Here is a 468,974-nt window from a genome sequence, read left to right on the forward strand (position 1 = left end):
AAATAATTACCTATCTAGGGAGTTAAAATACAATGAATACTTAAGATTTTTGCCCTTGTTATTACCCTCATAAGCACCTAATGTGATTTACCAATAGTCTATTTATTAAAACTGTGTGAAAACTGTATTTATATATTAAAGATGAGAAAAAAGGTTGCCTCTATACTGAAGAAGTTGAGTAAACACTGACTCTTCATGGGAACTGTCAATTTATGTATCCTTTGAGAAATTTTGAATTAATAAAAATATTAAAATAGTATGATAACTGAAACATAGTAGTGTTTAAGATAAAATTATCACATTAGATAAACAATTTTTGTACACTTTCTCTTTTTTACAAATGGAAGTGTGTCCGGGTGTATTTGTTGTTAATTTAAAATGGCTGTGCCTCTTATTTCAGTGACAGAAGAATTGCAGGAGGATTTGACTATGCCTTAGAGAAAACAGAACATATACGTGTGTTAATACAATAAGAATAACACATATTTTGTAGAGGACTGTTTTCTTTCATGAAGATTGTTCTCTACTCCTTGGAAATAATCCTATTTTGACTTAGTTTGATTTTGTTTCAATAGATAGGTTGTAATGCAAAATTTACCATAATGTTATCCCTTTCAGTATAATGCAAAGGGGAACGTAAACTGAAGTTCTTCTTTCAGTATAAGAAATGCATGGAAATTAGGTAATGGCTTCTACCCTTCTGAGTCAATGTAAATTGGGTACTATTTTATGTTCCTTATTTTAAAGACTTTATTGTGTTTGAACACTAAACCATAGGAAAGAAGTAATTAACTACATTGTTGATTATCACTATTTACATCAGTTATACCTGAACAGAAATAATAAATTCAGAGCCTCTCTTCTGTATTTCAAGCCTCTTTACAGCCCCTGGTTCTCAAAATTCAGCGGGTGTTATAATCACTTAGAGCACTTGGTAAAATGTATTGCTGGGCTCCATCCCAGAGGTGTGATTTAGTAAGCCTGGGTGGGGCCTAAGAATCTGCACTTCTAACTACTTCCCAGGTGATGCAGCTGTTGCTGGTCCAGGGACCTGACTTTGAGGACCACCAATAAAATATAACCTCATTAAAGCAGTCAGGTCTTAACTTATAGACAGATACATTTGAATAATTTCATTTCTATGTATTTTCAGCAATAGCCATAGCTTGCAAAATATAAAGTCTATTACATCCAATAAAATGTAATGCAGTGTGCTTTATTATTTCTTTTTCTTCAGTGCAAGCACGGTGTACATCTGTTAGTTCAACAATCTAAGAAGCCAGTAGGAAGGGCTTTCAGAGTCAAAACTTGATCCTATGTCCTTTATTGAAGGATTATAGGTAAAAAAAAAAAAAACAAAAAAACAGCTGTCAATAAATAGTTGCCTTGGTTTTTGCCATTCCTACGGTACTTTGTGCTAAAGCAAAACTTTATAAATTTAAAGCTCATGTTTGCCATCTGCTGACACATTTGTGAATTACAAGTAGTCTGCATGGTTGGTATATATTGTGTTCAGATTTTTGTGTTTTGTTTCTTCATTTCCAAAACCCATTAGGTAAATTTTATACATGTATTTTCCCCAAAAGCACTGTATTTCACAATTTATTGAACAACTAAGATACAACTCTTTCCCAAACTGAACACATTTATTTCAAACAGCTAGTTTGTATTGAAGCTATTTTAATTTTTCCTACTGACAAATGAAATTGCAAATTTGTCAGTAGGAAATTGTAAAATCTTCAATAACGGGAATCCTTTTGCTGATTTTCTGATTTTTTATTTTTAGTATAAAACAATGCACACTCAATATAATATGAAAATTCGCTCAAAGGGAAAAAAGCCACAAACCAACCCACCCTCAAGAGATAACTAATATTAATACACGGTATTTATATATCCATATTCTTTTCTAATCACATAAGTGTGCATATTTCCTGGAAAAATCAAAGCATACAACTCAAATTACTTTGTAATTTATTTTGGCCAAACCACCAATCATCGCGTATTTATATTGCTCCAGGGATTCTTTGATTGAAAGAAATAGAAACAGACTAACATAATACAGTGTATGTGTGTGCATGTTGGGGAGGGAAGGATCAGTGGTTAAAAAAAAAAGTATAGCAAGTTAAAGGAACACTTTTCTCTCTTTCTTTGGGGTCAGTGGACATGAGGTCAAAGTCATTTCTAACCTCTTCTCTTCTTGAAAAAAAGGGGATTTTCCTAGCACAGACTTGCCTTTGGCTTGACAGGGCTTTTCATGAGACAGGGACCATCGTTGCCTGACTTCCTATTACACTTTGATCAAATTTTAGAGAAAAAGGAAATGGTGCAGACTGAATATAGGTCACAATGAAATAAACTTTGTGTATGTGTGTGGGATGGGAGATAGGTAGGAGGGATCTCATTGTATTTCTGTTTTCTTCTTCCCTGGAGTGGTAGGTGGAATAGGTTAATTTGGGAAAGTCACTCCATAATGTTGAACATTTACACGCAGGCTGAATCACCCTTTCACTCTTTGAAATCATGCAGAGTGAATAGTGGCTAACAATCAAACCAGATTTAAAAGATTAAAAAGTAGAAAACAATTCTCAAAATCAAACAAGCAAATTGCCTTTGAACATCCAAAGAGTTACGTTACAAAACTACTTCATATTTTAAATTTGTGTATAATCATTACTGGAGTAATTGATTTCAGGTAAGTTTTGTTTTGACTGAATTGTCCTGATGTCCAGCTTGTTTTTTACTAAATTGTGTTGGGACAAATTGTTTTCATTCATGTTTTATCACCTGCAGACAGCCTAGATGCATCTTGACTCCAAGGAGAGGTTTTGATTTAATTGGTCTGGAGTGCCCTCTAGGCATCAGGAGAAGTTAAAGCTCCTCAGGGGATTTTGATGTTCAGCCAAGTTTGAGAACACTGAACAAAGGGGTCCAGCACAGGACTGCTGCAGGGCTTTGCAACAAAATCCAGGTAAAGTCTGTTACATTTCCCATTTATGGACTTAACAGGTTCACCATTGGGCTTTGGGAGCGGTTTCTTCCAATTCTCATCTCTTGCTAAATTTGAAGTCAATTAAAGAATACTAAAGAAGATGCTTTTTACTTATTTGAACCTTTTATCATCTATGTAGTAGGCAGGGCAAGTATTATTATCCCTATTTTACAAGTGGAAAACAGCTATAGAGAGAGTTTTTTCACAGTACCTAGGGGATGTGGGAGGGTGTTAGTACTCATACCACTAATTGATATACATTTCTCTTGGCACTTATGCAGTCTAATACATGTTACATATTTATGTCTAGATACTACTTCCTAACTTAGACTCAAAGCTCTTTATCACCTGTTATTTTATTCATTCATTTAAGATGCATTGTTTTGACAAAAAAATTAATCAATTGTTGATCTAAGCAAGAAATGGAAAATTTTATTCGAGCCAACCTGAGGTTTATAACCTGGGAGATGGCTTTTCAGAAAGTTTTGAGAACTGTTCTGCCCGTTAGATGGTAAAGCACACTTATACAAGTTTTTGAGACAAAGCGTTATACATCACATGAGGCATCAGCAGATTATACAATCCAGATAGGCACTTAACAAAGTGCGTAGTGATCATCTTGACCCCTTACAGGATGAAGAAGGAAGGTTATCTCCTAAGGAGGTCTGCAGATGCACAATACACAGTAACGGGGAGGGAGGAGGCCCAAATCAGCAGAGAAAATTCTTACATTTAAATTTTTCTTGTCTTGCCATAAAATGTGAATTTTATTTCATCTTTATTTTATTTTTGAGTCATATGGGGGTTGCAGTGGTGAACTAGACTGATATCATGGTCCCAGCCTTAGTGACCTTGGAGTTTAGGTAAGGAAGGGGGGGAGGGGAGACAAACAGGCAATTAACATAAAATTAATATAAAACCAGTGTTTGATGGTGGTAATTTACAAAGATGGGGGAACTACCTTATCATTAGATGGGGAAGAGAAGTAGGGTGGTAGTAAACTACTCAGAGGAAAAGGGTATATATCTGAGCTAAAATTTGACACAGGAGTAGAATTTTCCCATGTGAGAGAAGCTGCCCTATTCCCAGATAGAAGGAATAGCATAAGACTGAAGAGAAAGGGAGAGGAAGATTTGGGGGGTGGGGGGAAGGGAGGGGAGGGGAGAGGGAGTGGGGAGGGGCAGAAGGTGGGCTGAGTGGCTCACTGAGCATGCTGGGGCTAGCAGCTAGTGTAAAGTGAGGAGTGGTAAATGAAAATACGGGGCGCAAATTTTAAAATGGTTTGGTAATTTAAGAGCCGGATTAAGGAGTCTGTGTCGTCCTGAGGGAAATGGGGTGCCTGTGTGAGGCTTTAAACAGGGCAAGTTCATGGAGACATGGCTGCTCCAGAGTATCTTCACCATAAAACTAAGCTTCCTCAGGCAATACTGAAGTTTCGGATGCAAGGCCGGAAAGAAATGTACGAACAGAGTGATGTTTCGGCTTTGTGTCCCACAGGCCTTGGGGCTGGTGTGACGTTTGGGGGTACAAGAGAGGCCCTTGGGATGACAGACCGAGCCATTTGGAAAGTGGTGGTATGATTTCCTGAATTAGTGATACAGAATGAGAAGAGAAGCCGGGCTGGAGAGGGATGATGGTTTCGTTTTAAGAAGTGTTGGCGTCTGAGGCATCTGGGCTGTTTTTTAGGATTGGGTTCTCTGCACAAAATATATTCCATAAATATTTTAAAATTTATTTGTTGTACCGTCCAAGCTTGTAAACCTACCAAACCACCGTACTACTGGATATGATCAAAGTGTGAACGCCGAATAAATCTACATTCTAAATCCGATGAGGACGTAGCGAAAATACGGGTTTGCGGTCTCTTGAGCGACGGGTTAATGGTTGGCCTTTGAGCATGCTCAATGCTTAACCACAGGCTCCTAGCTCCACAGGCGTCCAAGTGCGAAAAAGCGGTTGCCCCCTGCTGGTCAGAATTGAGTACTTCAGCGCCAGGAGAGGAAATTTCCTAGGGGCGTGGTAGCTGGTGGATGACGTAGAAACCCGGCGTCCAGAGAGAGGCGGTTATTGACTGCGTAAGCAAGTGCGCGCCGTGGGAAACCTGACCAGCCGCATGGCTGCGGGTTGCTCAGCGTCTCCGCGGCCGAAGGCGGCCTCAGAAGGGCCGGTGGTGGGACCGGCCGGCGTCTTGCCTTGCCTAGAATTGCCTACCTACGCGGCCGCCTGTGCGCTCGTGAATAGCCGCTACTCCTGCCTGGTGGCGGGGCCGCACCGAAGACACATCGCACTTTCGCCGCGCTACCTTAACAGGAAACGCACCGGTATCCGAGAACAGCTCGATGCCGAGCTCCTGCGCTATTCCGAGAGGTACCAGTCTCTTACACTTCTCTTTCCCAGAGCGGAAAACATCATAACGTTGCTTACTGCTCCTTCTTTGGGGCACGGGAGGGGGCAGCGGGTGGACGTCTTAATGGCGCAGCAGAAAAGGGGCGAATGGGAGGTCTCACCGGCCTCAGCGAGCTTACCCCGAGGCATTCTGGAGTGGCAGTCCACCTCGAGAGGCTAGTGCCTCCCTGGTCAAGATCTGTACAGAGTCCCTTTCATAGGCAAGAAAGAAAACGTTAAGGTGACATGAATTGTGTCGGCGGAAGGGGTGAAGAAGCTCGCTCCACGAGAGGAAGAGGTAAGAATAGACCAGGGGTTTGGAGACCGGTTAGTTTTGTATGTTTTCTCATTTGATAATGAAAGTTTGGAATGCAGTACTTCAAAAGATTCTCTCTCACTTTATAGAAAATTATACATGAAGCATTAATACTTCGTTCAATCGTTTATTTATAAACCACGAAGGGCGGTTTTTATTGTTTTGGCCCTGGTACTCTCCCTGGTTTCTCTTCTCTTGGATCTGATCAGGGATGAGAGAAATACTGTTACTTTGTTTCCTTTTTAAGAGTGGGAAAAGAAAAGCCTATTGCTCTTGAAGGTGAACAAAACCCTTTTGCTGCATTTAAAGTAAGATATTCGAAAATAACTTGAAAACGCTTAGAATTACAAGGGTGGAGGGTCAGGGGGAGGGGGCAGATATACCTTACTAATCCTCTAGACCACTTGGCTGGAAAGTAAGGGTTATAAAACTAGAGTGAGTGGATTCCCTGGGGATTCGTTATTGCCCTTCAGGAATTTAATGAACCCATGGAAATTGCAGTTTTCCTATGTCAGTTTTCTTGGGTAAAGCATCCAAGGTTTTCACTACTTTCTCAAGGGATCCTGAACACTACACAGGTTAAGCATCTAGAATTTGCAGCTTCCTTCAAGCACCAGCACACACTTGTGTGTCTATTTTGTATACTAGAGACTTGGGATATAAAAAAAAAAAACAAGATCCCTGTTTCAAGAAGCTTTAAGCACTAGTAAAGATACAGATGTAAGCCAGATAAATCAATGAAATGTTAAAATTTGACAGAAATCTAAATTAAGTTAAGAAGAAGTGGTGAATTGGATCTTAGGACCTTTGAGAACAACTTGGTAGGAGGAGGGTACTTTTGTATATGTGCTGCCGAAGCGAGCACGAGGAGGGTACTTTTGAGATATCAGCATTCTGGGCAAAAAGAGTGGCATAAACAAATGGATAGTAGTTGTGAAGTAGAACATTTTGCCCAGATAATTGTAAGTACTTTATAACTGAAGTAAAGTTTATATCAGGGGAAAGACATTGGGTACAGCTGGGGAGGAGGGCAGTGGCTCAAAGATGGGGTGGAGGATAATTCAGAAAGGATGGCCATTTTGCTCTTCCCCACCTGCCTTTGCCAGGTGTTTTTTGTTTGTTTGTTCTGTTTGCTTAAGCAGGAAGCAGGGTTACCACTTTGTCCTCTCAATAACCTCCAACTCTGAAACTTGGCACACTTTTGAGACAGTGGTACCTGTGATGTCTGGGACATAAGCCGATTTTGCAGTTTAAGAAACCACTTGATAGCATTATGTGATGGTTTAAGGAGGATGAGACAGTAAATATGAAGAAAAATTAAGAGCTTGTTATACTTGTCCAAGAGAAAATTGATTAGAGAGGATGCATTTGGGAGATTTAAGGATATGTAAGGTGGTCATAAAATCTGGAAACATAGATGTTTGATCTGTAACTAATTAATGCCTACACTTTGACAGGCTAGAAGAATAGGAACCATTACACCAGAGAGATGAGGAACTGACTGGATAATGATAATTTCTGTAACTGAATTGGACAGTGTGACCATGTGGCCTAAGTTGCACTCTGAACAGATCTGAACTCCCCACCCTACCCCCCATTATTTTTGGGGTGTGCTAAAAACTCCAGTTTATTCTGTGCAAAAGGGGCACCATACATTAAACTGTGCATTAATAATGAGGGACAAAACATTGAATATATCAAGAATTGTAATACTCATCCACCATTTATCATATATAGTTTATGTTTCCAGACTTTGGGGCCATCCTATACAATCAGGAGGACATGCTGCTCTTTGTTTAAGAAGTAAGGAAAAGGGGAGAATTGAGAATGGCTCTCATGTTAGTTATCTCAACAGCATCCTCTACATGACACACTGTCCACCTTTTTTTCCCCAGTGACAGAATTTTTTAAAGATAATACCATTTCAGTTTTGAAAAGTCTGCTTAGAGAAAATGAGTAGGTTTCCAAAACCACATTATAATTTCTAAGTTATATCTTTGAGAGATCATTTTCTTATCCCTTTTGTATATGACAGCTCTTGAGTTATTTGAAGGTGGCAAATGTTACCTCCCAGTAGTTCCAGAAAAGTCTTAAGTGTGCGTGCAGTCTAATCATCCCTTAAACTTGATTTAATTGTTTTCTAAGTATCTCAAGTGAGGCTGTCACTCGGCCCTGAAACCTACTTAGGATGGTTTCAGAAAAGCAAAGGTAAAAGAGGGAAAGGTATAATGTTGAGGTGTCTGTCTCTGTCTGATGATTTCTAGTAAATATTATGCAGTGAGTTGCTTCTGAAAAGGTTTGCTGGATTTACACAAATTCTTTTGGGTTTAGGCTCTATGGTCACATTCCCTAGTCAGCAGTTCTGAAACCTGCAGAGCTCAGTACGCCCTCTTATAAGAAATATTTTGCAGTACTACCTTTACTGTCATTGGAAACACACTTTAGTGTACTGAAATGAAACTTAAAGATAGTATAATCTACCTACAGAATTGAAAAAACATTCATATAGTGCTCTAATACAATATAGTAAAATGTACTTCAGCGTGATGATGCTCAAGCATGACTACCTGGACAGAATAAAGCCTCCTTAACCTTGAATCATTGTGAATGTATCAGTTGCAAATGTAGATTGGTGCAGGGATCTTGGGTTGACAGCTCACATAACATACAGTGTCTATAGTGCTAAAATGCTATCCTGAAATAATGTGTATATTCTCAGTAAAGCTCCATGCAAAACAAGCTACTCTTGAATTTATATATTAGTTACATTCCTGGAAATTTTAACTTATATTGAAACCATGCAAAGATTTTATGTTCATACACACACACACGCATATATGCATATATTTTTAGGTATTATGACCGACTGTTTATAAATGTTTATAAAATGAGGTTTGTCCACTTATTTAACTCATGTAGAGCTAGGGACAATTTTCATTGTGTAGGACTGTTTTGTACGTGGCAGAATGTTTCCCATCCCTGGCCTTTGCAGTGTGACAACTATGATTAGTACCACAAACTCCCAAATGCCCCTTAGGGGACAACAGTTTTCCCCCACTTGAAACTCTTTAATTGTTGATTAGGGGAAACAAAGTGTTAATTTTGTTTTCTTTCTCATGTGGCGGTTACTTTTTTTTTAAAACCCTCCTTTCTCTCTGTTTTCTGGGCCCCTAATATTCTCTTTGTGATGGTATAGTTTCTGCTTAGGAAAGCCACATGCAGAAATTAGTAATTCAAAAGGGTGCTTTCTGGAGTAAGTCTCTGAGTTTATGGATTTCCTAATTTGGTATTTAATTAAGTTCTGTTCCAGTGACTCCTGGCTGTTTTAAACAACTGCTACTAGGTATAAATTCTTACTTTTATTCTCTGTGAACCATTCTAGAAGTTTGAGTTCACCAAAAATATTCTCTGCTCTCAAAGGCCTTAGACTCCTGTCTGGAATCCAAACATGTAAACAAAGAGATTAGGTAAATAAGAACAGTGCTCAGAGTCCTATAGGAGTAGAGGCAGCATGATTTAAGCCTTGCCTGGGGTAGTCAGGAAAGTTTTCGGAAACATGTAGGTAGTGGCTGTGGCAGTGAAGTCACCAGCTCAGACTCCTTAGTAGCTGTAATGTTTTTTTTTTTTTTTTTTGCCTCTCACTGCTGTGGTCTCTCCCGTTGCGGAGCACAGGCTCCAGACGTGCAGGCTCAGCGGCCATGGCTCACGGGTCCAGCCGCTTTGTGGCATGTGAGATCTTCCCGGACCAGGGCACGAACCCGTGTCCCCTACATCAGCAGGCGGACTCTCAACCACTGCGCCACCAGGGAATCCCCAGTAGCTGTAATTTTTTAAGAACTTGGAAATGACATTTGGAAATAGTAGTTGTCCCCTAATCCTGTATGTTTAATCAACATACAGTTTGTTTATTTATTTATTTAGGCTGTGTTGGGTCTTCGTTTCTGTGCGTGGGCTTTCTCTAGTTGCAGTGAGCGGGGGCCACTCTTCATCGCGGTGTGCGGGCCTCTCACTGTCGCGGTCTCGTTGGGGAGCACAGGCTCCAGACGCACAGGCTCAGCAGTTGTGGCTCACGGGCCTAGTTGCTCCGCGGCATGTGGCATCTTCCCAGACCAGGGTTCACCGTGTCCCCTGCATTGGCAGGCAGATTCTCAATCACTGTGCCACCAGGGAAGCCCCGAACATACAGATTAAAGTGTCAGAATCAGTTCTCAAAAAATGAAATAGTTGTATTTGTTATCATTTTGTTATACTAGCAACAGTTGCAGTTTGGGGATTTTTCTCCATTAAGTCATTGGCTTTAATATTCAGGGGCTTCAGCTTTGACCCCAATACTTCTCTTGCTATATATGCCATCTAGTACAGAAATTCGGTAATGGTGGATAATACCAAAATTGCCTCGATTCAGTAATATTCACAGAAATAGACATTTTTCTTGCTAAGTCCCATTTTTTCTCTCATTCTAGCATGACTAGAATTCAGATGAATAGGAAATAGGGAAGAAGTGTCAACTTATTGCTCTTGCATACTTGGACATTTTGTTTCTGGCTACCTATCTTGAATAATTATTTTTAACTTAGCCATTATTTTGGAACGCTTTGACGAAATTGAACTTCTAAAGTTCTTGCAGACTAATCATATACTATTGTGCTTTTGTCATGGGTGATTATATTAGGAGATGTATACTCTGGACTCAGAATATCTAATCAATTAAAAGGGGATAAATATCATTTTTCTTTTCTGTCTTTTTTTTTTTTTTTTTTTTACAGCCTTTTAGGTGTACCCATTGCTTATGATAACATCAAAGTAGTGGGTGAATTAGGAGATATTTATGATGATCAGGGACACATTCATCTTAACATTGAAGCAGATTTTGTTATTTTCTGCCCTGAACCAGGGCAAAAACTTATGGTATGTATCTTTTTTTTCTATCTTTCTTTATATAGTTATTTAATTATGTAATTAGGAAAATTTTAAGAGACTGTACACCTTGGAATTCACAAGGATTGCTTTTGTAGGTAACAAAATCATTTTTAAGGAAACAATAAAAATTATTTTCCATCAGTTTAATCTAGGTAAGTTTTTTAATTTTTATTGAAGTATAGTTGATTTACAATGTTCTGTTAGTTTCAAGTGTACAGCAAAGTGATTCAAGTGATATATATTCATATATACATATATATATATTCTTTTTGAGACTCTTTTCCATTATAGATTATTACAAGACATTGAATATAGTTCCCTGTGCTATACAGTAGGTTCTTGTTGTTTATCTATTTTATATATAATAGTGTGTATCTGTTAACCCAACCTCCTAATTTATCCTCCTTCCCCTTCCCCTTTGGTAACCGTAAGTTTGTCCTTTATGTTTGTGAATCTACTTCTGTTCTGTAAATAAGTTTATTTGTATCATTTTTTAAAATTCCACGTATAATTGGTATCATATGATACTTGTTCTTCTCTGACTTACTTCACTTAGTATGATAATCTCTAGGTCCATCCATGTTGCTGCAAATGGCATTATTTCATCCTTTTTATGGCTGAGTAATATTCCATCATGAGTGTGTGTGTGTGTGTGTGTGTGTGTGTATGTGTACCACATCTTCTTTATCCATTCTTCTGTCCATGGACACTTAGGTTCCTTCCATGTCTTGGCTATTGTAAATAGTGCACCTGTGAACATTGGAAGCATGTATCTTTTAGAATTAGTTTTTGTCTTTTCTGGATATATGCCCAGGAGTGCAATTGCTGGATCATACGGTGACTCTATTTAAAATTTTTTTTTTTTTTTTTTTGCCGTACGCGGGCCTCTCACTGTTGTGGCCTCTCCCATTGCAGAGCACAGACTCCGGACGTGCAGCCTTAGCGGCCATGGCTCACGGGCCTAGCCGCTCCGCTGCATGTGGGATCTTCCCAGACCGGGGCACGAACCCGTGTCCCCTGCATCGGCAGGCGGACTCTCAACCACTGAGCCACCAGGGAAGCCCTATTTTTAATTTTTTAAGGAACCTCCATACTGTTCTCCATAGTGGCTGCATCAGTTTACATTCCCACCAACAGTGTAGGAGGGTTCCATTTTCTCCACACCCTCTCCAGTATTTATTGTTTGTAGACTTTTTGATGATGGCTGTTCTGAAAGGTGAGGTGATACCTCATTGTGGTTCTGATGTGCATTTCTCTGGTAATTAGTGATGTTGAGTATCTTTTCATCTGTATGTCTTCTTTGGGAAAATGTCTGTTTAGGTCTTCTGCCCATTTTTTGATTGGGTTGTTTGTTTTTTTTGATGCTGAGCTCTATGAGTTCTTTGTATATATTGCAAATTAATCCCTTGTCAGTCACATTGTTTGCAAATATTTTCTCCCGGTCCATAGGTGGTCTTTTCATTTTGTTTACGGTTTCCTTTGCTGTGCAAAATATTTTAAATTTAATTAGATCCCATTTTTTTATTTTTGCTTTTATTTCCATTACTCTAGGAGATGGATTCAAAAAAATATTGCTGTGATTTATGTCAAAGAGTGTTCTGCCTATGTTTTACTCCAGGAGTTTGAGTATCTGGTCTTACATTTAGGTTTTTAATCCATTTTTAGTTTATTTTTGTATGTGGCATTAGAAAATGTGCTAATTTCATTCTTTTACATGTAGCTGTCCAGTTTTCCCAGCACTGCTTATTGAAGAGATTGTCTTTTCTCCATTGAATATTCTTGCCTCCTTTGTCGTAGATTAATTGACTGTTAAGTGCATGGGTTTATTTCTGGGCTTTCTATCCTGTTCCACTCATCTATGTGTCCATTTTTGTGCTAGTACCATGCTGTTTTGATGACTGTAGCTTTGTAGTATAGTCCGAAGTCAGGGAGCTTAATTGCTCCAGCTCCCGTATTCTTCCTGAAGATTGTTTTTGCCATTTGGGGGTTTTTGTGTTTCCATACAAATTTTAAAATTATTTGTTTTAGTTCTCTGAAACTGCCATTGGTAATTTGATAGTGATTGCATTGAATCTGTAGATTGCCTTGGGTAGTATGGTTATCTTAACAATACTGATTTTTCCAATCCAGGAACACGGTATATCTTTCCATCTGTTTATGTTGTCTTCAATTTCTTTTCAGTTTTTGGAGTGCAGGTCTTTTGCCCCCTTTGGTAGGTTTATTTGCAGGTGTTTAATTATTTTTGACAATTATTTTTGACATGATGGTTAATGGGATTGTTTCCTTAATTTCTCTTTCTGATAGTTTGTTTTTAGCGTGTAGAAATACAACTGATTTCTATATACAGTAAGTCCCCTACACATGAACCTTCAAGTTGCAAACTTTCAAAGATGGAAAGTGCCTTCCATCAACGTCAGGTGTGAGTGAAATCACAGCTTGCCTTCTGTCTCCTATTGCTGACTATCCTTCAGCTCTGCCATCTCCCACCTCCTCTCCATCCTCAAGTCAGTAACTCTTCTTGCCTCTTCACTTGATGTCAGCCCTGGTATGCCAGCTGTTGTACTGTACTACTGTACTTTTGAAGGTATTGTACTGTAAGATTAACAATGTTTTATCTTTTTGTGTTTTTTATGTATTATTTGTGTGAAAAGTATTATATACCTATTACAGTACAGTACTGTACAGCCAATTATGTTAGTTGGGTACCTAGGCTAACTTTGTTGGACTTACAAACAAATTGGACTTATAATGTGCTCTCAGAATGGAACTCGTTCATATGTAGGGGACTAACTATTAATTTTGAATCCTGCAACTTTACCAAATTCATTGATCTCTACTTGGTTTTTGGTGGCGTCTTTAGGATTTTCTATGTATAGTATCATGATCCGCAAACAGTGACAGTTTTACTTCTTCCTTTCCAATTTGGATTCCGTTTATTTCTTTTTCTTTTATAATTGCTGTGCTAAGACTTCCAAAACTGTGTTGAATAAAAGTGCTGAAAGTGCTCATCTTTGCCTTGTTCCTGAACTTAGAATACTTTCAGGTTTTCACCACTGAGCTTGATATTAGCTGTCGGTTTGTCATATATGGCCTTTACTGTGTTAACGTATGTTTCCTCTGTGCCCACTTTCTGGAGCGTTTTTATTGTAAATAGATGTTAAATTTTATCAAAATCTTTTTCTCTTTCTATTGAGATGATCATATGGTTTTTACTCTTCACTTTGTTAATGTGTTGTATCACATTGATTGATTTCGTATTTTGAAGAATCCTTGCGTCCCTGGGATAAATCCCACTTGATCATGGTGTATGATCATTTTAATGTATTTTTGGATTTTGTTTGCTAGTATTTTGTTGAGTATTTTTGCATCTATGTTCATCAGTGATATTGGCCTGTAATTTTTCTTTTTTGGTATCTTTGTCTGGCTTTGGTATCAGGGTGATGGTGGCCTTATAGAATGAGCTTGGGAGTGTTACTTCCTCTGCAATTTTTTAGAATAGTTTCAGAAGGATAGGTGTTAACTGTTCTTTAAATGTTTGATAGAATTCACCTGTGAAGCCATCTGGTCCTGGACTTTTGTTTGGGGGAAGTTTTTAAATCACTGTTTCAATTTCAGTACTTCTGATTAGTCTGTTCATATTTTCTTTTCTTCCTGGTTCAGTTGTATCTTTCTAAGAATTTCTCCATTTCTTCTAGGTTGTCCATTTTATTGGTATATAGTTGTTTTGTTGTAGTCTCTTATTATCCTTTGTATTTCTGTGGTGTCAGTTGCAACTTCTCTTTCATTTCTAACTTTACTGATTTGAGTACTCTGCTTTTTTTCTTGATGAATCTGTCTAAACTTTTATCAATTTTCTTTATCTTTTCAAAGAAATAACTTTTAGTTTCATTGATCTTTTCAATTGTTTGTTTTTGTTTATTTCATTTATTTCTGCTCTGATCTTTTGATTTCTTTCCTCTACTAACTTTGGGTTTTGTTTGTTATTCTTTCTTTCATTGTTTTAGGTGTAAGGTTAAGTTGTTTATTTGGGATTGTTCTTGTTTCCTGAGGTAAGATTGTATGCTGTAAACTTCCCTCTTAGAACTGCTTTTGCTGCGTCCCAAAGGTTTTGGACCATCGTGTTCTTGTTGTCATTTGTCTTTAGTTGTTTTTTGATTTCCTCTTAGATTTCCTCAGTGTTCCATTGGTTTAGTAATATATTGTTTAGCATCCATGTGTTTGTGTTTTTTACAGTTTATTTCCTGTGGTTGATTTTTAATCACATAGCGTTGTGGTCAGAAAAGATGCTTGATATGATTTCAGTTTTCTGAAATTGACCAAGGCGTTTATTGTGGCCCCAGATGTGATCTATCCTGGAGAATGTTCCATGTGCACTTGAGAAGAAAGTGTATTTTGGTGCTTTCAGATGGAATGTTCTAAAAATATCAATTAAGTCCATCTTTGTGTCATTTAAGGCCTGTGTTTCCATATTGATTTTCTGTCTGAATGATCTGCCCATTGATGAAAATGGATGATAAAGTCCCCCACTGTTATTGTGTTAATGCTGGTTTCTCCTTTTATGTCTGTTAGCATTTTGCCGTATATATTTTTTGTTGTTGTTTTTTCCGGTACCTGGGCCTCTCACTGTTGCAGCCCCTCCCGTTGCGAAGCACAGGCTGTGGACGCGCAGGCCCAGCGGCCATGGCTCATGAACCTAGCCGCTCCACGGCATGTGGGATCTTCCTGGACCGGGGCACGAACCCGTGTCCCTTGCATCGCAGGTGGACTCTCAACCACTGCGCCACCAGGGAAGCCCTGCCTTATATATTGAGGTGCTCCTATGTTGAGTGCATATATATTTACAATTGTTATATCTTCTTTGATTGTTCCCTTGATCATTATGTAGTTTCTTTGTCTCGTGTAACATTCTTTATTTTAAAGTCTATTTTGTTTGATATAAGTATTGCTACTCCAGCTTTATTTTGATTTCCATTTGCATGGAATACCTTTCTCCATCCCCTCACATTCAGTCTGTATGTGTCCCTAGATGTGAAGTGGATCTCTTGTAGACAGCATATATACGGGTCTTGTTTTTGTATCCATTGAGCAAGTCTGTGTCTTTTGTCGGGAGTGTTTATTTACATTTAAGGGAATTATCGATATGAATGTTTTTATTGCCATTTTGTTAATTGTTTTGGATTTGTTTTTTAAGGTCTTTTTTCTTCCCTTCCTCTTTTGTTCTCTACTCTGGTGATTTGATGTCTATCTTTAATGACGTGTTTGGATTGCCTTTTTTATGTATCTATTATAGATTATTGGTTTGTGGTTCCCAGGAGGTTTTGATATAGAAGTCTGTATATGTACAAGATTGTTTGAAGTTGCTGATCTTTTAATTTCAAAAGCAGTTCCAATATCCTGCATTTGTACTTTCCTCTTCTCACGATTGCTGATTTGTGTGTGGACGATTTCCTGCCTTTACTTTATGTTTGCCTTTACTGGTGAGCTTCCCCATTCGTAATTTTCTTGATTCTAGTTGTGGCCTTTTCTTTTCCACCTAGGGAAGTTCCTTCAGGATTTGTTGTAACGCTGGTTTGGTGGTACTGAAATCTCTTAGTTTTTGCTTGTCTATAGTACTTGATTTCTCTGTCAAATGTGAACAAGAGCCTTGCTGGGTAGAGTATTCCTTGTTTTAAACTTTTCCTTTTCGTTAGTTTAAATGTATTATTGTGCCTCTCCCTTCTGGTCTGCAGAGTTTCTGTTGAAAAATCAGCTGATAAACTTATGGGGGTTCCCTTATATGTTATTTGTTACTTTTCCCTTGTTTTAATATTTTTTCTTTAATTTTTGTCAGTCTGGTTTTGGTGTGTTCCTCCTTGGGTTTATCTTGTATGGGACTCTGTGCTTCCTGGACTTGAGTGAGTGTTTCCTTCCTCACGTTAGAGAAGTTTTCAGCTATAATCTCTTCAGATATTTTCTCAGGCCCTTTCTCTCTCTTCTCCTTCTGGGACCCATATAATGCGAATGGTGGTGCATTTAATGTTGCCTCAGAGGTCTCTGAGACTGTCCTCGTTTCTTTTCATTCTTTTTTCTTTAGTCTGTTCCATGGCAGTGATTTCCACCATTCTGTCTTTGAGCTAACTTATTTGTTCTTCTGCCTCAGTTATTCTGCTATTAATTCTTTTACTGTATTTTTCATTCCAGTTATTGTATTGTTCATCTGTTTGTTCTTTAAAAACACCTCATGCAACTTCTTGGTCTGTGCTGCCAATTTTTCCCTCAAGATCTTAGATTATCTTTATTCTCATTACTTTAAATTATTTTTCAGGTAAGTTGCCTATCTCCACTTCATTTAGTTTTTGTAGGTTTTTATCTTGTTCCTTCATCTGGAACGTATTTCTTTGCCATCTCATTTTGTCTAACTTTCTGCGTTTGTGGTCTCCTTTCTGCTGGCTGGAGGATCGTAGCTCCTCTTGCTTCAGGTGTCTGCCCTCTTGTTGGTGACGCTGGTCCTGAGGCTTGTGCGGGCTTCTTGGTGGAAGGTACCAGTGCTTGCCCCCTGGTGGGTGGAGCTGGGTCTTGTCCCTCTGGTGGGCAGGGCCATGTCAAGGGGTGTGTTTATAGGTGGCTGTGAGCTCAGTGTGGCTTTAAGTACCTTGTTTGCTGATGGGTGGGGCTGTTTTCCTATCCTGCTGGTTGTTTGGCCTGAGGCTTTTCATCACTGGAGCCTGCAGGCTGTTGGGTAGGGCCAGGTCTTGATGTCAAAATGGCAACCTTTAGGGGAGCTCACACTGATCAGTATTCTCTGGGGCCTCTGCCACCAGTGTTCTTGCCCCTGCCATGAGCCACAGCTGACCCCCACCTCCCCCCCCAGAAATCCTCCAAGACCCATAGGTAGTCCGGCCCCGGCTCCTATGGAGTTACTGCATTATGCTGGGTCCCAGTGTATGTGAAGCCTTGTGTGCACCCTCCATGAGTGGAGTCTGTGTTTCCCCCAGTCCTGTGGAGCTCCTACACTCAAGCCCCGCTGGCTTTGAAAGCCAAGTGCTTCCAAGTGCTTTTAGGGATTCCTTCTCCTGATGCCAGACCCTCTGGCTGGGGAGCCTGACATGGGGCTCACTCTTGTGGGAGAACCTCTGCAATATAATTAATTTTCCAGTTTGTGGGTTGCCCATCTGGTGGGTATGGGATTTGATTATGTTGCGAAAATGCCCCTCCTGCCGTCTCACTTTCTTTTTTGTCTTTGAATGTAAAAATATCTCTCGGTGGGTTCCAGTCTTCTTTATCAATGATTGTTCAGCGGTTGTGATTTTGGTGTTTCTGCAAGAGGAGGTTAGCTCAAGTCCTTCTACTCTGCCATGTTTTCTGGAATTGAGAGGCTGCTTTTAGTTTGGATGCTTGCTGTCTCTTTCCTCAGTGTGTGCTTGCCATTATCCCCTTGATATGGGGTGTGTAGGTACAGCCTTCCTTACATGCTCCCTGGACAGTAGGGGCAGCACATGGCGCCTGGTGAAAGGTCTTGTGTGGGTGCCCGCGCTCCACTCCTGGGACACTGGGGGCAGGGCGTGTTGCCTGGTCGTGGGTCTCGTATGGATGGCTGTTGTCATGCCCTCCTGGGACAGCAGGGGCAGGGCCTAGCACCTGCTCATGGGTGTTCTATGGGCGACTACTCTCCACACCCTCCTGGGACACTGGGGGCTGTACTTGATGCCTGTTCATGAGTCTCGTATGGGCTGGTGCTATCTGTGCACTCCCGGGACAGCAGGGGTAGAGCTTCACGCCCGCTTGAAGGGTCTCGTATGGGTGCTGCTCTCCATGCACTCCTGGACTGGGACAGGGCAGGGCCTGGCGCCTGCTTGTGGGTCTTTTAGCAGCAGTCCATGCCAGCCTCAGGAGCCTGCTGTGGTGGCAGTGACTCAGCACACCCCTGGAGCTCCTATAGCGGTGTCCTGTTGTCTGGGAGCACTCACAGGGGAAAGAAACTCGTGGTGGGCCTAGTCCTTTCCCTGGGTCTGACCTCTGAAGCCTGAGCTTCAGCACCCAGCCCCCTCCCACACCAACAGAGGAGTGTCTCAGGCTGGGGAATGCAGTGTGGCAGTGCCGGTCTTCTGTGCATGTTATTCTCCATTTTGCCTTCCACACACCAGTTGCTGCTCTCTCCTCTTGGGCTATGAAGCTATCCCTCCATACATTCTGATCTCCTTGTTGGTGAACAGACTTCCCAGGGTGTGGGAACCTTTCCTCCTTCACAGCTCCTTCTCTGGGGTGCAGGACCCATTGCGATTCCTTCTTTTTCATTTTCCTTTTATCCTGCGTGGCTGTGGGGAGGTTTTCTTGTGATCGGAAGTCTGAGGTCTTCTTTTGGCATTTAGTAGATGTTCTCTGTGAATCGTTCCACTAGTAGATGTATTTTTAATATTTTTGTGGGAGAAGGTGAGCTGCATATCATACTCCTCTGCCATCTTGATCTCCTCCAGCCAGTCTGTGACCTTTGGTTGGAGCATTTAGTCCATTTACATTTAAGGTAATTACCAATATGTATGTTGTTATAGGCGTTTTTAAAAATTGTTTTAGACTTGTTTTTGTAGGTCTTTTTTTCCCCTTTTTTAATTTTATTCTCCTGTGAGTGGGTGATTAGCTTTAGTGTTATGTTTGGATTCCTTTTGTCTTTCATTTGTGTATATCTATTATAGATCTTTGGTTTGTGGTTACCATGAGGTTTTTGTAGAGCAGTCTCTCTCTCTCTCTATATATATATAAAAAACACATTATTGTATATAACATACATATATAGATATAAAACACATATGTATATATATGTGATTGTTTTTAAGGTGTTAACCTCTTAATTTCAAATGCATTTTAAGTGCTCTACATTTGTACTCTTCTCCCCTCATGATTACTATTTTTGATACCATATTTTACATCTAATTGTTTTGTTTCCCTTAATTGCTTATTGTGGATGTAGGTGATTTTTACCACTTTAATGTTTTCCCCTTCCTACTAGCTTTGCATGTGGGTGATTTCCTACCTTTACTATATTTGCTTTTACTGGTGAGTTTTTGCATTTTGTAATTTCCTTGTTTCTAGTTGTGGCATTTTCTTTTTTGCCTAGAGAAGTTCCTTTAACATTTATTGTGTAAATCTCGTGTTGTGGTGCTTAATTCTTTTAGCTGTTGCTTATCTGTGAAGGTTTTAATTTCTCCATCAAATCTTATGAGACCCTTGCTGGGTATTTATTCTTAGTTGTAGATTTTTCCCTTTCATCACTTTAAATAATCTTGCTACTCTCTTCTGGCTTATGGAATTTCTGCTGAAATATTAGCAGGTAACCTTATGGGAGTTACCTTGTAGGTTATCTATTGCTTTTCAGTGTGTCTTGGCATGTTCTTTGAGTTCATCCTGTGTGGGACTCTGCATTTCCTGGACTTGAGTGCCTCTTTCCTTTCCCAGGTTAGGGAAGTTTTCAGCTATTATCTCTTCAGATATTTTCTCAGGCCCTTTCTCTCTTAACCTTCTGTGTCCCCTATCATGTGAATCTTACTGCACTTGATATTGTCCTAGAGGTGTCTTAAACAATGTCATTTATTTTCATTCTTTTTTCTGTTCAGTGGCAGTCTAGGCAAGTTTTTAAACTCCATGATACTAAAACTGACGTGCATGTACAGAGTATATGCCCCATCCAATTTATTCTCTGTATACCATCAGAATGATTTTAAAGGTTTAAAATTTTTTTTATTATTATTTTATAACTTCTCAAATATATACAAGTATAGTTTGTTTATATAGGATTCAGATGGTATAGCAACATATAGAACTGGAGTTGCAAATCCAAATAGCTGTGGGACCAGGCAGGTAATGGAAATGAATGATAGGGGTCAGGGCATCCATACTGTGCTGTGGAAATGAAGGCCCTGTGGGGAAGGTCTTTCAGTTTTTTGTTTTTTAAGAGAAGGTGAAAATGCAGAAGTTGATGTGAAATCTACTAAAATGTGTACATTTATCCACATCACTTGCTCCTTTCCCACCAGCAGTTCTCTGTGTTCATATGTACTTATATATGTATTTTTTCCTTTAACTAAATGTCTATAGGAATTGTTTAGTCCATGAGAACTGTTAACTAGCCCTTGATACTGTTAATTAAAATGTAGGTCAGATTTCACTATAACAAAATTACAAGGCCTTTCTAATTTAAAAATGTTTTTCAATGTCATTTGAACTGCTAGAAATAGTACCCTTGCCCTCCAAACTGGGATCCTATAACCTCCATACTATTAAAGTTGGTGGTAGATTTGTACTTTAAAATTCCCAAATTAAACTGTCATCTGCTTTTTGTAAATTATCATAAATGTAAATATGTGCATGGAAATAACATTCTAATTGTACAGAAAGTGAAATGAAGTTAAATTATCCCTTTTACTCTGTCCCCTACAATAAGATCCAGTCCTCAAATACATGTGACCATTTTTTTCCATTTAATAATATGAGATATAGTTTACATACAATATAATGTATCAGGTTTAATTTACATACAGTAAAATGCAGTAGATCATCCTGTGCAGCTCAGTGAATTCTGACAAGTGCATATACCATTTTCTCTCCTTAGAAGTGACTCTCATGCCCTGTCCTGGTCAATCCCCTTTATCCTAGATACAAACACTATTCTGATTTCATTATCATAAATCAGTTTCACTTGTTCTGTTTTTATTAGCGGAATTTTTCGTTATACACTCACAGTCTGGCCTCTTTTGGTCATGTTTTTGAGTAATGTCCATGCTGTCGGGTATATTGGTGGATTTTGTCTTCTAATCGTTCATGGTATTCAGTTATATGAGTATATATGTACTTTGATTATCAATTTGATTATCCATCCTCATTGATGGACATTTGAGTTGTTTCCAGTCTGGACCTGTTATGAACAGAGCTATTGTAAACATGTATTTTCATTTCTCCTAAGTAGAAACTTGAAGCAGTATTGCTAGGTCAGGGTAAACGTGTGTTTAACTTTATGGAGAACTCATATCCCCTTCAGTACTTCCAGTTGCTCTGCATTCTTGCCGACAGTTGGTGTTGTCTTTAGATTTTACTGGTGGGCATATGGTAGTTTTTCCTTACGGTTTTAATTTGTATTTCCCTCATGAGCTCTTTTTCATATGTTTCGGTAAGAAGGGCCTGTTCAAGTACTTTATCCCTTTTTAACTGGGGTTTTGTATTCTTTTCATAGTTTTGGTACACATCCTTTTCAGGTAACTGTATTGTGAGTATTCTTTCCCAGTCTGTGTCTTATTTATTAACTTTTAATGGTACCATTTGACAAGCAGAAGCTTTTAATTTTGATGCAGTCTAATTTATCATATTATACTTTCTAAAGCCTAAGAAACTTGGCTACCCCTCAGTTGCAAGGATATTCTTCTATAAGATTCTAGAATTTTTGTAGTTTTAGCTTTTCTGTGTAGGTCTGTGATCAATCTTGTTTTCTTGTGTGTACGACTTCATAGGTCCTTGAGCTCCATTCTCTTGCCCATATTCAGTGTTCTCAACCCATACATTGAAAACTTTTCTTTGCTCATTGAGTATTTTTTAATTGAAAACTTTGTAACAGTTTTAGAAAAATTGAATGTAAAGTATAGCATTCTCATATACATCACCTCCTTCCACACCCCTCCCCCCCAAAAAACCTCACATAAACATACAATTTCAGTTATTATTGACATACATACAGATGTGGTACATTTGTTACAATTGTTGAGCCAATATTGATACATTATTAAAGTCTATAGTTTACAGTAGAGTTCACTCTTTGTTTTGTACATTCTTTGAGTTTTGACAAAGGTATAATGACATGTATCGAACATTACAGTATCCTATGGAATAACTGGTCACTCTAAAAATCCTCTGTGCTCTACCTATTCATTGCTCCCTCCCTCGGAAACAATGGCAACTACTTTTTTTTTTTTTTTACACTGTCTCCATAGTTTTGCCTTTTCCGGAATGTCATATAGTGGAATCACAGAGTATGTAACCTTTTCAGATTGGCTTCTTTCACATACAAATGTGTTTAAGGTTCCTCCATGTCTTTTTCTTGGCTTGGTAGCTTCTTTTTATTGCTGAATAATATTCTAATGTATAGATGTAGCACAGATCCTTCAGACCATCCAGAAGGTACCATTCTGGACTCCTTATAAGGAGACAAGTAAGTTTTATTCTGTCACATGTGGAAGGAGGTACTGCCATTAAACAACACTGTATATGTGTTAATATTTCTTACAGTTTTATAATTCAAAATATGTGATTTTTAAAAAAATGCTTCGGGTTTTCATTCATATACTTTATATATGTTCATAACTAGGGGAACAGAAAACTAAGTTTCTTGGAAATTTTCATTTTAACCTTAAAATCATATAGTATTGTTATTATTATTTAGTTTTAAAGCTTCTAGTAATGTTATGGTTTAGTTAAAATAGCCATGCTCAAGGTGAGCTTTCTAAAAACTCTACAGTGTTCCTAAAGTGGTATTTTAGCATAATATGTGGTAAGTTTTAAATGAGGATCGACTTTTTCGATATTGAATTATACCATTATTTTGACATTTTCTATTTGAAGATCACTTTGAAGACTGTAAAGTTTGTTTCACCTTTAACTCTTTGGCTCTCTTCTTGATGTAATATTTTTTCCTTCTTCCCAGGGTACAGTTAATAAAGTGTCTTCCAGCCACATTGGCTGTTTAGTACATGGGTGCTTCAATGCCTCCATTCCTAAACCTGAGCAGATGCCAGCCGAGCAGTGGCAGACTCTGGAGATAAACATGGGTGATGAACTAGAATTTGAAGTATTTCGTTTAGACTCAGATGCTGCTGGAGTATTCTGCATTCGGGGAAAACTGAATATCACTAGGTCAGTTCCTAATCACATTATTATCATTTTGATACTTAATCGTTTCTATTAAATTCTGAATTTAGGAAACATAAATCCTGCTTTTAAAAAGTTAATTTTTTTTACTGGAATATTTGTACTTTCAAACCATAAAGTCAATGTAAATATGAATCATAAGTGCTCTGACAGTGCATTGAATATTCTGAAGCTCTGCATCTAACTGGTCTGTATTTTATTAATTCAATTTTTTATTGTCTAGTTTGTTGGTAATCTTTTTAAAAGTTGATCCCTGAACTTGAGACTACTAGAAGCTTAATCATATTGCATAACTATTACCCTTTTGTTTTTACACAGTTGAAACAAAAATAATGCTTTTATTATTGTCATTATACCAGGTAGATCATTTAATTTCTGTATTTTTCTTGTTTGGAATTCTTGTAAGAATTACTTTGATCCTGAGCCTGGGTTCATGGGAGCCAAGTTTAATGGGGTGGGGGGGGGAACTCTTCGCATCCTGTGTTAGCAACTTTTTCTAGATTCGGCCTTGATAAGGCCTTGATAAGTAAGAAGAGTATGGGTTAAAGTTCTAGAGCAGCTGTCCAAAAGAACTTTCTGTGATGATAGAAATGTGCTATATTTGTGCAATATAGCTTGTTGCTCAAGCCTCACTCTTGAGCATCTGAAATGTGACTAGTGTGACTGAGGAAGTGAATTTTTTAAGTTATCTTATTGAAATTTCTTAAATTTAAATAGGTGGCTAGTGCTACTCTATGGGACAGCAGTTCTATAGAGAGAGGGCTACTTCATTGATCCTTGTTTTTATAAAATATTCACAACTTTGAAGTCATACTGCTTCAGCATAGGTTAAGAAGAACAATGAACTATTACTTGAAACAAGGATTGAGGTAGTAGATGGGGAACTCCAATACTTTGATAGATAGGAGAAGTTTTTTTCTTTTTTTTTTTTTTTCCTATCAAATGTCACTGGTTTGGCTGGTAAGGCTGGGTATGGTGATGTTTAGTGTTCAGTTTGGTTTTCTGAACCAAGCTAAAATTTAGAAGGCATGTTTTTGACAAAAGTTTATGTCATTTTTATATATGAAACAGTCTAGGAAAAGTACTTGGGAAACAAAAAATTTAACATTTCCAAGACATGTCACTGTGCTGGGAGATAACAGGATAGAATATTTGAAATTTGTGTCCTAGGTATGGTATCTTGTACTACTGTCATTATTTAGAAAAATCTTAGCATGTGGGGAATATTCTTGATCTTATTTTGTTCTTTCATTTTTGCTTAATGTTCCATAAATTTTTTAAACTAATTTATAGTTTACAAACCAAGTGCTCTGCAGTTTCTGAAGAAGTAACAGAAACTGGCACTGAGGAAGCTACTGAAAAACCTCAAAAGAAGAAAAAGAAAAAGAAGAAAGACCCAGAGCCATATGAAGTGGAAAGTGGTATCACAGAGCTAGCAGATTTTGCAGATGTTACCATGAAGGAAGAGACAGATCTGCAGATTAATAACAATGTGAATGGCCTCTGGAAGGAAGAGCCAAAGAAGAAGAAAAAGCACCAGGACCCTGTTTTCCAAGGCAGTGACTCCAGTGGTTACCAAAGTGACCATAAAAAGAAAAAAAAGAAAAGCAAGCACAGTGAGGAGGCTGAATTTGCACCACTTTTGGAACATGCACCAAAAAAGAAAAGGGAAAAGTAATTTTCTTTAGTGCATTTTAAATATGATTTGGTTTTTTAAAAATTGATTTACACAAAACAGATGACTAAAGTTTGAACTATGAAATGTTTTGTATTCCAGTACTTTGCAAAACAGGGAACATTTGATGAGGAGTTGAGTTTTTGGTGCTAAAATTACAAAACAGATAAATTTGGGAAATGCCAGTGTTATTAAAGTGCTATTTTACTATAGACAGAATAGAAAGGTAAGAGCTGCCCTCAGTCTCAACTCCTTCATTCTTCCAGTGTATACATTCTAAATAAAATGATTTCTACAGTCTGCAAAAGGACTTTTAAAATACTGTTATTTCATATCATACAGAATGAGATTTGAGCTTGGGCTTTAGAATTTTTTTTGTTGTTACAGGTTTCACATTTAGTCATGATATTACATGACATGCTATTTTGCTTTGTTTAAATTACCAGTTTTAGGATTTCTTTTATCATGGCTACTACAGTATTTCTACTGTTGTTTAACTTAGAATGGTTTGCCAAAGGAGTTTCTGAAGTTTCCAGAGCTCTTAAGAACCTTGCCACTACTGACTGTGTGGTAGGAAACAATATTCACTGTTCTTTTCTTCTAGGTGCATGCATGTTGTTTTCCTTTCTCTCTCAGTCTAAGAGGTTGATGGAGAGGCTGTTTTCTGACACTTGTTCATTTGTGCCTCAACCATTCTGCTTTTGTTGTGTGTTGGAGAGGAGGAGAGTGTGCTGAAGACAGGAAAAATGTGATTCTGACTAGTGGGGAACTTCCCTACTTTTAATATTTGAGTTAAGCTACTAGAAATTATTATGAAGAGAAAACAGCTATTCACTGCTTTCACTGAGAAAATGTGGAATATGTCTTAACTATTGGAAAACAGTGAAGAATGAAATGACAAGCTGGTTGAGCCTGATAATCAGTGCAAGGTTGTGTTCGTTGAGGTAACAGGTATTTGATGATCTGTGTGTAAAACACATTCTACTGAGGTCCAGGGGTATAATGGCAAACAAGGTAGAAATAATTCCTTCCCTCATGGAATGTCGTAGGAAAAACAGATGCACATACACAATATAAGTAAGAAATGCAGAAAATTACTAATTGTGGTAAGTGCTGCAGAGAAAAAGAAGATTGTCTACTCACTGTTAGTTGTGATCATGGCAGCCATTTTCACTGCCATTTATCTAGTATCAGACATAGTAGTACTGGTCTTACATTGTTTAATGTTTGTTAATGTATGGGTTCCCAAAGTAGTAGATCCAATCTGTAATGATAGAATATAGAATTTGGAGAGTGGCAGTCAGTCATTCACAATGTTTGTCTACAAGCACATGTGCCAGACAGTGGAAATGTGCAGGCCAGTATCTTTCCTTATCATTAGGTTCACGTGGGTATTTAGCCCTCAAAATGTAGCTAGTCCAAATAGAGATGAGGTATCAGTATAAAATACACATCAGATGTTGAAGATGTACAGAACATGTAAAATATCTCAATTTTGTATATTGGTAGATTATAATATTTTGGTACAGTGGGGTAAATAAAATGTTACAATTAAATCAGCTTTTTTCATTTTTTTTTTTTAAAGATTAAAAATTGCATCTGAGGGGCCCACATTATCTTTGTTCTGGACAGCACTGGTTTAAAGGAAGGATGATTTGAAAAAGATTTAAAACAAGCTATACCATATTCTCAAGAGTTTAATGTAGTACCATACCCAGAAAATGTCGTATAAATACTTCCTTTAAATTTAAATACATAATTATAATGTCTGACTTAATGTGAAAAATTAATGTTTAGTGAAACAATTCTAAATCCCTTCTGGTAAATACTAAGGAAGCTGTTAAATTGATGCTATTCATGGAAAAATACTTTGTGGCTTAGCAAAATAAATTCCCACATATTTATTGTATTTTGCTTCAGTTGCTGCTTCTGTTAATCAATGTTGTATTTTAAAATAATTTGCATCTTTGAAGAAAAGCGTATGCTGAACTTGAAACTAGATTTATTCATGGTTTTTCACAATGTCAGTAGCTTTGAAAAGGCAGAGCTGGTCATTTGCCTTGCCTAGAATAAAGTGACAATGACAGTTGCTTTTATCTGATACAGAAACCTCTGATGATGGTATCTTCCATATATACTTCAAAACACTTCTCACATGCTACACTAATCTAGGTTTTTCCTTTTTATCTTGGAATTTGCTCATTAAAATCCTCTAGCCTAGACTAGACCCCTTATCCTCTCTTCAGTTCCTATTAATCATTAATCACTGGGAATAAACAGAAGTTTGAAACGTTTTCAGGGCTCTGGTCACCACACCACCAATCACACCCTCTATCAATCAAGGGGATAACGGCCAGCACATACTGAGGAAAAATGTGGCAGGCGTCCATACTGAAAACAGCCCTCCAAACATATTAGACTCATACAGGCTACACAGGGATGCTCCCACATAAAAACAACCCTTCACAGTAGGTAAGTTTCTCCTAAATTCACAGAGAAATATAAGTAAAATGAAGAAGCAGAGGAGCCAGTCCCAATAAAAGAACAAGAGAAAGCCCCTGAAAGAAATAATAATGAAACAGACCTCTCCAGTCTACCAGATCGTGAATTTAAAAAGGAGGTAATAAAAATAATGAAGAAATTAAAGGCTATCGATAGAAATGCACTAGAACTAGAAACTGTAAAGAGGAGCCCATTAAAATTAGAAAACTCATTTGCCAAGATGAAAGCTGAGCTAAAGGCAATTAATAGCAAACTAAATAATGCAGAAGAATTAATACGTGATCTAAAAGATATAATAATGGAAATCAATCAGAACAGCAGAACAACAAATAAAAAAAATGAAAGCAATATGTGAGGTCTACGGGATAATATAAAGTCGGCCAATCTACACATAATTGGCATGCCAGAAGGAGAAGGAAGAGAAACAGGAATGGAAAATGTATTTAAAGAAATTAGCTGAAAACTTCTCACAGTTAAAGAGATACCCAGGTACAGGAAGCACAGAGGGTCTCAAACAAGATGAACCCAAACAGACCTACACCAAGACATATAATTAAAATGGCAAAAGTTAAAGAAGATTCTAAAGGCAGCAAGAGAAAAAGAGCTAGTTAAAAGGGAACCACCTTAAGGCTATCAGCTAGTTTCTCTACAGAAACATTGCAAGTCAGAAGGGAGTCTCAAGATACATTCAAAGTCCTGAAAAGGAAAAACCTGCCATCTAGGATACTCTACTCAGCAAGATTATAATTTAAAATAGAGATAAAGAATTTCTCAGACAAGCAAATTTTAAAAAATAAAGCAATACTAAACTTATCCTGAAAGAAACATTGAAAGGTCTTCTCTAAATAGAAAAGAAGCAAAAAGAAGCAAAAATCTACAGGAAAGAAATCACAATTGTAAATTACTTAAGACAGTACATAGATTTTTTTAGAAATCAAAATTTGTGAAAGTGAAAATAAAATGAATAGCAAAAGGATAAACAAAAATGTAAAGAGGACAGAAAAATCGTAAAATATGGGGAAGGGGAGTAAGACAATGTAGTTTTTGGGGGTATTTTTTAGAATATGTTTGATCCTATATGATTGCAAGTCTAAAGCAAGTAGATATATTAATGGGTTAGCATACATGAAAAGCTGGGTAACCACAGATCAAAAACATACAGTAGATTCACAAAAAGCAAAAAGGAGAGAACTCAGGCATAATATTAAAAAAAGCCATCAAACCACAAAAGGAAAAACAAAAAGGAAGAAAGAAGAAATACAAAATCAACTGGAAAACTAGGTTTAAAATGGCAATAAATTCATGTCTGTAAATAACTACCTTAAATGTCAATAGAGTAAATGCTCCAAGCAAAAGACAGAGTGGCAGATTAGATGATAAAAGAAGAGCATACAATATGCTGCCTACAAGAGACCCACATTAGGGCAAAGGACACACACAAACTGAAAGAGAGGGGATGGAAAAAGATACTTCATGCAAATGGAAATGAAAGCAGTGGTAGCAACAATCATATCAGACAAAATAGACTTTAAAACAAAGGCTACAAAGAAAGATAACGAAAGGACACTAGAGGGCTTCCCTGGTGGTGCAGTGGTTGAGTGTGCACCTGCCAATGCAGGGGATATGGGTTCATGCCCTGATACGGGAAGATCCCACATGCCACGGAGCGGCTGGGCACATGAGTCGTGGCCGCTGGGCCTGCGCATCCAGAGCCTGTGCTCCGCAAAGGGAGAGGCCACAACGGTGAGAGGCTTGCGTACCGCAAAAAAAAAAAAAAATCATAAACCACAGTCAAGTTGGATTCATCCCAGGGTCATAAGGAATGGTTCAACATACACAAGTCAATCAATGTGATACAAAAGAAAACATCAACAAAAGAAAAGATAAAAACCATGTGATGATATCAATAGATGTAAGAAAAGCGTTCGATAAAATTCAACATCCATTCGTGTTAAAAGCTTATCAAAGTGGGTAGAGAGGGAACATATCTCAACATCATAAAACCTATTTATGACAAACCCACAGCCAGTGTAATACACACAGTGAAAAGCTGAAAGCCATCCCACTAAAATCTGGAACAAGACAAGGATGCCCAGTCTCACCACTTTTCAGCATAGTATTGGAAGTCCTAGCTATAGCAATCAGACAAGGAAAAGAAATGAAAGGTATCCAAATAGGAAGGGAAGAGGTAAAATTGTCATTATATGCAGATGAAACGATACACTATGTAGAAAATTCTACACTCCACACAAAAACTACTAGAACTGATAAATTCAGCAAAGTAGCAGGATACAAGAATAACATACAGAAATCTGTTGCCTTTTTTTTTTACACTAATGATGAAATGTCAGAACGGGAAAATTTTTTTTTTAAATGTCTCTTAAAATTGCATCAAGAAAATAAAAAACTTTAGAACAAACCTGACCAAGGAGGTGAAAGACATATTATATATGCTCAGAACTATAAAACACTGATAAAGAAAATTTTAGGTCATTTAAAGAAATGGCAAGAATATCTCATGCTCTTGGATTGGAAGAATTAATGTTGTTAAAACAGCCACGCTACCCAAAGCAATCTACAAACTTAATGTGATCCTTATCAAATTACCCATGACATTTTTCACAAAACTGGAATAACCCTAAAATTTGTATGGACCCATAAAAGACCCAGGATTGCCAAAGCAATCCTGAGGAAAAAGAACAAAGCTGGATGCATAACCCTCCAAACTTCAGACATACTACAAAGCTACAGTAATCAAAAGAGCATGATATTGGCACAGAAACAGACATATGGATCAATGGAAAGATTAGAGAGCCCAGAAATAAAATCACACACCTATGGTCACCTAATCTAAGACAAAGTGGGCAAGAATATATAATGGAGAAGATTGTCTCTTCAGCAATCAGTGTTTGGGAAAGCTGGACAGCTGTATGTCAATGAAGTTAAAATACTCCCTCACTCCTACACAAAAATAAAGTCAAAATGGTTTAAAGACTCAAATATAAGACTTGACACTAGATGACAACATTGGCAAAACATTCTCTGACATAAATTGTAGCAATGTTTTCTTAGGTCAGTATCTGAAGGCAATAGAAATAAAAGCAAAAATAAACAAATGGGACCTAATCAAACCTATAAGCTTTTTGCACAGCAAAGGAAAACATAAAGAAAATGAAAAGACAACTGACGGACTGGGAGGAAATATTTGCAAATGATGTGACTGACAAGGGACTAATTTCCAATCTATACAAAGAGCTCATACAGCTCAACATAAAAAAAACCCAAACAGGGACTTCCCTGGTGGCACAATGGTTAAGAATCTGCCTGCCAATGCAGGGGACACAGGTTCGATCCTGGTCCAGGAAGATCCTACATGCCGCGGAGCAGCTAAGCCCGTGCGCCACAACTACTGAAGCCCACGCACCACAACTACTGAGCACACATGCCGCAACTACTGAAGCCCACATGCTCTAGGGTCCATAACTGCTGAGCCCATGTGCTGCAACTACCAAAGCCTGAAGCCTACCGAAGCTCTAGTGCCTAGAGCCTGTGCTCTGCAACAAGAGAAACCACTGCAATGAGAAGCCCACAGGCCGTAACTAGAGAAAGCCCGGGAGCAGCAACAAAGACCCAATGCAGCTGCCGTAACTAGAGAAAGCCAGTGAGCAGCAACAAAGACCCAATGCAGCTGTAAATAAATAAATAAATTTAATCACTAAAACAAACAACGCAATCAAAAAATGGGGCAGAAGACCTAAAAGACATTTCTCCAAAGAAGACATACAGATGACCAACAGGCCCATGAAAAGATGCTCAACATCGCTATTAGAGAAATGCAAATGAAAACCACAGTGAAGTATCACCTCACAAAGGTCAGAATGGCCATCGTTAAAAAGTCTACAAATAATAAATGCTGGAGAGGGTGTGGAGAGAAGGGAACCCTCCTACACTGTTGGTGGGAATATAAATTGATACAGCCACTATGGAGAACAGTATGGAGGTTCCATAAAAAACTAAAACTAGAACTGCCATATGATCCAGCAATCCCATTCTTGGGCATATATCTGGAGAAAACCATAATTCAAAAAGATACATGCACCCCAGTGTTCACTGCAGCACTATTTACAATAGCCAAGGCATGGAAGCAACCTGAGTATCCATCGATAGATGAATGGATAAAGAGGATGTGGTACATATACATAATGGGATACTACTCAGCAATAAAAAGAATGCAATAATGCCATTTGCATCAACATGGAAGGACTTAGAGATTATCATAAGTGAAGTAAGTCAGACAGAGGAAAACACATATAAGATCTCACTTATATGTGGAATCTAAAATACAATACAAATGAAATTATTTACAAAGCAGAAACAGACTTATAGACATAGAAAACAAACATGGTTACCAAAGGGGAAGGAGGGGAGGGATAAATTAGGAGTTTGGGATTAGCAGATACAAACTACTATATTAAATAAACAAGGTCCTACTGTATAGCACAGGGAACTACATTCAATATCTTAAACTATAATGGGAAAGAATATGTAAAAGAATATATCTATCTGAATACATATATATATATATATATATATATATATATCTGAATCACTTTGCTGTACACCAGAAGCTAACCCAACATTGTAAATCTACTATACTTCAGTTAAAATTTTTTTTAGCAAAAGTAAGTGTTGGTGAGAATGTGGAGAAATTTTACCGATGGGAATGTAAAATGGTATAGCCAGAGCTCCTCAAAAAGTTAAACATAGTTACCGTAAGTCCCAGCAATTCCACTCTTAGATATTGAATACATACCCAAGAAAAGTGAAAACATATGTCCATACAAAAAATGTACGTGAATGCTAATAGCAATGTTCACAATAGCCAAAAAGTGGAGACCACCCAAACGTCTATGGACTGATGAGTTGTGTATGCATACAATGAAATATTACTCAGCCATGGAAAGGAATGATGTACTGATTCATGCTACAACATGGATGAACCTTAAAAACATGCTAAGAGAAAGAAGCCAGACACAAAAGACTACATGTTGTATGGTTCCATTTACACAAAGTGTTCCCAATAGGCAAATCCATAGAGACAGAAAAGCAACTTAGTGGTTGCCAGGGAGTGGGAAGAGGAAGGAATTGGAACTGATAGCTAATGGGTGCAAAATTTCTTTTTTGGGGTGATAGAAATGTTTTAGACCAGGTCATGGTTACACAAAATCTGAACATACAAAAAAACTTATTTTTTAAGTGATGAATTTAGTTATGTGAATTTTATCTCTAAAATGTTTTTAAATAAAATAAACACTAAAAAAAAAAGCTCAGATATTTGGTCTAAACTGTTTTATCTCTCAGACCTTTGCCTTGGCAACAGTAAATAACTTCTTGGTATTGTTTTGTCTACTTCTTTCAAATAAATATTTAGTACACTGGATCATCTTAAAGCCCAGTTGCCTTTCCTCAGACATTAGACTGATAAACTTGTTCCTACTTATGTTAATTTGGTAACTTGCCCTGAACTTATTTGCAAGTTTCTGTAAGGCAAAAATTTAGTAAATTACAAAATGCAGTAATTAAGAATAGAAGCAAAATCAGCAAATATATGTGCAACCAGGATTTCAATAGCAAATAAGCTGCAGTCTCAGCAGTTTTAAGTAATTAGTTCCACATTTATTGGACATAATTAGAAAATGCTCTGGTACTTGTTGACTCAAGGAGAAACCAGGACAAATGAAATGCCAATGCTTGCCTTAGTAAAGAGAGATACAAGGTAATACATCCATTAAAAAGGACCATAATTTAGAATTTAAAATTAGAATATTAGTAAATATAATGATCTACAAATTTATGAGATTATGATCAGGAAAGGAAAGAAATTTAAATACCATGTGTCTAATACATGAAAGAAGTCCCTGCTAATCCTTCGTCCCACCATATTATGTTACAGTCTAATGTCTTTCAGATTTGGTTGTCTGTAGCCCAGATCACCAATTAAGGAAGATTCTTATATCAAAAAACATATTTTGTGTGAGTATTCATGCATATGTGCAAGGAAGCCTGAAAGAATACTAATCCTCCAAAATGAATGATTATATAAAAATATTTCAATACCTCATGTTCTAAGATATTTATACCCACTTTTTATTCATTGCTTTTAAATAACCTTTGCATATTAAATGACAGTGTTTTAACCTCATGAGGGTTGAGTAAAGCAAACTTGAACCTGAATCAGTTCCTGATTCTTATCTATTTGTTACTTTGAACAATTTCACTTACTTCCCTAGGGTGTGGTCCTTTACCTGTAAAATAGGAACACTGAATTGGGAGCTAGATGATCTATAGGTTCCTTTCAGTTATAACGTCCTGAATGACACTGATAATGCTGTCTTTGTAAATAGTTTATGTACTTGAAATCTCATCTACTTACTTGCATCTATTAAGAACTATAAAGAGTCTGAGATTTTAACCTATTTGCAAGCTAACAAGTTAGTCTGCCACAGTCTCATGGATGCTGACATAAGACGTCAGAGACACAGGGATTTTATTACTCATGGCACATCAAGAAGCATAATATTATAAATGGAATGGATAAATGACAAGGTCCTACTGTACAGCACAGAGAACTATATTCAGTATCCTATGATACACCATAATAGAAAAGGATATATAAAAAAGAAATATGCATATATGTGTAACTGAATCACTTTGCTGTACAGCAGAAATTGACACAACATTGTAAATCAACTATACTTCAATAACAAGAATAAAATTTTTTTAAAAAGCTGCATGAGCTTCTTGTTCGTGTCAGTTCCCCTTGCCCAGCAAGTCCCCTGGGGACAGTGCTGAGGGCCCTATTTGGATGCTGTATGTGAAGAAAGCTTGTGTCACAGCTAAGAAATGCTATGCTTAGTGACTAGTCATTTATAAGGATTGCAAGCAAACCTGCCCAACTTTTGCTGCAGTGGGAGACGTTATCTTTATCACACTGGACGATAAACAAACCTGGCCTTTGCTGTTGAGGGAGACACTGTTTTTATTTTCTAAGGCTTTAGCTATTTAAACATCCTTGAAAAGCTAGTCTGGAGCAAAAGCTGTGAGTGCCACTTGTTCACAAGATGTGCAGAAATGCAAGAGACTTGTGGAAAACTGTCTTCTGCTACCAGCTCATCCCAAAAGATAAGGTCAATTATTATCTTCTAATTTAATGTATACTATATATCATTACAGATTGATACAATTTATGCAAATATATATTATATACTCAATAATAGAATCCACGGTTTCAACTTTAATATGAAACTAATCACTGATTCTTTTTATTTAATGGATTTATCTTTCGAAAACAAAGTGCTTACTCTTAATGTATTTTTGTCTTACTTTAAAACTAATGCATGTCAAAATGCTAACATCTTGGTGCATTACACACACTTATATACATATATGCACTCACACATACTAGTGGATATATGCTAATTTTTCTAGCAGTCCCATTTAATTAGCATTTTCCACCTTTTTTAGAAACCACCTCACCTCTACATGGATTCACAGAGGGTTGTGAAATCATGGGACCCAGTACTGGGGCCCCATCTGACCCCATCCCATGAATCATGGGCTCTGAAATAATGATGTGATTATGCAAACAGCAGAGGAGATTTGGGAGTACTAATTTTGATCCTGTAGGAGAGAAGGTTGTGTTCTTATCTCCGGGATCATTCAACCTCCATGGAAATATACCTTACAGACCTTCTGAACAGGAAGCTTAATTAGCTATGTGCCCTTACTGCTTCACTGTGAAATCCAAATCCATCACACATGCATCAAGACTGTGCTCTCTACTGCTGCTCTCAGCCAAAGGTAGCTTGTGACGTGCATATGAAGGCAGGCTCATTCCCTGGAGACACTGACTTCTCCTACAAGCAACTTTGACTTGAAAACAACCCGGTGGCCCTTCCCTGAACCCTCTTTAGATTACACAGCAACCTAGAACCCTTCTGCCTAACCATCCGTCCCTCTCTCTTTCCTTTTGGCTCAGAGTTACACTGTGGCCTGACAGCTTACCCTGTCTTCCCCAGTTCCCTCCTCATTTTCTCTCACAGGCATTTTTCCTAACAAAATCCTTGCATATTCAATTATATTTAGGTGTCTTTTTCTTGGAAGACCTAACTAGATCACTAGCTGTTAGTAGGATCTAAAGGTGATGGTGACTATTTTGACTGTCACGTGGAATAAGCCTATTGAGAATCAGGAAAACACAGAGCCAGAGAGATGGAGAGAAGTGATAATGTTCTTTCAGTTCCTACAACGAGTCAATCTGAAGCCATAACTGTCTTCTTGGATTTATGTAGTCTATAAACCAGGAAGTCCCCTCCCTCTCCTTTCTCTCTCCTTTTCCATGAGAGCAGGAACGTTACCTGTTTCCCTCCAAGAGAGCAAAAACATGGTTGTCTCAGACTGCCTCTGAATTCTGAGTACTAGTATTTTGCTGGTCACCTGGTAGGAATCCAATACATATTTGTTGAATGAATGAAAAAATTACACTCTAATTTCTCTCTTTGTAATCTCTAGCCACTTTAAGGCTGGATTATTATGGAAATACAGTGGACAGCCATGGAACCAAGTGTACTTTAGTTCAGGAGATCCACTGAGCAGAATCTTTGTTCTATTCTACTTTGAATGCAGAAAAGGGTCTGAGTAATCCACCCTCAGGAAAGAAGAGCACTTATAAAGTCTACTTTAATATCATATATTCCAGGCTTTACTCTCTAGAGCTACATGCCCATAATAACTTTTTTGTTGTGCTGTTTTTTAGAGCCACACTGTCTTGTCCCATTAAATTAGCATTGTCCACCTTGACAGGCTCTGTTGGAGCAAACAAGAATTTCACAAACAATATGTTGACTGCTCTCCTCATAATCCTATATTATAATTTATAATTATTTTTTTCCCGAGCAAATGAAAACTACTAGAATTTACATAAGCTTCAAGAAAAGTGGGAATGAACGAGAGCTGCTATAATAATTCAGGGGTGCCACTGAAATTCCAGGATAAGAATGCCACAAGACTTCAAGAAAGATTAGATGAAGTTACTGGAAAGTACCAAGAGTTTCTCTTGATCTTTCATAGGCAATCCCTACATTTTGCAGTCCCAACCATATGGAGAGTGATTCCTTGGCTGTCAGTCCCAATGGCAAATTCCTAAAAGAAGGAATCTGGCCCACTTTAGGGATGATGTCCTACTACTCCTGGTAGTACTAACATGGTTGCCTGGCTCCCAGACTTGTGAGAATTTGTAGGGATTTATGAGGGCTTTTAAGAACAAGCCCTCCCAAAAGGGGGATCATTATTATCTGGCAGATACTCCAAAGGGTGACTTCCCCACATGGTATCCAATAAACATTTTCATCTTAATAAGCATTTTGAAATGGTGAAATTTTTTTTCTTTTTCTTTCCCCATGAAGTTCTTAACAGAACTGCATCTTCTTCTCAGTGAAAAAGACATGAGATAGAAGTAGCAATATTATAGAGTCATGGAGAATCATTCTAATCCATATGTTATTAGCATCTGAGTCTACCAGAAAATTGCAGGCTCAGGCTCTTGCTAACTGAATCAGTCAAGTTGGGAACATACAGCTATGAGAAGAGGTATGCTCTGTTTTTATAACCCAGAGGTAATATGCCTGTGTCATCACAAGGGGTCATAGTGGTGGGAGGATTGAGAGAGGCATTTATAAATCTATTAAGCTATAGTACTGGAAGTTTGTATTTTATTATATAAAATACACGGCTCATCCATTTCCTTTCAAAAATAATAAAACTTTTAAAATGGGAAAGAAGCTATTTATTATTTTTTGTTTGTTTTGTTTTTGCGGTACTTGGGCCTCTCACTGTTGTGGCCTCTCCCGTTGCGGAGCACAGGCTCCGGACGCACAGGCTCAGCGGCCATGGCTCACGGGCCCAGCCGCTCCGCGGCATGTGGGATCTTCCCGGACCGGGGCACAAACCTGCATCCCCTGCATCGGCAGGCGGACTCTCAACCACTGCGCCACCAGGGAAGCCCCGAAGCTATTTATTTTTAAAATCACTCATTAGTTAGAGCCAGTTCTGGGGCAGAACAGTTTGTTCATCCTCCCATTCAACTGTTTGAATCTGCCTTCATTGCCCTGGAGGCTGTGGTTTGCGATGCTGGCACACTTTTTATTGCTCTGTGCAAGGAAAAAAAATGAAAACATAAAGAGGGCTGCCAAAGTGCCTTTGTGTGTGTATCAGCAGATTAAAGAAAAGCCAAGAGAGGTATTGTTTTCATCCAGCCAAATGCTGGAGACTGTATATTTTACGAATCCACATGTGACAGGGAGAGAGAAATAATATGTGCACAACAGCCTAGATCTGTGTTCCTTTGTTAACTGTCTCTACAAGTTTGATTTATTTCAAAATGTGGAAAACCTGTACTGCCAACACATTTAAAAAGCAAATGATGAAAACTTCTCCTTGCTCGCCAAAATGTCCAAAGAACACTTCAGAGGCAGACGTGGACTAGATATGACTAAAGCTCAAAAAAAAAAAAGAGAAAAGACAAGAAAGAAAGACTACAACCAACTTTATTTTTGGACTCCTTTTTTTTTTTTTTTTTAATGTAGCAAGACAAATTTTTTAAATGTATTTTCTATGCATATATTTCTTTCTCAATCTATTCCACTGGCTATAAGAACATCACTTATGATTTAAAGAGAAGAAAGAAGACTGGAGTAATAAGTAAGACTCCTCCACCTACATTCTAAAGTAGACTTCAAGTTTTTTCCAAATAGAGTTTATAGACCAAAAAAGTTCAAATCATAAAAGTGACAGCTCTAATCTCCAATAGAGATCAGTATGGTTCTACAAACCACAACAGAGGAGTTTCTGTCAATTTTTCTTAGAATTATATTTATAATCCCAATAAAACTGAAGAGTTTTACATTTAACTTATCATGTAAATATATATTATTTAAAATAATTTTTATTTTGTTAATTTCAGTCTGCATATCCTATTTACCACATGATGTTGTACCTCAAGGCCTAGACTTCGTAGTCTCTGGGGGCCCCAAGTTATTTGATGAGGGTGAATGTGAATATATTCTCACCTGAAAAGGCCATTTGCTTTGTTATATTCTGATCATTTTTGCTTTTTTGTTTTTTTCCTCTGAGCCATTCGTCCATGCAACCAATATTTAGTGTATGCCTACTATGTGATAGACTCTGATTTAGGCACTGGAATTATATCAGAGAACAAAACAGACAAAATCACCTGTCATTGGAGGGCATATTTTAGTTGTCCTCCATTGACAGGTAAATAGGTAGTTATTTCAGATAATGATAAATACTATGGAGAAAAATAAGGCAGAAAGACATGTCAGTGTGGTGAGGATTACAATGACAATTTTAAATAGCATAGTGAATACAGGCCTCATTAGAAGGTGAAATTAGAGCAAATACTGATGGAGATGGATTCTGGAGGTAGAGAATTTCAGAGTTAGGGCATAGTCAGTGAAGAGGCCCAAAGATGGGATAAGTGTCTTGAGTTTCAGATTTCTGAAAGATTTCCAAATCGAGGATGCCTGTGTGGCTATCACAAAGTGAACAAGGCAGAGAATGAGATGTGATGAGTTCAGAGAAAGATAATTTTTCATTTTAAGTCTTTGTATTTATGACATCATTTTACCTTGGCCAATAATTTAAAGAAACTACTTTGAAGGAATTAATAGTGTTTGCTTAATAATTAGTCTAATATCCATTATATCAAAGATAACTAAAAACCTGGAATTGGAAAAAAATATTTTAACTTGTTACATGAAATATACCTTATATGTTTTGATTTCAAATTAAAAAAATATATATTCATGGGTTTTCAATTTGTTTATCTTAATTAGATCAAATAGCATTACTCCTGTGTAACAAATGATGCAGTAGCTTCCAGATGTCAAATTTTGGCTATTGTATCTTTCACTAAGTTTAGATTATTGATTCAGGTATGCTTTCTTCATATGTTTGGACATATATAATAATACCTAAAAATATGTAAAAATACCTAGTCTGATAGAGAGTATTGCAATGTACCCATATGACTTAATAGCCTAAAGAAGTGAGTATGTAATTTAATACTGTTATCACAAGTAAGTGTTGCGAGAAATACACTTCCAGGTATAACTGGAAATGAAGTTCCTCTCTTTCCATGTACACCCTCTTTAACCCCAATAAGGGCAGCCTTTGTATCATACAGCTAGTTTTCTAGCCTTGTTAATTTCATCAACAATGGCTGAACAGTGATCCAAGCTGAAATAATCATGTTCTCTTTCTAAAGAACTTTGGATAGAGAAACAGAGACTGAATCAACATATTATATGGAGATTGGAGTTGTAAATTCATGGAGAGTAGAGGATAAGGTCAGGAAAATAACCAGCTAGATTCTGGTGCAAGCTAAAATTACTGACAAGCAAAAATTAGGACCTTGCAAAGAGAGCTGGGTTTCTGTGAGAAGAAGATAGTATGTCCCCAAAAGGATAGCGTTTAAGAGACTGGCTGCCAGCCAAATTTCTACTTCAGGTAAGGCCTGGCTATATTTACTGCTGTTGGCTTTCCATGAGAATATTCTCTTTATGATAAACATCCTTTTAATCTGAACTCTTTTGAGGGGGTTCTGTTTCCTGCAACCAAAGAGCCTTTACTATTGTTAGGGTCTGCTTATTGTAAGGACTGAATTTAAGTTAATTAAGTAAGCGTGTTGCATTGTTTAACCAGGCCTTTAAAATATTAAGTATGATAGTGAGACAGGCTGGGACCTGGGACCCTTTGCTACAGTGCTCGCACCTGGACAAATGTCTCATCAAGCAACAAAATACAAAGAAACTATAAGGGACTAAAAATAGCTACGTGCATGTGCAGCTGTGGCAAATTATGGACAAGATAAAAAAAGACCAAAAAACCCCCAAAAAACCCCCTGCCACTTCTGAAGAGCCAAGAGCAAAAACAGGGTGTTGGGAGCAAAAGCAGGGTACTGCACATGTCCTCTACACACAACACCATCAAAGGGGTGGGCAGACCACCTAAGTCACCCCTCCAGCCCAACCCCTGGACACACCCCTAGCCTCACCCCATATACGGAACCAGCTTGCGCCCTCCCCCACCCCCCAGGGAGCCAGCAAGGGAACCTATTGCTTATTTTCGTGCCCACCCCCGCTGCAGCAGGGGCCCCAGTAAAGCCTTGCCTGAACTTCTTGCCTGGCCTCTTATCAATTTCTATTGATTAAGGAAGGCCAAGAACCCTGGTTGGTAATAGATTTATGGCACCCAACATAGGGCTTACAATGACCTCGTCCGCCTTTGCAATGTAACTATTCTGCCTGTGCTCTCAGAAACTACATGATCCATCTGTAGTTCTCCAGACTGAGGAAAAAAAAGAGGCCTTTTTTTTTTTTTTTTTTTTGGCGGTACGCGGGCCTCTCACTGTTGTGGCCTCTCCCGTTGTGGAGCACAGGCTCCGGACGTGCAGGCTCAGTGGCCATGGCTCACGGGCCCAGCCACTCCGCGGCATGTGGGATCTTCCCGGACCGGGGCACAAACCCACGTCCCCTGCATCGGCAGGCGGACTCTCAACCACTGCGCCATCAGGGAAGCCCCAAAAGAGGCCTTGTTAAATTCAAGTGGGAAAACTATGAGATCTCTAGTTCTGTCTTTAAGTAAAAATTAACTTGTAAATGAGCTGTCTTTAATTTGCTTAAAGGAAACTGAGCACTTATATACATTCTCAGAAATATAAAAGGAAATTTGGCAGAATACATTTCAGGTTCATGTGATCTGGGAAATACTCAATATTTAATTAATATCTGGTATTAGAGCTAACTTGAGCTTGTGGGTTTAACCAATACAGACCTGTCTTTACAGTCATCAACATTAAGTATAATACTTTTATTATACCTAGGGTTACTGGAAGTCAATAAATGCATTTGTTTCTGTTATAAAATCTGTCAACAGGGAAAAACACCTGATATGTTTAAATTTTTAAGTAAATATAACTGAGATAAAAGCTTTTTGGTAAACACTATAGGAATAATTATGTTTTGGAAATGGCCATCTAAAATACTCTCTCCAGATTTTGGTGACTTGAAACTAAATTAAGTCAAATGAGCGGAATCCATTGAGTATCTAGGCCATTTCAAATAAAATATTGGAACATTACTTGCTAAACAGGACTAAGTGTACTTACTTTTGTCTTCTTAGGAGAGGGAAACTAAAGATGTTTGGGTTTATTAGACACATGTCTTGCTCCACATTAACGAAACAGATTGTGCTTTGGGAAGGCACATGTTTCTAGAGGTTACAGTATATTCCAATCAGAGAATACTAATGTAGAAGATAGTTCATGGCTGCATAAGGAAAGTAGGATGTGTGTTTTCAGAAAAGAAGGTATGAGAAATGGAAATATATTTTGTTAAAGAAAAAAGGGAAATTTTGCCCTAAAGCTGGTTGTTTATGAATGTGAAAAGAATCTGGGGCAAAATAATATGGCTACAGAAAGTTGCAGAAGGTCTGTGGAAAAGGAACACTGGGAAAAGAGTTTTGTATGTGGTCAGGACTTTCTAAGGTCAGATTAAATTTAATTAGGTACGTGGATTTTATCAATAGTAGGCTGATGAAAGACTGGATTTGATTTCTCTCTCTCATAAGAGAAAACAAAGTTTTCCTGGCATGCTGCTTTTGATAACAGATTGTGTGAGTTTCTGTGCCTTTAAGTGACCTGTATTTACTTTTGAAATCTTTTTTTCACTTTAGCTTGAGGAATAAGTATGGTTTCACAGCAACCTATTATCCTATCTGATCAGGTGTTTTAAAACTTTTTGAAATTTTTGACAGACTTCCCAAATATCAAATTCTGATTAAAATTCTTTTGACCTCCAGCTAACTTTGCGACGCTTCAGAGGGCCCCTGGAGCATCCCGAAGAGAGATCCTAAACTAATTGGGTTCACTGGGCATGTTAAGTTACATGGGAAATGTTCAGACTTGCTGTTGCCTGTGTCAGATGGAATCATTAGGCTCTCCTCAGTTTTATCATAGCCGCTAAACAGATGGGGGGAAAGGGTTTTGGGTTCTTCTACTGTCTAGTCTCTCACCTCACTCTATGTCCAAAAATCCCCCATGGAAATACTCCCACCTCTAGGCCCTCAGGTCCTGAACCCGTGGCATTTTCCTTTGTGCCCAACTCCAATTCCTCCAGGAGTTCCTTTTTGCGCTTCTAGGACCCCCTTCACTCCAGGCCTTGGCAGCTTATATATTGTTCCAGACTACCTATTGGGCTGGTTACTTCCAAGCAGCCCATATCCTAGGCTTTAAAGATGCTCAATCTTGAGGAATACACCCCAGTACAGGGAAACTTATTATAGGACATAAGCTTTATAGACAACAGATTCCCCTCAAGGAGAGTCCTGCCAACGCACTGGCATAAAGGGGTCCCACCTGGGGACCCCTTGCACAAAGGACTGGGCCGATCACAGTCATCTGGTTAGGTGATGGGAAAGTAGAGGATGCTCAAAATCCCATTAGGTAAGAAGGGAATACGGAGGACACTCCGACCCCCTTCCGACAAAAGCCTCCTGGTAAATGTCTCCGGAAGGCCGAACTTCATTTCTAGGAGTGCTTTCTCCGTTGCAGGTTACTCAACATGGGAGGATCCCCTTCTAAGCCAAAAGAAACACTTCTGGAGTGTACCCTTAAATATTGGAAAAATTTTTAAATTGAGGGGCTGAAAAGGGAAAAACTTAAACTCTACTGTAACACCGCCTGGCCTTTATATATAAGTTGGGGAATGGAGAAAGATGGCCTGAAAATGGGTCTCTAAATTAAATACCCTCTTGCAATTGGATCTTTACAGTCGCAGGATGGGAAAAGGGACTGCGGTTCCCTATATTCAAGCCTTCACAGTCCTTTACCAAAATCCTGCTCTGTGCAGCTCCTGTAATCAAAAGCCTGGGGAATCAGAAAACACTCCTGACATTTTAGATGACCCCCTTTTAACCTTCCCTAACTCTCAGCAGGGAAACCAAGCCTCCCCTGCTTCTCTGGAGCCACCAGCCTCTCCAGAGCCACCTACTTCCCTGGAGGCAGCTATTTCTCCAGATGACTCTGACAGATCCCAAACTCTGCCTCCCATGTCCCTTTATGTTCTCCGTTGCCCCAGAAGGGAAGACTAGTCCCTCCAGGGTAACTCGTAGTGAACTCCCTATCACCCAGGATCAGGGAAAATATGCCCTCTTAGGGAAGTGGCAAACTGTGAAGGGACAATTAGAGTACATGTGCCCTTCTCTTTAACTGGTTTAGCCCAATGCAAACAGAGACTGGGCCGATTTTCTGAAGACCCTAGTAAGTTTGCTGAAGGGTCTCAGGCCCTAACTCTGGCCTTTGATTTAACTTGGAAGGATGTCCAAATAGTCCTATCTACATGCTGTACCCCTGAGAAAAACAGAGAATTTGGGCAGCAACCCAGGGGCATGGCAACCAGCTTGCCAGGGATGAAACCCAATGTTCTGTTATGGGTGGAGACAGTCCCAGATCAGAGGCTCCTTGGAATTATAATTCCCAGGAGGGAACAGAATCCAGGAACCACATGATCAAATATGTACTAGAAAGGATGAGAAAGTGTAACGAAAAGCCAGTTAACTATGAAAAGGTTAAAGGAGAGACCCAAGAAGAAAAAGAAAACCCAGCCCTCTTTCAGGGATGGCTTGTGGAGGCTTTGAGAAAATTTACTAACATTGATCCCTCTCCCCATGAGGGTCAACCCCTGCTGGGACATTTTATCAGGCAGTCCACCCTGATATTAGGCGGAAACTCCAAAAGTTACAATTAGGCCCACAAACCCCTATGCCCCACCCAACTCCCAGAGGTGGCCTTTGGGGTATTTAATAATCAAGATCAAGCTGAGGAGGAAGAAAGAACCCGACACGAAAGCGGGCAGGCCAGGGCTCATGCAAAACTGATGGTCATTGCTGTCAGCCATGCCTTGCAACCTCAGGACAACCCAAGGGAGCCAAGAAGCTTCACCATTTACTGGAGGTAAAACCAACAAGGGGGAATGCTTCAAATGTACGTCAACGAGCCACGGGGCCCAAAGTGCCAGAAAGAGCCCCCTGGTCCATGCGCAGTCTGCAAACAAACAGATCATTGTAAGTAGCACTGTCCCCAGTCCCAAAGGGGAAGGGGGACTCCCGCTCCTGAGACGGCCATGCTAGCTGACTGAGGCGGCCCGGGGATTCTGGCAGCTCCCCGCCACAGGATGTCTGTCTCCATCAAGGAGCTCCACGTGGTCCTTGAGGTGGCAGGTAAGAAAATCAATTTTTTAACTGATACGGGAGCCACTTACTCAGTCCTGATCTTTCACACTGGGCCTCTTTCCTCCAAAAGCTGTACAGTGACTGGTGTCGACAGAAAGCTTCACACCCATTACTTCACTGGGCCTCTCACTTGCCTATCTGAACAGCATTTGATCTCACGTGCCTCTTTAGTTGTGCCTGAGTGTCCGACCCACTAGTGGGGAGAGACCTTCTGGGCTCCCTTGAAACCATATTACCATTAGAAGGCCCTGAGCAACCCCTCTTCTTGACTCTAAGACAAATCAGCTGGAAGAACAAGGGCTTATTCCCAACCGTATTCTACACGCAGTTAACTCTGCAATTTGGGACAAAGGAATCCCTGGGAAGGCTATAAATGCCCGACCTGTAAAAATTAGCCTTAAGCCAGACGCCGCTTGCCCTAACAAGAGACAGTACCCCATAAAGCTGGAAGCAAAAAAGGATTTGCAACCCCTCATAGATAAATTCTTAAAGCATGGCCTCTTAGTGACCTGTCAGTCTCTGTACAATACCCCTAATTCTGCCAGTTGTTAAGCCCAATTGGGAATATTGAATGGTACAAGGCCTCAGAGCAGTAAATGATGCAGTGGTCCCTATACATCCCCTTGTGGCCAATCCTTATAATATCTTAGTTCAGGTGCCTGGCGATGCCAAATTGTTTACTGTGCTTGACCTCAAGGATGCCTTCTTTTGCATCCCAGTTCACCCCTCATCACAGGATCTGTTTGCCTTCAACTGGACTAACCCCCACGTGAGCCAAATGCAGCAATATACCTGGACAGTATCACCTCAGGGGTTCTGGGAAAGCCCATACTTGTTCGCCCAGGCCCTAGGAAAAGAACTAAGGGAAATACACCTAAAATAAGGGGCTATTCTACAGTATGTGGATGATATATTAATACGTAGCCCCACCATGGAGGACTCAGATCAGATCACCACTGAAGTGCTTAATTTCCTTGGGCCCAGGGCTATAGTGTCTCCCAGAAAAAGGCACAAATCTCAAAACAAGAAGTTAAATATCAGGGATATACTGTAAAATCTGGAAGTAGACAGTTATCTCCAGATAGAAAACAAGCTATTTTAGGCCTAAGTGCCCCAAAGACAAAGAAACATCTTCGTACCTTCTTAGGCATAGCAGGATTTTGCAGAATTTAGTTTCCAGGATTCAGACTAATGGCTAAGCCTCTATATGAAGCCCAGATATAGAACCATTACTTTGGACTGGGAGACAAGAAAAGGCTTTTAATAATATCAAACAGGCCCTCACCAGAGCTCCTTGCTCTGGGTCTCCCCAACTTAAAAAAGCCATTCATCTTGTATGTCGCTGAAAAGCAGAGGACAGCTCTGGCGGTCCTTGTACAAAAGCTAGGAGAAGTTTCTCAGCCTATAGGCTATTTTTCCAAACAACTACATTCTGTGGCCCGAGGTTGGCCTGGCTGCCTCCAGGCAGCTGCCACCGTGTTATTAGTGGAAGAAGCTAACAAGCTTACCTTTGGAGAGCCATTGGAAGTCCAGACCCCCTATCAAGTACAAGGGATTCTAGAGATTAAAGGCCACCGTTGGCTAAGTGGAGGCCCCTTACTAAATGCCAGGCTTTACTCCATGACTCCCCAGAGGTAACCTCAAAACTTGCCACACCCTTAATGCAGCTACACTGATGCCCGCTGAGAGCCCAGAACTAGTACATTCCTGCCTCAAAACTCTTGACCAGGTTTATGCCTGTAGGCCTGATCTAACAGACCAGGCCATAGCAAACCCTGAGGAGCAGTGGTTTACTGATGGCAGTAGTTTCGTTAAAGATGGAGTCAGGAGGGCAGGGTGTGCTATTGTGAGTGCTCATAGCATCACAGAAGCAAAACCTTTGCCACCCAACCCTTCAGCCCAGAGGGCTGAACAGGTAGCCCTAACCCGAGCTTTAACCTTAAGGGAAGGAAAAATTCTAAATATATACACAGACTCAAAATATTCTTTCCTTGTTTTACATGCCTACACAGCTATTTGGAAAGAATGAGGACTTTTAAATGCAAAAAAAATCCCCTGTAAAATATGGGGCTGAGATTTTATACCTCATAGGAGCAGCTGAAAAATCAAAACAAGTCTAGATTCCCTGGCCAAAGTGGTACTTAACAACTGACTGGCCCTTGATCATCTACTGACAAAATAGGGAGGGCTATGTGCAATTACCAATGCTGCTTGTTGCACATATGTCAAACCTCCTCCCAGGGAGAAACCAACATGGAGAAAATTCGACCACAAACCACCTGGTTTCAGCAGACAATTAACCACCAATCCTTGTTATTCAATATGGGCGGGGAAATTGAAAACTGCTTCTCTAGTTTACCCTCTTGGATTCCCAAAAGGTATAAAGACTTTCTGGCAGGAAGTTTTCACTTTCTAATAGTCCTTCTCTTTTCTGTCATACTGATTTACGTTATATTTCGTCTAGTGCTCCGTTGTCTTCCCTGCTGTTGTAAATCTGTGACGAGAGCTTTTCCGCCCAAAAAGGAGACCTGGGACCAACAGGTCCAGACCTTCCATTCTAAAAATAGAGAAACGTGTTAAACTTTAACCCTGAGACTAACAAAAATATATACCCAAGCAGAATGGCTTCTTGGCAGGGGCGACATCACCTCCCCTGTCTGGTCGGCAGTTAAGGAAGCCCTTCCGAAGTTAACCTGGTTCCTTCCCTTTCTAGGCCCTTTAAAGGCTATTGTTCTTCTGCTTTAGCTCTTGTTTGTTTAACCCTCTGGTCAAGGGTGTGTCTTCTATGCCCCAACAGTTTGAAGTAAGGCTCAGGATGGTTCAAGGAATTCAGTCCATTCCAGTGGAGGATGGCCCAGGTCCCTACAGGTCCTTGGAACAGTCAGTGAGGGGCTTCTGCACCTCTGGGGTAGGCTAGAGTCTGCAGCCCCTGTCCAGCAGGAAGAAGTTTCAGAAGAAGAAACCTTTGGCTCCTTACCCCTTAAGGATAAGGGGTATAGAATCTCTTGGGGGGCAATGAGACAGGCTGGGACCTGGGATCCTTTGCTGCAATGCTTGCACCTGGACAAACACCTCCTCCAGATTTCTCCTCATATTTCTAATAGATATCCGTAACTGAAATAAGTAAAGCATCTCTCTTCCCCTTCCTCATCTGAATAAAGTTGAGTTTAATGACTACCTTGCTACATTTGGGCACTGCAAAGTTACACTTGTGAGTGTGTAGTACATTCACTATTTAGGGGAAATACCTAGACTTGTAACTACCCTCATCTGGATGTGCATGCGTTTCATTTCTTCAGTAATTTGAAAATATAAGAACTTGCCTTCTAACTACCTCCTTTTTCCACTTTCCTCCCATTCTATGATAACAGAGAGGCCAAAGTTTATGGAGAACATTGATGAGAGAAGAACCTTTGTACTACATTTTATTTTTTAAACTTTAAAAATAGTGTATTAAAAGCTTACTATTTTCAGGTTTATGTTAAGTACAAAGAGGGCTACAAATGTGATTAACTGGTGGTATCCACATTGTTTCTTCACTTATCGAGTACTTCTAAACTAAAGAAAATCTTTTGAAAGGGAACGGTCCATGTTCTGGTTTGTGTGCCTATAATTCAGACTTTGTTCACTATGATGGCCAAATAATGCAGATCAGTTAGCATTCTCTTATGGTGGCGACCCACCTTTAGAAAGCTAATTATGCCACCTTTCTCACAAAATGGACAGGATGTATGTATGGGGTAAATTCGAAAGTCATATTATTTTTATAAAACATTTAATAAATTTCTCGAAGAACCTGAGAACCTCTTCACCCAACAGCAAGATTTAGGTTAGTCTTTTAGAGAACAAAACCAAGAAGACAGATAAAACATGTGCGTGGGTTGGGGGGGAGATTAACAATGTTCTTAATCATCAATCAACTACTGGATTAGTAAATGATATTGCAGAAATACTATGTTTTCTGAAGTGCAGGATAAATGAGTTACTTTGTAAGATGAAACAATGTTTACAGTCCTATTTACCCTCACTTTTTACTACCTGTAACATTATTAAATTTCAGTCCTAAATTTTTGTTGCTCAGGTTGCAAATCTATGATAAGGTGAACATGCGAGAGGAAGATATTTTGACCCACATTTTGGCAATTGCAGTGCCCCCGGAATACGCGAGGGATTAGCTCCAGGCTTCCCTGCAGATGGAAAAATCTGGGAATGTTCAAGTCCCTTATATAAAATGGCATGGAAGAGTCTGCCCTCCAGATCCACAGGTTCTGCCTGGATCACAGAATGACAGGTTCTGGGGATGAATTTACAGTTGGATGGAGCCAGTGGGCCATACTGTATATTTCTATGGCTGTTTTTTTCCATTATAAACTATGTCCAACCTTAAAAATCAATATGAAAAGGATCTTAAATCCCAACAAACTAAAGTCCAGGACCAGATGGCTTCAGAGGTGAATTCTATCAAACATTTAGAGAAAACTTAACACCCATCCTTCTGAAACTATTCCAAAAAATTGAAGAGGAAGGAACACTTCTGACCTCATCCTAAGAAGCCACCAGCATGTATACCTGATGCCAAAACCAGACAAAGATATCACAAAAAACAAAAGTATAGGCTAATATCACTGATGAACATAGACACAAAATTCCTTAACAAAATACTAGCAAACCAAATCCAACAATATATTAAACAGGATCATACACCATGATCAAGTAGAATTTATCCCAGGGATGCAAGAATTTTTCAAGATCCACAAATCAATCAATGTGATACACCATATTAACAAACTGAAGAATAAAAACCATTTGATCATCTCAATAGATGTAAAAAATCTTTTCATAACATTCAGCATCCATTTATGGTAAAAAAAAAAAAAAAAAAAAAGCTCCAGAAACTGGGAATAGAGGGAACATAACCCAACATAATAAAGGCCATATATGACAAACCCACAGTTAACATCATACTCAATGGTGAAAAGCTGAAAGCATTCCCTCTAAGATCAGGAACAAGGCAAGGATGCCCACTCTCACCAGTTTCATTCAACATAGTTTTGGAAGTCCTAACCACAGCAATCAGAAAGAAAAAGAAATAAAAGAAATCCAAGTTACAAAGGAAGAAGTTAAACGGTCACTGTTTGCAGATGACACAATACTATACATAGAAAATCCTAAATATGCCATCAGAAAACTATTAGTGCTCATCAATGAATTTGGTAAAGTTGCAGGACTCAAAATTAATATACAGAAATTGGTTGCATTTCTATACACTAACAACAAAATATCAGAAAGAAAAGTAAGGGAACAATCCATTAACCAACACATCTAAAGGAATAAAGTACCTAGGAATAAACCTGCCTAAGGAGGCAAAACTTTTTGTATACCAAAAACTGTAAGATGCTGATGAAAGAAATTAAAGATGACACAAACAGATGGAAAGATATACCATGTTCTTGGATTGGAAGAGTCAATATCGTTAACATGACCGTATTACCAAAGGCAATCTACAGATCCAATGCAATCCCTATAGAATTACCAACGGCATTTTTCACAGAACTAGAACAAATATTTTTAAAATTTGTATGGAAACACAAAAAAACCCAAAGAGCCAAAACAATCTTGAGAAAGAAGAACGGAGCTGAAGGAATCAAGCTCCCTGACTTCAGACTATACTACAAAGCTACAGTCATCAAAACAGTATGACACTGGCACAAAAACAGACACATTGATCAATGGAACAGGGCAGAAAGCCCAGCAATAAACCCATTCACTTATGGTCAACTAATCTACAACAAAGCAGGTAAGATATACAATTGAGAAAAGATAATTTCTTCAATAAGTTGTGCTGGGAAAACTGGGCAGCTACATTAAAAGAATGAAAATATAAATTCTCTAACACCATATACAAAAATAAACTCAAAATGGATTAAAGACCTAACTTTAAGAAAAGAGACTATAAAACTCCAAGAGGAAAACACAGGCAGAACACTCTTTGACATAAATTGCAGCAATATCTTTTTGGATCCATCTCCTAGAGTAATAGAAATAAAAACAAAAATAAACAAATGGATCTAACTAAACTGAAAAGCTTTTGCATAGCTAAGGAAACCGTAAACAAAATGAAAAGACAACCTATGAAATGCAAGAAAATATTTGCAAACCATGTGATCAACAAAGGCTTAATTTCCAAAAGACACAAATAGCTCATACAAATAGCTCATACAAATAGCTCAATATCAAAATAACAAACAACCCAATCAGAAAATGGGCAGAAGACCTAAATAGACATTTCTCCAAAGACGACATACAGATGGCCAGAAAGCCTGTGAAAAGATGCTCAACACTGCTAATTATTAGAGAAATGCAAGCCAAAACTACAATGAGGTATCATCTCACACTGGTCAAAATGGCCATCATTTAAAATAACAAATGTTAGGGTGAAGAGAAAAGAGAACCCTCCTACACTGTTGGTGGGAATGTAAATTGGTGCAGCCACTGTGGAGAACAGTATGCAGATTGCTTAAAAAGTTAAAAACAGTCACCATATGATCCAGCAATCCCACTCCTGGGCATATATCTGGAAAAGACAAAAAACTCTATTTTGAAAATATACATGCGTCCCAATGTTCAAAGTGCCACTATTTACAACAGCCAAGACATGGAAGCAATTCAACACCCATTTATGATAAAAACCCTCCACAAAGTAGGCATAGAGGGAACTTACCTCAACATAATAAAGGCCATATATGACAAACCCACAGCCAACATCATTCTCAGTGATGAAAAACTGAAACCATTTCCTTTAAGATGAGGAACAAGACAAGGTTGTCCACTCTCACCACTCTTATTCAACATAGTTTTGGAAGTTTTAGCCACAACAATCAGAGAAGAAAAAGAAATAAAAGGAATCCAAATCCAAACAGAAGAAGTAAAGCTGTCACTGTTTGCAGATGACATGATACTATACATAGAGAATCCTAAAGATGCTACCAGAAAACTACTAGAGCTAATCAATGATTCTGGTAAAGTAGCAGGATACAAAATTAGTGCACAGAAATCTCTGGCATTCCTATACACTAATGATGAAAAATCTGAAATAGAAATTAAGGAAACACTCCCATTTACCACTGCAACAAAAAGAATAAAGTACATAGGAATAAGCCTATCAAAGGAGACAAAAGATCTGTAGGCAGAAAACTATAAGACACTGATGAAAGAAATTAAAGATGATACAAACAGATAGAGAAATATACCATGTTTTTGGACTGAGGAATCAACACTGTGAAAATGACTATACTACCCAAAGCAATCCCTATCAAACTTTCAATGGCATTTTTCACAGAACTAGAACAAAAAATTTCAAAACTTGTATGGAACACAAAAAGTCCCGAATAGCCAAAGCAATCTTGAGAAAGAAAAACGGAGCTGGAGGAATCAGGCTCCTGGACATCAGACTATACTACAAAGCTACAGTAATCAAGACAGTATGGTACTGGCACAAAAACAGAAATATAGATCAATGGAATAGGATAGAAATCCCAGAGATAAACCCACATACATATGGTCACTTTATTTATTTATTTATTTTTGCAGTATGTGGGCCTCTCACTGTTGTGGCCTCTCCCGTTGCGGAGCACAGGCTCTGGACGCGCAGGCTCAGCGGCCATGGCTCACGGGCCTAGCAGCTCCATGGCATGTGGGATCTTCCCAGACCGGGGCACAAACCCGTGTACCCTGCATCAGCAGGCGGACTCTCAACCACTGCGCCACCAGGGAAGCCCAGTCAATTTGTTTTTGATAAAGGACACAAGAATATACAATGGAGAAAAGACAGCCAAAATGGTGCTAGGAAAACTGGACAGCTACATGTAAAAGAATGAAATTAGAACACTCCCTAACACCATACACAAAAATAAACTCAAAATGGATTAAAGACCTAAATGTAAGGCCTGACACTCTAAAACTCTTAGAGGAAAACATAGGCAGAACACTCTATGACATAAGTCACAAAAGATCCTTTTGGACCCACCTCCTAGAGACAGGGAAATAATAACAAAAATAAACAAATGGGACCTAATGAAACTTAAAAGCTTTTGCACAGCAAAGGAAACCATAAAAAAGACAAAAAGCCAATCTTCAGAATGGGAGAAAATATTTGCAAATGTAGCAACAGACAAAGGATCAATCTCCAAAATTTACAAGCAGCTCATGCAGCTCAATATCAAAAAAACAAATAACCCGATCCAAAAATGGGCAGAAGATCTAAATAGACATTTTTCCAAAGAAGATATACAGACTGCCAACAAACACATGAAAGGAAGCTCAACATCACTAATCATTAGAGAAATGCAAGTCAAAACTACAATGAGGTTTCACCTCACACCGGTCAGAATGGTCATCATCAAAAAATCTGCAAACAATAAATGCTGGAGAGGCTGTGGTGAAAAGGGAACCCTCTTGCACTGTTGGTGGGAATGTAAACTGATACAGCCACTATGGAGAACAGAATGGAGGTTCCTTAAAAAACTAAAAATAAAACTACCATACGACCCAGCAATCCCACTACTGGGCATATACCCTGAGAAAACCGAAATTCAAAAAGAGTCATGTACCAAAATGTTTGTTGCAGCTGTATTTACAATAGCCAGGACATGGAAGCAACCTACATGTTCATCAACAGATGAATGGGTAAAGAAGATGTGGCACGTATGTACAATGGAATATTACTCAGCCATAAAAAGAAATGAAATTGAGTTATTTGTAGTGAGGTGGATGGACCTAGAGACTGTCACTCTGTCATACAGAGTGAAGTTAAGTCAGAAAGAGAAAAATAAATACCGTATGCTAACACATATATATGGAATGTAAAAAAAAAAAAAAGGTTCTGAAGAACATAGGGGCAGGACAGGAATAAAGACGCAGATGTAGAGAACAGAACTGAGGACATGGGGAGGGGGAAGGGTAAGCTGGGACGAAGTGAGAGAGTGGCATGGACATATATACACTACCAAATGTAAAATAGTAGCTAGTGGGAAGCAGCCACATAGCACAGGGAAATCAGCTTAGTGCGTTGTGACCACCTAGAGGGGTGGGATAGGGAGGGTGGGAGGGAGACACAAGAGGGAGGAGATATGGGGATGTATGTATATGTATAGCTGATTCACTTTGTTATAAAGCAGAAACTAACACACCATTGTAAAGCTATTATACTCTGATAAAGGTGTTAAAAAAAAAGATATAGAAGCAACCTAAATATCCACTGACAGAGGGATGGATATAGAAGATGTGGTACAAATACACAATGGAATATTACTCAACCATAAAAAAGAATGACATAATGCCACTTGCACACATGATGGACCTAGAGATTATCATACTAAGTAAGCCAGGCAAAGACAAATATATAATATCAACTCTATGTGGAATCTTAAAAAAAATGATGCAAATGAACTTATTTACAAAATAGAAATAGACTCACAGACATAGAAAACAAACTTCCAGTTACCAAACGGGAAAGAGGGAGAGGGGTAAATTAGGAATTGGGGATTAACAGATACACACTACTGTATATAAAACAGGTAAACACTATACTGTATAGCACACAGAACTATATGCAATGTGTTGTAATAACCTATAATGGAAAATAATCTGAAAAAGAATATATATTTTTATATATATATATGAGAAATATGTATATATATATATATACACACACAGATACACACATATATAAATGAATCACTTTGCTAAACATTAGCACACACCTAAAACATTGTAAATCAACTATATTTCAATAAAAAAAAATGATTCCTCAGGATGGGGTCCAAAAAAAACCCATACGTATTATGATATGCTACATATCAAAGATTTGGACACAGCTAACAAACAACGTTATTTTGAGAAGAATAGAAGTAATTAAGGATGAGAGAGATTTATACAAGATTAAGATAATAACTCAAAAATAGTAATTAATTACAGTTAAGTGATGGCAAAATAATCACTAAAATAACTTGAACATAAAAAAATTAAGGCAGAAGTAAACTGATTATAATAGTACAAATTTGCACAAGAAGCTTAAATGAAACATTAGGTAAAAACATAATGATAAATATAACTAGACTGATAATCATCTTTCAGAAGAAGTGATTTTATTCATGCAAAGTCTATTGCATTTTTATCATTTTTAAGATCTGAAATAAACTTAATAAACATCATTTAATTTTTCTTGATGGTAACCAGGAAACAAATCCTAATAAGCTCAGGTTTTCTGTGAACAGAATGAGCCCAAGGAAGGAGAAGTATATCTTAAGCCCTCCCAACAATATCAGTAAGTGAAGATGAGAGAACATTAATCAAGATGTCTAGTTTCTCATATTTGCACTTGAGAGAATGCATCCCGTTATTTTTGCTTTAATTTTTTGGTTAGGTACAAAATTTATATAAACACTCCAATTTCACAGTTCCCAGAATAAAATAATAACACCTTTCTCATTGTTCTTGTCTCTTAACTCCTCTTTCTCATATCCTTCCACTGATACTTGCTTTTATCATATCAACATCTTCTTCACCCCTCCCCATATTTTCCTTCATTTTTCCTCACTTGAATCTTTGTATATTGGAAGTAATTATTTGCTACAGATTATCCCTTGAAATCTCCTCCATTTACTAAATCTACAATATAATTATTTTTTTCATATTACCCTCCCATTAATTTACTCCTCATAAATGTACCAAAATTATGAGAAACTTAAATAATCAAAAGAATCTTAAAAATCAGTAAACACATGGAGGACTTCCAGTTTCTGGTTCCACATATGAGGAGCTTGGAAGTCACCACTCCATGCTAACAATAATTAAAAAGCTGAAAACACTGAGAAATCAATGACTTTTCTTGGATTCATAAGGGAGGGTAGAACACCAGGCAAACTGTTGCCCCCAAGACTGGAGAGACAGACAGTGGAATACAGAGCTTCCTAGAGCTTAAACTCACAAATGGAAACTACCGGGGTGGGGAGGGGAACTAGTGCCAGAGTAAGAAAATCTAAACTGTAATTGACAAATCACTGGAAGTTTAATGCGTACAAGTCTGAAAGTTAAAAACTCCAGGGGGACCCAGTCATGGGGAGGGGTGCCCCATAAAATTGTAAGACTTACCTTCAGGAGTTTGACCACGTTCCCATAGAAAATATTGGAGAAAAATCTCCTTACGCTTCTGACGGGGAAGGAAGCAGGAGCCATTTTGAAACAGACCAGAGCACCTTTGTTCTCTTAACAAGGCCTGACCTCAGGGGAAACTAATTAACCTGCTGGGGTATAATCAGGGCCCAATTGACTCAGGTAAAGGAAAGTAACCAACAGTAGTCAGCTTTAGACTTCCATGTGTGAAAAGGGAAACACCCAACTCCAGTCCATTCTAGCCATCCTGTCCCATGTAAGGGGGGTGGAGGGAGGGAGGGAGAGAAAGAGAGAGAGAGGGAAACTTGTAAGGTTCACAGAGGCATAGACTGACCAAAACTGAGACCTAATCATAAAACTATATAATAGTTCCCCTCCCCCCATATCAGCACATAACTAAAGGCCTATTTACTTAGTTCTTTTCACCTGGTACATCATGTTTAGCTACCAAGAAAAAGTTTCAAGGCATACTAAAAGGAAAAATACAATTTAGAGGGACAGAGCAAGCATCAGAACCAGACATAGCAGGGATGTTAGAATTACGTGATTGGGATTTAAAACAACTATATGAATATGCTAAGAGTTTCAATGGATAATGCAGATAGCATGCAAGAACCTAAGGGCAATGTGAGCAGAGAGAGAGAAACCCAAACAACCAAAAAACAAAAAAAATGCTCCAGATGATAAACACTGTAACAAAAATGAAGAATGCCTTTTGATGGGCTTATTAGAGACTAGGCATGGAAGAAAAAAGAAGCTCTGAACTTGAGGATCTCACAATAGAAACTCCCAAAACTGAAAAGCAAAGGGAACAAAGACTGAAAAAAAAAGAACACAGTATCTAAGGACTTGTGGGACAGCTACCAAAGGTGTACCATACACATAATGGTAATACCAGAAGAAGAAGAAAAGAAAGGAAGAAAAGAAATATTTGAAACAATAATGACTGAGAATTTGCCCAAATTAATACCAGACACCAACCCACAGATCCAGGAAGGTCAGAGAACACAAAGCAGGATAAGTGCCAAAAAACACCACCTATGCCTATCATTGTAAAATTACAGAAAATCAAAAAAAAAAAGAAAGAATCCTGAAAGAATCCAGGGGAAAAAAAACACCTTATCTGTAGAGGAACAACTATAAGAATTACATTCAATTTCTCCTCAGAAACCATGCAAGTAAGAAGAGAATGGAGTTAAATATTTGAAGTGTTGAGAGAAAAATATCACCAACGTAGAACCTGTACCCTGTTGAATTATTTTTCAAAAGTAAAGGAGACATAATGACTTTCTCAGACAAAAGTTTGGAAAATTTATTGTCAGTAGACCTGCCTTATAAGAAATGTGAAAAGAAGTTTTTCAGAGAAAAGGAAAATAATATATATCAGATACTCAGCTATCCATGAATAAATGAAGAGAACTGAAGAAGGAATAAGTGAGAGTAAAATGAAACTTTTATTTTACTTATTTGATCTAACAGATAACAGTTTGTTCAAAATAATAATAGCAACAATGTATCTGATTAGGTATTCTTATTGCATTTTATATATTTATATTTATATATAATACAAGCATATATATGTTTAAGTATTATATATAATACATAAGAATACCTAATCAAATACATTGTTGCTATTTTATTATTTTATATATAAATATAGATATACACATATGCTTATATACAAGTAAAATGAATGAAAACAATGATACAAGAGATAGGAAGTAGAAATTAGAATTATTTTGTTATTATAAGGTACTCACCTGTCCATATGACTGTCCAGTGTTACTTGAAAGTGGACTTCAATTAGCTGTAAGTGTATATTGCAAACTCTGGAGTAGCCACTAAAAAAAAAGGAAAAAAAGAAGTTTATCTGATATCTGAGAAAGAAGAGAAAATGAAATCATATAAATGTTCAGTTACAAGCCCAAAAGGCATAAAAAGAGTAGAAGACAAACATATCAACAAAGAACAAGGGCAATAAATATAAAACAGTAACAAATATTGTAGATATTAATTCAACTACATCACCAATCACTTTGAATGCCAATGGTTTAAAAGTACCAATTAAGCGGCTTCCCTGGTGGTACAATAGTTAAGAATACACCTGCCAATGCAGGGGACACAGGATCGAGCCCTGGTCCAGAAAGATCCCACATGCCGCAGAGCAACTAAGCCCATGTGCCACAACTACTGAAGCCTGCACGCCTAGAGCCCATGCTCCCCAAGAGGAGCCACTGCAATGAGAAACCCGTGCACCACAACAAAGAGTAGCCCCCACTCGCCGCAACTAGAGAAAGCTGCATGCAGCAACAAAGACCCAACGCAGCCAAAAATAATTATTTTTTTAAGAGTACCAATTCTGTTATAAAGCAGAAACCAACACACCATTGTAAAGCAATTATATTCCAATAAAGATGTTAAAAAAAGTACCAATTAAAAGACAGAGATTGTTAGGGTGTATCAAAAACAAGACCTAACTATCTGTTGTTTGTAACAAACCCACTTAAATATAGACACATAACAATTAAAAGTAGATGGATGGAGAAAAATATACCATGCTATTAACACTAATCAAAAAAAGTAGAATTTGCTAAATTAATTTCAGACAGAGCTGACTTCAAAGCAAGTAAAGTTATCAGAAATAAAGAAGGGAATTATATTATGATAAAGGGGTGAATCCTCCAAGAAGATATAACTTAATGTGTATGTGCCTAACAACAGAGCATGAAAATACATAAGGCAAAAACTGATAGAACTCCAAAGAGAAATAGATGACTCCACTATCGTAGTTGGGGACTTCAACATGCCTCTATTTGAAATGGACAAACGAGCTGGCAGAAAATTAGTAAGGACATTGTTGAACTCAACATTGCCTTTAATCAACTGGATATAATGGGCATCCATAGACTACTTCATCCAAAAACAGCAAAATACCCATTTTCCTCAGGCTCACATAGAATATTCACCAAGATAGACCACATTCTGGGCCATAAAACACACGTTAACAAATTTAAAAGAATGCAAATCATACAATGTCTGCTCTCAGACCACAATGGAATTAAACTAGAAATCAATAACAGATAACTGGAAGATCCCCAAAAATGCAGAGATTAAACAACACCCTTCTAAATAACACATGGGTCAAAGAAGAAATGTCAAGAGAAATTTTTAAATATTTTAAACTAAATGAAAAAAAAAACACAACTTAGCAAAAGTTGTGCGATACAGTAAAAGGCATTTTTTTTTTTTTTTTTTTTTTTTTTTTTTTGCGGTACGCGGGCCTCTCACTGTTGCCATGGCCTCTCCCACAGGCTCCGGACGCGCAGGCTCAGCGGCCATGGCTCACGGACCGGGGCACGAACCCGTGTCCCCTGCATCAGCAGGGGGACTCTCAACCACTGGGCCACCACGGAAGCCCATTCTTAAAGGGAAATTTAAAGCATGGAATGAACAAACTAGAAAAGAAGATTTCTTATTAAACTAAACATGCTCTTACAATATGGTATAGCACTCATGCTCCATGGTACTTACCCAAAGGAGCTGAAAGTTATACCCACACAAAAACCTGCACATGGATATTTATAGTAGCTTTACTCATAACTGTCAAAACACGGAGGAAACCAAGATGTATTTATTATTCAGTACTAAAAAGAAATGAACTATTAAACCATCAAAAGACACAGAGGAACCTTAAATGCATATTACTAAGTTAAAGAATCCAATATGAAAAGTCCACATTTTTTGTGATTCCAGCTATATGACATTTTGAAAAAGGAAAAACTATGGAGACAGTAATAAGATCGGTGGTTGACAGGGTTTTAGATGGGAGCAGAGGAGGAGAGATGACTAGGCAGAGCAGAAAGAATTTTTAGGGCAGTGAAAATACTTTGTGTGATACTATGATGATGGATATATGTTATTATACATTTGTCCAAAACCACAGAATGTACAATACCAAAAGTGAACTCTAAGGTAAGCTATGGACTCTGGGTGATGATGATGTGTCAATGTACGTTCATCAGTTTTAACAAAAGTTAAAGTCTTAGTAGGAGATGTAGATAATGGGGGAGGCTATGCATGTGTGGGGGGGTGGGCAATATACGGGAAATCTCTGTACCTTCCCCTAAATTTTGCTGTGAACCTAAAACTTCTCTAGGAAAATAAAATCTTTTAAAAAATTAAAAATTAAATATTTATAAAGGAAGAAAGTCAATAAAGACAAATGATAATATGTTTGATGAGAGTGCTCTACCTTCCTCTCCTGGTGTCACTTGGAGAATTTAAACACAAATCAGATATTCATTTCTTTTTTTTTTTTTTTTTTTTTTGCGGTACGCGGGCCTCTCACTGTCGTGGCCTCTCCCGTTGCGGAGCACAGGCTCTGGACGCGCAGGCTCCATGGCCACGGCTCACGGGCCTAGGCGCTCCACGGCATGTGGGATCTTCCCGGACCGGGGCACGAACCCGCGTCCCCTGCATCGGCAGGCAGACTCTCAACCACTGCACCACCAGGGAAGCCCTCTTCATTTTTTGATATTATTTTGTTTGGATGAGTCTCTCCACCTACAAATCATAGCTGAATGAACTTATCATTGCTTTGTTTTTTAATGTTTCAGACGAGATGGGGGGGTTAAGGGTGGTATGGCTGTAGACTATTAATGTTTCATTACTAAGTCCTTAATACATGTGGAAGTTTAATATAATTTTGCTGAGAAATGATCCCTTCTACTTTGTCTGTTTCATTCTTTTCTCTCCTTAGAATTATTAGACAGAAAAAAAAACCAAAACAAAACCTAGCTCTTGAAGTACATTCTAAATGTTCAGGAATATATCTTAACCAAAAGCTGCCACGTTAAAAAATAATTTTATTAAAAAAAAATTTAGAGGTGGTTCTGGTTACTGTCAAGATTGAATAAGCAATATTTACCCTGTCTGAATTCAATTAAACACCTTGGAAAAAATGCATAGAGCAACTATCTGAGGACTTTGGAGAGTAATGGCAGTTGGTGGATTGAGGAAGGAAAGCAGAAAGTAATATCTCATGGAACTGGTAGTAAGTTTCTCATTTCTTTTCCCCTGACTGCTCCTGAATTCAGTGAAACCAAGAACTGTGCACTAGATGCTGATAGAAAGAGTTCCAGGAGAAAATTTCTATTTCTAGTCCATCTAAAGCATAGGAAAAGAGGGCCCTGTGAGATAGTAAAGTAAATCCTTTTCTAACAAATTCCCTGTGGCTCTGACTTCTAAGCAAGCCTGTGGTACCAGTGGCAGCAATAGCATCAATGGCTGGATGAGGGCCTAAAACTCAAAGGGAGAGGAATTTTTCCCTTTGACCAGAGGAAGTGTGGTCTCAACAGCATGGGGAGAATGCCCATTGCTTTATTTTCTCTCTATACCCTCTCACCACTTAGCTCTGGAGGCAGACACACTTTCAGGAATGCATGGCACTGTAGGGAAATTAAAGCCACAGCTTTTTATAAAGAGGACCAGAAAAGGGGATGGGGGCTCTGAGAGTCAGAAAACAGTTGGGAGCATACAGAGAGAAGCGAGGTCAAGAAAGCAATACCCTAAAGTTTTGTATTAGCTCTTTCACTTACCCTCGAACTACTAATGCACGGATCCAACCCTAAACAGCATATGAAAGCGCTGGAGAACTGAACTATGCATTTAGACCACCACCCTGGTCTCATACTGGCTATTGGGTAGCACTTTGAAACTGAACTGACATTGAAATTACAGCCCACGGAAGGCACGTAGGGACTTTCTGCTTGAATCTAACAAATGCTACCAAACACTTAAAGAAGAAATAATACTATTTTATTTTACAGTTTCTTCCAGAAAATAGGAGGAAACACGTTCCAATTCATCTTATGAAGCTAACTTTAATACCAAAACTAGAGAAAGTACAAGAAAGTGAAACTACGGATCAATGTTTCTCATGAAAATAGATACAAAATCCTCAACAAAATATAAACAAATTGACTCAAGCAACATATAAAAAGTCTTAATCCATGATCAAGTGGGGTTAATACCAGCAATGTAAGGTGATTTAAATATTCAAAAAGTGAACAACGTAATTCATCCTATTAACTAAGAAAAGCCACATGATCCTATCAGTTGATGCAGAAAAATCATTTGACAAAAATTCAACATCCATTCATGATTTAAAAAAAAAAAAAATCGCTCAGCTAACTAGGAAGAGAGAGTTTCCTTTTCCTGATAAACGGAACCTACAAGATACCCATAGCTAACATCTTATATAACGATGAAGGACAGAAAGCTTCTCTCCGAATCTTGGGAAAAAAAGAAAAGATATCTACTCAGACCACTCGTAATCAATACAGTACTGGAAGTCCAAGTCAGTGCAATAACAATGCAAGGAAGAGAAATATACCCACATCCAGTTTCTCCTATTATTAACACCTTATGGTATATTCGTCACAATTAATGAACCAACATTAATACATTATTGTTAACTAAAGTCCACACTTTCTTCAGATTTTCTTAGTTTTTATGTAACATCCTTTTTCTGTTCCAGGATTCCATTCAGGATAGTGATCATATCCCTTTATGCTCCTCTTGGTTGTGAGTTTTTCACACTTTTCCTTATTTTTGATGACCTTGACAGTTTTGAGTACTGGCTAGAGAGTTTATGCAATTACCCTCAGTTGGGATTTTTTCACAGTTGGACCAGGGCTTATGGGTTTTTCTAGGAATACTAAAAAGCAAAGTGCCATTCTCATCATCATATCAAGGGTACATACTGTCAACATGACTTATCATTGTTGAACTATGATTACTCCATTATAATTTCAATTTGTCTTCAATTACATATGTGTTTTGCAAATATTTTCTCCCAATTTGTGGCTTACATTTTCATTGTCTTAAGTGCTTATCACAGAGCAGAAATTTTTAGCTTTAAGAAAGTCTAACTTCTTCTTTTTCACGATCATTCTTTTGGTAATACATCTAAAATCTCATCACCAAATTGAAGCTCAAATGTTTTCTTCTGTGTTTTATTTTCTATAGGTTTTATACTTTTGTGTTTTATCTTTCTGTCAATGATCCATTTTGAGTTAGTTTTGTGTAAGGTATAATCTAGGTATATATTTTTTGCTTATGGACATTCAATTTTTTCAGCACCATTTGTTGAAAAAATTTACCTTTTCCCTTTTGGATTGCTTTGCACATTTGCCAAAAATTACTTGACTCTATAGGTGTGCATCTATTTCTGAGCACTTCAGCACTATGCTTGGGGGCCGTTTTAAACAGTGAAATTACCAAAAAATTGGCAAAAATGAAAAAATGTGGCACTTAATAGACTGAGAAAAGGACAATTTTTATAGTATGAGGGCTGACATAAGAAGGCAGAGTATTGCCTTGTTTGACCTCAGCTCAGAATGTGCATGTCAGGCAATTCAAATTTTTCACCATTGTGCATGTCTGTAAATGACCACAGGAAGATGGCTTGTATTGATTTGGGAGTTACAAATTAAGTTTTATCAAGAAGGCAAATGTGCAAATAATGAGGATTGATTGTATTTTTAAATCACATATCCACGGAAAGACTTATATCCCAAATATAGAAGGAACTCTCAAACTCAAAAGCAAAAAATCAAAATTTTAATTAAAAGGGCGGGGGAGGGGCAAAAGTTCTGAACAGACATTTTGTCAAAGGAGACACAGGAATGGCAAATAAGCACATGAAAAGACACTCAACATTATATTAGTACTAGAGAAATGCCAATTAAAAGCACAATGAGCTAGCAGAACACACCTATTAGAACAGTTAAAACAAACAAACAATACAAAACAGACAATACCAAACGTTCTGAAGAATGTAGACAACTAAATATCTCATATTGCTGGTGGAAATGAAAAACATGCAGCTACTCTGGAAAACAGGTTGTCAGTTTCCTATAAACTTAAAAATGTACTTACAACATGACTCAGTAATCCCATTCCTAGTTATTTATCCTAGAGATATTAAAACTTAGGTAAAAAATAAGTATAGCAGCTCTACCATAATCACCAGAAACTGAATAGTCCAAATGTACCTCAACGAGTAAGTGAATCAAACAAAATGCAGTACATTCATACAATGGAATAATACTACTCGGGCATAAAAAGAAATGAATCATTAGAACGTGCAACAATATGGATGAATGTCAAAGGCAGTTGACAAAGGTGTGCTGAGTGAAAAAAGGCAGTCTCAACAGTTACATACTGTGTGATTTCATTTATATAACACTCTCAAAAGGTAAAACGATAGAGACAAAAACAGATCAGTGGTTGCCAGGGCTGAGCCATGAGGAGACAGTTTGACTACAAATAGACAGCAAGAAAAAATTTGGGGGGAGGGGTGGTTATAGAATGGTTCTGTATTCTGATAGTGGAACTACTTATGCAAATCTCTGTATGTATTAAAATTAAAAACCGTGCATCAAAAAAGTCAATTTACCAGTATTTAATTTAAAAATATTAGGATCATAAAAATTCTATGGTTGGAAACATTACAATTCAATACATCATTCTTGTAAGTTTTATTCTCTTTCTCTTTGCATGAACTATTTTAAATAAGGAAAATACACAGTGTTTTAACACATCCAAATTCTCTATCAGTGACAGAATTAATTAACTAACATATTGTTTGTGTATAAAATATATAAAATTTGGTAACTTCTCCCAATTCTTGTGACCTTCTTCTGCACCACTGTGCACTCAAAGAAATATGGTTAAAATCTACCGCCTAATTTTATCGGTCCAAGCCCTGAAATCACTTCTTAAATAGTACAATCTAGTATTAAATTTATCCAGATTTAGGAGAACTGTCACTCTTGAGTTAAAAAAATTTTTTAAACAAACTTTCAAAACAATCAATATTTCTTTCCTTATGTTTAATTTGAACTCTTAACAAAATGACATTTACATTTTCTTTCATTTTGAATTTTAAAAGTCGACTTTTATGCTATTAATCCAAGTGGCTTGTGGGTATGGATGATTTTCCTAATAAAATGCCACTGCTACTATATTCTACACAAATGCATTGTTAATTAAAAGAGGGGTTAGGACACCAGCTCTTTGAGGGAGAACCAAGAAGACCCCAAGATTGCTGACTGTAACCTTCCTCATTTATAAGAGGATTCTTTCTATTGGGAAAAGCTCCTTTAAAGCAGAGACGGCACATAAATTTGGATGGCTTTTTACAAACTGTTTACAACTTCTCCAAAACACTTTTCTTTAGGTTTTCCTAAAAGTAACCACTTTGGGGAAATCAAAGAATCTTGATGCTTTCCCCAAAGGAGATATTCCTTACTCCATATAATACTTTAGATATGTTTCACAATTTTGATAAAAATGTTATTAGCCTCTTTCCTAATATTATCATTTCTAATGTTATGTCTCCACCCTTCAGCTTTTCCTAGTAAGTGCTTTCAAGAAGCACCTATCAGTTAACTCAGGATGTAATAACAAAGTATTTTCAGTCCATGAATAAATCCTATTGGATCTCCCACAATTTATTCACCTTGGTTGTCATCATGATACTTAAAAACAGACCTTACATTTTAATAAAGGCTAATTTATCCTGACCAAAGGTGAAATCTGTCTTCTAACCCTTGCATTGTTAACTTATACATACATTCAGGTTAGACTCATTCATCCTCTAACATATCATTATATACGTATGAATATAGCCCAAGTTTTTTTTAAAACTTCTTTGACAATAGCAATATATTCGTAACCATTTATATTATATAAATTTAATTCTATTTTTCATTTGTAAAGAAAAAGTTAGCTTTTCTCACATAATTTGTGAAATTTTCTTTGTTTCATAAACGAACACTTTGCCCTTGCCATGCAACAGAAAGGCTATTCGGGGCAGTGTAAGGGCTTGAACGCTGGCAGAATTAGGTCCAAATCTTTGGATAGATTACTTAACTGAACTTCTGTTTCCTCATCTCTCAAATGGGGAATATAAGATTTGTCTTGCAGGGATGTTATAGGAAAAGGACTCGGTCCATTTGTTGGCGGTGGTTGGCCACAATTAATGGCAACTATTTGAAACATCAATTACTTCTGCTGCCTACATTTTTTTTTTTTCCAAAAGAGAACTTAGGTCTCTTAATATATGTTCTTTGGTATATAATCAAAGAAAACTTTGCTCTTGCAATAAGTATTTACATACTTTAGAGATTTTCTTCCTTAAAAAGCAAAAACAACAAAGAAATTGCCATATTGAAAAGAATACACCCTTAAAAATCTCAAGATAAAATACTTCTGCTAAATGTCAAAATGATTACAATCAGATTTTAAATTAAAAACTGTATTGACTTTAAAGATTTCAAGCTAATTATTTTTTTTGCAGTGTTCTTTAAACATTGGGCTTCTTTTCACCATAAACAATGCTTTTGATATTGAGTATGCTTTTTCTTATGGTGTAACCATGATTTATAAAATCATTTATGTTATAAATGAATAGAATATGTACAGGTATTAATTTTAGTTTTTAATTGTGACTCTTCTAAGATTTTAAAAATCCTCTGCCTTGTTTCACCATTAGAGAAAACTAACCTAGCACTTCTATTTTAAACTTAAATGTATTTTTTATCAATATATGTGTATTAAAATTAGTCAATAATATCACTTAGTGTTTTCTTCTCTAAGGTCTGTTTTCTCAGAGTTAAATGGAAATTCTGCTTTTGAGTGACATTTTTTGAGAAATCATTTTTTAAAAAACCTATACATCTTCTGGCATTTTCTCAAGGAGAAAAAGCCAAGAAAAAGAAAAGGCTTATTTCAGAGTCAGTGAATTTATAATCATTTCTTTGTTGTTGAAACACTGTCTATGCATTTTTCATACTCTACCACAGGGTGGAGTATTGCTTTAAATATAGGACCGTTTTTACACCATGCATTCCTAACTAGATTCATTCTGTTATGTAAACTGTGAAATAAGGTTTTAGTGAATGGTGACAAAATTGGGGTTCCGGAATTTTGAACACTATCAGACTCATTTGAAACACTACTCAGGTATAATTATGAAGAAATATTAAACATTCAATGGCCCCCAACAGAAGAAAGCAATCTATTCTAATTCTGGGTAGATTTTATGACATAGGGTCTTGAAATGGTATTTAATTTTCATGTAATTTTGTATGTTTTTCTTCAAAGGCAGGAGTCATGGCATAGTGTACTCTTTTGATGATTGATTAATTTATGTTTTGTATTTATGTATCAATTGTGATAATGTAGTTTGTGTTGAAAGTATTTACTGAATTACACTGTACTATTTTGAAAGTATGGCTGTCCTATTAAATTGCTTTAGAATCATTATGCTACAGTCTTAATTTTTTAAAACAAAGTTAATTTATTGACATTAAATAACTCCTAGCTGAGGTACAGTCAAAGCAGTCTCCTTTCAATTACTCAATGCTGCTTTTAACTCAGAGCAAGCACAAAGGCTCTAATGGAAGCACAAAGGCTACTCAGGCAATCTTTATGGATTTGGCAGTCATGAAATTACATCTCTAGGACATCTCTCTTCCTGACCCCCCTTGTTTCTTACTCAATTGACTAATAGCAGGAGCTATGATTGGGCAGCAACATAGATACAATACAAATGACACTTGTGCATGAAAATGAAGAAAGCATGCTTAAATAATATTCAGTGGCTCACATCTCAGACCTCCAGGAGACAACCTGAAATGATGAGCACTGTTTGTGACTTACACTTACACTTGTGAAATACTTCAGAACTCCCCACTGAGACATATCCATATTTTTAAAATATTTCAACTTTTGAGCATTGGATAAAGCAAATAAAAAAGAAAAACACTTTCCTTAGCTCCCCACCTCACTCTCAGCATGTATACGGAGCCAAGATTAAGACAGTAATGGAAGACAAATTCAAATCCGGAAAGAGAAAGACGATATTAAAAGCAATTATTTCAGAACTGAAGAGTTGTTTTTCTTTTTATAATTGCAGAGTGGTAAGAAACCAAACATTTTTATGTTTAGTCCAACAGATTTACTGTTATAGAGTTGTAATTCATGTAAGATAAATTACCCATTTTAAATTCAGTGGCACTTTACAATGTTGTGCAACTACCATCTCTCTGTTTCAAAAATTTGATCACAGAACACCCTGTACCTATTAAGTAATCACTCCCCATTCTCTGCTCCCACTGTTCCTTAAAAGTCACTGATCTACTTTCTATGTCTATGGATTTGCCTATTATGCGTATTTCATATGCATCATTCAGTATGTGACCTTTTGTGTCTGGCTTCTTTTACTTAGCATAATGTTTTCAAGGTTCATGCATTGCAGCATGTATCAGAATATCATTCTTTTTATGGCTGAATAATATTCCATTGTATTTATAGACCACCTTTAATTTATGTATTATATCCATTGATGTACACTTGAATTGTTTCTACCTTTTAGCTACTGCAAACAATGTTGCAATGGAAATTAGCATACAAGAATCTAAGCCCTTGTTTTCAATTGTTTTAGGTATAAACCTAAAAATGGAATTGCTGGGTCACATGTAATGCTATATTTGGCTTTTTGAGGAACTGACAAAATGTTCTGTGTAGCAGTTTTCATTTCCCCCAGCAATGCAGGATGGTCCCAATCTCTCTACATCCTTGTCAATACTTGTTATCTTTTTTTTTTTAATTATAGCCATCTTAGTAGTTGTGAAGTGGTATCACTGTGGCTTTGATTTGCATTTTCCTAATTTCTAGTGATGTTGAAAATCTCTTTCATATGCTAGTGGCCATTTGTATATCTTCATTGGATAAACGTCTACTTAAGTCATTTGTTCATTTATTAATTAGACTGTCTTTACGTTGTGAAGTTTTAGGGGTTCTTTATATATTCTGGATATTAAAACCTTAGCAGATTCATAATTTGCAAATGTTTTCTCCCATCCTGTAGGTTGTCTTTTCACTTTCCTGATTAATATCCTTTAATGCACAAAGGTTTTTAATGTTTATGAAGTCCAGTAAATCTACTCGGTTGTTGTTGTTCCTTGCACTTTTGGTGTCAAATCTAAGAATCCATTGCCAATTATGAGAGCATCAAGAATTACCCCTATTTTTTCTTCTAATACTTTTATAGTTTTAGTTCTTATATTTAGGCTATTGATTCATTCTGAGTTAATTTTTGCAGTGAGGTAGAAGTCCAACTTAATTCTTTTGTATATGATTACCCAGTTGTCCCAGCACATATGTTAAAATACTATTCTTTCCCCATTGAATGATCTTGGCACCCTAGTTAAAAATCAATTGTCCATTGATGTTGGGCTTATTTCTGGGCTCTCAATTTTATTCCATTTTTCTGTTTGTTTGTATCCTTATGCCAGTACCACACTCTTTTAAATACTCTAACTTTGTACTAAGTTTTGAGATCAGGAAATGTGAATCCTTCAACATTCTCTCTTTCAAGGTTGTTTGGCTTTTTGGGACCTCGTGAAATTTAATGTGAATTTTTTGTATCAGTTTGTATACATTTCTGTAAAAAAGGCAAGAGGAATTTTTATAGGGATTGCATTGAATCTGTAGATCACTTTGAGAAATACTGCCATCTTAACAATATTAAGCCTTCCAATCCATGAACATGGAATGTCTTTGCATTTATTTAGATCTTCTTTCTTTCAGCAATATTTTATAGTTTTCAGTATGCAAGTCTTTCACCTCCTTGGTTAAATTTATTCCCAGGTATGTTATTATTTTGGATGCCATTGTAAATGGAAGTGTTTTCTTTATTTCATTTCATGTTGTTTATTACTGGTCTAAGAAACATAACTGATATTTGCATGTTCATTTTGTAACCTGCAACTTCACTGAATTTATTATCTCCAGTAGGGTTTTGCTTTGTTTGTTTCTTTGGGATTTTCTATATATTGAGTCTTGTCATCTGTAAATAAAAATAGTTTTATTTCTTCCCTTCCGTTTGGATATTTTATATTTCTTTTTCTTACATACTTACTCTTCCTAGGACTTTCAACACAATAATGAATAGCACTGGTGAAGGAAGGCATCCTTCTCTTATTCCTGATCTAAGAGGGAAAGTTTTTAGTCATTCACCATTGAGTGTGATGCTTGCTGTGAGTTCTTCTATAAATGCCCTTTATTATGTTGCGGAATTTCCTTTCTATTCCTAGTTTGCTGAGTGTTTCTGCCATGAAAAGTAGTTGTTGGATTTCGTCAAATGTTTTTTTCTGTATCTATTGAGATGATCATTTTGTTGTTATTGTTCCTTTGTTCTATGAATGTGGTATAGTTCACTGATTTTTTTTAATGTTGAACCATTATTTCATTCCTGGGATAAATCTAACTTGATCATGGTGTACAAACATTTTAATGTGCTGTTGGATTTTGTTTGCCAGTATCCTGTTGCAGATTTTTGCATTTATTTTAACAAGGGATATTGATCTTTTTTGCTTGTCAGTTTTTTTGTTTGCTTTGTAGTGTCTTTGTCTGGCTTTAGTTATCAGTGTTAACGCTGGCTTCATAGAATGTGTTAGGAAGTGTTTCTTCAAATTTTTGGAGGAGTTTGAGTAGAATAGATGTTAATTTTTCTCTAAATGTTTGGTAGAATTCATTGGTGAAGTCATCTATTATGAACTTTTCTTTTTTGGAAGGTTTTTACTTACTGATTCAATATCTTTACTTGTTACAGGTATGTTGAGATTTTCTATTTCTTCTTGAGTTAGTATTGGTGAATTGTGTGTTTCTAGAAATTTGTCCATTTCAACAGCATTTAAATCTTTCTTCTTCTTTTAGGCATTTATAGTCACAAATTTCCCTTTGAGCATTGTTTTTGCTGCATCCCATGTTTGGTAATTTGAGTTTTCATTTTCATTCATATCCAAGTATTTTCTAATTTCCCTAATGATTTCTTCTTTGTCTTATTGATTGTTTAAGAGTGTGTTGTTTAATTTCCATGTCTTTGCAATTTTTAGTTTTCCTTCTGTTACTGATTTCCAGCTTCATTTCATTGTAGTTGGAAACGCTTAATATGGTTTCAATCTTTTAAAATATATAAAGAATTGTTTTATGGCCTAACATACCTTCTAAAGTGGAGAAAGTTCTGTGTGTACTCTACTCTGCTATTGTTGTCTGAAGTGTTTTGCATATGACTATTAGGTCATGTATGCATGTTTTAGGTCATACATGCATATGACTCTTAGGTCACGTATGCATATTTTAGGTCATACATGCATACGACTCTTAGGTCATATATGACTGTTAGGTCTAGTTGTTTTTTAGTATTGTCCAAACCCTCTATTTCTTTATTGATTTTCTTAGTAAATGTTCCACCCATTATTGAGATTGGATTATTGGAGTCTCCAACTATAATTGCTGAATTGCCTATTTTTTATTCAATTCTGTTCATGCTTGCTTAATATATTTTGGGGTTCTGTTGGTGTGTATTTTTGTTTACAATTGTATATCTTTCTGATAAATTAACCCTTTTATTAATGTATAATTTGTAACAATGTATAAATTGTAACAATTTTTGACTTTAAATGTATTTTGTCTGATGTTAGTATAGCTATACTAGTTCTCTTTTGGTAACTATTTCCATGGAATATTTTTTTCCATCCTTTCACCAACTATTTGTGTCTTTGGATCTATCCTGAGTCTCTTGCAAGCAGCATATCATTGGATCATGTTTTGTTTTGTTTTTCCATTCTGGAAATCTCTGTCCTTGAACTGATAAGTTTTATTTATTTACATTTAAATCAATGAAAGGCTGATAATGAAAGGCTAACTTCTGCCATTTTACTATTTTTTTTCTATATGTCTTACATCTCCTTTGTTTCTCATCTCCTCCAATACTGTCTTCTTTGTGTTTGATATATTTTTTTTCCTAGTAAACCATTTGGAGTCCCTCATCATTTCTGTATATATATTTAAATCAGGTTTATTGAGATAGAATTCATATACTGTAAAATTCACTCCTTTTCGTGTACAATTCTATGAATTTTGACAAATGTATGCAGTAATGTTAACTACCACCACAATCAAGATATAAAGCAGTTTCCTCCTCCCACCCTAAATATTCACTTGTGTCTTTTTTAGATGGCCCTCTCCACAACCCCAGTTCTTCACAATTACTGATCTAGTCTCTGTTTTTATACATTAACCCTATATAATAATACACTATGTAGATTTTTTGTGAATAAGAACACTTAATATAAGATATACCTGCTTGGCAAAATTTTAAGTATATAATACAGGCAATATGCTGGACAGTAGAACTCTAGGACTTCTTCATTTTGCATAACTGAAACCCTGTACCCTTTGACTAGTAACTCCCTGTTTCTCCTTCTCCCCACTCCCTGGCATCCATCATTCAACTCTACTTCTATGAATTTGACTATTTTAGAATTCTCATATGAGTGGTATAGTGCAGTGTTTGTCTTTCTGTGTCTGGCTTATTCCACTTAGCATAGTGTCCTCAAGGTTCACCCATGTTGTCACAAATGGCAGAATTTCCTTCCTTTTTTAAGGTTGAATAATATTCCATTATAAGTATATACTGGCTTTTCTTTGTCCATTCTTTTGTTGATGGACGTTTATGTTGCTTTCATGTCTTAGCTATTATGAATAATGCTGCAATAAACATGGGAGTACAGGTATCGCTTTGAGATCCTGATTTCAATTCTTTTGGACATACACCTAGAAGAAGGATTGCTAGATCTTACGGTAGTTCTACTTTTAATTTTTTGAGGAACCTCCCTAGTGTTTTCCATAGTGGCTGCAGCAACCAACAGTGTTCAAGGGTTCACTTTTCTCTACATCCTCACCAGCATTTATCTTTTTTAGGGGGTCGGTGGTGGGTAACAGCCATCATAACTGATTTGAGGTAATTTCACATTGTGGTTTTGATTTACATTTCCTTGTTGATTAGTGACATTGAGCACCTTTTCATATATATGCTGACCATTTGTATGTCTTCTTTGGAAAAATGTCTATTCAGGTCGTTTGTCCATTTTTAAGTTTTTTTTTTCTTTTGCTATTGACTTGTATGAGTTCATTATATATTTTGAATACTTACCTCACCAGATATATGATTTGCAATTATTTTCTCCCTTTCCATTGGTTTCATTTTCATTTTCTTCTTTGTTTCCTTTGCTGTAAAGGGAAGCTTTTTAGTTCGATACCATGCAATTTTTCTATTTTTGCTTTTGTTTCCTGTGCTTTTAGTCTCATATCTAAGAAATTATTACCAAGGCCAATTTCAAGAAGATCTTTCCCTGTTTTTTTCTGGCCGTTTTATGGTTTTAGGTTTTACATTTAAGTCCTTAATGTAGTTTGAGGTTTTTTCTGTGTATTTAGTGCCAGATAAGGGTCCAGTTTCATTCTTTTGCATATGGATATCCAGTTTTCTCAACACTTGAACAGTCAGACAGAAAACTAATAAGGAACATCAAACGTGAATAACAATGTAGTCTAAATGGGTGTAACAGACACATATACAACATGCTGTCCAACCACAGCATAATACACATTCTTCTCAAGTACCCACAGAACATTCTCCAGAATAGATCATATGTTAGGCCACAAAGCAAGTCTTAACAAGTTTCAGAAGACTGAAATCATACTAAGCACGTTTTCTGATCACAATGATATGAAACTGGAAATCAATAACAGGAGGAAAACTGAAAAAAAATCACAAATATGTGGAAATCAAACACACTACTAAACAATCAGTGAGTCAAAGAAGATATCAAAAGGGAAATCAGAAAGTATCTCGAGACAAACAAAAATAGACACAACATACCAAACCCTATGGGATGCAGAAAAAACAGTTTTAAAAGGGAAGTTTATAGCAATTAATACCTATGTAAGAAAAAAGAAAGATCTTGACAACCTAACTTCACACCTTAAGGAATTAGAAAAAGAACAAACTAAACCCAAAATTAGCAGAAGGGAGGACATAATAAAGATTGGAGATGAAATAAATGAACTACAGACTAAGAAGACAACAGGAAAATATCAGTGAAACTAGTGTGGGTTTTTTTCTTTTCTTTGGAAAAGATAAGCAAAATTGACACACCTTTAGTTATACTAAACAAGAAAAAAGAGTACTCAAACAAAATTATAAATGAAAAGGAAACATTACAGCTGATATCAATAGAAAGAAATCATAAAAGGCTACTAAGAATAACAATACTCCAACAAATTTGACAACATAGGAGAAAGGGATAAATTCCTAGGAATATACAATCAGCCAAGGCTGAATAATGAAGAAATAGAAAATCTGAACAGACCAATTATTATTAAGAGATCTAATCAGTAATCAAGAAATCTCCTAACAAAGAAAATTCCAGAACCAGGTGGCTTTACTGACAAATTCTATAAAACATTTAAAGAATAATTAATACCAATCTTTCTTGAACTATTCCAAAAAATCAAAGTGGAGGGAACACTTCCAAAGTCACTTTATGAGAGAAGCATTACTCTGACACCAAAGCCAGACAAGTACACTATGAGAAAAGAAAACTGCAGGTGAATATTCTTGATGAACATAGATGCAACAATCCTCAACAAAATATTAGTAAACAAAATTCTACATCAAATTAAAAGGATCATATACAACAATCCAGTGGGATTTATTTTGGGGCTTAGAGAATGGTTCAACATAAATCAAATCAATAAATGTAATATACAACGTTAATAAAATGAAGCATAAAAACCATACAATCACCTAAATAGGTACAGAAAAAGCATCTGACAAAATTCAACACCCTTTGATAATAAAAACTCTCAACAAACTGGGTATAGAAGAAATTTACCATATATTATGCCACATATGGCATAATAAAGGCCATTTGTGACAAGCTCACAGCTAACATCATACTCAATGTTTAAATTCTAAAAGCTTTTTCTCTATGATCAGTTACAAGACAACAGTGACCACTCTCACCACTTTTATTCAAGATAGTAATGAAAGTTCTTGCTAGAACAATTAGGCAAGAAAATAAATAAAAGGCATCCAAACCAGAAAGGAACAAGTAAAACTGTCTCTATATTGTATATAGAAAATTCTAAACGCTTCACCAAAAACTATTAGAGCTAATTAACAAATTCATTTATGTTGCAGGATACAAAATCAATATACAAAACTCAGTTGCATTTCTATATATTAATACTACCAGTGAACTACCTGTAAAGGAAATTAAGAAAACAATCCCAGAGGAGCTTCAAGATGGCGTAAGAGTAATATGTGGAGATCACCCTCCTCCCCACAAATACATAAGAAATACACCTACATGTGGAATAACTCCTACAAAACACTTACTGAATGCTGACAGAAGAGCTCAGACCTCCCAAAAAGCAAGAAACTCCCCACGTACCTGGGTAGGGCAAGAGAAAAAAGAAAAAACAGAGACAAAAGAATAGGGACGGCACCTGCACCAGTGGGAGGGAGCTGTGAAGGAGGAATGGTTTCCACACACTAGGAAGCCCCTTCGCGGGTGGAGACTGTGGGTGGAGGAGGGGGAAAGCTTCGGAGCCATGGAGGAAAGAGCAGCAACAGGGGTGCGGAGGGCAAAGCAGAGAGATTCCTGCACAGAGGATCGGGGCCGACCTGCACTCACCAGCCCGAGAGGCTTGTCTGCTCACCCGCCGGGGCGGCTGGGGCTGGGAGCTGAGGCTCGGGCTGCATTCGGATCCCAGGGAGAGGACTGGGGTTGGATGCGCGAACACAACCTGAAGGGGGCTAGTGCACCACAGCTAGCCAGGAGGGAGTCCGAGAAAAAGTCTGGAGCTGCCGAAGAGACAAGAGACTTTTTCTTGCCTCTTCGTTTCCTGGTACATGAGGAGAGGGGATTAAGAGCACTGCTTAAAGGAGCTCCAGAGACGGGCGTGAGCCCCTGCTATCAGCTCGGACCCCAGAGACGGGCATGAGACGCTAAGGCTGCTGCCACCGACACCAAGAAGCCTGTGTGCGAGCACAGGTCACTCTCCACACCCCTCTTCCGGGGAGCCTGTGCAGCCCGCCACTCCCAGGGTCCTGGGATCCAGGGACACCTCCCCCGGGAGAACGCACAGCGCGCCTCAGGTTGGTGCAACGTCATGCTGGCCTCTGCCGCCACAGGCTCACCCCGTATCCGTACCCCTCCCTCCCCCCGGCCTGAGTGAGCCAGAGCCCCCAAAGCAGCTGCTCCTTTAACCCCATCCTGTCTGGGCAGGGAACAGTCGCCCTCAGGTGACCTATACGCAGGGGCAGGGCCAAATCCAAAGCTGAACCCCAGGAGCTGTGCGAACAAAGAAGAGAAAGGGAAATCTCTCCCAGCAGCCTCAGGAGCAGCGGATTAAATCTCCACAATCAACTTGATGTACCCTGCATCTGTAGAATACCTGAAGAGACAACGAATCATCCTAAAGAGGAGGTGGACTTTGGGAGCAACGATATGTTTTTTTTTTCCTTTTTCTTTTTTTGTGATTGTGTATGTGAATGCTTCTGTGTGTGATTTTGTCTGTACAGCTTTGCTTTTACCATTTGTCCTAGGGTTCTGTCTGTCTGGTTTTTTTTTGGTTGTTTTTTTTTAGTATAGTTTTTAAGCGCTTGTTATCATTGGTGGATTTGTTTTTTGGTTTGGTTGCTCTCTTCTTTCTTTCTTTCTTATTTTAATATTAAAAAAAATTTAAATAATTATTTGTTATTTTAATAAATTTATTTTATTTTATCTCCTTCTTTCTTTCATTCTTTTTTTTTTCTCCCTTTTCTTCTGAGCTGTGTTGCTGACAGGGATTTGGTACTCTGGCTGGATGTCAGGCCTGAGCCTCTGAGGTGGGAGAGCTGAGTTCAGGACACTGGTCTACCAGAGACCTCCTGGCCCCACATAATATCAAATGGCAAAAGCTCTCCCAGCGATCTCCATCTCAACGCTAAGACCCAGCTCCACTCAAAGACCAGCAAGCTACACTGCTGGATACCCTATGACAAACAACTAGCAAGACAGGAACACAAACACACCCATTACCAGAGAGGCTACATAAAATCATAATAAGTTCACAGAAACCCCAAAACACACCACTGGATGTGGTCCTGCCTACCAGAAAGACAAGATCCAGCCTCATCCACCAGAACGTGCTGCCGAAGAGACAAGAGACACCAGTCCCCACCACCAGGAAGCCTACGCAACACACTGAACCAACCTTACCCACTGGGAGCAGACACAAAAAACAACGGGAACTACTAACCTGCAGCCTGCAAAACGGAGACCACAAACAAGGTAAGTTAAGCAAAACGAGAAGACAGAGAAATATGCAGCAGATGAAGGAGCAAGGTAAAAACCTCCCAGACCAAACAAATGAAGAGGAAATAGGCAGTCTACCTGAAAAACAATTCAGAGTAATGATAGTAAAGATGATCCAAAATCTTGGAAATATAATGGAGAAAATACAAGAAACATTTAACAAAGACCTAGAAGAACTAAAGAGCAAACAAACAATGATGAACAACACAATAAATGAAATTAAAAATTCTCTAGAAGGAATCAATAGCAGAATAACTGAGGCAGAAGAACGGATAAGAGACCTGAAAGATAAAATAGTGGAAATAACTACTGCAGTGCAGAATAAAGAAAAAAAAATGAGAAGAATTGCGGACAGTCTCAGAGACCTCTGGGACAACACTAAACACACCAACATTTGAATTCTAGGGGTCCCAGGAGAAGAAGAGAAAAAGAAAAGGACTGAGAAAACATTTGAAGAGATTACAGTTGAAAACTTTCCTAATATGGGAAAGGAAATAGGTAATCAAGTCCAGGAAGCACAGAGAGTCCCATATAGGATAAATCCAAGGAGAAACACATCAAGACACATACTAATCAAACTATCAAAAATTAAATACAAAGAAAAAATATTAAAAGCAGCAAGGGAAAAACAACAAATACCATACAAGGGAATCCCCATAAGGTTAAGAGCTGATCTTTCAGCAGAAACTCTGCAAGCCAGAAGGCAGTGGCAGGACATACTTAAAGTGATGAAGGGGGAAAAACCTAAAATCAAGATTACTCTACCCAGCAAGGATCTCATTCAGATTTCACGGAGAATTTAAAACCTTTACAGACAAGCAAAAGCTAAAAGAATTCAGCACCACCAAACCAGCTTTACAACAAATGCTAAAGGAACTTCTCTAGGCAGGAAACACAAGAGAAGGAAATGACCTACAATAACAAACCCAAAACAATTATGAAAATGGTAATAGGAACATACATATCGATAATTACCTTAAATGTAAATGGATTAAATGCTCCCACCAAAAGACACAGACTGGCTGAATGGATACAAAAACATGACCCGTGTATATGCTGTCTACGAGAGACCCACTTCAGACCTAGGGACACATACAGACTGAAAGTGAGGGGTTAGAAAAAGATATTCCATGCAAATGGAAATCAAAAGAAAGCTGGAGTAGCAATTCTCATATCAGACAAAATAGACTTTAAAACAAAGAGTATTATAACACACAAAGAAGGACACTACATAATGATCAAGGGATCAATCCAAGAAGAAGATATAACAATTGTAAATACTTATGCACCCAACAGAGGAGCACCTCAGTAAATAAGGAAACACTAACAGCAATCAAAGGGGAAATCAACAGTAATACAATCATAGTAGGGGACTTTAACACCCCACTTTCACCAATAGGCAGATCATCCAAAATGAAAACAAATAAGGAAACAAGCTCTAAAGGATACATTAAACAAGGTGGACTTCATTGATATTTATAGGACATTCTGTCCAAAAACAACAGAACACACTTTGTTCTCAAGTGCTCATGGAACATTCTCCAGGATAGATCATATCTTGGTAAATTTAAGAAAACTGAAATTGTATCAAGTATCTTTCCGACCACAACGCTATGAGACTAGATATCAATTACAGGAAAAAATCTGTAAAAAATACAAACACATGGAGGCTAAACAATACACTACTTAATGACCAACAGGTCACTGAAGAAATCACAGAGGAAATAAAAAAAATACCTAGAAACAAATGACAATGAAAACACGACGACCCAAAACCCATGGGATGCAGCAAAAGCAGTTCTAAGAGGGAAGTTTACAGCAATACAATTTTACCTTAAGAAACAAGAAACAACTCAAATAAACAACCTAACCTTACACCTAGAGCAATTAGAGAAAGAAGAACAAAAAAACCCCAAAGTTAGCAGAAGGAAAGAAATCATAAAGATCAGATCACAAATAAATGAAGAAGAAATGAAGGAAAAGATAGCAAAGATCAATAAAACTAAAATCTGGTTCTTCGAGAAGATAAACAAAATTCATAAACCATTAGCCAAACTCATGAAGAAAAAAAGGGAGAAGACTCACATCAATAGAATTAGAAATGAGAAAGGAGAGGTAACAACTGACACTGAAGAAATACACAGGACCATGAGAGATTACCACAGCAACTCTATGCCAATAAAATGGACAACCAGGAAGAAATAGGCAAATTCTTAGAAATGCACAACCTTCCGAGACTGAACCAGGAAGAAATAGAAAATATGAACAGACCAATCACAAGCACAGAAATTGAAACTGTGATTAAAAATCTTCCAACAAAAAATCCCAGGAGCAGATGGCTTCACAAGCGAATTCTATCAAACGTTTAGACAAGAACTAACACCTATCCTTCTCAAACTCTTCCAAAATATAGCAGAGGGAGGAACACTCCCAAACTCATTCTAGGAGGCCATCATCATCCTGATACCAAAACCAGACAAAGATGTCACAGAGAAAGACAACTACAGGCCAATATCACTGGTGAACATAGATGCAAAAATCCTCAAAAAAATAATGGCAAACAGAATTCAAGAGCACATTAAAAGGATCAAACACCATGATCAAGTGGGGTTTATCCCAGGAATGCAAGGATTCTTCAATATACGCAAATCAATCAACATGATACACCATATTAACAAATTGAAGGAGAAAAGCCATATGATCATCTCAATAGATGCAGAGAAAGCTTTTGACAAAATTCAACACCCATTTATGATGAAAACCCTGCAGAAAGCAGGCATAGAGGGAACTTACCTCAACATGATAAAGGCCACATATGACAAACCCACAGCCAACATCATCCTCAATGGTGAAAAACTGAAACCATTTCCACTAAGATCAGGAACAAGAAAAGGTTGCCCACTCTCACCACTCTTATTCAACATAGTTTTGGAAGTTTTAGCCACAGCAATCAGAGAGGAAAAATAAATAAAAGGAATCCAAATCAGAAAAGAAGAAGTAAAGCTGTCACTGTTTGCAGATGACATGATACTATACATAGAGAATCCTAAAAATGCTACCAGAAAATTACTAATCAATGAATTTGGTAAAGTAGCAGGATACAAAATTAATGCATAGAAATGTGTGGCATTCCTATAAACTAATGATGAAAAATCTGAAAGTGAAATTAAGAAAACACTACCATTTATCACTGCAAGAAAAAGAATAAAATATCTAGGAATAAACCTACCTAAGGAGACAAAAGGCCTGTATGCAGAAAATTATAAGACACTGATGAAAGGTATTAAAGATGATACAAATAGATGAAGAGGTATACCATATTCTTGGATTGGAAGAATCAACATTGTGAAAATGACTATACTACCCAAAGCAATCTACAGATTCAATGCAATCCCTATCAAACTACCACTGTTGTTTTTCACAGAACTAGAACAAAAAATCTCACAATTTGTTTGGAAACACAAAAGACCCTGAATAGCCAAAGAATTCTTGAGAAAGAAACACGGAGCTGGAGGAATCAGGCTCCCTGACTTCAGACTATATTACAAAGCTACAGTAATCAAGATAGTATGGTACTGGCACAAAAACAGAAATATAGATCAATGGAACAGCATACAAAGCCCAGAGATAAACCCACGCACATATGGTCACCTTATCTTTGATAAAGGAGGCAAGAATATACAGTGGAGAAAAGACAGCCTCTTCAAAAAGTGGTGCTGGGAAAACTGGACAGCTACATGTAAACGAATGAAATTAGAACACTCTCTAACACCATATACAAAAAGAAACTCAGAATGGATTAAAGACCTAAATGTAAGGCCAGAAACTATCAAACTCTTAGAGGAAAACATAGGCAGAACACTCTATGACATAAATCACAGCAAGATCCTTCTTGACCCACCTCCTAGAGAAATGGAAATAAAAAGAAAAATAAACAAATAGGACTTAATGAAACTTAAAAGCTTTTGCACAGCAAAGGAAACCATAAAAAAGACAAAAAGACAACCCTGAGAATGGGAGAAAATATTTGCAAATGTAGCATCTGACAAAGGATCAATCTCCAAAATGTACAAGCAGCTCATGCATCTCAATATCAAAAAAACAAACAACGCAATCCAAAATGGGCAGAAGACCTAAATAGACCTTTCTCCAAAGAAGATATACAGATTGCCAACAAACACATGAAAGAATGCTCAACATCATTAATCATTAGAGAAATGCAAATCAAAACTACAATGAGGTATCATCTCACACTGGTCAGAATGGCCATCATCAAAAAATCTGCAAACAATAAATGCTGGAGAGGGTGTGGTGAAAAGGGAACCCTCTTGCACTGTTGGTGTGAATGTAAATTGATACAGCCACTATGAAGAACAGTATGGAGGTTCCTTATAAAACTAAAAATAGAACTACCATACGACCCAGCAATCCCACTACTGGGCATATACCCTGAAAACCATAATTCAAAAAGAGTCATGTACCATAATGTCCAATGCAGCTGTATTTACAATAACCAGAACATGGAAGCAACCTAAGTGTCCATCGACAGAAGAATGGATAAAGAAGATGTGGCCCATATATACAATGGAATATTACTCTGACATATAAAGAAACGAAATTGAGTTATTTGTAGTGAGGTGGATGGACCTAGAATCTGTCATACAGAATGAAGTAAGTCAGAAAGAGAAAAACAAATACCATTTGCTAACATATATGGAATCTAAGGGGAAAAAAATTGTCATGAAGAACCTAGGGGCAATACGGGAATAAAGACGCAGACCTACTAGAGAATGGACCTGAGGATATGGGAAGGGGAAGGGTAAGCTGGGACAAAGTGAGAGAGTGGCATGGACATATATACACTAGCAAATGTAAAATAGATAGCTAGTGGGAAGCAGCCGCATAGCACAGGGAGATCAGCTCAGTGCTTTGTGACCACCTAGAGGGGTGGGATAGGGAGGGTGGGAGGGAGGGAGACGCAAGAGAGAAGAGATATTGGGATATATGTATATGTATGACTGATCCATTTTGTTATAAATCAGAAACTAACACACCGTTGTAAAGCAGTTATACTCCGATAAAGATGTTAAAAAAAAAATCCCATTTACAAGAGCATGAAAAATAATAAAACACTTGGAAATAAATTTAACTAAAGAGGTGAAAGTTCTGTACACTAAAAACTATAAGACACTGATGAAAGAATTTGAAGACACATTAAATGGAAAGATATCCCATGTTCCTGCCTCATTCAAGGCACAGATGAGTTTCAGAAAAATCATAGCAGTCCTTCTATGCTCAGCTTGTAGACAATTTTCTGTTTATGTCAATCATTAGGTCTTGTGTTCACTGATATTTCTATGAGTATAAGCTGCAACTGTTATAAGACAAAGATGACTAATTTCTGGAATCAATTTTAATTTGAAATCATACATGTCTTCTTAGCCAGGATACAAATGCACTAAGATACTGATTTTCATCCTATACTCTCCACCCCCTCCTTCTGAAAACTATATCTAACAGGTACCCAATATTTGATGGCTTCACTGATTTTCTTCTAAACACTTTTCAGTAAGTTTTCCTGTAGAAAATGGAAGGGTTTTGTCAATGTTCCAACTGCAGGTGGCACTGACTGACTTAATTTGTCAGTTCTGTTCTTGGTTATTCTTTTGTAACTTGAAAGTAAACAGAATAGTACACATCATGAATCACGTTGAAGGAAAAGCCTGAAGAATAGTTCCTTTGAGGGAGCAGTTGCATGTGGGAAACCATTTTCTCTTTTTATCTACTGTGCTCCTAGGAGTCCAGCCAGGACTGCATCTGTTTAGTTTATTTGATATATTTTAGTGTCTAGCATGGTGACGTGAGCATGTAGACATTTGATAAATGCTATATCACGACAGTTGTGGCTATCATTATTACAGCAATTACGAGGCCTATTCAAAAGTGATTTGATGCTGTGACTTCATGGTAAGATACATTTTGTCTCTAGATTTCTCTTTAAATAAAGCCTGGGATAAACTAAATTTGCTTTCGACATTCAGCAAATCATAGGCAAGAATCATAGAAGCCACCTAGTCCATACACCTTGTTTTACACTGGAAGAATCTGAAAAACAGGGAGGTTTGACTTATTCAATATAAAAGGTATAGTTAGTTCCTGATCTGGGAGGGTGGGGGAAACAGGTCTTCTGATCCTAAACACAGTGATATTTCTACTATACTAAAATGAGAAGTTACTATTGCTGTTACAAAATGGTAATACTTACCTCTTATTACAAAGTGGTAATTTCTAGCTCTTATTCAAAATTGTGTTTTAGAATTATGCTTTGTAATTCACAATGGAATACAAAGAATACTGAAAATAACTTATTGTATTCCTTCCCAATTGGGAGCTTTTGATAGAGTAGGTGGGCCCATCCCATTTCATCAGGCATTTATTGAATAGCACAAAATCCAGAGCTAAGAGAATATAACCTAATTACGTCTAGTTGGGTAGCCAATTTCAACCTCAGCTGACAAAGGAAACTGACAGAATTTAAGTGAACAGAACTTCAGCGTGTGTGTTAGTACTGGCTTTGGGGAATTAAAAAAAAAAATTAGAGACTTATCTCCCTGGTGAGATGGCCAGTGTTGAGAGTAAATCTCCTTAATAGTGATCCAGGTATCAATTTCTGTTGGGTTTCAGGGAAAGAAGACTGGGGATTTCACAATATACAATATCATATGTATTCTGACATCAATGATGTTCATTGGCTGAGGCAAGTTGATGTAGTATAAGATGAAAATGCTATATATCCCAAAGTAGGCTTGATACAAAATACAGCTACCACAACAAACCTCAGAAGACATTTGTTCATTTGGTTAATTTTGTGACCAAATGTTTTATTTCATAATTTTGGAAGTCGACCAATTTTCTGCTCTCTCATTACATCTCAGTGCTGAATAAATACAGTGCTGGACTTGGCCCATTGAAAACCTGCTATCACTCATGCAGGCAAAGCCACAGATTCTGGGATTCTAACTTGATTTGGTCCTCCTTCTGGATTGTGGTAGCAAAAATAAACGTACACAGTGACTTATGTCTGTTTCTTCAGGTGACTTTCACCTTGGCTGACTTGATTTGTGCTGAGGGGACCACAGAGAGACCTTCTTCTGCTTCCCAGCAACCGAAGGTCAAGCTATTTTCATGCTTCTCTGCCTCATTTTCCTTCCTTCTGGGATTGATCCTGTTCTTTCAGGCCTTTTATTACTGTCACACCTCCTTTTATTTTTTTCTTTAAACCATTTTCACTTTGTGATTAATTGCAGGTCCCTTTGAAGTATAAGTCTATTTAATTATTTTACAAAAGAAAAATTCTTATGTAGAGTCTTCTTGTTGCCCCTGGTCCTGGCCACGCTGACCATTTGCTACTGTCCAAAGGTGTGAGTCATTTTCATCTCTTTGCTTTTGCGTATGAAGTTTCACTTGCCTAAAATGGTCATTCCTTCGTTCTGTGCATGGCTGATTTCTATTACTCTTTCAGATTCTGCTTAGCTATCACTACCTCCAGAGAAACCTTTCCTGTCCATTGGATCTGAATCAGGTCCCCTACATTGTATTGTCCACACTGTATCTTGGCTCATCATCCTACTTCTCCCATTATATCGTTAGTGCCATTTTGTTTTTTCATACACTCCACCACCACCTCATAAGCCATCACTGGATTCTTGTTTTTTTTTTTCTTTTTCTATTGCCTTTGCCAAGCATGGAGCCTGATGCTTAGTAGGTACAAAACACACGACAGATGAATAAATTGGATGGGCACTTAGAAGAAAAATCAGCTTGCTCGACTGTTAATTTCAAACATACACTTTTTGAAAACAGTGACGTGATATATATCAAAGAAATATAGGGCTTCCCTGGTGGCGCAGTGGTTGAGAGTCCGCCTGCCGATGCAGCGGACACGGGTTCGTGCCCCGGTCCGGGAAGATCCCATACGCCGTGGAGCGGCTGGGCCCATGAGCCATGGCCGCTGAGCCTGCGCGTCCGGAGCCTGTGCTCCGCAACGGGAGAGGCCACAGCGGTGAGAGGCCCGCATACCGAAAAAAAAAAAAAAAAAAGAAAAGAAATATAGATTTAAAATCAGAAAACATGAGGTATGACCTAGACAAGGATTTAAACTTTCCCTTATTTCAATTTACTCCTCTGTAAAATAAAACTGTACTAATTTCTAAGGATAAAACAATTCTTAAAGGTAGATTACTTTCGGGCTTCCCTGGTGGCGCAGTGGTTGAGAATCTGCCTGCTAATGCAGGGGACACGGGTTCGAGCCCTGGTCTGGGAAGATCCCACATGCTGCGGAGCAACTAGGCCCGTGAGCCACAACTGCTGAGCCTGCGCGTCTGGAGCCTGTGCTCCGCAACGAGAGAGGCCGAGATAGTGAGAGGCCCGCGCACCGCCATGAAGGGTGGCCCCCGCTTGCCACAACTAGAGAAAGCCCTCGCACGGAAATGAAGACCCAACACAGCCAAAAATAAATAAATTAATTAATTAATTAAAAAAAAAAGGTAGATTACTTTCATTTTTCATTATGAGAGACAGTGAAGTGGTTCGGCAGTTTCTAATCAATTAAATAATGATGTATTGAGCCTTTAATATGTATCTGTCGCAGTATACAATGTTCACAGCACTTAAAAAATAATTCAGAGCCGAGTTGACATATTAATGTTCAAATAAAAAAATATTCTAACCATGACCAAACCTATTTGGCAGAGACCACGAGTTCAAATGCCAATGTGTATAGGAAAAGGAAACACCAACTCAGGATGATTTGGGAGACGAGTGCCTTAGGAAAGGGATTTTACAATTTAAGGGATGAAGACCAGCAAAGAGTAATAGAATTTTAGAACTGAATGGGTTCTTAGAGTCCTATCTCCCTTGATTTAGAACAAATTCAATTGAGGTTTCATGAACTATAGCCAAATCAAAGAATATTTATAGAGTCTTGCCTGGAATTCAGGATTCCTAATCTGGTACTCCTTCCATCATAACAACTGATCTCCTATATAAAAATACTGAGGTTAAAGCCAGTAGTGACAAAGCATACATAAAGCCCAAGGTAGAAAGAAGAAAATAGTGGAGGCAAGGTCCCAAGGAGTACCTGTAGACTCAAAACTCCAGCTAAATATTCTGGACGAAATTAAGACATATATTTCAAATGCTACATGAAATAAACATCTACTTGTATTTTGTCCTTTCCAGCATCACTTTCTTTGAGAGGAAAACTCCAATCTTCCTCAATAAAATGTGTCTTCCAGACTCTCAGTCCTTATAGCTTAAATGGAGCAACCTTGTTGCTAAACTGTATATTTCTAAATTGATTGCCCCAGAGTCTTAGACACTTGTAGAGTACCCATTTCAAAGCAGATAAAAGAATATTCTCCTATTTAAACGTTGGAAGCTCTCAGATCAGACCTGTTGAAGATTATCATCCATTCATAGTAGCATATTTATTCTGTATTTCAGCTAAATATTTATTGAAGCCTTTTTTCCACTTATGACACTGTGAATCTTTGCCTTTACCTTTACCAGGTAAAGATCATATCCAATATATTTAAACTTCATTTGCAACTCTCCTACATGCATAGTTCCCATCCCTAGGCTTCTGGTAGATGCTTATGGTCCACACTCTATGGTTAACAGTATGATTTTTCCATCCATGTTTCCATCAGTGATAACTGTATGATTTTCCTCTTTGTCAAGTGTGGTTTTTGAACACTGCTTCTCTATTTTATGGAAGAATGCTGGCTCTGCAGATTGACACCTTTGCGTGTGAATGTTGGCTGCACCACGTTAGCTACAGGACCTTGGGAAACTACTTAACACCTTTAAGTATAATTTTCTTCACCTTCAAAATACATAATAATTTATATCTACCTCATATGACTGTTGTAGGTATAGACTAGTATAGCCATCACATGTAATTAGCAGAGCTCGGGGCACTTGGTAAACACTATAAATATTAGACATTATTATTATCACTATTATTCTTATTGCAAAGCTGTCACTCTGAGTACTCTTTTCAATATATTTGCTCCACTTTTAAGTTGTTAAATTTTTATAGCATCTTTCAAAATTTTGAGGACTGAAAACAGTCAATTTTTACTCTAAGACACAAACTCACTATTGCTACTCAATCTTTTTTTTAATGTAATAGGCAAAACTTTATTTTTTATTTTATTTTTTTAAATTAATTAATTTATTTTTTTGCAGTACACGGGCCTCTCACTGTTGTGGCCTCCCCCGTTGCGGAACACAGGCTCCGGACGCGCAGGCTCAGCGGCCATGGCTCACGGGCCTAGCCGCTCCGTGGCATGTGGGATCTTCCCGGACCGAGGCACAAACCCGCGTCCCCTGCATTGGCAGGCAGACTCTCAACCACTGCGCCACCAGGGGAGCCCTATTTTTTATTTTTAACCATTTTTAATTGAAGTATAGTTATTTGACAATATTACGTTAGCTTCAGGTGTACAGCAAAGTGATTCAGTTATATATATATATATATATGTATATATATACACATACACGTATTCTTTTTCAGATTCTTTTCCATTATAGGTTATTACAAGACACTGAATATAGTTCCCTGTGCTATACAGTAAGTCCTTGTTGTTTATCTATTTTATACACAGTAGTGTGTATATGTTAATCCTAAATTCCTAATTTATCTCCTTCCACCCCCCTCTAACCCCTCTGGTAACCATAAGTTTGTTTTCTATGTCTGTGAGTCTATTTCTGTTTTGTAAATAAGTTCATTGGATCTTTTACTGGTAATTTGGTGATAAAATAATATTTACCTCTAATAACTCTAAGCATGATAGATAGATAGATGTCAGTGTGTCTACCTCTACCACTAGATTTTATCAACAGTCTTAAGAACTGAGAGTTTGTACATCTTACTATCTCCAGACTAGCATATGACCTGGTACTCAGAAAGAAGAAAGGGAGGGAGGGAAACAGGGAAGAGATACCAAAGAATTACCTCATACACACACACATACACACACACACACACACACACACACACACACACACACACACACACCATACACATATGCATAAATATATATTTCCCTCATATAATCAAAATGTCAAGAAACTGTCCAAATTCCTTATTTCTTTAAGCTATAATGTGTCCAATATTTCTTTAAATGACTGTGCCATTTGATGCTTTTTTAAAAAGTATGTCAAAACAGAGATATTGCTTTGTTATACATATACTTTGTGTGAACACATTTCATTCATTCAACATAAAATTATTAATCACCTACTGTGGGGTAAGCTATATGTTAGATCTTGTGCATGTGAAGATGGATAAAATACAATCTCTGCTTTTATGCAGATTACAGATTAACAAAGCAGAATGACTAGAAGGTAGATAAATTGAGATATAACAAGTTATAAGTTAGAATAGATCATGAGGATAAGGTAACCAACACAACGGGAAATTGAATGGTTGTCCTAACACTACACCTTGGTTCTTTTACCCAGCAAAGGATGCATTCATTTAAAAACTTTTAAAAATTAATATTAATTTTGCTCTCTCACATCTAAGCCTTTGAAGACCACTCAGGAGCACTCTTCCTGCCTTCCCTGTACAGGTGCCCATATTTTCTTTTCTAACTCAACTCTTTAACTTTTGCCTCTATCAGTTCTCTCCTCCTGAAAGTGAATGGTAAGGGCACAACCAATGGTGAAGGCAGGAATGGGGGCATGATAATCTACTGGGATACAAGCAAATATATCAGACATTACTCTTTTGGCGTAATGACAGAAACTCAACTCAAACTTGATTATTTAGGCAAGGAAAGTGAATGTACTGTCCTTCAACCAAAGTGTAAGGGTGAGGAATATGCCACTCATTGGAGACTACTGCAGCAGGGTTCTCTCACCATCTCACAGGCCTACTATTGCCACAATGTTCATCTCATTCTTTCAGACAGATTTCCTCCACTCTGTGGAAACAATGGCTACAGCTAGCTTCCAGGCTATTATAATACAGCAAGAGCCCCTTCTATTTTCTTTCATTTGAAAAACTCTTTGGAAAGGTTTTGATTAGCCAGGTGACACCAGGAACAATGAAATGTGATCCGAAGAGTAAGGTCTAAGATGATTGTGGCTCTTGTTCAACCACACAGTGGTGGGAAAGGAAGAAAGAACACATCTGAGAAGAAGGGTAATGAGTGATGGGGCAAACAGAAGCAGCCATACATGCATGCTGGTTTTCAGTGAATGTCTACTGAGTTCCTGCAATGTGCCCAGCACTGCACTGGTGCCACAGTCTAGTAATACAAATAATCTACAAATAAGCCCTCCCAAAGGAGGACAGGAGCAGCTGCCCTGTTCCAGGTGAGTTCCACTCTCAAGCAGCTCTCTGAACATGACCACAGCCAGATCTATCAGCCTGGTATCAGTCAGGAAAACTAAGCCACTGTGTCTCCAAAATAGTCTCTAAATTTCATTTAGAAATTAGGCTTTACACAGATGTTGGAGAGCTGGGGAGGGAAGATCAGAGAGTTGCCATGGAAAACCAAGGACACTAAAGCTGGAAAGTTAGGGAAGTTTTTGAAGACCTCTACCATCTGCAGCAATGATGTTGGTGGTTCTCACATGCTTGCTTGAAAAGCTGCTATGACTCTTCATGCTTACCTAAAGTCTGGCTGTCACCACATCCAGAAAATAATAGCTTTAACTTCTCTTCTGCTTTCCAAACCTCATGCAACTTCCTCTCAAAGGGAAATTCTACCCAGAATGAAATAGGGAAGGGGAGTCTGGGGAATGTAATTTCCCAGACCTTAGAAGGGTGCGATTATGATGCTGAGTTGGCAGCAGACAATCTGTCACAGCATCCTTACCCTGTTTCAGATGTTAGCATGTTGGCCAACGTTCATTGATGACCCATTCCTGCCAGTCACTGTGCTCAGTATTTCATATGTGTTTTCTCACTGAAGCCCTAAAACAACCCCAGTGCTGGTGTGAGATGGAGAGAGTAGGAGGGAGAGAGTGTTTTATTTTCTACATTTTATAGATAAGAAAACCAAAGCCAAGAGAGGGAACTGGCCAATGGTTCTACAGCTGAAGTAACAGTGGAGCTGTGGTTCAAATCCTAATCTCTGACAAGAAAACCCGATTTTTGAACTGCACACACCATTGCCCCACTAATCTACTCCTTCTTTGATGTAATCATTGGTTATGGCCAAGGGAGCCAAAGCTAGTTTATTTTCCCATGTAGTTTCACTGCAGATGGCACTTCTGATTTTTGGGGAAATATGTTTAGGGGATGCATAAGGCTTAAAGTCTAAAAGATAGATGGATTCTCCCCCACCAGTTGTGAGGGAAACTATATAGACCGTGTACACCATGGATGGATGGGATTCCTTCTCCAAAATTATTCAAGGCAAAAAAAAAAAAAAAGTACTTGCAAATGACTTAGTGATAGGACTAATCCTTTTTAAAATGGGTAATAGTAACTCTTCTGGGAAATTTTAAGAAAAATTTATGTCCTCATGAATTGTAACATAGTATGAAAGTATGATAAGATGAATTGAAAGGTGCTACTGCAATGAAAATGAAAGGCAGTTATAATGGAATATGAGACAAAGAGAGCTTGCCAGAAAAAAATGTACTAGTGGTTAATCAGAACAATTTTTGAAAGGAAGAGAGAAAAATAAGAGAGAGAACAAGAGAGGGTATAACAGAGGTTGATAATATATAAAAGATTCAAGTAAAATATTCTGGTCCTCAGAAAGAAGCAATCAGTAGAGCAAGAGTGTTCAAAGGGCTTAGTGAAGAAGCCTTCAATACCACTCCAGTCCTTCTGTAGGATCTCACACTCCCCATACAATCTCTGCTTGCTAATTTCATTTCTAGGTACTTTGATATTGGGAGTGGGGTATCTTGTATAATAAATATGATCTTTTTTGATTACTGCAAAGATGTATTCTAAAATAAATACATATATCTGAAATTTGCTTTATAAATGCATTTCAGATACATATATAATCAAACTCACAAATTTCCCAAGACCTCACTATAGAAATGATATATTGAAATCTTGGACACAGAAAGCTGAGAGCCAAATACTAGGCCACTATGACAACTCCATCAAGACTCAGAAGCCCCATGGGTGTCATCATGAAATAGCCGTCAGCCTTACCATCCTGTGTTCACAGAGAAAAATGCAGATGTATTTCAGTCCATGTGAAGATGAAAAAAACTGTGTCAAATTTGTGCCACTGGGAGTTAGTGTGCTGTAATTCTGATTTCTCAGCTTGTATGGGGAGGATGTTACAAGGCTGTCCCCATTTGGTATCTGTGATGATTTAAACACCTGATATTAAGAATGGCAGTAAAACTACCCTCTAGGTGCAAGAGAACATAGTTTTATTAATAATTAATAATCAATCTTCCATATTAGGGGGATGGATTCAAGACATGAAATGATTTTTTTAAAAAAAATTCATGAGGCACAAGCAACAAATTGTCTATGATAAAATGATATTTTAACCCTTTTGTCTGGTATTTGCATATCCTAACAATAAGCATCATCAAATGTGAGGTAATTAAACATAGTAATTTGCTAATTCCAAAGACGTTTCATGTCAAATTTTGAGAAGAAATAAGAATGATGTCACTTGTGGAAAGCAAACAGGCTACCTGTAGTGGTTTACAGTCACTCAATTGAACTACTCAGAGTTTTCAATGCTTATGATCTCTAGCTATTCCTAGATATTTTCTCCAAAGTCTTTAAGCTTCTTCCTATTCAACTGGTACAAGCTGCAACATGCCAACCTGTCATCATTCTATCATCCCTCACCACTGAAATTCAAAAGAAAATTCTTGCTGAGGTGGCTTGGAAGGAAACACAAAATTGTAAAATTATTAGTAAATAAGGCCTCTGGCCAGCAGTCAGGTAGCATGCATTCATTGTGAAACTCAATGCAGCCTCAAGGGTCTCTGCTATCTCCTCTTAGGGTGGCTTCTGAACTGTAGCTGGAAAAATGCAAAATATAGATAAGTGGATGGAGTCAAGTGGCATGGGGATTTGGTAAAGCCACTTTTAATTTCTGGAAGTCTGTATGAAAAATAAAACCAAAATCAAAATTCAAAAGTGTTGGGTAGAGTGAACCCAATCTCTAGATATTTGGCTGTACAGACTCAAAAGCCCCAAGCCTTCTGGCCAAGTGCAGTATGATTGGCAGCTCGCAGAGATGTCTGGGATGGAAATAGCAGGCGTGTGGATCACGGCTGAGGTGAGTAAAACAGAAATGTGTAAATCCCTGGAGAAAGAGTGTGGAGAGAGAGAAATGGTATTTTGGCATTCAAGGAACTTTCTGGATTCAGTATATCATATCAAATAAAAGATAATGTGCACTTGGCAATAGAAATAAAACTTTAGGAAGGGCTCATTAGGTGAGATCAATCTGATTCCTTTGAAAGAAATTCTGCCTCAGGTTGTAGAGTTGAGTAATTATGAATGTCAAGAAGAAACTTATTTAATTATAAATCAGAATGGGGATGAAACTGAATAGTAGCAAAAGGGAAAATAGGAGCAGCAGTGATTAAATGGTTTCAGAATAGTGTAATAGTACTTAGGCAAGGGTAATAAATTGCTGAAGTGTGAACTTAGTTTACAAACTTGTGACATATGGCCCTGCTGGGTTGATTTCTATTTTATCTAAGTTGGTGTTTTCAACCTGTTCTGTAATAGCCATGTCTCACTGTGTGTGTATTTGCTTTTCTTCTTGTCTTGACATCACATGCTGTACAGACACCACCATTAAAGCGTTTTCATAGTGGAAAAAAAAAGTTCTCACCGGTAAATCATGTACCAGCCAATTCCAAAATGAAAAGAAAAACACATGCAAACACACGCCCTTATTCCCATAAAAATTCAGGTTTTAACCTTGAACCTCTGACATGTGGTGACAAAGAATGTAGATGCATAGGAGAGTCAAACAGAATCAGTAGCACCTTATTATCAAGTTCTATGGACCTCTGTTAATTCTTCAATCTGCAACATGGGGTCTACCTACCTATGCTGTAACATCTTTGAAATGAGGAAGTTATGATGGGGTAAGGCTTTATATAGAACAAACTTGAGTCTAGGACATGGGTCCATAACATATTGTGGAGAAGGAAGGAAGGGAGGAAGGAAGGGAGGAAGGAAGGATCCAGATAATTATGAGTTAGAATAATAGGCTGACAGTAATAAAGATTCCCAAGGTATATATATTCCAGAAAGTGGGAAAATGAGAGAGAGAAGCTCTGAGGAATGATATGGAAGTAAAGGAAGGTAAGCTGCTCCATGATGAGGTACCACAGAAAGTTTCTGTGGTGGCAGTGTTCTGGACCAATTGTGGGACCGTTTTGACAAGGATTTTATACACCAAATAAGGGATGGACATATTTTAAAATTCCATATGGATTATTTTGAACCTAACTGGTCAATTGTATGTTTGCTTCTCATCATACAAGAAAGATGATAGTCAAAGCCAGTATGCTTACCTAGGATTGGGTGTAATTCTCTGATGTCTGGTAAGCTCCTGTTTTCTTCACCTCTTCACAACATGCTAGGTTGGAAAGCAATTAATGGAGAGTATTATTATTACTACAGGGATGACCTTATATTTACTTTTCTTTTTTAAAAGAAGGAAATCACCTGCAAATTTCAGTTCTTAATTTTCAATATAATGCTGTTTGGGCATTTTTTACAATATACCAGTGTATAGAACCACTATCAATGGTAAAGAACTCTTAAAAAATCAAAAGATACAAAGACCAAAATCCATTAGAAAAATGTGCAGAGAACCTGAATGGACAATTTACAGGGTATGATATGCAAATGACCCTTAAACATGAAAAGATGCTCATATTAAATTTTTGTCCACCAATCCCAATTTTAGTAATCTAACCTAAACATACATTCCTCAAAGTACAAAAATGTATGCTCAAGGGTATTCACTGCAGCATTATTTGTAAAATCAAAATAGTGGAAATGACCTAAATGCTCACACATATGAGAGTGGTTGAATAAACTAGGGTACTTTCATACAATGGAGGACTATCAAGCTATAAAAGGAATGAATATCTCTATTAACTGATATTGAGGGATTCCAAGGATATATGCATTAGACGAAAAAAAGCAAGGGCCCCCAATTTTTTATTACACTCTACCTTTTGTGTGAGAAAAAAGGCCATACATGTGTATGCATATTTCTTTCTTTCTACGTATCTGTTCTATAGACTGAATGTTTGTGTCCCTCCAAAATTCATGTTAAATCCTAACCCCAAATGTGATGGTATTAGGAGATAGACATGTCACATAAAATATACACGTACCTGTAAAGTAGCAGACAGTGCAGTTAAGAACACATTTATCAACTATTCCTAATTTTAAACTCTGTCAATATTTATACTGATCTCTAGGCATTCTCCCATCTCCCATAATTCTGAAATGTTTACTACAACTTCTTCTTTTTCATTTACCAAAAAAATTCCTCATTTCCTCATGATTTTTTTCTTCTCTTACCCCCCTTCTAAATGCCTACAGCTTCATTCACCAGAACTATTTCTGACTGCTCACTGTAAACTTAGTTCACTATGGAATTATTTCAAACCCCAAATTCTTTAAATAGGTTAAAGATTCCCTTTAAAATTTTAGACATGGATTGTCTGTAGTTTTTGCAGTTGTAGCACGTTACTTGGGAATTCCCATCTGTATCCAATGTGAAACTGGCCTCATGCCACAGTTATTTTCTTGAGTTTCTTTCCTAAAAGAAAAAAAAAGAAGAGAATTAACCCTAAAAATAGCAATCATATTTCCATACACATCAATGTGAGTGTATTCTTTCTCAATACCTTATCTAGTATTTTTTTCTTTGTATTTATTTATCTAGAGCCCAGCTTGCTAGACAGCTTCACTGGAAACTCATCTAATATGTGGCTACAACTGCAGATCTGCAAAGGGATCAGCATGTGTCAATATCATACAAAAAGTGCAATGTAGTATAATATAAACCAAGAGACAGTTTTGAACGGTATGAATTTCAGGTCTATTTACATAGAAGATATTTATTCTAGGAGACCTAACATTATCCATGAACAGACAAATTCATCCATACAAACATAATCAACCAATGTTGTTGATTATCCTCATGGAAAAGACCAGAGGGCTTAACTGTGATTCTTTTAAACCTTCCAATTCCAACTGAACTCTAATAAAACAGTAGGTCTTCTTACAGATCCCGGAGGTTGATATAAAATTATATGAGTGAGTAAGTATTCAATTACATATTTTCTAATTTTAGGATTTTTCGTATTCTTCCTTTGTTATGGACTTAATATTGCGTCCCCCTCAAGATTCACATGTTGGAGTCCTAACCCCCAATGTGAGGGTATTTGGAGATGGGGCCCTTGGGAGGTAATTGGGATTAGAAGAGGTCATGACGCCATGAGGGTGAAGTCAACATGATGGGATTAGTGCCCTTACAAGAGGACGAAGATCCCTCTCTCTCTCCCCCTCCCTTTTTCTCTCTCAATGTGTGCGCATGCGTGTGTGTGTGTGTGTGTGTGTGTGTGTGTGCGTGCGTGTGCGTGATGTGAGGCCACAGTGAGAAGGCAGCTGTCTGCAAGCCAGGAATAAAGCCTTCACCAGAAAATGACCATGCTGGCTCCTTGATCTTGGACTTACAGCCTGTAGCTTGTCTTTTCATGTTTCAAACAAGGTCTTTCGCAGAAGAAATATTTTTAATTTTGATGAAGTCCAATTTATCAGTGTTTCCTTTTACGAATTGTGCTTTTTGTGTGAAGTCTAAGAATTCACTGGGAAGCCCTATAACTGTGGATTTGTCTTTTCCTCCTTTCAGCTTTGTGAGTTATTCCTACCATATTTTCCAACTCTGTTGTCTAGTTACATACATATTTAAGATTGCTGTGTCTTTGTGGATTGGTCCTTTTATAATTATATAATATCCCTCTCTGTCTCTGGAAATTTCTTTGCTCTGAAGTGTACTGATATTAGTATAGCCACTCCTACTTTTCCTTTTTTTAATATTTCCATGATATATCTTTTCCCATCCTTTTATTTTCTACCTGCTTATCTCATTGTATTCGAAGTGATTTTATTGTTATCAGCATACAGTTGGGTCATATTTTTAATCCAATATGTCAATCTCCATTGTTTAACTGGCATATTTAGACTATTTACATTTCGTGTTATTATTGATATGTTAGGGCTTTAGTTTCTCGTTTTTTGGGGTTTTTTATTTTTGCTCCTTCTGTTTTTTATTTCTCTGTTTTCTTTTCATGCCCTCCTGTGGGTTACTTGAACATATTTTATAATTCTCTTTTGATCTATCTATAGCATTTTGAATATGCCTCTTTGTATAGATTCCCTGGTATATACATAGGTATAGGTACATGTAACATCACAGTTTACTGATGTTCTCATTTTACCAGCTCAAGTGAAGGATACAAACATTAGTTCCCTTTACTTCTCATTACCCTTACCCACTTATAATTATCTTAAATATTTTCTTTACATATATTTAGAACTGCAACAGTTTTATAATTTTTGCTTTAACCATCAAACATAATTTTGAAAACTCAGGAGAAGAATATAGGCCTACTGTATTTACTGATATTTTTGCTTATTATGTCCTTCCTTCCTGATATAATAAGGTTCCTTCTTATATTGTTTCCTTTCGGTTCAGAGAATTCCTTTAGCCATTCTTTTAGGGTAGGTCCCCTGGGACAAATTCTTTTCATTTTCCTTCCTCTTGATGTCTCCTGCACTTCCGAAACACATATTCATTAGCTGTAGGATTGAGCTGACAATTCAGCACCTGAAAAATACTGTGCCACTTCCTTCTAGTCTCCATGGATTCCGATAAGAAATCTTGTCATTCTAATTATGTTTCTCCTACACATGAGATGTTGTATGTCTATGACTGTCTTCAAGATTTGTCTTTAATTTTCACTTTAATTTTGATGCGCTTTGGCATTGATTTCTTTAGGGCTCATTCAGTGTCCTAATTCGGTAGGTTTACGTCTCTTGCCAAATTTGGGAAGTTTTCAGCCATTATTTCTTTGAGTATTTTTTCAGACCTGCCTTCCTTCTCTCCTTCTAGGACCCCAATGACATGAATATTAGCTCTTTTGTTATAATCTCCCTGGTCCCTGAGGCTCTGTTCATTTATGTTTAGTTTATTTAATCTCAGATTGAATAATTTCAATTTTTTATTTTTTCAATAATTTCAAAGCTATTTGTTTCTTTGTCCACTCCATTCTACCACTGAGCCCATCCACGGGCCTTTAATTTTGCCTATTGTATTTTTCAGTTCTAAAATTTCTATTTGGTTCTTCTTTATATCATCTATTTCTTTGCTGAGACTTTCTAATTTTTTATTTGTTTCACATATATTTTTAGTTGCTCAGTGAAGTATTTTTATGATGACTCTTTTAAGGTATTTGTCAGATAATTCTAACACCTAGGTCATCTTGGTGATTGTCTCTTTTCACTGAGTAGGAGATCTCCCTGGTTCTCATTGTAAGTGACTTTCTGTTGCAACCGGGACATTTTTGTTTTATGTTCTGAGGCTCTGGATCTTAAACTTCTGCTTTAGCTAGCTTTCCCTCAAACTGCTCTGGCAGGGGAAGGGGGAAGCACTATATCATTATTGTTAGGTTGTGGTAGCAGCTTACATTACCCACTTATCCTCCACTGGTACAAGGAGGGAAGCTCCTCATTATTGCTGGAGAAGGGGGGAGGCGTGGTGGTGGCTTAGCTATTTTGAAAGTCTTGACTTTTCACTAGGGATCCTCTGATTCCACCTGAAGGAGGGGAAAGGATGCTTTACTACTTCTGGGTGGGAGACAAAATCCAGTCTCCCTAGTTAGTCTCCACTAACCTGGAGGCTTAGAATGAGGCTTATTATTGGCCAGCAGGGATAAAAGTCCCCGTTCCCTACTTGGCTTTCCCTGACATCACCACAGTGGGGGTGTTGGGGTGTCTCATTAGAACATCACGAAGGCAAATTCTAGGCTTTCCACTCAGCTTGTACAGGTTGAAGTTTAGGGTGATACTACAGAGCTTTATGTGGGGCTTGGTTTGAATAAAATGACTATTATCTAAATGTTTTCTGTCTTGGATCACAGAATTTTAGTGTTTAAAGGAACTTTAAAAATCATACAGTCCAATCCTCTAATTTTATATATGAGGCCCAGAGAAATTAAATATATTGCCTATGATCATAATTTCTAGTTAGCATTAGATATTGGATTAAAACATAATCTTAAAACTCTTTGGAGTCCTACTTCAAGGTTTTTTCTCCTTTACTAGGTACTTTGTACAGCCACATTTAATTCAGGCAATGAAAGAATACCATATTAAATATTTCAAAATCATTTTGTATTTTTAGACAACTATGCATTTGTAAATTTAATTGTCCAAATATAAATGTTTCACTTTATCAATGTATGATATTATAGCAAAGTCCTGAAGTTTCTAGAGCTATCATTTCAATAAAAATTGGTGTATTCACATGACCTAATGGTTAGATATTTCTTCTCCTTTCTCCTATAAATTTTTCCAACACTTGCCTTGACATTTGCTCCTAAAATACTTCACTGTTTGAAGTTTAACAGGATATGTGCCATTGTAAGAAATGCTATCTTTTCAAAGCTGTGCCTTAAAAGCAGCTCATTTCTCATAGTTCCCAATGGCATATGTCATAATAGAAGAAGATGAGGTATATTTAGAATTTTTGGTATGCTCCTTGGAAGAGGTCTTCGCCTTGGAATAAGAGGAACACGACTGAGGTGTTATCCTTAACACCAGGATTAGAGAATTGGTAACTATCCAAAATGAAGACAAAGACTAAGTCTACCAAATTCCAAAACATTTTTTTGCAGGAGGATCTCCTCAGTTAAAAGTGTCTCTTCAGTCCATGACTGCTTTTCAGTGTTCGAAATTAGAATGTGAATTTATTTTATTAAGGATAATAAATGAGAATTCTGTCTATGCTTTCAAGAGAGACTCACTGACAGCCAATTGGAAACTTGAGATTAAAAACCCTAATATCTGTCTATAGAAAAGACATTTACAACACAAATATTTTAAGGTTTAACATATACTTTTACCTCTTATAAGTAATGAACTGTCTATATTAAAGACCCAAATTGTGTGCATGATAGAAAAAGTGGGGTGAATAGAAGCAATAAGTTACTGCACTGTGTTTGAGAGAAAAGAGTACACTGGATGTGCAAGTGTAGAAAAATATAAAATGTCACAGGAATATAGTATGAAAATAGGAGCTTATGAGTTATAACAACTAGTGATACATTCATTTGTGCGGATCATATTATTACCTAATATTTCTGTATATATGTGCAATAATTTTGGCCTTCTATTACTTAAGGCTCTGCCACATTTAGCTGATACACAATTTTCATTTTAACACAAAAATCTTCCTTTTAACATTTAAACAATACTTATTGAGTACATAATCACATAATAATTTGTTGTCATATTAATATAATAATTTGTTAAGTATCTGCTATGAACTGGACCAAGTACTAAAAATTGTTTAAACCTAATTATATCTTTATATGTTTGTAGTTCTGTGACATGACATATATTTGCAAATGTGCAAAATTACAATCAAGATTGTGTGATATATGTTGTAAGAGCAATAAACATCATTCTAGTACAGAAGATGAATGATAACTGATTTCTTTTGAACTTCTAAATTCAAGCCCAGGCAACACGTAAAAATACTCCACAGTTAGAAAAGCCCAGGAATCTTGTTTCTAAATTTAAAATCTACCATTGAAGAGAGGATGATTTTCTTAAATTTGCACTTAAGAAAGAAATACAGGCATACAGAGCCAAAAAAAAAGGTTACTTAATGTTAATCTACTTTGATAAAGATTTATATTCCTCTATGAAACCAGATGGTAAAGATTATATATTTTGATATAAAATGGGTAAATATGCCATGATGGAAAGAAAGTATTATGGAGAGAACTTTGATCTATGGAGGTGCTAGAAACAATTAAAGATATGAAAGAAGTAAGTATCACCAGTCCCAGATGGAGCTCCTGTGAATTCGACTAAGTGTTCCAAGACTATTTGACAATTCCTCCAGCAGATGTTTTTAATCTTGGATTGAGAGCCCAAGCATTACCTGGATGCATGAAAAAGGCTACTTTGGAAGTGATGGCAGGAAAGGAATCAGGATTTTGACTCTGGCTCTCCATTTTAATTGGTCTTGGTGACATCAGTATCTGTCAGCCAACACCCACTCTTTGGTGATTATCTCTGTAGGATGCATAAGAAAGAATGTGGGTCAAAAGGACCATTTGTAGACTATGGTAAGAAGGAAATCAAACATGGTTACATAGTCCCTAAAGGTATCCAACAGTAAAGTTTTACACACAACAAGGGAATTAAAAGAAGCGCGGATTAGCTTCCTTCAATAAGGGTAGACTTGGAAGTAGTATGCCATCCTTCTAGATGACAGAGCAGTGGACATCTCATCCTGACATGGCCCAAATATGACAGACAACTTAGAGTTTGAGGGACTACTGGGAAATTATTATCAGAAAAAAAATCTTGGCATAACTGCAAATAGTGAGTTGTCTACTACTGCAGCCTGGAGTTTTAGATGCAATGTAAAAGTTCAAGAAAAAAGATGATTTTAGGTTCAATGATGTTTGTTTTGTAGGCAACAAACAGCAAATAAATAATCATTTACCTCTTTACTATTGGGTAATTTGAAAAGAAGGGTATTTCCAAAGACAGGGGAAATGATCAGTAGACTTTTCATTCATACCATGGAAGTTTTTTGTTAGCACCTTCCAAATCTCATTTGGCAAAAGTCAAATATATTCTCAGCAGAATGCAAATGTGCAAAAATCCAAAAAGGATTTGCTTCCCATGGGCACATGGAAATTTCACAAGGCAAGTGTGAAATTTAAGTGGCAAATTTCAAAACTGTCAAAATTGCTTTCCTTTACTTTTACAGGTAACTAGAGTCATTAAAACCAATTATAAGCTAAGAATTATTTACCAAGAATCTCTCTGTCTCTCTCCCCTCCTTCTCTGTTCCCCCTCCCCAGGCTCTCTCACTGTCTCCTTCTCATTCTCTTTTTTATTCCAGACACTTTCCACTTACAGCCCTAGAGAAATAAATATTTCAGAGAGGAATTCCATGCTTTTTTTGGAGGAAAAATTCCCCAAGAGTTCAGTAACGCTCTATAGAAACAGTTAGTGCTGGGAGGCCTTCCCTGCTATATTTAAAACAATATTATCAGGCACGCCAATTAAAACCTTGTGGGACTGGGTGTGGTGGTGGAAGCAACTTCAGGTCACTACAGAATACAGAGAAAATGTTCAAAGCAAATCTCTAAATGAAAAAATTGAAATTAGGTCTCTTTTCCTCCCATTTTAATAGAAAGGATGGTTCATTCTTATATCCACTCTGCTGTTGATATAACCTTAAAATTTTGGCAACATGTCTCAGAAAAACTGACCACATTCCCGCCTTTTATTCCATGAAAGATGGGGAAATGCTGATTGCTGATCTGGATACGTTTCTGAGGAGATGGAGAGAAGGTTCGTGAACCTTAGCATTATTATAGTTCTCAAGGCAAGACTGTTCCAAGAACAAGTTTGGATAGAGGGAAAGCACAGTGATTTTCCATTTTAGAACACTATTCTCTAGGTTTCTGTATGACTGACCACCCAGAATAATAAAGTATTGTTATAGTATAAATGGTGGCATTCAAGTATTTATGAATCAGTGTAATTTAATAACAGGGCTAGTAAAGTAATTTGATATTAAGGAGAAAGAGAAAAACTATTATATTTCCATAATTATAAGCCACACTTGTTTTCACATTTCTACAATTAGTATTTTTTAAATTAATTGATGTGTACTTTTGTAGTGAGTTCTTTTTGAAAAGGTGTTAGTAAATCAGTGATGCTTTTTCATGTTATCCTCGATTTGAAAAAGTACATTATTTGCTCTAAAAATGATATTGTTTAATTTTCTGTGGATTTTTATTACTCTGTCTCTCATATCTATAACCAAAAAGACCAAGTGAAAATCAAATGGTAGCTATTACATGATTATATTTGGAAGACTCTCAACTAAAACACACACACACACAATTATGAAGAAGTATGTCATCTTCTTCAAACATCAAAGAGAGCTACCACCCAACACTTCACATTATGAAAGTAGGCCTTGGGCCAGTATGTTAGTTCGTTTGGGCTGTTACAAAAGAATACCATAGACTGGATGGCTCATAAACAAGAAAAATTTATTTCTCACACTTCTGGAGGCTAGAAAGTCTGAGATCAAAGCACTGGCAGATTTGGTGTCTCGTGAGGGCCAGCTTCCTGGTTTACAGAAGGCTGCCTTCTCTCTGTAACCTCACGTGGTGAAAGAGGGTCAGAGAGTTCTCTGAGGCCTCTATTTTCAAGGGCACTAATCTCATTCATGAGGCCTCTGCCCTCATGATCTAATCACCTCCCAGAGACCCCACCGCCAAATACCATCACATTAGGTATCCGAATTTAACATATGAATCTTGGAGGCATGAGAACATTTGGTCTATAGCAGTCAGTGAGAAGTCATATTACTGTTTGGAACCACATATAGTCTAAGTCTAAGGAGTTAAATATCTTCAAACTATGCTGTGTTGTTCCATCCCAAATGTTTCCCTTCTACCCTGATATAAAGGTAGTTGTAGAGAATATTTAAGATAGTATAAGACAGTCACTTATATAGCCCACTAGACAGCTTCTCCACTGAAGCAACATTGAAATCAGAAAGGACAGGTGGGAAGGCGGGAGGGTATGGGATTCATATCTTACTTTTTATAGGAAGAAGTTCATCATTATGTATGTGAATTTTCGGCCTTTATAATTTCCTCTCTGAGGGGCTCATATACACAAAGTAAGTCAGTAGTAAGCAGCTGCTTAAAGCTGAGTTATCTTCCTATCTGGAATTCTCTCGCTACCCCGTGTAATCCCATGGAATAACACTGTTGGAATAACCAAGTCTATACTTAAGAGATACATCATTTTCTATTTGACCCAACCTTTGCCAGGTACAGTACCTAATTTGGACTAAGTGTAACAAAAATATATTTATATATTTTTTGATTAAAGTCTTAAGTTGGATTTTTATATGCATGGGAGAAAATGGACAAATAAAGCATACTCATTTCTGAAGAGTGTGAGATGATACACTGGACTCTTGAACAAAAGTTCTATGGGTAAGGGGTTGGTTGGGGGGGTAGGAAGAAGACATTTGATCTCCCAAGCAGCCTTGGAAAATTATTCATAAAGTCACTCTTCACTGTAAAAAATCTAGTCAATATTTGTTGCTACTCAAAAAGAATTGCAGTTCCTGAAAGCACTGAACTCCTTCTTTTACTTCCTGAACGCTTCTTTTTTTTTTTTATTTTTTGAGATCTATAACACTATCCTTATAAATTGGGTAAATCTCAAAAAGTTGGGCTGAAATCTTCTTAATAAAGGGGTGAATTTGGATCAGACTTTAAGTGTTTCAAGGAAGTGTGGAATAAACCACGCTTAAAGATCTTTAGAGTAGGGGAAAAAAGCCTATTGTTCAAACGACTACATGTGGAAAAGGAAAAACATCATAAACACAATTGCTTGAAATAGCTGAATTGCATCCTCAACCATCTTAAATGTAGATAGAAACCAAGAAGTATTGCAAGTAAATATCTTCACCAAGGATGCCAGCATTCTCCCTCTCACATGTGGGTTTTCGAATCAGTTGTGCATAGAAAATACTCAAGCTGAAAGATCTCACTTGGGAGTGGGGAAGAAAGTCGTTGGAAAGAATAGTTTGGGAGGACAGAAAAGATGCTTTCAGTTGGTCCTTCCTTTCAAAAATTCTGTATCTATTTCTTTAATTAAATTACGTACATATAACATCCACCCACATGCACACACAAATAGAAACCTCAAATAAAAGACTTCAGGAGAGTCTATTTGCCATAGACTCATTGTTATCTTTATATATCTTAGATGACCTTTCAATATCTACCTCCTCTCCCTATACTTTTAAGCACAGATTCAGATATAGTTCAGGTCTCTGAACGTTCCCATGGAGATGCAATTCCTCTGCCAGCTAAATCTGAGGCACTTGACAATGGAACACTCCTGACTAAATATTAGTACTCTCATTCTCCTCAATTTGACGACAGATATTTAGTGAGGTAATAACCAGCTCCCAAACATGTACTTAAGCTAGTTGTTTGACTTCCACAAAGATAAAATCTTGAAAATATAAACAGATCTTTAGAACCTGGCCCAGTCTCAAATGAGAAAAGTGTACCTGGCTCTTAATGTTTTTTCTAGCATCTGACAGAAGGGACACGTAAGTCCCGCCATGCCTAAATTATCTTGTCAGGATTTCACACAGACAGTGGAAACTTTTCAACATTGTACCTCATAAAATTGTAACCAGGCTGATAAATCTGTTTATTTTCCCCCAAGTGTGTCCTGGTTTTCATAACACAGACATTTTGTAAGTGTGCTAAGGAATGGCAGCACCCCCATCTGAATCACAGTCTTCATGTCTTCTCTGCCAAGAAACTTGTTTTGTGAATTTTCAACTTCTGTTTTTCCACCACTGAAAGCTAACCATGAGACCTGGTTTGAAGGCAGTTTTGGCAATTTTTTCAAGTGGACTTACTCTGATAGTTGAAAGTGACCTCAGGGAATGATTAATACCTTGTCGGGGTTGATGACATAAATCTGCTCCAGTGTGCCTGATGCAAGTTCTCTCAGAAGGAATGTTACAGCTATATTGCTGTGGAAACTTGGTGACACTGAGCAGACTACACCAGATATAAAATCTTCAAAAAGCGTAACTACTTAACTTGGACTTGAATTTATGTTTACTCGACTTGTTACCAATAAAACGCAGTGAACTATTTTCCCTAGAAGTTGCATAACGTGTTGCAATACTATCAAGAAGAAAATCCTTTTCCTTAGAGTTGCAAACGTGCTAACAAAAAGAGAATGAGTGACTTTCTGATGATTTTCATTTCTTGGGTCGCTTAAGCAAGTTTTTCTCTTTGGAGGGAAGGGTGGTACAGTGAAGGTAAGGGGTGGTGGGGCAAAGCAGGTATCAAAAAATCTGTCCTTAAATGTGTGTCTACAAAGGACACTGAAACAAAATAATAGGTTCTGGTCAAAATGCTTGTGGGGGCAATCTTTAACACGGTTGAAAGAATGATTTTATGGGAGCCTCGTATACATAAATCAACTAATAAAAAGTCAATTCAGAGCTCCCACCTCACAGACTAAATAAATTATGAGTTAGGAAACATTTATGTTTATGCTGAAACTACTTGCTTATCGTAGTGGTTAAGAATGTGACCTCCAGAGCCAAGTCATGGGGTCAAAACCCTAAGTGACCACAGGCATGTTAACCTCCCTGTGCCTTACTTTCCCCAACTGTAAAGTGAAGATACCAATAGTACTTACTTTCATAGGGTTATAATGAAGATTAAATAACTTAGTTTTTTAAATAAAATGTGGAAGAGTAGCTAGCAAATGTTCAATAATAATTATCTTAGATTTATATGAGTGGTTTTATCAACATCAACTGTGAACTGAGTGTGAATATACTCATGTGGTGAGTGTTGAATTTACATAGCTGATTTCACACTTGACTGTTCAAAGACTAGTCTCACTATTCTGCCATGGTATATGCATACATGCGGTTAAACTTTCAGCCAATGAGGTGCAAGAGCCCTAATAGGGTGGGAATTAGAAATTTTGAGATGGAAGAGATTTTAGTTGTAATCCAATCTGATTTTCCAGGGTAGGAAGCCAAGGTCCACAGGAATTAAGTGTCTTTCCCAAGGAAACATAAATTATTGTCAGAGCTAAGCCTTGAATTCAGGTCTCTGACTTTGTGTACATGTAGAAAACTGAAATAGACAGTTCACAATTTTTTTGATAGTGTGTTTCAGTCATTGTTATGTAAAGATAACTTAGATACTAATTAGTATGGGAATAATTATATAATTAAATCTTTTGATTCCTGTCAAAGACTCACCATTAAATATGACTGATATTTAATAATCGCAATGAAATGATTAACATTTTGAATACTTATTTAAAATAGAAAAAACCTGACATATTCATACTGTAAATACTGCTAGTGTAAAGTGTAATATACAGTACAAGGCATAGACAGCATATAAAAATACAACTATGTATGCTGAAGAAGAGAAAAAAATACTTTCACTTTTCATCATGCTGATGACATGTTTTCTCTTTTAGTGCTTATAATGATCTCACAAGTAGTTGTTACTGAACTTATTTTATGAATAAGCAAACTGAGGATCAAGGTTATTTAGGTAGTTTTGCCCAGGATTAGACAATTAGTGAGTAGCCCAAATGAATTCAAAGCCAGATCTCTGGCACCAAACCCCACACTATTTCCAACATACTGGATGAGTTTATTCCATATGTATCTACTCAGACTTTGCTTTGCCTTCTGAAAATATAAAAGTGTCTTGGAGAAGATTTCCCTGCATAGCCCAAACCGTTTCTAAACAGTAAGTGAAGTTCAACTGGATGATTTCCTTTTTTGCTCAAATTTCTTTACACAAGCAAAGGCTTCAAAATCCTTGCTACTCAAGGATTGAGTAGTAGTAGTTTGAGGCCCCACAGGATGGGCATGACCCAGGAGCTTAGAAATACAGATTCTCAGCTCCCAGTCCAGACCTACTGAATTAGAATCTGCATTGTAACAAGCTCCCAGATGTTTACAGGCACACTGAACTTTAAAAGCACCAGTCTCAACCACTATACACTTAAAAAAATGCTGCTCAAATACCCATTATTGGTGTTCATAATGGTGGCTACAGAACTGGTGTTTTACAAACTAAAGAGCACTTATTTTTTAACTCAAAGGTTAAATCAGTATGTACCCCCTTTACAATTTCTTTCCTCCTCAGTTTACCTCAAGCTCTGCACAGCAATTAGAAAGTGTCAATTAAGGAAGTCAGAGGACTTAATATATCTTTGAAAACAATTAAAGGAATTATCAGATCACTGGGGCTTTTACAAGGATTCCAAAACATCTTCCAGGGAACTGAGGAGATAGGAATAATGGAGCACTGAAACACCATCAATCACCTTAATTGCTAACATTTACCAAAATTGAGAGGAGATTTCACACACATCATTGTCTTAATGTTTCAGACAGTGGGGAGAAATGTTAATATAACTGAATAATCCAGAAATTGAGGTATATGACAGACCTTAAAAGCAATGTATTTCAATTAGGAAAGTGTCTTTTTAAAATTGCTGCTTGAATCAAATGTTTTACAGGTCATATAGTTTGCTTTTCACAGTATTTCTATGAGCTAAACTTGTTTTTCTCATATTTCAATAGAAAAATGAAGACCAAAGAAGTTGAGAAAATTAATAATACTCTGAGTAGCTATTACAACATTTTAATCTGGCTGTCTGCAAGCTAATGCTTTTTTCTGTTTTAATGAATTTAGTTCAGAGGGGTTTTTTTATAAAGCATTTAATTACAACATTTTTTTACACTCAATATATTTGAAGCCTGCCACATTACCCGATAGAAATGATTTTAGCTATTATTCTGATCACTCAGTTTACAATCTGATGATGCATTTGAGTATTCCATACCCTGATGACTAAATATACTGCAGAAAGGTAGTGCTAATTTACAAGTATATGGATATACCATATTCTATGATAGGTACCCTTCCAAAATATTTTCTGTGATAAACTTGTCTTTCCTTCCTGTTTTAGGTGTTATCTATCTTTTACAATTAGTGACTTTCATTTATGCTTCTGTTGACCTTAAATAAGTAGACTGCCAGATATTGCTTCAGCAAAGACGGGTTTATTAGACATCAGAAGAGAATTGCAATTTGGGGTCTTGCAACACATGGTGAGTCACGTGCAAGTCCCCCTACAGCAAGGGAAGAAGAACGCTTTTATAGAGGGAAAAAGGAAGTTGAGAGGGCTATAGTAAACATAGAGTCCATGGCTTTTCATTGGCTGAGTCCTTGCCAGGAAAAAAGATGAGTCTCTTTTTCCTACTGGGCTCTGCTATCGTGGTACGGCATGAGAGTTCCCCTTTCTGGACTCCCAACTCTATTTAATTGAAGTTTCTGTTTATTAATTTTTAACACTTCTTTCCCTTTTATATTTTGCATGATTTCATCACAGAATTTATCTGATTTAAAAGAAAATGGAGATAGAGTGACAGTTCCTCAAATCACCCTGGTCGCTCCTATGTCTCTCTGTAATTCACACAGACTAAATGTTATTGGAACCAAACTTAACACTGTTAACTATGGCTCAGCCATTTTCTGTTCAAACTGGGCATAAACTACCAGTGCAGCTGGGAATCCCACAGGACTTTTGGAGGCAGATTATTTTTCTCTATTCTGTGGCTCTAAAGGTCTCATGCTGGTGCTGTGTGGAATTAATGGGGAAATGCATAAGAGAAGGCAAGCCTGTCATGCACTTTCCATAAAAATGTAGAACGAGTTACTATGTATGTTGTATTTCATTTGTGGCATAAAAATAAAATAATAGTGGTTGGTAACTATAATATATATGTTTATACTTATGTTGGTTGAGATTTCTATGAATAAATATTTTTAAATTCCTTGGTAAGATATAATTTGGGGAACAAGTGGGAAATAATAAAAACATACACTTTAAAAAATAACATTTCTTTTCCTCTGTCGTTAGCAACTTACTCACCATACGCCAAAGGGAAAAAGAATATTGTCCAAGCTTTCAGAGAGAAGTTCCTAAATAATTATGGCTGTGTTCTACCATACCATAGCAATTTTCAATAAATTTTTATGAGAAAATTTAAGAGATTATAAATGCGTGATTTAATCTTCAAAACTGATTCCAAGTGTGATTTGAAAGAAATTTAAGAATGGCGAAATGAATAAGATAACTTTTAGGAAGATAAGCAGAATAATCAGAAAATGGAAGGAGAAAAGGGAGAATTAGGGTCATCAGGAGAAGCCCTCTTTGAATGACATTTACATAAACACTTGAGGGATGAGGAGTCTGCCACGCGGAACAGGGGTTGGGGTATTTGATGGAAGGATGAGAGAGTACAGAAAGAGAAAACAAGGGGCCTGGTCCTGAGTCTAGAGGATCTCTGACACTTAAAGTCTGGTTCAAGAGATAACTTGAAAAGTAGAAAAGTAATGAGAACACAGAGTGGTATGAGGAAAATATGGAGACCTGTTGACAAAGAAAATAAGATTGTAAAATCCCACTAAGAGATCATTTAAGGTAAGGTTGTGTCTCTTAGAATCTGAACATGGAGTAGTGGGGGATATGAATGCAGAATCCAGAGGAAGACGATGGACAAGTGTCAAGTAAGAAGGTAGACACTATAGGGGTAGACAACACTTTTGTGATTTATAAAAAGCGCATTTGGTGGGTGCGAGAATTGGGGAAAGTAGTACTGGTAGAAAACAGAACATTCAGTGGAAGAGGGTATGGAATAAGAGGGTTTATGAGTTATTTTTATTTTGAGTTTACTTTTCCAACTTTATTCTTTTTCAGAACAAAATTGTTTTGATTATTTAGGGGTCCCTTGAGATTCCATAGGAATTTTAGGATAGGGTTTTCTATTTTTGCCAAAAATGTCATTGGGATTTTGACACAGATTGCACTGAATCCATAGATCGCTTTGGGTAATACTGTCATCTTAACAATATTAAGTCCTAGCACCGTTTGTTGAAAAGAGTGAGTTTATCTTTAGTAAGAATTTTAAACTATGTTTGAATGCTAATTCATTCATTCAATCAAACTTTCCTAATTTATCAAATATTTATTAAGTAACTACTAAGTGGCAGGCATTATTTTAAGTGATGGCAATTAGAACCAAGACAATTCAGCCAAGTTTGGTGACCTGTTAGGAGGGTATTGAAATAACCAAGATTGTAGGTCAGATCACACTGGCAGCAGTGGAAGAGGTGAGAAGTGATTAGATTCTGAAACTCCTGAATATCAAGAAGACTTGCTGATAGATGAGAGGTGGAGTATGAAAGAATGAGGGGAACCAAGGTTGACCCCAAATCTTTTAGCCTGTTAAACTGGTAAGAAGGAGTTCCCTCAAGTAAGATGAGGATGCTCTCAGTGGACATGATTTTTGAGGAAAGATCATCAATATGGGGAAAAGATACCAGTTATATATGAGAAACACAGGAGATGGAGAATTGAAGGAAAGGAGCTATATATACATGGTGGGATAGTAAGAATGTGAGCTTGCTCTAAAACACTGTGATTGTGTACCCATTTGAGGCTGTGGTTATGAATTGATAAGTGATACCGCCTTGCCCATGTATGATCATTTCCATCACTGTCCAGCTATGCACATTCAGTAAAGCAGAATATGGATGTTTGGGCTCATCTAGGACTGGATTGTGAATAGTCAAGTGTAACAGAGGGAGAAAAAGGCAGTGAGCTGAGGAAAGTTTCCAGTGAGGGTCTGTAATGTTGAGCTATAACAGGGAAGTGAGGAGAACCAAAATATCAACAACACATTCATTTGATAATCATTAATACATGTGAGCCTATTACCAAAGATTAGCTTTGACAAATGTGCACACAAATAAGCATATTTATAAAGTTTCTGGTAATATCTGTGTCTAAATTGGTAAGCCTAGATATTATTATGGAAGGCAACTGTAAAATCAAATATACTTGCAAAGTTCAAGCTCATTTTCATTTATTCTTAGTGATGAGTGGACTTAATAGGAACTTCCTACAGAAATAAATTGTCATCAAGTATAAATAGAACATAATTTTTGCATTTGTGAATGGTTCTTGACTAATATTTAGTCCTTTCATTCTCACATGTAGACTTAATTTAGTGATTAATTGAAATGTGTGAGAAAAATAAATAAAGTATATCATAAAGGAAAAAAAAATGTATGAGGACAGCATGTGTTGCCTTGGCAGCTCTGTAGGATTTACATGCTACTTCCAGACAGCTGTATCAAATGTGGATTTAATCAGAACTCCTTATCCTCTGCTTCCAAGAAAATGCTATAGGAAATTAGGCTTTCCTAGTTTCAGGGTTTGTTTGGCAGAAAGAATTAGGCTTTTTATTTTGTTGAAGAATTAGGCTTCAACATTTCATTGTATGAGGCCTTTCCCTAAGTCGGTTACCTAAGTGACACAGCTAAATCTAATGAGTTATATTCATCAGACAGAGAGCAAACAGGTCTTATAACTTCCTCAAGACTAGATAGAAAGCATGATGGGTAAGTTTGGATAAAGACACATTTCCCATAATCATTAAAACTTTACCAAAAGCAGATTATGAAGATCTAGATACTAGTTCACTTCTCTCCTAGGACAGTTAGTACTAATTCATTAAATCAAGGAAAAGATTACCATCATATAATTGGTAATTCTATGGAATAGATTAGGTTTGTGTCAAATTTCCCAACATCTTATCTGGTTCCAAGTCTGTAATGCCGTGAGTTCTCCTCTGTTCATGCAAGAAATATCATGGAGTATAAGTATGATAAGAAACATACTTTCTTTAAATATTTTTGCTTAATATGGAGGTATTAGACTGGTTCTTTATTTTGGAAGCAGTCAACTAACACCATTCTTGGGCATCAAGCATATTTAAGGAAGGGGGATATTTGGGTTTAAATAATTAAATTCAGGTTGTGGACTTTCAATAATATCTGTGTGTGGAGATCAAGCCATTCTCCATACAGAAAGCAAGTATAAAATTGGATAAAATAGTAAAAGAAAAAGAATTATTTCAAGTATCTCAGGATATTTCAAAGTGACCAAAGACATACAACAAAATGAGATGTGTATACTCTTGAAAAACTGCTACTACACTGGGGAAAACCAATAGCAATTCTCTGGCCTTTTGCCTGGGTATGCTTCCAATCTCACCCCACTCAAATACTGCAGCTCAAGTGTTAATATCTGAAGCTTTATAAGTGATGAGTGATGGTTGATTCAGTTCAAGGTTGACAGCAAAAATCATCAGTTTTACTGGAAAAACTGGTGGACTCATTCAAGAGCAGGGATAAAAGGTTAGTAAACAAAACTGCGCTCCCCTAGTATGGGCAATGAACAACTAGAATTTGAAATAAAAACACAATTCCATTTACATTAGCACCAAAAATACTTATGTATGTATCTAAAAACTTATATACAGGATCTATATGAGAAAAACTAGAAAACCTGATGAAATAAATCAAAGAAAATCTAAATAAATGGAGAAATATTCTATACAGTGAGTCCCCTACATATGAACGAGTTCCATTCCGAGAGCGCATTCGTAAGTCCAGTTTGTTCGTAAGTCCAACAAAGTTAGCCTATGTACCCAACTAACACGATCGGCTATATAGTACTATACTGTAATAGGTGTATAATAGTTTTCACATAAATAATACATAAAAAACAAACACAAAAAATAAAGAAAACATTTTAAATCTTAGAGTACAGAACCTTGAAAAGTATAGTAGTACCAGCTACATCACTGCTACTTTTACATTTGCTTCCAGATATTCGGGGCTTGAAATAAAGATACTGTACTACTGTACTCTATACAGTACTGTACAGTAAAGTACACAAAAGCACAACCACTTGTAGAGAATGCACACATGTGACAATGCATGCCAGACACATGAAATAACTTAGGTGATTCAACATGTGAACGCATGTTCGCATCTTTGAGAGTTCACACCTTGATGGTTTGTACGTAGGGGACTTAATGTATTTATGAATAGGCTCACTGTTAAGATGTCAATTCTTCCCAGATTGATCTATAGATTCAATGCAATCCCAATCAAAATCCCAACCAGTTACTTTGTGGTTATCAACAAACTCATTTTAAAGTTTATACGGAAAGGCAACAGACCCAGAATAGCTAACACAATACTGCAGGACAAAGTCAGAGGACTGACACTACACACTTCAAGAACTATTATATAAAAAACCCCAAACAGAGCTACCATATGATTCTGCAATCCCACCCCTGGGCATATATCCAGAGAAAACCATATTCAAAAAGATACATGAGGGCTTCCCTGGTGGCACAGTGGTTGGGGGTCCGCCTGCCGATGCAGGGGACATGGGTTCATGCCCCGGTCCGGGAGGATCCCACATGCCGCGGAGCAGCTGGGCCCGTGAGCCATGGCTGCCGAGCCTGCGCGTCCAGAGCCTGTGCTCCACAGTGGGAGAGGCCACAGCAGTGAGAGGCCCGCGTATTGCAAAAAAAAAAAAAAAAGATACATGCACCCCCATGTTCACTGCAGCACTATTTACAACAGCCAAGACATGGAAGCAACATAAATGTCCAGCAACAGAGTAATGGATAAAGAAGATGTGGCACATATATCCAATGGAATATTACTCAGCCATAAAAAGAATGAAATAATGCCATTTGCAGCAACATGGATGGACCTAGAGATTATAATCCTAAGTAAGCCAGACAAAGACAAATTTCATATAATACCACTTATATGTGGAATCTAAAAAAATGATACAAATGAATTTATATACAAAACAGAAATAGACCCACAGACAGAAAACAAACTTATGGTTACCAAAGAGGAAAGTGGGGAGAGATAAATTAGGAGTTTGGGATTAACATAAACACACTACTGTATATAAAACAGATAACCAGCAAGGACCTATAATGTATAGCACAGGGAACTATGCTCAGTGTTTTGTAATAACCTTTAAGGGAAAAGAATCTAAAAAGATAACATACATACATATACATATATATATAATGTGTGTGTGTGTGTGTGTGTGTGTGTGTGTGTGTATGTAACTGAATCACTTTGCTGTACACCTGAAACTAACACAATATTGTAAATCAACTATATAGTTCAATAAAAAATCAATCAATCAATACTATTATAAAGCTACAGTAGACAAGGCAATGTCATATTTGGGAAAGACTAGACAAATAGATCAATGGGAAGGGTAGAAAGCAAAGAAATAGACACACACAAATATAGTCAGCTAATCTTTGACAAAGGAGCAAAGGCAATTCCAAGAAAAGATAGTCTTTTTAACAAATGGTGCTGGAACAGTTGGACAACCATATTAAAAAATCTAGAAACATACATCTTTTGAAAAAATTGACTCAAATGGATCTTAAACTGAAATATAAAATGCAAGCTATAAAAGTTCCGGAAGATAAGACAAGACAAAAATCTAGGTGACCATGGGTTTGGGGATGAGTTTTAGATAGAACACAAAAAGCACTATCTATGGAAGAAACATTTTATTACCTGATTTTCTTAAAGTTAAAAACTTTTGCTCGCTGTTAAGAGATGAGTCACAGACTGAGAGAAATCATTTGCAAAATATATGTTAGATACAGGACTTGAGTCCAAAATATAAAGAACTCTTAAAACCCAACGATATATATATATATATATATATAAAAACAACCAACCCAGTTAAAGGTGGGCAAAATATCAAAGACACTTCAGCAAAGAAGGCATATAAGTATATGAAAAGATGTTCCACAGCACATGTCACTAAAAACCTACAAACTTAAGTAACAATGAGATGCTACTACATATCTATTGGGATGGTAAAAATCCAGAACACTTACAATACCAAATGCGAGTGAGGATGCTGAGCAACAGGAACACTCATTCATTGCTGGTGGAAATACAAAATGGTACAACTACTTTGGAAGACACTTTGGCAGTTTCTTACAAAGGTAAACATAGTCTTTCCATATGATCCAACAATTGTGCTGTTACATATTTAGCCAGTTGAGTTGAAAATTTATGTCCACACAAACACCTGTACATTAATATTTATAGCAATTTTATTCATAGTTACCCAAAACTGAAAGCAACGAAGATGTTCTACAATAGTTGAAGGGATAAACAGACTGTAGTGCATTCATAAATAGAATATTACTTAGCAATAGAAAGAAATGAGCTATCAAGCAATGAAAAGATACATAGTAATTTCAAATGCATACTGCTGAGTGAAAGAAGCCAATCTAAAAATGCTACATACTGTATGATTTCAATTAAATGATATTTTGGAAAAGACTAAGTTATATAGACAGTTTTTACTGTCTTTTAAAAAAAACATGACCAGTGTTACAGATTTTTTTAAATCAGTGGCAGTCAACAGTCCACAGGGAGGGAGGACAGGGATGAACAGGTAAAGCACAAGTGATTTTTAGAGTGGTTAAATTAACCTGTATAAAACTCTAATGGCAAATATACATTATTATGAATTTGTCAAACTCCACAGAACTTTACAATACAAAGAGAGATCTTAAAGTAAACTATGGACTTTAGCTAATAATAATATGTCAGTATTTGCTCTTAATTATAACCAATGGACGACACTAATGCAAGATGTTGATAATCAGGGAAACTGCGTGGGGATTGTTTTGAGGAATTGGGGTTGGGTGTATGGAATTCTCTGTACTATCTACTCAATTTTTCTGTAAATCCAAAACAGTACTTAAAAATGAAATCTATTTATTATTTATAAAAGCCCAATAACCATCAGAAAAATAAAACAGAATCCAGTAACTACCACATATAATTTATCATGCCAATTTGCAAGCAAAATTACCAGACATGTAAATAACAGTATAGTGTGACTCACACTTGGAGAAAAAATAAAAAGCCATCAATAGAAGTTGACTTTGAGTGGGCACAATATTGGATTTAGTAGACAAAAAACTTCAAAAAAGGAACTATAAATATGTTCATAGAATTAAGAACATATATCCAAAGTATTAAAGGAACAATGAGTCAACAAATAGAGAATCTTCATTAAGAAATGGAAAGTATTAAAAACAGCCCAATGGAAAATTTAGAGCTGAAAAATACAATAAATTAATGGAAAATTCATTCAATGGGCTCAATAGAAGATTTGAAATATCAGAAGGAAGAATCAGTGAATCTGAAAGTAGACTAACAGACATTATTCAATGCAATAGGATAGAAAAAGGTTTAAAAAATGAGTAATGCTTCAGAGATCTGTGGGACAGTATCAGTCTTTCTAAAACATGTGTAATTGGTTTACAGGGAAGAGAGGCTGAGAGAGAAAAGGGAATAAAAACTATGTGGAAAAAGGAATGACCCCCAAATTCCCAAATCTGGTGAAAAACATTAACTTGTTGCTCTTAATAATTTTTCTTTGTCTTTAACTTTTGTCAATTTGATTACTATGTGTCTCAGCGTGTTTCTCCTTGGGTTTATCCTGCCTGGGACTCTCTGCACTTCCTGGACATGGGTGGCTATTTCCTTTCCCATGTTAGGAAAGTTTACAACTATAATCTCTTCAAATATTTTCTCGGGTCCTTTGTTTCTCTCTTCTCCTTCTGTGACCCCTATAATGCAAATGCTGGTGGCGTTTAATGTTGTCCCAGAGGTCTCTTAGGCTGTCTTCATTTCTTTTCATTCGTTTTTCTGTATTCTGTTCTGTGGCAGTGAATTCCACCATTCTGTCTTCCAGGTCACTTATCCGTTCTTCTGCCTCAGTTATCCTGCTATTGATTCCTTCTAGTGTATTTTTCATTTCAGTTATTGTATTGTTCATCTCTTTGTTTGTTCTGTAATTCTTCTAGGCCTTTGTTAAACAGTTCTTGCATCTTCTCGATCTTTGCCTCCATCATTTTTCCCAGGTCCTGGATCATCTTCACTATCATTATTCTGAATTCTTTTTCTGGAAGGTTGCCTATCTCCACTTCATTTAGTTGTTTTTCTGGGGTTTTATCTTGTTCCTTCGTCTGGTATATAGCCCTCTGCCTTTTCATCTTGTCTATCTTTCTGTGAGTATGGTTTTTGTCCCACAGGCTGCAGGACTGTAGTTCTTCTTGCTTCTGCTGTCTGCCCTCTGGTGGATGAGGCTATCTAAGAGGCCTGTGCAAGCTTCCTGATGGGAGGGACTGGTGGTGGGTAGAGCTAGGTGTTGCTCTGGTGGGCAGAGCTCAGTGCAACTTTAATCGGCTTGTCTGCTGATGGGTGGGGCTGAGTTCCCTCCCTGTTGGTTGTTTGGCCTGAGGCAACCCAACACTGGATCCTACAGGCCCTTTGGTGGGGCTAATGGAGGACTCCAGGAGGGCTCACACCAAGGACTGCCTCCCACAACTTCTGCTGCCTGTATCCTTGTCCCCACGGTGAGCCACAGATGCCCCCCGCCTCTGCAGGAGACCCTCCAACACTAGCAGGTAGGTCTGGTTCAGCCTCCTATGGGGTCACTTACCCCTGGATCCTGGTGCACACACTACTTTGTGTGTGCCCTCCAAGAGTGGAGTCTCTGTTTCCTCCAGACCTGTCGAAGTCCTGCAATCAAATACCGCTGGCATTCAAAGTCTGATTCTCTGGGAATTCCTCCTTCCATTGCCAGACCCCAGGTTGGGAAGCCTGATGTGGGGCTCAGGACCTTTACTCAAGTGGGTGGACTTCTGTGGTATAAGTATTCTCCAGTTTGTGAATCACCCACCCAGCGGTTATGGGATTTGATTTTATTGTGATTGTGCCCCTCCTACCGTCTCATTGTGGCTTCTCCTTTGTCTTTGGATGTGGGGTATCTTTTTTTGGTGAGTTCCAGTGTCTTCCTGTCAATGATTGTTCAGCAGTTAGTGGTGATTCCAGTGCTCTCACGAGAAGGAGTGAGCACATGTCCTTCTACTCTGCCATCTTGAACCAATCTCTCTCTCCTGGAAATCTTAAACTTAGATAATCTTTTCATCATCTTTAGACCAGCACCGTGCCTCCTAAGTGAATGGCCTACTTCCTTGTGTCTTTCACACAGTTGAATACAAATCCAGTCACCAATTCTATTAGCATGACAGCATCAGCATTTCAACATTTATTTGTACGATCAAAGGCTCAAATTGGAAGAACTGCAGGTTCCATATGAAACTAATATCCCCGTGAAGGAGCTGCTGGAAAGATCTGATCCAATTATAACAGAAGTCAAATTCCCAGGATTTTCACAGTAGCTAGATTGTCCTTCAAGTCAGGAGCCAAATACAACCCCCTTGCTTTGGCAACACCATCACTTGGACTGTCTGTCTTTTGCTTTGAGACAGCATGGACTATTGAACTGCCTGAAGATCTGGGGACTGCACGTGTGAAATAGTTTTAGTAGCACTTATGGGTATTGGGACTGCGGAAAAGATTCAGTATTTAAAACTGGAAAGCACTGTAGTTTAACCCCGAACAATTCATATTCCAGCTGCTTTCTGTAATGTTGAGTAAGTCATGCAAACAAAAAGATAGTCTATATATTCAGCATTATTATTCTGAATGCAATGGGGCAACGAAAAGTGATTACTCACCACAGACTAACTGATCTTTTGCATCGCTGGTGGGAGGAACGAGAGAATGCCTTTCTGGGGAACAAATTGTGTGTCATGAAAAATAATATATATTTGATAGATGTATTATTTTCACAAAACAAGAATTTCAAATTCTGTCAAAATAGGGTGAGAAAGAACTATATATTAAAACCACTGAGAAACATTCTTGAAAGATTCAGATATTGAGTTTAGACAGAGAAACAATGATTTCCACTTTCATTTCTTCCACTGCCTCTGCAAGAATCTTTACTTTGTAGAAATACAGCCTCTTCCCTTTAGGTTCTCCTCTGTGACCATGATAACTGAGACTTTTCTGACTTACGGTATAAATCATATGCCTTGCTTTGTCTACTTTAAAGTGTATGCACTATATTACACCTATGAAATGTTTTCTTAGTTTAATTTGAGAGAAATAGGAAGAAGAAATCAGAGAATTAAGCTTACATTCACAGTCAGAGAACTTAAGAGTCACCTGGGTCCCAGAAGTCCCAGAAAGGGGTTGACTAGGATATGTAGGGAATCATTTTGTCCTTTGAAAAATATTCATTTTTCATAATTAGAAGCCATAGAGATAAACTAAAGGAAGCTAGCACCCTGAGAAATATAGGAGGCATCTTGGTGTGTGTGTGTTATTTTTGTACCAAGTCCTCACTGGTCAAATCACACTGCTCAGAAAAAGTGAGATTTTTGAAGTTATAAGGTCCCAGAATGTAAACTTAGGTTATTATATTCCTGCCATGTTTAATTTTGACCAAGACATATTTTCCTTACTTCCTTTCTCCACTCATCTTCCGTTTTCTACCAATAGGATCTAGTTTCCTAGTTTTTATATTACAACAGCCCTCTTCCCCAGCCAAAATTAAAGAAAGGAAGGAGAGATTAGGTGGAGGAGGTCAACATAGGAAAGGAGAAAATACAGGCACAGGAGATGGAGGTTCCTTTGACAAATGTGGTCTAATTGTTGGCTTCCAGTGTAGCCTAAAGAGGCTGGGACATGAATCAAAAGGCTGGAAGACTTATTCCAGGATGCCACCAGCATTCTGGAATTTATAATTTTTAGGAATACCTTCAGCTGGAAAATTCTATTATCTTATTATTCAATCTCTTTACATTACTCACTTTTTTCTCATCCTTCATTTTTTATTGAGGATCTGAAATACGGTTACTTTAAGCAAACATCTCTAATTTACATTAGTTTCAGGCCACTAACTTATTATTCCTTGGATTCAGAAATGATTACAGAAAAGGTTTTTATTTTTCCATGGACACAACATTCACTCATTCAGTTTCTCATTAATTCAGAAAGCATGCTTTGCTTACTATACATATGGCAGTATAGGATACAAAGATGAATAAAATCCAGACTCAATCTTTAAGTAGCTCTGACCCTGGTTACAGAGTTAGGGGAAAAAAAAAAGAAACAAATAAACAAACAAAAAAACCAAGCAAGCAAAACCATTGTGATAATCAGTGGTGTGCTAGTAAAGTTAACCGTCCTGCTCTTTAGGGGGCAGGGGGAAGAGGCAATCACCAGTCTGTGGAGTTTGCCGATTTCCATGGTGTAAATACTCCCACCATGATCAATTTCAAGATACCAGAGTGATATCACTGAATACAGAAATGGGAAGAGATGCATACAACTGGTTCTTACCAGCTGGTTCCAGCACACCCCTGAATCAGAGAAGAGGTGTTCCATAATACTACAGTTTCCAAGTATAAGTAGAAGACAGATATCTGACTCTGTGATAGGTCAGGGAAAGACTGCAAAACATGGAATCCTGGAGTTGAGACTTAAAGGATAAGTAGGTATCAGTCAAGTGGACACGCTAGAGAAGAGTGTTTTAGGCAGAGAGAATGGCATGTGCAAAGTGAGGAAGAGTTGACTTCTAGAAAAGAGGAAAGATTTTCTTAAAAGGGTATATATAGTAGGCTTTGAGGGCCCAGAGAAAAAATTGAGGATGTTATGTAGGGACTCATATAACTATAAAATCCAGGCATTTGAGAATGTAACAAATAGCTTGTGGGCTGTAAGAAACTAGGCAACTGACTCGATTTGGTCCATAGGCCCTAGTTTACTGACCTCTGTTCTAGAAGAAGGTAGAGACTACAGGCAAATTACTCTGAAGCCTCTTTTCTACAGAGTGGGTGTGTTTTTCCCATTCTCTTAAAATATAACAGAGCCAACAAGTCCGCTTAACAGATTTCTGGAAATAGCATTTTGTTTGGCTTGACCCAACACTCCCTGATCCAGCAGAACTAAGGAGTACTGGTGAGTAACATCAAGTGCATACAATTCCCCTCATTCATTTTATAACCGAAATACACATCACTGCACACTGGGTGATGTGATACTCTCACTAAGTTAGGGAGGAGAATGTAGTTCAGGAATTATTTAAATCAATATTTAAGTACATTGGTGTACTTAAACAATCACCTTTATGTAAAGTGGGGAATATAGGAAAACTCAGATTCTTTAATATGACTAGTTCAGTTTAAGAACAGTGAAGTGCTTGGTACAATGTGAAACAAAGACACCCATTGACGTTAATCCTTCCTGAACAAAATCTTGGAGGATAATATTTTCCTGGTTTTAGAATTTAAAAAAAATATATAAAAGCTATACTCTCAAAGTACCTGACAGCAGCCTCTCCTTATAAGTAAACAGAGGCATATTGTGCCAGAAAGTAAGGAAGTATTCAGATCTAGCTGGGCACGTGTCAAAAGGGCACAGGATTTAAGCCAAAAAGGTTCCTAATGGTCAAAAATGGAACAATTTGAGTAAAAAAAATATTACTGGATTATAACCACAGCATAAAACAAAAATTCCTAAGTTTATGAAAACTGAACAAATAAACAAATGAAAGAGAAGAGGCAGCTCTTCTTACAGAAGAATAGCAATGATAAACATACAAGAGATGAAGCAGATAAAATAATCACCATTGGAACACTATAATACAAGCGAAATCTACCAATGGATGGTAAAATTAGTGGGTAAAACTTGGGGAGAAAGAAAGTTTTTGCATAGTCTCAAAGTATCTCCACCTAGATATTATTAATTACAAAGACAAAACCTGGCAGACAACCTCTTAACCAAGTGATCAAGGTTAACATTACCAGAAGTAAGACATGTCAACATATTGTGCCCCTCATATGGTACACTTAGGTTACAACACTTCTGTGCTATTCTTGCCTCAATCTAATTATGAGAAAAAACATCAAACAAAACCAAACTGAGGGACATTCCACCCGACAAGTATTCTTCAAATATGCCAAGGGCATGCGAGACAAGGAAAGACTGATGAACTGACAGACTTAGGAAACATGGCAACTAAATGCAATGTGGTATTTTGGATTGTATCCCGGAACAAAAGAAGGATATTAGTTGAAAAAAAAAACCCAAACCAAAAACTGGTCTATACTATGGTCTATAGTTTTATTAGTGTATGTTACCAGTGTTAATTTCTTGGTTTTGTTAATTATATTACAGTTATTCAAGATATTAACATTACAGAACCTGGGTGAAGGGTATACTGAACTTTCTATACTATTTTTTAAACTTTTCTAATGTCTAAAATAATTTCAAAATAAAAAGGTAAAAAATGAGAGAGAGAGACGCTGAATTAACATTTTTTATTTATGAGACAGTTCCTTTTGCTGGGTCCTATTTGGGTTCTTCCCATTGATTTTCATTTCCAGGAAAGATCATGGCTTAATTATACAGGAGGGAATATTGGAACTGAAATTTCTACTCATTAAACCCATTCTTCAGCCTGCTTAAGGCAGAGATTAGAGCACCTAATGTGCACAAGTGTACTTCTAGGCCAGAGCTAATTTTATAAGATCCCAGGAATTATCTAATGGAGAAATGTAATTATCCTCATTTAATATTCAGTGATATTGAGTCATTAAAATGGAAGCCCCATGAAGACAGGAATTTTTGTCTTGTTTACTGCTATATCTTTAGCCTCTAACATATTTCATGGCATATGTTACAGAGTCAATAAATATTTTGAAATAAGTGAATCAATGAGGCTTAAAGAGAGTATGCAATTTATCTACATTGCTGGAAAATGGAACGCAGGATTTTTACCCTAGAAATGTCTGATTTTGAGAATAAACTCTTACCCACTACACTAGACAACATAGGTCTTCAGATCTTAAAAGTCAGAATAATTGCAATACATTTTTGTGTTCACTGCTCATTTACTCCAATCAATCCATAAGAGACATGAGAATCAGGAAATCCAAGCAGTCTGTTAGTCTGACTGCCACGACACTTGTTTTTTACCCATTTGCTCAAGCAATTAAAAAGTGGAAATATCTAGAAAGAACCTAACAATTTCTCCACAAACCAGCACTGCATGTCAGGGTGATAACAAGAATATATTCTGAGAAATGGCATACAGAGCACTACCACAGTGGTATGGCTTCTACTTTAAACAGTAGTAGGACATTGCTGATGGTTTTGGCTAAATTTGATTCACCTTCTCTGGAGCAGTTTTGTGGAATTTTCTCCAAGCATTTGGCTGAGTTTATGTGAATTTGTCTCAAAGGTTAAACTTGAATAATATTTTCATTTCTTTACCACAGAACGTGACAATTAATTTAAATCACATCTCATATTTTAGCAATGTAGCACCTTTGGGACTAGACATTTTATTTCTGTGTTACTGTGGAAAAGCTTCTACTGCAAATTGAGGGCCTGGGTAATGCAGTGGAAAGAGCTCAAGACTGAAAGTCAGAAAAAAGAGTTCTACGGCTTGGTTCCACTGCTAACTAGCTGTGTGATCTCCAGCAAGTGATTCAAACATATGTGAAACTCAGTGTTTGCACCTCTAAAATGGAAACAAGAATTTCTTGGCCTTTTTACACAGGTTATTTTAAAGATAAAATGATGATATATATTTGGATATGTATTACAAATTTTAAAGCACTATGCCCATTTTTTTAAAGTGAGAACTCAGAAAAATAGCATATTTGTAAAAGGAAGTAATTGCAAATCGTTTTCTAAAGTATCTTCTATGTTTTTAACTTGTGAATGATTTGCTTGATATAGCTTTTCTTTTTTTCCAGTTGAACTATTTAATTTTTTTCTTTCTGCACTTATCATCAGTATTTATAATTTTTGGAAAATTTATATAATCCTCTAGCCCATGAACTGTTTCTAAATGATTATTACTTAAGGATAGCAGGACAATGTCTCTAATTAGAACCTTTTTGCTTTTTTATTAAAGGACATAGTCTTTTAAGATTGTATGAAGGGTTATATCTTTTTTAAAAAGGCATCTAATTAAAGATTAATGTCTAGATAAAAATTAGGCTATTTTAACCATCCCTCAAACTAATTGAAGAGTAAGGACACAGTTGATCACCAGTATGCATTAATTCCTCCAAAAATAAAAAATAAAAGAGAGTTAGAGAAAGAATGAAACAAAAGCAAAATTCTTATTATTCAAACTAGACATTCATCTGAGTTGATTCGTTGATTCAACTTCTTAAAAATATTCCACTGCTGAGTATCATGAAGATAAGTGTAAATCAGATGTCTCAGATTCAAATGCCATCACAGGACAGGCAATATGAATGAGTAAAGCAGATGTGAATAAAGTAAACTGGGTCAGGGAGACTATAGTGAAGGCTGGGGAATCCTTGCTGCCACTGAGGAATGCACTCAAACTGAGCCTTTAAAGTTCTTTGATCCTTCAAAAGAAGTCGAGAATTGGATTTTCAGTGAAATCTTAAATCAGTTACAACTGATTTGAATCTTTATAACACTGTATGCGCCAAAGAAATGGTCCACAGAGTCACTGGTTTGGGACCTCTGTTATTTTTTTCGTCACTTATTGAACCACTGCCTGGGATCATGAATATGTTATTTAGAAAGTCATTTTAGACTTTAGAGTTATTTAAAGTCATAGATTAGAGAGTCATTTCAAGAACCTAAAAAAGCCATAATATTGGAATCCAGCATCACTGGCGTTAGAAAAGGGGTCTCTGCTTTACAAAAAGACTTGCCTTAGGAAAGTAAATACATAGGGAGTTATTCTGCCACATTTAAAATAAAACTAAACCTATGAAATGCAGCAATAATGCATAATCCTTACAGTTGACAGACGCTGCATACCTCCATTTCTCCACACTCAGAGGCTCTTAGAATTTAATTACCTAACACTAAACAATAAATTAAAGGTAAGTGAATAAACCTCACGTTGGTAAATCCATATGACATTCCTCTACCAACTACCAAAGTTCCTCAACTCTCACTGACTCAAATAATTAGCTTTGACTGAAAATAAAAAGTGAACAGCTGTACCTTCTGACTCTGGTGTGTCTGGCACACCTTGACAGTGTCTGTCCATCAAACAGACAGAAATCTAATGGCAATTTTCCAAGTCAAGTGACTGCCACTTCCCACTTCTCATATCTCGTCTCGTTCCTGAAAGAGCTACCAAGACTTCCAGTGTTGAAGGTATGGTGCCTCCTCCAAACCTCTCCTTTTAAATCTTTACCCATCCCTACTTTCCACCACCTCAGGGACTCCACTATTACACTTTTCCTTCACCAGCTCCTCTTCCACTCATCAACCCAGGCCCCCCACCGAATGCTTTTGTTATCCAAGCCCTCTGAGAAATGAAAAGTGAAAACTAGTTCCTCCTTTCAAAACCAGTTGGAAATTCCTGTCTTAATATTTGTTTGGAGCTTTGCTTTTATTTTCCAAATGATCTGGGTTTGGCAAAACCCTTTTGGTTAAGTAACAGACAACAGCATAGCACTCCGAAAGACAGATGGAAAACCCAGGCAATCTAGGATTCCGTGAAGACTAAACACTGGACCCTTACTGTCCAGCCCAAATAACCCTTCCCCAAAACAGAGAACAGCTTCACTTCTTAAATAACTGGTATAGTAGGATACACATTGCTTCCACTTAAGTTGGTATTTTATTTTATTCCCTCTCCCTTTATATATCGCTGTTGATGAAGAGTGGGAGTCTACAGTCGTATCTCGGCTCTTAGAGTAGGACTCAAACTCAGAGTGAAAAAGTCAAACATTTTTTTCAACTTTGTGGGTAGATGTTACTATTATCCTTATTTTACAGAGAAAGCAACTGAGCCACAGCATTGCTAACTAACTTGAAGAAGATCCCATGATTTAAATCTTGCATCTGCTTTTAGACACCCTGCCCCTAATTAACACCTGTGCTAAGCTGCCTCTCCACTGCTTGATTTTATTTATTTATTTACAAAATTCCAAATTCTGGCAATGTGTTTCCACTTTGAATTTGAAACAAGCTATGAGTATTGGTCTGAGACTGAATCCTTGATTACTCTGCAGAGCATAGATATTTCTCCAGTTCTGTTCTTAAGGTGGAGAATCAGATTTTTATTTTCAATACAGTGGTGAGCTAAATTGTTAATCCTTTCACAGGCAAGTGCTTGAGAGGTAAGCTCTTATTAAAAGACCCCTTGTTTTCAAATAATATTGGAAGTGGAAATTCAGACAAAAGTTACTAGAACTCTTCATAAGTAAAAGAAAAAAAGAAGACACAAAGGGAAAAGAGGGCACTCAGTTAAGAACACCCTCTGGGTCATTTTACTGTGGTCTTTAAACTTACTGTCTCATCCTCAGTCATTCTCTCCAGCCCAAGGCTGGGGCAGGTCCTGGGGATGGTGGAGTCTGTTCCATTATTCCTGTGAGCTCGCTGTCTCTGCCAAGGTGGGCCTCATGACCTAATGGACACCAAATACCTTCACTGGGGGTGGGTTTCGTGCCGTGAATCATCAGAGGAAGTCTTCCAGGGCACTACCTATCCCCTCAAAGCCTGTTTTCCTGCTCTCTTGGAACCTAAACAACATTCAGGCCTACTGGGTCTTCCCAACCTATAACCCCAACTAATGATAACATTAAGTTTTAGAAAGAGGCTGCATCTTTGCTCTTCTAGGTTGAGACTTCATCACCTCACATCTTTGTCATATTGCTCAACAAAAAGCAGATCCCTGAGAAACACTCAAAGACACAGCTCGAAACCTTACAAGGGGCATTAACATTTCTCTGTCCCTTGCAGGCCAGTTCCTTCATCCTTGAGTGACCAGGAAATCCACAATTTAAAAAAAAAAACAGAATTTCTTGAAAATGAGGTCCATCTTGATGTGAAAAAGGTAAATTATGTACCATCAAAAGCAACTATCAAAGGTTTCATGAATAAAGAAGAGCAGGTGCCAATAACTACAGATGTTGATGAGCTTAAAGCATCCACAGCAGACTGCTCATGAGACTAACCAGAGTCCAAAGAGTGACACCTTGCCTGTCCTCACTGAGAGGCTCTTACCAGGTCCTCATCCATAATCAAGAGTACCATGTCCTCTCAGGTACATATGTTCCATGTTCCACTACATGGTCTTTAAGTGAGCAGCTCCAACAAGCCCAGTTCATAACACTGGCCTGAGTAGGATAGAGAATTATGGACCATCTCTTGCCCATAGATTCCCCTCTGCACAACAGCAGGAAAAAAGTGATTGCTTTCAGCTGCTCTGTTCTAGTGGAGGGTGCAACTTCCCCGGGAATTTTACCCTATCTGTGCCACATTACATTTACTGAGGCAAATGACCCTGCACGCCTTTGCCCCTGGCCTCCTTCAGAATGGACATGGCTCCTGGGCCAAGATGAGATCAAAGGTACAGGTTCAGGCCTAGGGTCTGTGGTGGCCTCTCCCAACTCTGAATGTGCCTTGTTCACTCTGCTCTTCTCTTTGCAAACACTGAATCGCCCTCTTTCCAAGAACCAGCTCCAAGCCCATTCATATTCTTCCTCAGGGGCTGCTCTGCCCACCCCACTGTCCTGCCTATGCCCATGATATACATCAAGGACCCCTGATACCTGATTGGGTTCCCTGGACCCTGAGCCCTCCATATTCACCTCCATAGCTGCGTCCCTTGTCTCTGCCACCAGATGCTTACTTCCAATAGCCTTGGTCAACTCTTTCCCAGATGTATATTCCACATACAACTGGTCTTAAATACATTTGAGAGACCACAGAATGACACAGTTCCATACCCTTCCGACTCCTTCCCATCTCTCCTCTCCTTAATGGCATATCATTATATTCTGGGCTTGTTGTAATAGAAAAATAATTACTATACCAGGTACATGGCCCTCATCTTTATCTGCTTTGTGTCTGGGGTCATTGCTGGGATCTATAAATAGAGGAAGGGAGGGTGTGGCAGACACGAGATGCAAACTTCTGGTACAAATAATTAATTATACAATATTTTGAAAGAAAAAAACCCCAATGGTTTCTGTTACTTTTGTTTAGTTTCAAATTCTGATTATACAATGAAACCTTATCTAATAAATTCCTTTTAGGAATATTTGGCTTTTACATATTATTAGCTCTTACGAAAATAGCACTTCTAACACATTTAAGAGATATTATAGTCACTTCTTCCTCTTAAGTCACATAAATACCCTCTGTAAATGTCTTTACCTGATGAGTTAGTTGATTTAGAAATTCTTTCTCTATAAATCACTCTAAGCTAAACTTAAGTCAAACCCTTCTCAAAAGTATCACAAACGCTTCAGTCTATACGATTTAACTATATTCCTAAATCCTATTTTCCATCTCTAAGTACTGTCCCTTATGCAACTGAACAGTTTGATGATCTCCTTGATATCAGCCTGTGACATTTTCAGAAAAAAATAAATCTTATTCCATTTTTGCTGCTTTAAGGAGATACAATCCAATTGTTCTTTTTGCCTTCCTTACAATGCACAGAGAAATCTTAAAAGTTCTATCAAGAAAACATTTACTGCATATTTCCAATTCAAATGGAAATAGCTTTCACTTTTGATCTTGTAGAAAAACCAAGGCAAGTGATGAAGTACAATACTTTCTTTGTGTTGGACTAGGCTGCATGACTGTTACAGAATATGTTTGAGCATTTGAGCTAAGAGACCAGAAGAGGCTTTCCAGCCACATGTTTAAAAGAACAGGCAGCAAAAAATGGCTTAAGTCAATTATAACCCTCCTTTCAGAACCATCTTGTGGGACAAATACTACTATTATCCAGATACTTCTATCTAACAGTCAGCCAACTCTCCTCTTAACTGGCTATGTTTTTGAAATCTACTTACTCTTGAGACCGACCATAAAATCAACACACTGACAAAGCAACAGTTTTAAATTCCAAACATGCACAAAACCCAGAACCATAATTACCTCAACTCTAAGCCCACTGGGAAAGTGAAGCATGTGGCCTCCTATGTTTTATTCAGTGCAGGGGACCCTGTCAGTACTTCACAAATGCCAAATAAACTCTCAGAACAACAATCCTCAGATTTGAGGGCCAATGCCCACCTGGGCAGAAATCAAGACAAGGAGAAATCTGTTCCCAAACAGAGTGCACATCCTAGACCTGATGTTCACTTTGTGATAAGTTTTCCATTTTAGCCAGGAGCCACTCAGAGAGGAATGTAAAAACCACTACTCTGTGTGAACACGGTGCTTCAAAGAGTTGCTGGGTCATGCAAGCTGCAGGCATGGGGTGCTGATTCTGAGTATAAACTGAGACAGAGCTGACTTAAGTCACGACTGGTTAGGTAATTGAAAACTTGTAGATCTAAAGTCCAGGACTAAGGAGGCTACTGAAGAAAAGTCAGTCCTTAATTGTCCCCAACGATCTCAGAAAGAAGAAATGCTTTAACCCTGAGTCAAATAGAGAAATCGATTTTTTAAATAGGTCTTCATACCAGAGACATTATTTTGAAAGTTCTAAAAACAAGTTGGGAGTTGTTGAAACTAAAAACACCATCAAATCTATACAGCAGTGATCAGGCTCTTTTTACATGGGTGGACTTCAAGAATCGTAACAAGCCAGTGAGTTTATAACTGAATATCAGTTAAGTAACTATTCACACAAATGTATTTTATAATTTTTAAAAATATTTCAACAAATAAGTATCAATTTCCTACCATGCACTAAGCACTATGCTAAACGCTCTGTGTATACTGTAGCGAACAAAAAGAAAAATGTGGACTTCATCTTCATGGAGCTTCCAGCGTCACGGGGAAGAGACATTATCAAACAAGATTTTAGGGAATTATTCAGTAGGATGATTTAACAAATGATTCCTCCAGGCCCTGGAAAGGCAACGTGTTGAAAAGTTGACTTCTGGGCCCAATGTGCTTTCCTTGGTGTACTTTAGTCCAGTGGGGATTGAAAGGAGGAATGGATGTCTATAGTGCTAGGGTGCCTCTGCCATAAGAAAGCCCTGTTTAGGCATGTGGTGACTTGAGTCATGGAAGTAGTGGCCCAGTCTCCTTATCAACCTCTTAAATGAAAAGACAGCACCTAGTGGAAACGCTGCTGACAGAAATTGCCAGGGCGAAAAACACATGGCAAGTCCTCTGTGGTTCTGGTGGCCCAACTACACACATCTGGCTTCCTGGGAAGGCTCTGATTGCAAATAAGAGGTTGGATCATGGTTTTAGGAACTCTACCTCTACCACAGGATCAAAGGTACAGAAAGCAACTATCAGCTGTTTCCTAGCAGCCTGTCCAGATTGTATGTTAATGAGCTGAGCACTGAGCTTCCAATTACGGAACTACTTCCAGAACTAAAGTTTCAAATGGAGTCCTTGTGATAGGTGCACTTATTGGTGATCTCAGTTGACAGACTAGAAGTTTGACTACCTCTGAATCACAGGCTACTAAATAATGATGATACCGGAATTTTCTCTACCATGCCACACATTAAAGGAAAAGATGCATTATTTCTTACTACAATGCTATGGCCACGTATGATTCTGAATCACAATTTTTTCACAAGATATCCATTTTAAAATAATGGAACAATGAAAAACAATTCAAAAGTAGTGGCTCTTATTTTAAACATAATACTGAAATTTTAATCAATTATCTTTACAACTACAATTGCCATATATAATATGCAGCCTTTTGGTGTGTTAATGTATATTCACGTTTGTATGTGGGTGCTGAGATATATGTATGTGAGTGTCCATCAGTGGATTTAACGTTGTTATATAGTGAGAAAAATTCTGGGGTAACTGTTCCCAACGTTAAACAACTGGAATAAGAATGTGCTACATAATAAACTAAGTGTTGCCATTTTCTACAATCACTCACACAGAGGTTTTTGATTCACTGCAGTTTCTGAATTACTCAGAAAAATGACAGTTAATTATCTCTAACACCTATGCAGGAACAGCTGGGGGAAAGAAAGGGACTATGAAATTAGCACTCTGTGACTGAGTTAAATATATCATTTAGTTCAATAGAATTGACTATCATAAGTAAACTCAGGTTATGAAGAATTAATTTCTTTTTTATGCCAAAATGCCTTTGTTTGATCCATCAATTCCTAATGCACCCTGACTTTTTTGACTCTATTCCTGAAAAGGGTCCACTGCCAAAAGCTGAACGGCAAGTAGGCCTTTCCAACGCAGTTTTATGAATAAACCAGAACACGCCACAACCACTTATCTCTATGACTGTAGAAATGGTTTTTCATTGTATTCTAGTAACTTGATGGAACAATGTGCTTATTTTTAACCCCCTCCCATGGGGGAATATTCACTTTTTGAGAGGTTAAGAAAATAATGTTTCAAAATAGTAGTGTACAAATAAACTGATGTTTGGTTGAAAATATTTGTGTTGTGTGTTAAACAACCGTAAAGTACCAAAACAAATAGCAGGTTATAAATTACTTGATACAGCTTCCTACATTTATAGGAAATTCTGCTATAGAATCAGCAACTTTACTGTGGAGCTACACAGTCATGCACTTCTCCACGTATTCATTCAACCGATATTTATGGAGTATATACCACGTACATGACACCATGATAGGTTCTGGGGATGCAGAGCTGCGATAAAGACAGACATGACTGATGTGCGTGCATAAATTTTACATTTCCTTCCAGAGAATATTTCCAGTCCCTGTCATCATCTGAGTTTTCTAGTAAAGTGGTTAAAATTGGAGGATAAGGCACGCACACCCATCCCTAAATGTGGGAAGCACAGCAAATATCCAAAATTATATCTGTAATAAAATGACAGATTGTATAAGAAACGTACACTGAGTACATTATGTTAAACAATCAATGAAATAACATAATATTTGAAAACATTTTAATCAAGCCATTCTTGTGTGCGTGTGTGCGTGTGTGAATGTGTGTGTGTGTGTGTGTGTGTGTGTGTGAAAAATCTTAGTAAACTTGCCAAGTTATGTAACCATCATCACGATTCTGTTTAGAACATTTCCACTGCCCCATTAAGATCCCTGTGCCATTTACAGTTAATTCCTGTCTCTACCCACAGCCCCAGGCAATTACTAATCTGCCTCCTGTCTCTCTGGCTTTTCTAGACATTTTGTATAATTGGAGTAGTACAATATGTGGTTTTTTTGTGTCTGGTCAACCCAATCTTTTAAAACATAGCTATTTTAAGTCTTTACTAAATTAGATTATTTAACAATTCACTCATGTACCTTATAACTCTGGGAACTCTCACTAGGCATAATTGGAAGGCTCAAGATTTCAAGTTTACATGTTAAGAAACAAAACGGTCCAGGCAGATCTTTTGTTTGGATGACCAATTCATAGAAACTGGAGATAAACACAGTTGTTGCTGCATATATTTATAAAGTGATTGAGTGTCTCAGCAATCTGCTTAGTGATGACCAGTGAATTATATATTTCACAACCAAATTCATTGTTGAATGCAGTCCCAGAATCTCATTAGATCACGTCTGAGTATAATTTGAGAAGGAAAATCTGAAAATCTTGAACTATCTTTCATGAAATTTAGTACATGCTTTTACCTATCAGTAATATGCCATCAGATTCATTTCATTCCAATTCAATATAGGTTTATTGAGCACCTATCATGTGGTAAGCAAAATATTTTGTGCTAAAGATATAGATGAATAAGATGGTCAGAGAAAAAATAAAGGTGAATAGGTAAAAAGATTCAATTGCATATAGTTTTAAACTAGTTCCTTTATATTTTTCTATTTTTTGAGCACACACTAATGAAAGCCAGAAGAAATGAAGACTTTTTCCCTTATAATTTTTCTTGCACAAAAGGAATCAAAGCTCCACAGGAGGTTTTTATTGGTAAAATCCTGATATTAGGGATATTTTTAATCCTCCAGTCTAAATAGACAAGTTAATAACCACAAATCCAAGGTGAAAAGTGGCCTGATTAGTAAAGGTATAGAAGGTTTTAGGCAGGTCCAGCAAAGTGTAATAAAGACAGCCTGAAGAGTAGCAAGTGAGACTAATGTAACTAGATGATCTTTAACCATGTAAAGCACTGGACAGGGAAACCCAGAATAAATAAGGAATTAAGGGCCATTAAAATGAGAATTCCAAATTTAAAAGACTATAAGAGAAAACAAAACAGACCCCACATACTTCACACTATAAGACAAGTGAAGAGAAGTTTCTTTCAGTACAATTACTGTTTTTGTAGTAGTTAGGAGATATATTAAATTTATGAGTTACACAAATTAACGAGTCTAAAGATATCCATAGCAGTGACGGAAGACAGGAGGAAAAGGGAATTAAAAACATCATAGTATCATATGGTTGTCCCCAAATAACCAGAAAAGCAGTTTATGGCAAAAACTATAGGCAAGGGTAGGCAAAAACTCTACTACAGTACTCAACAGAGGCAGCTTCTGTAATAGGCCAGACTGAAGTTCTCAGAGTCTTTTTCTTTAAAAATTCAAAAAAAGTCATTAGGTCTAATCCAATTCTTATATATAACTTCTAATTCAGAGACAGAGTCCCTAGGTCCTCCCAGCGTGAGAAATTGTCCTTATCACTAGTTGCCACCGGTAAGCCAAGCTGGGGGCGGGGCTGCTGACCACTGTACTTCCCCAGTTCTTATGGATCTTCGTACCTTGCCTCCAAATCCTCAGATTCAAGAAGTACTTTTCTAAGTTGAGAAACTAAAGAGCTGTCTGATTTATCTGTTGTTCTGATTTAGAAGGCCAGATTCACTCTCTGTAAATATAAATTCGTTCATAGAAGCATATGTCCTCCAGTTTGGGGGAGAGTTCTCTTTGTAGGACACCATTTTAGTTGACCCCTTGTTTGGTAAAGAAATGAAATACCTTGCACTTTGAAGAACCAGGTCTTCACATTGGTCAGATCATACATCTTGCCCTTGAATGTGGGATGAAAAAACGTATTTCAGCCTCCTCACTCTCATCTAGAGAAACTGTAAGAAAAAATAGTAGAGAGCCCATGAGAAGAAGAAGAATGTGATTCAATCATATATTCAATCTGTTCACTTATGTAGTCATGTATGAATGCATATAACAAATATTCACCAAATGTGGATTCCATAAATAAAGTCAAGCTTAATCCTTTATCCCCTAGGAATGGCTAAATTCTCCAAGTTGCTCCTCCAAATAGTGATATGATGCAGCTGAGGATGCAGAGAGCACGTCCCAGGCTTCTCCTGAAACTGCAGGTATCTGGTAACCTTAAATGTAGAAATAACACTATATCAAAACTTAACAAGAGGGCTTCCCTGGTGGCGCAGTGGTTGGGAGTCTGCCTGCCGATGCAGGGGACATGGGTTCGTGCCCCAGTCCGGGAGGATCCCACATGCCGCGGAGCGGCTGGGCCCATCAGCCATGGCCGCTGGGCCTACGCGTCCGGAGCCTGTGCTCCTCAATGGGAGAGGCCACAGCAGTGAGAGGCCCGCGTACCACACACACACAAAAAAACTTAACAAGAAACAAGAAGCTCATCTGGATAATACAGACAGTGAAGGTTCCATTTCTCAGGTCTAACCTCAAAGGGTAAATGCTAATTTGGAACGTTTGTGATATCACCCTGAGAAAGAAAAGACCCAAACGGTCTTTCACAGCCTGCCTTTTGGCTAACTTACCCATCATTTTAATCATCAGATTTCCCACAAGCTTTAATCCATATACAATATACTTTATGAAAATGTAATTTTGCAAAACATTTTCTAGCCTCCATCCTGAAGATGTGGAAATAGACAATTGAATCGATCTGTAAAATCTTCTGCAGTTACTCACAACTCACTCATGACACATTAGCCATTTCTGAAGTGCAGCTAGGCTTGGCCTCATTTATCTTTGATATTTTCTCATTTTTCTCACAATAATTCAGAAATAAATACATACTTATGGAATATTAGAAAATTGGGTGGAGGTCATTTCCCAAATAGTTATTTGCGTTGAGTCTTTGTTTATAATCTACAAATAGTGGGTTAAAAATTACCATGCTTGTTTTTTAATAAATATTATAAAAATAATATTAACATAGCCATATTACTAAAATGTTTGAAAAGGGAAAACATTCATAAAACATTACCCCCAAACAGCAGCTACCATTATTTTGGAGTATTATCCCTAATCTCTTTATCGGCATATTCCTGAGTATCTGTAGTGTGCACAAAATTTTCATCCTGCTTTTTTTCTCCCCTAACATTAGTTCATAAGCTTTTTTCCATGTTGGTGTATGAAATTTATAACCATCACTTTAATTGTTGAGTAATATGCAGGTAGTTGATGTGTCTTTAATGAACCATTTGATTATCATCAGATACTTTCGTGTTATCAACTTTTGGCAATTATAAATAATGCTTTTCTAACCATCTCTGTTAGTTCTCTTTGACGGATAACCACAGATGGGATTGCTGGATATTAGTATTGGTTGTATAGATATATTGTGAAATTGTTTTCTGAAAAGTTATGCCCCTTGTTAATACCATGAACAGTAGGTAAAAGTACCAACTTTACTGGCATTGGTTATTATTTATATATTTTTGAAATAAATAGGTATAAAATGGTTGTTCAAGGATATCATTATTCATATTTCCCTAATAACCAGTGAGACAGGATATGTTTCTTAATTTTTTCTTTATTATTTTTCCTGTTTTATGAACAGGCCAGAAACCCTTTCCTTATTTTGTCAACACGATGTGATATAACTGACAATTTTTGTTTTAATTTCAGCTAACTTACTTGATGGTTGAATATTGTGTGACAATAATTAAACTTTTTGAATTAGACTTCACAATAAAATAATTAGTCTTCTTTTGTTTCATACCATGGCATGATCTTTGAGGGACTCTTTTTTTGAGGTTCATAAAAGACATCGCTTAAAAAAAAAAGGCATTGGTTAAAATCCCAGGGTGATGGCCATGTAATATATATTGTGGCCCTTGTGGTTGCTCTACAAGTGACCTGGACTAGCGGTAAAGAACTCATTCAGCCCAGCCCACCACAATACTCATGTATCTGGAAGATGGAATGTGTCCAGATGGACTAAATTTACTTTAAATGATTAACCAACACTTGCCTTTCCATCTACATCTCAGTTGGGTAAAGGTTCAGTTTGAAATAAAACACTGACTTATCTTAATATAAATGATAACCCAGTGCTAACACAACCACAGAGCAAATTGAGTTCCCTAACAGTATCTCATAGAAATTCATGATAAAAAGGAAGTTATAAAATTTCAATAGCATGCTGTCATTTCTGATCAAATATTGAAGGGTTACATATCCCCTTTTTCATGTTTTAATTTGTCCATTATTCTCTTTGAAAAATGTGCATAATCCGTAATAAGCTAAGTAACCAAGTTATTAGATTTTGGCCTAAGGAACTGGAGCCAACATGTAATCCTGTGAATTCTGAGGGGCCTCTTTTCCAAACCTGAAATGCTAAACACGTCTAAAAATGTATCCAGTCTAAATGAGCAGTTGGTAAAGCAATCAGCCTTTCACACTGGAACAAGCAACAAACATGTGCAACGACCCTAGCATTTCTCCTTTGATTTATAGCAGTCTTGGAAAGAAGCTTAACAAGATGGCATAGAGCTTCAAGGGCAGTTGCAGTCAATTTATTGTCTGAGTTGTTAAAGATGTTAATTAGATTAGGAATTTGCTGAGGCCCTTTTATTCCTTGCAGAAAGAAGAGTGTTTCTCGTGTTTCTCTTTGAAACTTAGTTTTGTGGCATAAAAACACAGGAAAGAAGAAATCCTACACTCAAGGAAATTGCAGGGTCCCATTGAATTCCATAAAATTGTAAAAATTCCAATAATAACAGTTACAAAATAGCCAAAAAAGTACCAGGCCTGTTTTAAAAATAATACACTCCAACGATGCCTGCATTGTTTGATGTATATAAGACAAGAAGTGGGCAGATCATGGATGGTATGTTTAAGAAGTCTGGGCTCAAGGAATAAAAGTCATATCAGGAAGCAAGTCCAAGTATGCGTTGAGACGAAGCAAAGAGTTTTTTCTGGAAAAACAACAGGCAGGGCTTTTTACTCCAGAGCAATAAACATCACTCTGTATGTCACTTTAATGCCCTGGACAAATGTTTTAATAGGGAGCTCTTGCATAGGCAGTGATGAGGGTATTAGATACTTCGCTTTTGACACAATTCCTCTGCAATAGCCCATTCCAGAAATATGTTTTGTCTTAAACAAAAGAAAACATGAAACGGTGCAGTAAATTACTTCCTCGCCTCAAAAAAAACCTCCATATATAGAAAAATCTCTCGGAAATGTAACTGGGAAGGTTAAAAAACAAGAGTGCTAGGTTTAGGTGGAATATTAGGATAATTATTTAATAGTAATATCAGTAAAGATTAATATAAAAATTGTCAAGATCCATGGTTCAAGGCAATTTTCATAAAATTATTCTAGGTAAAGTGTGAAACAGAAATATGCATATATAAAGTTCACAATGGTGCTCAGAAAACAAGTACATAAGGCAATAGCAAAGTTAAATATTTTAAGCATGTAAAATCCAGGCAAGCTCATCCTTAGGAAAAAGAGGTTGGATACTTATTCAAAGGTGAGAGTGCTTCAAACAAGATACTTATATTCTAACTACAATTGTAACTGATATTTTGGGAAGAGGGATTTAGATTTTGCAAACCAGCTTTTTGGCCTGTCCATGGGATAATTCTTGGTCATTTAAAAGGATCTGATGGACAGAAATAGAGACACAGATGTAGAGAACAAACATACAGGCACCAAGAGTGGAAACCGGCAGGGGGGTGGTGGTGGTGTGATGAACTGGGAGACTGGGACTGACATATATCCACTAATATGTATAAAATGGATAACTAATAAGAACTTGCTGTATAAAAATATAAATAAAGTAAAATTCAAAAAAATAAAATAAAATAAATAAAAGGATTTGAGTGAGCCACTTGTACGGTGTAGTCTTGGATTTTCTACCCTCCACCTCTACTTCTGCCACCTCCCTGGCAGATCATGGAAAGAGGGTAGGGTGAAGCTGAGACTCAAGTTGGCTTCAAAGAGGTCCTAAGCACTGGGAAGATGCTAAAGCTGATTTAAACTGTGGCTCTCATTAAGTATTTAGAATTTATTTAAATAGCTCCAAAATGGCGCATTTGGAGGGGATTACTTTTAAATAAAGCTAAAATGTTTTCCAGCAATTCCATTACATGGATGGTGTTATGGACTGAATGAATGTTTGTGTCCCCCTTAAATTCATATGTTGAAGCCCTAAACTCCAAGATGACTGTATTTGAAGATGGGGCCTTTAAAGAAGCAATTAAAGTTAAATGAGGTCATTAGCATGCGGCCTTGATCCTATAGCATTAGTGTTCTTACAAGAAGTGACAGCAGACTCTGTGTGTATGTATACACATGCGCAACACCCCCCGCCCCAAGGAAAAGCCAGTGAGGACAAAGCATAAAAGGCAGCCCTCTATAAGGCAGGAAGAGAGGGCTCACCAAAAATCGAATTTGCTGGCACCTTGATCATGTACTTCCAACCTCTAGAACCGTAAGAAAATAAATTTCTAGTGTTTAAGCCACTCAGTCTGTGGCACTTTGTTATAGTAGCCCAAGCAGACGAATACAGATGGTCTGTATGCAGGACACTGCCACAATATAGCTAAGGATTTTTCTCTATTTTCTTTAAAGACTGTGATACTTGTTTGGGGGAATTTCTAGTGAAAATCATAATTTCTACATGTCTAGTTATTACCTGGCACACTGGTATACCCCAGAGCAGCTACAATTTTAGATCTAAATTTATGATATCCTTCCATCCTGTCATTATTTCTCTATGTTCGTGACATTCCTTTCTGCTGCTTTATTCCCCAGATTTTTGACCTACAGAACTCAGTAAATCTGTAAGTTCTTCAGTTTTGCCTTGAGTTAGTGTGCAATAAGGCAAGATAGTGCATAGACCTTTTCACGCTTTCTAGTAATCTTAAAAAATACCTGAAAGGCATGAAGAGGTTATCATTACATATCATTACATTATTTTCTATGACTACCATAAAATTTACTATATATATACATACATATATATGTATGTGTGTGTATAAGTTTGGTTAATTTTATGGAGCAGCTTTTGGTTATGTTTTTTATTTAAGTATAAATAATATAATCCATAACTTAAGATCCATATGTATAGTTACTGTAACTGTCTTTGAAACATTTTTCTAGATATAAACCAGAAAGCTCAGATTAAATAGTAATTTTACCCTCAAATATATGCAGTGTTATTTGGAAACAACTGCCAATTTAGGAAGTCATTTTCTTCTTATTTATTTATGCTTAAATTTGAAAATTAGAAGCTAAAGGTATTCAGGATGCAGGAACAAAATTAGTTCATAGTCTACATTTTAAAATATACAAAAAATTAAGTAAATTTAGATATATCTGATCTGAATATGAGTGGTAAGTTTATAAAAAAACTTGTCAGAAAGTAGATGGGCTGGTAGAAAGGTGATCATGCTTGTTATTTTTTACAGATTTCTTGATGGAAGAAGAAAATGTTTCTCCTTGTATATTTGGGAAGGTCTAATTAGCATTTAAAAAGTCTGAGTAATATACATATCTGTACTGCTTATTCACAATTATGCACCATTGTACATTGTTTGGGTTGTAATGCTTTGAGTACTATTCATTTTCCTAACTGGATTCTATGTTCCCTGAGGGCAGAAACCACAAATTTATGGTTCTCAGTTTCAGCCAAATATTCTTTTCTGCTCAGCTCTTCTTATTCTTGTCTTAGTTAATTTCCTTTCCATTCGCCTCTAGAACTATGTCATTACTTCTCTAATCTCAAATCCTCTATTCATGCTTGCCTACCTTAACCATCAACAGATATCTTGTCTCCTACTTCACAGAAAAACTTAGAGGCTATTAGGCAAAATGCCATAAACTTTCTCTTTCTATTCTTCACTGTAAAGATAAATAAAATTTAAAAGTAGCAGACAAAATTAAATTAAGTTTGGAAATACTGATAATCACACAATATTTCAGAATAAGTGTCAATAAAGAAGACAAATTCTGGAAAGACTGCCAAAAGGAGAACAGATTACATAAAGAAATAGAATATAACAGAAGATAAACTAATAGAAGGCAAATCATAAAATTCCAGGTTACCAAATATGGATGATTCTGAAAAACAATGCAAATAGGTTAGAAACATCAATCCACTGTATGGGGAAAGAGAACTTTCCAGATCACAAAAAGATCTAATTTGGGAGCCCTACAAATGGCAAAACTGTTCAAGGAAAACCAACGTACTGAGTTCAACAGCGCATGCATACACACATACACATTGTAAAAATATTAAATTTCAAGATTAAAGAATTCTGCTAGCACCCAGAAGGAAGAAAAGAGGTAACTTTCTAAGAAGCAAAACCAAACCAGTCTCATATTTCTGCTTTTCGACAATAAAAAGTCCATGAGGCAATGAAAAAATATCTTTAAAGATTTGACAGTGGAGAGGATTATAACCCAATGATTTTATTGTATTATAAAGACATCCTCAGATTTACAAGGTTTGGGGAAATGCACTAATATAGTCCTTTTTCCTTCCAAAGCTTTCTATGTGGTCAGATGACTCAATCAAGAGCAGAACCCAAGAACTGGGGAGTTACAGTAGAAATGGACTGACAGTGAAGCCCAAAGCAAGCTAAAGATCAGAAATAAAGTGAAAGGGAGAAATTAAACACTGCCTGAACACTAACTTGTGCCAGAAACTTTCCATTTTTTAAAAAGCCCACATAGATTTTATCTGGTTGCTTAAGCTTATACTATCAATATAAGCTTGAGCTAGTATATATATCCAGATTTGTTAGTGTCCAGAAGGCAGAAGGAAATGAAGTAACTATCTGTGAAAGAGGATTTTATCTGATATCTAAATAATTGTCATCATACCATCAAAATAGAATGCAGGGAGAAAAGAGACATATTGATAGTAGAGAGTTTAGTAGGCATATGTATAGGATTTTCAATTCCAGTTTAAATAAATGAAAAAAAAAGCAAGAAGAAAAAAGAAACGTAAGTCCCAAAACTCTTATAATGTTTGCTCACAAAATAGAGTTAAAATTATTGCTTCCTTTTTACTTCAGTTATATAACTGGGGATTCTGTATGTTTGCATATAATGCTTGTATTATCATTAATAGAATCAAAATCATAGTAAATTTCTGACAAATCAATGCAAAAGAAATAAAACAAGCAGTTCATATATAGTCTATATAGCAAAAGAAAACAAAAAAAAAAAGAAAAGGAAGAGATAAAACATATGGCAACCTGAATGACCTATTTGTGACTGAATTCACTGTAGACTTATAATCCTTATTGTACTTGATATCTCATTCAGAAGTTTGTGCTCTCCTATCTCTTTGGTTGCTTTTTCTCAGCCTTCTTTGCCAACCTTTCTTTTTATACCCAACTATTAAATGATGGAGAACATCAAGACTTGGTCCAAGGTCTTTTTATCACCTTTACCCTCCCCTCTTTAAAAATGTCGTTCTTTTTACCTTACTAGCTGTGTCAATGACCCCTGCTTTTATATCTCTTGTCATACAAACCTGTCTACTGAACAGTTTTGAACTGAAAACTTTCCAGCCCCTCAAACTCAATGTGACACAAACACCACCTTCTATTGCCACCTCCTCAAATCGGGATTCTCCTCCAGTGTTCCTAATTTCATAAAAGTCAATACTATACACTAGTTGCTTAAACAATAACTTGGAATAGATCCTGGACTTCTACCTCTTCTCCAACCCACTCCCTGAACCTCCTCAATTCCACCTACTCTGGTCTATTATACTTCCTCTAAATCAAGGTGCATCTATTCTACTCCACATGGCCAAAACTATCCTAGCTCAGGTCATGATCATCAGTCATCCAAGTTAATCTAGACCCTTCCTAGCTGGTCTCCCTATGCCCAACTCTTATATCTCCCCAAACCATTTTCTAATAATTGGAATTTTAAAAAATGCATATGTCAACATGCCATCTTTCTGTTTAAAATTCTTTCTACATCTTTTCAATAGAATCACTATATATCTCCACTTATGCATATGTTCTGGTATAATTATTAGTAGTGCCTCCTCTCATTCTGGAAAGTATCCCAGTTTATATCACTCATAAGGGCTTTCCTGACCTGACCAGCTTCTCTGCCTTCATCTCAAGACCCACCCCAGACTACTCCCTGCCTTGCCAGCTGTACTCTAAGTATGATAAACTGTCTTTTGCATTTTCTCCCCTATCCATCCTTTCCCCCTTCTTCTTGCCTCTGGACAGTCACCTTTTAATAATTAAAAACAAAAACAAAACACTTGGCCCCATTTTTCATTGGGCAACTCCTACTCATCCTCCTTCTCTTAGTAAAAATGTCACGTTTTAATTTTCCTGTTACCCTTAGACTGAGCCAGGCATTCCTGCAACGCCTTTCACAACACTTATTACCTCCCCATCATAACATTTATAACAGTTTATTGTGATTGGGTTTTTTTGCCTATATTCCTCAGTGAACTATGAGAGATGCCAGGCCTGAGTCATTTTGCTTGTCATTTTATCCTTAGTTCTCAGTCACCAACAGTTAATAAACATTCCTAAAAGTCATAAAGATGGAAGTACATCCTTGAAAGTCATAAAAGAATTAAAAGAATACCAGTCATAACAACGTAAATTATCTTTCAAAGTTCTTTCTAGTTCATAAGTGATTTTCTTTTCTCATTAGTCTAGAAGGTTTCAAGTAAAAAGTTATGTCTAAATCCTTTGAAGAAAAAGAGTATTTCTTTAAGGAAAGAGCGACATATTCTACGCTTTAAGCGCACCAAAAACGTTGCTTCTCTCCTACAGGTTTTATTCCTATAGCTAAATGTCTTCTAAGGTAAATCTGCTTTGTAATAGAACTCTAAATCTTGAAAGGCTTGAAAAGAAGCATTCTTCCTTTCCTTCTCATCAAACTCAGCTGCCTGGTGTTACCCGCCAGGGCTGCTCTACATTTTTCATCTCATCCTTTTTTCCCCTCAAGCAGCTCTAGGTGTTCTTTCAATGACTTCCTCTCACCCCTTCTCCTTTCACACCCACCCATCCCACACACTGTTTCTGCTGACAATCACAGGCTGAAAGTACTTTGTGGAGATGTACTGGATTGGGAGTACGTGGATTGGGAGGCTAATTGTGGCCACTGAGTAGTTATAAAGCCCTTTCCTCCTCCGTGTCACGATTCCTTCTCTGCTTTCGTTCATATGTCAAGGTGATATTCCACCCTCCTGCTTCTTCATCTGTGGCTGGGGTGTTAATTGATGAGATAATTCTTGGATCAAATCCAAGGAGTGCTTTAAAAATTTAATGTATGTGGGTACCAAACAATGATCTCACACTGTGTATGACCCAGAGTACTCAAATGTGTCATGTTACTGAATTACCCTTAGGTAACCATTCCTACGTCTGGGTGGTCATGGGTAGGGAAGGAAGGTGAAAGATGTCTCTGAGTGTGTGGGGGGTGGAGGGAGATGAGGGAAGAAAGGGAGGTGGTCTGCTGCATTGCTCCCAACACATTTATAATTGTAACTGAACTATCACTTACATAATTTTATATATCTATGTGGAAGCTTTTTAAAATTTTTATATGTATATATTTCACTACTCCTCAAATTGCTAGAATTTCTACTAAAATAGTTTTACTACCTGTGTGGCTTTTAAAACAAAAAGGATTGTAAAATTTCCAATATTTTTCAAGCTTAACCAAATTCCTGCAATGTTCATTCAGAAAGGAATTTCATTAATAATTCATTATTACTTTGAATGGAATGTATGTATAAGATGAACTCTTTAGGGGAAAACACTGATACTGAAAAGTAGTTAATATAGAAAGGCCTCTAACAATAATTGAAGATTTCTCCACTTACTAAATGGTTCTGCAAGTCCAAGGGATTAGGGGATATCTGAAGAAGGAATGAAAAATAAAACTGTTTTTAGTTTAAAAGTGTATACAGAATGCTCAGAATGTAGAGCCTTAAAATTTTATTGACATGAAAATAGACTAGAAATCACTGAGTCCAATCCTTTGCCTTTGCATTTGAGTATCCTCCTGAACAGAAAACTAAATGTGCAAGTCTACCCAAGGAAATATTTATGCCTACTACAGAGTTGCAGCTCAAACCCATGAATCTTCACTCTTGCCTAATATACATTAATTATTCCTTAATTTAACAATCTAGTATTGAATGTTGACTCTGAGAAATAGGGGCTTAATAATGAGAAATAGGACATGGTGGCTGTCTGAAAAAGCTCACCTTCCCGTGAGGGAGACAGACACATATACAGTGATGTTCCAATAGGGTATATGTAATAATAAGCATATACACTGAGAATTGTAGGAGGAGAGAGGACATACAATAAGACCAGTCTGGGTGTCCAGGGAAGCTTTTACACTGGAGGAGACACATGTTTGAGCAAAAACTTAAAAAGTGTAAACAGCACACGGCCTGCCATGGCACACAAGCAATTTGGCATTTCTGTTGCTTACAGTGTGTTTAAGAGAGTGATGAATGGATAGACTGGAGAAAGGAAGAAATAACGGAGGATCCTGCACAGCAAGACAAGAGGCTAGGGCATTATTTTCTAGTGACTGGGAGTCACTGATAGAGTTTTTTGAGCAGAAGAGGAAGACAGAGCAGTTGGGTCAGTTATTTTCAAACCATTTTTGTTGGACAAGTTTTTGTTTATTCCTTTTGTTTTGTTTTAATTCCCAATTGGCCACAGATCAATATGTGGTCATACTGGTCATCACTGGTACCCAGCTTATGCCACAAGCCACTCACTGGAAGAGTTAACAACACCCTAAATGGTCCACAACCTAGTCAGTGAGACAAATCCAATCATTACATGCCTGGAATTCCCAAACATGTCAAGGTGCTATAATAGCTTCTAAATGTTTAACCTCAATTTCTATAGTACTTACCTCATTACAGTCCATCAGCCATTTGAATAGCACTGAGTTAGGGAGACTACTGCAGTGATCTAGTCTGATGATTATAAAGGCCTGAACTAGGATAGTGAGGATGTAGAAGATAAAGAAGGCTGGAGAAAGATTTGGAAGAAAAAATGAAATGGTCAGGACTGAGAAAAAGAGAAAAAAGCTGAGACTAAACATAAAAGCAAAACCATGCTGCCACTTTTCTGGGACTATTTCATAAAAACATGGATACACATGAGGTCAATTACCCAACTTTAGAGTTTACTTAAAATATGTTTAATCAGTGTGTCTCAGTTCTAAAATATCATGTAATATAATTAGCAAGTTTCTGACTTTGTGAAAGGATTTTGTGCTAATATGGACATCTGAACTGAAGATGCTTTTGATAGAAACGCTTGCTGATCTCTTTTAAGAGACTCATACTTCATGTATCACAGCCAAGCATGCATTCATCTAATACTTCACTTCCTGACTGTAAAAAGAGTTCTCTATATGTGTAAAGAACTAAGAACTAATTATTTTTTCCATTAAAACTGTGCTTTCTTCTCTTTGCACAGAAATCCAAGGGAGTTTTTAGAAGAATATTGCTCTATGAATAAACCAAGTTAGGACCAGTGGTTAAGACTCCGAGCTTCCAATGGGGAGTCAAGATGGTGGTGTGGGAAGATGTGGAGCTAGTGTCTCCCCACAACTAGAGCACCTGCTGGCTGCTGGTGGGGGCTGCTGACACCCAAGAAGACGGGAGGAACCCCAAGGTGAACTGGTAGGACACAGGGGGACTGAGCAGGGAGAAGAAGTGGAGGCCAGACAGGATCAGCACCCCTGAGGCCAGGGAAGTCAGAGAGGAAGGCAGGAGGGACCCTCTGGGAAGAGCAGGAGAGGAGCGGAGGGCAACTGCCTGGCCCACTCGGGCAGGGGAGCCTGCTGAGCTCCCAAGCCAGTACCCTCCCTCCAAAGCCCCATGCAGGCCCCATAGGTCCTGGGGGCACCAGAGGGAGGCCGGGAGATCAGGAGAGCCAGGCAGGAGGGGCCTCCCAGGCCAGAGGAGCAAGAGAGGAGAAGAGGGTGTTTGCCCTGCCCACTCGAGCCCAAGAAGCCTGCCGGGCTCCCAGGGGAGGTCCCCAGCCCTCTGAGAGGAGGGGTGGGGGGCACAACTGGGCCCCTTCTGTTCCTTCAGCCTAAGTCCCACCCCCTACAGCCCTCAGGGCCTTTTCCAGCCCTGGGGGTCCTGAGCATAGGCTCCGCCCACTGCCCAAACCTCGCCCTTACTTAGGCCCTGCCCTCCACAGCCAAGGCCTTCACCCCTGCCTTTTATTTTTTTCTTTCCCTCCTCCTCTTTTTTACTGTGCTGGTACTGTTGTACCTTCCAGTTGTTGATTCATCTGCATTTTTGTTTTTATATTCTTTCAAACATACCTGTTAGTTTCCTAGTCTAATTTTATTTTTTACTTTGTAATTTTTTTTTTTTTTTTTTTTTTTTGCTGCCACAGGCAGCTTGTGGGACCTTGATTCACAAGACCGGGGTTGGGCTGAAGCTCCGGTGGTGGGAACTCCAAGTCCAAACCACTGGACTAACAGAGAACTTCAGACCCCAGGGATTATTCATCGGAGTGAGATCTCACGGAGTTCCTACAAACTCCAGTGTTGGAAGCCTACAAACTCCAGTGTTGGAAGCCTCAGGCCAAACAACCAGTAAGACAGAAACACAATTCCACTCAGTAAAAAAAAAAAAAAAAAAAAAAAAATGAGATGGCAAAAAAATAGGTAACAGATGAAGGAGCAAGGTAAAAGCCTACAAGACCAAATAAAAGAAGACAAAATAGGCAATCTACTTAAAAAGAATTCAGAGTAATGATAGTAAAGATGATCCAGAATCTCAGAAATAGAATGGAGGCACAGAATGAGAAAATACAAGAAATGTTTAACAAAGATCTAGGAGAATTAAAAAACAAACAAACAGAAATGAACAACATAATAACTGAAATGAAAAATACAATAGAAGGAATTAATAACAGAATAACTGAGGCAGAAGAACGAGTAAGTGAGCTGGAAGACAAAATGGTGGAAACAACTGCAGAGGAGCAGAATAAAGAAAAAAGAATGAAAAGAATTGAAGACAATCTCAGACACCTCTGGGATAACACTAAATGCACCAACATTCAAATTATAGAGATCCCAAAAGAAGAAGAGAAAAAGAAAGGGTCTGAGAAAATATTTGAAGAGATTATAGTTGAAAACTTCCCTAACATGGGAAAGGACATAGTCACCCAAGTCCAAGAAGCACAGAGAGTGACATACAGGATAAACCATAGGAGAAACATACCAAGACACATATTAATCAAACTAACAAAAATTAAATTTAAAAAATATATATTAAAAGCAGCAAGGGAAAAACAAAAAATAACATACAAAGGAATTCCCATAAGGTTAACAGCTGATTTTTCAGTGGAAACTCTGCAGGCCAGAAGGGAGTGGCAGGATATATCTAAAGTGATGAAAAAGAAAAACCTACAAGCAAGATTATTCTACCCAGCAAGGATCTCATTCAGATATGATGGAGAAGGCAAAAGCTTTTCAGAGAAGCAAAAGCTAAGAGAATTCAGCACCACCAAACGGGCTTTACAACAAATGCTAAAGAAACTTCTCTAAGTGGGAAACACAAAAGAAGAAAAAGACCCACAAAGACAAACCAAAAACAATTAAGAAAATGGTAATAGGAACATACATATTGATAATAACCTTGAATGTAAGTGGATTAAATGCCCCAACCAAAAGACAGAGACTGGCTGAATGGATACAAAAATAAGACCCATATATATGCCATCTACAAGAGACCCACTTCAGACCCAGGGACACATACAGACTGAAAGTGAAGGGATGGAAAAAGATATTCCATGCAAATGGAAATCAAAAGAAAGCTGGAGTAGCAATACTCGTATCAAATAAAATACTTTAAAATAAAGACTGTTACAACAGATAAGGAAGGACACTACATAATGATCAAGGATCAATCCAAGCAGAAGATATAACAATTACAAATGTTTATGCACCCAACAGAGGAGCACCTCAATACATAACGCAAATGCTAACAACCATGAAAGGGGAAATCGACAGTAACACAATAATAGTAGGGGACTTTAACACCCCACTTGCACCAATGGACAGATCATCCAAACAGAAAATAAATAAGGAAACACAAGCTTTAAATGATACAACAGACCAGATAGATCTAATTGATATTTACAGAACATTCCACCCAAAAGTGGCAGAACACACTTTCTTCTCAAGTGCACATGGAACATTCTCCAGGATAGAACATACCTTGGGTCACAAATCAAGCCTCGGAAAATTTAAGAAAAGTGAAATCATATCAAACATCTTTTCTGACCACATCACTATGAGACTGGAAATAATTTATAGGAAAAGAACTGTAAAAAACACAAACATATGGAAGCTAAACAGTGTGCTACTGAATAACCAAGAGATCACTGAAGAAATCAAAAAAGACATTAAAAAAAACATAGAAACAAATGACAATGAAAACACGATGACCCAAAACCTATCGGACGCAGCAAAAGCACTTCTAAGGGGGAAGTTTATAGCAATACAATCTCACATAAGAAACAAGAAAAATCTCAAATAAACAATCTAACCCTACACTTAAAACAACCAGAGAAAGAAGAACAAAGAAAACCCAAAGTCAGTAGAAGGAAAGAAATCATAAAGATCAGAGCAGAAGTAAATGAAATGGAAACGAAGAAAACAACAGCAAAGATCAATAAAACTAAAAGCTGATTCTTTGAGAAGATACACAAAATTGATAAACACTTAGCCAGACTCATCAAGAAAAAAAGGGAGAGGATGCAAATGAATAAAATTAGAAATGAAAAAGGAGAAATCACAACTGACACTGCAGAAATACAAAAGATTATTAGAGACTATTACAAACAACTATATGCCAATAAAATGGACAAGCAGGAAGAACTGGACAAATTCTTGAAAAGGTACAATTTTCTAAGACTGAACCTGGAAGAATTAGAAAATATAAACAGACCTATCACAAGTAATGAAATTAAAACCATAATTAAAAATCTTCCAACAAACAAAAGTCCAGGACCAGATGGCTTCACAGGGGAATTCTATCATTTAGAGAAGCGCTAACACTGATCCTTCTCAAACTCTTCCAAAAAGTTGCAGAATTAGAAATACTCCCAAATTCATTCTGCGAAGCCACCATCATCACCCTGATACCAAAACCAGAAAAATGTTATCAGAAACAAAGAAAATTACAGACCAATATCACGGATGAACACAGATGCAAAAATCCTGAACAAAATACTAGCAAACAGAATCCAACAATACATTAAAAGGATCAAACACCATGATCAAGTGGGACTTATCACAGGGATACAAGGATTCTTCAATATATGCAAATCATTCAATGTGATACACCACATTAACAAATTAACGAATAAAACCCATATGATCATCTCAACAGATGCAGAAAAAGCTTTTGACAAAATTCAACACCCATTTATGATAAAAACTCTGCAGAGTGTGGGCAGAGAGGGAACCTACCTCAACATAATAAAGGCCATATATGACAAACCCACAGCATGCATCATACTCAATGGTGAAAAAACTGAAAGCATTTCCACTAAGATCAGGAACAAGACAAGGATGTCCACTCTTGCCACTCTTCTTCAACATAGTTTTGGAAGTCCTGACCACAGCAATCAGAGAAGGAAAAGAAATAAAAGGAATACAAATTGGAAAAGAAGTAAAACTGTCGCTGTTTGCCAATGACATGATATTATACATAGAAAATCCTAAAGATGCCCCAGAAAACTACTAGAACTAATCAATGAATTTGGTAAGGCTGCTGGATACAAAGTTAATGCACAGAAATCACTGGCATTCCTATATAACATCAACAAAAAATCAGAAAGAGAAATTAAGGAAACACTCTCATTTACCGTGGCAAAAAAAAGAATAAAATACCTAGGAATAAACCTGCCTGAGGAGGCAAATGACTTGTACTCAGAAAACTATAAAACACTGATGAAAGAAATCAAAGATGACGTAAATAGATGGAGAAATATACCATGTTCTTGGATTGGAAGAATCAATATTGTCAAAATGACTATACTACCCAAAGCAATCTACAGATTCCGTGCAATCCCTATCAAACTACCAATGGCATTCTTCACAGAATTAGAACAAAAAGTTTTACAATTCGTATGGAAATACAAAAGACCCCGAAAAGCCAAAGCAATCTTGAGAAAGAAAAATGGTGCTGGAGGAATCAGGCTCCCTGACTTCAAACTATACTACAAAGCTACAGTAATAAAAAGAGTATGGTACTAGCACAAAAACAGAAATATAGATCAATGGTACGAGACAGAATGCCCAGAGATAAATCCACGCACATATGGGCACCTAATTTATGACAAAGGAGGCAAGAACATACATGGAGAAAAAAACAGCCTCTTCAATAAGTGGTGCTGGGAAACTGGACAGCTACACGTAAAAGAATGAAATTAGAACACTATGTAACACCATACACAAAAATAAACTCCAACTGGATTAAAGACTTAAATGTAATACCAGACACTATAAGTCTCTTAAAGGAAACATAGGAAAAACACTCTTTGACATAAACCACAGCAAAATCTTTTTTGACCCACCTCCTAGAGTAACAGAAATAAAAGCAAAAATAAACAAATGGGACAATTAAACTTAAAAGCTTTTGCACAGCAAAGGAAACCATAAACAAGACAAAAAGACAACCCTCAGAATGGGAGAAAATATTTGCAAATGAAACAACAGACAAAGGATTAACCTCCAAAATATGCAAACAGCTCATGGAGCTCAATATTAAAAAAAACAAACAATCCAATTAAAAAATGAGCATAAGACCTAAACAGACATTTCACCAATGAAGACATACAGATAGGTAAGAGGCACATGAAAAGATGCTCAACATCACTAATTACTAGAGAAATGCAAATCAAAACTACAATGAGGTATCACTGTACACCAGTCAGAATGGTCATTATCAAAAAATCTAGAAACAATAAATGCTTGAAAGGGTGTGGTGAAAAGGGTACCGTCCTGCATTGTCGGTAGGAATGTAAATTGATACAAGCCCTATGGAAAACAGTACAGAGGTTCCTTAAAAAACTAAAAATAGAACTACCTTATGACCCAGCAATTCCACTACTGGGCATATACCCTGAGGAAACCATAATTCAAAAAATGACATGTACCACAATGTTTATTGAAGCACTATTTACAATAGCCAGGACATGGAACCAACCTAAACGTCCATCAACAGATGAATGGATAAAGATGTGGCACATATATACAATGGAATATTACTCAGCCATGAAAAGAAATGAAATTGAGTTATTTGTAGTGAGGTGGATGGACCTAAAGTCTGTCATACAGAGTGAAGTTAAGTCAGAAAGAGAAAAACAAATACCGTATGCTAACCCATATATATGGAAAGTTAAAAAAAAAAGGTACTGATGAACCTAGTTGCAGGGCAGGAATAAGGAGATAGACATAGAAAATGAACTTGAGGACATGGGGTGGGAGGGTGAAGTTGGGGAGAAGTGAGAGTAGCATCGACATACATACACTACCTGATGTAAAATACTTGGCTGGTGGGAAGCAGCAGCATAGCACAGGGAGATCGGCTCTGTGCTTTCTGATGACCTAGAGGGATGGGATAGGGAGGATGGGAGGGAGGCTCAAGAGGGAGGGGATATGGGGACATGTATATGCACAGGGCTGATTTTCTTTGTTGTGCAACAGAAACTAACACAGTATTGTGAAGTAATTATACTCCAATAAAGATCTATTAAAAAAAAAAAGACTCCATGCTTCCAATGCAGAGGGCCTGGTCAGGGAGCTAAGATCCCATATGCCATGCCATGCAGCCAAAAAAAAAAAAAGCCAAGTTATCACTTAAACAGATGGAGAGGAAGAATTAAACAATGCTATTATAGCTGAATGTTTAATCCCATAGAGAGATGATTCTGATTAGAAAGTTGTATGGTTCAGAACGTATGGGTAGGGAATTTGAATTTCTAAGAAATACTGTTTCCTGAGAATAGGAAAACTGTAAACTCTGTGAGAAACAAAATGTTTTAAGTGTTTTCTAATAAGGTATTTCTTAAAATGAGATAGAAATGAAATACTCCCTCCTAGAGATATCACTTGAAACTTGAAAGGCAGGTATGTTAGATTTGAGCATGCTGGGCAGAAGACCAGCAAGCTGTAAGGAAGATACTTCACAGATGTCCACAGGTTACCACTAGAGTCTGAGCTAGAATCTGTGGGTAGGAATTTTGTCTGTTTTGTTTTCTGTTCTGTCCCAAGCACTTAGAACAATATGATACATGGTAGGCACTCAATAAATCTTTGTTGTCTGAATGGTCAATTTAACAAAGTCCAGAATCTTGATTTTATCACCACCTCTAAAGTATATCTACCTCTTAGGAGTGTACTCAACTTCTTGAGTTGCTAAAGCAGCTCAAGGTAGAGCTGTAACAAAGAAGAATGATCATTTATTAATTAAAGAGAAAAACTACCACATGAACAAGAATAATCAAGTTTACAACATCAGAATAGATTTCTTTGTTGTCAAGCTAAACGCTAAGCTCCATCTTACCCAGAAAGAAATTTTTAAATTTGCAATGAGAAACATAACTTTCCTGGGAATCTGAATGTTAATACATGTTTGATTAGTATATCATTTCTGTAAAAGTCTAATAGGAAAGTATAATATAGAAGTTTCCTCAATATAAATGGAACCAAATTAAAAGAAACTTAGAGTAAAATTTTAGTGGAACCTGATAAGACAGGCTGGTGCACCCATCTCATAACAGGATAGAATACCAAAGTTCATTGTCTACAGTCTCCACCGTTCTGTACGTGTTGACTTTGCAAAGGAGTGTAGAATACATAAAGTCCATTTGCAAAGACTCCCTTCTCCCTTGGACTTTCTGACTTGAAGAGCTGACGTTTGTGTGTATGCCTCTCCTTTTTTAACTCGTAGATGAAAAAACTATACCCCATTGCACCCTCCTCCAATGAACCTCTTCTTTCTTTAGATAAGTGTATTAAAGTTATGTAACAGCAAAGTTTAGAAGGCAAAGATTTACTCTATTTCTAAATTGATTTTGCACATAAAACTCTGATCAATTATGTGTCAGTCTTAAATGTTAACTCTCAAAACCAATCCCAATTACTCCTAATACTAAGGTTTGGGTGAATACTTCACTAGCAAAAGAAATTTCTCATCTCTGTGTGTGTGTGTGTGTGTGTGCGTGTGCGTGCGTGCGTGTGTGTGTGTGTGTGTGTGTGTGTGTGTATATATATATATATTAAATATATTCATATTTTAGTCAGTTCTTGGATACCCATACAATGTCAGCATTGCAGAGCCTAATGTGTAAAATCCCAAACAGTTGAAGTAACAGAGGTATTTGATAGCCACATGGAGACAAAAACCTCTGAACAATGGAGGGACCTTTTTAAAAGTCAGTATTCAACACGCAAGTTATCCTTTTTTTGCGACAACAAAATATCAAGATGGTCCATTTGTGACTAGCAATGAAACTACTCACATTGCTTCTCAGTGCAGATTTCAGAGAGGAAAGGCTTTTGCACAGCATATGCACTTGAGAGCATCATCGTTCTTGCATGCATGAACATTTGAGAGCAACACCAACAGTGAAAGCAATGGCATTACAAAGATTTTAGTTGACATATGCTTTACCTTGACTAACTGTATAAAAAAGTAATTGACTGCTCTGCAGTTAATAAAAAATTAAAACAATGATTTCAACAAAGACTGAGGTGCAAAACACAATCACTGAATTGTGTAAAATGAGGATGATAAAAAGAAAAAGAGGATCTAAGGAAGCAGGGTAGAAAAATTTCTCTTGGCCAAACCAAACTAAAGGATTCATCAAGGGAGAAAGATGATTGAATATACTGTTTTTTTTTTGTAAAACCATGTTTACATTTATTGTAATAAACTTTATAAGGTTTATTCCACAGTATAGACTTTCAACTCTAAAAACTGTAATGTCTCTCAAAATATTCAGAAATCCTATTCATAAAGAGATAAAGACAAAAAACTTTGGTTAGTACATTTCCTTTCAAGAATTCAAAATATCAGGGCTGCCCTGGTGGCACAGTGGTTAAGAATCCTCCTGCCAATGCAGAGGACACGGGTTTGAGCCCTGGTCCGGAAAGATCTCACATGCCGCAGAGCAACTAAGCCCATGAGCCACAACTACTGAGCCTGTGCTCCAGAGCTCACGAGCCACAACTACTGAAGCCCGCATGCCTTGAGCCTGTGCTCCACAACAAGAGAAGCCACTGCAATGAGAAGCCCACACACCCCAACGAAGAGTAGCCCCCGCTCACCACAACTAGAGAAATCCCGTGCGCAGCAACAAAGACCCAATGCAGCCAAAAATAAATGATAATTTTAAAAATCTTATAAAAAAGTATTCAAAATATCAGCTATGAGTGAGATAAAATGATGAGATAATGATTGTGTAACTGACTGTGGGGCTGTTTCCTCTAATTTCTAGTCCTTGATCTGGGCAGGGTAGACACAGGCATAATAGTTAAGCAGAATATATCACAAGAAGTCCATGCTATACTTTTAATCATGCTTCATTTGTAGATAAAGCTTTAGAAGCTTTTGTAGTGCTGTTGATTTAGAAAAATCGGTCATTAAATTAATTTTTTATAAAAGTATACAGAAGCTATTGTAATAGAGTTTTAAAAGTTGAAAATGCATAATAAAAGGCTATACAAGAGCTATGTTACTGCCTTTGAAGATGAAGGAGGGAACCATGAACCAAGGAATGTAGGCAGCTTCTACAATTAGGAAAAGGCAAGAGGATGGCTTCTCTTCTAGTGCATCCTGAAGGAATGAAGCCATCCAGTGAAGCCCATTTTAGATTTCTGACCTCCAGAACTGTAAGATAATAAACTTATGTTGTTTTAACTCACTAATTTTGTGATGCTTTGTCACAGCAGTAATAGGAAAATAATAAAGACTCTAATTTTATTTGCAAATATTTTTAACCATTTGACATTTGTCTTTTATTATACTTAATGTGTTTTTCTTCCATGACATATTTGAAACTTTTTATATAATCCAATATACCACTTTTAACCTTTATATTCATGAATTTTTTAGTGCTAGTTGGTAAAGTTTTCCCCCTACCCAGAATATAGGGGAATTCACCCATGATTTTATTTTCAAGTACTTAGATGGGTCTATTTCTCAAATTTGAATTTCTGATCCATGTCAAATTTATCTTGACATATGCTATAAAGAATAAATCAAGTTTTGCCTTTCTCTATAAGGTTGTTCATTTATTCCAGCAACGCTTATTTTGAAAGTTTTGTTTTTCTTTTTCCTGGTAATTTGTGTTGCTATCTATAGCATATTCTAAATTTACATACATAAAACTAGTAAGACACAGATAAAAGAAAAGACTGAAAAAGACACAAACAAATGGAAAACTATCTTATGTTCATGAATTAGAAGAATTAATATTGTTAAAATGTGCATACTACTTAAAGTGATCTACAGATTCAATGTAATCCCTGTAAAAACTCCTATGGCACTTTTCATGGAAAGAAAAAACTTCCTAAAATTCGTAGCGGCCCACAGAAGATCTCAAACAGCCAAAGCAATCTTGAGAAAGAAGAACAAAGCTGGAAAGGATCACACTTCCTGATTTCAAACTATCTTACAAAGCTATAGTAATCAAAATGGTATGGTACTGTGATAAAAGAAGACCCACAGATCAGTGAAACAGAATAGAGAGCCCAGAATTAAACCTGTGCGTATACTGTCAACTAATATTTGACAAGAACACTAAGAATATACAATGGGAAAAAGAGAACCTCTTCAATAAATGGTGTTGGGAAAACTGGATATACACATGCAAAAAAATTTAATTGTACCTTTAACTTACACTATACACTCAAATGGACTCAGTATGGAATAAAGAGTCCTAGAAGAAAATAGATGGGGGGGAAAAAACCCAACTCCTTGACATTGGCCTTGGTAATTATTTTTTTGGATATGACACCAAAAGTAAAGGCAACAAAAGCAAAAATAAACAAATGGGACTACATCAAACTAAAAAAACTTCTGTATAGCTAAGGAATTAATCAACAAAATGAAAAGACAACCTATGAAGTGGGAGAAAATATTTGCAAACCATATATCTGATCAAGGGTTAATGTCCAAAATATATAAGGAGATCATACAACTCAACAGCAAAAAAAAGAAGGAAGAAAGGAAGGGAGGGAGGGAAGAGAAAGAAAGAGGAAGAGAGAGAGAAAGAAGAGAAGAGAAGAGAAAAATAAACCCCCAATAACCTGATTTAAAAAATGGGCAAAGGACCTGAAAAGATATTTTTCCAAAGAAGACATACAAATGGCCAACAGGTATTAAAGGTGTTCAACACCACTAATCATCAGGAAAATGCAAACCAAAATCACACGAGATATCTTTACTTGAAGTATCTCTTCACACCTCTTAGGATGGCTATTATCAAAAGGCACCAAATCACAAGTGTTGGTGAGGATGTGGAAAAAAGGGAACCCTTGTATACTATTGGTCAAAATGTAAATTGGTACAACCACTGTGGGAAACAGTACAAAAGTTCTCAACCAAATTAAAAATAGAACTACCAAATGATGCAGGAATTCTACTTCTGGGTATATATTCAAAGGAAATGATATCACTATCTTAAAGAGGTATCTGCACTCCCATGTTCATTGTATCATCATTCACAATAGCCAAGCATTGGAAACTACCTGCTACTTTGTAAAAAATTTCAAAATCTAGATAAATCAATATTTTTCAGAAATAGAAAAAATAGAGAATGTATTTAAAGAGTCTGCCCACAGGACTTCCTGGTGGTCCAGTGGCTAAGGCTCCACGCTCCCAATGCAGGGTGCCTGGGTTCAATCCCTGGTTGGGGACCTAGATCCCACATGCACGCCGCAATAAGAGTCCGCATGCTGCAACTAAAAGATCCCACATCCCACAACTGAAGATCCCACATGCCACAATGAAGATCCCGTGTGCTGCAGCTAAGACCCAGCACAGCCTGAATAAATAAATATTAAAAAAAAAGAGTCTGCCCACATAAAAACACCAGAGTCATGTGGTTTCACCAGAGAATTCTATAAAACATTAAAAGATCAGATAATCTTAATGCTCCTAAGCAATTTCAGAGCACAGGAAAAGAAGAAATACTTTCAAATTAATTTCATCAAGCATTATATCAATCAAAACCTGATGATGAAAAAAGAAAACTATATGCCAATGCCATTTATGCATATCAGTGCAAGAAGTCTTAAATATTAACCTATAGAGTCTAACAGCACATCCAAAAGTAGTACATCATGGCCAAATAGGATTTATTTTAAAGTTCAAAGGTGACTCAGTATTAGGAAATCCATTAATTAAAAATATGATCATCTCCATACATGAAGCAATATATATACATACATATATATACATATACACACACACATATACACATATATGCACACACATATATATACACACACAGATATATAAAATTTTCTTTCTCCATTCATCTGTTGACAGACACGGGTATATCCGAAAAATGTTAATTTATCTAGATTTTCAAATTGAGTTGTTCAAAGCAGTCTCTTTGAATTAACTCTCTTTTGATGATTATGTCTCCCATGTGATTGCTAATTTTGTGTGTTTTTTTTTCTTTTTCTTTGGTTTTGTTAATGGTTTTTATATTGTGTTTTTCTGCTTCTGTTGGCTTTTCATTTTCTAACTTGCTTATTTCTTTTTTCACCTTTATTAAATACTTCTACTTTCCTTTGGTTTAGTCATTGTTTTTCTAGATTTTGAGGTGAGAGTTTAATTTATTCATTTTCTTTCATTTTTACTAATATAGTTATCTCAAGTAATAAAATTTTCACTGATAATTGTTTTAGCTGTAACCCCAAAATTCTAATGTCATATTTTTATCACCTTTATTTTTCATTTTGACTTTGAAATTGCTCTTTAAGAATTCACAATGTGTTTTTCTTTCTATATCTAGGTAGAGAAAATTTTTATATCTTCTATTATTAATTTCTAGATTTATTGTTGTTGACTGAAATAAAAACATACAACATGAGAGCTGTGAGTTTCAGTTTTATTCGAGGGACTTGCTGAGGACTGCAGCCCAGAAGACAGCCTCTCAGATAGTTCTGAGAAACTGCTCTGAAGAGGTAGGGGGAAGAGGCCAGTGTGTATGTTACTTTGGCTGGGATATATTCAGTCAAGCATACATCTTGGCAAAAGATTACTGCTAGTCATCAGGATCACATATCTCAGCTAATGTTAATGATTTTAGTGCTTTTCTATGCATGGGAAGATGCAAGAATCTAGGTTCATTAAAATTTTTCCTGTAGTATAACTATCTAAAGGGCCTGTTTTGTCTGTTTTCCCAAAGCACAGAGTGCCCCATTCTGTCCATCCTGAATTCCTTTCAGGGTGTACTGTGTGTCAGAGACTGCAGTGGCCAATGAGTTAATCTTTGTAGAACTGGATGGCAAGTGACATTCCTTACTTTACATTGTGCTATGGTCAGAAAAACTCTTTGTGTTATTTCTATTTTTCCAAATTTGTGAGATTCTTGTGAGAATAAGATGCATTCTCATTAATGGGTTTAGTATGTATATTTATCTATCAGAATCATCTTACTGATTTTGTGATTTAGGTGTTCAATAACTTTTTTTAATGTCCATTTCGTCTGCCTTTGAAGGAGTGACTTACGTTAAAATCTTCCTTTATTATTGTATATGTCTGTTTCTCCAGATATCTTCTGTTGTTTCTGCTTTATGAAATTTGCTAGGTTATATTTATTTATGTATGTATGTATGTATTTGGTTTTTTCTACATTTTGAATTGTGGCCAAGCATTAAAAAAAATGTCCTTTGTGTCTTTTAACTCTATTTGTCTTCTACACAATAAGTTATCAATTTTGTGAGCCCTACTGTATTTCACTTAAATTTGCCTAGTGTATTATTGTCCTCTCAGTTTCTTTCTAATCTTTTTGTTTTATATGTGTCTCTCATGTAAGCATAGTGTTAAATGCTGATTTTCAGACAATATAAGACTCCTTGTCTTTTATAGATGTGTTCATCTGTATACGTATATTGATGTGATTGATATTCTAGACTAAATTCTGTCATATTTTACATTATATTTGAATGTACACGTCTTGATACATATAGTCTTTTATTGTACGGTCTATTTTATTTACTTTTGTTTCTTCTCTTTTTCTTACTCCCTCTTCTCCTCCTCCTTTTCTTCTCCCTTCTCCTTCTTTTCTTTTCCTTTCTCCTTCCCTTCTTCTTCTTCTTTCTAATATCCTTCTCTACAAAGCAGAAGAGAGAACTCTTCATGAATTCAGGTGTCAAAATAGGATTTCTAATCAGGAAAAGTCAACAATTCTGTATTGTAATAGGGCATATCTATAGATGGCTGCATAGACCACCAGATATGGCTGCTCCTACCTTGGTCATTGAAATCTTGCTACTGAGTAAGACTGTGCTCCTTGGTGTTACACTGGTCTTAGATGTGGTCAGTTAAAGGACTGCTTATTTAATTCCCTGAACATACTCCTGCAGCATCATGAAGGCACCACACTCAGAATTTAGGAAGTGTGGTTGATGTGTGGCTCACCTCTCCAGGCTCGTTAAAACATTTCAAATTACCAGTCCTTTGTACTCGCAACCATCTCTTTCAGCCTGAGGAAGAGCAATGTGCAGAGAAGTAGAACGATTTTACAAAGGACTCCAGTGCTGTTGTGGAGAGGGGAGGGAAGTGAACATTAAAGAAACAAAACCAAAACAGTCATTTGTTACCATTTCAAAATGCTGCTGGATTTGCCATCAGTGTGGCAGCGCAGCTTCATATGCAAACACAAGCTTCTTTAAGAACAATCTTTGTATCTGAACAGAAAACATTTTGTCTTTTCAGGCAGGAAACCTAATGCAGGGCTTACCCAGAGATATATTTTCCACCATGTGGCCAGGACAATAAACATGGGGCTTTTGATCTGGGTGGTAATAGTGGCAGAGCCAGAGTTCTAAAAGGAGAAAAATGGGAAACAAATCTGCCAGAGGTGAGTGTGTGCCCTCAGGGTATTTTTGCATGTCTAGAGTTCACCAAGCAAAGCCAGAGAGATTTCAAATAAACATGTCTAAAGGAGTCATAAAAATCCTAACCAGTGTGATAGCTTAAATCCCAATGTCAAAACACAGAAATGCATGGCCTACATCACATGAAACTTCTTTGGCCCTGGGTTTATAAATTAAACTTCTTTCAAACTCCTATTTTTACAAGCATAAATTTATAAATATCTCTCCTCCCTACTACCATCTTCATATTCTAAATAATAGCAGTATTATCCTCTGGTGCTGCAGGTGGAATAATTTTGTAACTAAAATGGAGGCAAAAAGTATGCTAACAGTGAACCTTTTCTAATTTTCATTAGGACACAATTGCATACCATTGTCATAGCATAAGTGTCCTTTCTACTTGTTGCTTTAAAACTTTATCCTAGAAATCACTGCAATTCATTATTTTACATGCTCCCTTCATTTACAAATCAAAATGCCAAAGAGAAGCTCAGTTTATTTCAGCACTGTTGGAAGAGAGTGCTGTTATTAGGAAATGTGAGTGGGTTGAAGCGGGACTCCCTGTGGAGTTAACTTGGCAGAGTTTGAGTTCCTGGCTCAACCTGATATTAAAAGTGAGTCATCAGTTTACCCACACAGCAGGGTCTTCACTTTGTACTTCTCAATCTGAGCAACTCAGCAGCGGGTCCAAAGATTGAAGGTTAGTTTCTATAATTAATAATCAAGTGAAAGAAATTAATCTCATTTATTTTGAGAATAATTTTATTATTCATAAATTCCTAATATTAATGTCTGAAAAATAGTAAGAACACAAATAAAATCTATATCGAGAAATTCAGTCCACATAGTCAGTGTGATTTATTTCCACTAGAGGCCAAAGGCATCTCCATTCACATAAAAGTGATTTTTCCCCCCTTTACATACACTGAGACATTTGAAGGGCAAAAGTTTCAGGCACCTCTATCCTGTGTTAGCTCATAGTTTTAGAAGAAAAAATCCAGTAATTGCTCTGCACTCATATAGAGATACATATTAGAGCTATTATGATTGTAATAAATACTTCCAGCTTTAATAAAGGACACAAACAAAATGATTTAAGGATAATTCCTCACTTTAAGAATTAATAGATGAATGCAATTCAATTTTTGTCTCATTTCATGTACTACATCTAAAAAATGTAAGTATTGTTCTTAAAACTCAGTAAACCCCCAGTATATTTTTCAATGCAGCCTCAAAGTCTTTTGCTGAAATGACATGAACATATTCTGCTCCTCATTTGAGAGTGTCTGCTCAAGATGAAATGAAGTATATTATTTAAAAAATAGTAACAGTGGGCTTCCCTGGTGGCGCAGTGGTTGAGAATCTGCCTGCCAATGCAGGGGACACGGGTTCGAGCCCTGGTCTGGGAAGATCCCACATGCCACGGAGCAACTAGGCCCGTGAGCCACAACTACTGAGCCTGCGCGTCTGGAGCCTGTGCTCTGCAACAAGAGAGGCCATGACAGTGAGAGGCCCGCGCACCGTGATGAAGAGGGGCCCCCACTTGCCGCAACTAGAGAAAGCCCTCGCACAGAAACGAAGATCCAACACAGCCATAAATAAATAAATAAATAAAATTTAAAAATAAATAATAATAACAACAGTGACAATTCTCTTAAAGGTTGGTGCAAGATAAGTTGCTGGTAGAATAAGCAAAACTGAGCACTTTAAGTTCTGTTCATACATCATGTACACATACAGCCCCATCCACACATGTATATGTTTAAGACATGCTTTCTTAGAATTAGCAAAATCTTTCATAAGTGAGATCTCATTTGCATTTCCAGCCTTGGCTCTCACTATCTGTATGATGAACTCCAGCTACAGAAAGCTAATCTTGAGCAAGCATTCTCATGCTCTGCTTGTTTGCATACACTGATTTACCTTCCAGAAATACTGTTTCCCTCTTTTCTAATTGCCGCACTGAAAAGTATCTACTTTTCAAACGTTAAATACCCACTCATTTGTCATTGCAGTCCTTTCTGTGCCATAAACACACATCTATTATAATAGTCATTACAATTACAATCGTATTTTAATTAGTTGTTAAACATTTGTCTCCAGCATAATACAGAGAGCTCCTTAAGGCAGAAATGGCTTCATATTTATCTTTGTCTTGCTTCATTCTACTTCCTGGCCTTCACCATTAAGAAGCACTACACATCCTGTAAGAGATGTTCTATTCACGTCAAGAGCCTACTGGTATATGGTGACAGTGACCTTACATGTCACTCAATTTCCTTTGGGACATCTCTTAATGCTTGGTTTGTTCTCAGTTTACCTAGCAATCTATGTAATTTAACCTCTTATATGATTTCCTTCTAGCTTTACAAATTCTCATCCTCAAAAAAAAAAAATCTTACTGGCACTTCTACTGGGATTGAATTAAACATGTAGAATAGTTTCAAGAGGAGACATCTTGGTAAAATTTGTCAATCAGTAAATCTTGTTTACGTTCATTCTAGTCTTCCTGGAATTCCCTCCTATAGATCCTACATATTTCTTGTTAAAATTATTCCCAGTTATTTCATACTTTTATTGTAATTCTGAATTGTATCTTGTTAGCTTTGTATTTTCAATCAGGACAACTAATATCCAGAATTTTGTTTAAATTAAAACTCTGTTTCAAAAACAAAAGGAATTAGGAAACAGATTCTGAATATTTTGATTTTTAGTTTTTACATCTTCCATAGATATTTCACGAGCATCAAAAAGTAAGAATTTTTATTAAAAATTTTTTCTAGTTTAATTAAGTCACACCAGAACCAATGGGTAAAAGTCAAATTTCTGACTGAATTTCTAGTCCCACGTGACAGTGTCTTTCAGGAAACAACACAGTATTCTGCAGAGTTCCTGGCACACCTTCAGTAAAGGTCATAGAAGTTAAGTGTTCCAGCAGAGAGCCCAACTTTTAGTAGCCTTCAAAGGACTTCAGTAGGGTTTATCCTGTACATTACAACAGAGAATATCAAAGGCATCCCTTGAAAACGTTTGTGCAGTGAATTCTGACTACCTTTCCATGATAGTAAAGGCATTCAAATACTAAACTTTAGGCTACTATACCCTGTATGGAGTAAAAACAGATAAAAGCATAAATGCTAACAAACTGTAACTCTCTCTTCCCTCTGCAACTACACACTCTCTTTTAACTTTAGTCCAAAAAAGAACAAGAAGCTTATTTAATTCATTCTAATTTTCTTATATTTTTTTAAGTTTATTTGTCTTAAAATTTATTGAAGTACAGCAGACTTACAGATAAATGCACTTATCACAAGTGTATGGCTTGATACATTTTTAATGAACTGTACACACCCATATAACATTTTCAGGACCCAAAGCCCTTATATGCCCCATTCCCGTCATGACCCACCCCTCAAAGAATATCCACTCTCTACAGTTCTATCTGAACCAAACAGTTCTGCCTTATAATTTTTTTTTTACTGTATGTAAATAGAATCATATGATATGTAGTCTTTTGTGCCTCACTTGTTTTGTTCTTCTTGTTTGTGAGATTCAACATACTTTCCATGTACTTTTAGACTATTCATTCTCATTGCTATATATCATTCCATTGTGTGACCATAATCAATTATTTAGCTGTTTTCCAAAATCAAGTGTTCATGTATATGGAGTCTGTATGTGGAATCTGTATTCTGGTCCAATTATCTCTTTGTATATTTTTTTTCCAATTCTATATTGCCATGACTAATGTAGACTTATAATAAAGTTTGCTATAAATGTTAATTTAAGTTTCCCTCTTGCTTTTCTTGTACACAATTGTCTTAGATGTCCTAGTTTTTAAATTTCTATGTACATTTCAGAAAATATCCCTGTCCCTGCCATCAAAAGAAAACCGTACTGAAATTATCTGGGATACCTTTGAATTTATGGATGGCTTTGGAGATGAATTGGTAAAAATCTTTGCAATAGCAAGTCTTCTAATCCATGATTATGTTATATATCTCTTTATTTTTATATTCTTTAATTTCTTTCAATAACATTTCGTAGTTTACAGTGTAGAGAGCTTGCACATGTTTCTTTAGATACATTCCTGGGTAATTCATGTTTCTTAACTCATTTTTACATTGTATTTTTAAATTTTGCACTTTTTATATAGAACTAACATTGGTTTGGGACTATTATAATTATATACCTTAAACTTGATAAACTAATGTATTAATACTTACACCTTTTCTGTAGATTTGGAATTTGATGTAAAAATATCAAATGGTCTATGAATAATGTCAGTTTTATTATTTTCCTCAAATATTATGCATTTACTAATTTCTTTTTTTAAAACATATCTTTGTATTTGAAACATAACTGAAAATTATAATAAGAAAGTCTAGTACGCCCTTTACACAATTCAGTGTTTACATTTTACCACAATTGTTTTATTATTCTTCTCCTATCTCCCTCTCCTTTCCTCTCCTCTGCTTTATCCTTTGTATATGTGTGTGTGCACATACATGTGCATGTATACATGTACAGGGACACTAATTCATGGATACATACATGTATACGTATATACTAACATATATGTATTAATATGTTTGGAGAAACCACGTCTCTTTTTCTTTTTTTTTTGCGCTACGTGGGCCTCTCACTGTTGTGGCCTCTCCCGTTGCGGAGCACAGGCTCCGGACGCGCAGGCTCAGTGGCCATGGCTCACGGGCCCAGCCGCTCCGCGGCATGTGGGATCTTCCCGGACCAGGGCACGAACCCGTGTCCCCTGCATCGGCAGGCAGACTCAACCACTGCGCCACCAGGGAAGCCCACCATGTCTCTTTAACAACAAATACTTTAGTAGACATTTCCTGAGAACAAGGATATTTTCTTACATGGTCACAGTAAAATAATCAACATCAGGAGCCTTAATATAATTACAATAATATTATTTATTTGTATGTATATTTGTGTACATATCTAACTAGTTAATAGCTCCTATTCCAATCTGACAGCACAGGGTGTATTCTAGTTTCTCTCATTTTGATGTATTTAACTTCCTTCTTCAAGAGTAAGAAAACTGCCTCCCATTATCATCAATATATTTTACACATTTTTCTTTAAGCCTAGAATATACAATAATTAATTTCAAAATTGCTAACCCACATCGCTCTTAAAAGCAAATCAACTAAATTCACTTTTGTTAATATTTTTGAGGCTTAATTTACATACAGTGAAGTACACAAATGCTATATAATATTACTCACAAAGTAATAAAATTTCCAATCTCTTTACTTCCTATTTATTGCATATTATTATTATCTACGATTTTGAGGTTATTTATGTCTATTATATCTGTATGGTGGAAATACTACATAATGATGTGTTACTGAGTATCTCTTCCCAACTTTGTATTCAGGGATGGCATATTGATCATGGTGGGAGTATTTACATCACGAAAGTGGGCAAATGGTAAAATCAGCACTTTACGTTTTTCTGATTGTCTTAGAGGATGATGGAGAAAATGTTAAAACAAATCAAATTTAAAATTATGTGGCGTCTGTGGCCTTTACATTATAAATAGCACACAAAATGAGAAAATGCTACTCTACTATTCAAAAATTAGTATCTGATTTAGCAAAGAAGATGCTCATGTCACTGATGAACAAATCAGATATCAAGTACGAACAAATTCAAGGATGAGGATGGTGAAAGATAGATGCACATTACAGATAGTCCCTACTCTCAACAACATGCTGGTTTCTGTCTCAACTGTCATTCTGGCTGACTTAGAGAGACTTCAGGATCAACACTAGATACAGAGGCAATTCCCAAAACTGTGTAAGTTCTAACCCTTAGGAGAAAACCTTTGTTCTGTATTATACACAGTAGTTCTGATTCTCCGATTAAATTCCAAGTGGAATGCTAGGTTTTGTACGTTTTAAGGCAACATACTTCTGATGAGTTTTGATCACCTATAGGAAGTTTATGTTGATTATTTTCACCTTTTCTTATATAGTATCTTAATAGGATACTAAATGTATCCCTTTGCCTTACTTTTTTTAAAATTAGATTTTCCAGAACTATTGTCAAATGGTTCCTATACAGATGAAGGATGGACTAAGTTTTTTTTTAATTAATTAATTTTATTTATTTATTTTTGGCTGCGTTGGGTCTTCGTTGCTGCGCGTGGGCTTTCTCTAGTTGTGGCAAGCGGGGGTTACTCTTCGTTGCAGTACACAGGCCTCTCCTTGCGGTGACTTCTCTTGTCACAGAGCATGGGCTCTACGCACCCAGGCTTCAGTAGGTGTGGCACGTGGTCTCAGTAGTTGTGGCTCGCAGGCACTTAAGGGCAGGCTCAGTAGTTGTGGCACACGGGCTTAGTTGCTCTGTGGCATGTGGGATCTTCCTTGACCAGGGATCAAACCCGTGTTCCCTGCATTGGCAGGCAGATTCTTAACCACTGCGCCACCAGGGAAGTCCCATGGACTAAGATATTTTGTCCAAACTTCACAATTGAAGAGATCTCGCTTTTGTTTCTACAAGATGGTCCATTTTCTTAAAACAGGGTTCAGCCACAACTTAACCTGCTTGAAGACAGTTGTTACCACCAGTTTTAAACTTCTCTATTTTCTTTATAAACTATGTCACAGGCTGCTGTCATCACAGGACACAACCTTTGCCTTCCAAGTTGATGGGACCACAGTTAAATGCTTATTTGGTTGGTGCTTTTGAGATTTGCAACTTCTTTTTCCCACCAGGTACTTTCTATGCCTTCTTCCTCCATCTCTCAATACCATGGTCTTGTTAGGTATCAGCCCTGCTGACAGCATATCTCCTCTATTGTGGACCCTTTTCTATAACTAAATATTTGTCAGAGCTTTCTGAGATGTGGCACCAATTGATCTGATAATTGACCAAGACAGAGAGAACTGGCATCTGATGACAAGGGAGACTGAGACATCAAACCAGTCAGCCCTAAGGTGGGGAAATATTATTATCTCTCTCATAAAGAATCCTTCATAGTCTTCAGAAATCAAAGATGGCACAAACAGATGGAAAGATATACCATGTTCTTGGATTGGAAGAATCAATATTGTCAAAATGACTATACTACCCAAGGCAATCTACAGATTCAATGCAATCCCTATCAAATTACCAATGGCATTTTTCACAGAACCAGAACAAAAAATTTTTAATTTGTATGGAAACACAAAAGATCCTGAATAGCCAAAACAATCTTGAGAAAGAACAGAGCTGGAGGAATCATACTCCCTGAGTTCAGACTATAATACAAAGTTACGTAATCAAAGAAGCATGACACTAGCACAAAAAAAGACACATATATCAATGGAACAGGATAGAGAGCCCAGAAATAAACCCATGCACTTATGGTCAATTAGTCTATGACAAAGGAGGCAAGGATATGCAATGGAGAAAAGACAGTTTCTTCAGTTGGAAAACTGTCCAGTTGGAAAACTGGACAGCTACACGTAAAAGAATGAAATTAGAACATTCTAACACCATACACAAAAATAAACTCAAAATGGATCTAAATGTAAGTCTGGACACTATAAAACTCTTAGAGGAAAACATAGGCAGAACACTGTGACATAAATCACAGCAAGATTTTTGACCCACCTCCTAGAGTAATGAAAATAAAAACAAAAATAAACAAATGGGATATAATTAAACTTAAAATCTTTTTCACAGCAAAGGAAACCATAAACAAAATGAAATGAAAAAACAACCCACAGAATGGGAGAAAATATTTGCAAATGAAGCAACTGATAAGGGATTAATCTCCAAAATATACAAATAGCTCATGGAGCTCTATGTCAAAAAAGAAACAACCCAATCAAAAAATGGGCAGAAGATCTAAACAGACATTTCTCCAAAGAAGACATACAGACGGCCATAAAGTACATGAAAAGATGCTCAACATCACTACTTATCAGAGAAATGTAAATCAAAGCTACAGTGAGGTATCACCTCACACCAGTCAGAATGGCCATCATCAAAAAGTCTACAAACAATAAATGCTGGAAAGGGTGTGGAGAAAAGGGAACCCTCCTACACTGTTGGTGGGAATGTAAATTGGTACCACCACTATGGAGGACAGTATGGAGGCTCCTTAAAAAACTAAAAATAGAACTATCACATGGATCCAGCAATCCCACTCCTGGGCATATATCCTGAGAACACCATAATTAGAAAAGATGCATGCACCCTTATGTTCACTGCAGCACTATTTACAATAGCCAAGACATGGAAGCAACTTAAATGTCCGTCAAGAGAGGAACGGATGAAGAAGCTGTGGTACATATATACAATGGAATATTACTCAGCCATAAAAAAGAACAAATTAATGCCATTGGCAGCAACATGGATGAACCTAGAGATTATCATACTAAGTGAAGTAAGTCAGACTGAGAAAGTCAAATATCATATATCATTCATATGTGGAATATAATTTTTAAAAAACGATATAAATGAATTCATTTACAAAACAGAAACAGACTCACAGATTTCAAAAAAAAAACTTATGGTTACCAAAGGGGAAACATGGAGGGGAGGAATAAATTAGGAGCTTGGGATTAACATACACACACTACTATATGTAAAACAGATAACCAACAAAGAACTGCGCAGCACAGGGAACTCTACTCAGTATTCTGTAATAACCTATATAGGAAAAGAATCTGAAAAAGAATGAATATATGTATATGTATAACTGAATCACTATGCTGTACACCTGAAACTAACACAACATTGTAAACCAACTATACTCCAATAACATTAAAAAAAAAAAAGAATCCTTCATAGTCTTAAGTAAATGCCTGCTAGAGTTTGTTGCAATTAATTTTAAACTCTACTGTAATCCCTAAATTCAATCCCTTAAAATGTGTTGGGGAGTGGCCTGATTGTATGTCCTGCATTCTGGGTTTCTATTCCCATTCCAGTGCTCCCATTTCAAAGTAGCCACTTACAAGGAACTCTGTCTCTATGCTCAACACCACATATACATTTTCCGTGTTCATTCAGACATCTTAGCTGCTTGCTGCCTGTTCTAGTTATGAAAGAAAACATGTACAACTGCCACCCTACTGGTTTTGTCTGCAGTGCCCTGAGACCCCGTCTCCCTACCCATCAGCAACCCCACACACCCTCATTTATAAAATTATTATCACCCCTGCATTACCTCCTCCATGCATCGAAGCAGAAGGCATGGCATTTTTCTACTTTAGCAAAATGGTATGGTTCCTGTGTTCGAGCTGAGAAATTTCACAGGTGGCCAAATTTTACATATCAGCAGACCCTGATGATAAATTAATTAACAATGATAATGATAATACTATTACTAATGATAAATTTGCTTTGGATTGAGTTTGCAAACTTTCCTGAAAATAGCTATGGAAATATGCAATTTGAATTTAATGATAGCTTTCTGGTCACGCTGTGGTGGAATTTGTTCAAGCTTATTTTTTGGAACTATCTAGACACATAGGTAGAAAGTAATATGTAAATCATATGAAAAATAATCCTTGTATTATCAAAAATATTGATCAATAAAGTACAAAATAAATTCAATTTTAAAAAAGGAAAAAGTAATTTTCAAACATTTTAATCTAGTTTTCCTTGCTACAGGCCAACATTTTAACATTTATTTAATTGCTCATAAGTTCCAAAGATACACCTGATATTCAGTTCACTTTGGTATGTATGTTCAAAATATACTTGATCGATTAATAATAAATTAAAAGGCAAAACGCCAATCCATTTAAATGATTCCTGCCATATTAAAAAAGTTATTATGTTAGACTGGGCTATATCAACAGCAAGATAGAATTCCAAATTGAGTGTCTTCTGTGTCAAATATACTATTATTTTAAAGTGATTTCAAATTCATATAACAAATTAGTGCATATGACATTTATTTTGAGAAGCTGACAATTCCAAATTAGCTAACTGGAAAAGAGAGATGTTCTCATGTATTTGAGAATAACTAGAAGATACTGAAGATTTCTGGTGTTTCCTGATCTAAACATACTCTTACCTCTAAAAGAGAGCTGTGTGAGCTTGGGTGTGATTTGCTCTTGTTTTGAGTCAGGAATGTGCAGCTTCCCAGAATCCCCAAGGGGTCACCCCAAAAGATTAAGAATTACAGTTTTTCTTCTCCCAAAATGGTATAAATTCACAGATTAAGATATTAAATACTGTGATGGTTTATGAATAACTGTCCTGGCTCTAGACAGGAAGAAGGACCTTTTAGTTCTAAGTCAGTTTCAGTCAGTCCCCAAGGGCTGCAAATTTAGAGTTAGAATTATCTTGTTTCTCAGATGCAGAAAAATAAATACACATAGCTGAAGTCTTTTTCACACTAGAACAGAAAATTCTGTATAATTGTTTATTCCTACTATTGGTATCCAATCAATATAAAAATAATTTCCCCACTCATCTACAGAACTCAGAGAGTGAGGGCAAATCAAATACAATAAGACAACTGAATGAATGTTTGATCAAAAATTGGCATTGACGTTCCACACAGAAGTCATTTTCTCTAAGAATCTTTCCCTAAACCTCCTGATTGAATTAAGCCTTGTTTCTTATCCTTCGAAGCATGCTTTGAATTTCTCCACTATTGGAGTCTATCACTATTGAAAACATGTAATTATTTCTGTATTTTTAATAACCTCAAACATTAGAATTAAAACTTCACCAAGCAAGACAGTGCTGTATCTCAGACCCTAAAACAGTTTCTAGCACACAGTAAGTACTTAATAATTATTAGTTAAGTAAACAATCCAAATTTCAATAAGCAATAGAGCAACTAGTAAGCAATCATGCTAGAAGAAGACTATAGGCCAAGTTATACTGTAAAAATGAAAAAATTTCTTTACCCTATTAAGACTTCCAAGTTGCAGCCAGAAACTATGAGGCTACTAGCCACCTCTGTCACAGTTAAATTTCAGTTTGGTCTCTAGCATAGGAACTATTGATGCCGATAATTCCGTGGAAGAGGCAAGCAAAGAGAGGAGACTTCAGAATGTTACCAGAGCTATATATAAGTAAATAAATGCTCTGCAGGAGAAAACTGGAAATATTTTCTTTGAGAGGAGCTACCCAAACTTAGCCCCCCACCAGAGTATTTCCCTGGCAGCTTTTTCTTTTGAAAAATAGAAATATTTTTCTTAAAAGAGATATCAAAAATAAAATTAAAAATTTTCTCCTGATAATTAGTTAACTGTTTCCCTATTTTTTTTATATCTAACAGTAAAAAATAGAACTAGGGTCTACAGATATTGATGCATGATGCACACTGACTGGTTAGTATGTGGGGTCAGTATCCAATGTATAGGATTCAATAACAGAGGACCAAAAGGAAGCAGCAGTATTCCTTGCTTTTCACCTTAAAGTTAATGAGAATTTAGAAAACCTCTGGAATTTTTGCTACATTATTTTAGTGTATATTTATTATCAAAGTAAAGGCTTGAAACCCAGAATGTTCTAATGAAACCACAAACAACTACTTTCACGAGAGTGCACAGATAATGTCCAGTTGGTCTTTGGAATCTAAAGTATCCACAAAATGCTGGACATCATGCCAAGAAGTGGTACATTGCCATTCATAAAGACCCTGAGGCAGACAGAAATCTTTGCTTAGGGAGGTAAGAAGGTAAGGTAAGAAAACCCACTCTGCTTCAGGGAATGCCATAATCATTCCCACATGCAAGGTATGTGCATGCAAAATAAAAATGGTAAAGCACTAGCCAGCTTTGGGGGAAGAAGTACCAAGGGCTAGGTGGTTCCAGCAGGAGAGCTGAGAACCTGGGGATTCTGGGTGCTCTTTGAATTCTCTCAGAACAATTAAAAGTTTGAGTATCTACCTTCCCCTCACCCTCCCCAAACAAAACAAGTTTTACTACCAACGTTCCAATTGCTATCAGATGCTAGTAATTGTTATGATAAATTTATTTCAAGATAAATCCTTTTATTCATTTTAAGAACTTTAAAAATTAACTTTTATCCCATCAAATTTTATTTATATCACTATATCACATTTTATCATAATTTTAGTTTATTCCACATGCCATGCCACTCAAGTTTCCTGTTTTAGTCCTACTTTCTCTACCTTGACAGGGAATTTTTTAAAACCCACTGTTTTAACACAGTTAAAACACACTTTGAAATAATTTAGACTTGGATTATTTATATGCTTCAGTTTTCTTTTAACACTTAAAGGTGAGCATATTAAAAGCATAAACATACACACACAGCTATACAAGGGAATGAAGTGTAACTCCTGGTAAAACAGCAACACAAATAGGTTCAAAATAGAAGCAGGATGTCTACATATTTTCTAACTTTGCCTTTTTAGATGAATCACACAAACATAAACTTCACACTCTACAGCAAGCTTTATGGTTAATTTTGACGTGATTTGTAGTTAAAACACAACTATTTTTGGATCCTGGCTTCCCTTTGAATATTTTTATGAAGACTCTAAAGAGAAGCATTACCTTAAATACTGTAACACATTTCCAATTTGTTGCTTTGAAAGATAATTCCTACCACCACTGGCTATGCCTCATTATTTGTCTTTTTCAGAAATATTTTCCTGACCATAATAAAAAAAAATAAAACAAAAAGCAAAGTAAAAAATCCAATTCAATACGATGGAAGTTTAATAGCCCTGCGAAGTCTTGTCATTGATATTCAGAATACAGTTTTACTGCTATGTAAACATAAGCCCACATTTAAGGAAAAGTTTTCTGGTTAGCAGTATGTGTGTTATTTTAGCCGGTGGCTAGAGGGAGCCCTTTTGTCTCAGAGCAATTATCTAAAGGAGAAATAAACCCTACACTTAAAAAAATTAAACAGATTTAAAGAAAACAAAAAATAAAGGCAACAATATTAAAGTACAATGGATAGCTGGCATGTGATTTAAAATTTGTGTTCTTGTTTTTGTTTTCCTTTTGCATAAAAAGTCAAGCCAAGTTTAATGTTGGGCAAGGAGCCAAGTTCTGATGCAGCCGACACCTCAGATTTACTGTTTAGAAGCTGCTAGTCAGTTTATGTGAGCTTAAAGAGTGGCTATCAAGAGCTCAAAGTTTCATTTTAGAAAAACGGGAAAGTGGGAGGAGATGAGCCCTCACATGCAGAAGGACAAGGGTTCTCCTTACGTGGCTGGAGAACACATGGGAACTTTAAGAGACTTCTGCCGGACAGATCCTGCCTCCGGCCAGAGCAGTCACACCTCAGAGCTGCAGGACACCTGCGGTCCTCTCCCTTCCTTCCCTTCCTTCCACCGCTGTGTGGGAAAGTCAGAGGCACATGTGAAAGAGACAGTCACAAGGAGGGATGAGGAGGGAAAAATGCTTATGCTCTTACCAATTAGTTTGTTTACTTCCGGCTTTTCTGTCTCAGACCACTGGGTGCCTGGAATTAATATACTGAGGGCCAAAACCACTCCAACTCAGCCACAGTTTGGCAAACTGAGCTTTTGCTGTGTGGTTTGGTGTGGCTTTGTCCTTCTTTGTCTTCTGGTCAGGTAGTTAATTCTCTCTAACCATGAAATTTGTGGGCTAGATTCCTAAGCCTTCTCCTTACTCTTTCCATAGCATAGAACTTGGAGCATTAATATTTATTTAAAAATCAGAATCCTTGAGTGTTGGGAAAAAATTTATGGAGCTTAGATGCCCTTCCTCTATGGTCTATGCTGGAGAGACTGATTTCCTGGGACCTTTGCCATTGGACGGTTCAACTTAATCATAAAAAGCCACTGGTGTCATTGAGCCCATCCCTGGTATGAACTTTTAGCTGTGAGTTTAGAGGTCCTGATCACACACTAGGCCTTCTATAAACCTGAGGTAGGCTCTGAGGGTGTGTGGTCTGTACATTGCAGACTCCAGTGTCTGGGTTAGAAAAATAGGTGGCAGCTTTCTTAGAACGTTACAGTCATTTTAAAACTTACTCTTGCCTAACGTTAAAGGCCAATATTTTATTTTTTATGTTGCACATTTCAAATATTAACCAAGATGCTAACATGTAGAAAAGGCACACTTTGTAGCAAAAGGAGAATAAGTTAAAAACAAAACAAAACAAAAAAAGCCCAGCTTCTGATTTTTATTCAGGGATCTCAAAGTACCGCCAATAGTAACCTAATGAAGCATCCTGCTGACTTCCACGATGTGGCTCTTGGATAACTAGAACCCGTGAAGGTGTTCCAGGTGGTCTGGGACAAGGCCAAAATGCAAGTTACATACACGCAACAACATATTCTTATAAATGTATTTTCCATTGCGGATCTGAGTCTGTGCTGGAAAGCACGAAAATGAATGTTTAAAAAAAAAAAAAATCTAACCACAATAATGATTACAGAGCCAAGCAAAAACACCACAAAATGGTACTGAGGGCTTTGTGATATCAAAGAAAGTAATACACTTGACTAGGTGGTCCTCAGGGCCTTATGGCCTGCCCAAGTGGTCTGTGGAAACTGCTGCAGAGCAGGGGAACCACCATAATTTTCCCAAAGTCTCTTACAGGTGAATATTTGTCTCAGAGAAAGAGCCACATTTTCCATTTGGGGGAGTTTTTCTACACTCTTACTACATGCTTTTATGGTGAATTACAAATTCTGAACACATGATATGCAAAATTTACTCTTGAAACCCTTATAAACTTAAAAGAATGTAGAAGTGAAGTGTTTTGAGTTGGGGGGTCCACAGATATATGCAGACATCAATATAATTTGGACTCCTATATTCATTTATCATGTATAGTCATGATAAATTTGAAGCTAATTTTGCATCTTGGTGCACAGTGGTAGTGTTCAACAGGTGGTACCTATTGTTTTGTAGTGAATAGTTTTGGAGGATTGAAGCTGTGGTGTTCTATCAGATCAAAGGCAGGTGTGTGTCAAATACTTCATATTTGGATATATGTAGAGTTGGAGAGGGGACTGGTGGAGAAACATCTGTGGGACACGTACTATAAACACAAATTATAAACACAATGCTACTAGCTTTACAATTATCTCATTCATATCTCCCAATAAATCTTTAGACTAGGTACTATTATTTTCATCAAATAGATTGAGAAACAGAAGTTCAGAGAGTTTCTGAATAATCTGTCAAAAATCACACATCTGTAGAGGTACATGGCAAACTTGGGCACCCTACTATAATGTAATGAAAGTTATTTCCAATTATATCTCTTTTTAACCTGCCATCCTGAGCTTTATCAGAGATTTTGACTTGACTCTTGTTTGTCAATATTATTGTATAAATGGTAGAGACTATGCTCCAACCACCAATATTGTATAGCATTTGATCATCAGACTTATTTCTACTCCCCTCCCTCTTTATTGAAATTCAGGGAGCACACTTTTCACTGTAACTGAAAGTCTGATCCAGAAGACATCTTTTACTTCACTGGCAATGGCATGTGTATTCATAGATTCAGGGTTAATTTGTCATTTGGGGTTCCTGAACAACTTTGGGAGTTAGTTAGAAGAGGGAGTCCTCTCTGGGTCTCTTGCTTCCTACAATCCTTGCTAACTGTGCCAGGAATGGAATGTTCTGGCCACTCTTTACATGAGTAGTTTCTCAGGGTTGTGTTATGCAACTGAGAGATATAACCTTGAAAGATGAGGTAGTGTCTCTCCACTAAACAAAGAACAGTCTTTCTTACTGCCACCCATATAAGTGGATTCCTCAAGCTTAGAATTTCTCACCCAAGATGTAAACCCACTGCATATGAGCATCCATCTGAACCATATCTTATTGTCTAAAAGGATCTGCGGCAAGAGGACCTGTGGCAGGAAGAATTATGTTGCCAAGAAGATTCTACTCCTAATCCCTGGGGCTGGGACTATGATGAGATATGCTCAACATGTTGCCTTACAAACACACACACAAAAAAGAATTCACTGAGGTAATTAAGGTTACTAAACAGATGACTTTAAATTAGGAAGATTATACAGGATGATCAGTGTGAGCCCAATGTATTCATATCCGTCCTTACAAGCAGAGGCAAAAGAGGGGATCAGAAAGAAACAAATGAAGAGAAAGTCAAAGAGGTTCCGAGAAAGAGAAATATCTGCTGTGTCATTACTCATCTTGGAGTGATGGAGGGTCCCACAAGCCAATGAATACAGGTGACCTCAAGAAACTGGGAGCAGCCCCTCGGCAACTGCCAGCAAAGAAACGAAGGCCTCAGTCCTATAATCCCATGGATTCGAATTGAATTCTGACAACAAATATCTGAATGTGCCTGGGAGCAGATTCTCCCCCACGGCTTCCACAGACACCTTGATTTTGGTCTTGTGAGACCTTAAGGAGACTACCTGCCAACAGTACTGAACTCTGCCCTACAGAACTGTGAGATAATACATGAGTATTGTTTTAATCTGCTGAGTTTTTGGTGATCTAAATCAAATCCAAGACTCATCAGTGCCTAGAATTAGTAGATATTAGTGATAATACCCCTGTTGTGCTGATACAGGCTGCATGGCATAATGAAGAGTATTAGAGCAAAGAAGACCTGGATTCCACTCCATCCTCCAACACTCAATAGCTATGTGATCTTAAAGTACTTAATTGATCTTTCTGAGCTCCCCTTTTTTAAAAAAAATAATTTATATTATTAGACAGCTGTGAGCACTAAATGAAATTATAAATATATAATGCTTGCACAGTATCTGACAGACTATAAGGTATCCCCCCCATCACTTCTTGTACCTTGTCCATATGCCTGCCAAGATGACACTTTAGTGGCCAAAGCATAAACAATCAGTGAACTTTCTGAACTAACAATAAGAGATCCCTCAAGAAAATAACTTGTTTCTTAAATTAATGATTCAGGGTTTACATTAAGGATTTTTGTGAGAAAACACACACACACACACATACACACAGTTTGCTCTGACAGCTAATCTTATAAAACCACAGATATAGACTGTTAGTCTATTCTTAGATAATTTTCAAGTAAAAACTTTTTAGTGCCACAGTTGCACTGATGACTTTCAGGCATTCTTATTCTTCTCACTTCCTTTTCATCCTCTCAGTGTCCTCCCCCCTACTCTTGCTGCCCATGGGAGCCCCAGCAGGCAGAGGCAGCCTTTCCTCCTGTTCCTTTCCAAACTCTTAGGTTAACTGCAAATATTCACTCCAAGTTGCCAGGCAAACCCCATAACTGCTAGTTGGAGCAGCTTTGGGCTCATTGAGGCCTAAGTGAGATCAATGAGGAGACATCTAGAATAAGCATTCATTAGAAGACACTGACCAGATGATGTCTGGGATTCATGGGTTTCTGGCTTTGTCACACCTTCAGCCAGCAAAGATTTGTAAAATAAGAAAGAAGCTTAGAGTCAAGCTCCATTTTCCATGCAGTAAAATGACAGCACCCATTTTACAGCTGAGGAAACCACAATGCAGCAAGACTACAGATGCAGTATTAGTGCCCACACTGAGATCAGAATCCAGTTTTCTAGGTTCCCAAAGCAGTGGAGTTTTCATTCTACCCCATCTCTAAACACATGGACAGACAGTGTCTGTCCTTTTTCATAAATGCTACAGGGAGACACTGGGGGATACAGAAATTAGTATTTTCTTTCTACTTTTCTATTGCTCTTTTATTTATTCCTTTGTTCCTTACCTATCCAAAAGAGAAGCCACAACATATACAAATATATTCACAGCAACAGATTCTAAAGGATTGTCTTCTCTGCCAGAATCTTGGAATTATTGACCTAGCAAGTGGTTGAGGGGGCAATAAAGGAAAGAAAGGGACAAAATAAACTTGAAAATTGAGGTCCTTGACAGGTCACAGTTTGTAGAACGTTGCCCAGAGGCCATCTTGCTTTCCTTTTGTACCTAGACTAAGTAAGGAAAACATTCAGGCTTCTACTGATGAGATTTTTCTCCATTTGCCCAACCATCCCTAGTGGCAAAGAAATTCTTAAAGAAAAAGTCTTATTACAGGGACTTCCCTGGTGGTCCAGTGGCTAAGGGTCTGCACTCCCAGCGCAGGAGGCCCAGGTTTGATCCCTGGTCAGGGAACTAGATCCCACGTGCATGCCACAACTACGAGTTCACATGCCACAACTAAAAATCCCTCATGTCGCAACTTAAGATCCCGAATGCCTCAAGGAAGATCAAAGATCCTGTGTGCTGCAACCAAGCCCCAGGACAGCCAAATTAATTAATTAATTAATTAGAAGAAAAAAAAGATCATGGCTGTGTATTTAAAAAAAAAGAAAGAAAGAAAGTTTTATTACTTAACCAACATATAATTGAACTTGAATTATTTGGTGGAACTAAATTAAAGTGTCATGAAAGGAGTAAAAGAAATGTATTAGGAATTCTGCTGGTGGAGAACCTTTCTGAATGATGTTAAAATAGCCCAGGATGCAATACATATTTCTCACATCATTAACTTACATAAAAACATGCCATTGTCAAATTACTTTTCAAATTAAGTAGGCTGGGTGACTCTAAAAAATGTTTAGCTTGACCCACTCCATGAAACACTCAGGTTCACCTCTGAAGTTGTAAATATAAATCATGCTTGATTTGGTAATCTCTACTGACTGAAAACATTTTTGTATAAATGGGGAATGGGTAGTAAAAAAAAAATAATAAAGGAAAATAAAAATCAAGAAACCCAAGAAACCCAAAGCATGGAAAGCTGGCTCCCTGCAGTGGTTTTGCAGATTTAGGAAATCAAGACCTATCAACATCCTTTATTCATTTCTTCTACAAAGTTCTTAGTATCTTCATTGACCTCACCTATATTTGTACCTCATATTCATTCTTATTCATATGTATTTTGCCTGAATCTTTCAGAGACTAGCAGATTAATAACAAAATAATTATAGCCTAAAAATTAGTTTGGTCAATATCACTTCCCAGAGATCTTAGACATATGCATAGTCAAGGGCAGACAATGAAGTCTCTATTTTTAAAACATCTGCCAACTTTCTTTGAACCTCACTGAAAAATAACGCCTCTCAGTCTCTGGTAAAACATTATAGCTTTAAGATGCTAACATTTTTGCTTATTCTAATTCAAATCCACATTTTTTAACCAGACTTTTCTGGATGTGCAACAGAATTCTTTTAAATATATAAAACTTTTCCATATGATCTTTAATTAATCATTTGTTTTCTAAGCTTTTATGTCTTACATTTTCCCTCTTAGGACACAATTTCCTGTGTTTTTGCCACCTTTGTTTCTGTCCTTTGCACACCTTTATGGACACTAATATGTAACTCCATTCATCAGTTAAAATGAAAGGACTTCAAAAGTTCTCACATTTGATACCTTTCAAAAAGTTAAGGGAGGGTAGGGGAGATACATCGTATGCCTTAGCATACTGTATATGTTGCTGGTTAGAGGTGAAAGTGTATGGGTGTTGATAAAGAAAAATGCACAGACTCAGCCTGATGGTTTCTGAGACAGTAGATAAGCTTATCACAAATACTTCATCAAAGTTAATTTACCAAATGAATATTGCTCATAGAAAGAGCTAATGATTTAATAAACAGTGGGCAGTATATTCTTTCATGACAGTAATGAATAATTGATTCATAACTTTCTTTCTTTAAAAGTATATATTCAGAGCCCTATCATATGCCTGATGATAGAATATGTATTACTGTCTTTTCTTTGATTTTTCACTAACCTCCCCTTAACCCATTCTCATAATTTTACATAAACAGAGAATGAATGATTTAACTAAACTGAATTCCATAATTATGTTGGCACTTATTGCCAAATCTCGATTACTCACATATATACAGGTCTCTTATTTTTCTATCACATCTTATTATCCATCATCATCCATTGTTACTTCATATCATTAGCTAACGACAGGACAATGAGAGAAAAGAAAATAACATTTATTGGCTGGTTAATATGGATCAAGTATTCGATACTTTAGTACAGAATTTAATTAATCCTCACAACAAACATATGAGCTAAGTCATTTTACATTTATTTAACAAATAAGAAAACTAAGCCTGGAAGAACATAAGTAAATTATTTAAAGTCACATAACTACTAAGCAAAGAAGTGAAAGAAGATTCAAGCATAGATGTATCTGACTACTAATTAAGTTAGTAATTTTAAAATAAGTAATTCTTAATGGCTTAAGTGAAAGATGTAGAAAGTCTGAAGTAAAATTTCTTAGCCAACATGCTCCATCAGTTTATCAAATAAAAATAATATCAGAAACAATTTGATAGAAATGTGGTTTAAATATAATTTAAGAATTAAAGCACATATTTCAATTTCTCCTTCTGTCTACTTTATCATTTTTGGTATACAGCAAACAACCCTTGGGAAACCCAAATAACACCCCTCTTTCTGACATGCACCCACAAAGTTGGGTATATAGGAGAAGTGATGGAGTGGTCAGAATTGGAAGGGCCAAGGTCTGGGAGAGAAGGGGACTTCAGAGAGATGAGCAGACGTTCTACCCACTTTTATCCTTGGATGATCTACTGACTCTTGGTGGTTGGAGAGGTTGAAAATTCTAGCAGAGAATCACTACTAAAATAAAGAGAAACCATTAGGTTTTAGAAATCCTACAAAGTGGGAGGAAAAATAGATTTTGTGTCTCTCAAGGCAGTCAGTACTTATGGGATCAAGATTTCAGAAATTAAAACAGTCAAAGTATGAGCAGAACACTCAATGGATTTCCCCTTAACACACTAGTGTTAGTCAAACCCCTCAGCTGCACATGATGAAACACTGAGAAGACTAAAAGAAATTTAATAAATATGTAATGAAGTTTTGAGCACTCCCACAGGGCTCAGGAGATTAAATATAGGAGCTCAATACCCAATAATGAGATGGACCACTAGACATCCCAAACTCTTAGTTAGGATGCCTAAAAGGTGGGGGCTAGAACAGAGGTAGATCAAGCCTTACAAAGTCTACAAATAAACCCCATTATAATTGGTTATCAGAGAAAATACTGAACTTTCTTTGAAGATGGGAATATTAATCCGCATCTTCTGTAATGTTTCATACAAAATATATGGCATTCAATTGATAATTACTGAGGAGACAAATAAAAGGATAAGACAACAGGTATATAAATCACTAAATTATTGGAGTTATGAGACAGACTTTAGACCTAAAATAGGTAACAATAAGAAAAATTTCTCTCGATAATGAGAACATATAGAAAATAAAACAAATAGGAATTACAGAACTGACAAATACAATATTGATATTCAGTACTAAATACACAAATTTCATAGCAGAATGCAAACAGCAAAAGAGATATCAGTGGAAAATACCCAGGCTGAATTGAGGAGAGAAAAGAAACTGGAAGATATAGAAAAACTCTTAAGAAAACATGTGACACAATTAAAATAACTAATGTATGTGTGATTAGTTACTCTTTAGAAAAATGGGACAAAAAATAAGGAGACAATGGCTCAAATTTTTCCTAAACAGAAATACAGCAAGCCAGTGATTCAGTAGGCACTAGAAACATCAAGCAAGATACATACAAAGACTAGAGCACGTAGGTACACTGCCTTATAATTGATGAAAAACAAATCTTAAAAGAGAAAATCTTGAATGTAGCCAGATTATAAAAAGACTCATGACTTGCAAAAAAGCAACAATTAGATTTACAGCCAACTATTTTGCAGATGTGGTGAAAGCCAAAAGTCAATGGAACAGCATGTTAAAAACATAGAAAGAAATTAATTTCCAATGCAGAATACTATATCCAGTGATAACAACCTTTAAAATAAAGGATACATTTCCAAAAGAATAAAGTGAGAGAAATTTCTGTTTGGCAGAACTATACTACAAGAAATACTAAAGGGAGTTCTTCAGGCAGAAGAAAATGATCAGTCAGAAACTAGGTAACACATGAAGGAATAAAGAGCAATTAAAGTAAATATGTGGGCAAAATAATAATAAAGTCTTCTTGTGTTGTTGGGGGTAAATACCTGACAATGAGAACATAAAAGATAAAAAGGGGTGAATTGAATTAAAGGGCTAAGGCGCCAGCATTGTCAGGAGGGTTATAAAAGTACCAATTGTATTACACCATGAGAAATCAAGCGTTTCATTTTTTAATCTCTATGGTAATCACTAAAGAGTAGAAAATGAATGTGTGCCTAATAAGTTAACATATGGGAGAAATAAAAAATAGTAAGATACTAGATATAAACTCAAATATATCTGAAGCTGCATTAAATGTAATTTCTTAAATTATTTTTCTTAAAAGACAGAGATTATTAGACTGAAATAAAAAAAAAACTTCATGCTATTTATAGAGACCCACCTTGAATATAAGAATATAAAAAGTTTAAAGGTAAAAATATCATTAAAAATACATGCAGAAGCTCAATATCAAAAAAATGAACAACCCAATCCAAAAATGGGCAGAAGACCTAAATAGACATTTCCCCAAAGAAGATATAGAGATTGCCAACAAACACATGAAAGAATGCTCAACATCATTAATCATTACAGAATGCAAATCAAAACTACAAAGTGATATCATCTCACACGGGTCAGAATGGCCATCATCAAAAAATCTACAAACGATAAATGTTGGAGAGGGTGTGGAGAAAAGGGAACCCTCTTGCACTGTTGGTGGGAATGTAAACTGATACAGCCACTATGGAGAACAGTATGGACGTTCCTTCAAAAACTAAAAATAGAACTACCATATGACCCAGCAATCCCACTACTGGGCATATACCTTGAGAAAACCATAATTCAAAAAGAGTCATGTACCACAGTGTTCACTGCAGCTCTACTTACAGTAGCCAGGACATGGAAGCAACCTAAATGTCCATTGACAGATGAATGGATAAAGAGGATGTGGCACATATATACAATGGAATATTACTCAGCCATAAAAAGAAACGAAATTGAGTTGTTTGTAGTGAGGTGGATGGACCTAGAGTCTGTCATACAGAGTGAAGTAAGTCAGAAAGAGAAAAACAAATACCATATGCTAACACATATATATGGAATCTAAAAAAAAAAAAAAATGGTCACGAAGAACCTAGGGGCAAGACGGGAATAAAGATGCAGACCTACTAGAGAATGGACTTGAGGACACAGGGAGGGGGAAGGGTAAGCTGGGACAAAGTGAGAGAGTGGTAGTGTATATATGAACATATATTCACTATCAAATGTAAAATAGATAGCTAGTGGGAAGCTGTCGCATAGCACAGGGAGATCAGCTCGGCGCTTTGTAACCAGCTAGAAGGGTGGGATAGGGAGGGTGGGAGGGAGGGATACACAAGAGGGAAGAGATATGGGGGTATATGTATATGTATAACTGATTTACTTTGTTATAAAGCAGAAACTAACACACCATTGTAAAGCAATTATACTCCAATAAAAATGTTAAAAAAAAATACATGCTGATACTAACTAAAGTAAAGCTGGTGCCCTATACTATCATCAGTCATGTAGACTTTAAATTATGAAGTCCTATATATAAAAGAAATTTGTAAATATTAAAGTGGCAATATACTACTAACAAGTAATAATTGTAAAGGTACATGTATCTAAAAAACTCCAAAATGCATAAATTAAAAATTGATAAAACTAAAATGAGACATTAACAAACCCACAATTTAAGTGGGAAAAAAAAATGCATCCTACTATGTAACTGAACAGCATGATTAATAACCTTGGCCTGATCGACATATATAAAACAGTACACCAAGAAAGTATTTTTAAAACTTAGTTTTTAAAGTAAACATATGTTATCACATATTGAACTTCTAGCAAATGCCAACAAAGGACTGAAATAATTCAACATATTTAGATAGAATCAAACTAAAACAATTAATTCTAAAAAAATTATTGCCAAAATATCTGGAAATTAAAGACTATATTTTCTAATTTACATTGGGATGAAGGAGAATACCTTTAGTAAAAATCATACAAATCAAAGCTTAATGAAGAATTATTTTTCAAAATGAACACAGGTGTAACTAGCACCTAAATCAAGCAAAAGAATATTATTAGAAGCTTCACTGTGCCTTAGACACACACTTTAGCAATTCAATAGTCAAAAAGAAATTATCATGGATATTAGACTCAAATTTGAACTAAATGTTAAAAACATGACCTACCAAAATTTGTGGGATGTACCTAAAGTTAGAGAAAATTTACATCTTAAATTTATATTAGTGAAAAAATGGCAGAAAATCAATGATCCATCTCCATCTTATCCTAATTATCTATCTCAAGAAGTTACAAAAGAATACAACAAATAAGAGAAAAGATCTTATAAACATGAGAAGAGATATTAAGGAAGTTGAACAAAATATACAATAAAGAAAAATAAGCCAAACATTAGTTCTTTAATGGATACATAAAATTGACAGTCTTCTAGCAAAAGGAATAAAACATGAAAAAAAATATTTTGAATATAAAAAATGAGGATGAGGGTATCACTACAGATCTTAAATGCATGAAAAAATTATGGGAGGATTTATGAACACCTTTCTCACAATGAATATAAAACTTGTTATTGATTTAAAAAATATTCAACTCAGTTTTTTCTACTTTTTTTTTTTGTGGTACGCGGGCCTCTCACCGTTGCGGCCTCTCCCGCTGCGGAGCACAGGCTCCGATGCGCAGGCTCAGCGGCCATGGCTCACGGGCCCAGCCACTCCATGGCACGCGGGATCCTCCCGGACCGGGGCACGAACCCGTGTCCCCTGCATCAGCCGGCGGACTCTCAACCACTACGCCACCAGGGAAGCCCTTTTTTCTACTTTTAAAATAATTTTTCCCAGCTTTATTGAGGTAGGATTGACAAATTGAAATTGTATATATTTAAGTCTATGGTGAGATGTTTTGATATATGTATACATTTGTGAAATGCTTAACTCAATCAAGCTAATTAACATATGTGTCATCTCAGACAGTTACTCATTTTCTTTTTTTAATGGTTAGAACAACTGAGAGCTATTCCCTTAAAAACTTTCAAGTATATAATACATTATCATTAACTATAGATTATGCTATACATAGTTCTCCAGAACTCATTCATCTTATAACTGAAAGTGTGTACCCTCTGACCAATGCCTCCCCTTTTCCGCCATCCCATAGCCCTTGGTAATCCCCATTCTATTCTCTATTAATATGAGTTTGATTTTTTACTTTTAGAATCATGTATAAGTGAGACCATGCAGTATTTGTCTTTCTGCACTGGTTTATTTCACTTAGCATAATTGTCCTACAAGTTTTATCCATGTTGTTGCAAATGGCAGAACTTCCTTCTTTTATAAGGCTGCATAATATTTCAACATATCCACATAAATATTTAAACATACACATATATATGACACAAAAGGAAATAGAAAATCTGAAGAGTCCCTATATGCATTAAAAATTAAATTTGTAATGTGAAACTTTCCCATAAAACAATGACCTTTGGTGAATTCTTCCAAACATTTGAGAAGGATAACATCAATCATAGAAAAACAGAAATAGAGGAAACACTTTTATGAAGCCAACTTAAACCTAAGCAAAAAAACTGACAAGAATACTACAGGAAAGGTATGTTAATGGGCAAGTTCTTTAATGATTATAGATAATAAGTCATAAACAAATATTAGCAAAGATATCCTAGGAAATATAAAAACAGGAAAAGAAATCATGAAGTTAGGTTTGATCCACGAATGCAAAGTGATTTTAACATATGAAAAATTATTAATAAAATTCACCACCTTAACTATGAAATGGAGAAAAATATGATTATTTTATTAGTTGTAGAATAAACATCTGATAAAATTAAATACTCTTTCATGATAAAAATCATAGCAAGCAAGGAATTAAAAGGACTTTTTAAACTGTGATGGAATATTTACCAAAATCCTATAGCAAATATTATGCTTAATGATCAAATATTAAAAGTTCCCCTATGAATTTAGGCATAAGGCTTTTACTAAACCCTGTATTCAGTGCAATTAGATTAAAAAACATTAAAATGTTCAAAAAGTAGAAAGAAAACTGCAGTTATTCATGGATAACATATTTTTTTTGTTTTTGTTTTTGTTTTTTTGCGGTACGCGGGCCTCTCACTGTTGTGGCCTCTCCCGTTGCGGAGCACAGGCTCTGGACACGCAGGCTCAGCAGCCATGGCTCACATGCCTAGCCGCTCCACGGCATGTGGGATCTTCCCGGACCGGGGCACGAACCCGTGTCCCCTGCATTGGCAGGCGGACTCTCAACCACTGCGCCACCAGGGAAGCCCCATGGATAACATATTTTTAAATGTAGAAAATCCAAATGAAAATAGTGTTAGAATTTACAAGTTAAATTTAGCAAATCACCAGTGTAAGGATCAATATAAAAAATCAATTCCATTCCTGTATACTAGCAATAAATACACAATTAGAAAAGAAAATTAAACAAAATAAAACCATTTTGTTTCTAGTTCTGAACAAAATTAAGTAGATATATTTCACCCTATTTCATCCTGCTTATTATACCTAAATCAAGGATAAAATACAAACAGAGGACTCGAAAGGTGGTAAAAAAGAAGGTAAGCTCTCTTGAGACGTCAGGACTCAGAGCTGAGTCTCCTATTTTGTATTGGTTTGTTTGTTGTTTGTTTGTTCAGTTTATTGGTTTGTTACATTTTTCCTTCTACATATCCCAGTCTAGGTGATGAAGAAGCTTTTGCAGCCAAGATATGTCAATGGGCACAAACCAAAAAAAAAAAAACAAAAAAACAATCACACACACACACACACACATGCACACACACAAGCAAGTTATGCATAAAGTTCTAGCTATAGGCCTGGGAAAGGAGCCGTTCTGGAGAACAAAAATAGTTTGACTACACCAGCTCTACTCCAGCCAAAGTGAGCAGAGCCCTGACTTCCATTCCATATTACAGCGAGGAAGGAGGTCTGCTCCTGGTTGGTGGGGAATCTGTAGAGACTTTGTGTGTAAGCATAGACTCACTACTATCCCAAGATGGCAGTAAGGAGACAGTTTCCTTTTCAGCGAGTGTGCATCCACAGAGGTGTACAGGCAGAGCCTAACTATCATCACGCACAAGCAGTAAGGATACAGTTCCCCTTCCGTCCAGGGGATATCTTTAGAGATTATTTGTGTGAACACAGCTCAGATTACCATCCTGGTTTGGCAGTTAACGAAATTTAAATAGGAACCTGAGTCACATATAATACTGCCCAAAATATCCAGGATACAATAAAAAATAACTCTTCATACCAAAAACCATCAACTCAAATAAGGAAGAACAATCAACAGACATCAATAGTGAGATGGCACAGATATCTGAGTCATCTGACAAAGATTTTAAACAGCTGTCATAAAAACAATTTAATGAATATTATGAACGCTCTTGAAACAAGTGAAAAAGTAGAAATTCTTACAAAAGAAAGATATAAAGAGTAAGCAAATGAAAATTTAAGAACTATAAATACAATAACCACATATTTTTCAAAAACTCATGTGGAGGATTCAAGAGTAAAGGAAAAAGTAAAAAACCTGAAGATATAACAATAAAAATTATTCAATCTAAACAACAGAGAGACAATAGATTGTTTTTAAAAAATGAATGAAACCTCAGGGATGTGCAGCACAATGGAAAAAAAATCTTACGTCTATGTCATAAGAATCCCTATAGTAGGAGGTGTATGGAGCTGAAAAAAGTGTTTAACAAAATAAAAGCTAAAAGGTTTACTAGTGTGATCAGGAAGATGTCAACTAAAAACACGAGATACCGCCATGCATCTATTAAAATGGCCAAAATTAAAGATGGCAATACTAAGTGTTGACAAGTTTATGCATAAATTTAAACTCTCATACATTGTGGGTGCTAGTATTCATTGGTACAAACAGTATGAACACTCTCTGACAGTACCTACCAAAGCTATACTTCAAAACCACGCAATTCTACCCCTCTGTATATATCTAACAGATAGGTACCTATTTGTCACCAAAGAACATGCAAAAGAAAGTTCACAACAGCACTGCTCTTAATACCATTAAACTGCAAACAACCCATATCTTTATCAAATGAGTAAGTGTGGTGTATTAATTTAACACAGTACTATACAGAAATAAGAAAAAAAAAACTGTTGCTGCATGCAACAATTACAGATCCCATAAACATAATCTCATCTAAAAGAAGCCAGCCAGACATAAGAGTATAAACTACCTTACTTCATTTCTGTAAAGTTAAAAAACAGGTAAAAGTAATCTATTGTGAGCGTGGGCTTCTAGAATGTAGTAATAGTCTCTTTCTTCATCGGAGTGCTGGTAAAGTGGCTGTGTCCACTACACAAGGATTCATTTTGCTGAGCACTTATGAGTCATGTTCTTTTCTATAATGATGTTATACTTCTATAAAAAGTTTACAGTTTATGTATACTTTATTTTTCAAGTTATCTTTATATCCCCACCAATTTATCAATCAAGCTCTAACAGTAATTTTAAAGTTTCAGAATTTAAGTACTGACAAATCAGTATGTTAGGTTATGAAAAGGAGAAATAAAATATTGTTCTTTGCTGAATGAGAGACAGTTTTAAAATCTCTTTTCTATTTCAACTTTAATCATTTTTCAAGAAAAATATCAAGGAAGATATTAATATAACCTGAGTTAAATAACATTAACCATTAACCAGTGGTCTAGTTAAGTAAGTTTTGTCACTTAATATTGATTCTTAAAATTCTCTTTTGGAGAAACTCTAATATCATTCAATTTTGTGTCAAAACAGTTGAAAGTAAAGCTTGGCTCTTTCTGTAATTTTATGACAAGTCATTTGTTGACCGTATGAAGACTCAGGTTCATCAGTATTTTTTGATGATCGAACAAAAAATGAATTTGACATCTTATTTGTGAACTGAAGTTCGTCATTACTATTATTTTTAAATTAATTTTTAAGATTTCAATATATTTTGGAAATAATCCACAGGTAGAAATTTTCATCAAAATAAATTCAGTGTTTTTTAAGGAAAGAAGAGAGTACTACAATTTTCAGAACACATACTGGAGCCAAAATTGCTCGGGGTGAAGGCAGCATGGGTTGTTTTCTCTGGATGGAATTGGGATTTAACTGAAATTCTCCTTAATGTTTTTCTATATTAACATTAAAAGGCACTCAAACATTAGCCCCAAAGGTTTATATTCAATTTTCACTTAGATCGCTGAAATAGTATTTTCAAATTTCTTGCCAATACTATTAACATCAACATTAAAAATTTTTTCTCAAAGTTACATATATACATAGTTCAGAAAACCAAATAGTACTGTAGAGACTATAAGAAAAATAACACCCTTCTGTCCCATAGTGTATTAACTGATCCTGCTTTCAACTTTTTAAGCTAGCATTTATTCCCATATTTCTAAAGAACATAATACTCTTAGGCATTTTTTCATTTTAGCCATAACTTGACTTCCTGGTATGGAAAACCAACTTCCACACACTTTTTCTCCAATATGATATCACAATTTGTAATCAGATTCAAGCTCATCAAGAAACCCAAGAGTTTGGCTATTGTGCGGTTCTCTTTGCAGCATTATCTATTGCATGCCCTGTTTCTTCTTTCTGCTTCCTCCCGTACAGATGCTGGTATCATTAAGGTCTTGTGGCTTTGGGTGGGTTATCCCCACCTGCTTGTATGTGAGGGTTTCGGAGTTTGTAGGGAAACCCTGTCACCTCATTTTGTTGTAAATATACATAGATTTGGGGGTTTGTAATTTAGTTGCTGTTTTTATGTGGGGATTTAGAGAGATACAAAATCTCTTCTTCCATCTCCACTGCCATGCCATCTGCCCAGTATCCCTAGATTTACATCTAAAGCTGAAATAATGACATATGTTCCTACTTAATAAGTATATTAAAATTAACATACATCACAAATAAAAATAAATACTGTTATTGAGGGAAACATAGAATAAAACATTGAAATTAGGCTTTACATAACAAAAACGGATCTCTTCCCAATGAAGACTTATATAATCATCACAGCCAGGGGAAAATGTTTTTCATCATAATTCACCTTTTGGCATTTACTTCCTGATAACTCATATAATTCTCACACATCAACATAATTTATCTTCTCCTCTCGATTGTACGTTCATGTAGGGCAGTGGCTGTCAACTGCTCTTCACTATCGTACTGACCCTCTAGCACTATCTAAAAGTCGTACTAATGGTGATCAGTAAATGTTTGCTGAATGAATAAATAAATGAACACACAGGTTCATTAAAATGATATTCCTCTGATTAAAAGCAAACTCTTACACATCAATGGGCAAGTTATATATAAATCTTGGAATTATCTCGTGTAACATTCCAAAAGCACTTCACTGAAATATTTATTTTATTGATATATAACCTCCTATTTTCTGTGAGCACAGAGGTTCCCAAACAACTGGGTAGATATTATGTTACAGATAAGAATTAAAAGAGGATAGAACTTGAAGGACTCGATTTTCTTCCTGGAGGCACTTACAGAACAAGATTGAATCTGGAATTAGATTGTGGAAGTGGGCTCCTTTCCAGTTCGTCCTGTGTCTGTGGCTTTATTATTCTGTTCAAAGTGAATTCTCACCCTATCAAATAATACACATAACAACATACATATCTAAAGTGTTATATCTACTGACTGAGATAAATTAATTTTGTATTGTTTTAGATTAATCACTTCCATATGATTAATAGGAAGGTCACTGTCCGTGGCACCATTAATTGAAAAAAACTGATTAGCTTATTATTCTGTCATACTCACTGGACAGATAAAAAAAAAAATAAAGGAAGCACCTGGACTCCTAGGGAAAGGAAGAAGATGCCTGCTGTAAGAGGAATATGGTATCTAAATGAACTCATATGTCATGATTGAAGAACTTCAAGGAATTTGCAATCAAAGAATATGGCAACTAGTAAGGGCCTTAGAACTCATTTGTTGAAAAACATTATTTACAGATCATATTTTGATTAACCTTCTTCTGGTCAGATTATTAATGCCTGAAAACCGGACAGGAAATATACCAGAAAAAAATTCTACAGGGGTCACATAACAAAAAGTGCAATAAAAAGTCCACTGAGTTTCAGAAGAGTGCTCAGTAATTGAGAGGTGGCATGATCTAGACCTGTGCCACCTATGCTTTCCACTGTGCACAGAGCTATAAAACTCAACATCTCCCTAAATGTTCCTGTGCTGCATAAAAAATTCTATTGATTTTAATTCTCAAAATGCATCATTTACAATTACCTTTATCACGCTTACTCTCAAAATATAATATATAACTCTATCATCCCTAAGTTCAACACGAACCTAGATAGCAGTAGGAGGTTACCGTTCATATGCATTTTCCCTTGATTTTATCACTTCACTTTAAAAGATGTTTTATATACACACACATACACACACACACACACATACACACACACACACACACACGTATATATAGCACAAAGCTGATGGATTTTGAAATCTAAAATCTGAAAAGACATATTCTTTCAGCTTTAAAAAGATTTATCATTCCACTTGTAAAGATAATGTTTATTTGGCCTTTTGTGACCACTAAAAGAAAACCTATTTTAAAGGAGAATACTTATTTTTTTTAATCTTTACTAAAGTTTAGAATTTACAACACAGCTATAATATTCTCTATTTTAAGGTAAGTTACTAAACTGGATAATTTACGTTATTAAAATACTGCACAAATGAAATGATCTATGGCTCATCATGGTTTTATTTGTTTTTATTAACACAATCTTAAAATGTTTCTTTAACTCACTTTTATTTTAGAATTGACCATACTATTTTTAAAGGTCAGAATGAAAAAAATATACCTTTCTTGATAAAGATTAAAAGAGATCACATCATTTTTCCTTCATCTGTTTTTTGTTTTTAATTTTTCTTCTCCCAGAGAAAGAAAAAAACACCTGATTCTCCTTCTAAAATTCAAATAGTACAAAAACATAAAGTAAACGTTATAACTTATACTATTCTCACTCTCCATAAATAACCACAATTAGTAGTACTTCAGTAGGTACCCTTAAATACGGCAAACATATGTATGTCATTTCCCTACAAATGGGATCCTACTATATACATGAATCTATAACTTGACAATTCACTTATCTCTATTTTGACAATACCATTTTTGGAATGACCTTATTTTTTATTTCAAGAGCAGGCATACCTTAAACTCTAACTGAAGCTAAATTTAAGACGCTGAAGACACTTACATCAGAAGAACATAGTACTGAGGGTAGTAGGTGAGCAATTTGAAGTTTCTATTTAGTTGACCATACTTTTTCACACTGGAAAATTGTGACTGGATTTGAAATAATGATATTAAATCAGATCACTCTGAATCATCAAAAACACTAATCCCAAACTCTCTTCCCCAAATCTAAATTGGTATACTTTATGTTGTACCTGTGGTTTTTTTTTGAAAATTTTCCTATGGTTCTTCAGATGATATTATTCTATCACTAAAATCTGAGACCCCGTTAATGGTTTAGTATAATCAGAAATGGAGCTCACCAGAAAACAGGAGATAGTATAATTGATGAAAGAAGATCCAGTGAAGAACATTTTCAACTTTTAGAGTTGTGGAATAATATTTGAGATCCTATTACTATATCTGTCACACAAAAAAGGAGGTAAAAGAAAATCAGATTAGTACATTTAAGCTTTAGTCTATGGACCAACTGGTGTGCTTAAGGACTCTTTTCACTTCATTGTGAAAAGAATTTGCTACTGGCCAGAAACTCTGTCAACTACTTAGTGGCTGGCATAATGGAAATACTGGGATTATGAAAAGCCATGGAGGAAAGGAACTGTGAGAAGTTTCATGGTCAGAAACTCACCACTCTCATTTGAGAATCTACTCCATATTTTTTTTATTTTTTTAAACATACTAACCTTATAATATCCCTTTTGCAAATACTTGTTTTCATGTCACTCAGCTAAATGAAAAGTCACCAGGTTAAATTGAAAAATTAAGGAAAAACGTATTTTCTCAGCATATAGATGTCCTCAGATTGCCCAATTTCATTTAGAATATTTTTAGTTTACGTAAAAATGTACTCTGGGCCATTGTTTTAAAAGATAGAACATTCCAAAAATCCCCTGGTAGAGATCATGTTATTAACCAATTGGTGCAATGTATACAAGAGACATGGGATTATTTGTATAAAAACTTACAGCCAAGGAATTTATGGCAGTAATATAAACTCATGAATGTCCTGTTCTGCCGGGGGGAATTCTCCGCAGTAGCTAGATGACTGATGATGTGGCAGAGTGTGATAACAAGTACAGCTGCTTCTATAAAAATGAAATCATAACAAGCTAAAAAATAAATCCTCCATAAGAAATCTCTTAAAGTGACAATCTAGTTTACTTGTTTTCCTCTAATGGGATTCTATCATCTACTTTTTCTACTCAACGTACAAATCAAGTTTACAGTACTTCTGGTCCTGGGTCTTCAAATGCTGTAAACAAGGTAATTTTACAAATGTGATATTTTAAGGTAAAACATTTTACAAAGTAATAATATAAATTAAAGACAGGTGTACAAAATGGGAGTCTGTGACGAGCACACTCAAGGAAACTATTTTCAGGTACAATTAGAAAAATGTATCACTAATGACGGAAGCATCCATGTTTCTTGAGTTTACTGTAAAGTTTGATGATTCCACATCCCTTTGGGGGATGACTGGATATGAAATGTTTTGAACCTTTAAAGTTATGGGAGAAAATTCTCTTCATGGACTCAAACATCCTATGAACAGAAAATTAGGGAATGTTTACACATATAGGGGAGAATTCTAACTTCTGCTGATATACTGAAGATCTTTGGTTGGCTATGAAGAAAGAATACTTAAGTATGCCCTAGAAAATTTGAGTTCTAGCATTTGACTTCACACAATTAACAGTACAAAACCCATCTCTTCAAGTATACTCAACTTAAGGTTGATTTACAGTTTAATCCTGAAAGAGACTTAAACAAATATTTTCCTTATAGCTGTCAAAATATGCTTGTCTAGGGTGAGAAAGTGTTACTATTAATTTTATCTGACCACTTGACTAGGGTGGATGAGAATTAAAATGTTACTATTAATTTTATCTGACAACAATTATGATGCAGTAATTACTGAGACTTGAACAACAGCAAAAAAAAACCATGATCTGCTAAGCCAAGGGAAGAAATAGCAAGGGGTCTGGCAGCAGAGGCTGGAGTGTTTAGTAATGGTGCCAACTTCCAAATAGAGGGTAGAGGTGATCTTTGAAACCTCTATCAGCAACAGATGCTCCAGTGGAAGCAGTATGAGAATGGCTGCATCCATTAATTTATCCAGTTAAAAAAATTTCCATCACTTGCATATACTGTATTAGTTGTTATAAATGATCTTATATTGTGCAAAACTTACTCCTTAATTCTCAAAGGTGTTAAAGCACATGCATCACTATATGTTAATGGTAACCTTTAATTTTAGATCATTTCTCAACATATCCTCAGTAAACTGAAATGCTATCCTATTCAAAATAATTGGATTTTACTACACCATAAATTAGCTTGCCACCTTCATGTATGTGAGGATTTCTTAAAAACTCGGTGCCTATGTAATAAGTAGGGTAACAATGTATTCTAGTTTGTCAAGGTCCAACTTTTTAATTGTTACCCTGACATATTTATTAAGAGTATCCCTTTCACTCTCAAACACCTTTGAATAATTAAATAATGTGGTTCCTGATACGAATACATACTTGGATATTTTTGGTTCCTTTATAGTTACCTGGCTTCTCATTTCAGAATTCAAGCAACTTACTTTTAAGGCTGAAGTCTTTGTTATATACTGAAAACACTCTCTGAAAACAAGAGTCCTTTAAGCCACGATACCATGTGTTAGCTATTCCATGTTAATTACCATAGGATTACTGCTAGTAAAAAATCTAACTAAAACAATGATGTTAAATCAGATAGGGGTGTCAGAAAATCTCAGATATAGGTGTACAAAGTGCCAGGTTACAAAACACATACACACACACATACACACACACACAGAGTTATGAGAATAGAAATTGCTCCCTTCTCCAAACAACTCCAACAAGGTTAATTTAGGTAAGAGATGTCTAAGGAAGTATTTCATTGAGATGAATCATATAGCTTCAAAGTCTTAGACCAATGGACCTTAGAAAATCATCTGTTCCCATATTACTTATAAGAAAAGAGAATCGGGGGATTTTTCTTAGGCACTGGTGAAAGTTTCTGAATACAGAATATTTGTGGTACACTGCCCATGTACAGAAAGTACTCTATATGTGATGAATGAATGAATGAACTGAGTAGGTATAACATTTTCATTCTGTATCCCCACCTGAAACTTATAATTTTTCCCAACAGAAAAAAATATTATCAAAGGTGCATCAGTTCCACATTTCTTTGTTATAATGTGAATTAAATAAACTTTCCCTTTAGACTTATTGTATATAAATTTTAAAATGACTATACTTGACAGAATTCTTGAGAAGAAGTTACAAAACACAGGAGGGCTATATGGAACTAGATTACAATAACTGAATGCTTAGAGCCAAATAATCATCTTAAATACAAAAATAGTTAAAATTAAAGAAAATACATACATATTCTTTTTTTGCAGATGTTATGTATTTCGACTTAATTTAATAAAGTATTGTCTTCTATCCTCAAAATTTGCTTGTAACTAGTCCTTTAGAATCAGTTAAAAAGCTAACCTATTTCAGAAGAGGTTGTGTTAATATCAGTGACATGTCAATGCATTTAATCTGCCCTCAAGGGCTATAAAGGAACAACTTATTTTACTATGAAAATCCAAACAAAATAGCTAGTACTGTATATTTTTTTCTTTTACTGGCAAGTAATAAATATAAATTATAAGCATGCTGATGCAAACGTAAAATTGAATCTCTAATTTCCCTATACTGCACAATCTAATATAGCATCATCTCTTACAGTCAAGTTTTACAAATATGTTAACCTGAAGTATTAGGGTATGAATTACCTAGTAAGTATTTCTTATATTTGAGTGGGAGGAAAAGTGTAATTGTACCCATTCTCTACGGCCTTTCTTTTTATCTATCAGGGATATTATGTGTTTTAGAAAAACGATCATGTTCGAATTAAACCTAGGCCATCTCTTTCCAATAACCTGGGCTTTATTTATTATGGGAGAGGGGATGTAGAGTCATATTTGGTTTGTGAAGTCTGGTTCAAGATTTTTCACTTTTTCTTTAGTTACTTTTTTGGTTTGGAGTATTAGTTTATTTTCATGCTTAAATTTTCTATGTTTACCAGCTGAAAGGCCCAATTCATAATGAAATATTTGTAAGCAGTATGCATAGTACCAAAGGTTTTACTAGGTGGCTGCCAAGGACTGCATGCAAAATGGTCCAAGATAAAATGAGCCTTTTGGAGGATATTTGGTGGCATGAAAATGGACGTTAATAAGGAAATGTGTTTCCATAAATGATAACGTTAATACTTTGCATTTATATAGCTCCTTTTCTTCAAATAATCAGAGCATTTAACCTCAGCCTCCATTTCCTGATATCTGTCATATATTTTGAGTGGTTTTTACACGATTAACAGATAAAAGAGAAATGCTCCAAATTTACTATTTCTCAGACATCAACAAGAGCAACTGGCCTCAGGGTCTAGGGAGCTACCAGGTATGGCATAAAAATTTCTATGTGGATTCAGGCTTTTTCCATTTATGGACATAACTCTTGGAGCTATGATCAAATAAGAAATGCTAGTCTAAGTATGGTTGTGTTGGGTCAGTAAGGATGAGAGGCCTCCTAAAAATGCCTGGATACCTGAAGAAGAGCAAGATACAGGCTGGTTATATAATTCAGATCTCACCAGTGGGACTTCCAGTTTCCTCATCTACTTTCCTGGTAATTTTTCTTTGTTCCCAACTCCAAAAGGAGAAGTTTTCTTATAATCCTTCACACACATGTGCATCAAGACCGTATGAACAAAACTCATACCAGAGTCAAATTCCCTAGAAACCATGAACCCATAAAGAGCAATCGTTTGCAGCCAGAAGAAAATCCATCTAGTCTCGAAATTAACTATTGTTCAGTTGTCCATCTTCCCAGTGTGCCACAGAATATTTCATGAAATGAATACTATATACATATATATTTTTTCACTTAGTACTTAGAAAGGCCAATCAAAACCTTGTGAGGGAAGAGAAATCATTTAAAAGATATTTTTTAAAAGATGCTTTGGAAGACCACAAAGAACACCTTTTAAAAAAACAGTTAATAATGCCTCTTGAAACCTCTGGGTAAAAGGCAATGTTCTTGCAAACTCATCACCTGAGATAAAAAAGGTTAAAGTAATTTCACAGGAGCGCACTAAGAAGTTATGGTAAGATGAAGAAGAAACAGGCATTTCAGCCTCCAAGGTTGCTTTCCAACAGAGTTGCACTCTCTCCTGAGAGTATAGGAAAAAGCATCTGACCCTTGTTTTTCCAAACAGCTTTATTACACTATTATGTACTTTTTTCATAATTGGAATGAAAGATATTTTCTACCAAGGACAACTCTGCTTATAATTAACCTTTGGGATTTATATTTTTCAACTCTAGGGATAAAGTTAATACAGTGTTAAAAATCTGGTGCCAAAGGAACACAGGAATATAAAAGCTGAATTCCCACCTAGCCAATCTGAATATTAGAAATCATTGCTTGCCTTCTCTTGGGGCAAGAAGTACACTACTGCCATGACCCAACGGTCTCCTATTTTATTTGAATTTCTCTAGGTAATTCTGTAGTTGATGCATGTTCACAATACAGATAGAAGGGCTGGGAATAAAGGGTTTATGTTTATTAGGAGTAGGTCTGTAAAAGATGAAATGCACATTGTTTTTTGGTACTGTAGACCACATTTCCAACAATTAAGTAGAAAATGTTGATTCTCTTTGATGTGACAATAGATTTCTTTTAAAATTACTTCATCTTCTTATGCTAATATAGTTGCTTATATTCTGTTTTTATGACACAAGACTACAACCAGTTGAAATTTAAAATAGAATAATAAAATGGAACCTTAAATCTAAGGAATGTCTGAACTACCACTGGGGCAAGCCAATGCTTATAAAAGAGCAGAAAGGCTTGGACAGACTGATTTGCAAGCAACAACGACGACTGAAAAGTTACATGTACTTATCTTCTTTTATCTACTGCACGGGTCAGAGCACTGGGGTCAGGTGGTACAAACATGGCCCGCCTGCCTCATATATTTGTAAATAAAGATTCCATATATATGCATTAGCATATGGCATTTGTTTTTCTCTTTCTGCCTTACCTCACTCTGAATGACAGTCTCTAGGTCCATCCACCTCACTACAAATAACTCAGTTTCGTTCCATTTTATGGCTGAGTAATATTCCACTGTATATATGTGACACATCTTTTTTATCCATTCATCTGTCGATGGACACTTAGGTTGCTTCCATTTCCTGGCTATTGTAAACAGAGCTGCAGTGAACATTTTGGCACATGACTCTTTTTGAATTATGGTTTTCTCAGGGTATATGCCCAGTAGTGGGATTGCTGGCTCATACGGTAATTATATTTTTAGTTTTTTAAGGAATTTCCATACTGTTCTCCATAGTGGCTGTATCAATTTACATTCCCACCAACAGTGCAAGAGGGTTCCCTTTTCTCCACACCCTCTCCAGCATTTACTGTTTGTAGATTTTTTGATGATGGCCATTCTGACCGCTGTGAGATGATACCTCATTGTAGTTTTGATTTGCATTTTTCTAATGATTAATGATGTTGAGCATTCTTTCATGTGTTTGTTGGCAGTCTGTATATCTTCTTTGGGGAAATGTCTATTTAGATCTTCTGCCCATTTTTGAACTGCTTCGTTTGTTTTTTTCATATTGAGCTGCTTGTAAATTTGGGATATTAATCCTTTGTCACTTGCTTCATTTGCAAATATTATCTCACATTTTGAGGGCTTTTTGTCTTGTTTATAGTTTCCTTTGTTGTGCAAAAGCTTATACGTTTAATTAGGTCTCATTTGTTTATTTTTGTTTTTATTTCCATTTCTCTAGGAGGTGGGTCAAAAGGATCTTGCTGTGATTAATGTCATAGAGTGTTCTGCCTATGTTTTCCTCTAAGAGTTTGATGATGTCTGGCCTTACATTTAGGTCTTTTATTCACTTTGAGTTTATATTTGTATATGGTGTTAGGGAGTGTTCTAATTTCATTCTTTTACATGTAGCTATCCAGTTTTCCCAGCACCAGTTTTTGAAGAGGCTGTCTTTTCTCCACTGTATATTCTTGCCTCCTTTATCAAAGATAAGGTGACCATAAGTGCGTGGGTTTATCTCTGGGCTTTCTATCCTGTTCCATTGATCTATCTTTCTGTTTTTGTGCCAGCACCATACTGTGTTGATTACTGTAGCTTTGTAGTATAGTCTGACGTCAGGGAGCCTGATTTCTTCAGCTCCGTTGCTCTTTCTCAAGATTGCTTTGGCTATTCGAGGTCTTTTGTGTTTCCATACAAATTGTGAATTTTTTTGTTCTACTTCTGTGAAAAGTGACAGTGGTAGTTTGATAGGGATTGCATTGAATCTGTAGATTGCTTTGGGTAGTAGAGTCATTTTCACAATGTTGATTCTTCCAATCCAAGAACATGGTATATCTCTCCATCTATTTATATCATCTTTAATTTCTTTCATCAGTGTCTTATAATTTTCTACATACAGGTCTTTTGTCTCCTTAGGTAGGTTTATTCCTAGATATTTTATTCTTTTTCTTGCAATGGTAAATGGGAGTGTTCTCTTAATTTCACTTTCAGATTTTTCATCATTAGTGTATAGGAATGCCAGAGATTTCTGTGCATTAATTTTGTATCCTGCTACTTTACCAAATTCATTGATTAGCTCTAGCAGTCTTCTGGTACCACCTTTAGGATTCTCTACGTATAGTATCATGTAATCTGAAGACAGTAACAGCTTTACTTCTTCTTTTCCAATTTGGATTCCTTTTATTTCTTTTTCCTCTCTGATTGCTGTGGCTAAAACTTCCAAAACTATGTTGAATAATAGTGGTGATAATGGGCAACCTTGTCTTGTTCCTGATCTTAGTGGAAATGCTTTCAGTTTTTCACCATTGAAGACGATGTTGGCTGTGGGTTTGTCGTATATGGCCTTCATTATGTTGAGGAAAGTTCCCTCTATGCCTACTTTCTGGAGGGTTTTTATCATAAATGGGTGTTAAATTTTGTCGAAAGCTTTCTATGCATCTATTGAGATGATCATATGGTTTTTCTTCTTCAATTTGTTAATGTGGTGTATCACGTTGATTGATTTGCGTACATTGAAGAAGCCTTGCGTTCCTGGGATAAACCCCACTTAATCATGGTGTATGATGCTTTTAATGTGCTGTTGGAATCCGTTTGCTAGTATTTTGTTGAGGAGTTTTGCATCTATGTTCATCAGTGATATTGGACTGTAGTTTTCTTTCTTTGTGACATCTTTGTCTAGTTTTGGTATCAGAGTGATGGTGGCCCTGTAGAATGAGTTTGGGAGCATTCCTCCCTCTGCTATATTTTGGAAGAATTTGAGAAGGACAGGTGTTAGCTCTTCTTTAAATGTTTGATAGATGTCACCTGTGAAGCCATCTGGTCATGGACTTTTGTTTGTTGAAAGATTTTAATCACAGTTTCAATTTCTGTGCTTGTGATTGGTCTGTTCATATTTTCTATTTCTTCCAGGTTCAGTCTTGGAAGGTTGTGCTTTCCTAAGAATTTGTCCATTTCTTCCAGGTTGTCCATTTTATTGGCATAGAGTTGCTTGTAGTAATCTCTCATGATCCTTTGTATTTATGCAGTGTCAGCTGCTACTTCTCCTCTTTCATTTCTAATTCTAGTGATTTGAGTCTTCTCCCTTTTTTTCTTGATGAGTCTGGATAACGGATTATCAATTTTGTTTACCTTCTCAAAGAACCAGCTTTTAGTTTTATTCATCTTTGCTATTGTTTCCTTCATTTCTTTTTCACTGATTTCTGATCTGATCCTTATGATTGCTTTTCTTCTGCTAACTTTGGGTTTTTTTTTTCCTTATTTCTCTAATTGCTTTAGGTGTAAGGTTAGGTTATTTATTTGAGATGTTTCTTGTTTTTAAGGTAGAACTCTTAGAATTGCTTTCGCTTCATCCTGTAAGTTTTGGGTCATCATGTTTTCATTGTCACTTAGGAGGGGTACGGATGTCGGGTGAGCCTGTAGCAGCAGAGGCCAGCATGACGTTGCACCAGCCTGAGGCATGCTGTGCGTTCTCCCGGGAAACTTGTCCCTGGATCAAGGGATCCTGGCAGTGGTGGGCTGCACAAGCTCCCAGGAGTGGAGATGTGGAAAGTGACCTGTGCTTGCACACAGGCTTCTTGGTGGCGGCAGCAGCAGCTTTAGCATCTCATGCCCGTCTCTGGGGTCTGCGCTGATAGTCGTGGCTCGTGCCTGTCTCTGGAGCTCATTTAAATGGCGCTCTGAAACCCCTGTCCTCGCACACCAGGAAACAAAGAGGCAAGAAAAAGTCTCTTATCTCTTCGGCAGCTCCAGACTTTTTCCCGGACTCCCTCCCGGCTAGCTGTGGCACACTAGCCCCCTTCAGGCTGTGTTCACGCAGCCAACCCCAGTCCTCTCCCTGGGATCTGACTTCCGAAGCCCAAGCCTCAGCTCCCAGCCCCCGCCCATCCTGGTGGGTGAGCAGACAAGCCTCTCGGGCTGAGTGCCGGCCAGCAGCAATCCTCTGGGTGGGAATCTCTCCGCTTTGCCCTCTGCACCCCTGTGGCTGAGCTCTCCTCTGTGGCCCTGAAGCTTCCCCCCTCCGCCACCCACAGTCTCCGCCCAAGAAGGGGCTTCCTAGTGTGTGGAAACCTTTCCTCCTTCACAGCTCTCTCCCACTGGTGCAGGTCCCATCCCTATTCTTTTGTCTCTGTTTTTTGTTTTTTCTTTTGCCCTACCCAGGTACAGGGAGAGTTTCTTGCCTTTTGGGAGGTCTGAGTTCTTCTGCCAGTGTTCAGTAGGTGTTCTGTAGGAGTTGTTACACATATAGATGTATTTCTGATGTATTTGTGGGGAGGAAGGTGATATCTGTGTCTTATTCTTCCACCATCTTGAAGCTCATCCTGTGTAAGTATTTGTTTTAATCGAAGTTTTTAGCCCATTTATATTTAATGTAATTACTGATGTATATGAGCTTAAACACACATTTCCGTATTTGCTTTCTATTTGCCTTACTCTTTTTTTCCCATTTATATCCTTGTCTACCCCCTTTTAGAATAAGCTATATTTTCATTCTTCCAATCCCTTCTTTATTAGCTTTTTTTTATACATCTTTAATGGAGTATAATGCTTCACAATGCTGAGAACATTGTTTCTGTGGTACAACACACTGAATCAGCCATATGCATACATATATTCCCATATCCCCTCCCTCTTGAGGCTCGCTCCCACCTCCCCTATAGTACCCCTCTAGGTCAGTGCAAAGCACTGAGCTGATCTCCCTGTGCTATGCTGCTGCTTCCCACTAGCTAGGTATTTTACATTTGGTAGTGTATATATGTCAGTGCTACTCTCACTTCGTCCCAGCTTCCCCTTCCCCATGCCCCACATCCTCAAGTCCATTCTCTATGTCTGTGTCTTTATTCCTGCCTACCAGGTTCATCAGTACCAATTTTTTAGATTCCATACATATGCATTAGCATACGGTATTTGTTTTTCTCTTTCTGACTTACTTCACTCTGTATGACAGACACTAGGTCCATCCACCTCACTACAAATAACTCAGTTTCATTTCTTTTTATGGCTGAGTATTAGTCGATTGTATATATGTGCCACATCTTCTTTATCCATTCATTTATCGATGGATATTTAGGTTGTTTCCATGTCCTGGCTATTGTACATAGTGCTGCAATGAACACTGTGGTACATGTCTCTTTTTGAATTATGGTTTCCTCTGGGCATATGCCCAGTAGTGGGATTGCTGGGTCATATGGTAGTTCTGTTTTTAGTTTTGTAAGGAACCTCCACACTGTTCTTCATAGTGGTTGTATCAATTTACATTCCCACCAACAGTGCAGGAGGATTCCGTTTTCACCACACTGTCTCCACCATTTATTGATTTTAGATTTTTTTTTTTTTTTTTTTTTTTTTTTTTACAGTACGCGGGCCTCTCACTGTTGTGGCCTCTCCCATTGCGGAGCACAGGCTCTGGACACGCAGGCCCAGCGGCCATGGCTCATGGGCCCAGCTGCTCCGCGGCATGTGGAATCTTCCCAGACCAGGGCACGAACCCGTGTCCCCTGCATCGGTAGGCGGACTCTCAACCACTGCGCCACCAGGGAAGCGCGATTCTAGATTTTTTGATGATGGCCATTCTGGCTGGTGTGACGTGACACCTCACTGTAGTTTTGATTTGCATTTCTCTAATAATTAGTGATGTTGTGCATCTTTTCATGTGCCTCTTGGCCATCTGTATGTCTTCTTTGGTGAAAGGTCTATTTAGGTCTTCCATCCATTTTTTAATTGGGTTGTTTTTTTTTGATATCGACCTCCATGAGCTATTTGTATATTTTGGAGATTAATCTTTTGTCCATTGCTTCATTTGCAAATATTTTCTCCCTTTCTGAGGTCTGTCCTTTATTAGTTTTTTAATGGTACATTATTTTATTTTTTTATTTATAGTTACTTTAGAGATTTCAACACACATCTTAGAATTGTTTCAGTTATTCTTAATTTGTACTTTAAATATTTCTGCAGCAAAATAAGGAACTTATCAAATTTCAATGCCTTCCTTCTTTTGTGCTATTATTGTCATGTATTTTAATTCCACATATTCCTAAACCTCAGAAGATATTATTTTGTTTTAAACCAAAAAAATCTATTATTAGTTATTCATGTATTTAACATGTCCAGAGATCTTTACTGCCTTCTGCACTACTAAACTTCCATCTCGAATCAGCCTGTGTCATCACTAAAAATAATACTAGTCATTGTCATAATAGTCATCTTATCTATCATGCCCCAACATTCAATGATTTCCCATTTCCTATATAATAAAATCCAGATGCCTTAGCCTGACATTCATAGTGCTCTACTAAACTAATTTCCAATTCTATCAACTTTCCTTTCCAACTCTTCCTTCTGAGCTCACTGAAGGAAGCTCAGTGAGCTTCAGTATTTTTATCCTGATCATAAAAATATATATACCTGAAATACTGACCAAAAAGGACTCATAATATGCAAGCAAAAAGCATCTTTATTTTTGTTTCCCACTGATCTTTGAAATTTTCTTCCAGGGTGGTCACCTTGGATGAAAACCTAGGTAGGTCCTATAGTCCTATAGTCACTTTTACACATCTATAGAGCATAAATTCAATAATGTGAATATCAGGATAATATATTAATCCACATTCAATCTTGATGGAAAGCTACGACTTCTTTTCCTCTTCCCAGTTATGGCCCACTAGCTGGTTGTATGCAACATAAAGGGTGGGGATGGGAACTGTAATTGGCTTCTTTTCCCTTTTTTGTACACTCATTCCCCCATTCCTAGCTGCTATTTCAGACCTATTCCTAGCTGGGATTGAGGAGTGGCATGAAGGATATTTAAAGCAGATCTCTTCTCTCATGGGGCACTTTCAGACCTCTGTTGCTGGTGATCTCACCTGCAAGCTTCTTGACCATTTTATCTATCACAACTCACTCTCCACCTTCAGCTTCCCCTCTAGATGGCCCTATTGGACAAGCTCTAAGATGGACTCTAATTGTGCTCTGCATCTGGTCCGCAGGAAGCACTTGGGCATTCTTCACCTGTAAAAACTCTGAAAGCACAACCCAATCACAACACAGTAAGCACATTCCTCACACTGCCATCAGGTGACTGGGTGGCCTTCTCTGCCTTAGAGTTTCTTGACAGGCAACAGCAAGTAATGCAATTCACTTCAGGAGACCCAGGAAGCTCTCTGAGTGGTGCCACTAACAGTCTGCACTTTTGTCTTGACCAGAAGGGAAAATTACCTTCCTTCCACCTTACAAACTTAGAGTAGCACTCAAAACTCGGTTATCTTTAAAGAAATTCTTTTTGCCAACCTCCCTACTTTTCATCTGTCTTAATGTGTATGAAATTTTAAAGGTGTATAACAGTTTTAGATTCGTTTGTAAGTAAGCTGTCTTTGGAATCAGCCTTGATTGTATTTAGTGCCTAAATTAAAACTTCTGAGTTAGTATCTGGTTATATACATTTGGCACTTGCTCATTATCAGTGCTCTTTCCAACCCTGTCCTTTCTCAATCTGCATTGTATTCATACTTCTATGTTGTAATTACAGTTTTGTTTGACTACAGCAACAACATTTAGGAAAGAATCTTCCAAAATGCAAAACACCTGAAGTTTATAAATTTCTAACTGCGAAAGAATGTATTCTATTTTTCTAGAAACACCACAGCATGGGAGCAATTTTCATTCCAAAATGTAAATGGTGTAAGTTAGATGGATGCAATCCTTGCTTGAACAAAATTCAGAATAGTCATCGCTAACGCACTCCAAATACATATTTTTCACTAGCCTAAGCTCTGAAGATAGATTTAGAAATGTGTTTATCATGTTTCTTTCTCTGAAGAAAATATGAATCAAGCATCTTTGCTGGGCTGCAATTAAAATAAAGTATAGCAGCAACTGTTTTTCTTTTTAGGTCTATCTGCATACTTTACATGTTTTCAATGTAGTATAAATGGGGAAAATAAAAACGTTTACAGTCAGAATGAATTGGATTAGAGTCTCAGTTCACTATTGAATAGTTTTGTGACCCTAAGTAAACTATTGAACCTCCCTGATCCTCAGCTGCCTTACTATAAAATGGTAATCAGCAAAACTCACCTCATACGGAGTTAGTGATTAAATGATTAGCCTATATAAAATGCTTTACAGGATCACTAGCAACAGAAAGTGCTAAATAAATGTTACTTCCCTTCCATTCTCTAACCTCTTTTTATCCTCTCTCCTGATTTTAACTATACCCATAGTAATTTTATGTAAGACTTTTAAATCATTTGGGAGAAAGTAATTTGGGAAAAAGTGACATTTCATTTACATGCACTTTCATTATCCCTTTCCTAGATCATCTTGTGGTACACTGTTAACTACCTACTCAGTTTTCTCACCATCCATTGGGCGATTCCTATTTGTTAGGAGGAATTAGTTTTCATTTCTCATCTCTATAGCTGAGTTTTAAACTCGTATGGAAGGCAAATTGATCTCATATTTGCTTCTTGTATTCCCCAATGTTCCACACAGCTCATTTTGAAAGAAAGAACTTGAAGATTTATTTATTGTCTCTTCTGGGGGAGATTTAGGACTTCCAAGATTGGTAAGGCAATGTTTTAGTGCCCCTAGACACCAGTATAAACAGATGGTGCTTGCTCTAGAAATTGTGAGAATTGTGGGAACCACGAAGTGATATAAATGGTAAGCAATTAGTATGGTTATTGAAGATCAACTGTAATAGATAAGCCTTATTGATTTGGAAAGACAAAAGGAATCCACGTGGACTTCTAATAAGAGGACTAACATTCAAAATCATACTTCATAAGGTTAGCCTGTGTATAAGATCAGTTAAAGGCAGGTAAAACTTGAACAGATAATCATTAACATGGACAAACTATAGCCTGGGGCCAAATCTGGCAACATGTTTTTATAAATAAGGTTTTATGGGAACATTGTCATGCCCATTTATTTATGTAATGTCTATGGCTGCTTTTGTTCTACAAGGCAGAGTTACATAGAGACCATAGGACTTACAAAGTCCATAATATTTATTATCTAGTCCTTCACAGAAAATGTTCGCTGGTCTCCATTCTAATACACTCTGAGATTTATAGGGGTACGTTATTAAGACTGATCTTCAATATACAAGTTATAGTGATCTGGGCTTCTCTAATTTTACTTTTTTGTGAAACACGTCCACACACTGGAGACTGTGTTACCCTTGATTCTAAATCACATACCACCTCCTAATTCTATAATGCTCACATTACAAAGAATTTTTCTTTTAAATACCTTTCAACTATTCCTTTTCATCATTATCGTCATCACGATGTAAGCTAAAGAATTAACATGTGTTTAATATAACTCTAGATGAATTAGGTTTGGTTAATATGGTGTAACATATTAATTAATGGTTAGATGCCATCCTAGATGAAAATATTCTATGGTGTTCTGTAACGCTTTATACTCTTTTCAACATTTTATCAGATATTTGAATGAAAACAAAAAGCATGTTTATCCAATTTGTGTACGACACAAAACTGTGGAGTTACTATAGTGAATGACAGAAACTGTATTCAAAAGGATTGCAAAAGGTTGGAAATATGGGCCAAAACTAACAAAGTGAAATTTAACAGGACTCAATATAAAGTTCTGTATTTGGATTAAAAAAATTGAAACACAATTGTACAAATACAGAATGGAGAACACATGGCTAAACAGCAATAAAAGGTGAACGTTTTAGGGTTATAGTTAACTGCAAGCTTAATTATGAACCAGCCCTTTGATGTGGATCTGAAAAATGTTCATATTATCTTAGTATGTGCTTTAATATAATTATGTATTCTGTCCAGATGAAGAGGGTTAATTGTGCTGCATACTGAATACTGCATAAGTCATCTGGAATGATGCATTCAATTTAGGGAGCCACTTTGTAATAGGGATCTTGACAAATGCAATGGCTGTTTGACATTTTTTCCCCACCATAGACATTAGATACCTGCTTGCTCAGACCTTTGAAGCTAGGATGCAGGCATAAAGCTAAGCTCTAATCAGAAGCACCTGCAGTGGAGTTAGGTTTGGGAGCCAGAAATGTAAAGCAGCAGGGAATACTTAGAATTCATTCTAGCAAGGATAAAATCAGGGGCTGTAGATCCAATTTCTTGAGGCATCACAGTAAAGTCATGCACTAGGTGTTGTCAGCAGTGAAAGTCCTCGTACCTGCTGAGAAGTTATGTTTTCCCAAGGTCAGTTCTATGTGCAATTTCAAACCTTGTTCCTGGCTATATATCTCCCAGGCATTATGAGGGATGGTGATCCAGATCACCTCTAGGGGCTGCCTCAATTCTAAATTTCTCTATGCTCTATTTTCTACCAGTTACTCTTTACAGCCTGACAAATGCGTGGGGGTATATACAGAAAGGTTATAGGGCCAGGGATAAAACAAAATTAATGGAAGTAGAATAAGGAAGGGAAGTGGGTAGAATCTACCTACTGTTAAATGACTAACACTGAGTCCTTATTTTATAAAGAGATATTCAGGTTTTTAATTACATTGCTAATAAAATCTCTCACAGAAAAAAACTTTGTGACACATGCCATAAAGAGACAGCATGACTGGGAATTTTAAAAAGCGAGAATATAGTGTAGAAGCAGTGGTGGTTATGCTATTTGTAGCCTGGAATGTGATATGCCTGATGAAAACGCCTATAGGATATAAGTGAGAAAGAGGGAAAGATGTCAGTTTTTAAATTATTTCCATTTTATTTAGGCATATATGTTTTGTTTATTAATCTGGTCTATTACCTGCAGTCCTTTACTTAGTATTCTTTCCATTTGTATTTACTGGTTTCTGAGTGGCAAAGTGGTCTTATGAAAACAGCATGGGCTTCGGAGTCAGGCTAGACCTGTGTTCAAGCCCCAACTGTTCACCATTAAGCCTGACTGTCACCTTGAGAAATTTACTCTAGCATTCTGGGCTATGTTTTCTGATCTGTAAAATAACAAAGAATGTGTCTTCATTATTTTACAGATGTCATCAACAACGATGCTGTCATGAAGTATACATAAGTCAGCATGGGAAGGTACACAGCTAACATTAGCTCTCATGCCCACCTTCATATTTTTGCCACTGTCTTTATTTTTTTTATTTGTTTGCCCAAAGAAGATGGAAAATCAGTAAGCTTTGGATAAAGTAAGTTTATCTTTTTAAAATTTATGTTCCCTGTACTCCAAAAACTATAAGATACTGATGAAAGAAACTGAAGACAACACAAACAGATGGAAAGATATACCATGTTCTTATATTAGAAGAATCAATATCATTAAAGTGACCATACTACCCAAGGCAATCCACAGATTCAATGCCATCCCTATCAAAATACCCATGGTATTTTTCACAAACCCAGAAAAAATAATTTTAAAATTTGTACGGAAACACAGAAGATCCCCAAGAGCGAAAACGATCTTGAGAAAGAACAGAGCTGGAGGAATCACACTCCCCGAGTTCAGACTATAATACAAAGTTACAGTAATCAAAGTACGATACTAGCACAAAAACAGACACATATATCAATGGAACAGGATACAGAGCTCAGAAATAAACCTTATGGTCAATTAGTCTATGACAAAGGAGGCAAGAATATACAGTGGAGAAAAGACAGCCTCTTCAATAAGTGGTGCTGGGAAAACTGGACAGCTACATGTAAAAAAATGAAATTAGAACATTCTCCAACACCATATACAAAAAGAAATTCAAAATAGATTAAAGACATAAATGAAAGACCAGACACTATAAATTCCTTGAGGAAAACACAGGCAGAACACTCTTTGACATAAATCGCAGCAATACATTTTTGGATCTGTCTCCTCAAGTAAAGGAAATAAAAGCAAAAATAAACAAATGGGAATTAATTAAACTTAAAAGCTTTTGCACAGCAAAGGAAACCATCAATAAAATGAAAAGACAACCTACTGAATGGGAGAAATTATTTGCAAATGATATGATTGATAAGGGGTTAATATCCAACATATATAAACAGCTCATACAACTCAATATCAAAAAAACAAACAGTCCGATTAAAAAATGGGCAGAAAAACTGAATAGACATTTTTCCAAAGACGAAATGCAGATGGCCAACAGGCACATGAAAAGATGCGCAACATCGCTAATCATCAGGGAAATGTAAATCAAAACCACAAGGAGATATCACCTCACACACATAAGAATGGCTATCATCAAAAAGAACACAAATAACAAATTCTGGCAAGGATGTGGAGAAAAGGGAACCATTGTGCACTGTTGGTGGAAATGTAAATTTGTGCAGTCACTGTGGATAACAGTATGGAGGCTTCTCAAAAAACTAAAAATAAAACTACCATGTGACCCAGCAATCCCACTCCTGGGCATATATCCAGAAAAGATGAAAACACTAATTCAAAAAGATACATGCACCCAACGTCCATAGCAGCACTATTTACAATTGCTAAGATATGGAAACAACTTAAAGTGTCCATCAACAGATGAATGAATAAAGAAGATGTGGTATACATATATAAACACACACACACACACACACACACACACACACACACACAAACATAATGGAATACTACCCAGCCATGACAAAGAATGAAATTCTGCCATTTGCAGCAACGTGAATGGACTTGTAGGGCATGGTGCTAAGAGAAATATGTTAGAGAAAAACAAATGCTGAGTGCTATCACTTATATGTGGAATCTAAAACACACAACAAACTAGTGAATATAACAAACAAGAAGTAGTCTCACAGATTTAGAGAACAAACTAGTGGTTACCAGTGGGAGGGAGAGGCAATATGGGGGTGGGGAAATGGGAGGTACAAACTACTGGCTGTAAGATAGGCTCAGGATGTATTGTACAACACAGGGAATATAGCCAATATTTTGGAATAACTAAACGAAAAGTAACCTTCCAAAGTTGTATAAAATTTTTTTTAAATCAATGAAATAAAATTTATGTTCCTATTCTACTACCTCATCTCCAAACCGTACCCTACTCCACCCCCATCCCACCCAGAAAATTACTTGCCTATTTTGTGCCATTTTCGTGCTAATATTCAAACCTGGCATTGTGAAGAAGACAGTTACTTATTTATATAAACATAACTTCATAAACCTTATCTCATAAATAAAGGCTCAAAAGTTAAACATTTTTGGACACAGTAGGGGTGTGAGGAAAGAAAAGAATAGTGGTAAATCCTTGCAGCATATCAACAGCTTTAGGCTAACTCAACCACAAGTGTTTCTTTCTAAGACTGGCACCAACAAACACAATCTTTTTTTGGACAATTCCTATGTCAACAATTATTGAGAAGAGATGAAAAAATTCATTTAACTTTTATGAATGCAGTGTGTTTCTTAGATTATTTCATGGCATATTTCCAAAGAATGGAATTGCTTCTATTTAAAATAAATGGGAAATAATATTTCTAGAAATAAGATTAATATATATGTATATACATGCATTATGCATATGAATTAAGAAAAATTTGAAACTTCTGAAAACAGAATGAAGTGAGAATTCAAACTATATTAATAAAAAAACAGTATTTTAAGGATATCATTGTTTTTTCACAGATGTAGTTTATTAGTTCTCCATATGTTCACACATTAAATCGTGGATTTAAACATATAAGACAGTTTTTTAAAAAAGATATCGTTTGCTAAATTACTTTAGAAATTTGTAAATATGATACTAATATTCTTTTTCTTTAATTTTTTTTATTGAAGTATAGTTGATTCACAACATTGTGACAATCTCTACTGTACAGCACAGTGCCTCAGTTATACATGTACATACACATTCTTTTTTATATTCTTTTCCATTATGGTTTATCACAGGTTATTGAATATAGTTCCCTGTGCTATATATTAGGACCTTATTTTTTATCCATTCTAAATGTAATAGTTTGCATCTACCAACCCCAAGTCCATCCTTCTCCCTCCCCCCGCTTGGCAACCACAAGTCTGTTCTCTATGTCTGTGAGTCTGTTTCTGTTTTGTAGATAGGTGCATTTGTGCCTTATTTTAGGTTCCACACATAAGTGATATCATATGATATTTGTCTTTCTCTTTCTGACTTACTTCACTTTGTATGATAATCTCATGTTGCATCCATGTAGCCGCAAATGGCCTTATTTTGTTCTTTTTTATGACTGAGTAGTATTCCATTATATATATGTACCACATCTTTATCCATTCATCTGTCAATGGACATTTAGGTTGTTTCCATGTTTTGGCTATTGTGAACAGTGCTGCTATCAACATAGGGGTACATGTATCTTTTTGTTTTTTTGTTTTTAACATCTTTATTGGAGTATAATTGCTTTACAATGGTGTGTTAGTTTCTTAAGATATGGGGATATATGTTTATGCATAGCTGACTCACTTTGTGATACTAATATTCTAATTGTTCATCAATTGTAACAAACATTCCACATAGTGAAAAGTGTTAATAATAGGAGAAACTGTTTTAATATAACTGTTACTGTCAAGTTCATCTGAAAAAAAATATGCTAAAAGAATCAGGGAAATATTAAAAAATAATGAAAGAGTCTAGTTCTACAAGTATTTACAATAAAATATAAAATAATTCTTTACAAAAATGAAGTGGAAAAATTTAATGAACATAAAGGAATATTCAATCTAACTCATTATATAAACATAAATTTGAAATGAAATAGATGCCATTTTTCACCTAATGGATTGGTAAAAATGGATGTGGGAAAACTGATGTCTTAAATTTGGAGAGCAATTTAGCAATACATATTGAAATTTAAAATGCACAAGCCCTTTGTCCTAATAATCCCACAGCCTGGAATCTATGCTGTACATACACTTATAGAAGTATGCCAAGATATTTATAAAAGAACTCTTATGGAAAACTGCTTGTAATGGGGGCAGAAAAGACAACAATGACAAGAACAACAAAAACTTAAATAATCATCAATGTTGGACAAATGTTACCTTTTTTTTTAAATGATGAGATATCCTACATGTGCTGATAGAAGGTATCTCCAAGTTATATTCTCAATAAAATCACTGTTAAATTATATAAATAAAAGAGGTATAGATATCCACATATATAAACGTACACATGAACATGGACATACACTCAAGTTAGTGAGTAGACAATAATGTTCTGAAAGGAAACAGAAGTAGGACTGTAGGTCTAAGAGGAACATATTTCCAGTTGTAACTTTTTATAGTGAATGCACCTTTTACATGTGCATATATTACATTTTTTATTAGTAGATTTTATTTTTAGAGCAATGTAAGGTTTACAGAGAAGTTGAACAGGAAGTGCAGAGTTGTCATATCCTACTACCTATTCCCACCCCCCACAGAGTTTCTCCTATTATTAACATTTTGCATTAATGTCGTTCATTTATTACAACTGATAAACCAATATTGATACATTATTATTAACTAAAGTCCATAGTTGGCAATAGGGTTCGCTTTTTGTGTTGTACAGGTCTATGGGTTTGACAAATGCATAATGTCATGTATCTGCCATTATAGTATCATACAGAATAGTTTCATTTCCCTAAAAATGCTCTGAGCTCCACCTATTCAACCCCTCTTTCCTCCTCCTGAATCCCTAACAACCACTGATCTTTTTACTGTCTGTATAGTTTTGCCTTTTCCAAAATGTCATGTGGTTCGAATCATACTGTATACAGCTTTTTCAGATTCTTTTCCTTTACTTAACAATATGCGTTTAAGTTTCCTTCATGTCTTTTTTGTGGCTTGATAGCCCATTTATTTTTATTACTGAATAATACTCCATTGTATGGATGTTTGTTTGTTTATTCATTCATCTTTTGAAGACATTTTGTTTGCTTTTTCATCATTTATAAATAAAGCTGCTAAAACGAATCATGTGCAATTTTTTATGTGGTCGTAAGTTTTCATCTCATTTGGCTGTACCGTACAGTAAGCCTATGTTTAGCTTTATAAGAAACTGCCAGACTGTCTTCCAAAGTAGCTATACAATTTCACATTCCCATGAGCAACAAATCAGAATTCCAGTTCTTCCACATCCTTGCCAGAGTTGACGTTGAATGCATTTTGGATTTTAGCCATTCTAAAAAACGCGTACTGGTATCTCGTTGTTTTAAAATGAAATTCCCTAATGATATATGATGTTGAACATCTTTTCATATGCTCATTTACCATTTCTTGCAATAAGGGTGACAGTGATGACTTTCAAGCCTTTTATGTATTGGACCAGAAAGCTGAAATCCATATATTACATGTTATTCATTAATTAAAGATTGTGGATATATATAATATCTATAAAGTTAAAGAAAATTGCTCTCTCCCTTCTCTTCCTTGCCTTGTCTTCCTTTTTTTCCTTGCCTTTCTAAAAATTCAGTTCTAAAACCATTAGTGGGACAGAACAAGTCAGGCTGAAGAAGACATCCATGTTGAAGGGTGTTCCAATGTGGGGTGTCGCTAGAGTGGGATAAGAGTATATACACACTGTGGAAATGGCACAAAGGCTAGTATGGGGAGTCTGCTTGAGGAGGATGATCAAAGTCAGCATCAGCAATATTGGAATAACTAGAAATCATGAGTCACCTGACAGTGTGTAACATGAAGACTCCAATATCAATACTTTTGACACTGATGCATAATCGGAATCTAATCATGAGGTCACATCAGAAAGACTCAAACTGAGGAACATTCTACAAAATACGTACCCTCTAGTCTTCAAAAGTATCAAGGTCATGAAAATCAAGGAAAGAAGCTGCAACTATTCCAGACTGAAGAAGATTAGAGGCATAACACCTAAATGCAACTTATACTGCTGACCTGAATCCTTTGCTATAAAAGACATTATTGGAGCAATTGGTGAAACTTCAGTGGGGTCTGTGGATGAGTTAATAGGAATATATTGATGTTAATTTTTTTTTTTAATTTTTGTGGTTGTGGTTATATAGTGGGTCAGACCTGGTATTTAGTAAACAACAAAGCGAAGCGTTTGATTTGTATATCATGTTGACAGCTTACTCTCAAAAAACGGGAGAAAAAAGAAACAGTACTTTGTACTGGGTTTGCAAGTTTTATGTGATTATTTCAAAATTTAAAAATTAAAGAAAAAAGATGATTCCAGTAAGGGATGAAAAATACAAAATTAAATGTTTAAGGCCTTCTAAATGAATTCTTTCTTCACAACTGAAGTCTAATAACCCTGCATCTGTTTTATTTGTTTTGGTGGGCTTGTTTTTACTCTTTCCTCACCTTCCTAGAGATATGGGATCTAATTAGATATATGCAATTTAAGACCACTGAAGACATGATGAATGAATTGCGGTTTATCATATATTTGTAGTTTAGAACTCCTTATCTCTTATTTATAGCTAGGTATATAATAACATAGCTATGTAAGATATATTACAATATTATCTGGCAACTATAACAAGAGTAAGAAAAATAACCAAATTATCCTTAATGTAGAAAACATATTTTAAGACAAAATCTATTTTTTCTTTCATGAGTTAGCAGTATTGTCTGCAATGTCAGCAGTCATATTTCAGAACACTGTTGTGCAATACAAGGCTAATATTTAGGTATATTTTAAAAGGAAGGGAGCAAATTTGGCCTTCCAGGTGTAGAAACTCTGTTTCTTGGCCAAACCTTATCAAAATGTGACCAGCCAGCAAGTATATTTATAGTATTTTTATCTGGAATAAATATATCAAATTAATATTTTGAAATAAAATATGTACATTTTAAAATTTATCAAATGTATTACCACTTCTCCGTACTGTAAACAGGAGTCTGAGGCCAATTTTGGAGGTGTAAAAACTGAGGTCCAAAGGCACGTAGTGAGTGGAAGATGCCAGTGGGAACTTGTAAATTATACTAAATAACTAGCATTATTTAGTACAACTGTTATAGGGCCAAATGGTAGCATAATTTCATGCATATATATATTCATTTTTTTCACTCATTGTGTCAATACGTATTTCTTGAGCACATAATTTAGGTACTGAACTATACCATAATATAGTTTGCTTACTTGTTTGTTTGTTTGAAATGTTGTCCTGACCCAGCTTTGAGTCACTGGCTAAAGGCCAGTCAGATACTCATCTTGAGCATTTAAGTCCAAACCCCAAACACTTCCCTTGTTGGGTTCTTATACCCCTAATTGCCCAAGGGTCAGATACCAGACAATTTGGGGGCAGCCCTTCTGCTCCAGAGCCACCCAAATTGTTCAAATTGGCCAATTCACAGGGAGTCTGGGAAATCTAGCTAACCTTACCCCACTTTCCATACATAAGCTGCCCCCTACAGCTCCAGCTTGCTGTTAACCTGCACCAGGTGCAGAGGCCTATTGATGTGACCCTGACTGGCAGTCTTCTCACTTTTGGTGCTATAAGTAACAAACCGTCTGCCTTCCATCTATCCAAGTGTCACTGTGTTGTATCCTGACATCAAGAGTCTTTAAATCTGATAAAACAGGGAGAGATAACGCTGCACAAGACCCAGTCCCTGATCTAAGGGACCTTTCACACTTATTGGGAAGACAGACACACAAGCTATCCCCATAACCCAGGAGATTCTTCCATTCCAAGACATGACCAGAACCATAATTAGAAGTTAGTCAGATGACTGGTATGACAGGCAGAGGGAAAATATTTCAGGAAGAGTTTTAAAACATTGCAAAAACTAGGAGACGAGAGAAAGTTCAGTACATTCATAGAGCATAAGGTGGGTAAGTGGAAGAGGCAGGAAGGAGAGAGTTGTGAGGGATGACATTAACTGAGCAGGGGTAGACCCTACACTTCATTTTACACCAAGGTAAAGGACCTGGATCCCATCTTGAGGCCACTGGAGAGGCATTAGGCAGAGAACTGGCCATGATCAGAATGGTATTTTAGAAAGATCATTTTGATTTTAGTCTAAAAAACCGATCAGGAATTTTAAGGCAGAGTGCAAACTGTACACAGGGGATGCTAGTCAGGAAACCAGTCATTTTGGCTACGGTGGATGGTGGCATGACTCAGAGTAAAGGAAGCAGGGTAAGAGAAAGGTATGGCAGATGGGGGTAGGCTTCACAATACACACAGTTTGTTTCCTGATTAAAGGTTTTTAAGGACTTTATTTTTAAACTTCTAACATGGCTTTAATATCCTGTTATCTTTTAGCAGGTACTAGCTCCAGTTCAGAGTTTTATAAAAATTATCTTATTGAAACTCTTCAGCCTAAACCAAACCTTAATCAAAAACATAGTTCCTTCTGACTTTTCCAATGCTAATTTATACAGTAGTAAAAAATGCTGCCTTAAATTAGCTTTAAGCTTCATTTATATCATATCATTTAAAATTGAGTTAACTTGTTAAATATAATTGATTACAGATTAAGCTTTCCAGGGAATAAATATATCCTCTCATATAAAATGAACACAGAGAAAATCAAAGCCCTTGATACAAGCAAATCCTAAACAGTCTACTAGAACAGAAGGAAGGAAAGTTTTTCTTATCTTATGTTTTATCTATTTTTGGGTTACATCTTTATTTATGCTCAAATGACCAAAAATGACTGCATTCCACCTCCAACAACTGGTAGGTAGATACGCAACTCAGAGACCAAGAGCTTACCCAAATAATGTGTTTTTTTCCTAAATCTTTGGAAATTTAGTGGTTGCAATTAAACTTTTAGCAGCATGTTTTGCTTATTTCTTTTAAGTAAACATTAGGTTGAGAAATTATGGAGGGGCAAGATACACTACTGGGAATATGACACAACTTTCAGAGGCTAAGAGTTCCTTTTTTTGGTAAAGTTGAACTTCACCCTGATTTCTTCATCTAACAAACCACATTCCCAAACATTACATAGAAAGGAGCAATCATACTGTTCCTCACTATATCCTGCCATTCCGAGGTCCTCAGATGGCCTTAGAGAGAATACTATAATCCAGCTGACACAAACTATTCGAGCAAATGCAGGCCATGCCATTAATCAGAATGCAGAGTCCATAAATAGAGTTATCCTAATCTGATCCAGCACCCCTAGAGATACTGAAGATATAAAGTAAGTCACACATAATTATAACAATCATATTGCATTTTGGGAGGAAGGTAAAGGTCTCTCAACGATAGAGCTAAATGTTAAAAGAAGAAATCTATGTAGAGCAAGTTTAGCAGTGAAAGTGTACTCAGTCATCTCAAAGCCCTGCCATGTGCCTATGTTGTTGTATAAGACATCAAACAGCAGCCTAGGACTATTGTTTGATTTATCTAAGTTACTGCCCCAAACCCCAAAACATCACAGAACTAGAATAATAGAAGAAAACGATCTTTAAAGTTAGCTATAATACTTTATGCATGCACCTACCATATGGTGAAAATAGAATTTATGCTTAAAAGAGTACTTGGTCTGCACTTCTATACCTGAATTAAGAAACATATTTTTACCTGGGTACATTTTACCCAGTTTCACTCAATAAAAACACCTTGCAAAACCATAATACAGTAGCACATTCAGGATACTGACATCGATATAATCCACTGATCTTGTTAGAGCCACATTTTTAACTAAATGGTGAACATACCCCAAACTGCACTAAGTATCTCCCTCTGCCCTCATATTGTTCCCCACACTGTCCTCCGTGTTTATGTGCTGGATTCCTGGGTAAATCATTTGCCATTTGCTGAGATGAAGAATGAAGGAGAGATATCACATACTTGGGGGGTTGGTTGGAGGCAAGAGTTTGAACATGTAGAGCAGGGCTCCTGCAGGACACCCAGTTCAAGATGCCTAGCAGGTATTTGGCTTGACAACTCTGCGACTCAAATCTCAACACTGCCATGCCTAGCTGGAAAGTGAGCATTATAATAGGTCAAAGAAGCCAAGAAAAACTTGGCCACCTTTAGAAAAAACACCATCAACAACAGTCGGCATACCTCCTTGAGAATGCCCCTCTAGGAAAACTACTTCCTCTATTCCTCAGGGCTTCTATTTACACCTCTCATTGGCCTCTACAGTGAAATATCAAGAATACAAAGATTTATTTGGTTTTGTCTGGGGATAGAGTTTATTTCAAAGATGCTAACAAATTCAAGTGGTGGCAGAGTATAGTTTCTATAATATAAAATTTCAAACAGCCAGTTACTGTTCTTCCATCCCTTTGATGGGGCCCAAACTAAACAGCTCCACATTCATTACAAAAGACCTCTGTAGAGTACCTTATTATGCATCATTTAAAGAGAGTAGAAGAACACAAATCCAGGAATCCTGTGGAATTTCAGACTGTATAAATAGCCCTTCGGTGAATGACAGCATAAGCTGTGCTACGCAAAAAGCATGGCAGAGACAATAAATTATTTGAACTGAGTTGGTTTTTCCATATTATTCTAACCCTTGAGCATCATAGGGACAATTTCCCTTTGCTATATTTCTATACTAAAGTCCAAGGGTAATATTTAGAGTGATTTCCCACGAGCTCTTGTGATGATCTGCATTATTAAAAACGATTATTTCCAACCAGTGGCCATATCTGCCAGCAGCAAGGCAGGCAGGAAGCATTGTGTGAGCTTCTGGCTCCAGAAACACTGCTGTAGATCCCTGGACAAAGTGCCAGCGACTTTTTTTCACCTCACTGGAGGGTTTGGAAATAGTTTTTCTTTGTATCTGCAATCCATTTTAACAAAATAGTTTCTGTGTTTAGTTAAAACTAGGATAACGCAAAAGATGAGGCCTTTGAGAATGGCTGTTTCATCAACTAAGGTTTCCTGGAAAATTTTAAACAATGTAGGATTTCATTCCTTCCTGATTTTTCTGGCTAAACTAATATGACTGGTAATACAACTACAGGTAGACTCATAGCTTAGATATGGCATAATGACATGGAACTGAGATTTATACAGATATTAGGGAAATTAATATACTTGTCTAAACATCTGTTAATATCAATCAGTACCTACATCTTTGTTGCACCTCTGACACTCCTACACTCTTTGTACTTATTGAAGACTCTTTCTAAGAACATTTCTTACCTGAACCTGGTACCTGTGCTGTGAGTATAGATGGCAGGAAACCTCTGAAGTTGAGAGAAGTGCAGAGGAAGTTTCCTCCAGAAATCCACGGAAAACCTTAGCCTCTGAATAGTAACAACACCCTGATGTCAACCGCTCCCTGCCATTTTTTGGCTATGTTTCAGGCAATGCCAACCTTGACCTGAAACACAACTCCCTTCACTCTCTTTCATAAGAAATCCAAGCACATGTAGTATATTATTTTTGAATTTTTATGGGATTGTGGCTTGGGTTGGGTAGGTAACATCCCACAGCCCACTGCCATTTCATTTAAAAAAATAGATGTTTCAGGGCACCTTCAAGAAGGAGGAGAATTAAGGCATGGAGATCACGTTCCTCCCCACAAATACATCAAAACTACAGCTACATGTGGAACGACTCCTACAGAATACCTACTGAAGGCTGGCAGAAGACCTCAGACTTCCCAAAAGGCAAGAAAATCCCAAGGTACCTGGGTAGGGCAAAAGAAAAAAGAAAAAACAGAGACAAAAGAATAGGGACGGGACCTGCACCAGTGGGAGGGAGCTGTGAAGGAGGAAAGGTTTCCACACACACTATGAAGTCCCTTCGTGGGCAGAGACTGCGGGTGGCAGAGGGGGGAAGCTTCAGAGCTATGGAGGAGAGCGCAGCAACAGGGGTGCAGAGGGCAAAGCGGAGAGATTCCCGCACAGAGGATCAGTGCCAACCAGCACTCACCAGCCTGAGAAGCTTGTCTGCTCCCCGGCTGGGGCAGGCGAGGCTGGGATCTGAGGCTCGGGCTTCAGAGGTCAGATCCCAGGGAGAGGACTGGGGTTGGCTGTGTGAACACAGCCTGGAGGGCGCTACTGTGCCACAGCTATCTGGGAGGGAGTCCAGGAAAAAGTCTGGACCTGCCTAAGAGGCAAGAGATAACATACAAGGGATTCCCCATAAGGTTAACAGCTGATCTTTCCCAGAAGACAGTGGCAGGACATATTTAAAGTGAAAAAGGAGAAAAAGCTACAACCAAGACTACTCTACCCAGCAAGAATCTCATTCAGAATTGATGGAGAAATTAAAACCTTTACAGACAAGCAAAAGCTAAGAGAATTCAGCACCACCAAACCAGCTCTACACCAAAAGCTAAGGGAACTTCTCTATGCAGGAAACACAAGAGAAGGAAAGATTTACAATAACAAGCCCAAAACAAGTAAGAAAATGGTACTATGAACATACATATCAATAACTACCATAAATGTAAATGGATTAAATGCTCCAACCAAAAGACATAGACTGCCTGAAGGGAAACAAAAACAAGACCTGTATATATGCTGTCTACAAGAGACCCTCTACAGACCTAGGGCCACATCCAGACTGAAAGTGAGGAGATGGAAAAGATATTCCATGTAAATGGAAATCAAAAGAAAGCTGGAGTAGCAATTCTCATATCAGACAAAATAGACTTTAAAATAAAGACTATTACAAGAGACAAAGAAGGACACTACATAACGATCAAGGGATCACTCCAAGAAGAAGATATAACAACTGTAAATATTTATGCACCCAACACAGAAGCACCTCAATACATAAGGCAGATGCTGACAGCCAAAAAAGGGGAACTCAACAGTAACACAATAACAGTAGGGGACTTTAACACCCCTCTTTCACCAATGGACAGATTATCCAAAGTGAAAATAAATAAGGAAACACAAGCTTTAAATGATACATTAAACAAGATGAACTTAATTGATATTTAAAGGACATTCCATCCAAAAACAGCAGATTATACTTTCTTCTTAAGTGCTCATGGAACATTTTGCAGGATACATCATATCTTGGGTCACAAATCAAGCATTGGTATATTTAAGAAAATTGAAATCGTATCAACTGTCATTTCGACCACAATGCTATGAGACTACATATCAATTACAGGAAAAAATCTGTAAAAAATACAAACACATGGAAGCTAAACATTACACTACTAAATAACCAAGAGATCACTGAAGAAATCAAAGGGGAAATTAAAAAACACCTAGAAACAAATGACAATGAAAAAAGGACAACCCAAAACCTATGGGATGCAGCAAAAGCAGTTCTAAGGGGGAAGTTTATAGCGTTACAACCCTACCTCAAGAAACAAGAAACATCTCAAATAAACAACCTAACCTGACACCTAAAGTAATTAGAGAGAAAAGAACAAAAAACCCCAAAGTTAGCAGAAGGAGAGAAATCATAAAGATCAGATCAGAAATAAATGAAAAAGAAATGAAGGAAACGATAGCAAAGATCAATAAAACTAAAAGCTGGTTCTTTGAGAAGATAAACAAAATTGATAAACCATTATCCAGACTCATCAAGAAAAAAAGGGAGAAGACTCAAATCAATAGAATTAGAAATGAAAACGGAGAAGTGCCAACTGACACTGCAGAAATAGAAAGGATCATGAGAGATTACTACAAGCAGCTCTATGCCAATAAAATGGACAACCTGGAAGAAATGGACAAATTCTTAGAAAAGCACAACCTTCTGAGACTGAACCAGGAGGAAACAAAAAATATAAACTGACTAATCACAAGCAATGAAATTGAAACTGTGATTAAAAATCTTCCAAATAACAAAAGTTCAGGACTAGATGGCTTCACAGGCGAAATCTATCAAACACTTACAGAAGAGCTAACACCTATGCTTCTCAAACACTTCCAAAATATAGCAGAGGGAGGAACGCTCCCAAACTCATTCTACGGGGTCACCATCACCCTGATACCCAAACCAGACAAAGATGCCACAAAAAAGGAAAACTACAGGCCAATATCACTGATGAACATAGATGCAAAAATCCTCAACAAAATACTAGCAAACAGAATCCAACACCACATTAAACGGATCATACACCATGATCAAGTGGGGTTTATCCCAAGAATGGAAGGATTCTCCAATATACACAAATGAATCAGTGTGATAAATCATATTAACAAATGAAACTAGAAAAACCATATGATCATCTCAATAGATGCAGAAAAAGCTTTCGACAAAATTCAACACCCATTTATGATGAAAACCCTCTAGAAAGTAGGCATAGAGGGAACTTACCTCAACATAATAAAGGCCATATATGACAAACCCACAGCCAACATCGTTCTCAATGGTGAAAAACTGAAACCATTTCCACTAAGATCAGGAACAAGACAAGGGTGCCCACTCTCACCACTATTATTCAACACATTTTTGGAAGCTTTAGCACAGCAATCAGAGAAGAAAAAGAAATAAAAGGAATCCCAATCTGAAAAGAAAAAGTAAAACTGCCACTGTTTGCAGAGGACATACTATACATAGAGAATCTTAAAGACGCTACCAGAAAATCACTAGAGCTAATCAATGAATTTGGTGAAGTAGCAGGACACAAAATTAATGCACAGAAATCTCTTGCATTCCTATACGCTAATGATGAAAAATATGAAAGAGAAATTAAGGAAACACTCCCATTTACCACTGCAACAAAAAGAATAAAATATCTAGGAATAAACTTACCTAAGGAGACAAAAGACCTGTATGCAAAAAACTATAAAACACTGATGAAAGAAATTAAAGATGATATAAATAGATGGAGAGATATACCATGTTCTTGGATTGGAAGAGTCAACATTGTGAAAATGACTACACTTCCCAAAGCAATCTACAGATTTAATGCAATCCCTATCAAACTACCACTGGCATTTTTCACAGAACTAGAACAAAAAATTTCACAGTTTGTATGGAAACACAAAAGACCCCAAATAGCCAAAGCAACCTTGAGAAAGAAAAACGGAGCTGAAGGAATCAGGCTCCCTGACTGAAGACTATACTACAAAGCTACAGTAATCAAGAGAGTATGGTACTGATACAAAAACAGAAATATAGATCAATGGAACAAGATAGAAAGTCCAGAGATAAACCCACACATATATGGTCACCTTACCTGTGATAAAGCAGGCAATAATATACAATGGAGAATAGAGAGCATCTTCAATAAGTGGTGCTGGGAAAACTGGATAGCTACATGTAAAAGAATGAAATTAGAACACTCTCTAACACCATTCACAAACATAAACTCAAAATGGATTAAAGACCTAGATGTAACGCTAGACACTATAAAACTCTTAGAGGAAAACATAGGCAGAACACTCCATGACATAAACCACAGCAAGATCCTATTGGAACCACCTCCTAGAGAAATGGAAAAAAAAACAAAAGTAAACAAATGGGACCTAATACACCTTAAAAGAATTTGCACAGCAAAGGAAACATAAACAAGACAAAAAGACAACCCTCAGAATGAGAAAAAATATTTGCAAACGAAGCCACTGACAAAGGATTAATCTCCAAAATGTACAAGCAGCTCATGCAGCTCAGTATCAAAACAACAAACAACCCAATCCAAAAATAGGCAGAAGACCTAAACAGACATTTCCTCAGAGAAGATATACAGATTGCCAGCAAACACACGAAAGGATGCTCAACATCACTAATCATTAGAGACACGCAAATCAAAACTACAATGAGGTATTACCTCACATCAGTCAGGATGGCCATGAACAAAAAGTCTACAAACAACAAATGCTGGAGATGGTGTGGAGAAAAGGGAACCCGCCTGCACTGTTGGTGGGAATGTAAATTGATACAGCCACTATGGAGAACAGTATGGAGGTTCCTCAAAAATTAAAAACAGAACTACTATACAACCCAGCAATCCCACTCCTGGGCATATACCCTGAGAAAGCCATAATTCAAAAAGAGTCCTGTACCGCAATGTTCATTGCAGCTCCATTTACAATAGCCAGGACATGGAAGCAACCTAAGTGTCCACAGACAGATGAATGAATAGAGACGATGGAGCACATATATACAATAGAATATTACTCAGCCATAAAAAGAAATGAAACTGAGTTATTTGTAGTGAGGTGGATGGACCTACACTCTGTCATACAGAGTGAAGTAAGTCAGAAAGAGAAAAACAAATACTGTATGCTAACACATATCTATATATAGACAAAAAAAAAAAGGTTCTGAAGAACCTAGGGGCAGGACAGGAATAAAGATGCAGACACAGAGAATGGACTTGAGCACACAGGAAGGGGAAAGGGTAAGCTGGGACGAAGTGAGAGAGTGGCACGGACATATATACACTACAAAATGTAAAACAGATAGCTTGTGAGAAGTAGATGCATAGCATGGGGAAATCAGCTCGGTGCTTTGTGTCCACCTAGAGGGATGGGATAGGGAGGGTGGGAGGGAGACACAAGAGGGAGGAGATATGGGGATGTATGTATATATATACTGATTCACTTTGTTATGCAGCAGAAACTCATTGTAAAGCAATTATACTCCAATAAAGATGTTTAAATAATAAATAACGTATGTAAATCTAATACTCACAAGAAAAGTTATTTACTTCTATTAAAAAAAAAAAAAAAGATGTTTCTCTTTGCCAAGCCTTTCCTTCCTGCTGCCAACCACAAGGTCACAGAGCTCTAAGCATTCTCCCCACACAGTCTCAGCACCATTTTCTTTTCCTTCCCCTCTTTTTTTTTTTTTTTTTTTTTTTGCGGTACGCAGGCCTCTCACTGTTGTGGCCTCTCCCGTTGCGGAGCACAAGCTCCGGACACGCGGGCTCAGCGGCCATGGCTCACGGGCCCAGCCGCTCCGTGGCATGTGGGATCTTCCCGGACCGGCGCACGAACCCGTGTCCCCTGCATCGGCAGGCGGACTCTCAACCACTGCGCCACCAGGGAAGCCCTCCTTCCCCTCTTTGAAGGCTACCTTCTTCCTTTCACCAACACTGGATTCCAGTCCTAATCTAGCTTCTCCCCAACCGTAGGCTTTTCAAAATGTTTTCTCGGCAAAGCTCACCTTGCCCTACAAAGAAATTTTCCCATCAGCTGTTCAGAAAACTCAGTTTTCTCCACATCATTACAATAATGACAACAATAATGATCTCAGAAGAAAAGGAAGGAAGAGAGAGCATGTCTCCCATTCTCATCTCAGAAATCTTCAAAGCATAAAGTAACACCACAAACAGAGAGAGGGTAACATACTGTGGAATGGGGAAAGAGGCAAGCGTCAGGAGCAACCCAAGTCAAAACAGTTACTGATTCCACAAGTTTGAGAGCCGACCCTGCCCTCTGGCTTGTCACTTTCTGCAGCATACTATCAGGATATGTATAAGAAGGCCAGGGAGAGTGGCTCTTTAGAGGAATAATGCAGGAGGTATCTTTATGTTTTCCAATCACCAACGTTTCAGAATGTGCATTTCCCTTTCCTGAATTACTACCTCTTCATTCCACATTGACATATCCATTCCAATAAGGATTTATACCGTTTCAGTTCTTATAGGAAACCCTCTTCATGTTCAGAAAGGAAATATATGGAATCTTTAGAAAATCCAAATTTCATGACTACTGAATAGTGCCTATTATTATCTGAGAAAAACTTTAGAGACTAAACTTCAATATGTAAGGCCATATATATTTATATATATATAATATTTATAATGTTATATGTAGGAATATATATTATGCTATTATATACAATATATATTATAGCTGCAAACTATTACTCTGTAAGTATTTCAATATACAGTATGCTCATAATATTTTTCTCCTTCCTTCTTTTTCATTATCTCCCTCCTTCTGAATCTCTCCCCTCCCTTCCACCTACATCATGAATAACATTAACTTCTATCATCCATGGCAATCATTTTTTTTTTTTGAGAATTTCATCTCCAATTTCTAAATATTTATGATTCATCCAGAAACTACTGATAAAGTTCACAGCATATTCATCTCTCACATTTCTCATCTCCAGTGGGGCTAAAAAGTGCCCTTCAGTTAGAATGAGGGCCGCTAAAAGTGTGGCCACGCCAGGGCTTGTGAATGGACAGCAGGTATGGGCTACCGGGGGCCCTTAGCATTTTCTTTCAAGATCCACATGGAGGGTGGGATGGGAGTGAAGAGGCACAGATATTAGACGTTTTGGATTTGGATAATAAAGGAGCAGAAAGTGCATTAGGTCTGACTTGGTTAATTACTACAGGGAGCAAAAGAGGAAAGAATGAGAGAAAGTTGGACAGGAAAGAATGAGAGAAAGTTGGACAGAAAGATGATTGTTTAAAGTTCCTCCCTCCTCTGTCTTTATACTTCTACCAACCAGTGGGAAACTGCCAGCTTCTCCTTGAAATTAACTCTTTTACAACTGCCAACAGCATGTAAGTTCTGTTTAAAGAAGTCTCTCTGTACAGAGACGCTGTTATTTCGGAGAAACAAAGTGGCAAAGGGTAGAGGAGCTAAACGGAGTCAAATGGGAGGAAACAGATGGCAAGAAACAAATAAGCAAAGAGCTACACACCAGATTTCAAAAGCTGTAGTTTTATTTGGGCATGCAACTAATAGTTTGGAAAATTTAAATTCAAGTTTTCATAGAATTTTGGAGTTCTAAGTTACTTCAGAGATAGCAAAATGCAAGCATTCCCTTTCACTCTTACATAAAGAAATTGGAGTCCACAGAGATGGAGAGATTTGTCCAGGGTCATACATGTAATAATGGTGATTAATTTTAGGACCTTGAACCTAGGTCAGCTGAAAGACAGAATGGTGGAGTTTGGGGAAGAGCTTAGTACCAGATATAAATATGAATACTGTCATATGCTACAGTCAGAGTCATAGGTAATTGTATACAAGGCATTTATCATTCAACTGACAATACTTATTAGGATTACTAATTACTCAAAAATTATCATTAGAATTGCAATAAAAAAATAAAAATGAGAATAGAGTAAGATATAAATCACTTTACTTTGACACATTTTCATCTGTTTCATATTTGCAAAGAGAAGAAAAGAAAGGACTCTAAAATCATATAACTCAGTAGTCTGACCTCTAAATGACAGACATTTATGATTTTAAAAAGTCATATAATTGCCATCTCTGCTATCTTCATGATTTTAATATTTCTTTTAAAATCTCAATTTCTAGCAAGCTGAAGTGCCACATTTTCTTTTTAATCTAATTAACAGCTGAGAGACCCTGGGCAAGTTACTTAACTTCTTGTGAAGATCAAATGAGGTATTTTAGGCAGAAGTGCTTAGCCTGACATCTGGTATATAATCACTACAGTATTAGCTGTTTTTATTAGTAGTAAACATTTTTTTAATGAAAAGAATAAAAAGGGAAAGATCACCTATTTCAGAGAAAATGTAGGATTTGGCTATAAGCATCAGTTCACTGTTAGTAACAGCTGGTCTCTTTATAGGCCTTTAGGATACAGATTACACACACACACACTATATATATATATATATATATATATATATATATATATATATATATATATATATATATAGGAAGAGGAAAAGGGTAAAACTTTCAAAGTTCACCAGTTGTAGCCTACAGCATTTCACTCAAGCTCATTAGGAAGTTTACATTTATAATGTAATCTCTTTGAAACAGATTTGATTTTTTTTAGTAAGGATCTTGTAAATTAGAACTTTCCCAGGGGGCTAACCTAATACAAGTTGTTCCAGAGGTAGAATTCCTTCTGATCAAATATCTGAGAGCAGAAGAATAATGGTTCACTAAGACTGTAGCATACTGGTTTATGTAATTAGCAATGAATATCGAATACCAGGGGCAGCATTAGTAATTAATAAGACCCTTGCCTTCGGAACTGCATTTAGCAAAAGAAATACATTTAACCTACATAAAAGAACCGTGCAAATTAGCAGTACAGTGTCTCAGCCCAGCTGTTGGAAAGTATTTCCATATGGCTTTATAGTACACCTTTATTTTACCTTGGAGATTAAGAAGTCTTTTTTAAAAAATACCATTACCTAAGGTTCTGTGCTACACAAAAAAGTAACAGTACCTCTATACATTTTGGGGAAATTGGCTAAGGTATGAAGGTTACAGTTTACATGCTTACCTTTTCCTACTACCTCACCTACCAAGATTCCTATGAATGAAGTGGTACTTCCATCAAGCTAAGTAATTCAGAAGTAAATTAAATTCTTCCATACAATGCATGCAGGGACACTAGCTGTGGAAAGGACGGATGCAGGAATGAAAGAAAAAAGCAAATGCAGGGTTTTTCCTTAGTTCAACTTGATAGAAAATAAGGCCCTCAGGTTCCAGTGACCAGCACATTGCCTGGCACCAAGGTGACACCCAATCAATGATGGACAAATCAATGAATACATTTTTAAAAGTCATTGGGGTAGTATGAGTTTGCTATTATTTGTAAGGAATATCTGAATCCACAAGACCAGATTCTATTCAGAAAGACTGATGATGAAAATGCTGGATCAGGAATATAGCCTTAGAAGAATCCTGCCACTAAAGGGAGGTGAACAGATTTGAAGTCAATAAGATAAGTGAACGATGAGAGAGCAAGTTTTCTGAGCAACTCAATGAGTGGAAAACTTTTTCTCCAATGTGATCAAGACAGTTTAAGTAATAGAAAAACAATCCATTAAAGGTGACCCTCATTTTTTTATTGTAATTTAAAGCATAAATAAACGTACATTATAGAGACAAGCTGCTAAAATGCGACTAAGTCCTTTTCACTGTGTAACATGAGTCCTCTAACTTTTTCTATAAAGGACTAGCTAGTAAATATTTTTAGTTTTTAGGGCCAAATTTGGCCTCTGACACTGCTGCTGCTCTGGGTCGTCCTCTCCCTTGGCCACCATCACCTGTTCCTCCTCCTTCTCTTCTTCCTCCCTCTTGTTTCTCTTTCTTTTTCTCCTTCTCCTTCTTTTTACAGCCCTTTAAAAATTTAAAAAACATTCTTTGCTCATGGTCTGCACAAATACAGACTATGGGCCAGTTTTCTGACCTAAGCCATAGTTCATTGTTAGTGCTCTGTTTCCTTCTTTGCACAAATCACATCCATGATGGATTGAGTGAAACTTCTCAGTTCTGCTTCTTTCAACTTTGAACTTAACCTTTACATAAATCATCTAAAAATGCAAAGCAGTATAAATGCAGAATTTGTAAACATTTTTGTTATTTTTTTCTCATTATTTTACAACTTCCTCACTCATACCTTATATTTTAGTATCTTATTACTGCTACTCACCTCGTACAGTCTTTCCAAAGCATTCCAGTTTTCCTAGAAATGTTACTTTTTGAATTCATATTTCATAGGTTTGCCTAATGTTCAATAAAATTACAATAATAACCAAAGCAGGAATAAACAGGTTGGAAACAAACATAATGTTTCTTGGAAAACACCAAATTCAATTGGTAGAAGTAGTGTGGTTGTATACTAGCCTTCTAGCTGTAAGCCTCCAGCACACTCTGTGCATTGCTAAATATGCTTTAGGAAGGGAAGGAAGAGTATTGGTAACCTTGGATTCAGTTTAAATGCAGGTCCATACAGAAAGCTTTTGTGGAATTGCTTGGGCACTATGCCCAAAACTTTACAAATGGTCAGAGAGATAATGTCCCACAGTAGAATAAGAAAACCTAACATACATTGAACACTTAATTCAAACCAAGCAATTTTACATGTATTATCTTATTTAATCCTCATTACAATATTATGATGTAGGTACAAGAGCTAATATCCTAGCTCTAATATTTAGTAGATATGTGACCTTAGCCAAATTGCTTGGTTTCCTCATCACTTAATAGAGTAAAAGCATTTACCTAATACAGCTTCTGTCTATTCTTTTAGCAAATACGTGTTAAATACCTACTATCTATTAGGCACTAAGGATACAGCAGTGTTTAGACCAGTGGATCATTCTAAGTATGGTCACTGGCCCAGTGCATCAGCAACACCTGTAACTTGTTAGAAATGCAAATTTTGGGGCCACATCCCAGATCTACCCAATGAGAAACTCTGGAGTTGGCACTTGGCAACCTGTTTTAACAAGCCCTCAGATGGCTCTGATGCATGCTAAAGTTTCAGAACCACTGGTTTAGGATGTAAGGTCCTGTCCTCTTGGAACTTATATTATAATAGATTGTTGTGAGCATTTTTACTGCTCCTAATAGTAACAGTAGTAGTAATAGTATTATAACTATGTAGTGGGGCAATACTGTAGAACTGCTTTCATTAGACATAAATAACTCCTATCTGTACTTATGTTATAAATATGGCATAACATTAACCATAAAAAGATGCCTCTGAAGGCAAATTTTAAAAAGTTGTTTTACAAACTTCAGAGAAGAAAAGTCATTTAAGGGTAGGACAGGTAACATAAGTTATCCCTATAAGACTGCCCTCTCCAGAGGAGACTGCGTGTTCTACATAAGAGGCCACAGCTACTTAGCTGCACCCAATTGTTACTACGTAGAAACACAAGCGTAGCAGTGCCAGATTTTATGATTCTTTCAAGTGAAGCTAGAAATCTGGAGTTTTATACAAAACATCCTGGTTTTTAAGTATTTCAACCTAATTCAAATTGTGGATTCAACCAAAGAGGTCTGCAGCCACATTTGGCTGTAGGATCACTCATTTGCAACTTCTGATTTTACTCATTCCTCTTCATTTTACATGCACACAAATGAGGGCCCAGTGGAGCTCAGAAAGTTATTTAAGTTCACAATTCAACAAGGAATAGGAACTACCATTTCTGACCTTTTTCACTATCCCAGAGCTTTGCTTAGCATTCTTCCTATTCTAAAACATTTTGACCTAAATTGTTAGCTTGGCAAAGGGTAGGGGCAGAGATCAAAGTTATATATGAAATGAGAAGTTGCTGCACACAGTAGGATTTAATAAATGCTTATTGAATTTAACTTCCAGCATGAGTTAGAGACTTTCAAAACTCTCATACTTCAAATACTCAGGTTCACAGAGAAGTGCGGTGTTTTGGTTTTTTGTTTGCATCTTCTTTTAATATACCAGCTTGACCTGATTTTTGGAAAAGGGTTACAGTTTTGTTGAGAAAAATTCAGACCGCTTCTTACTGTCTCTGAATATTTTCACCCATCCTTATTCCTTTTCTTTGTCCCTGTTTGCTCAGGTCTTAAATTATAAGACTGTAAGAATTTTGATTTGTAAATGGTATGTTTGCATGCAAACATACGGAGGCCACTTCATTTGTACAAAGAGTTGAAAGCCCAGCAGATCTCCACAAGGCCAGATTCCATATGAGGCACCTCACGTTGCACCCAATATGGCATTTCCAGGCCCCAAGTGAAGTTAAAGTTAGCCATACTATACACCATCATTCAAACTTGTTTAGATTTTTTCTTTTGATTCATGCCTTTGCTGCATTTTGTACATCCTCCTGACCATTCTTAACAGCTGTAACAACACTTGTGGTATTACCAGTAATTTGCAACTTATCAAACATGATTGAACCTTGTTCTTTTGTGTAAACGAAACAGAACTCTTTGGTTGGCTTTCTTTATACTTTGGACATAGTGTAAAGGAAATGGAGACTATATTTGCATGCCAGACAATGAAACATAACTCACAGTGTATACATGCCTTTGACATTGTAATTACTAGCTGTTGTTTAGATTCCATGTATGGTCACTGGCTTTGGCTGTGTTGAAATCAGCTGTATCAACATTTAATCAAAGTCTTATAGATTTTGGTTGTATATTTTTCTAATGTCAAAATAGAAATGCTGAGACTAAAAAATAGGTTGGAAGGGATAGAAATGTGTGTGCAATACATTGCAAAAATAATGAACACTCCCAGCATAATAAATGAAGTCCATTCTGAATTTGTCAGTAATGAAATCAAACATCACATGGAGCCCATTTAAAATTAGGATTATTTCTCTAGCATTTCAGCAACTTCTAATTAATTTTGCTTCAGTTTACATTCAAAATAGCTCCTTCACAACATATTCTGTTGAAGCATTTTCTGATTTAACATGAAATATTAAAAAGAAAATAACTGTAGAATTTTTTCTCCTAAAAAAAGTAATATATAAATCTTGGAAATCACATATAGAATATACACCCAACACCATATCATTTAACACTATATAATATGATGATATTCAGCAACATGATGACTAGTATTATCTTGTTTCTGAAGAGTGAGATAAATTTCTATAGATTTACACACGGGACTTCTAAAGTTTCATGTACAAGATTTTTTTGGTGGTGGTGGTAGTGGTTGTGGGGAGGATGGAAGCAATGATTTGTGATGCCAAATACTGGCCTTTTGCTCTATGCCTTTGCAGAAGACTTCCAGGATAACAGTCCTCTCTATCCTTTACTTGTGTCCTTTCTTGATTACGTATCCCCATAAAATTTAAGGCTATAGAACCATATGCCCAGAACAAAATTACGTACATATCAGTTGATTCATACACTACATGATGATACGTTAAGCAGTCTTTTTCATATTTACAGAATCAAAGGACTCTTACAATGTCATATGAAACAACTGTGGTGTAAATGCAATGCATGCGGGATCTTTCTTTATTCATTCAACAATTATCATGTACCTGTGATGTGTAAAGCACTGGAGTAGTTACTATAGGATTCACAAAGATAACTAAGCATGAGATCTATCCTTTGTGAGTTTTTAATCCCACAACAAATAGTAATTATACAACAAAGAAAGCAAGCCATGCTGGAACATAATTATATCATGTGGGAGCTCAGAAGGGAGAGGAATCACTTCCAGCCATCATGATCAGAGAAGTCTTCATGGATAATGATATAGAGGAATAGATAGAGTTGAAACACACAGGGTTAAAGAGACTAACACTCATATTCTCTCAAGAAGCCAGGCTTCAAAGGTGAGTTTCAGGAGACTGAGTCCATGAGTTTAGATATATGATCTGAAACCAGAAACATTATTTAAGACTATATGAGTATATGGGAAATTAGAAGATGAAATTAGAGGCACAAAAGAAAAAATAAGAGGCTGTTGCAATGATTTTAGATAGAAAGTAACGAGAACAGGCAGGGCAGTTGATGTGTCAATCAAGAATCAGTCTGGGAGACTAAGTGTCCATCGACAGATGAATGGATAAAGAAGACGTGGCACATATATACAATGGAATATTACTCAGCAAACAAAACTGAGTTATTTGTAGTGAGGTGGATGGACCTAGAGTCTGTCATACAGAGTGAAGTAAGTCAGAAAGAGAAAAACAAATACCGTATGCTAACACATATATATAGAATCTAAAAAAAAAAAAAAAAAATTGGTTCTGACGAACCTAGGGGCAGTACAGGAATAAAGATGCAGACGTAGAGAGAATGGACTTGAGGACATGGGGAGGGGGAAGGGTAAGCTGGAACAAAGTGAGAGAGTGTCACTGACATATATACACTACCAAATGTAAAACAGATAGCTAGTGGGAAACAGCTGCATAACACAGGGAGATCAGCTCAGGGCTTTGTGACCACCTAGAGGGGTGGGATAGGGAGGGTGGGAAGGAGATGCAAAAGGGAGGGGATATGGGGATATATGTATACATATAGCTGATTCACTTTGTTATACAGCAGAAACTAACACAACACTGTAAAGCAATTATACTCCAATAAAGATGTTTAAAAAAAAAGAGGCTAGGAAAATTTAGATGATTAAAATTTCAAACTTGAGTGACTTGAGGATTATAAAGAAGCTAACTGTTAGGACAGATTAACAAGTTCAAATGGGGACATGTAATTTTTTTTTTTTAAAGCAAGTTGTCATGATCAACTAGAACCTAGAAAAAAGAACAGAGCCAGAGATGCAGATTCACAAAGTGGCTGCCCATTGGTTGAGGACATTACCAAGGAGTTACAAGGACAAAAGGATAAAATCTAGTTTAAAAGGCGAAAGGTCCACGACCATGTATTGTTGAATCAGCCAGACCCAGAGAAAGAAACAGACTATTGTGTAGAAGTCAAGAGAAGAGATTTTCAAGGGAAGCTTGCTTTCAACAATATTAAAATTTTTAAAGAATATGGAAAGAACGTGGACTCAACTTGAATTTGGTAATTAAGGAATTATTGGAAGATCTGTGTAAGATTGCTTATAAATTTTTTTTCTTGGATTCCTAGACAGATATCAATGCAAGAATAGTTACGGAAAGACAGAAATAGTAAATACACGATTATAGACATTCTAAAGAGAATTATATAGTGGAACCACAAGGAAGAGTCTTTTCCACTCTTATTCATATGCCTAAAACACCCCTTTTAAGAATCAACAACAACTATAACATCTGCTTGCTGCAGAACTATGTAGTAGTCTCCAATAATAAATGGGCCAATGCTTCTAAAAGTGATTATAAAATACAAAGCAGAACTAAAATCTATTACTTACTACTACTATTACCATCCACACAGTAAACTGACCCATAAGGCAACTTTTCCACTTAGGCTGTTCTCTAATCTCAAAGTCAGGTAAATGGATTTTAAAAGTAGCCCTTAAGACCGGTTGAAGGTCAGCAGATTAAACTCATGGATGAGTCGAATATACTTTAATTGTAAAAACATTAAGAGAGGTATGCCTGTGTCCTAAAGGACTTGCAGGAAACAGGAAATGTTGATTTTTGTTTTTTAATTGACAGAAGCATAGTTAGAGTTTAAGTTGAAAAGAGGGATTCTTTAGAGAGACAGACGGTATAGAGGAACACTTGATGGAATAAAATCAGGACAGAAGAAAAAAAAAAAAAGCAACCAAGGGGCATTATTAGAAGTCTCACATTTGGAGAAATGGTCTATTTCTTCCCCTGATGAAATATGGAGGACAAGCATGATGGCACAGAGAGTTTGGAAATGGATAGAGAAGTCTCATAATTATATGTGCCTACAGAAAGGTGGGATTTAGGGTTAATACAAATAAATTCTATGTAAAACCAAGGAACCCATAGCACACCAACTCAAAAAAGTCAAATCCCTTGGTAACACTTAAAAATATTAAATAGCACAATTCTATATTCAGTATGAAGTGCAGCCAGCTTTTGTATTTTGGAATACATATGAATAATGTTAATCATTTGATGCTTAGCCAAAAGCCACTATCTGGGGCTACTGTGGACTGATTCTTTGTGCTGGAAAAGCTCTTCAAAGCAAGGGAGCAATTTAACAGGAAGTCTGACTTATTATTCAGTCTTAATTTTTAGATGGACTGTTTTTCTTAACAAAGTTTACCAGTAGTCTCTAAATACAGAGACAAATCGAAATGTAATAAACATAAACATATATTTAAACTTACTAACAAGATGTTAAATGCCTAGATTTTATAAAGACAGAGTTAGCAACAAATTTACAGCTGCTCCATGGAATTTGAATGGAACTTTATCTGTCAATAGGTAGAGATGAAAGAGTCAGCATATAAGGCAAAATGGAATGACTATAAGCCCCTTTGGGAGAAGATCTGAAACATGACTTTTTAACTTTCAAGGATATTTAAAAAGCTATCCTTGTTTTCTGAAAACGGAAAACGATTTTTCAAATCTACAATGCTCCCCTTGTAATAGCTAACCTCTTTCTAAAGAGAACTTCTTTATGGGATAAAAGCTTCTTTTCCTGTTTGTTTTAATCAGAACACATGGGGTGTTTTGAGATAATGACAGGAGTTTCTCTGGTTAAAGAAACTCAAAGGCAGACACAGAGCTGCACTGGTGACTGTTACTCGAAGACATAAGAAGACATTTCGTGGGGAAAGCACTGTAACAGCCCTTGAAGTGTTTTTGAATGATGGCAAAAGTCAGCACTATGTCTTTTTATCTAGGAGAGAAAAGGAGGAAAAAAAGATGATGAAGAAGAATGACAAGTGACAAGTAACATCGCCCAGATCACCCTTTGAGGAGAGATAACATTGAGTTGAAATTGCTTTTGCCAGAAAACCCCTCCCACCTAGAAGTCAAGGGTTTGGGGTCTTTAACTGCATCCTCACATGAACAAAACCAATGTTTACTTAGCTTGAAAATCATAAATTCAACACATAGTATTGACACTGTATGCCAGGCACACAGAGGGATATAACAATAAACAAAATACAAAAATCCCTGATCTCCCTGAGCTTACATTTTAATGGAAAGACAGAGACAATAACCAAAATAACTAGGTGGAAATTGTTTGTTTGGGAGTCATAAATACAAGGTAGAACATTAAATCAGAAAAGAAGGATAAGGGAGGAAGTCTTCATAGGGAGAGAATTAATATCTGAGGGAAATGAAGGAAGGAGCCATATGAATATCTGGGGCGTACTCTAGGCAAACTGGACTGAAAGTACAAAGGCTCCACGGCATGAATATGACTGGCAGGTTCATGAAAAAGCACAGTGGCCAAGGTTGTTGAGTGAGCAAGAGGAGAGGAGCAGAGGATAAAGTCGTAAAGTTAGTGTGTAGTTACTTATGGTCCATTAGAAACACAATGGCTTTAACTCTGAGCAAAATGGGAAGAAATGGGAAGTTATTGAAGGAGGTATAGAGTGCCATGGTATTCTACTCCAATCACTGGCTGCTGTAGTGAAAACAGCAAAGAGTGGCAAGAACAGGGATACCCATTATGAGATTATTACAATAATCCAGGTGAGAGATGATGGTGAGTTGGATGAGGATGGTGGCTGTAGAAATGAAGAAATATGGTTGGATTCCAGATGTATTTTAAAGCAAGTGTTGACAAGATGTTTTGATGGACTGGATATGGGGTGTGAAAGAAAGAACAGGGAATGACTCCAAGCTTTTTGGTCTGAGCAACTGTAAAAATGAAATTACCATTCACTGAAATGAGTAAGACAGAAGGATAAATTTGGGGTGAGGGAGAAAGTCAGCAATTTAGTTGTAGGCACAGTAAGTTTGAGACACCTACTGCATATTGAAATGGAGACAGTACATGAACAGTTGGATTTAAGACTCCAGAGTTCACAGGGGAGGGCTGCGCTGCAGATACAAATCTTGAAGCCATCGTCATATGTGTGGTATTATAAACCATGGTTCACTAAGAGACTGAGTATAGGTAAAGAAAGGAGGGGACCCATGTTTAGAGGCCAAGTGGATGAGAAGGAAATAGTAAAAGGGAGTGGGAGAAAATGGCTATAGTAATGGAAGACAGATAAGAAGAGTGTGGATCTTAGATAACAAGGGATGAATGTGTTACAAAAGAAAGGAGTGCGCATCTGTGTAAACGGCCACTGACAAGCGCAGTATTGAGAACAGCCATAGGAATTTGTATTGGGGAGGTCATCGGTGGCCTTAATAAGAACAATTTCAGGGGAAGGGTGGGAATGAAAGCATAGTTAGGGCAGGCTCAACGGAGGATGGAAGGAAAATTCTGGAGAAAAATGTAGACAGGTCTTGCAAGGACATTTGCTGTCAAGGGAAGGAAAGAAATGGGTGCTCATGGAGGGGCAAGTGGAGTCAAGAAAGCTTTGTTGGACTTCCCTAGTGGCGCAGTGGTTGAGAGTCCGCCTGCCGATGCAGGGGACACGGGTTCGTGCCCCGGTCCGGGAAGATCCCACGTGCCGCGGAGCGGCTGGGCCCGTGAGCCATGGCGCTGAGCCTGCGTGTCCGGAGCCTGTGCTCTGCAACAGGAGAGGCCACGACAGTGAGAGGCCCTTGTACCGCAAAAAAAAAGAAAAGAAAGCTTTGTTTTTTTACATGAAGATGAAATAAATAACATGTTTGTATACTGATGGGAAAAACCCAGTGGAGTGGCCAAATTTGATGACACAGAAGTGAGAAAGAAATGCTGCCTTGATGTTTTTGTTTGTTTGGTTGTTTTTGTTTTTTGTGGTATGCAGGCCTCTCACTGTCGTGGCCTCTCCCGTTGCGGAGCACAGGCTTCGGACGCGCAGGCTCAGTGGCCATGGCTCACGGGCCCAGCCGCTCCGCAGCATGTGGGATCTTCCCGGACCGGGGCACGGACCCGTGTCCCCTGCATCAGCAGGCGGACTCTCAACCACTGCTCCACCAGGGAAGCCCCCTGCCTTGATGTTTTGAAGTAGGTGACAGAGGTAGGAATATGGGGCACAAGTGATGAGCTTGGCCTTTGTCTAGAATACAAACTATTCATCTGGTGACACAAGAACAAAAGCACTGAAGCTGAGACACAGGTAGAAGATGATGCAGTGATAGAAGAAATGGATCTTCTCTTCTGATAGATTTGATTGTCTTAGTAGAAACAAAGTGGCTCTCAGTTAAGACTGAGAATGGGAGAGAAGATGTTGGAAGTTTGAGCAGAGAGGAAAGGGCATGGGTAGTCATCTGACAGTGTGGAGATGCAAATACTTAGGGAAATAATCGCTGTGATTCATTGAGGATTGAATTGGGTTTAGTGATCATCAAATTATTGTGTGACTACCCTTTGTCTTTTTTCCAACCATACTCAGCTGTTTGGGTGCATTCATACAACTGACAGAGAGTTAAGTTAAACTGAACTTCGAATGTTCAAGAGATTGAAAATATCGACTGTACTTTTATTTTTCCGTTGCACCATCATTAAAGTCTGGTACATATATGAAATGTTCTTGATGAACATTTATTTCATCTTGATGAAATGTACTTGGTGAAATATTGCAGTTCTATACCTTAAGTTCTTTCAGCTATACATGGATTTGCCTAAGTAAAATGATTTAAATTGTTTCATAATGTAGTATGTCTTAAAACCAGGGGTTGGCAATTTTTTTCTGTAAAGAGCTAGATAATAAATATTTTGGCTTTGTAGGCCACATGGTATTTGTCACAATTAGCAAGCCATAAGGTTTTCTATAACAGTTACTCAACTCTGCTGTTGTAGTCTAAAGCTGACACAGACAACATGCACATGAATGGGTGTGGCTAGGTTCTAATAAAGCTTCATTTACCAGAACAGGTGGCAGGCAAAAATTACAGGCCTTAGGCTGCCAGCCTCTCTTTTAAACTATTGTAATATACCTTTCTTAAATCCTACGTGAAAGTAGCTGACATGTATTCAATAGCTATAAATAAAATATTTAGATAAAATTTGTGAAAGTGTGCCCAGCACGAACTAACCTACTTAGAACAGTCCCTTTCAATGGAACATATGGTTGGAATCTTTGGTACTCAAGAAGTAGCCTACATTTCAGCAGCATCATCATCACCTAGGAACTTCTGAGAAATGCAGAATCATGGGCTCACCTCTGACCTATTGAACCAGAGTCTGTGTTCTAAAAAAGAGCCTTATGTGTTTTATATACACATTAAAGTTTGAGAAGCATTAGTTTAGAAGGTAATACTAGGATTTTCCACTTGTGAAATCAAATAACCTATAACAATATCATAAGGATAACAAAACCCAGAATAATATGAGGCAAAAGTGGGGAGGGAGGGGGAGAAAAAAGGAAAATCATTTCCCCATAAAATGATGAAGGAATAAATAAAATGTGGAATATCCATACCATGGAGTATTATTCAGCTATAGATGAACATTGAAAATATTATGCCTAGCGAAAGAAGCCAGTCACAAAAAGGCCACATATTTTAGATTCTAGTTCTGTGAAATGTTCAGAATAGAGACAGAAAGTACAATAGATTAATGGTTTCCAGAGGGGAGAAAGATGAGTGACTGCTAATGGGTACAGGGTTTCTTTACTGGATGATGTACATGTTCTGGAATTAGTGGTAAAGTTTGCACAACTCTGAATATTAAAAAGCACTGAATTGTACACTTTATTTATTTATTTAATTTATTATTATTTTTGAAATTTACATAATAACATTTATTTATGATTTGGTCAATGATTTTGCACAGCACATTCCATAGGTTGCCCCTTAGTAGCAATGCATAGATCTACACGCTGTGTGAAACTGCAACAAAGCTAGAGCTTTTACACAGCATTTCCAACCGTAAGTTGATAGTGGGGCACTCTGCGATGCACTGCAGTTCAGATTTATTCTGAACACATCTGTACCTTTAGCATACCCCAGAAAAAGTACTCAAGGGAGTTAAAATCTGGTGAGTGGGTAACCCATTCCACATGGCCACATGGGCCAATGCAGATTTGGAAATTATCATCCACTTAGTCCCTCACCACTGGCATAATGGGGTGGTACACCATCCTATGGGAACTCTTCTAAGTGACCTTCCCTTAGCTGGTAAAGCGTAGCATTAATTCTTCAATTGATCACTTAATGTATTGGTTTTGTATGGTAAGCATTTATTTATGTTTCCAAACTTTATGACCAAACTGTAGCTGGCATTTATTACTAATATACATAATATATGCTTTGTTAATTAAACTTATGACAATCCCATAAGATATCACTATTATCTCCATTTTACAGATGAGAAAATAGAAGCAGAGAGGTTATATAACCTGACCAAGATCGCACAGTTAGTAATTGATGGAGCCAGCATTTCAACTCAGGCAAACTGAATTTAGAGCCCATATTCTTAACTCCTAAGTAATGATGCTGGGTAATGTTAGAGTAATACATGGTAGTAATGAAACCATTTCCTGGTGCAAGTATCACTTCCCTGCAATGAAGTCATTATAGACAGAGTTGCATCTTTATTTGTAATGGGATCTAAGCCAGAGAATTTCATTTTGAGAGACACTATTCATCACCTCAGGCTAAGAGAACTGTACTCTTTAAATGGTGACTTTTATGGTATGTGAACTACATTTCAAAATTTAAAAGTCGAAAAAATTGGAGAACAAAGGCAATGATTTTAAAAAGTGATGAAAGGTTTTCATCATAACAATTCTGTGGCAATGGGGTTTAAAGAGTTCAAGGGTTTTGATAAGAACAGATGATGAGATACTCCAGCTCCTACAAAACTGAATAAAATAAATATCTGTAGTCAGAATGACTTTTTATTTAGACTTCAGGTGGGTTTGATTGAAAGGATGAAAAACTTTAGAGAAACTGATTTTCTGGTTTACCTAAGGTAATGTACTTCAAGTTACACTGGCAGGAAGGTTACCTGGTGACTATTACTGAGAGACAGAGAGCAAGTGTGAGAGTGAGAGAAATTGAGGTGGGGTAGGGTAGGGGGAGGATTTTGTTTTGGTGTGTTACACTGGCTGTAACTTGAGTATCTTCCTGTATTAACATCCTAGATCTGTACCACCAACCCCATAACACCACACCCCGGAGCCACAGACAGACATCAGGTTTTCTCTCCCTGTCTTCCTAACAGTCTTAGGCCCAACCACATAATGTGAATTAGAAGATCTGGATTGTTTGTCTGCATTCCAAAAGGAATCCCAACTGTTTGAGCGTTTCACATAGTTGGGAGTCAGTAATAACACACACAGAGGGATGACTGAGTAAGTCACACCAGGGAAATCACAGGCTCAAGTTGAATCTAGGCTACAATTGCAGATATGCTCTCAAACTCACTCACAAGGAGAATCTCCATTTATTTACAGCCTCTTATCTGTAACTTAAAACCTGTTCACTTACAGTCACAACATACAAAGCCCACAGGTTTTCCAAGTTGCAAACTGATTCTCAAATAATGTTGAAATTTAGGTAGCAAAGTGCTTATATTTTGAAAACTATAAGCAGAATATTAATATATTAGATACTAACTTCCAGCAAGCTGTGATTTTAAAGCTTTCGAGGATTACTTTCTTCCTTAAATCAATAGCATCAAACTCATCGATTTATGTGCAAATCTTATTTCTTCTTTTCCTGCACCCATAGTAAAATGTATCAGTAGTATAAACTAAAATCATTTTCACAAGTAAAACCTAATATCCTATAGAATTCCATTTTCAATTAACTCAAAACCTGATTTTAACTCTTTTTATTACAGTGAACATAGGATGAGCAACAGTGAATTAGAAATAAAATAGATTATAACATGCTAGGGTAAATTTGATAAAGCATCTTTTCATCATAATGGGTTTATCATGGGTAGTCCTACAGCTTTAGAAGGAGAAGGTGAACTATGTCTCTACGTATCCTTCCTTAGGACTTGTTCTTAAGCCAGTGAAGCAGAGAGTAATATTATCGTCTCCATGGAAGAGAGGAAGAGTAGGTACTAAAGCTTAGACTATCAAAATCTGTGCAGGATGGCAAATAGATTTCACCATTTGTGTCAATTTAAGAGCTTAATTGTGGCTGCCTGGAGCTCAGACTCAAGGAAGACTCTGAGGCTATATCCAAGTTCCCTAAATCCATTAGTTATGTCTACTATGGGCTTCAGAAGTGGGGAATAGGTCAAATTCCTATATGGGATGGATTGTTCTGGTTATAATTTCAGTTCGCAAAATCTATTCCCTCTCTATCTCAGTTAGTCCTTGGGAAATTATCTTCTTAGAAAGCCATACTCATGGTGAGAACTCAGCTCTCCACTTAAAACCATTTTATGAGAGAGAATTTTCAAGAAACCTAGCAATCATCAAAATGAAAATCTCTTCATCAAATGCATGTTTTAAAAAAATTACACATCAGAAAGGTGGGAGTCATCCCTGGAGAATACCTCCCAGGGAAATGATTTGCTTAGTCCAGGTATGCATGGTAATGCATCAGAATGCAAGTCCTTAGAAAAATAATCAGCCATACTGTCCATCTTTATTTACATGTATTCACTTCTATTCATTCATCCTTTGACTTTAAGACCCCTAAGATCACCAAAGTTTTTTCTTAACGTTTTTTTTGCACAGCCGTTTTCTCATATAATTGCCCATTTCTGTTAAGGATTTTTGTCATGTCTTCCAGCAATCAAAATATTTGACATGGAAAAATAATCAATCAAAACTACGTTTTGGAATACATAATATATAGACATACATTCTTGGTTGTCTGAATAGTGTTATATAGCTGTGGTCACTGAATAGTTTAAAATATACATATTTTTGTTTTACTTGTGCAGCATTTGCAATTTTAGTTATTAAATGAGCTTTGCAGGTGTGCAAATACCCTGTTACTCCTGGTGTTTTCTGAAAGACTGCTAGCCACATCAACCAATACTTTGCAAGACTGGCAAAATGGAGAGGCTTTTGCAAAGGCCAACAATAAATTAGTAAGATGAGTTATATAACAAGTGGAACTTTGTTGAGTTAAAAAGTAAGACCAACTGAAGTTTTATTTTTTTAAGCCATCAAAGATTGGATTTTTAAATACAAAACCAGATATGACCATTCTTGCCTGTCCTTTTTTCTTTTCATGTAAACATTATTTTCTTGATATGGGTAGGTAAGGGGGAAGAGTTCCTAACCTGTACTTCTCATTACAAATAATAACACTGAGTCCTCTGGTGAGATTTAGTCAGGCATATTTCTTTTAAGGGACACTTGTGTGCAGGAGAGAGAAACCATCTTTACATCTATACAGTGATCTGTGGTGTTTAGGAAATGCCAAGGAAACTGTTTAGATGACAAGCGGTAACTAGTCAAAAACACACCTACCATCTCAGGGTGTTTTTAATGGACTTTCCACACTATGTTCTAGGTGATCAGACAGCTTGTACAGTAACTTTTCTCTATACCATTTCTACAAGAGAAAAGTAATCTGATATGTAATTCCCATTGTAGAGTCAGCCTGAGCTATGAACTTCCAACAGAAGTCAGGCTTCATGTTACTTTGTAGCAGCCAAGAATACAGGTTATATTTTGGACCCAAATTCTGTAAATCATGTAAGGGAATAATTCACTGGGGTCTATATAAGGTCACTAAGAATGTCTCTTATATTTGGATGCCATGAAAATGACTTGAAAAAAATAGCAAGTTCTTAAGTATTATTGCCACTGCAGTGGTGCTGGGACTTCGATTGTTTTAAAATGATCCCGTACATATTAGTTCTTATGAATTTACAATAACTGACTCACTATGAATTTGGTAACCCTTTGTATAACCAATTCTCAAAAGAGAGTATGAACTTAGCACTAAGAAGCATATAGGCATCTTAAACATCCTTTGATGATCAGCCTAAGAGAATAGTGTTTATTTTTTTGCTACATGTGAAAGTTCATTCTCAGTATCAAGTTTATTTTGTCCGCTAACTTTGTTAACCTTTCCAATTTCTTCAGTATTTGGTGTCCTTTTCACAAAGAGCTGTTAGGATAGAACAGTTGCATCAGGGTTAAAGGTCAGAGACATTACTGTGTTAACCTGAAGCATATATGCTGTTCCCTGAGCTCGCAATGTGTTTTTGATTACTTTTTAAAACTAAAAAATGCCAACAAAAGTATATAGCAATATATGAGGCATCTATGAAACCTATATCTGCCATATTTTTGATAAAACACTTAAAATATTTCCATTTGTAAAGTCACTAAGAAGGCCAGGAAAACACTGTTTCATTAAAAGAATCCTTTTTGATGATTTAATTTCAACTAAAATAGCTAAGCTTGTGATAAAACTTCAGAAATTTGAACTTTTACAATAAATGGTATATTCCTTCTGATCTTTTAAAATAATATTTATATAACAGCATGGTTAATGAGTGAAACAATATCCATTTTTATTGAAATCACACTGTCATAATGAATAACTAACTGAGCGATATTTTCCTGTAAAGATTTACTGCTAATCCCTTGGTTGAAATTTATTTTCCTCAGGAGACATTCAACCCATCACCTAGAAACAGTATTTGCAGACTTCACCAGGGTAACAGCACTAATCCTTAAGGTAATCATCTTTCACCGTCCTCTCCAGTTCTTTCTCCTTTTAAGTCCTTACTGGTCTTTTAGAAAAATAGAAACTAGAAGACAGCTATTATTTTCCTCCATGGGACAGTCTACTTCATTCAGGCAAGTAATATCGTTTTCTGTTTACCCTCATCTAAAACAAGTGCACAGGGTCACCGTCTTCATGCTGATGTTTTCCCAGAGCGAAAAGAAAGACTATGTCAGGAGACAGCCAAATCACCAACTATAAGAACCTGAGAAAAAGTAAACTCTCCATTTGCCTTTTTAAATTTTTTGTATTTGATACCCATGGAGGAAGAGAAAGAGAAGATGAAGAGGAGGAGGAAAAGAAGTAGAAGGAGAAAGAGGAGGGAAAAGGCCACGTTTCTATGTCAGAATTCATATCCCACGTCAGTCTGAATATCTTCTTTTAAATCTGTTAATATTTATTAAAAACATTTCAAGTTGTACCATGATTGGCAATAAGGCAAAAAACCAAAAACCACACACCCACCACTTCACTGTTACTTTCATTCAATTCCAGCATTTTGCAATAGGTCAGGACAAAAATGTACTAGTACATAAAGAGTGGATTACATTCTTTCATACACTGTAGCACAGAACAGGGCTACTTACAAATTGTGTATGTTTACTGCGCCAAAGAAACATTTATGAATGAATGAAGGGGATTTCAGAATTCTATAGCACGAGTGAGTTCTTTAGAATTCTGAAACTATTTGGCTCCACATTTATCATTGGCACTGGCTAGGGAAATTCAAATTATTCATAGGCATGACTAATATTACACAATTGACTAAAATTGTAATGTTTGCAATTTGGTAATGAAAGCTAGCTTTTCTCCAAATAATTAGACAACATCTGCCAGCAAAGAGCCTTCTAGATAATATAAGGTAAAATTTGGATTCTGATCTCAAGAACCTAACATTGTGTTAGGTGCTGGAAGTTATTTGAATTGCCACTATCAATAACATAAACTTGGTCCATACAAATTTAGAAAAAAAAAAAAAAACTCTCCTATCACCAGCAAACTTATTTCCAAACCACTTCTATACGATGCAATAAGAATTAATCTACATTTCAGATTTATCATATGCTTCCAAATGTTTGCTTTCTCCTATATGCTTTTATTTCAATCTACCCATGGTTCTAAGCTAGAAACATCCAAATCCCTGACCCTTTCTTTTGCCAGTTCATCACAAACTTCTTTCAACTCTACCTTTAAAAATTTTCCGCTGTCCGCACATCCCCACTGCTATAGCTTTAGTTCAAATCTTCATGGAACACTAGATTACCCAGTTGCAATAAAATCATGTTCTTAGGGTGCCAGTAAAACAAAAAACAATATAAAATATGAGCAAACCTTAGGTTCAACGAATTTATCCAGATTTTAAAAATTAGAATCTCTGGAAAGAAGTTATAATTATGACATTTACATTTTTAAATGTTCTTTTAATTTCAACATTTGTGTATGCTTTGTATATTAGTTTGAATTGCATAAAGGGTGCCCTCGGAATCTTTTCAACCTTCAGATCTTTTTAAGGTTCTGATCAAGCCTTCATCTGTACTTCTTACTACCACCAGGGCAACTTCTCCAGAAACTCACCAATTCTGTCACTCTGCTGCTTAATGATCTTGATGGGTCCTTAACACCCGTAAGAGAAGGTTCACATTCCCTGGCTTCACAAGCAAGGCCCTCAATGATATAGCCAGAGCTGTCTTTTCAGTCTCACCTTCATACATTCACCCTTTGCCCTTTAATCACGCCAAACTACAAGTTCTTTAAGCAAAGGGATAAAGGGATTTTTTAAATTCTCTTGAAACTTCCAGTAGGGTCTCATATGTAACTCTTCTCCTTAAAGGCAATCATAAAAAAAAAGATTATATAGTCTTTAGTGTTCATTAAATTTAGATCACTTTTCTTTGGACGAATACTGAAACCTCTTTTGCTATTCCCCTTTGACATTTCATACATTCAGGTTCCAAACAATCCCACCTTTTTTTATTTTTTATTTATTTATTTTTTTGCTGTATGCGGGCCCCTCACTGCTGTGGCCTCTCCCGTTGCAGAGCACAGGCTTTGGACGCGCAGGCTCAGCAGCCATGGCTCACGGGCCCAGCCGCTCCGCGGCATGTGGGATCTTCCCGGACCGGGGCACGAACCTGTGTCCCCTGCATGGGCAGGCGGACTCTCAACCACTGCGCCACCGGGAAGCCCAATCCCACCTTTAATATACTCCAAAGATAACATTTTAACTCAGATACTTTGTTTTTCTAAAGGCAGGATGTGGCTTCTTCAACCTGCCCTTTGGACATTCCTATTATTATGCAAATGATAAGTGAAATTTAAAAATCCACTTATTGACTCACATGTTGGTTCACCATAACAAATCAGCAAAAATGTCCCCACAGCTTCTATGTACCACACCCAAAAGGAGAAACTTCATGCACCACCATACTATTAAGTAGCCTCAGAGATCCCTACCCACTGTTTTAATGCTCAGTTCCACAATGAGGTCATGTGAATGAAGACTTCAGATTCCCACAGAGTGTGGTTCTCTCTTGAAGGAAAAGGAACTTTCATTCTCTTGAGTTACTGAGGTCCACATGCACAAACCTTAGGAACAGGGCCAGACCAAGATCCATGGGTACTCAAGACTAATAATTTGGCATCTCTTGTAACCTATATTCTTCAAAGTTTGGCTGGCTCGCTATTTGGAGAAGAGGTTGAGAATGCACTAAGAAAAGGACAAAAAGGAGTACTCAGCTTCTCTTTTCTTGTCATGAAAAATCAACACAGAAACAAACCCCCAAAACCAGGCTTGTGACAACTAATTTTACGTATCAATTTGACTGGGCAACAGATATTTGGTCAAACATTATTCTGGATGTTTCTCTGAGGGTGTTTTTGAATGAGATTAACATTTAAATTGTAGACTGAGTACAGCAGACTGCTCTCCCTAATGTGAGTGAGCTTCATCCAATCAGTTCAAGGCCTGAATAGGAAAAAAAAAAAAAAAGGCTGACACTCCCTGAGTAAGAAAAAATTCTTCCTGCCTGATGCCCTTAAAACTAGGACACTGGCTTTTTTTCCTGCCTTCAAACTTGAACTGAAACATTGGATCTTCCTGGGTCTGGACCCTGCCAGCCTTCAAAATGAAACCACACCATCAGCTCTTCTGGGTTTCCAGCTTGCCTAATTCACTTTGCTGATCTCGGAACTTGCCAGCCTCCATAATCATAAATCATATCTATCTGTATCTCTATCTATCATCTATCTATACCTATATATATCTCACACACACGTACACACATCCCACTGGTTTGGTTTTTCTGGAGAAGGCTGACTAACACCAGACCTAATCTATAAACTTTGCTCAGCAAAATAATCATCCTCTAGCTCCTAATCTTGATTTAGAAATGATTTTGTATACATCTGTGGTTAATGGGGATAACTGAATCTTTGTTTCCAATTCTTCACACCCTTCTGTGTTAGAATGATGTATTCACACCCTTAGCCCTGAGACTCTCCAATTCCTGCCTTTTAGACGTACAGGATGTTTCCTTACACCACAGACATTGGGTTGGTTGGTTATGTGACTTGCTTCAGTCAGTGAGATATGGAAGAAAGTGACAATGTGAAATTTCCAGGCCAAGACCCAAAAGGGCTTCACATGTTTCCACTTGCTCTTTGTGAAGCAGTGATCATGGCCCTGGTAGCTGATGTCCCTTTAGCCTGGGTCCACAAGGCACACATGATGTGCAGAACTGAATCCTCAGCATAGAGCCAGGCCCAGGTGGAACTCTTCTTTATACAGGCTGAACCTCAACCAGAAGACCCCTGAATGTAGGAATAAATGCTCATTGCTGCTAGCCACTAAGGCGTGGGTAGTTTATTGTACACCATTTGCAATAAATGATAATTATACTCAAGCCTTCCCATGGGTTGAGGCTTCATTTTCAAGCCTGAGGTGCTTTTTAAAATGGTTCTTTCAACAACACACAATACTTCATAAAATATGATTTTAAAAATCATCTTAGATTTCTAATATGGTTTAAAGACTTCAGCGATGTTTTAGTACTTCTGGTAGAATGATGTCTTGAGCACCACTGTGGACAACCTAACCTTAATTTTGGCAATGCTTAGAAGACAGGTAGCAAATTTCTCCAAGGTAGGAAAAGAACATGCAAGATCCCCACTTAGATTGGATCTTTCTTTTCCTCACTGACCCAGAGAACTTGATGGAGTTGCCACAACAAGTATCCCTTGACTGCAACTGACTTTCTCCTGCAAAAGGAGAAGAGGAAGGACAATTATCTGAAGATCCTAAATAAAAAACAAATTAAATTTAAAACATTTTTAAACATGTCTCCAGCATTTGAATGAAAGTGAAGTAAGCATTTGTAAGTTGTAATTATTAAGCACAGAAATAAAATAAATATGATTGTGAGGTGAAATGGCCATAAAATGTACAACCAGTATTCATGGAACACCTAGGTACTTTATATAGTATTTAATATTTTTTCCTTTGTCTTACTGTTTAATCACTTCCCTCTCCACTCTCAGACTATGTGGTCCTGGCAACTCCTTCCTGACTTCAATGGCCGGGCATAAGCTTAGTCCTCAGACAAAGAGAGGACGCCTGGACATGGCAATACTGATTGGCTGATGGATGGAATAATCAGAGCCTAATAAGTCCTAGTACCAGGATGTTATGGATTGGGTGAGGCTGAAGCTACTGGAGAACTGGACCTGATCCTTCTCTCAAGATTTATAAACTGGGAGAATATAGGTCTAAGAGCTGCTGTTCATTCAACCCGACAGCAACACAATGGAAGCAGAGCCAGATTCCTGATTCAAATTGCTTGAATTCTACCTTAAGCTATTTCAGACAGGTTACTGACATGGTCCATTTTTGGCTAAGTCTTTTACTCAAAAATTAAAGAGTTTGATATACTGGAAATATTTAGTTTCTGCTCTCAAAAAGCTTACTGCATTGAATCAAAATGATTGTAATAATTTAAAAGCTGATTTGCACTGCTGACTGTAGACATGATTAACCAGCTACTGACTAAGTGGGACACACAATAATTTTATTCAAGCAACAAACATTTTACTGAGCATTTCCTATATTCCAGGAACTGAGACAGGAACACAGGATATGGCAGTGAATAAAACAGAAAAAAAGTCCTTCTCCCATGAGGCTTATATTTTATTTTAATGGGGGAAAACAGGTGATAGACAAAATAAATAAGTGATAAACTATGTTAGAAAGTTAAATAGAGCTGTAGAGAAAAATAATGAAGGGAACTAGGGAGACCAATAGGTGGTAGTAGAGGTTGGGGAGATTAATGTTGCTTTTTGAATCATCAGAGAAAATCTCACTGAAGGGAGACATTTGGGCAGAGAATTGAAGGTGAAGAAGCGAGCCATGTGGAAATGAGGAAAGGAATTCTAGCAAAAGAAGTTCTGAGTCTAAATTATGCTTGTCATACTTAAAGAATAGCAAGGAAGCCAGTGTGGCTGTAGCAGAATGAGTGAGGGCAAGAGAAATAGGAGACAGGACCACAAAGTTAACAGGAGTGCAGTCCATGTTGCGTCTCGTTGGCTATAGTAAGGACAATATCAAAGTCAGTGTGTTTAGATCTAATATAATATTTCATTTTAAAATTCAGAAGAGTATCCAGGAGTATGTTCTGGAAAAGAAATGAGTTGTTCATAATATTCTTTGCCTAAATAAACATCTCATGCTTCTAAACAACTGAATCAAAATAATTACTGGCATCAATAATTGATGGAAAATATCCTTTAAAATGTCACTCTTTCCCAGTTAGTATGCTATAACTACCTAGGATTGTGATCCACTTGGTAGTAGACTTTGGAATTTTGAAAAATAAGTTAAATATATTTTGGCTAAAGCTGAGCAAACAATCAGTTGTTGTGAGGTATGTTAAAGTGACTACTGAGCTAATTAAGTCACATGACCTATTGTAGAGTTAAAATACAGCCTGCTGCAAGTAAGCAGTGAGAAGCACATTCTAATACAAGATCGCAATTTTATCTTGATATTTATTGCTTATTATCTTCAAATGTACTACCAAAATCCTATTAATAGAAAATCTGACCCCCATGAAAACTTCTGGTTTGAAAATGGAGAAGAAAAGTCAACATTCCCTTCTCCTTCACAGAAAATAACACCAAATGAACAAGGACAAAATAAACACAAACAAACTCTTTAATAAAACTAGGAGACAGATGAAATTATGAATCAAAGATAAGTGCAAAAGCAGTGAAATTAAAACAGCGCATAAAAGTAAGTGCAGATGCCCTGGTCCGGGAAGATCCCACATGCCGCGGAGCGGCTGGGCCCGTGAGCCATGGCCGCTGAGCCTGCGTGTCCGGAGGCTCCACACGGGAGAGGCCACAACAGTGAGAGGCCACAACAGTGAGAGGTCCGCGTACCGCAAAAAAAAAAAAAAAAAGTACGTGCAGAAATATTACTACTGGCTGTAGATCTCAGAAAAGGCTGGCAGAATGTACTTCTGCCTGGAGAGGAGAGGCATCCTGAGTTGCATGGCCAAATCCCTTGTTTGGAAAAACAGGAATGGAACACACGGGCTAGTGGCTGCAGAGTCCCTGGACCGTTGTTTGGTTTTAAGAAACAGAGGAGGCAAGACCTGATTTAGCAATCACACTGATGTATAGGCACGGGTCAGTCTGTCAGTGAACAGTCAGGAGACGTGAATCTCACCATTGTGAGTAGCCCAACAGCTGCCAAGCTCTATTAACTGGGGTGAAGAAAAGACAAAAAGAACTCTCCAAAAAACTGAGTTATATTAAAATTTCTGCAAGTCTGCAGAATGGGCATGGCCCACCCATCACATTAAACACCTGAAAATGTCTAATTCAGGAGGCAGGGGGGATCCTCATCTCATACAGAACTGAAAAATTAAAAGAAACAAGTACTGGTCTATATGTCTTTACTGAAAAAAAAATGAGAAAAGGAAAAGTAAAAACAAATAGCAGTCAAACAAAATTCACCAGACTATGTCACCAGAAATCAGAGGAAAATGTTGAACAAACACTGCACTATACATTTTCAAACTGTCAAAGAGATTATTGGCTTTACAGAGTAAAAAATCAAAGGACAGAGATAAGAGTTCAGGAGGAAGATGATCAGACAAAAGAGGATGAAACACGAGCTGGAAGAGTTTAGAAAAAAACTGGAAGATTTTAAAAATCAAGGAAATGAACATGATAGGGTACAAATTAGTACTGACAATGCTGAAAACAGTAAAGAATGCAGAGTATCAGAATCAGAAAAAAACATAGCAACTGAAAATGAAAATAAAGAGTTAAAAAAATATGAGAGGGACGAGGGGAAGATGGAGGAAGAGTAAGATGCTGAGATGACCTTCCTCCTCACATATACACCAGAAATACAGCTACACGTGGAACAACTCCTACAGAACACCTACTGAACGCTGACAGAAGACCTCAGACTTCCCAAAAGGCAAGAAACTCCCACGTACCTGGGTAGGGTAAAAGAAAAAAGAATAAACAGAGACAAAAGAATAGGGACGGGACCTGTACCAGTGGGAGGGAGCTGTGAAGGAGGAAAGGTTCCCACACACTAGGAAGCCCCTTCGCGGGCGGAGACTGCGGGTGGTGGAGGGGAAAGCTTCGGAGCCCCGGAGGAGAGTGCAGCAACAGGGGTGCAGAGGGCAAAGCAGACAGATTCCTGCACAGAGGATCGAGGCCGACCGGCACTCACCAGCCCGAGAGGTTTGTCTGCTCACCCGCTGGGGCGGCCGGCGCTGGGAGCTGAGGCTTGGGCTTCGGTTGGAGCACGGGGAGAGGACTGGGGTTGGCTGCGTGAACACAGCCTGAAGGGGTTAGTGCACCATGGCTAGCCAGGAGGGAGTCCGGGAAAAGTCTGGAGCTGCCAAAGAGACAAGAGACTTTTTCTTGCCTCTATGTTTCCTCATGCGTGAGGAGAGGGGATTAAGAGTGCTGCTTGAAGGAGCTCCAGAGACGGGCACGAGCCGTGGCTAAAAGCGCGGACCCCAGAGACGAGCATGAGACACTAAGGCTGCTGCCGCCGCCACCAAGAAGCCTGTGTGCGAGCACAGGTCACTACCCACACCCCGCTCCGGGGAGCCTGTGCAGCCCGCCACTGCCAGGGTCCTGGGATCCAGGGACAACTTCCCCGGGAGAACACACGGCACTCCTCAGGCTGGTGCAACGTCACGGCAGCCTCTGCCGCCGCAGGCTTGCCCCGCACTCCGTATCCCTCCCTCCCCCTGGCCTGAGGGAGCCAGAGTCGCCGAAGCAGCTGCTCCTTTAACCCCGTCCTGTCTGAGCGAAGAACAGACGCCCTCTGGTGACCTAAAAGCAGAGGCGGGGCCAAATCCAAAGCTGAGCCCCGGGAGCTGTGAGAACAAAGAAGAGAAAGGGAAATCTCTCCCAGCAGCCTCAGGAGCAGCAGATTAAATCTCCACAATCAACTTGATGTACCCTGCATCTGTAGAATACATGAATAGACAACGAATGATCCCAAATTGAGGAAGTGGATTTTGAGAGCAAGATTTATGATTTTTTCCCCTTTTCCTCTTTTTGCGAGTGTGTATGTGTATGCTTCTGTGTGAGATTTTGTCTGTATAGCTTTGCTTCCACCATTTGTCCTAGGGGTCTATCCATCTGTTGTTTTGTTTTGTTTTTGTTTGGTTTGGGGTTTTTTTCTTTTTTCTTAAAAAATTTTTTTTTCTTAATAATAATTTTTTATTTTAATAACTTCATTTTATTTTATCTTACTTTATTTTATTTTACTTTATCTTCTTTCTTTCCTTCCTCCCTCCCTCCCTCTCCCTCTCCCTCTCCCTCACTCTTTCTTTCTTTCCTTCTTTCTTTCTTCTTTTTCGCCCTTTTATTCTGAGCTATGTGGATGAAAGTCTCCTGGTGCTGCAGCCAGGAGTCAGTGCTGTGCCTCTGAGGTGGGAGGGCCAACTTCAGGACACTGGTCCACGAGAGACCGCCCAGCTCCACGTAATATCAAACAGTGAAAATCTCCCAGGGATTTCCATCTCAACACCAGCACCCAGCTTTACTCAACAACCAGCAAGCTACAGTGCTGGACACCCTATGCCAAACAACTAGCAAGACAGGAACACAACCCTACCCATTAGCAGAGAGGCTGCGTAAAATCATAATAAGTCCACCGACACCCCAAAACACACCACCAGACGTGGACCTGCCCACCAGAAAGACAAGATCCAGACTCATCCACCAGAACACAGGCACTAGTCCCCTCCACCAGGAAGCCTACACAACCCACTGAACCAACCTTAGCCACTGGGGACAGACACCAAAAAAAATGGGAACTACGAACCTGCAGCCTGCAAAAAGGAGACCCCAAACACAGTAAGATAAGCAAAATGAGAAGACAGAAAAACACACCGCAGATGAAGGAGCAAGGTAAAAACCCACCAGACATAACAAATGAAGAGGAAATAGGCAGTCTACCTGAAAAAGAATTCAGAATAATGATAGTAAAGATGATCCAAAATCTTGGAACTAGAATAGACAAAATGCAAGAAACATTTAACAAGGACCCAGAAGAACAAAGGTGAAATGAGCAACGATGAACAACACAATAAATGAAATTAAATATACCCTAGATGGGATGAATAGCAGAATAACTGAGGCAGAAGAATGGATAAGTGACCTGGAAGATAAAATAGTGGAAATAACTACTGCAGAGCAGAATAAAGAAAAAAGAATGAAAAGAACTGAGGACAGTCTCAGAGAGCTCTGGGACAACATTAAATGCACCAACATTCGAATTATAGGGGTTCCAGAAGAAGAGAAAAAGAAAGGGACTGAGAAAATATTTGAAGAGATTATAGTTGAAAACTTCCCTAACACGTGAAAGGAAATAGTTAATCAAGTCCAGGAAGCACAGAGAGACCCATACAGGATAAATTCAAGGAGAAATACGCCAAGACACATATTAATCAAACTGTCAAAAGTTAAATACAAAGAAAACATATTAAAAGCAGCAAGGGAAAAACAACAAATAACACACAAAGGAATCCCCAGAAGGTTAACAGCTAATCTTTCAGCAGAAACTCTGCAAGTCAGAAGGGACTGGCAGGACATATTTAAAGTGATGAAGGAGAAAAACGTGCAACCAAGATTACTCTACCCAGCAAGGATCTCATTCAGATTTGATGGAGAAATTAAAACCTTTACAGACAAGCAAAAGCTGAGAGAGTTCAGCACCACCAAACCAGCTTTACAACAAATGCTAAAGGAACTTCTCTAGGCAAGAAACACGAGAAGGAAAAGACCTACAATAACAAACCCAAAACATTTAAGAAAATGGGAATAGGAACATACATATCTATAATTACCTTAAATGTAAATGGACTAAATGCTCCCACCAAAAGACACAGATTGGCTGAATGGATACAAAAACAAGACCCGTATATATGCTGTCTACAAGAGACCCACTCCAGACCTAGAGACAAATACAGACTGAAAGTGAGGGGATGGAAAAAGATATTCCATGCAAATGGAAACCAAAAGAAAGCTGGAGTAGCAATTCTCATATCAGACAAAACAGACTTTAAAATAAAGACTATTACAAGAGACAAAGAAGGACACTACATAATGATCAAGGGATCAATCCAAGAAGAAGATATAACAACTGTAAATATTTATGCACCCAACATAGGAGCACCTCAATACATAAGGCAAATACTAACAGCCATAAAAGGGGAAATCGACAGTAACACATTCATAGTAGCGGACTTTAACACCCCACTTTCACCAATGGAAAGATCATCCAAAATGAAAATAAATAAGGAAACACAAGCTTTAAATGATACATTAAACAAGATGGACTTAATTGATATTTATAGGACATTCCATCCAAAAACAGCAGATTATACTTTCTTCTTAAGTGCTCATGGAACATTTTGCAGGATACATCATATCTTGGGTCACAAATCAAGCATTGGTATATTTAAAAAAATTGAAATCGTATCAACTGTCATTTCGACCACAACGCTATGAGACTACATATCAATTACAGGAAAAGATCTGTAAAAAATACAAACACATGGAGGCTAAACAATGCACTACTTAATAACGAAGTGATTACTGAAAAAATCAAAGAGGAAATCAAAAAATACCTAGAAACAAATGACAATGGAGACACGAGGACCCAAAACCTATGGGATGCAGCAAAAGCAGTTCTAAGAGGGAAGTTTATAGCAATACAATCCTACCTTAAGAAACAGGAAACATCTCGAATAAACAACCTAACCTTGTACCTAAAGCAATTAGAGAAAGGAGAACAAAAACCCCCCAAAGTTAGCAGAAGGAAAGAAATCATAAAGATCAGATCAGAAATAAATGAAAAAGAAATGAAGGAAACGATAGCAAACATCAATAAAACTAAAAGCTGGTTCTTTGAGAAGATAAACAAAATTGATAAACCATTAGCCAGACTCATGAAGAAAAAAAGGGAGAAGACTCAAATCAATAGAATTAGAAATGAAAAAGGAGAAGTGCCAACTGACACTGCAGAAATACAAAAGATCATGAGAGATTAGTATAAGGAACTCTATGCCAATAAAATGTACAATCTGGAAGAAATGGACAAATTCTTAGAAATGCACAACCTGCCAAGACTGAATCAGGAGGAAATAGAAAATCTGAACAGACCAATCACAAGCACTGAAATTGAAACTGTGATTAAAAATCTTCCAAAAAACAAAAGCCCAGGACCAGATGGCTTCATAGGCGACTTCTATCAAACATTTAGAGAAGAGCTAACACCTATCCTTCTCAAACTCTTCCAAAATATAGCAGAGGGAGGAACACTCCCAAACTCATTCTACAAGGCCACCATCACCCTGATACCAAAACCAGACAAGGATGTCACAAAGAAAGAAAACTACAGGCCAATATCACTGATGAACATAGATGCAAAACCCTCAACAAAATACTAGCAAACAGAATCCAACACCACATTAAAAGGATCATACACCATGATCAAGTGGGGTTTATTCCAGGAATGCAAGGATTCTTCAATATATGCAAATCAATCAACGTGATACACCATATTAACAAATTGAAGGAGAAAAACCATATGATCATCTCAATAAATGCAGAAAAAGCTTTCAACAAAATTCAACACACATTTATGATAAAAACCCTCCAGAAAGTAGGCATAGAGGGAACTTTCCTCAACATAATAAAGGCCATATATGACAAATCCACAGCCAACATCGTCCTCAATGGTGAAAAACTGAAACCATTTCCACTAAGATCAGGAACAAGACAACGTTACCCACTCTCACCACTCTTAGTTAATATAGTTTTGGAAGTTTTAGCCACAGCAATCAGAGAAGAAAAGGAAATAAAAGGAATCCAAATCGGAAAAGAAGAAGTAAAGCTGTCACCGTTTGCAGATGACATGATAGTATACACAGAGAATCCTAAAGATGCTACCAGAAAAGTACTAAATGTAATCAATGAATTTGGTAAAGTAGCAGGATACAAAGTTAATGCACAGAAATCTCTGGCATTCCTATACACTAATGATGAAAAATCTGAAAGTGAAACCAAGAAAACTCTCCCATTTACCATTACAACAAAAAGAAAAAAATATCTAGGAATAAACCTACCTAAGGAGACAAAAGACCTGTATGCAGAAAATTATAAGACACTGATGAAAGAAATTAAAGATGATACAAATAGATGGAGAGATATACCATGCTCTTAGATTGGAAGAATCGACATTGTGAAAATGACTCTACTACCCAAAGCAATCTACAGATTCAGTGCAATCCCTATCAAACTACCACTGGCATTTTTCACAGAACTAGAACAAAAAATTTCACAATTTGTATGGAAACACAAAAGACCCCGAATAGCCAAAGCAATTTTGAGAACGAAAAAGAGAGCTGGAGGAATCAGGCTCCCTGACTTCAGACTATACTACAAAGCTACAGTAATCAAGACAGTATGGTACTGGCACAAAAACAGAAAGATAGATCAATGGAACAGGATAGAAAGCCCAGAGATAAACCCACACACATATGCTCACTTTACCTTTGATAAAGGAGGCAGGAATGTACAGTGGAGAAAGGATAGCCTCTTCAATAAGTGGTGCTGGGAAAACTGGACAGCTACATGTAAAAGTATGAGATTAGATCACTCCCTAACACCATACACAAAAATAAGCTCAAAATGGATTAAATACCTAAATGAAAGGCCAGAAACTATCAAACTCTTAGAGGAAAACATAGGCAGAACACTCTATGACATAAATCACAGCAAGATCCTTTTTGACCCACCTCCTAGAGAAATGGAAATAAAAACAAAAATAAACAAATGGGACCTAATGAAACTTCAAAGCTTTTGCACAGCAAAGGAAACCATAAACAAGACCAAAAGACAACCCTCAGAATGGGAGAAAATATTTGCAAATGAAGCAACTGACAAAGGATTAATCTCCAAAATTTATAAGCAGCTCATGCAGCTCAATAATAAAAAAAGAAACAACCCAATCCAGAAATGGGCAGAAGACCTAAATAGACATTTCTCCAAAGAAGATATACAGACTGCCAACAAACACATGAAAGAATGCTCAACATCATTAATCATTAGAGAAATGCAAATCAAAACTACAATGCAATATCATCTCACACCAGTCAGAATGGCCATCATCAAAAAATCTAGAACCAATAAATGTTGGAGAGGGTGTGGAGAAAAGGGAACACTCTTTCACTGCTGGTGGGAATGTGAATTGGTATAGCTACTATGGAGAACAGTACGGAGGTTCCTTAAAAAACTACAAATAGAACTACCATATGACCCAGCAATCCCACTACTGGGCATATACCCTCAGAAAACCATAATTCAAAAAGAGTCATGTACCAAAATGTTCATTGCAGCTCTATTTACAGTAGCCCAAAGATGGAAACCACCTAAGTGTCCATCATCGGATGAATGGATAAGGAAGATGTTGCACATATATACAATGGAATATTACTCAGCCATAAAAAGGGATGAAATTGAGCTATTTGTAATGAGGTGGATGGACCTAGAGTCTGTCATACAGAGTGAAGTAAGTCAGAAAGAGAAAGACAAATACGGTTTGCTAACACATATATATGGAATTTAGGAAAAAAGAAAATGTCATGAAGAACCTAGGGGTAAGACAGGAATAAAGACACAGACCTACTAGAGAATGGGCTTGAGGATATGGGGAGGGGGAAGGGTAAGTTGTGACAAAGCGAGAGAGTAGCATGGACACATATACACTACCAAACATAAAATAGATAGCTAGTGGGAAGCAGCCACATAGCACAAGGAGATTAGCTCAGTGCTTTGTGACCACCTAGAGGGGTGGGATAGGGAGGGTGGGAGGGAGAGAGACGCAAGAGGGAAGAGGTATGGGAACATATGTATAGGTATACCTGATTCACTTTGTTATAAAGCAGAAACTAACACACCATTGTAAAGCAATTATACTCCAATAAAGATGTTAAAAAAAAGAAAAAAAAATTTGAAAGAAACTGAAAGACACTGAATGTAAGCAAAAGATGCCCAACATACACATAACTGGCATTCCTGCATTAAATTCTGGTATGGAAATAGATGTTTAAATAATTGTTAAAATTTTCAAATATAAAAATTGACTTGAAATTGCAGATTATACCAGCAAACTATGTCCCAGAAAAACTGATGCAAAACAGATCACACCAAGAAATAAAATTTCTGGATCTCAAAGGTAAATAAAGAAATCCAATGAGAATTGGAGAAATTCAATGGCACTCCAGCAAAGAATATGAAGTCACTTTAAAGGAGAAAAATCATCAAGATGGCCTCATGAATTTCCAAAGGAATATTTAACCCCATAAGAAACTGAAGCAATGCCTGAAAAAAATCCTTCAAGAAAGAAGCTATGATCCAAGAAATGTTTACCAATCCCAAACTGCCCAACTATAAAGCCACCTATCAAATATTTCTAAACATGAAGGAACTCAGACTGTTATTCCCAATAGCCCTTTTTGTAAAACCTACTGGAAGCTGGTTTAACCAATAAAAGACTGAATTAATAAAATTAATAAAATAAAATCTTAGTATCAATGAAAGAGTAATAAAATAGCCCTAAGGGTATCAAAAAGAAAGAATTATATTTGAAAACAAAAAGGAGTAAAACTAATAAATAAATCCAATTGCTGCCTCCCTGGGAAAAATGATAATAATGGCAACAATAACAATAATAATAGCTAACACTGTACTAAGAACACATTGTTTATCAACACATTGTTTATCAACTCAAGAAATCCTGTAAAGTAAGTAGTATATTATTCCATTTTATCAGTGAGGAAACTGAGAAATATCAAAGCTAAGGAGATTTCTCCAAGGTCTCAGAGACAGTAAGTACATCTTGAAACATGCTTTTAACCAATGTTTTTTTTTTTTGACGTGTAATTGACATACAACATTATATTAGTTTCAGGTGTACAACACAATGTTTCAATATTTGTATATATTCTGAAATGATCACCAAAATAAGTCTAGTTTACATTCATCACCATACACAGGTACAGAATCTTTTTCTTGTGATGAGAACTTTGAAGATCTATCCTCTTAGAACTTTCAAATATGCAATACAGTATTATTAACTACAGTCACCATGGTGTACATTACATTGTACATACAGTACATTAACCACTATTTATACTACCTCACAAACAATAATGCTTTATTGTTTAATGCTTTTATAAAGGGGCCATGAGAGTGGAGGGAGAGAAAGCACAATTTTATAAACTAAGAAATTCCGAGGAACAAATAACAATGGTTACAGGAGAAATTAAAGAATTCTAAGAGTGCTTTGCTTACCCGAATTTATGCAAAAACTTCGGAGAATCTGAATTAAGTAGTCACATTTTTAGGGATATATAATTTATTTAAATTTGCTCCAAAAGGGAAAGAAACTATGAGTGGGCTAATGTTATTATTAAAAGAAATAGGAAAATTTGCCAAGCAGCTACCTCCAAAGACGCCACGCAGGCCAAGACTATTCACAGTCAAACTCAACCGAACAATTATGGCAAAGAAAATTCCAGTGACATATATATTTTCACAAAGCATGGCAGACAAAAAAGCTTCTAGTTATTTTAAATTAAGCTGGAATTACACTGATACCAAAATCTGACAGAGTAGAAAGATAAAACAAAATCACAATCTCACTTATGAATACTGCTACAAAAATTTAATAATATAGCAAAAAATGCAATACAATATTAAAAGAATGTTACACGATATCAAAGATGTTTATATCAGGAAATCTCCTAATCAGTTGACTTTAAGTAAAAGAGATTATCCTGGATAATCTTCATGACTTGACTGAATCTATCGGAAGGCCAAAAACAAGCAGGGCTGAGATTTCTCTGAGAGGAAAAAGAAATTCCACCTGTGGAAAACAGCTTCTGACTGTGCCTGCAGAGTTCCGGTCTGCTCATGATACTCCTTTCTCGACTGCTTACAGGCGGTAGCCCCAGGCCACGCCAGCGGGTTTGAGTCTGCCCACGATCTTCCCTTCCTGACTGGCTGCCATACAAATTCAGTGCTTGCTTAGCCAGACCCCATAATCACATAAGAGAATGCCTTGTGATAAATCTCTTTATATTACATATATAATATATATATACACACACACAAATATATAGATAATATATATCTAGAGAGAGAGGGAGATTTGAGATAGATCATCTATCTATCTTTTTTTCTACCACTAGTGGTTCTGCCACTTCAGTTGAACCCTGGCTGATACAGGAGGGTGACTGCGTGTTTAGGATGATTGACCTAGGAGGGAAACTTTTTGCTGTATCCTCTTGATCTTCAAAACTGGAAAAATGTTAATATATTATTAATATATGCCAACAAATAACCAAGTCAATTTAGAAAATGTGCCCTAAAAACAAAGTATTAGGACCTCTGCATTAATAATAGAAAATAAGTGTTCCAGCCTTTTAAAAAGATTTACAAATGTACTATTTTGCTATTTTCTACCAAAATTAATTCTAGTTTTTTCTCAAGACCTTGATAATTGTTTGTATACACATGGTTTCATTCCCAATTCTATCTCAAGCCCTGCATTTCTAAAACTACTTGTGTTGAAAACCTGTCATCTATCCTGACACATAAAATTAGTACTGTCTTATCCTCTACCCTTACCTCCTAGCATGAATTTGCCCTTCAACTTTCGACTTGTCTTGCTCTCCCTAAGTCCACCCCTCTGCCAATGGCAGTAGAGAATGGTAGAGAGCCCTGTCCTTAGTGTGGGGACATCTGGGTTTCAATTTAACCATAACATTTATTGATTTTGGGGATCACCAATATTTCTTGAAACTGTTCTGAGTTTCAGGATAATCTTCTGTGTAATGGCATTAGTAATAGTTGCTCTGTCCATACCAAGTGACATAATAAACCTGGATGCTTTTGTAAACTGCTGAATGCTAAGTAAACACAAATTATTGTTTTTATCATTGTTATTTTACATTTGACTCTATTTGTACTTGAACTTAGGCTGTAAATAAAAATAAAGAGGAGAAAGGAAAGAAGAGGGTCTGCAGTTACTTGATGAGGATATGCTCTGTGTAGGCTGCTTTCCATATGTAACCTCATTTAAGGCAGCAGCCCTGGAGGGTAGGTTAAGTCTGCCAGAGTCCCAGAACTGGTCAGGAGAGAAGATGAATTGCAAAAATAGAACTGTCTGACTTTAAAGTTGGTACTCCAAGGGAATAACCACACAAAAATCTTCCCTTGCTTATTTATATGTTATAAACAAACATATATTCGAAAGTACCCAAATCCTTAAACCCAAAGTACTGTAAGATTAAAGCTAGTTAAAACAATGTTCCACATCAGAACCATCCAATTCATGTTTTTTAAATCCTGTTGTTCTTTTTGTTTTACATACTCGACTGTAAAAACAACAAAAAAAGACTGGTACTTCCTTGGTTGGATTTGATAAGATAAATCAAACTGGTATCCTGAGATTGCAATAAACCTTCCATTGGACTGGCTAGACAGAAACATTGAACACTCTGTTCAAAATGATTCTGCTCACAGCCTTGAGGATTTTCTCAGTAATAAGATTACTTTAAAAACTACTTTTCAAAAATCCCTCAGATTTACTACAGATTTCTTCTAATTTGACAAAAATGGGATAATATAAGAAAGGTATACCTTTTTATCTGAGTGTGAGATGGTAGTATAGATGTATAGCTTTTGCTGAATGTAAATTTTCTCTGGATGTTACTGTGAAATGAAAATATCTATTCATTAAAAAACTAACTTTATTTTTGAGCCTATATATTAATCTATTATAATTGGATTTATATTTTAGATTCAGATTAAACTATGTAATTTGAGTGCCTACTATGTGTCATATGTTCTTATATTATTTCATCAATCTTCGTAACAATCTTTTGTCATAATTCTAATTTTCTTGGTGAGTTAACAGGCACAGAGTGAGATTAACTAAAGCTGAATCTACTTCTTCTGACCTGTCCAGAACTTCCAATATGATTAGAAAGATCAGGCTTCCTCTTCATACCTTCAAGCTGGGAGACTAGCCTGCCTCTAGTTTCTTAATCATTTGTCTTACAAATAGTAGACAAAAGAGACCTCTTTAAGTGACTTTTTGTTTATATCACTCCCCTGGCTAAAGACCTTCTAAGTAACTGTTCCCAATCCATTTTAAAGTCAAGTTAATACTTTGAATTGGAAAGCTAACAGCTAATTATTTGATTACTTGATTACTACGATTTGACACAGTATTTATTTTTCAAAGCCACATCACTCAGAGTTCTGTCCCCTAACTACGAAGCCTCCTTCTTGTTTCCTACCATTCCTTCAGAAATCTGTTTCAAGTTCAAATCTTCCCTAAAGCCATTCCAGACTAAAGACAAACGTCCCCTCATGCAGCATGTTTATATACTCACTCATATGCATACATAAATACCTACAGCTGATCATGTATGTATATCGTGGGGATTTTTATTGAAGGTGGTTGCATATAGTTATTGTGCTTCAATCATCCTTTGTAAATGTATATGAAATATTGTAAACTAGAAGTCCTTTGTAAATTTTAGCTGCCATCCTCTTTATTTTCTTCTACTATAAGCACCTTGAGGGCAGTGTTGCCATTTTAGTTCACCACCTGGCTTGTTATGGTTCTTCTAATATGGCAGGTGTTCAATAAATTGCATTGAATAAAGATCTGTGGTTGACTGATCAACTTCTCGTCAAGTGAAATATATTTAATATTTGCCTTGAGTTTACAAATGGTTATGGTCCTTCACAAAGGACCATACTCAGAATCATTCTAGCCTTGCAAGAATCTGACCAACAATTTTTAAATACTAATAAAGCGTTAAGTGCCCTAAAATGAAGACTGTCTCCTACCCACATGGAGTGTTTTCATTTTTATTACCCTATCGTTGCACACATATCACACTGGAATATGATTTACATACTGGAACCTTCCAACCTCCAACCCAGCAGTCTTGCACTGGCCTTTGTGTGCTCTGTTTTCTTTGTGAATCACAGATTAGAACTGCAGCCTTTCTGACCTGCAATAAAACTCACAAGTTCCCTTAAACATAAGCTACTATACAATGAATGTCATTGAAGGAAAAAATGAATGTGAATTCTACCTGACTGATTCTTTTCAGCTTTGGGGTGCTGTGGTTAGAAAGATCAAATAATGCCACTTATGTCAGGTAGTGCCAGGAACTTCAGGTCTCCATAAATTTTGATCCTGGAGATCACATGACAGAATTAGAAAGAATATTTTTCTCTGTCAAGACTTTAGACTTTTTTTCTTAAACTTCAGGCCCTCCTACTCAACTTGCTGACACTTCTCAGACAAAGCAAAATCAGAAGTCATATTTAAAAAGAGGAAGTGACACAAGATAAATGGCTGGAAATTAAGCTCACTACTGGAAAATGCCCTTTAATCGTTTCCACTAGAATATCACACTGTGGTTTGTTTGTTTTCTTTCCTTTTCTCTCTCTTCTTTTTTATAAGACTAGATTTTGGAATATAAATATTATCTACAACCACATGAACACCCAATAAGGGCTTATGTGAAAATACTAAGATTTATTAAGATTACTAAATAGGAGGGTTCTAAAATCAACTTCTGTAGATACACTTTTATCATTTTCAAAGCTTTTTAAGAAAAAGGATCTTATTTACCACTGAAAAATACTGCTATAGGACTATTTCCTCACCACACAGAAAAGAGATATATACATACAATTACAAACTATTATTAATTCTGTTTGTCTTTTTCTACATAAAAACTCAGGGAAGGTAGATTCTCAACTTTAAAATATATGTATTTTATATACACCTTAGTCTCATCCATTTTCTTAAGAAGTATTTCTATAATTACATAATACTCATTTGCTTCTATCCTAAACACATTCAAAGCACTTCTAACTCTCTTGACTTTATGATAGTAGACAGTGATGGGGGGAAATAATTTTATCCCATCATGAATTATGGTACTGGTTTTAATATCCTTTTTAAATTATTTTAAAAATCAATATACTTTGCCTTTTTAGAACAGTTTTAAGTTTACAGAAAAAGAGTTCCCATATTTTATTCCCCTCCCCAGATGCAATTATTAACATCTTGCACTGGTGTGGCACATTACCAATATACTTTTAAAATATGTTTTTGGTAAAGTGAATATTAAGGACCAGGCTATGCTTAATAGATACTGAAACTGCATTATTATTTTTTTCTTTAACTTTTTTTTTTTTTAAACATCTTTACAGGAGTATAATTGCTTTACAATGGTGTGTTAGTTTCTGCTTTATAACAAAGTGAATCAGTTATACATATACATATGTCCCCAAATCTCTTCCTTCTTGTGACTCCCTCTCTCCCACCCTCCCTTATCCCACCCCTCTAGGTGGTCACATATATACACTACCAGATGTAAAATAGATAGCTAGTGGGAAGCAGCCGCATAGCACAGGAAGATCAGCTCGGTGCTTAGTGCATTATTTTTAAATGAACTTTTTACCTTTATATTAAAGGTACACAAAAAAGATCTATATACAGTTATGACTGTATTTTTCTGCAAAAGATATAAATAGAACATACATAATCCTTCCCATTTTCATGATCTTCTATAAAATTTTAAGTCTGCTTTGAAGCTTTCTTTTAAAAACACATGCGCACAACAGTTTGTTTATTTTCTGAGGCCCACATGGGCACTTTGCTTCACAAGGTACTAACTGCTCTGACTTTGGCCCAGGCTCTTTGCTGTGCTGCTTGTCTCTGCCTGCTGCATCTGTGTCTACATATCTTGTGGGATCACTCGGAGCCCTGTTGCAGGTCCTTTCAGCTTCTTTCAAGACTAGGCCTCAAGGAGTCTAACCAAAGTCCAAGTCACCCACATCAGTTACTCCAAAAAACTTACCCTGGTTGGAATCTGCCTTCCACTGACATTCTGATGCAAAATTGCCGGCAACATATTCCCTCAACTGAGGATACATGGTTTGTAAAGGTGTGAATTCAAAAGTTGTTGATAAGTAACCGTATAAGAACTTCACTATTAATTTTTGTCAGGAGACAGTAAAATAATAAAGACCATTTAACATTGTTCCAAAAACAGCAAGCACTTTCTGCTGCAGGGTAGAACTCTCTGTAGTGCCATATTGAAACTAAGCTTGCTCAACTGGTTACTGAGTGCCGTCCCAAGTTATTCAGCTAGAGTTAAACAGAAGTATTGTTTTTATCTAAGAGTATAAAACCCAAATTCATATAGCAGTATGTAATGTCAGCAACACAGGTCTGAGATAGGGGGAAGGAAAAAATGGTAGAGATTGGGAGTCTGATCCACAAAAAATAATAAATTAAAAAAAAAGAAAACCATGTTTCAAAAAGACACATGCACCCCAATGTTCATTGCAGCACTATCTACAATAGCCAGGTCATGGAAGCAACTTACATGTCCACTGACAGATGAATGGATAAAGAAGATGTGGTACATATATACAATGGAATATGCTCAGCCATAAAAAGGAATGAAATTGGGTCATTTGTAGAGACGTGGATGGACGCAGAGTCTGTCATACAGAGTGAAGTAAGTCAGAAAGAGAAAAACAAATATCATATATTAACGCATATATGTGGAATCTAGAAAAATGGCACATATGAACCGGTTTGCAAGGCAGAAATAGAGACACAGATGTAGAGAACAAACATATAGAACCAAGGGGGGCAAGGAGGGGTTTGGAAGAATTGGGAAATTAGGATTGACATATCCACACTAACATATATAAAACAGATAATTAATGAGAACCTGCTGTATAGCACAGGGACCTCTACTTCACTGTACGGTAGAAACTAACACAACACTGTAAAACAACTATACCCAAATTAAAAAAAAAATGTTGGTGTCTTATGCCTATTCTAATAAATCAAAGATATCATTTATTCCAATGTGGGATTCTTTAAAAAGTGATTTGTCAATAAAATATATTTAGAAGTAACACTTTTAATTCAAAAAGCTAACTAAAGCACATATAAATTTATAAAATGCATTTCAGGTAACAAGGGAAAGAATCACATTTAAGAAAAGATATACATGTAATGTTACATTTTTAATCCTTTAATAGTTTTTATAAAGATCAACAGCCTTCAAAACTGATTTTGTTAATATTATGCTAATGTAGATTGATCAATTTGTTTCCTGCCTGTCCTTATATAGCAGTGAGATGAAATATGTCTTTTGGTAATTGTCTTTTGTTTGGGAATCACTTCATTTACTGTTGTTCTCTATCACTGCCAGTAAGTCAACATCTATATCATATATTTCCTCTTCAAAATATTGCTCAATAAGCTTACCTCACCTACACAGAATATGTGAGGATTAAAGAAACATTTGTAGTCTTGAAAGTCACTTACCACTCATTAGCAAATATTTCCACCAAAATTCAGTGTCACATGGTGGAAACAGCCTACATTATGTCTACATGGTAAAATTGGATTCTGTTGAATGTTGGTGCTATTTTTTCAATGGCTTTGACAATGTTAGGGGCTAGAACACAGACTATTAGGGTATCAGAAAGCCCATTTACCTTTAGGATGGCCCAGTGAGGGTTGATCCAAGGCAAGAAGAAAAGATTTCCCTGCTGTGTGCCAGGGTGGTACCACATTTATTCTACTGACCAAAAGGCTAGAGCCGAGCATGTGCACTTTACAACCCATTGCTCCTCTTATCTACTGTGAGATGCATCTGGTTTCTTGGCAGGGCCACTTCTATCATAGCTTCTGACACCACCCAGCTCCCGGAACAGTCCCCAACTACCTGTCTTCTCCTGGTTTTCCTGAAGCTGCAGAGCTGCTTTCTCTCACATTAGGGTTCCCCTACCCTCACTATCACTAGAATCCCACCTGTTCCAGCAGTTAAGTCCAGGCTTCTGCTGAACTGGTTCAACTGAAAGCATTTATTTTATATCTGAAAGTGTAATAGGTGTTAGGAAGCCAAGAATCATTACATGTTGATTTTCACTAAAGAATACTTTTTATGGTGAGAAAGAATGATAATAGAGGAAAAGTAATAAGTGCTTCATATCATAAGAGACTTAACAAGTATCTGAGAAGTTTTTCATTTGTTTTGTTTTTACTCAAAGGAAATTCAAAATCTTTAGCTTTATCAGTCACCCTACCCTCTTAGGAGATTTCTAATAATAAGGCTTGGAAATTGGTTTCCCAAAAAAAGAAGTTAAACACCTATACTCATATTTTTAAAATCAAATGACAAATCCTACTGCATATTTCACCAACAGCTTAGGATGAGAATAAAATGAAATAACTAACTTAATCTGATTTTCTTGGAAACCTAGATAGATGTATGATATGCATGCAAATTTTAAAAACCATTGGTTACCTCATGTGGCATTTCATTTTTTTTAATTAATTAATTTATTTATTTATTTTTGGCTGTGTTGGGTCTTCATTGCTGTGCTGCGGGCTTTCTCTAGTTGTGGCGAGTGGGGGCTACTCTGTTGCGGTGCACGGGCTTTTCATTGTGGTGTCTTGTTGCAGAGCACGGGCTCTAGGAGTGCGGGCTTCAGTAGTTGCAGCACGTGGGCTCAGCAGTTGTGGCTCACGGGCTCTAGAGCACAAGCTCAGTAGTTGTGGCGCACGGGCTTAGTTGCTCCACGGCATGTGGGATCTTCCCGGACCAGGGCTTGAACCCGTGTCCCCTGCATTGGCAGGCGAATTCTTAACCGCTGCATCTGGAACGCTGCATCTGCATCTGCATCTTAACCTGCATTTCATTTTGCTAGTTTTTCTTTTGAGTTCAAATTTTATCTACTTGAACAAATGAATTAAATTTGCAGTTTTGTTTTCATTGTAAAACTTATAAATGTATATTCATTTTTCCATGCATAAGATTCAAATTCTCTTGCCCAAAATAATGATCAACTGTTTTATTAGAACTTAGTAGCATTCTAAAGAGAAAGAAAAGCATCAAAGGGAAAATTTACAGATATTACCTACGGGGAGGACTCTGAACGAATTCATATTTATCTGTTGGGGAACCAGGTGGTTTTTTTTTTTGCAAGTCCTGTCATCTGTTAAAATAGGGTCATGTTGATACTTCCAAAACACAACTGCTTAAAAGAGGGAAGTTTATTTGTGGGATGAAGTTGTATTTTAACCTCAATTTTTTTTTCTTGGTTACTCACATAACCTCTAACTATAATTCCTACTAATGTTTGAGACAGATGAAAATTTTCTCTGCCAGTAGAAAATTAAACTGATCAATGGAACAATGTACAAATGAAGCATTCAGTTTACTTTCTCCTTAATTTTCTCATCCGGAGCTCCTTTTCTGAGTAAATCCCTCTGGCCATAAAATTCACTGAATCTACTATACACCAGATAGGTTACAAGGATCCCAAATAACTGATTTAGAAGGTTGCTTGTTATATTTTGAAAAATTACTCCTTGCTAAAGTCATTAACTTGTTTCAGTTAATAAGGAGACTATAAGAGGAATTAAAAGTAATCCTTAGTCATACAGCTGATTTTACATTTTTCTCCATTTTACATTAATTAATTTACTTCCCGCTTATTTTTATATCGTGGCCACATTATTCACCTGTTCTTAGCTCTGGTAAAAGATAACAAAATACTTTTTCCTAAAAGTGATACATATGTTTGGTAGAATATAAATAGTAGAATTGATAAAGATATTTTTACTCCCAAGATATTTCCCTACTCTTCTTTTTCTTATATCTGAAGAGAGAAAAGGTATATCTACCCTAGTTAAAAAAATTCCCTGAAGCCTGAAAATCTTCCAGCTGTCTTGAAAGAAGGAAACTTTGTTTTTTGACTCTTTTTCCTGTCTTATGGATAAGAGCCCGGCTGTTTTCATAAACAGTGGCCAGCTGTTCAACTTTTAATACTACTCTTCAACAGTCTCCTACTTTTCACAGGGGAAACAGATCTTCACTGCATCTTTTTCTCCTGCCTAAGTTAAGAAACTCATTGAGAATTTTGAATATAAAAGCTTCCTAAACCAAGACACTCAAAAACTGTACTCAGCTGCTGGTCTGAACGTAGACGTTGCCTGTAAGTTTCAACCTCCTCTTCATATTTATTAAGTAGATTGTTCCAGATGTTTCGGAATTTTTAGAGTAAGAAACTATTAAAATAAGAGAACAGCTGAAGGACAAGTATATGCTGGGCACTTACGAGAACTAGCCAAACCACATACATTTATCACGTGCGTTGGCAAAGTTGGCTATGTGGAAATGTTGTGGGAACAACCGATGCTTCTAGACTTCACTACCTGTTCCACCAAGAAAAGCAGTACAGTTGTACAGGGTGGGAAAGCTTATGGTCAAAAAAAGTCTGCCTCAAAGAATGATTAGAACACAAGCAATACAAAGTCCTAAGTTGATCCATCACATAGGAATCTAAATGCTTTATCTTTTTAAATGAAGACTTACTGCAAAGGTGGAAAGATAGAATAGGAAAGAATGGAAAGAAAAGGAATAAATAAAAATATGGATGAATTTTTTAAAGCAGATTAAAATAGACTTAATTTTTTCCTTAGATGTTTCAAATTGAGGAACAATATAAATTATGTTCAAATAAAATATTTACTTTTGTGCAAAAACTTTTGGGTGAAGAAAAGATCACTATTATAACAGAATCCACATGATGAGAGTAAACATCCTGAAAAGATCTCCTATTCTTATCAAAGGATGATTACGGATATGGACATGGACATAAGCAGTGATCTAGAGATATCGCCTTCTTAAATGTAGACTATCATAGACAGGGATTATATGAGGATGAAAGGGGAAAGGAGATGAGAGGGGAAAACTGAAAAATATTTTCTACATGGTATTTCAAATACTTAATGAAGAAAAATTCCCAAATGAAAAACTGTTTAACCATTATTCCCTCATAATATTATGTATTACTTTTCAGTGCAATACATATATGTTAAAAAAAATCTTTCTAATCGTAAAGGTGTTACATGAAGTCCAATGTAACTTAGAGCCTGTTTCTTGTGATGCTATGTGTGTATTTTCTTTACTAAATCAGTGCCGATAAGTTTGCAATTCCATAGAGGGCTTTGAACTAAGGAACTATAGCAAACGGAAGGATAAATATCAGAAGGTTTCCTGCTAAGTAATTTAAAATGTCAACAGAGTGTGAAGTTTAAGCATCCTGGAGTGTTCTGAAATAAGATTATGGGCACTTTTTCTGAATATTTATAATTAGGTCAATCGGATCAACCACTAAAATAATCTGATTTTTTAAAAATTATAATTCAGGTACCCCTATAATTTGTTAAAAGACAAAGTGCAAACACTAATTTTACAAAAAGAAACTTGTGTCTGATTTAAATTGTCCTTAAAATTTAGAATGTGAGGCTTCCATCAACTATGGATTTGCCATGGATGTATCCTCTCAGGAAGGAAAGGAAAAGTTCAAATATCAAGAATAATTTAAAACTTTTGAAAAAGAATACTATTTTAGATTTACATAAAATTTCTCCATGTATAAAACACTTTGACAGCCATAATATTACTTGATTTTCTCAACAACTCTGTGAGGTTGACAAAGAAGTATAATTTTTTCCATTTCCCAAATGAAGAAGCTGAGGCTCCAAATGATTTCATGTCTTGCCTTAGAACAATATGCTAATTAAACTGAGACTTAAATACCACCCAGTTTCACCTAACTCCAATAATCCTTCATTCCTACATCATCTGCCAAAAACAGCTACGTAGGAGATGAAGGGTGACCAATTATTAAAAATACCAGAAATTAATGGACTGTTTTTGCTTTCTAATTAAAACTTTTCTTTTGGTACGAAGAAATAAGATAATTCAAGAATATTGAACATATAAAAAACATTTCTTCATTACTTTGATTCTTTTCCAATTCAAGGATTTTAATGAAATGGCTGTTGGGGATGATATTCATATCAAACCTATGAGTATGGTGGTAGCCACTGCAGTTTAGAATAGCAGTTTCTTTTCTGGTTAATTACTAAGATTTTAAATATTTCATATGGGAGGATTTTTTTGGGAAAAAAAATGAAGTGAACCTAAGATTGACTGGAATTTACAAGCTCATTTAAAGAAAAGTCTCAACTATTTTTTCTTACAAATGTAATACCTCCCCAGATGGCAGTCTTTGTAGTTTGTGGCACTGATTCAAAAGGCATATTAACTGCCACTCTCCTTAGCTGCATCAAGTATTTACAGGCCTCCCCTCAGAATGGGTTCAACAGTAATTAAAATAACACCCTTCCTCTGGGGTGAAATTACACTTGAAGAGTTTGGGGATGTTTTTTTTTCCTTCCTTTGGGTAAATAAGTCCTTCTGCCAAAAAGTATGAGAAAAAGTTGAGAATGGAAAGATCCTGAGAGAAAGGAGACAGAGGTGTGTGGCAGGATGGGGATGGGGGCTGTGGGTGTGTGTGTCGGTGAGGGGGAGAGGAGGAGAAAGAGAGAGATTCAAAATAGTACACCAAAGCAAGAGTCCCATAAACTATGTTAAAATGTGAGTGTTTCTTTCATTCTCTACCAGACACTGATAGACAAACAGGTTTAAAAAAAAAAAAAAAAAGCAAGGGGGAAAAATACCATTTACTCTCTGCAGCAGCAGGAAATCAAGGAAAGAAAATAAACAGGGTTTGAATTGTGGGCCTTTAACCTGCTAGTCAGACAGTTTCATTCTGCATGTATTTGTGTGCTGTAGATGGCGAAGGGGAGGTAAAAGGACAGGGGCCTTATGGGATTCTTGGGACTCCCACAGCTACCAGTCCAGCTGTACAAACACGCACAAGCTTTGTTAAGGTACAGTGGGCAGCAGGCTGCAACTGCTGAGCTATCTGACCTATAAATCCCTTGCAAAAGCTCCACTTGAGGGGAAGCCAGAAGTTATGTGTAAATGTTTTATCCAGCCAGAAGCTAGCTATTGGTCATTTCCGTCTCCTGTCTCTCTCTTTCTTTCTCTCAATGGATACTTTGGCTACATTTAAAGTAGTATGTTTAGATACATAAATGACCACATCTTAAATTCTACTTTCCTCTAGGCCAAACAAGAAAGGGAATAGTAACTCAGAAGCTCTGTGTTCCTGACTTTACAGCTTGGGGCATATGTTCCAAAATGATGAGCACTCAACTTAGGCAGAGCAATAGAAATTTCTGTTATTGTTCTTTTCTTTAAATTTCTTTTTCAAACTCAGTAGGTGCATCACTTTAAAATTACCATCAATCTACATATATGTTTTACTTGACACAGGCTGGAGGCATTTGAGATATTCCCTTAAATATGACACCACTTACACTTGCCCAGTTTTTCCTTTTGCTTTTAGCCTCATTCACAACAGATAATCTTAACAGGCATATTATATCTTGAGGGTAAACAATGCGGAGGTTCTCAATGACTAACCCCAAGGAGAACCTTCCTGAGATTTTTTTCTCTTTTCTAAACATTTCTGAACTCTAAGTGACCTCCTTTTATGAAGCTTCCAAATGGCATCTAAACACCTTAAACACTATGCACTTAGTAAGCTATCTAGACTATTAAAAAACTGTAGAAAATGACACAAAACAATGACAAGTGAAGGAGGCTAAATTTAAGCAGAAAATGGCTTTTATAAATATTCATAAAGCTAGAGAAGCCTCTGTTGAAAATACCTGGAAGCCCCTTTGGGCTTTCCAACATCCTAGAGAGACAGAAAAATACAATCCATACTAAAAACAAAAAACACACACCAACATGGAGGTGTTTACTCTATGTATATGCTGCTCTGAGTTTAATAATTTTGGTAGCACTCGAACAATAGTAAATATTCAAAGACACTAAGCAAAAGTGGCATTTTTCTGAAATGTCACTCTGTGATAGTCTAAAGATTTTCTTCACTGACTCCTTTCATTACACTAAGCAAGAGACTAATGGCGTGGATAGCAAGACGTAAGCAATGGCTCTTGCTAGCTTACCAGACTACGCACTCAGGTAAAGATGACAAAACAAGCACACTCACACAAGTAACACACAGGCCCGAAAAAAGAGAGATACATCAGGATAGTAAAAATGCCTAACAATGGAAATTCAGAGGTGACAGAAAGTACTTACAGACAGGGGAAGTCAATATAAATTATGCCTTGAACATCGTCATCTTCTTGGAAACGTCCTATGAAGGACTGTGAATAATTAACATCACATTAAAATAAAACAGACAACTGATAAGAACCTACTGTATAGTACAGGGAACTCTACTCAATACTCTGTAATGACCTATGTGGGAAAAAAAATCTAAAAAAGAGAGGATATATGTATATTTATAACTGATTCAGTTTGCTGTACACCTGAAACTAACAACACTGTAAATCAACTATACTCCAATAAAAATTAATTAACCCACCCCCTCCCAAAAGGATAATAATGCAAAGGAATAGGGATGACTTGTGGCAAAAGAGATAAAAGACTAGATGGAGTAAGTAACTTCCTATTTAAAAGGGTTGTAGCTCACCAAAGGCAACCTAAGAAGAGGCAGAATCCTGCTTCCTGGCAGGATCTGCTTATCTGATACAGATTCAGTTTGTTGTGTTTTTTTTTTAAGATTTTTTTTTTTTTGATGTGGACCATTTTCAAAGTCCCCACTGAATTTCCTACAACATTGCTTCTGTTTTATGTTTTGTTTTCTTTTTTTTTGGCCGTGAGGCATGTTGGATCCTAGCTCCCCAACCAGGGATTGAACCCACACCCCCTGCATTGGAAGGCAAATTCTTAACCACTGGACCACCAGGGAAGTCCCCAGATTCAGCTTTACATGACCTCTAGGAAGTGAGAAAAGTCTAGTATTGTCAACGTTATCCATAAGTTTTCTCTAATTAAATTGATAGATAAATAATACAATTTATCTTGCCATCATTTCTTTCTAGTTAGTTCCACAGGTCAATTATCTGTGATCTCTATATACCACCAGTAGTCTGAGAAACAGCAAATAAATTCCCAATATATTCAGACTTCAGTAATAAAGTGTATAGCAATTCCGACATTCATAAATGAAGATGATGTTAGTGATCATTATTTGTGGTGGTTGTGGCTTGACTATAGCTTACCTATTGTCTCTTGTCTTGTCTCTGTGAAATAAGAATGACATAGACAATATACTGGCCAGGACACAGGGTAAATTCAGGAGAAAAATGAGAGCACAAAGTCACCAAGGATAAAGCTCTGATCAATATGACAATGACCCTGAACTTCAACTAAACACATGGTAGGACATCACCATACTCTGTCATTCTTTTGCTTCTTTTCTACACTTAAAAATTCGTTGTTTCAATACCACAGATATCAGATATAGAATTTTATCTGATTTAAACCACTTTGAAGATTCAAATAAAGAGAAGAGAACACTCTTAGGTAAACACAAAAAAGGAGGAACCAAATTTAAAATTATAAATAGAACAGATATAGCAAAATTAACCATAATCTTCAGTGGAACAATTACTGACCTGAGACTTAAGATATCAGTTGCTCTCGTGAATGCTTCTGTGATACCCAGAAGTTCCCCAACTGATCTTTGCTTTTCTTTGTTCATCTGTAAAACCAGAAAAACAATTGATTTCACTCCCTACCTCATATGGATGTGAAAAGATTTTAAAATAAATTGCAATATTATTATTAACATAATGCCTTGTAAAACTGCAACTAATTACTAAAAAATAATATAAAATAATGCAGCACATTAAAAAGTTATTAATGATCCACCCACAAGCAAACGTGATTAAGACCTTTTAAATTTCACAAAATTTATCATTTAGATTCACTAAAGATGCCAAATACCAAAGACAAATTATTATTACTTTTTATTATTTCAAAATTGATGATGTTATTGTACTTGTTGTTCTCCTCCTCCTCCTTCTTCCTCTTCTTTTTATTACAAAATTTTTGTCAGACACTGACACAGCAGAGTATACTAGAATTCTGATTTAGTGGCTTCAACTTTTTTACTTTGTTCATTTTTCTCAACTAAGACTAGTAAAAATTTTCCATTGAATTCTAAGCTCTATTACTCCTACCATCTTCCTGGAATACAAACTTGGTAAGTGATAAAATCTTAATTTTTTTAATATTAGAAAATACAGATTAATATTTGATTAGAATAACTGACAAGATACTCCATAATGCCCCATAATACCAATATTTTCAATGCAACATGATATACAGAAACAGTAGTTTTTAAAACCTCTGACCAACAGAATATTCATCTTAAGAAAGTATTTTATTCTCAAACTCTTCCAAAAAACTAAAGAGGGGGGAACACTCCCAAAGTCATTCTATGAAGCCATCATCACCCTGATACCAAAACCAGACAAAGACACAACCAAAAAAGAAAATTACAGGCCAATAGCTTTGACAAATATAGATGCAAAAATTCTCAACAAAATATTAGCAAACCGAATCCAACAACACATAAAAAAGATCATACACCACAACCAAGTTGGATTTATCCACAGCAAGGATGATCCAACTTATGCAACTCAATCAATGTGATACACCACATCAACAAAAGACAAAAAACACATGATCATCTCAACAGATGCAGAAAAAGCATTTGATAAAACTCAACATCCATTCATGATTAAAAAACTCCTTACAAAAGTGGCAATAGAGGGAACATATCTCAACATAACGAAAGCTATTTCTGGCAAAACCACAGCCAGTACAACACTCAACAATGAAAAGCTGAAAGCCCTCCCACTAAAATCTGGAACAAAACAAGGATGCCCACTCTCACCACTTCTCTTCAACAGAGTATCGAAAGTCTTAGCCACAGAAATCAGAGAAGAAAAAGAAAAGGTATTCAAATTGGTAAGGAAGAGGTAAAATTGTCATTTTATGCAGATGACATGATACTATATACAGAAAACCCTAAGCACTCCACACAAAAACTACTAGAACTGATAAACGAATTCAGCAAGGCAGCATGATACAAGATTAACATACAGAAATTGGTTGCCCTTCCTTATCCTAACAATGAAATGTCATAAAGTGAATGTAAACAAACAATCCCTTTTAAAATCTCATCAGAAAAACAAAAACAAAACAAAAAACCTTAGGAGTAAACCTCACCAAAGAGGTTAAAGACATATGATGAGAACTACAAAACATTAATAATGGAAACTGAAGATGATTCAAAGAAATGGAAAGATATCCCATGCTCTTGGACTGGAAGAATTAATAGTGTTAAAATAGCCATACTACCCAAAGCAATCTACAGACTTAATGCAATACCTACCAAAATACCCATGACATTTTTCACAGAACGAGAAAAAGTAATCCTAAAATTTATATGAAACCATGAAATACCCAGAACTACCAAAGCAATCCTGAGGTAAATGAACAAATCAGGAGGCATAATGCTCCCAGACTTCAGACAATACTACAAAGCTATAGGAATCAAAACAGCGTGGTACTGGTGCAAAACCAGATACAGGGCTCAATGTAACAGAATGGAGAGCCCAGAAATAAGTGCACACACCTAGGGATAACTAATCTTCAACAAAGAAAGCTAGAATATAAAATGGGGAAAAGACAGTCTCTTAAGCAAGTGGTGCTGGGAAAGTTGGACAGCCGCATGTAAATTAGTAAATCAATGAAGCTACAACACACCCTCACACCATACTCAAAAAAAAACTCAAAATGGCTTAAAGACTTAAAAATAAGACGAGACACCATAAAACTCCAAGAAGAGAACATAGGCAAAACATTCTCTAACATAAATTGTAGCAATGTTTTCTTAGGTCAGTTTCTCAAAGCAATAAAAATAAAAGCAAAAATAAACACATGGGACCTAATGAAACTTATAAGCTTTCACACAGCAAAGGAAACCATAAACAAAATGAAAAGACAATGTATGGACTGGGAGAAAATACTTGCAAATGATGAGACCAAGGAGGGCTTAATTTCCAAAATATATAAACAGCTCCTACAATTCAATAACAAAAATAAAAACAACCTAATGGAAAAAGAAGGGTGAGCTGTGACAGGGTGAGAGAGAGTCATGGACATATACACACTAACAAACGTAGTAAGGTAGATAGCTAGTGGGAAGCAGCCGCATGGCACAGGGATATTGGCTCGGTGCTTTGTGACAGCCTGGAGGGGTGGGATAGGGAGGGTGAGAGGGAGGGAGACGCAAGAGGGAAGACATATGGGAACATATGTATATGTATAACTGATTCATTTTGTTATAAAGCAGAAACTAACACACCATTGTAAAGCAATTATACCCCAATAAAAATGTTAAAAAAAAAAAAAAAGAAAAGAAAAATAGGCAGAAGACCTAAACAGAATTTCTCCAAAGAAGATATACAGATGGCCAATAGGCACATGAAAAGATGCTTATGATCACTAATTATTAGAGAAATGCAAATCAAAACAACAGTGAGGTACCACCTCACACCAGTCAGAATGGCCATCACTGAAAAGTCTACAAATAACCTAAATGGGAAAAGAATTTGAAAAAGAATGGATACTTGTATGGGTATAACTGAACCTAATGTGCTTGTACACCTGTAACTAACACATCATTGTTAATCAATTATACTCCAATATAAAATAAAATAAACATTGTAAGTATACAAATAATAAATGCCAGAGAGAGTATGGAGAAAAGGGAACCCTCTTACACTGCTGGTGGGAATGGAAAATTGGTGCAGCTACTATGGAAAACAGTAAGGAGGTTCCTCAAAAAACTAAAAATAGAACTACCATATAACCCAGCAATCCCACTCCTGGGCATATATCCAAAGAAAACCGTGATCTGAAAAGATACATGCACCCCAATGTTCACTGCAGCACTGCTTACAACACTCAAGACATGGAAGCAACATAAGGGTCCATTGAAAGATGAATGGATACAGAAGATGTGCTATATACATACACACACACACACACACACACACACACACACACACACACACACAAATATTACTCAGCCATAAAAAGAATGAAATAATGCCATGTGCAGCAACATTATCATACTAAGTGAAGTAAGTCAGACACAGAAGGGCAAATATCATGTAATATCACTTATATGTGAAATAAGGATATGTGGATATTAGTCTCTGTATCCAAAACTCCCTCTCCTTTCTCTTATAAAGAACTGGCTGGTGAATGACAAAGGCTGGAAAGAATGTGGAGAATAGAGAATGCTCCTACACTATTGGTGGGAATGTAAATTGGTGCAGCCACTATGGAAAACAGTATGGAGGTTCCTCAGAAAAAACTAGAAACAGAGTTGCCATATGATCCAGCAATCCCACTCCTGGGCATATACCCAGACAAAACTATAAGTTGAAAAAATAGGCATATTCCCACAACTAGGGCACCTGCTGGATGCTGCTTGGGGACCTTGACACCCAAGGAGACGGGAGGAACACCCAAGTAACCTGGTAGGACATGGGGGGACTGAGGAGGGAGAAAAAGTGGAGGCCGGACAGGACTGACACCCCTGAGGAGCGGCTAAGGGGAAGAGGGGTTCCCACACCTGGAGGAGCCCTCGGGGGCTGGGATCGGGGGGAGTGAGCCCAGTGTTTCCCCTGCCCAATAGACGGGGGAAGTCTGCCCAGATCTTGGGCCAGGTTCTACTCCCTCAGAGGCCCCCTCCAGGCCACATTGCTCCTGGGGGCATAGGAGTGAGGTTGGGGCAGAACAGGAGAGGCATGCAGGAGGGGCCCTCCAGGACCGGAGGAGCTGGAGAGGAGCACAGGGCATTTGCCCCACCCACTCAAGTCCAGGAAGCCTGCGGGACTCCCAGGTGGAGTCCCCCACCCTCTGAGACCAGAGGCGGGAGGTACACCTGGGCCCCTTCTGTTCTGTTGAGCCTAAGCCCCACCCCCCAAAACCCCCAAGGCCTTTTCCAGCCCTATGGGTCCTAAGCATAGGCCCCATCCACCACGTAAACCCCACCCCTGCTTAGGCCCTGCCCTCCACAGCCAAGGCCTTTTCCACTTTTTTTCCTCCTCCTCCTCTTTTTTTACTATTGTGGTTCTGTTCTACCTTCCAGTTGTTGTTTCATCTATATTTTTATTTTTACATTCTTTCTAACATATCTGTTAGTCTCCTAGTCTACTTTTATTTTTTACTTTGTTATTATTCTCTCTCTTTTTTTTTTTTTTTTTGCCACCCCACATGGCTTCCGGGATCTTGGTTCACGAGCCAGGGTTGGGCCCAAGTTCCTACACTGGGAGCTCCGAGTCTGAACCACTGTACTAACAGAGGACCTCAGTCCCAGGGAATACTCATCAGAGTGAGGTCTCCTGGAGGTCCTCATCTCAGCACCAACACCCAGATCTACCCAAGAGCCTACAAACTCCAGTTTTGGAAGCCTCAGGTTAAACAACCAGTAAGACAGGAACACAATCTCACTCACCAAAAAAAAAAAAAAAAGAGACAACAAAAAAATGTTACAGATGAAGGAGCAAGGTAAAAACCTAAAAGACCAAATAAATGAAGAAGAAATAGGCAATCTACCTGAAAAAGAATTCAGAGTAATGATAGTACAGATGATCCAGAATCTCAGAAATAGAATGGAGACACAGATTGAGAAAATACAAGAAATGTTTAACAAAGATCTAGAAGAACTAAAGAACAAACAGATGAACAACATACTAACTGAAATGAAAAATATACTAGAAAGAATCAATAACAGAAACACTGTGGCAGAAGAACAAATAAGTGAGCTGGAAGACAAATGGTGGAAATAACTGCCAAGGAGCAGAATAAAGAAAAAAGAATGAAAAGGAATGAAGACAGCCTAAGAGACCTCAGGGACAACATTAAACACATCCACATTCGAATTATAGGGGTCCCAGAAGAGGAAGAGAAAAAGAAAAGGTCTGAGAAAATATTTGAAGAGATTATAGTCAAAAACTTCCCTAACACGGGAAAGGAAACAGTCACCCAAGCCCAGGAAGCACAGAGAGTCCCATACAGGATAAACTCTAGGAAAAACACACCAAGACATATATTAATCAAACTAACAAAAATTAAATTCAAAGAAAAAATATTAAAAGCAGCAAGGGAAAAACAAATAAAAAACATACAAAGGAATCCCCATAAGGTTACTAGCTGATTTTTCAGCAGAAACTCTGCAGGCCAAAAGGGAGTGGCAGGATATATTTAAAGTGATGAAAGAGAAAAACCTACAACCAAAATTACTCTACCCAGCAAGGAGCTCATTCAGATTCGATGGAGAAATCAAAAGCTTTTCAGACAAGCAAAAGCTAAGAGAATTCAGCACCACCAAACCAGCTTTACAACAAATGTTAAAGAAACTTCTCCAGGCAGGAAACACAAGAGCAGAAAAACCCAAAACAAACCCCCAAAACAAACCAAAAACAATTAAGAAAATGGTAATAGGAACATATATATTGATAATAACCTTGAATGTAAAATGGATTAAATGTCCCAAGGAAAACACACAGACTGGCTGAATGGATACAAAAACAAGACCCATATATATGCTATCTACAAGAGACCCACTTCAGACCCAGGGACACATACAGACTGAAAGTGAAGGGATGGAAAACGATATTCCCTGCAAATGGAAATCAAAAGAAAGCTGGAGTAGCGATACTCGTATCCAATAAAATAGACTTTAAAATAAAGACTGTTACAAGAAATAACGCAGGACACTACATAATGATAAAGGGATCAATCCAAGAAGAAGATATAACAATTATAAATACATATGCACCCAACAGAGGAGCATCTCAATACGTAAGGCAAATGCTAACAACCATGAAAGGAGAAATCGACAGTAACACAATAATAGTACAGGGCTTTAACACCACACTTACACCAATGGAAAAATCATCCAAAATGAAAATAAATAAGGGAACACCAGTTTTAAATGACACAATAGACCAGACAGATCTAATTGATATTTATAGAACATTCCACCCAAAAGTGGCAGAATACATTTTCTTCTCAAGTGCACATAGAACATTCTCCAGGATAGATTGCAACTTGGGTGACAAATCAAGCCTCAGAAAATTTAAGAAAAGTGAAATCGTATCAAGCATCTTTTCTGACCACAATGTGATGAGGCTGGAAATCAATTACAGTAAAAAAAAAAAAAACAAAACAAAAAAACTGTAAAAAACACAAACACATGGAGGCTAAACAATACGCTACTAAATAACCATGAGATCACTGAAGAAATCAAAGAGGAAATCAAAAAATACCTAGAGAAAAATGACAATGGAAACACAATGAGCCAAGGTCTACTGGACGCAGCAAAAGCAGTTTTAAGAGGGAAGTTTATAGCAATACAATCCTGCCTCAAAAAACAAGAAAAATCTCAAATAAACAATCTAAACTTACACCTAAAGGAACTAGAGAAAGAAGAACAAGCAAAACCCAATGTCAGTAGAAGGAAAGAAATCATAAAGATCAGAGCAGAAATAAATGAAATAGAAATGAAGAAAACAACAGCAAACATCAATAAAACTAAAAGCTGGTTCTTTGAGAAGATAAACAAAAATGATAAACTCTTAGCCAGACTCATCAAGAAAAAAGGGAAAGTATGCAAATCAATAAAATTAGAAATGAAAAACGAGAAATCACAACTGACACTGCAGAAATACAAAGGATTATAAGAGACTACTACAAACAACTATATGCCAATAAAATGGACAACCAAGAAGAAATGGATAAATTCTTGGAAAGATACAATTTTCCAAGACTGAACCAGGAAGAACTAGAAAATATAAACAGACCTATCACAAGAAATGAAATTGAAACTGTAATTAAAAATCTTCCACCAAACAAAAGTCCAGGACCACATGGCTTCACAGGCGAGTTCTATCAAATATTTAGAGAAGAGCTAACACCCATCCTTCTCAAACTCTTCCAAAAAATTGCAGAGGGAGGAACTCTCCCAAATTCATTTTATGAAGCCATAATCACCCTGATACCAAAACCAGAAAAAGACATCAGAAAAAAAGAAAATTATAGACCAATAACACTGATGAACATAGATGCAAAAATCCTGAACAAAATACTAGCAAACAGACTCCAACAAGATATTAAAAGGATCATACAGCATGATCAAGTGGGATTTAGCCCAGGGATGCAACGATACTTCAATATACACAAATCAATCAATGTGATACACCACATTAACAAATTAAGGAATAAAAACCATATGATCATCTCAATAGATGCAGAAAAGCTTCTGACAAAATTCTACACCCATTTATTATAAAAACTCTCCAAAAAATAAGCATAGAGGGAACCTACCTCAACATAATAAAGGCCATATATGACAAACCCACAGCAAACATCACACTCAATGGTGAAAAACTGAAACCATTTCCACTAACATCAGGAACAAGATAAGGATGTCCACTCTCACCACTCTTATTCAACATAGTTTTGGAAGTCATAGCCATGGCAATCAGAGAAGAAAAAGAAATAAAAGGAATACAAATTGAAAAAGAAAAGTAAAACTGTCACTGTTTGCACACGACATGATACTATACATAGAAAATCCTAAAGATGTCTCCAGAAAAATACTAGACTTAATCAGTGAATTTGGTAAGTTTGCAGGATACAAAATTAATGCACAGAAATCTCTGGCATTCCTATACACTAACAACAAAATATCAGAAAGAGAAATTAGGGAAACTATCCACTTTACTATCGCAACTAAAAGAATAAAATTCCTAGGAATAAACCTACCTAAGAAGGCGAAAGACTTGTACTCAGAAAACTATAAAACACTGATGAAAGGTTTCAAAGACGCCATAAAAAGATGGAGAAATACACCATGTTCTTGGATTGGAAGAATCAATATTGTGAAAAAGACCATACTACTCTAAGCAATCTACAGATTCAATGCAATCCCTATGAAACTACCAATGGCATTATTCACAGAATTAGAATAAAAAGTTTTACAATTTGTATGGAAACACAAAAGACCCTGCATAGCCAAAGCAATCTTGAGAAAGAAAAACAGAGCTGGAGGAATCAGGCTCCCAACTTCAAACTATCCTACAAAGCTACAGTAATCAGGACAGTATGGTACTGGCACAAGGACACAAATACTGATCAATGGTACAGAATAGAAAGCCCAGAGATAAACTCACGCACATACAGTCACCTAATTTACGACAATGGAGGCAAGAACATACAATGGAGAAAAGACAGCCTCTTCAATAAGTGGTGCTGGGAAAACCTGACAGCTACATGTAAAAGAATGAAATTACAACACTACCTAACACCATACACAACAATAAGCTCAAAATGGATTAAAGACCTAAATGTAAGACCAGACACTATCAAACTCTTAGAGGAAAACACAGAAAAAACACTCTGACATAAATCATGGCAAGATCTTTTTCATCCCACCTCCTAGAGTAATGAAAATAAAAACAAAAAATAAACAAAGGGAACCTAATGAAACTTCAAAGCTTTTGCACCCCAAAGGAAACCATAAACAAGACGAAAATACAACCCTCAGAATGGGAGAAAATATTTGCAAACCAAACAACAGACAAAGGATTAATTTCCAAAATATACAAACAGCTCATGGAGCTCAATATCAAAAAAACCCAAACAATCCAGTTAAAAACATGGGCAGAAGCCCTAAATAGACACTTCACCAAAGAAGACATAAAGATGGCCAAGAGGCATATGAAAAGATGCTCAACATCACTAATTATTAGAGAAGTACAAATCAAAACTACAATGAGGTACCACCTCACACCAGTCAGAATGGCCATTATCAAAAAATCTAGAAACAATAAATGTTAGAAAGGGTGTGGTGAAAAGGGAACCCTCCTGCACTGTTGGTAGGAATGTAAATTGATACAACCACTATGGAAAACAGTATGGAGGTGCCTTAAAAATCTAAAAATAGAACTACCATATGTCCCAGCAATCCCACTACTGGGCATATACCCTGAGGAAACCATAATTCAAAAAAGAGACATGTACCATAATGTTTATTGCAGCACTATGTACAATATCCAGGACATGGAAGCAACCTAAGTATCCATCAACACACCAATGGATAAAGATGATGTGGCACATATATTCAATGGAATAATACTCAGCCATAAAAAGAAACGAAATTGAGTTATTTGTAGTGAGGTGGATGGACCTAGAGTCTGTCATACAAAGTGAAGTAAGTCAGAAAGAGAAACCACTGATGAACCTAGTGGCAGAGCAGGAATAAAGATGTAGACATAGAGAATGAACTTGAAGACACAGGTGGTGTGGGGGAAGCTGGGACGAAGTGAGAGTAGCATCGACATATATACACTACCAAATGTAAAACAGTTAGCTAGTGGGAAGCAGCAGCATAGCACAAGGAGGTCAGCTCAGTGCTCTGCAATGACCTAGAGGGGAGGGATAGGGAGGGTGGGAGGGAGACTCAAGAGGGAGGGGATATGGGTATATATGTATGCATATGGCTGATTCACTTTGCTGTACAACAGAAACTAACACAGTACTGTGAAGTAATTATACTCCAATAAATATCTATTAAAAATAAAATAAAATAAAAACCAAAAATAATATCAAAAATCAAAAAAAGAAAGAAAGAAGGAAAAAATACAGGCACCCTTATGTTCACAGCAGCACTACTTACAATAGCCAAGACATGGAAACAACCTAAGTGTCCACTGACGGATAAAGAAGATATGGTATATAAAATACATATAATGGAATATTACTCAGCCATCAAAAAGAATGAAATAATGCCATATGCAGCAACATAAATATAACTAGAGATTATCATACTAAGTGAAGTAAATCAGAAAGAGAAAGACAAATACCATATGATATCACTTATATGTGGAATTTAAAATAGGACACAAATGAACATTATCTATGAAACAAAAACAGACTCACAAATATAGAGAATAGACTTGTGGTTGCCAAGGAGATGGGGGAGTGGGGGAGGGAAGGACTGAGAGTGTGGGATTAGCAAACTATTATATACAGGATGGATAAACAACAAGGTCCTACTGTATAGCACAGGGAACTATATTCAATATCCTGTGATAAACCATAATGGAAAGAATATAAAAAAGAATACATATATATGTATAACTGAGTCAGTTTGCTATACAGCAGAAATTAAACACAACATTGTGAATCAACTATACTTCAATAAATTTTTTTTAAAGCTATTTAAAATGCAGTATATTTTAGGTGTTAGGAAATATTTTATATAATTTTGTTGGATTATTCCAAGTTTAGATATTAACTTACAATAATTCTCTCAATTTCACAACATAAAATTAATTATTAAATGAAACCATCTCATCTTCTCACCATCATATGTATTTTCTTTGGGTTATACACCTACACACACACACACACACACACACACACACACACACATATATTTGTCTGTATATATTCAAATGGCATATATATATTCAAATGGCAGAGTAAAGATTCACTTACTAAATAATAGTTTGAGAAGAAGGGATCTGGTATTGAATGACTAAGTGCCATGAATTTGCAACAGTAGACACTTCACATATCATTGAAACCTCATACAAATCATGCAAAGTAGGTATATTTGTTTCCTGTTCATTCTACCAATGAACCAAACTATTGGGTTGTTATACTCTAAGCACATCCCTCCGGGGTCCTGCTTCAATCAGACCAATTCTGCTTTTATTTATTTGTTTATGTGGCCATGCAAGATTTCATTTGAACAGATATTTTCATGGCTAATGAGTTGGAAAACTACTATTTTATACTACAGAGCCTCCTGAGCATATGGGATTGGTCTTTTCTAATACTGTGTATTTACAATTGAAAAATCAGGAAATCACCACAGGAAATTCATAGTATCCACCCTACTCTTTCCAGAGGGAAGCAAAATTTTGCTGAAATTAATGAATTTCCTTGCTTTTGAAAATTTAACTTTGTTATATGATCTACTTACAACTTTATGGTAAATAATGCAGTTAATAACCATGTTTCCAGGAGACCTTTAACCTGTACTTTCACTAACATAAACAGTATCCATAATGTGAAAATGGGAAGACAGAATAAAACACTTGCATGCAAAAATGCATTTGGCTTTTCCCCCAAAACGTGTAACACCTGTGTAATCATGAGAAAACCATCAGATAAACCCAAATTGAGGACTACCAAATATCTGACCAGAAAGCCTCAAGGATGATGAGGTCATCAAAAACAAGGAAAGTCTGAGAAACTGTCATAGCCAAGAGAAGCCTAAAGAATCATGACTGCTAAATGTAATGTGATATCCTGGATGGGACCCTGGAACAGAAAAAGTACATTGGGTCAAACTGAGGAAATCTCAGTATAGACTTCAGTTAATAATAACACATCAATACTGATTCAGTAATTGTGTTAACTGTACTGTACTAATGTAATAAGCTATTAATAATAAGGGAAATTATGGGGAGATATATGGGAATTCTCTGTACTATCTTTTTAACTTTTCTTTAAAACTTTTCTAGAATAAAAATTTAAGTTTTAAAATATAAAATATGCATTTAGTAAAAAGACACATTTTTTAAAAAACTGTGACTAATCAAGAATCTGTCATTGGGACTTTGCTGGTGGTCCAGTGGTTAAGAAGCCACCTTCCAATGCGAGGGACATGGGTTCGATCCCACATGCTGCAGGGCAACTAAGCCTGCGTGCCTCAACTACTGAGCCCGTGTGCCACAACTACAGAGCCCATGCACTCTGGAGCCCTCAGGCCACAACTAGACAGAAGCCCGCGAGCCGCAATGAACAGCCCGCGCACTGCAACGAAAGATCCCGTGTGCAGCAACTAGGACCTGACACAGCCAAAAAAAAAGAATCTGTGGTAACCACATGAAGTTCCCATAAAAGGGAAGGAAAAAAATGTAGATGCATAAAAGAAATCAATTGTAAATTACATTTTGTTTCAGAGTAATCTGCTGTACGTTGCCATAGGAGCAAACAAGATTGCAAATTTAAATGTTTTAATTTTTTAATTATCCTAACAATGCGGTGAGTAAATTATCTACATTTTATTAAAACATATTTTGGTATTGAGGAGCACCGATTTTGAAAACTTTCTCAAAATTGATATTTCTGTATAGAAAAGTAGTGAAACAAGAACCTAAATATAATAGCCCTAGGTTTTAGAGGTACAAAGAAACAGCTATTACATATACATGAAATATTTCAAAAATCTATGCCTTCTGAAGGTGGAATCAGAAAATAATGACATTTTTATTTGAATTATAAAGAATAGATTATTTTCTTATCACGTGTCCATGGAATGTTCAAGCAAATGGTCCAAGAAAATGACATCTTTCAAAGTATCTGGCATCAGATGCAGAGGGAGGGGTGGGTAACATCTTAATATTCATAAAGTGCTCCTGATGAAGGAGCCACTTATTTTCTTGGACCCCAGGGATAAATAATCTATACAGTATCTAAAATGAGATCACTTTGTAAATTTTCTTTGGAGCAGAAATAATTTATATCATTGAACAAATTCAAACCTGGAAGGATACACCAGATCTCTTGGGTCACCCTCTGGACTTTGGACAAAGTATTGCTAAAATGTTGAGGGCAAAAAAAATCTCTATTCTTTTCTAAATTTTTCCAACATTGACAATTCACCCCTTTTTGGAGGGGTTATCAACCTCGAAGTGTTGCTTCCTTATATCTTCCCAATATCTCTTCTTTTTGAATCTAAGTCTGCTTGAGTAGTTTTCTATCAATAGAGAGCAAAGTGATTATCATTCTTCCTCCAAAATAAGAAAGAAAAAAACCTACTTTTTAAGCCTCAGCACATATATAGCAAATATTAATGTTGCATTACTAATAACATAGTACTATTAGAATAGACACTACAGAACAACACCAATGTTCTAGTCAGAGAACAACATAACTAACTCATGGCAACAGATAGCTCATTACCATTATAGCAACATTATTAACAGTTCTTCCTGTGTTAGATCATGCATTGCCTCATCTTCGGGAATTAACAATTTATAAAGGTATCCTAAATCTTGGCCTGATATTCCAGAGCCTAGAAGCAGCAGGGATATTAACCCCTCATCACAGTGGGCACAGATTTTGAACTGCTTGTATCACCTCTACATTGGCAATAAGTAAAATAATAGTTAGCAATGGCAGATGAAGCAAAAAAGATACCTAAAATCCAGCTGCTGTTTAAAGAAGGAAAAAAATGTAGATTCATAGATAAGGTGGTATGTGTGTGTTTGTGGGTAAAGTACTGAGAAAGGAGGAGCATGAAGTTTGAATGACAGAAATGAACATTTTTAATGTCTTTTTTTTTTTTTTTTTGGCAGCACTGTGCGGCATGCAGGATCTTAGTTCCTGGACCAGGGATCGAACCTGTGCCCCCTGCAGTGGAAGTGTGGAGTCTCAACCACTGGACCACCAGGGAAATCCCCCAAGAAATGAACGTTTTTAAAAAGGAGCTGACACTTTCTTAGAAAAATACAATTAAAAAAACTAGAAAATGGCATAATGGAAAGACAGACATGAATTACTATCCTTTAATCAAGAGGAACAAGCATGCTTCGTTTCTTTGACCTCAAGCAAACACAGTATTTATTATTGTCTGCCCAGGTCCTTCCTAAACTATCCCTAGCTACTGTCCTGAACTCAGCTATGCACATCTCTGTGGGGAAGGCTTCATTCCTTCAAATGAAAAGGAAACAGCTCAACTGCTAGAAATGATGAGCATGCTTTAGAAAGGTGCTGTGGAACAGCAGATAATAAAGTGCTCAAATTCAAAAATATATTAACATTGTTCAGGATCATGTTTCATGTAAGACATGATGTTTTTCTTGGGGAATTTTAGCTGTTCTCAACCATTCACACTGTTTGAAGTGCTCTCTGAGAGCCATCAAGCCAACTCAGCTCATAATCTCCTTCCACTTTGATGTTTCACTATGACTAGGCTCCAGGAGTTGCCCAAACAAAAAGATGACACATCCAAATGATGTGTGTGTGTTTTTATGGTAGACTCATAAAAAGACGCTGGAAGTAGAATAAAAAATACATATGCTTACATGTCTATACTCCTTTTCATGTGTATTTGTGCTTAAGAATATAGTTATGTCTGGTTTTGTCTCTTTGGCAGACACCATTATTTGCCCACCCACCAGGCATTCTCATCCCCTTCCTAGTTGCCGGACCGCTCCAATATTTTGCAGGTATTTACTATGCTGTAAGTTTAAGGAAGGTTTAAAGAATATTTATTGACAGCATTTTCATTTTATTTTAAACTTTAAATTTAAAGGGGTAGAATTTAGTGAGAACGAGATAAAATTGCTTCCAGGAGTGAATGAGGATTAGTCTTCTCCAGCAATCATGGTCAATCATGGTTGTGGTAATATGTTTAGGGGTAGGCATTAGATGCAACCCAGACCAATGAGACATAAGGGAATTTAAGGGTTTCTGAGAAAACTTTTCCTTTCTAAAAAAAAAAATTAATTCTTCTTGACTTTGGATGGTATCTGGTGGTATGCTGGAGGCACAAATAGTATTTCATCATGATTGTGATGATCTCTTCCCAACACTGCATTCAACGATATCACATTGGAGCTTGGAATCAGCCAGGATTGGCAAATTTACAACATAGAAATCATCAAATGCTGCAGAGTAGTATGTCTCTTGTTTGTCCAGAGAGTGGGTCACTAAACATTGACCAGAATACCACCAATAGTATCCTCTAAAGATATGATGTTTGTTTGGCTCTAGTGACACCATCTTGTCACCATAAGCGTAGAGACTCCTGACATACTGAGACAGTGAGGATAGTGGAGGTGGGAGTGTGATTGTGATGCAAAACAGCTGGGTCCTTCATAACATTCTTCAGCTACTGAACCAACCCTGGAAGCACTTTGTTTCCAGACTTCTTCTTATGTTACTTAATAGGTCCTCATCGTTTAAATCACTACTACTATCTTGTTACTTTACTTGAAGCTGAAAACAACATACACAGTCTGTTAAATTAGAAATAGGATAGACTCACTTCTCTACTAGAGAAATTCTGAAATTATATATATAGTTTTATATATATATATAAATGAATAAAATATTTCATTTTACCAAAGGAAAGAAGAATATTGACAGCATTTTCATCTTATTCGAAGCTTTAAATTTAAAGGAGTAGCATTTAGTGAGAATGAGATAAAGCTGTACCCCCTATTTCACTTCCAAGTTAGGAATATGATCACCAATATTTTCCTTAACTGTATGATTAGGGACACATTTAGTGTCTGTAAAGCAAGTTGTTCTAAAGGAAATAGAAGAGTCACAGCCAGAGCAGGAGGGTGAGCACAACTAACCACTGAAATAACATTATAATAATCATTCTCACCACACGGGGACTACCAAGACACAATCAGATCCAATTCAGACTAGAATTTAGGTGATGGGATTTCCATGAAGCTGGGATTTTGCCTTGAATACGTTATATTACGTCCTCCAATTCCTTGGGCAGTGGGATGAGGACAGTGTAAAATGAATTTTCTGGTTTCATCTGAAACCAATTACCATGAGTGGACCCAAATTGCTAAGTCTGCTGCTGAGCAGCCGCATCCCAAGTGCAGCTGGGAAGCAACTGGTGAGGGCCGTCAAGAACTCTCCAATTGTATCAGTTGATTCCAGGCCAGATTGTGATTGCCTTTCACCTCTCAAGCATCACTTTGCCACTGCTTCAAAACTGTTCCAAATGGCAAGAATTTGCAAATATAATTAAGTAGAGAGGGAAGGAGTCTAATTAAGTAGACTGGGAGAGACAAGACCTTGGAAAGATCAGGAAAAAAAAGAACTTGGCATAGGATTATAATAAATTTACTTTGCTGGTGAATTCTTATTTTGCTGGTGAATTCTTATTTATCTGGGCTCCATTTACAATGAATGAAATTCCTCTTCCCCCTGCCAAAACAACCCTTCCTTCAGAAGCAGAACTCAACTGCCATTTAAATAAATTCTCTAAAAGCAATAATTATTGGTTTATTAATTATAAATTTGGATTTCTAATTTTTCTCCCTTGCTCTGGTCACTTCTTAGTTTAAACGAAGCTTCCTTAGTCTCATAAATATATAACGTGCTTCTACGGTACTTACTGCTTTCATTTCACAAGTATGGATGAAATGCACAAGTTTTGAGTTTCTCAAAGACCATCATCAGGCAATATTTTTTAGGAACAGTACATTTTAACATACAAGAAATAATATTTAAGAAAGACAAAACAAAAATGGTAATTAGTGTATTTAGCAAGGAACAGGATGGTGAGAAACCTAACAAATGACCGTCATTTCCCAGTGGTTCCCAAATTTTGCTGCACACAGGAATTACTCGGGGATCTTTACAAACTACTGAGCCTAGTTTCACCTGTATATATTCTGATTTAATGAAGAATACTGATGTTCAATATAATCAACACAAAATAAACTAAAAAAATAAAGTTGAAAACAGAAATCAGTGCAATAGCAAACAAACAACCACTCCCCCCCAAAAATACTTGATCAAAACCCAAATCTGTTTGAGAATATTACCTTAAAGGCTGTTCAAGAAATAGAGGTACAATAAATATCTTTTCAAAAAACATAAAAGATTCCTGAAAAATAAACACAACTTTGCCAATAAATTTGAAAATTTAGCTATAAAAGTGAGTAAGTTTCCTGGGAAGAACTTAAATTACAAAAACAGACTCAAAAATATAAAATACCTCAATGCCGAAATCTTGTTTTCTTTTTTTTTCTTTTCAGCAGCAAAGACATCAATGGTTTAATGGATGGGGGAGCTCAGACATCTGAAGCAAGGTTCTGGAGCAACACCCCACTGTGTGCAGCAGAGAGCGGGCATGATATGGCAGTCTTTGCTCCAGGTGGAGGAAGGAGAGATTACCAGTTATAGGGGAACTGACTTCAAGTGGGCTCATTAGCTACCAGGGAAACCAGTAGAGGGGCACGCCCCTCACAGACCCTTTGATAAGAACAACCAACAGCTGCGGCCTGGGTCAAGTAGTAGGCAGCTCAGTCATGTGAGTAGGGTATAGGTGAAGCAGGCACTGGTTGGGCCGGGGACTTATGGAGAGCAAGAGAACAGCCATCTTGAGTGGCCTGACCATACATTCCACCCCTACATACCCTACATGACCCTTACAATCTTGGTCCGTCCATCTTCTGCAATATTCCTAGGGTCAGGTCCCCTAGGGGGACACTGCAACCAGATACCACAAATAGAGTACAGACAACAGCAGCCAAAGAGTATCAAGAGTAAGATACCTGGCATGCTCAGAACACTCATTTTCCAGGATATGGGCAAATTTGGGGGCCAAAATTTTGGAGCTTACTGAGTTAACGGAAAGGGAGTCAACAGCAGCAGTGCCCTATCCAGTTATAAGGAAGGTAAGGCCACCCCTGGTTTTCACAAACCCAGATCCACCCCCATGGGGAGGTGAAGGCCCAGCTTTAAAGGAAACATTCTGTTGGCCTAGCCAGGAGTCAGCAGTCACAGTACAGATCTGTCATCCCATGTTATGCTGAGTGCCATTAGGGCTGGACCCATTAGGTCTTTCCAAACAAATAACTGTTAATCCAACTAGTTGGACATGTGTGTCCAGAAGCCAGCCCATTCCATTCCACACATCACAGTCCAGGGGGGCTCACAGGCAGTCAGTTGTACAGTAATGTTTACCAGTGGGGGTCCTTCTGATCTACGCATTGGCACGTGGGACAGGAAGATGGTGAGAGCCTTTCTCCCCCATGGTCAGTAGTCCCCACATAGTCGCAGTAGCTGGGCCAATTTTTCATGGAAGTCCACAGGAGGATGACAATGGCATCTCACTGTAGACCCAGCAATTAGACTCATTTTGTGGTGAGGCCAGTGTTGCTACTCAGTCCTCAAAATCTTGGTTTTTAAGTACCATTTTTGATGAATAAGAATTAGGGTTTCTTAGAGAAATTGCTGTTTCCAGGACTGTGGTTAGGAGGGAATAAAATAAGTCTAGAACATGTTAAAGTACCAGAGAGTAGGGACTTCCCTATGGTCCAGTGGTTAAGAATCTGCCTTCCAATGCAGGGGACACGGGTTTGATCTCTGGTCAGGGAACTAAGATCCCACACGCCGTGGGGCAACTAATCCCACATGCCACAACTACTGAGCCCATGTGCCACAACTAGAGAGGCCACATGCCACAACTAGAGAGGCCACATGCCACAAATACAGAGCCCATGCACTCTAGAGCCCACACACCGCAACCACTGAGCCCACACACTCTGGAGCCCACGTGCCACAACTAGACAAGCCTGCACACCCCAACTACTGAGCCCGCACACTCTGGAGCCCATGCATCACAACTAGAGAGAAGCCCACACGGTGCAACAAAAGCCTGCGTGCTGCAAGGAAAGAGCCCGCGCGCCGCAACAAAGACCCAACACAGTCAAAACTAAACAAATATTTTTTTTTTTTTTTTTAAAAAAAAAGGTCCCAGAGAGTAAAAGGTACCAGAGAGTAAAGTGCTCAAAGATGGTGAGGACATGTCAAAAGGACATAGGATTCAGCTTAAAGGGGCTCATACTCACCAAATCTGGGATAATTTGTTTAACCATGAGACTAAAACTAGTAAAGGACAACACTAGAAAACAATATTAAGCTAATCTTATTTATAAGAGTGGATGGTAAAAATAGTATATAAATTATTAGCAAAAGATTTCAGCAGTATTAAAAATATATCTCAGTGATCATCTTTCTACTCCTCCATTCCTAAAGTTTATTCATAACACAGTGGAGTAAGCCTTTTAAAATATAATATCACTTTTCCTCCTCAAAATACTCCAAAGGCATGCCATGTCACTTAGAGTAAAAGCCAAAATTTTTACAGTGGCCTATAAGACCCTTCATGATCTTCTCCCTTCCCCTTTACACTTTACTTCTCTATCTTTTCTCCTACTTCTTTTCCCTCTCACTCAACCACTCCATGCACCTGGCTATTTCTTGAACATTCTAGGCCTTTGCTCTGTTAACAGCATGATAAACTTTGAAATATTTTCTGCTATTGAGCCATCTTTAAATTTTTGAGATAAATCTTATTTGGCACACATTAAAAACTGCTCTCTCACATCACAGCATCCCTAATTCTGTCAGTAAGCCTGCCCTAGTGTTAAAATAATGTTTTTATTTTTGTTTTATTGATATCTCTCTGTCCCCTAGTAGACTGTAGCCTCACTATTGTATCCACAGCGGAAAATACAGTGCCTAGCAAGTAATAAGGATTCCTGATTGTGGATTTTATTAATCCTCATTAATGTAAAAGATTTGACCTTCATAAGACTTCAGACAATTTAAGAAAATATTTTTGTATTGAAAATAAACAAAACTTGGGTACATAGATGGAAAAATTTTGCTGCCTTCCAAACAAATATATAAAGAAATCCATGCATAGACATGTCCTAGCAATTTTTTAATATCAAGGATAACAGGGCATTCTACAAGTATTCTGGGACAAGATGAAATAAAGTGAGAAAGGAAAAATGCTAGAATGACTCCAACTTCTCCTTTGTATTATTACACTCCAGAAGACAGTGGAGACAGAATACTTTAAAAATGTATGTTAACATATTAATATCTTTAATCAGGGGGAAAACCTGGCTAGGAAGGAGACACTTCTTTTGGCATATCTCTGCTTTAACGTAACCATTTGTGTTGACTCTATTTCTAAGTCTACCCAAAATTATCTTCTTGCCTTACCTCCAAATACTCTAGAACAAATGGAGTGGGGTAGATGGGAGGAGAAGAGCATACTGCCATAACCATTCCTGTGCTATGTCATTTTAAATTGTCTTCAATTTAAAGAATTGAGAATTTTTGTTTATATAAATTAATGAAAGGTCATGAACTCAAGCAGAAAGCTAGTCTCTTGGGTCTGAGGAATATGAAAAGAAGTTTGGGACTACAAGAATGGCTAGAATTTAGAGAGAGAACCTCTTTGAAAGGAAAAAGCCACATAGGAAGCAATACAAAAATATGCACCTAAACTTTCCTCAAATCCTTGGTAGACTTTTGAGTTGTGCAAAACTTGGAGGCAAGACCCCATGGAGTCAAGGGAACAACAGCAGCTTGAAAATTGGGGGAGGGGGGAGGAAGCAGAAATTTTAGCTTCTGTTCATTGCAAGGGAGAGAGTTTGAGTTCAAATCTTATGAGTTAAAAAGGCTTGGTAAACATCTCAGGCTTTCTACTGAAACTCCAGAAGAGCCATGCCATAGGAGTAAAGAGAACATCCCAGTATTAAAGGCAAAATTAAAACAGACATGCACTAATAAAACATACAACCAAGCCTATGGAAATTAAAAGTGATCCATCAGGGGCTTCCCTGGTGGCGCAGTGGTTGAGAGTCTGCCCGCCGATGCAGGGAACACGGGTTCGTGCCCCAGTCCAGGAAGATCCCACATGCTGCGGAGCGGCTGGGCCTGCGAGCCATGGCCGCTGGGCCTGCGCGTCTGGAGCCTGTGCTCCGCAATGGGAGAGGCCACAGCAGTGAGAGGCCCGTGTACCACAAAAAAAAAAGTGATCCATCAGTAATTTAACTCCTACTAAAACAAACTTCAACACTATTCAGAGGAAGACAACAGAATCAAGAGTCTCTATAATGCATATGACAAAATGTCTGGTATGCAATCAAAACATATGAGTGGAGAAACAAGAAAATGTGATTCATGACAAGAAAAAAAAGTCAGCTGAAAGAGACCAACAAATTATTTAGATTTTAGAATTAGGAGAAAAGAGCTATCAAGTAACAATTACAAACATGTTAAAGATTCTACAAAGCAGGGCTTCCCTGGTGGTGCAGTGGTTGAGAGTCCACCTGCCGATGCAGGAAACACGGGTTCGTGCCCTGGTCCAGGAAGATCCCACATGCCACAGAGCAGCTGCACCCGTGAGCCATGGCCGCTGAGCCTGCGCGTCCAGAGCCTGTGCTCCACAACAGGAGAGGCCACAACAGTGAGAGGCCTGCATACAGCAAAAAAAAAAAAGATTCTACAAATCAAAGATGGGGTGAAGTGTGTGAACAGGTAGTCAATTTCAGGAGAGATATTAAACTCTAAAAATAGAAATTGTACAATTAAAAGAACCAACTTTGAAGTTAAATTCAACAATGGAATTAACAGCAGATTGGTCACAAGAGGAGCAGTGAACTTAAAGAAGGGCCAATGGAGATCATCCAAACATAAGGTAGAGAGGATAAATAAACAAACAAACAATCAGCAGATGAAATGTGGGACAGGATCATTGTTCAGGCACATCATAATCAAGTTGTTGAGAACCAATGGCAAAGACAAAATATTTAAATACAGAGAAAAAAGACAGTATATACTGTGCATACTGCAGAGAGACAGCAAGAAAGATGGCTGACTTTTCATAAAAAACAATGGGAGTCAGAAGAAAATGGAGCTTCTAAAGTGCTAGGGGAAGGGGGCTGGGGAACCCTGCTATCCTGGAATTCTGTATTCAGAAAAAAGCGTATGTCAAAAAAAGGAAAGCTAAATACAGTAGTTGCTGATGAGACATAGGAATTGACTAAATGGAGGCAAAAAGCAAATTTCTGGAGATTTGGAAATGTTCTATATTTTGATTGGATCACATGAATGTATATATTTGTCCAACTTATCAAACTGGACAGTTTAGATATGCACATTTCCATAAATGTAAACTTACCTTAAATTCTTAAAATAAGGGAAATATAATGACATTTTCCATTATACAAAAGGCAAGAGTATTTTTGCCGAAAGACTAAGGCAACATGATCACAGATAAAAATTAAAATCTAGAGGAGTAAGGAGCAGTGAACTTTTTTTTTTTTTTTTTTTTTGGCTGCGTTGAGTTTTCCTTGCTGTGCACGGGCTTTTCTCTAGTTGCGGCAAGTGGGGGACTACTCTTCGTTGCAGTGTGCGGGCTTCTCATTGTGGTGGCTTCTCTTGTTGCAGAGTACAGGCTCCAGGAGCACAGGCTTCAGTAGTTCTGGTACGCGGGCTCAGTAGTTGTGGTTCCCGGGCTCTCGATCAGAGGCTCTGTAGTTGTGGCACATGGGATTAGTTGCTCCGTGGCATGTAGGATCTTCCCAGACCAGGGCTCAAACCCATGTCCCCTGCATTGGCAAGGGGATTCTTAACCACTGCGCCACCAAGGAAGCCCAGGAGCAGTGAACTTGAACAGCCAATAGAGATCATCCAAATATAAATCAGAATAAGGGTAGAGCTCTGAAAATGGTAACTATGTTTGTTGATACAAAATACTATTTTTCTTTTTTATTCTTGGATTCTTTAAATGTAAATTTATTTGTTAAAATAAACATAATGGCTACATATTATGAGGTTTATAACATATGAAGAAGTCAAATAAATGAAAACAAGAGCACTTCGCTGGAAAAAGCATAAACATATGCTTTTTTATACTTCCATAATTATACTTCCATAAGACTCTTATACATGTATTAGTATAAGGTAGACTGTAGTAAGTTAAGAATGTATTTTGTAACTATTGGAAGAACCATTAAAAAACAACATAAAGAAGGATTGCTAAAAAGGCAATAGAAGAGATAAAATAGAAAATAAAAGTTACATAATAAATCCAAAAGAAGACAGAAATGGAAGCAAAAAGGAAAAAAAATGGATGTGGAGCAACTACAATTGTCATACACTACTGGTAGAGATGGAAACTTATGCAATGACTTTGGAAAATAATTTCGTAGTTTCTAACATGAAGTTGAATGTACATTTACCATAAAACACAGCAATTCATCTATCACAAGACACATGCTTAGATATTTACCCAAGAAAAATGAAAACATGTCCACAAAAAGGCTTTTACAAGAATGTTCACAGCAGTTTTAATCATAATATAGAAAAACTGGAAATGACCCAAATGTCTATTAATAGGAAACTGGATAAACAAATTGATGTATTCTTAAAATTGTGTACTATTAAGCAATAAAAAAGTCAAACTGCTGATATATGCAACAATAGGGATGACTATCAATGACTCTTGTTGATCCAAAGCAGCCAGACACAAAAGAAGACATGTTGTATGAATCCATTTATATGAATTTGGGGGTCAGTAGACTATATAAACTACAGTGATGGAAATCAGATTGCAGGTTGCCTCCAGGGAAATGGAGGTAGATTGGAAAGGGAACTCAAGGGAATTTACTTGTGTGATGGTAAGGTCTTATATCTTAATTGGTCACAGAGATGTATTCATTTATAAAAATTCTTCTAACTTTTCATTTAAACTCTGCTCATTTATTTTGTACAAATAATACTCAACAAAATAGCAACAAAAATATCACACCTCATTGTTTTATTTTACTTTTGCTATTTGAACATTTCATGTTATTTATATACTCACTATCTATAATTGTTTCATCATGAATCATCCTTAAAGAAGACCTTTAATCATTTGATACCTCCTTGTAAGTAATGCACTCTCTTACTCCCAGAAACTCTTTTCAGAAAGGGTCTTGATAAATATTTGTATACAGTATTCACATTTAATACAGACCAAAACATTTATAACATTTTAGTCTTTAATTTGGATAATTTTTAGTGAATACTGTTTCACTGAAATGTTAGATATGTTACTATATATCTGATTCAAATAAAACTTTGGGGCAGGGAGGGGTAACTCTAGATTTATTCAGATATAATTAACACTAATATTTAATGGTTCTACAACATATATTTATCATTCAATGTTCTGAAAGTAACAAAAACCAACTCAGGTTTATTTAAGCAGAGAAGGAATGTACTGAATAAATAACATGTTAGCCCACAGAATAACTATGTTAGTTCCAGTCTTCCCAGAAGCAGACATCATGACACAATTAAAAGTACAGGAGTTTCATTTGGGGAAACACACCTTGAAAGAAAACTGGAAAGGATCTGGGTCAGTTTGGAAAGCCATCAGACCTTGCAGCAATCTGATGCCTGGTGAAGGAAAGACGTAGGGAAAGACTGGATGGAAGCTTCTGGGTACAGCCTAATTAAAGATCACCAAGGCCATCAAGTCACCCAACAGAGCACCTGTCTTAGAGTTCTTGCTGAGTTCAGTTACTGGTGCAGCTTGTGCAAAGCATGGCCTGGGTGCAAACTCAGTGACAGATTTCAGACTATAGCAGCTGGACACTTATTTGATTAAGGTTTCTACAGTTGGTGGAGGTACATGAGACACGTTCTTCTGGCCGCCACAAGTAACAAAAGAACTAATGAACAAGTCTCAGGGCTATGCAACCAAGAACAACTCTGGAAATCATACTGCAGAACTGACCAGTGAAGACACAACTGAGTCACCTGTGAGTACTGGATAAAGCAACTTACACTGCTAGTACTGAAACTACCAAATTCAGGATGCCACCATTAGCAAGACAGCCATTGCTGCTTCTAAGAATTCAATCTTCCTGCGACCTCCAACAGAGGAGTTTCTGGTAGTACTTGCATCACTAACACTTGATTCAAAGCCTGGGGCTGGTGAATCTGATTGACGAAATCTAGTCATTGGTCTGTTTCCTATCTACCAAGGAATCTGGGAAAGCAAGTATCAGACATTTCCTACTTCTAAATAGGCAGGGAGTGTTACCTCTGACCAATACTAAAAGGTAGAAATATTTGAAACATACTTGCTGGGCAGCCAAAAGAATGACAAATTTCTACAACAATATGTCTATCTATCTATCTACAACAATACTAAGAGGGCTTCCCTGGTGGCGCAGTGGTTGAGAGTCCACCTGCCAATGCAGGGGACGCGGGTTCGTGCCCCAGTCCGGGATGATCCCACATGCCGTGGAGCGGCTAGGACCGTGAGCCATGGCCGCTGAGCCTGCGCGTCCGGAGCCTGTGCTCCGCAATGGGAGAGGCCACAACAGTGAGAGGCCCATGTACCAAAAAAAAAAAAAAAAAAAAAAATACTAAGAAAGATGGAAATATTACTTCCAAAATTGTCCAATGTACACATATATTGTTCAACATTTTTTTCTTTATGCAAAATCTAAACTACCTACCATATCCATCTTTCACTAGGTCAAGGTATTTATTGATGCCTACATATTTTTTAAAAAGAAAAACTATTGGGAAGAATGAACATACAGCTTATGTCTAAAAAGAATTAGAAGGCAACACATTTGTCAAACATCTGGAATTTTCACTGAAAACTTTTCTGACATGAATACCTTGACTATATCTGTAACCCTAATAATGCCAAAAGAAAATTCCCAGGTGCCAAATATTTCCCAACCCTGTTATTGTGTTTTAAAGATTCTACAGGTTAGTTGTTATACCCTATAGTTTAAGGCCCTAATTTTAAAAGCTGTATGTAATTTTGCTCATGGGCTATTTCCACAGCCAATTTGATTAAACACAACTTAAAAATTTCAGGCAATATATTTGAATGCACTTATTGAACCAACCACAAAGTGTACTTGCAAAATTGAACATCATTTTTTACCCTTGAATCTTAAAGTTTCCTTCTCATTCGACTCCCTATACTTTGTTCCTTTTTATTTTTCACTTTTGGTTTCATAATACAATGTTAATGGTGCTAACTTACAGAAAAATTCTCAACTAACCTATACCATAAATGGCTTTTCAAATGTAACTATTGTATATACACAGTGAAGATAGGTAGAGATTACAGGAGGAAGAATTTTCTAGAAATGCAACAAAAGTATTTCATATCCATAATAAATTAACTGGACAAATGCAGAATAACTGACAGAACTACATTTTGGAATTCTGAGTGTAAAGAAAGTCTGACAATCTAATAATAAATAATTTCACAAAATCAACTACATTTGCTTTTTCTGAAAATAAGAAAACACAACTACAAGAAAATCGTTAAAATTTAAGTTACGATATTTTGAATTTCTAGCTTTGGATAATTATAATCATTTTAAATTATATGTATCATACTAATATTAGTTAAATATATTTAGTGTATAATATCTATCTCATTCTTGTTTACCATCTTCACATTCAGCACTTTTTAAGAATGACATGAGAATGTATCTGGTGAGAATGTATCTTGATATATATATAGTGTTATTTCTCCCTCTTCAGTTGTGTTCATAATAAGCTATGTTCAAAATATTTTTAAATCAAAATTAAGTTTAATGTAACCATCAGACATATAGTTTTTCACCAGAAAATAAAATGTTCATCTTTTTACTTTGAACTACATAGTCATATATGATCATGATATCTTCCAAGCCAATCTCTGTATTTGATTTTTACCATCATTTTGAGTTTTAGAGTCAGTTAATTTTGACTCTAGAGACCAAGTTTATTGATAAGAAACGAACTAGACAGGTAACAGATGTTGTCCAAAGTCATACCACTCATTAGTTGTGGATGTTAGTTAAGATTCCATATACTGTGACTACCTTCACCATTGTTCTTATTGTAACATATTGGGGTTTTTTAAATAAATGATTTAATTTTGGCTGCACTGGGTCCCCATTGCTGTGTGCGGGCTTCCTGTGGTTGCAGTGAGCAGGGGCTACTCTTCGTTGCAGTGCACCGGCTTCTCACTGCGGTGGTCTCTCTTGTTGCAGAGCACGGGCTCTAAATGTGTGGCCTTCAGTAGTTGTAGCACGCTGACTCAGTAGTTGTGGCTCAAGGGCTCCAGAGCGCAGGCTCAGTAGTTGTGGCGCATGGGCCTAGCTGCTCTGCAGCATGCGGGATCTTCCCGGACCGGAGCTCGAACCCGTGTCCCCTGCATCAGCAGGTGGATTCTTAACCACTGAGCCACCAGGGAAGTCCCATATTGGTTTTTTATCATAATAATTTGATGGTCATTTTGTAGTTTTTACATATTTTCCTTTACACAGTACAGAAGTTATATTAACACAGACAGAAAAAGTCCAAATAAATTAGGTTTTAATTCTCTAGACTAACCAAACCAGTCCTTTCTTAATGTATTGCATTACTCACTTATCACTTTGCATATACTTTAACTATCTCACATATTATGTAGTATAGTGTTTCACATATGTGACTAAAATTTTGTGTTGAATAAGCATACAATGGCAACCCATATAGACAGAAGATTTGAAGCAAACTGTGGCACACTCTTACTTGACTACTCAATGACATCTCCCCTCTCTCAGGTTTCTTTAATACTGGAAACTTGATTGTATTCAGGGTAGTAATATATCCAGCCCCTGGCAATGACTTGTGATTAATCCAAACCAATCATTAATATTCCTGCTCCTTATTGCCAAATACTTGATTTCCCCACTTTCATTATAGCTATAAGTGGTAATATAACTCAGTTCTAGCCAACAAGACATAAGGGAAAGTCTGATATGGATGTTTCTTAGAAGCCTCTAACTTTCCCAATAAAAGAGACAGATATGGCTGGAGACAGCCATCTCTCCTATCTATCTATCTATCTATCTATCTATCTATCTATCTATCTATCTACTTACTGGCTGTGTTGGGTCTTCGTTGCCACGTGTGGGCTTTCTCTAATTGCGGCGAGCGGGGACTACTCTTCGTTGCGGTGTGTGTGGGCTTCTCATTTATCAATGCAGTGACTTCTCTTGTTGCAGAGCATGGGCTCTAGGCGCGTGGGCTTCAGTAGTTGTGGCACGGGCTCAGTACCCGTGGCTTGTGGGCTCTAGAGCACAGGCTCAGTAGTTGTGGCTCATGGGCTCTAGAGCACAGGCTCAGTAGTTGTGGCACACGGGCTTAGTTGCTCCGTGGCATGTGGGATCTCCCCACACCAGGGCTCGAACCCGCGTCCCCTGCATTGGCAGGCAGATTCTTAACCACTGCACTACCAGGGAAGTCCCTCCTTTGCTATACTTTAAATATGGCATGATTCCTAGATCTGGTATACCATTTTGCTATCATAAGGGAAAGACGAAGAGAGTTGCAGAGATATCTATCCTGATGTTATTGCATCTATGACCAACAGTGTCATTTCCAAATTCAAGTACTGGCACAATCATGTCCTCAGCTACACATGCAAAACTCAGATTAAGACTAAATTATTTAGCTAGTTGAAATTGGAGTTAATTCACTATGCAGTGACTATTATGGGGAAAAGCACAGTGTTAGGTTCTGTTCTTAGGTTCTGTTCAGAATCCCATGATAGAGACTTCTAGTGTTTTCAACAACGTCTGGATCTCCTATCCTTCTAGGCAAATGGAAAGCCAATGAGCTGTGAATGGAATGACTTCTGGGATGAGGCATTCAATTACCAGTCTCAGCTATGAGCAAACACCAAAGCTTCTATTTCCAGATTTACTTGCTACCTGAAAAAATATGAGCATAAACTCTCCTTTGTTTTAGTAACTATAAGTCAGGATTTCTGTTACTTTTATCTGGATGCATTCCTAATTGTTGTACATGCAGTTGTAAACTTTGTTGTACATAAAATGAAAATATTTCCATCATTTAGGAAGGTTTACTGTTAAAATATTCCCATCCACTAAGAGATGTTCAATAAATATTTGTTCAATGGATTTTTTTAAAAACTTACTGATTTACAGAAAGTGTCACAACTGATAAACTGTCTCTAACCACTATAAAATAACTGCATTTCTACTTCTCCTGTATCATACAGATAACCCAAATAGAATTATTATTCTTGTGTTTATAGATTTTTATATTTGCCATAAAAACTATTCTTCTCCTGAAATTGTGGAAGAACTGGCCATACTACCAAGAGATCACTGACATTTTTAATTTTGAGTGCCAAATATTCAATTTGGCCTTTAAAATTTTGGGGTTTTCAAATAAGAACGTAAGCACTGAGACTGTAGCAATTGAGAGGTCCACTATTCAAGAAAGCTTCTTTTCCTGTCTTAAGGCTTGCTTAATCCCCAATGTGCCCTGTGCAGAAGCCACGGTCCTTCTGATGGACACATAAACCCTGAGATCCTAGTGAACTCTCCTTATTTGAGGCCCTCTTTTCACAGGTAGGCTGCTCTCAGAAACATCTAACCACAAGAAATGCATCCGTTAGGCTATATCTCAGCTTACCTAAGGTAGAATACCAACTCCACTGACATCTGAGCAGATTTAGTCCCTAAAGAGCATCCTCCTGATCACCTTCCTAGACAACTGTGGGTAAAGCCAAAGGTGTCTAGGAGGCCCTCTTCTCTTCTGGTGTGGTCTCTTAATCCTGGTCTTAACCTGATCTCAGTTGCAAACTCCTCATTTTTGAGTAGAACAAAATTTCCCTTCTTTGTTACTCTTTAATTTTATTTGGACACTTATGCTATTTCCTTCATTTTCTAAATTCATTTCTATTTAGGAGTCTATCTCTACTTTGATTTACGCTAAACTCTGTAGCTATGGTACAGCCCCATGGAATCTGAGCTCATGGAAACAAGTTGAAATAAATGCCCAGGATATCTTTTTCTTCAAATGGAAAGAAGCATAAGGATTTTCTAAGATTAGCTGAAAATGTAAATTCCAAAGGCAAAGAGATTAATTTTCCTGACCAGACTCTTGTGAAAATGTCACCTGACAAGGTGGAGGAAAAAAAAAAAGATCTATAATAAATGTTTGCTGAATTGAACTCAAAAAAATCTCTTCTAGATTAGAGTGTGATATGTTTCCAATGCAAATGTATTGGATTAATCTGTGCTACTATCACACAAAAGAAGTACTTAATAAACACTTTTTGGTCTAGGAATTTTTTAAAAATTAACAACCAAGTAATAATATCCTATAAAATTTTACTTGTTAGTGTATATACTAGTTTTAATGTGATCAATACTAAAAATATTGAACCTCTATTAAATGTTTGTTTGTTTCAGTACTTACATAGAATGCATAGCACTGCCAAACAATTCTTAAAGCTGTTCAAGTAAAAACTACTTTTTTAAAGGGGTATGAGGAAACTTTTGGAGGAGATGGATATACGTATTACCTTGATTGTAGTAACAGTTTCACAGGTGTATACATGTCCAAATTAATCAAATTATATATATAATAAATATCTGCAGTTTTTGCATATTGACTATATCTCAATAATGTTTAAAAAAAAAAAGAAAGAAATAGTTTTTTTAATGCCAACAAAGTTTCATGTCAACTTACACAAAACCACCTGCTACTAGTATAGTAACTTCAGTTCCCTACATGGGATCTTATAAATTCTTTCCTAGCCTATGAAAATCTGAATTTCTAGGAGAGTGGTTTTTAAAGTCAAAGTTGACAGAAATTTAATTTGTGGCATACTAAATATACCTATTTTCTGTTCCTCTTAGAAAAGTCAAAGGGTGATGCAGCCATATGGGTTACAAATACATCAGCAGGCTAAATCTATTCCTGGAGCTCATTCATCATTATAACACGCCCTTGACATGCGAAGGTGACAAGGATTATTGTTCTTATTTTAAATAAGATTGAAAAGCGCTTAAATGAATTTGGTTTGAGGGTGAGAAAGGGACTGGACTAGACCCTCACCCATGGTTTTACTTGAATGCAGATCTCTTAACACTAAGTTGAGTGTTCTTTGCTACTAGAACCAGTACTCTAGATTATATGTAAGACCCATGCTCATTTGAAAAATTCTAAATAATTGAATTTTATAAAAGACAACTATATCCTTTTAAATTTATTATGAAAATTATCAAAAAATAAGAATATATAATAAAACCATGTAATTAAAACTGAGATTTAATAATTAGTAAACATTATGCCATATTTACATTAATCAATCTAATCTATTCATATTTTTTCTTTTGCTTAGATGTTTTAAAGTAAATTACCTTCATAATGACAGTTTATCTTTAAAGCATATATCTTTAGAAGTTAAGACATTTTCCTATATAACCATGATATATTATCAAATGTAGTAAGATTAATAATAATTCTCTAATATCGTCTAATACCCAGTGCATATTTAAATTTCCCTAAGTGTAGCAGAGCTATGTTTTATAACTAGTTTATTGAAACTAGGATCAGTCAAGGACTGTATATTTCACAGGGTTGTTTTCTAATCTCTTTTAATGTGCTATAGTTTCTTTTCCTTTATCTCTGCCCTTTTTAAAGTCATCAGCTTCTTGAAAAGAATGGAAGAGTATTCCTATATATGGTCTTATTTTCGGGATTCTTTTGATTGGTTGCTCATTCTGTTGTCTGACTTGTTCTTCCATACCTTGTATTTGCTGTAAATTGGTCCAAAGAAATGACAGACTAAACAAACATACTTCTTTAGTGATTCTGGAAAGTCCCCATTTATAATGGAAAAATAGTAGAATAAACCTAAGGTTTTAATTTGTTTTTACAGGGACAATATAATCATTCCTGATTTTATGGCAACTAATGGTCTCAAATACTAGGACTCTGGAAGATTTTCTTATTCATTAGGTGACAATCTAGACCATCCCCTAGGTATTTAAAAGCTTTCAGGGGTTGGGATATGGAATAAACTTTGCAAAAATTCTGATGTCAAGAGGTTTCCATCTCAGTTAATAAAACTAAAAGGATAAAAGGGGTTCTGAGAAATCTACAAAAACAGACTTGGAAAACATGCTTCTCACTCTGGATGACACATACACTCAATGGAAGTTTCATGACTAAGAGACATATTCTGGACAAAAATCTGCTTAGTTTGTAGGTCATATGGGCTTATTCTCCTTGGTGCAGCTACATATATTCAAAGCAATAGAAAGGTAACCTCAGCGTCCCCCCTCCTTCTTCCAATTATGCCTCTGTTCCCAAAATTTTGGTTGTCATGACTCAGTTATTAGAAAATCTTTAGTTGATTTGGAGAAGTGTGGGGAAATAGTTTCTCCACTTTTAATTCTTTGATTCTGAATCAAATGCATAAAAAGGAAGAACAGAATAATTTTATTCTTATGATAGATAATAGAAGAAATTATGAACAATCAAAGCAGGGGACAGAAGCGGTGAGAAGGGGTATTGCTATTCCTCTTGCATTCTTGATTCATAGTGTTTAATTCACACTGTAGTTTGCTACTATGTTGAGAGGGAATTAATGAAATATTTGTAAAGTCAAGAACTCATCCTTGAGAAATGACCAAACTCTTTTGAGCATTTTATTTCTTCCAGACCACACAAGACCACATTTTAATCATGTTCTTCATGTGTTCTTCAAAGATTTTTTTTTTAATGTGGACTATTTTTAAAGTCTTTATTGAATTTGTTACAATATTGCTTCTGTTTTATGTTTTGGTTTTTTAGTCATGAGGCATGTGGGATCTTAGCTCCCTGACCAGGGATCGAACCTGCACCCCCTGCATTGGAAGGCAAAGTCCTAACCACTGGACTGCCAGGGAAGTCCCTTCATATGTTCTTTATATCAGGGGTTCCCAACCCCCGTGCCACGGGGCCTGTTAGGAACTGGGCTGCACAGCGGGAGGTAAGTACCGGGCAAGCGAGCCAAGCTTCAACTGTATTTACAGCCACTCCCCATCGCTTAGATTACCACCTGAGCTCTGCCTCCTGTCAGATCAGCAGAAGCATTAGATTCTCATAGGAGCGCGAAACCTACTGTGAACTGCACATGTGAGGGATCTAGGTTGTGCGCTTCTTATGAGAACCTAATACCTGATGAACTGAGGTGGATCTGAGGCGATGACGCTAGTGCTGGGGAGCAGCTGCAAATACAGATTATCATTAACGGAGAGGTTTGACTGCACAGAGACCATAATAAATCAAATGCTTGCAGACTCATATCAAAACTATCAGTGAGTGGCAAGTGAAAACAAGCTTGGGGCTTCCACTGATTGTGCATTATGGTGAGTTGTATAATTATTTCATTATATATTATAATGTAATAAAAATAGAAATAAAGTGCACAGTAAATGTAATGCTCTTGAGTCATCCAGAAAACGCCCGGTCCGTGGAAAAATTGTCTTCCATGAAACCGGTCCCTGGTGCCAAAAAGGTTGGGGACCGCTGCTTTAGATCATCTCCACCAGCATATTTTTAAAGCTAACACCGATGCAGAGTTTATTTATTGCTGTTTCCAATGACTCCCTCACGGTATTAACATAAGGATGACATCTGCTTTAAAACCATGCTTCATCATTATTTTTTTCAAAAGTAAAGGTGGACTTAGGCAAAACTGCTAGGAACTTAGATTCAACTCTTTATTGAATTTCACTTTTATAGAGAAACTGTACATACATCTGCCACACAGATAACAGTTCAGGGATTTTACTACCTATCTCCAAAATTCCTCTCATTCGGCCAGGACCTTCTGCTTTCATCATTTTTATTTTGATTCTGAGAGTCACAGAAGAGGCATCTGCCGATTTAAGGATAAAAAGTGTTTTTTCTTTGCTAGTTACATCAGACCCAGACTGATTAGTAACTTGTGTTATTCCAATGACAACTGGGCGTTAAACTACATTTTATCTGTCTGTGTGGAGTTATGTTAAAATCTTAAAGGAAAATTAGCCAATACTTACTAAAATTAGCTGTACAAACACAAACATAATTATTCATTTGTATTTAACTTTTTTTTTTTTTTTTTTTTTTTTTTTTTGCGGTACGCGGACCTCTCACTGTTGTGGCCTCTCCTGTTGCAGAGCACAGGCTCTGGACATGCAGGCTGAGCAGCCATGGCTCATGTGCCCAGCCACTCTGCGGCACGTGGGATCTTCCCAGACTGGGACACGAACCTGCGTCCCCTGCATCGGCAGGCAGACTCTCAACCACTGCGCCACCAGAGAAGCCCTGTATTTAACTTTTGACATGAACAATATTCATTCAATATAACAAATATTAAGAAAATAGTTTATTTGAGGGTATTGGTATGAGGTATTGCTATGTAAATTCTGTAGACTAATTCTGTAGACTATAATTGCATATATTAAAATAGGAGTTTCAACTAAGCACACATATTCCTGTTTGCCATTCATTTTAAAACTTTTTTTTAGCACCTAGCGCTATGCCAGGTTCATAGTAAAGATTCTCAAACTTTAGTGTTTGAATGGAAACTTGCTAAGGAAGGAAATTTCCAGCCACATCCTTGAGGACTCTGTCAAGAAGCTCTGGGGTGAGTCCAAACATGTGCATTTCAAACACACACTCCAGTTGTTTCTGGCGCAGATGGTCAATGGCACACACTGCAGAAAGCACAGTCTACATGGATACAAGGATTTTAGATGCAAAATGCAAAAAATAAAAAGAAATACAAGTCAGGTAAATGGTCAACACATGAGACACTATGGGATAATGCCATGTAAGTGATATAAAGTGTGAAAGAATTTCAAGAATATTTTGATTATATATTATATATGTCCAATTTTGTTACTCAATATGCTACTATTCAATAAAATGAAGAATTAAAAAATATTATGATACTCAAACATATAAAGACCTTCAATACTGAATTATATACCATCTTCAAAAGTGTGATGATATGACTCAACTCTGAAGAAATTAAACTACATCATATCTAACATTATTTAGAAGTACTTTACTATTCCACTTTTTTTCCACCAGATTCCCTTCAACTAAGTACTTGCATCATACTTGTAATTTCAACTAGTACTCTGGGAAATATACATTTTTTTCACTGGACCTAAGGGATTTAACCTCTATTTCTGCCAAAAATAATTACAAATAGTATTATCCCAATCTGTAGCTTTTTCCTGTTTCTAACTATGTTCATTCCTTTTGTATCAGTTAGCTATGCCTGGATGAAAAACTACTTAGTGCCTTAAATCAAAAAAATTTATTTAGCTCATAATGCTGTGAGTTGGTCTGAGATGCCTATCTTGTTCTCCAGGGGCCCACTCAAGTATCTGACCAGCCAGTTGTTGGCTAGAGACTAGATGGACCAGGAAGCCACAAACAGAGACCTGGAGAGTGGTATCTTGTCAGCCACAGTGAAGGAGACAACTAGGATTCATACGGCCCATGCTAACTGGAACATACAGAAAAGAGTATTCTGGGAAAGTAGCTCAGCATAGCCAAGTTGACACTTTACAAAGTACCACAATGCAACAAAGCTGTGAAACACTAAACAATTAATAGTGTACACAGTACAGCGATTAGAATTTTGGGGCCCTAACTTGAAAGTCAAGAGCCCCAACTGTTAAATGCTTAAAAACGTTGTATATAATAGGTGTAGCCTCTTAACTGAGGGTATATTTTGGCATATGTTACTGTTCTTTTCTATTAGGGTCTGTACTCGTAAAAATTAATGCCAGGAGCATCTTCTTATAATTTAATTAAAAATATACAGTCTATGGATAAATGAATAGACAGATAAGAGCTAGAAATATGGCTAGAACTAGAGCTGAAAGAGAATGAGAAAATGGGGGAACCAAGATAAATATGAAACATACTACTTATTCCCTGGATATATTGTAATATTCAGTATAATTTTTAATCTTAAAATAAGGTGTTAAGAGAACACACATGTGTTGCTGTCCTGTGTAATCAAAATTTAAACTCTTCATATAGATTTTTTTCTCTCTTCCATTTACTCTAACATGGCCCATATTGAAGGTTACAATGTCTGACTCATTCACTTCTACAACTGTGGTTCCTTGGACAGTGCCTGATCCATATTAATAACAATAATTCATGAACAAATTAATTCTTTTTTGGAAGATTTTTAGAGCAAAGTTGGAACTGCTGTATAGGGGAAATGAGTGCACGCAATAACAATTAAAAGATTTATGGATACTCTACCGCAAGAATTAATTTGGTTCTCATCTATACCACTTTTCTTTGTTAAACTATTTTATTTTCCAGTAATTGTTATTTGGCCATTGGTAGGAATGATTATGACTGAACAGGGTCTTTTTATTCCTACCTATGTTTGAAAGGCTTTCTGTTTCAGCTGACATAATAATAAAAAAAAGAGTAACAAGAGATTCATAAAATTTAAGCTCTGTAATTTTGAAACATATCAGGCGAATTACATACTGTAGCAAAAAGTACTATGACATGCCTTATTACAAAAGGTGTTTCAGAAATGGAAATCTGGCAGATCTATCTCTACATTGCTTTCAGGCATTCTTCAAATGTCATCATGGGACATGTCAATTGGATGACCAAAAAATTAGCTTCAAAATTCATAGGCCCTGGGAACAATCAGAAACTAGCCCAGGCCTCAAAAGAATTGTTCCGTTTAACATTCTGAAGACATGATATAATTTTTAGCAAAGACTAAAGGAATAAGCTTTGAAGATAAACTTCAAAACTACTCAGTCCTTTCCTCTGATTAAAATATAAATTGACTTACAAAACTTCCATTACCTAAACCTGCTACTGATCCAAGCACATATCAAGAGTAATTTTTTACTATAAAAATCAAGCAAGACTGCATTATCTCTCCAAAACAAAAACTGCATACACTCCTATGCCTATACAAGAAAAAAAACATGGGCATGTGATCTAACCACACCTCATAAGTAGATGCTGGTCACACACTACTTGAGAGTAGCCACAGGTTAACAGCATTTATTGAGCAATCATAAGGTGAGAATTATTCCACACATTTTGGGACATTATGGTGAAAATGAAGTCTAGAAATCAAATGAAGGAAAAGAATAAACTTATTCAAAATACATACAAAAAAAGAACAGGACATACAACACATTCATGGCCCATTTTCTAAGAATTACTAGAATAACTGCATAAACAGCATGAAGAGAGAGAGGTCAGAAGAGGTTTTGTCAAAGTTCCATACTGAGGAAGGAGTGTAAGTGAAATAACTGACAGTAATGCTACAAGGGACGGAAGAGAGGAATTAGGAATATTTTGTTATTATGAGGTACTTGCACTACTGTTAATTAGTATAAAGTTATTTGAAAGTGGACTTGGGTTAGTTAAACATGTATATTGCATCTCTAGAGTAATGACTAACAAAAGCAAAAAGGGAACTATAATTGATGTACTAAGAAAGGAGATAAAATAGAGTCATATAAAATGCTCAGTAAGAATCAAAAAAAGCACAAAAAGTATGGAAGACAAAAATAGGAACAAATAGCAAGGGAAAAAATAGAAAACAGTAACAAATTTGGTGCTATTAAGCAACTATTACTACGTTAAACATCAATGAACTAAATATGCATTTAAAAGACAGATTGTCTTTTATATATTAATTACACAGCAAGGAAAGTTATCAGGGGTAAAGAGGGCCACTGCATAATGATAAAGGGATCAATACTCCAAGAACACATAACAATTCTTAATGTGTAAGCACCTAAGAACAGAGCAACAAACTACATGAGGCAAAACCTGATAGAACTGCTAAGACTTTAACACCCCTCTTTCAAAACTAGACAGATACAGCAGGCATAAAATCAATAAGGACACAGTTGACCTCAATAGCACCATCAATCTACTGTATATGATTGACACCCACAGTATACTTCATCAAACAACAGCAGAGTACACACTTCTTCTCAAGATCACAAGACACACCACATTCTGAGCCATAAAACAACCTTAAAATTTTAAAATAAGAATCATACAATGCCTTCTCTCAGATCACAATGGAGTTACACTAGAAATCAATAGGAGAAAAACAGCTAGAAAATCCTAAAATACTTTAAGATTAAACAATACCTCTCTGAAGAACACATGAGTCAAAAAAGAAATCTCAAGAGAAAAATTTTAAATATTTTAAACTAAGTGATAAAAATATATAACTTATAAAAATTTGTGTAATATAGCAAAGGCAGTGGTTAGAGAGAGATTTATAGCATTGAATGCATATATTAGAAAATAACTAACTAAAATCAACCATCTGTGTTTTTACTGTAGGAACCTAGAAAAAGAAATGCAAATTAAATCCAAAGTAAGCAGAAGAAAATAAATAATAAAAATTAGAGCAGAAATCAATGAAATTGAGATACAAAATCATAAGAGAAAATCAATAAACCCAAAAGCTAGTTCTTTGAAAAGATCAACAAAATTGATAAGCCTTTAGCCAGGTTAAGTAAGAAAAAAAAAAGACACAAACTATTAATATCAGAAATGAGAAGCGACACTCGAGGTGGAGTCAAGATGGCGGTGTGGGAAGACATGGAGTTACTGTCTCCCCACAACTAGGGCACAGGCCGGTGGCTGGTGGGGGACTCTGACACCCAAGGAGACGGGAGGAACCCCAAAATGAACCGGTAGGATGTTGGGGGACTTAGGGGGGAGGAGAAGTGGGGACTAGAGAGGATCTGCACCCCTGAGGCCCGGGAGATCAGGAGAGGCAGGCAGGAGGGACTCTCTAGGAAGAGCGGGAGAGGAGTGGAGGGAGACTGCCTGGCCCACTCAGGCAGGGAGCCTGCTAAGTTCCCAGGCCAATACTGTGCCTTCCAAAGCCCCCTCCAGGCCACACAGGACACTGGGGGCACAGGAGGGTAGCAGGGGAGATCAGGAGAGGCAGGCGGGAGGGGCCACCCAAGACCAGAGGAGGAGAGGAGAGGAGGGCATTTGCCCTACCAACTCGAGCCCAGGAAGCCTGCTGGGCTCCCAGGGGAGGTCCTCCACCCTCTGAGACCAGGGGTGGGGGGCACACCTGGGCCCCTTCTGTTCCTTGAGCCTAAGCCCCACCCCACATAGCCCCCAGGGCTTTTTCCAGCCCTCTGAGTCCTAAGCATAGGCCCCACCCACCACCCAAACCTCGCCCTAGCTTAGGACCTGCCTCCATAGGCAAGGCCTTTTCCACCTTTTTTTTCTTTCTTTCTTCTCTTTTCCCTCCTCTTCTTTTTTTACTACTTGCTGTACATTCCGGTGGTTGATTCATCTATGTTTTTATTTTTATATTCTTTCTAATGTATCTGTTAGTTTCCCAGTCTAATTTTATTTTTTACTTTATTATTGTTCTCTCTTTTCCTTTTTTTCCACCCCACGCAGCTTGCAGGATCTTGGTTCATGAGCCAGGGGTCAGGCCAAGGCTACTGTGGTGGGAACTCCATGTCAGAACCACTGGACTAACAGATAACCTCAGAAGCCAGGGTATACTCATCGGAGTGAGGTCTCACAAAGGTCCTCACATCAGCACAAGACCCACCTCTACCCAACAGACTACGAACTCCAGTGTTGGAAGCCTCAGGCCAAACAACCAGTAAGACAGGAACACAATCCCACTCATAAAAAGACAAAACAAAAAAAAACGAGATGGCAAAAAATATGTCACAGATGAAGGAGCAAGGTAAAAACCTACAAGAACAAATAAAGGAAGAGGAAATAGGCAATCTACCTGAAAAAGAATTCAGAGTAATGATAGTACAGATGATCCAGAATCTCAGAAATAGAAAGGAGGCACGGACTGAGATAATACAAGAAATGTTTAACAAAGATCTAGAAGAACTAAAGAACAAACAAACAAAGATGAACAGCATAATAAATGAAATGACAAACACACTAGAAGGAATCAATAACAGAATAACTGAGGCAGAAGAACAAATAAGTGAGCTGGAAGACAAAATGGTGGAAATAACTGCCAAGGAGCAGAATTAAAAAAACAAAGAATGAAAAGAATTGAAGACAATCTTAGACACCTCTGGGACAACACTAAAGGCACCAACATTCGAATTATAGGGGTCCCAGAAGAAGAAGAGAAAAAGAAAGGGTCTGAGAAAATACTTGAAGAGATAATAGTCGAAAACTTCCCTAACATGGGAAAGGAAATAGTCACCCAAGTCCAGGAAGCACAGAGAGTCCCATACAGGATAAACCCTAGGAGAAACACACCAAGACACACACTAATCAAACTAACAAAAATTAAATTCAAAGAAAAAATATTAAAAGTAGCTAGGGAAAAACAAAAAATAATACACAAAGAAATCCCCATCAGGTTATCAGCTGATTTTTCAGCAGAAACTCTGCAGGTCAGAAAGGAGTGGCAGGATATACCTAAAGTGATGAAAGAGAGAAACCTACAACCAAGATTACGCTCCCATCAAGGATCTCATTCAGATTTGACAGAGAAATCAAAAGCTTTTCAGACAAGCAAAAGCTAAGAGAATTCAGCACCACCAAACCAGCTTTACAACGAACACTAAAGAAAGTTCTCTAGGTGGGAAACACAAGAGAAGAAAAAGACCCACTGAAACAAACCAAAAAAACAATTAAGAAAATGGTAATAGGAACATATATATCGATAATAACCTTGAATGTAAATGGATTAAACGCCCCAAGGAAAACACAAAGACTGGCTGAATGGATACAAAAACAAGACCCGTATATATGCTGTCTACAAGAGACCCACTTCAGACCTAGGGACACATACAGACTGAAAGTGAAGGGATGGAAAAAGATATTCCATGCAAATGGAAATCAAAAGAAAGCTGGAGTAGCAATACTGATATCAGATAAAATAGACTTTAAAATAAAGAATGTTACAAGAGACAAGGAAGGACACTACATAATGATCAAGTGATCAATCCAAGAAGGAGATATAACAGTTATAAATATATATGCACCCAACATAGGAGCACCTAAATCCACAAGGCAACTGCTAACAGCGATAAAAGAGGAAATCGACAGTAACACAATAATAGTGGGGGATTTTAACACCTCACTTACACCAATGGACAGATCATCCAAACAGAAAATTAATAAGGAAACACAAGTTTTAAATGACACAGTAGGCCAGATAGATTTAATTGATATTTATAGGACATTCCATCCAAAAACAGCAGATTACACTTTCTTCTCAAGTGCGCACGGAACGTTCTCCAGGATAGATCACATTGTGGGTCACAAATCAAGCTTCAGAAAATTTAAGAAAATTGAAATTGTATCAAGCATCTTTTCTGACCACAACTTTATGAGACTGGAAATCAATTACAGGAAAAAAAAAAACTGTAAAAAACATGAATACATGGAGGCTAAACAGTGCGCTACTAAATAATCAAGAGATCACTGTAGAAATCAAAAAAGAAATTTAAAAACACATAGAAACAAGTGACAATGAAAACAGGACGACCCAAAACCTGTGGGACACAGCAAAAGCAGTTCTAAGAGGGAAGTTTATAGAAATTCCACCTCACCTCAAGAAACAAGAAAAATCTCAAATAAACAATCTAACCCTACACTTAAAACAACTAGAGAAAGAAGAACAAAGAAAACCCAAAGTCAGTAGAAGGAAAGAAATTATAAAGATCAGAGGAGAAATAAATAAAATAGAAAAGAAGAAAACAATAGCAAACATCAATAAAACTAAAAGCTGGTTCTTTGAGAAGATAAACAAAATTGATAAGCCCTTAGCCAGACTCAACAAGAAAAAAAAGGGAGAGGATGCAAATCAATAAAATTAGAAATGAATAAGGAGAAATCACAACTGACACTGCAGAAATACAAAGGATTATAAGAGACTACTACAAACAACTATACGCCAATAAAATGGACAACTGCAAAAAATGGACAAATTCTTGGAAAGGCATGATTTTCCAAGACTGAACCAGGAAGAATTACAAAATATAAATGGACCTATCACAAGAAATGAAATTGAAACTGAAATTTTAACAGAAATAAAAACAAAAATAAACAAATGGGACTTAATTGAACTTAAAAGCTTTTGCATAGCAAAGGAAACCATAAACAAGACAAAAGACAACCCTCACAATGGGAGAAAATATTTGCAAATGAAACAACAGACAAAGGAATAATCTCCAAAATATACAAACAGCTCATGGAGCTCAATATCAAAAAAACAAACAATCCAGTTAAAAAATGGGTGGAAGACCTAAATAGACATTTCACCAAGGAAGACACACAGCTGGCCAAGAGGCACATGAAAAGATTCTCAACATCACTAATTATTAGAGAAATGCAAATCAAAACTACAATGAGGTATCACCTCACACCAGTTAGAACGGCCATTATCAAAAAATCTAGAAACAATAAATGTTGGAAAGGGCGTGGTGAAAAAGGAACCCTCCTGCACTGTTGGTGGGAATGTAAATTGATACAGCCACTATGGAGAACAGTATGGAGGTTCCTTAAAAAACTAAAATTAGAACTACCATATGCCCCAGCAATCCCACTACTGGGCATATACCCTGAGAAAACCATAATTCAAAAAGAGTCATGTACCACAATGTTCATTGCAGCACTATGTACAATAGCCAGGACATGGAACCAAACTAAATGCCCACCCACAAATGAATGGATAAAGAAGATGTGGCACATATATACAATGGAATATTACTCAGCCAGAAAAAGAAACAAAACTGAGGTATTTGTAGTGAGGTGGATGGACCTAGAGTCTGTCATACTGAGTGAAGTAAGTCAGAAAGAGAAAAACAAATACTGTATGCTAACGCATATATATGGAATCTTAAAAAAAAAAAAATGGTACTGATTAACCTAGCTATAGGGCAGGAATGAAGAGGTAGACATAGAGAATGGACTTGAGGACATGGGGTGGGAGGGGGAAGCTGGTGCAAAGTGAGAGTAGCATCAACGTACATACACTACTGAATGTAAAATAGTTGGCTGGTGGGAAGCAGCAGCATAGCACAGGGAGATGGGCTCGGTGCTTTGCGATGACCTAAAGGAGTGGGATAGGGAGGATGGGAGGGAGGCTCAAGAGGGAGGGGATATAGGGACATTTATATGCACAGGGCTGATTTGCTTTGTTGTGTAACAGAAACTAACACAGTATTGTAAAGCAATTATACTCCAATAAAGATCTATTAATAAATAAAAAATAAATAAAAACAAGCAACACTAAAATATGGTTACAAATTAAACTGTTGTATACTAATAATTCTCTTTTCTAGCATCACTTTACACCCATAAGGTGAAAAATTTAACTTTTGTGCTGATAGAAATTGGCAGCACACCAATAAAATCATGTGATAGCATAAAAAAAATGAAAGAAGGTACTTCACTACAGATCCCACGAACAATAAAAGGATAATAAAAAATATTATGAACAACTCTGTGCCTCCAAATTTGATAACCTAGATGAAATGGACCAATTCCTTGAAAAACACAATATGCCAAAATTCACATAAGAAGATAAAGACAATTCAGATACACCCATATCTATTAAAGAAGTTGAATCAAAAAGTAATAACCTTCCAAAACAGAAAGCACTAGGCACTAATGAGTACACTGGTGAATTCTACCAAACATTTAAGGGAGAAATTATACCAATTATCTACAATTTCTTCTAGAAGATAGAATCAGAGGGAATGCTTCCCAACTCATTCTATGAGGCCAGTATTACCCTAATACAAAAAACAAAGACACTACAAGAAAACTATAGACCAGTATCTCATTAACATAGATGTAAAAACTCTCAACATAATATTAGTAAATCAAATTTAACAATGTATAAAAAGAATTATATACCACAATCAAGTATGATTTATCTCAGATATGTAAGGTTGGTTCAACATTCAAAAATTAAATAATGTAATCCATCACATCAATAGGCTAAAAAAGAAAAATCACATGATCATATCAATAGATGCAGAAAAAGCATTTGACAAAATCCAACAGCTATTCCTGATAAAAGCTCTCAGCCAACAAGGAATAAGGGGGAACTTCCTCAACTTGATAAAACCTAGCTACAAAAAATCTATAGCTAACATGGTGAGAATCTCAAAGCTTTCCTGCTAAGATCAGGAATAAGGCAAGGATGTCCCCTAACAACACTGCTTTTCAAGACTGTACTGGAAATCTTTAGATAATACAATAAAACAAGAGAAGGAAATAAAAAGTATACAGATTGGGAAGGAAGAAATAAAACTGCCTTTGTTCAGATGATGTGATCATTTAGGTAGAAATCTGAAAGGCTCTACACAAAACCTCCTGGAACTAATAAGCAATTATAGCAAGGCTGCATGATACAAGGTTAACATACAAGCAAACACAATAGATGGCAAAAAAAATACAGCAAAAAATAAACTATGTATACAGATGACTTCCCCAAGGAAATGAGGAGACAGAAAGTTAATAGAGAAGTCCAATACTGCTCATTAGGGAACACTTACAACTAATGGGAGAAAGAAAGATCAGCACAGGAAAATCAAAACTTTTCCCAGTATTTTCATCTTAAACAATTAATATAAAAGGGCCATACTCTCCATTGCCCTCATGACTTTTTCTTTCTAGTTGTACTGAAGAATTCCTAAGACTTTTACATAATGAAGCAGAACACTGAAACTGCTGTATATTTTGGTGGTCACCCACCTGATTAAGTAATATTTTTTTCTTTATTTTCAGATCTAGGCATATGTGATTGATTTTGTTCATGGAATCTCTAATATATTTATGTTCAAATATCTTACTGTTGTAGGGGCTTCACTGGTGGCGCAGTGGTTAAGAATCCACCTGCCAATGCAGGGGACATGGGTTCAAGCCCTGGTGCAGGAAGACCCCACATGCCATGGATCAACTAAGCCCGTGTGCCACAACTACTGAACATGTGCTCTAGAGCCCGCGAGCCACAACTACTGAAGCCCACGTGCCTAGAGCCCATGCTCCACTACAAGAGAAGCCACTGCAATGAGAAGCCCACGCATTGCAATGAAGAGCAGTCCCCACTCACCACTAGAGAAAGCCCGCACGGAGCAACAAAGACCCAATGCAGCCAAAAATAAATAAATTAATTTAAAAAAACAAAACAAATACCTATGGTTATGAAAGTATGCATTGAAATGGAAGAATCTTTTCCCTCATTCTGGGACATCCACTTCTCTCAAGGTTCCTTCAAGATTAGTTGAAGGGTCAAGTCCTCCATGGAGTTTTCCAAACCAACAGTGGCCAATCATTTCTTCAAAATTCTTTCAAGATCTGGTGTACTTTTTGTACTATGTCACTCAGAATTTGTATGAGATACTAAGGAAGAGGATGGTCTTTGAGGAGAAAGGCTTGAATTTGAATCTTGGTTCTGTTTAACACAAATAGGATATTATGAGGAAAGAATTTATCCTCTTAAAGCTTTAGCTTCGTCATTCAAAACAATGAGGATAAAATATGTCTTCTTATAGATTATTATAAGTAAATTAAATTAGATATTTGTGCAATGTTTATCCCAGTATCTAGGATATACAGTAAACATTTAATAATTGAGAACTATGATTAATTCTTAAGTCATATTGAGTTTTTTTTCCTCAATTGAATCTCATGTGATTAAGAGCAAGATTTATATATGCTACTTATTATTAATAATAATAGCCACTATTCATTGAGTATTGACCACTTTACATGAAATGTCTCATTAAAATTAGTAACAGTCCTATAATGCAGTTATTATGATCCCAGTTAACAGATGACAAAACTGAGCCATGTAGGGGTTGAGAAACTTGCTCGAGGTCACAAATTATTAGAGAACTTGGATTAAACTCTAAAGCCTGTGCAACAAACAACAAAACACAACACAGGGACCTCCCTGGTGGTCCAGTGCTTAAGACTCCACGCTCCCAATGCAGGGGGCCCGGGTTCGATCTCTCAGCAAGGAACTAGATCCCACATGCCACAACTAAAGATCCCGCATGCTACAACAAAGATCCCACACACAGCAATGAAGACCTGGTGCAGCGAAATAAATAAATTAAGTTTTTTAAAAAAACACAAAACCCAAGCTCTTAAAAACAAACAAACAAAAACGCACAACACAAAGAACAGAACCTAAGCTTAGTTATGTATTCAAGTAGACAGCAATAAATCCTCAGGGACCTGATAAAAAAGAGGTGGATCAACATAGTCTGATTGTTACTGTTGAAGGAAAAAAAAATAAGATTGGTGGTAAGGAATCAAAGCTCTCAGAACTAGGCAATAGAATAGAATCAGAGTCCAGATGTCCAGTTTCTATTATCTCATCAACATAAGTGGCCACAAGCAAGGCCAACAGCCCTCCCTGATCTCAGTAGTAAGATGAGCAGTAGAATAGTGCTGTCATATTGGAATGAAATACTATCATGCAGAGAATACTATAAAAATTATATTGTGTGCATATATTCCATACAAACAATAGTGAATGTCAACCAAAGCATTGTGAAACAAATGCAAGTTAAAGCATAACTAATTAAAGGAAAGATTCCTTATGGGAATGCTATTTAACAAAACCTTGCTTTGTGAAAAAAATTAGAGAAAAGATATTAACAAAGGATGTGAGAAGTAAAATTATGGAGAATGAAAATCTAAGGGGGTATCAGGAGGATCCTGATCTCATAGAATGCCATAGGGCATTTCCCATTTGCCTGTTAGTTGACAAGTCTAAAATGTGAAGATAATATAATGTGGAGTGCAAGAGCTGAGAAGCAGAGAAACTTGAAAAGTGATGAGGGGACCCAAGAGCAATTAAATATAAAAACGAAAAGGTCGTATGAGGATTTTCTTTTTTATATATTTTGCTAAACCTGTTCATAGAATTTAGTTGTTGGCAAAGAGTCCCCTTAAACTTCAATGGGTATATGAATAATAAAGGAGACAATGCAAAAGAAACACTAGAAATGTAAACGGTCCTTATTAAAATGTACATGTTGCTACTTTCTAAAGATAATGACACTCCATCTACTTAATTGTGTGATTAGGAACATCCTTCTGAAAAGATTAGGAAATTGCTGTATCAAGTATAATTTTGACTTGTGTCCTAGCCTAACCAAAAAGAAAAAATAATGAGGGGTTGGAAAAGGAAATAGAAAGCCAATTATATGCTGATTTGCTAATGTTATTTTTCAGATTACATGCCACTTCAAATTACAAAACCGCTGGTACTTGAAGCTGTCAGTTTTCTGAGAACTTTCTTGAGAAGTCTTGTCTTAGCAAAGAGAATGTTGAAACTCAGGGCCCCTCAGGGGGCCAACCAAACTCTGACAGAGGTTTAACAGTCCTTGAAATTATATCCCCAAACCTTAGAAAGCCTGCTGATTCAGTGGGAAAAGACATAAGCTGAGCAAGTTATAAATAAACTCTTTTATCAGAGGCGATGGTGTCATGGTGACTTCAAAGGCCAAACCACGGATAGCAAGTTCTCTGATGTTTTGAAGACAGTAAGAACTTTATTATATTGGTCAGGCCATTCGTGGACCTAAGGTGAAATTTGATATGTTTCCTTTCTATATGGACAATTTTGAATGAATTTCTAATCAATCAAGGTCACTAATATGTACCATTAAATTTAAAAGTAACAAGATAGCATATATTTTATGGCATATTATTACCGTTTCTGTTTCACAGGAGTCAAGTTTTCTAATACAAAATACCATCATGCATGGTGTTCCCCATAGGAAATATCTGTTCTGGAGAGCAAAGTTAAATTCTTGAAGAGGCACAGAACACATTACCTCTAGACTGACCTGAATAACTTGAAATAATTCAACGTGGCTTTCTTGGTCCCATAATAACCATGAAGGAAATAAGACACAAGAGGGAATCTTGCTAGTTTGGCTCAGTGAATTTAGTTTCTGATCAGGTCACTTTAGACTCTAAGAGAATAGTGAAGATAAATGTAATGTAATAATGGCCAACAAACATATTAACTTCCAAGGTAAATATGTATAGTTATCCCTTGGTCAATATAGAAAGATTTTTAAATATTAGCCGGAAAATAATATTCAAAGAACTTTTTGGAAAATATTGAAAGTATAATTTAAAAATCACTTGTAGGACAATTGGAAGTCTAGTTCCCCAAAACACAGTAAGGAAATTAAGCAGTTACACAGAAAGTATATCACACTGTGCTGAAAGTGTTAGCACCTAAAGAGAGATACGAGCAATGGTCCTTGTGTATAAGCTTACAGACACTATGAAAGTGATGCCAACAACCACCTAAGACATTAGACTCGAGGTTTTTATATCTACTAACATATATTAGAGAAAAACTAAGAAGACATTTAATTCTGACATGATGGGGCTGTAACAGTCAGCTACAGTAAAGATCTCTGCAGCATCTGTTTGTGACTCTTTTGCCAACTAGAGTCAAATGAACACTTCTGTGTGGTGTGTGTGCATTTGTTGTAGGGGAAACTTTGTCAGAAAGGTACCCCAAAGGAACTCAAGAATGAAGAATACTGTCATTGGCAAAGGAAAGAAAATAAATTGAAGACTTGCCAGTATCTGAGGAAACAGGTGGAAGGAGCTTTACTCCAAAGGATTCAGAACTTCTAGTGCAGAGGTATTAGAATCATTTATGTGAGACAAAGAGAAAAATAAAATAAAATGAAGAGTTGCAACTGTGTCTTATACTAGGGAAATAGTCCCTAATTTAGATTTGCAAAGTGGTTGTTAAATGTTGGGGACATACTCATGGTTGCTATTCTATACACGGTTCTGAGGGCAGCATACTCTTTCTGCTAAATCATATGAATGACATGTCACAGCATCTCACAGAAAAACAGAATGGACAGAATATTAACAGTCACACAGAAAGCACGTAATCTTTTAAACTAACAGTTTTTATTGTTTTAGCAAAATGAAAAAAGTGTCTTAAGTCACTTCTTTGCTCTATAATTTTTTTCAGCTTTGCTATGAAGTCAGTTTTCTTTCTTTGTAGGCTATCGATATGGCCCGCTGGAAATTCTAAGAAGATCCACAATATAAGTAAACAAACAAGTAAAATAATAACAAATGTGATGTGATAAGGAAAATAAACAAGAGACAGATTTCTTTTTTTAATTAACAATAAACATCCTTCTAAAAAACTGATACTTGGGCTGAGACCTTAACGTAAAGGAGGTGAGAGGGGAAGAGGAACAAAGAAAGGAGGGCGGGGCAAATTCCAAGAAGCAACAAGGCATTTATGGAGGATACAGGGAACATTTACAAGACCTGAAGGCAGAAGGTTTGAGAAAGACCTATTTGATTGGAGTGAAGTGAGCCTCGGTGAAAGCAGCAGGAGATGTGTAGGAGAGCTAGGTAGGACCCATTCACCCAGTTTTGTAACATATGGTGAAAATTTAGAGCTGCATTCTAGGTGCCAAGGAAAGCCACTGGAGAACTTTATGAAGAGAAATGACGTGACTGAATTTACATTTTAAAAATACTTAGATGCTCTACTGAAAACTGATAAAGAGGGAGTGAGAGAGGTGAAGCTTCAACACAAACTTGTGAACTGGGAGTCATCCAGGGCAGAGAAGTACTCCTTTGTCACTACCCAGTTCAGGACCCTGTCTTCACTCCTTAGCTTCCTCTCCAGCCTCTCTGCCTCTTATCTTTTATCCATGTTACACCATGCTGCATCTAAGGGCCAATTTGATCTTTGGAAGAATGGAAATTTCACAGTGCTTGATTTTCTTCTGGATTAGGTAGGTCATTAGCCTCACAGCAACTCAAGGATATTACTGCAACCACATTTGCTAAAATGCTGTCTAATTTCTCAAAATATTCTCTCAGTTCTGGCAATTGAACTTCTCACCATTCCTTAAGACACTCTGTGCCCTTGGCTGCCTCCATGATTTTGATGAATTGCTACTAGTACCTAGAATTCTCTTCTTCATCTCTTTCTCTCGGGGTTTAAGCATACTTCATGACCCAGGAAAAAAATCCCTCCTCCATGAAGTTTTCCTAATTTTCTGAACCAGAAGTTTCTTCCCCCTCTGCATTTATTTCTATTCCACATTGATTTTGAGGCCATTATGGTGTACATCAAGAACTGTCTGACACTGAGTTTTTCATGTAAATGTCATTTTGCTTATTACCATGATGCTGTGGGAAAACACACATGCTCTGGGTCCAGAAAGACTTTGGCTCTGTATTCCGGTTCTGCAGTTAATGAACACATGGCCTTTAGTAGGTTATTCAACTACATTAGTTTTCTCATCTATAAATAATGGATGATGATCTATTAAAAATGTTTCTTGAAGTTCTGAAAACTAGAAGTTGTCATAAATTTTAAAAATACTACATAAAATGACACATGGTAAGTGATTAAGTCATATTATTTATTTTTTCCTTTTGAGATCACAGACTATGTCATAAACATCTTTGTACCCTTGTAGCATTTATTTTACAGCTTGCACATCCTAAGTACCAAATAATAATACTTCTGTTCTATTGCTTCAAACAATTTTGAGCACATATTACATGCAAATTTTATAATAAATCTTATAACCTACTAACTCAAAGGAGTTTATTATAGAACAGAAGTATAACCAGGGAAGAGGTACTAAACAGATTATTAATAGGTTAATACAGTCAAATATCAGAGGCCACCTCACTTTACATTTGGGAGGAGATAAGAATTTGGATTATTGCCCCCAGTCCTTAAATATGATATAGTCTCACAAACTCCTTTTTAAGATGAATAAACTAAGCCATGAAAGGCTTAAATTTCTTGCCCAAGTGAAAACAGTTTAAGGTTGTAGTTACTCTGTGTCCTAATCCAGTATTCTTTTAATTACATCATGAGACAAAAGGAAAAGCAAAAATAAGAAATTTCCCATTTGACAATATCTTTTTTGAAAATTTTTAAGGAAAAAAATACCAGATTTTCTCTGATTAAACTTATTTCAAATATTTGAAAATGTTCATTATTTACAATTATTATAACTATAAAGATGACAATTCATAAATCCATATATATTTGTGTAAAACAGAGGCCAGGGCTATGGAACAAATAGGAATGCATTGCTGTAGTTAAGGAAGCTATGGCCTGAGCAATCCAAGATTAATTTATTTCTAGGTAAATTTCTCCCTCCACCTTCTCCTATCTTCTAAAATCTGAAAGCAACTGTGCTTGTGCCAATGTAGCAATGGTGTCCGTGTTTTACGTCCCTTACAATAACTCAAACTTCAGCACAATTAGGGATCAAAATTGTTAGTACGTCCTTTAATAAATACGTAATATTTCATTGGACTATGGTACTATTTCTGGCAAAATCAATTAAGAGATCAAATGGAAATATTCCGTAAGACTTCTTTGAGAAAAATACTTATTTCCATTGAAATTATTCCTTGTGATTACATACAAAGTCAAGATTTTCATTTATCTGTATCTAAAGATATCGCTTTCCATACATACATGTTTTTTGGTGAGCTCTCAATTTTCTCCTCACTGGAAGCCTCTATATGCCACCTGGGGTAGGAGCCCTATCAGCCTTTCTTCTTTTCAACTCAGTTTGCTGAAGCCCTCAATATCATCAATGATCCCAGCTGTGGCTTTCTGAACAATACTTCCTTTTGTGGCAGCTGTCAACTCGATTTAATGTAACCAAAGAGAAAAAAAATTCCTAGAAAAATCTAAGTTGTCGCTCAAAGACAACTCTACCAAGCTCCTGACAGGCTACAGAGAAATTATCTACTTTGATAATTCTGAATTGAAATACAATAGATAAATTTTAATACCATTATAAACAATGTGAACCTAGGCAATACAGTAGTCCTCCCTTGACAGTTTCACTTTCTCAGTTTACTTGTGGTCAACTGCAGTTTGAAGATATTAAATAGAAAATTCCAGAAATAAACAATTCATAAGTTTTAAGTTGCATGTTGTTCTGAGTAGTGTGATGAAATCTCACGCCATCCTGCTCTGTCCCACCTGGGATGTGAATCATCACTGTGTCTAGCATATCCACACTGTATACACTACCCCACCCATTAGTCACTTAGTAGCTGTCTCAGTTTTCAGATGGACTGCAGCAGTATCACAGTGCTTGTGTTCAAGTAACCCTTATTTTATTTAATGATGGCCCCAAAGCACAAGAGTAGTGATGCCAGCAATTCAGATATTCTCTTAACTGTGCCTAATTTATAAGTTAGACTATATCATAGGTATGTATGTATAGGAAAAACATAGTACATATACAGTTCTGTATTATCCAAGGTTCAGGCATCCACTGGGGGTTTTGGAACATATCCCCTTGCAGATAAGGGGGGACTACTGTACTCATGTATAAATAAAGTGCTTACAAACTCAATTTAAAATAAAATCTAGCATACACATATTTTCTCTCTAACCATAATTAAACAATCTCTTCTATATACTGGTACACACAGGGGGATCCTGAACTAACATTTTTAGCACATTCTCTATATAGTAGGTGCTTTATATTTCTAGTTAAACTTAGTTCATCCTTTGCTACTTCAAAGTTATCTTCTTTTCACAAATGATGAACTAGACTTAAAATGTCGCAAAAACCTACAAGCAAAATGTAAGAGAGCTCGAAACCAAAGGCTGTACCATTTTTCTTCTTCTATGTAGAACAAGAAAAGATTCCCCAAAACCTTTTTCTTGATATTTCCAAATGGGTAAAATGGAAGAGAATATTATTTTGGCAATATTAACCTTCAGATTTATACTTAGTCGAGGTATGAACTCACCATACATTTTCAGTTAAAAATGAATAGGAAAGGCTTTCAAACTGTCCTAAAGGGATCTAAACCTCCTAGAATTTAGGGTAAAATATATCTTCTTTCACATTCAAATTAAATAGAATCACAAGCATTCAAATCGTTCCTTTTTTTTCCCTCTGCATTACAATTGATCCTAACTAAAGCATCTATTTAATTGGCTTAAAAATACCACAGGACATGTGCCAGCTAATAACCAGATAAATTTGAGAGAAAACAAAATAAAGTTTGGTTTTTTACTTTTTTTTTTGAGTTCTCTATATATTTTGGATAACAGTCCTTTATCTAATGTGTCTTTTGCAAATATTTTCTCTGAACTGTGGCTTGTCTTCTCAGTCTCTTGAAATTGCCTTTCACAAAGAAGTTGTTTGTTTTAATGTAGTCCAGCCTATTGATTATTTCTTTCATGGATCTTGCCTTTGGCGTTGTATCTAAACAGTCATTGTCTTACCCAAGATTATCTAGGTTTTCTCTTATGTTATCTTCTAGTTTTTCATTTGACGTTTAGGTCTGTGGTCCATTCTGAGTTTATTGTGAAGGGTATAAAGTTTGTGTCCAGATTCATTGTTTTGCATATGGATGTCCAGTTGTTCTAGCACCATTTGCTGAAGACACCTATCTTTGCTCCATTGTATTGTCTTTGCTCCCTTATCAAAAATTAGTTGCCTATCTTTACAGGGTCCATTTCTGGGCTATTTCTGGAAGTTGATCTATTTGTCTATTCTTTTGCCAATACCACACCTTCTTGATAACAGTTTTACAATAAGCTTATAGTAAATCTTGAAGTTAGGTAGTGTCAGTCTTCCAACTTCATTCTTCTCTTTCAACATTATGTTGGCTATTCTGGGTCTTTCACCTCTCCATATAAACTTGAGAATCATTTTGTTGAAATCCATGAAATAACTTGGTGAGATTTTGGTTAGGTTTGCGCGGAATCTATTGATCTTTGAGAAGAAATAACATCTTGAAAATATTGAATCTTCTTATCCATGAATACCAAATACGTCTCCATTTGTTTAGTTCTTTTTGACTTCATTTAGTTCTTTTTGATTTAATTTCATTTCATTAACTTTTATTTTTTAATTTTCTTTACAATTATTTATGCTTTGTGTCCATTTATAGGATTAATGGTTTAGTCATTCAATTATCCATAAGTTCTGTTGGGGAAATAGATACTGCCTGTTGAAATCCCAGAGTTTAACTTATTCATCATTGTTTTTCTCTAAAATTAAGTAAAAGAGATACTCATGAATGTATTTCTGCTTTAGTCTTCATATGATAATAAAATACATATTTCTTAACTGTGTAGCACTCAGGCTTTATATTCAGATACGTGTAAGAATCAATAGCAAAAGAATGAAATGCTTGGTTTTGATTTTTTAGAAATAAATACAAACTTTTAAATTTATATTAACTAGGAAAAAAATCTTCCACTCTGGTATTCCAGTGCTGGGTATAATACTCCAGGCTCTTCATTTAGGAAAGAAAATGAACGAAGTCATCCTAAGATTAGTATCTATAAAACACACAAACTCAAGCTTTACTGTCTCCTCAACACTAATTGGGCTCTATCACTGCAGCTGTTAGATAGTTTAGGTAATAATTAGAATTCAGGGTAACTGGCATAAACCTAACAATTTTGGTTGCTAGTTTGTGATGATCATTCCATGGTTGTCATTCATACACCAGTGAGTCCTTAAGAATTTAGAATTACTTCCCCAAGGATTTGCTCTGACTTTTGCAAACTCACAATCACAGCAACTCCTAAGATGTAGAGCAATCACATTCTGCAACAAATGTCAACAGTTCCTCAAGATATCTTACATTAAAAATAAAAGATTTCAACCATCTCACATCCATTAGGGTGGTTACTATTAAGAAAAACAAAAACAAACAGAAATAACAAATGTTGATGAGAATGCTGAGAAATTGGAACCCTTTTGCATTGCTGGTGGGAGTGTAAAATGGTTCAGCTACTATGAAAAACAATATGGTAATTCCTCAAAAAATTAAACATAGAATTATCTCAATCCAGCAATTCCACTTCTGGGTACATATCCAAAAGAACTGAAAGCAGGGTCTCAAAGAGACATCTGTACGCCCATGTTCATAGCAGCATTACAATAGCCAAAAGGTGGAAACAACCCAAGTGTCCATCAATGGCTGAATGGATAAACAAAATGTGGTACATATATGCAAAGGAAAATTATTCAGACTTAAAAAGGAAGGAAATTCTGACACATGCTACAACATAAATGAACCTTGAGGACATTATGCTGAGTGAAACAGTCCAGTAACAAAAAGACAAATAATGTATAATTCAACTTACATGAAATACCTAAGGTAGTCAAAGTCATAAAGACAGAAAGTAGAATGGTGGCTGTCGGGGCTGCGGTTGGGGGTGAAAGAGAATAGAGCGTTGTTGTTTTCTAGGTATAGAGTTTTAGTTTTGCAAAATGAAAAGAGCTCCAGAGATGTGTGGTGGCAATGGCTGTACAACACTGCAAATGTATTTAATACTACTGAACTGTACACTTAGAAATGGTTAAGATAGTAAATTTTATACTGTATTTTAACAATCAAAAATAAAAGTAAACTAAAAGTAAAAGATTTCCTAATTTAGGACTATTTGGTATACCATACATCACTCTGAGCTGATGGGAATATAAAATAATTGGTAGATGATTCTATATTTTAAGGTTGCTAATAACAGTGAACATTCTTTGAGTGATTTCTGTGTTCAGCACTTAAATGCATCATCTCCTTTCGTTCTCACCCTAGTAGAAGTGAGGACTATTAGTGTCCCAAGTTTACAGGTAGGGAAACTATATTATAGAGCACTGAGGTGCCTACTTAAAGTCATACATGTCAATGGTTGAAAATAATTTTGCACCCAAATCGACTTGTCTCTCCAGCCCACAAGCAAATTATATGATTTACTCAAGCAATTGTTTTTTCCCCAAGTATAAAATGATACATGAAATTATTTAACAAAACATTATACTAAATCTTTCATGAGAGGCTTTGTGTAATTGTTTATTAATAAGTATAGAAGAATCTTGCTCACTATTATGCCTGACACTGACAAGCGGACATTTGGAAGTGTAGGCATTGCTAATCCAGTATTGGGACTAGCAATCTGGTGGCTTGAGCGATTGATATTTCTGCTTCTGTTGCTGACATTGTAGCTTTGGACATCATTGAGTCTTAAACTTTTCATTAGGAATACTGGATAACTTTCTCTTTTCACTCACAGTGTAGTATATTGGAAAGTGCTCTGGAATGAGACTTGGTTTTAATTTTAACAGGTGTCACTTCGCTATGTGACTTGGGAAATATCACTTCTTTTACTTTTCTTACCACACAATGAGAGTTGTGTGTCCTTCCGAGTGCATGTTCCTAACTCTATTTCAATGGGAAAACATGAGGATTGATAATGTAACTGTTTATCTTGAGTTCCTTAAACATTATAGATTGATCTAAATTAGTATTCATTATTTTCCAAAACTAACATTTAGGTGTAAGGTTATAAGCCATAAGCATGTATAGCTGAACAAATAATGCTCTCCAAAGTACAAATAACTAAATAGATCTTGTAAGAAAACATTTTTACCATATTGTTTAAGAGAAGTTTTACATTTTATTTGTATTTTTTTCTATCTTTAGGAATACCACCAGGAAAGAGAAAGAATTCATTACCACACTATTTACTTTCTTTCTTGTCCTCCTGCACATTGCAGTGACCCTCCTCACTCCATCATTCTATCATCATCTTGACAGTCTCCAAGCAATATTTCATCCTTTCCTTTTCATCACCATCCTTATTTTGTACATTCCTTCAAGAAGCAAAAACAACTCTCTCCTCTCAATCACAAATAATTTAAGAAATCCCTATACATATACAAAGTACAGCTTGTTCAAGTTCTCTCCTTAACATCTTGCATTTCCATGAAGTTCCATTTCACTCGCTGAATGTGGAAACTTTGGTTTCAATCTCTTTCCGGATACAATTCTACACAGTGTGTCATTCATCTTCTGTTTTCAGTAAACATGATATTCTCTAATCAGTGAAGAAACATTCAACTATATAAGGATGGTCCACTCAGGTCTTTACAGGTCAGCAATGCATTCCTCAGAGAGCTGGTCAAAATGTCATGATGGCTAGATTGAAGATATAATTTGGATAAAATCTTTAGAATTTGCAAATACCAGATTCAGATCAATGTGCTTAATATGTCTCTTGACTGATTCCAAGTTTTCTTTATATGCTGTATAAAGCTTTCTTCAGGCTCTTTTTAAAACAGATATAATCTTCGTTCAACTTTTTGACCAATATTACCTGTTACTTAAGTCAAACATCTTGATTTGATCTTAAAAAATAAAATAAACAAAAAAACTGTTCTTAAAATATCCATTCTCGTAAAACTGTTGTATATAATTTGTCATCAAATCTAACATGTTAGTTTAGATTTGATGCGTCTATTTACACAAATTCAAAAGTTCATTTTGAGGGCAGATTTAAAATGTTGTGAGTAGACCCAGTGCAAACTGAGAAGACACTTTGGTGATTCCTCCTGTCCAGAAAAAAATTACTAATTTGTGGAGTGAGCTATTGTAACATTATGTTATGTGGCCCATGCACCACTGCACCACTGCATAAAAAGGGGCCCATGGCATTCTTATTCTTGTGACCTTCCCTCCTACAAAAGAATGAGATTGGCAGAAATTATCTTTCTTCAAAATAGGAAATGTTGGACCTATGGCTTCAACTACTCTACTAAATCCTTTTCCTAGGCTTCCTATAACCAAATTCTCCTAACCAAGTGAATACAAGTAGATAAGTCAGAGAATTCATTACATAAAGCAAAATAGGAAGGAGTCTTTAGAAGCAGTTTGACAAAATTTTATATTACAGTTTATGTTATTCTGCAGTGAGATTAGAAAAAGAGCATTTGTATATTTATATTAAAAATTTATTGGACTAAGTATCGATTTCAAGTATAAGATCTGAAAAAAACGAACACTAATATTCTGTCTTCTTTAAAGAGTTTTAGCTAAGCATATCAGTGAAAGTGCCAGAAACATATAAGGATGTTCTTTGATCCTTGCATAATATAAAAAATGACTGCCATCAATGTGAGAGTTCAGAAAAAAGAAAATTCCAGCCACTTAGAAATTGGAACACTGGTCTTTAAGAAGTACTGCACTATTAGAGTTTCCTTCATTTCACTGTATATTTTCATTTGTAAGACTTTATAAAAGATATGTATGGAAGAATCCACAGGCAAGTTCAGTAAATATGAAAACCGTAATAAAAAGAAATAAAGACATCTATCTTGTAAAAGCCTGCACAATGTCTCCAATTAGGCAAATCCTCTCTCATTACAATTCTATTCTTTACAACCTGTTATACAGTCACTTAGATAGTTGTTATCAAAACAGGCCTCTTGATTGATTTATCTAGAAGAGTGGTTCTTAACCTCTTTTGGAAACACAGGACTTCATATTTTAACTTTTCTCTAGGACCTTAATTGTCAGCAATTTTTCACTAAGTCATCTGCAAACGATATCACAAAAAAACTACAGAAAGGAATTCTAGGCAGATTACGCATTTTAATTAGTTATTCACTTTTCCTTTCAATGACAACCCAGCTAGCGGATGTGGCTTCCAAAGATTTTAATGTCCTCAATGTCAAGATACGCCATGATGAGGAAAACCAAACAAACAAACACTTAACACCTTAAGGTGCAGAAATGTTTTTCTATGAAACAATTTCTCTCACAATCTTCCTGCTCTAAATATTACTCTCTGTGAACTTACAATATTAAACACTGGTTGCGAAATAAAGAACTGTTTCCCATACTTCCCCATTTGTAAACCTTTTAACACATTAAAGGGCTTTGTTGCTTAGTTTTATTGAGTTTATTTTCCTCCATTCGCCTTGGCAGTGACCCCATAACCATCAGCGGATCCATTATTAGTGTTTTTCTAATTGACACTCAGTTTCACAATTAGGTTGATAAAATCATGAAGAAAAGAAAGTCATATTTCTCTACAAACTCCAAGTGATATTTAACACGGAATCTTGTAGAAAAAGTATTTGTTTTCTTGCTATAAAAATAAATTGAGAAGTAAAAATATCAATATAATCCACTGCATGGTTTAAGAGCAATTGTTTTCTGAGAACACACTGCATCTTGTGTAAATTCTTTGATGGCCACCAGTCTCTCAGTCTTGGGTGGGTTGCATTCCACTGCTGATGTACTTAAGTGTTGTATTTAATTCAAATATCACCATTAGGGATGTTGGTTTTTCAATGTTTTAGTCTTGGAGACCCAACAAATCTGCAGCCAATGAAAACTCATTCTTTTAGTTTCATGCCCAAAATATATCATCATGTAACTTTTTAAAGATCATACTTTTTATTGCAATATCAGATGGGCTACATTTGTTGCCTCCCAGCAGATTAACCTCCAAGACTGTACCAATTCATTAAACATGCACATCAGTCACCAGACTGCAGTATAATTTATTGCAATTAAGCACTTCTGTGTTGGGGAACCAAAATAAGATTGTCCATTATCAGTGCTGTTAATGGTTTTCTGAACAGTCGCCAGTTCATTCACCCCACCCACCCTTCAATAATAAAATAATTTTGACAAAGGGCCCATGTTTCAACATTTTTAATAAAAACAAAATAGAAAAACCATCAGTAACTGAGCAGTAAAGTTTCCTCTCTCTTTCTTCCTTGCCAAAACTAACAGAAAGGAAAATGTCAGTCTGGCTTCTTGCCAAAAAAAGAGGAAATTGAATGGTCTCAGTTCTTATTCTTTGACTAGTAGCATTGTGTACATAGAATGCTTGGCTCTTGGGCTCATTTTGACAGAACTGAAACACAGATAAGAAGTTTTGAGGACTACATTCTGCAATTTATAGACCTTGATTCTGTTTAAGATCTTTCAATACCACATAACAAATCAATGTGATTTAGAAAATAACGTTGTTTCTGCCATTGACATAAACCATATGTGAACTGCTAAGCTACTATGCAAGCCACAGCCATAAATTCTGGTCACTTGCAGAAGATTCTTTATTATTTGGGGGCTCAAAATAATTCAAACCATTATCATCTTGAGTGATGTCGCACTAAACTTCTGCCTGGTAATGAGCTGAAAGGTCTCTCACACTAAGGGCAGATAGACCTATTCGTAAATAAATTTCCCAGGTAATTCATTCAAAATAATAGGACAGTAGCCTCTGTTTAAATAGAACAGATTTTGATATATCAAAATCATCAAATGTCCCTTTCACAGACACTATGAATGCAATCTACACAATTCAAACATCTTACATAGACAATGTTTGATCCAGATAGTAGAGCGATTAATTACAAAAAAAAATTAAAAACTAAAATAAGTGTGGCAATTTGTCTTCCTGCAGAAAACAAAAACATGTTCTTGCTGCTCTATTAAACTTAGTCTGAAAGTCTCACCCAGAAGGAACCAGAACGCTCATCATTTTTGTTGGAAACAGCTGAATTAGTGTATATGGCAAAAAGGACAGATGAAATAGTAAATTTGTCCACTGGATGGAAATTTTGTTACCCTCTTTTTACAGTGTATACAAAGTATGGTAATGAGACTGCTTAGTCAGTATGAACCGAATCTCACATAAAAATAAATCTAAATTATTAAGACCCTCTTCAGATTTAGTCACTTATTCTGTTTCAGGCATACATATACATTTTAAAAAAACTATTCAGAATCAGAAAGTATTTTTAACATCAAAATCACTATTAAGCTTCACTTGTAATTGTGGGGAAAGCATTTATCTCACAAACAAAATGAGATTAGATTATGTTAAGAACAAGTTTCCAAAGACTACTCAGAAGCTATCATCTCAAAATGTCTTTAATGGTATTCTAGTCTCTGCATTTTTTCTTCTTTTCTCTCAAATGTTCATTTTTATCCACAACTAGCCTCTTATTTTATATTTATACACAGCCATTCAACTCCTTAGCCAACTTCTAAAACCAGTTCAAATCCTCCTTCATAATAATTATGAGATATACTTAATCGCTTTATAGAACTTTAATCCCCTCACATTCTAGAAATTCTGGTTTCAAAATGCATAACCGATTAACCTTAAAAATCCATATAATATTCACAAAGCTAAGAATAATTAATTATATTAATTATATTATTGCCATAATAATACAATTATTAAGCTAAGCAAATTAATTACTGATTTTAAAACATTTTCATTCTTCAAAATTGAACATTTTGAGATGACTGGCTATTTTAAAAGATCTACTTCAGCTCAGCGCTTTGTGACCACCTAGAGGGGTGGGATAGGGAGGGTGGGAGGGAGGGAGATGCAAGAGGGAAGAGATATGGGGACATATGTATATGTATAACTGATTCACTTTGTTATAAAGCAGAAACTAACACACCATTGTAAAGCAATTATACTCCAATAAAGATGTTAAAAAAAAAAGTAAGTTAAAAGAAAAAAAAATCTGCTTTATTTAAAATGATACCACATGAAAACTACAAAGAGGTCTTGGATTCTTGGTGTGAAAAGTAAATATTTTTTAAAGTTAACCCTACGAAATGCAAAATATTTATTGAACTAGGATTTTAATTAACATCTATCCTCTTATCTAAAAAAATGATTTTTCAAATTTAAGAAATGCACAGAAACAAAACTCAAAAATGTCATTTGCTCAAGTTTGAAAACAGAAAAAGAAAAAAATTAAACATTTTTCTACAAATTTTATAAACATAACATAAAAGATATATATTATATATTTGCGTATATATTTAAACTTGTATATAATACCTTGTATTAGTAACTAAGGGAGAAATTAAAAAGTCTAAGATAAAGATCCCTGAACAAAGGAATTTACAACATCATTAAGAAAATAAAAGAAATATTCATTAAGGGGCATTGTCTAGTGGGAAACTGTTCAGGTTTGTTATGGATTACATCTGTTACGGATGAATTTGAAAGAAAAGGATTAGACTGTCCAAGGTGGAGAAGTTTCCTGGAGTGGAATGTGCAGAATAAAAGCAGGAGGGTTGAAGGTCCACCCCATAGGTGGAAGGGAGAGAAGCCAGATAGTCAGTAAGGTGAAAATTAGGTCAAGTTACCAATAAAGAAGCTGAAATGAAACCTGAGTGTGAAGCAATCATCTTCTAATTATATATATGCTTGGCTAGGATGTAGAGGGTGAATTGGCAGGGAAAGACTAACATTAATTTTGGTGGATGTGTTGTTATAAGAAGTAGTCCTGGGACTTCCCTGGTGGCATAGTGGTTGGGTATCTACCTGCCAATGCAGGGGACATGGGTTCAATCCCTGGTCTGGGAAGATCCCACATGTCACAGAGCAACTAAGCCCATGTGCCACAACTACTGAGCCTGCACTCTACAGCCCGTGAGCCACAACTACTGAGCCCACGTGCCAGAACTACTGAAGCCCGTACGCCTGAGCCCATACTCTGCAACAAGAGAAGCCACCGCAATAAGAAGCCGGTGCACCGCAACTAAGAGCAGCCCCCGCTCGCCGCAACTTGAGAAAGCCCACACACTGCAACAAACACCCAACGCAGCCAAAAATATATAAATAAAAAATAAATTTATATAAAAAAAAGAAGTAGTCCTAAGGAGTTTAGAAAGTCACTGAACATTAGAGTGTAAAGTATATAATACAACCAATTAAAGATGTGGAAGTGGTATGTGACTGCTGTGATTTATATTATCATCTTGTTTTCAAATGAATGGTTGGGTTTGGGAATCAAAGAGGAAAGTGGAAACCATGCTTGGTTCATTTCTACCCTGGAAAAGAAAATATAAAGGATGCTGAAGTAATGCTTCTTACACAGCACTGAATAGCATGTAATCAAAAAATAATAACGAAAAAAAACAGATCCCCTTAATACATGGATGACAGCTTGAAGACAATTAACTAAGATGGGTAGTGATTAAATGTATATGTGTGTGTATATATATATATATAGCAAAGGGTTATTTTAAATGAGATACTACTACAGATTGGGAGATTACACTAGAATAAGGGAAACACAATCCTATGATTAAGCAGGACCTTGCATAACATTAATCTTTACCTATTTATGCCTCTGGAAACAGCAACAGAGCTGGGTTCCCTAAACTTTGGTTGTCCAACCTTATCAGAAGCATAAAAGTAATGTAATATATATCCCAAGAGAATAGTACTTGCAAGACCTGCTTGAGAGCTGGGGGAAGGAGCTGGCATGTTGGAATGGCTTCAGGGAATGTGGCCTTTGTTGAATGGTATGTCTGCAAGTTGGCTGACAGGTAGAAAGAGGACTTCCCACAGGAGCAAAACTATGCAGAGAAAATGAAATAGGTGCTTCCCTATGTTTCCCCTCCCTCCCTCCTTTCTTCTCTTCCTTTTTCCCTTCCTTCCTTTCCTCCTTCCTTCCTTCCTCCCTCCCTTCCACCTCTGAAGGTGAAGTACCTGCAACTGTCAAGAAACTGTTAGGAAAGGACTGGAAGATGCTGGCATTGAAACCCCCAGTTCCTCCCCTGACCCTTCAGTTTAACCGAATTGACCAACACTTTTCCCATGATCAAATGAGGAAACCCAACTAACACCAAAGTCATTATGGTTTTACCTTTTCACTGACTTTTAACATATCTTCAACACAAGTGAGACAAGGTGGAGAGAGCATCTGTTTCCATCACCCTGTAACTAACCTGAGATTTTACTATTCCCTTGTCTTAAGGCTGCCTCACAGAGGTTCAGGCCAAGGACACCAGGGTGGATCTGTGGTCTTTATAACATCCATGAAATCGCTCATACACTGTAGCATCAATGAACCTCAAAAACTAAACTGTGTGGAACTCAATTTATCTGCCTCAGAGGGATTAAGAGTAGAGTTCATTCTGCCAGGATTCAGGACTCTGGTTCCGTAGAGTCTAGTTACTAAAGACCTAGGACTGAACTGTCTCCCCAGCTATAATTATGCAAGTCGTGTATGGCTGAAAAATGCTATAATTAAAGTCACAAAATGTTTTTTATCATAATTTTCTTTTATTGGCATATAACTGTAGAAAATATGCTCTGTTTTTCCTGAAATTTTCTTCTCTGGCATTACACATCTCTTTAAAAAGACTTGGATAAAATAGCGGGTCGACTCCTTTGGAACTAAGATTGTATGAAAAAAATACAAAATAATTACAAGAGTTAACATTTTTATTTTCAAGTTGAACTTTGTGTTACCAAAATGTCTCACATCTTCCAGTAATAATATTTCCTATTCTTAGGTAAGTTCCCTTGAAAAGTTACTGCAATGTTTTATTGTTATTAGACTATCTTAACTAAAAAAAGGCATTTAAGAATTTTAAAAGAGAATGTGGGGGAAAATAAGTAACTAATTGACTATTAACCTGAACACTTTCCTCCAATGAAGCATTCTGTCTTGCATTCTGTAAATTCTGCATGTGCATGTTTTCTTCCCCCAATTTAATTGTAATTCCATGATGCCAAGGTTGATGTGTGAAGTGTCCTTGTTTCCCCTATGACACCTGGAACAATACCATATGTGATAGGTCCTCAACAAATATTATTGATCCCTTCAGTCCAGGAAGATGTCTTACTTTTCTGAAATTGCCTATCATTTATAAGTTAACTACAATTTTAATAAACTAAAATACTCATGGATCTGAAAATATAAACTTAAAACACATGGGAAATATTATACTGGGATTTTTGTTGTCGATTTTGTTTGCAGAAATCAAGCAAATAAAACCACCTAATAAATTAAGAAGAAAAATTATGATGTTTAATATAACTATAAATAAATGTTGGTCATTTGTATTAATAGAAGAAAACAAAAGGGTGAACAATCCAAGCTGACAGATCCTCCCAGGAAAGCTTGTGCTTTGAATCAGGTGATTGTGTTTTTATACTGACATCTGACTAAGATGGAATCTGCTCCTCTGGGGATCCACTCCAAGGCAAATAATAACGTCCTACTGTAACAACACCACACAGGAGGCTCAATAAAGTTGTTCAGTTTCTTTTTCTTCAACCCTTTTCCTTCTTCATATCCCACCCCATGCTGGGAGTATATCATTGTGGAACACAGTCACATAAAATCTTCCCTCTTTCAATTTTCCCCAAAGGATTGCAAGTGGTTCCGTTTTCAAGTTAAAAAAAAAAAAAAAAAACTTTGTTAAATGCTAAGGTGGAAATGACGACAAGAATGCCAAACACACGATATGTAGTTAATAATTTTTGCGGCATCACACAGTGAATACACTGGTTAGTTGTGACTGTGAGGCAGATATTTATTCCAGGTAATAAGAGATATGAGTGTGTGTCCTAGACTTGGATGTTCACTGGAGTGAAAGTGTTTTTTCCCTAGACCCTATTATGGAAAGAACATTTTACAATCCTACAAATTAAAAACAAAATCCTAAAGGTTTTACTTATTATCAGTGGAGTTAATAATCTCACAAGTTGTAGGTAATTTAAAATATTTTTTTCAATAAAACTAAACTATGCTCCAAAAGCTCTCTCTGGCAGCCTCTGAAATATAACAAAGAAACTTTGTTCACCTTAATGTGCTCAGAAAAATAGAAATTTAATTAATCCCATAAAAATGACTACATTTTAAATTTGATATTTCAACCAGCATGTCACAGTCTAAATATGAAATCAGAATGAATCAATAAAGTAGAGGGGACAAATACCAAGAAGACAAATGACATGTTTGTTTAGTTCTCTCACTCTCAGTGCCAAGAACAAGGTCTAAAGCACAGAGTAGCTCTTTAAAAAGTATTTATGAAATGAATGAGTACTCCACCAACACATCAACAGACCTTTCACTCAGAAGAAGGAATCGATGAAGGGAATTAAAAATTAAGACCCTCTCCCAATATTAAACTATTCTGCCAGTCACTGAAGGCAATCTCTGGAATCCTAAGCATATCTGCATTAGAGAAAGAGTGAGTGAGTGAGAGAGAGAGAGAGAGAGAGAGAGAATACACGCGCGCATGATGCAGTCGGGAGGGATGGTGTATCCCAACATTACACCCCTCAAAGAACTTAGAGTTTAGATATACAAAAGTTAGTTATAACACAAGGCAGTATATGGTAAATGCAACAAACATGTTTATTTGTTCATTTATTCAACAAATATTTGTTGAGCATCTCCAAAGAGCCTGCACTAAGAAAGGCAACAAAAAGTGGAAGGAAACAAAAAGCGAACTAGAGAAACCATAGGGGATACATGGCACTATTCCAGATATATTTAAGGCTTGTTTTAAGTGGCAGGTTGAATTTGACTTAAGAGAGTTAATAACAGGCAAGATAAGAAGGAAGATTTTGGTGCATTTTTAAAAAATAGTAAGGAGTAAAAATGTAATGAGTGACATTTCTAAGCAAAAGCACCTGAAAAAAAATGCAGGCAGTAAAATATCCCATGTAAAGAAGCATTTGCCTCAGTTACTCCCTAGAGAAGAAAGATATTTTTGTTCTGAACACAGAGCATGTAGCAAAGACACAGACTCCAGAAAATTTATTTCAGGCATGAGGGGGAAAAAGCCAAATACCAAGAAAAATATGTTCCAGACTATGACGATCAGATCAAATCATATTTTTATGAAATACTATGTGGGAGCATCCTGCATGGCTTTTTATTCTAAATTTTTTTCAGACCAAACTAGCCAAGTTTTCATATGGAATTACTGCCCTGTTTTGAATCTGTAATAGTAGATATTATAGAATTGTCAAAAGAGGTTAACTTCAATTTTTGGCCATTTACATTCTTATGCATTTTAAGAATCACTCAACGGGAATATTTGACATTAACTTTGAAAAGCTTTCCACTTTGAGAAAAGTGTTAGATAGCTTACGAAACCACATGGTTTATTATTTCTGACTGTAATAGAAATGCTGTCTTCAGTACTTTTTTCATGAGGAATGTTTGTGTGTTTGCTTAAATGCTAAATAAAAGGTTCCTAACACGGTTACCATATAGGTCTGGGATAACACTGCTTAATTGCATCTGAAGATTTTAGATCAGTATTAGTGTTTAAAAATAAATATGTAGACGATTATCAAGACAATGGATTGGTTCAAAATAAACTAAAACATTCACAGAAAAAAATGTAAGGAAATAATGTGTTTGTTTTTCAAGTCCTTGTACAAATTAAATGTCATGGTAGCAAGCTCTGAGAGATTGTTCAACTTGGGCTTTGGTTCTTCCTAATTCATGTGCGCACCGATGTGGCTGCATCGGTTTGCTACCATCCTTATACAATCTCAGAACAAACTCTCATATTCATTAACTACAAAAATGAAGAACGGTTCTTCTCTGCAGTGGGGAAGGACCAGGAAGGGCTGGTCCTACCAGACACAGAGAGTGGGCTGAGAAGCAGAACACCTATAAATTCACATTTTATTAGCCTGGTTCACATCCTGCTCAACTCCTCTCTCACCCAGCAAGAGAAAATTCCTGTTTACATGCACAATCTCCTTGGGACCATGGAGGAACATGAACTGTGCTCTATGAAAAGAACTACAGTCATATGTGGGGAAAGTAGCTTAATATGACATGTGAGAGCTATACATCTCCTAATCTAAATTCCTCTTAAGAGACCTATCATCAGTCCAATGAACTCAAACAGGAACCTCCTGTGAGCATCAGTACCTTTAAAAAGTTCTACAGTTAATAAACCAATAAAACTGACGGTGGACTATGACTGACATTCTTATTTTAAAAATGAAGATAGGGCTTCCCTGGTGGCGCAGTGGTTGAGAGTCCACCTACCGATGCAGGGAACACGGGTTCGTGCCCCAGTCCGGGAGGATCCCACATGCCGCGGGGCGGCTGGGCCCGTGAGCCATGGCCGCAGAGCCTGCGCGTCCGGAGCCTGTCCTCCGCAATGGGAGAGGCCACAGCAGTGAGAGGCCCGCGTATCGCAAAAAAAAAAAAAAAAAAAAAATTAAGATAGACAAGCATGACTAGAGGATGAAGGTACCTCTGTATTCTTTTTTTTTTTTTTTTTTTTTTTGCGGTAAGCAGGCCTCTCTCACTGTTGTGGCCTCTCCCGCTGCGGAGCACAGGCTCCGGACGCGCAGGCTCAGCGGCCATGGCTCACGGGCCCAGCCGCTCCGCGGCACGTGGGATCTTCCCGGACCGGGGCACGAACCCACGTCCCCTGCATCGACAGGCGGACTCTCAACCACTGCGCCACCAGGGAAGCCCACCTCTGTATTCTTAATGCAGCAGGGTCTTTGAAAATAGATACTGTTTTATATCTATTAGGTTACATAAGCAAACATTTCTATTCATATGATTCTATTCTATAGAAGACTGAAATTAAATGACCTTTCAAAGCAACCTAATGGGAAAAATATATAATGCAAAAAAAAGCACAGGTGTCAAAATATTCTATCCAATTTGTTACCTGGGATAAGGATTCTTAGATTGAGTTACAAAAATATGAGGATCTTAAAGATGCAGAAGGTGGAAATCAAATAAGATACTACAAACACAGTATGCAACTCTACGTTTAGTTGCTTAACTTCTTGTTTCAGGTAAATTTTTTTCTTTGAAACACTCTATAGAGAAATGAGAAGCCTCAAGAACAGCAAACCATAGGGGCAGGGAGCAGGAATCTAAGCATGGTTCAAAAGGGATTTTTCTGGAGCCTATCTTGAAGAGCTTTAAAGAAAAGGATAGGCAGTGAGTCACCTTACAGGGTTAGTGTAAATTTGGTGTGATCTAAGGCATAGGGTTTAGATTATTTTACTTTTCTAAATCTCTTCTAGTTCTTATTATTATTTTTATTTCATTAATGAATATATAGCCTGCCTTGCTCCCAGAATTATTTTCAGTTGCTTATAAAAATCTGTATGGTAAAATAAAACTCTAATTAAAAAAATCGGTCTTCCCTGGTGGCGCAGTGGTTGAGGGTCCACCTGCCGATGCAGGGGACACGGGTTCATGCCCCAGTCCGGGAAGATCCCACATGCCGCGGAGCAGCTGGGCCCATGAGGCATGGCCGCTGAGCCTGCGCGTCCGGAGCCTGTGCTCCGCAACGGGAGAGGCCACAACAGTGAGAGGCCCGCGTACCGCAAAAAAAAAAAAAAAAAAAAAAAATCAAGTAATAGAGAAAATGAGGCTTATATATTATGAAAAACCCAGAGACTAAGAATTCAGAAGTAAATGTGTACATTTCTGCAAAAGAATTAAAAGTGGCCATATAGTTCTGAGTTCTCTACCAGACAAACTGAAATGAGAAGCATAGTTACTTATAAAATGATCATTCTGCATAAGATAAAAATACAACTGCTGGTCCAGAGAAACACACATTTTCCTACACTGAAGTCTGCACAAATTCTCCCACAGTTCTTCAGAGACGGGACACTGAAGAGCTTTGGGGATTTCATCTTCAGTCATATCCCTACAACACATAGAGAGCTCCTTAGAACTGTTACTTACTGTGGCTGCCCCACAGTGTTCAACAGGGAATTCATGCCAAAACAGTTTAATAAACACAGTTTGAAAAGACTGCCAAAACCACACCATCTATGCGCACAGCTTTCTGATAGCATAACTTTATCCAGGGATAAATTTCTACTCTATTTAGCAAACTGGAGGGACTGGGATGCATATCCTTCAGGCAATATTTTTTAATGTTATTTCTCAAAAACCAAGTTTTGATAAGAGTCGGGTCACCAAGGTTATCCCTGGTAACACCCTGTACTGCATATGGCTAATCCTGATTGACAGTTTGTCCAATCCATTTCCAAAATTGCCTCTATTGGAAACCTACAAGAGACTAGTCTGAATCGTTTTCCACTTCAACTCCACCAAAAAGTGTACCAAGGCAGTATCTTCAGAGAGTGCCAAGATTATTTTAGAAAACTATTTGGTTGTATTGGGTTGGCCAAAAAGTTCGTTCGCGTTTTTGGTGCAATGTTCTGGGAAACACCCAAACGAACTTTTTGGCCAACCCAATACTAAAAACAGATACATTATATAACACAGTACACGTAACATTAGAATTTAAACTCCTCAAAAGTGGGGATGTTTGTAGAGACATGGATGGACCTAGAGACTGTCAGAGTGAAGTAAGTCAAAAAGAGAAAAACAAATATCGTATATTAATGCATATATGTGGAATCTAGAAAAATGTTACAGAAGAACAGGCTTTTAAGGCAGAAATGAGACGCGGATGTAGAGAACAAATGTATGGACACCAAGGGGGGGGTGTGGGGGGTAGGATGAATTGGTAGATTGGGATTGACATATATACACTAATAAGTATAAAATAGATAACTAATGAGAACCTGATGTATAGCACAGAGAACTCCACTTCGCTGTACAGTAGAAACTAACACAACATTGTAAACCAACTATACCCCAATAAAAAAAAAGTGGGGCTCTCTGTCCGTTTTCTTTAGTGCTATATGCCCAATGAGTAGAAATAGTGTCTGGCATATAGTTGATATTTAACAAAAAAATATTTTTGGTAAAAATTGGCTAGAAAAATGATAATGAATAAAGCTCCTAAGAATCAGTGGTGATAAAAACTGAACTTATAAGACCAATCACAAGTAATGAAATTGAAACTGTAATTAAAAATCTTCCAACAAACAAAAGTCCAGGACCAGATGGCTTCACAGGCCAATTCTATCAAACATTTAGAGAAGAGCTAACACCCATCCTTCTCAAACTCTTCCAAAAAACTGCCAAGGAAGGAACACTTCCAAGTTCATTCTAGGAGGCTACCATCACCCTGATACCAAAACCAGACAAAGATACCACAAAAAAAGAAAATTACACACCTCACACCAGTCAAAATGGCTATCATCAAAAAATCCACAAACAATAAATGCTGGAGAGGGTGTGGAGAGAAGGGAACCCTCATACACTGTTGGTGGGAATGTAAATTGGTACAACCACTATGGAGAACAGTATGGAGGTTCCTCAAAAAACTAAAAGTAGAGCTACCATATGACCCTACAATCCCACTTCTGGGCATATACCCTGAGAAAACCATAATTCAAAACGACATATGTACCCCAATGTTCACTGCAGCGCTATTTACAATAGCCAGGATATGGAAACAACCTAAATGTCCATCGACAGAGGAATGGATAAAGAAGATGTGGTACATATACACAATGGAATATTAGCCATTAAAAAGAATGAAATAATGCCATTTGCAGCAACATGGAAGGACCTAGAGGCTGTCAAACTGAGTTAAGAAAGTCAGACAGAGAAAGAGAAATATCATGTGATATCCCTTATATGCAGAATCGAAAAAGAAATGACACAAATGAATTCATTTACAAAACAGAAACAGACTCATAGACTTAGAGCATGAACTTATGATTACCAGAGGGGAAGGGTGGGGGGAAGGGATAGTTAGGAAGTTTGGGATCAACATGTACACACTGCTATATTTAAGATGGATAACCAACAAAGACCTACTGTATAGCACAGGGAACTGTGCGTAATGTTATGTGGCAGCTTGGATGGGAGAGGGGTTTGGGGGAGGAGGGATACATCTATATGTATGGCTGAGTCGCTTTGCTGTGCACCTGAAGCTATCACAACATTGTTAATTGTCTATACCCCGATATAAAATAAAAAGTTCAAAAAAAATTACAGACCAATATCACTGATGAACATAGATGAAAAAATCCTTAACAAAATACTAGCAAGCAGAATTCATCAACACATTAAAAGGATCATACACCATGATCAAGCAGGATCTTTTCCCAGGGATGCAAGGATTCTTCAATATACACAAATCAATCAATGTGATACAACATAATAACAAATTAAAGAATAAAAACCGCATGGTCATCTCAATAGATGCAGAAAAAGCTTTTGACAAAATTCAACACCCATTTAGATTTTAAAAAAACTCTCCAGAAAGTGGGCATAGAGGGAATCTACTTCAACATAATAAAGGCCGTATATGACAAACCCACAACAAACATCATTCTCAATGGTGAAAAACTGAAGGCATTTCCTCTAAAATCAGGAACAAGACAAGGATGTCCACCTTCACCACTATTATTCAACATAGCTTTGGAAGTCCTACCCACAGCAATCAGAGAAGAGAAAGAAATAAAAGGAATCCAATTGGAAAAGAAGTACAACTGTCACTGTTTACAGATGACCTGATACTATACATAGAAAATCCTAAATATGCCACCAGAAAACTACTAGAGCTAATCAATGAATATGATAAAGTTGCAGGATACAAAATTAATGCACAGAAATCTCTTGCATTCCTATACACTAACACCAAAAGATCAAAAAGAGAAATTAAGGAAACAATCCCATTCACCACTGCAACAAAAAGAATAAAATACCTAGGAACAAACCTACCTAAGGAGGTAAAAGACCTGTACTCAGAAAACTATAAGACACTGATTAAAGAAATCAAAGATGACACAAACAGATATATACCATGTTCTTGGATTGGAAGAATCAATATTGTGAAAATGACTGTTCTACCCTAAGCAATCTACAGATTCAGTTCAATCCCTATCAAATTACTGATGGCATTTTTCACAGAATTAGCACAAAAAATTTTACAATTTGTATGGAAAAACAAAAAGACCCCGAATAGCCAAATCTTTCTCAATCTTGAGAAAGAAAAACAGAGCTGGAGGAATCAGGCTCCTTGACTTCAAACTATACTACAAAGCTACAGTAATCAAGATAGTATTGTACTGGCACAAAACAGAAATATAGATCAATGGTACAGGATAGAAAGCCCAGAGATAAACCCACGCACCTATGGTCACTGAATCTATGACAAAGGAGGCAAGAATATATAATGCAGAAAATACAGTACCTTCAATAAGTGATGCTGGGAAAACTGGACAGCTACATGTAAAAGAATGAAATTAGAACACTCCCTAACACCATACATAAAAATAAACATAAAATGGATTAAAGACCTAAACGTAAGACCAGACACTATAAAACTCTTAGAGGAAAACGTAGGCCCTATAAAACTCTTAGAGGAAAACATGCATACTCTTTGACATAAATCACACCTCCTAGAGTAATGAAAATGAAAACAAAAATAAACAAATGGGACCTGGGACTTCCCTGATGGTCCACTGGTTAAGACTTCGCCTTACAATGCAGGGGGTGCAGGTTTGATTCCTGGTCGGGAAGCTAAGATCCCACATGTGTCATGGCCAAAAAACCAAAACATAAAACAGAAGCAATATTGTAACAAATTCAATAAAGACTTAAAAAAAGAGGTCCATATAAAAAAATTGGGACCTAATTAAACTTAAAAGCTTCTGCGCAGCAAAGAAAGCCATAAACGAGACAAAAAGACAACCCTCAGAATGGGAGAAAATATTTGCAAACAAAGCAACTGACAAGGGATTAATCTCCAAAATATACAAACAGCTCATGTAGCTCAATATCAAAAAAACAAACAACCTAATCAAAAAATGGGCAGAAAGGCTTCCCTGGTGGCGCAGTGGTTGAGAGTCTGCCTGTCGATGCAGGGGACATGGGTTTGTGCCCGGGTCCGGGAAGATCCCACATGCCACAGAGCGGCTAGGCCCGTGAGCCAGGGCCGCTGAGCCTGTGCATCCGGAGCCTGTGCTCCGCAACGGGACAGGCCACAACAGTGAGAGGCCCACGTACCACAAAAAAAAAGGGCAGAAGACCTAAATAGACATTTCTCCAAAGAAGACACACAGATGGCAAAGAGGCACGTGAAAACATGCTCAACATCACCAATTATTAGAGAAATGCAAATCAAAACTACAATGAGGTATCACCTCACACCAGTCAGAATGGCGATCATCAAAAAACCTACGAACAATAAATGCTGGAGAGGGTGTGGAGAAAAGGAAAGCCTCTTGCACTGTTGATGGAATGCAAATTGATACAGCCACTATGGAGAACAGTATGGAGGTTCCTTAAAAAACTAAAAATAAAACTACCATATGACACAGCAATCCCACTACTGGCCATATACCCTGAGAAAACCATTATTCAAAAAGACACACGCACCCCAATGTTCATTGCAGCACTATTTACAACAGCCAGGACATGAAAGCAACCTAAATGTCCACCAACAGATGAATGGATAAAGATGTGGTACATATATACAATGGAATATTACTCAGTCATAAAAAGGAACAAAACTGGATCATTTTAGAGACGTGGATGGACCTAGAGTCTGTCATACAGAGTGAAGTAAGTTAGAAAGAGAAAAACTAATATCATATATTAATGCATACTCGTGGTATCTAGAAAAATGATACAGATAAACCTATTTGCAGGGCAGGAATAGAGATGCAGATGGAGAGAACGGATGTGTGGACACGGGGGTGAGGGAGGATGAGTTGGGACATTGGGATTGATGTACGTGCACTGCCATATGTAAAACAGATAGCTGGTGGGAACATGCTTTATGGCACAGGGAGCTCAGCTCGGTGCTTTCTGGTGACCTAGATGGGTGGAATCGGGGTCCAAGAGGGAGGGAATATGTGTATACATATAGCTGATTCACTTTGTTGTACAGCAGAAACTAACACAACATTGTAAAGCAACTATACCCCAATAAAAAAATTGGACTTATATTTTATTATTCACAATGCATATATTTACATTTAATAAATAGTAGTATGCAACATTTTTATTGTCTACAAATAATGCTTTTGAATATGTGAATTCAAGGATGCCTTATATTAACTTGGATGTCCCCCAGGGACTCATGATCCGTTGGTTGTGCAGCACTGGATATAAGCTTCACTTTTATTATTTTGGTCTTGAAATTTGTCTCAGGGTATATCTGAAATTGCCCACCAAGCTGCTAAAAAAACACTGTGGTTAAGTGCATGGGATATGAACTCTGCAGACCTACATTTCATTCATGGCTCCACTGTGCTCTAGCTGGATGACCTTAGGAAATGCACTTTACTTATCTGAAGTCTCTTAAAAGAGCATAATTATATCTGTATGTCTAAGTGTTGTGAGGACAAATGAAATAATATATGTAAAGAGTTTCACACATAGGGAGGGCTGTGTAAAGTGCTCCCTTCTTTCCAAGAGATGTTAGATGGATAACAAAATTTAATTCATAAGAAAACGTTTGGTTCCTTATAAGAAATCCATTTCATTAACATTTTTTTCTGTTCCCTGCAGCAAGAGGACCAATAGCCAGAACATTTGAAAACACTATCTGATCTGCCAGGGAATTTTCTATTGACCCTAATTTTGCAGCATCATTAAGATTCAGGTTCTAAATAAATTTAGTATCTGGATTTCTCATATGATTCTCATGAAGCTCATTTTATAAGCAATATACTGAAGTTAGGAGTGGAAAGCAAAGAATCAATTAAAAATAAAACGCTAATAACCTTCTACAGTTGTCACATTTCTCCACAAATATTAAATACTTGGTGGCCTTCATCCATATCAGACCACAAAGACAAACAGCAGCTTCAACAGTTTCCTGGTGAAACACTGACAATCAACGTGATACTAATAAATGAGCACTGTTTTAATATTTTTACTCAATATTTTGTTTAGCATTATCCAAAAGAAAATCTAAACAATCGATGACCCTTTAGTGTGTCTATAACAGGGATTATGGGGATCTCTTTCATCTTTTCCCTTTTCTGCAGCACCAGACAATAGTCTCTTCATCGTAGTTATTACTGACATTAATGCAGATATTTCTGACAAGTGGAAAATCTCCTTGTAATTAAATTTCTGTTATACTTTAATGCTTGTTCCTTAAAGAAAGTCCCTGTCAACAGATTTCAAGCTGTGATAATAATATTTTCTTCCTATGTTATCAGAAGTTGTAATCTGTTTTCTTTCCTAGACAGCATTCAAAATAGCAATAAGATTTAAGAAAACTGGAAAAGATATTTTTTTCAATGTTAGGGTGAATTGTTCTTGAATGTCAACTTAAAGTTTCAATAAAATGAAGTACACTAGCAAACCAATAATAACTTGATTTGGAAATTCAAGTCTCAGCAAATGTTACAGTCTTGAAACTGCTGACTTTGCAGAGGTGGATGGGGATGTAGGGACGGAGGTACATTAAAGGAATGGAGGGCTTCCCTGGTGTTGCAGTGCTTGAGAATCTGCCTGCCAACGCAGGGAACACGGGTTCGAGCCCTGGTCCAGGAAGATCTCACATGCCGCGGAGCAACTAGGCCCGTGAGCCACAACTACTGAGCCTGCACGTCTGGAGCCTGTGCTCCGCAACAAGAGAGGCCGTGACAGTGAGAGGCCCGCGCACCGCGATGAAGAGTGGGCCCCGCTTGCCCCAACTAGAGAAAGCCCTCGCACAGAAACGAAGACCAAACACAGCCAAAAATAAATAAATAAACAAACAAAATTTTTTTAAAAAAAGGAATGGAATTTATATGTGCTTTTAGAGCTGTAGCTTTCGTTAATTAAGTTTTAACTTTTGAATATGATACAAACAAATCCTGAAAATAATCTTATTAAGCTCATCTCCTTTTTTTTTTTTGGTTTTTGACTTATTTACTTAAGCCTATCTTAGCTTAAATTTGAAATAACTAATAGATTTGGGAAAATAAAATTTCAGCTCCCCCAGATAATTACCTTTAAGCAAACTATGATACCAAATTCCTTCATAAATAAGACTAAGTTTAAGACAGACAGAAGTCAGCGTTTTAAATCTTTAAATTTGTTTTTCTCATACACCTATTTTGAGCTTTTTATTACTTTCAATTGTTTTTTAAAAGGAGCCTCTCAAATAAAACCACTTTTTAAAAAAAACAAATGAAAATAACTGCCCCAGAGAAATTAAAAGACTTAATTAAGGCATTAGGCTACCTTGACATTACCCTAGGACAACAACTTAATTAAGGCTGTTGACTCCCATACTGTTGAGGTCTCATGCTAGAACATTTTTATTCATAGATGTTTTACAGCTATGTGAATGGAGAATCCACATTTCCCAGATGGAAATCAGATTTTTTTAAGTATTGGCAATTCTTTCTTCTACCTCTGCAAAACTAAATCGTGGCCCCTGCAGAGATAAGCTATCAACTCACTGTGGACGTCAGGAAAATGTATCTCTAGAACATTTGATGAAAAGAGGATTTATAGTTTATCACAAGCCACTTAAATGGCCAAGAGGTAGGATAGTTCAGAGACTTCTGGCTTTCATTAATAGATAAAGTTATAAAACTTGCTCCCATTTCAAAGATGAATTGCCTATTTGTAATCCTTAAAACAAATAAAAATAACTATTAGAAAGACTCAGAGCTTCAACAGACTTCAAATGGACTTGTTTGGGTTATTAGTACTTTAGGCAACAGATGCTTCCTTCAATGAAGACAGAAAATTATCATCATGGGAGGTTTCTGATAAAGGTAAAGGTGAAACAAGAATCAGCACAGTCTTTACCACAAATATCTGACAAATTTTAATTTTGCCACAATTATTAATAATCAATTTATCAAGGAAATATTGACATGTTTCACCACTAACATTTTACTCCTCTAGTTCTCATTCTAGGCAGTTAGTGATTCTCTTTTTCAAACAACAACTTAAATTCCCAATCTGCTAATGCCATCAGAGAAAGACCGAGCCCTTTCCTAAAAAAGACTTCAGTGTGCCCCAGACAAGTTAATTCCAATCAGAAATCCCAACTCCTAAATCATCACACTGAATGGTGGCCTAAGCCCAAAGACTCGTTTCTGGTACCATATACTTTCTTCCCTAGAGCTTTCAAGGAATAATTCCCAGGGCAAGGAGATCATATTCAGCAGTATTCTGCATCCCCCAGTCTTGTGAAAACTTCACTTCCTCTAAAATCCTTTCTCCCTTATCCATCCTACACACACACACACACACACACACACACACACACGTTGGTTAGTCTTTAGCAAATTTGGAAAAGATGAGGGATAACTAGTATTCAGTGAATTCCAACGGCAGAAAATTAATCTCTCCATGGCAGAATTAACCAAGAAAGCTGTAGGCCATCAATACTACAGCTTCATGCCAGATACAGGAAAATTACTTGCTTCCTGAGTGGTTTGTTTTACAAGAATGTGGAGCTCAAGGTTTTTAATTACAGTCATATCACTTACAATGTAACTTCAGGCTAGTTACTTAAGTTTTGTACCTCATTTTTCTGATCAGTAAAATGGGTATAAAAATAGTTCCTACCCTTATAAAGTTATTATATGAGCAAACTGAGATTATATATATTTACTGTTTAACACAGTGCTCAGTAAATAGCATTTTCATTAGATACCTTTTATTTTTTTAAAAAATTCTAACAATATTGAAAATATTGTATTTGGGAACACATTTACAAATCAGACCCAAGAAAAGAAAAGCTATGTGGCTCTCTAAATCACTCTATCCAGAATGCATGTTCTTTATGTGGTAGACAAGCAGTCGTATAAAGAGTATATGTTTACAGTATTAAATATGCAGTTACATATACAAATCTGTACAGAACAGTATCCAGAAATATATAATGTAACTAAAGTAAGAGTAAGGAAATAGGTTTAGGGAAAAAATTAATATATGAAAAGAAAGCCTTAAGTCTTGTAAACATTTTAGAAGTGGGCTATATATTTGGCTCTGAGTTTTCTAGCAGCCAACACAAAGGTAATGTTATTATTACATGAACCACAATGTTTACATAATAGAAACACAATAGATATTGAGGCTAGGATAAGTGATTTAAACACTAGTGATTACTATAACTCTAATAATGCATTGAATCCTGATGAAAAACTGTAAAACTGTCTAAGGATAGCAACAAATAATGTAAGAGGAATTTACTCAGGGATGAATGAGACAATATTTAGGAAAAGAAATTATATTATTGAATTTGATAAAGCAACTCATAGTATTTCTCAGCACTATTAACTAATATATATTTAAATCTAATACTAAAGTGGTTGTATAGTACTGTAGTATTTTGATGACTGTGTATCTTCATTTCTTATAATTAATGTCTAATATTTAATGCATATGCATTCAATCAGAAAATCGAAGCAAGGATTCTAACATTTTTGTAAATCCTGGTTTTAGTGCAGGCAGACCATATTATGTCATCTTCTTCAGAAAGCACATTCCAAAACAGCAACTTCTGAGAACTGAATGATTTAGGGATATCCTTGGGAAAAATCTACTCTTAAATTCTCTATCTCACTCTAGTTTTCAAGTTAAAAATGTGCTCTAAAATCTAGAGTTGCCTGTTGATGCATAAATGTTGAAGATGGTTACTAAAATCTTTAGGAATCCTGCTGGCTTTATACTATCAAACAATATAATGATTATAACCACATGATGACTTAGCATTAAATATATTTTAATATAATATTTTACATATAAAGAACTAAGCTAAAAAAAGCAAGTTATATATATACTGAGAGTTTTTATCATAGATAAGTTGATCAATAAAACAACCCGTAAATATTTTTCTCTGTGGCTGAGGTAGAGAAATAAAGAAGTAAAAATAATTTTTCCACATCATTTTAAATCTAAATTCACACAACAAACTGTCAATATATGTGAGTTACTTCAACTAAATTCTCTGCTACCTTAAATAGAACATAACATTGGAGATGTTTACTGAGAATTCATCTTTTCATCATGTAGCTCCTTCTTTAATGCTTGTTTAGCTTTTGACCAATCAGGATAACTTTAGGACATCTCAGAATAGAGATACTGTTCCTTGATCTTTTACTGCCCAAACTCTCCTTTTATTTACTTATTTTGAGTGAGGGGTTTGGAGAAAAGGACTAATCATTCCTAATGAATTTGGTGCTGGTGAAAAATGCCAGATGGGCAGTCACAGAGACTGAAGTTCTTTTATTCACAGACTAAAGCAGAACATTTCCCCCTGCACTTTCCTTTCAGATGCAACCTGGAGTACAAAGCTATCTTGCATTCCCAGACCTGTCCAATCTCTTCTTCATTAATCAGCATTTTCACATTTCATCAAGTATCATTTCTGATAGGCATATTCCAGATACACAGAAATCACCACTTCTCATTACTCATTTCTCAGACAGCTTTGTAAATATAGACGTTTCACATTAGCAATGTCTTTTGACAGAAGGGTTATATAGTGTTGAAGGAAAATTAACTTAGGGAAAACAAAATAATATATATGATGATCTTCTTTGTTCTTCCAGTCATCTAGCTTAGAACAGATTTATGCCAAACCAATAGATGGTTTTATACATATTGAGCCAAACTGCCCACCTTAGAGCATTCCTGATTAAAAAAAAAAAAGAAAATTCATATTGGCTCATGATGGTGTTCCTTATTATGCCAAGAAAAATGTTCAATTAGAATGAAATAACAAGGAGATGCCACAATTAATTTTTTATAATTGTTATTTCCGCAGAATAATTAACATTTTAACTGTGTCTACAAAGTGCTGGCCCCAAAATTCTGAAAGACAGATTTTTATTTTTAAAAATGTGAAGAGGGACTTCCCAGGTGGTCCAGTGGTTAAGACTCCATGCTCCCAATGCAGGAGGCCTGGGTTCCATCCCGGTCAGGGAACTAGATCCCGCATGCCACAATTAAGAGCCCCCATGCTGCAACTAAAGACCCCGCATGCCGCAACGAAAATCCTGCACATGGCAATGAAGATCCCGTGTGCCACAACTAAGACATGGCACAGCTAAATAAATACATACATACATATATAAATACAAAAATAAGTATTTTTTTAAATGTGAAGATCCCAAAGGACTTAGATAACTCGCCTGAGGTCACCTAGATAATCAATGAAAAGAATCGCAATAAACCCTGAGTTTGTATGAACATAAAAATCTATGCCATACTATTTCTCCACTGTCAAACCTACATCTCCAGACCAGAACTCTAGTCTCGTGTCCAACTGTCTCTGAAATATTTTCAACTTCTATCACCATGTCCAAAATTGGGGGCTTCCCTGGTGGCGCAGTGGTTGAGAGACCGCCTGCCGATGCAGGGGATACGGGTTCGTGCCCCGGTCCGGGAAGATCCCACATGCCGTGGAGCGGCTGGGCCCGTGAGCCATGGCCACTGAGCCTGCGCGTCCGGAGCCTGTGCTCCGCAAGGGGAGAGGCCGCAACAGTGAGAGGTCCGCGTACCGCAAAAAAATAAAAAAATAAATAACCTTTAATATGATTTCACCGCAAAAATACGGAATAGAAAAAATGGTGTCACAAAAAGGTGTATTTTCTCCTTCTATTGCCAGTACCCTTATGGCACTAACTCCTCAGGCACTTGTCATTCAAGTTTACCGCATACTGTGTTCCCGACCCAAGCCATTCTGCAAAACTTTATGCAATTGATCTTCTTCAAAAAAAAAGCATTTTAAGAATAGCTCCTACCTAAAATACTCCAGCAATTTGTTCCAAGTCTAAAACACTGGAGGGAAATTAAAGACTCTCCATAACCTTAGCTTACTTTCTATTTCCAGTATCACTTCTCTGAAATGAGCACTTCACTCCTCCTAGTCATCACACATTCCTACTTCCATCCTTTATACCTAAAAAGCAGTTGCTACCTTTCCTTAAATAATACCTTTTACTGAGCATTTAGTTAACATGCCAGTTCCTTTATAAACCCTTCTCAAGCCTTACTTTTTGCCTCCTCCGTGTCTTAGGAATAAAGTATCTACCGCATATTTAAACACTTGTTTACTTAATGCTATGTTATATTAGTCCCTTTTCTTTGTTTTTTGGGTTTTGTTTTTTTTTTTGGTACTTCTTTTCTTGAGACCAAGAAGTGGGTCTTATCACCCTTCTCTTGGGCATTCAAGAGCATACAACAACGTTCAGTAATTAGAAAAGGATTAATAAATTCTGGTTGACTTACTGATTGGGATTAATGCTACCTTCTACAGCAGACATTTATTTTAAAACACAAAACGTTGACTTTTCAAAGATTTTATGAATTTTGTCTCAATTCAAATATTAGCATATTAGAAAATTTAAAAGACACTCAGGAATGAATAAACAGTGAGTTCCTAAGCTTGATAAGTTAGGTTTTGGATTGGTAAACATAAACAGGAATTTCCTATCCAGACAACTTCTATGGTTAAAAGGAATTATATTTATATTTTAAATTCTGCATTCTTAATAAAATGAAACCTCAGTAATTTAGCTGGTGTTTGGATGGTGCTTAAACCAAACCTGAAATCCTATCATTAAATTATCCCAGAATCATACACTCTTAGAAACTTTATGTTACCATTTAAAGTAACTGTTAAAGATATTCACTGCATAATAAAGGCAAATGCTGTTCTTATATATTTAATTCTACTGAAGTTATTACAAAGTACTATTACAAAATTTAAGCATTTATTGCCAAATATTAGCACGCTATAGATATATATACATTGCAAGGTTTGCAAAACTATAAGAAAAGGAAATGAGCGTGTGAAAATATAAAAACATGAAAAATGAGCAAGAACAACTCTAGCTTTTCACAAATGTTACCAAAACCATCAAAACTTTATAACTTATTACCTGACTTTCTATTCTGGAGTACAAATATTTTAATGGAATAATACATAAAACATGAAATAAATACCTAGCATTTATACAAGCAGATAGTTCAAATCTAATTTTACTGTTAACAGGTATGGACCTTGGACAAGTTCATTAACATCACTGAATTTACAGTTTCTTCTTCATCTGAAAAAACCAAATAATAATTTTTATCTGTAATTATGATGAGAAATAAATGTCACAATGTATGTAAACTGGAATAGTGAATTGATGCACATGAATCATTAATCTTTTCACTGCCTTTACCTGATCAATGAGATTCTGGAATAACCAGTGACCCAGAACTGAGGTTGACTTTTAACTCCTCAGTCTTCCCTTTCATATATTTTTATACACTTCCCTGACCTTATTGTTCCACTCTGGATGCTTACCTAGGCCCCACAAGAAGCATGAATATTTCTTAGTGGTAAGAACACGGCCTCTGTTTCCAGGTTATCCTTCATCTGTCTAAGTCAACCTTCTTGCTTATTAGTATGGCTTCCTCGCCCACTACCTCCTTACTAGCCCCTGGGTTCTTCAGTGCTTAACTCTCCTGTTTCCCCGAACTCTATTTGTTTGTTTGTATTTGTTTTCTCAGTAGTTGTGGCTCACAGGCTGTAGAGCACAGGCTCAGCAGTTGTGGCACACCTGCTTAGTTGCTCCGCGGCATGTGGGATCATCCCGGACCAGGGCTCAAACCCATGTCCCCTGCATTGGCAGGCAGATTCTTAACCGCTGCACCACCAGGGAAGCCCCCTTTTTCTTTTTTCCCTTTCTTTCTTTATTTTTGGCTGCATTGGGTCTTCATCATTGGGTTGATATAGGATAAGGTATCTCCCTGTATCCCCACTTGGATTCCTTAGAACAAGAACCCAACTTGACCTTTATCCACAGAATACTTTATCCACACAAATACCAAGTTTTATGATCTGCACTGCAATTTACCCCTTTTTAAGTGACCAGTTCAATATAATTTAGAGCTCCTTTTCTCTCTTATCTACCATGGCATGGCTGCAGGGATTAACAGGCAAAGTAAGAGTGACCAGATTCTATAGGTATCTAGGAGGTTGAATACATTATTTATGCCTTAGAGGTGCAATCGTTCTATCTCTGTTCTACTTAAAAACTACACAGTCACTTCAGTATAAGAAATATCACTTTAACGACTAGAATAGATAAAAGAATCTAAACCATATCACAGTGAACATTAGATTCACCTAGGGAGATTTTATAAAATGCTTCTGCTTGATCCTAGCCCAAATCAGTTAAATAAGAATGAGTTGGGACCCAGTGTTCTAAATAACACACGAACATGTGCATTTGCTCACTGAGGCTTTCATGCACTCTTACCGACATGGCCACCTGCCTGGCTTCCATCTGAGCAGACTAAGGTTTCAGGTCCTTGGTATCTTAACAGACTTAAAAGTTCCTGGGCAATGCCATTATATATGCCTGTTTTCTGTGCTATGAAGAAAACTTGGCAATGGCTGTGCCAGATGCTAGGACAACAGATAATGTAAAACTCTGCAAGTTTGACTGACTTTTATTTCAAGACAAAGTGACTCAAGAAAATGCATTTTGGAAGATTAATCCATGTTTTTGTTCACTGTGATAATAAAACTTTATCTGAGAATTGCTGTGAAACTTTTGTGGGTCCCTCTGACCATTTTGAAACTTCAGTAAAGTAGAAAATGACACCACTTATTTACCAAAGTGATAAAACATGCAGGCTTCACATGTAGTCTCTATATAGTTTTTCTTTAAACAACCTAATGGTTTCTTTAAGGTTCAATTTAAGGAACTGATATCAATTCACATTACTTGAGCTGTGTTTACATTAAGATTTAGCTTCCTTTCTTAAGTACTTTAAACATAGTAGGTTCAGTGATGCTCAGTGCATCCAGACACTCAATAAATGCTTTTTGATGATGATAATGATGAAGTTGATTTTAACATGGGTGTTCTTTCCCTTTACTTACACTGAATGTCTTACTGAAGTTCAGACCACAGGTTGTCTTATCAAATGTTTTTCCTTAAAATTATGTAATGTGGTTGGTATGTAAGTCTTTTTCCTCTTGGCTTCACTTTCTTAACGTAATTTTTTTTTTTTACTAAAAAAAGACTGTATTCTCTTAAACCAAGCTGGGGTCTTCTATAAGTAAAACAGGTAATACAGAGAAACTTCACCATGCCGTTTTATGTTCTATGCCTTGTTTTTCTTTGCCTCACTCCCCTCATTTTCCTAAATAGTTGCTCTTCTAGTTGAGACAGTGTTCCCACAGGTAGTGCTATGAAGTGGGAGTTTAGGATCAGAGGTCAACAGGCTTGCTTTCATGTATGTAGCTCTAACTGTAACCCAATGCATCCCTTTCCCCTGAGCAAAGCATTTGTCTTCTCAGCATGAATTGTCTACACGCAGAGCAGGGTAGGACCCTGCAGACTGTTTGAGGATGGACCTTTGGAGAGTTAAAACTCACACTTGAGGTTTAATTGTAATACAGTTGATGAGAAAACAAATATTGAACCAAAGCTCACACCTCATTATACTTTGAAAATCTGAAAATACTGTCTTAATTTCCCAAAAGTAGATCTCAAACATCTTACTTGACTATAGATTTGCATGAGAGAACGAGTCGTGCAAAGCTATTTGTTGCAGTGGCTTCCCTATAAAACAAAGAATAGCCAAAAACACTACACAGACCCCTTCCAATCAAAGAGTCTGAGCTTTAAAAGTTAACTTTACTGCCTGATTCTGAAGTTTTCATTTTCCTTGCCAGACAGGTTCAAAAAGAATGTCTGTTTTCATTTCATCAAGCTTAATCCATACATAACATCCTTTCCCACTATTTACTAGACTACGGCTATCAAATGAAGATATGATGTCTGTGTTTGGGTTAGTTACTTTAAATTCTAATGACCATGATGTAATCACTGTAATCAAGAAAAGCTTGTCTGTCTTTAGATTTAGGTCCTTTGCCATTGGCCTGGCACACTTTCGAGTCTTTTCATTAAGCTAACCACAATTCTGCCTAATTCGTAATTATCAGTGAGTCAGCTTTACACAGTCTTGTGGTCCCAAATTAAAGCTTATTCCATTGGTTTTTGTTGTGGTGGTTGTTATTATTCTGGCAAAACAGTTTACAAATATTTGGATAAGAAAATTTTACCGGCAATACATTTTTTACTCTACTGATGTGTTTGTGGATTTGAGTGTTTTTTTTTTCAAATTATGCATTTTTTTACATTTATATCTAGAGATTCTCCTCTGCCCTAGTAAATGTTTAGAGAAACTTGGAAGTTTAGAAAGAATTAAGTTAAAAAAAAAAAGAGGAAAATTGTAAGGAGTATACATGATACATGCAGATGTAAAATGTTTCTCTTAAAATCTTAATTTCTTTGTGTTTTGTAAACAATAAAAGTTTTCATAAATAAAATGGAAATCATACACATTTTCCTTTTTTGAGTTAAGTTTAGCTCTTGTAAAAAAAAAATCCCACTATGTTCCTATTCTAGGTAACAACTTTTAAGAATTTCAGGATTATCCTTTTTAGTTGTTCACTAAAAAGTAACCACAAGATTCTCTTTGTCTTTTTTTCCAGGGAAATATACTTTCTAATGAGTTTGGAAATCAAGGACCATTAAATAAATAATTTTTATAAAAATTACCATTCCAGTCGATAGAATTTTGCTACTAAAACTCACTTAACGCCCATTTCATCACAGTTACCCTGGGTAGCATTCAAATTTAGCTACCCTCCTGACATGTCTCTAAACCTATGAAAATCTTGTGAATCTGGATGTCCCTATGCTTAATATGCACATATGGGATATTTTTTTTTCAGTCTTTCAGGTTGCAAGGTGAGTAGACCAAAGGGGAAAGGAGTGAATGATTTAGTTGCTAAGCAACAGACTGGTAAGGATCAGGGATTTTTCAGCTAAAGTCTGATAAGCTTTCAGTAGTGTCTTGGGAAAGTGATAGAGAAAGGGAGCATTCTTGAACTCCTTCTGCCTATTTTTTCCACTTCTTTTAAACTGAGAGAGATGGTCTATTCAGATAGGAACATGAATAGCCTTTGCTTCCCAGTATGTAAATATGACTGTGGAAGACTCTAAACCTTCCAGTTCCTGGTAATGCCTTTATTCCTTTGCCTCAGCAATGGCAGATGTGTAGATGGATGGTCATAATTAACCCCCAGAGGATAGCTTCCAGTAAGATTAATTAATTAACCTACATTAATTATTCATTAGGTTGGCTGAAATAAATGGATTGTCATGTATACTTCAGCACAATAATCTTTTGGTAGATGCTCTTTCATTTTCACCAATTTAAGTAATTCGTTAAGACCAATAAAAAGAAAGATATCAGAGTTAATTCCACTTAAATAAAACTCTCTTTATATCTTATTACATGTAATTTTAATTAAATAATAATTTAAATGCCTGCTGTCATTATGACCAATAGAGAGAATTTCAGAATGACAATAGTGACTTAGTTCCAGGAATTTAAGGGAACAACAATTTTCTTAGGTGGAAAATGGAATAAAATACAACCAAATATGACATATAATAGGGTGTTTAGGCTAATAGGTATAATGCATGTCTATTTTAAAAAGTTGTTGTTGAAGCCATGCCTGTTAACCTTTAACCCTAGAGCCTTATTTAGCAGTTAACTTGCTTACCAGCAGGATATCTTTGTAACTTCTTTAACTAGGTCTAAGCATAGAGAAGTCCTGACAGTGTGACAGGAAGAAAACAATTCCTCATGTTTCCTAGAAGAATATATTCCTCATATTTCTTTTAGGAGAATTTTGATACACTGAGGAAAAAAATCATGATTTTAACTTTAATAAGTGATAAGAAAACTGTATCTGTTTTAACATTATCAAGTTTTAAAATGCAAAAATTCTGAAGAACCATTGACCAAGAAATTCAAAGAACCATGAAATTTACATGCATGCTTTTAATCTTTATTAACTTCTAGTAAATGTTCATTATGTATTTTTATGTGTGTACACATTCATGAAACTGAGGTGGAAATTGATGTTAATTGCTTTAGTTCTTAGATTTTGTTTTCAATTTAAATGAATAATTTTTTAAATAGAGATTTTAGTGATACCCTTGAAATTAATGGAGTTACTCTCCCATGACACAAAACTAGGATTCTAATTCTGTATCCTAAAGAGATGCAGATGATGTGGGCGACTCATACAGATTCCAGTGGCACCACCGGTTATACTGTTACATCATATCTCTTATAACATTCTAGTGATCTGTTATTTAATGCTCCATATATTTAACTTAATTTTTAAGTGTTTATGTGTTATATGCCCAAAGATACTATAATGTCCTTATGGGACTGTATCCCAGCAGCATTCAACACAATGCCTCACATACAGTAGCATCTTAAGGAAATGTCTGTGGTCTTGGTTTGACTTAACTCTTTTACTCAGAAGGTTCAATTAGGCTAAAAAGAGACAGGGAGAGAGAGAGGAAGTGTTGGCAGTGGGGAGGGGTAGGGCTCGAACATCATGAGGAAGGGAATGGGGTAAGACAAACACAAGTGAAGAATTAGCAGCTGTGTTTGAAGAAGAGGAGACTTATAAGGAGATAATGAAAGGTGAGGCAAAATACAGGTTCAGTGACCACTGTGGTGGAGCTTGGGTATAGGATGAAAGCATACATTTATCCTTTGGATGCATCAGTCACAAAACCAATGTGACAGAGTTCCAGGGAGCAAAAGGTCATGAGTTAAGCTCACCTGGTGGAGACAGTAGTAGAACAGAGGCAAAGTGGAGCACATGGTCCATGAAATGGGCATGCCAATACTCAGCTCTAGCAATGAGTGACATTTAGGAATCCAGGCACCGTGCTGTCAGACCTTCAAATCTTTTCAATAGTAGGCAGAAATCTATTATTTTCTGAAATATCCTAATTTTAATTATAACCTTTATTGACAAAAAACATTGTATAGGTCAAATAAAACATATATACAAGCTTGACATGACCCACAAACCATCAGTTTGTGACTTCTAGTACTTGCAAAGAGGAGTTATAGAAGATTTATTTTGTTTTTTAAAAGCACAAGAAGTGACATTTTTACTGCTGCTTTCCTATATAGTAAAAGACGTGATATGACATCACATGACACACTTGGGAATTCAGAAGTGGTGATGCTGGCTCAATGAACAACCAGCAATTTTAGCATTTGTACAGAGCATTGCCCAAACTATAGGTGGGTCAGTAATCCTTGAATATGCTGAGAAAATGTAGCTCCTTTATTCAACCTATAATTAAGCTGATTCTCTTCTTAAACTCCTACCTAATAGGTGGCTGGGAGGGAGGGGGGAGATCAAACTCTGGCTTTAACCGGTTTAAAACTCAGTCTGATGCACACATGAAAAAAGTCTCTAGGCAGTAAAGTATATGACTACCTTATATGACTCCTCGGCATGGCCCCTCCCAGCCCCTATGCCAACCCTCTCCCTAAACTGACATCCATACACACACTGGCTATATCTACTTGTTCCCAGCATAATGCCCCCAACCCACCTGGTTTCTGGGCACCCTGCTGGCTTCTGTTTCTAAACTCCACAGCTGACTAGCTCATTGCCCATTCTTTGGGCCAAGGGGATTTCCCCAGAACACATGGGCCACCTGATCTTTGCTGACCTTCCCCTCAGTTATAAAAGGTTTCACACTCAGGTCTCTGTGGGTCTCCAGCTGGCCCCTGGCTTGATGGTCCACTTCAGCCTCTGCTCTGGCTCACCCCACCCCACCCAACAGGCTCACTGGATCTCACCTCAGCAACCAGACCCATGGGTGGCTGGGAGGCACAGGTGGACCACCAGAACCATGTATGTTGCACTGCCCTCTTATGACCAAGTTGCCCCATGCTGGTGTGTCTCTTGCCCAGTGATCTCTTCGAAAAGGGGAACTGGGTGACAGCCTACTGTTCTCAGTGTCCCAGCCCAACTGTATAACACAACTCCTCTTCGGTCAGCAGACAGGTGAATTAGGGACACATATCTGACTACCTTTCTCTTCTCATTTTCCTCCATCTCCAATCCTTTCCACATTTCCCCAAGGCCAGAGGGTATTTTCTTCTGCTCTCTACAAGTCATATCTGTTTTCTATCAGGAAAGTGCCTTGCTTGGACAAGCAGAAGGGACGTCGTATCTACACCAAGGCCCAACTGTATGCATGGGTCCTCCAGGCTGGATCTTTGACATCTTAATGTTGAAGTGGAACAGAATACTACGATCCTTGCCACCTCCTTGGCCCCATCCTCAGCCTGACTTTTGTCTGTGGCAAAACTTTAGTCAAAGAAAAGCTGAATCAGAGAAATGAGAAAATGCAGAAACAAAGGAAAACAGTCCAACAAGACTAAATAATAATAGTTTAGTCCTTAAACCAAAGTCAAGGACCTTTATTTCCTCTTCGAGGGCTATCAATATTCTGAGCCATATCCTGTGAGCTGTCTTATAGATACTGAAACCCTCACAGGTTTAAGAAGCTAACTACATGATGACCAGACTGTAGCCATGACATAAGCTGCCACAATTCTGAAAATCAGCCTCAAAGAAATGCAAACAAAGAGACCCTGGAAGTGAAGACTAACTGTACCTAAAACAATCAAGATGACGCTGGTCAGACCATCACACGACCAATTTCAAGATGACTGCCAGAGCTGACTGTGCTGTTTCTACATGTAGCCCCCTCCCTCCAACTATAAAACTCTTGATCACTGGTTTTCAGTGGGGGGAGTCGACCTTTGGACAGGAGTCTGTCCTCCCTGCGCCCCCTCCCCAACTGGTTGCCGACATCTAAAGTAAAGCAAACTTTCCTTTCCACCAACCTTGCCTCTTTAATGGCTTTTGAGCAGCGAGCAGCCGTACCCACACTTTTGGTTACAATGTGAGCTGAAGAAATCGGGACAATCTTCTTTTCCCCCAAACTCGGCTCTCAAGAGTATTATCTTCTTGCAAAAGTGTAGCTAAATATTGCTTAAAGTCTCTCTCTCTCTTTAGAAATGTGTCTAATCTACATACCACCCTCCATCTCAAGCCCAATCTCAGAGACAGAGAAATGCTCAAACGTAGTATGCATAAAAGTCATGTATCCAGAAATACAAAAGGGAAAACCATATCAGAAATTTTAAAATATGACCTGTGTTACCTAACTTTTGTGGAGAACAACAGAAATCAAAATTAAGTGAAGCTACGTTATCTTCATCCCAAATTTACTAAACCTCTTTTGCAAATCCTGTTTCTCCACTTTAATTCCAAGGCAACTTTTAAACACTCAAGGCTTACACATTGCAGGTCTGATATAAATATGCCATGAACTTTTTCTGATACGAGGAACACAGATTCTGAGGCTTTCAGACATATTGAACAATTTATCTTTTCACTCTAACTAATTTCTACTCTCTGAATCTAGAAGGCCCTCAAAACACAAAATGATTTAATACAAATGATGTAATGCCATATATATATTTTAGGCTTTTCCTTGCCAAAGTTCCATTTAGAAAAAAAGGAAGAAGAAAGAAAAAGAAATTATTCTCAGAAGACACTGCACATGATGAAAGCTATTTACATCCCTCCACTCCTCCACTGCTCACAATGAAAACCTCCTCTTAAAAGCTTGTCAACAAATCTTTCAGTACGGTATAGCAAAGAATCCTTGTTTTTAATGTGTCACGGTTAATAACAATGCTTGAATTTACTGCCTTCATAAAAAACAAATATTCTTTGATTATGTAAACAAAATCAACATTTGAACCCCAGTGTTTTTATGTTGTTTCAGAAATATACAACAAACCAAGATTATATGTTGAAGGATTTGAAGTTAATGTACTTCATTCAAGTCCATTCACGTATAGATATTGATTAGGTAATTAGTGTATAATCTATACTAATTTAAAGATGTAGATTTATCTTCACAGTGCTATGTAAAATCAATTTTATTTTTAAAGGAGAAAAGAAAACACAATTTCTCTCAATATTCATCCCCCCAAACTTAACAAACTGTTGTTGAAATGAAAACTGTGATGTTATGAAGAACTGTAACTACTGAATGAACATAAAAATAGAAAATAGCAATGTTTAAGACGTTTGCTGTTCTTATTTTAGAAGATGACTACACAAAGCCAGCCTAAAGAGGGGGATAAGATTTCACATTTTATTGGCGTTTAGGGAAACTTTATACCCTGTCTCTGGAAAATCAGAAAGGGAAGTGGTTATAAGGAATCCACATAATAACGTATGGGAAAGCCAACTAGAATTTACAAGGGAGGGGACTCTGCTGGTGAATCAAAGAGCTGCCAAGTCACATGTTGCACAATTTATTAATCATGAGCTGCTCCACCAGCCAGCAGTTTTCTCCATGTTCTCCTCATTTATGACTCTATTCCCACTAAGCCACTAAATTATTTTTGGTGCAAAATATGTGTTATGAGTGAAAACACAACACAGGACAAAATGAGAAGAAAGTAAACATTTGGCAGCTTTCGAAAGCAGGTGGAATGGGTCCAGATTGTACACTGTCTACATTTTGAGACTTCGATTTTGTCCAGGGAGTATTATTTTGTTAAATGCTACACAAGTCTGGGTTTGGTCTTCAAGGAACACGGACTCAGCACCGTTTGAAGTCCAATTACTGGGGATCCACTGGCACTAAGAAATGGTATGTGCCCTTGACCCTGCTCCAGGTTCCCAGCTGTGACTCCAAGTAAAGGAAGTTATGGTAGTCACTGACAGAAAGGATTTTTCTAAAAGAGCTCTTAAAGACTTTACTCACTTTGAAAAAGGCTAAATGTTATATATTCTACCTGTGCATGAATTTCTAATTTTAAAAAGTATATAAAGTTACCTATATAATCTTCATCTTTGAGAAAAAAATATCTTTATGTATGGCCAATATTTTAAGATATTTAATCTCTTAAATGCATGAGAGTCTATAAATCTGGATAACAGAAGAGGTTTGGCTTGGGGTGTCTCACCCTGCATATTAAGATGCTGCTGACTATGGTAATTTGGGCTAAGCTGATGGCGGTGAGGAAAATCCTAATAACTTATCTATACCTGTTCCTCTAAATGAAATGCAACGGATCAAAGAAACATCATCTTCCTTCCAAGCAATATCAAACACCTTTTGCCCCATGACAAGCCTGCATGCCACTGTGTTTTTCAGTTTTAGTGAAGAGAGCTATGGAAAGAGATGTCCATCTCTCCCTACACTCACCAGAAAGAATATTTTTTAAACATTCTGAATTATCACTGTCTGCCTAAGTAAACACAGAATATAGAGAGTTCATGCAGGCAAAGACAAATGTAGACACAAAGTAATCTATGCCCTCACTGCTGCTTGGCAATTTTCACTGCATCTCCTCTTGCCATCACATTCCTTAGCAGTACTTGCAGATGTTATTCAGACCCCTCTAGTTCCCTCTCCATGTCCCTTCATTCCCAGAAAGGAAACCTCACTTGTTAGTTTACTGCAGTGTCTGAGCCCAATCAAATATACTACCTCAAATACCTTCTAAAACCCTCCTTATCTTTATCTATCTTCTCTTTCCTCACTGCTAATTACCATGCCAACCTACCATAGCAAATGTCCCCGTCTCTGGCTTAGCATGCATCCCTTCCTCCGTCTGGAGGAGTCCTGAACCATCTTCACTTCTGTTTTGCTTCATCACTATCTCTACTTCTGCTGACCAATGCCCTTTATTCACAAATGTAATCAAGCCATCTTTGTACACAACACCTCTATATACCCACTCCCTAATCTCTTGAGTTTTTAAGATTCATAGAATCTTAGACTTCAAGAACATTAGAGTTGGAAAGAAACCTGAAAATATGTGTTCTTAACTAAATCATGTTACAAGTAAAGGGAAAAGCTCATGTCCTTTTTCAGTCTTTCCTCTATGCACACAATTTTAATATATCCATTCATTCAAAAGTAATGAATGACTCAATTACTTTTTCTTAGTCTTTTATCTTTTTTGGCTTTGCTATTTTGGGTAACTATTCCTTCTCAGAGAAGTTATTTCCTCCCAATCACCTACAGCCATAAACTCATTCCAACACACAGACATCTAGGAACATCCCAGATCCACACAGCCTTCCCATCAAGGGTTTAATCCAAACTCCTAGAACTGTCCTTGACTCCGTCCTTCCTTTCATTTTTACTTTAAAAACAACCTGAAATTGCATACGTCTTCTTCCTTTTTTCTATTGCCCCTTTGTGGCTTTCATTTTCTCTTCATGAATTGCTACAATAGGCTCCAAAACAGGATCCTCAGTCATTTTCTATCCTCCCCAGTGAAATTCTGATATGGTCAGTTCACCCTTAAAACCATTCTTAAGCTTAGAGCTCCAATCCCTAATGCAGTTGCCAACCAAATAAACTACAATGCCTAGCATTCAAAGCCCCTTGGAATCTGGTCCCAATCTTTATTGCAAGTTCATCATTCACTACTCTTTTTTGGAACCCTATATTGTAGTAAAAATGAGGGCCGGGATGCTCTCTAAATATATTCCATGCTTCCTGCCTGTATACCATGACACACTTTGTTACGTTCATCTCTAGTTTCTTATACTTCCCTCCTTCACCAACATCTCTGTCAACTAAAAGACTCATGATCTGGCAAGGTGAACCTCAAGGAACATCACTCATGCAGTCCATCCTGAACAAATAGAAAAGGATTTCTCTATTCACTGTGTATTCTTGTTCAATGTCACCTAGGATATTCTGTCTCACCTTAGAGAGTCTTCAATCCTTGTATCATTCCTTCCCTGACAGTAAAATTTTGAGGCTCAGAAATGTTTAATTTTGATTCTTTCAGAACTCTTACCATAGTGGCTTTTTTTAAGGTATTCAGCTATAGATTTAGGTGTTGTCTTACAGGTTCTAGAAAACTCAACATGTTTTAGACTAAACTCTCCCCCTTTGCCCCAACCCCAACTCAGTCCCTCACTACACTTTCTCTATACAAAAAATTCCCTACACTGGGCTAATGGTCCAACTAGTGACTCAGTAATCTAATTCAAAAAGCTGCAAGTCTTAAATTTCTCACCTTTCAGTATAATTCCCACCAATCATTTACACTGGTAAACAAGTCTTATTGATGTTCTCTTCAAAATTCCTTATTAATCTCTCATTTCTTTCCATCAACTTGCCTCTGTCTCTCCTCCACATTTCTTACCTGGACCACTGCCATAGCCTGGAAACTATGTCTGACTTCTTTGTAACCTGTCCTCCACACTACCAGAGTAATTTCTCTGAATGACAAAACTGATCATTTTCTTCTCCTTCTCCTGCTTTTTTTTTTTTTTTTAAAAACCCACATTTGTTTATTTATTTATTTTTGGCTGTGCTGGGTCTTGGTTTCTGTGCGAGGGCTTTCTCTAGTTGTGGCAAGCAGAGGCCACTCTTCATCGTGGTGCACGGGCCTCTCACTATCGCGGCCTCTCGTTGCGGAGCACAGGCTCCAGACGCACAGGCTCAGTAGTTGCGGCTCACGGGCCTAGTTGCTCCCCGGCATGTGGGATCTTCCCAGACCAGGGCTCGAACCCGTGTCTCCTGCATTAGCAGGCAGATTCTCAACCACTGCGCCACCAGGGAAGCCCTCTCCTTCTTCTTTAAATTTTCCCAGACTCTCTAACCTACAGAGGCCCTAACCTACAGAGGAGTGTCCAAACTCTTTCTATGGCTTGCAAAGCCTTTCAAAATCTGGCCTCTAACTTCCTTTCCAGATTCATTTTATGCCACCAGTATACATAAATCACACAAACATAAAAAAAGCTTTGAATGCCATTCCCACTTGCTTAAGTAAAGTCTGTTCATTCTTCAAGGTTCAATTCAATCCTCCTCCTAGTACATATCATAAGGCATTTGGTGTCCTTTCTCTGTCAAATTATATAGTAACTATGAGTTTGTCTATTTTCACCAAAGAATGAGAAATCCCTCCCCAAACTGAAATACTGTTAGATTTTGGTTCATATTCATAGAGCCTAATGAACTACATGGACTAATATAATAGTTGTAGAATTAAAAATACATGAATTAATTACAAGCATACAATAATTTAGCTCTGATTTATATCAAAACACATGGTACTTACAATATCCCTTTTATAAATCCAAAAACAAATAAAGCTAAATAATATACTATTTAGGCTTACATATTTAAAAGTAAAAAATAAACAAGGATACATTAAACACAAATGTAAAGATAACTGTCAATTCCGGTGGGAGCACCAGGAGAGATGGGATAGAGGAGCAACACAGAAGTAGATATAACATACTGTTAACCTGCTTCTTTGGCTGCGTAGTAAGTTTACCAGTAAGTTTACTGATGTTCATTTCATGTTGATTAATTATGCTATTTAAAATGTGGCCATTCATAAATCAAGAATGACAGAGTGTCATTAACCAAGGATTGTGATTAATCTAATTTAATGGAGTGTCCAGAAACCACACTGGGCCTGATATTTATTTGGCTACTAATTAACAACAACAACAACAACAAAGCCTGCAACTGTTATTATTTAGATCTTAGTAATCATACTTTTATAAAAAGAGGCAGCTGGATCTTTCCACTATATTCTTTTTGATCTATAGTGCCATGGGGAAAAATATAAAAATATGACAGAACATACAGACCACTACAAATGTGAACAAGTAGGCAAATATATCTACCCTAATATTCAAATTTGTATGTGGAGCTTTAATTACAAAATGGATCATTTCCCTGAGGAAAAATAACTGCAGTAGAGAGAATAATCACAGAATACTCATTCTCCTTGATACACTGATAAGATTCACTCATTCAGTCATCAAGCATTTATTGAGAAACAACTTTATTCCAGGGTACACCAGACATGAGGGATACAGAGATAAATAAAACAAGGCTCCTGACAAGAAAAAACACACAGAGGCCAAGGCTTCCTCCTTGTGTCACACTTACACTTCGGAAAACTGACTTTTCAGCAACTTGATAGCGTGCAATTCACAGAAATAATTTACTCCTGAATCTAGTTCAAGGGGAATTGTGGAAAATTTCAGAAATATTTCTTTATATCAATTTTTTATATCAATTTTTTAAATGTATTGTTTATGACACCTTAATTCCCAAGAGATGAAATTCTTTTTTTATTCTCTAACACAAAGTTTGATCATTTTTAATCTATAGGTTGACTTCTTGGAAAATGAATACTAATTGCAACAGTAGCAATTATATTTTTAAAGTCTTATTATTCAGTAAATTATAAATGGGGTATTATATAATTTTATTTAAAATGAAATAATAACTTTGGTCCATTGTATAGTGATTTGGCAGATACTGTTTAATATCATGTGAATCAAACGTAAGTACTTACTCTTTGTTTCTGTAATTTTATAGTAAATGTTTATAGACCTTTTAGAGATATGCACTTTACACATCAATTAACTGTTTATGGGTCACACAGAAGAAACAAAAACAATTCAGATGACAGTGGCATAAAATATATGTACTTTTGAAGATCAGAAATGTGAAAAAGTATAAATAAAACTCATTATAGCTTTTATACAGAGCAATATTACCACTGGGTAATATGCATGTGGGAAATGTTGTAAGTTGTGTCTAGTATACTGAAGATTCAGCTCAGCATTGTTTAATGGTAAGTAAAGAAATTGAAGGATACAGTGACAAAGTAGAAATTTGAGACTAAGGTAAATTTAAAATGCTGAGTCTTTTTACTTTCATTTTACTAGTATTCAACACATATTTCACAATTACCATATGATTCACAGGTGACATGTTTGGAGGGGGGAATCCATGCTTAATAGATGAAAAACTTCTATATATATAATACTACAAAATCTACTTATATATAACATTACTCTTTGAAGTGGAAAGTGTAGTCTAAGTCATCTAAGTCATCAAAGCTTCATAGAAGGAGAAGAAAAATAAAAAGAGGAAAGAAGGGAATGATAGTTTTGTTGTAAGGATAAGCTTATGAAATTTCAGTGATTTATCATAATGGAAAGGCAGTAAGTAAAGAGAGGAAAATGAGAGCTTTAGCAGAAAGTACTCAACATAAAACTTCAAAGAAACTTTCCATAATGTCTGTTATACTACTTATAAAGAAAAAAGAACAGAAAATAGCCACCCACTTAAATCTAAAACAAATGGTCATTTATATGGCATAAGTACCCTTCGTCCAGGCAGGAGGGTCAAACCTTACAAAAGAAAGAGGATAACAATTCCCTCTTTAGGACACAAGGAAAACTAGATTTCATGGTTACATTTTCTAATGTTAAAAATGGAATATCCGGGCTTCACTATTCTAAATTCTCAGGTTTTTTTTTTGTTTGCTTTTTTGTGGTACGCGGGCCTCTCGCTGTTGTGGCCTCTCCCGTTGCGGAGCACAGGCTCCAGATGCACAGGCTCAGCGGCCATGGCTCACGGGCCCAGCCGCTCTGCGGCATGTGGGATCTTCCCAGACCGGGGCACGAACCCGTGTCCCCTGCATCAGCAGGCAGACTCTCAACCACTGTGCCACCAGGGAAGCCCCCAATGTATGTAAATTATATGTCAATAAACCTGACTTTTAAATTTAGAAAAAAAAAAGGGGGCCAAATTCGCTATAGATTAAAGGCTGCTCTGGTCCTGCCTAACAAAGCTTAAACTCAATCCTTTGGAATATCAAATTATTTCTAAGTTCCTTAGAAGAATCCCAGAACCAAGCCCATACATATTTAAAAAAATACAAAAAAACCAAAATTAGGCTCTAATATAAAAGTATCAAAAATATAATGACTAGCATCCAATCAAAAATTTCTAAGCATTCTGATAAGCAGAAAAATATGACCAACAATAAGGAGAAAACCAGTCAATAGTGGTAGATCAAGAAATGACAGAGATGATGGAATTAGCAGATAAGGATATTGAAACAGCTGTTACAAATACATTCCATATCTTTAAGAAATTATGGTAGAGGAAAGCAAGAGCCTGATAAGGAAAGGTATGGACAATATAAAAATACCCAAATCAAACTTCTAGAGATAAAAATACAATGCCTCAGAAGAAAAATACACTGGATGGCATTAATAAAAAATTAAGTACTGTGCAAGAAAATGATAGTAAACTTGGAATTACAGTAAAAATACTAGAAGCTATCAAGATACATTTTATCTTATTTACTTCTCTTTGTGGGGAGGAATAAATTAGGAATTTGGGATTAATAAATACATACTACTATATATAAAACAGAGAAACATCAAGGACCTACTATAGCACAGGGAACTATACTCAATATCTTGTAATAACCAATAAAGGAAAAAAACCTAAAAAAGAATATATATACATACACACACACACACACACACATACATATATATGCATGTATAATTGAATCATTTTGCTGCACAGCTGAAACACTGTAAATCAACTATACTTCAATAAAAATTAAAAAAAGAATATTATTTTAAATGTGAATTGGGCATTTTATGCATTGCTATTTCACCTTATTTTGTCAAAGCATATTATGCATATCAACTCATTTGATCATCTTGACAATGCAGTGATGTGCTTTGTTATATTACAAATAAAAGCACAATGACAAAAACATTAAATACCTGACCTAAGAACCCAAACATGTCAGAGACACAGCCTCTTCAATACTACTGAAGGTCTTCTAACTGTTATTTTAAATCTTTTTTAAGAAATTAATTATGCTGGTTTATGGAAGCTTAAGCTTTTGGAATCAGTAGACCCAAAAGTGTATGGCCATATGGAAGCCAGAATCTGGGCATCCCCACTTGCCACATTTTGAAAAGGCCTTAAAGTGTCTCCCATTACCATCAGGGAGAATTCAGATGAATTCATTCAGACTTTGATTACTAACACAGGAGACTTGCCTTGGGAGGTCACCTCTATCTTCATCTTGTGATTCAGTGTCATGTAACATCCAGGTCAACCTCTTAGTATTTGTGTTCTCCCTCATGCTAGCATCAGATGATCACACAACTACAAAAATTATGCAGACAGTACATACTGACTATAGAAACATGAAAATCAAAATAGATCAATCATGATGCTTAGAATATACAGCTGACCTTTGAACAATATGGAGGTTAGGGGCACTGACCCTCCACACTGTTGAAAAACCAAGTATAACTTTACAATCAGTCCCAACCTTAGATCCTGTAGTCCTGTAATACTGTTGTACGTATCTAATGAAAAAATCCATGTATTAAGTGGACTAGCCAGTTCAGACCTGTGTTGTTCAAGTATCAACTGTACCTTGAAAGCTTCACCATAAGCAAGGTGGTATAATGTGCAAGTATTACTTAAGTTAAGCCAACTTCCAAGTGCCCACCAAGAAAGCATTTGTGAAAAGTGGTCAACCGACATGCTAATCAAGAATACCCAGTCTAACTATAAAACTCTTAGCGGAAAACACAGGCAGAACACTCTATGACATCAATCACAGCAAGATCCTTTTGGACCCACCTCCTAGAGAAATGGAAATAAAAACAATAAACAAATGGGACCTAATGAACTTAAAAGCTTTTGCACAGCAAAGGAAACCATGAACAAGACAAAAAGACAACCCTCAGAATGGGAGAAAATATTTGCAAACGAAGCAGCTGAAAAAGGATTAATCTCCAAACTATACGAGCAGCACATGCAGCTCAATATCAAAAAAACAAACAACCCAATCCAAAATTGGGAGGAAGACCTAAATAGACATTTCTCCAAAGAAGATATACAGATCGCCAACAAACACATGAAAGTATGCTCACCATCACTAATCATTACAGAAATGCAAATCAAAACTACAATGAGGTATCACCTCACACCAGTCAGAATGGCCATTATCAAAAAATCTACAAACAATAAATGCTGGAGAGGGTGTGGAGAAAAAGGAACCCTCTTGCAGTGTTGGTGGGAATGTAAATTGGTACAGCTACTATGGAGAACAGTATGGAGGGTCCTTCAAAAACTAAAAATATAACTACCATATGACCCAGCAATCCCACTACTGGGCATATACCCTGAGAAAACCACAATTCAAAAAGAGTCATGTACCACAGTTCATTGCAGCTCTATTAACAATAGCCAGGAAATGGAAGCAACCTAAGTGTCCATCAACAGATGAATGGATAAAGAAGATGTGGCACATATATACAATGGAATATTACTCAGCCATATAAAGGAACAAAACTGAGTTATTTGTAGTGAGGTGGATGGACCTAGAGTCTGTCATACAGAGTTAAGTAAGTCAGAAAGAGAAAAACAAATACCGTATGCTAACATATATGGAATCTAAAAAAACAAAAAACAATAAAACAACGGTTCTGAAGAACCTAGGGGCAGGACAGGAATAAAGACGCAGACATAGAGAATGGACGTGAGGACACAGGGAGGGGGAAGGGGAAGCTGGGACGAACTGAGAGAGTGGCATGGGCATATATACACTACCAAATGTTAAATAGATAGCTAGTGGGAAGCAGCCGCATAGCACAGGGAGATCAGCTCGGTGCTTTGTGACCACCTAGAGGGGTGGGATAGGGAGGGTGGGAGGGAGATGCAAGAGGCGGGGGATATGGGGACATATGTATATGTATAGCTGATTCACTTTGCTATAAAGCAGAAACTAACACACCATTGTAAAGCAGTTATATTCCATAAAGATGTTAAAAAAAAAAAGAAAAAAGAATACCCAGTCTAAATGCCTCAAAGATGCAGCATACTATCAGAATGGGCTAAACTTGAGAGGTGGCTACACAGCCTTCCTAAAATTTCTGTCTCTGACCGATAGCCAACATTTCACTAATTAGGTTACTGGATATTGAAAATGGGTTTTTATTGTTGAAACTAGTGACATAGCTTATTAATTTGATAAAATGGGCACTCACTGCTAAAATCAGAGGTAATCAAGATGTGTGAAGGTAAAAAAAAGATGTACGGAGACCGTAAAATAATTTACAACTCTGAGTAGCAAAGGTGTAAATTATTTTAGGGTCCAGCAACATCAACATCACCCAGAGGCTTATCAAAAATGTAAAATCTCAGGCTCCATTCCAGGCCTGCCATATCAGAATCTTCATTTTAACAAGATCTTCAGGTGATTCCCATGCACTACTTTAAAAACATTCCCCACCTTTTATGAGTCAGTTAAAAAGAACTCTAGCAAGGCCTGTAATTTATACCTTTAGGAATACTGTCTCAGGCTCAACTCTGTGGGGTCTGTCCAATCACAACTTTGGACTCTGTTGGCCAAAAGAATAACATAATTCTGCTCTGGAATTTTGCCTTTGCCTTAAGTAAATCTTTCATTCAAAATGCTGAACAGAGTACATAACAGGGCAAAAAGTTTTCATTATCCATCCAGGGCAGCCTTACTTTATGTCTGTTGTCCCCGTGTAATTACTAATAATGCCCCATTTCACTCTCAAAGGTGATAACTTATATGGTCACTCTAAGAACAGGTCATGTGAATTGTCACTTTTGTGCTTGCTTGCTTGCTAATAATAAACTTCCACATTGATGGTTTTTATAAGGATAAGAGATGGGGAACTTTTCCTTTTGGGAACCTCTAACATCTGTGATGTCTCATGGTTACCAGCTTATTCTGCCATCTTGATACTTCATCCTATCTAAAAGAATTATCAAAAACGGTGAAAACAGTATTTGTGGATTAAGAGATACAAGAGAACTCAAATGACTTTCAAACTTACAGTCTGCTACCCATTACTCTTTAAGTCAGTTCCTCTACAAAACGTTTTGTAATTTAAAAAATAAGGTACGATGGAAGATACTCCAGTTCTAAACAAAGTATTGTTGATGTGGAAGTAAATCAATATTAAATTTTAGAATGCCTTAACCCAAAAACTTAATCCAAAAAATCTTAATCCCCAAAAATCCAAAACACCTCATTTTTATCCAGTCACATCTATGCAAGTATTAAATCAAACACCAGAATCATATACATTTTAGCCAATATTAAATCTTAATGTTCTGAATCCCATCACAATTTTTTACACAATGAAAGTTAAAATGAGGGAATTTTAATGCTTTCTAAGTGCCAAAAATTGAACCATATCATCTAAACCAAAATGCATTTGTAACAACACAATTCAAGGCCATCATTCAGTCCTAAGTTACTGTTTTTTAAAAGTAAATAAAACAGTTTGGAGCTCTCGTTTAAACAGCTTCTAGATCTGTGGTACAGTTTTGGCAATGATGAGTTTTCTTGGTACATCAATGTTATTACCGTAATGGTTATGGAACTGATGAACATAGCATTTGTGGTAACCAGTTTACAATTGAGAATTCAAAGATGCATTTTCAGGATCATAAATAAAGCTAAATACCCTCTTATTCAAGAGAAGGAATATCCAAACCTAACCAATTGTACAAGGATCCCAATTAACTAAGACATTTCTTACTAGTGTGCAGGCCACTATGTGATTACCCTACAATTATGGAAGAGGATCACTGTGGACTTACTGTCTTACACAATACCCTTTAAATCACAGGGAGTTTCAACTATTCGTGCTTTAAACGTGGCAAATCACTTGAACATTAAGAAATAACCCATAAATTTACATATCAGGCAAGTCCAAGAACAAAATGTTAAACTGATTGAACTATTCGATTGATCACAGAAGTTTATTAAAAAGATGGAAGTTTCTGAGAGGCTAAGTAGTTATATTTTTCAATTCTTTATTGTCCATATTCCTTTCTTCCTACATTTTGGTATGACTTCTGAGTTGCTTAGATGGGTTATTTTTGCAGTGTTTCATGGCCAAAAGTTTCTTTGCCTTCCCAGGAATTAAAGCACAGTTTAAGAGTTTTAAAATGCAATTATACTCCAATAAAGATGTTAAAAAAAGAAAGACAATTTAATTCTCACCATTCCCATCATAACAGCCATATCAAATATATTGAAGACTAAGTTGCTAGGTAGGAGTGCCTTCCAAATCCCAAATCTGTGAAGTGCAAATGTTTTTTCTTTCCATTTAGCAAAATGAAAGTAATGGACATCAATAACCTATATGTGGTATCCACAATAAATTAATACCCTGTAAAGAGCACTGAATCAGGAGTTAGGAGACATCCTAGGAGTCTCATCTCTATTTAACTATTCTTGTTTTATTCTTAACCAGTGAGAGCCCATGATCTGAATATGTTCATATCCTAATTCAGCCACTTACTGGTCATGGTGAACTTGGGCAAGTTACTCACCCTTCCCTATCCCACAGCCTGCTCATCAGTTATATGGACATAACTTGTAATAGTTTTGTTTTGAATATTAGGCATGATCATTCATTCAAAGAGATTTAAAACAGTGTCTGGCACAGAAAGTATTCCATAAATACTTCAAGTGTTTTTTTACAAAGATTTTAAGACAAGTGCTTTTATAACAAGTTCTAGACTAAGTTTTCCCTTTCCCCTACATCCTCACTTGAACAGATTTGATGATTTCTAGGGTCCTTAGACTTCTAAGAATGTGTACATTCTCCTAAACTTCTAAAAAATATGAATAACATGGCAGTCATCTTCAAACCTTTTATCTTAATATTGCATTGCTCAAGCAATCAAAAAGTACTCTTATCTAAACTTGTATTTTTCAAACAGGATATGTATCTATAAGGAAATAACAAGGGAATATATGAAGCCACAAAATAGCTGTCACACATCTATCTAAAAGTATAATCATAGAAAAAATTGAGGAGAAATGGAAAACCAAATGAATAATTAAACAATTTGAACAAAGTTATGAAGTAGAAAGCAGAAGTCACTACATTTTATTTTTTCAACCTCTTTTTAAAAAATTTTTATTGGAGTATAGTTGCTTTACAATGTTTTTGTTAGTTTCTGCTGTACAGCAAAGTGAATCAGCTATATGTATACATACACCCCCTCCTTTTTGGATTTCCTTCCCATTTAGGTCACCACAGAGTATTTAGTAGAGTTCCCTGTGCTATACAGTAGGTTCTCATCAGTTATCTATTTTATACATAGTAATGTGTATATGTCAGTCCCAGTCTCCCAATTCATCACACCCCCACACACACTTCACCGCTTGGTGTCCATATGTTTGTTCTCTACATCTGTGTCTCCATTTCTGCTTTGCAAATAGGTTCATCTGTACCATTTTTCTAGATACTACATATATGTGTTAATATGCTATATTTGTTTTTCTCTTTCTGGCTTAACTTCACTCTGTATGACAGACTCAAGGGTCCATCCACATCTCTGCAAATGGCACAATTTTGTTCCTTCTCATGGCTGAGTAATATTCCACATCTTCTTTATCCATGCATCTGTACATGGACATTTAGGTTGCTTCCATGTCCTGGCTATTGCAAATAGTGCTGACACTGGGGTGCATGTGTCTTTTTGAATTATGGTTTTCTTACGGTATATGCCCAGGAGTGGGACTGCTGGGTCATATGGTAGTTCTATTTTTAGTTTTTTAAGGAGCCCCTATACTGTTCTCCATAGTGGCTGTATCAATTTACATTCCCACCAACAATGTAAGGGGTTCCCTTTTCTCCACACCCTCTCCAGCATTTATTGTTTGTAGATTTTTTGATGATGGCCATTCTGACCAATGTGAGGTGATACTTCATTGTAGTTTTGATTTGTGTTTCTCTAATAATTAGTGATGTTGAGCTTGGCCATCTGTATGTCTTCTTTGGAAAAATGTCTGTTTAGGTCTTCCTCCCATTTTTTGATTGGGCTGTTTGTTTTTTTTGATATTGAGCTGCATAAGCTGTTTGTATATTTTGGAGATTAACCCCTTGTCAGTTGCTTTGTTTGCAAATATTTTCTCCCATTCTGAGGGTTGTCACTACATTTTAAAGTAAAGCATGAAGAGAGATACTTCTGTAGAATAATTTGAGAATCTCTGCTCAAAATGATAAAGAAGTGTGCCTTTTTAAACATTTATCTCTCTATGATTCGTGCAAATAAACTTAAGACTATGGATTCTACCACTGACATGGCTGTTGACTTGATTTCAGCAACTCTGCCACTGGAGGCTGAGAAATTCCAGCTGTCATTCTTGACAAACTGCTTCTTTTGTTGACAGGTTCTTCTTTAAGGTTGCCTTTAGATACTGAAGACATACCAATTTATTATGACCAAAGACTCAAGCACACAGGTTTCTATAAAGCCATCTGAAAGTTGCATTTATAAGCTTTATTTTTGGGAAAAAATTACTACTAAAACTATGTATTTTTATAAGTGCAGGGTGGTTCAAGGGAAAACACTGTTTTTGTCACCACACAAAGCAAAAGTACCTTTAAAAAAACTTGAAACAAAAAGTCATCCATCAAATTCATCTCACTTATACAGAAACCAGAGAGAGTTGTTTGGCAGGGTGAAAACCTGAACACAGGTGAGTTTTTCTCATGCTATAACACATAAGAATTTTGTATAAAATGTAATCATATTAAAACAAGCACATGGTGGGCCTTTTAAAAAAAAAGGGAAATCCTGGTTTCCAGAATTATAGAGATAAATCAAACCTAGAGTGGTAAGCAGAAGAGAGAGCTCATGGGAGTTTCAACCCATGTGTACGTTCAAGGGTGTGATGCTTGGGATCCTACTGCTTGTATAGATAAAGGAGATGAGAAACATGGCAAGCAGAGCATCTTTAATGGAGTCTGAAAATGTACTTTCTCCTTGAAAAGGAAACACGATCATTGACCCACAGCTAGGAAGGGATTCTAAAAACTACAGTAAACTAAAATAAAAAACAGAGAAATCAAAATTCCAGGAAGGAGTCAAACAATTATAAAAGAATAGCAAATAACAGGGACAAATACTAAGCCACTCCAAGAGCAAAGGCTCTGGAACATGCAGGAGAACAGTTCCACATAAAGCAAAAGAACACTAAAGTCAAGTTAATTTGTTATTTTCTACGAGGTTATTAAGATGACACAAAGCAGACAAAAATTTTCAGCATGATAAATCACTCAAGTGATTTTGTTAACAATAAAAGCAAAAAATTCTCCATATATATATATATATATATATATATTTACTTACTTACATTTATGTATGTGTATTTGAGTCAGAGTTGGTTTATTTTGATCACCCTTGTAAACTCAGATCAGATATGTCTATCATTTGCCTATATGTATTCATAAATATTTGCTGAATGAAAAAATAAATAATTGCTATAATTTTTAAGAATAAGTAAATATAAGGGGGAACTAATATACTTGACAAAAATAATGGGAAAAATAAGATTGAGGAAAGCAGAGTTAAGGCATTCTTGAGTTACTTTATGGTTCCAGAGAAAGGATCAAAAGGGTAATTAAATTTAGGCTTCTTAATTCAAATACAAATGCTTAACTCCCATACCACTAGAGAGAAATTAAAGGCAGGAAGACATGACAAGAGGGGCAGGAAAATAGAGACTGCAAAATAAAATGGTTGAAACTATTCCAAATACATCAGTAATTAAAATAAGTATTAAAAAATCAATCTTACCTATTGAAATATACATAGTTTCAGCCTGGATTTCAAAAAAAAAGTAAAATCCACACATATCATGTTGAATAGAGTATTCCAAAAATGAATAGGAAACACTTATAATTAAACTAGGGCAAGGAAATTAAATAGAAACTATAAGAAAATGGAAAAGAGAAAACTAAATTGTTACTTTACATAGAAAATAATTTTCTGAATAAATAATGCATAGCTACCTACACAAAAGGGCAAAGTTAACCAAGAAAGGCAAAAATAGCCAAGAAAAGTTTAAAGAAGTAAAATAAGAGTGACTTGCCCTACCAAGTATCAAATCTCATCGTGAAGCAAAAGTAAAATTTAAAAGCATGGTAATAATTCATGTTTTCAACAAACAGGTCAGAATAGGGAACGCAGAAAGATACACATACATTCATAAGAACTTGTTATGTCACAGAGGTAGCATTATAAATCAGCCAGAAAATGACAGGATAGAAAATAAATAACAGTGGGGAAGTTAACTAACTATAGGGAAAAAAGTTGGATCCCTACTGCATACCATCCATAAAAGTAAACTCCAGAGGATCTAAATACAAATGTAAATAAGAAACATAGAACATTAAAGAATTTTTAAGAAAATGTAAGAGAATACATTTATTACCTCAGTATGGGAAGTATTTCTTTAATGCCACAAAAATTAAAATTCATAAACAAACATTTTGAAAATTATAATGTCTAATATATACTGGGCACCTTCTCCATACTGCTATACCAAAACCTTTGAAGTAGCTGTTATTGTTATACCCACTGTACAAATGAGGCCCAGGGAGGCTAATGGAGTCGCCCAAGGTCTTAGAACTTACATGTAACCAGGACTTGATCCAAAGCCCATGTTCTTGACAATCATTTTATTTTCCTCATTCGACTCCATAAAATGAACATCTTCAGTGTGTACTACAAACTGAATCTAAACACAAGCCAGAAACTGAGAAAATACTGTCAGACCCAACCCACGTATGATAATTTTTGAAAAACACTAAAAATCAATTTAAAAAAAACCTCCTGTAAAGGTAGTAAGATAACAGCAATAGTAAACAAAGACACAAGAATTAAAGCTATATATACCCATTTACAAAGCTATATATACCCATTTACATCCACTGGACTGGCAAAAAATTTAAAGTATGCAAACCTAAGCATTTGTGAAAAAGTAAAGAAACAGACACTTTTAAAATTCCATTTTCAATGTGTGAGTGGTGGAATAATGATTTTATCCTTCTCTGAAAAAATCTATATGCCTAAATTATTTCATACTTAATTTAGTTTTTTGTTTCTGGGGTGTTTTTAACTTTTTCTTTTATACTGGAGTATAGTTGATTAACAATGTTGTGTGGGGACTTCCCTGGTGGCACAGTGGTTGGGAATCCGCCTGTGTCCCTGCAGGGTACACAGGTTCCAGCAAAAAAACAAAAACAATGTTGTGTTAGTTTCAGGTGTACAGCAAAGTGATTCAGTTATATATATATACATGTATCTATTCTTTTTCAAATTCTTTTCCCATTTAGGTTGTTACATCATATTGAGCAGAGTTCCTGATGCTATCCAGTAGGTCCTTGTTGCTTATCCATTTTAAATATAGCAGTGTGTACATGTCAATCCCAAACTCCCAATTTAGTTTTAAAAGGAAAAGTCAGAAAGAAAAAGAGAAAACAGTAAGCTCCAGTAAGAGGGAATAAAATTGAAGCAACTCTTCTGAAGTAATGTGGCATGTAGTAACAGTGAAGATCCAGCTATTTACAGCCTTCAGAAATTTAGGGTATTTCTTACTCAAGGAGATGTATACAAGGATTTTTATTAGATCTAGATCACTAATAATATCAAAATTTTTGAAAGTTAAAAGTCCATCAACACAAGAAAAGATTAAAAATTTGGTTTATTACACAATGGAATGCTATATACATGACAGTTAAAAAGAATGCATAGGGACTTCCCTGGTGGCGCAGTGGTTGAGAGTCCGCCTGCCGATGCAAGGGACGTGGGTTCGTGCCCCGGTCTGGGAAGATGCCACATGCCGCGGAGCGGCTGGGTCCATGAGCCATGGCCGCTGAGCCTGTGCGTCCGGAGCCTGTGCTCCTCAACGAGAGAGGCCACAACAGTGAGAGGCCCGCGTACCAAAAAAAAAAAAAAAAAAAAAAAAGAATGCATAATTTTTCACCATAAGTTCATCTAGAGCATATAATGTTGAGTGAAAAGACTGCAGGAAAACAAGTACACTATATCTGCATTAGTTCTTTGTAAAAATTAAAATACACTAAATATACTCCATATTTGTAAATACACACTTTTACGATAAAAAATATAATAACTAAAGACACGGTTGGGAGAAAGACAAGCAACTTCAGGATGGTCATTACATCTGAGAAGACAGGGCAAGACATGGGTCCAGGACTCCTACTTTATCTCTGATGCTTCATCCTTTAAGCACAAAAGGTCTGAAGCAAATATGACCCACAATGCTAGCATTTAAGAAATGTCTAGTAGTGGAATAATGATCTTGTCATTCTCTGAAATGTCTAAACTATTTCACAATTAATTAAACTTAGTTTTCAAAAATAAAAGGTACAGAAGGGAAAAGAGAAAATAGTAAGCTCCAATAAGAGCGCTGTATGAAATGATTTTTAAAAGTCACAAGAGGGCTTCCCTGGTGGCGCAGTGGCTGAGAGTCTGCCTGCCGATGCAGGGGACACGGGTTCGTGCCCCGGTCCACGAAGATCCCACATGCCACGGAGCGGCTGGGCCCGTGAGCCATGGCCACTGAGCCTGTGCGTCCGGAGCCTGTGCTCCGCAACGGAAGAGGCCAAAACAGTGAGAAGCCCGCGTACCGCAAAAAAAAAAAAAAAGTCACAAGAAAGAGACATTTAAACCACCTAGGAACTTAGTAAAGGAAAATGAACAAATGTCATGTCCTTCAGGTAATTCTCCATAAATGTAAGTTTTATTTTTCTTAAAAGGGAGCTTTTTTTTTTTTTTTTTGCGGTACGCGGGCCTCTCACTGTTGTGGCCTCTCCTGTTGCGGAGCACAGGCTCCGGACGCACAGGCTCAGTGGCCATGGCTCACGGGCCCAGCCGCTCCGTGGCATGTGGGATCTTCCCGGACCAGGGCACGAACCCGTGTCCCCTGCATCGGCAGGCGGACTCTCAACCACTGCGCCACCAGGGAAGCCCAAAAGGGAGCTTTTGATTAATATTAGACATCAGGGATCCCAAAGTTTTACTTTCTGACAAATAAGTATAGATGTTGCCAGTTAAAGGGAGATTCCTAATCTTAAAAGGAGAGCAAGTTGATATTCTCTCATAAAATAAAGACTAAAAGGTACATAGCCTTCCATCCTCATCAAAGATAACACTCTCAGAAAATAATCTGAAGTTAATTTTAAGCCATGGAACAATGGAGAATAAAGTATCCAATGTTTTATCCCACAAAATATAGATACATTAATTTTAGCATATATAATTCCATAATTCCATAGAAATCAATGTTATCAAACTATCATTGGAGCCATTCTTTTAAATTAGCAGTCTGAATAAAATTTCATTAAAGAAATCTGAAAGTAATAATTACTTTAAAATATTTTTTAAATATGGGAACAGAATTAGTATTTTATTCTAGAATATCTGCCTTTAAACAATTTTAAGTCCTCAGATACTCCTTCACACAAATTAACTGTAAAAATATATTCTTAGATATAAAAAATATCTAGTAAGTCTATTAGTAGCCAATTAATTTTTTAAGGATATATACTATGATGGTTTAGGTTTATGCTTTAGAAAAGCTGATCTTAAGGTATCATTAATTTATTTTTTAAGTTACTCCAGGTTCATGTTAATAAATGCTTGTTATCAATGTATATTAGGAAAAGTCCCTCTTGGCTTCTAAATAGTGGAAAAGGAAGAGAGGAGGAAAGCTTCCATTCAGTTCAACTGCAAGCTGGAGCAAGTCATTTAGGCAAAAGAGAAGTGGAACTACAACACAGACATGTTTTATCCCACTGGAAAATACTGCCTTGTTCATCAAAGGACCCTTCCAACCTATATTGCCAATCACTGTAGCAGGATGGTGCAGGTTATTTTAAGAATCACTAACCATTGTCTGTAAAGCTCAGAAAGTCTAGCTTAGTGTTTCTCAAAGTGTCCTAGGATCACAAGCACCAGAAAGATCTGGGGAGCTTGTCAAAAATGCTGATTCCTTGGCATAACACCAACTCTATTGAATAAGAATCTCTACAGAGCTTGGGGGAACCTGCATTTTTAATATGCCTTTCAAATGAGTTTTATGGAAAAAAAAACACACCAGAATTTACGAAATGATTCTAATCTATAATCAGTATCTTTTAAAATTTGACATTCACTACGTTAATCAAAGTCTTCAAAGTAAAGTAAGACACAGAGTCTGTGTTAGGAGGACAGAAATTTCTCCATTTAAGAAACCCTTAATTTATGAAAGTATTGTTGCTTTTGTCTGAGCAATAAAAGTATTTTTCTATGTGTAAATATAAGCATATTTTAAAAAACAAAATTCTTTATATTTGCAACTATGAAACCATTCCTCTAGGGTCCTATAAGATGACAATTTTGTAATTGTGAAGAGTATTTTGTATTATCACTTCTGTAATAATACAAGATAATTATTTTTACATTATGTGTCCCGACATAATTTAGATATTAGCGTCACAGGCTTCTAAGAGAAGAAAGAAGTAATTAAGGTCTAGGCCAGTTATCTAAATCAGATCAGTAAAAGCAAAAGAAAAATGAAAGACAAACTCGCAGACCTGGACCCCTAACTTTGACCTGTGTCTTGAAAATACACTTCCCTGGTTGAAAAGTGATTTGGAAGAAGCCTGAATGGCTAAATATAAATACCAAGAAGTAAACTCAAACTGCACACTAGGCTAAAAGAATAATATAAGTATTAAAATTCAGTCAGTCTAGGAAAGAAAGTTATCAGAAACAGGACAGAACTTTTTATCAAAATAAGCTAAAAAATCATTAGCCTTTAAAATGTGAAGTTGTAGTACATGGAATTCCACGTGATCAGAGTGGTATAAAAGTAATGACATTTATTTTCAAAACATACAAACAACAAAACAAAACCTGCATATGTTTTTTGAACTTACTGAAATAATTTAACCACTATTCACAATGCTATGCTTCATATTTTCCATTTAGCAAACAATGGAATTTCATTCAAAGGCACAGTACCTTCAGATATGGGCAGAAAATAGAAACAAGAAGAGATACTTTTATTAAAAGAAAAAATTTCATGGAACATCTCCCAACCTCATTATAAGAAAAAGAGGACAAACATAAAGATGGGAAATATGGAAGGAAATATGTAGCCACAGAAAACAGAACAAAGAAAAGAATAATACATCAAAGTAATGAGTAATAAAAAATTAGTAAATAGGAGGTTATAAAGACACAGCATATCTTCTATCATTTTATATTTAAGGAAGGTTCTCTGGGAAAAGCATATAGTTGTGTCTTGCTATATTATCCAATTTGGCAATCTCTGTCTTAAATGTAGTACTTAGAATATTTACATTTAGTGTGTTTATTGCTTTGTTTGGAATACTACTATTTGTTTTATATTTGTCCCACCTACTCTTTGTTCTTTCCTTCTTTTCCTGTATTCTTTTGGATTAACTGAAATTTTTAGGTGTGATTCCATTTTATCATCACCATTTGCTTATTATCTAAATTATTTTGGTCCTTTATTGGTTGCTTTAATGATTACATCACACACATTTAACATGTCAAAGTCTTTCATTAAACAATATAACACTTCACAACATTAAAAGAACCTTAAAACAATATACTTCATTTACTTCCTCCCATTCTTTGTGCTATTACTGCTATATATTTCACTTTTACATGTTATAATTTTTAAAATATATTATTACTAGTTTTGCTTTAAGTAGTCAGTTATATTTTAAAGACTTTTTAAAATATGTGGCCAAAATCTTTTATATTTAATGACTCATTTATCATTTCCAGTGATCCTTAGTCCTATATGATGATCCAAATTTCAATCTGTTATCATATTTTGCCTGAAGAACTGCCTTAAACATCTCTTATAGTGCAGGACTGCTGACAATGACTTCCCACTTTTTTTATTTGACTGAGTTTTTACTTTTTCTTAATTTTTGAAAGATATTTTGCTGCATATACAATTCTAAGATGACAGAGATTTTTTGTTCATTCAGTGCCTTAAGATGTTGCTCTACTGTCTTCACTTGCATAGTTCATGACAAGAAGTCTGCTGTCATATTGATATATATATATATTTAACAACTTTATTGGAGTATAATTGCTTTAAAATGGTGTGTTAGTTTCTGCTTTATAACAAAGTGAATCAGCTATACATATACATATATCCCCATATCTCTTCCCTCTTGCATCTCCCTCCCACCCTCCCTATCCCACCCCTCTAGGTAGTCACAAGGCACCAAGCTGATCTCCCTGTGCTATGCAGCTGCTTCCCACTAGCTATCTATTTGACATTTGGCAGTGTACATATGTCCATGCCACTCTCTCACTTCGTCCCAGCTTACCCTTCTCCCTCCCCATGTCCTCAAGTCCATTCTCTATGTCTGCATCTTTATTCCTGTCCTGCACCTAGGTTCTTCAGAACATTTTTTTTTTTTTTTAGATTCCATATATATGTGTTAGCATATGGTATTTGTTTTTCTCTTTCTGACTTACTTAACTCTGTATGACAGACTCTAGGTCCATCCACCTCACTACAAATAACTCAATTTTGTTTCTTTTTATGGCTGAGTAATATTCCATTGTATATATGTGCCACATCATCTTGATCCATTCATCTGTCGATGGACACTTAGGTTGCTTCCATTTCCTGGCTATTGTAAACAGAGCTGTAATGAACATTTTGGTACACGACTCTTTTTGAATCATGGTTTTCTCAGGGTACATGACCAGTAGTAGGATTGCTGGGTTGTATGGTAGTTCTATTTTTAGTGTTTTAAGGAACCTCCATACTGTTCACCATAGTGGCTGTATCAATTTACATTCTCACCAACAGTGCAAGAGGGTTCCCTTTTCTCCACACCCTCTCCAGCATTTATTGTTTGTAGATTTTTTGATAATGGCCATTCTGACCAATGTGAGGTGATACCTCATTGTAGTTTTGCTTTGCATTTCTCTAATGATTAGTGATGTTGAGCATACTTTCATGTGTTTGTGGGCAATCTGTATATCTTCTTTGGAGAAATGACTATTTACATCTTCGGCCTATTTTTTGATTGGGTTGTTTGTTATTTTGATATTGAGCTGCTTGTAAATTTTGGAGATTAATCCTCTATCCGTTGATTCATATGGGAGAAATATTTTCTCCCATTCTGAGGGTTGCCTATTCGTCTTATTTATGGTTTCCTTTGCTGTGCAAAAGCTTTTAAGTTTAGGTCTCATTTGTTTATTTTTGTTTTTATTTCCATTTCTCTAGGAGGTGGGTCCAAAAGGATCTTGCTGTGATTTATGTCATAGAGTGTTCTGCCTATGTTTTCCTCTAAGAGTTTTATAGTGTGTGGCTTTACATTTAGGCCTTTAATCCATTTTGAGTTTATGTTTGTGTATTGTGTTAGGCAGTGTTCTACTTTCATTCTTTTACATGTAGCTGTCCAGTTTTCCCAGCACCACTTACTGAGGAAGCTGTCTTTTCTCCATTGTATATTCTTGCCTCCTTTATCAAAAATAAGGTGACCATATGTGCGTGGGTTTATCTCTGGGCTTTCTATCCTGTTCCATTGATCTATATTTCTGTTTTTGTGCCAGTACCATACTGTCTTGATTACCGTAGCTTTGTAGTATAGTCTGAAGTCATGAAGCCCGATTCCTCCAACTCCATTTTTCTTTCTCAAGATTGCTTTGGCTATTCGGGGTCTTTTGTGTTTCCATACAAACTGTGAAATTATTTTTCTAGTTCTGTGAAAAATGCCATTGGTAATTTCATACGGATTGCACTGAATCTGTAGATTGCTTGGGAAGTGTAGTCATTTTCACAATATTGATTCTTCCAATCCAAGAACATGGTATATCTCTCCATCTGTTTCATTCATCTTTAATTTCTTTCATCAGTGTCTTATAGCTTTCGACATACAGGTTTTTGTCTCCTTACATAGGTTTATTCCTGGTATTTTATTATTTTTGTTGCAATGGTAAATGGGAGTGTTTCCTTAACTTCTCTTTCAGATTTTTCATCATTAGTGTATAGGAATGCAAGAGATTTCTGTGCATTAATTTTGTATCCTGCTACTTTACCAAATTCATTGATTAGCTCTAGTAGTTTGCTGGTAGTATGTCTAGGATTCTCTATGTACAGTATCATGTCATCTGTAAACAGTGACAGTTTTACTTCTTCTTTTCCAATTTGGATTGCTTTTATTTCTTTTTCTTCTCTGATTGCTGTGGCTAAAAATTCCAAAACTTTGCTGAACAATAGTGGTGAGAAAAAAAAAAAACAGTGGTGAGAGAGGACCACCTTGTCTTGTTCCTGATCTTAGAGGAAATGCTTTCCGTTTTTCACCAATGAAAACAATGCTAGCTGTGGGTTTGTCATATATGGCCTTGATTATGTTGAGGGAAGTTCCCTCTATGCCTACTTTCTGGAGCGTTTTTATCATAAATGGGTGTTGAATATTGTTGAAAACTTTTTCTGCGTCTATTCAGATGATCATATGGTTTTTCTCCCTCAATTTGTTAATGTGGTTTATCACACTGATTTGCATATATTGAAGAATCTTTGCATTCCTGGGATAAACCCCATATGATCACGCTGTATGATCCTTTTAATGTATTGTTGGATTCTGTTTGCTAGTATTTTGTTGAGGATTTTTGCATCTATGTTCATCAATGATATGGGCCTGTAGTTTTCTTTCTTTGTGATATCTTTGTCTGTTTTTGGTATCAGAGTGATGGTGGCCTCATAGAATGAACTTGGGAGTGTTCCTCCCTCTGCTGTATTTTGGAAGACTTTGAGAAGGATAGGTGTTAGATCTTCTCTAAATGTTTTATAGAATTTGCCTGTGAAGCCATCTGGTCCTGGGCTTTTGTTTGTTGGAAGATTTTTTTTTTTTTTTGCGGTAGGCAGGCCTCTCACTGTTGTGGCCTCTCCCGTTGCGGAGCACAGGCTCCAGTCCTGCAGGATCCGGTCGTGCAGGCTCAGCGGCCATGGCTCACGGGCCTAACTGCTCCGCGGCATGTGGGATCTTCCCGGACCGGGGCACGAACCCATGTCCCCTGCATCAGCAGGCGGACTCTCAACCACTGCACAACCAGGGAAGCCCTGTTGGAAGATTTTTAATCACAGTTTCAATTTCAGTGCTTGGTCTGTTCATATATTCTACTTCTTCCTGGTTCAGTCTCGGAAGGTTGTGCATTTCTAAGAATTTGTCCATTTCTTCCAGGTTTTCCATTTTATTGGCATATAGTTGCTTGTAGTAATCTCTCATGATCCTTTGTGTTTCTGCAATGTCAGTTGTTACTTCTCCTTTTCATTTCTAATTCTACTGATTTGAGTCTTCTCCCTTTTTTTCTTGATGAGTCTGGCTAGTGGTTTATCAATTTTGTTTATCTTCTCAAAGAACCAGCTTTTAGTTTTATTGATCTTTGCTATCATTTCCTTCATTTCTTTTTCTTTTAATTCTGATCTGATCTGTATGATTTCTATCCTTCTGCTAACTTTGGGGTTTTTTTACACTTCATTCTCTAATTGCTTTAGGTGTTAGGTTAGGTTGTTTGAGATGTTTCTTGTTCTTGAGGTAGGCTTGTATTGCTATAAATTTCCTTCTTAGAACTGCTTTTGCTGCATCCCATAGGTTTTGAGCTGTCGTGTTTTCATTGTCATTTGTTTCTAGGTATTTTTTGATTTCCTCTTTGATTTCTTCAGTGATCTCTTGGTTATTAAGTAGTGCATTGTTTAGCCTTCATGTGTTTGTATTTTTTACAGATTTTTCCTGTAATTGATATCTACTCTCATAGGATTGTGGTCGGAAAAGATACTTGATATGATTTCAATTTTTTTAATTTGCCACAGCTTGATTTGTGACCCAAGATATGATCTATCCTGCAGAATGTTCCATGAGCACTTGAGAAGAAAGTGTATTCTTTTGTTTTTGGATGGAATGTCCTTTAAATATCAATTAAGTCCATCTTGTTTAATGTATTATTTAAAGCTTGTGTTTCCTTATTTATTTTCATTTTGGATGATCTGTCCATTGGTGAAAGTGGGGTGTTAAAGTTCCCTACTATGATTGTGTTACTGTCGATTTTCCCTTTTATGGCTGTTAGCATTTCCCTTATGTATTGAGGTGCTCCTATGTTGGGTACATAAATGTTTACAATTGTTATATCTTCTTCTTGGATTGATCCCTTGATCATTATGTAGTGTCCTTCTTTGTCTCTTGTAATAGTCTTTATTTTAAAGTCTATTTTATCTAATATGAGAATTGCTACTCCAGCTTTCCTTTGATTTCCATTTGCATGGAATATCTTTTTCCATCCCCTGACTTTCAGTCTGTATGTGTCTCTAGGTCTGAAGTGGGTCTCTTGTAGACAGCATATATACGGGTCTTGGTTTTGTATCCATTCAGCCAGTCTATGTCTTTTGGTGGGAGCATTTAATCCATTTATATTTAAGGTAATTATTGATATGTATGTTCCTGTAACCATTTTCTTAATTGTTTTGTGTTTGTTTTTGTAGGTCTTTTCCTTCTCTTGTGTTTCCCGCCTAGAGAAGTTCCTTTAGCATGTGTTGTAAAGCTGGTTTGGTGGTGCTGAATTCTCTTAGCTTTTGCTTGTCTGTAAAGGTTTTAATTTCTCTGTCAGATCTGAATGACATCCTTTTGGGTAGAGTAGTCTTGGTTGTAGGTTTTTCCCTTTCATCACTTTAAGTATGTCTTGCCACTCCGTTCTTGCTTGCAGAGTTTCCGTTGAAAGATCAGCTGTTAACCTTATGGGGATTCCCTTGTATGTTATTTGTCCTTTTTCCCTTGCTGCTTTTAATATTTTTTCTTTGTATTTAATTTTTGACAGTTTGATTAATATGTGTCTTGGTGTGTTTCTCCTTGGATTTATCCTGTATGGGACTCTCTGTGCTTCTTGGACTTGATTAACTATTGCCTTTCCCATATTAGGGAAGTTTTCAACTATAATCTCTTCAAATATTTTCTCAGTCCCTTTCTTTTTCTCTTCTTCTTCTGGGACTCCTATAATTCGAATGTTGGTGCATTTAATAGTGTCCCAGAGGTCTCTATGACTGTCCTCAATTCTTTTCATTCTTTTTTCTTTATTCTGCTCTGCAGTAGTTATTTCCACTATTTTATCTTCCAGTCACTTAACCATCCCTCTGCCTCAGTTAATCTGCTATTGATTCCTTCTAGAGAATTTTTAATTTCATTTATTGTGTTGTTCATCATTGTTTGTTTGCTCTTTAGTTCTTCTAGGTCCTTGTTAAACGTTTCTTGTATTTTCTCCATTCTATTTCCAAGATTTTGGATCATCTTTACTATCATTACTCTGAATTCTTGTTTAGGTAAACTGCTTATTTCCTCTTCATTTGTTTGGTGTGGTTGGTTTTTACCTTGCTCCTTCATCTGCTGTGCTTCTCTGTCATCTCATTTTGCTTAACTTACTCTGTTTGGGGTCACCTTTTCGCAGCCTGCAGGTTCGTAGTTCCAGTTGTTTCTGGTGTCTGCCCCCAGTGGCTAAGGTTGGTTCAGTGGGTTGTGTAGGCTTCCTGGTGGAGGGGCCTAGTGCCTGTGTTCTGGTGGATGCGGCTGAATCTTGTCTTTCTGGTGGGCAGGACCATGTCTGGTGGTGTATTTTGGGGTGTCTGTGGCCTTATTATGATTTTAGGCAGCCTCTCTGCTAATGGGTGGGGTTGTGTTCCTGTCTTGCTAGTTGTTTGGCATTGTTTTTCCAGCACTGTAGCTTGCTGGCTGTTGAGTGGAGCTGGGTCTTAGCATTGAGTTGGAAATCTCTGGGAGAGTTTTCGCCGTTTGATATTACATGGAGCCAGGAGGCCTCTGGTGGACCAATGTCCTGAACTTGGCTCTCCCACCTCAGAGGCACAGGCCTGACACCTGGCTGGAGTACCAAGACCCTGTCAGCCACACTGCTGTTATATCGAAGGCAACATGGGAGTGCCACAGAGTCCAGTATTTTTTCCATAAGCTTCTTTGTCATGTCATATTTATATTTGTTTTATGTGTATAACACCTGTTTTTCTTCTGCCTATTCATAATTTTTTCTCTTTATCACTGCTTTTTAGATATTTGTTTATAATATGATTTGGTGTGATTTTCTTCATATGTTTTTCTTCTTGGAGTTTATTGAGCTTTTTGGATCTATGGTTTTATAATTTTCAACAAGTTTGGAAAATTTTTGGCCATTATTTATTCCATTATCATTTATGTTCCCCTACTACTTCCTTCTGGGCCTTTAGAACACTTTAATACTACCCCACAAGTCAATTTGTACTATTTTTTTTCAGGTGTTTTCTTCTTGTAATTTATTTTGTATATTTTCCATTCCTATATCTTCAATTTCAAAGGACTCTTCTGCAATTTTGAACCAGTTATTCATTAAGGCATTTGAGGGTACTTTTATTTCAAATATAGCCTTCATCTCTAGAAATTCATTTCAGTCTTTTTCATATCTCTGTTTCTTGCTTCCTAATGTTTATTTTTCCTTCATCTTCTTGAACGTATGGAATATATAATAGCTGTTTTTACATCCTTTTCTGCAATTTCTGTCACCTGGGTCATTTCTGGGTCTACTTCTATTGATCAACTCTTCTCTCTCTTTTTTTTTTTCTTTTGTGGTACACAGGCCTGTCACTGTTATGGCCTCTCCCATGTGGAGCACAGGCTCTGGACGCGCAGGCTCAGTGGCCATGCCTCACGGGCCCAGCCGCTCCGCGGCATGTGGGATCTTCCCGGACCAGGGCACGAACCTGTGTCCCCTGCATTGGCAGGCGGACTCTCAACCACTGTGCCACCAGGGAAGCCCCAACTCTTCTAATTCTTATGGACCATATTTCCCAGTTTATTTGCATACCTATTTTTTATTGGGTTCCAGGAATTATGCATTTTATTTATTGGGATTTTGTTGTATTCCTTTAAATATTATGTGGCTTTATTTGGGGATGCAGCTAACGTCAACAGAATTCTATCTTTTGAGGCTTGCTTTTCAACTTTTTTTAGGAACAAGTACAGTGAAGCCTTTTATTGAGTATAATTTTGTTCCACCACTAAGGCAATACACTTTTGAGGATTCTACTCAATGTCCTATACATTAGATGTTTCCACTTTGGCTGGTGCCAACGTGGATTATACCCAGCGTCATGTGAGCTCCAAAAATTGCTCTACCTACTCTTTTCTGTTGGTTCATTTCTTAGTTTCATATACTTTCCTTATATGTATGTACAGAGCAGTACTCAGCTAGAGCCTCAAGTGGATTCCTTGCAGATATTTAGAGCTCCATGCCCGTGCTGTGCCCTCATATCCGGAATTTTGCTCTCAAATCTAGGCGACTTGGTCTCCTCAAACTCTGTCTTCTCAACTTCACAAGGCTTCTGAGCATTGCTGAGGTTTCTCTTAACTACACCACCTCTTGGAAACTCCAGGCCACGAGCTGGGGCAGTTGTAGGAATCACATAGTTTGTTTTCCTTCTCTCATGGATAAATATTCTGTGTTACCTTTTGGCCATTGCCTGAAATCTGGTGTTTCACAAATATCTTGTCTAGTTTTCTAGTAGTTTAATGTGAGACAGTAAATCTAGTTTCACTATTTTTCCATCATAGTGAAAAAAGGAAGTCTACACTGTTTCTTTTTCTATGAAGGTTACTGAAAGTTTGTCAAGAGTTTAACCTTAAATTTTAATTACTTTATTTCTATTTTAAGTTCCTTTAATATACAATGAATTTTCAAATAAAATCTGTTAGAAAAATAAGTGTATTTTGAAGGTTGTTGTCATTGTATATTTTCATCATGTCTTAATATGTAATCAAATCGCTACATAAAATTAGTTTTCTTTTGGAGTCAAAAGTGTTAAGTTCAATCGCATTTTTCATTTCCAATGAAAACTGAAAATTCCTAAGATATTTTCATTAATTTTATTTTCGTAAAAAGCAAGCAGAATTGGACATCATGCAGACTTTTACAAAAGAACTCCTCCATGTAGAATTACATTTTAAAAATTCCATAACTACTGGGGACTCTTCAAAGGTTTCATATTTGTTATTTCATTAATTATAGGACTTAAATAAACATGCAATGGCTCTATGTTGTGTCTCTCTGCTGTTGGTTCTTCATAAATAAGGGATAGTTTCCCATTCATCTCAGGGCTTGGGAGAAAGACAAGTTGAATGCCATGAAACGCAAGCCATAGCTTGAAAGGAGATGCTTTTGTGAAAACAGGTTTATTTCCAAATAAGACTATACATCTGCTTGGGACTTCTCTGTCAATAACCAGTGAGACTAAAGAGACAGCAACAGAATTTCCAATTTCTTTCAACAGAATATAAAATAAAAGCTACTCGTGGTATCATATTCAAAAGAGGATCATCTAATCATGCTTGCTTATTTCATTTTTTTTGTTTGTTTTCATTTGGGTTTTTTTTTTTAAAGCAAGCATGAAAGATTTTCTTTGTCCAGAAAACTGGAATGAATCCACTGAGTCATCCAAAAAAGAACTGAACTGAGGTAGACCCAAGATGATTGATCCCTGGATTTTAAATCCCCACAGCTCAATCTAGGTCAGCTAAGCCTTAATCTTTCATTTACAGAGTAAGTGCTTTTGAAACACATGTACTAAGAAAAGATTCTCTGGCAAAGAATGGTGTGTTCAGTGGTTGGGCAATATGCTATAATGACATTTTGATAGTGTGCTACACAAAACTGTTATGTCATTATGAAAACACTAAGTAACATTTGTCAAATCTAAGAGAAGCAGAAATTTCAAAGTTGCACCTATAATTAGTGTAGCGTGAATTTTAAAATACTTTCATTTTTACTCCCAGAACCAGATTTTAGAAGTGGACAGAGTGTCCCCTCCAAGGTTTTGAATGAAATTACAGGGCACAAACATTTTTTTTCTTCCTCTTTAAATGAGAGAAAAGGGAACAACTTCTCAATTAGGACAGACCTTAGACATCGACTATTGACAACAGCTCCAAAACTGTTATTTATTACTCCCTGTGATTATCAAGTCCCTTGATATAGGTCTTAGCTAAAATTATAGTATGCTCATGGCATTTGAGTAATTGACATTTTCAATTTAAACTATTACTAAGAAATCTTAAAAACAATTCCTAAAATTCTATGTAACTAAAGTATATTTTTCTGAGTTACAAATTTGAATCATGTGGATTTAGAGGCTGGTGTAGTAGAGACTTGCTGTCCACCCAAAGTATCCATAGCTCACTTCTATGTGCTAACTTCAAAGTTTTGTTTGTCTCCTTCCCCCAATGTTTTAAATAAGTCTTGGGAAGTGAATAAAACATTGTCCCTGTGGAAAATCCCAAAGAATGCCAAGAGCTAGCCTTGTTGATAGAAATGAAAAGAAAATGGAACAGTTTTAAAAAGCAACAGTTCCTCAGCCAGAAAATAAAAGTTATAGATAAATTAGAGCACATAAATCAAATGTGATGGTTGTATAAATGAGTTCACCACACATTATGTACAAAAATAAGAAAATTTAATTAAGGAAACTACCTAGGCAATTACTTCTAGTACAAGAAGTGATTATTAAATTAGGTAAAACTTCAAAACTCATGGTGTGAGGTTACACATAGGCCACACATAATTCTAAATGTAAATGTAATTGAGGAAAAAGCCAGAAGCCCATATAAGCACCCTATAAAATAACAGGTGCCACAGGCACTTCTATATTTCAGAGATAAAGAATTGGAGCCTGTTCAGCAAAGTCAAGATTAGCTGATGTAGAAATAAAATGTCTTTGCCACATAAATCTCTCCAGTGCTTCATCCATGAACCATCAACACCATTCAGAGTTACTGTCTAATTATGCACATTCAGGTACATTCATGGTTAGTGTTTCATCAGAAATGATGTAGTGTGGGGTCTATTTTACTGACATTTATTATAAAAGCATTTATAAATGACTTCAGTACTTTATTTATAGAATCTTTATGCATGTGAGGAGGATCCTTATATTTTTCAGCTTTATATTGCTACTTTTCATGGAGGTAGTTATATACTAGATACTTTCAGATTTTTATTTCCTAAGGATGATGGGATAAGTTTTGTAGAAATAGCTGTCTTATGGCACACTTTTCTTAAAGCTTAAAAGTAATTTTTAAATAAAACTGGCAAATAAGATTTGAATATTTACAGCTATGACATACATCATGTATTCAAGTACTAAACTTTATATGGAGAGTAAGAAAAAATAATGTACATCAAGATTTCATTTTTATGATTAAATAAAACAGTTTTGAAGAAATATAGTAACAATCAAAATAAAGACAATTCCATTCAAATATGATCAGTCTTACAGAAAGTTGGGGGGAAAATGCTACCTGAGTCTAAATAACCAGAATGCATTAACACCTAGACAGCCGAGCATCAGTTGTGTAACACATGTAGGCCAGATGTCAACTGGCATCCACTTACATCTTAAGATCTCAACTACATTATCTGAACACTCACTCATTCCATGTCATCTAGATGAGTAATACCTTCCCAAACCTCTGGCCTATCTGCGTAGCTGCTTCCACTAAATGAACTCAGTTTGGCATTATCGAACATTGAGTTCTCTGTCCCTGTCTACACTGCATCAACCCAGATGGGGTATTAGAACATTCTGTAATTTCTAACAAATCAAAACAAAAACCACTCATTAAAAATAACCACTCATGTACTATAGATTTTCCTGAAGACAGTGAAGGAGCTGCCTCAGAGGAGGTAAAAGTTTCTACTACAACCACACAGATAACTTCAAATAGAAGATTAGACACAACTATTTTTCAAATGGCCTATTTCTCAGAAACCATCCCATCAAATGCCTCTCTTCTAAACCATGGGAGATCTTGAAATTTAGAAATGTGGAAAGCGTTCAGCAGAGTGATTCTGACGTGGGCTGTGGTTTCAATCACATAGTAAATGGAATTGCAACAGGTGGGGACTAGCCATACACTTATGTGTCTTCATGTAGTCTCAAGAGTTTCTCCATGGGGTCTGTCCACATAGGCTAATGTGGACTTCCTCATAGCACGGCAGCCTCTGGGAAATAGAGCTGCTTACACAGTAGCTCAGGGTTTCTTTGTGAGTGGTTGAGGCTGTACCTTTTAGGACTAGCCTCAGAAGTCACAGAGTGTTGCTTCAGTGTAGTCACAAGTCTAGGTAGGTTCAAGGTGAAGGAATATAGACTCACTTCTCAAAATCATAGTGTAAAGCTAGAATATGGAACGGGAGATGTCATGGCCATCTTTGGAAAATACAATCTGCCACATATGTTTATCATATTTTTACCCATTTTTTCTTAACATAAACATCAGAAAGTAATAGATATAAATGCATTAATTTCACATTTTACTATTATGAATACAGTTTTTAGTCACTAATGGAATGTATAAAGATCTGTAAATCAAACACAGAAATGTATGTGTTTTACAAAATTAATAGCATCATTAACCTGTCTACCAAGTAAGATTCATACAGCTGCTGCAGCTTTAGTTAAAGACATGTCAATGCCACTGAGGGTATAGAATCTAGAAGGGAATCTACTGGAAGAAGATGATGACCTGAGTTCTATTGTGAGCACTGTGTCCTAAGAAAGACATTTAAACCTTCTGGGCCTTATGGTTTGATCCTCCATAAAATGTCTTTTTTAAATATTATAATGTTGTTTTCTTTTCCTTCGACTGCATGGTAGGTAGCATTACCTCTTTTATGGATGAGACAATAAAACTCAAGGAGATAAAGTATACATCAAAAGACTAAAATCGGTGTCAAAGTTAAGAACAAAACTCAGCTCCAAGTTCACTACTCTCCACCACATAAACTACTCTGTCAATACAACAAAATACCAACAGGCGAATGCATTATTTTATCTAGAATACACTTAGAGTGGCTACAAAACTGAATGCAAATTTCCATCTGCTCTACTGATAATCACTGATTACTATATTTCAACCATACAGAAGATACAATCAATCCAAGGCCTATCCTGCTCACCTGAGTTTGCCAGGATTCCTGTCTGAAGAACGCCAGAGGGCCCCTCTAGAAAGTTACATCTGTCTCTGGTTTACACAGGATATGCCAAACTAGACTGATACAGTCCGCCCTATTGTATATTTGGCACACTCCAGTAGGTGTTCTCCCTGAACATTTAATCTGTTCCCCACCACCCTGAAAATAAATGTACATATGGTTACAGAGTATGCTAACTGCACAGTTATTATGCTAACATATTTGGATGATAATATGCCAACAGGGATCTACCTCAATTATTATTGGCATTGTTTATTTTTTTAAAAAAATCAAGTTGCAATAACTTATAATGTAAAATTGTGCTCAAATGCCAAAAAGGTAACAAGGTTTGCACGCAGTTGGCAATTTTTGCATACATTGGCCTTCTTAAATCAAGAATGAAAAGGGAAATCCTTTGGCACATGATTTAACAATTGCATACTATTTCCTTTCTTCTCACCTAAAAAGAGAACTTTTGAGATTCATCTGTCACCTATGCACTTCACTCTAAGGGCAGAGCTATCTATTGAATACAATATCATGGCTTCTTCCTGAAATAAAAATTCAGAAGGACAATTCAATGTAATTACATAATTCTCAATTATATTGAGAATTTTGTAGGAGAAAAAAAGCAGTTATCAACATTAACCACCCCAAAAGCATTCGGAAACTTAAATAGGCCATTAACCATGGGGGAGGTTACAAAAATAATTGATTATTTTCACAAAAGACTCCAAAGACAGGGCTTCCCTGGTGGCACAGTGGTTGAGAGTCCGCTTGCCGATACAGGGGACACGGGTTCGTACCCCGGTCCGGGAAGATCCCACATGCCGCTGAGCGGCTGGGCCCGTGAGCCATGGCCTCTGAGCCTGCGCGTCCGGAGCCTGTGCTCCGCAACGGGAGAGGCCACAACAGTGAGAGGCCCGCGTACCGCAAAAAAAAAAAAAAAAAAAAGACTCCAAAGACAGAGTTTTACCAGTGACCACTTTAGAACAGTAAAAATCATTTGTTTTGTTATAAAACTCTCTTGTTTTCTCAGTATATAACCATACCTTCAAATAATAAATTGGCTTTCCTTTTTTAAAGAAGGTAGTCTAAATAATCATTACAAAAATTATTACTGGAGTCAGATTGACCTGTTTTTGCATGTTAGTTCCACCATTCATGAGATATGTAACCTTGGTCAAGTAATCTGATCTCCCTAAGCTGCAGTTTCTTCTTCAGCAGCAAAATTAGAAAAATAATAATAGTAGATAAGATAATTCACACAAATTTCTAACAGCACTTGACACATGGTGTCAGTCAATATCAGTTTTTATTCTTGCTCGTAACAACATCCATTAACATAATCATTGCTTTATTGGACATTCTGACTAATAATATAAGACGTAAAGTGGAAATAAAAGGTATAATTAGAAGGAAAAAGATTAAATGACTATTATTATTAACAAGTATATAATTAATGTAACTCTAATTCTAAGAAAACCACAAATTTCTTATAATACCATAGATTAGAAAAGTGGCCAGGTATAGACAAAAGAATAAAAATAATAGCTTTCTTTAAGAAGTTAGAAGAGTTACTATAAAAATATTTCATTCCCATATGCAACAAAATTTTCCTGGAAAAATAAACGGAAGAATGCATGTATAACAAATTTGAAAAGAAAAAGAAGAAAGGGAAATTTATCTTACCATAAAGAATTGAAACAAAAATTGTTGTAAGAACTGACAAAGAGACCAACATATCAGAAAATCTTAGTTCAGAAATATGAACATTCATGCACACATATGAGTTTACTACATGACAAAGCAAACATTATAAATCAATAATGAGGCATAGAGCACCAATATTTGTTGTTAGAAAAGCTATTTAGGAAATAATCAAGTTAGGCCTTTATCTCTATAATGATCACTTGCCCTATTGTTTGTCTCCCCAGCTCAAAATATTTCCCCTTCCCTGGTAACTACCCTTCCCCTGATTCTTTGATATGGAATCTGATCCACAGAGAATGGACTCCTAGAAGCCAGAGTTCATCCAACGTGACCTTGTTTCAGGGCAACATGAAGCACCGTATCCAAATTAGAAAAACAGGGTCACTTTCCTGGGAATTTGGGTTGGGAGTGACAACCAGATTTAGTCTTTCTCTGGATGGTTAGATGGTTCCCACTGGGACAAGGAAGTAGGGAAAACAAATGAAAAGGATGAGGAAATGCACTGAGAGCAAAGGCGAGAGAAGAAAAACAGAGACACAGAATCCCAATGGCATGCCCACCCTAGTTCCCTGTCTCTCCCTGAAGCATGGCGGCATCCTGAATGTCCCACATTTCTTACCCACATTCAGGGTAAGAAACAGCCTACCTTTTAAGAGCTCCAGAATTCTTGTGACTAGCATTCAGAAAATTCCTAAATAAAATTACTTTATCTACCAAAATAAATTCCAAAAAAAGTACATGCTAAATTTTAAAATGAGGTAAAATGCAACTATTAAAATATTCATCTTGGGAAGGTAAAGAATATCCTAAAAGTAAAAACTCTATGACAAAAAAAGAGAACTACATACTTCGCATTTCATACATATGGAGCGTTAGTACCTTTCATAAACAAATAACAGAAAATATCCACAACAAATATGACACAAATATACGAAAGTTATTTGTATTTTTAATGCAAAAAGGGCTCTAAAAAAATGGAGAAATATGCTAACATCCCAAAGTACAGTAAAAGCAGGCAAATCACAGAAGAACAGACAAATCTGAGAAGAAATACATAAGGTCATTAAACGTGTAAAAAATAGTCTAGAAATGTAAAGGAATGTTTTCAAATTTAAAATATTGATACATAGTACCTGTCCCAATATTGGTACATAGAAATAGGTACTAAATGGTTGGTAGCACTGTCAGAAATTAATTTTGCGACACATATAAAGACCTTCGTATGTGGTCATACCTTTTTGAGCTACTGTACTAAATCAGCACTTCTGCTTACAAGTGCAGAAACACAATTCAAAATGCTGTAATGGGAAAAGGAATGGATTGGCTCAGAGAGGTGAAAATTCCAGCAGTGTTCATGTTGGATCCCAGTGCTCTAACTTGTGCTTATGCATCTCTCTCTCTCCATATCAGGTCTGCATTCAACTGTGATGGGTTTTTTTTCCCCTCAGGCAAGCTCTCCCTCAGGTGCACTTTAGGTTTCTGTTCTACCAACTTTACTAGCCAGCAGAATGACTAATAAGGACCTACTGTATAGCACAGGAAACTCTACTCAATACTGTGTAATGACCTCTATGGGAAAAGAATCTAAAGAAGAGTAGATATATGTACATGTATAACTGATACACTTTGCTGTACAGCAGAAACTAACACAACACTGTAAGTCAACTATACTCCAATAAAAATTTTAAAAAGAGGACCTCAAATTCCCAACGGCTTTTTCTAAAATCTCAGGATAACATCTCATTGTATCTTATTGGCATGACTTGGGTCACACTTGCTCCTCTCTGAAGCAATCACTATGGTCAGGGAATAGGTTCAGCTTCCTGGGATAGAAACAAGGTGTGGGGTTCATCATGCCTGAATCAGAGCTTAAAACATAGGAATGGAGTTTAGGGTAAGTAGTTAACAAGAAAAAATCCAGGTGCTATTTGCAGGAGAAGGGAAATGGATGCTGTGCACTTAAAGATAACAGATGTCCATCACACCCCTAGACCTAGTAATTTAATTTCTAGGACTCTGGTCTAAAAAAACAATTAGAAGGAAAGAAAAGATTATGGTAAACATTTAAAAAACTGTATTTCTTAGAGTACAAAAATGAAAACAATAGTAGGGAAATGACTAAATAAACTATAAATTTATTATTGTAACACTAGACACTGTTATATATATATTTATATATATAAATAAAATGTGACTATGGGGGTAAACACAATAGTATGTGAAAAAGTAGGATAAATATATAAAGTATAATCCCACTTTTGTACATATTTGTATTTGCCTAGAAAAATAAACTGAAAAAAGAAAAAACAGACCACAATGATAATCTAATGTGGTGGACTTTGGAGAGTTTTCTATAGGCATATGTATTAGTTTTTATCAGGTAAAAACTCTCTTAAAAAGTTACAAGAAGCAGAAATCTGGTAGATGATTATTACAGTGCTCAACACCTACTGTGCCCAGGCAGCCTGAAGTCAGGAAACACCTCCATGCTGGCCGATGCCTTTACTCCATAAACCTGAACATCACTTGAAATCTCTGAACTTTAGTATATACATCAGTAATATGGGAATAATAATGTCTGCTCTGCACACCACACATATAATTACTCTGAAAATCAAATAGCATAAGTAAAAAGCACTTTAAATTATAAAGTGCTATAAAAGCTGACAGCATCTTGAAATAAAGACGCCAAAGCAATCCTGTGCACCCTTCCCCACTAGCATATTAAAGACCCAAACATGAGTAACATAATATCTAACTAATGCCTCAGTTTCTTAGCTTCCTTTGGACTTCACTTTTTAAGTTTATAAATGGAGGTAATAATACCTATTTGTTTGGTCTTATGTGAGGTAAACCTTGTTTATATGAGGTGACAATGAATACTTAACAAAGGTAGATTATCTGCTCACTTTTCTTCTTATACCCTACCTATTCCTTCATCTGTAAAATGCGCATGGTATAAACGCTCAGGGCTGAGGAGAAGCAGGTAGCTGATGTCCAAAACTCCTTCCCACTTATAAGCTGGATTTTTCAACGAAAGCCAAATCTCTTTCACAGAGCAGGGTATTGAATTATGCAGTACAAATAGCCAAACCAGTGGCCTCACAGATTCAACAGCATCTCTACCTGGAGCCTGCTAGGCAGGTGTGAGAGCTCACAGTACTGCTCCACCTGTGTGTTCAGGGGTAGTTATTTTTACATAAAGGACCAATGTGATTTCAGAGCCTCCAACATACCTCTGCCCAGCTTCCTCCTCTAAGAAAACTCGGAAACTTAAACGTACATGGATTTCCTATGGAGTCACAGTGAGGGTGTAAGTATCTGCTGCACTCCCCCAGTTTGCCCAATATCCAAGTTTAACTCAAAAAAGAGCGACTCAAGGAATGATAAAGGAAACTACTTCAGAAAGGCATAGGACCTTCTAAATTTAAGCACTGTGACTTTCCCTCTTCTCTCATAAAATTCAGACTAGCCCTACAACCCTGTCCCACTCCTCACCAGCTGAGCTCTGTCCCCTCCCTTCTCCTGCAGCCCCCAGGGAAAAGCGTGCAGAATGCAAGTTCACCAGTGCCCACACTTCCCTTGCTCTGGCCTTGACCCTTTGGCAATTCTTCAAGACTCAAGACAAGAGCTGGTTTCTTTACCCAAATTACTAGAGCCTGCTTAAAATCTGGGGCAGCTGAGAATGTAGCCTGTCCCCACAGGGTAGGAATGTATTAACCACCCTATAAAAGTTATTTTTAAAGTTTTATTTAAGGAACAGCAGCTGGAGAATAAAGGAAAGAAAGGCAAAACACAATTCTTTTATACCCACGCTGCAATCCCCCTCATACCAATCTCCCATGACTCACTGTGGGAATTGCATCCATGTAAATGTTTTAAGTCTGACCTACAAAGCTGGAAACTGAAGAATACAGAAATAAACAGGAAATACAAAACAACCTTGTTCAATCAGACCCTTCTAGTTGCCTTGCTTAGTTATATTAGGGAAGTTTGACAACAGACTTGGAATTCATTCACCGGATTTATTTTTTTGGAGGGAATTACTAAGAAAAATTAAAGAGACATTAAAATACCATCACATATAATGAGCTCACTGCCATTTGGAACTTGTTTCCAATCAACACACTGTAAATGTTAGCAATGGAAGGTTTTCCAGCAGTCCCTATCCTTTGGTTGGGAGAGTAATCAGAAAAGAAATTCAGCAAACTACAAAGCCATGACGTACATAAATATTAATGTAGTCTACATGTTATTAATCTCTAAGTTATAATGAAAATTAGTTCTGCATTTCATTGTTATCTTAGTAATACCACATTCGAAATATATGATTGCTATATTTGTTTATTTGTTTTTTTTAAAAAAAGGCACTGCTCACTTGGAATTCACCTGAATTCAACAAGATTTATTGAGAGCACCTATTGTGTGTGCAAGACAGTATCTACCTCAAGGAGCTTATACTGTTGTATGAAGAAAATAGATATGTGCACGCAGAAAACTGAATACATGAGATGCAATGTGCTATGAGGCTGGGAAAGGAGAACACATCACATCCAGTCAAGGAGTTTCAGGAACAGTCCACCAGAGATCACCTTGAGGAATGTGTAGAATTCTGACAAAATAGGAGGGAACATCATATGCAAGGCAGCAAGTGGGAAAGCAGTGTGCATGTTCAGAAAACAGTCACTAATCTCTCAGCAGCATGAGAAAGTGTGAAAAGATTTCAGGGGATAAGAGGCTCCAAACCTGGATCTATACTTTCTAGCTGTTTGACCTTTGGCAAGTTGCACAACTTCTCTAAGCCTCTCTTTCCTCCTGTTTAAAACTGAGTTACTAACAAGTGTACAGTGAGAGTATGACCATGCATGTGAAGTACCTATCACAGTGACTAGCATATAGTGAATGCTCAGTGAATGTTTAAAACAAAAGAGAAGAGAGGGAAGGAGGAAGAGCATAAAGAAAGGAGGGAGGGAGTGAGAGAAGAACGAAAGGAAAGAGATGGGAAGGGAGGGAGGGAAGTTGGGGGTTTTGACAGGTTTGGGCTTAAGATGTATATTTTGGAGCCATTTGCATATAAGCCCAAGACATTGAGGACAAACATCACAAACTAAGGCAGCGGACACAACTTCAGGGACACCTATATTTTGTGAGTGGGAAGAGGAAAAGGCATATGAGGTCACGATACAATGGAATAAAGATAGGACATGGGTTCAGATTTGGGTTCCACCAAAGTCTGTGTGATTTTGAAAAAATCTCTAAAACTTTAGTGGAAAAATATCTTCCTCACAGAATTATTCTGAAAAGTAAAAGGGATGAGATATATAAAATCACATAACACCACGCCTTGTATATAGGTAACCATCAATAATTATTAGGCCCCTCCTCACTTTCTTGCTTGTCTCCCTTAGAGAGAGGAAAAGGAGCAGTGAATGTAAAGGGAAAGAAGCCTGATATAAGCACATGACAGTAGCTATAACAGAATAGAAGAAGATAGGGAATAAGCCAGAAATTCTGTGAGCGTTGTTGTATAGAGTTATCATGCATCTTTTTTTTTTTTTTTTTTTTTTTTTTTTTTTTTGCGGTATGCGGGCCTCTCACTGTTGTGGCCTTTCCCGTTGCGGAGCACAGGCTCCGGACGCGCAGGCTCAGCGGCCATGGCTCACGGCCGCAGCCGCTCCATGGCATGTGGGATCTTCCCGGACCGGGGCACCCGAACCCGTGTCCCCTGCACCGGCAGGCGGACTCTCAACCACTGCGCCACCAGGGAAGCCCTCATTCATCTTTAAGATTCAGTTTTAGTAGAAGGTTTGGTGGGAAAAGCTAGATTATAAATTGAAATTATTGAACAAGTAGTGAGGTTCTGGAGCAACCATTTAGTGTGTTCCTACCTGATATCTGGGCACGAAGCAAAGAATTAAGAAAAAATAGTAATATTCATGGATGGTGTTAAAAAAAGGGACAACAGGCCCCAAGTGGAGTCACTTGTGCTAAGTCCATGTCATCAGCCCAAGGCTTAATACCTAACCTAATCACCGTTACAACCTCCCTCAGGAATGCAGTTTAAACCAGTCAGTCTGGATTTTTTTGGTCAGCACCAATGAGGGAATCTGCCACATAGGTAGGCCCTTTCCATCCCCCAAAGGAAGATGTGGTAATCCTCTCTCTGCCTATAAAAGCCTTCCATTTTGTACAGTTCCTTGGAGTTTCTTTCTATTTGCTAGATGGGATGCTGCCTACTTCATGAATCGTTTAATAAAGCCAGTTAGATCTTCAGACTTTCTCAGTTGAACTTTTGTTATTCAACAGTGTTAGGGTTAAGTGAGTTTTATTTAAGGTTATTTATTTTCAGGGCTTGGATAACATGAAACCAAAAAGAAAACAAAAGGAAAGAAGAGATTAAGAATGAAGGCAAACGAAAGGGCATGTCTTGGTAGAGATAAATTGAATCTAGAACCTGGGTAAACTTTAGTAAACAAAGAGATATAACTCCTTTTGAGTCAAAGGTATTTGTGGTTGGTAGAGATACCTAAATATCTTGAGAGGAAGAAGATAATGGCTGAGAGAAATCATGCCAGAAAGCATCCATCTTCTGAGCAGGGTTCTATAAGTGATTCCTGTTAGTGGGAGTGTTGCCAATAGCTAAGGATTCCCAAGTACTAGTGAAAGCCCTGTGAAAATGGCTGATCACGTCATCTCAACAAAGCACATGGAGACAAAACAAGGGTGACAGACCAGGAGAATTTTAAGTATGTGGAATAAAGCCTTGAAAGATCCATGACTTTAACAGACAAGAACAAACCTGACTCCATATTGGATCTATTCCTTTAGCTCTAACCTTTGTGCTCTGTATAGGTAGACTGGCAAGTCAATGGGTCTAGAAAGTAAAAGATCCCACAAGAATATTACTAAAAAACAAGGTTGATGAGTTCTAATCCAATGGCAGAGATTATTTCCCTCTTGATCTGTTTTATCTTGTCATATAACAAGGTGGTGATGTAGCCACAAAGATACCAGAATACACAGGCAAAACCTGGCTCCAGTTTGGACATATTTCCAAGTAATATGAAGATATTCCCAGGTACCAACAGAATTCCAATATTCAAATCAATAGGAGGTCTCTTTTTGGGCCTCTTTCAACTTTAGGGGCACCACTCTCTACATTTCTTCACACTAGTCTGACCTATTTTTCAAATTCTCCTTCCCTGGTTCTTCTACTTTCGGCTCCAATTATACTGATAACCCCTATGTCTTGTCCATATTTTCTCTTTTTATTCATTCAACACATTTATTAAGCTGCCATTATGTAACAGAAATTGGTGAAGGCACAAACATGAACAAAACATATTTAAGCGCTGTTGTCATTGACTTGACATTCTAATGGGGGAAGACTAAAAATTAACCAATAAATAAATTCACACTAAGTTAATGCAGTGGGTCAATATGTGTCCCCCCTCCGCAGAAAAAAAAGAAAAATGATATGTCCAAGTCCTAATCCCCAATATCTATGAATGTGACCTTATTTGAAAAAAAGAAAAAGCCTTTGCAGATATACTTAAGAATCTCGAGATGAGGTCATCATAGATTGTAGGGGAAGCTCTCAATCCAGTGACAGGTGTCTTTATAAAAAGGGAAGATACAGAGACACAGAAAGAAGGCCATGTAAAGAGGGAGGTAGAGATAGAGTTATACAGCCCTAAACCAAGGAATGCCGACAGCTTGGAGGGAGGCTAGGAGAAGCTAGCCACCAAAAGCTAGGAGAGAGGCATGAAACAGATCCTCCCTCAGGGCCTCCAAAGGGAACTAATCTGGCAATACCTTGATTTTGGACTTACGGCTTCCAGATTTGTGAAAAACTAATTTTCTGTTGTTTCTAGGCATCAAATTTGTGGTAATTTGTTATGGCAGCCTAGAAAACTAATACAGTCAAAAGATGCTGAGAAGTACTATTGGAAGAAGTTAGAGATGTAAGGCTATGTTAAGAAATCACAAATTTAGACATGTGAGTGAATATATGACATTTGGTCCAAGATCTGAAAGAAGTAGAAATCCATGTAGAAATCTAGGGGAAGACATTTTCAAATACAAAGAACAAGGGTACAGAACATGACTATGCATTAAAGGAGCAGCAAAGACAGTGTGGGCAAGCTAGTACAAGTGAGGAAAGACAGAAGAAAATAGGTCAGGAATAGAGCCTGAGGCTGTTTCATAGGGTCTCTTGTAGGTAATGTTATATACAATGAAATGTAAGTTATTGGAAGGTTATGTGCAAAGAAGTGATGTGTTATGACTTAGGTGCTGTGTTGTGAATATTCTAGTTTGAAAGGGGGGGGGTAAATACAGTAGTAGGGAAAATAGTTAAAAGCCTATTACGATCACCTAATGAGAATAATGGTGCCTTGGGACAGAGTGATAGGACCAGGATAGTAGCAGTGGAGGTGATGAGAGGGGTCAATTCTAAGATGTATTTCGTTTATTCAGTATTATTAAGGTGTATTTGACAAACAAAGCTGTGATATAAAGCAACGGTCCCCAACCTTTTTGGCACCAGGGACCAGTTTTGTGGAAGACAATTTTTCCACGGACAGGGCCTGGGGGGAGATGGTTCAGGCTGTAATGCGAGCGATGGGGAGCGGCAGATGAAGCTTTGCTCGCTCGCCAGCCGCTCACCTCCTGCTGTGCAGCCCGGTTCCTAACAGGCCGCAGACCAGTACTGGTCTGTGGACCGGGGGTTGGGGACCCCTGATATAAAGTGTACAACATGCTGATTTGATAAACAAATACATTATGAAAGAATTCCTACAATCAAGTTAATTAAATCCATCACCTCACATATTCCCCTATTCTTTTTTCTTTTTGGGGAGAACATTTAAGTTTTACTCTCTTAGCAAATTTCAATTATACAATACAGTGTTATCAACTATAGTCACCATGCTATATACATTAGATCCTAAGACCTATTCACCTTATAAGTGAAAGTTTGTATCCTTTTACCAGCCTCTCCCTATTTCCCCCAACCCCTGCCACCACCATTCTACTCTGTTTCTAGGTCCTCAATTTTTTTTTTAGGTTCCACATATAAATGATACCATGTAGTATTTGGTCTTTCTCTGCCTGGCTTATTTCACTTAGCATAATGCCCTCCAGATTCATCTGATTGCTTTTTAAATTGTCCTCATCTCTCTTCGTTTTTGATCACTCAAACTGCGTATTACAAAAAGTGGCTCTTGACAGACGTATATATTTGTTAGGTTGAATGTAATATTTACTAAAATCAATACTGAGAGCATAAATTTCAATCCACAATTCTGGTGTGCACAAAATGAAATTATTTTATTTCTCTATAATTTTATCATCTATTTTAAGCCCAATTCTACCTTAAAATATTTGCTCAGTTCCAGATAATCTCAGTTATTTCAAGTTCTTCCATCTCCCTTGCCACCTTCTACAAGGTTTTATATAAATATCAGAGATTTTTAAATACCTGGAGCTGGAGAAGCTTTACAGTGTAGCACACAGACAATGATGTGACAGCAACCTCGTTAGATCAATGAGTGAGCTGCCCTCTGTCTACCTTCTGTCCAAAGTTGTACTGTGCCTTTTCTTGTCTTTACTCTTATGCGTCTATCACAAGTTCTCTTCAGGGCCTGATTTCCATCAGATACTTCTGAATCTCTCTTGGGCAAATTAAAAATATTTTTCTCTTCCCATTGTGTATTAGTTTGCTAGGGCTGCCATAATAAAGTACCACAAACTGGGAGGCTTGAACAATAGAAGTTGATTGTCTCACAGTTCTGGAGGCTAGACGTCCAAGATCAAGTTGTCAGCAGGGTTGGTCCTTCTGAAGGCTATAAGGAAAAATCTGTTCCATGCATCTCCCCTAGCTTCTGGTGGTTTCTTGGAAATTTTTGGTGTTCTTTGGCTTGTAGACACATCACCCTGATCTCTGTCTTACTGTTCATATGGCATTCTCCCTGTGTGTATGTTTGTTGTCAAAGTTCCTCCTCATATAAGGACAGGAGTCATATTGGATTCGGGCCCACCCTAATGACCTCATTTTAACTTGATATCTCTGTAATGACTCTATTTCTAAAGAAAGCAAGTTACCCTGCTTGAATAAGAAGCTCAGGTACTTGGCAATTAGGACTTTAACATATGAATTTGGGGAGAAGGATGCACAATTCAACTCATAATACTTTGCCATATTGTACACAGAAAATTACGAGGTCATTTCATGACCACATACCTAGAAATCCACCCATAACCATACTTACTCTTCCACTCCCACCTCATTGCTGGATGCGAGGCTTACTACAGGGCTTGGTTACTCCCTAGTGTCACCCCAGCAGTTCTTGCTACTTTCAAATCCCAAAACGCTTCTGGAGTTTATATCTCCCAATAGCACTCAATCAGGAAGCAGGTCCCCTTCTCACAGACATACACTGCATCAAATCATTTTGCCTTCCAGGTAAGGAATCTTTATATACTCAGAGGAGGAAAAATTGACTCTTAACAGCAATGTCCAGCCTTTCCAGCCTCCTATCATAGTATAAATCAGAAACACTGATGTTTTCAGGACTAAGCACTGCCAACTTAAAAGCTTTAACTTCTAAAATTGAAAAATCTTTGTCTTCATTTCTGACATTATCATCTCTCCCTGGTGGCAGTGAATAACTAGTTCAAATACAGGCAAATCCCTGGAATAAAAAGAACTACCAGGAATGAAACTCACACCATTTAACATATGAAAATATCATCCAACTGCATCAACATTCCCCAAAGTGTGATTCTCAAACACTTGTTTCTCAGGGTCAATATCAGGTTATCAGAAATTGAAAAAAAAATAGAAAAGGGAAAGTTTCATAGTCAAATAAATTTTGGAAATGCTGACTTAAACAAAAAAATAGATGTCTAGAAACATGGAAATGTAGACAGGAAAGGGACTTGAGGTTTGGTTTAATTCAATTTTTGATAGATGAAGAATCTAGTCCCACAGGAGAGAAATAACTTATCCAAGACTGCACAGCTACTAATCTCAGTATTTGGACACTCAATGAAAAGTGTTTTTCATCTTTCTGTACTAAATTACCTATTTTATACAAGGAGGGTGGGGAACAGAGAGAAGAAGAGAGAAAAGACATAATAGAAAAATAATAACCTAAGTAATCCAATTTAATTCCACTAACAACCTTGGGCACCTACCATGTACTAGTAATATCGTACGATAATAGCAAAGGAAAAAACATGACCATTGTTTTTAAGAAACTCAACAAGTGGATGTAGTTTAACCCTACATCCCATATGGGTGCCAACAGTAACCTCTGCACGTTAAAAGAAGGACACAGCTATGTTATAGGATAGAAAGCATTTTCCATTCTCTACACAGTATCTATTATGATGAATCGCAACTCAAGCAAATTAAATACACTCTATAATGTGAAAGGAACATAATTCTGGTCAGTGGAAATTACACTTGATTAATCTACTAATGAGTTTATAAAAATTCTTAGAAAAGATGCCAATCCAAATGACATTTATAAGAAACTTCATTCTCACTGATATGGAATTGTTTTAAAAAAGAGGAAAAAAGGTCAGAATAAATAGGCATTTCTCTATTTAAATACACAGAAATAATTTTTCAGACAACTTACAATTCCAGTTTTGAGGAAACCATACACTTTCAGGGCTGGATGGCATCTTAGGCATTAACTAGTCCACCCAACTCTTTTATTGAGGATAAAAAGAAGGTGAGAGGAATTAAACTACTTACACGTTTATAATTTTATTGAGAGAGAGCAAGAGTAAATAGTAAGTAGCAAGAGTAAATCTCCAAGTCTGCAGATAAAACCGTATAGTAAAACAGAATAGCAGGAGGATGAGGAATAAACTCAAGGAAGGATTTAGTGATGCTGCAAGTAAGGCGAAGAGTAACAAACGTATTTCAATGTGATCACATTAGCGCGTTTAAGACCATTAACCCAAACTATTACTATAAAGTGTTTGATTGTAAAATACTGCTTGTGACTTGAAATAAAATCTAGAAGACATTCTAGTCTCTTCTTTACAGAAGTTAACAACATACCATTGCAGAAGAAAAGGCCTATTAAAGCCAATCAACAAGATGGGTGAAAAACAAAAGTTTATCATTCTTACATAATCTTTTATCAACCCATATCAGACATCTTCACCTATATATTGTTTTATGCAATTCTGGGTGAAATTCAAGACAATTCAAAAAAAGATAAAAATCAACCCCAAAATTACATATGAAAAATAGAAGAAAAATCAAGAAAGGAAAAAACTGATAACAAATATCATGTAAGAGTATTTTTTCATTTGTATAATGGATTAGCATGTGTCGACCTGTTTAAATGGTGACATGATGAAAACAAAGAAACTCTGCAACTTGATCAATGTAATTATGAGATAAATAAAAGAAAGTTCTCTGTTCAACAACTAGCAATATATGAGGTCAATTATTATAAGGTACAATCAGTATGATGATGCTCAGACTGACTCAGTAGATTGTTTGGGGGAGAGTTAAAACATGATATTTTATGACATGACTATTAAAAAATGTTGACACCTAAATATTTGCCACTATGCCATGGCACTTAAAGCTTTTAACCACAAAGATGCAGTCCACGAGTAAGACATAGTAAAAAAAGAATCTCATACTACTTTATAAGATTTCAAAAAAACCTATCATACATAATTCAAAGGTTTAGAATACATGGATCTCTGAAAAGATAATAAAAGGACAAAATTCAAAAAACCTTGTTTTCCCTCATACGTACTAAATGAAGGGGCCATGGCCTGAAATGGCGGGGCAATCAAGACCACCACAGGATTGGTTTGAAGGCAACTTCTGCCACCATGAAAAAGGGAGGAATAACTTACCCTCCGTGCTGTGGTCTGCTTGGGCACACATCTAGATGTGGTAATAAGAGTCATTATTTCCAGGAACAACAGTCTTTAAAGTTGCACCAGAGATTCTGGTAAATTCATAGTATAGCTAGATTTGTGGACACCATTTCTTTGTAATTGACTGAAAAACAGTGAGAGATTTTAATTTAAAAAAAACCGTCTCCTCAGCCAAAATGAAATGAAAATTACATTGATGATATGGAATTAGGCCACAAGTCAGATGCCATTATTTTTTAACTAAATAAGAGAAAATGAACATTCAAGAGAAATGAATATAAATAAGAGATACTACTGCCACAAAATCTCACCTTTGGCTCTAAAGCCACTGGCACAGAGTCCAAGAATTTAGGACTTCATCTTTCAGTTTGAGTGCTCTATTTTATGTCTTCAAGACTTCTATAACTGAATTTAGTTTTACTCTCAATCTCAAATGTTATTTTAAGAACTACTGAAATTAAAAATAGTGGAAAGCTGATGGAAACGCTCCATGGATAAAACATGTAGTTTTATTAAGCTACTTTACTCCTGGCAACTGTTTTCGTGGTACGGTGGTGGTAGCATTCTTTAAATGCCAACATTCCACTGGTGCTGAAAGTCGGCACTTTTTGCAAATAACTGAGACCTCTGAAGATTAATCCATGTGAATTTCCCACCTCATGCCTGGTAGATGCATAACATGAGGGTAAGCTGAATAAAATGATAGGACTTCATAACGAATATTGATTTAGACGTAGATTATCCATTTTTAACAAGTTCCAGGGATGACTCTTACACACATTTGTGACTGGGACACTCTAAGATTTGGTTTCTCACAAAAGGCTATGGAGATTTTCCCTTTTCTGGAAAATTGGCAAAAGCTGGAACTCTACCAATCTGTGCTGATTGAATTTTTGGTAGCTTGCTTGTCAGAGATCAGAGAAAAGAGATATATATTTTGGATTCTAAATAGTAATTGAAAGAACATTAAAAGGCAAAACTAATTATGTCTAAAAATCCCTGATTCATTGTCCCTTGGCATGCAGCAAATCTGTTATCACTAATGAGTCATCACCTATGTAATTATATTTCACTAATTATGAAGACTCTCCTTGAAGTTATTGATAATTTAAGACTTTATGAACATAAAATTTATCAAATTCATATACTGACTGGCAAATAAAAGTATCTACTTGCATGTTTGCAGGTAACAGAAGGCTTTAGCAACTTTACCTTAATTTTTGACATACCTGCCTGCACTCACAACTAACTTACACATTTTTTGTCCTTACTCTTCATGCTTCCTCTACCATCATTTTTCAGTATACTAAGCTCTAGTTTAATTATTTACTTTTGACCTGAAAAGACACCCATCAGCGTGTCTCCCCAGAATTCAGTTGTAATTTATTTACTCTTAGGAAGAAATATTTATTCCTTACTATTTACATTTCCCTAAGGTGAGATTTTCCCCTGAACACTTCTTTTTTTTTGCGGTATGCGGGCCTCTCACTGTTGTGGCCTCCCCCCGTTGCAGAACACAGGCTCTGGACACGCAGGCTCAGCGGCCATGCCTCACAGGCCCAGCCGCTCCACGGCATGTGGGATCTTTCCGGACCGGGGCACGAACCCGTGTCCCCTGCATCGGCAGGCAGACTCTCAACCACTGCACCACCAGGGAAGCCCTCTCCTGAACACTTCTTATTGACAAGATGTGGAACAAGAATCTGACCCTGCATAGTTCAGTTTACTAACTTTTCCTCCTTTTGAGAATCTCCTTGCCTGCAGTGAGTATGCACTTTGGTTTGCTCCTCCAAGCCATACATTTTACAAGAACTCCCATGTGGGAACATCTGTGACCATTTACAGTTGTCTGTAACTTGGTGGGTAAGCATAATTCTGAGGTTCAGTACTAGGTAACTTATCATTGCCACATCCTGTAATACATCATTTACCTGCATTAATCTTATACTTTGCTATCTAGCCACTTGAGTGTTTTTTTCCCCTCTAAACTGGTTTCAAACTCAGAAGGAAAAGAAGAGCAACATTTATTGTACTCCTTCAAACCCCAACCCATTATATAAGTTAAGTAAATATATGTTTAATGCGTAACATATGGCCACTCTCCTTGGATTTTCTTCATACTCCTCTTTATCGACCTTCAAAGTAGACTCTGTGTTTATATTTAAGAAAAGCAACGAGGGGTCTGCAAATAGTACCCAAAGTATTCCAGAATAAAAGGAGTAAAACAAATTGGAAGGTTAAATGAACAACATGATAAGATTTTTTTTTTAATCTTAGTGTAGTATTATTGGTAATAATCCTTAGGAGAGAAATCCCATTCCCCAGTCCTTCTGTTTCTCTATGAAGGACTTTCTACTACAGTAAAATCCCTTCCTCTGTCTAGAGGATGGTGCTGTGAGGGGGAACCTGAGAATACATGGCCCAGCCTTCTGAATCCTCTTTGGGACATTCCTACCTCAGAGAACATATGTACTGGTGGTTCCCTGATAAGAAGCATTTTGGGGTGGTTGCCTGTGCCTTTCAAGAACTTCTTGTGCCCATGCAAATAATTCAGCTTAAGATTAAGTACAGTGATATAAAGTCCATCATTTCCACCAAACTGAGCCATATTCTCCAAAAGGTTTTGTCGGTAACTTAGGACACATTTTAACCTCAAATTTTCTTGACTCCTGTGCCTTTCAGTTGTTTTCAAATCAATTAGGGTTGAAGGGGGTGTTATTTATTAAGTGCCCTCAGACCTCAACAATAATATACCTTCCATTTGATGAGGGACTTTATTTTTTTCATTCCTATAGCATCAGCACCTAGAATATTGCTTATTGCATATTGGACACTCAACAAATATTTGCTGGATCTGTTGAAAGAATTGGAATTTTATCATTTTCATGCTTTACCTAAGGCAGTAACAGTGATATATGGCTTCAGTTTTTCAGGGAAAGACTCAGAAAACATGAGGAACTGAAATTCTGCTTTAGATATTTATATAACCCCTGCAACTTAAAGCCTTTTTAGGTTCCTTCCATCTCTAAAATCCTGTAAAACATAATGAACACCTATAAAAATGCCTGAAATAAAAATATAATGACCACACTAAATGCTAGGGAGGATGCAGAGAAACAAGATTACTCACATATTGCTGGTAAGAATGGCAGTTAAAAAAAAAAAAAAACAGGCAACTAACATACAACCCAAAATTGGACTCCTGGGCATTCATCAGAGAAAAATGAAAATTTGCGTTCACACAGAAACTTACACATGAATGTACACAGATGCTTTACTCACACAGGCATGAACTGGAAACAACCCAGGAGTCCTTCAGTGGGTGAATGGTTAAAAAACTGGCAATATCCATACCATGGAATATGACTCAACAATACAAAGGACGGAATTACTGACACAATCGCCAACTTTGATGAATCTCAAGGGACTAATACTGAGTAAAAAAGGCCAGTCCCAAAAGGTTGCATGTGTTATGCCATTTAAACAACATTCTTAAAATGACAAAACTACAGAAATAAATGACAGAATATTAGTTGCTGTGGATTAGAGGCAAGGTGGAGGAAGAAGGTAGATGTAGACATAAAAGAAGGATCCTTGTGGTGCTGGAACTGTTCTGTATCTTGACCGCATTGGTGGCTACATAAACCTTCATAAGTGATAAAACTGCTTACAGCTAAATATACCCACTCGCACAGGAGTACATGTAAAGCTGGGAACTCTGAATAAGATCTGTGGTCTTAATATCTTGGTATAATACTGTACTACAGTTTTTATAAGATGTTATCAATGGAAGAAACGGGGTAAAGAGTTCACAGAATTTCGGAATTATTTCTTACAACTGCATGTGGATCTGTATTTATCTCAATTAAAAACTTAATTTAAAAAGTCTAATTCTTGGGGAGGGGTAGTTAACAGCAACAATCAGATAATAAGCATTTTTTTCCTAAAATAAGTGATCTACACTAACTTCTTTATTTTTTCTTTACATTTTTTCAAGTTTTTTCTAATTACACAATCATGCACATATAAGTCAATAAAGAAGTGTGTAAAGACTATGTTTATAATCTCTTTCTCCCTCTCTCCCATCTCACTGTCTGTGAAGTAACAGATGTTAACACTTTTACATATATCCTTCAACACAATTTTCTATGCTCATACAAGCACGGATACACATATGTATGTATATGTAGCTTTTTATGTACAGATTAGGTTATATAACACTTCATAATAGAGCTATATCATTTTAATCAATCAGTAATAGAAATTCAAGTTTTTCCCACTTTCATGTAGGTTTTGGTATCAAAAATAAGCTGTAATAAATATCCTTTTATAATTATCTTTACATCCTAGATTGTTCAGTCAATATACACACTTTATTTTGAAGGATACTGTCCATATTTTGAAAAGCTACTCAACACTGAACATTACTTAAGGGGATTTACCTCTTCTACTTGAGGTCTTTATAACTATCTAAAGAATTACGAGATGACCAACTACAGATTGGTAACTGTATGTGTAATTTTTCTCCACACAGAGGAAAACAACCAGAATTTCAGCATTTTAACTAGATATTTCTTTAAAAATACTTACACTTACTTTTTATTCTTTGCAAGGTTGCACTTTTTAAAATTATTGGTTTTCTTTACATCTTATATTTCAGGCTTCAATTTTTCTTATGAAAACTTACAAATTTAATATTTTGATAAAATTAAATTTTAAATTATAAGTGCTCCAAAAATCTAAGAAATTTGTGCATGGTACACTATTTCCATTATTATTATGTTTTCAAATATTATTAACTTGAAATGTCAACCTAAAATATCCTTACTGATAATATCCAGCACTTGTTAAACTGCAAGAAAATTCACTGCTTCATAAATCCTTCTGGAAAATAATTATTAAACATTAACAAATAGCTGTACAAATATTCATACACTTTGAGCACCTGCACTTCTGAAAATTTTGATAAACAAATAATCACAATGTAAAAATAAATTTTCAGAAAAAATATTTAATAAGATAGGAAAATGTCAATAATATATTGCTAAATGAAACAGCAGTTTGTAGAAATAATATACTAATTAAGGTTTTTTTGATATTAAAAAAAATGGAACACACCCCAGGTCAATTATGCAAAAAAGAAAATGCACCATGAACACCAAAGACAGGAATTTAGCGAAACCTTGGAAATACACTAATCATGGCCTTCACGGTAATTGCCACCCTCTCCCCGCTTCTGGATTCTGCCCCTTTCTGTTGGCCTGTCTTATTCTCTTATCCTGGTGCCACCTGACTTCCTCTGCCTTCTGGTCTATATGTCAGAAAACATTTGGTTTTCCTCTATTCAATAGACTAAGAAGTATGAGGATGGAATCTGTTCATTCCAATTCCAGATCCCTTAGAGAAAGATTTTGTTGGCCCTGATTGGGCCATTTACCCACCCTAGTCCAATCAGCTGTGTGATGTTGTTGGTAGTGGAAAGGAGAGGAACAGAGAAAAGTCATGTTATATGAATACAGACGCAGGTAGTCTTGCCCGCAAGATTCATGTGAATAGGAAAAATATATGTATATATTTGTATAGTTAGATGTCTAGCAATTTCATACCCGTAATACATATAGATGAAAAGATATATATAAAGCCATGTATATTAATAAGATTACCCTATTTATGAATATATGTAAAACACATCTAAATTCTAACCAAATATTATGTGGTAATTAAAGTGATAAATGATTTTTATTTATTCTTTATCCTTCTATACATTTTTTCACTTTATCAATAAATATTAACTACTTTTATAATAAAGGCAGATATATTAAAATAAATGTGTCAGATAAAATTGAATAATAAAAAATCATAGAATATTCACAATGCTAACCTTCACTTATTGTTTCATCAGCTGATCTTCTTAAGATGTGCATGCAAATTTTAAACTAAACCAATTCAAAATATAGAAGAATTTTTGGAGAAGATATTTGCAAACAAAGTGACCAACAAGAGATTAATCTCCAAAATATACAAACAGCTCATGTAGCTCTATGTCAAAAAAACAAACAGCCCAATTAAAAATGGGTGGAAGATCTAAACAGACATTTGTCCAAAGAAGACATACAGACGGCCAAGAGGCACATGAAAAGATGCTCAACATTGCTAATTATTAGGGAAATGCAAGTCAAAACTACAGTTGAGGTATTACCTCACACCAGTCAGAATGGCCATCATCAAAAAGTCTACAAACAACAAATGCTGGAGAGAGTGTGGAGAGAAGGGAACCCTCCTACACTGTTGGTGGGAATGTAAATTGGTACAGCCACTCGGGAGAACAGTATGGAGCTGCCTTAAAAAACTAAAAATAGAACTAACATATGATCCAGCAATCCCACTCCTGGGCATATATCCAGAGAAAACCATAATTCGAAAGGATACATGCATCCCAATGTTCACTGCAGCACGATTTACAATAGCCAAGACAGAGAAGCAACCTAAATGTCCATCGACAGAGGAATGGATAAAGAAGATGTGGTACATATATACAATGGAATATTACTCCACCATAAAAAAAGAATGAAATAATGCCATTTACATGGGTGGACCTAGAGATTATCATACCAAGTGAAGTAAGTTAGACAGAGAAAGACAAATATCATATGATGTCACTATATGAGAAATCGAAAAAAAATTATACAAATGAACTTATTTACAAAACAGAAACCGACTCACAGACTTTGAAAACAAACCTATGGTTACCCAAGAGGAAACGTGGTGGGGAGGGATAAATAAGGAGGTTGGGATTAACATATACACACTACTATATAAAAAACAGATAATCAATGGGGATCTACTGTATAGCACAGGGAACTCTACTCAATATTCTGTAATGACCTATATGGGAAGGGAAATCTGAGGGAGAATGGATATGTGTATATGTATGACTGAATCACTCTGCTGTACACCTGAAACCAACACAACGTTGTATCAACTATACTCCAAAATAAAATAACAACTAAATTAAAAAATATATAGGAGAATTTTTGCAAAGTGAGTGCAAATTCAGTGAAATATTAAGTTTGGTACATATAAAGGATTGATACATATTGCAGAACTAGAATGTTAACATTCACTTTGCTACCTTGTGGTGATAAGACAGAGTTTTAATACTGAGAATAATTACTAAACCATGCTCAAAAAGAAACTTAGTGAATAAAGCATTTTACAGACCTAAGTGCTAAATATTTTTCTAGAATTATAATAATTATAATGTCTAGAAAATTAATGGGATAATCATTTTTAGGCTTATTTTTACCAACATTTTTTAAACAAATCATAATATTGCCTTTAAAATCATTGAAAAGGTCTTAAAAGTCAGTAAAGGTACAGTAAATACAGACAATTATCTGAAAAATTTGTGCATGGCACTCTGGCTAGTTTTGTGCATTTTTAATAAATCTCCTTTAAGCTTGAACTAAATGTTCTGTGACTGAATATTAGTACATAGAATTGAGGCCAGAAGTCTGCTAAAATAAGAAGTCTGATTCCCAGAATGGGAAACTAGTCAGGCTCTTTAGCTCCAGATAATTTCAGCTGTTTAACATTACTTTAATAATCTTTATTGATTTCAAAAATATAAAACATTATTTCATATATCCATACCAACATATTGCAACAAGAAATATAAATGTAAATTTGATTTCTTGATAGACAGAATCATAATTGAATTACACGCAGTGAATTTGCCATCTTGATGCTAGTTATTGTGGCTTCCCTGTTGATAAAATGGAGATTCTACCTCTTAGTCATCCATGTAATTTTAACAATAAGTTGCTCCTAGAGCCTGTGATTGCATCCAGAACCTGTGCCAAGCAGGTTTGATAAGGCTCCCACTATAAAGGGATAGGTTATGTTTTGCCAGGTATAACCTGCATCCCAGAGTAAAGAACTGCACAATTAAGTCTTGGAGTCAGCAGGGATCATACAAATGTTTGAACAGTTTTGAGATCATCTAAGGACTGTGATCGTCTCAGAAAAGTACTTCAGTTGTTTTGACTAAAGTAAATCCTATAAAATTTCTCCTGGGACACTTGAAGTTAGTGGCAGACTCTGAAAATACAACTCCCCCAATGGAATACCATGTAGAGAATACAGAGAATTCCCCACTCCACCCTCCAGTCGCCATCACGGTGTGTACCCACGCTAGCATTCAAATATAACATCCCAAAGAAATGTGATAGAGCCTGGAGCTGGATAAAATCAGCTATGTACACTATGAAATATATGTCATGGTTCTATTTGTTATGTCTGTGCTATGTTGTTTGGTTTTCTTCAAATTAGAAACCAAAACAAATTACGAACTCTAGCTCATGGAAAGACATACTATTACCACATTCAATTGTGTTTTCCAAACTCTACTGCAACCATTTTTTTAAGCTATACTATGTCTCTCCCCCAGAGACTTCTTTATTTCTGTAAACTAAAGAGCTGGAGAGCAGGGATGAGATGTGTGATGGCCCTTACACCTTTACACCTCACTAGTGGAGGGACCTAGAAGTGCCAAAAGCTGTCACTTTGAGATGTGAATGACAAGAAAAGCTGGAAAGTTACAGAGGGACATGTGAAGCTAGAGGAAAGGATTACATAGATGTTGAATTCAGATTTTTATTCCCTACTCCAAAAGACAGACTGATGGAAGAGGCCCAGGAATCACTGGCCTTGAGCCCAGAGCTGAGCTTAGTTAAAGGGTCCATCAGTGACCTTGAATACAGATCTAAAATCATGTGGGCTCGGGAATGGGAAAACAAGGAAATCTCCTCACCAAGGCCTTATTTTTTTCACAAACTCCTAATAGTTTCAGTTTCTCTTCCTGTCAGCTGCAAATTTCAGGCAGATGTGATCGTTAGACAATTTCTTTCAAGGAGTCTATCAAAGAAATAACATTACTTTATATGTCAATTCTGGAAAGAGAATAAATATATGCCATTACCCAACATCAGTTTAAAAATTAAAAATAACTCAATAAGATGGAAATGCTAGAAATATAAAACCATTCTATGAAGTTTTATGCCTGCCATGTTTAAAATTACACATTAATCCAATTTGCAGAGTTGGTAATCTGATAAAAATAAACAAAGCTCATATTTAGATATGAACTAAAACTCCCCTATCTGCCAGAAAGCAACTACCATTTAAGCTGCTTTTTCACTGAAATGTGTCTATTTCAGGTCTTGTAACCACTAATGTGCTTGAATCGTAAAATGAAAAAGCTTAAAATTTCATGTAAGATAACCTTTCCTCAACATTCAAAATACTTTGCAATGTGATCCTCTTCTTAGCTTAAAAATTAAACTTTGGTCTACATCAAAAGCAGTATGAATAATGAAATTGCTGTATGGTAAGCTTGGAAACAGGTCAGAACAGAAGTGGGAGAAGTGGATGGAGGGGTGCCCTAACTAGACTGCTTCAATCTTGTTTCACCGAGTTGAGCTTCATTAGTATTATAGTCCCGTGCATCAAGACCACAGAAGGCATCCTTCCCTCCCCGACTCCTGGTCTTTACTTCTATCTTTTTCACCCAGATGCAGTAAAAATAACTAAAAATCACTTAGTGATTGTTTCATGCTAATCGTTATGTTAAATACTAATCAACTAATTTGATTTTCACAAAAAACTCATGAGGTAGGTGCAATATCTGGACTTTAAAGATCAGAAAACTGACAGAGCCAGATTTCCAACAGCATTACTCACAATAGCCAAAAGGTAGAAGCAACCAGAGTCCACTCACAGACGAAAGGGATAAACAAAATGTGGTATACACATACAACAGAGTATTATTCAGCTTAAAAAGGAAAGAAATTCTGACACGTGGTACAATGTATATGAGTCTTTAGAATACTCTGGGGAGTGAAATAAGCCAGTCACAAAAGATAAATACTGTATGATTCCACTTATATGAGGTGCCTAACATAGTCAAGTTCAAATAGATAGAAAGTAGAATGGTTGTCAGGGAAAGGGGGAGAGGCAGAGTTGTTGTTCAGGGGTATACAGTGTTAGTTTGGCAAGATGAAAAGAGTTCTGGAGACTGGCTGCACAACAACATGAAGGCACTCAACATTATTAAACTGTACACTTAAAATGGTTATGATGGTAAATTTTGTGTGATGTTTATTTTCCCATGATTTTTTAAACATTTTTAAAAGACAGGCAAACTGAGACACAGAGAGGTCAAATATACTCAGAAGTTTTGTTTCTGCAACTGCCATACTAAAATAATTTTAATATTTTAAAACATTAATTTTTTTAATGTAAAGGAAATATGTTTGAACAAAGAATCACTCCTGCAGGATATATACCCTTCCATTCAGATACCCAAGCCATAATCTGGGCATTATCCTAATGTCACACATTATTCCCTCTCCTTCTTGTCCAACATCCAGTCAGTCACTAAATCTTACCGATTCAACCAATAAAACATCCCTTATTTCTATCTCTTCCTTCCTTATCATGACTGCCACTGCTTTATTCAAGGCTGTCATTACGGGGACCTTGCAATCACTTCCTGCCTCATATCCTTGTATCCAAGAAGACTGTTCATTCTGGACTGATCATTGGTGCCTAGACTAAAATCCTTCAAAACCAAACCCTTCAAAGCTTAAAGTCTTTCACATGACATACATGGTGCTGCCAAGCATTGCTTTCATCTCCTATCTCATCTCACACTATCTCTGATCCATAAGCTCCAGACATAACCACCACTTTGGAGGTCCCTAATATGCCAGGTCACTATTAAACTCCTCTGCTCTGAAATATTTTGTTCTCGCTCTACCTGCAATTCCCTCCTTCCTTTCTCACTGAAAAACATTCCCATTCATCCATGAAGAATTATTTCACAAGTATCTACTCTGGGAAGGCATTCTTGATACCCAAGGCTGCAAAGGACTCCCTCAAAATGATTTATTTGTATTAAAAGAATGTCATAATTATTAGTTTATGTATTTGTCTCTTGAAATCAGGGCCTCTCTTCACAGTGGTCAAAATGTCTTTCTGTCATGACTGCCACCTTCTAGCACAGTGACTGCCTTATTGAAATATTCAGTGAATGTCTGAATGCATGAGTGAATAAGTGATGAATGAATTAGTAAATTGGTGCTTGTTAAGCATGAGTCCCAGCAATACAGCTGCCAAGAGAACCACATCTTGCTGCTTGAAGATGGGTCCCTAATCATGTAGGCTGGTCTATGCATTGCAGAGGAAAGTAAATGAATTTGAAAAATGCTTCTGTGTACTCCATCTCATTAAGGAGACCGAAGACTTGCTAAACAGCACAGAAGAATTACTTAGACCAAAAAAACATTAAAGAAACAGATTCTAGAAAGAGATAATTCAAAGCCAGTCTCAAGCATTAGTCAACAGAGAAAATAATAGCTTGACAGAGACTGGAAAAAGACAAACACGTCTATCCTGTACTGCTGTAGCAGCACAACACATCTGAGACTCTTTCCATAGAAGCTACACTTAGATTTTTTGCAATAGGACAAATGACACCCCATTTTTCAAGAAATGATTAAAAAATGCTGAGCCCTTGAAAACTCTGAGGACCATTATCAGTCTCAAAAAGTAGAGATGTACATTAGCAATTGACAGCTTCCTGCTGAAAAACACAAGGTCAGCATGATGAAGAACTGCTATGGCTAATCAGATATGTTTCTAGACCATGTATACGAGATGTGAATAAAAGTCAATCTTTAGTTAATCAAACCTACCAACTGCTATCAATTGCTGCTGATGCCTGACCCACATAGGAAGGCTTAGCACAAAAGAAATGGGAGACGCATTTCTGATGATTTTAAAGTCCTTGTTTAAAAAACTGGAGCACTTGAGGGCATAAGTGGCATCTTCTTATCTTTCAGTTGAAGGTCATGAATTTAGACAGAAAATAATAATGAGGTTGAGAAGTAGCTTGAGTCAGATCACAGAGCAAAGAATTCTGACAGATTTGGAATATACCCAATAAGCAATTAGGAGCCATTGAAGTTCTTTGCAGAGGGAAGTAAATTTACATTCTAACTCATAAGTTAGACTCATGTAAATTGAATTTATGGAATCAATTAAGTGTGACATAAATGCCTCTAGAATATACTAAAACTAAAACATTTTATAAGGCTTGAAAGACAGAGTACTAAACCTTAAGCGGCAATAACCCTACTAAGCTTTATCAGGCCTTGAAATCACTGGCCAAATATTCTTCAGTCCCCTATATATAACCTCTTTATTTTTTTAATCTGAAATGCCTAAGGGTACTTTTGAACAGTGTACATCAAATTACTTGTGTCTTGCAAGAGTGTGAGAATGGTGCCCACCCCCCATCTATAGAGCTACATCCAAACCTCCAATCCATTGTTCTGGGCTTCCAGTGCCCATTGAAGCCAAGGAACCAGAAGGCCCAGGATTGTGGTATTAAATTAACTGTTTGGAGGACTTCCCTGGTGGTCCAGTGGTTAAGAATCCACCTTACAATGCAGGGGACACGGGTTCAATCCCTTGTTGGGGAACTAAGATCCCACATGCCGTGGGGCAACTAAACCCGCGTGCCACAACTAGAAAGAAGCCCCTGCACCACAACGAAAAACCCTGCATGCCGCAACAAAGATCCCGCATGCCTCAACAAAGACCCCATGCAGCCAAATAAATAAATAAATAAATATTTTTTAAAGTAAATGAAAACATTATTAAAATAAACAAACTGTTTGACAGCAGAAATATTACTGGCCCAACTTTCATCATAATACCTCCTCAAACATATATAGCACTTGCTGTATGCCAGATACTATTCCTATATATATATATATATATATATATATATATATATATATATATATATAAAGAGAGAGACAGAGAGAAATAGACAGACATATATTCACTTCATCTCCACTTACAGCAAACACACTCTTCATAACATCCTGTAAACTAGGTACTCATTACCCACGTTTTACAGAAAAGGAAACAGAGACATTAAATAACATAGCCAACATTGCTCAAGGAGGAAATGGCAAAATTGAGATTTAATCCTAGGAAGCCTGGCTCCAGAGTCCATTCTCAATCACCAAGTTTTCATACTGTTTCTATAAAGTTTTTATTCCATTTTACCCTCTTCTGTGCTTGTGTAGCACCCTATACATGCCTCTGTCGTGGTGCTTCTCAAATTACGCTAAAGCAGTATTTTATTATTTATATATTAATTATTATTATATATTTTATATAGAAATGTTTTATTTATATATTACTATACATAGTAATACTATATTATTATTAATACATAGGAATATAATGTTATATTATTATTACTATATCATTTATAGTAATATAATCCAAAATCCTCTGAGATCCTAGCTTGGGCAGGAAGGAAAATTATTTTATGGTAAACACAATAAATATGTGCTGATGAAAACCCACCAAACACCATGGCTATTCACCACTCTCGGATACCCCTGTCTGCTCAACTGGCATTTGTACTGTCTTTATGACAGCTGACTTTCACCTTCAACTTTTGAACCTTGACCCCTGAATTCCTTTCAGATCACTACCCCTGGAACAAAACCAATAACAATATAACATCTGCCACTACAAAAACAACAATGATAATAAGAACCACAATAAAGACAGGAGTTAGTATTTATTGAGTATCAGCTAAGATTTTAGTCTTTGTTACCCTGGGCTGTCATAGTGGCTGGGCTCTATGCAATACAGAAAGAATTTTGCACTAAGACTACTCTGCATGGACCATGCAATTGTCCAAAGAGCACTCTAAAATGGAACACCTATTCAGTAAAAAAAAAAAAAAAAAAAAACGAATCAAGAAACATCTGAGGAAAAACTGTAGTTTTTTGCTCTGTGAGGAAACCTACATCAACAACTTTTTTTTTAATCAAGCCACAAGTTTTTCTTCTGCATCACAGACTATCAGCTCTAGCCAGAGAATTCATTAAATCACAAGCAAAATTCTACTGCTTAGAATTTTAGCTAACATTTCAACCTACCTTAGGAATGCAATTAGAGGTTGTAACAATGAGTCACAATTTATCTCAGTACAACGACTTCTGGCTCTTACATAAAATTTTAAAAACTACCAGAGAATGAGAGCAAGAGCCTTCTTCTTCACAATTAATATTTACTAAGTCTCCAGGGCCGCTGGAGATTTGGCCCAAATTACCTCAGTCTTTTTCTTCAAGTCTACAATCACAGCTGCCGTTTTTTTTCCATTACTATAGCAACCACAGGAATGCAAGCATTGTGTTTCCTTCTCTGTCCAAAACATATAAAAGAGGCAAAGCAGCAACAACCACCAGGAGACAGATAAATACCCTAAAAATGGTCATAATTAAGAATTTACATTTATGGGAGTATTTTGAAAGCACATCTGACTTCAGAGTACTTAGATCATTCAACTATGACAAAATACATATTCATTCAAGTTTATTGAATCAAGATTCATTAGTTTCATTTACAGATACTTTCCACAAAGAAATCCTAAATTTACCAGTTGTCTTTTTGTCTAAACAAATGACAGAAAAAAAAAATCTCCCCCATTAAGGTTATAGAGAACTCTGCAAACTACATAAAAACAATGTCTTATTTATACCCAAAAGGGAGCTAGAAAAGGACCAAAATGTAACAATTTAATGGTTTGATCCCCAGTTTTGTTGTTTGTACTTCAAAATCATAGTAATAGTAAGGACATTCCTTCATGCCGACAGTTGCATCTTTACGTTCATTATAAAGTAACACAAGCACAGTATTTTAAAGAGAACTCAGCGGAACTTTCAAACATCTGACTCCTATTCTGTGTATCTATGGTTAGGTGACTTTAGAAGTCCTCAGCCCAATTTTGCTATAATAGAATGAATTTTAAGGTGAAAGATCTGTGGCATAAATAACTGCATTCTTCATTGTAAATACAGTGACTTAGGTTTTATACACAGACACATCTTCAAGGCTGGCTGATATATACTTATTCGTTGGGGGAAAAGTAAGAGGAAAAAGATTTTGAAGGATCTTCCTCCATCATCTATTCTGGCCTCTTTTTTCAGAAGAAAGAACTGATATAGAGATAAAATGATGTTAGACAGTTAGATAGCCCTCCCAGTTCTCACAAAAAAAGGTTCCTAACACTTAATTTTTCTCTTTTACATTTACAAGGAAGATATGTATCTTAATAATTTTCTAAAGAAATACATATTAAATTATTGCACTAGCCCTGCCAGATTATGTAGAGCTCTTCCTGGGAAGTTGGACTCCTATGACAATACATATAATTTGCGGAGATAGGTGCAATAATAGATGCATTTACAAAGCATAATGGAAACTCACAGGATGGGTCCTAGTTTCCTTGGAGCAGCTTCACAGAGGTAGGATCATTTTCTGTTGGGTGCTAAACACACTGCACATTCACCAGATGATGGCACAATTTTAGGCACAGGGAGCAACACAGAGGAAGTGTGCTGGAGTTTGGAAGCAGAAAGTGAGCATGAGGCCATTTTGCAAAGGGTCTTGGATGCCATCACAAAGAGTCTAGACTTGATCTTGTGGGGAACAGGAGAACTAGCTTTAAGAAAGTCAATGACAATGGAAAAAGAATAACTGGGGAGATGGGCTGCGGTGAGGAGAGACTCAAACAAGAAAGCTGTGCCAGTTAACTAAGGAAGAAGTTAAATAGACACGTTATGGTGAAATAGAGGAGACTGATTAGAAAGAGATTTAGAAGGGAGACTCCACATAACTTAATAACCTTGGATAAATCTAGGAGTCAGTAAAATAGACTAGTTGAAGATAACCATAACTTTTTTATTAATAACTGATTTATAACATTTTATTAAATTCAGATATACAACATAATGGATAGATATTTGTACATACAAGTATACCTCAAAGATATTGCAGGTTCAATTCCCAACCACTACACTAAAGCAAATGTCACAATAAAGTGAGTCACACAAATGTTTTGGTTTCCTGGTACGTATAAAAGTTATGTTTACAAAATATTATAGTCTATTCCGTGTGTAGTGGCATTATACCCCCAAAAGTACTTTAATTGAAAATACTTTATTGCTAAAAAATGCTAACCATCATCCGAGCCTTCAGAGTCACACTTTTTTGCTGGTCTTGTTTCAATATTGATGGCTGCTGACTGATCAGGATGGTGGTTGCTGAAGGTTGGGGTGGTTGTGGCAATTTCTTAAAATAAAACAACAATGAAGTTTGCTGCATCATGGACTCTTCCTTTCACGAATGATTCTCTGTAGCATGCAATGCTGTTTGATAGCATTTTACTCACAGAACTTCTTTCAAAATTGGAGTCAGTCCTCTGCCACTGCTTTTATCAACTAAGTTTATGCAATATTCTAAGTCCTTTGTTGTCATTTCAAAAATCTTCATCCAGGAGTAGATTCCACCTCAGGAAACCACATTCTTTACTCAGCCATAAGAAGCAATTCCTCATCTGTTAAAGTTTTATCATGAGATTGCAGCAATTCAGTCACATCTTCAGGCTCCATTTCTAATTCTAGTGCTTTTGCTATTTCTACTACATCTGCAGTTGCTTCTTCCACTGAAATTTAAACCTCTCAAAGTCATCCATGAGGGTTAGAATCAACTTATCCAAATTCCTATTAATGTTGATATTCAGCTCTTTCCATGAATCATGAATGTTCTCATTGGCATCTAGAATGTAAATCCTTTTCAGAAGGATTTACTTTCAATTACTTTGCCCAGATCCATCAGAGGAATTACTATGGCAGCAATAGCCTTACGAAATGTATTTCTTAAACAGTAAGACTTAAAAGTCAAAACTTACTCCTGGGCTTCCCTGGTGGCGCAGTGGTTGAGAGTCCGCCTGCCGATGCAGGAGACGCGGGTTCGTGCCCCGGTCTGGGAAGATCCCACATGCCGCGGAGCGGCTAGGCCCGTGAGCCATGGCCGCTGAGCCTGCACGTCCGGAGCCTGTGCTCCGCAACGGGAGAGGCCACAACAGTGAGAGGCCCGCGTACCGCAAAAAAAAAAAAAAAAAAAAAAACTTACTCCTGATCCATGGGTTGCAGATTGTATGTTGTGTTAGCAGGCATGAAAACACCATTAATCTCACTGTACATCTCCATCAGAGCTCTTGGGTAACAAGGCGCATTGTCAATGAACAGTAATATTTGGAAAGAAATTTTTTTCTCTGAGCTGTAGGTGGGCTCAACATATTCAGTAAACCATTTTGTAAACAGATGTGCTGTCATCCAGGTTTTATTATTCCTTTTATAGAGCACAGGCAGAGAAGATTTAGCATAATTCTTAAGGGCCCTAGGATTTTCAGAATGGTAAATGAGAAGTGGCTTCAACTTAGTCACCAGCTGCACTAGCATCTAACAAGAGAGTCAGCCTGTCCTTTGAAGACAGGCATTGACTTCTCTTCTCTAGCTATGAAAATCACAGATAGCATTTTCTTCCACTACAAGGCTGTTTCATCTACACTGAAATTCTGTTGTTTAGTGTAGCCACCTTTACTAGTTATTTGAGCTAGATCTTCTAGATAACTTGCTGAAGCTTCTGCATCAGCATTTGCTGCTTCCCCTTGCAATTTTTATATTATAGAGATGGCTTCTTTCCTTAAATACCATGAACCAAACTGCTAGCTTCAAACTTTTCTTCTGCAGCTTCCTCAACTCTCTCAGCCTTCACAGAATTGAAGAGAGTTAGGGCCTTGCTCTGGGTTAGGCTTTGGCTTAAGAGGGTGTCGTGGCTGGTTTGATCTTCTATCCAGACCACTAAAATTTTCTCTGTATCAGCAATAAGGCTATTGCCCTTTCTTATCATTTCTGTGTTCACTGGAGTAGCACTTTTAATTTCCTTCAAGAACTTTTCCTTTGCATTCACAATTGGCTAATTGGTTGCAAGAGGCCTAGCTTTTAGTTTGTCTTGGCTTTCAACAGGCCTTCCTCACTAAGCTTAATCATTTCTAGCTTTTGATTTAAAGTGAGACACACGTAACTCTTCCTTCCACCTGAATGCTTAGAGGCCATTATAAGGTTATTAATTGTCCTAATTTCAATCCTACTGTTTCTCAGGGAGTAGAGAGGCCCAAGGACAGGCAAAGAGATAAGGGAACAGCCAGTTGGTGAAGCAGTCAGAACACACACATTTATTGATTAACTTTGATTAAGTCTTACATGGCTGTGGTTCATGGTGACCCAAAATGATTACAATAGAAAATAATACTGTTTTATTTTTATTAATTATTAATAAATTTATTATTAAATTAAACAATTTATTAAAATAAATTTATTAATAATTTATTAAAATTAGATAAATTATTTGTTTATTAATTGATAATTATTTGTTGTTAATAATTATTAATTGTTTATTATTTAATACACAGAAAATAATAATAATGGAAATTTTTGAAATATTGTGAGAATTACAAAAAATGTGACACTAAGACACAAAGTGAGCAAATGTTGGGAAAATGATGCCAACAGACTTGCTTGACACAGGGTGCCCTAAGCCTTCAATTCGTAAAAAACACATTATCTGCGAAGTGCAATAAAGTGAAGCATAATAAAACAAGGTATGCCTATATTGCAAAATAATCTCCACAGTAAGTCTAGTTAACATCTGTCACCACACATAAATGCATTTTTTTTTTTTTTTGGTGAGAACTTTTAAGATATACTCTCTTAGCAACTCTCAAATATACAATACAGTATTATTATAGTCGCCATGTTGTTTAGCTTGTCCCCAGGGCTTACTTATTTATAACTGGATATTTATACCTTTTGACCACGTTCACCCACGATAACTTCCAACTGGAGCAACGTGAAGGGCAGAAACAGTGAATCATATATAAACTTCTAGATTTGTCAACAAAATTAAATGTCAGCTTCTCTGCTTTGCGATCTCCTCTACTCTCTATGCTCTATCTTTGCCACCCAGTTTACCATTATAATAGTTAAAAACAGTTTAGGGCTTCCCTGGTGGCGCAGTGGTTGAGAGGCCGCCTGCCAATGCAGGGGACACGGGTTCGTGTCCCGGTCCTGGAAGATCCTACATGCCGCGGAGCGGCTGGGCCCGTGAGCCACGGCAGCTGAGCCCTTGCGTCCGGAGCCTGTGCTCCGCAACGGGAGGGGCCACAACAGTGAGAGGCCCGCGTACCGCAAAAAAAAAAAAAAACAGTTTAACACCTTCTCTAAATGACATTTTAACAGAAAGTGGAAAACATTTACCAAAGTAATCCACGTAAAAATACCATGAAAAAGAAAAGAATCGATCTCTTGGTTTCTTAAATAAATCAAGAAGTTAAAATATTTTATAATTATTTTTCCTTAACTCTTTGCCCTCCATATCTTCTCAGAGAGAAGAAAAATGCTTTAAAAATGTAGCAATCCAACAAATATAGTTTTAACTATTAAGAAAAGCTTTTCACAGTCATATACTGTAGGGGGGATATCTATCTTACTTTCTTTTAATAAACTTATTTTAATATCTAGCTCTTCAAGAAACAATTATAGCTTTGGAACACGTTACATAACAATGTAACACTACTACAGGAGCTTCCACTTTGCTAGCAGGATAATATAAAACTGTAATCATATTACCTCACTGCCATTAAGCATGAGAAAGAAAAGGGCGTATTAGAAAGTGTAAGTATATATTGCATTCTATTTCTTACTTTTTTTACTCAATATATGTTTTTATGATTTATTTATGTTGTTGTATGTCATTCAGTCCCTTTGCTTCTAACTGCTGCATTGTAATAATTTGCATCCATCCCATTTCTTATATAGTTTGCTTGCATTAGACATCTAGGCTTCCTTCGTCTCCCTGGTACCACAAATAATACTGTAAGAAGTAGACTTCATTTTGCTAAGTACTATAAGATTTCTTTCCAGAATGACCACTTTGGTCTACACTTGGACTAGCAGTGCACAAAAATTATGCCCTCCCACGTTCGCCAATAATTAATAATACCCTCTTTCTATAGCAGAGGGAACTCTGCTCAATATTATGTAACAACCTAAATGGGGAAAGAATTTGAAAAAGAATAGATACATATATATGTATACCTGAATCACTCTGCTGTACACCTGAAACTATCACAGCACTGTTAATCAACTATACACAGCACTGTTAATCAACTATACTCCAATATAAAATAAAAAGTTAAAAAAATACCCTCTTCCTTAATTTTTGCCATTCTGATTGAAGTGAATGATGATTACTGATATAATAATTTGCATCTCTTACATTACTAGTGAGTTTGAGCATTTCTTCACACTTGAAAGCCACTCATAGTTCCCCTTCTGTGAACTGCCCAGTCATGCTAGTTACCCATTTTGCTATTTTGCTTCCTGTTTTACTCATTATATAAATTAAAGTCACATATGCACATAAATTTCATGTTTTACATGGATAACTAATCATTTTAAGTATCTGACTATGTATGTGTCTATACAAAGAACCTGCCTGAAAAATAGGCTTATAAAAGTATTTTTTTCTTTCTAATTTAACCTGACAATTGTAAAGCATTATTTATCAGAAACTCTATTTTTAAATATTCATATTGCCTGAGAATTTACCCTAAGTGAAAAATTCAACCGAAATGAGAATCTATATGTAGAACGACTGGTAATCTCCAAAATTTCCACAATAGCAGAATAGTAAAGCAAATTCTAGTAGAAGAATATGGTAGAATATAATGTTGCCCATGAAATTATAGTTTAAAAGGTTGTATAATAATTCATTCCAGAAACATTTATTGAGTGCTTATGGAGTACCAAGGACCCCATTAGGTGCAAGGAATATAGGTATTACATTTCAGGCTCCACACAAAGAGCTCATCATCGAGTTAGGAAAAAAACACATGCAAACAATTATTACAGATTACTTGCGTACTGTATAGATATGCTTACAAGCAATGTGCTGTGAGAGCTCAAATAACAGGAAACCTCTGCCAGGTGAAAGGGAAATGCTTTGAAGAGGAGTCTAATGTTAAGCTGCACTGTAAGGGATAAACATTTGACAAATACCTCAGTGGGGGAGGGAGACTGCCTTCTAGGAAGACAAGGAGAGCATACTCAAAGGCACTGAAGTGTGAAAAAGCATTGGCCATTTGGGAAATACCCCACTGTTCTTTACTACTGCACTCCTGGATATGTGTCCAAGTCTTGCTAGAATGAGTATGGAGGCTGGAGAGATATGCAAGAGGCATGTGATAATAAATATTTATGCCCTTCTTTGGAGGCCTCCAGATGCTTGATATACAACTACCAAAGGCACAGATATCAGGCACTGGCCTGGGGGTTGGGGATGTGAGGATGAACAAGACAGACAAGCCTCTTTTGAAGGGTGTGAAGTGAAGAACTGACAACCCTATCTTAGGTTTTCAGTGGCTTAGTCTAGATGCAGTGTGGAATAAAGAGCAGGAATCGAGGCACACAGAGGCTAGTTACCTTGCTATTGCAATAACACAGACCTGAACTAAAGCAGGAAGTATTTATGGTATATTCATGAGAAGTAAAACACACAGATACAAAGTTATGATAATTAGCATAATCATCTTTTGAAGAATACTTCACAGTATAAAAACTTTCAAGAGCTGGTCTAATGAACTCTTTTGGTAGTCTCTAAGAATAATATCACTGCCTCCATTTTATAGATGGATACTCAGTATCATGCCAAAGGAAAACAGTCAGGGAATGTAAGAAATAGGAATACTATCACAGTTCACTTGACTCGAAAGTCATTCGTTTACTCACATTCAATGATTAACTTATATGTACCAGACATCATTCTATGAGCTGGGGGTAAAAATTCCAACAAAATAAAGCCTTCTTCCTGCAAGAGTTTGCAGTCTAGAAGGAGACACCAGTAAGCAAATAGCCAATTACAACGCAGTGCAACTGGTATTCTAATAAGGGCTAAGCCAGAACTGCCTGTCCACTCGTTAAGTGTACGAAGTACAATGAAGACAAAAAGTTAAACCAGAAAAGAAAACCCATTGTATGAAGGGTGGAAGGACGGAAATTTATGTGTTTTCTTAAAAGTCAGTTAATGTTATCATGGCACTTTTATAATTTAAAAGGCTAAAGGCAGATAAAGAAAAGAGAATAAGGGTCAAACACAGAGCACACATGACTTCAAGGCAGCCATTTCATTTCTTTCTATTAACATAACTCTTAGAAACAACACAGGTGTTAATTCACAGGCAAATGTTTGAAAGGTATGAGATAGCTAAACAGAATCTCCCCCAATTTAAAGAGCTCAAGTGTTTAATAGTCAATGCCAGCAAACAGAATGAAAAGGTGAAGCACAGTAAAATATCAAGAACTAAGGAAACTGGATCAGATAACATTGCTTGCACTGAATGATAAACATTGACTCAAATTAGACTTAATTACCAATGATGCTTACAGTTTTGCCAGCTGTATTATAATTCAAATCACTCCTCCACTTCTTTGCCAAAATGTGTTTGAGAATTTGTTTTGTTATATATGAGAACATCATGTAAAAAAGTACCAATTCTAGACTGAGTTAAAAATAAAAGCCACAAATTCATAATGCATGAGCAAATAAAAATGTTCAAGTAAATTAAGAACCGTGTTTGCCTATTAAAGATAAATAGAAAGTTTGGGGTTGGGGAAGTGGAGGTAGAGGTGGTTTGGGAAGACTGTCTGGAGATCAAATCATTATTTTATCATTAACTTCACTATGTAGGTTTTGTGTTAGTATAATACATGTTGATCATAAGGCTCATCAGACAGAAGTCTGAGGGATAATGTCTTTTTGTCTTTGATGAAGCTGTGGTGGATTTTGGAAAGGGCACTGGATTTGAAGCTGGAATATTTTGATCTACCGCTTACCAGCTGTGTGTCCTTGGGCAAGACACTTAATCACTCTGAAATCCAAGTTCTTCAAGAAATTTCACACAAAGTTTTTGTGATGCTTAAGTGTGATAACATGTGCTAGAATTTGCAAAATAATAAAATGCCACATAAATATCAGTTATTTATGACTCTAGGTATTTTAAAGAACATTATTAAACTCTAACCAAAACCAAAACAGAGTTAATGTTAAAATATTCTTGACTAGAAGGCTTTATCTGCTTTTATTACCTTGTCACCGCATAATATTCATTTTGAAGTTTTTTTTTTTTTTTTTTTTTTTAAGATGTGGCGTCGGGCTTCCCTGGTGGCACAGTGGTTGAGAGTGTGCCTGCCGATGCAGGGGACACGGGTTCGTGCCCTGGTCCGGGAAGATCCCACATGCCGCGGATTGGCTGGGCCCATGAGCCATGGCCGCTGAGCCTGCGCGTCCGGAGCCTGTGCTCCGCAACGGGAGAGGCCACAACAGTGAGAGGCCCGCGTACCGCAAAAAAAAAAAAAAAAAAAAAGTGGCGTCATAATTGATGGGGTCCACTAGAACACAATCCAGAACTTTGGAAAACAAGGAAAAGATTAACATTTTTTCAAATACTATGGGGGAAAAAATAAAGAATACATTTTCTGAGAATCTTGACACTCAAAATCCTTATATATCAACATTCCTCTGTCCCTTCTTGGTTTGGTTTAGTAATATTATCCTCTTCTTTACGGAGAAGAAACAAAGGTTAAGTGACAGATACAAAGCTCAAGCTAGTAGCAATCCTCAGATCTTCAGACTCTGAATCCAGGCCTGTGTTAGCTGTGTCACTAATAAACCTTTCAAGTTGCCACTGACTCAAATAAAACCTTCACACCATTGTTCCTTTATCTGTTGTACCTACTTGAAATATTACCTTCCTTTATAAAGCAGGCGCATATTCCTTACATTACCATTTCTGTACTTTGAGAGATACAATCCACATCTAAAAAGCCTCAATGAGAAAACTTCCTGTGAAGAAAAATGACAAAGTACTTCTAATCATCATACAGAAGAAAAAGTTTAGGTGAAAGTTTTTTTTACAATTATATAGTCTTATAAATGGCAAGTGGAAGTTTTGGCAGTGGAAACACTAATTGCTTCCTTGAGTTCTTCTATGACAAGGCTATTTTACGGGAAAATACATTTTCTCTGGTTACTACATCAGTAGTTCCACTATAGCTTCAAAGAGATTAAAAAGAGCAACAGTGATAATACCTGACAATTACACAGCACTTCCTGTGTATCACAGACTGTTCTATGTACTTTATATATTAACTCATTGTCCCTACATATTCCCAAAACTATTTCCAGGGGACAAAAATGTAGCCAATATTTATCCCGCTGTTACCCTTTAGGTAACAACAATAATCTTTAGGAAATTCTGAAGCAGTCTGTAATAAACAGTTTCCTGACAGAGATACTCACAAGCCCCACCCTCCTAGCAAAACTGCTGCCTAGAAAGCAAGTGAAACAATTTTAATCCCTTCTGCTGCAGCTTGGTGGATTTGGTAACAAGAGGTAGGAAACGTTCCAAGAAACAAAAATTTGCAAGGAATACAAGAAAAAAATTGTCATCCAGGTAACATGCAAGTTAGAACCAAACTTTTCTCTGCCTAAATTGAAGGAGGTCAACAAAGTCCCACTTACCCCAAGTGAAGAAGGCCTTTTTTTTTTTGAAGAACTGGATTTATGTATTTATTTATTTATTTATGGTTGCACTGCGTCTTCGTTGATGCGTGCAGGCTTTCTCTAGTTGCGTCAAGCGGGGGCTACTCTTCGTTGCGGTGTGCAGGCTTCTCATTGCGGTGGCTTCTCTTGTTGCAGACCACGGACTCTAGGTGCACAGGCTTCAGTAGTTGTGGCACATAGGCTCAGTAGTTGTGGCTCGTGGGCTCTAGAGCGCAGGCTCAGTAGTTGTGGCACACGGGCTTAGTTGCTCCACAGCATGTGGGATCTTCCCGGACCAGGGACCGAACCCGGGTCTCCTGCACTGGCAGGCGGATTCTTAACCACTGCGCCACCAGGGAAGTCTCAGAAGGCCTTTTGTTGCAAGTAAATTTTTGCTAAGTGTGATCAAAATCATTCACAATGCAAAAACATCTGTTTCCCAAAAGTTACACATAGAAAATAGGAAGAGAAATAACTGGAGCCAGCAGAACTACAGGCACAACAGCTCGATGCTTCACAGATGGCATTTGAGCCAACTGCAGACATAAACAAAGCACTCTGCAATGAGGATAATGGGCTGGGGTTCAAGGAAGTGATCAGTAGGATACAGGTCTGTGAGCTGTGTGGGCCAGTACAGATGGTGGAAGTGAAGACCCAAAACCGGGCTGGTGACTGGAGGAGGGTGTGGGACCATGTGTGCCACAAATATTCCAGTGAGTGCACAGGTAGTCAACACCAGACTGTTTGCTGTTTTGTTTGAATTCAATTCATCTTAAACTAGTCTTTTTGTTCAATTTATAAAATCTACTATCGAGTGTTGCCTTCACGTCTTGTTAGGGAAAAGAATTCCTCAGCCTGTTGTGACCAACCAAAACTGTGGCCACTATCTTGAGACGCCCACACGGATGGGGCAGAGCAGGCAGCAGCCCTTTTGAAAAAATGCTTTCCTTGAATCAGCACACACCCTGCTCGTTTATATCCTAAGCACAGAGCATAAAGAGAGAGAGGGAAGGATTACATATACTAACCCCACAACCCTTTACTGAGTAAGAAGCAGAAATTACTGCACAAAAACCAATGCACAATAGCTTGACCTAATTCTGAAGCAGTTTTAATTTTTAAAGTACTTATAAACTAAATTTGAAATAGCACCCAACCTTAACAGAATTATAACTCAATGCTTTTTTATCCCACAACACTGTGTTGAATCCAGAAACAAAAGGATAGAAGCACAGTTTGTCTTTTGACTAGCTAAATACTGATGATAAGAGAGTAAAATCATTCCAAAATAGTAATGATAAGTCTTTTGTAATTATTAAAGGCTATATCAGAGCACAAAAGCCCCAGCTACTTAATCCTATTAAATATCTACTTCATAACGCTAAATGCAGGTGAAGCACATTACTGCTGCTGGATAAAATAAGATGAAATGTTAAGCTCTTTAGAGAATATAAAACAGTGGAGCCAGATTTTCATACTTAACAACTCAGTATGACTATTTCTATAGAATAAGAATCTGGCTTAAGTTGTGTAATCATTTAAGAGGTCCCAAAGTCTCCTTCCTGGCTCTCTTCTCACCTCTCAAATGTCAAAAACACATTTCCTGACACAGCTGAGATGCGTGCCAGCTCCCTGTCAATGAAAAGTAAGAATGAGAACTTTGACACAATGGCCATCAACAACTCTCCTCGGACCGCCACTGTTTGGAACCTGTATCTCTCTCTGGTGATGAACCATCTTCTTGGTCCAGCACCTCTACTCTCAGTTCTACATTATTTTCAAGCAATAGTTTCTTTGTGGAACTTTTCAAGACTCCAAATAAGCCATGCTATTGGTCTCCACTCTTGGCCAAACTTGGCTTTGGAACACAAAATCATTTCTTAAGATGATCAGGCACCAAAATAATCAAACCCTTAATTGCCTAGCATTCCTGTAATTCTCCAGTGACTAAAAACTTAAAAGAAAATACATACCCAAGACTGTGTAAATGTTAAGCTTAATGAAAGTTTAGAAATACAATGAAAAATAATGGAAAAGTGTATTAGGAAAAAAATAATGTCAGAGATAAGTAGGGCTGTACCATTTTGCCTTGTCATTTTAGTTCGTGAACTCAACATTTATTTACATATGATAACTAGCATATACGTATTCGATAAATACTTGCTGTTGGCCTTTATGATAACGATTGGAGGGGTTGTGTATCTATAAATAAGAGTGAAAACAGAAACAAAGAAAGGGAAAATATATAATATTAACTTAAATAATGAGGGCAGAATAATAGTTATTACCAGGAGATATTCCTAAGAAAAAAAATACATTGTCAATGGAGAACATCATGTACAAGAGAATGCCATGGAGAACAGACTCTGCCTTCTTCTTCTCTGCTTAAGTCTGAGTAAATGGGAACACTGCCTGCCATACTGAAGACACTAAAAAATATTTCTTGAATGAATGAATGAATGAATGCAATCACTCATACTATAACTCCTTTGTGGAAAACCACAACACACATGAACTAACCAAGGGCCCTGAGAAATCCTGAGGTAAAAGAAACCTACTTACTTTCTTTTTTAACCTAGGATTTTTTAAACTGAAGTTTTTAAAGAGTTTGTAAGTTTAGTCACCAGTTAGTATAGACTGCCACTCAAAAAAGGACAAAAAGCTGGTTAATTATTTTGTGTTTCTTTGCTCATGTTATACACAATATTGTTCCAAAAAATAATTCAGGAAAGCTTACAAAAACACATATTCTCCATCATGAATAGCTGTTCAGAGGTGAAGCTGAGATTAAAAGTCAGAGGCATTCTAACTGCCAAGGACTCTTCTCATGCTTATAAAAAGATGTAGCATGTCCCAATCATATGCAATCTCTGAAAGTGTTACTCCATCTTTTTTTTTTTAATATCAGTTTTGAAAACCCTAATGGAACAGCATCTCACTCTATAAAAAGGAATCAGGACTTAGACTTGCCTAGAGGTGTGAAGCCGAATTCTGGGCCTAGAAGTAAACACATGAATGGGTAATAATGAAAAATGCCAATTATGAAGCCCATACAGCTTACAAAATACGTCCTGTTTATTACCTCATATTGTCCTCAAAAGTCCCCTACAAGATAGAAGAAAACTAACATTTGTTCATCTAATAAGCACCTATATTCTAGATGGAATGCTTGAACCTGTACATCCATGATATCATGTAGTCGCCCAACAATATTTAGAAGTCCATATGATATCTTTATTAAAAATATAATCATTGGAGGCCTGGAGAACAGGGTGACCATTTCTGAATCTCCTCCTCACTCTTCCAAAACAATAAAATCAACAAGAATAAGAATAAACCCACACAGGACCTATGGCTTCAGCATTAGATAGACAAGACTCCAAACTCAAATTATCCATAAGTAGAAGAAAGAAAAAAACATTCCAACAGAGCTTCCACCACTTGTCTACTCTTGCAACCAGCCTGTGGATACAAAGAGCAATGGAGGGGGAATTGAAAAGGCTCTCTGAAAGAACACAGGGTATACAGTCTAGGGGAAATACAAGCAAAACACTCCCAGAAAAAGAAAGTGAAACAATAAATGCAAAAGTGAGGTCAACAGGTCTGGACTTGGTAGTTCATAGCCCTGGCAATGGGAAAGGAGGTTGGAAAATGTGGGGGACCAGAAGTGGTGAAACTGTTATATAGTGACATTTCTGATAGTCCTTAGGGGGGAGATAAGGATGATATCGAAGGATGGCGAGTTTGAGCTTTGTTAAACTGAATAACATAATTTGTTTCATGAGACCATCCAAAGAAGGATGTAGTTTCACCTCTGGCCCCAATCAGGAGAAATAGAACATTCTGACTCCGGACTCTTTCCAATGACCAGAGGTGTTAAGCAGAGAACACTGATGCTCGGGTTAGAAAGTTGACCTATGGTGCTGAACAAACTGAGCAAAGTAAATGCTGGAGTAATAAATGACTCGGGATGTTCTGCAGGATTTACTGAGGGGAGAACAAAAACACTTCCACAGTAATGGTATTAATCAATATTTAGAGATCTTAGAGCAATTACAGTAGTATAAAGAATTTTCTGCAGATAGAAACAGGGTCGATGAAACAGACAAACAAAAGATACAACCAGGCATACAAGAACAGAAGATAAGCAAGGTGGGAACACAGAGGAAAAGATCATAAATACCTGTGAAAGACCCAAACTGAACAATTAATTCTTTTATCCATACTTTCTCTTAGTCGTACCCATTTTAACCAGTTACTGAATAAAATGATGTGAGATCTGCAGCATTTCCTCTGTAACTTGTTATATAATAATATTTAGGTTAACTGAATAGAAATCTATATCACTTATACTATAATGACAAATGGTCATTCTCACCAATTAAGCATACCACCTTCATCAGTTCTGGATTAAAAAACACTTCCAAGTATTTATGTTCAGATGTCTGGAGTTGTATTAATGCTACCTAATTACTATAGTCATATTTTGGAGCCCAAGGTAAGCCAAACCAGTTAATTTACATCCTTTAAAAATATACCTTAGCCACATTTATTTGTTTCCATGTGCTACATGTGACACCTTAACTTGTTAAGAATTTTAACTGAAATGGAGAGCAGCTAGTTTTGCAGAAAAACGAGTAATGATGTGAACAAATTCATTTCCCTGTATTTATTATGTATCCAATTACAGACACCTATATGAAGTTCATGAGATAAAGATATTCCTTTGTTTTCATCCAATAAAGTTTCATGCCAGGGACTGAATGAAGGGTCTCTTTCCAGGAGACTGTTTTTGCCATTGAAAACTCTGTCTTCTTCAGGCATTTGCTGAATGATGCATTAGCAGGAGCTACAAGGATCACATTGTTTCACACCAAATAGCCTCTAAACTTTGATTCATATATCACACATGTTCTGTTTCTTACATTTCTGTTTTCACACCCACTACCTAAGTGTAAAGGGATTTGAAGACAAGTACCACAGTTTTCTAACTTTCAGCTGCTTTAGTTGTATTGATGGAGGAAGTTAAGGAACATGTAGAAAACAGAATCAAAATTAAGGAGATCATATTTCTGTTTTACACCCTGTGATACAGTGAAGTTCACTAAGTAACAATTACTCAAAACATTCATTTTAGATCACTTAGCTTCACTTAAAATGCCTTAAATTGGCTAATACAATTTTAAAAGATTATTTAGTGTAGAGAAGAGAGAGCCAGAGGTGTGAATTCATAGAATGTGAAGAAGGCTATCGATAATAATAAATCGTTGTTATATAAAAGAAATTGACATATAACTCTTCTTATCTTTTGAGAAATTCAAAAAACAAGTGAGTTTAAATGACTCTAAGAAAGCTTGTTTCTTGTAGATACTGAGATATAACAATGAGAATAATTTCATACTTTTCTCAATGGTGTTTAAAAACACATACATTCTATTAATGAGTCCTGGAATTTTCAGTAGTCATATTGCATGGCAATTCCAGGATTCTTAAAAATTAATTAAACAGATATCCTTAGGGAGTCCTGTCTGATAAATTAATTTACAAAATGTGAACTAATAGTAAGTTCCTAATCCACCAAATAATTACGTTAGTAGTAGATGTTCAACTCCCTAAGGTTGTATTCTAAAATAATAGAATAAATTTTACAATGGAAGGGACCCTACTGACCATTTAACTAAACCTTTACATTTTCTTTTTTATGTTTTTGTGTTTTTTTTTGGCTGTGTCGGTCTTCGTTGCGGCACATGGGCTCTTTTGTCGTGGCGCACGGGCTTATTTGCCCCGCAGCATGTGGGATCATAGTTCCCGGGCCAAGGATCAAACAGTCATCCCCTGCATTGCAAGACCAATTCTTCACCACTGGACCACCAGGGAAGTCCCAACCTTTGCATTTTATAGAGGATGGAAGTGAGGCTAGAAAATATTACAGACTTTTTCAATACCACACAGTGGTAACATCCAATTCTATACATCTCAGGAATCCCGCTTTCCAAGTCAATGTTTTTGCCATTATATCTCATTGTCACTTTATCTGAAACTCTGCATATTTATTATATGGACATACTGCTATTCCTCAGATCTACCTTCTAGACAACTTTCCTAACCTCCAGATTGCCTGAAAGGAGACTTAAATACCTGTTCTCCCACCACCGCACAAAGTTTCTGCATAATTTCTTAATGACCACTATGGAGCAGGTTGAGTAAAACAACAAAAGCAGTACCATGTCAAAGTTAACAAAATGAGAATGAGGAGAATCGAACAAATGAATCAAGTGCGTGAAGGAAGAAGTGAGACAGTGATTGTTGCTGACCAGAGAGCACCATGCCTAAAGTATAGGAAGCTATTTTAAATAAATTAAGAGAGAGATACAGAGGTATCCATAAAGGATAAATGTGCATCCTTGTCAACCTCCTTTTATCCTTCTATCCTAATTCACAATTCCTCCTCAGCAACAGTTTGCCATCCACTAAATATTTATCTGCCTACCATGTATAACAGATGTTCTCTGCTCCAGAAGATTCTGTTTTCGTTTCCCCTCCTTAGAAGAAATACCCATGGAATACAGCTTAGCACTATTATCCTTATCTAATTGCATTCTATTTTTCAACTTTATCAAAAGCCTAAAGAACCTCTTAGAAGCACTGTCTAGTAGACCCTAAGACAGTTAAGGTGTCCAATGGAAAAAATGTCTTGAAATCATACTTACTACAATGTAGAAAAACACACACACACATCTAGCCAAGAAAAGTAGATAGAGAATAAATATAATATTATTTTGCACATAATACCCCTTAACATATTTAAACATATATTAACATAAAAACAAAAATTCTGGGCTTCCCTGGTGGCGCAGTGGTTGAGAGTCCGCCTGCCGATGCAGGGGACACAGGTTCGTGCCCCAGTCCGGGAGGATCCCACATGCCACGGAGCAGCTAGGCCCGTGAGTCATGGCCACTGAGCCTGTGCGTCCGGAGCTTGTGCTCCGCAACGGGAGAGGTCGCAACAGTGAGAGGCCCGCATACCACAAATAAATAAATAAATAAATAATTCTAATTTTTCCAAGCAAGGATTTAATTAAGAAAGAAATTTAGTTTTCAAAAGTCACTAGCAGTATACACCAAGGATTTTGAAGGCTGGAACATATTTCCTTTAAAGAAGTAGAAAGTCTACACAGAAACCTCAGTTTGTCAAAGATCCCACTATTACGATTCATGAAATCCTCAAAGCTTTTACTAAACTTTACAGGTATAGATACCCCTGGTGCTCTGCTCAAGTAATCACTGACCACTAAGCCACTTGAAAAAGGAGGAAGACAATCACTCTTAAAAAGTAAAAGACCTGGTTGCAAAGGGAAGGCAACTGAGAGCTCCAAAAGAAGGGAAAAGACTTGACATAGCAAGGCTATGTCTAGAAGGCAACTCCATCAGTGTGGACCTACCTAAGATAATCTGATTCAAATGAGTTACATTGTTGGCACCCTTCTTTGGCCTCTTATATATTATTAAAACAAAATTCTGAAATTGAATTTTAATGTTGTTCAGAAAAACAGAGCACAGTGCAGTGGTCTTTGGCACCTCCCCACAAACAAACTCAGGGTCCAGAGCAGCCTCTGCAGTTGCCCAACACAAGAGTCGAACCTAGACATCAGCAACTACCTACAAAGAAAGGGTCTTCAATGTTAGGTCATCTTGGGTAACACATGTCTTTGGAGGGAATGAATAGTATCTTCTCTTGTGAATAGTGGCTAGGGAGTCTAAGCAAATCTTAAGTTGTCTAGCCTCTTTAGATTTATTTATTTTAATTAAGGAGAGATTTATTGGCTTCTAAGTCATTTGTATTAATTCATATACACCTCTATATATTTATGTTTAACCAAAAAGGCACATAGGTACAAAGAAAATTCATTCCTGTCACTTGAAAAACCTGAAACCATTTGGTTAGGGCCATAAATTTACTTTATATGGGGCTCTATTCAAAATTAACATTTGATGAAGACTTATAAGGAGACATATTTAGTCTGAAAGGTAACTTTGCTGTGGTCTTTCCACATTTCATATGTCACCACCATTTTTCCTTATCATAAAATTCTTTTATTGATTTGGGAAAAAATGGTCCAATTCTCATTGAAAAAAAAAAAAGCAGTCCAACCTAAAACAATGTAGAGATTCCTTATATTAGAAGCTGTGTGATTCATTAGGTCCAAGTAACTTCCAACAAATACACATACCAGCTGAACATCTGATAGACAACATTACCTAGGCTCTATCAAGGGGCTCCTAATTGATTTTTAAAAGGTATGTTCCCGAACCATCTCACAGGTAATCTCCTGCAAAACAGACACAGAAAATCTTGCTAAATCCTACCTTTAAATCAAATATTTGCATTTGGCACACATGTTCTTGTCAATGAATTTTCGGTTCTAAGAAACATAATCTAAATGGAATTCAGACACCTGACGACATATGCTTATGAGGAAACCTGTGTAAATTCAGAGGACTTAACAGCAACGCCTTAGAAACCACCTTAATGTAATCACTGGAATTAATATCCTTTTGCTTTAATAACACATATGAGTTTTTAAAAAATCAGACAGTGGAAGATAATTCATATACAAGATGTATTCTAATGTCCCTCAGTTGTGTGTGACAGCCAATCCTCAAGAGAGTTGACAAAATGAGAAGAACTGACAGAATCAAGAAAATATGAGGTCTTATTTCTTTCACTCTGGAATCTAGGATCTTATTTGGTTTCACATCCTCCAAAGGATGGACTTTCCAAAAAAAAAAGGAATTTGTATGTTTTCTCTATATCCAGGCAGAAAATTATGATGTTACCATGTGATTTAATTAGGTTTGCCCTTGATTTGAAGATATCTGGAATAAACTGCATAATACTAAAAACATATATATGCTTTTGAATTTTCTACTGTATTTTTTAATAACAAGAAACTAACATTTTTGTTTTCTTATTCACACGTGAGGAGTTAGCTACAGCTACACAGACCTCACAGTCCCTCATAGCAGCAAACAGAGTTGAGGCACAAGCTGCACCTTTTAAAAAGAACAAGTGCCTCCTTAATCCAAGATTTCAAAAATCTTGCTTAAAAATATGTAATTACAAATAGGACATGTTTATCCTTTCCTCTTGGTCTTTAGTGTGTGACCTCAACAGAGAGGCATTAGTGTGTGACTTCAACAGGAGGAAAATGAATTTTTTAATAAAATAAAATAATCTAGATTCTAGCAGATACATAAGAAACTGGTGGGAGGATTGTAACCTAAAGGCAAGAGGGTAACATTTTATCATTGATGAACTCCCTGAAGCCACATCCAATTTTATATGCCTGCTTCTTCTCTACCCACCCTTATTCTATTATCATAATTTTAATACCTTTAGGGAAAGCATACGGCATAGCTCCAACCATAGCTCAGTAGCCACCTCTCTTTTATTGGGTCTTTTAACCCCATTTCGTATCTCTATCCTGCTTTCTAATCTACTTGTGCTTTCATTCCCTACCTGCTCCCTCTTTACTAGTTTTCATTTATCTTTAAAGTGAATAAAAAGAATTAATCTAGAAAGAATGTGAAAAGTGATACTGATGTAATGTTCATCCCTATTGCAATTTTGAATGTGCTGTTATGGTTTCCTTTATTTTAGCCATTTCACACACAAAGAAATTTTAAGTAACTACATGGAAGGATGCAAGGGAAAAAATGAACCCCAAAATATGACACAGAGCAATTTACACAAGACTTTATGCTAAAGCAAACAGAGAGTTATGTTCTCAACCCTTTAAAAAAAATAAAGAGTAATCAGATTCTGATGGAATACATATCTGAATGTGAAGTGCAAATAAAATAAACTGGGAGGATCAACACATGTTGGGAACAGTATAAAATGCAGCTTGAACTAATAAGGGTTTGGATCTATTTAGTTATGCCAAATTGAAATATATCTACAAAGTGAACTCTGGTTTCCTAAGACTATGGTTTACATGTACTGAATTTTAAGCAGATCTCACACTTTAATCACTTTAAATCATGCTTTTGTGGATTAAGGGTACTGATGCTCTTGCGCACATGCACAAAACATTGAAGTTAAGAATAATACATGTACATTTAAATTTTAAATCAGTTTAAACTTGTGAGGAGTAATTTTTCTGTTAATTTTTCCTGTAATTGTCTATCTTTTTCTGTTGTTGCTAGTCTCTCTCTCTAAATCATGTAAATTTCAGTGCATTTTGTGTGTACAATTCATTGCCAACTTAAGGCATAGAAGCAAACCTGATTATCAGACCAACAGTGTAGACTAAGGTCACCAAAATATTGTTTATAAATATGTATTATCCTAAGAGTGACTGAGTTTGCTTTTGTGCACATCACAACCTGTAACATGCTCACCTTTCTGGAGGCATGTGTTTGGGGTGGAAAGTCCTCACAGGTTATTTCCCCGAACAATCACTTATATTTTAGTTTACTTAAGAGCACTAACATTTGTTTTACAGACCTTTTCTTTTACCAGCTCAACTTCAAGCTGAATGTTTTTCTTTTAGAAAATGCTAAATTTCCTCAGAGAGACCCAGTGGTTACATATGAGGTTGTTCCTGCAGCCAGAATGATGTGTGGTGTGATTCTCTCGCATGCCACGTCACAGCACTACACAAGCAACCAGCACTCACTGTTGTCCCTAGAAAACCACAGTATTTGGAAGAACTGCCTTCGTGGCTGTGCCAGAATGAGTTCCTGTTATTGGTTCCTGCCTCAGATATTCATTCATGAGCCGTAACTTCACTCCTTGAATATAAGCTTCCTTGTAGTGTGATGACTACAAAGAAGAAAGTAACTGTCCCCAAATAAATGTCATCCTGAGCTTACATACAAACATTTCTCCAGTTATCAGAGCTTGTTATTCACACTGGGATAACTTCTCTTACCCCTAACATTTCACAAGCACTCGCTGAAAGGTTGATAAACTGAAAAGATGGCATCTCCTTCTCTGTGTAGTCCTTTGCCAGCCTCCCCAGGATTGCCATGCTATATTATATAATACTTCCTTAGCCAGATTCCAAGAATTCTATAGGCTGTAATTTAATCCTAGGAAAACCAGAGGATATTAAATGATCTAAACTGTCTTAGCCAGTAATCTCTGATTTGGCTGTCCTTTGAAGTTATATCTGAAACTTTTTGATGTCTTAATATTGTTTTAGAAATTAGAGGGGAGAGTTGACTTTGTAAATCATTTTAGGATTGCAAAAATGACATTATGATGATGAATGGCACAAGGCTTTAAAAAAATGTTTCTCTGAATATTAAATTAATCACAAACCAAGGCTGTCTAACATTAGCTCCTGATAACTTAGAGATCCTGTAGCGTTCCAGATGCTCTATGAAACAGAAATATTGTCTTTATTATAAGCACCTTTCCACATCTGCAATTTTGTTATACAATAAAGTCTTGTTCTTTTGTTGCAAGATTGCCCTGGTTCATTTTTTTATTATTAATTTAAACCATGTGGGCAAAGGGTAATCCAGTAAGCCATAGGATTTCAGATCAGAGCTTTCATACAATCACATGTAACATCAAACATCTGGATATGTAGATGAATAGGGATAGGAGGAAAGTTGACAAGACCTAAAGCATTACCTGAATGAATAGATTTTATTTGTATATAATATTATTCACTTTTAATACAATATTTTCTTAACATACCTTCTCTAAACAATGGCCAGGTTAGAATAGAAATAAAAATTCATAACCCAATTGCATCAGTCACATGTAAATGCATAATAACCAAACAGCTTTCAGTTAAAAAGACCTTAAAGTTATTACTATAAATTGCTTGAGTAACCTACAATCGCTCTTATTATATATAAGTTTAACAATCCACTTAAAGAGAACATGATCTACAAGTTTTCCTGAAGCACTGTCACAATGTTGTCCGTTTAACATAAAATGTGAACCAGGAACATTTTGCCTCTAAGGCACATTACTCAATTATACACAACAATTAATATTTGCCTTCCTCTGTTTTTGCCAGCCCCTGCACTTTTCTAACCCTACTTCCATTAAACTTTTGGGGGGAAAAAGTCATAATCGTATACAGTTGGGAAAAAAAATCTGTTGGCTTGTTTCAAATTTTTACATTTTTCCAAGGTACCTAAAACTTGCAGACAATAAATAACGGGAATGTTTAAGTATCTTGCTAATGAATGGTTCTCTCTTGAGTTTTACAAATCTGTTTAAAGCAGAAATGGTACACAGAAACTTAAGCAAAACTCATCATTCTTACTAAATATGCTAGATTAGTATTGTTTAGTACTAAAATGATATTGAGAAGAGTAAAAGATGGTATTCAATACCAAGAAGGGAGACATAATAGGTCTGTCCAAAAAAACTGTTAGAAGTTGACCCCACAAATCATATAAAGTGCCTACTGCAGTCCAAATCAATTTATTTCTAATGCGTGAGGCAGATACCAAAGCATATATTCTTAAAGGTTTGCCTGAATGGATGTTATTTGCATTCTGTGATCCAGATGCTGTGTATTTTACTGCAGACGCCAGGTGTGGATATTCAAAAGTAAAAACCTAAAGATCAAAGAAACAAAGGTTGATCCTGTTGAAATATTTAGCCACAAGTCATTCACATGACTAGAGACTTTTTGTTTCATGAGGTGTTTACATCCTTTGTTGTTAAAGCTATTTATTACCTTTGAAAACAGTTCACCTTCCTTTTTGGAATACTATAGAGTGTGACATGGTCTTAATGTTTGTTAAGGGAACATCCATGTTTGAAATGGAAATCACCACCACTATTACTGCAAAAATAAATTCAATCATTTGAAAATATACGAATAGGCTGTGTTAAAATTTCACATATTCTGATAACATACACACAGTCCCAAATAGAGAAGGGAATAAAAATTAATCTGACAAAATAAAAACTTTACAAATCTATACAGTCCCACAGAGAAATGGTGAATGCTCCCTGTAGGGTGATGACAGAATTTCTGGGAAATATACTCTTTAACATTACAAGAATTAAGTCATTTTCAGGCTTATCAAATTTATCTGCAATTGCAAACACATTTGTCTCTTTTACTTTCTGGTTTTCTTTGATCGATAGATCACTGCAATAATAAGTTTCAAGCTTTGTCCAGTCCTTACACTGAGAAACTACTCATTATCTCCTGCTACTTGTCCTAGTTATCATAGATGTAAATTATTTTAGTAAAAAGAGCACACATGACCCCACTGACACATTTCATTTTCACACAATTGCCATAACATCCCATAAGCCTGAGCAACAATTTGGAGATCAAGTGTTCCTGTTGTCTAATTCTGCATACCTATCGCCTCAAAAATTTAATGGCCTAAAACAGTTATTTATTTTACATTGTTCTGTGTGGGCTGACTGAGCTCAGCTGAAGTCATTCTTGTTTGGGGTCTCTCACTGGATTACAAAGAGCATCTGAAGTCTTCTTCACCCTCATGTGTGATGCCTGTGCTAAGGGAGCTGGAACAACTAGGGGCAAACTAAACATTCACTGGGCTCTCCATGTGGTCACCTGGGCTTCTTCTAAGCATGGTTCATGAAGCGCAATTAGTCTTCTTACATGGAAGCTGGCTGCCCTCAGAATGAGCATTTCAAGAAATTATAATTGGAAACTGCCAGTTGCTTAAAAGCTAGGCTTGGAAACAGACACAAGGTCACATTGTCACATTCTATTAATCAAAGAAATCACAGAGGTGCAGAAGAGACCTTACATCTCAATGGGAGAAAGGTCAAATAATCCGTGACCACCTTCAGTCTATAATACTAAGCTCCCGCCTGGAAATAAATCCTTAATCTCAAATTTTATTTTGAAAACAAAAATTTACTTCCCAAATTTCTAAAAGAAGTAAAAAAGCAGTGAAATTCAATATGCTTAATCATGTCCATAGTTAGAAATTATTTTCCATTAGAAATTTAAGTTTTAATTAGCTAATAACTAGAGTACATAATGTTGACCAGTGTTCCAAGTGTACTTATTTATGTTAGCCTCTAGTACGAAAATCTAATGGATGGTGTTATTTATAGATCATAAATTCAACTCAGCCCAGATGAATTGGCAAAGGTGCCCAGATTCAAGATTATAGGCGGAAAAATGGCAATTCTTTCACAGTACTTAAAATTATTTTTTAAAGTAAGAAACTATGATAGACTGCATAGCAAAAATATGCTCCTTTCAAATGGCTTTATAATGATAAACAATTTTCATACACTTCCATGGGAGAATTTTTCTTTCCATAAGTATTTTTTAATGACTATTTAAACAATACTCAATATTCACACAGAATTTAGACCACACCATAATAGTTTGATTCACTTCATTAGTAAGTCTGTGGGAAAATCAGTGGCCCCTTAATTTGGGATTAAAAGGTTTCTTCCTTTGGCCTTTAATTTAAATTCCCAGGGAGAAACATAGGATATGAGTCTTTAAAGTTACATATATGAATGTAGGCTATCTCAAATGCAGCATTAACAGTGCTGTTTTATGCTGAATAAAATTTATGACCCAGTCCATAAGGGAAGTACATGAGGATTGTTTGTGATGATAAGAAATAGGAGATCTCTGAGTCTGCCACTGGGAAATAAGACAGATAAAGTGTGTAAATGCATACTATAAACTACTGTGTGGCAACAGGGAAAATACTGAATAGATATAAAAGGAGTAACAGATCTTTTTTAAAGTGCTGAATAGAGAAAAACAAGAAACAAAATTAGATCTATATAACAGTACAATTTATGTAAACTAACAATCCACACAACAATATAGTTGTTAATAAGAATAAATAAAAACAGAAGGATACACCTCAAACACACTCTAAGGTTGCCCATAAGGGTGAGGATATAAGAGGGAAACTGCAGATAAAATGGAATAATTTTTAACAGACAAAAAAACAGAGAAACTTTTCACAGACCAATGGCAATAATCTGTCATAAACTGGGTAGTTATGTTTGACTTGGCCCTCTTCACGAAATCTAGAGATTGATAAATACAACCAGTTATTGGTTAAATGACATACTGGACAAATAAAACTATTAGAACATCATTGTACATAAAAATTAGTTATATCAGAATAATAATTTTTAGGAGGGAATCAAAAGCGCCTGCTAGCCTTCCATGATTTATTCACCTTTCCAGCTCAAGTTAATGGATTCTTTAAAACATATTTTAAATGTTGGCCTATGTCCAAACAATCACTTCAAGAGACTGATCAAAAAGTCATATTAAGTTGGACAGGATTCTGCGAAGATGGTGGGGTAGGAAGCCCAAGAAATCTGTTTCCCTATCTAGACAATTGTGCTAGTAGATTCTGTCTGACATAACTACTCTGGCACTCCAGTCTACTGAGGGTTTGTAACTCCTAGGAGAAGGGTTGGAGAGTAAATCGCAGTTAATTTTGATCAGTTTCAGCTCTTAGCACAATAACAGCTACCCAACCCAACTCCCAGCTCCACAGCAGGCAGCCATGCAGACTTTCCAGGAGCAGCTTGGGCACAGTTTGCAAGACCCACAGTGGGTTAAAAGGACCTTTTCCTCCAAATGTTGGGGATCTGTGCTCTGACCACTGATCACTACTTCTAATCAAAGAGGTGCAAAGAGGTGGGTAGTCATTTTTATAGTATCTCTGCTCATTATTGCAAGCACCAGATCTACAAAACTCTTAGAAGAAAACATAGGGCAAGCTTCATGGCACTGGATTTGGCAATGATTTCTTGGATTTGACACCAAAGGCACAGACAACAAAAAAAAAACAGACAAACTGGACTTCATGAAAATTTTAAAATGGTGTACATCAAAAGAAACTATCATCAGACTAAAAGGGAAATTCACAGAATAGGATAAATTTGCAAATCACATATCTGATAATTTATTAACATCCAGAATATAGAGACAAATCCTAAAACTCAAAACATACACGCCAATTTGAAAACAGGCAAAGGAGTTGAGTAGACATTTCGCTAAAGAAGATATGCAAATGGTGAATAAGCACATGAAAAGATGCTCAACATCACTAATCATTAGGGAAATACAAATCAAAACTACAATGAGATACGACCTCATATATGTTAGGATGGCTACCATCATAAAAAGAAAACATAACAACTATTGGCAAGGATGTAGGGAAATTGGAACCTTTTGTACCGTCATTGGGAATATAAAATAATATAGCTACTGTGGGAAACCATATGGTGGTTCCTCAAAACAACTGAAAATTGAATTACCATTTGATCCAGCAATTCCACTTCTACATATATACCCAAAAGAACTGAAACCAAGGCCTTGAGGAGATATCCATACACACATATTCATAGCAGCATTGTTCGCAATAGCTTAAACAAGTATTCATTGGTGGATGAATGGATAAATAAAATGTGGTATATACATACAATGGAATATTATTCAGCCTTAAACGGGAAGGAAATTCTGACATATGCTAAAACATGAATGAACCTTGAGAACATTAAGTGAAGTGAAATAAGCCAGTCACTAAAGACAAATGCTGTACGATTCCACTTATATGAAGTACTTAGAGTAGTCAAAATCAAAGAGACACAAAGTAAAATGGTGGTTACCACAGCTTAGGAGAGGAAGGCAATGGGGAATTATTGTTTAACGGGTACAGAGTTTCAGTTTTGCAAGATGGAAAGAGTTCTGGAGATGTTGGTGATGGCTGCACAACAACGTGAACATATTTAGTACCATTGAAGTGTACATTTAAAATGGTTAAGATGGTAATTTTTATGTTATGTGTATTTTACCACAGTAAAAAAAATTGAGGAAAAAAAGGGAGGAAGGGTAAAGGAAGGCTCGTATCAATCACAGATCTTTTACAATTCTGAAATACAGCTAAATGCATATTTCCAATTCCTTGATTAAATCCAGACCAGTTGCCTAAGAGTGATTTACCATGACCACTGGCCCTGCTTTCTGGCTTGGGTTTACAGCTGAAGAGCTTTCTCTGTCTGATTCATGTCTGCAGAAGGCTGAAGACCCAGAGACCTCCTTTCATTATAAAATGACTCTGTTCCTTAAATTCAAGTTAGTATAGTTTCTTTAAAAGCCTAGTGGGTTTCTTGCTTATCAAGTTATAATCCATATCACATTGCATATGAATGAATGAGAGCTGAATTACCAAGTAAAGGAAAAGCTTATTTATGACATAACCAGACAGGTATGAAATTTTATGTTTTAAAATTGAAAGTGCATAATACAATCACTAATAACGCTTTTATATATTTTTCTATACACAGATTTTAATTTTTGACAGCATTATGTAAATTGGCTGCAAACCTATTAAAAATTTGAAGAAAACTTTGTTGATAGTGATAAATTCAGTTAATTTTCAATTCTGTAATACCCCTTTTTTTTTTTTTTTTTTTTTTGCGGTACACGGGCCTCTCACTGTTGTGCCTCTCCCATTGCGGAGCACAGGCTCCGGACGCACAGGCTCAGCGGCCATGGCTCACGGGCCCAGCTGCTCTGCGGCACGTGGGACCTTCCCGGATCCGGGCATGAACCCGTGTCCCCTGAATCGGCAGGTGGACGCTCAACCACTGCGCCACCAGGGAAGCCCTGTAATACCCTTTAGAATTCAATATTGATACTGAGTTAACACAACAATTAGTGAACTTTCTTAACTTAGACATAGGTTTGAAACTGATATGTGTTCACATCAATTCCTCTAAAATAGATGAGTTTCACAAATGTGAATTTTAAAGGAAAATGATTGGGGTTCTCAATTAAGTTTCTTTGAAAACTTTTTAGTATATCTGGAACAATTTGGTTATATGAACTTTCTTTTTAAACTGTAAATTTTATGAAATTTAAATATGGATCAAGTTCATCCGATGAAAATTGTGTCCAAACTGAGATGTCCTTTAAGTGCAAAATATACATTTGATTTTGAATACTTAGTACTAAAATAATGTAAAAAGCTCATTAATAATTTTTATATTAACTGTTGAAATGGTAATATTTTGATATATCATATTCAATACATTATTAAAATTAATTTCACCTGCTTCTTTTTATATATGGCGATCTGTCAGTTATCAACTTATTGCCTCTGAGCTCCAAATACACTCTCAGGACTTGCTCTGTGATAATGGACTGCATTCCTAAAGCATTTTGCCTTTACTGTCCACATACTTTTAAGTTGAGGGTGTTAGAGGAACACTGCAAGATGAAGTGGACTCCCCTTGATTCTGACTGCTGAGCTTTTGTCTTTTACCTTGCTCTCACTGAACAGCCATCAGCAGTGTGGATGTTTGAGGACACCTGGTGACACTCTGCTCTAGATAGATATTCAGAGTGCACAGTCCCTCAGCAACCTCCCTTCAGATCACCTCCCCTTCAGATAGAGACACTGCATGTTCCATTTTTCATACCCGTAAGAGTGCCTCAACTCTTTCTGAGCATCTGCCTACCAACCATGGCTCTGTAATACTTCCAAGGATTGCTTCTTGCTGCTCAAAGACAATGGACCACCTCTGGCCCAGGAAACTTCTTGGCCATCCAGTGGGCTGAAACCACACTTTCTCCAAGGGAGTCTGAAATTCAGCCTTGGAGTAGCACCCCCCTCCCGCCAAGGTTAACCTTCCTTGAGTACTCTCCTTCAGCTCTAGAGTACCTTGTAGAGTTCTCTTTATACCTTCAGATTTATTCTCCTTTCTTAGCTTAATAATTCTTTATATTAAACATCCCCTGTTTAAATCACTATGTGATTTCTGTCTCCCGAATGGACTCAAACTGCTATAGGGTATAGGTATATATGTGGCTTGCGTTATGTTGATTTTATATGCTCTAGAGCATATAACTAGAAAAAACAAGGAGACAGCAAGTAGTAAAAAAAAATCTTGAAAACAATAATTAAAATATTTAAACAAAATTAAGAATTAAAAATCTTTTCAAGCTACACGAGACAGAGTGCTTAAATTGGAAATTCAGAATGGTAGTGAAATATGATTTACCTACTGAATGGTAGTGAAATATGATTTACGTACTAAGATTCAAAGATTTTTGTTGGAAAATTCTGGAAAGTCTTACCTGATTGGCTAGAGTTTTTATTGCACTGAAAGATGGTTTACCTCCCACACCTGAACTAAAGAGAAGAACAGACATAAAGAGGTAGATATGACCCCCAGAAAAATTGAGAGTAAAACTGGCAAGCTAGTCTTCATACAAAATAAATATGTTTTTAAAGGCCAGTGTGATATTGAAAATGATACCAATTAGTACAAGTAAGCAGTCATGCTCAAAATATGAATATCTGGAGGGGAAAATGGTTTATTTGTTTACTCCTTACAAACTGCTAGCCCAGGATTCAAGTAGCATAAATGAGCACAAGTGAAACCATAAGATAAAATGGTATTTTAACTTTATAATGTGAATTCAGGTAAGTAACAAATATTCAGATATAAACAATCTCCTACTTAGAAATCTATTATACGCCTTAGAAAAAGGATTAATCATTATAGCCTATTAAGAATGGCCCCACCAGGGATGGGATAGGGAGGGTGGGAGGGAGATGCAAGAGGGAGGGGATATGGGGATATATGTATACATATAGCTGATTCACTTTGTTATACAGAAGAAACTAACACAACACTGTATAGCAATTATACTCCAATAAAGATGTTAAATTAACAAAATTTTAAAAAAAGAATGGCCCCACCAAGTTATTAAAAGTTAGAGAGCATCTCATTATTGATTGTTAAGAAGACAACACCTAATACAGCCTATATGAGCAATGTTATAATAATATTGATTTCATGTTTGATGGGAAACATATCTAATACTAGTTATGTCAAAAATACTAATTGATTTTGTTCTGTGTGTCTAAAAATGCACTTTCATTTTTCAATATCAATAATAATAATCTTCCTAACATGAAGATTAAAGACCGTCATATTAATCATAAACAATACTCATTGAACAGAAAAGGAAGGGACTTTCACAGCAATGTAAATTTCAACGATCTCCAACTATAATTTCAGTCATGTAAGGACCAGAATATTAAACCATCAAAAAATAATCCATGAGAAAACTGCTGATTCCATGCTTTGGGGACTGAATATAGCCTGAAAAATATGTTTCAGAAAGTTTATTTAGTATTATATAACTACTTCGGTTATGTGGTTTTCATATTTTTTAGTCTACTTACTAAAACCACTGGTCCTACACTTAATTGCTTTCCACATAGAGAGGCTTTACAAGCTTTAAAAATAATAAAATCAACATTAAATTTCATCAAAGTTTAGGATAAGAATTGCATTAGGTTATATACTGAATATAAATGTTGACCAAGACATTTCTAAAAGCATGCTCAATATGTGTGATCCACTAAAACAGCGATTTAAAATTATGATATGAAGGCCTTTTCCAGAGTTACTAAAAACAATTAAGGTCATTACAAATTGGATTCCACAACACTCTATCTGCATTAAGTGCTCTCTCTCTATATATATATATAATCTAAACCACAGGTATAATCTAAACAACAGGGTACAAAGCCATCTCACTGAATCGCCAGTGGCACAAAACAAGGAGACTGAATTAAAAAAATGCATAATTGGATCATGGACCAGAATTCTAACCTGATAACTTTTAAGGTTTTGAGAATTCCCACATCTGTACCTCAAGAACTCAGATCTACCCTCAAGCCACTAGAAGCCACACTCTTCCAATTTCCTGGTTTGTGATTCTCACTTTTGGCTGTGCACCACAGTCTTCTAAGTAATCACACCTCTCACCAATTCAGGAAAGCTACAAAAATACCTCAAGGAAAGTTTTGCCTGTTAGGAATACTCTTTATTTATTTATTTTTTTTGGTAAAGCAGCTTTATTGATGTGTAACTGACATTTAATAAGCTGTACCTATTTAAATACAATTTGGTAACTTTTGACATAGGTATACATCTGTAAAAACCATAATGACAATCAAAATAATGAGTATGCCCATCACCATCAAGTATCCAAATGTCCTTTTGTAATTCCTCCCTCCCAACTACATACTCTCATTCACTGGCAACCAGTTATTTTAGATTAGTTCGCATTTTCTAGAACTGTATATAAATGGAATCATAAAATATGTACTTGCTTTTGCTCGGTCTTCTTTAACCCAGCATAATTATTTTAAGATCCATCTATGTTGTAGCATGTATCAATAGTCCATTCTTTTTTATTACTGACTAGTAGTCCATTGTTTGGATACACCACTGTTTATTCTTCTGACGATGCACATTTGGATAGTTTCAGTGTGGGGCTATTAAAGTAAAGGTGCTATGAACATTTATGTACAATACACATATTTTCATTTCTCTTGGGTAAATACCTAAGAATGAATGGCTAGATCATATGGTAAGTGTTATGTTTAAATTTCTAAGAAGCTGCTAAATTGTTTTCCAAAGTAGACATACCATTTTACATTCCAACTAGCAGAGCATAAGAGTTCTAGTTTCTCCACATATTCCCCAAAACTTAGTACTGTCAGTCTTTTTAATTTATCCATTCTGATAGGTATGTAGTACTATCTTTTGGGTTTAATTTGTATTTCCGTACTGACTAATGATGTTGAGTTTCTTTTCATGTACTTACTGTCAAGAATACATTTTCTTTGTTAAAGAGTCCAAAAATTTGCCCACCTTTTTATTTTTGTTTTCTTATAATGAGTTTTCAAAGTATTTTTAATATATTCTAAATAAATTTCCCATGTATTCAGATATGCAATTTGCAAATAGTTTCTCCTAACCTGCAGCTTCTCTTTTCTTTCTCTTAACAGTATCTTTTGAAACAAAAGTTTTAATTTTGATAAAGTCCAACTTATCAATTTAGTAATTTTATGAATCATACCTTTGGAGTCATATCTAAGAAATCTTTGCATAACTCAAGATCACAAAGATTTTCTCTTACGTTTTGATACAGAAATCTTATAGTTTCAGGTTTTATGTTTAAGCCTAAGATCCATTTTGAGTAGCATTTGATTTTGTCTCAATATACATAAAATTAAGCTTACTGAAGTGGTATCACTGAAGAAATGCATGGTGGTTAGTTAGGTGGCCAAAGTTACAATCACAGGTTGTATGATACAGAAAGACTTTGAGAATTGTTTTAAAATCCTATCTTTTTTTAGGGGCATTAGCTACACAATCTGTATTTATTTCCTACCTGGAGAACTGGGGAAAAAACCCAGAAGAATGTGGTATACCACTAGGGGTGCAGAGAATGCCCCATGTCAGAAGGCCTGGAGAGTAGCTGTGGCCTATCCCAGGAATTTTAAAAGCCCAAGCATGTCTAGAACAAGGGAAAAGGTGAGAGATGAAACTGGAGAGGTTGACAGAGATCAGATTACTGAAGACCTCATATATCATATCACAGATTTCTAATTCCAGCCTAAGAATGGAATCAGAATGAAATGCAAGGTGTTACAGTGGGTTAAGACATTCAGAGACCAGTTAGGAAATGTGAAACATTTCGGGCAGATGCATGAGATAATGTAAGTCATGGGTGGAGGATGCGAGTTATACCATGACCAAAGGCAAATAATCATGAATGAGAAAGTATATTCTTGACATGGTTAAGAGAGAGCATGTGAGATTTAATGGTCAGTTAGAAGACAGAGAAAGTTGGGAAGGTCTTTAATGGTAATCAAAGGATTTCACATCATATGAATAACAGAATTAAGTATTGAGCAAATTTAAGGTTTTATGTGCAGAAATATCAAAGAAGTTAGTTTGATAGTAATATGGTCCATGGATTAAAAGAGATGAAGATCAGTTTCAAGGACATTTGGAGATAATTGCTGATACTGAATCAAAGCAATACAAGACTGTGATAGATTTGTGAAAATGGGAATTGAAGTCACAACAAAAATCTCCTTATCTGGTTTTAAAGCCTCAAAATTTATTCATAGGCACTCATTAAACTACCTAATTTCTCAATTCTGCCTTATTTATAGATGATTGTCTCTTTTTTTTTTTTTTTGGTACGCGGGCCTCTCCTTGTTGTGGCCTCTCCCGTTGCGGAGCACAGGCTCCGGACACGCAGGCCCAGCGGCCATGACTCACGGGCCCAGCCGCTCCGCGGCATGTGGGATCTTTCCAGACCGGGGCCCGAACCCGTGTCCCCTGCATCGGCAGGCGGACTCTCAACCACTGCGCCACCAGGGAAGCCCTTTAGATGACTGTCTCTTATGAGCCTAAAATACTATTTAGCCCTCAGTATGTTTTATATATATATATATATACATATATATATATATATATTTTTTTTTTTTTTTTTTTGCGTTACGCGGGCCTCTCACTGCTGTAGCCTCTCCCGCTGCAGAGCACAGGCTCCGGACGCGCAGGCTCAGTGGCCACGGCTCGCGGGCCCAGCCGCTCCGCGGCATGTGGGATCTTCCCGGATCGGGGCACGAACCCGTGTTCCCTGCATCAGCAGGTGGACTCTCAACCACTGCGCCACCAGGGAAGCCCTGTATGTTTTATATATTTTAAGTACTCTTTTTATAGCATTCTGTAATATTTTCTGTATTATGCAAATAATTTCTGACTACATTTAGCATTATTTCAGCCCATATAATTGTGATTAAGCTTAACATTTTAACTATAAAAACCATATCCAGCCACTGATTTATATACCAGCCTGTTTAAGCATTTAATAGATTAATGGCAATAAAAAGATTAATAGTCAAATTTAACAAATTAACATCTTCATGGTTATCATTATTTATCAATGAAGACAGAATGATACGACTGATGCATGTACATTTCCCCTTCCCTTTATAGAAAAGATTCTTAGGAATTTGAGCTCTGTGATGAAGAAAATATATTCTATGTGCCATAATTTCAGATTTGGTTTTGGCCACTTGATCCAAAAGTTGTATTATAGAAATTACTATCGATTTTTCCCTCTAAATTATCTAAATTGTCTAAATTATCATTTCTATTGTTTTCAAAACCAAAAGGCTAGGGACTTCCCTGGTTGTGCAGTGGTTAAGAATCCGCCTGCCAATGCAGGGGACATGGGTTCGATCCCTGGTCTGGGAAGAAGATCCCACATGCCGCAGAGCAGCTAAGCCGGGGCGCCACAACCACTGGGCCGGCGGTCTAGAGCCCGTGGGCCACAACTAATGAAGCCCACGCGACTAGAGCCCGTGCTCCGCAACAAGAGAAGCCACGCGATGAGAGGCCCACGTGCTGCAGTGAAGAGTAGCCCCTACTCACCGCAACTAGAGAAAGCCGGTGGGCAGCAATGAAGACCCAACACTGCCAAAATTAATTAATTAATTTAAAAAAAAAGGCTACAACACATCAGTGAAATGAATACTCAGGTTCAATGAAATCATCATCACCATAGACTTAAAATTCATAAATGACAATTCAGTAACTATAATAGATAAATATACATCCTTCGGCACACTGTGTGTGGATGCATGTGCATGTGCATATATGCATTTGAGATGACTGAAGCTAGAATCCATTAAGAAATGATGCGGCATACCTAAGAACCCCAGGCAGTCACTTAGGAGATCACCTGATACACAAACTTATTCAACAGAACATTGATCTGAGCATTGATTATATCCTGGCAATATAAGAGTGATAAGAAAACACTCAACATCAGCTGCAGTAACCAGGACTTTATGCATCAGATTTCCATCACTGACCACAATATGGATTTCCACAATATGGAAAAGATGGCTGGAAAAGATTTTTCTTTTCAACTTAAGTGATACTTTAATCACTTTCTTTCAAAGCTCAGGGGGCAATCTTTGGTGAAATATGTCTAAAAACCTATTCCGTTTTTTAGCATAAAATCTATCTAACTTGACTTTAATGTGATTGTATTTTTAGTTTTACAATTTATATAAAACAAAGTTTCACAGGCTAATAGAGCAACACAAATATTCTACTTGTGTTATTATTGATTCTAAATGCAGTTCATCTTTCTTCCTGGAAGTGTTTACTGAACTGATTCTTTGGAATCTAAGTTTGATTAAACCATATACCATAAGGTCAGAAAGAAAGGAAAATCAAAGTAAAGACTTCACTATTTAGGCAATACCGCTCTCCTAATCAATAAATTTCAACTGTAATTGCATACTAGAATCACTTGGGGAATTCAATTTAAATGCTGATTCAGTTTTTCCATAATATTATCCCACTATCAATAGTTTTCAATTCACAGGTGATTCTAATACACAGCCAGGATTGAGAACCACTGTTAGACTTAAGCCATGAATCAAAGTCTTTAACATAAACAACAATGTCCCAGATAGGTCAACCTCAGTGTACCCTCAAATATTCTGATTCCATAACTCTAGGATAAGTCCAGGAACCTACCCTTTAGCTAGCAGGTCATTCTGAGATAGGTGGTCTACAGGTCAAATGAGAATTGTTGTCCTAAGTTCAAAACCAAGCTTTGTATTTTTCCAATTTCTGTTTATTAAGGTATGTCTAGAGTACACCCCCCAGCCCCCAGTACCAGAGGGGAAAAAAGACCCAGAGAGTCAGGAAGGAGAGCAAGATCAGAGGGCAGTTGACATGTGAGGGCTCCAGCACTCTGATAACTTTCATATAACCTAACGAAGATAAATAAGAAGAAAATACTCAGGTGAGCAGAAGTTCCACCTGTACAAGTTTTACCCACTAGGACTGTGTCCAATAAAATGTCCTAGAACCTGCACCAGAAATTACTTCTCCTAGGGAATGAAGTAAGGGGAAGACTAAAGAGAGGCCCTGTGCTCTTCCCGAAGGCCAGTGTAATTACTGTTACTACAAAAAATTTCAGTTGATTTGTTCAGGACTGTAGTAGCACATTATGAACTTTAATTCTTCATAACTTTAAATAAATTAAAACCCTAAAGGTGGCATATTTTAGGTTGTAAAATTTCACCCCGTAATGATTACGACATTCATCAAAATCAACCCACTCTCCTTAGAGAACCTTGAAATAGAACATTCCAGGCCAGTATTTTACTGAGGTAATAAAATAATCCACTGCTTTACTCAGGTATTAACCATAGCCACATCCTATCGGAAAAAAAGAATTTCTCCCTCTGGGTACTCATGATGAAAAGCAAAACTGATTATTTCAATGCAAGAAAATGCCTTGGTCTGGGACGAGACATACTAAAGGAAACACCTGGTGTGAAATACATGCCTATAAGGAAAAGAGCGAAGAAGTCAACAGTACTGTATCCCACAGTAACCACGCCCTCCCTGCCCACGGAGGGGGGCTCCTACACTCCACGGAAGTGGACAGTCCTTCTCCACCTCCTTCCCGCAGGTGCTGCGCCACCTCCCACGGCCCCACAGAGGCCGAGCTGCACCTCCCTCTGCGCGGCCGACGCGCACGACGCATGACGTAGACCTGTGCCTGGCGCAGCACCTCCGTCCCTCGGCAGCTCCAAAGACAACACTGCCAGGTCCCGGGAGCCGGGCCGGTGCTCCGGGGCCCAGAAGACGTCGCCCACGTCCGTCAGCGAGTCGCTAGCACCCTGTCCGACTCAGACCCCGGCCGCCGGCCGCCTGCCGCTCCCGGCACCGTGGACCCAACCGAAGACGTGGAGGGCTTCGTGGTCCCTCGCCGCGACCCGCTGACAACCCCCTCAAGTCCCACGCCGCGCTCCCGCTGCCAACCCCACCCGGCATGTGCACGGTTAACACCGATATATTGTCAGTCCCACCGCCCAACCAGCAGGCCGGGCTAACAGAAGGCCTCGGCCGTACCCGGAAGTCCCAGGCCCACCTCAACCCCGGCGACGCCGCCCCCCAAAGCCACTCCAAAAACTGCGGCCAAAACCAAGGGACTAACCGGTGTGTGTGTGGCGGGGTGAGTCAGCCACTCAGCGCCCTGAGCCAGCCCGGTGACGAGGGACGTCAGGCGCCCCCATTTTGAAACTCCTCAATCCCGAGACGGCCACTCGAGGCCCATCCTGGTCAGCCTGTACCGGGCCAGGTGGGTCGGCGTCCTGCCCGGCTCCCGCCCGCACCTCCAGCGACCTGGCCTACCTGTTCCGCCGGAGCAGCGCACTCCTGGTGGACAAGGCGCTCTTCCGCTCTTCTCGTGGGTGCGTGCCTGCGCACGCACGGCTCTCATCTCGGACCAAGACAAGCGCGAGGAAGACGGCATGCGCAGGCGCGCAGAACGTGCTTCCGGCGCTCAAGCAGCAGCTGGGCTGTAACCTCCAGGTGACCCTTTTTAAGCTTCATATTATAGTACCAGTTAGGATTCAGTGCATGTCCTAATGAAAGGGAGCAATATGAGTGAGAAAAAAGGCCCAGTGTGGAACTCCAGAAGAGTCTAAGGCACCAGAGGCCCACTCTATTCTAATACTGTATGTGTTCGGGATGTTTATTCTAAGATGAGAGAAAGCAAATTGACAATGGCGAACAACATTATGGTACTGCTTTCAATGTGGTTTACTTTATTAATAACAAGGGCAGCACTGAGCCAGCTCATACTTTCCCTACACAGTTTTTCGTTTCCATAGCATGCCAAGTCCAAACCTGATATCCAAACAAGGTCAGAGTCACCAGACTGTGAGCTAGTGTTAGGACAAAACAAATCTTGCAAGTCTTGTTTTACCTATAAAGTACAAATAATTTCACAATAAATTTAATTTAATGATAAATTCA

The 468,974-nt window shown here is 36.8% G+C and overlaps 1 protein-coding gene and 1 long non-coding RNA gene across 3 annotated transcripts; one reads left to right on the forward strand and one right to left on the reverse strand.

Moving 5' to 3' along the window:
• Positions 1-5,064: 5,064 nt before the first annotated feature.
• POLR1F (RNA polymerase I subunit F) lies at positions 5,065-29,460 on the forward strand. The gene is made up of 4 exons (XM_004328845.3): positions 5,065-5,359; positions 10,460-10,601; positions 23,275-23,483; positions 24,792-29,460. The coding sequence occupies exons 1-4, from the start codon at positions 5,106-5,108 to the stop codon at positions 25,174-25,176; spliced, it is 990 nt and encodes a 329-aa protein (XP_004328893.1). The 5' UTR covers positions 5,065-5,105; the 3' UTR covers positions 25,177-29,460.
• A 28,437-nt stretch (positions 29,461-57,897) lies between these two features.
• LOC109548846 (uncharacterized) lies at positions 57,898-468,441 on the reverse strand. Of its 2 annotated transcripts, XR_002175017.3 has the most exons (6): positions 468,348-468,441; positions 276,957-277,042; positions 134,090-134,196; positions 100,721-100,854; positions 94,041-95,305; positions 57,898-58,055 (listed from the first exon to the last, which is right to left on the reverse strand). It is a non-coding gene; the product is annotated as an uncharacterized lncRNA (long non-coding RNA). The 2 variants fall into 2 exon arrangements; XR_002175015.3 differs by lacking the exon at positions 100,721-100,854 and having other exon boundaries at positions 57,901-58,055.
• Between the last annotated feature and the right edge of the window lie 533 nt (positions 468,442-468,974).

This window comes from Tursiops truncatus, chromosome 9 (assembly GCF_011762595.2).
Source record: "Tursiops truncatus isolate mTurTru1 chromosome 9, mTurTru1.mat.Y, whole genome shotgun sequence".
Taxonomy (NCBI): domain Eukaryota; kingdom Metazoa; phylum Chordata; class Mammalia; order Artiodactyla; family Delphinidae; genus Tursiops; species Tursiops truncatus.

Bases quoted from the DNA above. Each gene is read 5' to 3' on its own strand.
- POLR1F (XM_004328845.3), top strand. From the start codon at position 5,106: ATGGCTGCGGGTTGCTCAGCGTCTCCGCGGCCGAAGGCGGCCTCAGAA. The intron at 5,360-10,459 runs GTACCAGTCTCT...TTTTTTTTACAG, and splicing joins CTCCTGCGCTATTCCGAGAG to CCTTTTAGGTGTACCCATTG. The intron at 23,484-24,791 runs GTCAGTTCCTAA...ACTAATTTATAG, and splicing joins GGAAAACTGAATATCACTAG to TTTACAAACCAAGTGCTCTG.